The sequence below is a fragment of the Tinamus guttatus genome, unplaced genomic scaffold (assembly GCF_059628265.1).
Source record: "Tinamus guttatus ecotype Peru unplaced genomic scaffold, ASM5962826v1 Tinamus_guttatus_pri_ptg000287l, whole genome shotgun sequence".
In the NCBI taxonomy this organism is placed as follows: domain Eukaryota; kingdom Metazoa; phylum Chordata; class Aves; order Tinamiformes; family Tinamidae; genus Tinamus; species Tinamus guttatus.
This window is the reverse complement of record NW_028288821.1, coordinates 8,562,879-9,089,567: the sequence shown is the minus strand read 5'-3', so window position 1 is coordinate 9,089,567 and position 526,689 is coordinate 8,562,879. Positions and strand designations below refer to the sequence as shown.

At 44.9% G+C, this 526,689-nt stretch overlaps 3 protein-coding genes across 5 annotated transcripts; 2 read left to right on the top strand and 1 right to left on the bottom strand.

The window, feature by feature from the left end:
- The first annotated feature begins 5,690 nt into the window (after window positions 1-5,690).
- Window positions 5,691-54,701, top strand: MCF2 (MCF.2 cell line derived transforming sequence). Its single transcript, XM_088527567.1, has 30 exons — window positions 5,691-5,805; window positions 14,711-14,779; window positions 15,450-15,564; window positions 18,406-18,496; window positions 25,089-25,208; window positions 25,886-26,002; window positions 27,135-27,284; window positions 28,935-29,059; window positions 29,565-29,679; window positions 30,136-30,255; window positions 31,431-31,622; window positions 32,767-32,958; window positions 33,109-33,280; window positions 36,550-36,638; window positions 37,211-37,299; window positions 37,539-37,605; window positions 39,156-39,271; window positions 39,370-39,439; window positions 39,699-39,791; window positions 40,126-40,218; window positions 41,167-41,292; window positions 42,109-42,330; window positions 45,933-46,025; window positions 46,576-46,654; window positions 47,169-47,232; window positions 47,420-47,526; window positions 47,612-47,724; window positions 48,031-48,143; window positions 49,390-49,490; window positions 54,296-54,701. Exons 1-30 carry the CDS (start codon window positions 5,691-5,693, stop codon window positions 54,334-54,336), a joined length of 3,369 nt encoding a protein of 1,122 aa, XP_088383693.1. The 3' UTR covers window positions 54,337-54,701.
- Window positions 54,702-56,615: 1,914 nt separating this feature from the next.
- Window positions 56,616-70,771, bottom strand: F9 (coagulation factor IX). Its single transcript, XM_010211770.2, has 8 exons — window positions 70,686-70,771; window positions 67,989-68,152; window positions 67,719-67,743; window positions 65,897-66,010; window positions 64,248-64,376; window positions 61,895-62,133; window positions 59,195-59,312; window positions 56,616-57,167 (listed from the first exon to the last, which is right to left on the bottom strand). The coding sequence occupies exons 1-8, from the start codon at window positions 70,750-70,752 to the stop codon at window positions 56,620-56,622; spliced, it is 1,404 nt and encodes a 467-aa protein (XP_010210072.2). The 5' UTR covers window positions 70,753-70,771; the 3' UTR covers window positions 56,616-56,619.
- A 47,480-nt stretch (window positions 70,772-118,251) lies between these two features.
- On the top strand, window positions 118,252-335,696 carry FGF13 (fibroblast growth factor 13). 3 transcript variants are annotated; one of them, XM_088527583.1, is made up of 6 exons: window positions 118,252-118,383; window positions 232,888-233,055; window positions 285,732-285,842; window positions 290,619-290,722; window positions 333,371-333,569; window positions 334,794-335,696. In XM_088527583.1, exons 1-6 carry the CDS (start codon window positions 118,335-118,337, stop codon window positions 334,928-334,930), a joined length of 768 nt encoding a protein of 255 aa, XP_088383709.1. In that variant the 5' UTR covers window positions 118,252-118,334; the 3' UTR covers window positions 334,931-335,696. The 3 variants fall into 3 exon arrangements, with proteins under 3 accessions (XP_088383709.1, XP_088383710.1, XP_010216809.2); XM_088527584.1 differs by lacking the exon at window positions 232,888-233,055 and having other exon boundaries at window positions 118,301-118,383; XM_010218507.2 differs by lacking the exons at window positions 118,252-118,383; window positions 232,888-233,055 and adding an exon at window positions 283,489-283,742.
- The last annotated feature ends 190,993 nt before the right edge of the window (window positions 335,697-526,689 follow it).

Below are 526,689 nucleotides of genomic sequence, written 5' to 3'. Positions count from 1 at the left end.
AGCAGGATGAAGCTTGCAATGTTTTGCTATGTATGAACTGTCCTCCTGAAGGTGCTTACGTGGGCTAAATTCCGCAGCCCGGCGCAAGACGAGGCTTCTGCAAGCCAAATCTTTTTCCTTCCCGTTTGCAAGCATGCAGCATCGCCACGGAGCTGAACCATTTGCCATAGCTGTATGTTTAAACCCAAGGCACGTGCGAGCTGCTGAAACGTGGGTTGGGGTTAACATGAGATGTCTCGAATGCCAACTCTTATTGGAAACACACGTTTTCTTGCATTTGGCTCTCCAGCTCTTTCAGTGGCACCAGGACAGCCTTGTTGTCCTCATTCGAAAGCAGCAGAAGGGAAGTTTCTGGTGCTGCAGATGCTTTGTGAAATGCAAGGAAACGGGAGACCAAATCTGGGCTTAGAGGAGGACGGGAAAAGTGGTGATAGTGGCTGTAAAATATCATCTGGCAGGATGCGAGGGTGGCGGTGATTATACAGTAATACTGTGATTGTTGTTCCTATACAAAAACAATACAAGCTGCACTGTTGCAGTGCTCTTCAGGGAGCCAACAGGTCAGTACAGGCTTATCGGTGGAAAAACTTGAAGGAAAAAGGCTAGGGCTTTTGCTAACTCATTGGAGTTTAATCACTGGTTAGTGACTCTGAAAGATAAGAAAATTAATTACAATTCCCTCTAAAAGCTTTTGTGATAATGGAAAACTTGATATAGGCATTGCTACTTTTCAAAAAAAAAAGAAAAACTAATCATTATTATAAGAATATTATAATCACTTGGGATTGCGTGAAAGCTTAAAATTGAATTTGTATACACACTGACAGTTGAAAACTGCACCTAATATTGCTCTATTCATCCAATTTCCCAGCCATGGATTTTTTTTTTTAAAACACCATGTAGTATATAGATAATGTAAATTATATACAGGCAATGAGAAGATATGTTTTTTCAGCTTCTTGCAAAAAAAAAAAATGGACTGCGACCTTACATTTTTTTCACTTAAATGCAATTTTATACATTTATGTTGCTTTATATAAAAGAGATTGAATGTGAATGTTACCTTTTATGAATGCAACTTGCTCTTTTTTCATTACAGAAACTTTTGTTTGAAGTAATCAATAAACTTTGGTATGTTGTTCTGATTAATATATATATACACCTTTGCCTTGTTTCCTTGGATTATGATGTAGGCTTTTATATGGGGGTATTTCAAAGACTGACAGCATTTTCCCCGTGTACTGGATTAAATTGACAAGGCCACACTCATTTCCCTGCTGTACATCCCATTGATAGCGAGCAGCCTTTCTCAGGTAGCTTCTCAGTGCTGTGGATTTTGGGGGGTTTTGGTTGGTTGGTTAAAGCAAGATATTAGCAATTTTGCTGGTGATAGGTGCTGCACCTGCCTGGCTTATACGCTCCAGACCCATTTCCCTGCAAATGTCAAAATAAGAAAGCAAGTCCTATGCATTAAGTGACTGAACCTTTCAGAAGCATGGAGCTCGGCTTTGCTTGAAGAGGGCATTTAGCAAGCATGTCAAAAAAAAACTTAAAATAAAAAGCAGGTCTGCGTGCTCAACTTCCAAACAATTTCTTTTTTTCTTTTTCTTTTTGCCATGTGTTGGTTCTGTGTATCAGGTCTGCCTGTAATAAATAACTGGGTTTTTTCAGTTCAAAACCTAGAATTCCAGGGATGAGGATTGTTCTGGGGTTTGTAGGATGCCTGGAGCCAGTGCAACACAGGTTAACTGTTTGCATTGATAAAATTCCAACAACATAAGGAAACTGTTAGAGCAAGGCTCTTGTATAATATGTAAGAAAAATACGTAGATAAGTTTATTTTTAAGGCTGTAGGTTTGTAATGCACATAGAAAAAAAAACAACAATCAGTTTGAAAAATTCTGCTTTGGTTCCTTCAGTTTATTCAGCTCCCATGAGCCCCTGTAGGACAGATGGCTGTGCTATTTAAAACAAACTATAACCTTTAAGAAGAAGCTTGTACTAGTGGAAACTAGATACGTGCACTGAGAATCTTAATAGCCTACGCTGAGTGATAGTGAAAATTCCCTGAAGAAGGGCAACAGTTTCTACACTGAGCTGCCTCTGCCATGGACAGCAAGTGTCAGAGATGCAGGACCCCCATGGATCATGAGAGGCTTTGGAAAGCACCAAATAACACTTAAACATTTAGACGACACTTAAACACTTATCTATGTAGCACTTCATATTAGAACGGAGAAACTCATAGGTGTGGGGAAGGGACACGTGAGCACCTCTATTTGTCCCCCCCTTTCATGCCGGCAATGACAACAGCCAGTGAGGTAAGTCAAGCTTCAGCAACAAGAGGGAGAGCGTAACCAAGTCCTTCCCCTTTTTCCCTTGACGTAGTTGCTGCAATAAGATCTGGGTCCTGATGAAATACACAGCAAACTTCAACTGGTTCCTGCAGGGCCAGGATTTCTTCTCATCCGTCACGGTTCTGCTGCCCGGCCTGGCTCTGGAGACCATAAAGACCAGCCAGGGCTCAACTGCTCTTCTGTATGAGGACTTTGCTGCCACTGTTCCCATTCTGGACCCAGATAATGACTCCATTTAGCCAGGAGATATTTGTACCAGCACCTGTAACATGAAGGGTATTTTTGAGGAAAGGCTTGGATGGACCATTGGTCATCCAGAAGAGGAGATAATAGGTGCATATTCATTAGCCACATAGGGAAATGTCTGATCAAGCAGAGCCTCCAAGTAGAGTGAGGGGCTGGAGCTCCCAGTGCAGCTCTGCCTTGTGCTTTTGGGGACATCCAGTGTGAAAGCAGCGGCTTTGAGAAGCTGCAGAGAGGAAACCTGAGGTAACTGATACTGGAAACATGCTGTGTTTTCCCCAAATTATAATCAAATGTTGGAGATAAATAGCTGGGATAAATATTGATCATTCAGAGCAATCTCAAAAAAGAGACCATAAGGCCAGGAGGATGTGAATGTCTTGAAGTTCCTTCAAAAAGAACATGCAAACTTGGCTGACAAAGGGCAATTTTGAAGGGGGGTTTCTTAAAACCATAGTGCCAGTCAGAAGCCAGTCAAAGGCTTCTAACCTTTATGTGAAAGGTGTGTTTTCATTCATTATTTATAAATAATATAAATAATATAAAGTCTTGGACTTCTTCTCCCAAAGATCCAAGGATAAAGAATTGTAACAAAATAGAAAACAACCAAATCCAAAACACTCAGAGGTGCTGCAGCAGCTGGCATGACTTTTGCAGTTGATGGAAGCTCCAAGTCCCGAGGAGGCTCTTTCCCTTTGAACACCACTCGCAGAGAGCCCTGCACATCGCTCAACATCTTGTGGGGTCTGAGGAGGGAAATCCTTGAAGAAAGAGGTATCAGCAGTTCTGGGAATCCTTGTTGCCCTTTTGTTTCCGGCCTCCTCGCTCGCTCCGTCTCAGCTTCTCTCTCCTGGGGCAGGCAGAGCGATGCTCCTCTCTGGAGAGAGGCGCCGCGGGCAGCGCTCGGCAGCAGGGCCGCAAGCAGCTCGCCTTTCCATGCAAGGGTCTGGGTGGCAACACAGGGTTTTAAGGGGAGGATAGTGAAGAAGAGCCATGCCTGGGTGTACTTCGATCTGAGCAGAAGGCAAGTTTTGGGGCTGAAAGCTGATTCTCCTGTGCTGAAACGGCAGGAGGATCTCCAAGCCGCATTGTTGGCATTGGGCTGGTCAGGCCCAACAACAGCCCAGGTAAGAAATGCAGGAAGACCCAGACTGCAGCGTGAGGAGTATTGCACACTCCCTGCTCCCAAAACTCTGTAAGCCACGATCTGCAGCCTGCTCAGAGTCTGCCTCCAGTGCCTTGGCCTTGGCGTGCCAGGGATAGCACGGACAGCTTTGGGACTTCCTTCCATCTACGACCCAAGGTATCCGTGAATACAGCAGTATGGGGACATGGCCAGTGACTGGGCTCTCCGGTGAACAGCTCTTTCCTTGTAGCTCAGCACAGGTGTTCCAGGTGAGCAAACAGCTCTCCAGCAGCAGCCTGCTTCTTACGGTCCTTTTGGGACTTAATATAAGCCACACCTGAGCCTTAAATCTATTGCATTTCCATGTCTGACCTTCAAGTCCTTCTGCTGTGGTTCCATGGCCTGGATGCTCTGGCCCCAGTGAGGTTTTTCATTATACTGAGAGAGTAGGAAATGAAAGGATTGCTAAACCTTAGCCATAATGTAGCAATATCTTCTATTGCTTAGTTTTATTTTTCTTGAAATCAGTGTTGTAAGTGGGTAGCTATCACACAGCAGAGGTGAGTACTGTCCACAGTGAATCCTTCTTGGCAGGGACAGAGGAAGAAAAAGCCTCACGGCTGCAATAAACTGTTGCAGTTTAGGGAAAAGCAGCTTTCTTGCGATAAGGAGAGAGCAGGAATGCGGCGCTTCTGTCTTTTCATGCCTGTAGTCTTGCACATGGCTATTTTCAAAGCTTACCACTATGTATCTGGGTTAGGTTTTTTGGTGGGTAAAGGCACACGAGCTCTTCCCCTCCCATGAGACACGTTTTATGGCCAGCCTGAGTTGTCTGCTCAAGCCATTAAGCTGTTGAGAATCAGCTGCGTTAGGAACAAAGTGCACTGACTCAACGCACAGTCTTTCCATGGAAAATTCTCCATAGGTGTAAGGAGGAACGCGACCAAAACGCAGTGTGTTTTTCATGTTACCACTGTTAGAGTTGGAGACATAAATTAATAGCTCTGAATGCTGAAGTGCAAGGGAAAAATAAAGACTGCTATAATAGTACAGCAGCATAATTAAAAGGTTGTTTTGGAAAAACAGGAACATCCACTTCTCTGTGCTGGCTTCCTGGCTAGCTCAGGCTCCTGTTGAGAGGGAGCCGGTGTCGTCTGAACCTCGGGATCGGACAGCTGGGGCCGGTGGGTCAGGCTGGCAGTGTAGGAACATTGACCCAGCTTTGGCTGTGGTGCATGGCTTAATGCAATTCTCAAATGTTATTCTAAGAATCTGCTAGAGTGCTGCTTGCAAAAGACAAATAAAAATCTTTTCCTTAGAGAAAGTTAAAACCCAGCATGCAGTTTTGCAGATGTGAGTAGTAAATATAAAAGGTGTGAAAGCGTGAGCATCTCTGCGTGCACAAGGACCACTCTCTGCCTGTAAACTCTGGGCCAACACACTCCTGACCTGGACAAGCCCCTGTGCAGCATCTGGGCTCCGTTTGGGGTTCAAGGGCCAGTTTAAGGGCTACATGTGCTGCTGTTGCAAACTTGTGTGAGCCGATGGCTGCGCAGCGATGGGAAAGGGTGAGGAGGAGGAGGAGGCACCCGGGAACCAGGGTGCTTTGGCAGGGGCAGAGCTGTGGCAGCGGGCTGACGTGTGCTGCGGGATGGGGTCCCCCCACTCCGGGGCTCGGCGATACCGTGCAGCTTCAACACAAAGTGCTCGCTGCGGGCGGCAGGCCCTCCCCGTGCAAAAAGCAAGGAAAAAAAAAAAAAGGAAAATTGAAAAAAAAAAAAAGAAAAAAAAAGGGGGAGGGGGAAGGGGAGAAGAATAGAGGGGCCGGGGCCGGGAGAGGGAGGAGGTGTCGATCGCCGGGGCGGGGCGGGAGGCGGCGGCGCCCGCGCGCTCCCCGGCCTGGGCGGGCGGCGCGGCCCGGGGCGGCGGCGCGGGCGGCGGAGCGGGGCTGCCGCGGGGCGGGCATGGCCCTGGCCCCGGCCCCGGCGCCGGCGCCGCCGGGGGGCACCTCGGCGGGGGAGATGGAGAGCTACTACTGCCTGCTGCGGGCCGCCGCGCTGCTGGAGGCCGCCGCGCACGGTGAGTGCCCGCCCGGGGCCGCTCTCCGCGGCTCTGCCGCCCGCCCGCCCCGCTGCGCTGCCCGGGAAGGGCCCGCGCGAACTTCGCGCGGGGCCGCGGGGCTTGCGCGGGCTCTGGGGGCTGCGCTGCCCGCGCGGCTCGGCCGCGTCTGCCTGCACGGCTGCGCTGGCGTCCTGGGTCTGGACGGCTTCACCCAGCTCGGGTTTACGTGGACGGCTTAAACCGAGCTTGAATTTTTGCAGTCAAATACTAGGGGCAAACAGTCAACCAACTTCTCGCATGCAGAACCTGGAATTTGAGGCTCAGACTGCAGAATTGGGATGTTTAGCCAGTACAGAGAAATAGCTGTTAGTACCAAAGTCTGTCTTGCTAGGAAGCCTCTGGTGGGGTTTCTTGCATGATGTTTTTTTTCTTGAGAGTATGATTTACTTTGATGAATCGCGTTATTGGTGGAGAACAGCCTCCTTAACTTAAGGAGAGGCTGTTGCATATCGTGCTGCAGACATGTCCATTTGGTTACTGGCATGCGTTGCTCCAAACGAAGCTGAAGAAAGAAAATTGTTTTCAATAAGCAAAAGGTTAATTCTGTGCCAGTTGTCCTTGCCCTTTCTCAGGTTTCCCACGGCCAAAACAAAAGGAGTTTTCGCTGTGATGCTGCGCCCAGCCTGACCGTCATCCCCTGCCCTTTCCTATTTGCAATGTGGCAGAGCAGCCCGTGGCTGTGCAGGGTGTGTGTCTGCCCTTCTTCTCTCCTCTTTTCCCTGGTCTTTCGGTGTCCCTTAATCCGAGGCTGCCTCTGGGAAGTTACGGAGTTGTGGTGACCGCGGTCGTTATGTGGCTGCATGCCCTTAATGGTGGGAAGTAAATCCATTCGGATCAGTTATCCGCAGGCCGTAAGCTGCTCTTGAGCCTTAACAATGTTTCCTTTGATGGACAATGATCTGCTCATGAACTGCTGGGAGCCTGGATGTTTTTTGTTGTTATTTTGTTTTCTTGTGGGGAGAACAGCTCTTTGCAGAGCAGCCCGTGATAGCCCCAGGAAGGCAGCTCCCCCCTCGCTGGAAAAGGCAGGCACTCGTTAGTGCCTATTTGCACCGAGCTGGCAGTGTGCTCGGAGCCGTGCCAGGCACCAAAGAGACACACTGACCCCAAAAGCTTGCAGGCTAACGCTGCTTTCCTGGAGCCCTTTGCAAAGCACAGCGAAGGGGGAGCAACGTGTCCTGGACTGCGCCGTGAGTGCAGCCTGAGTGACCTGTTGGCTTTGTTTTCTCGTCCCTTCTCCTGTGATAGCAAGAGCTGCCACCTTCCCCTCTTGCTGCGCGCTCACCTGCTGCATGCAAATGCACTGGGCAGCGTGCAAGGGAGCTTCCCGGTGTGGTCAAACGGCTCCAAGGTGGCCCTGTGCCAGTCCAGACCTGTCAGTAGGGCAGGGATGTTCGCAGTCACTTAGCCAAGGATGCTCTTGCATGTGTGCCATGCAAAAAGCTCCGTCTTCCTTCTGCTGGTGTCGGTGGCAAAACACGTACGCTGGGTGTGCAGCTGGGTGAGCTTATTCCCTCCCCGGCGTGACGGAAACGGGGGAAGCTGGGCAGTGTCCGTGCGCAAGTGCGAGGCTCTAGCTCCTGGCTGGTGCCTGGTGGCATGGTCTCCGTGTCGTGCTCCTGCAAGAGCCAAAACCTGTGTGGCAGTAGCTGCAGGACACAGGATTTGGGAGACACATAGATTCTTCTAAAGTTGAGTAAGGGTCCCCAGTGAGATGAGTGATAGGAAAAGTAAATTGGCAAGTTTTCTCCCCCTCCTGCCCCATCACTGATTTCTGAGTCCTCAGCCTGATTTAGGTTCATCTTTTAACGTCGAGTTTGGAAACTTGTTGGTTGCTTCTAGTACAAGGCGAGCTTCCCTCATGTTGGATTTACTGTGATTTTTAGAACTATATAAATTCCAACACTTTTATAGTTGCTTGTTCCTTGGAAAAGCCGCAGACACGCTCCAGGAGCTGTGAGTGGATGAGCCTGGCATGCTGTGGGATCCGGATGCCGTTCTGGGTGCAGGCTGCCGCGGCGAGGCCGCGGAGCCCGGGCGCTCACTCGTACGTGGGACGCGCTTCTTCCCAGCAGGCGCGTTCGCTACAACTGTGGCTTGGTGCTTCGTCATTCATTTACGGTGACAAAAGTGAAATTACAGCAGGTCTGTGTGGGAGGCGAGCGACCGAAGTGTAAAAGCTGGTGGGGGACAGGAGGAGTCTTCCAAAATGCTGCCTTTGCCTCTAAGCTGCTTAGGAACAAGGAGCTTCCACGATGCTCCGGGAGTTCAAACCGGAGCCCCGGCAGTGCCACGTGTGTGACTTGGAGCCGGAGCCTCTTGTGAAGTTGGTTTTGGCAGGTCTGACGGAGCCCCCAGCCAAGCGCGCGCGCTCGACCCCGTGATGCGAGCGGGCAGCGCCGGGCTGACGCGTGTCGAGGGGAAGGCCGCGCACCTCCGTGTCCAACCTGCTCAACCGCCAAAGCCACAGCCATCCCCGCGGCAGCTTCCCGAGCGCCGCGAAGCTGCGGGGCAGCGCGAGCGCCCGGAGCAGGGGCAACGTGCAGGATCCCCACAGAAGTGACTGTGACTTTCCCATGCCCTTCTCCTCTGAGGCGATGCCGGAATTGGCTTTGCAGTGGGGCTGGTTCAGGGAGCCTGGGCTGGCTGTGAGGGAGCTTTCCCACCACCCTGTCTGCCCTGGGAATTGCCTGTGGCTGGAAGGCCAGCAAGGTGCAATTGGCCACGTGTTCCTCCTTGGATGGTCTGGCCGGGAAAGAGGTGGTGGGAGACAGGTGACAAGCGCTAGCAATATTCCCCCGTTTTCCTCATCACTGCTTCGTCCTGCCCTAGGAGATCTGCCTGCCCTGCTTTTGCGCAACACTGGAATGACAGAAGTGAGAGTTTTCAGTTTTAATTCAGGAAAATTGTTTTTAATTTCTCTAACTTTGCAGCATAGTTCCTCAGTTATGCTACTGTGGGAACCAGGACATGCAGTTTATTTTCCTGGCTACGTGAGCTGCGAAAGCAAATAAATCATTTCATTGACTTTAGTGAACTTAATTCCAGGTGTATAAACCTGGAATTGGAGTTGAGCCCAAGGATTTGCTGCTGTTGGGTGTCCACAGCTCCTGCTCAAGCAGGTGCTTTGCTTTGGCTGGGCACAAAGCTGGCATTTGGCTTGGAGAAGCAGCACCTGCATGATACTGAGTGGCGATATGAATGTTGTTGATGTGTGCATGCTCTTATTTGGCTCAGCAGCAGACTCTTTACAAGTCTTTTGAGCTGCATGTGGTGCGTTTTGCAGACTAATGATACTCGTGTGCATGCTGATGGCAGATGCTCAGCAAACCTTCCTCTGCACAGCTGGCAAGTGAAGCTCCCACTGATGGGCAAAACACCTGTGGGCTCTTTCCTGAGTTTCCCTTGAGTGGAGAGGGCTAGAATTGGGAATGGAAGAAAAGTGAAAGCCCGTTGAAGCTCAGGCATAAGTTTAAGAGTTGCAAGAAACTACATTTTCTCAACTCCCACACTCTGATTTAGTTTAAATCCACACAGTGGGCGTTGAGAAACTTTTATTACATTTCTTGTGATAAATATAAATTCATGTATAGCTGAGCCGGCTTTTATCTTCTCCAATTTTGCTTCGTTAGGAGTGATGTGAAAAGACAGCCAGCCCTCATTGGCCATAACGAGATCAGAGCATCCAATACTTCACTGTGCCCCCGAGGAGGTTAGCCGAGGTGATAGCAGGAGCGAGCAAGGCAGCCTGGCTGTAATCAGGTTAGCTTTTGCTTGGCCATTTCCGAGCAGCTTTGCCTTGAGACGTGCAGATGGGTCTGCAGGTCTGTCTGTTACCTTTTTGCAGTCGCCTGTGAAAACTCCCAAATTTGGGAACAGCCTGGGCCGAGGCATGGCTTGCAAGTGAACATGGGAGAGCCTTGGGAAGGCTCTGGGTGTCTCCTGTGCCCTGGCTGGAGTGGAGGGAGGTCAGAGGTGGTACTGGAGCCTTTCCCGGGAATACGGCTCCAGAGCAGAGGAAGGGCTTTTGCTGGGATGCCTGCCGAGCTGAGGCTGTGCTGGACATATCTCCTGCAATGGATGGAGCCTTGCCACATGGACAGCCCGGCCTGGGAGGCCCATCGCCCTCCTTGCCATCACTACATCACATCTCCCATGAGCACGGGCACTTAAGAGTCCAATTGAATGACTGCTCTTTGCCTCTCTGTGAAAATCTGGTTTTGACTTACTGTAGTGCATAAGGGAGGCATTCTGCTATCCGTATTTCCGTAGATATTTGAGTCACCGTGCTGGCCAGTGGCTTTAAATCTGTGATCAGGCAATAACGTGTAATTCCGGTCTAAGGCTGTTGACCTCCCTGCTCTGCAGCTCTGGATGAATGAGAAGCACATCTGCCCTATTAGCAGGCGTCTCCCCTCTGGGCCATGTGGATTTTTGTGGGTCCCAGGTGTGGAAGCTGCTCCATGCCACTGCTGGCAGTGAGGAAGAGGGACAGATGGTAGGATGGTGTCCCCTTCCTCCTCAAATAAAGAACAACCCATTTGATTTACAACATGGAACAAATTTAATGGGAGCAGCAGGCAAATTTAACAGTTGCAGGCTCCCTTGGCATCAGAAAGACTGGAGAAGGGAGTGGAGATGCCCAGTGGTGATCCTGCCCCTCTACTCAGCCCTGGTGAGGCCGCATCTGGAGTATTGTGTCCAGTTCTGGGCTCCACAGCACAAGAGGGATGTGGAGCTGCTGGAGAGAGTCCAGCGCAGGGCCACAAGGATGATCAGGGGCCTGGAACATCTGCCCTGTGAGGAGAGGCTGAGGGAGCTGGGCCTGTTCAGCTGGAGAAGAGAAGGCTGAGAGGGGACCTGAGCAGTGTCTAGAAGTACCTCAAGGGAGGCAGTGAGGAGGATGGTGCTGGCCTCTTTTCAGTGGTGGCCACTGACAGAACTAGAGGAAACGGCCACAAACTGAAACACCAAAAGTTCCACAGTAAAAAAATTTCTTGACAGTGAGCTGGAACAGGCTGCCCAGAGAGGTAGTGGAGTCTCCTTCTCTGGAGATCTTCAAACCCACTTGGACGCAGCCCTGTGCCACGTGCTCTAGGTGACCCTGCGTGTGCAGGGGGTTGGACTAGATGATCTCTAGAGGTCCCTTCCAACCTTAAACATTCTATGATTCTATGAATGGGGCGACTATCAGGGAATGAGCAATTCATGAAAAAGTTAAACATGGTCCTTTACTCTTTTTATTTGTTTTAGTTCAGTTTTGTTTTCTGGATGATGGCAGCAGCCCTCATAGACAAAAAAAAAACCTGTTACTCTTCACTCGCAATGAAGCCATCCCCAAATGTGTTTTGTAGTTGCAAACAATATTTGGTCAGTGTTTTAAATGCAAGGAGCTGCTACGTCAGCTTGGCAGATGTGTCACCCAGCTGCTCTTGGCAGATGGTGTGGGCCTGTAAAGTTTGGAAGGGAAAGAAAACAATAGTTACCAAAGAGCAAAGCTCTCTGAGTTTAATTGAGTCTCCAGGCTGCTGTATTTTATGAGTGATGAGGTGGAATCTGGACTTGGACTTGAGCTGGTGTCTCTCCAAGTTTCCCTGGGTTTGCTTTGACTGTACCCGGATTCTCCTCCATGCTCAAATTGCCTTGAAATGGACTATCTTGAGGAAAAACCACCGTTCCTACAACTGTAGTCTTTGCAAAGCCTTTGAGATACTGTCATATGGAGAAGACCCTGCAAATGTTCTGGGCTGAATAAGCCAAACAAGAGTGAAAGGGGTAGATTCAGCAGGGCTTTCTGCTGAGCCACAGTAATTTTTCTCAGAGGGGTAGAGAGCTTTGCATGTCTCTGTTCTCTTTTCCCTGCTTGTCTTCCCATATCCTCAGAAACTCTCTGTCATGGCAACGAGCTCCTCAGCAGAGGAGCTTTCAACTCCGTACCTTGGAGTGCTGTAATTGCAGCAGGGTTTTATAAATACGCAGCTTAAGGCCTACACAAAAAGAGCTCCTAAAGCGTGATAGTAATTTATCTTCCTGTTCTACAGATGCTTGTTTGTGTTTAACACGGTAACGCCAACCACGTGGGGAGAGCCGTGTCTTCTGTAAAGCACTCCAGGACGCTGCCCTGCCAGGGATCCGGGCTGTGTTGTGTGTCAGCACTGCTTCCTTCTATAATAACTGCTGGTCACAAAGGCCTTTAGAAGGGAAACGAGCAGACTCGCGTGAAACCTGGACTTTTCCCTCCTCCTGCAAAGCGAGATGCAGCCTGGTGTGCCCGAAGCTGGAGGGAGCAGTGGTTTCCAAAGGCTCCATGGTGGGCACTAACTCGCAGCCATCAAGGCTCTACCTGCTTTGCATCGACTGCAGCTCATGTGGACCTGCCAGAAGCAGCTTTAAACTCCCCTTGCCCATGTGCACCTGGTAGTTTTGGGACAAAACTCCTGTGGTTTTGCCACCGCTGTATTTACTTGGTGTTTGTAGCTTATGCAGGGTTCATTGCAGCAGCTCTGCTGTTTGTGGCTGATGCTGCACAATACACGGGTGTCTTTTGCTGTAGTGCCCCCAGAATGTCCTTCTTAATCACCAGCTTGCTAATGAACATCCTCTGAAGTCTTCTTGGAAAGACCTTCATCTCTGGTGCCCCTTTGCTCTTTGCTGTTCCTTTTCTGGAGGGGAATATTTTAGGACAAAAGCCAAGCTTCTGTAAAGGGTTTATAGTTACACCCATTGGATGCATCACGGGTACAGCAGCGTGCTTGTGAATTTGATGCCAGCACTTTATTTTCCCCAACATTTGTCCAGGAAGTTGAATTTGTAGATGATGCCAGCCAGGCGCCAGAGAGGGGTTGGCAGAGAGCGGCTGCAAGGGGTACAATCGGCGCGTTGTTGTGGCAAGGAGCGGCTGTAAGGGGGTACAATCGGCGTGCTGTTGTGCATGCAGTGTGTTGTGCTTCTGCTCCTGTGCCTTTGGGGCTGCTGGCTTCCCTTCCTTCCCAAAGCTTGGGAGGGTTGTGAAGTCTCTGCTTTAGAATTATTTTCTGCTTGAAGCAAAGTACGCCTGCCCAGTTTTTTCCTCAAATAAGTAGTTATTTTGGGTGCCTGACTGGAAATTGCTTAGAAGGGCCAGATTTTCCGAAGGCACTGAGTGCCCTCTTCTGAAAATGAGGTCCCTTAAAAAGCCAGGAGCTTGAAATTCTGAGCATGCTGTAGGAGTCTGAGTCTCCATTTCTGTACTGAAATCAAGGATAAGATCTGGATCTCTATTTCTGTGCAGATGTCAAGGATAAGACTTACATAGGAAAAAATTAAAGAAGTGTAGAACAAGATCCATGCCGGAAATCATGAGCTGCAAGACCTGTTCCCTCCTGGTGCCTCTGTGGTCATTTCCTTTGTGCAAGGAGAGCGTCGTGGCCGTGCATCCCATTGCTGCGGCTCTCACGTGGCGAGGCTGCAAACGCCGCGTTCATTGTAAAACCGGAGCGGTGTTTGCTTTTACTCCGGTATTTTCCTGAGTCACGTGTGGGTGTTGTGGTATGGGGCAGAACTTTTCCCAGTGTGTCCATGGTGGCATCTTCACGGGAACTGCCAGAGGGGCAGAAAGCTCCCACCTTTCCCTGTGCATTGGCTACCACTGCTTTTGCTCAAGCTGCAGCACTTACTTGAATGAGAGAGAAATACTTGAAATCCTTTTGCAAAATTAACTTTCCCTCTTATGGAGAAGACTTCTTGGGCCTCTTAAAATCCAGAACGTTACTGCAGCTGTCAGTGGGCTGAGGCTTGATCCTTAAGGAACAAAAATAACATTTTTATCTACAAGAGGGAAAAATAGCAAAGTGTGCATAAAAAACGGGGTCAGGGAGGAATAGGACTAGGATAAGGCAGAGTCCTCCACATGTGGCGGACCTGCAGTTCAGTGCAGCCATTAAATGATTGAAAATTCCTTAGGTCAACTATAAGTGACTTTTATTTCTATATATATATGTATATTTGCAGCAAGGTTGATATAAAACAGCCAGAAGTTTTTGGGACCAACTCTGAAGAACGACTGGTGTTTCAAATTAAATTTTCAGAAAGTGTGAATATTTTAATCTGTAGAGACACATTTCAAAACATTCAATTGCAGGAACAAGCATGTTTGAGCTCTGATTCCGCTTATAGATCATGCAGAAAGCCTAGCAGCTACGAGCTGCTCTTGTGTTGGCCAAGCCTGTCCTGTTCGCTTCCTGCAGAGCAAGGTGCAGTCGTGTGCGCTGCTCTGCTGCGCTCCGTTGGCACTGAAATGGGCACACAGTGCTAGCTGTGGCCTTGTAGCAGCCTCTCCCATTATTTAATTAAAAAGAAATCTAATAACCAAGTGCAACAACAACAGCCCTTCCAGTGCCTGCGGCCTCATGCCAGTGCAAACAGCCTGGCCAATCTCAGCTTATTTGCTCAAATTAAAGGCTCAAGCAGTACAAAAACCCAACCTCGTTCAGTCTGTGATGCTGCTGTTCCCAGCAGAAGCTTTGGCCACTTCTATTGCCAAGTTTAGAAAGAAGAAGGGGAGTTAGGGGAATGAAATTCGCAACTTGAGAATGTAAAAATTACATTGAATAGCCTGTTGAGAGGAGAAGGTTTCAACTCTTAGGGGTTTCTCTCTTAGTACATTGGACGGAATATATTTACTTCCTGAATTATGGCATTTGTGCTGTTGGAATCATTGGAAACGTTGTTTTTGAGGTACACGGTATGCTTGCTTGTGATCTTTGATATATAGTTTTGGGCAGCCCCCTTTGGTTTACATCTCACTTTCAGGTTACACAGTGGAGAAAATCCATGTGCTCTGCGTTTTTTCTGTCTTTCTAATTGCTGCTTCTGCCTTTTCCAGAAGCTGCACCATCCATCTCTGCGAAGGACATCAGTGATGATTTGATGAAAGGGTTTGCTTTTCTTTCTGGTGAGTACAGTAAACTTCTCCAGGTTCTCTGTGCACGGTAATTAAATACCCCAGATGAACTTATGTACTGTTCAGCAAAATGATACTCCACATGGGATATTGTCCATCAGGTAGTTGCTGGTGCCACTAGAAATGTTGTTAATAAAACATTGTGGTGGCTTGAAAGAGTGTATTAGGTTTCTGTTTCAAACTGTTCTGTAAAATATTCCGATCTTCAAACCCTCAATGCATTAGCAAGCTCTTTTCTTTGAAATGTGTTTCTATAGGTTGTTTTTATTCAAAATATATTTTTATAAGTTCAAGAAACAGTGCTCTTAGATTTGCCTTTGTATTTCTGACCTCTTTTGCGTCCAATGTGAAATAAAATCTGCTCAGTCAGTAAAAGAAATACGTGGTATCTAACAGCTTTATTTCTACTACTGTTTGTGTGTGCTTTGTGCTTGTAACCAGCACTAGAATGTGACCTACAATACCAAAACTGGATCCTGAGATCATTTCTTAGTTTTTAGATTACTTTGAGAAGAAGTATATTTAAGATCAGTATTAGGGTATTTTTTTATCCAGATATTTAAGACATTTTTGGAAATAGTTTGTTTTCGGTCACTGCTGACACAGGAGCCAGAGGCTCTTGGCGAGCACGTCCCACGAAGCCCTGTTGTCTTCCTTGCAGGTGGCCGCGGGAGAGACAACGCTTGGATTATCACCTTCCCCGACAACGCGGCCTTCAATGAGGTGCCCGAGGAGGCTGTAGCAAAAGTCTTAACGTACCTAACGTCAGTGCCGAGGTACGTCGCTCCCTCCCAGCTTTTGCTGGTGCAACTGGTGTCGGATGCAGGGTCTTTGAATGAGGGACATCTCCCACCATCCAGACGAGGAGGGAGGAGGAGGATGATCAGGATAAGCTTTGCGAAGCTCCAGAGTGGTATTTAATACCCCAGGAACTGCAGAGGAAAAGGTGGACACATCCCCATTGCTTGTTGGCTTGTGTGTGTCACAAATGTAGCTTATTTTCTAATTAACAGCAGTCCTTAAGCTTTGACACGTGTTGCCGCTTAAACCTGCCGGGCCACTGCTGAGTAATATTTTGATGTGTACAAAGAGAAAGTAAGTCACTGTGGAGGAAGGGAAACTTAAGTGGAGAAAGAGGATAAATACAGGAGTAAAACCATTGGGGGTCCCACTGCACCCGTTGCTCAGCAGCACGCGGTGACTCCCGTTGTGGTTGCGTTGGAGAGCAGGTTGATGGCAGCTAAATGGGACCTCCCCATGGGCAGCGCGTTGGGGAAAGCACCGTGTGTTTATCCACCAGGAAGAGAAGGGGCTCCTGGTCTCTCTCCTGGTGTCGGCTCTGATGTCCAACATGGGTTTTTTAGCACAACGGAGGCAGAGGAGCCGTGGGGTTGGGAGCAAGGAGAAGCAGGGCGTGAGGGCTGGGGACACGAGGGCTGTGGGAGTGCTGTGGCCTCGGGGCTGGTTATGCAGCTGCTGCACATCTAGGCACACTCTGCTTATCTCCTTGGCATCGTCACCCTGAAACGAAGTGCAGAGTGATTTAGAGCCACACGGCCGATGACACCCAGTAATGAAAGGGCGAAGGGTGTCACTGGCTATAAATAATTCTGCATTTAAATATCGTGCAGGAGGTCCTGTGCGTGTGCTCTGGTCCGACCAGCCGCAAGGAGTCTCTTGGCGCTGCGATAAATCTCGTGGCTGCAGACTCAGGGATCCAATTTCGAGGCCGCCTGCAAAACATCACAAGTTTTATTTTTAGCCTGGTGTATCTTGTAACGCATACAGAGTACAGGGTAAGGAAAAAAAAAAAAAAAAAAAAAGAGGACAGGAAGTAGCCGAGGAGAACTAATGCCCCAGTCCCATTATCCGTCTCCATCTTCGTGCCACTGGATGCAAATAAACTCAGACCTTGCAAACATTTGTGAGAGTGCATTGATTTATTTTTATTGTCTATCTACAAGGTACATGGCAGAGCGGGAAATCTGATGCACCCTGGATTGCAAACAGCCATAGATTTCATTCGCTAGCCCCAAAATAAATTTTAAAATCCCAAACTTGAGGTTTTTGTACAGTTTGGAACTTTCTTCTTTTTTTCATTAACTAAATTTATAAAAGTAAATTAATGTGCTGGGAGGCTACTCTCTGAGTGTATCTTATCCTGAGTAAATAACGTACTCTGGCGTACTTTTGCCAGCTGACTGTGTAATACCATCTATCTGCCTTTTCTGTATTGCTTGCATTTTTTTTTTCTTTTCTTTCCTTTGGGGGTTAAGCTGACAGCAGCATTTGGTAAATGGTATTTTATTTTGAACTGCAGCTAGGTGTGAAATATTGTGGGGAATTGTTGTGATCAGAGATGTAGCCTTGGAAGATTCATACTTTGAAAAGTCAACCAATTTTATTTTTACTGAAAACAAAAGGATCCTTTTGACCCCCCCTCACCCCTGATCTTTAACTGCCGGTGAGGGAGTCCACAGACCTGACACAAACGTGCAGAATCTTCTAATGTTGCCAGAAGTTTTGGCTGCCAAAAGTTTTGGCTGGAAAATTGTGCCTTATTCCCAGTCAGACTTCACTGTATGCAAAAATTGCTTGTATTAAATATCCTGCCAATGTCCTCTTTTCTGGAAGGCCGCAGTGACCCTACATGAATTATGGATATGCATGAAAGCTTTGCACTTTGTCGTGCTCCAGATCCGTGGGATGTATTTATAGGAAAGCTGGGGAGCTTCTGCCTATCTTCAGACAACTGTTATTGTGGGCCAAAATTATTATTATTGCTATCGGCATACTTATAATTTCTTTAAGTATACTTGCAGAAGGTGCAGTTATCACCTACTCCAGCAGTAGGTTGTCCATTGAATGGATACTCTTGTGCTGGCTTTAAATGACTTCTTAATGTAGTCAAGTTGCCAAGTGCTGTCTGCCATGTGATTGCTCTAAGTAATGGCTCTGAGTGAAGCATCAGGTGTTTTCACTTGCCAGACACAAGAATTATTTAAGATGCTGCTCGGGCCAGGTGCTTTCATTGGGTCATACCTGCGTGATCTTGAGTGAGCTCCAGCGTGCGCTTGCTCCGAGGTGCATGTGTAGGGTGACACCTAATATGCCTATCTCCTTCCGGCACCCCCAGAACTACAGGGCAGATGTCAATATTAACCACTGATCCTGTAAATACCCTCATCTTGGTGGGCTGGGTTACCTGCCCACGTGTACCCTGACCTGCGTGCACACACGGATCCAATTTAGAGTTCAGACCTCACGTGGGGTCAGTATTGTCACCACGCTGAGCCTGCTGAGAGCTGTAATTAGTTTCCTCTGTAAATATTGGAGTTATAGATAGAAATCCACCAGGACTGTGGGCATTCCAGGTGCTGCTCGCCGCCTCCTTGGCGGCAGTGCGCTTGAGGACCTTGTGGTGATCATCTCAAGGGCCACGCCGGTGCTGAGGTGGAATTGCTGGATTTCTCTCCAGGGAAACATGGAAATGTGGGGAATTGTGAGAAGGTCAAAATGTATTTTGCATTCGGTGTTGCTGCGTTTGTGGCTTTTCTCAGGACAGTTGCGCTCCCTCCAAATGTTGTCTGGCTACTTGGTGTTTTCTTATCTCGTAGTCAACATGAGTCTAACACCAAATTTATCCTGATCCTGGACAGAAGACTGGATACGTGGACATCTGTCAAAATGACTCTTCAAAGAATAGCAGTAAGTCCTCCTTAATGTTAATTCCTTTTAATATACTAAGGCATCGTGTTTATTTTGTATCGCATTCAGAAAACATCAGAAACCAGGAAAAATGATGTTTGTGCTCTCTTTCTTGGTAGCAGTCTGCTTTATGGCCCTATAATTAATTTAGTCATTGCTCTGTGCCTAATTTGAATGCATAAATGAGCTGTTTGAGCATTAACTGATTCATCTGCTGGTGTTTATGCTTTCTTCATAGTGGTCCAAATGCATTTTGTGCCTTGTTCCAGGCTTTTGACAGGTAGAGAATTTGGCTTGGTGAATATTCTTTCTAGATGCGGGTTATTAGTGACAATATATTTTACCTAATTGTCAGTGATTGAAAGTATTAGAGACTTAAAAAAGTCTTCTCATCGTTTGTATGTGTGCATGGGTGGGAATGAATCTATTTTGAATGTGTATATATGCATTCATGAATTTTAAATATCTTTTGCATCAGTTTATATGCTACCCATTATTATATTCTGAAATATCCCAGAAGTAAGCTTTTTCTTGCAACTCGGCAATGCATTGTGCTTTACAAAATTAGAACGTGCTATTGTTGCATGCATAGGAAAATCACCTTTGTAATGGTATGGACTATAGCTAGTCCATTGCTGAGTTCTTCCAACTGGACCATGCCATGTGGGTAGTAAGTAAATGGAAATGTTCAGAGCATGTTATTATTGCCTTTCTTTTCTTCTTGTAATCGTTGAACAGTTAGATGCATGGATCCACCTGATAGAGAATGAGCCAAGAGTATGTAGTGAGAAAGAGGGCTCATTGCTGGATCTGCTTAGATTTGGTAAACTTAAATCTTACGCCACCTTAAGTATATAGTATTGGTCTGGCTAAACTTAGCATTGGAGATGTTTGAGCTCTAATGAAATTTTACTGATAGACATCCAGCCGAAGGTGTCTTTAAGAGAGGATTACATTTTGCAGTAGATGCAGTAGTGCATAAGATACTGCTTGTCAATGTTTTAGGCTCCAATTTGTCTGACTTTGGTAAATTGAATTTCTAGGTGTACTAATAAAAAAGGAACATTTAAAAATGTAATTTTTTAAAGTGATCATCAGAATTCAAAAGTTCAATGGGCTCCCACTAGCAAGGGCTTTTTTAAAGAATGATGTAGCTGCTTTGCATAGTCTAGAAGTGTCATCCACTGTGTTTAGCAAGGAAATATAATTGTTGCATGGTCTTTCATCACATGGCCAATTTGTGTGTGTATATACGTTGCTTGTCCATTGGGAGAAGCTATGGTCTGCTCTGAGGAAATACCATGGAGGTGCTTCATGCAAAGGAGAGCAAGAAGCAGGAAATCTGTTGTCACAAATCTTAAGAGTCGTGGGATTTTCGCCTTAAAAACCTGAGATTCTGGCCCTGGAAGGCTCTTTAGGTGTCTACATGGTGCTTTTCCAGACTTGCTTTTGTGCAGGGAACACATAGGTTAAATCTTGATTTCTTTCCAATGATAAATTGTAACATGCTTCAATAAAAGTTCCCTTTTCCTATCCCTTTATAATTTTGGCATAAGGAAGTGCAAGTAGGCTGAATTTGAAATGCACAGTGCCCTGATTTTCTCACAGAACATACATGCCACTGCAGTTCTGCAGCTGTGCATCTGATCCGTGAAAATTTCCTCTCGGGCAGTGCAGATTTGTGTTTAACTCTCTTTCCGTGTGCTGCTGGCCTGGCTCCGACCTGCACTAATTGCCTGGGTGAGACCAGGGATCAGTTGGACCCGCTTGGATAAGCGGGGCCTTAGGTGCCAGCACCAAGCGTCAGGGTTGGCTGCGAGTTGCTTCCCTCATGGAAGACCCTGCACAACCTCCGAATGTGCGTTTCAGACCAGGGTGAAGGAGGAACATTTTTTTGAATGAGAAAGAAAAATTATTATTATTTTGGAATAAGGAGATCTGGCTCAGCCCGTGCGGCAGGATTTGGGGCATTCCACCTTAAATCGTGAGCCGGCGCTGGAGCCGGCGCTGGCGCGGAGGACGCGCGCGGTGCGGGGCGAGCCGGGCCGGGCCGGGCCGGGCCGGGCCGAGCCGGGCGCAGCGCAGCGCGGTGGGAGCCGCGGCCGGAGCGGGGGCTCCGCGGGCGCGGAGCGGCGGGGGCGGCGGGGGCCATGGCGGAGGCGGCCCCGCGGCGGCTCCGCAGGGATGCGGTAAGGAAGGATGCGGTGCCGCAAGGGCAGCGCGGGCCGGCCCCGCTCCGCGCCCGCTGCCGCAACGGGCACCCGCGGAACGGGGCGCGGGAACGAGGGGCAGAGGGGGACGGGGCCTGTGCGTGTCCCCCGGCAGCTCCGCGGCCGGTTTTAGCATCGTGTGCGCGGGAGGAGCCGGCTCTGCAGCAGAGGCTTGCGGCGCTCGCGGCGCAGCTCCGCGATGGCTTCCCAAGGGCTGGAGTTGCATCCCTGCACGCAGAGCACGGCAGTGCAGAGCAGAGCATTGGCTCCCTAGCCACGTTAACAGCATCTTCAGATGCTAATCTTGCAGCCAGCTCCGGGAGGGTGACAGAACCTTAGGGAGATTCATTTTGAGGGAGGTTGAAGCTCATGCTGGCAGTACTTAGCATTTTATTGCGTGACTTTTCCCTTAAAGGACGGAAGAAAGTCATTAACTTCAGCATCTGCGCAAGGGCCAGCACTTCACCAATTTCTGTTCTTCAGAAACTTAGTGGCAGGCAGATGCTACTTTTTCTTTAGCCCTTTTGACTTCCAACCTCACAAATGTCCCTTTGAGCGGCAGGGAGGAACATGCCCTGAAAGCCGAATTCCTCCAACCACATTAAATATGTGGTTAGGATGGGATGCTTGCAAAGGAGATAACAGCCAGGATGCTTTCAGCATAATCCATTCTTGTGCTTCATTAGCACAGCTTGTAGGTATTGATTTTGCCAGGGCTACTTGCGTGCTCACACCTGAGCTTTCATTTAAACCAGTTGCTGCACTGGAGCCTTAAGATATTTGTGTCCTCAGAACTTGAGGAATTTTCTCAACGTGCCGTTTTGCCAGTGAGTTCATAGGAGCAAAATGTTGCCCGCTGCCTGATTCATTGGTCTGAAAGACAGATAATTTTCTGTCCTTCCTGGTACGCTACAGAGAAATAGCAGAGGACAAAGAGTTTGGGGTTGCTCTTTAGTTTCTGTTGCTGTGAGTTTATCAAATGCATGAAATAAGATAAACTATAAGGTAAAGTAGGGACATTTCTGCCTTTACTTTCTTGAATATGTTATAGGCAAGGCTTTCCTCCAGCATTACTTCAGTATTATCAGAGTTAAGTCTGCAGATAACTGCTCTAGACTTTGGCTCTTAGAAGAACTAGGATTCTAATAGTTGTCAAAAAAGATATAATTCCTTCAGGAGCCCTGAAGAATCCCTGAGGAATTACTGGCCTATATTTTTATTGATTTATTTGTTACTTTTCATGCTTTCTCGTGACTCTGAAAAAGGGCACAGGTTACAATTTGACTGGTAGCTCTTATCTTCCAAGTTATTTTTCTTTGCTTGCTTGATTTAGGTTTTCTTTTTTATTATTTTTGTTTTATTTTTTTTTACATTCTTGAAATACATTAGGTATCATTTGCAAAAATACATTTCTCTTTTTTTAATCTGCTCATAAATGCTGACCTTGATCTTATAAGGGCATCAGAAAAATTGCCAAATGTTTTCTAAACCAACCAGAAATCAAATTACCTGTCTTACAAATGCAGCTACTTCTGAGGGAGAAACCTAGCAAGTTCCACAATGATACTGCTGTGCTTATATAGGACATAAGATTTGTTATATTAAAGAGGAGTTTGCCTGTCTGTTAGTTAGCTGCAATAGAGGGATATGACCATCGGATAGTGGTCTCTTTTTGTATTTTGTCTGGAATGTGTGGGCATCCTGCATTCCTGAAACTCAAGGTGACTAAAAGCACTTCTTCTGCCCAGGTGTTTAACACCTTACAGATACTGCGGAGTGCTCATGGCACTTGGTGCTTGTTGTCTCCTGGCCAATGGTTCTTCTTCCTGGAGCTATATATTTCCCAGGGCCCAGGTGTGAAGAGCTCCACGTTCCATAGCTTCGCAGTGGGAAAACAAGATAAGACCAAAGCAGGATGCATCTCTGGCTGATTGTTGTCCTTGAAGATATTTCTGATGCATTCTTCGTGAGAAGGTTACACTAGCACCCTAAAGCTGCGAGTTCCGAACATACTTCTGGGTTTCTGAGTTGGAAGCAGTGACTTTCCCCAAACACTTTGGGACTTCACAGTTGGATTTACCTCTGATGGACTGGTGACCATGCAGGAGGGTCAGCTCCTCCGAGCTCCTTCATAGCACTGCAAGACTATGGGCCTCAAAAGGCATTGGTCAAATTCAGTTTGGACTATTAATGTCAGAGGGAACCTGACCTACCTTGGAAAGAGAAGACCTGTTGGAAACAACCTATCCATCCCCATTTGTTTGCAGCTTGTGGTGACTCCTTGATCTTGCTGGTGGCACATGTTGTCCTGTTTGCAGAGAAATGCCCGCAGCCTGTGATGTGAGGCTTGTGAGGGGAAAAGTGGTGGGAGCCAGGGAATGCCATGGGAAAGCCTCGCAGCTCCTCGGGCAGATGTGGCAGCACCATGGACACAGACCAAGATGTGGGAGCTTCTTAGTGCTGTAGGACATGCCAGAACAAGAAGAGTAGTAAGGACTGCCCAGATCAGCACACAGGCCCCAAAATAGCAACAGCAGTGTTTGATGAGCCCAGCCGGCATGGTGAGGCAGGAGAGGCAGCTGCCTTCGCTGGGCCAGCTTGGAGAATGGATGCTGGGTTTGCCAGAAACTCTCTAGTGAAATACTTATGCTGTAAATTTTCAGTTCATTCCAAATGTTTGAAGATTGTGCCAGTTCTGGTCGTACTTTCCTCGGCAAGGTTTTCTGCATCCCAGTTGAAATTTCTGCTCAATTTTGGAAAGTGAGAAACATCTCCAAGTCCTGGGGAATCTCCAGTAGCCTCTGGGCAATTTTCTCTCTAGTAACATGGGAAGCTGAGGTTTAAAATATTTTATAAATGTTACATGTTAAACAGGTGCCATGCAGTGCTGAGGTCTGGTGTGCAGGGCCTGGGACATGCAGAAACGTTTTTGGTATTTAGTGGTTTGCTCTTGATTTTGACACCAAATCTTTATCCCTGGCACGGGTCTTGTTGCTTCCAAAGTGGCCTTGAATGAAGTGGCCAACAAGAATTTGGCACTTCATTCACTTCAATTTTACTTTTTCCACTTCTACTTAAAATAGCTGCAAATCAATATATTGAATTTATGTGGCTTATTTGAACCTAAAAGTCACTGTCCATTTTTAAGCAGAGTTGTGGGCAACAGAAGCTACAACCCGAACCTTCCTGTGAAAGAAAAAGCAGAAAGTGAATTACAGAGTAACTCGGGGATGTCAGAGCTGAACTGTAAATTATGTGTTTTTGTCTTGTTTTTAAACACTAATTGCATGTTTATAGAAGCAATCCATGTTTCAAAGGCAGAGATTAAGTGCCCTGACCCATGGTGTAGGTGCTACTATGACCTTCCTTCCCATGTGGCCCCCTCACAGCTCTGCCTCACTGGGACACCTACGCAGCTGGGTCTGCAGGTTGGAGAAGAGCCACCACTGACAGAGGAGCCACCACCATCACTGGGCTGGTGCCAAATGGTCCCGGAGAGGCCCAGGCCCAGCCTGCTACTGTGCTTGAGAGTTTTTAGCATTCATTTTAGCATTTCACAGTAGAAAACACGTACCTCCTAATTAACTCAGGTCTTTGCCTCATGCACCAATCCATAATGTAACGATATGACTCCTAGTTCCTTAGAAAATCTTTTTCATTCTCAAGTACCTCTTTCACTTATCTATTTAGAAACGCACCTGCCAACCATATGCTTGAAAAAAAGCTCTAGCAGCACAGGCAGGAAATTCCAAATTCTTGCTAGAAATTAAATGTTGCCTCATAATTATCAAGAACTAATAGATTATGCTCCATGCAGTTATGGGATGATTAGTGAGTCTGGGAATAAGCTGTGTATTCCTGGTCTATTGGATATTCTCCTTGACGTTCCAGCTTTCTGTTCCCTGCCAAATCATAATTTGTTTCCTTCAGTTATGGTGCTGGACTCAAAATAAAGTCTTAAACTTTATTATCAGGGGCTCCCCAGGGCTGAGCTCTTGCTTGTTACAAAGGGAAGTGGGTCTGCATGATGTTTTTACTAATAAGTCCCGTATCTGGATACCGCTGGTGATATCTTCCCTCATTTGGAAGATACATGAGCCTGCAAAGCCTTGCAGCCCCGTGCAGGGATTGCAGCCTGTTGGGCAAGTGGTTGGAGTGCAAGATGCCTCCTTGTCCTGGGAAACATGGAGTCTGGTTTAGTAGATGAGAAAAAGTGAGAAAAAGACAAGCAATATGTAGAAGCAGGGAGCAGTCAAGGTAACTAAGAAAAAAAACCCCAAAAGAACAAAGTCCGCTTGTTTCTCCCTGTTTTGTAGGCTTTTGCTAACAGTGGTTTGATCCCTCAGATGCCCAGGTTGATTGTGGTCTTCGTTTTCTTGCAGGCGTCTTTCCCAGGGAGCCTGCACTTGGTGATGGTTCTTCGTCCCACGGGTTTTTTCCAACGCACCTTCACTGACATTGGGTTTCGGTTTAGTCAGGAGGATTTTCTACTCAAATTACCGGTACGTGTGTCCAGACGCCCAGGAACTGAGTGTGCACCAGGAGCCCGAGGCGTGGCGGTGGCTGCCTGCGGTTGTGTCTAGGACCTAGCAATAATTAAGAAAAAGAGAAATATTCATTCAGAGAAACCAAGGCTGACGTAGTTATAAGCGCTCTTGTGTTCTTTCTTTAGAAAAGAACATAGCTTTAACAAACTGTGCATTTTCACCCTAAAATGGTCACCACTTGCACAGTTTTGAAAATTCATGATTCATATCAGAGGAAAGCTCAAGAAGTTTTTTTAAAAAAAAAAAAAAAAAAAAAGAAGAATATATGTAATTGGCCACTGCTTCAAGCGGTGTTAAAACTTCTGTATTTTCCCAGATGACTGTAAAAATCATCTTCTTAAAAAGACATGCCTTAAGCTTTGTATTTGACTCTGATCTGCAGTCAGGTCCTGCAAGATCTCACTGTACTTTGCATTTAAGAAGAAAGCACCTGGGGTATCAGGGTTGACTTCAAGAAGTGTGAAATATATAAAATAAAAGCCGTGCTAAGCTGTAAGCACTAAAAGAAGGCCCTCTTGTCCAATAATATCTAGAAAAAAACTTTTTGTTTTGATGCATAAAGATTTCCAGGCTTGATTTGCATGTTGAATAGAAGCGATGCTCGGCCCTTACCAGTGTTCCCTTGCCTGCAGGTTGTTATGCTGAGCTCGGTTAGCGATTTGCTGACGTACATCGATGAGAAGCAGCTCACGCCGGAGTTTGGAGGCACCCTGGAGTACTGCCACAGCGAGTGGGTCATCTTCAGAACGGTGCGTGCGCGGCGCGGGGCTCGCGGCAGGGCCGCTGCTCCGAGCGGTGCGAGCGGGAGCCGTCCGGATGCGTCGCCCAAGGGCTTCGAGCCCTGGGTAGCCGAAAGTGGCCCTTGAAGCAGCGGCATTTCTCAGTGGGATTTGCAAAGAAGAAGCAAAGTGCTCAGTGGGCTTATAAGGGAGTGGGCTGATTAACTGCCTTAGGCTCCTTTGGAAATTGCTCCCCAAAGATTTGTCCTCTTAAGTCTTTATTAGAATTCCCATCATGGTAAATGCCAAATGTATTTTTTTAATAGTGGTTGCTTCAGGTAATTAATATCACAAATGTTTGTGGGAACTAGGGCAATAGGGATGCTTCTGCAAATTGACTGAATTCAGAAATATTTCTGGTTTTTCTTTTCTTTGCAAGAATTTTCCTTTAATGTTGCCAGGATTTCAAGAAGCAGGCATTTGATCCCTTGAGCTGTGTTGTGCTGTGCATTTCTGTGCTTCCTGCACCCTCGTATCTCTGTTTTCAGTATTCTCTTGGACTTCCCTGGTATCTGCTTGCAGTTTATTGACAGGCTCAGTTTCCACTTACCCTCCCAGCAAGTCAAAACACTGATGAAAACATGCGCCTGGCTGATCCTTGTGCCCCTGCCCTGCAGCATCATCCATGTGACAGATGTGGTGCTCAGTGGGAAGAGGGCAAGATGCTGCTGCTGGAAGGGTTTAAGCTACGTCTCTGCCGTTTGTGCTCGTTTATGCTGGTGTGCTGCCACCTGCATGATTTTTTTTTTCAGTTTTTCCTTCTTGGTTTGGTTCTTTTGCACCATGTGTTACATCAGCTGTGACACACTGCTCTCTCCTTAGCTGTCAGCATGGCAAGAATGTGACAAGTTAATCTTAGAAAATGTTGAGCTTCTAGGTAGGTTATGGAAGAGGAAGTGCAGAAACTTGAGAGTTGGATCCTTAGGTGGATCCTACTCTATTCCTCCAGGATACCTTAGGGAAAATCTCATAGTGCCCAAGGACAGGCAGCAGAATATGAAGAATGAGATATCTGTCCCCAGTGCTAGGCTTCCTTGCAGATCTCAGCCTGGTATCTTAATGTTGCCTTAGGAGCATCCTGATTTCACTTGTCTCCCACCAGGCGATAGAGAGTTTTGCACTCACCGTGAAGGAAATTGCCCAGATGTTGCAGTGCTTTGGCACGGAGCTGGCGGAGACCGAGTTGCCGGATGACATGTATTCGATCGAGCGCATCCTGGCGCTGCGCACCGAGAAGTACTTCCAGCTCAAGGTAGGGCCGCCGGGAGCTCGGCCGCGTGTTGGAGCCGCTGCTCCGGGTTCTGGCTGCCGCTTTGCTTCGTGCTCACTCCTCCTCCCCTGCCAGCATGTGTACGTGTTGACAGACAAAACACAGCGTGACTCTCTGTGTTACACTTGCATTGCCTTTCATTGAACTAAATTGCCATGCCAACATCCAGCAAACTCTCTCAGCTGCCGCCTGCTTCCTGGCTGCAGAAGCCGCTGTGTGAAGCCTGCTCCATCTCAGCACTTTTTTCCTGGTGCACCTTGCAGATTGCCCCGGGGTTTTCCGAAGCCGCCTTGGTTGGAGAGGGCATCCAAGGTGCATATTTCTTGAGAGCATGTGCTGTGCAAGATACACAGCATGCAGCCTCCGTGGCACGATCCCTATTTTAACGGCTGCCTCTGTGTTTCATATTAAACAACTTTTGCTTCTTTAAAATGTCAAGATTTTTTTTTCAACTATTTGGGTTTAAATTATAGCAGGATTTAATGGAAGATTTGGTACAGACTGCTGCTGCTATCCAGCTTTTACCTTTGCTGCCCCTGTGCATTTCCATGGGCAGCCTCAGCCCCATCACCAAACCTTTGCTTCCTGAACAGAATTCCCCTCTTAGGAGCGGTGCTGTGGGGCTGAGGAATGATCTCCTTTGCTCTGTGACAGGATATGGTTGCATAAATTGAAGTGTGTCTATTTTCATTTATAGTCATTTATCATTTGTGTGATGGAGACTTCCCAGAAGGCTGCGAGTGAGAAATAAGCAAAATGACATCCAGTGTGTATTGGGTGGAGGCACAGATGTGTGTGTGCAAGTGTATGGAAAGTATAATTATAAATACAGCAAATGGGCCTCTATTTCTTCTTTACAAACAAAGAGAGGTGTAGTAATACAGCAGCTATGTGTGCTGCCATATGTTTAATTTAAACTTTATGCTTAGAAGTATATCCAAAGTGTGGAGAACAAAGATCAATTAGAGAACTTAATCCTGTATATAAACAGACTGGTAATATGCACTTTTCTCTGTGGAGAAATGAAAAATATCATGTGTTTTCATTAGCGTATAAAGCACAGCAGTGCTCGGTACAAGGCATCTGTTGCTTTTAATAGCTCATCCATTAATTTAAAATATCAAAACCATTCTTTGGCATTTGACTGCAATGAAGACCGTTTGGCTCTTTTTTGGTCTTCCTTCTAAGATCATGAAAGGTGAAAGTAGATGGGAAACTATGCCCAGATTCTGATGACAGCGGCACATGGGATCCTCTTGACAACCAAAAGATTAGTACAGATGATTCCTGCATGTGGATAAGGAGCAGAGCAGAACAATTTAGGAAGCTGTGAACAGCTACTCAGTTATGTACCCGAAGAGAGGCCAGTTGCAAATGCAGTGAAAAAAAACATGACAGAAATTGCTTAAATGGGGTAACTAAGAAATTAACCTCTTTTGGTAAACTGAGTGAAAGAAAATCAAGTTAACACCTGTTTGACAATGAGGGTAGTGTACCTAGCATGCAAGGAAAGGTTTTGTGTCCCAGGATGATGAGGACTCTGGAGAAGGGGCATCACAGGGGAACTGAGGAAGCGGGAGATGGCTGTGCTCACAAAAAGTGGTCTGAATCAGCAATGTTTGTGTCACACAGGAGGACATTACAGCAGTCAAAAAAGAAGGAAACTTGCTTTTAAGTAATTTAGAAGAGCCTGAGGCTGACGAATGCAGTGAGGACCCCCACCGTGAGAGACCTGGGGACTGGGAAACTGTGAATCGGTGAGGACACAGTGTCACTTATTTGAATGATTTTTGAGGGAAAACGCTCAAGTTGTATAAGGGTGGGGTACTGATTAGGTCAGCTATGGAAAAGGTGCAGACACAGACAGTCCAGCTCTGCTCGAGACCTCTCAAATCCCTGTGGGACTTCTGTCAAGCAACTTTGACCTCCTCTGGGTTGTTTGCCCACTTCAGTGATGAAGCTGTGGAGCACACGCAGCGATCTCCAGCGTAAGGCTCTGGGGTATCGTTCAGGTAAAACTGAGGTAATAACAACTGCTTTGCCTAGATGCTTTCACCTGTAATGATGATTTCAGTCAAGTTCTTTCAGAGATCTCCACAAACCATCTGTGCATGTCTATTGAAGTTGAGTGAGGGATGAGCTTGGGCCCAGAAGGTCTGAATTGGTGATATCTCCTGAATTGGTGATCTCTCGTAGGACTTGTTCTTCTTTGCTCATCCTGTATTTACAAATTGTTTGTCCTCTCTCCTTTCTGCGCTCCAGGTTACTTGGTCAGCTGCGGGAGATGGAGACTGCTTTTGATGGCTTCTGGGAAAAACACCAGTTAAAAATGGAGCAATATTTACAGCTCTGGAAGTTCGAACAAAGTTTCCAAGAGGTAGAATCAGATGCACTACTTCTGCAAGAGTCACAGGAGGAGAAAAAAAGGATGGAAGAGGAGAGAGTTTTTATGCTTTTTAATTAGAGTCCTTTCCAGCACATGGTGCTGAAGTAACTAGATTAACTAGATCTAGCTCTGAACCAGCTAAATGAGGCCTGCAATTACTTGAGGGTGTTTAATTTATGCTACTTTTTTGTGACTCTGACAAGCAGGGTGGCTAGATTGGGAAAAGTGCAGTGCTTCCTCATTCAGAGCTAATTTAGATATCACTGCCCTGCAGCCACATAGATTGCACATATAGGAGCATCTTTGAACTTAGAAATTAGCGCTTGGACTCTACTTTTATTATTGTGTTTAGCAGTCTTAGCTACAGTGTGATTAACGTATGGTCTGAGTGTGATATGATGCCTCTGCTTTGCATCATTTTGCAGCAATCTTCTTTTCTCTGTGTAGGTCAAAAATGCCATTGAATTTTTAATGGGGCAGCAAGCAGAAGTGCCTGACACTGGAGACAGCGTCTCCCAAGTGAAGCAGAGGCTCAAGGACTTGGGTCATTTTGATGGCCTGGCTCAGGTGAGATAGTCCTTCATAGGCAACGTGCACTACCGAACCAGGAGAGACATGGTCTGTGTTTGTGGCAGGAGGTGTCTTCTGGAGCAACCTGAGTCCATGCCAGGCAGTGGTAAGGGGCTGCACTAAAGTGCTGATTTCACAGCTTTCTGCCCTATGCAGCAAAACTGCGATTGCACTGCAAGCCAGGAGCGGCCTCTTTAATTATCAGAGCTAAAATAAATTGCTGAGCCACCATGAAAATCCAGATCGGATAAATGTCTGAACATAGGGCAGGCGTGGGAGTTAATGAGCTGGAAGAAGAATTATTTATATGTTAAATGCTTTAGCTATGCTAATAGCCGGAGACTTGTTAACAGGCTCACAGAGAAGCAAAAAAGTTGCTATCCGGCAGTGTCTGTGATTTGAACACAGCATATGGATGAGGGCTGAGAGATGTCGCTGGAAGAGGAGTGAGGAGAGATGATTCACAGGAGCCTGGCCGAGACTGTAACTACTGTCAAGGGATGCGCTTGTCGCGGGGGAGAGATCCTGGGGGATTCGGACACAGCTCCTGGAGGCTCCCTTGAAAATAGGAGCCATGAGGAAAAGCTCTAAGGATTTTTGGCCATTTGGAGGATTTTTTTTTTCTGAAGGGTGAAAGGAGGAAGAAAAAACACTGCAAAAAGAGTGCAACAGGGAAGCAGTCCCAGCAGAAAGCCAGCACTGGAGAAGATATATAAATAACCATTAAACTGAGGAAGATGTGCATGTAAGATAGCATCGTCTTTGCATCAAGCTTTGTTACAAACAGCTAGGTTTGTTTTTGTTTAGTTCCCTTTCATGCTCTTGAGCATGGCATGGCTAAACTGGGTATTAGGTATAATTTTTAGAGGGCTCTGCCTGGAAATGGCAGCAATTAGTAGCCAGCAAACATTCATGGCATAACCAGTTAGGTGAAATATTGTGGTTTTTTGTTTTTGTTTTTTTTTTCCTCCTTTTGGATGGCAAATGCTTTTTTACCCTGCCAATGGATGCCATCGTATCCTGCATAAACCAACCACTCAGGCTGCTCCTAATGGCAGTCATTTCTGTAGGTACCTGAAACAAGGGAAAATGAGAAAGCGTGTGTAGTTATTGATAGAGATTTTGTGATTGTTTCGCTAAGTGTCTGCTCCTTTCTCTTGCTGTTACGGAAGGACCTGATAGGGAAGGCTCAGGTGGTGATACTGCATGGGCACCAGCTAGCAGCGAACCATCACTACGCACTCAACCTGATCTGCCAGCAATGCAACGAGCTGCGGCACCACTCCGACCTCCTGTCGGAGGACATCAAACGGAAGAACGCGCGACTGCAGAAGACCTTGGATCTTCATACCCGCCTGCAGCAGGTAAAGTGCCCTGTGTAGCAGTTATCTGCTCCATGTGGTTACCCTCTCTGCTTTTTAGCTAGTTCAAATTTGCAACTTTGCTTCAGCCATTCATGTCAGGAAAGCATTCCCTGGAGAAGGGAGACTGCTTTGCCCCTCACTTAGCTGGCTCAGGTAGCAGGGAGGTATCTCATGGTACTGCAAATAGTCGATAGAAAGGCATAGACGTCTCCAGAGGGCAATTCAGAACACACAAGTTCAGCTGCTGCTGTTGCTCTTGCTTTTGTTCGTGGTGCAGCTATGTGTTAATTGACTTTCAAGATGTTTAGTGCAGTAGAGGTAACACTTCAGGTGAGTTCCAGGCCTTTTTTTGTTAGGATTTTATTAAGAAACAACGTAGCTGACTGTATAATAAGATGACAGATTAGGAGATGTGTCCAGCTGCTGTGTGCTGACATGGAAGTGGAGTCGTGCGGCTCTGCTGCTCTTTGATACCTTAATCAGCATGAAAATTAATTTGGGAAAACACATGCTAATTAGGCCAGAAGGCACAGGACTGTAGCATGCTTGAGGCAATGAAGTTTTGACCCTGTGTGTGCTACAGATTGAGAGTGTTCACTGAACTCTGAGCTTGGCATCCAGCAATTGCTTATGTATATTAAATACACAAGTTTAAGCTGCAATTTAAACTGCTTATTTTCTTAAAACATATGAATGCAATTATTTTGATTATTCCTCACATCTCACATTTGCCCTGAGCCATTTATCTCAAGAGACCCACCTATCACATTCTGAAGTCTGATTTCTTCCCTTCAGATTTCTAAGTTGGATAAAATAGTAGACTCTTTATCATACAGTCATACAGTTCAGCTATATGTCAAGCTCTGTGTTTTTTTTTTTTTTTTTTTTTTTTTTTTTGTGACAGTCGTATGGCTGATTTCCTCCAGGTAGAAATGAGAGCAGCACTTAGCTGGGTCTGCTGAGGAGTGTAGTCACCCTCCAGAAAGATGTAGCCTTTCGTCTTGTTCTCAGATCATTAGCAGCACCAAAGTGCAAACTGTGGGTCTGGTAGAGGAGACCTGTAGGTGTGACGGGTATTTGTCACAGGCACTTGGGTCTAGCAGGGGCATTGCTCACGTCCCCACTCCCTGTCCCCACTTCCCAGGCCCTGCAGTGCTGTGACGAAGGCGCCTACCTGCTCGCTAACCAGCCGATGGACAAGTGCCAGTCCAAAGAAGGTGCTCAGAAAGCGCTCCAGGACATAGAAAGGTTTCTCGAAAGCTCCTCGCCATACTTAAACCACGACGCCCAAGCCCTGCATTACGGTTTTGAGTCAGTCTTGACAACTGAGTTGAAGGTAAGTAGCCCCTTGAGTTCCTCATCACATAAGTAAAAAGTAGGATTGCACCGCGTTGTGGTGTTGTCAGCTTTGCACTTCTCTGTTTTGGGTCAAAGTGGAAGGTAATGGTAGTTATTTGATCACGGGAGTCTTTTTCGCTCTCCACAGTGCCAGATACAGTCAGTGCAGGTCAAGCTTGAGAACGTCCGAAGCATGTTTGAGAATCGCCAGTCTTGCTTCAAGAAGCTGTTGGATAAACATGTGCGGCCCGTCCAATTAGTAGCCCCTCGGCCAGAAAATCCCCCAAGATCAAAATCACCGTTATTCTCTCCCAAACACGGTAAAATATTTTAAACTTACGGTATCCTCAGATGTTAATTTTGCTCTGAGATGGGAAGAGTAAGGCTAAGGCCAGTTTTGAGGAACCAACAGACCTTGCTGGCTGATGCAGAGTTGCTGAATAATGTCAAATGTCTATGAGCTAACTTATTGTCCTTTCAATTTCTGTGCCTAGCTTCCCATTTTTGTGTGAGGGAAGCGGTGCGGAAATCTCATACCAAGCACACGGGCTGGTTGGTTGTGTAAAGGTCGGTGCTGTTGTACTTGCAGCTGCAGGCAGAACTCTCAAAGCTTCTCAGTGGTGCTGCCTGTTTTTCCAAACTCCAAGATAATGGCATTTCCCAATTTCATAGTATATTTTCTTGTTTTTATAAGGCAACTACATAGAACGAGCCAAGATGGCCAGATGAAATGAATGCAATATTTTTTCCACTCCCTCTGCAGCACTGTGTTACCAAACGCCTCTGCAGCTCAGGCTGCTGTGGCTGGGACTGGTTGTGTGCTACGTGTTCAGTGTTCACACTTCTTGCTCAGTGAAAAGAGAGCCATAAACAGGGCCCACTTCCAGTCCTGCTTCACTAGCATCCTACAAGGCTGAACTAGTTCATTAATACTACAGGCAAAAGGGCAAGATTTATAAATTTATTATTCTTTATATCAAAAATCTCCCATTAGCAATCTTTAAGTGTTTCAAGTTGGAAATGATGTAAAATTAGAGTGGCATTTGAAAAGGAGTCTAGAGAAATGGGAGACTCAAATCTCATGAACATAAGCAAGAACTTGGATGTTCTGGGAATTTTGAATATTTTATACTTTTGAATATTTGAAAATGTCTCCCATAAATCCAAATTGTGGAATAATTAGTGTTCGTAAAGGTACAAATCCTGGTTGAATCCTTGTTGAATGCTCTAGATTCTGGTGATGAGATTTGGCACAATGTTAGCTTTGAATTATAAAATGAAAGCTTGCATACTGAGCAGCCCTGTATATATAGGAATTTAAAAGTGTTTCAAAGTAACATGCATATTTTTAAATCAGGAATGTGCTAATTTATGTGTCAATATTAAATTCAGTAATCTGACTGCATAAAATATTTACGATGAAATGATGAATATTGACTTTGGTGAATAGCAGTAGGTGCACCACGCACAAAAGTGGCTCCAGTTCAGGGAGTCAGGAATGTCAGTAATCAGGCCAGGGAAGAGAGGAGAGTTCACCTGGATGCAGAGAGGGGAATTAAGTTGGTCTAGATGCAGGTCAGTGCTGCCAGTAAATCCCAGATTTCCTTGTGAATGTGCCAGTGCCACGTTCATGAGACCACACTGCCCTCTAAACCCAGCCTCACACCTAGAGGGAAGCCTCGAGTCTCAAAAATTAAAAAGCAGCCTGGTTTTCTGATTGCAGCTTTGACTGAATAGGGATAAACGGATGGTTTTTGTGAGACCATCCCCAATGCGCTGGCACTGCTCGATGCACCTTGCTTTAAGGGTTACACGTTTTCCTAGCAGAGATGTGTGGGTAATGCACAGGCGTCCTCTGTTAATCATGTGCCTGAAGGACATGATCCAGCGTCTTGAAATGAGTCTGGCCAGCAAGAGGTGAAAGACGGAGGGCGCTGCGTTGGATGCATCCCGCCCAGAGAGCTTCTTTAATAAGGCCCACGTTTGACAGAAAACAGGAAAATACCGCAGGTCTCCTGGTGGGATGTGCAGTGTCCAAGGCATGGGCTGGGCTCTGCTGAGAGCATTCGGAGTTGTAGGAGTTTCATGGCATGGACTGAAACCAGACCACCTCCGAGAGCATTGCTTTTATTCACTTTTCTCTCTTTTTCTTTTTTTCCTCTCTTTTTTTCTTGTTTTTTTTTTTTTTCCTTCTTTTCTGTCTGAGGAGAGACTCCTCCTCTTTCATCTTTGCTCTGGATTTGAAGCCAGTCTGATAAGTGCGGTTCTAATTTTGAAGGCACTTTGAGGAAATAAAGACTAAAACCACCCCATCCTCGACCCTGAAACGCGGTGCGATGTGCGGCCGTGGTGCCAGAGCAGGCTGAGGGCTGTAGTCATGTAACACTGTGGTCATGGGGAGCTTTTCTCCCTTCCAGGGACTTGCAGCAGAGCTACCTCTGATGACTGTCTCTCATCCGGGTTGTTATCCATGTCCCTTCTCCCCACGGTGGGAGCCTCCCAGCAGGACCGCTACTGAATCCTAATTTCCTTAGGATCTTCCCGCCTTGTGCCCTGGTGCTCCACTCCTTTTTCTCCATTAGGCATGTTTACAAGTGGAGGTTTAAAGCCTCTTTGGTGTAATAACCTTGTAATCGTTTTATCTTGTAGCAGCCCATGCTGAAGATGGGGCACCTGCTCTCCATGCTGCTTTCCATTCCTCTGCATCAGTTTTTCTCCCTACATCTTTTGCTCATTGCTTCACAAAAGGTGGTTCTTCTGCATCAGTACTAGTCACAACTTTGTCTAACTTAGACCCAGCTGCCGCTAGATTAATGCGCTGCTTTTGTATTCTTCCACGCTGCAATCTTCCCCCTTTTTTTTTCCCTCACACTAATGGAAAGATATTTGATCATCTGCTTGATTTTCTTTTTTTCTTTGCTGGCTTGTTTTTTAATTTACAAGTAGTGTGAATATTGCACATCAGAATGTATTTATTTTTGATCTCTCTGAGAATTTCATGTTGTCATTTCTAGTATTTCAGGCCACTCTAGTACCTGAAAAGAAATGTTTTTAAGGTCCATGGGACAAAAGCCCACAATTTTAGGTTGACTTCAGCAGCGGGAGAGGGATGCGGGGAGCTGTCTGGAGGTGCCAGTGTCCGTGTCCGGGTGACAGCACCACGTCCCAGCTGTGTTGGGAGAAACTGCCTATGCCACCAGCTGAGCATCTGGGCAGCCCTCATAAAAGGACTTTAAACCAGTATCCCAGTAGGTGATGTGCCTTATGATAGTTTGTTTTATTTTACTACTCTCTATCATTTGCAGAGGCTTCGCAGGCTTTGTTAGATTTAGATTATTCCCTTAATGGATGTTTTGTTCTTCCTGATTAGTCTTTACTTTATGGCCTTCATGCCCATCTATGTGACTATGGCATTATGTATTGCTGTTTCAGATGCATTTTATTTGTTATTTTGCTTCTAGTAATATACCTAACTAGTTATTCACTCTTGAAATCTATCCCACTTTTGTTGGTGACCCTATAGATTCTCTCTGAATTGTCTCTTTCACTATAGATATAAATGATTTAATTATATGTTTTTCTGCCCAAGGTGTGGATTTTAATTCCAGTTTGAAATTTTCATTTGATCTCTCTCTCCCTGGAAAAAAAACTTCAAGAAAAACTCAAAATTCTCGTAAGGTAAAAATTTAGTGAATTTTTTTTTGAATGACTTTTATATGCTAAAATCCCTATCAGACCCTTCTGAAGACTGATTTAACACAGCTTTTGGATTTGAAGGTGCTTTTTTAATTTTATGTACAAATAGCATATTTACCCTTTCAAAACCCAATGATTTCTTTAATTTGTCTGGCGTCTGAGAGTTAGTCCATATCTGGGTTAGTCCATATCACAGGTACCGGTTTCCTCTGTGTTAGTCCCTGAATTTGTTCCTTGTGCACCCATGATTGCCTATTAAGGCAACTCCACGTCTGCAGTTATTTCCCCTGTGGACACTGTCTTTTGGTCTCTACACTGATGAGTTGTGATATTGGTGTCTTCAGATTTTAATGCAGCAGAATAATCTCTGGGCATATTGAGCTACCCATTGCATTCTAAGACCTCCTAAAGGGTTTTGTCATGTAGGATTTCCTAAAAGGAGCCTATTCCATCCTTCCCTCCAGAACTCCTGTGTGTGCTTTGGAGCTGGGCTGATCCAGCCTCTGTGGTGACCTCTCTGCAGCTCTTTCTAACACTTTCCATTCCTCTTCCAGATCGAGGTGATGCACGATTATCAAGAAAAACGGAATTCCTTGCAGTCTTTTATCTCAGACAGTGACGACAACTTAGATATACTAAAAGGGTAAGCTGTCACCCTGCTTAAATCAGAAGTACTCAAAGTGATGCTTACTTCTGGTCAGGCCTTGCCTTGTCCGTGTATTCCTCCAGCCAGAGATGGATATCATCTGTTGCACTTTTTCTACTTCTGAACAGTTGGTTGATAATTAGATCACTATAGGTTTTGGGCTTCTTTACCCTCACTGATTTCCTGTGGTGTCTTTTCAGAGATACAAAAGTAACCTACTTCTTTCTTTATTTTAGCCATGTCATAAATGAGCTTATAGAAACGGAGAGGGTGTACGTGGAGGAGCTGTTCACTGTTCTGACGGTGAGTGACGTCGGATCCATCACTGCTCTTCCCTACTGACCTGTGCAAAAGGGCACCTGTCACTCACTCACAGTAAGCAAAAAAGTGATGGGATTGAGTCCCAGCAAACTGTCATATCCCTAGATAGTCAGGAATTTTCAGGTTTTCTCCCTGTCATTTTTGATGCTGAGGCATCTGTAGGAACAGTTGGTGTAGAGATGGGTTTTTTTTTTGTCTGGAACAAGGGAGAAGCCTTCTGTTTGCAGAAAAATGAACTAGTTATTGGTTTTATCAATAAAATGGAAAAATGGATAAAAGAGCTGGTGTTTTTTTTAATGTTCCATGGTTTCTTTTCCATTTTAAAGACAAAAGCAAACAGCTCATATTTTATCTCTAGAAGGATTCTGCCTTAGTACTGTGAGGTTTGTGAACATATGAAGCACATTTCTTAGTGTAGAAACCAGATTATAATTTCGCATGCTATCATTTTACATACCTGTACTTTATTCACTCTATTTAACCACAGCTCTCAGTGGTTAAATATAGATGATTACTTCTCCAACTCTTGTTAAAAGACCTCGGTTCTGTGTGGTTTGGTGAGTATCATGAGTTGCATGGGTGGTTGTCAATGGCCTTCTCAGCATCTTCACAGGGATGGTCCTGATGTCTGTCTCTTTTCAGTTAGTTTTGGACTCTGAATTTATCTTTCCTGGGATTTACCCCAGCAAGTGAATATTTTAGCATTGGTATAGTAAGGTGGTTTTAATACAGGGAGTTTTGTTTTATTTCCTAATTCCACCTAACAGTTTGTAGTGCAGCAGGGCTTCTTACAGCTGTTCTCTGTTACTTAGCCCAGTCCCCTGTTTAGAAAGGCTGTGATTTCAGGAGGCAGATAAGGCCACAGAGGGCAGAAAACCTTAGACAGCAGGAATCAAGGAGAGAGGGATCCTGGTGTCCAGGAAGCATTCTGTGTAAGACGAAAAGCCCATTGATTGTGCTATTTGATCTCAAGCCCTCTCTGCTTTGTAGCAAATTACCTTGTTGGCGCCTTCTTGCGAGGTTGTCTGTAGCTGCGTATCGCTCACAAACAAGTTGTCACTCGTGTCCCATGGTGGTGACAGCAGATATGTTTAACCTGGACCGGTATTCCTCCGGGACTGCTCCTGCAAGGAGGCCGTAGCAAGGAGTAAGTGGCTGCAATTTGCTTATGTGGATAGAGAGCAGCTCTGCAGGGGATGGCACCACTGTGTGTGTGGAGCGAGTGGGCCTAGTAGTGGTGCTGTTTAAGGTATAAACGCACCAAGAAGCCATGTACATGGGCTTATCAGTAAAAAGAAGTTTTTTTTTTTCCTCACATGGGCTGGAGCTGCATTCAGATCCCCTCTGTCTGTCTTTTTGCCTTATCATGTGTATGGGAGGGTTTTGGAGAACTACAAGAAAGGAGTTTAAGGAACTAAATAATTAATAAATAAATGAGATTATAATGAAAGTCCATTCACGTCCTTTTTCACCTGCCTGGAAGGAGATGCCAACTTCAGAGCTGAGTGATGAACCCCTCTTGCATCCTGCAGGGCTACCGAGCTGAAATGGATAACCCGGCCATGGTCCTCCTCATGCCTCCCGTCCTGAGGAACAGGAAGGACATCCTCTTCGGGAACATGCCAGAGATATACGACTTCCACAACAAGTATGGTGCCCTTTTGTATCACGCTGGTTTCCTGCAGTGTGAAATGCCTACGTAGCATCTTGCTCACAGCTCTTTGGTCTCTCCTCTGTCTCTTACAGAATTTTCCTGCACAGTCTGGAAGGCTGCCTGGGAGCACCCGAGCGAGTGGGATTTTGTTTCCTGGACAGGGTTGGTGAATCTGTTTTCATATACAAAGCAGACTTGGAGCCCAGTATTTCCCCTGATTCTTTGCACACTGCAAAATCTCAGTTATGTCGGTCCTTTAGCAGCCTCTTTATCCAAGCTTGCTGAGTTTTAAATACTGCACTCACTCAGTGAGCAGCAGAGATAAAACCAAATTTGCAGTTTTGGGGTTTGCCTTATTGAGCTGCCCAGCAGAATGGCATGTGTGTGAGTTTAAGACTTGCCTTTCTGCCTCTCCTTGCAGCGAGAGGATTTCCAGATGTATGAGAAGTACTGCCAGAATAAGCCGCGGTCGGAGTCTCTGTGGCGGCAGTGTTCGGAGAGCACCTTCTTCCAGGTGAGCTGCGTAGCTCTGCAAGGCAGTCACCATCCCGGGACACGCAGTCACCCTAAACACAGGCCTTGGTGCTCCCATGATTTTGCACTCTATTCTGTTCCCCCTTGCATGGATACCTCACGTAGCAGTTGGAGTCTCTTGCACACCAGGAGGTTAAAACAGAGCCTTCCATTATGTCATTTTATGTGGTTTTGTAAAACATTCTAAGCTGCAATGGCACTCCAGGGCATTTTTACATGAAATCTTTGAAACTTTCAAACCGTGTTAATCATACCATTGAAATAACTGTTTATAGTAAGTGCAGAACTTACTCGATATGAATTCTTTGTTGCAGGAATGCCAAAGAAAATTAGAACACAAACTCGGCCTGGATTCCTATTTGCTCAAACCAGTACAGCGCCTGACAAAATACCAGTTACTTTTGAAGGTATGTCACCTGCCACTTTGAAAAGACATGGTGTCATTTTGTGTGTTTTATTATTCAATTAAATGTTACCTGTAAACCAAGTCCTAGAGTACGTACTGCTTATCTTGACCCTCTGTGCAGTGACATTATGAGGATGAAAATTCATCTTTGGAAAAAGAGAAAGGACTTTTATTAAGCTATTTTTGGGGAAAAAACAGTTTTAATTTGTTCACAGATGCAGAGTGACAGAAACACTTTTAAGAAGAATAAACCAGAGATGACCATAAGCGCATGATGAATGAAATCCACTATACTGATGCATTTCTTTCCCTTGGGTTGTTAAAGTGCCTGCAATCTTAAACCCATGCATCCTTGTGCACGTTTACCCTTCTGAGGCAGGGCAGTGCTGGTATTTCCACTTTGCAGAGAACCAGGACAGTGACTTCAGAGGTTACTGAACCCCTCTTTGAACTGCTTGAACAAGGGATGAGTACTCATGAAGTTGTAGGTAGGGAGAGGAGATCTGAAGTGGAAGTTTTTGTATGAATGGTATAGTGCCCAACAGTGCCTTCTGTTTGCTGACGTGGAAACTCTCTGGATTTTGGAAAATCCCTTGCTTGTGTCTGCCAATCTGCAAATAATCATCTGCTTGAAACCCTGTTCAAGGGCATAACTGATGGAAAACCTGAGCCTTGCTTGTAATTCTTACAAAGGGGAAAAACAGCACAGTGCAAAGAGCTCAGATGAGTGTGATGCTCCTCTGCCACCCAACACTGTCTTTAAGGAAATTAAGAAAAAATGGGACATGCTTTTGTGATATGTTCCACAGCTGATACTGACGGTGTTTTAGGATGTGTCTTTTTTTCCAGTGACATAAGAAAAAGAAATTCACACAGTATAGGTTGCTCTGGGGCATTGGAAACTTTAGGTGCGATGGAAAGGTCTGCTTTGTTCCACTTCTATTTTCAGGAGCTGCTAAAGTACAGCACGAGCTGCGATGGAGTTCAGGAACTTCAAGAAGCTCTTGTTGCAATGTTGGATTTGCTAAAGTCGGTCAATGACTCTATGCATCAGATTTCAATAACAGGATATGATGTGAGTAGATTTGGGTAATTAGAGACCTTGTACAAGGCCAGATGATGTTGGGGGAATGTCAGAGTCCTAGAGTGTATGAGCTAAAAGCTACACTGGAACAGGGACTTACAAAGTGAACGGGATCAAGAAGTTCTCCCAGGAACCAGCCTTCTTTGTGATTTTCAGGTTTTGGAAAATATTTGTGTCCAAAGGACATGCAGAAAAGTTGTGGTTCTAGACAGCATTTATCCATCATCCATCTTAGTTCTGTCATGGCTCACCTTCTATTTTAGACTGGGGTATCTTCATAGCATTTCTCATTAATTTAATCACCCTTTCTGAGGCTGATTCCCATCATTCCATGCTGAAGTAGTTATCTTTTCTTGGGCTTTGGGGACGGTGGCAGGGGCTGGCTTTCTAAGCTGCTTCAGCCAGTCGTGGCCTCCTTGAAACGTCCTTAGCATCCCATCCTCACAGAGCTCAGTTCAGGTCAAATCTCATCTGCTCTCTCCTCCTGAAATACATTATCTGGAGCCCTAGGCATGGACTTCCCATAGGTACTGAGCAAGTTTCTCCAGCTTCCTAGTCCTTCCAATTTTTGACTTGTACCCCTTCACTTAGAGATCTCATAGTCCTGTGTCCTAGACCTCTGCTTCTCTCCTGGCCCTGTGCCAACACTCCCGAAAAGGTCATCTGATCCTTCCAGGAAGACCTATTCTTAGAGGGACGTGCCTTGGAAAGGCTCGGCCCTGTTGCCCTTTATTGTTTGGACAGTGCAGTTAAATTTTAAATGATAACTTTTTTTTTTTTTTTTCTTATTTGTCATCCTCTCCCCAGGGGGACCTGAGTGAACTAGGAAAAGTATTGATGCAAGGATCTTTCAGTGTTTGGACAGGACACCGAAAAGGTCCAACAAAAATGAAGGATCTTGCCAGGTTCAAGCCAATGCAGAGGCACCTGTTCCTGTACGAGAAAGCCTTGGTGTTCTGCAAGAAGCGGGAGGATCACGGAGACGGATATGATAAAACCTCATCTTACAGTTTTAAGCACTTTTTGAAAGTAAGGACTATCTCAGCTGGGGCCATTGCCATTTTCATGCAGTAAATCAATAACTTTGAGAACTCAGAGAGTATTTTTATGGTAACAGGCACAGCGTCTTGTCAGCTATTAAGAGCTGTAATGTCCCAAAAGGAAATGCCAGCTCCATGAAGAAGCCGCTGCTGGTTTTAATAAGCTCTGAGGGCTCCATGATTGAAGCCCGCCTGGGGGAGCGCTGCAGCACCTGGCTGTCCCCGAGTGCCATCTGTGTGGCCGGAGGCTACATAGAATAAAACATCTTCCTCCTGTTGCCCTCTTCCTTTGGTAGTAGCTCTAATTGCAGCTAAAAATATAATTGCCAGATGAGGGGAGAAAAAAAAAAAGCCTATGGCAGAACATGAGAGATAGAAACAACTACTCAGTGCTTCTAAACGCCAGCTATTATCAGTAAAAATCCCAAACTACTCCTCTAAAAGAGAGACCTTCTGGCATACTGGGTGTGATGAGCACTTCTAATGGGACCATGATCATTTTGCCTCTTTTTTCTCATGATTAATAATAAAAACAGTATAGATGTAGCTTAAAATTGGAAAAATAGGTTCTTGGAGGCTGACCCTTCAGGCCTCGATGCTAGAGCTACCCCTGGTTCCAGTGGGGTCTGAGGAGGGAGGTGCCACTGGTAGACACGGTGCCTCCAAGGGTGGTGATAGATAAGGCTCTTCAGCTCCAGGGCGCTTTACAAATTGTGTATCAAAAATAAAGGCAAGGTCGTATGTTTAGGAACCTGATTTTTTTTTTTTTTTTTTTTTTCCCAAAAGAGCATAATTTTGTTTCTGGAGAGCTTGCTTTCTGGTGGTCTTTGTTTTCCCATATGTGCTTTTGAAAAAAGAGCCTCTATGGCAAAGGCCTTCTTGGAGGAGAAAATCCAGCATTTGGTAGCCCAAGCAATGTGGCCAGTGCCTATTTTTTGCCGTAGGAGGGCTCATTTTCTGGCTATGTTGCCAATCCGAAAGGGTGGTGATCAGAGAATGCAGGTATTCTGCAGGGTGATGTGCGAGTACATATGTTTTCAGAATTGCTGCCCTGGGGGTGAAATAATGATTCTGGAGCTTGACGTTCGTTTGATTCATGATAGTATCAGGGAATTGTTTTTACTTGCAAAAATGTTTTCCAGGGTTTCAGAATGAAAGCAAGCTTCTCAGTGGAAGCTGTGTAACTGGATGTGTGTTTTTTTTTTTTTTTTTTTTTAAAAAGACTTTGAGAACTACCTTTTCAAGATTTTGGGTAATATTTTACACTATATAAAATACCCAAAAGCAAATATCCTTGAGGTTCAGTAACTTGGAGGGTGCCTGTTCCTAACCCACTGCAAAGCAAAGTAAATCAGTCTGCCTTTTATCATCATGGAAGGTGATGCAGGCAAATGCCATCCCAGAGCTTTAAATTTACCCACTTCAATCTGCAATGCAGTGAACCAACAGCTGAAAAGGGGCACAGTAAATCCTGGTCAGGAGGAGGAAATAGAATTTTAAAATACACTAAGATGAGTGAACAGACTTTTTAATAATATATTTATTCCTGGTACTTTGCTTCTCATCCTGATAGTAGATAGTTCAGGCTAGACCTTCAAATCTCGTGATGTCTGGGCAGTATTGCAGAAGCCTCCATACAAATGACTATGTCAAGAATGATGCACAAAATTGGAAATTGCAGTATTGGTATAAGGTGCTTTCTAGGCTGCCTTTTCAAGAGCACAGTGTTGTATTTCTTACTAAAATGAGCCTGGAGCCCAATCTGGCTTTCTAAGGCAATATGGAAATATACTGCTCAGGCTAAAATTTTATGAAAATTTTATGCCCTCATACCAAGACTATGCTGCAAATTTTTAGCACATGTGTTTTTGAGTAGCAGCTGCTGTATATAAAACTGTGTGTGAGGAAATGGCTGCTCACTTTATTCACCCTGCAATCTCAGTGCTAACGTTCAGGCGAGTTCATGAGGCTCCTGTGCAGCAGGAACACAGAGGACCGTGTTGAGAGGGGGAGATGCGAGGCAGCGAGCGGCGAGGTGATGCTGGTCGCTAATGACTGATGATCCCTTCCACATCCGGAGGCAAACGCTTCCTCAGAACTTCAGAAGCTGTTCTCTGCTGTTTATGCCAGGGAAGAAATGAGGGAAACTAATGAGCATCTTGCTTCGTTTTTCCTGAGGCTGTTCCTAGTCACTGATAATAGGTGCCAGCAATTTGAAAAAGCAGCTAGGAACGGAAATTGGCCCAGGTGGTGTAATTTGTAGATCATCTCAATCTTTCAAGAGAAAAAAAATGCTCCAAGTACACATTTATTAACAGGGCATTGTAGCAATACCAAACTGATGTTCTTTCCAAGGCTTTCTTTATATATCTAGGTTTATCTAATGCAATCCCCTTGAATATTGTATTATATGTGATACCATTGTTGTTAGATCCTGTTTGAAACATATCTACTTATTGAATTTCTAACAACCTGTGCTTTAAATAAGAAGCAATATCAGATATTGAAGTATTTTTCAGCGAGACAATAATTGCATGGCATTTTCATCAGACAGGTCAGAAATATCCTATTACTGATGAGTTTCTCAGTCTGTAATCACAGCCTGACCTGCTGATTCAGTTAGGTGTCTTTACATACCCCTTCCCTGTTTGTGCCTTTGACCCTTCCAGCCAAATCATCCAAAGCAAAATCTGCAGAAACAGGTACTGAGGCACAGAAGCACTCAGCCACGGCCAGCTTGGTGCCTGCTTGTTGATTTTCCTGAAAGGTTTATGGCATCTCACTCTGAGCATCCAAATATTACTCCTTCTCTCAAAATCCTGGGGGTGATGTGTCAACTGCAGGGATGGCCAGGGACCAAGAGACATTGAACTAATCTCGTACCGCTTCGGCTCTAATACAAGCTTTGTTAATTCAGTTATGGCATGAGGATAAGGCAGATTTTGTACTTCATGGGTGAATTGGACTTATATTGCCTATTCTTCTGCCTTGTGGTTAAACTACATCTCTCGGAGATGAACAGTTCACAGCTTGTGATGTTTTCTTAGCTCCAATCACTTCCTTCACTTTTGGTCTTTCTGATCAATCTATTGGCTTTTCTTGGCTAATCACTGAATTTATTCTAATTTACGCTACCTTTCTCCTGTAAAGCTTACAAAGTTTGCTAAAGCTCTGCAATTGACTTATAATATGGACACTATAAGCACTTGGAATAGTCTGGAAACTTGAAATGAGAGTGGTTGGGGCTTTGAGTTTTATACAGCTTCATATACCTCATCCGAGGAATTTTGTGCTGAAAGAGGTAGGAAATGACTTTTCAGCTAGTCCCACTTATTCCCAAATGAAAAATCCCCAAAGGGCCATTGATTGCTTTAAGAAAGCTTCTTCTGACACGGCAAGGTGGTGGACAAGAGCCAGCGGGAACAGGTCAGATAAGGACTTTCAGTTGCTACTGAAGAAAACACTGTTAATGAAATATGTTTGGTTGGGTGAAAATAGGATTCTTTAGCACTTTACAAAATGCCTGGATCATGGGAAAGATGGGAAGATTTGTAGTATGTGTAATTTTTATTCTTTTTTTTTTCTTTGCAGATGAATGCAGTTGGAATAACTGAGAATGTGAAAGGAGACCATCGAAAATTTGAAATCTGGTATAGTGGGCGAGAGGAGGTATATGTCGTGCAGGTGTGTAGCTTCAAAGCATCTTTACACCTGTGTTTAGCTCCCCACATCGAGTTTAACCTTGATGTCTCCCATTCTGGGAGAAGATTTGTTTTGTTTGAGGATTGTCAGACTTTCAATGTGCTTCTCTTTGCTGTGTTTGTTATTCCAGAGCTATCCCTGTGTCCAACCCATAACTCAAGAAGTTTATCTTAAAGTAGAGACAGGATAGTTACCTGGAAACAGAGTCTTTTATTTCAGATGAAATCTCACAAAGAGCAATAGCTGGAAAAAGATATTATGCTGAATGGTTTTCATGAATTGAACTTTAATGACCACAGGCCACAGATGCTCTGCTGAATTTCATTGTCAGAAGTGCTCCTACAGCATGAACTCTGTTGCCTACATGTAGTAGGGATCATAACTTTTCAAAAAATAAAGAATGTTTTCAATAAGTCATTGATAGGTTTAGATGAAAGGGGATTTCAGGTAATCACTGCATGGAAAAGTGAGATTCTATTCCTGTACTGTGGGGGGTGATTCAGAATTCAGACAAGTGTTTCTCCTCTTCCAGGCCCAAACAGTAGACCTGAAGATGGCATGGTTAAACGAAATCAGAAAAATTTTGTTCAAGCAGCAGGAGCTTATAAAAGGTACATCTGACCAGTCGCACTGTGGCAGTCACTCTGCAGCAGAGTTTTTCCTATTTTCACATGGCTAATCTTGACATCCACTAATTCACACTAGGGAATTGATTCTCAGAAGAAGCCTCATAGCAGAATATTGGCGCGAGGTCCCGTGTTGCAGGGCAGTAACGTAACTTAACGCTGGAAAGACCAGGTGCTTCCATGAACATGAGTTACAGTCCATTCTTTTCTCAGTATTCTGGGGGCTGTTTGGTATTTGTTGTTGTAGGCTTAATTCAACAAGATGCATAGCAGATGACTCATTTTAAGCACGTTAAGGTCCTATGGGCTTCAGTGGGTTTGTGCTAGCATAACATCCATCATCACTAAGTGACTGCTAAGCAATAGGCGCTAGGTCTCTCTTTTCTCTAAATAAAAGTGACAGGAGTTGCACAAAAAGTGAGACTTTTAACAAAATGCTTCAGGCGCGACAGCTACTGAAAAGCCAATGATGTTAAACTGGTTTTCAACCTACCCACAGTTGAGAAGCAGCAGCCGAGCTCGTGCGTGGACCAGCTGCCCCTTTCCTCGCAGCTGAGCGATGGGTAAGTCCCGCAAGCCGGGCAGACTGCGTGGGGCTCCCGCGTGTTCTGGCACTATCCCCCCAAAATAAATATTAACGACTATCAGTATTATCTCTGATTCAATTTTACAAAATTTGCAGGTTTTGATTTTACCTAAAAATCAAAACTATTTTTTATTTATTTATTTATTTCTCCCCTCAATCCCTAGGAAGCAGCAGAGAGCCTCTATAAGCTCAGAAGAAAACGACTCCGAACGTACCAGTCCTGTCCTGCTGGAGAGCGTCCCCATGTCGCCACAGAACAAACCCAGCAGAAGTAAGGCGGGGGCACGTGTCCGACAGGGACATTCCCTGTGGATGCCGTCCCACGGGTCCTGGAGGCTCCGTGTCCTGTCTTGCAGGCTGGCCAGGAATGTCGCAGTCGCTGGAAATCTGCGAGGGGCTGGAGGAATGGTCTGGGAACCAGTATCTTTCCAACTGCTCGGACACGGAGGAGGAGGAGGGCAGCCAGCTGGTGAGTAAGATGAACTGAAATGCAGTGATATAAAAGCACTAGGTGGTGCCATTTTTGGACTTTTGTGTTTTGCAAAGCCTTGCCTTGCTCTATCTGCTGCCTCCATAAGGGATGTGTCTTACATGTGTATAATAATTTCCCTTTTCTCAGTTTGGGGAGTGGGAAGATGCATTTTTCTGTACTTTCTTGAAATAATTTTAATTAAAGGTGCTGATAGGGCTCTATCATATTCCCTGCGGCAGTCAGAAATAACAGTTCCTTGATACAAAACATAACTAAATAAGGCATTTTTTGTTACTATTGCAGTCTCCAGGAAGATATAAGGCCCTTGCAGACTGCAAGAGGAGAGGATCAGATGACCTGCTGGTGAAGAACGGGGATGAAATTCAGCTTTTACATGAAGATGGTGAGGGACAGTGGTAGGTATTTTAGGATTACTTTTCCTGACCTCGGAGAGCCTGCAAAGTAACATTGCACAAACGTTGTGCCTGGGGCAGCTTTTGGTGAAGGTTTAGAGTATTCCGGAAAGCCAGAGAATTCATTCCCTTTGTAAGACTAGAAGCCACACGCACTGCTTGGGCCCTGGACTTCCTATACCATTGGTGTCTGCGTGAACTGTGCTATATTAACACCTTAACAGCCTCTGCTGCTCACCCTAATGCCCTTCTCATGTTAAGTGTTGCTTTGAGTGAGGGATGTTTGCCTTGGTCTGCTTTCTGTCTTCACAGATCAGCTCTTGGCTTGGTGGTTCTGCAGTTATTAATAGGAATAGTGACTAATTGTGGGCATTTTCCTCTCCCAAATGGCAGTACAAGTCTTAACTAATTAATGGCTACTAGCCATCATTTAGTCAGTCATATTTAAAGCTGCTCCTTGCAAGTGATCACAGCTGGTTCCCTCCTTGCAGCTGTGCGTTTTGCCTAGGAAATGACCGTACCTGACACCGTGTGCGTCGAGCCATTAGTCTGGTCGTTTTGGAGGGCAGCAGACCCTCTGCTGATTCCTGCAGGGATTTGGCTGAGGGTTTTGGCTACCTTTCCTTTCTGGATTGATTTCTGAGGCGCTCTCATCCCTCAGCCACAAAAGTTCTCACTGGGGTCTCCGTGCCCAGAGAGCAGCCGGCTAATGCCTTATTCTGGATACGGCCTGGAAGGAGAGTGATATTATCGGTTACCTGGATCAGCCCCAGTGTAGTGGGCATCTTACACGTGTGTGGACACAGATAGCCCTGTGGGAGGTCCCTGGCCAACATCTGCATTCTTTGCACATTGAGGGGAATTCCTGCTGCTGTTAGCAAAAGCAGCACATAAAGTATCACAGTTCTGCTCGCTGCTCCCTACCTCTCTTGCCAGCTTTGGCCAGTGCCAGGCATAAATTTCTCATACCCAGCGTTTTTGTTAGAGCAGACTTTACTGCATGAGTGAGTCTGAGGCGTGCCATGTTTGAGCATGAGTATTTCCAGCTGCCTAAATCTCGTCATGGGTTTACCTGCAGCACTCTGGCTAGATTCATCCCAACTGAGCCCAGGTAACAGCAGAGATGCTTAATTTCCCTGCTGCTGATATAAAAACACTGCTTGTGGGTTGGTTGGTTATATGTGTATGTGTGTGTCTGGTTTTTGCATTGTTTGTTTGTGATTTTTACTAATACGACTGTCATTTCAAGGTTGGTGAAAAACCTAAACAGAAGAAAAGAAGGCTGGGTTCCTGTCCACAGTCTGCAGATAGTGGTCGGTGACTGTAGATTTCGGAATGCCAAAGTTGCAGGTATCATATAAAATGCATAGGAGAAATATTTCAGAACTTGAATCAGGTCTCTTAAGCCATGATTTACATAATGCCTGATATACCCAAACTGGCTGCGTTTGCCTCAGCAGAAAGAAAAGCTGTTACTCCAAAAAGCCTGCAAAAGTAGCAGATTATTAAGATACTGCTTTTTTTCTTTTTTTAAAACACCTTAAGACTTTCCTGTTAATTTAGCCATTAGTAAATTAAAAATGAGTATTTAACAATGTAGATTTTATTGCAAGAGCATTGGGTACAACATCTGGGAGAAGAGTCGGAGTCTGTGATCAGGGATCCCTGCGGCTGTTTTGCCTCCTCGCTGCCGTAGTTCAAACCCCACGTGAAGAGAAAGAATAGGCAAAATCTCCTTAAGCCAGCAAAGATATCGAAGCCTGATCTAAAGCTCCCGAAAGTCAATACTTCCATTTTTGTGCTGGCTTTGGGTCTACCCCATTTTTCTCTATACCAAGCCTCACTCTTTCACTTGTTGCTGACTTCTGCAGGCCTGTTAATTAGTCCGTCATTAGAATAAAGATAAACAGCAGGTTTAGGTTTCATTGTAAGGCTTCCAGCCTCAAAAATCATATTTCTCATTTTCTACGCATAAATGTAGATAGAAACAGATTGAGAAGCGTAACTGATAACACAAGAAAATGCCTTAAGAGCAGCCTGTTGCCCTTGCTGTGTGTTTGGTATCACTGCTTGGTATCACCACAAACAGGAGACTGAGGACTGTTAGGAAACTATGATTAGAAATTTTGCCAGTAGATTTCCTTTTAAATATTTCCACTTTGTCAAAATCTACTGTTTTGATTAATTTTGTCAAAGACTTGAAATCTTTTATCATGAAACATTGATTTTTCAGTAAAATCATTGCCATATGCAGAGGTATTTTTATTTCCTTTGTTGAAGGACAGTCAATCAGCACAGATTTGAGTTTTTGTGGTTTTACCTCTGGGGGTAACTTGCAGTGGCCCATCAGCAGCTAAACGTGTTTGAGAAGATTCACTTTGATTTGCTCAAATATCCTTCCTGACTTTTTGTCACAAAGTCTGCTAGTCGGATCCCTTTGCGTGCTGGACCACAGCCTAAACAGAAGTGTCTCCAGCCATAAACGGATCCTAAAAAACAGGGTGAAGCTAAACCTGGAGCATTGATTTACTTTGTCAGTGGTCAAATGCCCCAAATCCTGGAGACTTGCGACTCCACGGTGATTTATGAAGTCACTGAGTACAAAGTAGGATGGACTTCCCAAGGGAAAAATATAGAAGGCTCCTCCTGGAAGTCTCAGACCGCTGCCCAGGTGCTTTGCAGTCACCTTGGCAGGGTCTAGCAGTAGCACTGAGCCTTTATTCTCCCTCCTATGACTTCCACTGTGCTTTTTCTCTATTGCTCACCATGTATGGAATTTCTAGACATGAATCTAATTTTACATGTGTTTCAGGCAATATGGTAGGAGGACATAGGATGCATTTTTGCCATTTTAGCTTTATCCATTCCTAGAGCTTTTTCAGTGATACGTCTGTAGCCAGATTGCCCATTGAAAATGGGTTTTGAAACGGTTCCTTTATATTCAGCAACTCTTTCCTGTGTGCATTGGTCATTTTGTACTGCGTTTGATTTTATAGCACCAGCTGCCCTGGGGAAATGGTCTGAATTGTGCTCTGGGTTCTGCTGCTTCAGAAGATGGGGCTCTTGTTCCGGTGATGCCACAAATCCCTCTGCCCAGTATCATTCTGTGCAAGGACAGGCCACTCCTGAAATAGCAGTGACACAATTTGGCAGCCAAACCCGGGATAGTGATGTAGGGGCAGGCAGGAGCACTGCTAACCCTCAGATATTTGCAGCTGCCCTGGTGGAAACACTGTTTTGTTTGCAGGCAGGATAAATGTGATAAATTCAGTGGGGTTTGCCAAGAGCTTAGAGCCTGCGGAAGTCATTTCTCAGAGCTGGGTGAGATGCAGGTCCAGCCCTTCATGGGCGTTAGCACCTTCATTACTGCTTGTCCCAGGTCCTTATAGAGAGTTAAAAATGTGTGTGCAACCACAGAATTTCACAGCCAGAACTCAGAAAAATCTGGGAATTTATTATTTCAGTGCAAAGCCTTTGTTTCTAGGAGCACTTGTAATGGGTGGATGGAACAGTTCCCTTAGTATGGCATTTTTTATTATATTTAAAGTGTAGCTCCAGCCAACACTTTCCACCTCAGGGTGGCGAATTTCTTCAGCCTTACAAGCTGCTCCTCTCCCCTTTCGCTTGTTCCTCCTATGTTGGGCTAGCACAATGCATAATAAGTTGTAGGGAATTTTCTTTGGATGGTTTTAGGTTGCCAGGTATGTTTTTGGTAAATACCTCACCATGCTGCAAGTAGCAGCTTTGAAGATACCCTGTCCTGCACCAGGCCTGCCAAGGGGCAGCCTGTGTGCCAAACACACTTGCAACATCCAAAGGAATCCAGAGAAGGTGGAATGTAGACTGTTTTTCTTATTTCACTTGCCTGGTTGCATAGGTAGCTTGCCTTACAGATGAGTGGCTACTATTGGCCATCCTATATATGTATATGTATGTATGTATATATGTATTTTGGTCCTAGTGTTCCACTCCAAAGATGGGGAGGAAATCCTTATTACACTGTGTATAAATCTCGGCCTGGTTATAAGCCTGGAGGTATTTTGGGGAAAAATGACTGGTTTGGAGGTCATTTTGAAAAGCACCATTTTTGAAAAACAACCCTGCAGTGTGCCAAATTTCACTACACTGACCATAACTTCTGAGATTGATCCTTGCTTCTTTCTACCTCTGGTGGTAATCCATGGGGGATTTTCTAATTCATGTGCCATAGCAATTGTTCTGTATCACAGGTCAGACCGTGCAAAGCTCAAAATGAAAAAGCGGATTTGGGGAGAATGCCTCATTTCAGAAAAGAGCTATTGCTAAGATTTAACTGTGTGCTGCTGGTTGCTAAAGCAGGCAGGTGGTTCCCAGTGAAATGGCTTCACTTTTTTATTAATCGACAGGGAATAGCCCCCCGTGTAAGCAGCACTTCTCCGGGAAGGCTACAGTTGCAGAATTACGATCCAAGCTTATCTTCCACAGTAGGGCAGGAACCAAAGTATTTCTGCAGGTCCCTTGGTTGCTGATACGCCGAAGACCCTGCACTCCTGTGATGTGCGGCACCGGCAGTGCCTGTGCGAGGGCAGGAGAAGCCACGTTCTCTCCTGGCCGTAACGTAGCGCCCAGGTCACCTCAGGCTGAGAACTGGGGCAGCAGAAATGAAGCCCTTGTCGGCCATCCCAGCAGACTGTGGCTTGTTCCGTTTCAGAGACACGGTGCCTGTGCCAGGGCACCACAGCCTCCCCTCACACTGAGCTCAAGCTCCTTCTCTTTTCTATTTGCTCAGAAGTGGTAAGCAAATACAAATACAGAAAAATTCTGTTCACTCCAGAAATTTGACTTCTGAGCAAAGTGAGGCCAGTGCATTTTTGGCCTGACCTTTAAAGCCAAGCAGAGAAAAGGGCAAGTTTCATGCAACCTTTGTCCAGCAAGTGGAAATCTGAAACTCATTTCTTTTGGAGGGAGCTCACGTGCATGAAATAGCATAACCTGACTAAAAAACGGATACAAACGAAAAACGGAAACAGTATTAAAAGCATCTGTTTATTAGATTATATAAATTAATGCAATATGGCTGCAAATTTTGCATCCTTTTTACCAGCAGGGAACTTACTTGTCAGAATTTTATTTGAGCCCCACACCTGAGGAGTGCTCAGAGCCACGTCCAGGAGGCTCCTGGCCAGGGCAGACACCCACTTGTTGGGCAGAGGCTACAGGCAGATGTGACCCTGCCGCTGGCCAGGCTGCAGGTTCCTGATCCTCTTTCCCACCATCAGGCCCCAGTTTTGTTTAACCCCCCACTTGGTGATTTCTCTCCTCCAAGCCTTCGGGATGAGCGTGAGTTCTCTGCGTGCAATAACGCCCAGCAAAGCACTCGCCTGCCCCGTAGTGCCCGGAGCACTGACCTTGCGCATCCTCTGATCCCGCTGGCCACCGTTGCCATGCGATGGATCATTGTAGAGTAGGGTGCGTGTTGCTGGTCTAAATGCACAGCTTCTCAGTCCTCTTGGTGATCGTCATCTTGACTACTTGAGCTTGAGGCAACCCTTGCGTGGCAGCGTGGGCCACCTGGCTTAAATTTTGCCTGGTTGGAGCAGAGTTTGGACTCCGGAGCTCTTGCAAGCTGGTGTGAGCATGTTAGCTGAGACATCCAGGCTTTGTGTAAGTTCTGTTTAAAATGCCACTTGTAGTTTTGCGGATGTAGCACTGCTGTTTGCACTACTGCTCATGCACTTTAATGATTGCAGCAACAGGCTTTCATATTTATGCGAGCAGATTTATTATGCAGGGGCCGTTAAAGATAATGTATATTTTTGCCTTTGAAACATAAAGCAGGGTAGACTTTTACAACCTGAGCCGCCAGTCAGCTTTGTAAAACATCTATTTTGTAACTGTGCGTAAAATAACATTTTGAGCCTGACAAAATAGTAAATCTAGGGACAAGACCAGCTGGCTGTGCTGCAAAAAATCAGGTGAGAGATTACACAAATGTGTCCAACCTTGTGGTCCTCCTTTAGACATGGCTCTCGCTGGAGCAAATGGGAGCTCAGCTTTGTGAGGAGCCACGGGAGTGTGCTTTCTGATGTTGTACAAATGTTACATGATTACAGGGAAGAATGTATGCCTGGGAATAAGATGCTTTAATATTAACATCATTCTTCATTACTTTATAGATGCTGCCCTGTGCAACACAAGAAAGTTTAGTTCCCCTTGAATTAAGGGTGAACCAGTAGCATCCTATTTTCGATGCTCTTTGGAAGCTTTCAACAAAGTGTTACAGAGAAATAGCACAATAGTTGGAGTTGTCCTGTACTATTCATCACATTCACAGAACTCCACAGCTTCATCTGCACTCAACGGGACCGGGGTCCTGAGCAGCTTCTCATAGTCATAAAGGAAGCCATCCTCTGCTCTTTGTTTTTCTTTTTTGCTTTTTTCTTTCCCTATGGAAAGTACGCTATTTTATCATTTTTTACCTGCCGTTTTTCCATGACATCCATCACGTTTCCATCAAGGAAGTACGCCACAGTTTCTTGACACTTTGTTTAGATGCTTGAAGTTTTCTCTACAGGTTGAAGGCTTTATCTACTTACTAGCTGACAACTGTTGAAGTTGTTTGCAAATAAGAGTTGAATTTTGATAAGCCAAAAAAAAGGCTGTATGTCCTGCTTAATTGATTTAATGAATGGATTTTTCTTAAAAATCTACTTCAGCTGGATGAATGTAATGTTCTGTAAGAGCATCATCTGGCTGACTCACATGTGAAGATGCAATAATGCTGAAGATCCTCCTTTTGCACTTAGAGTCTGATTCCAGCCCACTGCAGTCAGGCCCATTGATTTCAGTGCGGTTTGGATCAGGTCAAACTGACAACTCAGGGTTGTCATGAATCACTTTAGGGTCCCAAAGTGTTCCAAGGCTACAACCTGTATCTAGCAAGTGTTGAAGTTTACATTAAATGTATGTACTTTTGGAACATGTGCCATAAATTGAAGTCCATGTTTGCACTAAGGATGTTCCTGATAAGACTGTACTTTTCAACATCTTTACTGATATTGTATCTATTGAATTTTTGAGGAAGAAAAAGACTATTGAACATCCATAATTTAATTTTGTGTTTCTTTGTCTAGCATTGCTTTTGTAGTACATAGGTACAGGTGGTTTGACTTCTAAGCAGATGTGTGCAAAGAGCATCTGACTGTCGAAAACAGGGTTAACAGTATGCATGCAGTAGTGAATTTGCTCTGTCCCGTCTAATTGAAATGTTTTCTACTCTGGATGAATGGGGGACCTTTATGATCTGACTTTGACTTGTGACCCATGGATTCTTGGTTAGAGTCCTAAGTTGTTACATTAGAACATACTGGAGGGTTTTTTTGGAGGTGACCATTTTTGCGCAGAGGAATTTTTGAAAGACTTCATGGCTGTTGTGGCCTAGTAGGTTGACTTCAACGCCACCATGCCACTGTGGGCATTTCCCCAGTTGAAGTGGTCAGGACCATGGGTAACCCTCCTACATCGTCAAAAGTGCGACCAGCCGAGTTTGAACTGAGCATCACTGCATGGCCTAGAGCGCTCCCAGTATTGTTCAATCACTGGAAATCATCCCAGAAAGGTTTTAAGTCACTGAATTATATTTCTGTTTGTTTAAAAATTGCTCATGATGCATTTGCTAGGTGGAAAAAATAGGATTCTCTTGTGTTTTTTTGGGGCTGTTTATAGTGGCAACAGTTCTTGTGGTAACAGTACACATTTTGAGGTACAAATGTAAATATTTGTCTCAGACGTAGCACACGTTGCATATTAAAATGATTTTAAACTTTTTTGTCTTCCATGGTTTTAAATCTACGCCTTTATTAATTTATGAGAGGGACTGGTTCTGCAAATCTGAATGTACAGTCTTAAGATTTTTAACATTTGAAACTTTGCACACTCCACATAAGGTAATGTATGCTGTTCAAGTAGGCTCTTCATGTACATGGTATTCTAAATTACAGTGGAGAATTTTCTCTGACTGTAAGTTTAAATGAACTATATTGTATATGTACCTGTAAAAAAAATGTGTTAAATCTATATTTAAAAGATTAAAAAGTTGTTAAATAAATCCCTGCAAGGCTCTGCAATTCTGTCCAAACTGCTCACATGGGAACAGCCCGTGTCCTTCCAAGTGGCTCTGTCGGCGTCACTTGGCCACATGGGGACTTGCTGGCCAGGGCATGCACAAGCCGCGTGCGTGCTCGTCTGCACTGGAGTCTGCGCTTTGGAGACTCACGGGTGCTCTTGGTGGGGCTGATGGGTTAATGAATGCATGCAGATATAATTAGAAAGGCCTTTTATTTTCTTATTGCCTCATTTGCGCTGGATTTGCACCCCCTTAGCGCAAAAATGAGTCCAGTGAGAAGCGTTTATTAAACTGCAATGATTTCTGGAAAGCTGCACGTGCCTCGCTCTGGCTTGGCTACCCAGTCTGTCGGCTGCACAGTTTGGCTTCGCACGCCTACGTGAGCCTCGTGGTGTCCTTGATCCACTTGATGTACTTGGAGACCTTGGTGTAGATGCCGTACTTGCCGGGCTTGGCGCACTCCTCCCCCCAGCTGGTCACGCCGGTGAGGAACCAGGTCCCCTCGAATTCGGTGGCGAAGGGCCCGCCGCTGTCACCCTCGCAGGTGTCCCTGCCACCAGCCGAATAGCCGGCGCAGAACATGTTGAGCTCGATGGTGATGGAGGTGCTCTTGAGGCAGGTGGGCCGGTCCACGAAGGGCACCCTGAGCACCTGGAGGATGATGGACTCGCGGCCGCGGTAGAACAGGCTGCCCCAGCCGCTGACGGTGCCCATGCCGTACTTGAGCAGCTTGGCGGTGAAGTCCCTGCTGCCGAGGCAGATGGGGGTGACGTAGCTGTTGAAGTGGAGCGGCTCCTCCAGCTCCAGCAGCGCGATGTCGTTGTGGTGCTTGTGGAGCGTGGCGTTGTACGTGGGGTGCGGCACGATGCGCACCACCCGCCGCCGCTGCTCCGTGGCGTCCTCAACCCTCGTGTTGTACTCGCCTGCGGAGACACGCGTGGACAGGCTTGTCACATGGGGGTTATCTGACTCCTGCCTGGCCCTGGGTGGCTGTTGCGCTCAGGTCTGCTTTGCCACCTTCTCAGAGGCCTCTAGAAGTTTCCTTGTGCCGCCAGCCCCGCAGGCCCCTCAGCCTTATGTCTCCAACTGTTGCACTTAATGCCACCACCATGGGCCAATTTAAGACCAAGTGCAGCAACGAGCTGGGGAAATGCAGATGCTGCCCTCTAAGAAGACAAATGCAGTGTGAGGACTTGGGCACTTCCACCTTTAGGGAAGACATGGAAATCCTGGGGATTTCACAGTCCCACAGGGACACCAGGGGTAACAGAACCTCAGAAGCGCAGGAGGAAAGGCCCTATCAACAAAAAATTAATTACTTGCTCAGCAGGAAAGAGCCCAACTTTCCCCATGGCCACCTCATATCTGTACCCTCAGACTCTCCAGGTGGGACAGAGGGATGGTACCAGCAACCAAAGTGCTTCCAAGGCCCTCTCCCTCTGAGTGCTCACAGTGCCCCCAGGTGCTCTCACAACAAGGTTCAGCTGTGCCTGATTCCAGAGTGAGGGGGCAGCTGCCGCCTGTTACCTCCCCTTGCCTTGTGCAACAACAGGTAGAGAGAGAGGGAAATTTACTGAGATCTTGGGGAGCAGCAGTGGGATCTGTGTGTGACCTGAGTCCTCCTTCAAACTTGCCGTGCTGAGGGAGGACTTTTCCTGCGTGCTTTCTCGCGGCCCCAGAAGCACAGGCTGTGTTTAACCCCCGTGGCAGCGTTTCTGCGTGCTTTGCTGTCATCTCCTGAATATACCGACTCTGAGCACCATCTGCAGCGCTGCTGGCCCTAGCAGTGTCCTGCGGCTGCCGGGAGCAGAAGGATCCCGCCGGGAGAGGTGAGGCAGCTCGCTGTGTTTGTGCTAATGTTGCCGCCTGGTGCAGGCGGTTTTGGAGCCTGGTGCTGCTGGGTGCTCTGCGAGGGGGGTTTGCAGCCCCCTGTGAACGTTGGCTTCCTTGCGGGCTGTGCTTCTATGGTGTGAATGCAAGACACGGAGGGGAGACCCTGAGAGGGTTTTTATCTTATGCTGCAGCTGCTTGTTTTTGTAAGGGTCCTGGGAATATGCATCTGCAGTGGAAGCAGAGAGGCAAGGAGGACAGGATGGGAGCGCTTCTACTGCCCCCATGATCCATTTGTGGCCTTGCGCTGTCACAAAGCTGGATGTTTTGCCCGAGCACAAAGGAGGGACTTGAATGTTACCGTTGCAATGTGTGTGGTGTGGGTAGGCATTCAGCAGTCCCTGCAAAATCGGTGCTTTGCTTTCCTGGAAACCCAGCTGCACTGCAGAGCAGCGTGGAGGGAGCACCCGCAGCGATAATGTGCCCGAAATGGAGGGGCACACAACAGAGCTCGGAACAAGAGGCAGGTTGCATGCAAATGCAAAACCTCTGGCCAGGTGGAAAGGTGTTTTTCTGGTGTTTTTGCAGGGGAATTGTGTACTTTCTCACAGTTGCAGGCAGAATGCTGGGCTTCATGCTGGGTTTTTGAGCAAAAGCGTCTCAAAGCTTGCTGGTGTTTAAACAGAAACCAGGATCGTTTCCTGCCTCTTCTCAGTATTTCTGGGGACTGTAACTGGTCATAGTGGTGTTTCTCCTATGCTATATATTCACACATGGTAGATGCAAATAAGGGAGGATGTTTCTGCCTTAACTGTAAGAAAAACAGCACTGACACACTGGTCAAAACCCTGCACTGAGTTACTAGCAGGCTGTCTGGCAGCAGCCTGAAGCAGCTGGGTACTAAGAGGGGGAAATGCCCATTTTCACTCCAAGATGGGTTTGTTCTGTGAAGTGGCACCATCGCTTGCTGCGTTGCTGGCCACCCTGGCCCTCTCTGACTTGCCCAAGACCTTGCTGTGAAAGTGCACTTTGCACACACCCACCCGGTCCCTCTGCTTGGTTCCATAAATGCTGTTTTCCTCAGAAGTTAAGGGCAGGCGTCTCGCTGGACTGTGCTCACCTGCCACGGCGGTCACGTTGTCGCCCGGCTGCAGGCAGTGAGCGGCCGTCACCACCCACCGCTCGTTGATGATGGACCCACCGCAGAAGCCCACGTTGTGGCTGTTCACCAGGTAGACCTGCGGGAGCAGAAGCAAATCTGAGCTGTGCAAATTGGTGGGGAAGAGGAGTGAGGCACAGTGGCTTTAAGGAAGGGTTTAGAAGATGGATTTCTGCCATAATTCACCCAGTTTGTTCCTTTAATGCAGCAGGGCTTGTTGCTGGCTATCTGCTTTGCACTGTACATGTCTTGCTTGCTAGACACCTTGTTAGACAGCAGAGGTTGAATATTAAGTGTGAGTGATCACTATTCATTATGAAGCAAACTAAGCTTGCATACCATAACTGGAGCTTCTCCATGCTTACACATAATGGGATAGCTGGTGCCTGTGAGTGCCTTTGTGAAGCGCCCAGTTCTCCTTGTACAGAGGAGAGCGATCTGAGCTGTGCTGGTGTCAGGAAGGCTGGCTTGCTGGGCCGGCCGTCCAAGCAGCGTGCCACAGGATGGCAGCACAGATTGGAAATTGCCGCTGCAGCGGGTTGCTGAGCTGCCAGGCTGCAAAGATGGGATCTATCCTCAAAGGACGCTTAGTGCGGGTTGGGGAGGGACCCGAAACCAACACTAGGATGTCCTCAAGGTTTGAAGGCGCTCACAGGCAGATTCAGTCACCTCTACATGGATAGGAGAAGGAAGTACAGAATAAAGAGCTTTTTTTCCTGTGAAAGAGGGGGAGAGAATAAGCAACAGAGATCCTGGGTATGGAGGTACACCGTGGAGGTGACAAGACAGTGACATGGCCTACAAAACTCTTCAATGGGATATGAGTCCCACCAGCCACCCCAGACACCAGAGGGGACCTAGCATCCCTCCAGGCCGCTCCATGGCTCACTAGAAGGCTGGTAACCTTCCTTTGCCAGCTGGCAAGAGGACACTAAGACCTTTTGGGAGGTTGCTTGTTATGGTAAAAAGTCTCCAAGAGCCACCTAGCCAGACTTGGAGGGCATGTAGTGTCCACAAATTTCTTTGTGGATTTACTGGCTTCTCATAGAATCATAGAATGCTTAGGGTTGGAAGGGACCTCCAGAGATCATCTAGTCCAACTCCCCTGCACACGCAGGGTCACCTAGAGCACGTGGCACAGGACTGCGTCCAAGTGGGTTTGGAAGATCTCCAGAGAAGGAGACTCCACAACCTCTCTGGGCAGCCTGTTCCAGTGCTCCGTCATACTGGTTCTCCAGAAAGCTCTCCTTTTGAGTGAATTCACAGGGGGTTCCAGTGTGTCTGTGCTTTGTCCCAGGCCTGTGATGAGCAGCAGCGTTTGCAGGTGAGGAGCTAGAAAGCTCTGCTCTCCTACGGTAGTAGTGCTGGCCACCACACACAGGCTTCTGGCAAGCTGCCTGCTGCTGCTTCCTGGTGCCTGTGCATGTCCCCAGCACGATGCTGTGCATCTAGCTCTGAGCATCTCGGTTCCCTGGAGATGGATGACAGCTCCTGACCTTTTAGCATGCAACCCACCCATTGCTTTGCTCCCTCCACAGGTGTAGAAGGACCAGCAAGCCTGTGTGAATGGGCCTTTTAAGTCTGTTTGTGGGCAACAACATTGAGATCATTAATGACTGTCTACCAGAGAGCTTATGAAGGCAACAGATTTGCTATTTTCTAAACCTTAGCTTAATTTATTATTTTGTGCTCTCAGATGTTTGAACTTTCTGAATTTGCTGACACCTGAGAAGAATTTAAGGGTGGTAGGCAACTTTGAAGAAGACCCAGGCTAGGAGCTAATTCTTCTTTGTGCCACTCATTAAAGATCATCTGCAGAGCAGTGTGTGGGAGAAGGCTTCTTTGCAGTCCCTCACCTCACTGGTGATGCCACTTCTGGTCAAGACAGTGATAAGTGCAACATCACCACTTGAATATGGTGTTGGATAAAGAAAGATCAGCCAGATTTTGTAGATATCGTACAAGGACAGATCCTCTGACGGCATAAATGATCATAGATCTGTTGAAACTGGTGGAGCTTTAGTGATTGTTTCAGCTGAAGATCTAGATTTGTATAAAAATCTTTCCTCGAAAGAGGTGAAAGGGGGAAGGGGAAGGAAAAGCAGGAACCAATTATAAATCCAATGTCATCAGTGCATGGACTGGACAGACAAAGCCAAGGCTCTGTCTCAAACTCGAGGTCCGCTCCTGCAAGTTGTATAACTCGGGCAACTTGGCCATTCCTCCCTTTGGAATAGATTTGATACCTACACTCAAAAGAGGCCAACCCTCTGAATCAGGGCCTTGAATTCAAGCTATATTTCTGATTCTTCCAGAATAACTTGGCCAAAACCTGCTCACTTCCCCTACCTCAGAATTGGGCTTATTCTAGGCAAACCCACGAATTGCTCTTGAATCCTGTTTCCATAAGCTCAGAAGTGGGTCCTTAGTGCCCTGTGACTCTGGCTTCTAGCTTTTTTGCCATGGTGTCCCTCAGCCAGGCAAGTTGTGCTGCTGCAGCATAAAGTCATATACAAAAAGAAACTATCAGACTTGAAACCCATCACTAAACTAACCCCAGAGAGGGGGTTCAAAAAGGTAGAGTAGGATGGTCCTGCATTCAGAAGCAATAACCAAAAGCTGCTCTTAAGGTTACCACAGAGTCGCAGAAGGAGCTGGTACCTGCCAGGGCACCTCGCCTCTCATGCTGTCGGATCCACCAACCACCCGGGTGCCCGTCTTGACTATTGGCACAATTCTCGTGGTGGCAGCTGTGGTGGTTTCAGTGATGTTGTCGAGATCCTCGTCGGAAACATCATCAAGGTCATCGTAGGTTGTGTTCCAGTTCTCTAAGGTGTTTATGGCTCGGGTGAGCTTGCTCTTTGCTTCGGGAGCTGTAATCCTGCCGCAGGGATATGGCACTGGGAGAGAAAAGGTCACATTTACAACTGGCTAGAGGTCATGCCAAGAGTTGCAGTAAATGATGGGGCAGGTGAGGAGACAAATGCTGTCTCTGCACAGCGTCCTGCTCTGGGACTGACATGGGAGACACCGCGGGCCAACTCGCGGGTTCTGCTGGCAAAGGGCTGCTCTGATGGGCACAAATATAATCGAACAGTCCAAGGCTCAAGCTGGGATTGAAGACAACACACAGGAGCAGCAAGAGCATGAATTGTTCCCATGCTTTATAAATTAATTCTGAATAACTTTGGAGAGAGGCGCACTCGTGAGAGAATGTTTCTGATGGGAATCTGCAGTGGGAATTTTTTATTTAGCCGGATGCTGAGTTGCATGCCTGGGAGGATTGCTGGAGCAGTCAGTGAGGCCTTTTGGCTGACATTTCTACAGCAAATAACTGCAGTACAATAGAAGTCCAGCTAGGAGAGGACAGGAAATAATATCTGCCAATTTAGAAATAATCCTATTGGGCACACAAGTAAGAAAAGCACCAATAAGCTCTATCTAGAGTTGCAGGTTTTCTTGGTTAATGATGATCACATCGATAAGCCCACTTCCAATTATCTCTTTCCAACTCTCTCCTACTCAATGTGTGCAGAATTCCTGCTAATAGTGGCAGTCAAAATACTAAACAGCATTCGGCACTGTCTGTCATCTGAAGAGCTTCCTACAGCACTGTGCAAACAGACATCAGTGTAAAACTAGATACAAGGGTGTCCCACAGAGGTTTCACACTTTTTTAGACAATCTACTCTTGGAGAAATGTTTGAGTAAGTGTTCAGCAAGGGGAAAGTGCTACCTGCAAGGGTAGGTTTTCATAGCCCACAGAAGCTAAACTTATACAGGAAGGGTAATTGCCCAACCTGAAAGGTGACCTGGCTGTGAACAGTGAAGCTTGCTGGTCTAGTGAAACTGAAACAGCATGTTGGGCAGTGCGGGCCTTATCTCTTAATGATCCACGTTAGCAGAAGGACTTCTAGACTGAAGAAACTTTCTGCAGTGACTGCCGAAGTCAGCACTTTAAGGAGCTCCATGTGTTGCTGGCTGCAGCCCTCAGAACTTCAGAAACCAGCTCACCATAAGCATTAGCTTTGGAGTGCAAATCTGTCCCATCTAGGCATTAGAAGCAGGATAATATCAAATCTTAAACTGCACTTAGAGGATAAAGGCTTTTTTCTCTACTCAATCTCATGCTTTCTCTGCCGGATGTGTTACCGTCAAGTTGCCTGGCTGTGTTGAGTCATTGGAATTATGTGAGCCAGGGTAGTTAGAGCTCATTTGGCATCCAAGGAGTGGATTAAGGTTGGTGATAGAGCAAAAACTTGTTATTTTGACCATTTGAACCTGCAACCTGAAACAATCCACTTTCCCTCTGCCCCTTTACTCTGTCTTTCCATCTTGCTGCTTCAAACCACATCCAAATCATAGATTTTAATTCCTCTTGAGGGTCTTTGGGTGCATCTACACCATGATGGAACACCAACATCACCTCAGGTTTAACTCATCTGCACCAAAGTCAAGTAATTTTAGGATATTGCATGATGCCCAGCAATGAGATGCACCGGCAGCAGGATTTCATGGGAAGAAAGATCCTCTGCTCCTGAAAAAGCCCAGATGAAGGTTGCTGCCTTAAACAGTGGCTCTTACTGGAAGAACTTGGGAGTGAGCTCCGGCTGGATGTGCACTGGGATGTGTGGTGACACAGCCGAGCACCAAGCTACTCTCCAGCTACTGGCTCCTACCTGGAATTGTGGAATGGCTCTGAATGGGAGAGGAGCCTGTGTGAGTAGCCATCTGAAAGGAGCAGATTGCCTTGTGCACAGATTCCCGGACACATAAGCTCCTTCTCCACCTACGTAAGCTTAAAAAAAAAATGGTGCTTAGGTTGCATCCTTCATGTGTGACCCCGCATCTGCCGTTGGGAAGCTGCAGCGTCAGGCCTTTTACACTTGCTAAGCATGACAGCAAGGCTGGCTTCCAAGGGGATATTGCATTTCTGGGAGATGCATTTATCTAAATCCAGGAGAAGATTTTGGAAGCTTTGTACCAAATCTCTTAGAAAAACTGTCAATCTAACCTGCAGGTTCACAGGACTTTCCGTCTTCATGAAGTTTATAGCCAGCAGCGCAGGAACAAACAACTTTGTGCGGTGGGTCGTGCCTGCAGAAGTGCTTGCAGCCTCCATTCTTAATTGAACAAGTGAAGTCTGAAAGAAATAGAAATGAAACCATAAATACTCTTGGAAATGCAACCGATTCAGCATATAACCTGCTCCAATTGCTCCAAACTACAGAAAACGGCATTGCTTGTTTGCAGTGTGTCCTCCTTTCCGCTCACACCCGTGCTCATAACGAAGGAGCACTAGAAGTCTGTTTGAGAAGACAGGTGCGATCAGGGCTGCTCAGCGCTGCAGAGCTCTCCGAAATTTGGCAGCTCGACCCTAAAGGATTGCTGCAAATATTTGGTTACGAGCCGCGTGATTTCCCCACCACTGCTCCCCTCCTCCCGCTGTGCGGCCTGAAATCCAGCCCAGGTGGCCAGATGCTGGCAGAGAGCTCTGCTTTCCAAAGAGGAGCAACCCCACAACCCAAGGAAACATTTAGTCTCGGGATTATCGCTGGGCTTCAAACTTAAAACCTCAGGCAAAACCATGTGCTCTTGTGGCACACCAATAAATCACGGCAGCTGTATGTGACATGCTTATTTCAGCATGACTTTTGATAAAGCAGGTTCTGCTGTTTGTAGTGAAACCTGAGGTGCTCCAAGATCCCCGTTTTTGTCGCGACTTCCTTCTCCTGCCCCATCTCGTATCCCTCTTTATGGGAACACCATCTCTTGCACTTGGAAAACCGCTAATCCACTGACGCCCTTTTAATTCTCAGTGATTTTTTTTTTTTCCAAATAACTACACGGTAGATTAACTCCACTCCCACTTCCTCAAAGACACCTCCCTTCCTGTAGCCATTTTAATGCCATCATTTACTATTTTTATAGAGATCCTTTTCACGCCTCACTTCTGGTGCTATTTTTGCTCCTGTCTCACTTCCATGAGAAATCTGCAATGAGACTATTTAAATTTGATGCAGCTTTGAAATGCTCTTTTTAACGTATGCTCCTCTCTTGCCAGAGCAGAAACCCAACTAGAAAGAGAATCTTTGATTAGTGCAGAGAGTCTAGCACATTATGCAAGTTGCACAGCCCCTGATTATATTATAAATACAGGAGCTGAATATCCCTCTTACTTAAATTATCAACTGTTTGGTTTGCAGAAGCTCCTTGGCCTGTCAGGAAAATATTTGCCTTTTGTTTGCTTTAGAAGCAGGCTTGCTGGTGGTAATAACAAATCTGGATTAAAGCGAGCGCTGTTGCAAGGAGGTCTCCCGAGCTCTGCCCTGTTCTGCACTGCTAGTTTGGTGTGAGAAGGAGAAGCTGCAGGGACTAAAGGAGAAGCCCTTGAGGCAGAGTCTCTGGTGAATGGAGCAGGCACCTTGGTGCTCATCTGAGGGGCAGCTGGGGTTCTCCAGAGGGCAAGAGAGGATGGAGGTGTCACCTTGTGTTGCCCCAAGCATGGGCCCTGCGGTCCCACTGCCCATGGACTGTGTTTGCATCCTCACACCGTGCTTCACAGCACGGCAAAGCGGGTCTGAAACAACTCTTGAGTAGAATGGAACTATTTATGCCTGCTTTGGGGTTTCCAGCGGGGCAGAGCGAGCCCCTGGTACGTACCAATCTCGCAGTTCCTGCCTTCGTACCCAGCTGGGCACCAGCACACGTAGGAGCCTACTCCATCCTTGCAAATGGCTCCGTTCTTACATGGATTGGGATCGCACTGATCTCCATCTTGGGGGGAAGACAAGAGATTTAACAAGCAGCAACATCCCCTGCAACTGATGCCCACCAAGCGCTGGAGCCTTGCTTGGTGCAAGCCTCTGGTTAAGGATGAGTGAGAGACAGGAAGCCTTCCCTTCCTTGTGATTAAAAAATAAGTCAGATCATGGCACACAACTGCAATGTTGTGGCCAAGCTATATACCCTGCCCTGCAGGGGTTAATTCTTCCCATTTCAGCAAAACCCCTCTAAAACCTCCCTGTCATGACTTTTGAACAGGATCCTGTGTCTTGACTAACTTAAACAGCTGAACTGGGAAGGTTTGTTTCCTCAAGAATAGCTATGATTTCCTAATCTGAATTATTTTAACACTCTGGTCATTGTTCTCTGAAGATAGGGGCCTGTCCATGGGGTCTGGAGACCCTCAGGGTATCAGGATCATGAACCTCAGTCATTGCTCTGTCTTCTTTCAAAATTTTTTACTATTATGTAGTCTAGATTTTTCTTTACATAACAGGACTTTATTTTTCATAGATATCTGTGCTTCAGAAGCACAGGGCCTTAATAAAATTGTCCAGCACTGCAAACTTGGTGATCTGGTACTTCAGGACTGTAAGTCGGTGATGTTAAATTGCAGGGAAGTGAGATTTGAATGGGCAACACAAAGACAAGGAAGGAGACGGGATGTCACGAGGTGTTTGCATCTCAGCAGTAAATGTGACTGCTGATGATGCATCAAGTTACAAGTGGGAACGTAAAGAGCAGCTTGCAAATGGGGACAAAGTGATTCTGTCTCGTTCAAGGTAAAGTGTTTGCGTGTGGAATTTGAGTTGCTGGTGCCTGGTGAGGGCCGTTGCAGCCCTGCGCCTGCCGCGCAGGTCAGGGCAAAGCTCTGCGAGAGGGGAGCTCCTCTTGGCCTCACGGGTGGGAAGGAGCCGCTTGTGAGACGAGCAGTGAAGGAGCGGGCACTAGGGACGGTGGGGAAATATGTGGCATTCCCTTATTTTTCGAAGGGCTGATTCGTTACAATTAGAGGGGAGCAAATGAAGTGCTGAATTTCATTGGCTGTTTTTTTAGAGGACAGTCCTGAAATGCAAATATAATTTTTTTATTATTATTTTTTAATAGTCTGGACTGACTAATCTGAATTATTTAACACATTTTAGTGAGATGTTCTGGGCACTTTGCCAAACTTTAAAGCCATTCATTTGCCAAAATGTCCTTAAAATTACTTTCAGATGTTTTAGTGGGCATCAAAATCTCTTTTGGGAGGAACTGAGGAGTAGTCAGGAATTAAGGCTGGTGGGGCAAGGAATAGATAGTGGAAGAAAAATGGGACAGATTCAAGTATTTGGGATCACTGGTGTGAACTGCAAACAGCTGTTTGCCATGGTCTGTGGCAGCTGAACTCATGGGGTGACCTGTCGGACCCTGTGGTCACTGTGGGCTGGGTTTGTTCTCTGCGGGTTTTGCAGTCTGCTCAAGAAAACTTTGGAAAGAAAATGATGAGCAAATGCAGGTTTGTTTTTTAACCTAGGATTTCGCACAAGCAGGGTGGGTCCAGGCTGGGTGGCTGCAGTTTTCCGGCTACCTAACGCTGATGAGCTCTGTCATAAAACATTTTCTGAATGCTGGGACACGTTTGTTTCTCTAAACGCGCGCTACTTGTGCAGCAAGAGATGAACATCAGGCATTGGAACATAAAGAAGGCAGCTCTTACCAATGTACATCTTCCAAAACTCCATCTGCAAAGCAAGAAAGACGGTTCCATTAATCTCTCATTTCTGGGCACCCAGAAATCCCAGAGGAGACCCACAAATCCGCAAAGCGGGTGCCCAGCCCTGCGTGGGTCACGATGGAGACTCGAGCGAGCAGCGAGGCCGTGCCTGGCTCTGCGCGGAGCCTCTCACCGTCTGCTTCCTGTGTCACCTCAGCAAGGCCTTTCCTGGGTAGGACCCCGTGTTCGTCACCCTGCAGCCGCTATACCTACCGTTTTCTCTGTGTTTTCAAAGACTTCTCGCGCTTCCTCGTAACTGCATTTCTCCTCTATACATTCTCTCTCAAGGTTCCCGGCAATGACCTCTTCCAGGCGGTTGGAATTGGCCCGCCTCTGCCGCTGCAGGATGGCGCTCGCTTCCCTGTTCTCCAAGAACACTGCAATTGGAGAGGCATCAGAGCTGGAGAGGGATCCCCCTCTCCTGTGCGGCAACCCCCCTTTGTGCGATGGCTGGGGGTGTTTCCAGAGTCTTCTCCTCTGCTTAAGATTTCTTTGGTGCCCCATTTAAGGGCAAACCAGAGGATGAAATCTGGAGAACCTGGAGTCAAAGCGTTGACCCAACTGGCAGAGGGTTGGAGCTGTCACCAGAGGGACCGAGGCTCAGGGCAGGTGTCCCCTCAGCCACCAGCCTGCCTTTTCCCCCTTGCCCACTCTACATCAAGCCCTATCTAAAGTTTACCAGTTCTGTGTCCCACAGGACAAGCTGTGCCTGCACCAAGGGGAAATGTGTCCTGTTGGATCCTGCAGGGTTTGTTTGTGTCCCACCTCTCCAAGATATCTGCCACCACTGCGCGTAGGTTCCCTGTCTCCCCCCAGGCAGCTATGTCTCCACTCTTAAAAACCATGTTATTCACCCAGAGGAACATCTGTCTTTGCCTTCCCGGCCTCTCCACCCTCCTTAAGTGTCTGTGTCTCATTTTGTCACCGGGCGGCCTGGTGGAGCAGCAGGGCCTGGAGCTGCTGGGGTCACCAGGAAGCTGCGGCCCCTGCTCAGGCCTTGGGATGCCTGGGGTTGTCCTGGGAGGCCTGATCTTGTCCTCTGTGAGGGTTAGAGAGGCTGCCTGTGGGCACAGGGGGCACTTGAGAGGCAGCACTGGCTCCTGCTTTCCGTGCTCGCCTTGTGCTCTGCTGTGACCCTGTCCAACCCCCTTAGGAGTAGGGGAGGACAGGCCCAGCTAAACCCGAATGAACCCAACCAGCACTGCTATGATTTGTACCATGTTGTTGAGCATGGTCAGTCTCTTTACTAGAGCTCTGTCTGCCAGAGACTATGCTGATTATTTTTGCAGTGATCTGTGTCTGCATTGAACAAGGTTATACCTCCGCCTTCCTCCTGCTCATGCATCTTCAGTTAGAAGAAGTGAGTGCCTTAAAATCTGGACCTTAATCTAATCATGTGGCAGTTGGTATTCGTGGCTAAAGAACGGACTCCCAGGGAGGCTGGTCTTGTTTGAAACACCCCAGCCCTGCCAGGGGAGCGGGTGTCCTCAGTCTGCCCGGTGATGTTTAGGTGCGCGAGGAAGGGCCTCCCATCCTGCAGCCCCAGCTTGGGCACACCGAGCTCCAGGGGAGCAATGGGGCAGCCGTGGGTGCTGCTCTGCTCTCCTGGGCTCTTGGGGAGCTGGACATGGGTACCGGGCGCGCGCGAGTGGGCAAAACTTGGCCCAGCGGCAGGAACTGCCTTTAGACCCTCCTGCCTTCATCTAGCACCAGGCGCAGGGTGCCACCAGGGTTTGATCTCCTCACTGTCACCTTCATTAGGCAGGGTGGGCATCCCTAATAGTTACTTTATCCCCTCCTGGTGGGATGTGCCAGGCACGTGGCCCTATTAACTAGAGGGACTGCAGTTTGGCAAAGCAGTTTTACCTCCAGCTGGAGGTGCTCTTGGAGGCCCAGCTGCATCCTGATCCAGCGTGCTGCTTTATGAGCAAAGCCGCATTTGAACTGAAGGTTGATGGCCTCACAAGGTAAGGGACATTGGATTCACCTCGGTGCAAACTGTTTTAACCCCAAGCAGATGCTCGCTTGCAACCCACCAACTTCTAAACCTGTATCTAGGAGTAAAAGAGATGGGTCTGAATCCAGGCTGGGAGGGGAAAGCTGCCTGCCAGTCAAACACAGTGTTTTCTCGGATGCACTCCTAGGTGGATGGTGGCACTAATATATTTTAGGCTCTGCTCATTTCTCATTGCTCAGCAAACTCTTCAGAAATATTTTTCTGTTTTACTTGTTACTTGTAGCGTTTTAGTGAAAGGGAAAAGGCCAGCATGGAACCAAACGAGTGCTCACAGAGGGTTTGAACCAGCCTCTGTTGGAACTGTTGCGGCTATAGATAAACCAGGCAAAGGCTGCATTACTATGTGTGATTGCCCCCATCCAGGAACTGCTCTATCTTGTCTACGATTCTGGCTGCATTTTACAATATTTGTTAAATTCATGCTGAGTTTGGCTTTAAACAGTTCTCAGGGAGGCAAATCCAATGACCATTTCATGGATCCGAGTACTTCTCTGTGTTCCAGGAATGTGTGGAGCAGCATGGGAAGGGGTATGGAGGTTGCTCCCCAGGACACTTTCCCTGCTCTTGCTTTGGTGTGGGTGAGTGCTTGTTCTAAAATGGCTGAATCAAGCTCTGAAACCTTAAAAGTTCTACAAATTCAAGAAAAAAAAAAAAAAAACACATTCTTAAGAATTAACCCCTGGGACACTTTCTGTGTAAGATCACCATAAATCTATTATTTTACTCCCAGGAAAATTCCCAGAGTTTTAGCAGGAGAAGCTATGAAATGCAGCAGTGCTACTCGGGGCTCGGGTTGCTGCGTGACCGTTCCCTGTGTCGAGTGACGAGCCACCCCTTTTCCTGTGACGATAACCCCCGCCCCCAAGGACTTCCTAGGTTTTAAATGAACCCACCTGCACTTTGGACACCAAGAAAAGCTCCCAGAAGATAAACGGAGAACGTGAGAGGGATTTTTGCCATCTTCTTCTCGCTGCCTTAACCTCTTGCTGATGAATTGTTCAAGTGGTGGAGCTCAGTCGATAGTTCCAAAGTGCAAGCGGTTGTTTATTTACCCTGGGTAACCCTTTAATTTAAGGTCCCCAGATGCACCATTGCTGAGGCTTGAAGTGGCAGAACAGCAGTTAGTTACGGGGCCGCGTTCCTGTTCAAGACTCCCTTGGGCAGATGCAGCCCTTGGGGTCCTTGTTTCTCATTCGGGATGTTACTGCTGTACTCAGGAGATTGAGCCTGGCACAAGAATAAATGAATCTAGCTTCAGTGAACTCTGTCAAAGCACTGGATTTCTCATTCCTGTCCAGGTGATGCTACTGGCTCTATAAAAGTCATGGTAATGTTTTTACAGGCTTTGGCATGTCCTGGTTTTCATCTCAGGCCAGCAGGGTTGGGTTCAGTCCAAGAAGACCCTCTGGGTGACACATGCAGACCTCCAATAGGACTGCAGCAAGGGCACTGCACCACCTCACTCAAGGTACCAAGTTAAAATCTAGGTGAAGTGCTGGTTAAGAGAACACCAGCAGAGAGATGTTGGCTGATGTTTGGTTATGATGACTTGCTAAAGCCTGCACTAGTTCCCAGCAAAGCAAGATGGATGTTCTGCTCTTGTCAATGCAGCAAGATGGATATTCTGCTCTTGTCAATGCTACAGAATCCCCCAGCGCGTTTCACATCGCCGGGAGTGCTCGCAAACAGGCTAACTCCATTTGGTGAGAAATTGGGTTTGTAGTCTACTGGATGTGCCTGTGTCTTGCAGACTGCAGAGCTATTAGTTGCTATGAGGTTACAGTAGCCCTCGGGTAGTTGTTAAAGTGTTTACTTGAGCTTATGAACCATAAATTCTGTGCACTCAGTCCAAAAAATTAAAAATGCTCCTTCGTGCAGCAAATGAGAGAGACATTTATAGTTGCATGGGTATTTGGAGTTACTTTTGTATGCAGAAAAGAACAATCGTCTGCAGGTATTGAGAGGTGCTGAATTTGAGTTACAGCCTTGTGAGAACTGGGTTGCCTGGATGAAAAAGATCCTCTATTTTCCTTTTCTTGAGCAAACAAAAGGTCCTAAAACCTATAATTCATCTTGTTTCTCCTTGCTCCATTTGAAATGATCTTTATTCATCACTGACAGTACCTTTTGTTATCAAATTTGTGTGGTAGATAAATGAGTTAGGATGAGGTAATGTGCTGTTGACGTAAACTGAATGCAAAGGGAAGAAGGTAATGATCATCTGTCATTTTCTGTGCATACGAACATGCAAATGTGGGAAAACAAATTGGGCCAAAATGCTGAAACAATAGATCTCCTATCAAAAAGGACTGTGCAGAATGGCCTGCCATAACAAAGGACAATTAGAATCTCCTTCCTGTAAATATTTTATTTTAGGATGCAAGTCAGAAATTATTCTTGCTTTATGGTGCATGGTACTTGTAATAGTATTTGCAACACTATAGTTAATTAATCTTCACACAAAATGCCAACATCAGTAGAATAAACAGGGTCATTAATAGAGATAATTCCTTGTCTTGCTACTGTTGATGTCAACTTCTGGGCACTAAATTGTACGCAATGTGTTTCTTTCATTTATTTTACAAGCAAAGTCCCCAGAATGATGTTCTCCACAATGGGGGCCGTGGAGCTGAAAGCTTTGGTGTTTTGGTGGGTGACATAGTGAAGTATTTGATCTGGGTTTATTCTGATTTGTGTTCCATGCTCTCACAAGAAGGCTAAAATACAGAGCTAAGACATTTTCCTTCCTATTCAAGGTCTCTGTTTAGCAGTGAGTTGTAAGGGGATATCTCGTCTAGTCTGAGGTTTTAGATTTGGGGATTATGTTGAAATTTCTTGTTTTCTCATTTGAACAGAATGATTTTGGGTATGTGCTTGTTTCAAAGATGGAACTGTGTCAAAATGGTCATTTCTGGATTGGAAAAATCAGGCTTTCACATCGAACCCATTGCTTGTTGCCAGTGACCAGAGCCTGGCACACACACAGAGCTCTGTCAAATACTATTAAAGCTGAAGTTGCTTTAAAATATTTCAGTGTTGCCCAAGTAGCGTATTTTGATGAAAAATGTATGTAGCCCAAAGGATCCCTCCCAGGACACTCAGGTCCGCAGGCATGTGCAATCTGTCCCTGGCTCCAGCAGAGCTCCCGGTTAACGTCTCTGTTCCAAGCCCTCCTGCTGCTTTCCCAGGCTCGCAAGGACGTCACCGAGGAGCCTACGGATACTGGAAACTAGGCTGAGCTGAACTGCACGGCTCTTCTCTTCCTTTTTGGATTTCAGTGGCTCATTTGCCGTCAATCTTGTGATCTTTGGCATCCATGGTTGGCGAAGAAAGGTCAAAATCTTTCTTAGAAGGAAGGAAATGGGAACTTCCTGACTTGAAGAGCTACCTACCAAAAAACTTAATCCGATGAAATTCTTCATCCTATTTGGTCTTCTCCAATGTCAGCTAAAGAAAATGGGTCTGATTTCCAGTTAGTAAGTCCCAGGAGTTACTTCTGGGTCGTGTTGCTCAGTGAGAGCAGAGCAGGGAGCATGAGGGGAATTCATCAATCCAGTTGGGAATAGGACATGTTTGCTACTTTGAGTCAGGTGCAAGCGTGGAATAATTAGCTGTATTTCAAATTCTTGCTTGAAATAAGTTTGCATAGATATTAGCAAAGGTAGGTTTAGGGCCGGTGTGTTGCTCTGGGTGATGCATTCCCAGCTCTGAGGTGCAGGAGTGGGAAGGGTGCTGGGCATAGCAAAGCGAAGTGACTTTTATGAGCAGTCAAAATGAGAAAACTATTTCTGCTTTAATCTCATAGATTTCTTTAAAATGTATTCTGTCTGTACTGATCAATACTGTTAAACACCCTGATGGCCTGAGGATCTTGTTAAAAGAATTGTTCATAATCTCTGTTTTCTGCAAATGCATCCTTTCAAGCAAAAAATCCCAGCTCGGACCTTAAGCAAATTGCAATTTGCCTTTGCCCCCCAGACAGCTATGGTAAATAATCTTTCTTTAACCAACAGCAAACAAGCTATTTCTGAAAAGCAGTGAAAATAATGCTTGATCTTTGTTTTCTCTCCTTCTTTATTTGATTACTTTGAAGTCGATGTTTTTTTCTGGAGTGGTGACTGTGGGAAGTTATCCAAACAGGGAGGCCTTTGCAGTGCCTGTCATTCTCTTGCAGCGATTAACATACCACAGAAAGTACCTGCTCAGTAAAAATACAAAAGGATGACAAGGATGTATTTAAAGTGGATGGCCTTAGTGATCCATCCTAAGTGAAGATATGCCTTCATGTTTTGTAAATTAAAATTGATGCCTGTAGACAGTGCAGAGCTCTCAGGTTTTTGTCGCTTGTTTGTTTTTGCCTTTTTTTTTTTTCCAGTTGTGCAAAGGAAGAAACACAGTAAAGTGTAATTTTGCCCTCCGAAAGGCACGAAGTAGTGATCTGCAGTGCACAGTTTGTCCCGGCTCCTGGGTGAACCAGGGTCGCTTTCACCAGGGCGCTGCAGGAGCCTCATCCCGAAGCTGCTGTTCCAGCTGGTGGGAACACAGGCACCGGGAGACACTCTCAGTAATTTCCATTGGGGCTGGGAGCATAGTCAGGCAAGAGGAGAATGTTTCCAGAGATTGCACCAAGAAACACGCTCCCATTGCTGAATTCCCTTAAGACACATCCACCGCGGTTAGTGTATAGGCTCTGTCCCACCCATCGTGTTCAGGTTTTAATTAGACTCCTGAACAGGAGCATCGAGCAAACTCTGCTTTCATCTGGGAGATCCTGTGGCTGCAGAATATTTACAGGAAGTAAATAACTGTCAGAAAGTAAATAAGCCTGTGTCTACATGAGTGTAAAAGTGCTTTGAAATAGTCTCATTCAAAGAAAAACCCCTCACTTTGAGTGGCAGTAAGAACCAGCAAAACAGGCAAAAGATTCCCAATGTAGAAGGTAAACAGAATTACTAATTCATGGGGCAGCATGCTGCACAGTCACAGCTTTTAATATCTTTCTTTTTGGTTTGATTTTAAATAGGCAATATTAAAAGGAAATAAGGATTTGGTTTGGTCATTGTCTTTTCAGAATATTGCATGCAAGCCAGTTAGATGTATTTTGCTATTGAAGTCGTCCCAAATTCAGGCTTTGCATCTTCACTTCTAGCCCATGATAAAGCTCATTTCAAGCTCTGATAAGGAAGCAGCTCTTGCAGCGTTTGATGACTCGGGTAGATCACCAAGCTGAAACACCACCAAACAGAGCAAGAGCTAAATTAAATACAAACTCAGAAGTTGGCCTGGCACGAGACAACATCCTGCCATTTCATGGGCCAGCCTCGTGTACAGGGAAGAGGCTCTCTCTGCCCCAGGCTCATTGCCTTGAAACAGATCTCTGGAAGGTAGTTCTCTCTGCTCGCGTAAACCCATCACTTCCATCTGCTGCCGTTATTTGTAGCGCAGTGTCCTCGAGAAATGCTCCTGGACCAGGACTCTGTTAATAGAGAGGTTCACCTCAGCCAACAGCAGCTGGCTGGCAGATGGAGCTCTCTTCCCCCCTTCACCTGGGGGAAAAGCATCAGCCCCTGCTGCCCTGGTGCCCTTGCTGCATGAGGGAGGTGCATCTCCCTCTGGACAGAAGAGGAGCCGTGACTGACAGCTTGCTCTACGTGCCAACCTTCATTTCTGAATACTTAAAAATGTTGCAAGACAATTCTCAGCCAGCACAACCAAACCCACCATAGTCAAAGCTCTTGTGTTTAATGCCATGTTGTTAAAGTGATAACACCAATTGTTCCTTTTGCCCATTTTCTATGTCCGTTTTTGTCACTATGTCCTTATCCATTTTCTGTGCCTTACCCGTTTTACATGCCCATGTTCCTATCTTTTTCCCTGTACCAGGGCATCCTTCTGTTCTCACCCTCCCTTTCCTTCTTCCTATCATCATCATTATTTACCTTCCTTCCCATTAGGAACCAAGCTGTCTGTGGCGTTGATATTAAAATCTAAGGAGAGGTTATGCAGAAAGGAGATAAGGGTATTTCTAAGCTTTTATCTCTGCCTGCTACGGTCAGTCAGCTCCCTGCATTGTAGCTATGTGAAGCAGCTGTTCCTGGAGTTTGCTCTCTCCTTTCTGAATGCAGTCTCAGTCCACCACTTCCAGCTGATGGGCTTGGAAGGAAATTGGAAAAGCTAAGAGCCTTCCCGCTACATCTGGGACCAACTTCACAAGGCAGTCAATGGTTAACAGACCGTTTTGAGAGAAAGGGGCCTTGCAGTTTCCTCTGTCTGCTCATAACAATACATGATGGATGAAACCGCCGCTCGGGGTCTAGTGGGAGTCGCTACAGTTTTCCCCCTGAAATCCCAGGGATGCAATCAGAGATGTACGATGAAATGATCTGCCTAACAGTTAGGACTGGGTTGGCCTCTTTCTAGTCAGTTTGACCTACTTGGGTTTTCTTTTTGGTTCCTCTGACCTGCTGCCCTGACGTACTTGTCTTACAGCATTCACTAATGGGCTATCGGATGCTCTGACTTCCAGCTCTAACAAAGCCAAGAGCTCTCTGCTATGAAGGCTGAGTTAATTTGCAGCCAAATTCACCAAGAGAGCTAGCCAAACCCCTCTTCACTGCTTGGGGACTGTTTGGAAAATTCAAGAAGGATGATAGTTGTGGAGCCAGTGTCAGCTCCAGAGTGGTGGCTTCACCAGTGTGCAGTGGATTCACACCCCTAGCAAGAAAGGATCCTGATGACATAAACATCTGCCGTGCAGGTTTGCTGGTTTGGATTCACCTTTCTGAACGTAAGGTCCTAACCTGAAGTGCCCAGCTTGGGAGCACAAACTTTGCCCATGGCTGCAGGAGAGGCACTTGTAGAGGCTTAGGGACCTGGGCACTCCAGAGCTGGAGATCTGAGCAGGCTCTGCCTGCCTCCCTGCGTGACTCTGCAGGCATGGGCAACTGACACTCCAAGAGCAAGAAACGGACACCTCGGTGTCAATACGTGTTTGGTGCTTGTAGAATTAGTGTGTCCTGGGCTTTCTTCAGAAGCTGCTAGAAGCCTTGAAAGTAAGAGTACAGGTAAACTGTAGCGTACGGAGGAGCAGATGTGGGCTGGAGTGGGGTGTGTGGCTGTACTGGATGCAGAGGGCTTCATCACATTTACATGGGTGAAGCTCTTGGTGAAAGTTGCTAATTGAAACTTAACTGCAAATGTCCTGTGAACTCAGCATTTAAGTGAATATACACTATATTTAAAACCCAGCATTCCTAGGTCGCCTTTGGAAAATTCCTTGTCTTGGTCTGGCTAGCCCTCTTTACAATTGAGACTGTATGACTAATTATGTACTCATACTGCATAAGCTGAAGCAAACTGTTAACTGCTTAAGTCAGATGTCTCACATGCATGGGAAATACAACCAGTGAAAAGATGCAACGTCTACTATGTGACACACTCTTTCTAAATTAGACTCGTCTCTTTGAAAAAATGCATGAGTTCCACAGCTCAGGCTTAGATCATAGTTTCACACTGCAGAGGATTATCTTGGAAATCACAAAAAGCTTCTCCCTAATGTTTTTGATGGGTGCTTCTTCACAATGGCTTTTTTATCTTGAAAGCTGTGTCAGGCTCATGGGAAGAAGGGTTTGTGATGTGTAGCCTCTGTTTAGAAAGAGTTGCATCTCCCCGCTGTGAATCCTGCTTTGACAGTGCCATGCTCCCTCTTTCTGTAAATTAATATCGGTCTCTAATGAGTGTTTCTCTATAAAATAAGTGTTTCTCTTCCAGGCTTAGTGCCTTCAAGCCAAGGCTGCAGCATGCAGGATTGGGGATGCTATTCCTCTTGCTCCAGTTGTCAGAGTATCGACTGCCTAAAGCATCCACGGAGCTTCCCGGGCCCAGGAGATGGGGCTGCGTGTGCCCCGAGGGGAGCAGAGAGGGTGCTGGGTCTGTGCCTGGTGCCGTGCCTGGTGCCATCCTGGCACCTGGCAGTGCTGCGGGGTCTCCTTGTACCGATGGGCAACAGCCTGTGGTTGAGCTGCGTGTCCCTCCTTCAAAATAGCACCTAAATAGCACGTGCCTGTGTTGTCCCATTTGGTCACTACTCGGCTCCTTGTAAGAGGAGATCTGTCAGCTCCCTGCCTCATCTCCACAAGAATGAGGGGCCTCTTCCCCCTTCTCTGCTTCCCTATAATCCTGCTCTCATGCAGGCTACTTCAGTACTTTTCAAGTCAGCTTAATAATAAGCAGTCCTTAATCACAAGCAGCATTAACATCCTGGAAAGCTCAGCTGATGCTTCTGGTTGTGGTGAGCACTTACACACAGTGTGAGGCCAAGAGAAAATACCGCTGTATCAGCACAGCAATAAATACTGACACGAGGCTGAGGGCAAACAGACCTCAACCTCAGGCCTCCGTACGTCTGCTCTGGGTTTAAAATACTCCCAGGAGGTGAAGCTGAGAACTCAACTCAATGCTAGTAAATATTTTTGACCCATGCACTGGCTGTGGGTAATTTACAACACTCTTGAAAATCTGATCTGGGTTATGTCCAATTCACCGAAGCTTATTTCCAAGGCAGTTATTTATAGACTGCCTTCCTGGCTCTTGGGTTTCTTGGGGAAGTGTCTGAACATCAGCTCTCCAAGCAATCCGCATAAAATTAGCATTTTCAAATATAATGGCGAATAAACGGTTTAAAGAAAGTGAAATATTACCCAACAAATCCTTCTTTTCACTTAAAGCTTTGAGATGTTAAATATTTATTAGCAGTGTCTCTACTCTGCAGCAATGTTAAAAAGTTCAGCCCCATTCTAAGGAGGAAAACAATTCATTCGATTAAAAATGAGGAGCAAATGCAGCTTGTAAAGAAGATCTTCAAGTCAGATTACAGTGTTTGGAAAAATGAGCAGCACTTCTCTCTCCCATGCAGTACAGCAAGAAATTATTTTTGTTTCTCTTTCCTGCCCTAAACCTTCTTGGCCTTGCAATTTCTATGGCTTTCTAATGTCTTGCCTGCTTAGGGCCAGTCCACCACATTGCTGCTTGAATCCAGTTCCTCCCTGGATGCTCTTGCAGACTCAAAGCCCTTCGTTTTAAGTTCTGTTTTTCCTTTGTTTCAGTTATGTAGGAAAGGGCGTGCTGTAATCTCGGAGGATGCTAACCTGAGAATTGGGAGTTCTGAGGAAGTGTTATCTCCCCAGTCACTAATCAAACTACCTGTGGGGTAACAGCTTAAAATCTTTCAAGTAATTCACTACATGGGTAGTAAACAGCAGTGTAAAGAGATGTAAGTGCTTATTGAATTGGATTTCGAATTTGATCTACATCAAAGAGTCAGCTGGAGAAGAGCCCCCCACCTGGCAGGTGCATGTGGAGCTGGCACTGGAGCTTTGCCCCAGGGGTGCAGGAGAGGAAGGGCACCAGCAGTGACCGATACCTCCTGGGAAGAGGGGAAGTGGTGAAACCCTTCATTTAAAAGGCTACTTACCAAAGAAAATTAGCTTGTGTTAGAAAATTGTCTCATTTGTAACTCTCTGCAAGGTTGCCTTCCAAATGGTTATTGGGTTAACCATAGCTAGAAGGACCATTCTAAGTTGTTTTAAGCACTTAGATGTGAACGTTTAAGAAGCGATTCTTCTGGGAAAGCCCTCTAACATTCAGTTTCTTGTGCTCCATCAATACATGCAGGATTGAGTGATGATACGGATATAAATGTGCATGAGAAGGAAACCTCCACCAAGAGGAACTCATGGAGGGAGGAAGGGGAGATGGAGACAATACAATGAGGTGTCCATGATGTGCAGCAAACCAGTGCGAAAGGCAAGAAGAGGGCCCTCCTTCTCTATAGGTCTAGTGCAGCTTCTGGACAGGCTAAATCCATAGTGGTAAGATTGGTGTCTTGGAGGGTATATATAGCCAGACAGGGAGTGACATGTTCCTGTCATGTAGTCAAGCTACACTGTTTAATAGGCCTTTTCGTGGAATGCCATAGGAGATGGTGTAATGAAAAGCTAGATGGGAGGTGTTATTATCTACGAAATGAAGCTGGACCTTCCCATAACCGTGTGATTTTTGTAGGCAGGCAAATCTAAAGCTAGGGAATACACCTCAGGTAGACACAAGTGTCTTCTAAGTGGCCCAGTTTCTCTCTTGTGTCAGAAGATGACACAGTCTTGGTAAGCTGAAGGTTTTCTGCAGCTGCACTTCCTTCCAAAGACAAGGTAACACCTGAAATGTTAATAGCAAAATGAAGGAAAACAAATTATTGTGCCTGAAATCAAATGAGTTTTAATTAGCATCTCTAACCCGTCTCATGAAAGTTCTAAATGTCATTTAATCTTTGCTCTAAACAGTGACAAACTCATCGGAGGCAAACAATAAATTGCAATGTGTGCCAATAAACCTGAAATGTACTGTGATTAAAACAAGTAACTTGGAAAAGAAGCATACTAGAGGGAAACGTGGAGTTCATGCATCCCACCTCCAGGAAGGTTAAATGTCAGTTATCCACAAAAGGGTGTAAGTCATAAGTAAACTGGGCTGGAATTTAGGGGCGGACTCCTTAGTGTAAGGAAGGGTTTGGAACTTCCCAGTTGCAGTGGGTGGGTGGCACCTGAGGAAGAAGTGGGCCAAGAAAACTTAAAAGAAGAACGCAATTAAAGAACCTGGGGGGAATGGTTGGTAGCCTGGGGCCTGGAGGGGATTCACTGTAATGACCGCAGTGTGCAAGACTCATCTAGGCCTTTGCCTGAAGCTCATTAAAGCAAGAGCTGCTTGGGTGGAGAGACCCTTAGCCAATTCTAGAAGTGGTCCAAGGCCCTCAAGGTGATCTGCAACAGGAAACATGGGAAAGCAAAATGGGAACACATCTCTTTGATTTTGCAGCTAGCCTCAGAGCCACTCGGTCCTTTACTTTTGATCTTTTAATGGAGCTGATTGCATATCTTGGAGGGCTTTCGTCCTCAGCTGTAGCAATAAAAGCTCCACGAGCTGAGTCGGTTGCCGATTCACCTCTAGGAGTAGAAGCAGCATTACAGCATTACAGCATGATCAAAGACTTATTCCGGTGGGCTCTTTCTGTAGCAATTTGGCACAGACCTGAAGATATGTGTTTTGTGGGATCTGACATACATGATTAACATTAAACCTATGTCGTTGTTGATGAATTCTTTGTAATAAAAGGACACTTAAAATTAAAAAAAATCCTGCTGAAAAATAAGCCTGTTCAGAGCTATGAGTAGGCATCATTTCTCTCCATTGCTTTTACCATCCTGAAAATTTGATGCATCCCCATTCTGCTAATGCTTAAATACGTGAATAATCTGTCAGAGAACTCAGACATTTCTTTCTTTTATATTACACAGAATGGTGTTGTTGCAGATCTCTGTAGTCTTCTATTCTGCAGCCTCTGTGGCATACTTTATAGCAGAAAACACAGCCAGTGTTTTAAAATAAAATGAATAAAAATAAAAATGAAATGAATTTAGGCTTGCATGTTAGAAATAGAGGGAAAGAGCTCATTGGTTGATTGGATTTTTACCTGCTGCAAATAGGGATGCTTTGAAGTCCTTGGTGTTTATGCTTCAAGCAAATGCAAATAAAACAGTGACTAAACTAGCTGGGTTTTGACTGTATGCAGAGAGTAAGAAATTTTATGGACTGTGGATGCTATCTGAAAGGAACCTCAACAAATTAGACTGAATATTGAATTACAGGAGAAAAAAAATGCTTCATTCCTATGGCAGTGGGTTAAAGGAAACAGCCATCTTGAAGGAAATTGATAACAGTGTGTTGGGGGAAGCTTGCATGTTTGGTTGATAAAATTGCGTTGGTTGATACAACACAAACACACAGACATGTGCAAGAAGAACGATTTTGTTCCATATCGCACTCCATAACGAGGAATTAAAGAAAAGGAAAATCAATGTTGTGCCTGTTGAATGGATTTAAAACTGCCTATCTAATGGTCCTCAAAAAGATCATTATGAAGTGAAGGGACCGTGGGGTTCTGCAGGGCTCATCTCTTTCTCTCCCTTTTCAAACTGATATTTGCCAGCTGCCTAGAAATGACCCTGGCAATGGAATTCTAGCTCGTGGGCGCTGGCAGAGGTGTGGGGAGAGATGTTAAAGGACAACCAGGTAAGCAGGATGCTAAGGACAGCCCCAGACCGCGGTGATGGGTCACTGAGGGCAGCCGAATGGACAGCCACATTGCTCAGCTGTGACCAGCTTCCAGAGTGGCAGCACAGCCTTATTAATGCATAATTTTGCGTTAAGTAAGTCCTAACTTTCTACATCTGGTACAAATATTTGTAATAGGGAGATTTCCAAAGTAGTAGGTAAAACTATGAGATCTGGAAGTTGAAGAGAAAGTCATTCATATGAGCAATATGAGCGAATCGTCATTGGGACAACAACAAATGCTGTTTACTGGTGAGTCACCACTGCTGGAGCTGTGTGAGTATCTGCATCCTTAGTATGTATCTGTAACTCAGAAGTGATGTATTGGGAAGACCTATGGTGCCTGCTATGCAGGTGAGACTGGAGATGCAAAACAACCATGCTGACCCTGCACCAGGCAGAAGAGCGCCCAGAGCACCCTGAATTCACTCCCAGGGCTGGCCCTCATCTTTGTGCATGCCTGAAATCTGGGGGAGATGCTCTGGGGAACATGGTGTGGCTTCAGCAGCTGGACGCTTCATGGAGACAGAAAACCAAACCACCAAACAGCTCTCTGTGAAAGGTAGCAAGCATCTCTATGGATCTGCAAGATCAAAGCTTTAGATCGGAGAGTTTTTTTTCCTTTTCCCATGGGCTTTGCACAGAATGGAGGATGATTTTAAAATAGGAGCCCTATTTCTTATTCAACACTCAGGCCTAAAAATTGATGGAAGCAGTGGCAATTAGAGCGGGTGAGAGTGAGCGAGGTGCCTCTTCCAGTTCATTTAGCAAAGGAACCGAGTTGTCTCCCCTAGGCGCTTGTCTTGCCGCTTGTGTGACTGCGGATGGCTGCCACTGTGAAGGAAGCCTGTAATTTAAAAGCAGCTCTGAATCATCCTGCCTGCCTTTCTTGGCTTAACACCACTTCACTTTGCTGCTCTGCAGAGCCTTTACAGGCTTGTCCTCTTCACTGACAGCGCGGGGCAGGCTGAGCGCCCAAGACCGATGGCAGTTGCATCCAAGAAGAAGAGCTCAGGTATTTTGGTCTACTGCCTCTACAGGCAGCAGCCCATCAAGCAGCTGGTTTAACAACTGATACTTGGGTCTGCAGGCAGCAGCCTGTGAAGCAACTGCCTCTGCCCATCTCAGCCTCTGTTATGCGCTGCCAGGGCAGGCATCTCTCTGGTACTCATCTCTCTTGAGTAAGGAGGCAAATGTAGAAGGCACAGCCCCATGCTGACACCCTGCATTGATGCAAAGCCTCCAGGAGGTGTGTGAAGGTGTTGTACTCTTACACCTCCACGAAGAAGGGTGGGCATGAAAGCCAGGAAAAACCCCAAGGCCTCCCTGGTAGGATCCCAGATGGACTGATGTTATTTCAGAGATTTTGCCATCTTTCGGTGGCAAGACCAACTGTTACCCGCTCTTTATCCATTTCTAAGGTGGCTTCTGCTACTGTGACTGGAATGATGATGGGCGAGAGGTACGAGTGCCTCTGGTTTCCCAGGCTAAGCAGTATGACCTAAGGACAGCCCGGACCGAAGCAGAGGAAGGTCAGAGGCCTTTTCTGGTTTTGGAGTGTCGGCTCCCCAGAGTCTGGGAAACCTTTCAAGTTATCTCTGTTAGTCTGTGGGAAGACAATGTTCCACTGTAGGTTCGATTTTAGCTAGTTTACTAGAGGTTAAACCACTGGAGTAAGAAAATGGAAGTGTGAACAGCCAAAAGGGTGTTGTATATATGAATTTGTGTCTCAGCTCCTGATAAGCACTGGGGCTAGATAATTGCCATACCTGCTTCCCCAGACATGGTTTGACCTCAGTTTAATTATCATTCCAAAAATTGTCCGTTTCTGAGGTTGCTGTTTTTTCCTGAACAAACTGTTGCCAATATGCTTGAAAGAGATTATTTCACAGGAAAAGTGTTTTCGCAAACAGATTTAATGTTCGCTTTTCTTTCTTCCCCTGAGGGCTCTCTACCTATTTTTATTCCTTGCATTCCCTTATCATGCAGTGGAACCCAAGGCATTATTTACCGAGAAATGTTTTGAAAAAAAAAAAAACCTAAAATTTTATATTCCTATAAATAAATATGTCTCTACTACTTGAATCAGCGGTCCTGTTTTCAAGGGACTTTAGTCTGGCTCAAGTTGGATTGCTGGAATTTGACCTCCAGTCTGCCATAAACTATTGGCAGCGTGGCTAAGTGTGCTGTCAGAAATAAATGTGACAGATATCGGCTGCCTTCGCTTTCCTCGGCCCCGGTACTGCAGTGTTAACAGAGATTGCACCCGGATCTGGATGTAAATACAGTCCTGGGTGGACAGGAGCTAAACCTAACGCATCGTTTTCATGCTGCAGATTTCCATATGAGCTCAGGTTTGCTTTACATTCTGCATCTCTTCACACCTCACAGCTGCTTGTGAGGGAAGCAAATCCTCTTCAGTTGCTAGAGGTGTCTGATGCTGAACCGCGAGGTTAGACATTAAACTGATCAGTGTCTCCATTGCCCCTTAAATGAAGCCTCTCTCACTCTGTGCTCTCCTAAATCAGTTGCTCAGCTCTGGCCACAGGTGACATCTGTTCTTCTGTAATGAAGAGCAAGGCAGGAGGGCACTTATTCTATCCACTGATAGCAAGGCCTTGTGAGGGTGGTGGTGTCAAAGAGGCTGTGCAGAGCTGCCTCTTCCTGAGGAGATGCCCAGCTGTTGGTGGGGTGAGTTTGTTGGTCTCCCGTCTCTGCTGATCCCTCTGCCGTGGTGCAGAGTGTGGCTGCCCCGGGGAGGTCAGTGTGCTGTGCTTGTTCAGCAAACTGGGAAAGATCCCCCAAATATCCCGTGCTGGAAGTGTGGGCTTGTGCAGCTTCCTGGGTTATTTTCTATCCCTCTGTGTGGTCAAGCTTCTGTCTGGTGTGGGAGCAGTCAGGATGCTGTCACTGTTGGGATAGCTCCATATTTGCTTGGCTTCTGCCAGAAGATGTGGGGGCTGCCAGGAGCAAGGGCTTGGGGTGGGCAGATCTGTCCTAGCTCGCGTCTCCCTCGGGCTGCAAGGAGACCCGCTCCCTGCATGAACAGGGCCGGGTCTTGGTGTTGTCATGAGGCTGGTTGGAGCTCTTGGTGCCTCTGCTGTGTTTTGGTAGGGGCTGCTGGGGGAAGCTTCACATGTGAGAGAAGCTGTTTGGCTGCTGCAGATTAAACAGGGGTCTGACCCCAATAACAGTGTTAGTGACTGCTGGGGAGAGCAGCTCCTGCCTCGAGCTACCCTTTGGGAGGCATTTGTGCATTCAGCAGCAGTGCTGTGCGTGGAGGATGCAGGCCTCTCAGCGCCCTAGTTGGTAAATAACATGCGGCACACGAAATGAGCTAATGGTATTTTTATGTAGGAGAGAGACAGGCCAGTCACTCATTCACACTCATTTTTACTGTCTATTTTATTCTCTCTGATTCAAAACAGCCAGATTCCAGCACCTTTTCCTCCATTAGAGGAGCTGACTTCAAACTCTGTCAGCTCTTCTCAGACTTGAAAGGGAATAATGCTTTGCTCCATCAAACTCTTACAGCAAATGCCTCTCTGCATCTCTTTTTCAAACCTCTAGGTTTGATTGCTTACCTCAATATTTCGAAATGTAAAAATTTTTTAGTGATGACTACAAGCTAAGCCCTCACCAGCACTGGGTGCTGAAGATGGGAGAAGAGAGTGAAAGACCCATCTAATGTCCATCAGAAAAGTGCATGGAAAGTTTCCCAGGACAACAGCTTGGCTAGGCTAGCTCTTGTCCAGAATCCAAGAGGGCAGCAAATATATAGGACAGCCGCTACAGATTCTCTGATTATTTTTTTCCTAATTCTTTTTTTTTTTTTTTTTTTTTTTGGCAAAAAACTCCAGGTTTGCTCACACCTCTTCCTGGAGTGGTGAAAACCCTGGGAAGTAATCCCCTTACAGCTTAAAGGGCTGCAATTGCAGGTGGTGCCAATGGCAGGAGCCTTTGGCTGGGTGTGTGGATCTGACCTCTCCAGGGCTCTTCAGAAGTCCTCAGCTCCCGGCTGGCCCTGGAGTAGGGTGGGAAGGTGTGAAATGGGAACACTCCTATGTAGGTTCCTAAATCACTTTTAGGAGCTCATGAAATCCCACAGGGGCACCTATGTAAACCCTGGATTCCTTCAGGTTTCTTCCTCCCTCCTACTTTCCCTGTTCTAGAAAAAGGGAAGCAAATAAATCTAGGGAGTAGGAGACTCCCAGCTGCAGAAGACTGTGGATCAAGGCTTGGAGATGTGAGTATTTGAAACCTCAGGAAAGGTGAGTCCCTATATTTATTCATGGCCATTTCTGTATAAGGCTGTGTCAGGGCTGCCTACCAGGGAGCTGCTATAACCCATGTGCAGGTGTCTCTGTGGCTTTGCCTTACTGCCCAGTGAGAATCAGCTGGGTTACTTGACAGAGCAGTTTTCAGTGCCTGCAATGTCCCAGGTAATCGGCTGGATTTGGAGGTCAACAGATAAATTTTGGCACAAACAAAATGCCTGTTTCTGAGGAACTGCAGCACTGGGCTGTATCCCCTGGAAAAGCCTAACCTTGCTGAATATGAGTGAAAAACAGAATTCCCTTCCAGGGAGCTGGGAGCCACATGGGGGAAAGGAAACAGCAGTACCTATGTTGACCTAGAGGCACAGCAGGGTAAGGATATACCAGCGAGAGCAGGAGAAGAACATCTGGCTGCTTTTACTGTTCAGGTCCTTTTAAGCATCATGATTATATTTGAATAGGAAAATGTTTATTAAAACATTGAGAAGTGCTTTCCCCACATCCCAGTTGCAGAATACTGAGTGTTATTCACTTCTTGGCCTATGTAGACCGCTGCTTTCAAAACTAGTGGAAATACTTTGTAGATAATTAGCTTACATTTTTGCATTATCCATAATGTAGCTTTCATCTCTTTAGCCTTTCAATTTTCACAGCCTTATTTTAAGGATAGAGAATCTGTAATGTAGGGACACTCTTGATTTGATGGGAGCTGATGAATAGGCTAAGATAAACACCACATAAATGTTTCTCTGAAATATTGTACTACCTAGCAGAGTGAATCGGATCTCTATGTTGCATGATGGTAGCTGTCACTTTATTAGACTTCTTAATTTAGCACCGAAACCATGCTTTATGGCCAGCTATTCCTTTCTTTCTCTCTAATTTGTCATCTACAGCATATTGATTCTTCACCTAAAATATTTGCACATCTTCTCAAATGTAATTTGCAGCTAGGAATTTCAGCTGGCAGAGCTGCACCTGTGGAATGGGGAGGCAGTGGCATCCGTCGGCTTCAGAGTGGGGTTCGCTTTTGGTGGGTGCCAGTCAAACTGCTCTTTGGTGGACAATGTGAGTTTTATGTGGAGCGCCAAGGAAGGAATCAAAGCTAGAATGATCAAATGCAGGTATTAAGTGGTCTTTGAGTACCTGTCACATGGGCACTGATTTGAGAGCTGAAGGGAGTTGCAGACCACACTGATGGCAGGGAGCAGTTACAGCCCCCAAAGCAGCGAGTTCCTGACTGGCATCAGAAGCTCATCCTGGTTTTCAATGGGTGGGCAGAGGTTTTCTTTTGTGAAGAGGGTGAAGATTCGAAGTTATCAGTCAAACTTGAGTGAACGATGACCTGACTCACCAGGATGAGTCAGAGCTCGTCTAGAAAGGAAATTCCCTTCTGCTGCTTTTGCAAAGTCCTTCATTCTACCAATGTGTTGCCAGAACTTCTCAATGAACGAAACATAGTGGAGCAGGGTAGTGAACTGCTTGTACAACTCATGCAGGTGGGAAGAGTCATCCAGATCCGTTTCATACTCTTTGCAAGTTGCTCTGGAAACCTGGTAAGCTAAGATGTGAAGAGAAACTGTGTCTTGTCTAGAGGCTCTGTGTACCGTTTCACAGCAACAAATCTCTTGGGGTAGCTTTACTTGCACTTTTGCTTGAACTGTGAAATGTGGGAATAAGTATTTGCAAAGTGTGAGTATTTTGGGGAAAGTTTTCTTAACGCAGCAGCTGCTTTCCTGACGTCTTTCTTTTTTGTTTTGCTTGTTTCTCTAGGCAACGTTTTCTGGGCAACATTTTGAAAACTGCATTCAGCCTCAGAGGTAAAGAGAAATGAGAACTCGCTTTGTGCCTGTCATTGTTCCCACTTTTAGGGATTCTGGCGATTCCCTGCAAGATCTGCTGCAATGCTGTGGTTCTGCTCCTGTGGGCTGGGAGAGCAGGGGGTCTAGAACAGCCTTGGAAACATGGAGAAATGCACTGCCTGCAAGATGCTACTTTAATTACTGATTGGCATCCAAACAACAATTGTTCTCCTTCCCCAGCCTTGCAGTCCTCTATATTGCTGTGGTAATGTAATCTGGGACTTTGGCTGCAGCTGCCACAGTTCTCCCTGCACTGGCTCTTCATGGGTGACTTTGTTGCCTGAGGAATAGGGTGGCCAGGTTAGCAGGCACATGGCGAAACACAAGGGAGAGCTGAAAACATTGAGCCTCCCAAACCTGTAACCCCAGAAAGAATATCACAGTGCTCAGAAAAATAAGTCTTTTGGTCCTACTGATGAAAACTGTGGTTTTCCAGCTGGCCAGCCAGCTCTGGCATTCTCCAGTCACAACTGCAATTGAAAAATGTCTGGAGAGCTGTGTCTGTGCTCAGATCCTTGCTGCCAGGTGCACAATTACCAGCACTGAAGCAGCCAAGAGCTTAGCTTGGGAACAGAACTGGCTCCAAGTGCCTCACTTTGCTTTTGATACATGTGGCCTTGCATTCTGTATTCCACCCCTACTCTTGACCAGGACTGAGAAATCTCACCTCTAGACCTGTGCTGGCTGTGATTTGTCCTTCAGCTCTGGTTGACTCAAATGGCTAAAACAGATGAGTCTGTATAGCTCTATATCACAGTTTGGTAGTCTCATTTTAGAAAGAAGATCTGGTTTTGCTATCAGAGACCCGTGGCTTTCCTTCTTGATTGCTCCTTAATTAGTGTGAAAACGATCTAAATATTTTAAGCAAATTAGACTTTCAAGAAAAGATGTTATTGCAGTGCCAATGCCAGGTTTAAGTGTGCCCAGCACTGTGCATGTCACTGTTACATAATAAATTAATGTATTTGGAAGACTTTTTATAAGCCCAGAAAGCATGCACCATTTTAGCTTCCAGTCAATTGCCCTATTTACTGTGCTGCTTTTTTAGTAACACTACCAGGCCTGGAAGTAGCCTTGTCAATATTTTAGTTGTTTTGGTGCATAGAGCCATAGCATTCAGTTGAATTGTAATCCTTAAATTGGCAAGCAAACAGGTTTGTTCAGCTTGCCTGTTTCCTTTTTGGTCACAGAAACTTGGAAAACCTCCTATATAGGGTAATTATGAAGCTTCTCATCTCTCACAGCTGTGAGATGCTGTTGCTAATGGTTCAACCGTTCTCAGATGCTGCTGGTTTGAAAGCTGCAGAGAAACTTTGCCTAAAGAAGAAGGTCTGGGCTGGAGCTGGCAGTGAGGTCCCAGCCGTGGTGTCTAAAGAGTCCAGGGAGCCGTGCGAAAGCCCTGGCAGCCACAGGTGGGACCTGTTGTGTGACGATGGTGATGAGAGATTCACAAGTGAGCAACGCACAGGGACGCACAAATTGTTTTGTCCGGCATCTCATTTTATAACAGCCAACTGTAGTGTTACTCCTAATATAGGAGGCAAAAAGATAAGAGGTCTGGGGAATGTGTCTTTTAAAAAACACCGAGTTCTATTAAGCTGCAAGTGAAATAGGATTTGGGTTTAGTGTTCAGGCTGTGCGCGGTGGGGAAGAGTCAGCAAAGCTCTGCTCCCAGAGGCTCGGATGCCTTTGGAAGTAGGGTATCGGGTCACACAATTCTGTAAGATGAAACCTACATTTGTTCAGGCCGTGATTCAACTTGCCTCTAAAGTATGTGTATTAAATCCCATTGACTTCAGTGGGACTATTCTTGTCCTTTTAAAGTTACACAAGGGCTTAAATATTTTGCCATGTTGAAGCCTCCCATTGAGACCTGAATTCATTCTTCCATTTAACTTAAAAATATCCCAATGGCAATATTTAGTTCTAGCTAGAAAAAGCCAGAGCAAAGATGAATTACACTTCTCATTGAGACGCACTCAATATTTACATAACTAGTTGCTGTGAGGTGTTTTCTTGCTGAAATTACACACTCCTGATTTACCTAAACACCTTCTGAGCTCCACAGCTTTTAGCTTTGTCTCCGTTCAATTTCTTTAACGTATAAAACAACTAAACACAGTCTCTGAGGAGTAGCTGATGATTTAAATTATGTTATTAGCATTGATTAGCCTGACAGCATGGCACTTCCATTTGAATTTCATTAGGAGGCAACTGACAGCCATGATGGATCACAGGAGGGAACAAAACACACCTGACAAGGAGGAATTAATGGGGTTCTGAAGACTTTTTTAAGGCATGAAGGGACCTAGGAAAGAGGCAAGCAAAACATAGTAATTCTGAACTACTGCAGGAGAAACGAAAAGCTCTCGTAAACCTCCTTCTTCAGGAAAGAACTTGAGTGGAAACACAAAGTTTAGGCTTTGAGGAAATGATGCTGAGCAAAATAGTCACTATTTAGGTCTTAGACCTTGTCTGTGCCAGCAGAACAAGGAGATAGGGATATTCTGAGATGGTCCAGCATGGTGTGGGCATCTGAGGAGGGGCAGGTCACGTCCGCAGAGCGGTAGCGAAGTGCCCTCCTCAGCCAAGAGGGAGAACTTGGTTATGATCAGGTCATGCTTCCAAGCTCTTGGGTCCTTTGCAAGGAGGACCATGTTAATCCATCCTGTCTTGGTGGACTGGCCCCAGTGAAAGGGACTTCATTGAAGCTGCTCTAGGTTATAGCTGTTCCAAGCTACCAAATGGGAAAGGTTTGTAGGATATGAATAGGTAGTATGTAATTAATTTATCAAATTAATCTGCTGTGAGCTTGCAAAACTGAGTTATGGTCATCTGCATGAGCAAGAGCAGCACCTCTTGGGGTTAATGTTGCCTTGGCAGTTAGTTCGGCAGTGCAAAGTGGTGACTAACAGGAACGTCTGGGGTGACCACCAGTGCTGGGAGCTCTCCCAAGTCACCCAGGTCATACAGTTCAGTGAATCTGGGGGTCTGAGGTGGCACCAGGTGGAGAACCTTAGCCTAGATCCTGGGTGCCCTATCTGTAGGATGGTGCTGAGCTAGCTGATGTGCATACTATCTCTCTTGCTCCTTCTTTTGATGAAAAGTGCCTTTTCCTGTGGCTAAACTGAAAATCACCAAATAGCATCTTCAGTACAGAAGATTGATTCTGAATAGCCAAATAACTTGTTAGAAATGCTTTTTAAAACTCACTAATAGCTTTGTGAACATCTCATTGCAAAGGAGCTGCACACATGCTGCAAGCAGGAGCTAAACACATGGTAAACCCGTAAGCACCATCGTTAAAGGAAAGTTTTTTGAGGGCAAACCTGATGGTTGTGATATCAAGTTTTACTGTGTTTGATTCTGTGACAACGTTACTGTTAATGCAGTAAGGGAGTCATTTGTCAGTCTTAATTTCTGGAAATGAGCTCAAACACCTCTCCAGCTCTGACAGGTTTCTGATATTCAGCTCCCTCAAAGGAAGAGCTTCTGCAGGGGCTGCTTTTCTGCTCCCTTATCCCTCCGGTTGTTGCTCTTGGTTGTGCAGAGCGATGGGGTAGCTGGTAATTCAGTGCCAGTGTTTCATATTTGTGCTGTGCAGGAGCAGCCAACAGCACCAGGTGGAGACCAAAGGAGTTATCAGGAGGGGTTTATATAGAAATTTGAGCCAAGAACTTTTTTATTTTTTTAATGACGAAGACATAAATTCTCCAAAGCAGCAATTCATACTGAAAATGCTGGCTCGACTGCCACTAGAGTCACAAGTGGCCCTGCTAGGGTTCTGCAAGGAGGTAAACGCTTGCTGCCAGCGCATGAGTACATTTTTCAATTTTAAGAGCAATTCTCTTGATGTGTTAACCTTATTTACACATGTTTTGATACATTCACGTCTTGCTGCTGAATGTCAAGGGCAGCTCAAGAATTAAACAGAATTAACAGTTTGTTCTTATGTCATTTATTGCAATGTTGAACAGCAGCGTGACGTTATACACATGGCAGCCAGATTCTCGCCTTGCCTGCGCTGGGGAAGAAGCCCTGGAGAACGTGTATATTTAAGATTAGGATGCAATATTATGTATAATTCAAGGAGTTTGTTAACAAGCCACCCACGTTCTTCTCTGCTGTCCTAGGGGCAGCCAGAACATCTGGGTGGTTGTGGATGAGGTCTCCAGAGGAGATGAAAGCAGCTGGGCATACAGAGCTTGCGTTGTATCAATTCCTTAGGGTCGCTGGAGGCTTCAGGCCTCTCAAAGTCTTAGATCAAATTTTCAGAGCTATTAATGTGCTATTGTCCAAGCACCCTCCAACCGAATATAATTTTCACATATTATTAAGAGGCAGAGAAAGACAGTGAGGAAAAAGCAGCTGTACAGCAGAGGGGAGAAGGGTAAGAAACAGTAAGGAAAAAATTAAACTGCAGCAACAAACTCGGTAATGATCCAAGTTGTAACAACCAATTTCCAAGGGGGTCAGAGTAGAATTCTATGCGTGGTGGTGTTGTTGTTGTTGTTTTTTTTTTTTTTTTTTATCATTTTCCTGAGCCAATTTGACTGTATACTGAGGGCTTAAATATCTTGGGGCCATTGCAAGGGACTAAACCCCTGATTTCACTGGGAGCCTGCTGCAGGTTGCTTAGGCCCCCTAACCCCTTGGCTGTTTTTACTTAGGAACTTAAATATAGGTCTGGGTGCCTAAGTATAGGCACTCCAATATCTATTATGTGACATCGCAGTTTGAAATTATTGAACATCTTCCTGTTATATTTGGATAATCAACCAGTGTTTTATCACACCGTGGAATCATTTGAACAAAAATTCTTTTAGAAAATGCTTCCTTGCTATTAGTTGGATAACTCAGTAGAGATTTCCTTTATGAAATCTTTAGGTACCCTTCAGAAGATGAACATCTTTGCTGACTCTAATGAGAAAGCAGCTCACATCCCTGGTAGCTCTCTATGTGCCTTTTACCTGCCACGCAGCATTTTCTCTTTAGAAAGTTGGACCAGAAACTGTTTCTCTTTCAGCAGTGGATAAAACTGGGTTGATAGTAGCCTTGTGCACGTTTTTGGAGGAAACGGCTGTATCTGATTCTTCATTTTTAGCCTGCTTACCAGGATTTTGTGTGCCCAGCTGGCATGAGCTGTGTTGGGGAATATTCAGTGTGCAGTCACTGTACCTGTGACTGAGCCCAAGCCCGTGCTGATGAATGAAACTTTCAGGACTGAACGTAGAGCCAACCATTAGAGCCTTAAACAGGCACCAATCCTGCAGCCCGTGGTCAGCAAGCTGGTAAAAAGCTGCAATCACAACCTGTGCTGTTGCAAAATAATTGTAGTCTTCCTGTTCCTAATACAGATGAAATGGTTGTCTCGTGGCAGGCTAATAAGTTTATCCCGCTTGTCCGCTCAAGTGCTGGCCCGGCTGTCCACTGAGAAATGTCTTCTGATGCCATGAGTATCTCAGCATCACTCCCTGCTTGTAAGGCAGAGCTACGGAGGCTGGATACACACTGGCTCGAGTGTGACAGATCCTGAAAGCGATTCTCATTCACTTTGCTTCTTGCCTAGCGTATCTTCCTCGCAGCGCTTCTTCTGAGTCGCTGAAGAGAGCAGCTCTGACAACGAGCCCTTCAGCCCTGCTCTGCCGACATGGGAGGCTTGGCAATACCGTGGAGTTAACACGTGGCAGCCTAGGAAGCGATATTGGTCACGGACATCCTTTCTGGGCAGAGCCCAGACCTCTAGTAAAAGGTGCAGATGGGCTCTGTGGATTTGTGATTCCAGCACTGCATCCTTGCTGCCCCTGGCACAATGCGACGCTCCTGCAGTGTCTGGTCCTGGCAATCCACGCCAAACATGCCCGGCTTGAGGGGCAGCAAAAGGAAAACAAAGGCAGGTGTTAGGGAAGGAGAAGTTTCCCCAGGAAGCTGCTCTGCCTGAGGGCTTTCCCACCACCACAGGGCAAAAGCAGGTGTTGCTGCTAAGGACCGTGTGTGCAAGGGTAGGGATGAGGATGTGGTTGATCCACCTGGAGCCAAGAGTGCAAAGCACAGGGAGAAATTCTGGAAAAGAAAACGCAGACAGGATTTATATCGGTGTGTGCACCCACCCGGGGAGTAGAGCGGCCTTTATGCATTAAGGTTAGAATCCAAACCAGCAGAAAATGGAGATGTTATTCCTGCTGTGGAAATGTGGAAAACTACAAGGACAGAACAACAGGAGGGCCATGGGGCTTCGGTTGGTAGTGACGTCGCCAGCGCGCCGTCCCCTCTCCCCTCCTGCGCGCTCCAGCAGCCCTGCAGATCCCGCACCCCGCAGATCCCGGCTCCTGCCGCCTCCGTGCGGGGCTGAGCTGCCCTCGGCGGCCCAGGCTGCGGCCGCAGGTTTGCGCTGGCCCCTGCGGCGCTCGGGAAGGCAGAGCAGGGCCGCGCGGGCGGGTGGCAGGTGCTTGATTTATGGTGCTTGATTTATTTATGGAGACGTTCGTACCAGGTGCTCCCAGAAGGTCCTTCACCGCAGCTGGGCAAGAGGAATGTGGTCCCAGTTCTGCTTCCTTCCCAACACCTCTGGAGCTCCTGGGGGGACACACAGGTCCAGGAGCCGCCTGCATCCACAGGGCTCATCCTCAGCCAATAATCTTAATATAGAAAGAAAGGGGCAAGGCACTCTGGTGCTCACAGTATAAAGCAGAGCTGGGTTAATTTTGAGCTGTCAAAAGTGCCAGCAAAATGTTAATGTCAGACACCCAAAATATTGTTAAACACAAGCGATTTAAAATATTACGAGCCTGCTATTTTTAGTGCAGAGGAACCTTTAGTCATTCTACTTTTAGATGGCTTATCAGAATTAAATAAATAACAGCAATGGTTACTGCTCAAATTAGGTCTGTCTCGGTTTCCATGGCATCCAATCTGTTATCTCCAATATTCTTGCCAGGATTTGTACTGGGCCTCTGGGACAGCAACATTTCTTATAAGGCTTATAAAGAATTATCCTGTAGCAATTTCTGCTATATGGTTTCTATGAAACCCTGGAATAAATGGATTTATTTAAGATGTGTTGAAGGTTTTTTTCTTGCTTTTTTTTTTTTCCTGAACTCGTGTCTATTTTTAGCTGGCCTCCCTGTGGTGCTGCTTTAACCCGTGCGAGGCCGCGTGGCCGCCCAGGCTCAGGGACGTGGCACTCGAGTCCCTGCTTCTGCCTTGGCCCTGCCTCGGCAGCCCGGGCAAGCAGCTCCCCAGAGCGTTATCCCGTGTTCCGAGACCTCCTCCCCTGTATCCACCCTCGGAGCAGGAGAGCGCGATGCTCCGTGTGAGCCCAGGACAAGCTCTGGGCTCGGGGCGGAGGTGACGGGCGACGTGCCAAGACCCGCGTTACGCAGAAAGCCGGGCTGGACCATTCAGCGATTCCTCCCGACCTTCTGCAACTATGAATTAAAAAGACAGCTATAATCTCAATTTAGGAGATGATCACAGCAAGCTGCAAAGCTGTGCAGGGGTAAAAAAATTATTTGTGCTGTAGCAGCTGCGTATTTCCCAATAGCTCTTCAATTAATATCACCTTTTGTGGGTAAACGTTTTTCAGCTCCATGGCCATTAGGCTTTTCAAGCTGCAGTTTCATTAATCTTTTGTTTTGTAATGTTACCTAGGATATAGATCCTGTTCCTTTTCCCCTCTGGTAAACACTAATTTATTTTGAGTTGATTTGCATCCTGTTGTGAGGAAATTTTGGATCCATACCGTTTGAGAAATCAATAACTCCCTGGGTTTCTAATTTCCAGGTAATATTCCTAAACAAAATGTACTCTTACATAGCACTGAGATTTATGGCAAATAATGTCTTCTAACCAGCAGCTTTCTAATACTTTTAAAAGAATGAATGATGTAGGAGAGGATAAGCATATTTATAGTGTTTTTTTCTTCTTTTTTTTCAGCAGCTCTCAAAGTGCTGTAGGGGAACAGTCAGGAGCAGGCGGCATATTTTGTGTTTGATGCATTCTAGTGTCTCAGGCTGAGGAGAATGACACGAATGCTGCCCCGCAGACCTGCACCGGGTGTACGTTGGGATCCTCTCCCTGGGAACCGGTGGGGCTGTGCTGATGGATACGAGCTTGGGGTCCACCCCGGCACACGCAGCGTTTCTCCCATTCCTCACACGGAATTTGATTTACTCTGAATCATGACTGAAATATAGCTGTGTTTAAAGCAGGCAAGAAATGATAAAGTACTTACTATTTATAGAGGCAGAGCTACTTTTTAGAGCCAACCGAGCAATTCCCAAGTGTGACCACAATACAAAGACTTTAATATTTTAGTGCTCTGCAACGCCGTAAATCTCTTGTAGCCGGACACGCAGCAGCCGCAGCACAAACGTGGAAAGGCTGTACCTGGACAAGGGCTGTGAGCTTGGCGTGCACCTCCTCAGCTCCAGCCTGCGAGGAGGGCAGACAGCTAAGGTGACCCACGAAGGACACCACGTCCACGTGCCGCGGGGGCTGGCACGGCGCAGCGTTTCAGGTGTCCATGGTCATTGCCCTGGTGTGCGCTGGAGCGTCTGCTTCGGCCTCTGTGTGGAAAGCACCGTTCATGGCTAACACATCATGGCACGGGGGCTTTGCCATGCTGAGATGCCCCGTGCACTCACACCACACGAATCAGAGCACTGCCTACAGCCCTCTGGGCTGCGCTCGGGATAAAGTTCCTTTTATTTCTGGGCTGCAAATCTCGTGCAATAGTTCACTTTTCATGAGTAAAGGGGGATAAAAGCAGTCGTGGTGTATCTGTAACCGTCCTCTCCGTCCACTTCCCAGCCATCGCTGTGGTTTTGATTTTGAAGGTGTTCAGAACCGAGTGTAATTCTGTGTGTGCACCCAGACAGCGCTGCGTCGCGCCAGCGCTTGCTGCGCTGAACAGTGTGAGGAAAATAACATTTCCCTGCAGTAGACATACCTGGGAAAAATTTTCCATAGCTACTGCAGAGAAGCGCTCCAATGTGTTCCTCCTCCCTCTGAACCACTTAATAAACCTTTGCGGGGCTCTTCTTGTCATGTCCTCAGGGATGCAACATATTGATAGGAAAATAATGTGGACAGTGTGTAACATTTACTGTGACTTTGGGTTCCTCTGAGCTGAAGCGAAACACTGGGTAAGCCACCTTTTAGAAAGAAAAGGCAGATGCTGTTGAAAATCTCACTCATCGCAGAAAGCCCAAGGGACTGGACTGAGCACCATAGAGCTCCTAGGGAAGCTATGGCATGTGTGCGTTTATTGCTGTCAAACCGGCGGGAAGGAGCATGCTCCGTGCTCTGAAGACCCTGTGGAGCACAAAAGACACCACACAGGAGATGACATTGCGTTTGCAGCAGGTTGCATTGCTAATTCTGAGGTTAGAGAAGCCCTGAGGATCAATCAGGAGGAACGGAACCTACCAGGTTGTGTGGAGAGCGGGACGTGTTGGAAGCAGAGCCCCAGAGCTCAGAGGGGAGCCCTAGGAGAGGAGCTGCCAAGCCAGAGCAAAGCTTCTTGCCAGGGGAGGGATTTGGCAGGAGCCTTTTCCCAGGTGAGGAACAAACCACTCTCCTTCACCATGGAGAGGACAGAGCAGAAGGAGGTGCCCAATTTGAGGGATGGCCATCCCAAAGGGAAAGAAGTTGGGCCACAGTTACCAAAAAGCACAAACGAACAAATTCAGAAAGGGCTGGGAAGCTCTGGGGATGGGTTTTGTTCCGTTTAATGAAAGCTCCTAGGCTCACGCTGTAGAGCAGGGAAGAAACGCGTTTCTAGTTTCCTCAAGACAAGAAATTGGTTTTCTCCAGTGCTGCAGTTTCTCCTTGTAGCTGAAGAACCGTTGTTCTACCTCAAGATCCATCGAGCCCTCTCTCCAGCAGTGGCCAAAAGCAGTTTTTGGGGAAGAGAATAACAAGAGGACAGCTGTGTAATGCCTCCGTACGCTCTAGCAAAGGCAGGATGGCTCCCTTAGGGGAAGCAGAGCTCTGCTGGGCCTCCTGGAACATATCGCTCTCTCCTCGGCCGGGGCAGGCTCTCGTTGTGAGGACCTGTGCTGTTGCAACTATCAATATCGCTGTAGCATTTACCACCCTCCACTTACTGCGCTGGGTGCAGGTGGAGCAAAAATTGGTGGGTGGATTTCACCAAGCACCTCCACGTTTGTGTCGGGGAACTGGAGGCGGTTGCTCTTTCCGACTTAATTCGCTCGGGCTGAGGGGCACCAGGGGATTGGGCCTGAAATACCTGAAATACAGCAAATCAATAATATAAACTCCATGCGCTTTGTGAGCTAAGAATAAACACCAACCACAGCTCGAGTCAAATGAACCCGTGCAGGAGGCACGGGGGAGCGGAGCGGTGCTGTGCTCTTATTGCAGGTCGGTAAAGGCTAGGTAATGTTTGGCTTTCATTCCCGATTAAAAAGATTTCCTTGCAAATGTTATGAGATTAACACTGAGCTTTCTGTGTGCCCAGAAAGGGTAATGTTTAGAGATGATCATCCCACATTATCCTTTTGAAAACATGAGTAATGGGGTCTTCAAGCGCTGCCACCTGACTGAAGCTGCTGCAGGTCCATCGCCCTGAGTCGCCAACAGAGCAGGACCCGCTCTGAGTTTTGGTGATTTCTCGGTCTGTGTGACAGCCAGGTGAGCGGAGGGGATGTTGGGCTGAAGGGCAGATGCCTCCTGCTGCCCTGTGCCCATCGGTGCCGGCAGGAGCCTCCCCGCGGGCACTGGAGAAGAGCCGGGCCAGCGGTTGGACACGCGCGACGCCAGTGGCGTTCGGGAGGACACGGTGCCTCGCAGAGCTGGTGACACTCCAGTTATGGCTGAGGAGGCAATTTCATTACGCTGGCCTATTTTTAGGTGCTTATAACTCAAAAACATTACCCTCTTGGCTGAAATTTATCACACTTGTTCTTTGCTCAAAGTTGATGTATAAGACTTGGCATCTCTCCAGGTAGCTCAACAACAGCTGCCTGGGATGTTTCCAAACGGAGTTTCATCAATTAAGAAGTTTGTTTTCACACAGTCTGGAGTTTTTATTTCTTTTCTTTCTTTAAGATCTTACCCTGGTAACATGCTCCATGAAGACACTGAGGACTTTGTAGCCTCCTAACTTTGGCACTCTCTCACGCATTTATTCAGATGTCTCACTGACGTTTGTTCTCCTTGAGGAGGAATCCGGAGATATATTAGCTCTATCAACATTTTGTCTATCTAAATCTAATCTATAGCTCTGTAAAATCAAGGAGCTGAAATGAATATTGCTTGTCTCCATCTCTGTGTGGCCCAAGTGAAGCAGCGCCGTGTGCCAGCAACGCGGGCGGGATGCTCTGGAGCCCCAAAGGATGACTCCAATGACTCCAATGGATGAGTCTTTTTTTCTTTTTTTTGTTTGTTTGTTTGTTTTGCGGTTTTGCTTTTCCCCTTCCCTGCTGCCTGAAAGGTCGTTGAAGCAGTGGCTCCTTGGTGCTGGGTTAGGGGCAGACTCTCTTGCTGGGGCCAAGGCAAGGCAGCCTCCAGCGCCCCGGACGCCTCTCCTGATGGACAGTGTTTTCCCCACGTTTCCTGACATGAGCACATCTGCAAATGAGAACATCAACCTGGCTGCAGAGCGGAGGATGTGGGGCTCCCGTGGCAAATGGAGAGCTGAATGATCGCTTTGGTTTATCTTGAGGGAAAAGCATCCTCTGGGTGACCCAGGAATCTGCATCCTTCTCCATTGAGAAGTCAATGGTAGAAGCATTTAGCTACTGAATGTTTCCCCTAAATATATTATTTAAAACTGATCTAAACTTCTCAGGATGTTCTGAAACAGAAAAATGGGGTGGAAATGACTTCTGGCACGGCAGAGCACTTCTGATTCTGTAAATGATGCAGTGAAGTTGTGAAACTGTTCAACCCTCAGCACGTTTTCCTCTCTGTGCTGGGGAGATGGTGACCTACCTCCCAGCTGTATGGAGGTGGCTCCAATAATACAGCAGTTGTCCAAAGGTCCTGGGAGGGCCTGTGAATAAAACAGCATCAAAACAAACCCTCTCAGTACTTTCCTGCACCATTCCTAGAAATGCCAGTGAAGGAAACGATGTTAAAAGGATTTGTTCTGGCAGGAATTGGGCTTGCAAAAGGCACTGTGTGTTTTGCAAACACTGAAAGGAAGGCAAAAATAAGGCAGTTTGTGAAGAAGGCAAACGAATCTGCCCAGGGATACGTGGGGACAGGGCTATGACGGGCAGCCTTGGTGGGGAAACACAGGACTGAAGGAGTTGTCTTGCTTAGATTTCCACTGAAAACCACTCGTGTGTTTTGGAGAGCAGAGGGCTGAGGCATCCAGGCACAGGGAGGGCAGCTGATGCCCTGTGGGCAGAGCAAGGTCGGGCTGCCTTGGGGAAGGGGATGGGGAACAGCTGAGGCCAACAGCCCAGCTGGCATGGAGGCTTGGCAGGATTTCCCACATTTGCTCCTGATTCGAAGTCAAATGTCTCCTGGGTGCAAGCTGGAGAAAGGCTGGAAATAAAATACATGGCTGAGACTAGGGGAAAACCCTCCTGTCTTTCTTAGCACCATGGGCAGAAGTTGCTGAATGCTCTAGTGGGAGTAGGAAGCAGATACTCCTCTTCTTTCCACCAATGGAGAAGAGAGCAAGGAAAGGTACTGCTCTTGCTGTGGCCAAGCCATGGCATGGGCTTGCTTTTGTCTTTTAGCCTGTAGAAACCTCCTCCTCTCCTATTTCCCTCTCTTAGTTCTAATTTTTGCAATATATACAAATGGTTCTGTAGTCTTAATTGAAGAACAACCTGTTTAAGTGAAACAAAAACATGTAATCACTTCAATCAGCTGCAAAATGGCTGCAATAGGCCATAATAGGCTTTTTTTTTTTTTTTTGGCATCCCAGGAAAGCAGATGATTCCTTTAAATGAAATAAATGTGAGATGGCTTGCTCAGCAATAACTATCCTGAGCTATAGTACAAGGTCTTGCTGGAAAGACACCTGGAAGGCTGTGGTCTGGTCAAATGTGATGGTGCAGCCTCAACGCTGAATTTCACTACGACAAATTCTGTCTTGTGTATCTGAGAAACGTGGCCAGTTGCAGCTCTTTCCCTTGAGTGTCTCTGGGTACTAGGAGCCAGAGTGATAATTTCCCACATGGAATCTCTTTTCTTGCCTTTTTCCATAATAGTGGCCCAGTTTACAGTTGATGCAAAGGGATGCAAAGCTCCGAGCTAACATACTTCCACAGTTTTGCACAGTTTCAGGTGGAATTAAGCTTTCCGATAGGGGAAACCATCTACTGGATTTTCTGGGATTACAATGGCAGGTTTCTTGCTTTTCATCCCAACCCATCTTCCTGTGGCAGCTGTGACCTCCCCAACTCCCGTGAATGAAACTCAAAGAAAAGACTTGTGTGGAGCAGGAGGGAAAACACACACCTTCCTTTTCTGCTTGAAATGTTCCCTAGAAGGTGCTTATTTTTCTTTTATAAAATTATTCCTTTTCTTCTACCCTTTCCTGCCCCAAACTTACCATTTGGACCATTAGTGATCTCAGCATTTTCTGTGTAATTCTGCTAGATATTTTTTGTCAATCTTGAGTCAAAGCAGTGCCAGATGGGAGCCCCATGCTCTTCGTAGATGATCGTTCCCAGCCTTCTTCTGCAAGGCTGTGTAACATATGTCCACGAGCAATTAAAAACGCGCTTTCCTTGCATGAACTGTGCACACTCAAGGGCACAGGAAAGGTTAAGGAAATAACCGAGCCAGGACTGTTCAGTACTTTCTAAACAAGTGCCTAAAGAGAAAATATGTTAACATTTAAATTGGTTACTGATTTGAGGTGAATGTTTAGTGCTAAGAGCACCTATATCAACCAAAGTGACATAAAATATATTAGCGAAGAGAAGCATTTTATGTTAACATCAGTTGTGTGGTGTTTTTCTTTTCTTTCTTTTCTTTCTTTTCTGGGGGGTGATGTTGGGTGATCTGACATTTAAATATTCTTCCCTGGTAGAAGTCACTAAGTTCCCCTTGAGAGGAATATGTGAATCAAGACGAGAAAGCAGTGCCCAGTGCCCTCTAACTATTTCTTGGTCCAGCAAGTGCTACTTCTTGGCATTGTGCTCATCCCTTCCTAGACGTAGCCTATGCTGTAGCTCTCGAAGGCAGCAGTTTTGAGGAGGGAATTGCTTCTTGGGTGGATATGGTCTATTTTAATACTCCTGTGCTTTCCTGGGCTGCCAGCTGGACCCTGAACTGTCAGCCACCAGGTCTGGCCTTTGGGGAAGGAGTTGCAGAAAAATAACTGCTGCTGTGTTTTATTTTGCATTTTATTTTATTTTACTTTTTTACTTTGTTTTATTTTACTTTGTTTTATTTTACTTTTGTTTTATTTTACTTTTGTTTTATTTTACTTTTGTTTTGTTTTACTTTTGTTTTGTTTTACTTTTGTTTTGTTTTACTTTTGTTTTGTTTTACTTTTGTTTTGTTTTACTTTTGTTTTGTTTTACTTTTGTTTTGTTTTACTTTTGTTTTGTTTTACTTTTGTTTTGTTTTACTTTTGTTTTGTTTTACTTTTGTTTTGTTTTACTTTTGTTTTGTTTTACTTTTGTTTTGTTTTACTTTTGTTTTGTTTTACTTTTGTTTTACTTTTGTTTTGTTTTACTTTTGTTTTGTTTTACTTTTGTTTTGTTTTACTTTTGTTTTGTTTTACTTTTGTTTTGTTTTACTTTTGTTTTGTTTTACTTTTGTTTTGTTTTACTTTTGTTTTGTTTTACTTTTGTTTTGTTTTACTTTTGTTTTGTTTTACTTTTGTTTTGTTTTACTTTTGTTTTGTTTTACTTTTGTTTTGTTTTACTTTTGTTTTGTTTTACTTTTGTTTTGTTTTACTTTTGTTTTGTTTTACTTTTGTTTTGTTTTATTTTTCTGTGCATGCAGAAGCTCCTCTGAGAAGTTGTGAGACCAGAGGCCCTCCGAAAATTAGCCTGTTACTTTGACCGTTGAGCATATTCTATATGCCAAATAATTAATTTTTACAGCAAGCTCGTCTAGGACTTGGGCAATGGAGCAATTAATTCTCTAGAAGTAGATCCATTATCATAATTGCTAATGGACGTGGACTCCCTCAGACACAGATGGACCTCCCCACTTTGGTCTCTGTGATTAGAGCAGCTGATGTTGGGCCCAGCATGTGGGACAGCGATTCAGCCTCTACCAAACCCAGCCAGTGCCAACTGCAGCTGCGGAGCTCCAGCCCCTGGGGCGGAGGAGAGCGCCCAGGAGGCTCCTCATGCGCAGGAGCACCTACTCCACCACTTTTTTATTCCCATGAGGTGCTTCTCCCATTTGTGAGCATAACTGGGAATTTTCTATGGCAGCAGGAACCTTTGCACCCAATGCCATGAGTGTTTCGAACCAGTGACCGTCCACACCCTGAATGTTGCATAGACCTAGAGTATGCTGGGCTTAGAGAGAGGAGATTTCGTGCCTGCTCAGAGCCTCACCACCCCAACTGCAGAAAAAGGGGCTGGCTGCTCCCTCTGCTGTCAGCCGAATTGGGCTAATACAGGAGGAAATGCTGCTGTGCACCTGGCAGGGCAAAACTTTGGCTCGTGCTCAACTTCCTCCGTGACATAGGGTGTGAAGCTCTGCTCCTGCTTTATCTGACCCTGTTCCTGCCTTATCTGTCCACACGCCTGCTCTGTCGCCCTGCAACAGATGCTGTTTCTTCAGGTTTAGTTGTGGTTGAGAGGATGCTTTGCAACTTGCAGAGTCATAATTCATATTTCATGTAACCCAGCCCTTTAGAGGGATTTAACAAGAGCACGTGGCGTGTTACAGCTGCCAAGTGCTGCGTTTCCTCGGCCAGAGCCACCTCTGGTCCCGCAGGCCTTCCCCAAGGTCCCACTCGGCCGCCCAGCAACACGAGCCGCATCCGCTGCTGCCTAATGCACCACTGGCAAAGAGCGTGAAGGGGAGAGGGAATAAACCACGAGGCTTTTATGAGAGTTGAGCTGTTGCTATTTAATCTGTAGTGACAAAGACGTCCCTAATAGCACGTTGAAAGGATAGATATTAGCGACAGGACCAGAGCTCAGGCCTGAGAGCTTTGTGATGTCTGGGAACACAGAGCTGAGCTCTGCTGTTCTTGGCAGAGTCTCTTGAGCATCAGCGTTACATTTTTTTAGAGCATTTTCTTGTATGGTGTTAGGTGACATGATCTGAGCAGATTCAGACACGCAGGTCCAGCCCTGACTGTTTTAGCATCTACTGTGGGGGAAAGGGATAGGAGACGAATAGGGAATCTCCTAAACATCAAAACCTTTGGAAGAATCCTTGCTTTCTTTGTATGTATGCAGCAGCACATAGTGAGAGGGGCTGCAGCCTAGAGCTAAGGCATCTAGTTTTGGGGAAATGCAGTCAAAGAGGCCAATAAGCAGTATTTAGCACTGTAATACTGTCCTCCACATCCCCTTCAAATCAGGAGAATTGGACCAGGAATTCCTGCTGGCAGGAGATGACCCGGCAAGGTTGCTTCCCGCGCAGGTAGTGAGCAATGGGGACAGCTGTGCAAATACTCCAGAATTTTGATTCTCCATGACAAATGAGACACAACGATAACAGCTCTCCAGAAGCCGGTGTTCAGCATCAGAGGCTGTCATGTAATTATTAAAATAAATCGCAGCCTGGTGAGGACGTTTATGGCCTCTACGTTGCTTGACAGAGCAAGCTGAACCTTGCAGTCCCGAGCAGAGAAGCAGTGATTTACGTTTCAAATGAACTTCCACCTAGCACAACACGGCGATGAGCTGGCATACAAAGGCTCCGGTGGAAGTTGGGCAGCCAGCAAAATATTGATTAAACCAAGTGACGGAATATGGAGAATTAAATTCTCTAATTTGGCACTGTCGTGAAGGCTCAAGAGGGCTTCATCCCAGTTTTCCTGAGCTGCAGCGGAGCTGGGGAGAATGGTAATTCAGTGTCAGTCAAGGCATGGATGGAAGGAGGAGTTTCCTTATCAATCAAATCCCATTTTGCTCCTCACTGAAACTGTGAAACTCCCTTCTAGTAGAGACAAGTGGTTGGGTAGTAACATGGGACTGCAGCCTTTTGGGAGACTGCAATTTTTGGCCATAAGCCATGAAATACTAATTGCAGAAGCTAAGGACTTAATTCTTGAAGCACTGGCGCTACTGTGACTACTGGGACTTCTTTGAGGAAGCCACTCGTGTGCTTGAGTGCTGTGGTCCTCAGGTTTCAGGAATGAAACGGCTGCTGCTTTCATAGGGCCTTGTTCAAAGGCCACTAACTGATGCTGAGGAGCCCCCCCGGCCCCAGGGCAGAGAGTAAATCCAAAATTCTGTTCTGTGGGATGTTTTCATTTCAACATTTCCAAATGAAACAAAGATGTTTGTCCTTTCTGAAACCCAATACTCAGCAAGTAGGCACAGACCCTGTGGTGCTGCAGTTCTATGTTCTGGAGGAGCTGCATCTTGGCCCCCATCCTGCAAGAAACAGTGGCGCTGGAACTTGGAGAAGACCTCATTCTGCTCGTCCCTACCTGTCCCCAAGCCACTGGTGCCATTGGCAGCCGGGCTCTGCAGGTTTTGGGCTCGCTCCTCCTTGTGGTGAGATCCAAAGCTATCTGATGGGAACAGGAAACCTGTCACGAGCTGTGTGATAGGCTGAAGTGTCACCGCCAGGCTCTACTCAGGAGATCAGCATCCATGTTTTCATTAGAGTCCTACAGTCATGAACAGCCCTATGCGCTTTCCTATGACACAGTTTGTGTGGTTCTTTTTTCATGAAGAAATTGGAAAGCTGTGGTTCTTTTTTTTTATGAAGAAGTTGGAAAGCTGGAGAGGAATTGGAGAGCAAGCGGTTCTGCTGGAAGTAACTTTCCTGGGATCAAGGTGCTGGGGTGGCGGAGCCGACACCTCTAAGTACTGGCTGCGCTGGGAAATGGAAAAACCGCAAGCGGCGCGTTGAGCATCAACCAAAAGATTAAGGGAACAGGCACTTCTGCAAGTGTAAGTGAACAAAACTGTGTCACTACCAGAGGTGCTGAGGAAATGAATCAGAAATCATTAGCGGAGAGCTCTCCGTTCATCCCTTCTGCAGGAAGAAGTTGCTCTTCTAGGTATTCTTTGAGGAAATGATTTTTGTTCAATGTCAGGGATAGAAGCTTAGGTATTTCACTAGGAACATTATCTTGCCACACTAGATGTCAGTAAATACAGATCAGAAAATATAGGGCTATCTCACTTTTTGCTAAAGGGAGAAGAGAATTTTTAGTTCTCTTCATTCCCCCTTTCTTTTTGTTATTAGCTACTGCTTTAATTAGCTCTTAATGGAAGAACAAATATGATGCTATATTGTACTGACTAACACTCTTAAACAGCTTAGAGTCAAATTAATTTAAATCTAGAGGGATGAGCTCACTTCTGCACATGATTTAAATCTGCTTGCAAATACGATGGGCAGCGAGACACACTGACCTGCAGGCAGAGGCGCCTGCCCCTCCTGCGCGCGCTCCTGGGCTGAGGAGGTTTGTGCAGTGGTGGTAACGCTGGGGTGGGTGCTCGGCACATTAACCACCCCCGTGTTTCCTTGCACGTGTCGTGGCTCCGCGGGGCGGCAGGACAGGGTCACCCATTGGGACAGTGTCACCGGAGAGGCTTGCTCGGTGCCAGCAGAGACCTGCTGCCCATGCAGGATCCAAGCCTGCTGTCCACACCACCCCTGTGGCCCGCTGGCTCCTCCTTGCACAGGTACAGGTCATGCTGTGACGTCTGTCTGGGAAATTTTGCTAAAGTTGACTGATAGCAGAGCATCCTGGCACCAGCTGATGGTTTTGGGGTGCCTGCCTGGACATGCTCAGGGGAGGCAGGGGGTCTGAGCACCTCGGGCAGAATCTCCTCTCCACTGTGGATGAATTAGATGCCTGTGAAATGGGTATTGCTGTGTGTGTGCAGTGCGTTGGCAGCTCCCTGCAGGCCAGTGCTCCTGCCTCGACAGGGCCTTGCTGTCTCCAATAGCAGTATCCACTCCTTGCCTTGTACAACAATCTGTTTACTTCAGCTTTTATCATGAGAAGAAAACAGTAAGTCACGTGCTTAGGAAAATGTTTCCAGGAAGGTCAGCAGGGTGTAGTGTTGAAATGAGGGTTGTTCCAGTATCATATGTTCCATTCATGGCAACATGACAGATGAATACTTCTTGGGAAATCCTTCATTCCGTTCAGAGCAGCTTTCTGCTTTGGCCAAATTAGCAATATCAGCAAATTTCTCCCTTGCCTCATTCTCATAGTGAGTGATGTGTGCTTCACACAGGCACGTGTGCTCACGTGCACGAGCCTTTAGTTCCCAGTGTTTTAAGTTCTCCTGGGAGGGCGGAAAGAGGATGAGAGAAGTCACACCTGACTTCTGTGGTGCCCAGTGACAGGACAAGAGGTAAAAGGCATGGACCAAAATGCAGGAAGGTCCATGTGAACAGGAGGAAACACTTCTTTACTGTGAGGGTGACACCCTGGAAGGTCAAGTACCATATATAAGAGGTATTTCTGACAGGAATTTGGAGGTTTTGTAGCCTCTTCAAGAGACTTCTGGTGGAGCATTTCTTGGAATCAGTAATGAAATCAACTCTTCTGCTACACTGCCTAGTTTAATGCATGCAGACTTCTGGTAGCAGCTTTTAAAAGCTGTTTGTCTCATTAAAGATCTAGTTAACTAATTTCTGAAATTAGAAACTTTTATGATTAATGACTCATGGTAGTTTGCTTTAAAAATGCTTCTTAATCTTTTTTTTTTCTTTTTTTCCCCACAGTTGCTTCTGAGATGTGTATTTTTGCGTTAGCTGTGACACAGTGACGGTGACACTTGGTACTTCATGAAAAATAATGAGTAATGATGCAGTTTGTGCCTATGAGAGCTGGGTCTAATGAGCAATTTAAAACTGGATGCCTGTTGTGACAAAACACCTGGAGACTGATTTTGGTGGAGCTTTTCCTTTTAGTATAGGGGCTCTTGTCCATTTTAGTGAAGATCTGCCAGGCCAAAAAGCTTTGGATCAGGACTGTAAAGAACAGCTCACATTCATCTTTCCTGGCTGTTTTGAACCTTTGTTTGTGCTTTGAAGCCTGCTGGCGGGTAAATAGCACATATGCACTAACCTTTGCAGCAGCCGCGCTCGCAGCCGCCTCCGTGAGTCAGAAATAGCCGTTTCTCAAACAATTATTTGCAGACACACACGAGCCGGGGTGACAGCGCTGGGGGTGTTAGCACGTAAAGGGCAGCTGCATTGCCACGCTGTGTGTTTTCACGGCATGGCTGCTGAAGTGGGGATGCAGGGATCAGGCTGTGCTGAGATCCCTGCTTCCCTTTGAGTGCGAATCCCATGTTTTACATCTCCTAACAGCAGGGAAAAACAGTGACAATTTTGATGTCCCTGGGTCTGGCGCTGGACCAAGCTCCTCAGGGCCAAAGGCCCCCGGTTACATCTCTGGGGAAAGAAGTGGTGTCCTCGGCCATGTGGACCTCGGGTGTGAACGGTCCCCTTTACCGATGTGTTTAACTCCCATGGGAGATAGTGATTCCTTTGTTTAAAAAAAAACAAAAGGGCAAATCCTATCCAAGCCTGGATCTCCACGATAAGTACTCTCTAAGAAGAAGAAAAATGCTTTGCTTGCCTCCTCTCTCCTCCTTTTGTACTTTCCCCCCCCAGTTCCCCATCTCTGGTTTTGTCACAGATCCCTATTTTAAAGCTAGCTATATCAGGCTACTGTTCTTCGTGTGTTTTACCAGGATTTGCCACGCGATCCTTAACTCGGTTATCTTTAAAATGACAGCCTCGGCCCGTACGCTCTTCCACAGCTCCCCTCGCCCTTGGGGAGGGATCCCGCGGGTGCCGTGTTCCCAGGGTGCCTCCACCAACACACGCAGCGCGCGGAGCACCTGCCACCCTTGCTGCGTCTTGCACTTCCCACCAAGCGCTCGCGCGCGCCGGGCTTCATCACAGCTATTGTTTGTGCTAAGCTTCCTCCTACTCCTGTAATCCTCCCATTGAAATGGATGGGATATTTTGCATATGGTAAGGATTTTGGGGATGTGAGTGGCAGCCAAGTATTTTTGCGGGCATGACACAGTGGACGTGCGCATGTGCTGCCAAGGGCAGGGGAACAGGAGCAGTGACAAGTGCAGTGTTACAAGCAGAAATGATGGGGCTCTTTCGAATGAGCCTCGGGCTACGTAGTTTGACTCTTAGGGCTGATTTTAAGGAGCTGCTGATGCTCTTTTCACTGGTGGCCACCAACAGAACTAGAGGAAATGGCTGGAAACTGAAGCATCAATCAGTCCCACAGGAACTTAAGGAAAAATTTCTTGACAGTGAGGGTGACAGAGCACTGGAACAGGCTGCCCAGAGAGGTTGTGGAGTCTCCTTCTCTGGAGATCTTCAAACCCGCTTGGACGCAGTCCTGTGCCACGTGCTCTAGGTGACCCTGCGTGTGCAGGGGGTTGGACTAGATGACCTCTAGAGGTCCCTTCCAACCTTCAGCATTCTGTGATTCTTTCCAAATATAGGAGGGTTTGAACATGTCTGGAAGGGGTGGATTGGTGGGGATATGGACACATCTGCCTGGTGGGAGCGTCCGCCTGTCTGCAGGATGGCTGCGCGCGTTGGCACTGAGTGAAATATCCCCATATCTGTTACTGAGGGGGTTAAGAGAGCAGCTCAGTGGCTCTGTGTTGATTGCAGAATATACCACAGAGGTAATTCAGTCCCTGAAGCCCCTCTGCCAGCTTGGCCAGCTCCAGCAATACCCAAAATAATGATGGGGGGTGCTGAGAGCAGGCTGCAATGCTGCAGACCTCGGTGCTGAGGGTCCCGTCGGTGGTGTAAAACACGGGGCTGCAAAAGTCTCAAGCCATGGAGGGGGCTCCTTATAGCCAAACCCTTACGGACGGAGTTGGGTGACACCCGCTGCCTTGGAGCAGTTCCCTGCTGTCAGTGAGACGACGCGGACAGCGAAGCGCCGTGCGGGCAGTGGGATGGCTGCTGGGGAGTGACAGTGCCTTAGGAATCTGCCCAGAATGCAATGACTGTCAGGACAAAACTGAGAGTTTAATATTTTACTTTTTTTCCTTAAAACAAAGCAAGCTCCAGCATTGCTACGAACTATTATTTGTACAAAAGAAGCTCAATAAGCTCTCTTCAGAACTGAGCACAACTTTTGCCACTGCGTTTCTGTGTCCAATTTATGTGCTCCAGTGGAGATGATGTTAGTTTTCCCATGTCGAGCCTGTAACAAGGAGCAGGGAATTATACTTTTTGGTTCAGTTTTTTATTTATTTTTTCTCTCTCTTAAATGCAACCAGCTCCTTTTGTAGGTTGCTCCTTAAACTTAGGGCATGTGGGTATGAATTTTCACTTAAAAAACGCAAAGCAATCATCTTGTCCAGTAATGAATACAACTCTCTAGAACATTTATTGCTCTGGCTTCTGCCTTGTCCTTAAAAACATCTGCTTTATTTGTTGCATAAGATTTTGTGTGTGTGTGTGTGTGAATTGTCTATTTCTCTTGTATATATCTTGATCCTCTTCATTCTTGTGAAGCCAAGAGATTGCAAAAAAAGATGGTGTCATGTTCATTTTTTCATGCCTATTTAAGCAGCTTTATGGGTTTGCTTGCATGTACTTAGGTGTTTTGCAAAACGAGAAAGTCAGATTGCCACTCGAGGACCTACGGAGGTAGGCAGAGGTATTTTAGTTGCTGGCGTTACCTATGGGGACGCCTGGCGCTCAGTGAAGCTCCGAGGAGAGGGGCCTCGGCTGAACGTGCTGCCGCGTTTCCTCCGGGTGCTGCCAGGGTTGTTTCTCTCTGGCGTTGCCCGTTGAGGCTGAGCAAGGCAGAGTTACTGGTCCTAGTTCATGTGAAATCCCTTGCCGAGCTCGATGCGTTTTATTTTTCACTCGGCCTGAATTTAGACAGCACGAGACCACTCAAGGGCTTTAGGAGTTTTCCAGTGTTAAATCTGATCTTAAAATCCTACTCTTTTTATAGGCTAATGTTCTGGCTGCTCAAGACTTTTCTCCCAGTTCCTGCGAGGGGTTAAAGAGGAGCTGAATAGTTTCTCCAGCTTAAATTATGCCCGATCATTCGCGGTGCTGTCATTAGGCCAATGACCGGAGCAACAAGCCGGACTCCGGGACGCCGCCGGGCCAGCCGGTGGAGCCGGAGGCTCCGCTCCTCATTGGGTTCCTCGGAGGGAAGGTAGCGCTGGGTGCTATTTAAGTCGGCAGCAGATGTGTCGGAATGCGTGTGACGTTCCTCAGGCTTCCTGAGCCATCTCGAAGTTTATAAATGATCCTTCTTACTTCGGCTAATTTTAGAGCTGGAGTGTTTACAAACAGAGCACCATTTGTCTCTGCTCCTGCTCCAGAAGGATTTCAGCCCCATCCCTGCTGGCATATTCCCTAGAGGAAAAAAAAACAAAAAGGGACACAAAATAGCAATAGCTATTATAAGACGTTGAGGGAGCGTTCAGATCGGTGACACGAAAAGCCAAATCTTGTGGCTGTAAATCATCTATCTGCAGATACCACAGTGCCACCAGAAAGTTGAAAGGACGAACGCCCAGAAGGAGTTTTGAGGGAGAGAAGTGGTGAATGTGGAGCTGACTGGAGAGCACTCCTTGCATTGCACTGCAGTCCCAAGCCGCTATCTAGCAGCGGCAGAGCCCAAGACCAGCGCTGACCTGTGTGGTGAGAACTAACCAAGTTGCAGCAATGGCCTGCCCCAAGCCAGGCGTGGGCCTGCCCCAAGGGAAGGGCAGAGCGACAAGGCTGGCGTGGAGCAGCTCTGCATGTGACAGCGCTGGCCTCAGCGCGCCGTTTGGTGACTGCTTGCGTGTTCCTTCTGAAATAAGGCAAGAGCAAAAGTCCAAGAATCAGTTCTATCAGCACCCTGCACACAGAGCCTTCGAATGAGACTTTAAATAGATGAATGAAGAACAGCTCAAAGGGCTCTTCCTCTCAGAGCTGTGGCCCCCAGGTGCAGCACTGTGGACAGGGACTATCTGCAGTGCTGGCTGTTGTCTGCAAAGGACGAGCCGGTGAGTCCTACCAGGCTAGTAAGGGGAGGACACATGGAGGACACCAGTTTGAAGGAGCAAAGCTGCAGCCATGCGCTCAACCTTCAACAAAATTACCTGAAGTCTGTGTTACATATATTTTTTTAAATAAAAAAGGTCATGCAACACTTTGGTTCCAGAGCTGAAGCTTTGCTTCTCCTGGAAGATCTAACTGTCTACTAGACCATGCTCACAGCAAGCCACCTTGTGCCATGCCCATTTAATGGGTCACCAAGACTCGTATTTGGGGTGAGTGTAACGTTGATCGTGGGTGTGTGGATCTGAAAGGCTCTGAAAGCAAATCTATAAAGCAAAGGGGAAAGGTCCTTGTCCCCTGCCTTGCCTGTGCTCTGCCATGGCCCCGCAACTCGAGACCTGCTTCATGCAGCAGAAATGTCATCTGCCACCTGCTAAAGCCATGCGGGACATTTTGGAGGCAGCAGCGAGTCCAGCTCAGGTGGAAATGAGCAGCCCTGGAGCAGCCTGGTGACACCTGCGTGGCCATGACCAGAGCAGGCTGAAGGCCATGGCTGGGCCCAGCTCGTGCTCGCTGCACAGGAGCCTGCTCGGGCTGACAATGTCTTGCTTTATGCACTGTTGTCTTGCAGGGCTGCTCCGAGTTGAGTTTCTCCAGTTCATTTAATGTCTTTCCATTTTTGTTTGAGGATCCACTCTCAGCTTTAAGCATAAATTGCTCTTAAGATATATATGAACTCCAAAATTGACTGCAAAACATATCTTTATATTCCTGTCTGTGTCTCTCAGGCTTGTAGCAATCAAATGCAGATTAATTTTTATGAAGCTTATAGGAAAAAATCAGGCATGAACAAACGTTATCCTATGATATCGCTGTATTTGCAAGCCTGCAGTAATGTTGTAGCTCTGCTTGGCAAGTTTCCTTTCCAATATTGCTGTATGCTCTTTTTCCTGCTGTTGCTCTATTAGCTTTGCACGCCTGAAACTGCAGGGTAACTTCAGGGTAGGCTCAGAGCACATAGTGCTGCCCAAGGTACTGGGTATTATCTAGCTGGTCCGGGTCGTGGTTTGGGTCACCCTCCTTATGTCCATCTTATGTCCATAGGGGCTGTGGGGTGGCCAGTGCCCCTCTGTCCTGCGCTATGAAGGGCAGCAGGACCCGCTGCGTCTTGCCTTGTCACCCACCCCTCCAGCGAAGCCTTTCTGTGTCTTGGGGCCTCGCTTGTGTTTTGACATCACGACACTGATGTTCCCCCAGCCCTTTTCTTTGTTGCTCACTCCACCTGCATGGCTTTGGTTTGCAGGTTGGTAGCAAAAGCGGCAAAGCAGCGGTAGGCACCTGGCTGCCTCTCCTGGGGAGGATCTGAACTGCTCCTCACTCGTGCTTGGCACAACTGCTTCGTGCTGGTGCCAGCCTGTGTGCAACTTTAAAAGGGCTGCGGGAGGCGAGGGTGGCGAGTGCAACCGCAAGGCTGGCTGCATTAGGTGGGATTTCACTGGGTTCGGTCTTACAGCATCCGTACGAAAAGACTCCAGATGAAATCATGCGGGATTTTGTGGTGGGAACTCTGACGTTGCGGGTTTTTGTTCAGATTTTGAGGAAGTGTTCTTTGGTAGAGTTATTCAGGCTTCCCAGCCTTACTAAAAATCTGTGTAAACACTTCTGCTAAATGAAGATTTCAAGGGATAACTCGTGAATGCTGTTAAATACGTTCTCTTAATGATTTCCACGAATGCTTTGCATCTGCCAAGTGGTGTTTTTGTAACCACTAGCATCCCCAAAACGCATATTACCAATAATTCTCATTTCAGAATTTAACGGTATATTTCAGGATGTTTTTGCCTCTGCTAAATCTGGAATTTAAAACCAAGGCCTGTTGTGGGACCTTAAAAGATTTCTTAGCTGGGAGTGAGTCTGAGATGTCATTTAAGATATGGTCTTTATACATTAGACTCCTATCTTCTAGGCTCTTCTACAGTTGATTTGAATTGAGAATTCTTTTTTTGTTTTGTTTTTCTTAAACACCAAAACCAGCATCATTCTCTGTTATAGAAATGCATCTTTGTAAACTGCTCAGTCTATGCAAGTGCACAGAAGTGCACAGAGCAAAGACCTTCAACACGAGTCTGTCTGAGACTTTCAGAAGACTTTGCTCTGCAGAGCCAAAGGCCCCTCATCAGCCTGGTACCCGCCGCAGTGGCACGGCCAGGCAGTGCTGAGCACATCCCCGGGCACCGAGAAGCAAACCCAGCCATCGGGGTGGTAGCACGGAGTGCCCCACGTCCATTTATCTCAATGGAAACATCTCATGGTGGAAGATTTCACGGTGAAATAGGTGGGAGATTCGCGATGTGACTATGATCATTTAGCACTCGTGTCTGCTTAGGCTTCCCGGTTTATCATCCTGAATTATTTGGAGAAATTAGGCTGCAATCTCCATGCTATCCATTAGTCGGAACTGCTATATTTGCATACAGCAGTTGGGTTTTGGCAAGCCAAGAGAGGAATACTTTGCACAGAAGCTGCCTGCCAAGAAAAAAAGATCCTCTGTGTAGTGCTTAGGACTGCGTAGGAATAGTGATGGTAGAAATAAGATGGAAATCGAGTTAAACATCCATTGGAACAAAGACAGGTCTTTTGTAGGCTGTTAGAGACTAGTCTTTGGCCCCATATTTCATCTTTCTCTCACCTGTAAATCTTTCTTTGCTAAAACATACAGCTGGCAGTAAAGTCTTCCCTTGAATTTCAATTAAAACAGTGTCTGGCCCAGCAATAAGGAGATGGGTGATAGATTTATTGGCAGCTATGCTTATTTGGGTACCTGTTTTAAGGCGGCATGACAAAATAGTGGTAACAAAACTGCAGACTTGCCCACTTATCATTTACTTGCTTTATCACAAAGTAATAGATACCTCCAGCTGCCAGTCTAAATATAAAAACATATTTTGAAGTGAATTGTAGGCACTTGTATTAGAGGGACTTTATCTTATCTGGGATCTTAATTTTAAGGCTAATCCCACCCTGACTGAATGCAATGAGTTCTACTTCAGATTTAGCAGGGAATGTACTTGAACCATCATGAAAAGAGTAATTTAGACTTGCTGGACCATTTTAAAGGCATAAAATAAAACTCCCACTTAAGTGAGCAGAATCTGGACCTTTTACAAACCAGTGCATTTAGACAAGAGAAAATTTTGGCATGAAAGAAAATAAGGGAATACGTTTGCGTGACTCAAGTGCTTATTTTACGGACAAACTGGTCAGGAATTGGACATTGAGCAGCCAGAGTAATTTAGACCTTCCCCAGCCACTCAGGTGTGGACTAAGCAGCATTTACGCAGGACACGTCAGACCTTTGTCTTAAATATTGCTAAATCCCCTGCTTCTAGATATTGGATTTATCTGGAGCTACAGAAATTGTTTCCAAGTCAGAAACCCAGAGGATGCTGCTGGCGGGAGCCACAAGGACCATGGGAGAGCCACATATGGGGACGGTTCTGGCTGGAGCTTGCAGCTCGCTGAGTTTCAGCTGTCTCATGAGAGCCCCCGTGCGCTCTCATTTCCTAATATTATAGTTGTAAAGGAATGAGAAAACTCCGTTTCTCTTGCAGTTGGTGAAGGGACGTATGGAGATCCTAAGACCAGATTCACAAGGGTGTTTAACTGTTTGGCAGTCTGCTTTCAAGTTTGGACTCGATGTGTTTTATCCCAAATCTGGAGGTGTTCAGAGCAAAGTGGGCAGACTGATGTGGGAATGTGAGGAGTTGGGAATGTCAGGAGTCAAGCCTTACCCAAATCCCTTCTCTCCTGGAATCCTTTAGCCATCAAGGTAATTTAAGAGTAAAAGCTGTGCAACCCTGACTGCAATGAGCTGGCATGCAAATCATCTTATAATTTGCAAGCCTAGCACCATATTTTATTACTCTTTTAATTGATGCCTCTAAGCCTTGCAATCCAGCAAGGGGAAGAACGAACGTGCTTGGGAACAGCAGGGCAAGCTCGCTTTGCACATCAGCGGGCTCAGCTCGCTCCTTCCAGCGTTTATTTTCAGCATATAGGCCTCACCCGGTCAGCGTAATAGCTACTCCTGCACAGTCTAGCAGATCTCCTGGCAAAGGTGAGGATGGCTCTGGGAACGCAAGTTTACTGCCAGCACCAATAACCATGCGAGTAGGCTCTGACGCTGAGCGTGTAATGGGAAAGATCCCAGGTGAGAAGTGTGACTTGTAGGTAGATCCCATTAAAGTCCCTGCATTTTTTTTGAAAATCAAGGTTGAAATAAGTTGGCCTGGACAAGCTGAGGGTTGCCTTCCGGAATGCACTGATTGCTTACGGGAGTGTTGGCTGAGCTGAGCCCTCCTTCCCTCCATCCTCCAGCTTTACTGGCCCAATTTTGCCTGGAGAGAAACTGCCACGAGAAAGCCCAACTTCTTCCTGCTTTTGCTGGGTCTCCTAAGAGTTGAAAAAGTGCCACAGCAGAGGCTTAAGTAAAGCAGCCTTCAGCTGAGGAAGCCCAAGGTGGAGCCCCAGAAATCTCACTGAGTGTCTATGCAGCAAAGCCGACAATGCCAGGCTGATTCCCTGGATGCAGATGCGGACGGAGGGTGCGAGCTGAGCAGAGCCAAGTGAAGGCCAGTGCTCAGGGACAGGGGCATCAGTGCTGTACTTTGTGTGTTTCTTTGGAGAAAACCCATTCAACAAATGTGAGCCCAAGGGGCAGTTTTAATCCTTGCTCGACATCCCTAGCCTGGATAGCCCAGGTGTTCCCAATGACAGGAGCCCTGCGGTCCCACCTGATGGTGATGGCCTCAGTGCTGCCCGGCACTGGGGCCACCTTGGGCTCGTTGCCTTGTTAGCTCCGAGGCTTTTTCTGCCTGCTGGGAGGGCAGAGCCCTTTCCCGAGCTCAGGAGCAGGGCTGGGAGCACCCCGGCAGGGCGGCGGGAGCCCTGTGGGATCCGTAAGCTGAGCTGCCCCAGCTGTCCCGGGCCTGGGGCCGGAGCTGCGCGGAGCAAATGGACAGGGTAGGAATTTGGTCGGCTAAAAATAGCTGGGGCCTGGCAGCTGGTTGTGCCCCTGCTAGGGGCCAGTGCGACATGGGGACCCCCTTGCCTTGTGCCTTGGCCCCTTCCACTGCTGTGGCTGGGCGAGCAGCGCCAAGGCCATGGGGAGGGCCCCTGTCCCCAGCGCGGTGCTTCCCTGGGGGTGCTGCCCCCCAAGTGTTGTGAGGGGAGATGGCTTCTGTGCTGAGGGCTCCTCCAGGCCTTGTGGCCCCTGTGAGCTGGGGGAAGCCCCCAGCCCTCAGCGAGGCTCTAGGGGTGCTGCTGCACTGGGCCCCTCTGCACTTGGGGGTCCCGTGTGGGGAATCTGCTCCCCACCGAGGAGCTCTGGCTTGGGGGGTCCCCCTGCCTTCCCCGGCGACGGCAGCAACAGGCTGGGGGTGCCGCGGAACGGCGGGGGGACCGGCTGGCTCCGTGAGCCCCACCGGAGGGGGGCGGCCAGCGGGGCTGGCTGCGGGACCGGGGGAGGGAGCGGGTCGGGGGCTGCCGCGGCCGCCGCTCCCGCAGTGCCGCGGCCGCGCGTCCTCCTCCCCTTCCTCCTCCTCCTCCTCCTCCCCGGGCGGCTGCAGCTCCATCCCGGCATTGTCAGGCGCGGATGCCGCCAGGAAATAAATAAATAAATAAATAACCTCCCCCCGAGCGAGCAGGCGAAACCGCCCCCCCTTCCCCGCCTCCTCCCGCCCGCCGGGGGGATCCCGGGGCGGGGAGCGGGGCCGGGGGCGGGGAGGAGGCGGCCGGGGCTCGGGCCGGAGCCGCTTTTGTCCCCGCGCCGCGGCTCGCTCCGTGCTGCGGCTGCCGGCGGCCCCGCTCTCCGCGCTCCCCCGCGCAGGCAGCGCCCGCGGGCCGCCCCCGCCGCCCGGGCCCCTCTTTCAATTTTTGCTCCCCTCCTTTCCCCCTTCTCCTATTCTGTTGTTCCTGATTTTTGCCGGCTCGCCGTAGAGGATCCCCCCGCACGCGCGCTCGCTTCCCGGCCCCCCCTCCCCTTTCCCGCGCCCGCACCGGAGGTTTTCTCGGAGTGCAGCCGGAATCCGCGCCGCTCCCGGGGATTTTCCCACCCAAGCTGGGTTCTATGAGCGGGAAGGTGATCAAGCCCAAGGAAGAGAAAGATGCTGCCAAGGGTAAGGCCGGGGGGCGGCCGCGCGGCGGGGCAGGGGGGACCCCGGCGTCCCGGGGCTGCAGGGCGCTCAATGCGGCATGGCCGGGAGTGACCACCCCCCGGCGGGGGGGACATCGTTATGGGGACGTGGGGGGCGCGGGGGCACCGCGGGTGCGGCCCCCCCCCCGCCCCTCCAGCCGGGCTTGTGCCGCCGCCTCCTCGGGATGCTCCGGGCACGGCGGGGCTGGGGGCTGCACGAGGGGCTGCACGTCGGGGAGCTGCTCGCTGAGCGCACGGGGCCCGCGGCTGGGGGTGCATGGGGTGCATGGGGCGCAGCCCCGCGCTGCGCGCAGCCCCGCGGCGCGGGGGACCGGGCTGTGCGCGGGGCGGCATCTCCCCCGGGCACGCAGCCCTGCTCCGCGCTCGCCAGGGCCCTAAGGCACTTGCTGGTGTCTGTGTGTAGCAGTCTGAGAGGTTAAATACTCACAATTCCTGCTTCTTGTTTCCTTTTCATTTTTTTTTTAATCTCTTTGTTTTCTTGGTTTAGAAAGTTTTTGTTTAGCAGTGGCTTTTGGAGACTTTTTTGATGCATACTTCAACTCTGTCTTCACTTGTGTCTCAGGTTCAATACCTTAGAGTCTTCATCAGTTTTTGCTCTTTATCTTTCTGGTGGCAAACACAAAAGCCTACTGTTCGAGCTGTAAAACACGCTTTCTAAACAGATATTTTTGTCCTAAATTATTTTCTTTCATGTTGAGTAACTATTTTCCATTTATAGTGGCCTTATTCACCCAAAGGCTCCCTAAATAATTTAACAAGCAGCGCAGAACAAAAGCTTGCCGCATTTCTGAGGAATTATTTTGCCTGCCGCGGAGCCGCTACGATCCTCCGCGAGAGGCGGCCGCCGTCCTGCGCTGGCCCCGCCGCGCTGTGACGCGAGACGCGTGTTGCGCGCCGCGATTGCAGCCGAGCTGTGCGCGGGTCTGTGACACGTGTGTTTCCACACACTGGTGCCGTGCGGGTCACCGCAGAGCTGGGCACACGCGGCCGGACTCCTGTGGGGACGCCGTGCCTGGAGGGGGCTGCTCCGTGGAACTGGGCGGAAAGGGCCCGGGACGGTTTCTTCGGCTCTCCGGAGCTCTTGGAGGTAGTACCCAAACTTTCTCCTCCATCACATAGTGAGGAGACAGCGCCAAATCCCCCAGAGGAGCCGGTTCCTGGGCTGGGGTGGGAAAGCAAGGGATGGATGCGCTCTGTGAAATGCCCCATTTAAACAGGATCCTAGGATGGTGTAAGCAGGTGGTATTTCCCAGCTTGTGTGTGTATATATATATATCTATATATATATTTATGGATGGCCACCTTTAGGGTCTCTGGGCATGGACTGCAATGGAATCTCCTATCTCCACTCCTGTGAAGCAGCTGTGCTCTGTTTTGGTGACAGGGAGGGATATTCCTTTAATGCCGAGTTTGGACGGAGTCTCGTGAAAGCGGGCCGTGCTCTCCGCAAGGTGCAGGCTTTTGCCTGCTCTGTAACTGTCCCACGATATCGGCACTGCTTCAGTCCCGTGTGGCTTTTGGGTAGTTAACCACTTTTGGAAAGAATAATGTGCTTGGCCATCGGGTACAAGTAGCTTATTGCAGTGATACCTTTCCGAACCCTGTGTTCTGCTGGAGATTTGATGCAATTTTGACAGTTGCTGTAACCAAAGCTCTCTATGGCAAGACTGGTGCAATAGATGTTGATTGTTACCTTAGTTAAGGGCAGCATCAGCCTTTCCTGTTCCTGATGTTTCATGTGTCAGAGGCTTGTGCCTCATGATAAGGCTTCTATGGAACTGTGGGCCGATGCACTCTTAATAGAAAAAGCTCCTTTAGGTAATATGTCAAATGGCACTTCCAACAACTGGCTTTTGGGTGGGTTTGTGTAGAAAAGCCTGATCCATGCAGAATCCTGAAAGGTTGTTGGGATGGTAAGAAGCAGCATGGTCCTGTGCAAGTAGTTACTGTCCCATTACAGGTATTTTCAATCGAATTATCCTCTTTTGCAAAGCTCTGTTGCTACAGGAATAGCACAAATATCAAAACCTCTTTTCAGAGGAATGCTTCTCTTGATAATTTTCCTTAAACCACGGAGAAGCGACTGCTTGCTTCAGGTGCTTGTGCTGACCCCACTTACAAGTCCTGCCTAGAAGCCCCAGCAATGACTATTTTGTTCATAACTTGCCTGTTTTTAAAGCTGGCCTGTGGATGTTCAAAAGTTGACTATTCCAGCCTAAATGAGCACTGTGGTTGGTTCTTGTCCCCTTGCTCTTGCTTCAAGGAGGCTCAATTGCTTTGCACATGAGTCCGATAACCCCGTCTGGAAGCAGTGACAAAATGCAGACACGATTTTCTTCTCCAGCAAGTGAAATCAGAGGATTATTTTCAAAGCCAATAGCCCTAATCTGAAAAGAGGGCCTTGAAATAGTGATGGAAAGGGTGAAGACTTTGAGGGTATAGGTAAAAGTCTAATTTAGTGACAGCAAAAAACAAAGCCCTTAAAGAAAGCAGCAGGCAGGAAAAGTAGAATTCAAAATTATGAGATATCTATTACTGCTTTTCCTGGCTTTATAGGAACACAGGATAATGCAGCCTGTGATTGAAAGGTCTGTAGAAAAGCTGACAAAAATAAAGCAGCTGATCTCAACAGTGATATTTCTATAGTACTGAATCATGAGAAAGAAACTTACTTGAGGGCCCGAGGAGGAGCAGGGAGAGGCGCCGTGTAAGCTGACCACGTCTTGGGCTGCGGCCACGGAGGCAAAATTAGCAGCGAGCGCCCGGCAGCGCGGAGGGGGCAGGGAGCCCTGGGACCGGCACCCGGGTGGGACACGGCCCCTCGTGTCGCCTTAGCACGAGTTTGGGGGCCGGGCTGCTTGTGCGTGTCCCGGGAGGGGAAAACCCCCGTGGGTTTTGTCAGCAATGGTGGCTGGACGCGTGAGCCTGACTGTGGGGAGGTGTTTGCCTGCAGCACATGGGGCCTTAGGGGCAGTTGGTGCTGTTCACTTCGGGTGGTAGAAGCTGGTTGTATTGTGAGCATTTAATGCTGCTGAAATGAGTGGTTAAAACTCTGGTTTTGTTTCCTGTAATAAATTGGGAAGACGTCTCTGTTCTTCCTGTGTGAAACCTGAGATTGCAGACGCGCTTTGGGTCGGTGTCTGCCGTGCCCGCTGGACAGGCCGAGCCCTGCGCGTCCTGGCCGCTATCGCTGCCCCTTACAATAGACACTCGCATCCTGGCTGAGCTCCTGCTCCATTCACAATTCCCACTGACACCAGTGGGAGTTGCCTGTGGCATTGCCTCCGTCTGGTGGGTGGCTGTTAATGTGCCCGTGCTCCGGATATTGGCAGTGAGTGCCTCTTGCTGTGGCTCGCGCCCTGCCTGGTTTGGCTTCCACAGGCTGCAGGAGCCGTTCTTCAAAGGCACCTCCTGCCCTCCAAACGCCAGGGTGTGCTGGTCTCCCCAGCAATTAAAATGCTGGAAAGGGCCTTTGAGATCAGGGTGCTGGTGTGCTTCTTGGCAAGCTACTAAATCCTGTCTTTGAAGGAAAGACTCCCAGGGAAGTGAAGCTTGGGAGATAAGTTGCTCCACAGAGCATTGCAGGGGGCTGCAAGGGGGTGAGTACCAGCACCCACAGCAGATGCATTATAATTGGCATGGCTCAGGCCCTGGCATCTCCTGCTGTGGCCACCCACATGAGTCTGGAGACTTGTCACTGCAAGCATTTATGATGTGGTTTTTTTGCTGTGATTTCCTGCAAGGCGTTTGTTGTATCCCTGCTCTTTGGGAAACTTATTCTGAAGAATAGTCTTGGGTCAAAAGAACACTAACTTTCTTCCTCTTCTCATTGTGTGTTACTGTTCTGGTGGGTTTTAGGAGCAGGGGCTGTTCTGGTGGGTTTTAGGAGCAGGGGCTGTTCCAGAGTTGCACAAACCCCTTCCTTGTAGCAAAGCTGAGGCAAATCGTGATCTTTGGTCTCTTCCCTGCAAGCCCTGAGTGTACATGTTAAAGAAAGAACCTGAACTTAGGTGTGGGGCCAGTCACATCTGTGTTCAGATAGGGCTTTCCAGATATGCAAATGGTCTATTTCCCATATTAGAAGACTATGAGTAATTATTTTCAGACCAGGGTCTGTCTGTGTGTGTGTGTGGTCTTGCATTAGTGAGGAATTGCTCTGCTGTTCTCACTGAGATGAAAGGTATTGGGATTTTGTACAGTTTAGTTGTGCAAAGGATCCAGATCTCTTTTGCAGGGCTGACAATTTCCTAGTTGTTTGGACCCCTTTTACTTGAGGTTGCCTTCAGGCTTTGTGTGTTCCAAGTGTTGTCTTTCTCCCCCAACTGTTTCTGTTGGCCTGATGAAATAGCCTGCTTTTCGCAAACCCACATCATGGCCAAGCTTTAAGAAATGTATTAAAAAAAAATCAAAGCCAAACAGCAAGAGGATTGTTATTTATGATATCTTTTTTTTTTTTTTGGTGGTCACTTATACAAAAGGCTTCCTTAAGATGCCAGGTTTGGCTGCTGGCTCAATATTTGTATTGCTCTGTGGAGAGGAAGGAAAGTGAAAATAATTTGAATTGTCCCCTTGGGCAGGTAACAAATTCAGGGCTTTTCAAGAAGCGAGTGTAAAGTGAGACCATGTTCTCACTTAATTAGCTTGGTGAGAGTGATGGGTGAGGCAAGGTCAGCGCTGAGGGAAGAAAGGGCTGGCAGGGACTGAAGGCTTCTTGTGTCCTTTGAGTAATTAGAGCATCGCCAAGGTGGAGCAGAGGGATGGGATGGAGGTGGGAAGAAGGCAGATTCCTGCAGCGGCTGTTGCAACATGGATCATGAACAGAGCAGCCCATCATGAGCTTCCAAAGTGTCTGGCTGCGATCACCAAAACCCGGGTGTGCCCCAGGGACCCCCTCCTGCAGCCCAGGGAGCCTCCAGGCGCTTCCAGCTTTCACCTTGTGGGATTTATATAAGGCTCCATTTGCTTCTTTAGGTATAAATTGTTTAACTGATATTTAGTATTGTGTGGTTTTAGTTACTACAAGATTTGTGTCAAATTTCACTTTTTGATGGGGTCAGGTTGAGTTTACGCCCTGTGCAGCCCTGGCTGAATGTACAAGTAGCCCCTGGGTCTTTGGCTGTTTGGAAGTGGTGGTTTCACCTCCTTGCATCCTTCATAGATGTGACCTGTGCAGTTCTGTCCTGTGCTGCTTGGAGGTCATTTGTCCCCTGTTTGCATAAGCTCTGATGGCCAAAATTGGTGGTGAAGAGGTGGGGTTTCATCAGCAATGATGCTAATATCTCTGATTATTTTTGTTCTTCATCCTCCAGCCCCTTAAAAAGCACTGTACCGAGAAGGTAAATATTTGTGGAATGATTTGGTAATGAAAGATGGCTTTATAGCTCTGCTGCAACTTTGGATGATGATGGTAGTAATCTGCTAATTGCACTTCTTATTAGAAAGGGCCAAGATAAAATGAAACGGAAAATTTGCTTTCCCCTGGAAATAGTTCCCTGCATTCATGTCAGCGTTTTCACCTGGGAGTTGAGCTCTGTAGGTGGAAAAGGGAGATGATTGCTGGGAACTCCCAGCAGGTTTATCTAGACTTGATTTGTATGCTTGCTTTAATTGCAAAAGTCTGGGAATTATGAGGCCGTTTCCTCTTGCCTCCTTGTAATCTGAAGTATTTGCAAATCAAGCTGGTCAATAGGTAATTAGCAGAAATCTGGTTTTGTTTCCTTTTTCTGTTCAATTTATGTATTGAATCCTCAGAATTTTCCCCTCATGACAGAGGTGACTTCTTAAATATAGTTCTAACTTACATTAAATCAAGGGGAAATGTGCTGGGTCTTTTTGCATAAAATGATAAGGAAGATAAAATGAAAAAAATAAGAAAACTCAGAAAAACTGAGGAGGAAAAGGAGACAATGGGTAAAAGGAGGTGGTGTCAGGTAGTTTTTTTGCCTTGCAGTTTGCTGGTACTGGCCACAACATTTGTTTGAGCACTTTGAGCTGGGCTTATTCCCCCTCCTTGTAGAAGTGCTTTAAAAATGCCCGAGTGGAACCATATTTCCCTTGGATTTTGCATCAGTGGGGAGTTTCCACAGAGCTCTCCTTTTTACTCCTCTTTCTACAGAGAGATATGGAAATTTGTGGTGCTTTTACAGTCTCGGTTTGCCCAAGCTGTGCCAGAATCCTACCTTGAAAATGTTACTTTTCATTTTAACTATACTCAGCACTCCGAACCTCTGTCACTTGTGCTTTTTTCTTCCGAGCGCTACAAGATGCTAAACTGCCGTGGACCTGATTGCCACTGTGAGCCATTGTGACTGCTGGGAAAAAGGATGAAATCCTGGAACTGGAGGTCCCTCTAGTGCACTAAGGATGTGATATTTGGGGAGTTGTGGTGGCAATGAAGTGTGTGTCCGTTTTGGGGTTTTAGTTGCTCTCAGGGCATGGTGTGCGGGTGCCGCGTGCGGCTGCAGTCGCGGTTCTCCGGAGGTCTCTGCAATCACCCTGATGCACAATCAGGGCCGTTTTATTTGTAATGTGCTCTGCTTTAGCAACTACATTTGCGTCTCATCTTGCATACCGGTGACTGAATGTTCAGAGGCTGCCAAAAATAGCCGAGCGTTTTCAAGTGCTCGGGCAAGGAGAAGTGGAAGGATTTTCATTCGCTGCCCTTCTTCGCTTTCTCTCCCTCCCCTCACCTCCCTTTGTGGCTTTGTAAGGAGCGAGCGATGCGCTTTATTGTGGTGGGAGGTGGTGAAAGGGAAGTAACGTGAAAGTGGAATAAGTCAAAAGGGATCAAACACAAAGTCTCTTGATCATCCCATGGAAGGGCAGGAAGGTACTGGTAGTCCTAGCAGTTGAGATTTTGGGGATGGAGTGTGACCAGTCCCTGTGCCTCTGGCTTCAGAGCATCTTGTGGCCAGGGACAGGTGCTTTTGGAGGCTGCTAAGGCAGATAAGTGCATTTCGGAGGCTGCTTTTCTGGCTTCTGTGAGTGGAAGGCACTTTAACCGGTTATCGGTGTAGAAAACTCTGCAAGTTTTTCTTGGGAGGAATTTGTAGCAAATGATGTGTGAGGCACTAGGAGTGACAAAGGGGTTAAATACAACTCTTTCCTATGATATATCCCAATCCAAGGAGGTGGAAAGGAGTGAAAGTTTTATGGATAGGAAGCTAGTAGCAAGCAGAAAGGACCCAACATAAAAGATGGGAGGAAAGTAAAACAGCACTTCCTTAGGGCAGTGCAATGAGGAGATGTTTGTTTAGACCACATAAATTGACTGCAGAAAGGTGTAAGAAAGTGGAACTATGTGGAGCTCCAGAAGTGCCTGTTCTGTTTCATGACAACCGCAGAGCAACTTAAAGCAGCACGACTTCTTTAAAGCTACTCGGAACAAAGGAATATGCCGGAATGATTTTAAGGAAAAAATCTTTCATTTCCTTCTGTGTCCTTGTTCCACCTTGATCTGAGAAACCCTCCAGTAGAAACTAACTTTTTTTGCGAGACCTTTTGAGAATGTTCAATGTGATGGACTTTTTTTTTTTTTTCCCCCCCCCTCTGATCAATGCTGGGAATAGATTTTTAGAATATTACCGTTTTAAAAACTGGACTAAGAAGAAATACAAGTGAGGCAGTGGAGGCTGGCAGGAAGTTTTGTAGTGAGATAGGTTTTTTTGTAAGTGCTGTTAGGCTGAAAGTGTATTGCTTTTATTTCATTGCATATTATAGAGTGAAGGAGGAACTTTCAATTGCTTTGAGATTTGCAGAGGGAATAAGAGACGCCGAGATTAGAATGCAGTGGGGAGAGAGCATGATGGAGTGGTAGGAGAAAACAAATCCCAGGGAACTTTCAGTGTCAGAAAATTAGCTTTGAAAAGGCTCTGGAGAGCACAAGGAAGCTGAAAAATGTAATGGAAGAGGGAAGATTATGGGCATAATTTATCACTGCTTCCGGGAGTGTAATAATAGTCCGACTACTGTGTTTTCTCACTAGAATATGGATTTATGAAGATCATAAAAAGTGATGGTGGTGGCTTAGGAAGTGATCAGGGGGAGGGTTGTAGTGGAGGCAGGGTCAAGGTAAGGATGGATCTCGTGATGCAGCTGGGAAGGTGCAAGCAGGAAAAGGAGCTTTTTGAGAAGCTCTCTGCTCAGCTGAGACCAATGTTGATGGTCACAACCAGTGCTGTAAAAGCCAGAATGCTCCGCCAGTACCGGGGAGCCTTGTGCCACCCAGGAGGGAGGGCTGGGAGTCCGGCTTGGTTTCAAAGTGGGGAGCTCTAATACAGGGGGGATGAATGAACTTGGCCGTGTGTTGCGGGTAACACGCAGCCCCGTGCGCACACGTTTCCACTGACCTGGATGCCTGCACTTCTATCCACAAACCTTTCCCTGGTTAGGGTGACTAACCAAGCCTTGATTATCAGATGTAATTACTTGGAAATAGGCACCAAATTGTGTTTTGTTTTGGTTTTTTTTTCCCACTGGTAAAGCAGCTTGAAAGAAAATTTAGGTACCCTAGTGTTTTCTGGTGGCATAAGCAGGATTCTCTGTAGTAGTATTGAAGGAGAAGAATCCCAAACAGTCCTGTCTTTGAAGCCCTTTGCAATAAGGGCGTTATCAGGCTGTAGTGAAAGCACGCTGGCTTGACAGCCCAAACACTATGAAGAGCACTGACAGGCAGTCCTGAAGGGTGCCGAGCAGCTCCACTTCTCATTTATCCAAAACCACTTAGCGCTCAGGTTGGGGGCCTCTATCAGCGAACATGGTGTGTTCCTGTCATGTCATGTTCCCACTGTTGCAAATTCTTGCGTTAAATGTATTTCAGAAGGAGCAACGGGCTGCGTATGAAAGACTGAGTGACAAAGGACTTGTAAAAAACCAGCAGAACGTAGGATGTTTTCATCCTGCTCGCTCAAATGTGTGTGAGCTGTTTGTCAAGGTAGCATCTCCATCGCTAAGCGGGGAGGATATTATTTATCTTCCATAAAGTTATTAGAATTGTTGCTGTTAATTCATCATCAAGTTATGACACTTCATGGGAAAAACGTTACTGTAGTCTCTCTCCTTTTTAATTACTTTGGGTTCCTTGCTGCAATCCCTTATTACTTCTTTAAACCTTTTAAAGTGCACATGGGGCATGCAGTTGAATAGCTCTACTGATAAAAGCCTTGACAACTAATCTCTATTTATTTGGCTGACAGTTTATAAAGCATAGAACTTGAACCAGTACTGTCTTGTCAGGTTTTACTGAAACAGTTTATGTTGCACCATATGTTGGCCTTGCTAAATAATATTTTTAGTCAGTGTGTGATATATGCTTAGATTTTTGTGGTGCTGGCCACTCTTGTGACAAAGGAAGGATAAATATTCTAAATATTATTTTTTCCCTTGCTTTAAGGAAAATCCTACTTTTCAGTCAATGTTATGTTCTAACTTTCTGCAGGCTTATTTTAAAACAGATTTATGTATTGAGGCTTGGTTCTGCAATGTGATGTGTGTGTAGGACTAATTGCCATAGTAATTCCAGTGATATTGATGTAGACTGCAGTATGTAAGATAAATAGGATTTAGATTCTGGACTCTGATCTTGCGAATCAGCAGAAAATCTTGTTCATGAGAAAAAGGTGGCAGAATCCTATTTTTATTTCACATTTCTCAAAGATTGCTCGAAGATGCTCCAGGTGAAGAAACGTGGCATGAAAATATTGTGACCTGCACGTGGCCTCAGAGGCAACTGCTGCTTCTCCAGTTCTGTTATGGAAACTTTGTGCTTCAAAACTTGGTTTGGGGAATTGTGGTGTCTAATGTGAGTGAGATTCTGGACTCTTCTCTGCAGCTTTTTCTTCATCGTTATTCACAAGCATAAGTATTATTAGCTGGAAGGTCTTGAAATGTGTATGGTGGGAATAGGGAATCCTTTCAATAGCTTCAAAAACTGATGCCATCATTTGACACCTCCATGGGGTATGGTACAGTTAATTTTATGTGCCTTCTCTATTTACTGTTCAGATTTGGAATGTGCTACATCAAGTTTTTTTTTTTCTTTTTTATTAGAGGGAATGGGTCATGCTTTATAAATTGAAACTAATACCACTTTGATTAGCCTAAGTTTATTGCCAGATAAATAGCATCTTTACAAGGAACATGAGTGCACTTACAGGCTTAATCCTCTGGCTGCGCTGATAGGAGAAATCCGTGTGTTGGCTGATGATTAGACGTCGCTAACGCGGCTCGTGCCGGAGCACGGGGCGTTTTGGAGCTCACAGCGAGCGGCAGGACGGATCCAGCTCTGCCTTTGGGTTGAGCTCTGAAGTCTTGTGACGGCGGAGCAGGCTGTCCTAGTCTGCCCAGCATTATTTTCCAAAATGTAATTATTCCTTGCTCATTGACTTGAGTAAATCAATTAAAACTGTGTGTGTGTGACAAGGCTTTGACGTCAGCTAATTGGTCAGGATGTTCAGGCGAATGAGAGGGGCAACCAACTTCATTAGCTCCGTTACTGCAGCAGCCAAGTTGCCCTCCTCGCAGCAGGAGCCTTTGGGCCGTGCGGTCTCAAACCCTCCTCTCTGCCCATGCCCAGGTTGGTGTCTCCAGCCTGTGCGGTGGCATCTGGGGGTCTCCTACCCACGGGGAGAGCTGAAGGGGGTGTTGAGGGGTGTCTCGTGCAGTAAACTCAATGATTGTTGACCTCAATTGGCTGCCGGGGCCACCTGGTTATTTCCTGCATCTTGGCTGCTTCTGGGAACTGATCCCATATTCAGTTTCTCCATCTCTTTTGGGGTGTTGTTTTTGAGCTGAGATGGAAAGATGTACTTGTAAATCCCTCCTGTGTTCCTCTAAGGGCCTTGTAAATCATAAGCACCTTTTTTGGATCCGCCTAAACCCTGGAGGGCGTTGTAGAAAAGGGCACATTGGTAGTCCTTCCTCCAAGGAGAAGTTCCTCCCACATCCCTTGGATGGGCGAGGGGTTGGACCTGGAGTGTCTTGAAATTCAGCTGTGGGCAGAGGGGAACCTTGCACCATGCGGGCCCCTGCCAGGAGAATCTGCCCCCGGCGAGGACCCTGGTCCATGTGTAACCAGCTGCAGCGTTTTGGAGGAGCGGCAGCTTCCCAGGAAGAACATCCCGCTCAAGCTGTGAGCCAGCTCTAGCAGATGGAATTATTTTGTGATTCTCAATTGGGAAGGGGGTAGGTGTCATTTGCTGCAAGCGCTTCCCTTTCAGGCCGACAGAAAGAACTGTTAAAAAGCAGCATTGTTGAATCTTATTTTTAGTTTCTCTTCTATTGTGCTTATTTTTTGGACTGTTGCATTTTCCTTTTCTGAATATCTGTAATTGGGAGAAAATTAGGCCTTGATATATTTTTTGCAAGTTTGGCTTATTTTCATATCCAATTAATTACTGTAATCATGTATATTAATTTGCCTAGTGTATTCATATCATCTGTGTCCTTGAACAAGAGGAAGGGGCTGAGTGGTGTGCTAGATGACCTTAGATTAAACAACACATCTTACTGGAGTGTTTAGTTTTTAGTGCAGAACTCTATGCATCCGAGTGCGGAAATGGAGGCGGTTGTCTCCTGGTGTTGGCTGGGTTGAGCTTTGGAGCTCGGTGTGTTTGCTGGGGTTGTTTTAACTCTGGTGGCTTGGCCGATGCCAGCCAGATGTGGGTTATCTTGCGGTGCCGTGTTCCTTTGGGGACGGTCGGGCATCGCGTGGTGATTTGGCCCGGCTAGCGAAGCGCCGCGTTGCTGATGTACCCAGGCTGCCAACACGACCGGCGCGCCGCTCTCCGTGCAAGGGGCCTTGTAAAACAAGCGCCTTGCCTTGGGCAAAGTTAATCTCTTGGTGTGGATGTAGCTACTGCATTTCTGTCCTCTGAACTCCTGCAAGTATTGCTGTTGTCACATTGACGATGAAGTCCACTGATGCAGTTCTGTAAGGAGGGGATGAAGATGGCATGGGGTGTCCTTGGTAGACTCATTGCTTGTAGCATATGCCAATATAGCGGGATATTCCTGTCTGAAAACATGTAACACCAAACTTGTCCTGCTGGGTTCAGGGAGAGGATTCACCCTCTAGGAACTGTCTAGCACTCAGTGCAAAGGCTGTCACATATCTATTGAAATGGTTTCTCCTCAAAACTCATGGCTTTAAATTGCTTTTTAGGTCTTTATTGCATATGTGTCTGCACTTTTTTTGACTTCCCTTTTAGTTTTTCTTTCTGCCTTGTAAGTTTTATTCTTGTTTTGGTCCAGGATTGGCAGGGGAGATTGGTGGAAACTGTATGCCCAGTATGGCTCAATCTTTTGTCTTAGCTTTTATTACTTTTAAGGCATTCCTCCATTTCTTCCATCCCCTTCCTCTTCCTACTGACAGCTAAATTGAGAACTGAGCGTAGCTCTGCTCCAGCAGTGTTTTGCCCAAGGTGTTAGGAATTGACCAAAACTGACCCAGATTGTGCTTTTAATTGGTTTGATTTTTGCCATTGGCTTTAGAAAGGGCTATTTTAGTCCCTCCTCATCCTTGCTCAATTTTATTAGTTCATCCCTAGTTTTAAAAACCTCAAAGACTTTTTGCACAGAGTGGTAAATCTTTCAGAGAAGGACTTAACCTGTGCACTGGCATTTCAGAGCATCTCTTACGGTATTTGGTTTCTTGGGTCATGTAGCAGATCATAAACTTGCAGGTACACAACGTCTGTGACTACTGTAAGAAGTCTTAAACGTGAGACTGAGGGTATTTAAATTCTAGTTTGGGCTTTTTGTTTCAGTTATACTGCCTTTGACCCTATTGCTGCCCCTCTTAGCTCTCTGATCCTTGTGTTTATAACCACTGGAGGATAATTCGGTGTCTGTAATGGCCGAGAAGAGTGATGAAACACGCCTGGGTAGTTTTGATGGGGAAGGAGCGTAGTTGGTTTGTTTGAATTTTTAATGCTTCAACTCTTTGGCAAACACCCCAAACTGCTGAAACTACTCACTCGTGCAACGAAATAGGCAGGAGGGCAGGTTGGGTGCCCGAAGGCCGGTCCCACCGCGTGCCCTCCGGCGTTCCGTGCGGGAGGCCGGGATGCCCCGGCGTTCCGTGCCGTCTCAGTGGACAGGCTCCTTCCCCAGCTCCACACACACTTTCTGCAGCCTGCTGCCACCTCGCTGCCCCAGCTGCCGTTGTCCCGGTGGGGCCAAAGGAACCGGTTATGGGTAACTTGATAACAGTAGGAATTCCTTGCGTGACGGTACAAGGGTGGTGACAATGATAGCAAATACAGAGCTAGGCATATGCGGGTGCTTTTCTCTTCTCACCTGTGTTGTGCAGCTGTGTTCGTGCCTTGCCCTGTGTTTGGTGCGAATGCCCCTATCGCTCTAGGCTGGCTTTGCAGAGCTGTAGTGGTTTAATGTGAAATGTTGCTGGTCACAGAGGCACTGATGAACTTGAAATTTCAAGCCATTCATTTCCATGAGGTGCATCCATTGCTAATTGTGTTGCTGAACAGCTTCTTGCAGAGACCTTTAGCTGTGTGCTCCGATAGGAAATCTGTGCTGTTCCCTAGGGGAAATAATCCGTCAGTGACCAACCGAGCTCTGCTCTGGGGATCTGCTAGTCAAGTTCCATGGTAAGACTTGAATGTTGGTGGGTAAAGCAGAGTATCTCTGTGTTTCCTTTCCTGTAGGAGGCAGGTGCTTCCCGGGGGGCCTTTCTTTGCAAATAGCTGATCTCGATGTGTGTGGTGTTTTTTGTGGAGGATCCTTGATCCGAGTGAACGGGCTCCTTCTGGGAAGAGCAGTGTAAATAGCTGCTGGCGTACAGGTGGTGTGGTGAGATGAGTTATTTGTCCCCTCTGATTTGACGTAATAATAAGAAAAATCTATGGAACTCTACATAGTGATCTGAAATGACATTTTAAGGAAAAACTTACCTGAAGGTAAAAAAGGTTATTGTGCACTGGGCTCCTGAGAACAACAGGCCTGGTGTAAATGAAACATTCCTGACTGAGTTTCTGTTGTGACCTTTTTAACTTCATGAAGGTGAAGGGCTGGCCAGAATGGGTTTCTTTCAGTTGACTGTTATAGTAGTTGACTTTAAATTTAATAGCTTCTAAGTTGCTGACCAAAAGTAATGCCTGTATTTTTGGAAGTTTCCATGGTGTGAATTTTTTCCCCTCTAAGCAAGTTATCGAATCCACATGAGGAGTTAAAGTGAGTCTCTGGGCTTGGGTTTGGAGGGAAAGCTTCCCAGCTGAACTGGTGTATTCCTGCAAAGCCACTGGGTACTGAGAGTTGTCCTCAAAATGACTAAGTTGTTTTGTGTGTTACCCGGACTGTGTGTGAAAGCTTTCCCCTAGTTGAATAGGTACGATTAAATATTTCATAATTCAGGGTTTCTTCTTTGCGCCGTGTGTACAAGCTCTGCCATGCTGCTTTCACACTGAAAGTGTATACTCAAAAGACTAAATTTTCCAGACTGTTTAGCTAAGTAATTTTTTAAAATTAAGAATAAGGTCTGTGCAACTTGCTTATGTCAGTGGAAAAAACTTTTTGATGACATACTGCCTCAAAATGCCTTAATTCTTTATAGTGGTGGTTATGTAAGGAAATCCATCTATGCACCACTCCAATTATGTTTTCCTATGTATTTTCAGCAATGCTTCCATTAAATGATGGGTTATTAATAAAACTTCTCAACCAGCAAGGATTAGTTGTAGCAGTTTTGTTGATCAAGCCCTGAGCAGATGACAGGAGAATGGTGCGTTTAACTGCTGGTGTCTGGGCGGGTGATGCAGACCTAGGATATGATGGTTATTGCTTGTCATTGACTTGTTTTGTGTTTGTCTGCTGAAAACACTTGGGCATCTTTCAAAATAGCATCTCTATTCCCGCATATGCACGGAAATGCTTAGCTGCTGGGGAATCTGAACCAGAAACTAAAATGGGCTTCTCATTGCAGGGAGAGATTAGCTTAATCTACCTTAAAGGCACTTAATTCTTTTCCACTAGTATCACATGTTCATTATATCATTTTTAGAAATTCAGTTGTCTGAAGGTTAAAGGGTTTTGTCCTTGAGCTTTAGTGCATTTTTCTTGTTCAAGTTCTCTCTTCTTTTCTGTTCCTAAAACATGATCCATGAATATGGATCATGGTCAAGTTGATCATGATTTTGCAGGGTGATGCCCTCGCGCTGGGGAAAGGGGCCTGCCCCGCACTGGGGGATGCTGCGGTACCTCCTGCAGAGGGGAGGGAGCAGCTGCATGACTCCAGATGTGACTGCACATCTGCACATCTCCAGCTGCATGCACATCTGCCCAGCAGCTCTGTGCCCAGCCGCTGCCCTGGGCATGTAAGGAAGTGGTGCGAGAGCAGGTGGATCGAAGCTGGTCTGTGCCCCCTGTCCCAAAGGAGCGGGAAGCGGTGCCTGGGGAGGAAACCTCAGTGCTCCGTAGGGCAGCGGAGCCTTGGAGCGGCTCAGGACGTGGGAAGGGGCTGGGGACAGGCTTTGCAGGTGGGTGCTGACACTGTGCATCTGTGCCAGCTTCCAGGTGGATTTGCAGGGCCTGGCTGCATGTGGGCAGCTTCCCTGGCATTTCTCAGTTATTTTCATGCTGACTTCAGGCAGCTGATCAAGAGGCCTTGCATGAGAATGCGAGTGGCCCCAGCTGTCCCAAGAGGTGTCTGTGTGGACTACCCAAATCCTCCACCTGCAGGTAACAGAGCCCTGGCTCCTGGAGCCAGGCCTGGTGGGAATTGCCTGGATCCTGGCTTTTGTGGTCTGTTTTCTCATCTTGCTCCCAGGTTCTAACTCCTTGTTGCCCTTTTTGCATGGCAGATGCTGACCTCCCCACTCCCCTTGGTGCCCTTCTCTGCCAGGTGCCAACTCTCCTTTTCCCTGAAAGTTGGGGAAGTGATTAAACATAATTTGGCTAATGAAGAACAATTGTCTCTAACCTGCATTTAGCTTGGAGTTGGCTTCTGCTTTGTCAGATCTGATGGAGAGATTGCGTGCCAAGGACTTGTCTAGTTTTTCCTAATAAATTAGTGAAATAAATGATGCAGTCCTGCCTTTTTGTCCTTAAGCCACCACAGCTATAGCAGTGCTGCACTTGTGGGCCTTAATTTATTTGTCTGTGTGCAGAACAGGCCCATGACAGACTCTTTTACCTAATTTCTTACAATTACACTGGCTAATTGGAACTTTTAGGGGAGCTTTCAGTTGCTGCAGATATGCAGGTGTGTTACTGTGTGTCCTTATTCCTGCATTAGAACTTCAATCATCGGGCTGTAATTCCTGCATGTTAATTACTCCTTTTGTGAAATGAGGTTGGCAAATGAATCTTCACCAAGCAATTGATGACTGCATCTGTGACTTTGTAATTTAAAACTAAGGTTAATAAGGCCATGTCCTGGTGGGAATCAACTGGTGGGCTTTGTTGCAAAGGTAATGAGTTTTGCTTTCCAGTTTGCATGTCTCTGTGTTTTAAAGATTGGCTAAATTAGTAACCAGAAGCAGCTGTGAAGGATATTATCCACTGTGCAGGTGTTAGTTAAATTTGTGTAAACAAATGGCACTTTAAAAATATGGGTGTGTGTCTTCTGAAACAAAATATTTGGAAGGCCCATTCTCCTTCAAGTTAATATGTTGCATAGTTATTAAATATCTGTTCCAAATGATGTTAGCATTTCGGACATTTTCCGTCACACTGATACTATCTTTGGGCTTTTGTCAGAGAAGTTCGGTTTTCTCTGTTCTGACTGTTCATGGTTCACTAGAACAGGCAGATTTGGCATCAGAGGCTCCCATTAATGTGTGCACAGATGTGACTGCAGCTAGTGGTGGTGAGGCAGCTATCCAAGCCAGGGAACACCAGGGACACACAATTTGGCGATGTTTGCTGTTGCAGAGCTATCAAAATGATGCCTCTCCATAACGACTCCTTCAAAATATTAATGGTTTGTATCCATAAAGACCAAATAATGCCATGAAATGAAAACCGAAGCAGAGGTTTGAGAACAGGTCAACCACACTGATTCTGCACGAGCCGAACGGACCTGCTGAACTGCCCAGGAGCCCTGGAGTTGGCCGGTTCCAGGAAGGCTTTGCTGCCTCTGGCCCTTGTGGCGGGCCAGGCCTGGGCCCTGGCACCGGGTGGGCCGCGCATGTCATGGCGGGGCTGTTCCCCTCTCCCCAGGGGACGGTGTCCTGCACGGTGTAGTTTCTCTCACGCTGGGAGCTCTCAACACTCTGCATTTCTTATTTCCCTGTTTATGGGTGCTAACGGTCTCAGGTCATAGAATTGTTAAGGTTGGAAGGGACCTCTAGAGGTCACCTAGTCCAACCCCCTGCACACACAGGGTCACCTAGAGCACGTGGCACAGGACTGCGTCCAAGTGGGTTTGAAGATCTCCAGAGAAGGAGACTCCACAACCTCTCTGGGCAGCCTGTTCCAGTGCTCTGGCACCCTCACTGTCAAGAAACTTTTCCTTAAGTTCCTGTGGAACTTTTGATGCTTCAGTTTGTGGCCATTCCTTGTAGTCCTATTGCTGGCCACCATGGAAAAGGAAGGCAGCATTTGAGCAGCTCTCTGCATTTCAGGAAAAATTTGGCTGGAGCGTCTCTGGTTTAACTGTTGCAGACTGTGTGCATCTCCCATGGTGCTAACTCCTAAATCCAAGACTTGGCATTAACTGACATGCTGAAATAGATCTTTTTTCTTAGTTTTTTTTGAGTGTAACAAATCATATTTTCTATTAACTTACCCCATTTCCTTTTTTAATGCAGGTTGTAGATATTTATTAACATCTGGATAAATGCTAAATACTACTGTTGTAACTGCAAGGTAGTATTAGTATATAATTTTAATCAGCTTTAATACAGAATGTTAAAAAAAGACCAGGATATTAAATGTAAATGGCACACAAATTTGAATAATGGCATTTTACTGTGTAATTTTTCCACATGCTCTCTGTGCTCTAGACTAGATTACCTGTGAATGCTTTATGTACATGACAAGTAATTGGAGGAAGAAGACGTCTCAAATGTAAAAACAGAATTAATTCATGACATCATTATTTTATATTCAAGAGCAGGTGTAACCACTCAAAATATTTGCCAGAAGACAGCTTGCTAAGTGATTGGAAGAGGAAAACAAATTGGGATGTTAGTGCAATAGCTAGTAATGAATGGCCAAGTGCATAGAAAAAAATACTTAGCTTTTCAGTTATCTTTTTATATAGAATTATTAGCTTTTTTTCCTGTCACTTGACTTGTCTTGCTGCTTCTGATCCCTTTAGCTTTTTGTTCTTCCCCAGCTTATATTGAATGAGAAGGAGTTCTGCTGTGATCTTTGTGCCATCTGTGTCACTGGCTGTGCTGTGCCCTCCCTGTGGCGAGGTGCCCGCGTGAGGATGTCCCCCCATGTGGCTCGGGCTCCCTGCACGCCCGGGGCTGCTGCAGCTTCACTGCGGCCAGGTTTGAAGCCCTCTGGGTGGGCAGAGCAGGCGTCAGTTGGGGTTATGGGCCCTGTGCTCTCCCCGATGCTGCAGCAGAGCAGTGGCAGCAGGTGAGGGGGAGAAGGGAAGCTCGTGGTGGTCGGGGACTGGTGCCCAGCATGGCCAGTGTCCTCAAGGGAGGCTGAGGAACCACTGGGGCACAAGGAGGGAAGGCAAGGGGTGTCTGGAGACCTGGCTGCGTCTCCACTGCTGTTATAAGATAAAATCCTGCTTGCTTTGGCCCCACAAACCATCTCAGCATGAGTAGAAATGTCTGGAGTGATCGTGTGGTCACAAAATGGGCAGTATGCTTGTTCACGCTTTTTTATGATTTAAAATTGAAACAGAGACGAATTGTTTGGGTCTATACCATTAAAAAATCTAGTTATGTGCTTCACTAAATGGCAAAGTGACTTCTACTACTTTTGCATAATGGTGTTAAATGCTCCTCAGCAGTGTTGCTCTAACAGACATATCTTCCTTTGCACTGGGAAATAAGTAAAATTAATAGTTCAAATAGTTTCCATGTATGCTTGTGGATTATTAGATTCTGGAACTTAGCAGGAGGTTCTTCTGAAGCTCCTTGGACTAAGCTAGAGATGGTTTCCTCTCTTGATGCAGTGGTTTCACAAACTCCTCTTCAAGTCCCTCTCTGGTAGACCAGTATCTCACTGGAAAGCACTCAGCCTCAGAATGATACACTGATTGGAGCTTGCAATGCTGGTGTCTTCTAAATTGGGGAAGGGTTATTAAAGACTTCTGATAAGTTGGCTTGGTGCAATAAGCTTGAAGAGCAAGCAGGGACTAACCTGCTGGCACATGGTCACTGGTGAAAGGGCCTGAGCAGCAGCTGCTGTTAGGAGAGAGCTGGTTTTTAGTGTGCCCTGTAATGCAGGAATCTGCGGGTGGTCTGAACAGTCACTTCCCAGGTGCAAGGATATGTGTGAAATTACATTATTTGGATATATTTAAAGAATATGAAATTCAAGCAAAATGATGCAAATGTATCTGAATAGCAGTGCACCTTCACTGCTCCCTTGTTAGGGAGATTATGGCTCCCTTGTTGGCTTGGACTGCGGAGCATTCATCATAGCAGCAATTCAACAAAAAAGCAAGGTGAAGTGTAAATCCTTGGGCCTTTAGTTTTATAGGTATAACAAAGTACAGTGAGCTCTACGTTTAGTGGAAATGTGGCATTTGCGTTTTCCTGAGGATGCTCATGGCTGTGGTCACTGGGCCTGGGATACCTCTTTGCTCATGTAGCACTTGCACTGAGCAAATTCAGTGGGGCTTCAAGGGAGGTGAAATTTCTGTAACATTTAAGGAGACTGTAGATGTGCAGAGTGGAGACTTTGTGAGAGGTGGGTCACCCTCGTGTCTTTTACTCTTGGAGAACTGGTGAGCTGCTGGATAGGTTTGTCACCCTGAACTGGCACTATGCAATCCAGTTAGGAAGCTGCGAGCCTGGGAAGGTGCTGTAGGGTAGGATACGTGTGTTCCTGTGGATGCTGTTAGGGGAGAAGTGCTGGGTGACAAGTGAGCAACCCACCGAAGCGTAGCTGTGACTTCTACAGAGCAGTTTGTTCAGTAGCTATGCTTTTAAGCGTTGTTAATCTAGATAAATACTCTAATCCCATTTAAGTCCATTGCAAAGCTCCTATGCTGACTTTAATGAGACTGGAACTTGTTTCATAACTAGTTTCAACTTTTTTTTTTTCCTTTTGAGTATGCGTATATGAAGAAGGGACTGGAGAATCGAGAATGTGCTTTGAGTTGAAAAGCAGATGCACAAACACCTTGTAAGAGGGAGGAACGTTTTTGTCTTTGCTCTTAAGAAATGGCACTATTTCCTCACTCCCCCAATCCCTGGTTTGTGTGCGTCTCCAAAGCCTCCCCTGATCCTTAACAGAGAAAACATTAAGCGGTGCCCAGTACCTTGCATCAGCTGCATTCCAGATGTTCTGTGCTCTCCTCATGCCCAGGGTGTCCCAGATCTTGAAAGATTTTGCTTAGTGTTCTCGGACATGGTAAGGATTCATGGCCAAGCTTTTCAGCTAAGTGTGTTCTGCAGTTCCCCTTTGGGATGTGCTGCTTTAGGACTTTTTAAACTTAAATCTGTGTGTGTGGGGGGTGTGCCTGGGTCTGCAGGAACAGCAGTCAGAGGATTGAACGTGGGTGTTGGTAGGACTTGCCAAGTTGTGTTGGGGAGTCTCTCATGGGGACGAGCGGCTTTAAGGGTTGGCCTTTGCCTGCGGTTTGGGGCAGTGGTTTCCAGCTCGCAGCTCCACGTCTTGCCCTGTCGCGTAATGGACTGAGCTGTGAATGCCTCTTCCCGAGACACTGCGCACTCCCCGCTCCAAATTAAGTTAGGGCTGGACTTGAAAAGATTATATGTGCGCAGAGCAAGAAGCAGCCACTGACTGATTCACTTTGTTTAATTTTTGATTTAGTGAGGATGAGAAGGTGATGACTCAGTGAGCCATGCTAGGCTGTAATCTGGAGATATCATTTAGGATGACTAGTCTCTTCTAATATAGTTTGATCTAAATATTAGATTTGCTTCATAATTGATTTTCCTCTACAGAACGAGCCGCTCATGTCCAAAGTGATGTAGCAATTAAAGAGGGGAGAGGGAGGACAGCATGGCAGGATTGCACAGCTGCTCTCCTGAGCTCGGCAAGGGGGGCCCAGCTTTCCAGCAGGGCTGTTGCCATCGCGGGACAAGCTCAGCTGGGCACGTGGGGGTTGTTCATGGAGCCTCTTCCTCGGTGTGAGGTGCTGGCTTAACTTAGAGGAACAAAAACCACACACTGTTAATTTACTGGATTGAGTCCACATCGGGAGTCCCCGGGGGATGGCAGGACAGCTCGTGCATTTCAGAACAGTTCTTACTTTCTAGACTTCCCAGATATCTGGGAGGTTTTGTGTGCTTGAAATCTGCTAGGAAGTCTGCATCTCTGGAGTGATGCAAGTGCAGAAATTGTCATTCCTGCTACTACAATAACATGTGCATATGCATATATTTTTCTATTCTGGTTTTACTGGTTAAACATGCAGCTTCATATGTTTTGGCTGAATTTATGATGCCAAATTCCTTGCACGCAAGGAGGAGCTGTATGCTGTCCTGGCATTGCTTGCACCATGATGTTTACAGGCTCTAGGACAGTAGACTTGCAGATTGCATCACGTGGGCTGTTTTGTTTTATCTAGACTCGCACGTGTTGTCTGGAATAACAAAAGGGCGAGGGGAAGTGGAGCAGTTTGGTTATGGGGTGACGGGGGATGCATCGTACCGGTGGCGAGTGCAGGGCTCGTCCCCTGCCGACTGCAGGGACGGCAGCGGCCGCGGTGACGCTTACCGCTCCAAGAGGACACCCGTGTCGAGGACGTGGCGATTCCCGAGCCGGTGAACCTGGCACGGCGCGTGCGGCGCTGCTGTGCGTGCTACAGGGGCAGGAAAAGCAGTGAATGGGGCTCGCGCTTGATGGAGAAGGACAGAGCTTGAACGGGGCCTAAGTTGGCAGCAGCCCTGGAGGTGGAAGGGGCTCCTGTTCTCTGGCCACGCTCGCTTCTTCCTGCATGAAAGGCAACAGCATCAGCACTGGGAGTAGCAAAAGTGGTAGCAGGACCATCTGTCTCCCTGAACACGCTTAGAAAGCAAAAGGGCATGATGTGATGGAGCAGTTTGTTAGCCTCACTGGCAGCGATACCTAAATGCTTGTGCTGTTTCCTTCTGTACATCACCGGCTGCAGTACCTGGCCTGCAGCGCAGCAGCGATGCAGAGCACCCCGGGCCCACCGAGGTTAAAAGCACAGGCTGGGTCAGTCCCCTGCAGACACAGCAGCCTCTTGGTGTGGCAGGAGCTGGAGCTCATCAGCCCTGAACTCTTGTTTTGTGATTGTGCTGAAGAGGTGGAAATCTGGAGTTCCATGAGTTTAATGAAGTGATGAATGGCATAGAAGGCAAAGGGCCCTGATGGTGAAGCACTATTGACAATAATAGCAAGGAGCCGCTGTTTCTGCTTGGATATCTTGAGTGAGTTGTGGAATGGTTGGGTTGTTTGTTAATTCATTATTACCATGTTGTGTTTGAAAATTTCCATCTCCAAACTGTGAAAATAACCTTACTGTATTCCAATTTTTCTTTAACATCTAAAAAAATCTTTCTAAATATCCAGTGGGGACATGTGCTTGCTAAGATGAGCAGCAAGGTAAATCTGTGCTTTACATGTTGGAATGCATTCAAAGTTGGGCTCATTTTCATGCCTACTTTGGATTTTGACAAAACACAACCAGGTTTTGTTGCTAGTGAGCGCTTTCAATGCCACAGGCTCAATGAATCGTTCTACACTTTTGCTAGCCGATTGCAGTTTAAAATAGTGGGAATGTACGATGTCAGCATGAAGGGTGATATTCTTCAGCGTTTTTGATGTAACGAGATCACCAGAATAAAGGCATTCTGTGTTTTTTGGTCTTATCTACTAAATTAGAATTAAATTAAATATACTAAATATGCTCAAACTTGGGAACTGTCCATCTGTATGTGATGTAGGAGCTTTGTAACGCGTGGAGGTGGCTCACGCATGTGGTGTGTCGAAGCACCTTGGCTTCTCAGTGACATCAAGAACCCGCTGAAGTAGAGAGACTCCTATTGATTTCAGCAGTGTTTTGCTCTCATCCTGCTGTCCTTTTTCTTTCCTATTACTTTCCTCCTTACTCTCTCCGATCTCATCTGAGGCCAACTTTGTACTAGGAAGGAGGTGGGTGAGCTGCATTTTAATGCATGTCTGGTTAGGCTCGTGCTTATGAGGAATTGCAGGGAGGAGGATCCAGGGATAAGGAGACTGCAACTGAGATGGTGCTGCCTGCAGCAGCTCAGGTGGGTTTACTTAATTTCTTAATTTCCTGCCTGTTATAGCTGAGGAAAACTGAGTGGTGAGGCATTGCTGATACTACCAGGCCCTGCCAGTTTAGCAGCTGGCAGAGCAGCTTTTGGGCTGTGATCCCCTGGAAAAAAAAAACTTGCAAGGTAGGATATAAATATAAGATGAATCTTCTCACCAGCATGTTTTCCTAGCAAGTGAGAGCTTCAGGAGGTGACAGGAGAGCCACAGAGGAGGCAGGCAAGTGATGGGATATATTTTGTAAAGCCCTAGCAAGAAACAGGCATTCCCTAAATACTACCATTCAGGCAGGAAAGTACATTTGGTTAAACGATACGGCAGACTGTCACTTTGCATGTCTGATTTCTCGGAGGTCAGCAGGCATATCCGCCTGTTTTTAAGTAATGCTAAGAATTGCCTTAGCAGTTTAGGCTTATGTTGATTACAGTAGGGTTTTTAAATTGGAAGAATATGCATGGATTTCACACCAGGCTACATCCTCTCCAACTGCTTAGATAATTGTTTATTTTGGTAGTGTCAGGAATCATCATGTCCCATTCTGTGAATCCCTTTGTCACTTTGGAATTCTTGAGTCTTGAAGAATATAGTTTTATTACCTTTAACAGAATAAATTGCCAGTGATTTGGATCTTCTCACACTAACCCAATAGCTTTTGTCTTGAGAGCAGTGGGTGTATATATATATATATATGTTTTTTAGTTCGTCTTTTTGTGTTTTTCAAACACTTGAACTGCCTTCTATGTTACTGTACAAATGTGTGCACAGAAAACTTGCAAAAATGGTAGTGAAGCTGCTCAGGTCTGGAGTGATGTCTTCATTTCGAAAAGGTCTTGCCTGCAGGGCAGGTTGGAAGCCCCAGTCCAACCCTTCTATGTGCCCTTCTCACAACGGGTATCGTTTGGCAGCTCGCTGCTTGTCCGGTTGGGAGGTACAGATGTGAAATTCATGTTCTCAAACATGCAAGCACACATCCCAGTAAAACTGAATAAATAAAACAGTTGCTGTTCAGCGCTGTCAAGGTTGTGTTTATGTAAAAACATTCAGCTATAGCTTCTTGTGTTTGTACCTTCCGTGGTTCTCTATTGAACTGTGAAAATTCATACAGGAAAATAAGTAAAAAGAGCTTCAAGAAGGCCTTTTGACCTTTTCATTGCATTAGGTGTAAAAATCACGGCTAGAAATAACACTGGAGAATGCTTTATCGTGATAGCTATAATTATTCCCTCTGTGTTCCTATTTAATTAGTAAATTCCCTGCTGTCAGGCCTGTAAGTGCATCAGCAGCACTGCTGCTGCTTTGGGGACAGGTGGTTAATAACCTCGGGGGGTTTTGCACTAGCTTTGTACTTGTTTAAGCTTCCCTAAAAGTAGAGCTGGTCCAGTCCACTTCCAGCATCCTGATCTCCAAGTCTTGAGGTGCAACGTTGTGCTCTTCTGCTACCAGCTTCTGAAGGGCAAGACGTGGTTAGATCTGCTGTTGTCTATGGTGTTAGCTGTGCACTGTGGTCCTGACTTCACGTAGGGTAACAGGTAGTGGCTCTAACTCTGTGGAGGGGAAAGGCTTTTTGGATGATGAGCAGATTTGCTTTCTGTACAGGACACCACTTCGTAGTGTGGCAGGCAAATGGAAAGAAGCTGCTGAGCTCTGCTCTATTCTGTAGTAGTGGGTAACATAACTGGATTCAGCCAATTAGTGATAATTCTTTAAAAGCTTTTCCATTTATAAAAACCTGGATGACACTGCTTTCAATGAGATGATATCAAATGAATGATTTTATGCACCTAGGTGTCAATCCTTACATTTTCTCCTTGGCAAGTATTCATCTTTTTGAAGCCAAATTATGTTGCTCCTAGTTCCTTTAGGGAGAGCAGGTCCAGGGTAACTGATGGAAGCTCTCACAGAGCAAAGACCTAATCAGTGTGACTGCAATCCACATACCCAATTGAATACCTACAGCCATATCTACTCTAGGGGAATATTGAAGATGTGCTGCCAAATGTCACAATGAAAGGAAAATACTAAAATGTGCTCTGGGAAGCCACAAAAATGGTTATTAACAGAGCTGAAATAGAAATTGCCTTGCATGCAGCTCATGTTAAGAAAAAGAGAGAGGGAAAAAAAAAAAAAAAAAGAGCTTAACTTCCCCCTTTCCTGTTCAGGCCAGTGTGATGACTTTTGTAGTGAATCTCAGGTATGTGCCAGTTGCAGGAAGTCAATATCTTGCTAGGGTTTGTGTCCAGTCCCTTTGTTCATCCTATATACTTAGCACGATGCGTTGCTGGAGACTGTAATTCTTGGGTGGTGCCTGAGTGCAATAGTAGGAGATGGTCCTTGCCCTGCAAAGGTAAATTGAATTAGGAAGGAAAATAGGGAGAGAAAAGGAGCAGAAGAAAAGGCCGAGCAAGCTGATCTCGGCTCTCAGGTTGCAGCAAGTCTCTTGGCTGCTAAAGGTGAAGATCCGCAGCCGCCCGGGGAGCTGCCTCGCTGCGGCAGCGGGGGATCAGGTCACGCATCCTCGGTGCTGGTGCTGCCCTGCAGAATGGGCTGGAGGGAACCTCTGCCCTGATGCACCACGTAAGTTTTTATGTCTGTCCACTGAATTGCACTTTCAGCTGTATCCAGTGGACAGCTACTCCAGCCTTTCGAGTGCTGTTATTGTTTAAGGCCCTCTGATATCACTACTTCTTGAAAATAGGCTGGTTAAATGTGCATGTTTATATGCCATGTGAAACCACACTTACTTGCAAAAACCAAGTAACTTGTGAGAAAATATTTTGACATAATTTTTGGGTAACTATGATTAATATATTGCTTCATTTTGTTCCACTGAGATATCTTTAAACTCAGGAAGCTTTCAAAGACTACTTACATAACTGGCAACCACATATGTGTTTTTAATCTCCTTTCATTTCATAAACCTTTAAAATGTTTAAAGGAGCAAAACATCTCTTCAGGGAGTGTTTTCAAAGACATTTGGCATCCAACCTCCATGGAAGATCAGTGGTGTTTGAGTGCTAGTACCTGCTTGTCTTGGAAAACTGCTGCCAAAGACCAGGCTTGAACGGAGCCCAAAGAGGGGATTCTGTCTGTGCCTGTTGTACGACACCGGTGCAGTGGTTTGTGTCTCAGAGCATAAGGGGCAAATTTGTTTTATTTACCAAAAATAAGAGAAGGATAAGAGTGAAGCAAGAGTATTTAAATGAAAATGAATCCTGTTACCATTCCATGATCTTCTTTGTATACGGTGGTATTCTAGTAATGAAGTTCAATCACGATGTGTGTTCACTGCTAAAGGTGGAAGCAAAGGAGACCTGATTAAAAAGCAAAGTTTTCCGAGGCATGACAGGCACGGTGCGGGTGTACATATTTAACATTGAACAACCTATCCCATTTCCTCAGCTTAATCTGAAAAAGGAATATGCTTAATAATGAATAGCCCAACTGCCCAGGCAAACAGTCCCCCACAAACAGTGGTGTTTGATTTGTCTGGGGCTCTGAATTTTTAATGGAAACTCCAGTCGGTCTTGAACGTGGAACATGCTGCCTGAGGACTCGTATGGGAATGCTATTTTTCACCGAGTTTCATACTTCTGTGCTATGAATACCTCATGATTAAGTCACTTTGTATCTTGCCATACAAGACTGTAAGAGTATAAATTATTCAAGTTTAGTGGGTGTTAAGAGACTGCTGCATCGGTCCTGCTCTGAATATAGAAACTAGGAGACTTATTCAGCAAAGAAAGGTTTGAAACAGCTATTTGCAATTTTAAGAAATCTCATTTTCTGACGAACGAGAGGGTGTGAATCAAAAACAGAAGTGAATGAGCATGTGGTTTTCGGCAAAGAGGCCACTTGTTTGCTGCAGCGCCGCGTTACTAGCGCGAAGGACCGAGTGTTACAAGAGGGTGTTGGGTTTCCCTTCAAGTTCCTCAACTGTTTTTGTCTAAAGTGCGTTCATAGCTGTTGAATTCCTAGCGAGACACATCCTGCTATCTCTCCTCTGTGTTACCCTCACGCGTCAAGGAGCTGCCCTGACACTTAAGGTTTGACTGTGCTGGTGCTGAGAAGTCCAGTGCAACGATTACATGGGAGATGGCATCAGATTGAGTTGAGTCAAGAGGAGGTAATTTTAGCAATGAAATTCCTATTTCATATGTGTGGTAAAGCAAGAATTGTCTGACAAATGCAACAACAGCAGGCACCAAAGACAAACTTGTCAAAACACCGTGCTGCTTGCTAGAAAGTTGAACTTAAAGCAAGGGAAATGCATCAGAGGAATGTCCGGGACGTTCATGGATCACGTGGTGCTAGAGGAAAGCTCATGGAGTGTGGAAAGCTGCTGGATCCCAGGCATCACGTTTGCCCTTCTGCCTTTCTGCTGCTTGGGCATTCTTTCAATGAAGAAAACTTCATCTTCCACTTCTTGGTTTCCAGTGTTATGAGAAGTGCTGTGTAGAATGATGCTTTTCTTACGCTTTTTTCACAATTCCTCTCTTCTGTGTTTTAGCACTGTGTTTGTGTGGCCACTGTTGAGCCCGTAAAGGGGTTAAGCGTCCTTGAACTTAGTATTTTTAGTGTGAGACTAGCTTATCTTGCGGGCTGCTCAGTGGCTGCTTTCAAAGCCATGCAACGTCCCTATTGGGTTTATATTTACTGTGTCACGGGAGCGCGGGTGCTGCTGACGTGCAGCTTCCACCACTGCCTGCCTGCCCCGGGCTTCTCCCTGCGGAAAACCCTCGAGTGGTGAAGGTGGTAGCATCACCTGGCCCCCAGATAAGAATTAAATGCTGAGCCCATGTTCCTGGGATGAGCGACCTGCTGCTCTGGCCCCGTTTGATCCCTGCGTATCCGGAGGTGTGAATTCCAGTGCAGTTCTGCCTGTGGTTTTGGACACGTACAAGAGTATGGGACACATACACATGCACGTATCTGCATGCTTTACTTATGTGTTTCGGGACTCCTTTTTCTGAGAATTTAGCACCTAATATTGATTGGTTTTGAATTACCCATTGCCTTTGTAAAGAATTTTTGACGCTGCTCTCCTCTGGGATTGAGGATCCCATCCTTGCCCGCCAGTGTTCAGAACCATCTTTACATTGCTGAGATACAAGTGTTTTGGGGTTGTCTTTCACCCGGTCTTTTGTTGCTGGTTGCTGTGTGAGGGGGTTGTATTGTGCTGATATTTTTCCCAATGAACATTGTGATGAGTAAAAGCGTGATTTGGCAGACGTCTGCCAGTTGACAGAGACAGTGTTTACAAGTAACAAGTTATTTGTTGACGCGGTAATTTTGCAGTATAATCTATACTGCAGCCACAGAAATCTACAAATGATTGCAAATGTAAAGATAGGAGAAAAAAAAGGGGGGGGGGGAAGTATGGATTGCTCTGGGGTTCCACTAGAAATCAATTATTTGATATTAAAAACTAAATAAAAATGTATATTGTCTTAGGAAGTCTCTAGACTGCAGCAAGGGTGCAGAAAAATGGTTGCAGAGAGGCTGGATCTTGTCCTGTTAGGTTTGCCTGGGAGAGGAGGAGGGATTAGGAAAGTGTTGTCCTTAATGGCTGAGGTTTATGCAAAAAAAAAAAAAAATTTTTGCAAGGCATTTTGTATTTTTTTAAAAAAGCCTTAAAATGGATGGATGTTCTTGTTACTTTCTTGCTCGTTGCCTTTCAGTCCCTGCAGAATGTCTTCACGTTGGCTGAATGTGGTTTTTGTTTTGGAAGCCTGTACTGCCCGTCTCTCGCAGACATCTCAGTCTGATTCCACGTAGTGGGTTGCCTTGTTTCTCAGTTTGTTAACCTGTGGAAAACCTTGCTGTTCTTTGGCAGTTGAACATCTGTAGAGCAGAAGGTCTTGGAAAAGGTTTGGCTGGAAACATGGTGCTCGGATGCAAGGTCTCTGTATTAGAATGTATTTGACAGGGATCACATCTCACTGTGCAGGGAGTCCAGCAGATCTTTGGATGTGGATCTTTGTTCCCAAGTCCCATATCCTAAAGCACATTTATCACTAATTTAGTGGTATAATGACTTGCCTTTTTTCAGCATGTACCTCAGAGATCCCTCCAGGTTCAGTCTGTGCTTGTAGCTAGGGTTTCTGTGATTCATGATTGCACCGAGTGGAATTAAAAAAATTACTCTAAATGAGTGCAGAGCACAAACTATGCAGCTTTCCAGGTGCAGGCTTTGCCTTCTAAATTGTCATTGCTGCTTTTTTAAAAACTTGCATCTCTCTGTGTGCATGGGGCAGAAGGGATCCAGGAGTGGGCACAGCATGAGTGTGGTTGCTCATGTGAAACACCCAGCTGCATCCTTGTCCTGCTAGGTGCCCAGCTAAGGAGATGTTGCAGCCTGATGCCATGATCAGGAAACTTACAGATTTACTGGTTAATAAATAATGGTGCTGTGCTGCATGTACAGATAAAAGAAGTGGGAAAAGTGTGCCTCAAAGCTCTTGAAACAGCATTAGTTGTGCAGCAAAGACTGCTGCAACTGCCTAGTACATAGCAAGGGACTCCTTGCAGAGATGACTGCATCCATGGGGATGGAGCTCAGACTGATGGAGCCTTCTGGGTCTAGGCTGTGTCCTCGCTGCAACTGTGCCTGCGTTTCTGGAGCTACCCAAGTGGGGGCTTTACTGCAACTGGGCTTTGATTTCTCAACCAAAGAGAAACTGGGGCTATGGTTGTGTCAAGTAGCAATACTTCAGGCTCCCCTTGAGGGCCATGGTATCGAAGTCTAAGGTTTCTTGTGGTGTGTAAGGCTAGATGATCTGGCACGGGGCAGCTTTTCACTGTCCAGCGTTGATGCTCTGCTCTGTGTAGGGTTATAATACAGTGCTTCCTAGTGCTAGACCTGAACTTCTGCTGTGTTAGTGCTAGAGGACAGGTTCAGACTTCTCTAAAGGATTTTCTGTCTACTCTCAAGCAATTGAAGCAAACAGCTCTTCCCCCCCGGGCACAGGGCTGAAATTTGGCAAGTAACTGGAGCAGTTTGATGTGACGTCAAGTGTTCTTGTACCCAGGGCTTGCTGCTAATGGAATGACCTCTACTCAAGAGCTTGGCCAATGTGTTCAATGGATCAGTTAATAAAATCAGATTTATTGAGATTAGTGTGTAGTTAATTTTGATGACACCATGTCTGTAAACATATGTTTTAATTATAGAACACTTGATCACAGATGTTTTTTCAGACTTAATTCAATTACCCAGTAAGAAACACGTGCATCCTACTTTTGCTCATTTGAAAGCAGGTAGACATAAATGAAATGGTTTCGGGGAGAGATATTATGAGTGATCTGAAGAAAATCGATAGCATTTTGTTGGAGGGTGCAATTAAGTGACATGCTTAAACCCTGAGATTTTTGAAGCTTCTGGCACAGATAACAGGTTGTTTTTTTTTTAATAATGAAATCTCTCCCCCTTCTTTATGTGCTTTGATTCACAGATCAGATAAATTGAACAAATCCTGCTTGAGAGAGCTCTTACCCAGCCAGGCTTTTACTCACACTTCAAATCTCAGATTTGTGTGCCCCTTGGTACTAGATTTCACTAGAAATTAATTGCGCAAAAAATCAAGCAGTTGACTAACAGCGTCTGATGAGAAGGAATGTAGAGCAAGGCATGATTTACAGGTCTCTCTGTTTCTTTCAAGTTCTGTGTTGGACTAACTTTGAGAGAAATGGGATACTTCGAAGGGAATAATGAAGTAAAGATTGTGAAAACTGATAGTTTACACTTATGTTCATTTTTATTCAAAAATGAGATTGGACAGAATTACACCATGCTGTGCAAAATCATACCTTCCACCCAACTCCCAGGAACTCATGAGAGTTAACTGAATTTGACATTCAGTCTGCAATGCTGGAAATTCTTAAAAGCTCATGTGGTTTTCTCCTCATGTGATTAATTGGTTAGAGAAATAATAGCTTAACAGCTTTTCTTCTGTGGGAGAACTACAGCATATTTTCCTTATTTTATATAGTAAATTTTATTTAGTAAATTTAACCTTTGGAACTTATCTGTTGCTGAATGTGAGGTGAAAAAATATGAGCTTTGCTTTTGCTAGCTATGTTAATTTATCATTCTATTAATGCATAGAAGTATACTATACAACCACTGTAAATATGCCGGTATTTATCTTTTAATATATTGCAGCTTAATTTATTTCTAGTATATCCTAAGCTGCTTTCTGAAGTTTTACTGACAGTCTGTCCCATAGGCAAAGAAGCACATGCCTCTATTTTTAACCTGCATGCTGCAGAATCACCTTCATGTAGCAATTAGACCAATGGCCATTACTATAAAATTTGCATTTAATGTTGCTTGCTCTGCTTAGAAAAAGGAAAAGATTATAACTTTTTGTTTTTTAAACAGTTTCTCAGATTCTCTGTATTGTGACCAATTGTAATCTGCTGGTCTACTGCCTTTTTTTTTTTTTTTTTTTTTTTTGGTCCATAAATGCACCGAGTCTTTCAAACAAACATTTCCTTGCAGATCATCCTATGGTTCTCTGGGTTTTAAGTTTTTAATTCTTCAACTACTTTCTGAAGAAATTCAGGTAGCAAAAATCCTTCAAGAGGCAGGTGACCATGTTTAAGGGAGAAGGCAGCAGCTTTTGGGTGTCCATGGCTTTGGTGAGGACGCTTGGACTCTGCAGGGCTGGTTATTTATTCCGTGGCCTCAGCAGCTGCCGTTGATGCCGAGAGGTGGCTGTTCCTGGGAGGGGGCTGCAGGCACCAGGGCAGCCTGAATGTCACGGGTGAAACCCTGACGCTCCTCAAGATGAGCGCTGTTGACCGTAATAGTCTAGGATTACATTCAAGGTCTTTTATTTGGTGTGGCATGAAATGTCACAGCTGTCCCTGACACTATTCAACTTCCAGGGCACAAAGTGGGGAAGCTGCTGGTGGCACCTCCTGTGGCTGCAGCGGGCTCTTTGGGGGCTGCTGGCACTGAGTGGCCCTGTCCCCTACCCAGCCTGCAGGCAGGCAAGGGGTTGATGTGACAGAGGTGGCTCCGAATGTCACGGCCTTGGCACTGGCCAATGTGTGAATACCTTGGTGGCTCCCTCGAGGCTCATGGGCTCTGCTCGTAGCATGTGTTCAAGTCATTGATTTCTGCTGCCTTGAGTTCTTATGTCACCTTCCCTTGGTGGCTTTTGGGCTCTCTGCAATAGTCTCACTCCCCCCAGCTCCCAAGGCTTTGTGTGCGTCATCTTTGTCCCTCCTCTCTCTGCATCCTCTCTGAGTACCAGTCTGCATGGCCTCCTTCCTTTTGAACTGCACCTCATGTGCATTTTGCATTTGCCCTTTCCTCTTTGTATCTAGGAGGTTCTCTCCCCTTGTTGATGCCCCATGCCTTGGAGAGCATTCACCACCTAGTTGTCCAGGTCCCTGCGCTGTAGGGCCGACTCTTCTTTGTCCAGCTTCACCACTCATCCTTGTCTGTACCAGCTTGTCAAGATGGGTGTCATTATACCTTGGCCTCACCAGTTTCTTTCACAGTTGTCTTGAATTCTGCTTGCTCTTAGCTCTGAATCCATCTGCTCCTTTTACCTCTCTTCCTTCCCTGATGGTAGGACAGGATGTTGTTTTCTGCTTGTGTTGAGTGGGAGAGTTTTTCTGCTCCTGTGTTCCTTTCCCATCTTTTGCACATTCTTTTGGCATTTGAAGGAATGGGTGGTCTCCGTAAAGCTTAGTAGTTTGAAAAGTGACGTCCCAGAAGTCCACTCACAGATTCACAGCAGTAGAGTTGAGAGCAGTTACTATGGCCAGAGCAAGTCTGCAATAAATACGTTGCTGCAGTCTGCATTAGCTTCCACTTTAATTAATTTAGGATGTAGTTCATGCAAAGTATATCACAATAGTTTATTAATATCTAGGTATTAGGACTTAAGTGCCTAAAAAAACTTGCAATGTTTTTCCTGGGGTTTTCTGAACAGGAGAACGTACCAATCATTAAGTTAACTTGCTTGTAAACATTTTGATATGGACAATAAATGTCTCCTTGTAGGCATCCTGCAACTCAGTAGCTCTTTTGGGGCTCTCAAGTATTTAGACATCCACACAAAGTGCACAAAACTGCGAGGTGGTTCTTGCACAGAATTTCCAAGATGATATGTCGCTGGAAACCGAGGCAGTGGTAGCTCTGCCCGAAGTTGGGCACTGATTTGACACAAGTTAATTGCTATTTCTGTGGCAGAGATGAGAAACTTAAGAATCGTGTTGGTCTTGCAACAGGCAGGAACACTTCTCACTCATTTTCTTGGGTTCTTCATCGAATTGCTGGAATAGCAGCATTGTGACACTGCAGTAAGTTTCTTTTCTCTGCTTTACAAGACACCTGATATTACTGTGGCCAACAAGGATGACAGTTATTGCAGTTACTGAAATGTCAGTGTGTTTGTGTGTGGTGGTGGGTTTTTTTTGGGAAGCTGCCTGTCTCTAACTCAAAGTGAGCCTGTTTGGGGCTGCAGCAGGGTGCTGGTGTATGATAGCAGGCAGAGTGAGACTTTGTGGTGTGGTGGAAAATCAGAAAGGCTTTGCTGCACTCCCTAGAGCTGCTCTTGCCAGCAGCTCTGAAGAATCAAGGTGATGGTCTTGAGGCTGTGTTAGCTCTCCTGTGGAGCAGATACTAAAATTAATTGAGTGCGCAATCCTGTAAGGCCAGTTTGTGGTGTCACGGCCGGGGGGATGCGAGGCCGTGACAGTGCGGATGGCTCTGTTCCTTGGGCTGCCTCAGCTTCCCATGGTCATCACACTGTTAGTGCAGGTACTTGGAAGAGATTTGATCTATCAACCAGAGATTTGTTCAATCAACACACTGAAACTGTTTGTACCATCCTTTTACAAGCGTTAGCTCATGCCTCGTTTGAAGGAGCTGCTATCCTGCTCAAACTGGTGCGGTGCACGCTGCCCTGGAGGCACATGCTGTGCATCCTGATCTGCAAAGCAGGAAGAATGGGGCTATTTTAATACTTTCTCTGCTTTCTGAGCTTGCAATGCTTTATTTGTTTGTTTATTTATTGCTTGGAACCGATTTTGCACATGTTTCAGCCCAGAGAAACCTGAAACGGATTATGTTGGCAAGGAGAAGCGTTCTGCTTTGAGTATTATGTTGCCTTCTTCTGATATTGGTGAGTCTCCTTCGGAAGGAGGCTAAAATTAATCCCAGTACTATTTCATCAGACGTCTTCATCTGGAAACTCAAAGCCTATGCAAATTGCACAGAGGAGGTCACATGAAGATATCAGATGATTACAAGCTGTTTATCTTGGGTGACTTCTCAGCTCCTTAAAATATATAAGGAGTGAGTGGATAATGAATCCAAACAAAGGCAGGCATGTGCTGCTTTTTGCACTTCAGAGGGCCTTTATAGCTTGATTTACTGAATTTTAAGTGCCTTTATGCAGCTGGCATGCATGCAGCAGCAGCACTGTGAATTCTGCAGCTGTCGTTGTGGGCCGCATGATTTCAGTGCTGTTGATCCCTACACTCCTGGGGAGTGAGAGCAGGGTCTGACGTGGGGTATTACGTGTGCAGAGGGCCCTCCGGTCAGGTGCGAGTTCAACACTCCTGAAGCTGCCACACGTGAAGGGGTTTTGGCAGACAGGCCGAAACTCAGATGTTTGATTTCAGAGGAGAAGGCGATTGGGAAGGAAACGCTGTGTTTTTGTTCAGATAAGGTCCCAAGGGCATTTTTGGGTTTCAGCATGTACGGTGGTCAGCCTGCAGCAGTTAACCCTCCAAACTGCTGTCCTTGGAAATGACCCTCCTCCAGCGTTTCCCAGCCCTCTGGAAAACAGAAGCTCCAACACCGCTTATGAGTCATTAGGTAGAAGGGCTTTGAAGGGACTCACAGGGAAGAAAGAAACTCTTGTGCCCTTGATATCCTTATTAAAAGATGATGTTCCTAAAAATACTTTCATTGCTGGGGAAAGAAGAATGGAATTCCATTGTTTTTGTTTACTTTATGTGGAACAAATTTGGACTTTTTTTCTTGCGTGGATTTGCCTGCAGTTAATGGCTGTAGGAAGCTGTCTGAAGTACCATGTCTGAGTAGAGGCTGCCCAGCACAACATCAGAGAAATGTAATTTTAGCAACCTGATTACATAACATCCTAATTGGTGGCATGCTGACACCTGGCTAGAGCCCAGGTGACTCCTCAAGTGTTAAATCCACTTGGATCTGCATGAACTCCGAAGCTGAGAGCAACCTCCCTGGCTGCTCTACCCAGGCTTTTAGCTCTCTGAGTAAACTGTAGCGTGGAGGTGTCAGAATCCTTATGCCAGAAATATTAATCTATGTAAAAGGAGTAGGAAAAATAACCCTGCCATGATTCAGATGAACAAATCAGGTGGGCTAATAGCACTGAGTGGGAATTTGCGTGTTTACATAGGAGTTTCTCTGGGATGAATGGTAACAGCTACAGTCTTGGCAAGATAGCAGTGTTATTTTTAGAGGTAAACATATATTCACTAAAGCAGTTATATATGTTAAAGGTGTTGTAAGGTTATTTATGCGAATACATGAGCCGTGTAAAGCGTTACTGATTTGATATTGCCCTTTCCCTTTTACACTAACTCCACTAAATTTAAAGCTGTTGAAATGTAGCCATGTCTGTAAGGCAGAATCACTTCTTACATGAATGCTTTATCTACAAAATCCTAAATTTTTAAGTTGGATAATTATAGGTAATGACCTTTCATTAAGACTGTGTTGCTTAATGAAATCTTATTAGCAGGCCTAGCTCTGTTTTAAAACACAGATAAATTACTAGGGAAATATTGAGGGTCGTTATGAAGTGCAAGCTAACAGAAGGTGCAGCCACTTGTGCCTGCATAAGCACCTTATGTTGTGTGCCTGCATTCTAGCACATCTCTTAAAGCTGCTTTGTGGAAAGGCTCAGGCTGAGAGTCTCGATGCCCAGAGCCTCCCTGGAAGCTCCCACCACACTGGCAGGACGGTTCTGGCTGCTGCCCCCATGTCCTTGCTGGCAGGGGATGGGAGGGAGGATGGTCCTGCTGCCTTTCTTGGTAGAGTGCCTGCTCTCCCTCCCAGATTGTGCTGGACATCTCAGTTAACAGGCATGTTCTGAGGAAATTGTATTTCCCACTGGGTTCCCTACTGCAGTGACATCTGTCCCCATCCATACGGGTCCCTGAGCTGGCTATGGGTGAAGCTGGGTGCAGGCTGGGCTGGAAATAGCCTTGTGTCCTGTCATCCAGGAGACCTGTACAAACTTCAGCATCTGTGGCTTCAGTTGCAGATTATAGTACACACATTAGCGTTCTGTGTTTAAAGGAGCTTTCAAGTAGTCTCATATCACCCTAAGGAAATGTGTGCCAATCTATCGACCTGTTAAAAATCAATTTTTATGCAGATTCTCCTCTGCCTTCTGATTACTACTAACCTTGTGTTCACCAAATCCAAGTGTCCTCTTGCTGTGTAGCCGTATGAACAGAGATGCGCTGAACAGTGGATGTCTGTCTGTAGGTGGTACTGCTCAACCAGGCCTCCTGCAGCGGCTCCATTCCCTCCCCAGTAAGCACCACATTCCAGATGACGTGATTATTTAATCATATGCTGATATTAGCTTATCCAGTTAATTTTATAACTTGATTTTTGTAGGCCTATTTAATAGTAAGATTGATATTTGTATCATGCTTTTCATGCGACTGAAATGCAGCCACCTCTACTTTGAAGTGCAGTGGCTAGTAGCAGCATGTAAGCTGATTAACAAAAATGCTTGATAGAAATAGCATCCTCCTGCCAATGATCTCAAAGCACATTGCAAGGTCGTTATTTGCTTTCTTATTGGTAACTGGAAGTGGGATGCAAAATGGGCTCAAACAGCATGTTGATAGCTGTGGTAGAAAAAGAATCGGAGTACCTCGTATTCATCTATCTTATTTTTGCAGGTTCTGAAACACTGAAAAGATTGTTTGAAATCCTGGAAGAAGCTTGATTTAGGTAGAATATACTTGGACATATTATATAGACTTTAACATATATATATCATAAATGCAGTGTTAAATTGCTGTGAGACTTGTCAAGACCTCTGTGATCAGGACTGTGACTTTATTTAATTGTTTCTTCTGGATTAATGTTACTGCATTTCTAAGATCTATCTTTGATTCCTGAGTGTTTTTCACTATTAGTAACGTCCTGAAGAAATAAATCCTTATTTTCTCCAAAAGAGAAACTCAAAGCTAGGAGCACCTGAATGCTGCAGTACTGCAGTAGTGCAGCACTGAGCATAAATAAGCTCCAGACTTGGTGGTTAAGCAGTAGCAGCTCTTACTGTTATTGAGTGGGTCCTTTACTGTGTGTGGCTGTTTTGAGTTGTGATCTTTGCTTGTTTCATCTCTTGCAGTGCTTAATTTTCCAAAGATGCTTTTCTGTCCTGGACGCTTTCTTTAGAAGCCAATGTGCTGAGCAGGGCAGTTTTTATATTTATTTATTAATATAGGCTCAGGAACCAGAGGAGGGAGAGTGGAGAGATGGGGATTTGAAATCTTTCATCTGCATTGAGCTATTGTGAATTTAGGATCAAGGGCAGAGTGTTGAAACGAATTAATCATTAATGAGCCAATAAAGAGTATTAGGAGAGAAACTGGCTGAACCTTCCTGGCCTTTTTCATTTCCTTCTATGGAAACAAAGTCTAGAGTGCCAGATGATAAATAGCCCTGGTCCAGCTGGTCTTGCAGGATTAACAGTGTAAAATCCTGAATAATAAAGCACTCACTTTTTAGTGTGTTAACCAAATAAAGCCTTTTCTCATGTGCCTTTTATGTACAGAAGCAGTATTGAATACACATCTGTCTTTAGAGCAGCCTGTGTGAGCTCCTACTCTTGCTTCCTTTTCCCTGCTTTGCTTCCCCAAGAAATGGGGGAGTGGGCAGATATTTCTGGCTGTGCCTCCTGTGCAGTCGAGTACCTGCTTCCAGCACTGCCTGCCCTGCATCCTGGCATCTGCCTCTGCTGCTGCTTGCGGAATTTCGTGGGATTTTGTTTGTGGGTGCTGTGGTGGGTCTAGCTCTCCTTGTTCCGGGCACGAGCGCGCAGGCCGCGGGGCTCCCGGTGCCGCGAGGGAGGCAGGAGGCCTTGTTGCCACGGCCCTGCATGAGGCAGCTCTGGGCCGCTGAGCGCGGCCTGCTGCGTTTCTGCCCTTGGAGCCTCCTCTCAGCAACATATCGGTTGTGATGGTACCCTCTGCAAGGCTTATCAATAGCTTATGGCGTTGGGTGTTGAAGACGAAGGAAATATTGAATCGGTTGTGCTGGTTTTATCGCTAATGAATTCAGGAGGCTTCAGTGAAAATCAGACTGAACACATTACATGTTTGAAAGTTTCATTGCTTTTGATATTGATAATTTCAAGTGTTGTTCTTGCCAGTGCACAGAATGGATGCTTAAAGGCACTCACTGTTAATTCACAGGATAGTCCCATGAAGGTTTTTTGGATGTAAAGCAGTGTAGAAGCTCTGTTTGGACAGGGTCACCAGTAGCAAAACTGTGATGAAGAACCAGTCTGAAAAGGTGGAAGTGGCTTGTTGTGATATGTGTCTGAATTGGTAAATCTTGATGTTGTCCTACACTGTGTGTTCTTACTAAAGCTTAAGGGTGTCTGTTCAAGTGCAGATGGGATCAAGCTCTTAGAGGAGTGAATCTTTCACCTCCTGATGCTTTGTGTACCATAGGTGATAGAGATGCGACTGTGGGAATGAAACCAAAATGTGCTTCTGAACCATATTCAATAATCCTGCTGAAAGGAAGGCAGAAGTTGCGGGTCTGCAATTCAAAATTAAATCTGTTCTTACGGTTCATGTTATTCATTCCTAGCATTGCTGTTCACCCATCAAAATGATAAAGCAAGTTCAAAGTTCTCAGTATGGTGTATAAAGGAAAGCGAACCATGCCAATGCCAGGAACTCTTGTGCTGGTTCCTGCCTTGTTACTGCTTGTAGCTTGAGAGACTTGCTCCAAATGTGGTGATTAAGCATCACTAGCTGGTAATATCTGCAAATCCTAGTGTTTTAAGTCTTGTGGCCTCTTAGGGTGACAGGGTGGACTATGTTTATTTGTTAAAAGAGGACTAAAGACATGATAATCTGACATTTAGTAAAAAAAAATATAATAAAAAAATAAAACCTGCATATCCTGAGAGTGTAGAAGACATTTTAAAGTGATGCTGTAGTGCAAAGCAGTGCCTGGAAAAAAGATGCTATGCTCATAGTTGTAACTGCAGAGAAGTGCCTGGGATTTATGCAGTGCCTGAAGAGCCAGGAAGCTCGATGCCTCAGGGAGGCTTTGGTTTGAACAGCAGCTTCATGTTGCTGCCCGGGAAAGCCACGGGCATGGATCCTGCCCTGCCCGTGATGCTCCAAGCAGGAGAGCTGCGAGAGCTGAGGATTGCATCCCATGGGTTACTACCCCGCTCTTCTGAATCCTCTTTATTTGAAAAGTTACCAGGAAGCTCCCGTGGACTGTTGTGTTCTTTCCTGCTTAGCTTCATAACAGCCCTGCTATTAAAGTTAATCAACCTATGCATACAATAGGCCTTCCAGTAATTCTAGTTAATCACAAGGAAAATGTTTCTCCAGCCTGGCCACATGCAGTACTCATAAATTAGCTCAGAAGTCTCTAACATATCATCCCCCTCCATCTTCACAGGGGAATTTTCTGCAAAGCTATTAGTGACTTAAAGGAACCCATTTGACTTGGAAAAGATATGGTTTTCAAACCTTTAATTTCAGTGTTCTCCACACTGGGAGACTGCAGTGGCAGACTGCGAATGCAGTGAGAGTCCATCTTTATGAAATGTTTGTATTATTTTTGAGTAAAGAAATGACAGTGGGGAAAAGGGAAGTATTTATGTGTATAACTGCACTCCATCTGCTTCACAAACATATTTGTGCACTTCTCACATGCAGACATTTAGATCTGTCTGATGTTGAGCCTTTGTGTGTGCTTAGACACATCTTGGGTGCAGCATGGCCTGTGGAGTGTTATCTGAAGGTCTTCTGAGCATCCCTGTGGCTATTACAACATTGTTAATTTGTATTTTATATAAAAGAGAAATTACCATGGGATTTGGAGATTGAGGCATCCAGTTCTCTGGCTTCTTCCCTGGAGATAAAGCCAAGATAAAGCTGTAGGAATGCAGGCTTGAGTGCCAGAGGCAGTGGCACTTCGCTAAGTGGCTGTTCCTGGCTCTTGATGGCTGGATGGTGCGTGGGCTGTTTTCCCTGAGCCCCTTTCTGTAAAGCTCATGCCTTGCTCTTATATAGGTTGGGTTTTATTAGTTGCAGTAACCACATCTTAGACCATGCAAAATCTGAACCAGCCACCAAAGACTGAGTCCCAATGGACCTTTAGCCACATGCTTAGCACCTTCCTTGGACACAGCTGGGAATTAATTTTCCACCACCTAAAGATGAATGTTGAGGGATCCCAGTGAGTGGCTTCCTGGTTTATCTGTTCACTGTGTTAAAAATGTGTGGTTTGTGGTAGGATGTGGAAAGTGCAGCAGTTCCTAAGGGGTAAACAGGCAGTTTTGGGGAGCAGTGTGAGCACAAAGGAGGGAAGTGGAAAGGTAAGATAAGGAGAAAGGTGAATCTGTGAGGCTGGAAACACCTGCAGAGATTGTAGCTGGATGGGTCTGGGGAAATTTGCTCTTGTTTGTGACCGTTTTGTGGCCAATGCAGCAAGTGCTGAAGAAATGAGCTGCATGTGGGCTGTCGCTTGGAGCTCTGCCTCCTTAGCTGGCAAAGCTGCCTGTCCACCTTACGTGCAGCATGGATCTTTTCCTTAGTCCATGTGGACTTGGACGTTGTTTCTTTGCAGAAGAATCACAAAGCAAAACCACTTTTTCATGCTTAAATGGCAATAACTCCTTTATGCTGAGCCTGGTCAGAAGAGGAGTGGTTTAATTCCTCCCCATAGCACTTGCTGAGTGGATGAAGCCTGTGCTGTGTAAGCCCTTGACTGAGAAAAGACTTTGCGTCATGCGCATCAACTGTGTTTTGTTCGAAGGGTTGCAGTTTGCATACTCAATGAAAAGAATCTTGCTTCTATTTGGGCAAGATCAGTGGAAAAAAACTTCTGAGTTGTCTTAAAAATAGCTTGCCAAGCTACTGGTGAGGAGGTAAAGGCAGCAGGTAGAGCATGCAGCAAAAAATAACGAAGCAAAAAATAACTTCAAAAGCTGAGTGTGAGATGTTTGGTCTTTGAGCATGGCTTTCATTATTTATGTGACTGAAAATCTTTTTCTCTTCCCGCTCCCTGCTCCTCCTCCCTCTTCCCCCATTGGATCTGTCGGAAGGAAAGATGAAGACCTGGTTCTGAAGAGGAAGTTTTTTATTGTGGTCCCTTTAGAGCTCTGCATAGCAGACAGCAAAATAATACTAGAAATAAGCAAATAGAGGATTTTGTTTCCCCTCCTGCTTTGGTTGGGAGATGCCTGTCTAGAACCTTCTTTTTCTGATGTCACATAGAAAATGAAAAACACTCACAAAATATCTCCTGCAGCCTCAAAAAGATACACTGTACTAGTAAGGTTTGCAATGAACTGAGATTACTTTTGGTGCATCTTTTGGGTCTTTTTCACATGGAAATGAATCCATGCAATGAGCTCCATGCAATGAATCTACAAACATGAGCCCATGTGTATTGTCGGGCGCTTGCGGAGGCTCTGCTTTCTCATGGCTTTGGTGCTACCAGTTTGTCAAGCGTGAGTCTGCAGTGGTCTAGTGCTGACGTTGCAACTCTTTGACTCATTTCTACTGCCTTTTCCCTAAATAGGACAAACTGGAGGAGAAATTGTATGGGGAAACATCTAGAGGAAAGTAGGCTGCTCTGCGAGACGTCCCCTTTCCCGCCCTGAGGAGGGTGTAGTGGTCTCCTGGCTCTGTGCTGAGCTGGGGACAGGGACAAGCAGGGGGAGAGAGTTGAGCTGGATGAAATCTGGGTTTGCATCATGAGAAATGCTGGCATTTCATCTGTTTTCCTTCCAGTATTAGGAGCCAATCTTTGGAAGGGTCAAACCTGGCCTTCAGGTCTAAGTTGATGCCCAGTCAAGCAGTGCTTAGTTTAGAAAGGTCGGATGGCATCAGTTTTTCGTGCTCTTTGGACAGTGATGTATATCCCATTGCTCTAACACAAGCTCAGAATGTGTTAGAATAGACACAAGACAGTTATAAGTAGGATGAAACTGCATTTCATTTGAAGCAGATGTTCTGAGGTTATTTTGAAATTTGTGATGTTTCATTTAGCTATTTTTGATTTTAAAAAGTGCAGCAACGGTCCTAAAATAGAAGTGTGTTGTTCTGGTTTTTGCGATGAGCATAAATACTTCCTTGCAAATCAGCTTAATATTACTGTCATACTGAACAGTGTATCTGCTGAGATATAGCTGTTTCCCGTTAGGGCATATTTGTTTGCTGCTGGTCGGGCAAACTGCTGGGCCCGGAGGAGGGTTTGAAGTTGTAAAGCCCCAGGTGACTTCTGCAGGGCTCTTAAGTCAACTCCCACGCAATTAGATCAGAGGGAAGGGGATGTGAAAGATGAAGAGCCTGCAACAGGTGAGATAACAGTGGCTGGAACATCTGCTGCCCCTCTGTAAAGATCAGTGATTACTGCAGCGAGTGCTGCTAGCTGTAAAGAAAAAACAGTACAATATCAAATGGATTGAACTGAAGCGATTCAGCCCAAAATGTCTTAGGGTTGCCAAAAAGTATAAATGCCCTAATCTAGCAAGAAATACTCAATTCTTTCAGTAGTTTTTAAAAAATAGATTTTCCTAGTAGGAAATCCGGAATTTTGTTTTTCTTCCTGGATAATCATTTCTTCCTTCATGGTAATCTTTTCCTTGGCAGGAACTGCAGAATCTTTTGTGGACATGTTTCCAAACCCCTGGTTATTTTTAGAAACTGTCTTCTGGTCCTGCCTGCTGCTCTGATCCCTGATGGCTGTGCTGGCTTTGAATAATTGCCATGTGCTATAACTTCAAGCAGCCCTAGGAATAACACTTCCCTTTGCTTGTTCTGCTCATGTCAGGGTTAACTGAGCTTGAAGAATGTGTTGAAATTTTTATTTATGTAGCTCTGTGAATGAAGTACTTGCAATAGCTGGCAGAAGCCCATTTCACTACATTATATACGTGTTGCTACTGGATGGGCAAAAACACCGTAAATGGTACCTGATCAGTCCTCGTCACTGTATCTGCTGGACATGTGTACAGAATTTCTTATGGAATTCTCTTAAATTCACTAATACTCCTCCTACTCTGTCATACTTTTTTCATGTATGTTCTGTAATGTTTATGAAAAATTAAATCCATCATGCAAGCAAAAATTCCTCGGACAAGGTGAGGCTGGGAGAATCCCTGCATATGAGCTTGGGTCGTATGCAAGTCACAGGTGTGACCTGTTGGAATGATGCACAGTAATGGTGAGCAAAATACCATTTTTGTTTGTAAGCTGCAAATTCCATCGCTGGCTGAGTCATCTCTGTCCTATAAACAGATCTGTTGCCTTCTGCCCGGAGTGCTCCAAATGGGAGATGAGCTCTAAAGAGATGGATTAAAACTCTGTTCTCCTTGCTTCGGTTCCGAAGGGTATCATTGCTCATCCTGTCCCCTTCTATTTTGCCGGGCATCAGATGGTTCAAAAGATGATTTTAAATTCATTTCAGATTCGCCGCTGTACTTTTGACGCTGCCTGAGTAATATAGTATGTGACAGGGCTCGAAGTGAAACTTTATTCTATAAATATCCTTCCAGTTTTAATCAAGCGAAGGACGAACTCCAGAGGCGACGGTGTGGGGAGCGTTGCCTTTTCGTGGCCCTCCTGCGCGAGCAGCCCCGCTTGGTGATGCGGATGGAAGGGCAGCGCTGTGGGAAGGCAGCAGGGGCTTGTGCAAAAAACCGCCTCCAACCTGTGTTGTGCAGGTCCTTTCTTGGCCAAGCGTTTCAGGAGCCAGTCTCAAACCTGCTGTTACATGACCAGTTATTGCAGTGGCAGGGGAGCCTCCCTTGGGAGGGAGAGGGGCTCCCAGGTGGGATCTGCTAAACTGAGCTCTTGGCTTTGCTCCCTTTCCTACCCTTGTGGCACACAGGAGCTGTTCTCGTAAGAGGACAGTCTTCAGAGGAAGGTGCGGTGCTCATGTTTGTCACTGGTCTTTCCAAGAACCAAAGTAAAATTCTGCTCAGCCTATGGAAATTAGCCATGGGAGCACACTTTTTTTTTTTTTTTTTTTTTTTAATATTGGTAACCTTTGTTGCGCCTTGGCCTGCGTTCAGTTGTAGCACCTGAGGATGTGACCGAGGTGCAGATGTTGCTGCTCTGATTTGGTGCTTGCGCAGGCAGGCAGTGGGGTGCCCCTTGGCCGTGCCCTTGTTCTTGTCCTTGCCACGCTGCTCGGTCTCGGCGAGCACAGCTCCCTCGTGCACCTTCTCCTGCCCCTTGGCTCCATGCAGCTCCATTCTTATGTCCTTCCTGAATCCCAAATGAACTTCTCCTTGTTCTTCAGCTGCCCCCCTTATAAAGCCTTTGGTACTTTGTTATTGCTGTTTGCTGAACAGCTGGAGTCATTCTTGAAGGTAAAATCATTTCTCCTTTCTTACTAGCAGTCAGTCTGTGATGCATTGCCACTTTGCTAAGGCAGTTCCACATTCTAGATCAGGGAATTCTTCATATTGGGCTCTTTCCTCTGGAGTTTTTCTGGGAATACATCTCAAACCTGTGTGAGCATCAGCTACCAGGACAGCCCCAGTTCTGGGAGTTTTGCTTTGAAGCAGCATCATCTATTCTGTGCCAACTGCCACAGCGTATAAAAACTGTCTCCTGTCAAGCTTTTTACTCCAAAGAGGATTGCTCTTGGAGCACTGTGGCCACCTCTGCATTTCAGCATTTGCCAGCAAAGGCAGCACAGGGTCTCATACATCTTGCCCTGGGCCAAGAGAAAAGGGGATTTGGAGAAGTTGTGTGTAAAGAATAACTCATTTACTTTTTTTTGTGATCTCAGCTAGAAAACTCAGCGTGACTTACAACAGTGCTTACTGTCAGGCTCCTCACAGTGCCTAATCCTGGCGAGAATTTGAATAGGAAGGAAAGCACCTACGTTGCCCTGCACTCTGGCTGCCTTTTTGGCTTTCTCCCCGAGAAGGGAAGGGTTCTTAGTGCCCGGGGCACGGAGGAGCCTGGTCGATCTGCGACCGTGCAGCTTGGAGCCTGCAGCACCCTGGGCAGCTCCGGGACCATCGCCCGCCCCTGCGGTGTCTGCATGTTCCTCACGGGCCACCGAGCGGTGAAGGAGGTGTCATTAGCTGATGGGGACAACCACAGGGTCCAGAGCTGTTTGCTAAGGTCTGACTTTATTTATTTTAAAGCATTGCAATGCCCTGATGGTTTTCCCATCCTCAGGATGGCTTGCTCCATGTGCAGAAAGGCTGGACACTTTTCCTCTCTGCGTGGAGCTTTGTCTCCTGCCCCTTTGGCTGCTGTGCAGCCATCCGGAGGTGTCACCAGCAGGCACTTGCTTGCCAAGCTGTTTCATGCAGAGAGCAGATAACACCTGCAAACTGTTTTCTGTGCAAACTATCAAGTGTTTTGCAGGTGGCTCTTGATGTGTTGATGTTCACCTGCCATGGGCTAAACAGTTTGTACCGAGCCTGCCCCAGGAGCCTCTCCTCCTGCTTGCACAGCAGCACGTGCTAAGTCTTCGGTGCTCTGGGCTGGGAATTGTAACCTCTTTGGGGAAGAGTGGTAGCACAAGCACCTGAACAGGTCTTGCCAAAGCTGATTTCCAAAACTGTCAGGATTTGCTGGATTAATCTTGTACCGTTGAAAAAAGAAGTTAACTTGTTCTCCCAGTTTGGAATTTGAGGTTGAAGCTGTGGCAAGAAGTAGATAAAGGATCACTGGGACTGTGGTAGTGAAGGGTCGGTGTGTATAAATCCGGGTATGTGTTTTGAGATCCGATTCATTTCTTAGCTGTGTTGGTAATTCCGTGTGTCTTGCAGAGGTGGTGTGCTATGAGACAGGCCAAAGGGAAATGCAATAGCAGATGATGGAATTTAGTATCCACCTATGGTATAAGAAACTAACAAAATGATACTTTTTCTATAACAGATAATTTACATTATGCTTTGGTATAATGTAGGATGCCTTATGAGTCTCTTCAGTAGAGCCTTTCCACTAACAGTAAAAAAAAAAAAAAAAAAAAAAAAAAGGAATATTTTTGGGGAAAAAATGTGTATTATCAGTATAAATCTAAGGAATAATAACTGGGAAAATAAGTTCTAAACGATGTGAAAAGTCTTAGCCCTACTGCTTCAATAGTCATTGCAGTCTGAGTCTCAAATGATCTAATTGAACAACTGTCTCGTGTATGTTCACGCAATCCTAGTGGGAGTTGAAATAACAGGTGTTGCTTTCTGAATTTTCATAACGCTCTGCTTATCAAATACCATGCAGTAATTTGCACATACTTGGCTTTACACAGTGCAGTCTCTGAACTTGATCTTGCAAAGATCTGGAGATTTGAAGGTAAAATGGAAATCGCAGATAAGTTACTTTCACTTGAAAACTGTCCTGCTCGTCTGCTGATCCGTGATAACTGTGTGTCTTGTCTGCTCTAAATCTGATGTTTGTGTAAGCCACCTCCCTGCCACCTGCATCTTGGTCTTATCCTTAGTAGGATGGAGAAAATTCTGCCCTAGATTGTGGAGGGTGTTGGAGGAGAAAACTAATCTCCCACACTTTGCTGCCATATATAAATAGAAACCTCTGAGATGTATTGAATAATTGCAGTGGTTTAAATGCAGTTAGGCTAGCAGTTTCTCTTGGAGGAAAAAAATTAAGGCAATATTTTAATTATATTTAATACTAGTCCTGCAGAGATACAAAAGCTAGCAGGATTTACTTAATTTAGCAGTATATTCTTCTCAACTGAATTATGTGTAATTGTGTGGACATGGTCACTTTAATATTTTATGGGTTTGTATAATGTAAGGCAGTGCAGCTTGTGGAGCCAGCAAGAAATAACGCCTGTATAACTTTTTCTTAATTTTATTTCGGCTGTTTAATAATTCATTTTAACTGGATTTTGAGCATCAGTATGAGTTCATGGCTAGAGTGTGGTCTGCTGCTGCAGTTATTGAATAGAAAAGTCAGAAGAGTGAGAAGGAGTCTCGAAAGCGGCCGGCTCAGACGCAATATTCAGCCTTGAGGTTGTTGCCTAAGGAGAAGCACTGGTCTTGTTGGCTGCTACAGGGGCAAAGTATGTTGGAGATGTAAGCTGGCTGGGGACTCTGTGACATGTCTCGTACGAAAGGCACGCTTGCCAAAAAGCCTTTTAGCGGGAGAGGAAGGGTTGCTCCAGAGACTTGCCTTGTAAACCGTGCTGCTGAACTAGGAGCAAACGGGAGAAGCAAAAGCTTCCACAGCTCTGGCTGCAGAGGAAGATGAGCAGGGAATCTGCATCTGGGCAGAAGGCCGTGATGTGAACAGATACATACACACGCTTTTTGTGCTTTCAGGGGGACATACGTAGTCTCATGAGGCTGACATTATCATCGAATGTCTCCCACTTAATAAAAACCTTTTATTGTCAATGGCCATGATGTAAGTGTGTCTCACTTCAAGTGTCTCATTTTAAGGCAAAAGATAATTAAAACGTGCACACTTCATACAAATGAAATGCTTTATGGCCTGAGTTTAAAAATTTATACTTGCAGGTCTTTGCTTATTAATGGTATGTTCCCTAGAGGGATAGAAGCAATCATAACTTGATATAATGTAGCCTAATACTTTTTGCTTTGCTCGGTAGTAAATGTCCAGATTTTGTCAGTTCTTTCATTTCTCTGAAATCAAAACTGCCTCTTGAGACCCGAGATGTAATTGCTGTGAACAGAGGAACAGCAATTGCAGAAAGGCAGAGAGACAAGGACAGGCTGAAATGAGCCCAAGCTACTGCTGAGGGCTCTCCATGGGAGTAGCCTTTGCTTCCAGAGATCTTGCATCCTCTTTCCCATCAACCTTGATGCCCAGAAATCCTGGTGGAGAACACTGCTTTGGGAAATGGTTTAATCCTCCTGATTGCCTGCTAGGAGCCCTTTTTTTGGAAGGCCTTGTTCTCCCTCCATGGCTTGGAGCTGGGTGGTAAAGTCCTTCAGCTTGGGATCTGGTGCTCACAGAGGCAGGAGTCTCCGTCCCTTTCCCTCCCCTTCCTCCTGTCCTGTGTCTGTGGACACCATCGGGCTGTGTCACCTCCGCATCCTGGCTCCCTCTGCCAGCAATGCCCCTCACATTATGGTCAAATGAACACTTGGTATCTTGGTTTGTGGACTGAAAAGAGAAAATGAATGCAAAGGGAGATAAGGGCATTGGATTGAGTAGTTCAGGGGAGTTTCCAAATAAGAGTGAGTTGTTTAAAAATATTCTGAAGAGTTAAAGGAGGTATTTTGCGTAACTGCAATTAAATCTCCATTTTGGGCTATTCCTAAAACAAATCTAGAAGGATTTCAAAATTTTAAAATTTTAAATTGCAAAAAAACCTCAAAACTAAATGTCATTTTATTTTCCCCACTCAAAACAATCAGAAGAATTCAGTGCAAGTTTACAAATAGTTCAAAGTTAGAGGTATTTCTCACTGAAGAAGTTTGTTTGAAAAATATCACCTACTACTTGCAATGCTAGACAGCATATTTTGAGACATTTGTGTTTTGACAAAGCTAGCTCTGTCGTACAATTTGGTTATGAATATTTTTATACCAGCACTTAAATGTTGGGGTTGAACTGCTCAGCTGTAAGAAAATATATTTATAATCTCTTTAGTCGCATATTCTTGCATGCCGTGAAAGAGTTGGTTAGACTCAGTTGTAACTCTTCCAGATAATGTTAAAAATAAATGCTTTGGGAGGAAAAAGGAATTTCAAACAATCTCTGACAGCAGCTTTTCATCTGATGATGCCAAAAGCAACTGCAGAGCTCCCTGTGAAGCTTGCCAGTAAGCTGGATGTTGCTCTTGGAAAGATCCCACACTTGGGTTTGAATACATTGGCCTCCCGTGTTGTATAGGTGTCCAAAAGAATGAGTTCTACTTTTAGACAAAGCACCTGTCTCTTCTGCCTCTGGTTTTGTGCCTCATATTCCCTCTGGCAGCAAAAAGGGATAAAGCAGCTATGCTCTGTTTTGAAAAGTGGTGTTGGCACTGCAATAGTCTGCTCTTACCTTCCAGAGGGGCCACTTTGTGTGTGTGTGTGTGTGTGTATGTGGTGGGTGTTTGATGTGTATTTTTTTTCCTCTCTGTCTTTCCCTGAAGCCTGTGTTTTTACCTCCTATATAATTTCCAATATTTTCATCCTTGGCATCGTTCTGACCGAGGCAAGAAGGAGCTTTGCAAGAGTGATGCTTGGGCCTGACAGAGCTGCAGAGCGAGATTGCAGCACCAGATGTGCTTGGAAACTCTGCCCTAGGTTAGGAGGTAGAATAGAAACATCATGTCCTTGCAGGAGGTTGCATAGTTATACTCTTCCGTGGATGTCTTGACAAGCGGGAATTGCATGTATGCCTTGGCATTAGCATTGCATTGGGATGGAGACCCAGATGGGCAGGTTAGCTCCTGAGTGGGCAGATGTTTGTACTAAAAGCTCTCCTTTTGCAAAAAGGCTTGAGAAAATTATATGGGTTTTGTTCTATAGAATACTTTTTGATAGAGCTTGTGTGATGACTCAACACGCCAGGAGTCATGAGGAAAACACTGAACTCCTGGCTACATGTTCTATTGTAATACACAGGAGTATGCAACAGAAAAGCTTTCACCTTCTAAAGCAGGTGTTATTACCGGGCTAGTTTGAACCATGCTCGTTATGATACCACGGGTAGTTGGCATGTTTTTCAACTGCTGGAGCTGGACTCCCATTAAACACATTTTGAACAGAATGCTCAATGTTGCAGAGCAAAGCTCCCTCAATGAGTTTGAATCTCTTGTTTGAGCAAATATTTATGCCCATCACTGTATCATCTAAAAGATTTCTGGAAAGCAAACATGAGTACAGCTAAATAAATTGAATAAATTATTTGAGCAGATACTCCCAGGAAAGTGTACTGACGCTCTTTCAGGGACTGGAGTTTCTGCAGTGCAGAGACTGGTTGAAGAAGTTAAGGCTGTAGCTCTGTCAAGGAGAGGCACAGGGTAGATGAACTTGCTTGTTTTTGTTCTTTCCTAGGCTTGAAGTTAAGATGTGAACTTGTAGCTTTTGTATGTGAGTGCTGGGAGAAGGGTAATTATCATAAGTGATGAGAATGTTGATTAAGGCAGCCTAGCCCGGTAATAACACCTACTTTAGAAGGTGAAAGCTTTTCTGTTGCATACTCCTGTGTATTACAATAGAACATGTAGCCAGGAATTCAGTGTTTTCCTCATGACTCCTGGCGTGTTGAGTCATCACACAAGCCTCCATTCCCTCTTCGGTATTCATTTATTTCATTACCTTATTTAAAATGACATGGAAGAAAGGGTATTGAAAGCCTCTAGCTTTTTATTCAGTGTGTTTTTTTTTAAAAAAAAAAAAAAAAATAACTATAACCCTGTATTTATTAAGCACTGAGCATCCACACAGTGCCAGAGCTGAGCTGGAAATAGAACAGTGACTTCACCAGCTAGTTTTATAATGGAAAAACTACAGTTAGCATATATTTTGCAATGCATGTGGTTGATAAAGCAGTGTGAACAGCTTTGCAATGACTGAAACTTCATAATTATATCAACAAGAAGGATGAGTCAGTATTTAGATACGGAGTCAGTTCTTTGGTTCTTTTTTCTAAGAAGTCTTAAGGCCATAAGAATTTAACAATCTGTGAATAAATAACTGCTATTTAGCTCATCAGCAATGGTGTTGCAATTCTTATTGCCTTTGAACTTGCTTAAAGCTTCTAGTTTTAATAGGAAAGCTGCAATTGCAACTACATAATTGTCTGGATAACTGTTATTGCATGTAATGTCATTACTCACAGTTTAGTGTAGCAGAGCGTGTTTGATTTTTGGGTATAGCAGTAGCATGTAGAAGTACCCTCTTCAACTAAATTCTAGGAGACAGCAAATTTTTAGAAGGTTGGAGGAAGTTATTGCGTAAGGACAAATATTTACCAAATGTAATCAAACTCCTTTTAAATCAGAACAATGGTGGGAGTGCAGTTACTATGGTTCTGTGTAATTTTGTGCTATATTCGGTGAAGTTTGGCAGGACTAAAGCTGCAGCTGATGATCTGATTTTGAGAGGGAAGATGATAATGTGGCAGGTTTGCGTTCCCGGTGTGCCCTGGGCTGCTGGCTCCCTCGGTACCGCGGTCGAGGAGAGCAGGCCCCACGGAGCGTGTCCTGGCCGGCGTGGCGCCTGCTGTGAGGCCGCCGCGCGATGCCGAAAGACGCTGTGTGCGTGAGGAGCACAGCGTGGTGTCCCGCACCCCACGGAGCGTGGCGGTAAAGCTCCCCGTGGCCTCCATCCTCACCGCCACGGAGACCTTCTGCGCTCCCTGAGCAGGTTCTCTCCTGTTTGGCCCGGTTCGGTGAAGAGGCATGGCTCTTTGGGCTGCTGTGTGCCTGCCTCTTCTGTGTCCTCTTGCTCCACAGCGCTCTGGTTCTGCCTCCCTGGTGCTGTTAAACTCTAGGAGCTGTTTTCTGTCACCTACCCGCCTCGCTGGCAGGAGGTACCTTGCGTTGCCTCAGGGCGCTGATAGGCTTTAATGGACCTGAGCTGCCTCATCGCCAGCAACTTGCAGATGATCTGACTGAACTTGCTGCTGTCTCCATGTGCCTGGACCCCTTGTTGGATGCTGTGGGACAGGTCCTGGCTGGGGTGTTGGGCTCAACTCCTGACTCCCTATCCCTGAGGGAGCAGCTGGCCCTGCAGTCCCTGGTGTGTCCCTGTTCTGGGGGCCATGACGGTGGTAACCTTGGTTCTGGAGGTAGCCTCGTACGCTGGTGTTGAGGGTGAACCCGGGTGTTGCCCGTGCGCTAGCTGCAGGACGGGCCGATTCTCTGCCAGGTGGTAGTGCTGCAGTTGTCATCTTCCACAGAGCTGCACATCCCCAGCTGGTGAAGGTGACGGTAAAGCATGCTCTGAGTCATGGCCTTGGCCTTGAAATGTGATTTACCGCCCTCCAAATCCGTGCTGGAGAATGTCCTGTTACCCAGAGTGTTCTTGGGATACCCAGCTGTGTCAGGTAGGGGGAGATGCTGAAATGGGAGTGGGCTGTTGTTTGTGCATTCTTTTTCTTTCTTTTTTTTTATTTTTATTTTTAATTCTTGCAATTTCTAATTGTTACTCAGGACTTTATACACAAGCCTGTGGTGATTAGTAAGAGCTAATTAGCACAATCTCAGTAAATCATCCACCAGCTTGAGCCATCTGATGACACAGAGCCTTTGCATACTTCATAAGTAACCTTTCAGAGTGTTTCATGCTTCAGCAATGCAAAAAAAAAATAGAAGAGCAGAAGAGAAAACAGTTTCCTCTTGACAACAGTTGATATTTGTTTTCTTGTCTTTCACTCATGATTTATTTGTCATAGAATCATAGAATCATAGAATCATAGAATGCTTAGGGTTGGAAGGGACCTCTAGAGATCATCTAGTCCAACCCCCCTGCATACGCAGGGACACCTAAAGCACGTGGCACAGGACTGCATCCAAGCGGGTTTTGAAGATCTCCAGAGAAGGAGACTCCACAACCTCTCTGGGCAGCCTGTTCCAGTGCTCTGTCACCCTCACTGTTAAGAAATTTTTCCTTAAGTTCCTATGGAATTTTTGATGTTTCAGTTTCCGGCCATTTCCTCTAGTCCTATCAGTGGCCACCACTGAAAAGATACCATGACCGTCCTCTGCACTCCCTCCCTTGAGGTATTTATATACACTGATTAGATCCCCTCTCAGCCTTCTCTTCTCCAGGCTGAACAGGCCCAGCTCCCTCAGCCTCTCCTCATAGGGCAGATGTTCCAGGCCCCTGATCATCCTCGTAGCCCTGCGCTGGACTCTCTCCAGCAGCTCCACATCCCTCTTGTACTGTGGAGCCCAGAACTGGACACAGTACTCCAGATGCGGCCTCACCAGGGCTGAGTAGAGGGGCAGGATCACCTCCCTCGACCTGCTGGAGACGCTCTTCTTAATGCAGCCCAGGATCCCATTGGCCTTTTTGGCCACGAGGGCACACTGCTGCCTCATGGTCAACTTGTCGTCCACCATGACACCCAGGTCTTTCTCCGCAGAGCTGCTCTCCACAAGCTCAGTCCCCAGCCTGTACTGGTGTCTGGGGTTATTCCTCCCCAGGTGCAGGACCTTGCACTTGGCCTTGTTGAACTGCATGAGGTTTTTCACCGCCCAGTTGTCCAGTCTGTCCAGGTCCCTCTGGATGGCAGCACAGCCCTCTGGGGTATCGGCTACTCCTCCCAGTTTGGTATCATCAGCAAACTTGCTGAGGGAGCACTCTGTGCCTTCATCCAGGTCATTGATGAATAAATTGGATGAAGGCACAGAGTGCTCCCTCAGCAAGTTTGCTGATGATACCAAACTGGGAGGAGTAGCCGATACCCCAGAGGGCTGTGCTGCCATACTGTCGTACTCACTGTTCCCAGTTGCATTAGAAAGACACTGAAGTTACTGGAGGCTTGGAGAGTGCAAGGACCGTGTGTCAGGGCATTATGCACAGCAGGGCTGTGCTACACGTTTATGTACTGGATGGTCTGACAGACCAAGTATTGCAGCTGGCGGATAGTTTGGTAAGGTAGAAGGAAAAGATAAGGATAAGGTATTGCTAAGGATATGATTATTGTTCAGAAGTGGCATCAAATGCTTGATTATTTCAGTCTTCCTTTGAGAAGAGCATACCTGAGTTGTGTTTACGTAAGCTCAGTACTGTTAATACAGTGATCAAAAGAGTCATCTCTAGTACTGTGTAAAACTGCAAGGAGTGAAATCATTTTTCTTTAGGAGCATTTATGGTTCTAATATATTTTTTTCATGATCTTCAATTGCCCTAATGCATTCAGGCATGTAACTTTTCTTTATCCCTAGGTAATCATGTCGATTTATCTTAATGAGCAGTGCTTCAGTCTAGTCTATTTTGCTGGACATGCTGGGCAGAGGTAATGATAGGGTCACTAGTCCAATTCAGTGGTTTTCAAGCTGAGCACAAGTTGGACCACAGACACGCCTGGGGGAAGTGTAAAATACTGCATTATTTGAGGATGCAGGGCACTTTGTTTGCTGTTGATGTTATAAAGAGTAGATAGGATTCTTTATTTTGCCTTCTGGAAAGGGAACTCATGCACAGAAAAATCTGTAAATTGCTGGTCCACAGAGCTAAACACTGAATCCAGAGCTGAGACCTTCCAGCAATGAATTTGACTTGGCAGCTTGCCCTGATGAAGTGGCTTATCTTTCTGGGTCATAGTCCTACAATTATTTTGGTATAGCAGCATCTACCTAGGTCCTGGGGAGAAGTTAGAATTAGTTCGTGTGTAGCCCTTCGGGGTGTAAAATGCTTTATGTATGCCTAGGATGTTGATTCATTTGGCAATTTGGAGCACACAGTGGCTCTGAACAGCCCGAAAGTAAACTTTGAACACCAAGTCTGCAGGCTTATTTGAGATCTCAAAAGCATCTGGCCCTCCTGCATCTGGAGAAGGGGGGCTGCTTTGTGAAAGATGCCCTGGTACTTGCTTTGTCAGCTGGAAACATCATTTGCTTCTCTCTCCCTCTAAAAAAAGCTTCAACAAGATCAGCTGAACCACCTGGATAGCAGACTGGCAGGATGTGGTCTGTAGGCAGGTAAAATTACTGCAAGCTTATTCTTAGGCTTCTTTGGGTAAGGTCAGTAAGAACAGAGCTTGAAAGACGTAATAGCAGGATGATTTACCTGCTCTAGCTCTTTCCTTCTGTCGGGCACAGAAGTGCCCTCTCCTTACAGGGAAGGACGTATCTTCCAGCCCGTTTTGGCACCTGGCTTTTCTTGCCCGGTGCTTGCAGGCCGTCCTTCCCCAAGGATGGGTGGTTTTTCCACACACTTCAGCTTCCCCTCCAACCTGCTGCTCTTTGGTGCATTAGAAAAATCTCTTGAGAAGCTGGTGCTTGTATATGCTGCTTGTGCATGGCCTGCAGTATGCACATTTCAGGTTAAATTACCAGAATGCTAAAGTCTGCTTCACTGTTTATAATTTTTTTTTTTTTAAGAGTGTGAAGATTTATGAATGCTGTCCACAATTTACACCTCTTAGGGACTTGTAACTAAGAAAACCCTGAGGCAGGTATTTTATTTGTAAATATAAACTTTACTCTGGACTCCCTCCAGGACTTCTCTGTGTAATTCTTGTTCCCTATGGAAAGTGTGCTTAAAAAGAAGCAATCCTTTGATATACCTCAGTAGGAGGTTTGAAACCAATCTGCTCATGCTGCAAAAAGGAGTCAGTGAAGTAACTTGATTCAGGCTCCTGAAGTATTTCCATTGATCTTTCATAGATGCTGGCTGTTCCAGAGGTACATGTTACCAGTTTGGGGTGAATTTCTTACTGATTTATGCCATTTACTTTTTGTTTCTTTAAAGATGTTTGTGTTTATCTAGAAGATATTCTTGGTCCAGTCAGAAAGCCTCTTCTGAACCTAAAAATACCCGATGAGATTGAAGAAGAAACCAGATTGAGCAAGAAACATTCAATTTTACCTCTCTGTAAAGGATCCATTGGGAGATTTTTATTGAAGGCCTTGTGCTATAACTTGTGTGGTAAGTGAGGGAGAATGCATCAGCTCCCCTGGAAGACAGGCAAATTGAATAAAAGTTATATCACAAAGGTTAGGACAGCCTGGATAGCTCATCAGCTGGATAACCATGTGATAGACCCAGAGGCAACTTCAGAACTGTCATCTCGGCTATTATCAGTGGAACTAGCCAAGGAGTCGGATGCTAAAGTTAGCAGGCTACTTTCTATATGGGCATCTGGATCCTGTGGCAGGCAGCTTAATGCAGCCCATCTGTGCTGTTGCTGCCCTTGCCCTTCTTGTGCTACCCAGGAAGGCAGAGTAGAGGAATGTCCTGTTTGGGGTGCTATGTTTCATAAAGCATGTCACTGAAAATGCTCTTTTCAGGTGCATTGTATAAACTAAGTAACTGTTAGGTTGATAATCTACTCTTGAAGAAGAAACTTCAATGTGAGACGTGGAAATGAGCTTAACTGTGGGTAAACTGGGTACAAATCACAGGATTTCTGCACCTTTATCTGCTTACTGTGCTTAACTGTTGATAGATTTCTGGTATAAATTACAAAAAGGATTAATAACGCACTAAGTAGATGTCTCTGACTTGCCTGGTGTGACCTCAAGTAGAGATGCTGCAGAGCATGGGGTGGCGTCACCTGTGTCATTGTCACTGGCTGGATGTGTCCTCTGCCTCTGGTGGGCACGAGGTGAAATGCTCACTGCAGCCTTTGTGAACATGTAAGCAAATACCTTCTAGTGTGCCTGATGCAGCTAGTTTGTGCTCATCCCGAGGGTCTGCAGCGAGCGTGGAGCGCGTGAGGTGCTGAGCCGAGGGTGCACCAAGAGGGCCAACTCACTGAGCCATGGCGGTTTGATTGCACGTCTAGGCTCTGAATAAACGTCCAGGTCTGGTCTTGTGGTGGATAAGACCCTACTTGGACACCATAAATAATTCTTCCAGTCTTTGAAAATATCTTTGAGTTAATTAGAATGACAAAAAAAAAAAAAGTAAAATTGAAGGCGTGAGATGATTTTTAACTGATTTTCATTAAAACCCCAAACCTTAGATAAGCAATGAGAAATGTGGTCTGCATCTAGTTGTGATGGCAGCTTCTCTGTATTTGAAAAAGCAGGAGAGTAGCAGTGAAAGGAGGTTTCTGGCAGGTTTGGAGGCTCTGCTTTTAGATACCTGTACTCAGGTTGCTTGTTCATGTGCTTTCCTTCACCCTTACAGCCCTCTGTGCAGACCTGCAAAGCAGAAATCATATGTTAATCGCTGTATGTCCCCTCTTGTTATGGATAAGGAATGGTTTATAACTGCCTCTTAGTTTCCGGAGTGGTGTTTGGCTCTTTCTCCATCTGGTCTTTGGTTTTTATAGAACTTTTATGAACTTAATATTTTTGAGATAGTTTCAACCATAATTGGAGGTGAGAATACGGCAAAAAGCTTAATAGAAGTGAAGTAATAGAGGGATGGATAGGTGCAGTGGAAGTGGTTAAGTGTCTTTTCTCAGGAAACCTAGTTTAAATAAGCTGGTATGTTTGGATGGAGTTCTTCATTGTTGGATTAGTCAGGATAACCCCCTAGATAGTACACAAGAAGAGCGGTGAGTTGTGAAATGCAAAAAAATTCTGCAACAGTGCCAATTAGTGTTTTGCCTCTGCATTATTTATAGAAGCTGAGTTGAACTTGATAGATAAGTATTATTTCTATAAGGCAGCACTTGTGTATGTACACTTTTTTCTGGCATGTTGTGAAGGTCATATTTGAAATCTCCTCGGAAAAATTTCATCCCTGAAAAGGAGCCTCTACTCTAGATCCTCCATTCTGAGGTGACCCATGAGTATTATTGTACTGATCTGTTTCTTTGCCAGATCCAGCCTTTGTCTTTCTGTGTATGAAATTATGTTTAATCAGTTTTATACCAATATCCTGTCTGCAGAAAGCTATGTTTAAAAATAGACTGACTTAGCTGTGTAAAGATGAGATACCTGAAATCATCTGTGTGAGACAAGTGGGATTGTTTTAAATGATAGTTAAGGCTGTCCTGGCACGGGCCAGTGAGTCAGAAGGTTGTACTTAAGGGCTTTAAATCAAGCAGGGTAAATGAGTTCTAACTTTTAGACTTACCGTTTAAAGGTTTACGATGTAGCTTTCCCTTTCCCACCACTTGGAGATACGTATTCAGGTGCTTTGGGGCCCCCTTTGCTGCATGGCAATTCACACGAACAGAGACCTGTCCTTCTGCTGTCTCAGGGAGGTTTCAGGCATATGTCACCGTCCTGTGATTTGGACTTTTTGTGGGGCTGGAAGGACTGGATCAGTTGACTTGCCCAAGGTTGCCCTAAGGAGTCTCGTTGGTGCTTGGGATCAAACATCCAGTGCCATCTTCTGCTAGGATGGTTTATCTCTACACAGGTTTCATTTCATTTGGCCGAAGAAGATGCTTCATATCAGATGTATTTCTGCTGCCTGTCCCTTCCTGCTGTAGAACTTCTGTGTGTGTATGAAGTCTTGGGTTGTTGATGATGTTGATCAGGGAGCGTTTGGAGTGTGGCCCTGGAATCATTAGTGTTCTGAAGCAAAAGCTTCAGGGATTATGTCTTGTTAAGCTCATTTCCAGACTGTTAGGCAAAATAAAGAAGCTTGTCTCCTGATTTTCTTTTTTTGGGGGGAGGGGGACAGTGAAATGGGGAGCCAGTGTTTCTATTTTATCTGCCAACAGAGTAAATCTAGCCCCAGATGTCTAGATTAGAGTGTAACCTTTAATCCAAGCCCTGATTATAAACATCTTGGATTATAAAGATCTATTGAAAGAATTTCCCTCCCCGGAAGTTTTTTTATTTTTCCTTTCTCAGTTACTGAGGCTTGATTGCGTGGGAAATTTTATAAACATGGCATCTGCTGCCAGTGATTTTTGGAAATAGCTGCTCTGTGTTGATTTTTTTTTTTTTTTTTTTTTTTTTGCAGATTTCACAAATTAATCTCTGCTTATTTAAACAGCTCTTTCAAGACCTTCCAGCTACTTGAGCCGAATGGCAGGTTCCTGGGGGAGCTGCCTGCTCTTTTCTGACCCTCAGTAACGCTTAGTCAAGAATTCTAAGGTATTTTTCTCCAGAATATCCTAAGAGAGCCTACAAATTGTAAGAAGACAGGCAAACCTAATGGAATGAAGGCCTTTCAGGCCTTGTCATCAACTATGTGTTCATATCCTTGGCCTGAGCCAGGTACTAAGACAGCTAAAACAAAAGCGAACTGCATTTAGGCAGATCTGCTTTGCATTTTCATCTGGGAAATCAAATTATCTGGTAAGGCTGCACATTCTCAAAATGAGGAGGCTGGAGGGGGAAAGAAACCTGTCTTTGGAAATCTGTTTAAGAGGGTATGAGACTCAGGTTGCTTGGACGCAGGGAGAGGAGCACAGAAATGCGTGCCCTGTTCTTAGACCATTTCCTGAGTATCCGTTATCGACCATGAATTATGGTCTGGAGTTTTTCATTTAGCCAGTGCATTTGTGATGTTAAATTTGCTTTTTGTCTACGAGCAAAGATTTCTTTGCAGCAAGGTAATTGATTGAAAATTTTTAAACTTCTTGGAAATCTTCACCCTGGAGTGAAATATTCTTTGCGGTTGTGTATTGAATCACTGGATATCCCCCTGTGGGTAGTACAGCATTAACACGATGACGTGCCTGGCAAACAAAAGGAGAAAATTGGAACAGAATCCAAATACGTATGTATTTGCAGTTATAGCAATTTTTAATAAATGCTTCTGGCCAGACTAATACCCAATCGTAGATGTTAGCCAGCCGTGGAGTGCCTGTCTGCATGCTGGCAGATCTGGATTGGTGCCCAAAAAAGACCAAGAGCCTGGGAGCCCTGGTGTGCTGAAGCACAGCAGCTCTCTTTGACATCCAAATGCAGCAGGGCTTGAGAGCTGGGATTAGACTGGGCAGGCTCTGGCCTCCTAAAGACAGCCCAGCTGTGGGGCTGGCCCAAAAATTGAGTCCTTGAAGCATCTGCTAAATCCAGTTCAGTAACCTGGCACGCAGAGCTGTCCCCTTGCGTCTGGAGGACAGGCTGCAGCACTGAAGCTGTGGGTTTCTTTTTTGATCTCACTTGTTTTTGGTTTGTGCTCATGAGTAGAAATTAGCTGAGTGGTTGTGTTTTCTGGATTTTGATTTCTGGAATGTTTTTGTGTTTTTGTTTTTTGGTCATGCTCAGGAACCAAATCCTTCCTCGCACTGCCCTACAGTGCCAGTGCCCTACAACTGCCTTGATCAAGCAGCATTTGCTCCTTCCAAGTGAGTAGCTGCTGAAGAAGCCGTAGATGCTGGGTGGATGGGTGATTTCAGAGTGATTTTCTTACACTTTTCCCGCTGCCCTGGTGTAGGCCAAAGCTCTGGCATGCCACTGGATTTGCTGTCCTGCTCCCAGCAGGACTGCAGTAAGACTTCAGCTTCAGCCTGAGAGCCCCTCTTACAGCTGTTTGGTTAATTTAGGAGGCTGCTTCCCAGGTTCTTGACTGTAGATTGGCAAGAGCCTCTGTACAAGCAAACTCCATCTTCCAGCATCCTTGTTGTGCTGGCAGTTGCTGGTCTTCCCAGTCTGGTGTGGAGCCCAGATCTGGAGGTCCAAGCTGGCCGTGGTCTCACTGAGGAGCTCCAGCACTTGGCCGGGGCCGTTGTGTGCAGTGAATGCTGAGTCCAGGCTCTCTAAAGAGCTTGTTCTGCTCTGGTCCTGCTGCTGACAGGTGACAAAACTGCTTTTGCCCCTTCAGGAGAAAAGCAACTATTCCCTTTTACCCTCTTTTGCTGAAGTAAAACCCATTTAAGAGAATTTAATTAGAGACCGACATTTGAATTATGGAATGATACTGTAATGGGAGTTGAGGGCTCATGTGTTCCTTTTATAATGTTGCAGCACCATGATTACATGTAACCGGAGAGAGGCCTTGACACCGAGATTAAAAATAAATATGCTTGCAAAATCCATTAACTCCTTGAAAAATGCCTTTGCCTGGAAGCCCTGCCTGCACCCTGACACCATGCTCTGGTCAAACCCTTGCAGTTGGGCTAGGTCAGGAAAATACGGGGATTTGGGAGTTTGTTTATATATTGCACAAGGTCTAGTATGAGTGGTATTTATGTGTTTCTTGAATCTTATGTATTTCTGTTGCTCATGGTGTAAACTGCTTGTTTGATAGGTGATCCTGGTTTATTTTTCATAGTACTACTGGTTTAAACAAAGAAAACTCAGTGCACCTCCCCAACACTGTCATAGCTGGAACTGATATGATCTTTACAAGAGGGTGAACTACTTTAGGGTATCAGATGCCTTGACAGGTTTAGGACTTTGTTATGGAGACTCTGTCCTGACAGCATAACCTGGCAGTGTTTGGAGTGCTGTTCAAGGGGCTTGCACAAAAATATTGGTCGTGGGGAGCAGTGCATGTTGTGTTGCTGAGATCAGATGTTTGCAGAGAGAGGGAGCAAGTGATTTTGCATGCTTAGTTTGGTTTTCAGGGGAAATGAGGGTTCTTCTCCAAATCCATTTAGAAGATAGACAAACAAATCTGAGACCCTGCCCTAAAGCCTGCAAAATCAGGACTTTTGTGCTGATGCCAGCAGTTGCAAGTGTGCAATTGAGGAGGCTCCTGGGAGCTCTGTGGTCTGTAAAAACTGTTCCAAGAATACAGATAGTACAGAGCTCAGCTTGTATAATTGAATGAGGGTAAAAGGCCTCTGGTGCCATAGATAGAAATAAATATTACCCTTAGATTTATTCTAAATGAACTGTTTACTCTTGATGATACTTCCCTCTGCCTTTTTTATTAGGCCATTGGAGAAATTGCATGGTAGCCTTCACTCCAAAGCTGGAATTCAATAATGAAAGAACGTGGTCTCACAAGGCAGACAGTTTTTAACAAGTATACTGTTCTGATAAAAAATCTTAATGTATAAGTACCCTGAACATAGGCATAGAAAACTGTACTGGGCAACTTTTATCTAGTGGGTAACTGAAGAGATGCAATTTAGATATCTTTGGCATAATAAAATAAACCCCACAGCATCTCAAGATCATACGAGGGTTCCTGTTATTGCGGAAGCAAAGATGGAGCAGATTCTTCAAGAGCTGAATTCTGCTTTTTGCTGGCAGGAAAAAAAAATCCATATTTTGTGTGAGCAGGGATAATGCAAAATAGAACAATACTCCAGCTGTACTCCAGGCATATGAAATAACAACAAAACAGCGCTCTTCTCAGCCTCTGGTTTTGAGTTGCAAAAGATAGAACTGTTAAGACAACACGAGTACAACAGATTGTAACTCTTGTTATTTTCCTAAGCAGGCTTTTTGGTGATTCTAGGATAACAGGGTGAATAGAAGGTGATGTATTTGTGTCTGTTCTTTCTCTCCAGTCTGCATCTGTAGCTGATTTCAAGTCATCTAGCATCCCTTCATTTTGTGCTATTGCCTTATGCTATTGACACTAATTAAATCCCTGGTCTGCTTTCTACCATTGGGTTTTATTTTGTCTATTTGCTCTATGATTCTGCACAAAGAATAACTACTACTGCAGTAGAAATATTCTGGAAAAAAAAAACCTTTTTAACAATGTGAATTACGCAATGTTGCATGTAAAATAAGTTAACTTACAATGAAGCAAAGTAAAAGCACTGCTATTTTTAGCAGGGAGCCTCAGTTACAGTATATTTTTAATACTATAAATCCAAGTATTTTGTGACTTATAAAATTCTCCTCAAACTCTCATTTTATGGTGAATGCGCACAATTACCTTTGCTAAGTGCTAGCATTCTCCACCAAAAAACCCCCACAGTTTTTATCTTCGGTCTCATTGATTAGCTCTTCTTCCTCTGCACCTGGAGTACATTGTTCTGAGGTATTCTATTTGAAGCAGGAGGCAATTTAAATTCCACTCTGTCAAATCAGTTTCAAGAAGACTTTTATGTTATTTTTGTGAAGGAGATATTAGCTATAGTGAGACATGAGGTATGTAGTGAAGAGCTAGAAGCAGGAGTCTGTCCTCCTAGTCCACACTGTTCCTGTAGCAGGTGGAGTAAAGGTGTTGATGAAGAAATTTCCAGGTGGAAATTGCTTGTGTGTCCATGCTGTTATCCGTCTCAACCAGTAACCCAGTAATGCACTTAAGGAGATTATGATACATGATACGTCTTTGATTGCTGCATTTGTATTTTTTAAAATATGCACATGCTCCTTCCCCTGCACTTTTTTCAAGACTTGTAAGAACTATGTTTGCCTTGAAACAAATGTGTAATTAGGTGAGTGGGTCTCTGTGTTTAAACACAAAAAAACCCACGATCAAAACTTAATCATGAAAATACCAGTTAAATCCTGTGATAGAAGGGTCTGGGTGGTATTTTTCTTGAGTGTGCTGATTAACAGAGTTTTTAATGTTTTGTAAAAAATGAAAAGCTGTGTTGTAGCAGGCTCATTTCTTAATTGGCATGTATAACAACATATATATAGTGCTTCTTGAGTTACTTTTAAGGGTTGTACTTCAACAGTCTTGAAAGAACAAAACCTGCATTTGAGGTATCTGACAGATTTGTCTTGGGGTTGTCTGGAAACTAATTTGATTTTAAAAACCCATGCTGATTTCTTGTTTCAGCTGCGATGAGTTACCCATATGTCATAATGGCAAGCTGTTTTTTTCAGGATGGATGATTTCAGTTTCACGCAAGTGACACTCAATTTTATAGTAGCTAATCTTTGTCTCATTCATTTTTAAGTGAGTTTCCAAATGCTGTTCTGTGCTGATTGGGTGTAATTTTTAACTTGGCATTAGAACTGTTAATAATGACAGCTCTTTGTAGGAGAACTTTAATTTTTAATGTTGCAGTTATTTTTAACAGATGTAGCAGATCTCATCTTTGATCTATATGTAGGCTTTTTTGGAGAGAGGGTGCTTTTTAGCAAACTTGAATTTTTTGTTACCTGAACAGAGTTGGAGTTGCAGTACCTGTAAGGCTGATTAATGATAGAGCCCGCATGCTGTCATCATTAATTAGCAAGTAAAAGTCTTGTCTAATGTCAGTTAACTATATTTGTATTGCTTCTGATCTTCTTTATTTTTGGAAAGGATGATTTACGTGTAGGTTAGGAGATGGGAGAAAAAGATGTCAAAATAGACCTCGTAGCTATATAAAGTCATAGAAAACAGAGTTTTTCAAAGTAAATTTTACTGGCCTGAAATTAGCACCAGCCCTCTTCTTTCCCATGAGGGCATTCAGAAAAATGAGATGTCTTTTCCAGATTTATTTTCCTTTTGTATTACTGTGGCCAGTGTGTCAAAGCTGCTGCTTCTGCCCAGCTGCTTAGGACCTGCTCCTCAGTGACTGTGAGAGCTTTAGCATTTGGTGCTGGGTGCCCCAGGTTGGCTGCCCTATGTTCATTTAAGCCAACAGTCTTATCTAATATTTTGGCTGATGTTCATGGGTCTCCTGGCCGTGACCAAAAGCTGCTGTGGGGTTAGAGGGCAGAGTCGGCACGTGGTGTCTCCCAAGGAGGGATGTAGTAGAAGCATCTGGGACTAAAGGCTTGTGGAGGTGGATTGTGTTTGCAGGCGTGAGTTGTGGAGGAGGAAGCTGCTCATGTGGGAAGGGGATGCACAGAGAGGATACAGTTTTGAGCAGCCCCATCTGTGAGCTGGGGTTGAGCAATCTGTGACCCAAGAATCTGGTGCACAGCATAGATAGTTCTACACACAAGATCAATCACAGTCATCTGGCCCAGAATGTCTTATTCTGTACAAACAACCATGTCAGAAGGTACTGAGGCCTCCCACTGTCCTCTCCTGTGGCTGGTAGCAGATCTCTGCCTGGGCTCTACTTTTACGCATTTGTTCTCCTGCCATGAAAAATGGTGACAACTTTTTCCTACTTCTCCTGTGTGTGGAGTTTTGTTTGTTTGGGTTTTGGCTTGTTTGTTTTGATTTTGTGTGTGTATGGGGGGTATGTGTGTATGGGGTGTGTGTGTTTATTTTGTTGGTGTGTGCTCGCAGCACTTCAGCTGGAGTCATTGTGCAAGCTGGGCTCCTCTTCTGGATGTTTTTCATCCCTGGTAGCTCACATCTGTGTGCAGACCTGCTGCTCAGAGAGAGCAGTTCAATGTTGAGCTCTTCTGGTTCTCATCTCCTCTTTCCTTTTATATATGTATGCTTTATCTGAAGTATTGCCCTTCTAACACATTTTTAATTTTGCTCTTTGAAGCAAGGTTTTCACTGGTTTTCCGCTGTTTTTAAACAATTGTGCATGTTTATGATGTTTTTTGCAAATGATGTAAGTACTTGTCAAAATCACTTTACTGAGCAGCCAACTACCCACTCATCTTTGGTACACTGAAAGTATTAAAATCATCTCATTTCTAATGAAAAATTGTCAAAGTTCTTGGAAATGCTTTGAAAGAATATTGCATCTTTAGCAGGACTTGCCATACTGGAAAGAAGCGTGCTGCTCTCAGATACAGCTCACCCTTGCTCATCTTGTAATCACGTTTACAGCCTGCTTTGGTTTGAAGGGTTTGACTCTTGATTTGCAGTTATTGCTGTAACAAATTGGTGGTGATGTCACGGCACAGTTAAAAATGCCTTTTTTCCAATCTGGTAGCATCCCTGTAATAAAACTGACGTTAAACATTAATGCGTCTGCTTTTTTGATGAGCAAAGAGAGATGTAACAGCATATTACTTTTTAATTCCTGATTAAGACTTTAAGAGGGTGTCTTGTTCTATTATCTATGCAAATTGGTAGCAATGATGGCAATAAATCAGAAGAGAAGGACTTAAAATAAACCACGGCAATTGACTTGATGCCTGATTGATTTCTTGTGCTCATCAAATTGCTAGATCCTTTGTGTTTTTTTCCTTACTGTGATCTATGATATTCAGTCATCTGAAGTTGCTCAGTTGTGTGAGACTGCTTTTCTTTTTTCCTTTTTTTAATACTCTAAGCTATGGGGGTATACTGAATACTGTTATACTGAATACTTCCAAAATGCTCTGTAATAGTTGGAGGGTACTTGGGAATCTCAGGGTCTAGGGGTATGGGCGCCTAACAGGGCAATTACTGCAGGAGGCCCTGAGATACAGGTCTCAAAACGAGGTCTGTCTGCCGTGGTCCAGGGCGCCTATCCCAGTGTGTTGCTCTCAATTTTGGCCAGCTACCTTATTTACAGTCACTGCCTCTCAGGTAAAGCAGAGATCGCCAAGCAAATGACCAGTACCAGGCAATAGCAACAGTATTGAACACATGCACCTTGGCATAAGCTGTGGGGAGAAGGAGTTGAACAACTCTTCAATGGGGTGATATTGAAATCTATTGAGAATTTATTTTTAGGGAATTGCAAAAGATTCTTGTGGGTTTTGCCTTATGTTAGCGAGAAATGAGCCTGAACAGCATTTGCTTCTTATTTCAGTTTGTTTTGCAGATTAGGTCATTCCTGAGGTGTTTCCTCACCTGCCCTGCCGCTGTTGAGTTGGGTGATGATGTGTTTGACCTGGACAGGTATAAAACAAGCATGCAATTTAATAAGACAGTGAAAGGAGTAGCATCAGTGTTTTCTTGCCCCCTTTGTAAGAGAGGTTTGACTGTTCTGTTAGTACCTAGCTTTCTTCTGCGATATTAGATCATTTTGTAGAATAACTTGAAATGTTTTGTAATGTCAGCAAAACTGGATATTCACTAATGAGTTAATGGTGTTGAATAGAAGATGTGTTAAATGTAGAGACACATTTGTCTGCCACTGACAATGCAAAGAACAGGATCAGGCTTGTAATTCATAATATGGATTGAAGTCTTCATAATATATAAAGGAGAAAAGAAAAGAACTATTAATATATTTCAAACAATCATGCTGATAATACCCAGCGTTAACTCACCATGTCAGAGCTGCTTGTATTTTATCTTGAGAGCAGACTTAGATATGCTTTTGAGTTATCTTATATTAGTTGATCTACATTGACTGTCAATATACGAACTCTTAGCCCACAGCAAATAGAAGTTAATGTGATTTAGCATGCAGGCTCTCTAGTCCTGTGCCGAGTGGAGCAAAGCGCCCTCGGCTTTGCAACTGAGCCTTTGCCTGCTGGTTTGAAAAAAAAAAAAAAAAAAAGTTTGGCCTCTAGGACTCCCTGTCTCATTTATTTCTTGTTTTTTTTTTTCATGTATTTGAGTCCATGAGAGCTTTTGCAGAATTAGCCTGAGCATCAAGAGAGGCTGGAGTTAGGCCAAAGCTTCCCAAGAAGCTCCATTGAAGCCCTTACCTAAGCAGTCTGTACCTTGATGAATTTCAGGTTTTGATCAAGTGCAGTTTTGATCAATTCTTCATGGGTTTTAAGTGGAATTCTACACAGGCTTAAAGATAAACCCATTTGAGTTGTGGCCTCAGAAATTAACTCTTTGAATCTCTCAGGTATTTCTCTTGGTTGTTTTGTGTTGTTCAAATTTATCAAAGGCAGAGGGACTTTATTGTTTTAATGTCGCTGCACAGAGCAGGTGAGGCATCACTTGAATATTATCAATGGCCTGGATTGCAACACTGAGGAACATTTATGTATGAGTGATTTATTTAGCTTTCCAAGTTCCTAAATTTGATGTGATGAACGCGTGCTCATAGAGTGAGGGCGCTCATGGAGCGAGTCGAGGGGCTTCAGAGGACAGAAAGAAAACGAAGGCATCTCCAGGCCTCCGTGCAGCAGCACACCCTGGCATGCGTGCCAAGAGGGGGAGATCATAAATAATTATGATGGGGGGGACTTGCACTTAGATAAGGTGGCATCCGGCACAAGGCAGGGACTTGTGTACTTCAGCTGCCCTGGGCCTAATGGATCTTTTATCCTGGATGAGAAAGCCCTGTAGAGAAACTGCTAGGGGTATGTCCAAGCATTGCAACCAGCAGTTCTGGTGCGCTCTGGCTCTTCCGATGGCTAAGAGAGCACTTATGGACCCAAAGAATTGCTTTGCTGATAGGGACATCAAAAGGAGCCTTCTGCATCCTCTTAATGATGCTGCTGATAGCTGCATGCATCATTATGTATATGTGAATTGGCAGCACAAAGGGAATGTGTTTATACTCTTATGGGTCTGCTTCTTGTGTCTCGTTTTTGAAATATTTCCTTCAAAACCATAGCTAGTGTGTCTGGCAGGATTCCTCATTCCTCTCAGTGCAAATGACTGCCTCTGTGGTAGAAAGATGGTTTAGCCTGAATTATTAAAATTATCTGTTGCTTTGAGTAGATTTAGGTTTATGGCCTAAACAAATGTCAAGGGTATAGAATTAAATGAGATGCTAAGGAGGAGTCAGGCAGTGGGAGGAAACATAGGTTGTTTCTGAACAACATAGCAATTAAAAAAAAATTCCAAGTTATAAAAGCTCAAAATGGTTCTTTAATTTCATTTAAATGGTTTCTTCAAAGTGATTTTAGTATTGAAAGTTATTGGACTGTAAAAGAGACCAACTGCTTTTCCTGACTTCTCGGAAGTAATTACATGCCACATGCTGTGCCTCCAGAAAATGATCTGGTTTGTGAATGCAAGGTGGGACTGAATGCAAGGTGCAATGCAGAACTTGAACTGCTGAATATGCAAGAGTCTGCAATGAGTGTGGTGGGATTTTTTCTTTTTTTCAATTTTACAAGCAATTGACTGCCTTAGATTAACAGAGTTTAACAATCAGCAATCTCATAGGTTGAGACAGGTATTTCCATTTCAGTGCTCTTGGTTTGGGAATCAGTGGATGCGCGTTCTTTTTTTTAAAGGCTGGAACATTGATTTGTGTAGACCAGTAGAAGGGCTGCTTTGAACATAAAACAACAGCCAAAATGAGTAGTAGTGCTGAAGGGGGTGGCATTCTGCAGGTTCGTACATCTTGTTTGCCTTTCACAAATACTGCCATTGGCATCAGGAGAAGGCAGCTAAAAGTTGGACCATTTCAGAGTGAGTCACAGCATAGAATATAGGAATCTTACTGGTTTGATAAAAGCGTCAGAATTTAGTTCAAAAGTCTTAGCTGAATTTGAAATCAAACCCTTACTCCAGCAGAGATGGTCTTGCTGGGAAGCAGTTCCACTTGGTGATGAAACAGAAGCTGTTACGCTTTGTTCCTCAAGGTATTGCTAAATTTAAATGACGGAAAAAAACAGTCTTGAAAGTTTCTCCTGTTGAAAACAAAGATGTTTTTCCAGGTCTTCTCATGCAGGGTGTCTCAAGGGTTTGGTTTTCCCCTTCCCTCCTATGGGTGCTGCTGAGGCAGGGCGGTCCCAGGAGCTGCTCGAAGCCCCTTGAGGTGGCTCTGCTGCTGGAGTCCAGCTCCTGCTTTGTGCCTCGAACATGGTAAAAACAACCTGGCATCTCTTGTCTTCATGGAAATGCAACATGACAATCAAATTGGTTTGTTCTCATGAGAACTTTCTTGCAAATGAGGAGAATTTTAGGAAGGGCTGCGGAGAAAACAGCAAGCATAGAAATGAGTGCGCTAAGCAGATTTCCTGGGCCTTTTCATCTGCTGCTTCACTGCTCTAGCCCATCATTGTCTGTTAGTGCTTTCCCTTTTGACATTAAGTGAAACTTTAGCATAGGGCTGAATACATAATTGCATTTATTTTCTGACTCTGTGCTTCATCTAAAATAGCACATAAAAACAAAATAGATGTGATCTGAATCTAAAAAAAAAGTTGTCAGCGTGTTGTACTGACAAGAATATATATTTTTAGCTCAAACCAAAAGTAACAGAAAACAAACCAAAAAAGCATTTTTATCTCCCTGAAATGAGTTAATTGTTAGTTGAACAAGGAGCACACGTGGGAAGTAGCCCCTGTTCTCAGTAGTGTCTGGGTGAGCTGATGAACTGTGAACTGTGGGCCTGAGCTCACTTCATGTTTCACCCTGAGGGAATGGAAATCTCTCTTCCTGCTTCCCAGGAAGGTGTGGTCACGTCCCCGCTCCGGGGGGCCCTCCGCGTGGCTCCCGGGGCGCTGGCCGGGGCGCGGGTCACGTCCCCGCTGCGGAGGGCCCTCCGCGTGGCTCCGGGCGCGGGGGCCGCGTCCGCTCTCCCGACGGGCCGTGTGCGCCGCTCACCCGGGTTTGCACTGCGGGGAAGGCTCCATCCCGGCAGCGCTCATCAGGGCTGCTCAAATGAAGATGCAGCCCCTTACCTGCATTGGAAAAAAGAGCAGAAATGCTTTATTTGCATTGCCTTTTCTTAAATTTCCTTTTTTTTTTAAAAAAAAAACAAACAAAAAAAAACAAGGAAAACAGATTATTTTAACTCTTATCTAGTATTTTCCATGTAGTTAGTTAATTCCTTCATTAATAAAGCTTAATTTAAATACAGTGATAAAAGCGTGTAGGCTTTCTGCTTTCATTTTCATTGAAAGATAAAGCCGAATGTTTTTTACATTGCCTTTGCTAAATCCTTTCTAATCAATATATCCTGCAAATCACCTGACTTATTTTATCTGGGAGTCATTGCAGGAGGATGAACTCCAGAGCCAGTGCTTTGAGATGAACCATCTCTAGTGAGTGATATTTCAGAGAGGCAAATGGATTAGGGCTTTTTAACATATTTTCCTTCTTGTTTAAAGTGTTATTTTGAACTGCATATTTTCCAAATGTTTCCTGTTCTTTCACTTCATATATATATATATATATATATATATATATATATATATGTATGTATCTACCTGCATGATGATGTTGGATCAGATTGTCTTATAGGTTTAATGTGTCTATACGCCTGTGTCACACATCCTCATCTCCCCAGACCTGTGTGCGAGTAGAGCAGATACGGACACTGTTTTAGACCCTGTGGCTTGCACAAAAGTGTTCCACTGGTGTTCAGCTTTGTGTAGCTCCTAGACACTTTGTTCAGTGCTTGGCACTGTGAGCAAATTAACTGCGGCCTTGCAAGGTTGCCTGAATTTTTCCTTGTCCTTCATTTTTCCAAAGTGCTGGAGCAGGGCAGGGACTCGCTCTTCTTCCTTGTGCTCTCTGGAGAAACTGGGAAGCTGCAGCCAGTCAAGGTGATCCCTTTTTAATAAACCTGTGAGCTGCTTCTGCTTAAATATACGGTGACAGCAACTGTGTGAAATCCAGCTTAAATGCTGATGCCCCCAAATTTCTCTGTGGTTTGCATTGGCCGTGGGCCAAGCAGGCAGGAATTAACTCTATTGCTGTTCTTTCATTAAGTGTGACAAAGAACTCAATTTATTGCTAAGCTGGTGTGGGAATTTCCTGAGGTTAGATTTAGAAAGTTGAGAGCTGAGCCTATGAGCAATCTCACACAGCTCAATAAGGGATGCGCTCAGTCTCAGGAGCTGTTATTTTGGTGCATATTATTGCTTGGGAGAGCCCCACTTTAGATTATAATATCATGAAATGTTATATTCCAGATGAGATGAAATGCACACTGGACTTTTTAAAGTCTTTGTCAGCATTATCATGCTCTCTGGAAATTTGAAGTTTTGAAGAAATGCTTTTATATTCAAAGTGCATTAATACAGTGTGTGAATGGAATTTTTGTGCAGAGTGGAGACCACCGCTGTTCACAGAGCCATGTTTGCTTGCACATCTGTAAAGCAGAGACTTTTTCACTTGCTGAATATGAGTGAGAAACCCTGGTTAGGTCAATTTTTATGGCGTGGTGGTGCATAGATACCAATTGTGTCTTTGCAGTTAGTTGTACCGTAGCTAGGAGCGTGTATGCTCACTCCAAATGTGTCATACAGAAATTCTGCTTGTTTTGAATTTGCATTTTCCTTCGTTTTTTCCAGTAGCTGAACTGCTGGGATGTTAGCATAAAGTACATGAAAGACTCTCCTCTTGGCACCGTGAGGAGGAGCTGGTATCTCTGCCTGTGAATGATGTTTCTTCCCTGGATTGTTTCTCTGCGAGTTTACAAATCTCCTTGCTTTCAAGCACACTAATTCTTTTGCACTCTATTTTGTAGTGCTGGAAGCTCTGAAAAGATATATCTGTTTTAAGTAATCGAAGCACAGCATATGTCTTTCTGCTTGGACAATGAGTGGTTCGAGGAGCAGAAGGACTTTGTGAACAAGCCGCACCAGCTCTTCTCCTGTGCTCCAGTTTGCTTTTTCACTGTCAGTCATTTTCTTTGAAATCAGTCTGAATGGGATGTGCTGCCCGAGACAGAGTTAATATGATGTTAATTCACTAAAGTTAAGAATCTGGCAGAAAAGTGGTTTATTTCTGAGAAAAAAAAATGCAATTGCTTTAAATCTTTTTGATCTAAGAAAAGAAAACACTGGCTTGAGGCTTGAGCAGTAGAGTGAAAGAAAAACCTTCCAGAGATTCTCATTTTACTGTAGATACTGGCGAGTGATCTGTCTGGTGCGGTTTAATGTGGTGGGCCAAACAGACTTGAATAGTATATGTAATAGATGGCATAAAAAGGGATATGATCTCTATATTTGTATCTGCAATTGGGTGCTGCTGGCATTCTGCATGATTCACTCTGTTCATTTCTTAAATTGCCTGGTTGTTATATTGTAGCTTACTTTGTAGCTCTCCATATGCCTATACAAATCTTAACTTAAGGTTAAAAGATCGTTTAACTGATTTTTTTGAGAGTTTTATTGTCTTTGTGCTGTTTGTCTTCAGCTTCTGACACTTTAAAGCTTTATCTGCTCCCATTCTAGTGTAATTTTCTGGGCTGAATATTAAAATCTGCTAGTTAGAACAAGAGATGAAACAAAAGCTTTCAACCTATATGAGCTGATAAAATAGAATAAGAAAACAAAACACTAAAGATAACTGTAGACAGACCTGCACTGAGAGCAGATGGACCGAGCTTTCCTGTGTTGGTATGAAGGTTGTTTTGCCCTTTGCGCAGAGGGAAGAGGCTGGAGGAGGTGGCTCTGCTTTTGGTTTTCCCATCTTCAGTAAACAGAGATCACCAGCGATGCTTTGGCTGAAACATAGTGCATGTAGCTTCAAGGGTGCAAGAGGAAGAAAATCTGTTATTTTTATCACTGCAGTTATACTGTCTTCAATTTCTTTTACGCCATTTTCAGTTTGGATTTCTAGGGGAGGTACTGAACCTATTCAGAAGAAGTTTGTGACACTGGGCATGTTTTCAGTGTTGCACAGAAGCGTGTTACCTCAGTGGTGCTGTTTGCAAACTCTTATTGAAATACGTTAAGCTGATTTTTGCTTTACCAGGAGGGCACCTGTATGGTGCTGCTGTTGGGAATAACTTAGTTTCTGCCGTAGCCATGGAGCACCATTGCTCTTGGTTATTCTGGGGATTTGCTTGAAACCTGTGTTAGCCTCTAAAGGAAAACCATGAGTGAGCTTCAGCATTAGGAATACTGTGCAGAGCAGTCTTACTACTAAATACATTAAAGACCTGCTCATCCATGACCGCCTGGAAATGCCAAGGTGTGGTAGAGTGGCAAACATTGACCTGTGTTTAATGAAAGTACCTGTAAGAGCCCTACTTGGAGCCGCGCTGTGGTGCACTAGGAGTCGTGCGTGGCTCAACGGCGCGTTGTCACCATGAGGTTCATCTCCCTGGTTTGAACGTACTAATGTTGCCCCAAGTCCTTCGCTGCTTGCACTCTGCAAAGTGCTGTCCTGAATCATGATCTGCCCTTAGCGAAGTGAGAAGAGCAAGAGTAGAAATAACTGCATCTGTCCAGGGTTGTATTCACCTTAAAGATTTTAATTGTAAGAAAAAAGCAAAATGCAGATGCAGGATTTCCAGTTTCTGTAAAATGCAAGAGATCCTGAAATGAGCAATGCTGGTAAAATGAAAAGTGGCATTGAGCTGGTTTGTGCTTCTGCTCAGCACTTGCACCCTGTGATGAGTTACAGTTCTAAGTATCTTAATAGGGGCAGAAGCTGAAGTGTTTCAAAAGGGACATTAACATCATCCACAGGGGAAGTGGAAGAATTGGTCAGATAAGCCATTGAAGAGCACATTGTATCCGCTGGGAGCTTTTTGCTTGTGCGAGTCTTTCTGCTGATGCATGACAGATGTTTGGAAACACGGAGCTGTGCAAACGGGGGCAGGGGGGCCCTGGGCTCGGGAGCGGTGCCGCATGGCAAGGGGTTGGGGTCTGGCCTGGGGTCCGCTCAGAGCAGTGTTAGGGAAGCTGGGGGGGGTTAGAAAACACAAAGCTGTTTCTTAACATTAATGATATTCCTGCTGTCTGCCCTGGAGGCTCAATGTGACAGTAGGTGGAGCTGATTGAAGAGGTAAATGATTGCTACCAGGGCTTGGGTGAAAAGGGCCCTGAATGAAGGATTTTAATTTCTTATGAGACCCACAAGTGTAATATTCACTCCCCCTGCCCTGTGTTTTGTGTCACTTTAGAAAACCCTTTTAAACAGTCACAATTAGATGGCATTTTGCCTTGGGTCTCTTGCAAACTGCACGTTTTTCCGGATGGGTGGCGGTTGCAGACGGGCCAGCTCCTCAGCCTGCAGTGCGGCTGTGCTGCCCTTGTGGTCGGGTACATTTTCACAGGGCAGCTGTCTCCCTTCTGCACAGCTCCAGTGCAAACCCCGTAGCAGTCCCCTGGGGAGCTGGGTTTTCCCTCTCCTTCCCATCTCTTCCCAAGCGGTGCTCTCGCAGCTTAGCCATGCGCTCGCTCCCTAGTTCCTGGCCGAGGTGGCCGCGTTTTGGGGATGCAGGGTTAGGGCAGGGCTTGGCAGCAAAACGCCCATGGTTGAGATAGAAAATCCCGAAATCGCTCCCATCTCGCACTAACCTCAGAGGATGGCCGATGCCTTCAGGCTCTGTGGGGTGAAACGCACACCGCAGTGTGCTCAGTTTAACGGGTGTCCACGTGGCTGTTCTTGTCCCTGAGCGCATGCGTCGCGTGACGTAACATCGTGGCACGTGGTGCCGGGGAGGGCTCCTGTCCCTGGACAGCGCGGCCTGATGTCCTGTCTCGTGTGGACCACACTGACTTCCCCCAGCAGAAGGCAGCCCTTGAAAAATGTGTGTCCTTTCAGCTCTGTGCAGCCTTATGGCTGGCGTTTCAGTTCTCTGAAGTGGGAGCCCCCTTTGCCAAAGAGGCCAGTGTTTTAGGTGCTAGTGTTGGATTTTGGAGTCTCTGGGATAAAGAATGCAAAGTCTGTTCAATGCTTGCAAGTCAGAAGTAGGTTGCCAGATTCCCTAACATTGCTGATGTTTAGTCACCCTTGTCTGTGTATTTCCCACTTTTTAACTGGAATACAAACCCTGAGAATTTAATGCAAACACTTCATCTCTTATATTGACTCTTAAATAGTGGTAGGGCAAGAGACTGAGAGGCTGTAGTTATCTTTTTGTCATGAACCTTTATTTATGCAGAAATTGTCTATATGTCATCTTGGAGTCCTCTTGCCTAGCTCAGTACTGGAGTTCCATACATTTTGCTTGGACTGGTTGATGTTCTGGCTGTAAAACAGGAATAGCAAAGGTAAACTGAGGCTCGAAAGGACAGGCGAGACTGCTGCTCAGAGCTCGGCCAGGCTGCTCTGGCCATCCGTAGCTGTAACTCCTTCCCTTGAATGAAGGGTAATGAGTAAAAGGTTATTTGTGGGCATAGGAATTGTCGGTCTGGTAAAGTAATGTCTCCATGCTCAGTCTTCTACTGGGCCTGAAGATCCTCCTTGCTGGGGACGCTGGATCGTGCTGCTTTCCACAGTGTGCATGGAGCAAGGGTACGAAGGTGCCCTGGTGAGCCGGGGCCCGTGTCTCCAGGATGGGTATGACAAGTTGCAGCAGTTGTACACAAACAATCAGCTTAAGGGAAAAATCTATGATCTCTGCCAAGATAATGCACTTAGCTGGTTAATAGAGGGCCTGCTGGTCTGCAGATGCTGAGTCATTTACTAATTGCTGGCTTGCATCATTGCATTAAATCCCAGATCTGATCTCTAGTCCTCGGCTGTTCTGTACAAGAAAAAGGACTCGTGTGCTGTTTGCCACCTGCTCGTGCACTGTCACTCTTGGAGCCCTGGGTGCTGCCTTTGGGGTGCCTGGGCTGAACACCCCCTGGGAACGTGTGCTCCAGTTCCATCTCCTGCCCATGGAGAAGCCCAGTGCCTGTCCACAGGCTGGATAAGCTCTGGGAAATAAGGCATGCTGGGGCAGCCTATGCTGGAAGTGTGTCTCTTCCTCTCTGTATTGTCATCTTTAAAAGAAGAAAAGTTTAATTAGTGATGAAAGAGATTCTGGGGCCTGGGGGGTGTATTCGCAGTACAATGGACAATGAAGCAAAAGCTGCAAAAAAATTAAATGTTCATATCCTTTGAAGTCAGGCTAGGGTACAGCGATTCTGTTTTGATTTATGCCTGCTGGCAAAATAAAGCAGGTTGTCAGTGAAGAAAGTCTTTCTTTAAACCTATTTATTACAGCTAAAATATTCAACCCACTGGTGTGTTGGTGCCTGCAAGTGTTGCAGGATTAGAGATCCCTGGGAGCTGCGTGGAGCCCAGGCCAAGGCCCTGGGGTGAGCCCAGTGCTGGTGCGTTGCGTTTTTGCTCTTGGAGCAATGTCACATCCTTTGGGAACGGGCCACGGAGGCAGGCGCCACGGGCAAGCTGTTGCATCAGCAGTGGGACCAGTGAAGCCTGCTGTCTTGGGGCATTTGTGGCTTGTGGCTGAGTCGTGTAGTCTGCTCAGACCTTCCTCCAGAAGCTTTTCGTTCATGACAGTTGTCTGTTGTGTGGGTCCTTGGTGTCCGGGAAGGTTTGTGTTCACCTTGCCGCCTGTCAGTCGTGTAGCTCTAGTTTCTCTGGGCCCCTCTTCTCTGGAAGCCTGTGGATGTTGTTGGTAGGACTTCTGAGGAGGCCAGAGGAAGCTGCTGTACATGGACACCATGGATGGGTAGAAGAAGGTGTAGGTGCAGATGTGCAACAATCCCATAAACCTGATTCCCTTGGCTGCCAGGTCAGGGTAGACAGCTTCTTTATTTAAAAGCTTAAAGGAAAAGGGGGCCTGACAGGTACATTACAGCACAGGAGACGACTGTGTCAAATCAGCATCGGTTCTGCTCGCTCGCTGAGCACAGGTGTCGGATTCTGTGCCACACAGGGCCTTTGTGCCATCAGCTGCTGGAGAGCAGAGCCTCGGTGGCAGCTCTGGGGTCTCGTGTGGCCTCCTGGTCCACACTAACATGCTCGATGATGCCCTGGGCAACGTGGGGAAGTTGTCCCCAAATGAGGCCTGGCAGTGTGGGGACGGCAAAGACGTTGCTGCAAACACGTCAGCGAAAACCATCTAACATTGAAGGAGTCTTTAAAGAACGTTGTAAATGGTGGGTGGGAAATGCAGTCTGTAAGGAGATGCCCGAGATAAATACTTTCAGTGACTTTTTATTCATATATGGGCACTAACTTTGGAAAAGCTACATTTATACTGATGTCTGCTTCAGGGGGTGACGATGAACAAAGTTACTGTATTGCAAAACACCTTGTTTGTGAAACCGTGGACATTTCACTGGGTTTTTAGGAAGGCTCAGTCTTTGCAGCTGCGTTTTCAGTAGTCTAAAGGGATAAACCATGTGTGCCCTGAGCTTGCAGTGATCTCCTGTGAAATGACTGCCCCTGACAGAGTAGCCGGGGACCTGAAGGTTTAAGCCCTGCATGAGCTGATGTGACTGCCCCAGCCTGAGTGGGATGTGGACTAGATGGGCTCCGAGGGTCCCTTCCAACCTGAATTATTGTGGCATTCTGTAAAGTCAGTCTAGCAGTCTATAGTTACTTGCAGAAACAGATATATTTAATAAAGGATGTTGTGCATTTGACTTGCTTCGATTCATTTGCTCATTGCTTAAGCAAGAGTTCCGTATTTCATTGTCGTATATATTTTTTTTAATATTTCTGTCCAGAGGGTTACTAATAATACAAGAAGCTTTTCTCCTCAATGAGAACTGCCTGTAAAGCCCATTTCAAGGTACTTAATCCAGAATCTGTGTCATTGAATGCTTTTTGGGTCGATTAGTGACTTTCGATAGCCTTCTCCCAGCAGAAGGTTTATTTTTGCCCTGCGCATCAGACGCCAGAGCTCCAGCTTGCTCTGTCATGCCCAAAGGTGGTTCCTGTGGGCTGGGGTGAAGGCCAGGTGGGAGGACGCCCTGAGAAGCTGCTGTCTTGGAGGTGTCTTGCTCATAAATGGTGTTTCCTCGGCTCCCACGTGGGCGCTCCAGCGGCTCTGGTGATGCTGAACTCCAATGTGTGCACCAGCGAGACGCGCGCTTCCCTTCTCACCTCTTTGCGTTCACCGTCTCTGTGTCTTCTACAGAGGTTTTGGTGTAAACACAACCGGAGTGCCTGGACACACTGATGTGACAGCCAAGTGGTTAATTATAAATGAAAGAAAACCCCCTTTAAGCTGTGGCAGTCCATTCAAGTGATCCAGATTTGTCTGATAGCCTGTGTGATCATGCTTCGGTTAACTCTGTCACACTGGATTTTCTGTGGTTCGCAGTCTCCACAGCGTTCAACTCTTGTTCATCATTTTTGACACAGAATTCTGTTGTAAACTTTTGAAGTGGTCAGAAATGATAATATAAAAGGAGCTGTTGTGTAGCGATTCTGCTAGGATTTGGGGACAAATCCACGTGTGGTATTGACAGGAATTTATTTGGAATATGAAATGTTTCCACTCACCATCTGAACAATAAGTGGCATGATTGTAATGAGCAGTGATTGGTGAATACACCAATATTATAATTGTTTGAAAATCAACAGATGCAGAGGAAGTGGGTGCTATTTTTGGACCAAAACCCCAGACTGGAGGAGAACAAAATTCAAAACTGTATTTTGTTTGCTAGCTATGTGGAAAGATCTATAAACCAGGAGAGCGTGTCTCGTGGGATGAGGACCAGCCGTTGAGAGGAGAGCCTGTCCCAGCAGGTATCTGTGCCCGCCCGGCCGGGGAGCAGGGGCAGCTCTGGAACGCACCCAGGCCACGTGTGGGCCTCGCAGGGCCCTGTGGGTGCAGGGCAGAGCGTGGGTCTCCTCCTGCCCTCGCTGCCTCCCGCCGCAGCGAAGGCGGCGCCTGCAGCCTGTGTTGGGCTCTGTAAATCACGCTGCCCGTGGATGTTTTTATTCCTCCGATTTAACTCTAGAGGAAAGTGCTGCTGAGGACGTGATGAAGAGGAGCGAGGTGGAGGATTTCTGCCGAGGTAGTGTTGAGGATTCACATCCTCTTTACGTCAACTCCTTTACAGTGCGGTGGGTGCTGGCAGGTAAATGCACAGCAGTGAGCCCGGGGGCCTCGGTCAGGCGGGAAGGATGGATGCGGCCCCGCTCTGGCTAGGGAGAGGGGATCCTTGTTGCCTTTGGTATTTCTTACTGTTGCTGGTGATCATCTTGATTTCAAGCAAGCTTCCTGCAGGAGCAGCAGTTTGTGGGTAGAGACTTAGAAGGTTATTAATGTTTTTTATATTTTATTGGAGCCAAAAATCTCCAGTGATATTGTTGGAGGGAGTAGAGATCATAGGGCTTATTCACAGAAACATCTTCCCATAGGTGTAGAATATGTTACTGTAGTGCCTCTAATACATTATTTTAATTGGTCTGAGCCAGACCTTCCTGAGATGAATGATTTGTATTCACTTTATTACCTCATTTCTACTTCATTACTTCATTTACTACCTGTCATAAAATTGGAGCCAGGAAGTCCAGTGTCTGTACTGAGGATGCAGAGGACTAATCCTTTTGGCAAATCGTCCCAATGGCGGTGAACGCGTTTTGTGACTTGAACTCTCTGATCTGTGGAGGAAATTGCTGCTCAGCGCCTGGTATGTCTAAAACTGGACAGAGTGATAAAAGCAGCAAGGCCAATCCTGAATAATGGGGCCAAAAGTTATGGCACATTAGGGGCTTTCACTTGTGGAAATGTAGGAGAGAAAATAATACCAGTAACTTCTTCCCACCACTCCTTTGCTTAACATAAACTCATTGTCATTGTGTCATAGACGGTGTCAAATGGAAATAGCAAAGCAAGAAACGTGGCGCAAAACTAACTTCTGCTTGGATTTCTTCAGCTGTCTTCTCCTTTCCTTTCCCCTCTCTCTGAGAAGAGCATGGGGAAAGCATTGCTTTTCCTTCCAGTGTCACTGAAAGCATTTAAGATTCATTGCAGTTCGTTGGCCTTCTTTCTGCATTATATGGTTTGAACAACTCGTGAAAGCAGTTATTAAGTAAAATGAGCATTTTATTGTCGAGCAGACATGCTCCTTGACAGCATGGCAGAGACTAGTAAGTGCTATAGATCTGTCTGGTTTGCACTGTGTGTCTTCCCACTGCGTGTGGACTGTGTAACTGCAGCTTGCCTTCCCCCGTGCCCATGGCCTGCTCGCGCTGCAGCTGTGCAAAGGACAGTCCTGCTCTGTCCTCGTGCATTCAAAGTCACATCCAGCATCTTCAAGGACAACATTTTTGCTTCTGTGAGATGTAGAGTGTCTGAAAGAGAACTGGTTGGGTTCTCCTCTGGCTGGTGTCAGCAGTCTTGGTTCCATTCCAGCTGGAAAGGTTGCTGGATGTGCGGTGTCAGTCTGCAAAGTTTGTTCTTTGCTTCATTTGTCTTTTTTTTCCTGCTGTTCTTTCCTCTAGAGTTGTCAAAACTCAATGTTCTGATTTGTTACAAGTTTGCTTTACAGATTAGTTTTCCAAGGTACAACATGAAATGGACACCCATACTAATCTGGGCACATGTATCTACAGATCTGCGATGACTTACACTACAGTGAGCTATTTCCGCTTAGCCCACGCTGAATATCGATAGTTGGAAGCTTCCCTGTCATTCCTCATCCCATTGTTAGGACTGCGATCGTTCCTGGGTCAAAAAGTTCCGGCCGTTAATAGTCATTGAAATACTTGAGTTAAATTGGATTTCATTTTCATGCCATCTAGCAAATTGCATTCAGGATAGAAGTCAAGCCAGTTTTCTTGTGGAGAGCGGTCCTCGTTGGCCACCTCTCAAGTGCTGCTCTTCCTCAAGCGTTGGCTCCTAGGGATGCTGTTGACTTGAGGACTGGCAGAGGTGGCTGAACACCTATGTTGTCAACAGGATGGCCTGTTGTAGAGGAAGAAAAGGGTTCTTACAATTCTGTGATCCGTTCTATGCCTCCTAAGAAAACCCCATCAGAGGAGACCGAGCAACAATTTCAGCTCAGACACTATGGGTGAAAACTGGTAGTGGGTAACAATTTTATTTGAAAGTACCCAAGGGATAAATAGTGCATATATCTCTCCAGGCCTAATTCCTGTATCATGTACGTCAGCACAGAATACCACTGCGTGTCTCAGCTGCAAGGGGACGGGTTGAACAAACGGAAGACTTGATTTGTACAGACCTGGAGGTCTTTTTCCCTCTTCTTGTGGCCCACCAGTCATAGTTACAGCTGTGTGGATAGTCATAGCCATAGCTGCACATCTGTCCTCCAAGGGCAGCCCCTGATTCTGGCTCTGCTCTGCCAGGTGTGCAGCATGGCTGCGGCTGCCCCTCCTGGTCCACACAGCGCTTGGCTCGCCAGCCGCTAAATTCAGCCTTCAAAATCATTCAGCCAAATGTCCTGCTTGTTTTTAAGTGAACAGATTGCATCCTTCTTTAAATAGGTCTGCCTGCATGTGCTGGATATTGCCACGAGTAGAGCCTTGAGTTGACCATTGCTTTTATGAGGAGGCAGCTCAGCAAGTCCTAGATGAGTTTCTGGGTCTGTCTTGAGCTTGGCAGCACTGCAGAGAGCTGCAGAAATGCAGCTGCTCCGAATCGCTGCACATCACTTACGTGGGCAGCCCAAGGCTGTGATATTCCTGGTGCTGTACTCGGGCTTTCAACTCCTTGTCGAAGGGGTGTTTTGCATGTCCATATATATTGAACCACTGTTTTACCTCTGTACACATAGAACTTGGCTTTTTTTCCAGTTCCTCAGCATCCGCCATCCCATATAAAATATCAATGGTTCTTCAAGAACTTTAAAAATCCTGTGTTGTCCTTTTAAAAAAAAAAAAAAAAAAAAAAAAAAAGTTGATTCCCTCTTGTGGGAAGAGGATCCTGAAGGTGCTCCAGAGGCTGCAGCTTCCCAAGGCTGCCCTTTTCCAGTTCCTGCCCGAGTTGTTTGTGCCATTTATTTTTCCCAGGAGCACTTTTGGCTCTGTTTATTGAAGGTGAACTTGCAAATACCTAATGTCTTGGAAAAAAAATGCCATTTAGTATATAGGAAATGCCTTGCTCAGAACCATCCTAAAGCTTAATGTGTGGCTGACATTGCATGGCTAGAGGCCTTGCTAGATGACCTTTAGCATCCCTCCAAGGACAGACCCTTCTCCACGGGGCTCTTTCCGTGGCCGGTGGGGCTGTGCAAAGGGGCTTCGTTACCTCTGGTACCTTCTCGGTGAAGCATGTGAAAAACAGACCGGATTTCACTATTTGTTCTATAGTAATATTGGTATTTCATAGTGGAAAAGATTCCTTTTATATTTAACTTTAATATGTATTTAAATATATATATATTTAATGGTAAGGCCAATGCCTAGACAGTTTAAAGACACATACTGTATTTTTATGTCATATAATCTAAACTTGAGTGTATTGATTTGGATTAACTTAATATTAGCAGCAGCAGTTCAGAACTAATATTTTATAATCAAGGCTTACGGCATTTAATGATAGGATTGAGCACACTCAGTTCGAATTGATTAACAGACTGAAGTACAAGTTCAGGGTGGAGGTGGGATGAGAATTTCTTTTCTGCTCTTTAAATCTCTAATGTTACAAATATATCTTTCTTTTTTACAACTACTTGAGGAGGAGGAAAAAAAAAAACCCAAAATCCAGGAGTGCTATATTTGAAAAGTGAATTTTTCTGTTTTAATTGTTGTTTTTATTATGTATCAGCAGCTACTAAATGATTCAAAAGTGGGAGCTGTGAATGGCAGGTTTGGTGTAAGTGGGATATTCATTCCAAGCCAATGCAATCATTTTTTATTATTGAGAATGGATTCTCCTTTTGTCAGATATCAAGGCCCCAACTGCTTTAAGACTATGTCCCATGCTAGGTTATAACCCAATTATAAATTTTATGATTATTTCAGGTATTACAAGATAGGTATTTGCAGTACTCTGGGGAAATCTTGGTGCCCTATCTGCGATAGTTGAACAGCTAACCTAGGTATACTTAATATTCTTCTACTTAATGTATTTAGTATTTAAAGAGAGAAAGAGGGGAGGAGGGAAAGTTGTGTTTAGCCACGTGCGCTGGCACTGCAGGGTTGGCCATCAGCCCTGCTGGGTGCTTTGGAAAGTGATGTTTACTGGGCTTAAAGGCCAGGGCTGCCATGTGCTCTCTGTTCCAACAAGAGGAGTTGCTGTAATTGCAATTTCCTCTTTGCAGCCTCAATCCGAGGTGCCTTGTTGCACAGTGAAATAGGAGTAGGTTTTTGTTTCATAATGATCTATACAGAAGCAGGCAGGTCTGGGTGGGTTGTTTGAGAATGAGGCCTCCTCTAGTTTCCATGTGAGGAGCTTGCTTGGGTCCCCCTGCCAATGTATATAATGCCACCAAGCTTAACTTATATATGATACAATGTGGCCTTCCTCTTCAAGCTGTAGTGAAAATGTCTTTCAATTTGCAGATCTGTCACTGCCGCTTAGGTTTTCTGAGCTTTATTTGCACAGGAAAGATCCGTGAAAGTCACTGCCAATACCATTTATATCCCCAGTTCAAAGCTGCAGCACAGGTACACCCTGTGCTCTCAGCAGCATAGGTCAGAACAACTTTGCCATTGTATCATTCAGTCCTTAATTATGATAGCACTTATTTAATGTAATTTTCTCTACACTTTTATAGTTGTATATGGCCTAATTCTGTTGCTTTTTGGGCGCAGACTTATTGATTTAGGTAAGATTACTGTCTGCCTGACTGGAGGATCAATTCAATTACGAGTAAAGGAGAAAATTCATGAGAAACTAATTTTAGCCCTTCTGTTACTAGTACTCTATTTTTCCATACTTGCTATTATTATTTTTATTTTTTACTGACTGGATTTCTGAGGCAGAGCACCCTGACACATCCTTCCAGTAGGAGCAGTGGAATAAAGCATGACCAATTACACATGGGAATAGCAGGCAGGAAACACCAAGCGAAATCATGATCCAAATGGTAAATCGTGCTGGAAAAGAAATCCCAGTGCAATAGCTCAGACTGCTCTGATGTGAAATTAACCCATTATATGTTTATTTCTAAGTTTTCAGTCACATTTTAGATATATTTCAAACTTCAAGTTCTTAAAAAAGTAAGACTCACTTGACTACTTGATCACTTGATTACTGAGATACTTTTCATTGAGAATGCTGCTTATTCTGTAAAGCCAGTAGAAGGTCTGACATCTTCCAACTAAACAGATGCCTCTATGCTCAAATGTTCCCCCAAGCTGCACCATAAGAGCAGAGGAGGCTCCTCCTTGAGCATCTCCTATCTGTTGTCCCTCTTGAGCTTTAAGTTTTAATTGTGTGCCTTTCCTGAGGAGCTGCTCTTCTCCTGTTTGTGATATCCTGCAGGTGACATCACGGGGACCAGCCTGCAGAGCAGGTGTGACACACAAAGCAGTGGGATGTGTTTGTTAGCCCTGTTCCCCAATGCAGCGAGTGCAGCTGGGCTGGCTGATTTAGCAGCTCTGAGCCCGGGAGACTTTTATGTTATAGATGCTTCAGGTTTATGATGAAAAATTGTGCTTGTCAGATGATTTCTTCTCCCTATAAAGAGAGTATTAAAAGAGCATTTCAAAACTTGCAAGTCACAGCTGACAGTTACGTCCGCATATCTGCACTCGTGCTTCGTTGCTGCCTTTGCTAGTTGAAGAGCAGTGGAAGAATCCAGAAAGAGCTCTGGCATATTGCTGCGTTCCTTAGCTGGTCTTGATTTACTGGCATTTCCCTCCAGGAGTGAATAATTGCCTTTTTACCTTCCAAGTCTTAAATAACCCGTACGGCTGCTAGAAGAGGGTTAATAAATAGAAATAAATTAATGCATAGCATTTATTAGCACAGCTGTGGATAGCTTCTGGCTAATAAAACTGCTTTGTCAGGGAGTATCTAAAAAGGGAGTAGAATCGATTGCCAGTGGAAACCTGGACCTGGATCCCTGCCGCGTGGGTCGGGTGTGTGATGACTTCCCCATGCCCCAGACCTGTGCTGGGGGCCACCTCCTGAGATGAGGTCCTTGTCCCTCCGGACCCCCGGCTAACAGTGCTGTGCTGTCGGGAGGGATGCCAGGAACTCTGCTATTGATGGCAAATGTTGTTCTATGGGTGCTTGGTGACTTGGGTATCAGTTTGCCATTCAGTGAGCTGGTTTTGCTCTGAAACAGGCCAGCGAGGAGGAAGGCTGCGAGAGCCACGGCCTCCGAGGTCTGCGCGGATCGGAGGCTGCTGCTGTTTGAAGCTTGCTCTAGCTCTTGGGTTTTTATGTTGTCCTTCATGCAAAAATCTAAGGCAGCTTGCAGATTAGTTCTGATCACGTGCAATTCCTTACGGTATAATCTAAAATACCTTTATTCAAACAAATAACCTTTATGTCTGGGTTTAGCACTCCCCGTAGTTCCGTGGTTTAATTGGCAATGTGTTGCTAAGCCAGAGATTGAGCTGACTTGAACGAGAGTTTTGGCATTGTGGTTTTAAGCCGTGTGGCCTAGAGATGGATAAGGCTCCAGCGACTGGGAGCTCAGGGGCAAGACCAGCATGTCCAGGAGCTGCTGGTGGGATCCAGCGTGGGAGATGGGGAGCAGACAGGAGAACATGCTAGTACCTGGAAAGGAGAAGTCAGCGGTCGCTGGTTTTCATTTCTCTGCCGGGAGCGCAGCTGCTTGACCAGGGGACGGTGCGATTGCTGCTGTGTCGGCGCGTGCGCGATGCCAAGGGCTTTCTGTGCCAGAGCGTGCCCTGATGGGCTTTTCCGTTGGCATGGAGAGATCCCTATTGCAGAAAAGTAGTGAAAGGGAAGCTAAAGATTAGGAGAAAAAAAAAAAAAAACAGTCTGTGTGCAAGTAAGTATGCTCAAAAGCTGGAAAACATTTTCTATTACATACTTCACTGGCTCTCTCTTTTTTATTTTTTTGTCTAAATGTCGAGCTTTTCCACCCACCCTTGTTCCCTGCATTTGCTTCTTGTAATGTATATACAATTAACTCTAGTTTTCATTAATGTTTTGATGAGAGATTTTTCCCTCTGTAAGTACAGGATATTTGGGATGGATGCATTTGTCTACCTACTCTATATTAGACTGTAGTTGTTAGAAGGCAGTATGACATGGAAATTGCATATGAAGACAGCTAAAATGTCAATAAATCTGGATTACACCTCGCTCCTCTTCAGCAAGGGCTTAACTCAGTTATTTTTACATAAGGGATGTCTGTACATAGCTAAATAGCAGTGCATTTGTGGAATGGATGACAGTGCGAATGATGAAGGGTGCCCTAACTTCTTTTTCTGTTGTGCTCTAAGAAAAATACTCCACTTTCTGCTAATATGTTGAAAAATGGAGCAAGTGTTTTGTGTGGAATTTGGTCAGATATTATGGTTGGAGGTGTACTATGCACACTGAACCATATAGACTGAACTTGATCAGATTCTTCAAAAAGCTTTGCCTCATGGATTCACAAAAAAAAGGTGGTAGTTTGTATAAAAAAAGAATTAACTCAATTTTGGTCCACTAACATTCAATCCATAAGCAAGAGAAAAGGCACATTTGAGTGAATTGTTTCCAGTAACTGGGTTTCTCAGGGTTCTGCCTTAATGCTGCTTTTTGAGTGCATTTGCTGTGCTGCTTTTTTTGGAGCCGAAGAATACAGTGGAAATTGCATTAAGATGTTCTTTCTGCTCTGTTGTTGACTGCTGCTTGTCAGGTCCTGTTAACCAATTCTCAGTGGCCATCAGTACATCTGTTCCATGCACCCATGTACATATATTCATATGCTGCGCTTCAAAATGCTGCCCCAAATACCATGTTCTCTTCATGTTTGCAAAACGGCAGATCCAAAATAGCGGGACTGTGCTGCAGGCGAAGTGCCCTGCTCTCTGTATCTGCACAAACTAGTCCCTGCTTCCTTTGGGGGCTACCTGGAAGAAATACAGCTCTAAGGTAGCGTCGCGTCGCCGGTCTGTCCGCGCAGACCCGCTGCCCTGGGCAGGTGGATGGTCCTGGCAGTCAGTCCCAGCTCCGCTGTGGGTTTCCTGCCTCCTCGGCAGGTTTTGGTTGCAGGGAGCTGCTGTTCCATAGCCTGGGCGATGGTCACGGCTCGGTGTCGCTGACCACAGCGGCGGTTCAAGCCTGAGCGTTCCTAAAAGCGCTGTTTGAAGGTGCACACTTGCTTGCCCTCCTCCTTCGCTCGGTTTTAGTTGTCACAGGGGTAAGCTGTGTGCTTTCTCCTCTTCCAAACAGTCTAATTTGCCCTTGACTATGCTTTGGACAGGTGATGGGGAATAGCAGTAGAAATCTTGGTTTTGATGATAGCCTCTGAGAAACTTGTATTACAAGTTTCTGCAAGTTTCTGTTTAGAAGGTAGATGAGAAACTTTTTTTTTTTTTGGTCAGGATCTGTGAATTTTTAAATCAAACTAAACTATTTGAATTAAGGATTAAGTTATTTTTTTAATTCTATTCCATTTCATATACTCCATAGATGATCAAGACAAAAAGGTATGGGCTGCTGTATAACCTGGTGTGTCCAAGTACCCTGCATAGACAGTCCTGCATAATAATGCAGGAAAAATTGTCAAGAAAACTGAATACAGAGACACGCTAGGAAGACGGTGCCTTTTGCTGAGCTGACAGGGAGAGTTTGCAGAAGCTCTCAGGGTCGCGGAGTACTGGAGTATTGTGAATAATGAACCGTGTGTCTGTGTGCAGGACACATTATCTGTGCAGGAAGGCGCAGGGGGTAAAGGAAATGTGTTCCACGCTCAGCTGCAGAGCTGCCAGCATTTTAGTTTCCAAAATTTTCTTAAGGCTGCTGATAAATAGCATATATCAAAAGCACTCCTGTCTGCAGAGAAAGCTAAGGGCTCAGGCAACTTTTTTACTTTTTTTTTTTTCTTTCTTTTTTTTTTCTGGCGTTCCTATTTAAAGATTTTCCGTAACTGAGAGTGAGGGTAACATCCCAGGTCAGGCAAGCTTAAATTAAGCTACTCTGGTTTTCTAAAGAAATGCTTTCCTGATGCCTTGGTGGCCTGGCAAGTACCCTCTTGAACTCTTCACTGTTTGAACCATGGCAGAGCAGCAAAACAGGTGCAGATGTTTTAAATGGAGGAATTTTATGCCTTTTCAGAGGGCTTTTTTGAGAACTTTTATCTTTGTGTGTTTGAGTAGTCTCTAGGGATAAGCAGGTCTGGCAGGGATGAGTTAGTAGGAGAAAAGCAGAAGCTTCCCCAGAGGTGCCAGGGAGCTAATGCCACACTCCTGTGGTGCTTGTGGCCTCCTGATGGCCCTTCCCGTGCGTCCTGGCCTGGGGTCCAGGGCAGCATCACTTGGGCATGGAGGCTGTTACAGCTTCCATGCTGCTTTTGTCTCCAACAGGAGCCGCTTTTGAGAGAACTCGTGCATCTTCGTAACTTCATACCAAGGTGTTCGGGTTGGAGTGGTTGGTTAGATTAAAGAAGTACTAATTATTTCAATTGTCCTGGAGATCGTGTGTTTCTTTTGATTAGCCGCTAATTGAACATGCTGTAAAGCGGAAGAGCTGTTGGGAGCAGCAGGAGATGTTTAATTGCGAACTCAGAACAAGCCTTTCGAGTGGAGGTGGGATGTGCCCAAACGCCGGGAGATGAAAGGAGGCGCCGGAGCAGCCGCGTCGGCAGCACGAGGGCTCCCATGAAAGAGCCCGCGCCGCGTCTGTCACTCTTCATTTCCAAGAGCTGCCTTAGAAGAGGCGCTCGGGCTCCAGACGAGCGTTTTGGGAATATCTATGGCCACAGATAGCACTTCCGAGCACTTCATAAACACACATCTCTGTCGTTGTCGCTTTGGTAAATACGATACAACCAAGATCATAGCAATGTGCTGTTTGTGTAGATGCGTCACCCTGAACTATGGTCTCCAGCTCTTGTGTCTCTGATCAGCTACATGAGCGATGAAGAGCAGAGGGAGGAGGGAATAGAGCTCCTCACCCCTGGAGGGGAGGGAGTGTGGGAATCTTTGCACTAATTGCGTCTGTAACTGCCTGCAAGTTGGTGCTGAGCAGTATATTTAGATATATTTGGTGCATTTTTATTGGTTTGCTTTTGTCAGAGCAATTTGGAGGGGAAAAAATTGCGAGCTGCGATGCATTGACATAATATATCATTCAATGAACATCTTCATTTCCTAAATTGGTTTTTAAATGGAAAGACATGACTATATGTGCAGAGCTCAACAGTGCAGTTCTTGTGGCTGGCAGAATTCTGCAAGGGGCTCCAAGGCTGTGGATCTCCTGGAAAATGTTTGCAAAGGGCTCACAGAGGCGTGAATGGCACTGTAAGAGGAAGAAAAAAAAAAGGCCGTCTAAAGACATTGCTTGTACAGATTTTGCAGGATTGCAAGCTGGTGGTGGAGCTTCCTGTACTCCTGTGGGAGGGAATCATGACAAATATTTTCTATTAGGAGAGTGGAAGTAATGACATATGCTGTGTGTGTACTTTTTGTCTGAGATGTGCGTGACTGTAAAGAAACAGATGGCTCCCCTAACTCTAATCATGGGCATGTAGCTCCTCCATTTATGAGGCTTTTATTCCTGCACAGATATTTCTTAGGATTCTCATTAAGAGGGAAGGAAGTGCAATTGGCTTACATCAACTTGTTAAAAATTACCAGGAACAATGTAGGTTATTACAAAGTCTGCAGCCAGAGTGAAGGACAAATATGTTCCAGAGAGCATTTTTTTTTAATTATTTTATTATTATTTTTTTTGGTGCTTCTTGAGTTTCCCCCCTCCAGAATGTTCCAGGGTGCTGCCCAAGTGCATGCTTGAGTATGTACTTGCGTTGAAGCAATGTGGGATGTGATTTGACGTGCTACCTGCTCTTGGCTAAGGTGGGGACTGTCCATTTGCTAGTTGGTGCAGGAGTGGAGACTGTTGCGGTCCTGGTGCAGCTCCAAGCTGGAGCCCGTGCAGGAAAGGACCCATCTGTGGTGATAGTAAAGGTGTCCCGTGCTGTTGTCTTTCCCCATGGTTTGGGTGTGAGAATGATTAAAGGGGCAAAAGGTGGAAGTCCAGCCTGGATAGGAGACTTGGTACTCTTTGCTCCTTTCCCCCTCTGTGGGAGAAGAAGGCCAAGAACACTGGGCGACCTGGGCCAACCTGCCAGGCTTTTTGCTCTGTCCTCCCAGAGCTCGTTTGCCTCCAGCTTGTGTCCGCAGGACTCTGCGTCCTCGCAGCCCAGTTATTTCCTCTAAGAGGAAATCTGGGACCGGCCGTGCCCGGGTGCCTTGGGCCCCTCGTGGTGTGCTCTGGCACCGAGGGGTTCCCCCGGCGGCTCCGTTGGCCGCTCTGGTGCTCTGCAACAGTATTTCCGTGATGCAATCCAGTAGAAGCTGATCCTTTATTTCATTTTGTTTTTTTTAAATACCACTACTATTTTTTTTGCCTTCGTTGCTCTCTAAAGAGACTCCTTGGCTCGGGCAGAATGTGTTTCGTTAGTTTATTTTAATGAATATAACGCCCCCATAATGAAGCTCTCCTGAGTCCAATGGCACTCCATCCGTAACGCAGGATTCAGAGCAATGCTAATTTCTTCAGCTTCACTAAAAAAAACCTGTGGATCTGAGTACATTTCTCTAGCTAGAAACATAACGTTGCTGTGTTGGGTGCCCTTTGGACATGGTGAAGATGCATCCCCTTGGTGGTGACGCTATCGGGATAGATCCTAGCTGTGCTGCCCAGGCTCCATGTCCTGCTGCTGATCTGGAAGGCATGGATAGCTCTGCTCGTGGTAGTTTGAACATTGTGTTCCTTTTTTTTTTTTTTTTTTTTTTTTTTTCCCCCCCAAGTGTTTCCTTCACTCTCAGGGCTGGTGTGGGTGGGGAAAATTCTCCTTAGAATCATGAATTGAATACTTTTTGCCGTGCAGCTATTTGGAGGCAGAATTGCTCATCTCTAGCCTGTTTTTATGAGTATCCTACCTGCTTCTAGTTTTTCATCTTTGAAAAGGTTTTAGCCTTTCACTTAATTATGCTGATATTTTCTAAATGCAGTCAAAGGACTATGGTATCAGGAGTAAAAAGTGTAGGACCTGGCATAGGAAAGGTGGGCAGCTTGTCTCCAGTGACTAAACTGTTAAATATGTTGGTTTTCTTCGTAGGTTCCACTGAGGCAGGACCAACGGTTTACTAACATAATGTGCAGTGCATTTTCAGCCTCTATTCTTGATTTTCAGTTTTCTTGATTTATTTCTTTTCATGCTGTAATATCTAGCAGATCAGTACATACAGAAATAAAACAAGAACAGTTAACTAACCTAAGTTACATGGTTTTTCTTGGGCAAAAAGTTCAAGGAATGTGGAACCAAGGTGTGGTCACAACTTTAACATGAACAGGGGAATCTTTACAAGTGAACTTTATAACTTAACACTAATAAGAAACTTTTTAAAACTGAGCTTAAAGAAAAAATCAGTTGCCTTGCTAGTAGAGCATTTATTAAAATGAACAAATACTAGCTGCGTTGTGTCAGGGCTTGTATCTGGTGCTTTGAATTTGCATCTGCTGCAGTACTTGAGCAAGCACTTGGTGGTCTAACACTTTGGGGTAGTTTGGAGAACATTGCCTAGAGACACTCGTGAAGCTTTGGAGCTCATAGTCCTCTCTGAACAAGCTGGAGGATGGGAAGCTCTCCAATGTAGCTGAGGACTCTTCTGGCAGAGATTTTCCTTTGGCTCTTTTGTACCGTCTCTACCAACTTAGTTCCTTTTGATGTGCCTCTGGAGACCCCAGAACACTAGGAAAAGCCCTTCAGTGTGGCCCATGGCAGGAGGCAGGTTCTGCTCTCTGGTGTTCACTTTGAAAATGCATGGCAACAAGTGTGGTAGAGACTGAGACATTTCACAAAACATTTGATATCATTAGACTATGCGTTTGGGATCCTTTATGAAGCTGATGTGCAATTTCATAGAATTTTTCAGAATGATGATACAGGAATGGTGAGCCAGTTGTTGACGTGGCCAGGCACTGATCAAATGCCCTTTTGGACACGAGGTGTGTTCAGGAGGCTCTCCAGGAGCATGTACGTAGCTGCTAAAACCCTGCTGCATCACTCACTAGCACTGTAGTTACCAGGGAGCATATTCCCTACTCTCATTATAGCACCAAAATAAGAAAGAGATATTCATTACTTTGCAGGTTACCCAGGAGGCTTTCTAAATAAGGACTGAAAAGGAGTTTTAGAAGTGTTGTCAGATATCAAGATACTGGGCCAAATTCTCCTTAGTTGTCTCTGAGCAGTCCCATTGAAACCCAATCACTTTCTATGAACACATGGCAGGAAAAGGAAGCATCTATTTTGAGTAGTGAAGGAAAGCAAGTGTGAGCCTGATGTAGCCTTTGGAAGAGAAGGTGAGGTTGGCCAGCCTACAGAGAGGATATAGGAGACACCGTTTTTGGCTGATGGAGTTACCTTTAGCTCAAGTGGGCGGCCTGTATTTGATCCCTGCGCTGCGTTTCTCTGTGCACACACCGGGCTCTTCTCCCTGTGGTGTGGCTCAGTTGTCAAGACACACCATGGTTCGAAGTTTTAACATATCCAAATGTAGCAAAGTGACCTTGTATGATCTCCAGGCTAACTCATAGGGAGGTACTTGGCGAGGGCACCAGCCAGCTATGAGGCTGTGGTGCTGTCAGGACAGTTCTGACATCCTCAAACGCCAAGTGCAAACCTTCAGCAAACAGGTTTTGTTTAAGAAACGACATACAGGCACATGGACTCGTTTCTTCCTTGGGCAGTTAATTTTCATGTGCACCAGAGGGTCGGGAGTCTGTTTCTCATCTCTTGCTTTTGTTAAGAGCCAAACACTTCTAACAAAAAGCATGCTAAGACATCCAGCTGCTTTGTGTCGAGCTATGTACCTTCTCTGATGGAGAACTCTGTGTTCAGTCTTGCTCAAGGCCTTGGGCTTCACATCCAGCTACTGAAACATTATCATCCAGTCCAAGGACTGGGTTTGATGCGTTCAACATGATGACTGGAATACTTGCAAAGGTCTCAACTTGGAGGTACTTTAAAAGCAGAAGAGTACTGTGATTTTTTTCACCTTCTTTTAGTGTCATTTTTATCTTATGTAAGGAATAAGCACTGAAAGCTTTTTCTCTTCACCTTGGGGTGGCAGCTCTTTAGCCACAGCTTTTTTCATGGTGACAGCCTGAGCTACACACTGAGGTCACGTCTGGGTTGTTAGCGTTTCAAGTGTGGCGTGCCCGTGATTTTTTTTTTCCTCTATTTTCTTTCCTGTACTTTGAAACCACCTTTGCCATCCAACACGTCAAGAGTTTACAGATAAAACCTATCATGAAGTCCTGCGTGACAGTCTTCATAGTGCCGCCTGGAGAAACAACCTAAGAAAAGTGAATTAAAAGGTTTAAATATTCTTTTGACTGAATACATTTCAAGCAAATCGGTGTTCTCCAGTCTCTTATTTTTGTGAGGTTTTCCTGCGACAGAAGCAGCATCCGGCACAGCAGGACGGCTCTGACGGTGTCTCAAGGCAGGGCTGCAGTCCTAGGAATAGCACTGGGGGTTGTTTTAACGAGTGCAGCCTCCATCAGATTGCTGTAATGAGTCAGTGCAGTTGTTAGCCTTATTACATTTCTGAATTAATGGTTTGGAAGGAAATTTGTTAGTCAGTTTTGCTTAAAAGCAAACTGAGCAACAGCCTGCCCTATTGTACAGCCATGCGAAATAGGACTTAAATCTGCATCGGACTGTATGATCCTTTCCAGTTGCAAAGCCACCACATAGCAAGAGACAAGTGTTAAAATAATCCTGACCACTAGCGTCCAATTCTGAATGGATAACTGGGAGTGGCCATTTTAGTTTAACAATCTCTCTTAATTTTAATGGCCGTGAGCTATAGCTCCTGAGGGGACAAGGCCCTGCCCGCGGTCCTGTCATCCTGTCTGTCCTTTGCATGTCAGGAGCTGTGTGTGGTGCTGCTGCGGGGCTGCCAGGCTGAAATGAGCCTGCCCTTAAGGGAAAGAGCATAGATTCTTGACACAGGTGTGACAGTTTGCCAAAGCAGAGGCTTTAAAGCAATTATTCTTACCATCTTGATGTGGTGTGGTTGTGGTAGTTGCCTTCTACCACAATCCGAAATATCAGGGAGCACAGGGCTCATCTCTGGTCAAATAGTGTGAAGAGTCAATGTGGAGAGATGGCCTTTCCAGGTTCTTTACTTCTTGGCTTACATATCATAGGCTCCTCTTGATGTATAATGGCATGGAGGTTTTAATTTGGTGTTATTAAAAATATTATGCAATATCGAAATGGAAGTGGAACAAGAAAATAATAACTTGAAACAGGAAAATAAGAAAAGGTCAAGAGTGACAAAAAAAAGCAATGGATAACTCGGCACAAATGGAAGAAATGGCAGAAGAGAACTGGAGGAGGCCCAGTAACCCTCTTTGAAGCTGAATGGAGATTATGAGACTGACAGTGAGCAAAATATTTTTGTCAACAGTTTTTGATTAGAGGCCATAGAGTTGTTGAATAACCTATAGTTAGTGGGAAAAGCAAGTCCGTAATTTGACTTTGTCAGGGGTTTAAAGAATAAAGAAAGAATTGCTGAAGAGGCTGAAGTGCTTAAAAGGCACCAATTTCATAAAGTAAAAATTAACAGCAGCTGTGAAACTCCTGAATCGGATGTGATTTTGGAAGGCATGTGGACTCCTTAATTCAGCATGAGATTACAATGAATTTCAGAGAGTAAAACTAGGAGAAAGGTTAGTAGAAAATCCTCACTTAAACTTTGTGCTGAGTCGGCTTCACTTAGGCAAACCCTTTGGGACCATGTTATGCTCAGGTAAGTACAAATGTACTTTTATATGGTAGCTGGTACATCGGTGTCATAGTGAGCTTATGAAGGCAATGAGGATAAAATTCAGAGGTAAAGTCAAGTTTAAACCAGCTGCTGGGAAGATTGTTCCTTTTGGCATGTGAGGCAGGTTCTGTGAGGCAGTTTGGGGAAAATTGTCTGAGATTGTTTGGGGAAATGGGCTATCACGTTTGCATTTGCAGACATGTCAGGTATGAGGGTGTACTGGGAGAGTGCTTCACAGGTGGGAAAATATTCCACAAAAGACTCGGAACTAAATGACAGGCAGAGAAAGGAATGGGGCTTAAACCAACACCTGCAATTTTTCATATAAAAAATCAGTAAACTTCAGAGCCATAGATCAAATTAGAAAAAAAATGGTGCTAATATACACAGAAATTAATCTTTTCTATCTCATCTGCTTTCACCATCTTCATAAATGTGTACCCTTACATCTGCTGTAGGAGAGGGGGAGAGTGAGTGGCCTTGGACTAATGGAGAATCCCCAGGTGACAGAAATGGGCACAGCTGGGAGTCACTCCCTGCTCTGGGGACACAGACCAGGCCCATCAGATTAGCTGGGAGTTCTCTGACTTTGACCTAGAGCTGATTCAAAAGAATATTCCCCTCCTTGTGCTCTCCATCTGTCTGTCACTCTGCTCCAAAGACTGTCAAGGTTTGCAACTAAGTTAGTTTTGTGGCTAGTTAGTGTCTGTTTGCTTGGAAAGACTTCAGTTAAAGAAGAAAAATAAAAATGTTGAATGTTTTCATTCATCTGACAGATACTTTCTGTATATCTCTTTGTATGCGTTCTGGCTCAGATGTAGAGACCAAGAGTGAAAGGAGCCTGAGGAGATAACGAGCAAGAAAACACATAAGTGATAAGTGTGCAGCAAAGAGGAGGTGGCAAGTCAGGATTTTACAGGGATGTGACAGCTTAGAAACTTGTTGGAGGATGTGTGCGTGGGTGCAGTGGCCTGGGGATGGGAAGGAGAAGGTTGGGGAGTGCTCCTCTGGAATGGAACAGGAACCTCAGCATCCAGCATGGAAGCCACTGAGAGCAAACCAGTGGTTGAAGGTGAACTTGCGTGTCAGACTAAGGGTGGAGGAAGGCATTTGGGCTTGGTTTTTTGTCTGAAACAACTGAAGGAAGAAACAGCTACCAAAGTGCTGAAGGTAACTCCTACATGTTCCTCTTGCAGCTTATGAGAGGCTAGGCATTAAAAACAGGTATAAACTCTTGTGTCTTAAGCATTTCCCATCACCTCCTGAACAATAACTTTGCCACCAACCACCTGAATTCCCACCTGGATCTGCATCAATTCCCAGAGCTGTTGCTTCTTTCTCTTAATTTATTTCTGTAATTGTTGTGCTGGGTTTTCATGATATCTAAGGAGTGAGTTTCCAGCATGGATGTTGACAGCTTAGAGGCATCACAGGTTGTATTGCCTGCTGGGACATGCTGATAGTTATTAAAACTTGCTGTTGGCTTGAATGGCCACATATGCAAACCACAACACGCAAATATGCCCGGGGAGCGGGGGCTCCAAGTCTGCTCCTGGCTGTGAGTGGGGAAGCCAGTGGTGGCTTCCTGACATTCTGCTCATCTCCATTTTAACTGTAAATTGCCATTGTAGATGGCAAAGGGAAGACCCTCAAGTAGCTGAAAATGAAGGTGTCTGTTCCAGCTCTGGGCTATAGTGTGCCACAAGCAAACCAGGGAGCCACAGAGAGATGATTACGTAGGCTGTATGAATTTTGTCTGCTTTGGGCTTCTGATTTTGCATCTCATTTTTTGCTGATATTCTGTTATTTTTTTCAGCTTTTCTCGAATAGCATTTTCTGCCTGTCACTTAAGAGAATCCTAAAAAAAAAACCTGCTACTATATCCTGATCTATACTAAATTCTTTTGACCTTTTTATTGAATATATTGTAAATGAAGCTTGTGTGTGTGTGGTAGGATAGGTTTTCAAGATCTATGTGGGGCTTCTCTTTTTAGAACCTCTTTTTACAGAGGGCCCATGATGTTCCTGAGTTTGAGTCTGTGTGTTAATACTCGGTGTCCTGCAGCAGAGGTTCCCCCATGGATTCCATGGGGTGGGTAGGTCGCACTTCACTGTCTCCGTGTCCACCGGCCTAAGTCACGTGGATAAGGTGGAAGAAACAAGATGGAGAGATGAACGTTCCTCGTGAGGGATAACTAGAGGCCCCAGGGGCTTTGCTGGGTTGCTCTGCTGTCATTCCTTGTTGAATGGTGACGGGAGTGCAAAAAATGATTGGCACATTTTTCACGCACATGTCACATCTTAATCTTCACATCTCTAGAGCTTTGGACTTAAATCCCCTTGGACTACAGGAGCTGGAGTGGGAATTGCGTGTGTGTGTGTTTCCAAGGGTAGATTTTGGCACTTTTGCTTTAGCCTTAATGAGTTGACAGGTAATTAAATTGAGTACAAACTACTGGTACTGTGTAGAGCTCAAATTAATCTCTACAGCACCAGATGAGATTGAAATGTGTCATTTATAGAAATCTCTGTGGAAGTGCTCACCTGCCACCCACCTTCCAGCGAGCCCCTTGATCAAATCAAGGCAAATGCCCTGAATCCGTTGCACCATGCCTGACCTGTGAGGCAGGACAAGCTGCGGGAGAGTGATGGATTATTTCTGGGGAAAAGTCTGTGACTTCTTTCTTGAAAAGAAATGGATTTTCTTATTCTTGCTAGTGCTAAATTTTGAAGAATTCTTGCACTCCTGTTAGGACAGGTTGGGGAAGTTCTTCAGGATGTAATACAAGTCATTGCAAAACAGTGGCTTAGAAATTAATTCAAGGAAGACATCCTTCCTTGGAAAAAATCCTCTAGTGAAGGCTGAAATATTTATACTAACAGTCATCTACAGAGAGCAATTGCGTATGGATTAATGTGATTCTTTAATTCAGTATGTCCCCTTTTTCTTGCATATTCCCCTGAAGGTGTCACATCCATCAGAAGTTTTTCATGAACTGTGAGCATTTACATCAATATCTGGCAAGAAAAAGTAAGTGGAGAGGGTGAGGAAGTTTGCTTCAGAAAGGGTAACTTTTGTGTCATTTTTCACCATAGAATGGCCCATCTCCAAAGAGGGAGGCAGCATCTTAATCAGACTAATAAGTGCAGCATTTGATCTCTGACTGCAGAACACTTGATCTATAATTTAAAAAGGATCTAATGGATGCGGAGCTGGGAGGAGGGAGAGCTGAAAGTTGATGCTGATGGGGTAGACAGCAAGGTGTGCATGGATGTGTGTTAGGGTATGTGGATTCAAGGCACCTGGAGATGTTTTTCTGTGGTTCTCTTGCAACCCCTTTGCATCCCGAGGCTTCTACCGGAGTCCAGGGTTGTGGCTGCTGCTGCTGGATGGGGCTGCTCTTGTCTGTGCTGCTCCAGGAGGAAGGGAGAGACATCCAGCAAAAGGAATATCAGAGCAGCAAATTGTTTCAGGAAAAGCAGGCTGGCAATTTGACCAGAAGTTCCTGTTGCTGCCATAATTAAATAAATAACCAAGCAATTAAATAGAAACTGTGGCAGGCCCAGAAATGAAACGGTCCCCTGCCTCCATCCTCCTGCTCCCCCTTTCTGTAGCTGGCAGCAGAGCAGTGCTGCAATCTGGCTGCGTTTCGCAGGAGATGTGGCTGAATTTCTCAAGAAAATGAAAAAACAAACCAAAAACTCCCGGGCAAGACGCAATGCTCTCATTTCTGACATCTTAAGCTTGTCACAGATGCCGAGCCCGTTTCACCCAATGTGATTATCTCTCCCTCTGTCAAGGAGGCAGATGCCTCAGTGAGACAAATACCGTCCCCAGCTTGTCATCTGGATGCTATAAACAGAAATAAGCCTTTTGGAAAAGCCTAAAATTATCTTTAGTTGCGACTATGGAAAAATAATTAAAAAATATAACCCCCCACACCCTTCATATTACAAGAGGGAAGAACAAAGCACTTAGGTTGGCCCTAATCATCTGCAAATGTTGATGCATTCATTAAATAGTAAATAAAAGTTTCCCTTCTGTCATGTTTTTTATCTCTACCTAAAGCATTCGCTTGCCAGTCAGGTTTCTGTCTGCAAGCCATAAATATTCAGCTTTTTCTGGAATAGTTTTTTTTTACCCAGTATTTGCTCATTTTCATCTAAACTGTCTCCATATGCCAGCAACAGCAAAACCCCGAGCTGGAGGTGAGCCTTGGATAGGCTGCAGAAGCCTTATCTACTGCGCACTTGTTAGCTGTGTGCTAAAGAACAAGCCAAAAAAAAAAAAAAAACCCTAAAACCTTACTGCTTTAGGTATGAAGTAAATTTAAACATTGTCCACTGCGGTACCGGGAGCTGCACTTATGTTACTGCTCTGTGGGGTAGGCAGGAGTGGGTAGCAGAGATTAGCTATTAAGGTCCAGGTTTTAATAGCTTTCGGTGCAGCGTGCTGACGAAGCAGACTGAATTGCCAGCATCTTAAAGGCTGCTCAGGAGAAAATCGGGGAGACATTTTAGTGTTTTGCTAGACAGTTCAGTGAGCCAAAAAATGGGATATTGCCTAATTGTTTCAGCTCGGAGAGAAAAAAAAATGTTGATTTGAATTTTTGGTTTTTTTAGGAAATGGCAAAACCAAAATGTTTCTTTTTCTCTACCCAATTTAGTGGCTGTTGAAGTTTGTTTTTGGCAAACAATGGGAAAAAGCACATCTGTGTGATACTGTAGGCACGGAGGTGTGAGCAGAGCGTACCTGGAGCGGTTGTGGGCAGACAGCGATGTTCCTGGGATACCTGAGGTGGAGGAATGGGGGCAAAAAAAGTGTGAAGGGGAACCAAGGGTGCCGTTTTGTCCTTCAAATCAGATTGGCACTGATGATGTGGTTAAGTTCTCTAGATGTGCTGGAGGATCCAGTCAAGGACCCTGGACTGTCATTGTCCTTGTGCAAAAGCTTCCATGGTCTAAGTGGCATCACAGTGCCAAGTCACTAAGTGTTCTGCACCAGAGATGCCTGACCCCTTTAATAGCTCTGATCAGACAGATTAGAGCTGTAGAAGATGGACTTAACTTACACGAAAGCTTTGAAATGCTATTAAAAAAAACTCCTCACCAGTGGTGGGACCATGAAAACCCGGGCAAAGCCTACAGCAAGGTTGTCTTTAGTTTGGTTGTGTCTGTTGCCCGTTATAGATGCTGTTGGTGATGGGGGTTTTGGCTGGTGGGCAGGTGATTGCCAGGAGGTGAGCGGCCACCTCTGAATGCAGAAACTGATGAAAAGGCAGAGAGAAGAGGCACAGCAATGGGCAATTGCTGTAGCTTTCATAAATGCTGGTCCAGTCTGTTCTGTGCAGAGCCCCCGCTTATCAGATGGTTCCTTCAGAGCTCCTGCACAAGTGAATGAATTGCAAAAGGCTTGGTGACATCAAAGCAAAGTGTAATTGCATTTGCAGTCCCTTTCGGGAAGAAGAAATGTGGGGATGCAATTAGTGATGAACCACAGTTGACATTTTGCCCTCTGTTCTAAAAATGCATGGGCATCCTGATGGTCAGGACCTGCTTTTTAATTCTCGTGCTGAAGATGTGTCCTGCTGCTTTGGAGGTGCTTTTGAGGCCCTCAGGATGCTCCTGTCCAGCGTGGAGGGGCTGCTGCCAGCACAGATAAATTGTGCATCGTTGTACCAGCCTCTCGTCCCACCTCTCGAGTCATGGGATGATGGGCAAAGATCAACACAGGCTTTTCTGCCTCTGTCCTGTACAAAGAGGGACAGAGCTTTTCTTCCTCCTTTACCTGCCTTTGGGGAGAAGATGCTGCTGGGGAAGCTGGGGTGGCCTGTGGGGCTGGAAGAGCTGGTGGGCTCTGTCCTCCAGGAGATGTATGGACTGAAATATTATCTCGGTCCTTGAGAGACAGCATGGGAACCTCCCCAAGTAAATTCTTGGGAAAATTGATTCTGGAAACTTTCTTAGAGAATGGTGCTATTCTGCTCTAGGTTCATTAGCAGATGTTTGCATGTCCTTGCTTTTCCCCTGCTGTCCTTTCCTTTCTCTTCTCTTTCCCCACTCCTGTGCTTGCCTGGGCTTCACAGGAGTTTGGTTGCTGTTGATTACTTTAGTTCTCTACCCAGAGGCAGTAATTTTTATTTATTTTAGTATTCTAATTTCAATTTTAGGATCAAAAAGAAAATAACATTGACCAAAAGGAATTAAGAGCAATAACTTTCTCGGGGAACTAAGCCTTTGAAATTAATTTTTGTATTCAATTTAATTTCATGGGTGTGCAACTTCTATTACACGTAGGTGACTGGGTTGCAACAGCTGTAGAAATATTTATTTTAAGTCTTGTAATGTGTTATTTATGAATGTATTATAGTTTTAATGATTCACTTACAGGACTATTGTGGCAGCTGCACCTTATCTTAAAAAAAGGGAATTTGCAATATGAGGTAGTTAATTAACAATAAAGAAAAGAATGAACTGCGAAGATGCATACAAATTAGCAAGGCTAACAGGATAATAGGTGAGCATTATGCTGGTTTGAAAAACAAGCTGAGAAATCATAACTGAAAAGGTCTTCTTGCATTGAGACTGGTGTCTGCACATCTCATTTGTGACCAGGACGTTATTGATGAGCTCCTTAGACTTGGCAGGTCTGAACTGTGGAGAATTATGGTGGTAAAATAATATACAGGATCCACCTTGACTGTGTGTGTGAGAATCAGTGGGCAACTTAATTTTTCATGGTTTCTTCCGGGAGCATCAAAATACATTTGCTGGGTGCAAGATAATGTCAAGTAAATATTTAAAGCTGTTTGTGCCACAGAGTGTTAGGGGGTAATGTAAAGTTCTGAAGGGGGGTTAGATGCATTTGATTTAAACAGACCATTTAGATGAAGAAAAGCAATGATGTAATTAGATAATTTAAAGGAGGGACAAACAGTGATGCTGTTTTATACCTGGGTACAGTGCTTGCCTAAAAGGAGAAGCAGCGAGGGCAGGCAGCTCCTGTGGTGGCCCAGAAGTCCTGGAGCCTCTAATGGGTCAGAAATACCCATTTCTGGGTATTTCTGGGTATTTCTGGGTTCTGAGCCAACCTCTCGCTGTTCCAGCTCCTGTTCAGACGTTGCTGTTTGGTGTAGACATAGTTTTTCCCACTCGGGTCCGTGCTGCTGAGCATTTTTGGTTAATGTTCGAGCAGAAGTTAGATTCTCGCAGTGCTGGCAGGCTATAGGGAGACCCTGAGCTTGCTTGGGTGATGAGAAGGCAAGGTTGGGAGAGCACTTTGGCAGCTGGAAGTACTTGGTTAAGCACAACCTGTTTCCAACCTCAGGAAGCTACTTTTAATGCCTTCATCTCCTGTCTTCTGGCTATTTCCTTTAGGTGGCTGGGTGAAGAGTAGCTACTGCGAAGGGGAGTTAGTTGAACGGATGTTATGAGAATATATGAGAGAATGGGTTATATCTTCCTTTTGCCTAAAACTTTAGCCAGATTCCAGCTATTTTTCACTTTACTAGGAATAAATGCATGAGGTTCAGCGAACACGCAACATGTCAGTTCTGCGCACGGAGTCTATTTTGCTCACCCACAGCTATTTCCAATGCCCTTCCAGGCAACTGCCCACAGCGAGACACTTTGTATAGACATGATGGGAGGCTAAAGCCCTTAGTCAGACGCTATTAATACATGACATGCAGAGCATTCCCGGAGACAAACTGCAGCGCGGAGCTGTCGGATTTGGCCGCGGGAGCTCGCGCTGGTCGTGTTACCTGGTGGCAGGGAATGACTTCTGCTGGGCAAGGGCAAGGTCGGAGCGTCGGCTCCCCGCGCAGCCCGTCCCAGCGCCGTGCTGAGCTCCTGGGCGGTTGAGTCAGCCCTGGCGTCGCGTCCGCAGCTGCGAGAGATGGCGGTTACAGCAGGAATTCAAGGCACAAAATTGACAGAACCGTTTAATGTATGTGAGAGTGACAGTGAGTCATCTCTGATCGCTGTGTTTAGCAGCCTGGAGATCCTCAGACACCCAGGGCAGCCCCAATCCTGCGTCTGCGTGACAGCGCGGGGCAAGGAGAAGCGGCTCAAAGTCACTGCCTCCTTCCTTTGCAGGGCTTTAGTCCTAAAACATCGTGAGGGGCTTTGGGAGGAAAGAGCTTTCATAGAATGCTCAAGGTTGGAAAGGACCTCTAGAGGTCATCTAGTCCAACCCCCTGCACACGCAGGGTCACCTAGAGCACGTGGCACAGGACTGCGTCCAAGCGGGTTTGAAGATCTCCAGAGAAGGAGACTCCACAACCTCTCTGGGCAGCCTGTTCCAGGGCTCTGTCACCCTCACTGTCAATAAATTTTTCCGTAAGTTCCTGTGGAACTTTTGATGCTTCAGTTTGTGGCTGTTTCCTCTAGTTCTGTTGGTGGCCACCAGTGAAAAGAGACCAGCACCATCCTCCTCACTGCCTCCCTTGAGGTACTTCTAGACACTGCTCAGGTCCCCTCTCGGCCTTCTCTTCTCCAGGCTGAACAGGCCCAGCTCCCTCAGCCTCTCCTCATAGGGCAGATGTTCCAGGCCCCTGATCATCCTTGTGGCCCTGCGCTGGACTCTCTCCAGCAGCTCCACATCCCTCTTGTCCTGTGGAGCCCAGAACTGGACACAATACTCCAGATGCGGCCTCACCAGGGCTGAGCAGAGGGGCAGGATCACCTCCCTCGACCTGCTTTCCGTAGCCAGAGACCGTTACCAGCCTGACGGGCTTCTCTGTAACGTGATGGCGCAGCTGCTGCTTCGGTGAATGAGCGAATAACTCCGGAGTGAATGAGTTAGCCCAGGTCGCTCGTGAAACTGGTGTGAAATGCGGTATTAAGGGCCAATTAAATTGCTAATGAGGTTTTACAAAGATATCTTGAAGGGTTTCTGTTCATGTGCAGAGGATGCTGCTCACATGAAAGTTACAGATTAGATTTAAAAGGAGAGGTGTATTATTCTCCAAACAGCGACAACCTCATTTATTAAATGAATTCTATGAGAAACCTTGGAAAAAAAAAAAAAACTTGAAAAAACCAGGGGCGGCAGCTGATATTAAAAGTACTCTAAGTGCTAAAGGGACATAAAGGGCAAGGAGCGTTAGGAAAATTCCTTCCACTGGGGATTAGGAACAGGGCGAACACTGCTATGCACAGTGTCTGCAAAACTGGACTGTCTACACAGCTATTTTCAGCGTATGGGCCAGACCCTCAGCTCCTGCAAATTGCTGTGAGGCTCCTCTTGAAAACTTTCCATTTAACTGGAGCTGGTATGAACTGAGATGCACCAGACTGACAGCAACTAAAAGCCCTTTCCACTTTTTAAAGTGTTTGAACCGACTTCCAGAATAAATGTTTTAATTTATTTTGAGCGATGTAGAGGCCCAGTAGGCATAAATATGGTAACGACACCAAATAGTGATTTGTTTTTAATATGGATGGTTTCAAAGCAGTGCAGAAAGTGATTGCAGCGTCCCTGGAGGCAGCTCCACAACTCCCATCTGTGATACACAATAGCCTTACTTATTTTGAGAAGAGTGGCTTTCTCTTCCCCTAAAATAAAAACCATCTTCTACATCCTAAACACTAGAAACTGAATTATAGCTCATTTCTGCAGCAGTATCTTTCTTCTAAGGCAGATGTTTATCTTGACTAGTGTTGATACCTTGTTATAAGCTAGAGGAGCTGTATTCATGCACTGAAGGTGAAATGTGGTGATTTTTTTTTTTCTTAGCGCCCTGCTGTTGCTTGTTGCTCAACAGGAGGTTGCAGCTCGAGCAGCTCGGGGTGCGTTTGCCTGTTGTCCAGCCGCAGGAGCGGCTCCCGGCTGGTGGGAACGGAGCCATCCAGGACTGCCCAGGCTGGAGGTCACGTAGCGACACCCGAGTTCAAGCTGTGTCGGTGGGAATGGTGTCACATTGTAGAAGACTTGGTGTGTTGTCACTGTGCCCTTCGCTGGGGACACAACATGTAACTTGGGCATGAACAACTTGTGAGTACACTGCAAGTTGGCACAACTGTTCCTGTCCTCCCTCTGCTGATTGCTTCTCTCTGGCTGTTCCTTTCATATGGCCTAGTAGCTGTTCAAGTGACTTGGACTTGCATATGTGATCTTAGGTTGGTTGTTACAGAATCATTGCAATTTTAGTGTAGTTAGCACTCTCTAAGTATTAATTTGTGAGGTTGTGCTGCCCCATACCTGGGAGTGCCGCAATATTGCTTAAAAGAAAGTATTTGAGCATGGTCCCAAACATGTAGCTGGACACGACAAGCCTGATCATCAGGGTGGACAGTAATAGGAAATGGGATAGTTAAATCTGCTGCTGATTCTGAGTGGTGATGATATTGATTAAGACTGAGAGTGCATGTGCAGCAAGTGCAGCACTGGTGGCGACGCTGTAATTGCAGGTGGAGTTATGTAATGGCCAGAAGGACTTAGGTAAGTGCAGAGAAGGGAAAAGTATTTTCAAGCAGAGCCCCAGAAGTTGTGCCAAGGGAAGGCTTGTGAAACGTGGTCCTTTAATTTCAGAAAGCTTGAAGGAGAAGCAGCGCAGTGTGTGTACTGCTGTGCGCCTTGCTGGATCGATGCACTTTCAAGTGGATATAATGAGTTAACCCTTCCCCGGCCAAGCAACAAGAGAGCTGCCTAACAGCAAAACACTCGAGGTGCATTTTCCAGCCCAGTGTGGGCAAAGTGGGAGCGAGAGAGTTGCTGGCCTGGGAAAGCTGGTCCAGCAGTGGCTCTGCCCTAGGTAACGTGCTGGAAGATAGAAAGGGAAGAGCTTTTGTGGGGGCTGTCAAAGCCACTTGCAGGTGGAGATGAATTTGAGTAAAACTTTAGTCCAGGCGATAAAATATGACACTCTCTCAGACTTTTTTTTAAGTGTAATACATTGTGTTAGTGATGTCTATAGTCCCGATTTATAACTTCTTGATATTTAACATACTGAAAAAACACCCTTAAAATGCAGACAAATGCAAAATCCTTTCAGAAAATTTGTTTTGCACAGTTTGCTGCTGCTCGTCCGGCAGCTCCGTGCTCTGCAGTGCAGAACCGCCCGCCCGCCCGGCGGTGCCCGGCCCCGCTCCACGGCACGCCGGGGCGCTCTGCTCTGCTGCTTAGTTTTCTGTGCTTGGCTTTGAACCATCTCCTCTGAGGGGCTGTCTCAGAACAGCCCCGTCTGTAACGGGTTTGAGTTTTAAAACACGCCATCTCTTGCCTCCTTCCTTTTGTTAATCTGTGGCAAATGAGCCAAATAATTGGGAGGTGCCACCTGTCTGTTCATGAGTGGTGCTTCCGCCCTTGTCCCCTTCTTCCAAGTGTAGTGCTGAGGAGCTGGAGCCTTAGGCTGAGCCTTGGAGGGTTTTACTGCTGCTCCTCTCCTTCCCACCATGTTCAGCTGCTGCTTCTTTCCGATTTCCAGGAAGGATACTGGAAGAATCACTTCATAACTCTGTCCACCTCTGTAGGCTGCCTTTGTCCTTGATCTACCTTGTGTGAGAGCATCCTAGTATTCCAGGAGTGGAATAACTCTTGAAGTCGCTCAATCTGTCAAATCTCCTAATTGCTGGCCCTTTCGAGCAGACGTTTTGTCATTTGGTTCTCTACTCGTCTGATTTTCACCGAAGTGTAAGTTTGCTGTAATGCTGTATCTGTCTGAGATAGCACCGTCTCCCCAGACATCACTGCTGAAGTTGTTCCACCCAGAAGGACCTGCATTAGCTTAAATGCTTCGTTTCCAGTGCCAGAACGAGTTGGGGACAATTTGTCAGTTGGGGACAATTGTGTCACCTTGAAGGGTGGTGGCCTTACTCAGTGGGACCAGACAAGTGGATGGGTGGTGGTGACTTTTATTGGTACTTAGCTGTGCCTGGAAGATGCAAGCGACCTCCTCCTTCCCTTCCAGAGCTGCTTCCCTTCTTCAGTGGGTTCTACGACCGCCTTTCTTGCACCTTCACAGGCTTCAGCTGGTCCACGTGCTGGTGTTTGGTGGCACCTGCCCGTACCTCTCCATGCAGCTCCTGTGATTCCGTGGCAGCATGCTTGTGTCTCCAGCATACATGGGTCTGTGTCGCTGGCGCTCCATGCACACGGGCGCCCGAAAAATGAGTAGTACGCTGCAAATTACTGTGGTGTGTGCTGCGGCGTGTGGAGCAGCCCACCTGCTTGGAGAGCAGCCAGCTCACGTTTAGTTTAGCAGATGGGAAGAGCAGAAAGACACTCCAAGTAGGCAGGGAAGCGATATTTATTCATTTAGAGGCGAGTGTGGTGACGTGGTGAGCTGAGCTTCAGTTCAGTATGAGCGGGCACGATGATGCGCGGAGCAAAGCCCCAGAGCTGGTGGCTGGAAGGGACGAGCAGGGGGTCTGCACGTTGTGTAGCAGCTGACGAGCCAGACTGTGGATCTGGGCTTCTCTACAGTTCACATGTGGGAGGCTGGAAAATGCTGCTGAGCATCTGGAGAAGAACCAGAGTGCTCTCTCCCAAACCAAGCTTTTCACGTGGGCACAGTAGGATCACGGTTATAGGCAGCTGTGTCACTGAATAGTGGCCAGATTAGCGATAATCAAGGCTATTTGGTAGATGATGGATGCCTGGAAAGCCTAGGAAATCAGATTATATGCAGAAATGTTTTGTGCACTTCCGAGCGGAGGAAAGAGATGCATTCTCAGTTGAATTTATTTAAAAAAAAATGCTGTTGAATGTCATTGTCTTTATTATGCATAAGGATCTACGTGCAGCCTTATCTTAGCTAGTCTTTTTAGAGGACAGCAGCCTATTACTGCTACCAGTTGATTCAATTACTCCTTTAGGCCAAGGAGCATGTTCTATGCAAATAATTTTGGAAGATCTGAAAATAGTTATTCTGCAAGGTTGACCCTAAGAAAATGTATTTCAGAATTCTTCAACAGATCAGAGAGTTCATAAGTCCCCACTCCTTTTGAAAGAGATGTGTTCAACAAGGCTGCAGTCTCTTCTTGTGAGACAACAGCTGGTTATTTAAAAAGGAGGCTATTTCACAGCAGAAAGGTGTTTCAAATCAAAACATAGTATCTAAAACTATCAGTATTCTGTTGTGGTGGTGAAAGGTGGTCATGCAAACTTTAAGTAGTTTTCACTCCAAAGGAAGTGTTTTGCCAAAACAAATTTTGACCACATAATTTTGCCTGCTGTTGTCTCTGCTTTGATTACTGAGCATACAGGAAGGAGCTGTGCAATAAATAATGATATCCAACTAAAGCTGGAAAGATAAATCCACCTGTGCACTTGCGCTGGAAAGGATCCATGCAGACCTTGTTTATCCTTTTCCGGGTATTTTGTGGGTCTGTGCAGCAGGGGAGCCAAGCTGGAGGTTGAGCTTTGCACGGGCTCGGCTAAGCCCTGGCAGCGGGACAGCAGCTCTCCAGCTGCCCACACAGCCTTGTACAGGGGCAATTTCTGTTTGCTGCTGCACATCGGCCTGGGCGCAGGACTAGGATTTAGGAGAAGTCTTTGGGGTGTTTATGCTGCAGTCTCTGCTGTGACTGCAGCAGTTCCGGGCTGTTCGTGGCGGCTCTGCGGCTACCAGGGAACGTGGCCAAACGTGGTGCTTGGTGTGGGCTGCAGAACCTCTCCTGGGGCCTGGGCACGTGCCAAGGCTACTCCTGCTTGTAGCTAAAGCTGCTAATTTAATGAGAGTTTAGGAAGCTGCACCATATATAGCAGTCATGGCAGAGGCTGGGTTGTTGGCTTTACCATAAAGATTATTGCTGATCAATTTTAATTTGTGATGCCATGTGACATTTATTCTTTAATAACAATTTATCCTCCTCTGCTCCCCAGAAACAGAAAGGAGCTCTTAGACCATATAGTATGGAATCCCCAAAGCCTCAGCCCCTAATAACCAGCTCAATCTAATTTAGATCAGCGGTTTGAAACATTATTAGTTCAGATAGTAAAACCCCTCTTAGAAAAGGAATTTGCTCCTCCAAGACTTGTCTCAGCTCTTCCAGATAATTAGTGCCCATCTCAGAATTTGTTGTATGTATGCATGCCATAAAACTGTCCTCTTAATATCAATTCAAAAACAAGCACAGAGAAATGGTTGCCAAAGAGGGAATTTATGGTACTGGTTTGAGACCAGAAGCCCAAGGGCTGGTGCTGCGCACGCGGAGCGAGGAGGCTGCAGTGCGGTGCAGCCTTCATCAGCGGCGGCCTCCACGTGTAGTGCGAGCTCGGTTCATGGAGGAGAAGGCTGAGAGGGGATCTAATCAGTGTCTATAAGTACCTCAAGGGAGGGAGTGCAGAGGACGGTGATGGTCTCTTTTCAGTGGTGGCCACTGATAGGACTAGAGGAAATGGCCGGAAACTGAAACACCAAAAATTCCATAGGAACTTAAGGAAAAAATTCTTAACAGTGAGGGTGACAGAGCACTGGAACAGGCTGCCCAGAGAGGTTGTAGAGTCTCCTTCTCTGGAGATCTTCCAAACCCACTTGGATGCAGTCCTGTGCCCCGTGCTCTAGGTGTCCCTGCGTGTGCAGGGGGGTTGGACTAGATGATCTCTAGAGGTCCCTTCCAACCCTAAGCATTCTATGATTCTATGAAACACAACGTGGAGGGCAGGATTGCCACAAGGGAGCTCCCCTGTTGTGTTTTTGAACTTTGGTCGGAGTCGATGCATTGCCACCCCAGGGTCTGGTTTGGTGGTGGGGAAGGAGGGACCTCAGAGGCAGCTTGTTGAGTAAGAGCTGGAGGCTGTGGCTGCTCGTAGGTCCTGGGACATCTGTTGTCACTGCAAAGGAGCAAACTGGAGCTGGCCAAACCTCAGACCTACGAGTGTGGGGATGTCTGGGCACAGATGGACTGTGGTGCCTTTAGGAGGGTTTGACTATATGGCTACTCTAGGATAGCTTGTTTTAATTAGCTTGTAAGTATTTGTGTTCCCTGAAGTACCCAAATGAGACCATCATGTCATACAGCTGGTAAGCAGAAATCAACCTTCAGATGGAATAAGTTAGGGCAGAAATACTGCAGGAGCAAAAAGCAGCAGAGGGAATCGTTACTGCATAGGCCCCTGAGCGTTTTGTATCAGCCACCGCATCAGGGCATGTCACAGAAAATCCCCACTTCCCCACCTGCTCCCTGCCCCATGGGCGCTCCCTTGAAGCAAGTTATTCCAAAGGCAGCATTTTTAGGCTTGTCCCCATGAAGAGCTAAAGCAACTCGATACCCTGATATTTTCTCTAACAGGGAAGAACCAGCCGTGCGCAGGCCTGGGTCGCTGCGCTCCTCTCCTTCCCTTCCTTCTCGTGGGTGGAGGGTGAAGGTGCAGAACGGGCATCGCCGTCTCGATTCGCCACCCTCGCTGGCAGAAAAGTCATTTATTGCCAGTATCTCGTGCCTCGCTGCATGTGAAAATAAGAGGAACAAAAGGAAGGGAACACGGAGAAGGGAGCTTGCGGTTTGGGTCATTCAAGGAGAGAAGCATCAAAACAGATCCATGGAAGTAGCAAATGTTGATGTTCTTGTGTCATATGGGCAAGAACAAGAGTAACAGGTGATTTCTCTTGCCTCAATACTAACATGTATTTACACTGCGGATGCTACAGACTCCAGCTGAAGTCTGCGCAACACCAGTATCCCAGGAAAAATAAGACAAAGCAGATTTTAAGCTTGTAGTTGCTGGGGGAAAGAGGCTTCCTTAAAGCTTTATTAAACTCTGATTGGATCGAGAATTATTCTGGTTGCAGCCAGAGCGCCAAGCCCTATGGACAGGCTTGATGTTATAGTTTGTGGCAATTGTAGATGGGACTGAAATGAAGTTGGACATAAAAGACAGAGACAAACAAGCCAGTGGAGTGTTCAGCTGATGTATTTATATAACACAAACTTGTTTGAATTTACCTTGAAAAACATTATGGTGCTAGTAGTCATTTTAAAAATGATTTTTTTTTCCTCTCATAAGACATGGGAAGAAGGAAGCTTTTTTTAATATTGACTTCTCAGTAAGTTTTTTTTTATTATTGTGGTTATTTTAAAAATAAATATGCTGTAGAGTGTTATTTATCAAGTTGAATCTTCTGCTGAAGGAACCATAACAGCTACTGCAGCTATTTTATGTTAACTACTAAGCAAATGCTTTTCATGCTCGCTTTAGAGTTGTTACTTTTTCTGCATCTTCACCATTTCCTTAAAAAAGGGGGTATTTCTTACACATCCACTGTTGGCAGTTCTTTAAGCAATCATGTCCAAAACCTTCTATTTTACTCAGGGGAAAATGGAAATGTAAATAAATGAGAGGTGTTGCACATGAGTGTGCAGGGGGTGGCCGAGGCAGTGCAGACGTGCCCTGAGCTCCGTCCGCGTGACGGAGCCAGGCTCAGTGTTTGCCAGTCTTCTCGCGTGTCTCCTGCTGCCCTTCCCGAGCTCGAAGCTGTCTTGTGATTACCACCCAAATTAGCTGATCTAAAGCCAGCTCATGTATCTGTGCATTATGCAGCAGGGTGTAAGTATAGCTGAGGTTCTGCAATTAGCATGAAGTCTGGAATTGAAGGAACCATAGTGTAAAAGGAGTGCTATTCTTATGCCTTAATGGTCTCTGCTCTGCGTGGCACAGTGTGTACATACTGCTTTGGATTTTGATGATATTGGCTAAAATTTACCCTTTGCCTCCTACTTTGGCATATTTCATAAGTGTGTTCTTTATCCTGTTAGCAAAATAATTTGAGATTTGTGATGAGGGAGGATATTTCTCAGTTTCCAAAGTGTTTATTTACAGAAGATGTTGAATAGTGATCCTACCATGGTGGCATGTTCATTATTTACTAGAAATAGGACATTATCAGGTCAGGAGAGCTTTTCACGTTGGATTCTGTGGGTTTGAATTTTTCCTGTGGAGAGGTTCATGGTCACAGAACTGAGAACCTGCTGCTGTCATTTCAGCGGCTCCACGAGGCTGTCCAGCTGTCGCCATAACAGAGAAATGACACTTGGGTTAGGGGATGTTCCTAGTTTTGTAATAAACTCTGGCTGTGTTCAGGCCGTTGATTCCCTTAAGAAAAGGTTTGGGCTGTTCTCCTCAAACCAGCAGTATCAGTAATGTTGTTAATGCATCGTGCCAGCAGCGAGGCTTCCTTACAACTGTGGTTCCTGTATTAGCTCCAGATGCTCATGCTGTCCTATGAGCCAAGCCTCACTACACCCGCTGCCCTGGGTTCAGTTAAACTCCCCCATCTTTGTTGGCTTCAGTATTTTCTTAATTTCTCCAGCGTGTGGCTGTACACAGGGCGACGAACCAAGGCCCTCGTGTCTCCTCCAGCCGTTTCCTCCCGTGTTGGGAAGGCTCCGGATGGGGCTGGAACGTGCCCCTTGGCAGGGGCCGCGCTTGGCAGCCGGGCGCTCCGCTCCTCTCCCGGCTGCTCGCGTTTCTCGGCGCGCGTTATCCTTCATCCCTGGGAATGTCAGCAGGACGCGTCAGAGGGCTCCTGCGCCGCTGACGCAGGGCCCTGTGCGTGGTTTATGGGGGTTTCGCAGGACTCCTGCAGTAGCAGCTCCTGCGTGGCGCCTTTGTGCAGGAGCCGACCCAGCTGGTCTTGGGCTCCTCTTGGGTGTCGACTCTCCTTAGTGGTAGCCCTGCAACCTCTGGGCTGTCAGTGCCCATCAGGAACACGTGCAAACCCTTCCAACAAACCGAGGTAAAACAAGAGCTTTTAATGCAGCAGTTATCTGGCAATCCAGATCTTGTGCTTCGGTGACCTAGTGTTCATGTTTGAACCACTATCTTCCTATTATGCATCACTTTAAACGACACTGTATCCATATCTGGGTTATTAGTGTGTGTTCCTGGTGCTGTTGCTAGTCTAACGAAGCAACAACCGCTCGAGTGCAAAACATTTCCTATGGATTGATGTCATCAGGGAAGGCCATTGCCCACTGCAGAAAGAACGGATTGAACCAGTTAATTATCTTCTGGATGTGACTTTTACCATTCACGATGGAGGAGGGAAATAAAGCAAGTGGATGGGGAGGCCAGTGTCGTATTTTTGGCTGAGGGGATTCTTGCTAAAATCTGTGTGATAGTTGTTAAAAATCACTGGTAGGTGCATAGGAAATGGTTAATTTGTTTGAATGATCTGCTAAGACTTCGAGAAATATATAAAAACATATAAGCTTGTATTCTGCTGGTGCAGCTGCAGATATTTAGGCTAGCATTAAAATGTTTTCTTCCTTGATCTCTGGATTTTTATTTTTTGTTAGTGTTGTAGAATCTCAGTCTGTTTTTGGCTGTGTTTTTATACCTATGCGTCTGGTTATGAATTGCTAGTAATGGTTATAGATTATCTTCTGAAAAATCTTCTAACTTGGGTTTTGAAAGATGATCTGCTTCTGAAAACTCCAAGTTGAACAATCTTGCTGTCTGTGTTAAGGCTTTTTTGTTGTTGTTTGTTTGTTTTTTTTTTAAGGTAGTGGAAAAATGCTTCAATTCTTTCTGCTAGGGTAATAACTTCTAATGTAGCTGGAGCTTTCTGTATGCTACATATTTTACCTTTCTAGCCATTAAATAGTGCGACCTCATTCAGAAAACATTTCAGGCTGCATATCATTTATATTATTAATGGTGGTATTGATTTATACGATCAACTTTAAAAAATGACTTGCTGTTTTACAAGAAAACCATCAAAAGGATTAATGTGCGTTCCTTTTGTACATCTACTCTCCTATCCTTTGAAAGTCATGATCCAAGTCAAATGTCACTGGATTATCATCCTTGCGCGGAGGAACAGCGTATAATTAAATATTTAGATAAAAGCATGCTTGTATTTTGGGGAATAGACACCTGGGTGCTGCGTTACCGGCAGATATGGAATGATGACTCCCTGACATTAGAGACTGCCTATGGCTGGGCAACAACAGCATGCTGGGTGGTTCGGAATGCTCCTTGTTCTCAATCTGCATGCGGAATAGATCTAGACGATACAGGAGAATCGAGCAAAGGCACAGAGAACCTTGTGCTGCTCTCCGGAGCACGGTGTTATTCTGTTTATGAAAGCTGCATGAAACAATATAAATTGTTAATGTTTGGGAAGAATTGTTTATAAAAGTAAATATTTTCTCCACCTCTGCCACCATGACTAAGTTACTTTTAAGATGTTTAATTTTATTATTCTAAAATGTTTCTTCCTTTCCTCTCTCTCTCCCCTTTTCCCCCAACATTATGTAGTTGATTTGATTCTCTAGATGTCTTTCCTCAAGCTCTAACTTGAGTTCATTTTGTTATGTGGTGACCACAGTTATGGATGACGCTCCCCCTGGCACACAGGAGTACATTATGTTACGGCAAGATTCCATCCAATCTGCGGAATTAAAGAAAAAAGAGTCCCCTTTTCGTGCTAAGTGTCACGAAATCTTCTGCTGCCCACTGAAGCAAGTGCACCTCAAAGAGAACACAGAGCCGGAAGGTTTGTGGCGCTATGGATCCATGTTCTGTTTGTTTCTATTATTTTTATTTTTCCATGTATGTCCCTAGAGCGTGCTGTGTGTTTCCAGCCTGTGTCAGTGTAGTGCAACGGATGCAGGACGCGTGACGCGCTCCATGTCCCCTCTTGCTTGCCTGTTAGCGTCTGGTTCAGCTGTTGGGGGACACGATAGTGCAAGCCATGTACAGCATTGTTCTAGACAAGAAGTAAAATGACGCTGCTTTTTCTTAAAGAAAGTTTGTTTCAGCTCTCATCATTACACACTGCCATTTTTTTGGGCTGCCAAAAGTCGCTTGCTACTTTAAACAGCATCAATTCCAAGTCGGTCCTTTCTGGTAATGTTTCTGAAGTTGCACTTTGCTGCAAATAGTGGCACTTGGCCTCCGATTCGGCTCATCCCCAGCACCCCTCACTCCATCAGGCTTCTGCACAGCGCTGGCCAATGCTTGCGGCAGCCGCCCGGCCGCGGAGCAGGGGGCAGTGTGGATGTCATGCACGCACAGCTGCATTTGGGAAAATGAAATGCATGCAGAGCAGAAGAAATAAGTAGAAATGTTTTCCTTTTCAGATAAAGCACAGGTATGGTCGGTTCTAATGTTGTGTTTACTAATGTGAAGCTACTGAGTTATCTCTATCTTTAACTCATTGGTCTAGTATACATGAGATGAAGATTTTTAATCCTTTTTTTAATACTTTCTCTTGTTGTTCCATGTGTTTTCCATTACTGCCTCATATTCCACATGGTAAGCTTTCCACTTTTTGCATAAGGTTCAGTATCTGCCAAGATGAATAATGTTACAGCTGGTAGACGTGTTTTAAGATGAAGTATTTTGGGCTGGGGTGCTGCCACAGCTGAACTTGCAGGAATGGCAAGTGATCAGGTTGGACCCTTCCCCACAGATCACAAGTATTTTTTTACTAAAATGGTGTTCCTTGCTCAGAAGTATGTAGTTTGATTAAAAATCCTGGGGTGGGGAAGGTTTTGGGTTCACTGATAAAGTTATCTGAATTTTAAAATGGAATTTTGGAAACAAAGTTTAATTCTGCTCTCATTTCCCTGCCTGACTCGATTGGAATTTTGATTCTGCACTTGAATGTGAAGGAAAGCTGAATCCCATGACACTCTTCTGGATTAACAAATACAATGTATTTTCTTATCAGATTTATGTTGTTGGTAAATTATGAGCTCAGAATCGTTTGTCAAGCACCTCTAAAAAGATGTTGACAACTGAGTTTTATGGGTGCTCAGCATCCTCATCAAATGGTGTTTTGGGAAACGAAGGTTTCATGTGAGCCACGGAGTTGGTGCACTGCTTTGCACTGAGGAGATCGGGGCTCTACTGACCCAGCTGTGTCTCACTTTTGTGCTCATGTGAAATTCCAGTAGAAATTAAAATACACTGGAATGACCATCATACAGAGAATTGGGGTTCCTGATGGTGACTAGCTCAAAGCTATGGTCGTTTTTGTGAATAAATCACCACTTTACACACCGATGGCATGTCCAAGAGGAGAAGACTTGGGAAGTAGAGTTGTGCTGGGCCTTTTGTCCCCAGGGGTGGCTCTCCTGGGGGCATGGCTTGTTCCTCCGCGAGGCACTGGGTCTGCCAGCAGATGCTTTCAGGGTGATGGCTCTAAGCGAAGAGCTGGAGAGCAGCGGTTCTGCCGTGTTGTCGCCCGAGAGCTCGCAGTTACTGCTCGGAGATTCTCTGTCAATCTGCACGCTGCTTCCCCCCAGTAACAGCTGTGTTGCTCCTTCCTCCATGGCATATGGTATTGTTAATCATTCTTACTTAAAATGCTTGGTTCGGAGAGGAAAGCTTCACTTTCTGTTGCAGTATACAAAGATGAATGTCTTCCCCTCCTCACCCTCAGTCCCCCCTATTCCCCTCCTCCAGGAGTTTTGCATTACTGCTACTAATCCCACAACCATCCCAGTTGATGAGAATTCACAGGGGTATCATCTTGGTGCAGTTTTTATTGTTGCATGGTTTCTACATGTGTTTCTGTGAAAGAAACCGCATCTAGCATGAGAGGGAAGATGTTTGCTCAGGTGTCCTTTTAGCCTCTCTCACTGCACAAATCGCCTAGGGCCACGCAGGTCTGTCTTTGCTGCTGGTGAATTGGCTGGCAGCAGTGTTAGACCCACTGAAAGGCTGATGCGTGTCGTCCTCGGTGGTTTGTTGGCACAAAGCTGAAAAATCTTGAGCGTGAAATGATCTGAACGGTGCTTTCAGTGCAAACACAAAAACAGTCTGCTGAAGTCAATGGAACAACTGAAATAAACCCTAGCCCAGCTGTGAACCCAGCAGTTAACGCTCAGCTGCGCTGTGAGGATGAATGAAAATGGAAGTTTAAACCTGTTACCATAATGCAATTTGCACATTTTGGAAGATATTGAAAAATATGGCAGCTCAGTAGCTATCAGGAAACCTCTCCAAATAAATGGGGGTTATATATGAAGCACTTTGCAGACTTGAAAGACTCCAGAGAGCACACAGAGCTGCACTTTTTTTTTTCACCTGATCAATGTTGACATGGGAACATCTAGTAAAAATATGAATGTCTCTAACTTTGCATCTTTCTCTAAGTATTTCATTTAATTGACAGATTTCTGCTGTGTTTTGTGACCATGCTTTCATAGAGGGTTAATGTTCGGGCCATCTCGTTTGTCACTTCTGGATTTATTACCTCCTGTATTGGGATGCCAGGTATGAGGCAGGTGTAGGTAAGCCCTGACTCTCTTGGTGCCATTCTGCCTCTCGTGATGCTCTTGAGTACATATGATTCTTCAGAAGATACTGAATCAACAGCACTGTGAATGCAGCTAGTTTCAGCATTGAATGAATGAGTTGAAGATGGACAGAAGAATCAGGGAATGTCTGTGTCCCATAAAGCATGTGTAGCCCTGTAGGTACTTCTCTAATGAGAGCAGTAGTCCTAGTTGGCTATTATCTACCTTTTACACATCTGCAGCATTATAGGCGTAGTTGTCCCTGCTCCTTCTGCTCTGTGAAAGCTCTTTTTAAGAATTGGAAAAGATTTTACTGACACTTTCTTCGTGTTCGGAGGATGCTGCACTCTCTGCTGAAATACATAAATACCATCTCAGTGTAATATCTCAAATAAGTGACACACATGACACATTACCCATCTGACCCATTTTCAAAAGCATGAGAAGCAATGAAAGAACTGGCCCTTGTTTCCTAAATTACCCTGTCTTGGTTTCTTTTTCTTAACCCCCAGCCTGCCTGCTTGCAGGGCTGCCATTTGTCACAGCACATGTGTCCAATACACCTTTAGGGAACAGAAGTAAAGCTGGAGGGTTGAGGTTGAGCTGGAGGACAGAAAAGCTCCTTGGCCCAGTAACTGTAGCGGAGTGTGGGGAGACAGAGGAGCAGGGCGAGGCCGGCTGCTCCCTCTAAGCCCAGGGTATTTCCAGAACCTTCCACCAATCCCGGAGCGCCGGCAACCCCGGAGCCAATCCCGCAGGAGGGAGCTCCCCAACCTGCCCCGGGTGCCTCTATCCGCCACAGCTCTCTACCTTCACCAGGCGATCCTTAGTACCCTTTCCTATATCTTCCCATCAAGCAATCAGATTATTGTTTTCGTCCTTGGCCATATTAACCTTTCATCTTTATATTCCCCTAGCAAAGACTTTTTTAGCTGTAGATGTGGGAAAAAGGAACGGGGCAAGGAGAAATCACAACACTCTTCCTCAAATGTGAGAATTCCCCTTTGGTTGGGCACAGCAGCAGTGAGGTGACATCTGTTTGCAGTTTGGATAAGAAGCTCCTTTCCTAATGATCTGGGAAACTTTGGGCCAGGTTAAAAGATGAGCTCTCGCTTTATTCTGCACTGTTTTAAGCTTTGTATTTTCAAAGTCATTTCACAGTTTACAAGGTCATGGATCCTTCAAATGTAATAAAAGAGGAGTTGATGTTCTTACCCGCATGCAGGATGCTGTGGGCATCATGCATTGCTTACTATTACATCCAAGCAGTAACAAAATGCAGGGCAGTTTCCTTGCTTCCTTCCAGCCAGGAATATACTGCTAGCAGGAGAAGGACCATCTGAAGTACATTTTGCAGCTATTTGTTCTCTTAAATAGTTTAAACATAAGCTGCTGCTATCTGTATAAAACATGGTTACATAAAAAGAAGCTTGCTCCTGGAAAACTAATTTGAGATGTATTATTACATCCAGAGGAGAGAATATAATGGGAAATGTTTTCTTTTAAAACACCCCTTGGTTAGTCACAGTCACATAATCAAGAGTCTTGGCCTCTTGCCCACAGTTCTGTTTTCATCTGGGGGGTTTTTGCCCTTTTTATTTCTTCTTTTTTTTTTTTTTTTTTCATAACATTTAGTCTCCCTGCGGGCATACATAACCTTTTTACACAGAAAGGCAGACAAGCATGGCAAGAGCTGCGTTGAGGATGGGGAGAGGGAAATCTGGGATAGCAGCTGGTAATGAGGAAAGGCAGCTTTCCTCAACCAACAGGAAATCTGATTAGATGGAAAATGTTAAGGATGCTAATGTGAAACAAGCAGCTTTGTGGTTGCCCTTGACAATGGCTTGTTATCTCCATCCCTAGCACTGGGCTGACGGGCAGAGCGGCCCTCCCTCCTCCCAGGGGGAGGACAAGGTAGGACGTTTAAGCAAATTACGTCTTCCACCCCCTCCGTGTGCACACGGTTTTGTCACCAGCTGAAATTCAGAGCCTTTATATTGTCATGTTGAATGTCCCTTTGGTGCTCCAAGCCTCGTGTCACTACTGATAGCACTGTTGCTTGGCACCCTAATTATATGCTTTTCTTCTAGACCAGATCAGTCCTATTAGCCCAGCTCTCTTGTTTAATTATATTAATATATGTGCATTTCTACGTTTTAGAGAAGAATAAGAAGAAAGGGAGGAGAACTCTCTCCCAGAGACACCTGTGTTTGAAATCATAAAGAATTATGAGATTCTTTTAACCTCACATATTGTTCAGAGATGAAAAAGACTTTGCATTCCAGTGGGGATAAGAGATGATCCAAAAGATCCAAAACTGAGGGATGGACACAGATAGTGTTGCTGTGTCTGTGTGTGCTGTTCAGACCTAGCGTGGTCGGTAGTGAGATGCTAGCAAGGAGCTTTGACCCCTGCGCTGTGGCTGTGTTCAAACCTGGGTTTAAGGCTGCTGAGTAGCTGCCTGAAAGGCTTTTGCTACCTTGTTGAATCAGGGCTCCTGCTAAGATGCATAATCCTATTTGGAAAATAATTAGCATTGCAGTCTCCTGATATTAATTAATCAAACTTCATAATTTTTCCTGAAGAGTTTTTGTCATGTCTTTTGCTTTCAGTGGAGGTGAAAAGTGATGATTTGCCATCACATTGGCCGAGGCTCTCACTTGGGTTGTACCCCCTTTCTGCCCGTGTCTGGCCTGCAGCCCCTATTGCCTTTGCAGCCCTTGGTGTTCTGGCCATGGGCCTTTCCCTCAGCAAAACTTGGCTCTGCTTTTGCCTGAACCCTTGGCTGTCTGGGGGAAATTGAGGCGCTTATCCTGCCTCCCCTTCTCTTGGTCCTAGCACTGGCAAGAAGCAGTAGTGAGCAATGGCTTAAATATAAGCTCAAAATATTGTCTGTGGGAATGCACGTGGAGCTGCTGTGGCTCTGGAATCATATCTGGTAGTGAAGGTTAATCTAAAAGGAGTGACAGCACAAAAGCCAAATATCTGATGCTGCCACAGTTGTAATGGTTCTGCCCCCAGAAAAGAGGAGCTGACTTTGATTTGACTGATTAAATGACACCCTTCCTTTTCCTGATGTTGGGAAGCAGTGGTGACAACTGCACTCTTATTTTCTTCAAATGCTTAGTACACAAAGCAGAGCAGCTCAGTCCGGTAAGTGGCTGAGCCCTCTTGCCCTGATCCTCCAAAGCCTTTAAGCACATGATTGACTTTGAACGTGTGTGTGCTCCCAGCAGAGTCAAAGGGGATGGGATGCATTTAATGAGCTTACCTCAATGCAGCCTGGGCCAGGCTCGGGTTCAGGCTCAATCAGTGCAAATCCAAAGTAATTCCATAAAAATCCAGGCTTTACTCAATATTTACTTGTCTGCAAATGAGATCAGAACTCACTTGTAGACTTAAATTTGATATCTGCTCTTCTGACTCCACTAGGAGTTCATATGGTCCCTATTGCCATAGCCATGCATAGTTGAGCATGCTTGTCATCACAGCACTCTTGTGAAATAGGACAATTTAACTTTTCCTGTTATAAAGACAGAGTAGTAAAGGACTTGGTCCTCAGAACTTTTTGAACTTCTCACTAGCATTAGTATCAATAGCATCTTGAATCAGCTGAGCTTATGGTACTAGGTATTCTGCCTTTTGATGACTTTGGAGGGCTAGGGCTTATGTGACTTGCTCCTAGCCATGAAGAAATACAGCGGAGATGGGAATTTAACCTTAAGGCGGAGGTTTAACTTAGAATCTGAATCTGCCATTTCTCTTCATCAGTGGCTTGGTGGCAGCCTGTGCCAGCTGCCTCCTGCCTTTCCTGCTCCTTGTCTCCCGCCATGCACTCGTGTGTAGACACTGTCCCTATTTTGGCAAGCTGCACCAGCAGAACCCTTCTTTCCTTGCCATGTGAGTCAAGAAATGGCTGGGCACTAGGAGAGACCAGTGCCAGGGCTGGCAGAAGGGCCAGGGCCTTGCATGGTGAGGGCCAGGAGAAGGCACAGGAGCAGCCAGCACCACTGGATAATGTATGAAGTGGTGACAGGTTGTTAGCCTTTTATTTCAGCTCTACCTTGCATGGTGTTATGCTCTACTGCTTCTTTCATTTTATGAACTTTATTTACTTCTCATGGAATACTTGGCCCTGTACTTGGCATTTGTGTATCCAGCTGCATGCTGCCTTCTAGAAATCATCTCTTTCCAAAGTGGCTGGATTTAGAGAGTAATATTATTGTTTGCGATTTTAAGTCATGAGGTTGAAGCATCTCATTGTTTGATAAGGCATTTCTGTCAGCAGGTATATCAGATTATAAAGTATAAGATAAGGCTTTCAGGGTTTTGAGAAAAAGTTGCTGAGTGTAGTGTTTTAAACATCTTGCAAATCTTTTTGTCCCTGAATTCACATGAACATGCAACCTCATAGGAGACAGTATGAGGGCTGAGGGCAGTGTGAGAGTAAAATAAGAAATTGATTTGTTTGGGACTGGATTTTCCCAATGGAACAATGCAAAAATCCTGTTTAATTTTGATGTGATAGCCAAATAGACACTCTTCCACATCTGAGAAAGCTTAGCATGCAAGGGCATTAGGAGCAGCCTCAACACTTTTATTTCAGGACAATGTGTTTTAATTTGAAGCTGTATCTGGCCTTGCGAGGGAATTAGGCTCTGGCAGCTTAAAGAGGGCTCTTGTCTACCTGTGTGCTCTTAGAGACAAATCTGCTGTCTATACCTTTTGCTCTTCTGCTTTCATCTCAGAATAAATATTCATTATGAAGATTTTTATCTGGCACTTAGCATGTCTGAAGTAGGACATTTTGACCAAATGAATTACACGGACGTGCTTTTCGCATCTCTTCTTTCAAAGGCCTCTGAGAGCTGCAGTGTGCTGCTTCTAGACAGGAAGGCCTTTAGCTTACTACTTCTCATTCTGTGCTTCTCCTAAGAAAGCATCAGATTTTGCTCTTCAGTCTGCCCTCATTTTAAATAAGAAGCAGTTTATAAATAATGAAGATTCTTCATTGTACCTTGTTCAACTACACAGCCCATCATAATTATTGCACGACCCTTTATCCTTGGTAACGTTTGTGGTATTTAAATATTGGCCTTTGGGTTGAAAGCATGCTATTTTTTCATGCTGTTCTGGGTTAGAACAGTTCTGGAAACAGGGAGCAGTTAAACTTCTTCGCAGTTGCTGGAAAGTTGTTTCGTTTCCCAAGGCAATCCCTTACAAAAGCATTTAGGCCTGGCTACACGGAGCAGCAGAGTGTGCTGCAGCGGTCCCCTCGTTACCACCGCACAACTCCAAGGCCCAGCGCAGCACCGTGCGGTGGTGTTGGGTGTCTGGGGATAATCAGCTTGAGTAGCTAACAGTGTTTTGTTGCAGCAGCTCTGCAGTTTCCAGTTCCAGGGTCAGCTCAGCCTGTACCTAACTCAGGTTTCTGCTATTCCTTCAATCAGCGCCCTTGGCCTTGTGCATCTGGTATCTCTGAATGTGGCACTTTGAAGCTGTAACAAATGCCTAGATTTATCACAGAGTTTAGCAGGCTCCTTAATTCTAAAATTATCTTGAAAAGATGACAGGTCTTGTTAACATATAATGTATCACCTTGCAAACTGGTTGCTGTTGAGGAGTTGAAAGTCCACTTCAAAGGGAGACCACAAGAGAAAGAGCTCAAGACACATAAAAAGAATGTGAAGAATAGCCTATAGATTGCCATAAGGAGGAAGAAAAGAGCTTAGTTCATACCTTTAATGTCCATTTATTAGCTGATAAGCAGGTCAGCCCTTTGGCTGATCTGTGTTAATGCACAGTGTGAATTTGCACTCAAAATCAACAGTGGGACGTTCCTAGTGTTGAGGCCTGGCTGGTCCTTGGCAGTGCTTTTGTGAATTCCGAGGGCTTTGATGTGAGTTTCATTTGCATCAGCATTCATTTCTCTAGAACACCATATCCAAGAGGTGTCCTGCCCCTGTAGGCGATTACACATGGTCACGTCTCCCTGCCTGACAAGCTTTGGGCCCTGTTTAGAGGCCCATGGCCTTGGCTTTCCTGTTTCTGTGGAAGCAGGGCCCCTTGGAAATGTGCTTAGCTCAAATTCAGTCTGGTCTCCATGTGTCCCCTCAACCCAGTGTTTTCCTTTCAGGCTTCTCCTTGTTTTGAATGGTGCTTTTCAGAGCTGTGGACTCTTCAAAGGGAAGCTGAAAAATCCTTGCACAGTAGTGCAAGTATGTGTCAAATACATGGTGAACCTTCAGGGGCAAGCTGTGCAGTAATGTGGATTAATGGTCTTTTATAAATTTAGAGGCATATCAGTAGTAGTATTGTGTTGCTGTTTAGTTTTTTTTTTTTTTTTCCCTTTTTTAAGTGCCTTGCCCTGCAAAGCTAAAGAAATTGAAGAAATTTCCCCCAGACCTTAGCAAGCACAATAGATATTCAAAGACAAGAAAAAGCTTGAAATTTTCAAGACTATAATTATTAAATGGTCTATCAATAGAATTTGACTATCTGGGAAAAATCAGTAGTCAAGCTATTTCAAATTCTCTTTTTTGTGTACTGGCATTTATCTGCAAAGTTTTCCTGCCACATACAAGTTCTTTGCTTTTGCTTTTATTATATATATAAATAATGTGTGTGTGCATGCTTTTGCAGCACAGTATGAAATAGATGCTTTCTTTTAAGCTGCTCTTGTCCTCCAGGACATGACCACGTGTGATAGGGGTCAGGAGGGTTGAACTGCAGTTCATTACTGGATCTTTATTCTAGTGTGATTTTTTCATTAATGTGTTTAAAAATACTGAAGCAGATTTTTCTCCCCACTTTTTTGAGGAAGCCTGAGATAACAGGCAAGGTTGGTTAGACCCTGAAGATTGCAGGAGAAATAAGCCTTCAAAGGCTCTGACCTTCAGAGGTGTATCCAGCATACAGCTGCATGTCCTTCTGAAGTGACACCCTGTTTCTTGAACACCTACTCTAAAGCAAATGACTTTGTTATTTGGAAATAAGGAAAAATTCTTTCAGACACCTTGGATGCTCATGGCCTTAGGCTGTCTGTCTACCAGAGTTTTCTATGATTCTTGCATATTCATTTAGAAAGAGGGAAAAAATGAAGATTTTTTCTTAGTCTGTTACAAACAGTAAGTCTTGAGAATCTTGAGAGTTCTGGAGCTGATGAGGCATTTTGGCTAAAGGCATGTCTGAAGATAAACATATTTTAATTTGTTGAAAAAGCTTTTAATTCTTTTTCATATTAGTTTTAGTTTGAAAGGAATTCTCAGATAAGCATGGAGTGAAGATCAAAATGGAAGATGGTTTGGGAAGGGGCAGCAAGTGATGGTAACAGAAGGGGTATGGGTGTAGGTAAGAGGTCCCTTTGAGCTCTAAAAATCATGAGGTGGAGAGGTTGACATGGATCAAAGATAAGTCCTATAAGGAGGAAGAAAAATCTTCTAGGAGAGTGGTTAAGGAAGCTAGTAATATAAATGGTGAGTAGGGTGCTCTAGGATGAGCTTGTTAAGAGATCCAGAAATAGAAAAGAGAGGGGTCCAAAAGAGTTACAGAGCAGTTGGAAGACCCTTCTGTAGGGACGCCCAAAATGAACAAGTTGACTGAGAGAGAGAGGACAGATATCAAAAAAAAAAAAAAAAAAAAAAAAAAAAAAAAAAAAAGGCAGATTACTTGCTCAGCTGTTCCTTTGTTCTGCATAACTTTTTTTTTTTTTTTCTTTTTTTTTTTTTTTTTAATTCTGGAACTGTCAGAGAAACAGTTTGTTTTCTTTGGGTTCTATATTGGACTATGAAGATCTGATCTCATGAACTGTCCAGCTAGACTCAAAGCACAGCCTTGTGTATCTCTTCATATGCATGAAATGATTTAATCTAAATGATGGATTCAAGCCACAGGAGTAGTTGTCCATAACCTCAACTCATGTAAATTAATGAAGTTGGTTGACTTCTGTAGAAGACTTGCAACTTATCAGGTATATTTATGGGTACATTCTTTCATTTGCACACGTGAATGATGTGCAGAATTGGTGTCCCAGTGACTGACTGAGCAAAATCACAGGGCAGCCCTTGAACAATTTGTTCTTGATAGAATTCCTCTGGTAGAATTTGTACTGTCTCAACAGAATTGAAAAGGTGCCTTTTAAATCTGCGAAGGGCATATTTAAAAAAAAAAAAAATCCCCAGTGCCAGTTTTTAACTTTTTCTTTTAAGAGTTCTACTGCCAACTTTCAAAGTCAGCTTGTTTCCAACTGAATGATGTTGAGATGGATGTTTGCCCACATTTTTCATTGTAAGTCCTTGGCTGGACTCTTCATTTATGGATAAAATGAAAGTTCACTCATCCTGGGATGGATGTGGCTAAAGCGGTATCTGGCTTCAGGTCAATTTACTGTCTGAGTTCTGTGATACATCCCCAAGGAGTTTATCGCATGTCTTTTGAAAGGCACCAGTGACCTGACGTAGCGTTACAGGGGAGTTCTATATTTAGCTCTGTTCCCTTACAGGACCTGTTTCCTATTCAGGTCCCAAAGTCTCAATATTCACTCCTTGTTTTCTTTCTAACACCTTCTTTGTATCCTTACTTCATGAGTCCTTTTAACCCCCTGAGTGGATGTCTAAGCTCAATCTATTGTTGCTCTAAGAAGTCCATCTTCTTTTGGCCTAGGTGCTAGGGAAAGTAGTCTGACAGAGAAGCAGGAGGAGCTCTGGGGAGGAAGCATCTGCCAGAATACCAGCTTTTCGGTTGGCTGGAGTTGACCTCTGTAATCACAGCATGGTTGAGGTTGGAAGGGACCTCTGGAGATCATCTATTCCAACTCTTGCTTAAGCAGAGTCACCTAGAGCGCTTTGCCCAGGATTGTGTCCATGGGGCTTGTGAATGTCTCTAGGGAAGGGGACTCTACAATCTCTCTCAGCAACCTTTTCCAGTGTTCCGTTACCCTCCCAGTAAAGAAGTTTGTTGGGTTTGTTTTGTTTTTTAACTTCTCATGTTCAGAAGGAACTTGCTGTGTTTCAGTTTATGGCTGTTGCCTCCCATCATGTCAGTGGGCATTCCTGAGGAACCTGGCAGCATCCTTTCTACACCTTCCCTTCAGATGCTTACAAACATTGATAAGATTCCCCCCTCAGTCCTCTATTCTCTAGGCTGGCCAGTCCCAGCTCTCCCAGACTCTCTTCATATGAGAGATGCTGCAGTCCTAGCAAATTTATAGGAACTTAAAAAAAAAAAAAAAAAACTCTAAATCAAGATTTAGAAAGGAAAAAAAAATGCAAACTGAAATTTATGCCTTGAATTTCTCAGAAAAATCCTGTTGTTGTAGATTAGTTACTAAGAAAAGTTTAGCTAAAAAGTTCAGCCGTACTATTATGATCTGGGTCTCTTGAGAAGGTTCAAGGCAGATTGACTCTTGCAGTTGGTAGTTTGAATTTGCAAACAGTTTAGAGCTTCTTTATGGTCTTTAAAAATCTAGTGGTGATAATGTAGAGTATGGGGTAGATGATGACTGCCTAATTTCTCCTTTGTTGTAATAATAGGGCTTATTACTTGTGTAGAACAACTTGTGCAAATTGGCAATGCCCATTTGAAGTCAATGGATCTTGAAGCTATGAAACTAAGGGAATTTCAGGAGTGAGTATTGGCTATGGACCTGGCCCCTAGTGCTTTCTTGTAGCTTCTCGAGAGATTAAGTACTCTACGTTGATTTTGTATATACCAAATGTTCTAGGAATCCTCTGCCACTCCATTAAGCTTAGCTGTAATGAGGGTCCTGTAAAGAACAAGCGATGATGGCTTTGCCTGCTTCAGCTTCTCCTAATGGAACTTCTCAGTAGTCTATTAAAACTAAATGAAAGAGGAGGAGGAGAAAAAAAATAAGAAGATGGAGAAGTCTTATCTGGATCTCAGCTTTCCTTTCTACTGCTGTTAAACATTGAAGACTTCAGAGTGAAATGTTAACATTAAAAAAAAAATTAAAGAAACTCCCTAGAAAAGGGGTGCAACTGTGCAAATATGTCATTGAATATTATATGTTGCATTTCATTAGTAACTTTGCATTGTGTGTGTTCACTACTTCTATTTGGACTCTAAATTCATCCAATGAAAATATGTTTTTTTTCCCCCTCAAGATTTCTTTTCTGATAGCATGGTTAACCTGGGCCCTTTACCAAAGACCTTATCTTCCTCCATGTCCTGCTTTTCAGCTTTGGTACAGAAATAATTAGGAACTTAAGACAATCTGAGCTAGGCGGTGTTCAAAATCTGCATTCCCAAATGGCATCTGAGATGACCTAGAGATGTGCACAGTCCCTCTAACAACCACCTTTTGTACTTCCTGAGCTCCTGTCTGCTCAGGAGATTCTTAGTTTAGATGCTATGGAGGTGGGAGAGTAACTGGCTACTGCCACCAACTATTCTTAATGCTTAAGCAGTGGGAATAAGTCAATGATTTATCTGTGATCGTCTCCTGAGCAACTGCAGGAGTCTTCAGTGGAGTCTTCCCATGTGGGTATCTTCTTTCGTGGTTGCAGAGATTTCCTAGTTCCTTACTATAAGCTGTCTTGTCTTCTCTTTTTCCATAATAATTGGGCTTCAGGCCAGTTTGTGAAGTTATCTTATTCTTGCAAAATCATTCTGATCCCAACTCTCTACCCCTGCCTCCAAAAGAACATTTGAAGACTACTGTATCAACGTATCTTACTTGGTATCAATGTCATCTTCAAGAAGACTGCTTGAACAAGTAGAAGAGGCCAGAGTTTTCCAAACACGATGGAGAAAACTGTTGAAGAATTAAGAAAAGATATCGTTTGGATATGAGCCAAGGTTTTACATAGGGGAATTTTTCAGACCTTGAGGAATCCAAATCCACAGGTTGATTGTCCATCTCAACAAATTGGATTCAGGTGTCTCAGCTGTTGGCCCGAGTTGTGTTCTCTTGGGGTAACCCTATGATGCCAATCCACTTGTTGCATTTGGTGGCAGAGCAAGTAAAGTGCAGCACCTATGGGGTAGGCTGAGTCAATCAGCCTGTGATGTCTGTCCTGTTTTCCTTTTGAAAAATGCTCACTCTGGCAATGTTTGGTAGAGAGGGAACATCAGTGGAAATTCCAGTTTTAATGATAAGTTGTGAGTGAAGGGCTAGAAAATTTATAGGGAAATATCGAGAGGGGGGATAGGGATAATTACAGAGATGTAATTAAACTGATGGTATTTTACCCCTTACTTATCAGAGACTCACAGATTAGAAGTTATAAGCAGAAACACTCCTAGGAGAGCCCCTTCCCACAGAGAACACTGCTAGAGTTGCTGATTCACATTGGCATAGGTACAGCTTAAAAGGTTCAGCGTTCATGCACTGGTTAAGCTGCCTTGCAGCAATGTCATCCTAGAACAATTTCAGGATGTGATAGCATTAAAGTAATAGACTTGATTCTTATTTATACTAGGCTGCTTCCCTGTTTTCTGGTGGTTGGAAGGAACCTTGTGGTGACCTTAATTCTTTAAACAACCTTGCGTCACCCTTTATTTTCCTTTGCACTAAAGGCAGATGAAAGTCAGGGGTGATTGGATTGTATCCTTCTTTCATAATTAACCAATACATGAAATGGCTTAAGACAATTTTAGTGTGTTTTTTTTTCCTGTAGCCTCTATGCTATAATTAAGGCTATTAGTGTTGAATGATGGGAGAACAGGAGTAAGTTCTTCTTTCTCTTAGGGAATGGAGGGAAATGTCAATACAGAGTCCAGATTTGACATTCAGCACAGTGTGCCAAGTTGTTCTTTGTGGCGAAATTGCTTGATTAGGCCAATTAATGCAGAAGTGTTGTGGCTGGATGGAAAAAGTGCTGATCAGTATTGGGTTTCTAGTAACTGCTGTTAACTCGTGTTGTCTATTAAGTAATGGGAGGTGGGGAATCGACAAGATCTTTCTGTGTAGGAATTGCATACAAATGAAGCAGCAGTCTGCATAGGAGAATATTAGAGCAGGGAGTGTGACTCTGCCCTCACTCATACAGCACTGTAGTAAATTTTCTGCTAGGATTTTAAGCCTGAGGAGATTAGATCTTTCTGGATTGCAAGTGGACTGCCATGACTCACAGTCGAAGTGACACTAGATCATCCGAATAATGGAGGCCCCAGAATCTCTTCCAGGCCGTGATATTAAGCATGACACTTTGTTCTATGCCAATTACATCTCTTTGAAAGGCATCTCATCTTCCAGAGAAGAGAGACTAAAATCAATTTCTTCCTCTGCTAATTTGTTAATTTGTAACCTTTCCTTTAAAACAAATGTTCCTTGTACTTGCAATTAAGCAGGATGCAAGTTGAAGATTATAATAGCATTTTTGCATGCAGAAGTTTCTTCCTAGTCGTCTGTTTTCTTTCAAAAACGAATTGTTCTGAGAAATGTTTTATATAATCATTGTCATTCGTGATAAAATTTATCAGTATTTTAACTGTGTTTTCTGGACAAACTAGGTTTTGGTATATTTAAATGAGGCTTTAGGAGAAAGGTAGAAAAGAATAGAGAGAAACTTTCAAGTTTGTCAAGTAGAAGAAATATTATTTGAGTAGTTTGAGATGATTCAGATGGGGACACAATGGCTTTTTGCCACATAAAAAGTCTTGATTGATAATACAGAAAAGTAGGTTTTAGTCTTACAAATGGTTGAATTGAGAGTCAAGCAGATAATGAGAAACAATTTAATCTGATACTCAAGGAGGATTAATTTGAGTACCTGGGTTGTAATAGGGCAGCATAGCTCAGTGCAGATAAATGGAAGATGATAAGCTTTGGAGTAAAGAACTCCATAATAAATGACTGCTCAGATGGATGCTGTGGCAAGCTGACTCGGGAGGGGAAAGAAAGGAGACGTTACTGGAGAAAATCTGCCTGTTCAGCAGGGAAACCAGAGACAGGAGATGGGATATTGAGCTGCTGAAGGGGAGTAGCAGAGGGCTTAAAACATTGTCAGTGCTCTGTCGTGTTAGTAGCTGCTGGGAGGAAGGGTGGAGCAGGGCAGTGCAAAGGGAGGAAAAGAGCTCAGACGAGAGGAAAAAGTGGTGTGTGCTATGGTTCATCTGCCCTCACTACTCCGGCTTATAACGTTTTGGCTTTCAGGTTTTTTGTGTTTTCTTTTTGTGTTTTTTTTTTTTTGTGTGTGTGTGTGTTTTTTTTTTCCCCCCCTTGTGTTTTAGAGGAATATATTACTGTGATGGCTTTAGTAAGTTTATTTTTTCCTAATAAATTTTTAGCATTTTATTACTGCTTTTGTGACTATGGTAGAGATAAGAACTCAGGCATGATTCGTAGGAAAAGACAGTATCTCTAAAAGTTGATGCTTTTCTCTAAAGTGCTTGCTCGCTAGATGGCTAGAAAGCATCAAGAATGCTATAAATTTCCCTCTCTTTTAGTATTTCCTTCTACATAGGAACATTTGTCTCCTTTCCTGACATCAAGTGGTTCCATTGGCACCCCCAGATAGTCATGAGGGACATTCTTGTGTGTGTTTTGTGGACGAAGTCAATTGCGTAAATCCTTTTGTGTGACCATTCAGAGGTTAGCACAGGTAGCAGATCCTGCTCCGTTAACCAAGATGACTAGAGAACATGAGCTTTGAGTTAAAACTGATCATAGTCTAAGCTAGAAGGTGAAGCAAAAAGGGATGGCAAAACATATTGTATTGTTACTATAATAGGATTATGGTTATATCTAGCTGTGATATAGTGTTGTCTTGTATAACAAAAGCCAATTTATTTCCACCGAAAAAGCCAACAGTGCAAGCAGATGTGCCCAGATGCTATTGCTCTCTCAAATAATATATCTACACAAGGGCTAATTATATTGCATGAATTTCTGTCCATTCTCATATTGCTAGGGATGAATACTCCTTGATGCAATGTAGAAGAATTCTTAGAGGTGAATCTGGTTGTACCTGTAACTCTTCTCTGTGTCTTTCTGCAATATGCCCCCGTCAAAAAGTCTGGGTTACACTTTGAGGGCATTCTATAAGTGTTCTAAAAATGCCCAATTAAGCTTTAAAAATAAAATTTTAAAGGTAAAAGACAAATATTAAGGATGTACTAGCCTGTAGGGATACTCCAGCATTCCAGCTTAACAGCAATTTAATTAGAAAGTCAATTAATTAATATTAATTAAAATCAATAATTTCAGCAACTATTCGTGTTCTCTTCTCCTAATACTAACTTGTTTTTTTTTAAGCCTGTACAATAACACTCATACAGTGTCTCGGGTGCTCCATCAACACTGAGATGTGGGAAATGACCCCAACGTGCTAGCCAGGACTGGGTGTGAAGGACCTTCCTTGTCCATGTGGGGATAAATGGGATCCGGTGGCTCTGGTAGAAGCAGCTGTGATTCCCCAGCCAGAGAAGGTGGTCAGAGAAGGAGAACAAGTCATTTGCAGTGTCATCAGTGTTGCATAAAACAGGGATGTCCTTGGCAGTGCTGTGGAGGGTGGGCACAGCTTGTTCATTGATTTTTGTGGGTCTCGGTACACAGATCTAAATGTGAATGCCCAAGCAAGTTTGCTTATCCTTCTTTTTCTGCTAGTTATATTTTTGTGGCTTTGGAATTCAAAAGCAAACTTTATTTTTAAAAAGCTTTGTGCATGTCTAATGAGAATCATGACATTAAAGCTTTCTCCATCCGCAGGTGCCTTGGGAATCTGGGGAGTGTACGAGGGCAATTTTCAATTATACATTTTTTGTCATGATCTTCTAAATCAGAGTCACCCAGAATGAATTTAACATGACCCTTTAACTGCTAAAGCTTGTTCTGCTATTTCACCTCTGGAACGTACAACTGTGAAGGCAATTTTAGAGGAGAGAATATGATAATGGATTTGATCTCATGCATTAGGTCTCTTATTGCAGTTAAGGAATACTTATGGGGGATGGAGAATGCGTGAGCCAGTTCATTGACCGGGTGGGCTTGAAACCCTGAGTTGGCCTGGGTGATAAATGCAGAACAATCCAAGATCACTTATTCCAACAACATGGGACTGCTTCTTCCCTTTGGCCCCCAAACTCCACTCTGGTGCTCTCTACTTCTCTGCAAAACTCTCAGACTGCCTACCTTGCCAGCACATCCTTCGTATCCCTTTCAAACAACTTGGACTGTTTCATCCTATGCTTTCCACCTGTCTCTTTGATGTGCAGCACTTCAGCAGGGCTGATGCAGGCTCCACAACACAGAGATGCGGAGCACTGCAGCCTTAATGAGATTCAGTAGTTCTAATCATTGATACAGCCTCATAAATCAAAATGCTGGAGTCTGTCATAAAAGCCCATCAGTGACCAGAAGGCCGATAATTAAAATCCTCGTTGGTTTTGCAGTGACACAGAGGCCCCACTGGTTTCCACAGTCAATTGTAATCCAAGTAACGGGTGAAACTCGTGTTTCCTTGTGCGCGTTGGTTGTGCCGCGGTCCCGTGTGCCGCGCTGGCCGCAGCTGCTCCCCTCCGCTGCCCGGGGTTTTCCAAGGCTTTTCCAGCAGCATTCCCCAACACCAGCTCCACGCTGGCCCCGCAGCACCAAACACAGTAATTATGCTAACACCATATGTGCAAAGTCAGGAAAATTATTACTACCCAAGGCCATTTTCTATACATTACAAATTACTTTCACAGTTACCGCAATAAATTAGGGCAAAACGCTCTGTAATTCATGAATGGATCCTAGGCTTGCTCCGAAGGAGCAGAAACCCGTGCAGAGAAGGAGCTGGGTTTGGTTTGCTGGGTGCCGCTTCTCGCAGCGGGATGGGTGTGCAGGGACTGGGAGTGAAACTAGGAGGTTATCCCAGGCGTAGGAAGAGGCTTCTCATCAAGGGAGAAAGATGGAGCTTGACAAGATCCGGAGTATGTGCCCTAGGATTTGGTTTCCAGAGTGTAAGGTACAATCCCAGGCCTCAGAGGGCTGGTGGCTGCTCTGCCACTACTGCCTTGAGATGAATGTTTCTGCTCAGGGGGCTCCAGCTGAGATTTACTGCCGCGAAGCACCCACCTCGTTGGGCTTCTTGGAGGCTGCCTCCCACGAGGACCATGGACATGGCTGCAAATCAAGCTTCACTCTTCACAGAAATTCCTCACTTCCTATCATGCATCTAGTTTTTTGAAGAAAATTTTCTTTTAAAATTAATACAGTCCAAAAGGCAGCTTAAATAACAGAATATTCAACAGCTACTAAAGCTTCCTTCAACAGATTTGAGTGCAAGACTGAAAATGAACTGTTATCTTTTCAGTTATACTTACAGAATGCAGATTTGAATTGCAAAAAGGCTATTAAAAATAGCTTGTGCAATTTAAAACAGACTGAGTCAAACTGACAAAGCAGAAAATAACATGAACTGCCGATGCACTTGTGTGCTATATCATGTTAATGATTCTGTTTTCTAAACCAGGAACAGCTCAATAATATATGCTGTTTCCAAACAAACGTATGTTTTATTAAAATAAATTAAGATAGAGAAAAATACAGCAGTGTGGGATGGGAAGCAAAGCAATTATTCAGGAAGATTAGACTTGGTATATACTTCAAGAGGTTTGTGCCATGTCCCCACTGGGAATTCGTGTACTGTTTGTAAAGTTTTTATCTGCATATTTTACATCTGGACTTAGTCATTTTGTATGCAATACCATGGGCATTACACAGTAAAGATATAGCACAGGCAGTGTAAATGGTGTACATAGATACTTGCTTAAAAGCCACTGAGATTCAGTGTTTGAGATTCAAGAGGACAGCAAAGATAGAATATGAAAATGTGGGTTTTGATGACTTGTTTGATCTCAAGAGCATTTCTATTCTGAATTGATGTACTTTAAGTGTTTGGGAGCAAAGGATGTTTGACAAAGGATGGAGTGAGGCTTGGCGTGGTAGCGCCCGTGTTGTGCTCCTGGTCAAAGGGATAACACGAGCCTCTGCAGGGGGTGGACTGGGTGATTCCTGGTGTCTGGAATCCAGGCTGTTTGCCACCGTCAGAGTGGGAGCAATCCACATTTCTGTGCTGCTGATTTCTGCAGCCAAAATAGGCTTCACTTCTGGTATTGCCAAGCGGTGGTCACTTTGTGGGAATTATTCCAGCAGCTAGCTTGTGTTAGCTATAACATTAAGGTTGATAATGCAGTTTTTCCTACATAGGCTGCTGTCCATACGTTATGGGTAGACGTGATGCTGCCCGGCGTTGTGATGTGATCACTCCTTACATCTGCATTTTATTGTGCATGATACGCCTGTGAGTGCTGGATGCCCAGAGATCCCCCCTCTGGCTAATCTGTCATGTTCCCTTGACAGCTATTAAACACGGATTTATCAACATGACTCAAAGGTACCTTTCTGGCACTTTTAATATGTAGAGATTTCAATAAGGCAGCTCTCTAGCTACTTGCTGATGCAGACCGTGCATTAAAGTCAAAGCAAACCCTTAGGAAGGGTTTGAGCCAATGTCTGGTGAAACAGTAGAGCTGGATTTTCAGACAGACTGAAGAGCACATCCAAAAATAGCTGCACGTTCGTGGGCCCTGTGGTTTCCTTGTGCCTCGCGTAGGGTCACTGCTCTGGTTCTAGCTCACGTTGCCCAGGTTGTGTTTAGGAAGAGCTAGTTGTATGAAACCTCCTGGGCCACGTCCTGTTTGGATCCTGCTCAGTTCGTTGTGCAGGTAGGGGATGTTGGGTCTCTGCAAAGGTGTTGAAGGTGACCCTGTATCCCAGGAATGCGCATGGAGAGTGCTGTAAATGTTGCTGGAGGAAAACAGGTCTGGAGAAGGGCTTTGGGGTTCCTCTGCAGTCCCTTAGCTGCCTGGGGACTTGGAGTGCAGAAGGAAGCTAATCTGGGTTACTAGGTGACACTGCCACTGCATTTCTGGCCACTGACAACCAAATAGGCCTTTAAGAAAAGCAAGTGAGATGTCAATGCAATACCCCCTGACTCAGGGGCTGACACTATCCTGGTGGAGGAGAGTGTTAAATACTGAGATGGGCATTTGTTTTTTCTTGAACTTTATGCAAAGTTGCATTTTCTTCATAAATGCATAGAGTTGAAAGAAATAAATATGAATTGCGACTTCTAGAACTTGGGCTTCATATGGGGTAGCTGGAAGATGGTCTGCTTGGGCTCCTTGTGTTCATAGAATCATAGAATCATAGAATGCTTAGGGTTGGAAGGGACCTCTAGAGATCATCTAGTCCAACCCCCCTGCATACGCAGGGACACCTAGAGCACGTGGCACAGGACTGCATCCAAGCGGGTTTGAAGATCTCCAGAGAAGGAGACTCCACAACCTCTCTGGGCAGCCTGTTCCAGTGCTCTGTCACCCTCACTGTTAAGAAATTTTTCCTTAAGTTCCTGTGGAACTTTTGGTGTTTCAGTTTCCGGCCATTTCCTCTAGTCCTATCAGTGGCCACCACTGAAAAGAGGCCAGCATCATCCTGCTCACTGCCTCCCTTGAGGTACTTCTAGACACTGCTCAGGTCCCCTCTCAGCCTTCTCTTCTCCAGGCTGAACAGGCCCAGCTCCCTCAGCCTCTCCTCATAGGGCAGATGTTCCAGGCCCCTGATCATCCTTGTAGCCCTGCGCTGGACTCTCTCCAGCAGCTCCACATCCCTCTTGTCCTGTGGAGCCCAGAACTGGACACAATACTCCAGATGCGGCCTCACCAGGGCTGAGTAGAGGGGCAGGATCACCTCCCTCGACCTGCTGGAGACGCTCTTCTTAATGTGCTAGCGGTCAAAATATCTGCATATAGATTAATTACAGCTAACTTTTGGCAGGAATACTTATTCAGATACTTTAGGATTTAAACTGCTCTCATAGTATCAAGTTGATCTGGCAGGGAGAAGAAGAGGGGTTTAGATTATCATTACTACAGAGTGGTAATTCTTCTCATTTTGGTGTTTGGGGGTAGTAGACCTCAGTTTCTAGTTAGATGTGGTAAAAGTCCTGTATTTCCTTTTTATTCTTATTTGAGAAAAACTTTGTAGAAAACTTCCAGATATTCATCTCTTAAATATTGTATGCATTGTTCTATCACAGGACTATATAGCTGAGCACTAAAATTAAACTCCTGAATATTTTGAATTTGGTGGTGATGTTCTGTAGCTGTCTTTCAAGACCTGTGGCCTGTGCGCTCCACTCGTATTTTTCTGTTCTTTTCGAGTCCTTCCTCTGCCTGCCTTCCAGAGACTGTTCATCACTGTATGGCTGTGGGTAGCACCAGTCTCACCTTGGGCAATGCGATCCTCTTAGTGATGGAGGAGTCGGCAACCCGGTTGTGCTCAGGTATGGGGTAATAGATATCCCTCACATATAACAACAAGGGCAAAATTATTTAATGGGAATCTTGCAAAGATAAGTATGTCAAGGATGTGGAGAACACTCATCTGCAGCACAGATGAGGGCTGGGGAAGAGCTCAGAGCGGTTTTGCTGTTCATCATTTGAACAAGAGGAATCAATTTGTACTTTAATGGTTAGCAGGCAGCTAAGAATCATCCCTGAAAAAGCAGATAGAGCTCACGTAGCTCTTCAGGTGATATTCAGGTTCTTAAATGTTCCTCTAAGCTGTTGTTCTATTAAAGTATTCTGTCCCCAACAATAGCTGTAGACAGAGCTATCTGTTTAGCTCTACAGGAGTTAATTCTGTAGCCTGTGATAAGTACTCCAGTCTGCTCTATAATACAAGATTAAGAAGCGCTGTACCAGGAAAGTAATAGCAAATATACCTCATAGATTCTTGTGTAAATGATATTGAAGGAGAAGAAATTTCAAGTACGAAGGTGTCATCCAATTTATTTAAAGCCAGTGAGAACAGAATAAATGAACTCCACTTTTCATTGTGCAGGCACAAAGACTAAGTGCAGGGACTAAGGTGATAGATCCAAGGCACCTTGGATAGCCTTGGATCTGTCACCTTATGGAAACCTGTTACCCTGCCATAACTTGCCTGTAAATTCAGCTACAAGTTGTTTGCTAGACATCTGTGGGAGCTGTGATGGAGCTAAAGTTGTTTTGACTATACCCTAAATGGAATATATACCTAAGTCCATTGATGTGAACAGGTTTGGATTTGCATGTACAGGCCAAGGTGGTCTTCCCAACTGCCCCTTCAAAACTGGTGTTAAGGGTGCTTTTGGCTAAAGAGCATGGCATCATCTGGTTTTGTTTTAAGGATATATAACAAGGCTGGCAGTTAGTGCTTGGGTTAGTGAAATTAAAATACCACCAAGCAGAACTTCAGTATGGGTAGAAGATGTGGTATGTGCTTCTCAGAAAGTCATGACAAGGAGTGGACATAGGGAAATTGGAAATAAACGTAATACTTGGGTGTTCAAAAGTGTGCTGCTGAAATGCCGTCACTGAGCTCCATGTTGTGCAAATTACTGACTGAGAAAACGCGAGTGTCAAGGTAATACATCGGCCAAGTCTGAAGTGTCGGAGCAGCGCGTTGGCTGGGGCAGCCGCAGACGCTGTCGCCCCTGGCCATGGTTATTTATGAGCCAGCTCCATAAAACAACAAAGTCGTTTTGAAAATAGGAACTTGCTTTAGGAGCCAGTAAATCAAAAGGCTGTTGTTAATCACAGATGTGGCAAACAAACATAACTTCTCTTTCCCATTCCCGAGAATCTGCAGTAAAAATATTCCATTTGTGCTGCAATCGATTCTCCTCCTCGTTTTTGTTCTTCCCACTCGCTATGCCAAATGGTGGGCATTTCGGATGGGCAGGGGTGACTTCTTCCTTCTCTCCTCCTTTTTGTTGCTTAGCAGCTGAGCTGCTGGTAGCGCGCAGAGCGCTGCGAGCCCAGCACGCGGTGGCAATGAAAGCTCTATTTGTCATCTTGATAAATCTTATTTGTAACACTTCTCTAAAGGATGTGACAGATTAGCTGAAGGAGAGATCTGGGGACATAGGGTAGCACACAATTTAATTCTGACTGATTGGATGTCACGATGCAAATGAAGCATGGGCTCTCATGAAGTAGTAATTGCAACTGTGCTGTCCTTTGCGTTGTATATTCTTCCCAGTCTCCTTATTGATTAAAAAGATGTTGCTGTAGAAGCTGGAACATAAGTTTTTTCAGTGTTTCTTCTCATGTTTTATTGACTTTTTTTTTCTTCTGCTTAATAAAAATTACAGTCCTTCCTTATTTCTGAATGGAGGCAATTGCTTATAGCCTGTGTATAGGAGCAGCTCTTGTAACAGCTTAAACCTCACAGCTATGTAGGTCTTGTTGACAACGATAAAAGCGATCCATAATTCACTTGGTGTCTCAGGTGGGTTTTCCTCTAGCTCCCATACCTTTACAGATCCGACAATATTGGTCATTGCCAGCATATATAAAATTTTTCTTAAGTTTTGGTAGCTGGACAGCTAATTTTGTCATCTCCATCGGTAAGTGTAGCAGCTTCATTCATTTTTACTGTGTCATTTTAGGGGACCTAGACTTCAAGATATGATGAAACTGAAACAATTTATGAGTTCTTACTGATTTTGCTAAAATATTAATTTATAAAGGAATCTTGAGGGGGGAAAAATCTGTAAATAGAAACTTCTTGTTTAGATATGTCCCTTAAGTTCCATTTCCAGGGACTGAAAATGGAAAATAAAGTTAGCTGTACAAAGAATAAACTTCATAACAAATTTAGTCAATAGTCTGATATGCAAAGAAAGATTTTTTTTTCAGTCAAATAGTGATGTTTTTTCCATGTTTTTAAACAGCTTATGAACTGGCACAGTGTAGTCTTTTACTTTCTCCTGAGTTTAGACATATTTCTTCCAGTGGAGTGGATTCATCAGTTCTGGGCCTTGCATTTGTAAAGCCAGATCAGTGGAACAAGATCCAGATCTTTGTCTCTAGCTATTTTGGTCTCCAACAACAATATAAGTCAAATTATTGATTGTAGGAACAGTGGCTTGTCAGTTTGTGGTAGAACTTTTATGTTCAGAGCAGGATATCCTTATATGTAGTATTTAATATATTCAGTTTCTGAACCTGACTGTGGCTTCTGGATGTTACCATAGTACAATTATTACATTATTTGATGATGATAATTTCATCCTTTCCTGGCTTTAATGAGCAAATTGAAAACAAATGACTTCTTTTTAGCCGAGTGCCTAGAAGCTGTCCACAGATGCAGGAGTATTTATTTTGCAGAACTTCATTGCCTCCCTTCCGTGCTATCAGTAGTTTAGTGAAATGAGTAGACGACTCTGGAAATGAGGATTCATTAATGTTGGAGTCACCTCCTGTAATTTGTCTCCTTAACCACACGGATTACATTTGTTAATGAGGTGTATTTGGTAGCTGAGCACATTTTATTTTTCTGAATATACCAAGCTGGGGGTGCTGACACTGCAGTAAGTGTCTTTATCAACTTGGAGAGGTGGGTGTTTGAGTTTGTCATGGGCTACTCCTTATGGTCATTGGGAAGAAGCAGGTTGATAATTTCAGCTTTTGGAAGTGACATGGAGTAGGGAAAGCTATAGGACATTGGGGTGTTGTTGCTGGCTCTGCTGGATTGCTTGACACAGGCCAGAGCAGTCATGCCCAAGTAGAATGGGCTTTTTTTCCTTCTTGGAGGAGCTGGTCTCATTTGATAATGATGGGGACCTACCAAGCAGCCTTCTAACTTAAACCTCAATTAAGTGCCTAAATATTCATGAGGAAAAGGAATCTTCTGAGAGGTTAACCGCAGCAGTAGGAGAAAAATGGTACAAATCATTTTTCATGTGAAACTGTAGTTTGGAGATCAAACAGTCATTTTTGATAGGTAGTTTCAGCCTGGTTAAAAGTGTTACAACTTTGCTTAAAAGCAGGGAATTTCATCTTATTAATTCCAAATAAGGCATTGTCTTGAAATGCTACTGATGGTTTGAAAACATTGAAAAACACATTAAAACTGAGCTGTTTTGAGGAAGAACAGAATGTTTCATTTGGCACCAGAATGAGAAAATCAATTAGCTGGGGAAGCCAGACGGGTTCAGTTGTGTTTGATTCTCGCATGGAAGCGGAATAGAGGAACAGGGGAGGGTATTGCATGTTCTCCCCTTTTTATACTCGCTCAGGGTTGGTCATCATTTGGCTCTTGGCAAAGCTGTCATTGATTTGTAATCTAATCTTGCTGAAAGCATTTGTAGGTAATTCTCTAAGTTCAGCAACAAGTTTCTGCTTTGTATTTTGTGTCTGCAAGATTTGTATCTGGACATATATAAAGATAAAGGGCTATTCATTATAGTTACTGCAGAAACAGGTTAATTTAACATCTGTCAGTAAAAAATAAATAATGGTGGGATATTTTAAAGTTTGTAGAACATGAGCATGGAAAACTAGGCCTTAAGATCTCCTGCTTGTTCGTATTCAGCTGTTTTGATCTAGTAGATGAATTGTGGATGTGTCAGTGCATGGAAACTAACCTAGTATCCAAGAAATCATAGTGACCTTGTGGGTTTTTGAAGGATGGGTGAAAATGGTGATAAAGTCGGGATACTTTTTCAAGTAGTAATTATGGGAGCTGTTTGCTAGAATTGATTTTGATGAGTAACCTATTACAAAGTTAGCTATAATAGTAATGCAGCTACAGTTACAGAAAATATACTTATTTCAACAAGCATTTAAGGTAGATGAGATGAACTACATGTCATGATGTAGTAACCAGGCGTTTTTTTAATGAATGCTTAAAAAAACACACAAAGCAGGCAGACTTGTCTAAGGAGACGACAGGTAGCCAGCCAAGAGGCTAGGGGCATGTTAACTATGGAGACAGTGCTTTTAAACTCTAGCCCAGATTACACCAACCTGGATATGAACTGATTGGGGGTTAAAAATAATAATAATAACAAAACTTGTCTATGGTTATAGCTTTTTCAGTAGAGAGATCAGGATCAGTAGTCAGGGGAGGACCTACAAAACAGGGTGACAGTGCCACCAGCTCGTGAAGCAGCTGGACCTCTTCGTTTTGCAGGTTTTTGATAGTCCGTAGGTGAGCTAGCCACAGGCTCAGAATGTTTAGTTTAGTCTTTGAGCTGCTTTTGTGCTTAGGCTTTATTGTGCTGATATGGTCAAAATGAACCAGATTTGCTCTAAGAGGCTCCCGGTCGCTGTGAAACGCTGCTCGCAATTCCCGAAGCAAAGGTAGCAGTGCTGAACTAGCCTGGGCTCGCTCAGCAGTGTTCAGCCAAACAAAAATACCTATCTGAGGTGTTCAGGTATATTTTAGCCTCATATGAGGTTCTTAATTGTCTTTGATAATAAAAATTGTCCTGGTTAAATGTAAAAATTTTTACATGATCTGGTAGGACAAATAATTGTTTCAGGAAATGGTCACTGACCCCAAGATTCTTCTGATTGTCCAGTTTTTGCCAAGTTTATTAAAAAATATATATATAAAGTGTCTTGCACTCCATAGAGGATCATCAGCTGTAGAGCAAAGCAGAAATCTGTTCTCTTGTCACAGTGCACTGGCTCCAGCACTTACGTCCTACGGGAAAGTGCTGATGACTGAAGAGTGAGGTGTTTTTTTAATTGCATTTAGCTATTTAAGCGTTACATATTTTAGCTTCCCTCACTGAATTCTCAGGGTGTTTTTCTTCTCATTTTATCCACCAAGTGTAATTAACATTATTACTGTGAGATGTTCATCTTAGTCTTGCTTTGTGAAAAATTGATGCCAGTGTCATTTAGATGTTTTATCTAGTGGTTAGTCAGTGCCTCGCAGAGTAATATTCCCTGTGGGAAGATTATGTTTACCACTTGTTTCCTGTAGGTTTAATTGCAACCAAAGATAAAAAAGCAAACAGGGGATGCTTCATAAATTGATTGGAAGAGCACAACAAAACATGAAGTGGAGCACAAAACCCCATCGTGTAGTGTCCCAAGCTGTAGCCTAGTTGGTAGAATATTGTCTTGGCAGTAGTGGGACCGTGGGACGTGGGTGCTGCAGCACAGGAGCCTGCTCAGCACCCGAGTGTGCCCAGCTCCCACGGGCTCACCTGCACGGATGGGGAAGAAGTGGGACATGGACCAGCTCTTCCTCCTCTGTTTCCTTAGTGTTTCTTCAATTCCTCTCTGTTACTTAAATTTAAGGATCGAGCTTCCTCTTCACTCTGTTGTGTGAAGTATAGGGCTACTGTGAAGATGTGTTTTCTTGGCAGTCATTTATTAGGAAGCTTAAGCTTTGCATAGCAAGAACTAAACATAATTGTAAGTTCTCTGACTTATGTTCGGAAAGAGTTGGGGAAACTAATCAGCCCAGAGTTTTCAGTTAAATCCATATAATCTGAGGTAACAGAGCATTAATGCAGTAGCATCAATGCCTGGTTTCTCCCTGCCAGCCATGTTCTCCCTCACCATGGGGTGAAATATCTGTGCGTGTCTCCAGTGGCACTTAGCCCCCTTTTCTCGTGTGTGGTAAGTAGGTATTCCAGTTCCCCATCGAAAAAAGGCGCTTCTGTTAACTGTATATCAGTCATCAGTCAAGTGGCCACCTCTGTGAATGACAGCTGTGTTGATGAACAGAAAATGCTCGGGTGCCTTCTAAATAAGGGATGGTAAAAATCAGCATCCCACACAGTTTCTTCATGTGACCTGTTCTGTTCAGTTTTACCTTGTTTTCTTCAGCTCATGTAATGTTGTTTACTGCATCTTTAGGTCTTCAGGAACCTAAAAATAGCAGAAAGTGCATCCCCTATCAGTCTAAGTGATGTGTCATCAGCGCTGAGGGAACATACACAAAAGAGTAAGGTTGTGTTCGCCCCTGCCCTCTGTCCAGGACAGTTAAAGCTTGAGTTAATAGAATGAATTTGGAAATACTCCTAATTTTAAGAAAATTCCACCCTGTCAGACCTCAGGAGGAAGTAAATTCCCCACTAAATTCTGTATTCCATCGCTATCCCAGATACGCCAGCACACATGAGGGCAGAATATAGAGCTGAATTCTCCATGTCCTACGAGATGGTAGTGCTGTAGCTGTTATAAACTTCGAGGGAATGGAGAATTGAACGGAGACGTTTCTGGATTATCCAGGACCCACACCACAAGGAATTGTTTAGTCAGATTAATTGCTTAAATTAGTAATCTAAGGAAAATTTATGGAGACAAATGTTTAATAAGCTTTGTATATTGTGCACCAAAGGACTATTTAGAACCTGTAGGGAGCAGTGGTCAGTGGGGTTAACATCAGAAGAGGCAGATTCCTTCTGAGCTTGAGTCTAGAGATGTCTGACTGGGAGATGAGCAGCATTGCTTGGTTTGAATGTTCCTCCTGAAAAGTCAACGCTGATGCCTAAGGCAGAAGATTTGTGTACCAGCTATGTCAAAACAGCAAGTGCAAGGAAGGATTTATCACCGTGGACGTACTGGAAAACAGTCTGGCTCTGAAAAACAATTATCAGAGTATCCTGCTAGACACCAGCTGGAGAAGATAGACTTTTTATTCCAAGGAGTGTGATCAAGAGTAAAAGAAATTAAAAAAATAAATACGGTGGACTCTTAACTCCCATGAGTAGTGAGTCAGTTAACATTTTGCCCTTTCAAGGATTTCTTTCAGAGGCACACGAGTTCCACCTCAAATCTGTGCTGGAATTTGCCTCCTTTTATTTCATTCTCTTCTAGAAACTCAATGACTATTTTAATAGCTTTCAAGTGGGTATTGCTGTTGGTCAGAAGGAGTTTGAGTGCCATGCATGGAAAGGGCTAATCCACAGAAACGTAGCAGCATCACCTTCTTTCTCACCCATTGAGCTATGTTGACAGCTCAATCAAATGCACATGATAAAGCGTGTTCAGGCTCACTACTTGCAAAGCTGCCAAACGCTGAGGAAGATCTCTCACGAAATGCTGACATGTTAAGCAGTGCAAGCGCACGATTCCGTCCCTTGGTGTAAAACAGGGAGGTGAGAGCAGAGCACAGGATATCTCCCAGGCTCCAAGAGCTCTACTCTGAGTCAACAGGGATAGCTCCGTGCATCCTGCTGGAAATGGGAGCCCCTGAGCCCCTCTCCATCCTCCGCGGCCACGCGGCTGTGAGCCTGGCGCGCTCTGTCCTGATGGGCCTCTAGCTCCCTGTGACCGTCCTGACAACGGAGCTACCAGCAGCCGGGAATTTGCCCATTTGAGAGTGACTTCTGAGCAGCCGATAAGCAAAATGGGAATGGGCTTAAACCTCCCGGCTCCGATGTACAATGTGATGGCTCTTTTTCAGATATGGCCTTTTTAAAGGACTTTATTACCTAAAACTTCAAAATGTCGCCTGAATTAAAATCTTTTTCCTAATAAATGGCAAAGTTATAAATCCTCTTCTTTGTGAAAGTACTGAAACTCTGACAGCAAAGAAACAAGCCTATAAAAGTTGCTTGCTGGAGACCAAGGGCACCACAAATCAAGAGCTAGTTTAAGTACATTAAGCAGTATAAAAATGAGACTTGTGTCTAGACTGTAACTCTGTCATGGTTTACCACTTTGAAAATGAAAAATATGAGAATGTTAGAAATCTGTACTCTTCTGAAGGATCTCTTTCAGGCTGCGTGGTATATTATTTTCCTACTAAAGCAACTGAAAAATAGCATGGGCCAGACACAGCCTGAAGAACAGCTTTAATGTGCTGGGCAGCAACTAGTGTAGCACCTCCCAGGGTATGTAGTAAAAATAAAACTTAAAGAGCTGCTGCATAGCATTGCCCTGGTAAATGAGACTGAAAGAAATATTTCTGGGGATCTACAAGCATGAGCTGCTCCATCCAACCCTCCAAGTCCAGATTCTTGAAAATACAGCGATCTGCATGGGTCTAATGGTGTTTGTGTGGATAAAAAACTGGCAAATATTTGTCTTGGTTGACTCTGCTCACACCTTCAGCAGCTGCCCAGGTGCACCACTAAACATCTAAACTGAAAGAGGTAACGTGAATCATGTCTTAATGCGTAAATGGATATGACGGGCTTGTCTGCTGTCTGCTTGCTTTCCCTGTAGTACTTAAGATGATGTCCCTGGAGTCACCTGCTCATTAGCTCTGGGCATCTGTAGTCATCAGTCATTACTGTGTTTCAGTACTGGAGAAGCGGGTGACTCCACTCTGTCTGCCCGTGTCTGACAGATTTCCCCGAGCCCAGCAGTATAACAGCTAAGTATGTGAAAGGTGGATGTGTCCCCTTGGATCGCCGAGGCCACTGAACCCGAGTATCTGCCTGAGTCCTCCAAGTGCTGCAGCTCAGAGTGGAGTTGCTTTGAGCAGAAAGGCTAGTGGTTGACACGAGGAGAGTGACTGGATTTTTTCACCACTGTGTGTTGTGGGGCCACCACGGTATGTGACACGTGCTCTTGGGTGCTTTTCCATCTTTTTTTTCCTTCTGCTTTTTCCTTCTTGCCCATTCTTACAGTGCTGCCGACTGACTGCTGGGGTCCCTTCAGGGTGCAGCTCCCCAAAGCCATCGCTTCCAAATTCCCTCCTGTTACCTGCAAGGAGAATTAAATGGAAGCGTGACTCCCTCACGGAAATATGGGGTCACCATTGCATTTGAGCAAATAGCGGCTTAATTAAAGACTTGTAATTAAATTACTTCATTCTACAGCTGCTTCTTTACAGAAAAAGTGGAAGTGGGAGTGTTCAGTGGTGCAGAGCCAGGTTTGGAATTCGTGCGTTGCAAGCCAGAGGAACAGCCCAGGAGGTATTGCTGACCAGGTGGCTTCCAGGCTCGGTCACTGAAAATGAGCCTGGTCGCTTCATACTGAAGCGCTGGGGATCTGAAGCGTTGCAGTGGTGCAACCTTGGGGCACCAGAGTCACGCTGTGAGCGAATACCACAGTGTTTAAGCCTCATGGAGTATCTTCTGCTACCTCTAAGATAACCAACCTTCCCAGTGTGCGAGATGGCCTGGCTTGTGGCACGGGATACACCTGAGTGCTTTGGGTCTCCTTTGAAGGAGGGCTGCTGGTGGGAGCCGGTGGCCTGGGTGACCTCCCTTGGGAGCCGTGGTGGCGCAGGGTGCGCTCTGGAGATGTGGCCTTTGTCACTGTGTGTTCATGGCCACTTCAACCATGGGCATAACTTGAATACAGGGCATCTTGGCCAAAAGACAAGACTGAGCCTTGGATAGCTGAATACCAGGCAAGAAAGAGGCCCTAAACAATCTCCTCCAAGGAGGTTTTACTTTGGGGTAAAACAAAGGGTAAAACTGCCTGTGACGCAGGTATCAGAAGACGGGACTGTTGTTCTGGCCTTCCTTTCCCGTCGCTCTTCCTGACACGTCCGGGCCTGTTCTGTAGTCTGGGCAAGGGCATCTATTTCTGGGGCCGTCAGCTGGAGACGTTTTATGAGCACAGGGCTCATTCAACAGAATTACATGGCCCATTTCCCTTAATATCTGTGTTCGTACCCAGCCTGGGCTGGAAAGGGCAAATCTGTTTCATAAAGGATTGAGGTGTTTAAAATTTGATTCTCTCCAGATTTTGAACAAAACACAAGGAAACACAGTTCTTCAAGAAAGGGAGTGAATGCCTGGATTTGGGACCTTCAGTCTGATGTCCTCAATCTGGGGACCCTGGGAGCAGGGGGTCTTTGAGAAGTGACTCTTATGCATAGGAGACCTCAAAAAAAGAGTGGGAAATGGTGAAGAAAACAGACCCACTTGATGGTAGGGTTTCATTAGCAATTCACTAAACAGATTTCTTTTATTTCTGAAGAGTTTTATATATTTTCAAATCAGCAGAGTTTCTGAGGGCCTCTGACTCATTCACCAGCATTTTCCTTTTGGCATCTTTTCCCTAATATAAGAAGGAAAATGGACAGTGAAATGTATCATCATACTAAAATGGACAGAAAATAGCCAGGTTATGAACTTTGTGGGATTTGTGGTTTTCTTTGTCCTTTGGGCCAACATCAAGTAAAAATAAAGTTACTGAGCAATTTGCTGGCTTTAGTTGAATTTGTCATAGAACTAGTTGAAAACAGCGATGTTTTGTTGAAGCTCAGCAGTGAATTTCTGTGGAGCGAGTGTGCTTCTGTGAAGAAAAAGAAGAATAAATGTGATGAGATGGCCTCCTCTAGCGGCAGATGCTTTCTGAAGATTTTTTTTTTTTGAGTGTTTGGATGATGTGTTGTTTCCTAATGAGGAAACTAGGCCAGAATGAAGTCTGTTAGATAAGTGGTATCTGATACAGGCTTATACTCAGTCACAGAAGTTTCCCCATGAGTAGCATAGATTTGGATAGAAGTGTAGTACAGAGTCAGCACATAATGTTACTAATAGGAGCAAAAACTTGTGTGTTACTAGCACATAAAAATTCATTTAATCTATTAGTGGTTTTCATTCACCGTCTACTAGTGTTTGGTGTAGCATCTTGTCTGTGGACTGGAAATTTTGGGAAATATGTGGAAATTGGTGCTTTCATCATATTTTCTTTTCAATGTTGTTAACTTTTGCAGCTGGCTCTATCGAGCCTGAATAGGCTTTGGCAAGGATGTAAAGATGGAGACCTCCATCTCACTTATATATGTGCAAATGTAGTGCACAGCTTTTGTTAGCACATCGGGAATTCCCAGGTGAAAACTCACTTCACTTGCTAAGTGTTCTGAGTTGGGTTTTTTTGACCTGCATGCAGAAAATTTACCAGTGCATGGTATTTACTCATATAGCTTGAGTGTGAGAGTATCTGGTCATGCTTCTGTGTATAGGGCCTAGTTCAGTTTCTTCTATAATTTATTTCCACGTTTCCTAGAAAATTGAAGTAAGGATGGCTTGTACTGCTATAAAATATAAACAAAAGTGAAGAAGAAAATCTGAAGGATTAGACACAATCCTGAGTTTGTGACAAACTAGTTATTTTCATCCCCTTATCTTCCTCTGGTGAATAGCGAAACCATTTTTTTAATAGAGCTAATGTATTTAATCAACATAAATGAAATGTCTGTTTTATGGGCGCTGATGGGTATATTGATTTTGGCTGCAAGTGCTGAGGCTGCGGAGAGAAGAGCCTTCCCTGTAAGTTTTGTTTGCACAGTGCGTTTGCAAGCGGTCCCGGCGGTGCAGGAGCGGAGGCGTTGGAGCAGGTTGCGCGTGGCAAGGAGGCAGCGTCGCTTCCAAACCACCAGCTCTCCAGCGAACGCTGCATCCGCTGGGGTCGGGCTGCCTGCTGTTGGGCCAGGACTGCGCGTTGGACACCTTGTGCTCGACCCTGAGCTGCAAGCAGGGTCTTGGGGATTGCCTCAGGTGGTCAGGGAGCCACCAAGCACAGCTCTTGGGGGCTGCTTGAGGTGCATGGGAGGTGACTTCTCTGCTGATCTCCTCCTCATAGGAGCAGCCCGTATCTCCCTGCAGTTGTCCTGACCCGTGATTTGCAGTGGGCAGTTCTCAAAAGCACTTTGGGGAGTTTGATGTGTGCATTGCAAGGAAGTGTAATGGGTTCATTTTTGTAATCTCTTAGATGCTTCTACAAATCCCTTCACAAATGTGTGCTCAGCGTGTCTCCAGTCTCTTCAAAGAAGCAGCAAACTACAGGGGATTAATGTGATCTTTGGCCAGTAATAAAGAGTAAGGTGAACAGTCACTTTAGCTTTAAGAATTAGACCCTGACCCTTGGAGTACCAGATGTGAATAGGGTTGTGCTGCTCTGAGTGTCTGGATTAGGCATTTGCTGTGTTTTCCTTTCCCTGTTAGTGAGTCAGTAGAAAAAATGTTTATGATAAAGATTTGCCGTTGTGATAGAAATTTGCTTTCCAGGTGTAGCAGTTCAGAATCCTCACTCAGGGCTCATGTGAATACCCAGGTACCTGTTATTTTCTTTTCTTTTGCCTTTTTTAAGAATTATTTTTATTTTTTATGGATGCTTGCTCTTTTTTGAGCCATCTTTTGCCTGTTTAACACACACATCACTCTTGGGGGTGCGATAAGAGCCGAGCAAGGCGCGGGGTCCTTCCCGCGCGCCGTCGTGCCAAGGGCATCGCGAGCGCGCGGAGCTGCCGCCACCTCCCGGCGCCGGCGGCAGCGAGCGCTGCCCGCTCTCCTGAAGCCTCTGTGGTTACGCTGCTGATATCCCAAAATAGTCCCGGGAAAGCCCCCAGGAGCACAGGAGCAGGGAGCTACTACTGCCAGGCAAGTCTGACACGAAGTCGTCCCTTGGAATAATCTGTGTGTTTTCCCTGCTAGTGTTGGTGGTTACTTATTGTTTGTATTCTGCCCAGCAGACTAAACTTTAGCTTTTATGTTCAACCGTTCAAATTATGCAAATATAGCAAATTTCCCTCATGAGCCTCATAGCAAATATAGCAATTATCCTCATGTATTGTAGCTGAGACCATTGGTTCTGAAACCTGAATCTTGGCTCCGTTCTTTCCTTTGCCACAGGTTCAGGTAAACAGGGGCCAGTGATTTAATAGGCAGTTTCCTCTCTTTTTTCCTGTGCATCGGAAATGGAAGAGACTCTCAGTACCTCCTTTTGGGTGTGTTAGTGCTAAGGTACCTTGGATATTGGTTCAGCTGCATTGGCAGAGCACATCTCCTGATTAGCAGTAATGCTGCCAGATTGCCTTCGAGACCCCAGATCAGCTGAATATCTGCCCAGCACCATATTGTGTGACATGGGTTTGCCCTGGGAGCTAACCTAGTCGTAGATATGTCCTTTCTGTCTTGCAGCTCAGAGTGACCGAACACAGATATCGGGCTGCCCTGGCAGGGCACCTGGGAATTCGGTGGGTTCTGCCCTTGTGCAACATACGGAACAGCTCAAACACAGGCTCTTCATCTCGTTGTGCAAGAACAGGTATTTCTTCTTGGTTCTGCTTTCTTTTGCAACTTTATGTTGCTAAGAAGCTTTTAATAGAGTACGCAATGCAATATTGGTTTCCAGATACAATATACATAACAAACTTCAGGTCCCTGCTAACTCTATCCCTTCTGCTTTGTTCTCATGACACAATAGTGGGACACTGCCAAAGTCTCCAAAGAGAAACTCAAGGACGTAAAGTTTTTCCAGGCATGTAACAAAGTAGCACTTATGCTTCTCTGTGTTTGACCCTATGCCTGCATGGGACTCCCACTTCTGCAACTGAGTGTCCTTTGGGCGCAAGGCCTTGTCCTGAATGTCACAGCCTGGTTGGGTTGTAGTGGCCACCGTTACATAGAGCACATTCTCAAATTTAGGGTGGACAGGGACAACTTTGGCAATTTTGTTGGGGTAGAAGAACCAGAAAGTTGAGTGTTCACAAATCTTTAGTTTCACATGCTGTAAAATCTGGATTTAAAACTTGCCGGTTCCATTAAAGTATCAAAATTAGTATTAAATTTTGATTAAAACAAAGATCATTTTGCTTGCAGAACACCGTTTTAGCACGCTGCCTTGCGTGTGGACCTGAGCTGCATGGGTGCTTTGCTAGCAGTGCTTCGCGCTGCTCTGCAGGCCGGTTAGCTCTGGGTGTTCAGACGTGCAGTGTCCTGGCATAGACCTGCTGCAGCTGCTCCCTGCCATCGTGCCACCAGGTGGCACATAGACCCAAGGAAAGAAGGCACCAGCGCGTGCGCCGGCATCCCGGCCTCCCCTTAATGACTAGGAACTGAAACATTTCCAGCATGAGACTATCGAACAGATTCACCATTTAAGGTGTTTTTTTTCCATATTTTGAAGTGCATGACATGGTTGTTGTATCGAAACAAGCAAATTAAAAAAAAAAAAAAAAAAAAAAAAAGAATAGTATCACAGATGCTCCTGGGCATATATTAAAGTGTGCTATTTTGAAAAGTATAAAACAGAGAATAGGACAAATTGAGTCATTTTGTTTGTAGAAGTTGAAGAACTGAATGACTTTGTTAAAATACACTGATCATTAATAGGAAAATAGCCTATGGAGAGCAATGGGATTTAGAACCATGCGGGACTGTGTCTGGTCTGCCTTGTCTGCAGCTCAGAGCACCTTGTTTTGTATATTCACTCTTCTTTAAAGAGGCAAGAACCTTCTTTCAGTGACCATCTCTACTGCCCTGCAGGCTTCCTGCTGCTGCTGCCCTTGAGCACCCTGGTGTAACCACGGGACTGCTGAGACAGCAGCGCTGGGGCTGCAGGGCTGTAGTCCACGTTCGCCCTTCTGTGGTAGCAGAGCAGCAATGGCGCAAGCAAGGCTTGAGCTCGTGGCCTCTTCCTGCCAGGTAAATGAGCCAGGTGGGGGAATTGGGTATTGGATTGCCAGGAGCAAGGTCGAGCCTGATTCCTTTCTCCTGGAGGAGAAGGCCCGCAATGAAGGATTAATTGAAACAGGACATGTAAGCTTACAAACTAGCTTTGATTGCCAACTGCCTCTTTTGGAGGGCTAATTTGAACTTGTGTCTCTAGATAATTAGAAATGTTGTAGTGGATAACATAATTCTTGCACCCGCATAGTCTTTATTTTCCTGTTTTACATCGCCAGTATTTTCCCTAGGGTTGTGTTTCTAGAGAGCAGTCATCTCTGTACTGGCATTTCGTTAGGTTAATACAGCTCAACTCCTTTTTTTATGTTGGGCAAAATAAGGCCCTCCATCTTCATCCCCGTCAAAGCCTGCTGAAGTATGAATTTGTCCATGGATGGAGCCGATTCCAGGATTTCGTATGAGATCTTATGTGCCCTCTGGAATGGCATAAAATGTTCTTATTCATGATAACATTCACTTTTTTGAGGGTCACATCTCCCTGAGGATTCAGAGTTCTCCAGGTCTTTTTCTCTCGTGTCATTTGTAGTCAACAGTTCCCAGTTTACAGCAGAAACTTTTTTCTAATACCTGTAAGTATAATCCTTCCATTCTTGTTACTCTGGCCTTCAAGTTAATTCACTTTTTCCCGTTATGATGTTCTCCTCCTCCTCTACATTGGCAGTGTCTCTTAGTTACATCATGAGGAAATCTCATGACCCCATCATTTGCTAAGCCACGCTCATCGGGGAAAGCCAAACAAAACTCATCCCCAAACTGATCCATGAGAATCTCCCTGAGTAACTACCCACTGGCTGGTCTTTGTCTTTGCCAGGCACATGTTACTGTTTCTCCTCTTTCCATGTCTTTAATCATTCCTTCACATTCAGTGCAGGTGGTGGTGTGTGTCCTTGGTCGTGACCATCCACTCGGTCAGTTCCACCAACCACCTTTCCCTTCCTCTATTTGGTGTCCTCTGCAGGTCTGAATGGGAGGTTTGGTTGTTTTTGCTTCGTAGTTATATCTCTCAGCTCCCAAGAGTGCCTCACAGTGTCTCTTCCAGCTGCCAGAGTTAGTCAAATACAGGTTTGTTCTAGACGAACGGTTCTGTGGTTGTATTAGTGTGTAGCTGTGCCAAGGGTATTAAGCCCTGAACTTGGGCACGGCACCATGCTAATGCGACAACACAGCTTCAGTTTTGGAGCTGGCTCCTTTTCCTTTGCTCTCTTGTGTTGTGTTACACCAACATTTCAGTCACTTCTTGCAAACTCTCCCTTCTTTCCCATCTGGATTTTGGCCAGTCATTTCCCTGACTTTCTTGTCTATCACACCAGAGTTATCGCTGATAATAGTGCGTGTTGCCCTTGCTGTTCATCCATTTTCCTCTGAAATGCATATACCTATTGATTTATCTTCAGTTATTAGATTTTATTTTTGTCTTCCGTAAATTAAAGACAAGTGTGGAGATTGAACAACCCTTCAATCATCTCTTTTTCCTCTGAGTTTTTTACTCATTAGTCATCTGCAGTTTTTATAATGTGGCAATCTCCGCTGGGTATTTAATAGCAAATGTCAGCATGAGTTTTGTTGGTACTTAAGAAAAAAAAAAAAGTAGAAGGGCTTGTTTTATTACAAATTATACATTAAGTTCTTTTGCTGCGGGTCCTGTACATGGTACAAAGTTGCTACCTTAAACTGATGTTCTACAGAAGTAATACATGCTGTAGTCCCAGAAAGGTTTTAAGCGGCCTAAATCAAGAGTGCACAGGGATCTTATGTTGTTTTGTGCCAAGCAGCTCTCGCCATGCCCTGAGCACACACAACAGTTATAAAATGATCAGAGCAGAGATCAGACACAAGATGTATTTTTCTCTCCTTATTAAAAACATAAAAATACTTTTAAAAGGCAAAACTGTTGGCATGCAAAGAAAAAGCAGGTGATAATAAGGGCCGTCTTAAACACAGATTACATTTTCAATAAGCAGCTCAACCTCTTAGTATAAAACCACAGAAATTATTCCAATTTCATTTAAACCATTCCTGAGATAGCTGAAGAGGACAGAATGTTGGCATTAAATTTTAATGAGAACTGTTTAAGTTTGGGGGGACTGTCATTACAAATTCCTGCAGGCTTTGCAAAAAGGAGGTATATGGACTGGTGGTGCTTATGGGAAAAGAACTACATCTACAAGTAGATTAACCTTGTTTATAAATTTGAAGGAGTAAGCAATGCCGCTGTTGGCTTGTGACTGCCCATCGATAATCGACACGGTGACCTAAAACCCATCGACTCGAGGTCAGTGGTTAGAAATCGACAGCACTCAGCGGGCAATTAGAGATGGGCTTCATTGCGTTCTTCCATGGAGGTTTTTGTCGTCTTTTAGTGAAAATGGTGCCAGTTCTCATGCTCAAATTTGTTTTTGCCCAGTGCAGTTTTCTTGGAGTGGTACTGCTTGTTTACTGGCAGCAGTAATTCGGGGGGGTTTTAAGGTACAATTTATATGAGTATCAGCAATACTCCCAGCTTGATTATATGCAAAGCTAGTGTAATAAACAGTCAACATTCGTTTAGCAATAAATTTTCTAAAATTCTGGAATTTACAGCAGGATTCTTTTCTGTATGCTTTTTGTTGTGAATTCCAAATACATAAGCAGTAATGTGAATTAGTAAGCATTAAAATTATTATTTGGGGAAGACTGTTTATAAGTAGCAAATTGACATGCTTCCAGCCTCTGGAAGATGGTTACTTGCCTGTGCCTTTTGCGGGGTCATTCTTAGCAAGTATCATCACGTGTTTGCAGTAGAAGGATTTAAGAAGTTAGTGCTCCTCAGCTGCGAGCAAGTGCTTTTCCTCATGGTCTGCAGAGTGGTACATGCAGCAATGCTGGTGCTGCAAGCAAGATCATGCCCATGTCTTAGTGAAGGGAGTCCCAGTGAAGAGGGAAGGACCTTTTTAAACAGTTCCTCCATACTGGCTTGTAATTGTATGACCCCTCTATGACTAAATCACATTAGAGGCAGTATTTGACTTTGAAAGCTCACTCTGCTTCTAAATTGCATAAACCTCGCCAGTTTACCTAATAAGTGAGCATTGGCTCAAGTTGCTTTGCTGAACAAGGACAAGTTAAACAAGGTCTCAATTCAGCAACAGAATATTCAAATCCAACCCTTGATTAACACCATTGAACTATAGCTGTAGTTGTTTCACTCTTCAAAATTGCATTAGCGGCTGTTGTTTTGGCCCCAACTAGAATATCTTATTAATAATTTTCACTAACTCCAAATGTCAAAAAAGGCCTTTCTGAAAAGGTTTGAATAGAGATTAAAACATCAAAAGGTGTCTATGTAGTGATTATTTCAGAATTGTTAGCAAATTTAAGCACTTGTAAATGCTTTTTGTACTTGTGACATTTATAGTACATCAATAATGCAGCTTATTTTTATAAAACAAGAAAGTATGATACGTTTTCTACCTCACGAGTGTTGTTGAGCTATTCCTGTTGCAAAATGTCTTACAATAAAAGGTATCAACCAAACTGAGCACAGGCTCCTATGCCTGGCGTAATGTTCCACGGTGTCCTGTTACAGGCATTCTTTGTAACTCTAGGAGACAGAAAATAAAATTTGACACTCAAAAATAATAAGTTTAAGTAAATCATGTAGGAGAAGTGTACATTTATGTCCAAGAAATAGTTAGATGTTGCCAGAACAATGCTGCTACGTAATGAATCTTTAATGATCTCTGAAAGTCATAATGGCCTGTCACTAATGCCCATTAATGATCTCTCTATACCGCGAGTATGGGTTTGATGTTTCTGGCCAGTACCTTAGAGAATACTTTAAATATGCCTTAAACTTTCTCTGATCTGCTCCCTGTGTGTCTGCTCCAAATGTAGACGGCAATTGTCTGGGTAGGAGCAGCTTGTAAGGAAGCATGGCTTTGGGGTTAAGGAAGTCTTATTCAGGTAAGATGTATTTAAGCAATATTTTAAAAGGAAAAACTAGAAGGTATTTCCTGGCACTAATCTTTTGCAGAGCTGGTAACCTATGTAAAGAAATTAAAGCTTAATATTTATGCTAATAATGTGATAGTTCTATGACTGCCTCGGTTTTCTTTGGACACCCTAAAAATGCAATGTTTAAGACAAATGTTATTGTTGATACCTACTGTTTTGAAAATGTAGATACACTGAATATGCTACTGAATTGGCAAATTTATTCTATTTGCTGAAAGATTTTCAAATGTAGCACAGGTTGGTTTTTATGGCCTTTTAAACATCTAGACTTCATATTTAGTAATCTTGTACACAAACCTTGTATCGGGTGTAAAGCTAGTTTTCCTGCTTTAAAGAAAAAAGGAATTCTGGTTCTATTTTCATTGCTTTGTATGAGTAACATGCTAATGTTAACAAAAAACATTTTTGTTGTGTTGTTTGTGTCTTGAAAACCTTTTAATACTACAATATCAGTATTTCTGTATTCTTTCAAATATTTTAGCTAAAGGATCACAGTGGTGCAACTTTTTTTCCTTAACGGTGAACAAGTATATTCTCAGTATTTCGTGTATGAAACGATCAGATTACTGCAAGAACCAACGCCCTATGACTAGAGGAGAAAAACAAATCCAAGGACTCTTGGAAAATACCCCCAAATCAAATGATAATCTGACTAACAGCACATACAGAGGGTTAGATATTGACTGCATTCTCTAGGATGTTTATCATTCTTTATTTGAAACAGTGCAATATAATCCATGAACAACTCCTATGACATTGCGCGCGGCATCCATGTTTTTTCTCCTTGTAATTAATCCAGTAAACGTAAACAGATGAAAGATAAGGTTAGAATGTGAAATAAATGAACGGCAATGTTTTAGGTTGACACAGTGTAATCTGTTAATATGTGATCCAGGTTTTTAACTGCTAAATGCCTGGCTTTTTTGCAAGGTCAATGAGTTAGCGTAGCGCAGCAGCGGTAAAGCCGGGGCGGTTCTGCCGCAATCGCGGCGTTTGCGGGAGGGCTCCTCTTTAGCGCGTGCCCTAGCCCCAACCCACCGGCGAGCGCTGCTGGTGATGAGGGAATGAGCCGGGGGGCCCGGGCACCCCTCGGCACCAGGAGCTCCACGGGCCCCGGGGCGGGCGGGCGGAGCGAGGCCGTGGTTCGGGTCTGGTCCGGTCCGCGGGCCCGCTCAGCACCGCGGAGAGCGCCCCGTGTCCCCGCGCCGCCCTCGTGCTCGTGGCCGGGGCCAGCGCCCCGAAGAGCCGTCACGGGGCTGCCACAGGGCCCTTGCTGCGGCAGCGACAGGAGCTGGTGGCTCTGGGTGTCCCCGTTGCGTTTCAGCGCCCGTGCCGCGTTCGGGGCCGCGTGCGCTGCCGCAGGCGGCCTGGGCAGGAGGATCCGCGTTCACCAACGCCTCCCGAAGAGACCGCGCGTCGGAGCGTTTTCAGCGGTGCAACTTTTAAGTTATGAAGGATATTTTAAAAGCGTATGTTTTAAAGGTATGAAGTATTTAAGAAGTATAACATTTAAGATATAAAATTTATGGCAGTAGTGGTTTTGAACTATAGTCACTGAGTAAAGACGTTTCATGTGTAAGCTGAGGAGGAAAAAAAAAGGGGGAGAGGGTGGTAAAAGTTTTTCGAGCATTAGCAGCTCTCCTCTGATTCCCTAGCATTTGTGCAGCCGAGCACTGTTGAGTCAAACATCTTGGTTTGGCTCATGTTTGCAATTTGGGAAGGAGAGAGGCAGGAAAAAACCACCTGTGTTTAAGTGCCCATGTCGTGTATGTAGAACCCATATTCACAGAGGCTTGAGCAGGTCCAATTCATGCTCAGCATGTATGCTTGGGGAGAGCTAAGACTATAAACTTATCGTATTTTATTTGTAACAACTTTTGCAGCTTAATCTACTGGCTTTGTGTTGGTTTACAGTTAAAAATGCAGCTACAGTTACCCAATCTCTGCACAAGTAAATGTGTCCCTGCCATAGGCAAGAGAATAATAGTGCTCAGCTGGGACAACTTCACATCTATTCCTCTGATTTCTGAGCATGGTAGCAAAATCTTACCAGGCTTTCTGATGAGGTCTAACTTCCCAGAAATGTATCCAGCCGACTAATGCGAAAATCAGGAGCGGGAGCAGATGTTCTGCCATCAGCCGCCTTCTCTGAATTGACTTCTCTGAATTCTTCTAATTTGCTGATGTATAATTTGCACACGCAATTGTTCTGGTCTTCATGCTTCAGACCTATTTAAATCCAATACAGCGAATGCTGGTTGGTGGTCTTTGTTCCTGTTTTGCCAGCCAATGTTTCTTGTGAGTGTACTTCTATTTATGATATCTTGCTTTTTCCATCTAAGATTCCCCAGGTGGTTTATAGATGTTATCTTTGCTCCGCTCTTGCTAGCAGCAACTTGAGGTTTCCAGTCCATGAGGCAGCCTGGAAGGGATGTGTTGGTGTGGGGGAGGATGGATACTGTGATAGTGACAGTCCTTGGCCGGTTCTTATACTCGCATTTATTACTGAGCACTGCTAGAAACAAGACCAAGCTAGGTGGAGGTTAGTTATTTATTTTTGATGATGTGTGATAATTCATAAATTAATCTCTTGCAAAGATGGTAGTAGAAACCATGAGGTAGTTAATAGTCTGAATCCCCTCACACCTCCTCCACAGGTATTTCAGCAAGATAGAGGTAGAGTTTTCCTTTATGCAGTTATGAAAATGGTGGTTCTTTTTGGAATGAGATGAATTTGAATGGAGAAGATTGAAGCTGTCTGGAGATGCCTTCTTCTCTTTCTTTCTTGCCAGTACAGCCTGAAGAGTTCGCTCAGGTGAGCTTAGATAAGCCTTTGTTTCACTAAAGTTAAACGAGATATTCTTCATCACGATTACTACCTGCTGAATAGAGCGCAGAATGTGGAAGTTTTAGCTTGGGGACCTTTTCCTGATCCTCAAGGTCACATTTTCCCTCTGGTTTTGTAGATAATGAGACCAGCGTTTTATGCTCAGGTAAACTGGTTCCAGTTCCACGACACTGAGCAGAGCAAAGTCCCACTGGCCCTTTTGCAGGAACAGCCCTCCCCTGAGGTGTCCCAGCTCCTGGAAAGCACTGCCTCTGTCCAAGAAATGGTACCTTCGTGCAAAGTTGCTTTCATTTGTGACTGATTCTGTTCACATTCTCCTTTGAACTTGGGGCCATAATATCTGCAGTCAGGTCAAAGTCACAGAAAACTGTTACCAGGCTCTTCTGATCCCAACCCAGATAATTTGGTTTCATTCTTAGAAAACAGATGGGTCTCAGATCATTAACACAGCAACAGGAAGCAGTAAGCTGGGCATCCCTCCCCTGGCTGCAGAGGATTGAACTCCGTAGTCCTGTGAAGTAAAGCAAAACTTGGGCAAAACTGAGCTTCGAGGCAAAGCAAAAACTGTGTCTGTGAGAAGTAATTAATGGGATGTTCTCCGGGCAACTTGTCCTGCGTTTATGGTATTTTGTCATGTAGAAAAGTCGCCTTATGTTAAGTCTGACAGTGGCATATAACCCACATATCTAGTGTCCCATGCTGAGAGGTAAATATTTCAGGGATGATACACTGTCATTTAAGCTGATGTTTCTGAGCGCTCTCATGCTGTGAGGGGCATGAGCAAACCTTTGCGCATACTGATGTGGGAGGATCTCGAGTGTATTTGCTGTTGCTTTGTGGGGGGCAGAGAGAATTTGGCCGTTTGCTGCTCTGAGTTCCTGGCTCAGGTTGAGCACCTGGAGACAGCGGAATAACGTGTTCCTAATTTGGGAGCGCGCGGAGTGCCGGGAGCCGATCTCTTGTGTTTGTTCTGTGACCTTTCCCAGGTGATTGGCACTGATCTTTTATGCACCAGATAGAGATCTTTTGTGGTTGACATTTTGAGATGACTGAATATGGATTAACCTAGGCAAAACTATTTCTGTTTTCTACCTTCAAACAATGCCCTCCTTTTCCAAAAATGACTGCTCCACCAGGGAACATGGTCAGATCAAATCCAGGTTTTCTTGACACAGTGCTCTAAAGGCATCAGAGTTCACAGCCGGGAAGGAGCAGAGAAAGTGAAAGTTTCTTTCCTGAGAATCTGAGAAGAAACTGGTGCTCCTGACCTCAGGTCTGTTGGCCATCCTGAGCATTTAGCAGGGCGGGTGAGTCATAGTGAAGAGGCCCCAGTTCTTGTCTGAGTCGGTGAAACTTGTCCTACGAAACATGTGCAGATCTGCCAAGAAAACAGGATCAGGATATGAGAACCTTTTGTAATGTATTAGGTGCATAATTATTTTTTAAATATCACGGTAGCCTTAATGAGATGACTCACATGCTTCCAGATAGGGATGTGCTTCTCTGCTTTGCTGGATAGGCGCCAGTTTCTGCACATCCAGCCCTAAACACCACGGGTTTATTCTGCAATGGGGAACATCCAGGGTATGGGGAGTCGTGATTCCGCAATCTGGGAAGACGGAATCAGGCAGCCACCTGCTCCCTTGGACCGCAGCAGACACTGCGCTTCCATGTGTGGAGGGAGGGAGCTCTTGCACAAATGAGTCCAATCAGCATGTCTACGCTGGTGTCAAGGGAATTTATTTATTTATTTATTTCTCTGTTACTCCCAGGACAGCAAAGCACACTTTTGCAGAGATGCATGGCACAGGCTCATACAGCAACATCTATTTCACCACTTACAGGTGCCTTACTGTCTTGGCATAAGGATACAGAAATACAGCTGGTTATGGAAGTGATTGTTTACTATGAAGTTAACTTAACATGTTTACTGTTAAGGTTAATTTTAAGGTAGCTCAGTTGGTCTGTTGCCTAAAATATCATCAAATTTGAGCTCTTGGTCTGGAACTGCCTAAAGGCCAGGTTCTTCCATTTATGCAATTACCACCTTGCATATAATCATAAACCTCTAATGATTTCTCAATTTGGGTCAAATCCGTTGCTGAACGGAGGGTAAAATGGCTTTCTGGGGTAATGGACTGGCTGAGAAACTGTATTCTTTCTCCTACAAAAAGCAAGCAGAGAGCATCGTGGTGTTTCCCATCCTGCAGAGCCGCTGGCAGCCACGGAGCTGGCTGCCGAAGGAAGGCTAAGTCATTTCCATGGGATGTCTCGTGGAGGAGCTAAGTGATGCAAGGCTTGGGTCTGAACAGCTCTGTTACCTGGAGAATGGTAATTCTGTTTACTTAGAAGAGAAAAAAGACACTGGGGGCCTCAGTGCTGCTGTGTCATCCCCGGCTGGATGAAGTCTTGTTTATCTTGATCTGAAAAGGGAGAGCGGGGGTTCTGGTGGCACTTTTAAGAAAATAGTTCTTCAGTTGTTGGGAGTATTGGCAGTATAAATAGTCCCTGGGTTTGACTCGGAAGCTTTTCCTATTTTGCTTACTCCGTAACAGCAGTAGCATGTTACTCAAGACATTGTAAGAGCCTGTCATCCCATGCCAGGTAAAATTAGTTGCTGCACAGACGCGGCTTCAGCCTTGTAAATGTGAATTTGGGGGCTGCATTGCGCTGGGTTGAGGTGAAGTTGGCTTGTGAATTTTCTTCTGCTCTCCATTTTCATTCATGTTCATGTATGTTTTACGCAGCATCTAGCTGTTTGTATAGGACCTACTATGAATTTCTAGTTCATCTTTGGGGTTTTTCTGTAGGGGAAGAAGAAATAATTGAACACGCTAATGGCGTATTTTGACCAAAGGAGATGGCAATGAGCTGCTGCTTTTTGGGAACATGTCATGAGGATCATTAATGCCTCTACAAGGCTGAGAGGAAGTTGGGTCCCTGGGCGAGTGGCATGGTGCCAATCACTGGTTTACTTTAGCAAGCAGCTGGAAAGCACTCCTTCTCCTACGTGCATTTCTATTGCTGACAGCAGTACTGCTTGGATATGCTGCTTTACACTTGATCACATCTGTAGACATTCGTGTGCCGAGGTAGGATGTGTGATCAGGTGGGTGGCGAGGGAAGGCAGCACGCTGGCTGCAGCGGGTGCCTCTGCACCTTGTGGAAACTTGGACTTTGTTTTATGGCCATATTGCTCATGGGCACTCGGGATAGATTCAAACTGATGGAAAACAGCAGCACCCAGGGACCTACCACAGCGCAAATGGGTCAAGGAAGTGGAGCATGTGGTAAAACAGCCAATGGTACCAACCTGTGCTTTGGCCTAATGATAGTGTTGGCTGCTTTTTCTTGCAGAAGTCAGGCAAAAAGGGTGGCATATGTGTTTTGCTTGTAAAATCATGTCCCATACTAATCTGAGAACTGATCCTGGTTCGGGATGCTTAAATTGCAGCCTAAACCTGTAACCTAAACCAGGTGACTTCTGCTACTTGAAAGCAATGAAATTGGTGCTGGGTCAGAGCCCAGCTGCAGGTCACGACACTGCCCTGTTCCTGACAATAACTGGACCAGATTCACAGCCCTTCAGATCTCTTCTATCCTGATTTCTTAAGAAATGATTAATTCTTGACTGAAATGGGACTGAAGTTTTGCCCTTTAGCTTTAAGTGCATCTGACATATGTTCAAGGCATTTCTGGTTACCTTCTACATTCAAAAAGAGGATTGGAATGCTGTTTTGGTTTATTTTACCTTTTTAGCAAGGAGGGGAGTGCACAACTCTTGCTGTTCAAACAAAATAAAGCTGTTCAGTTTTTTTATATCTGTAAATTTGAAGCAGTCCAAAGACTGGTTTTGTACCAAAGGCTTTTTCCCAATAAGATTTGCATTTTCATAATCCATTTATAGTAAATGAAGACATGTTTGTAGGAGTACCAATAGATGGAGAGACTGATCATGCAAAAAATCTGGATGACTGTTTTTTGAAACTTAAATCTGATTATGCATATATGCTATTTTTGTTCTTCTCTTTAGTTATCTGTCAAGGAACATTTATGCAAATGATTTTTCTTTATGGATTTTAAGCAAGCAGACTAGAATGCTGTCATTAAAAAAATCATAAATACTGTTTTTATGTACTGCTTTTCCCCAGGTTTTTCAAGGTAAGCTGAATTCTCAGTTCTGGTCATTTGTTCTGAAAATGAAATAAGTGATGTATAGGATGGATTGCAAAGAGGTAGCTACACTTTGGTCTTAAGATCAAATGCTGCATTCCATACTGAATTTTTATAAAATAGTGTGCGAGTCTGAGGAAGATTAGTCTTGTGACTATTCAAAGTAGAGCAATGGCAAAATTTATATTCCATTATTGGTGAGTTGAGTAGGATGAGTTATTGCTAATAATATCCAACTGGCTGTCTCTTGGGTTGAATTTCACGTGTTCTTATGTGAACTGGCAGACGAGGGTAGTGGTGGAACTTGTGAATTACAGTTATTTTTACTGTACTGTTTAGCTTAAATAAGCAATTAGGAGTGTTTATTTAATATGAATATTTGGACACCATAAAGTGTCTCATAAAAATGAAGGAAAGTATAGGCATGTATATATACACATGCATCTTATAGAAAAAATGGTATTGTAGATGGGTATGTGGGACTCCTGGCTTGAAATACTCTATCAACAGTCAAGGTCTCAGGCCATGATGGCACCTACTGTGATTCTAGTTGGACAATATCTTCAAAGTTTGTACCTAATGGGCATTTGTGTTGGTAAAACATGAGGACCTACTGTGAGCTATTTCTAATCCCATGGCTACATGTAATTGCGGAGCTGTGGTAAACTGTGTTTCAATTGAGCTTTTTGAAGTGAAGAAGTAGGGCGACGTGGTCTTTTCTGTGCGCGCCTGTTCCAGTAAGGTGTAACCCAAAGAGGGAGGAGAGGTTGTGTGGTGTTTCCGGAGGGGTGTGTAAGAGGAAGAGGGGGCAGATACACTGACCAGCTTGGCAGAGGCTGAGGAGTGAAGGAGGGTGGTCACTTCATTGAGGCAGAAGCGTTCTCCATGACGTGCCTGCTGGGTCCCACCTGGAGAGCCCTGGGCCCGACCTAGTGAACACAGGAGCTGAGGACATTGCTGCCAGGCTCAAGTGCTCGATAGTTTGTCACCTCTGCATCGCTTCCAAGCTCAGCTTCATCAAGGGGCCAGCCCACAGGATATACCACCCTGCTGCAAAGTCCTCCAGCACCTCCAAGTCCCCTCTGCCTCCAGGATAAACGGTTTGGCGAGGTGCTTGCCCTCAGGGTTACACATCTATCTATTCACTTTATGGGAGGTGCCAGCTATCGGCAGCATGATGAAGAGCGGTGGGAGAGGTACCAGGGCCTCAAGGACCTCCTGCCTCCTCTTTGCTGGGACATGAATGTGGGCAGGTTCTGTGTCCACCACCATGTGGTTCCCATTTCTCGTGCTTGCCTGATACAGGCTAACTTGATCCTGGCACCCCTGGCTTTGCCCTAAAGACCTGGGGCAAATAAACCCCATTGGTGTGAGAGCATGGCCAGGGGACTGAGGCAGAGGGAGGTGAAGAGGGAAAACGTGGGCTTTGCAAGGAAGCAGGTTTTCTGCTGTCTGCTAGAAAACCTGATCTGTGAGCAGGCAGGGGCAGGAGGAGAAAAGGAGAGAGATAAAACGTCTCCAAGGAATCGGAGAGGCAGACAGGGGGGACCCTTCCTTCAAGACTGGGGCAAAAGAGAGGACCGAGTGCGTCCCCACGCCGCTGTCCTGCCGCCTGGCTCTGCTCAAGCCCCGGCACCGTGTTTGCTCCCCATCTGTTTGGGTGCCTGCACTGCTGCAGGAGGCGGCGCGGGGGCCAGCGGCACCCCCAGCCAGCCGGGGGTCTCCATCCCCTGCCGCCCTTCACCCCGCTGCCCCTCGCACAAAGAGCCGCCAGGCCCTGCCTGGCGCTGGGGAGGAGGAGGAAGGGCGGGCGGGAGGGAGGGCGGGAAGGAGGGAGGGTGGTGATAAGGGGCTTGCTGCGTCGCCTCAGATCTGGAGGCAGCGCGCGGCTCCCGGGGAGCGCCCGCGCTCGCTGCCTCCACACTCCCGCCGCTGCAGTGGCGGCGGCGGGGCAGAGTCGCTGTTTCCGCGGCGTTCGCGCGTGTCGCCATGCAAACGTCCTCGGCGGGGAGGCTGCGCTGCCCGCAGCACCTGTGAGGAGCGGGGGAAGAGGCTTCCCGAGGCGCGCGGCAGCCTCCCCGCTGCTGCGGAGCTCTGCTTACGGGAGAAGAGGCAGGAAGAGCCAGACGCCCCTGCAAGAGGACGGACCCAGCTGGAGGCTCGCAGGTGTTTGCTGGGCTCTGGATGGGGAGGCTCGGGAGAAAAGTTCACCGGAGGGGCCGGGCAAAGATGCGATGATCTTGCAGCAAGTGGATGTGCCTAGAGAAGCTCGCAGCAATGCCTGGCAAGTGAGCTGCTCAGCGTCCTCTGAAGGGCTCCTCTCTGCCAGCAAACTTTCCCGTGCCAGAAGTTGGGAGGAATAGCAGGACCCAAAGGGGAGATCCTCGACCGCGCCGCGTGAGCGGAGCCGTTGCGCTGCGAGCCGGGGCTGCGGGGCGAGCATCCCGCCGGGGCCTGCGTTGCTCCCAAGCCGGTGTGCGCGGGGTCGCGATGCTGGCTGCGGCGCCCGCGGCCGGCGAGCAGACCCCGCGCGCCTGAGCCGTCGGGGCCGTGGCGGCCATGGCCGCAGCCATCGCCAGCTCCCTGATCCGCCAGAAGAGACAGGCCAGGGAGCGGGAGAAGTCCAACGCCTGCAAGTGTGTCAACAGCCCCAGCAAGAGCAAGGGCAGCTGCGACAAGAACAAGTTGAACGTGTTTTCCAGGGTCAAACTCTTCGGCTCCAAGAAAAGGCGAAGGAGGCGACCAGGTTGGCGAGGGCCGCGTGCTCAGGGGCAGGGGGCTGGTTTGGTGTCATTTAGTACGAGCTGCGATGCGCGCCGGGCGTGGGGAAAGGGAGCCTGGGCCCCCAGGGCTGGTGAAATTAAAATTAACATGCAGGTGTTGCCTCTCCTGGCTGCGTAATGTGGTAGACGTGGGTACCGATCCCTTCCTCGCTCATGCTCATCCGTTTTATTTGGATAGCGCACACCATTAATTTCTGCCTCGCTTGCACACACGTGTCCACCCATGTCCCGGTAACTCAGTCATCCGTCTCCACGTCGCACATACACAAATACACGTGATTTATTTGCTGGGGAGATGCTAGCCGGGAAGCTCCCCCACGCACACCTCCTCTAGCCGTCTATTCCTCTGTACGCTCGATACCTTAGCAGCCCAGGCACCGGGCTTTGCCTCCCTGCTTTGCAGCCTGCCTCTGCCTCACTTTGTGGGTGATGTTTGCAGGAAACTAGGCTTTTTGCTCTGTTCCTTGCAGAGTTACGCTCTGGTGCCGTGTCCCTCCCTCAGAGCATCCCGTACATGCAGTCCTGGTGCCAGGGAGCAGGCATGAGGGCTCAGTCCCTGAGCCCAGTGGGATTTGCATGTGGCAGGTGCAGAACCTCCTGGTACCATTGCTCTCGCTTTGCTGCACTGAGACCCCAATGCCATGAGCCACTTAACCTGTCTGTGCCTTTCAGCAGCCACAGAAAGGACCTCGCTGCAAATCTGCGAGCAGCTCTGCCACTGCTAGAAAGCCAGAGGGGCATTGGGTTCCTTCCCTGTCATTACGCTTATGAAAGGTTGCTAATAGGAAGCAGTGTAGTTGTGCACACTGTTGTGAGCTGTACGCCCTCGGCTCCTGTTAAAGCAACGCGTAGTAGCAGAGCTCCCCTGGTTTCTTTCATTATAAACCCAAGGATTATCCAGACACGGGCAGTTCGCCTCGGAAGCGGCACATCGTATCTTCGCAGTGCGTTTGTCTCTGAATCAAGTCGCTTTAGAGCGAGCTGCGAAGGATGCATCGCCTCCTGCCAAGCATAATTGTGTGAAATGGCCACAATGCAGATGTCATTGGGATTCAGTGGAAGTAGACCTCTTTCCTCCCCACCCCCTGCCCAATTACGCCTGATGCATTACTCTGATGTTTTGATATTTTCTTTAAATGACAGCAAATCCTGTTGCTATTTACTTTTTGTCTAGAATGATCTAAAATGATTTGAGATATTTCACTTTCCAACTGTGGATATGAGGATAATTATGAAAAAAAAATTATCCAGACTGTGTGTTGTTTTGATCTTTCTTCTTCTAGCTGAGGAGGTAATTACCTCAACCCGTATGGTAATATTTATTTTGTAGTTCCACACGTTGTTGAATTTCAAGGTCCTCTTTCCCCCCCTCCTTTCATTTTCCATATGTTCCCTGAGTAGTTTATCACTTCAGATGCTTCATACTCTTTGGAGCGACGAAGAATGGGGGTTTGTTTATTAGAGCTGCAGCAGTTCCCATCGTAAACGTTTGCTGCTATACATGTAGGCTCTCAACTGTCACTACAGCTCTTGTTAGCGCTGTCTTAGTAGTTCTCTTTTTCTTCTCCATTTAAGAAATCACACCTTTTTTAAAAGACAGAATATGCTGTTTGCCAGCATGTCCCTAATCTTAACTGAGCTAGGACTGAGCTCCTGAAGCTAAACAGCACACTGTTGGCATTTGCATTCCCTGAAAGCAGGTTTTAATGTGCTACCTACGTGACAATAGAAAGTGGCATTTAATCATTTTGGCAATTGATTTTTTTTTTCTAGCCACGAATATGATCTCAGCCTAACCAAGGAGTGTTGCAAAGCTGGTTGCCCTGCTTTTGTCTCGGGTCTTTTTCCTCCCTTATTCTCGAGAAGAAACCAGGAGTTTGTGTTAACATCCTGCTTGCTTGGAACAGCACATCCCCATTTCCCACATTAATCTCACTATTGTTTTCTTGCAGAGCCTCAGCTTAAAGGTATAGTAACAAAGCTATACAGCAGGCAAGGATACCACTTGCAGTTGCAAGCAGATGGAACAATTGATGGAACAAAAGAGGAGGACAGTAGTTATAGTAAGTGACATCAGAATAAATGGTGTGTTTGTGAATTGTGGTGTCTCCTTCTTTCCATATAGGTCCTTTAAGCATTGGTGTCCTAGGGTGACTGAGCGAGTGGAAGCAGCGTTAACACCTTGCACGCTGTGCAGAAGTCTTTCAGACCTACTGGGTCTGAAAGAAAGGCAAATAAAATCACTTATGAAAATAATGAACTAGCGAAGGTAACGATGACACATGTGACAAACAATGCAAATGTTATCTCCATGGTAATCTACAGAAGTTCATTGCTGTCCTTTGGATTTTATTAGATTTTTTTTTTCCGACACAGAAAATTTGTTCGCCTACTCAGAGAGCCTGAAATAGAATAACGCTATCTCTACCCTTAAACAGGGCTCATTCACACAGAGCTGCGTTATTCCAGATAATGAGAATTCATCATCGTTTTAAAGTTCACATTTCCCCATTATTTTTTATTCCTTTTGCTAATTTTAAGCTTAATTATGACTTCAGAATGCAACCAGTTTTCCCTTGGCTTTTCTGTGAAACAGCTTTACATGTTTTTTTCCCCAACTTTGAGAATTAATAGGAAGTAGGAAAAGAGAGAAAGCGTAGAATTGGTATGCGTAAATAAAATATTTACATGCTCCACATAGTTGTTCACTTTAGCTTAAACTAACTTTTTGCTCTGACAAAGGAGTTATGAGGAGCGAGGAGATTACGAAGGTATTTCAGATTACTTAGCCAGTAAGCCAGAAAATGGACAAGCAACCTTTCTTTTTGACAAACACCTTTATTGAAAGGCACTAATTTGAATACCCTATTTTACTGCTAAAAAGTATCTGCGTATGAAACATCTTTCCATATTTACAGGGCACTTAAAAATGGCAGAATTAGAACATAGCAGCAAATTGTGGTATATTACTTGTCCTATCGCTCCCATCGTTTCCCTACTCCCTCTTTGCTGCTTACTGCATCCATGTATTAACTTCTGGGTGCCTTGAGGGATCCAGCGGTGCTGCTGGAACGTCTCTGCAGCGCCGAAGGTGCTGGGCGCTAGGCAGAGCACGCGGGTAGGGTCTGTGTCACCCGTGGAGATGGCGCCTACAAACCCTAGTGTTTCCAATGATGCATGAGATTGTTACAAAATTGTAATGTTCCAGAGAAGATAGCCAAATTTACAGCTTATTCCGCAAGAGATTGTTTCATTGCAATTCTTTGCTTGCAATTGTTTTAATAGAGGCTCTGATATTCTAAACAAGATAAAATCTGTGGGAATCTGTTCTTCTGGCATCCATACAGTTGTATCAATTTATATGATGCTTTGGTTCCATTGTGCCCTTAAATTTGCCATAACCTGACAGTCTACAAAGCAAATCATATAAACTTTTTGTTGCTGGAAGTCAGTTTTCTAAAACGCTGAATGTTTAAATATAATGCACATATCCCAGAAATGGTTGCAGCTGGGCTGTGGTATCTAAACATTCAGAAAATAGAAGGCTTTATCATACAAAAAAGTACATGCATTTGTATATATTCCTCTTTCATGTAAGATAAGTGTATAGAACTAAATGTCCTCCAGTCCTGAATTTGTTCTAATGGCAACATTTTAAATGGCATTAGTAAGAGAGGCTGATTTATGCTATGGATCAGAGTCCGTGTAATGGGCTTCCTCCAAAGCCTTGCTCACATGAATATTAAGCAGATCAGGCCCTCCAAAATCCTCTCTCCTGATTCCTGCAGAAACACAAGGGGAGCATCCTCAAACTTGGAGCCCTTCAGCTGCAGCCAGCAGAGCAGAAATCTAGGCCCAGGGCTCTGCAACTGCATTTATGCCAAGGTGTAGAGATAATCTGCCTGCATTCCAGGGAACACTTTTCATTCCCCTTTGCCTCCCCTGCTTATGAGCTGTTTGCTTCCTAGCACTGGGGTGGAGGTTTGCCTCGAGATTCCCTTTGGCTGCCCCAAAAGGGAGCAATTACTTCCAGCTCTGCAGACCTGCTGCTTCCCACAGGGCTCCCGAGGCCAAGGCTGCATCCACAACTGCAGGGAGTTTAGAAGAAAGCTGAGGTTTAGGAGCACAACTGAGACAGGAGGGAAGCACGAAGCTCAGGAGTTGTAGTGTTCACTGGGCCCCAGTTTTAGCCAAGAGCCCGTGTAATTTGAGGAAGTGCCTCATGGAAGGGATTTCCTGGCTCAGAACCAGATTTTGCCTCATTAGATGTGTTAAATAGGGCAAGGTTTTGAATCAAGGCAGAATTTATTCCCCAATTTTGGCATGGCAAAGAGAGTTGAAGACTTATAAAATAAATATGTAGCAAATTATATCCCGCAGAAAGTGTGTGAAAGTCCAGGTGGCTAAGCCAAGGACAGCACAGGCTTTGCAGTAATGTGTAATAATAAATAAATCCAACGGAGTAATGTGTACATTAATAAATCCAACTGGGGCCGGCTGCCTCTCTATTTTGCAGCTCGTTCCCTGTCAGCTTGTATTGCACAACGCCCGTAGCAAAGATCATCTCTCCCTCAGGCATCACCAAGTTTTTCATTACAGGGGGTATTATGTCCTTATTTTACACACTGTGAATGTAATAGGAAGCAGCTAGGATGCATGCAAATGTTTGATACTGTTTTATGCTATTGCAAATGGTAGAAGCAAACAGTTCCTTTTGTGTGGGCTTTTTGGCCACCCCTTCTGTCATTCCTGCCCACTGAGGGTCGATGCCATCGCATCCTGGACCCCTTCTCCGTGGCAGGGGGTGCTTGCACAGCTCTGCTTTGGGTCCCATAAACCCTCGCTGTTTGCAGCCAGGCCCCTCGCAGCGTTACAGAAACGGGGCTAGGCCTTGGAAAGGGCTCTGAGGAACGTCTGCTCCGAAGGTGGACCTTGCCGTGGTGCAGCACGGAGGGGAGAAGCAGTTTAGCTGCTCATGGGTCAGGAAGGGAGGTAGCTGCTGCCCCTGGAGCTGCAGTTGTGTGGGGACAGTGGGAGCAATGCCCAAGGGCAAAAAAAAATGTATTTTTTTTGGGCATCCCCCCCAGCTCCCCTCTCTGTGAGGCAGAGGGGCTCGAGGCCGGAAGCTGCATCTTCCTCCCTGTCCTGGGCTTGGTCCCATCCCGGCCAGGTTGCTGCCAGGTTCTCAGTGCTGTTTACAGTAGAGCCCATCCCCGTAGCCTTAGGCCGAGAATGGAGCCCATCCCCGTAGCCTTAGGCCGAGAACGTGGCAGTAAGAGAGCACCTTTCTAAAGTGCTGCTGCTGAGGACCATGGTGCAGACAGCAGGGAGGATGTATTTAGCATCTCTAGCACAGCCTCAGAGCTGCACCAGCCAGGAGACCCTTTTCTGCAAGAATTAGGGGTGCCAAGCTGCTTGTCACCGGAATTTATCCAGTAACCCCCAATCCATTACCTTAGCTTCTGGCCTTGCCTTTCTTCAAGAAGGATGTTTATACGTTTGCTCTATTTTTAAAATTTTTTACTTATTTATTTTTGATATGCTCTTGACAGCCCTACACAATTTAGGAGCTGTGCTAGGTACTAGTAGGCTGCAAATTTTCTGTTAATTAAATATGACCATTTGGGGTTTGTCAGGCTGAAAAAAAAGAGAATTTATAACAGGTTATAATTCTTATCTTATACTTTTGCAAATAATAAGAAAAATATTTCAAATTCATAACTCAGTTTTAAATTGCCTTTGGACAGTGACCATAAATACCAAAGTTCAGCCTGAAGCAGATGAGGTTTTTACAGCCACGTAATAAACCACTGGAAATAAGAGGCAGTTTAGCATTACCTCATCCTAACTCTACATTTATACAACAGTCTGCAAGGAGATGCTTTGGGTTACGATAACAGCTCTTGAAAATTTTCTTATCTCCCCTCACTTACTTTTAATCCTACCTATCAAACCAAGTACTATATTTGCAGATTGTTACTTGTGTTAAATTTTGACATAGCCACAGATTTAAGCTATGGCAGAACTTTGCTTTTTTTTAAAAAAAAATTGCCAGTTGGCAAACTGGTATTTTCATTTTTAGATGAGAGATTTCTCTACATATGTATGCCATCATTATTAGCACATATAGAAGCATAAATGCAAGTAGAACATTTGAAGTAACTTAATTTTGAAAGCACAATTTCAGGGGATATGCTATCATTCCATTTCACTTTGAAGTTATTTAACCCTGTTTTTTTCAAAACCATTCTCCTCTCAAAACTAGGAGACAATTTTTTAAAGATTTTGAGATGTTAGTTATGCATTTTAATTTTACTTGCTTGTTTTTGGTAAAGAACGTTTACTGAATTTGATACAAAATTGCACAAAAAGATTTTGATCCTCTTGAAAAGCTTGTTTGGTTTTGGACTTCATTTATTTTTACATTTTCTATCAGGAAAAAATCACACACACCACACACACACAAAAACTAAACACAAAGCTCCAAAAACAAACAAACAAAAAAACAAACGAAATACATTTGGGTCTATTCAGCAGACCCTGGATTCTGCCCATGAAGCAGGTAAGTCATTTCAACTTTTAGTGCCTCCAATTTAGTGCCTCCATGTTCAGCATGGGGAAAATGCATTAATATCTTGTTTAGATAATTTTTGGGTTATCAGTTAAAATTGCTAAATAAAGTAAAGATAGTAGTAGTGTTGTTCTATAGCACCTATGGAAATTAATATTTCCCTGAATGGGTATTTTTTTATTTGGGTCTAGTAATTATGATTTAATATTCTATCTAATCTTTATGCTTTAAAGGATTAATTTTGCTTTCCGTCTCCTTTCTCTCCTAGCGTTGTTTAACCTCATACCTGTGGGTTTACGAGTGGTGGCGATTCAGGGGGTTCAAACAAAATTGTACCTAGCAATGAACAGTGAAGGATACCTATACACATCAGTAAGTAAATGTTTTTTAATTTCATTGTTGCTGCTTATTAAACTAATAATCTACCTTTCCAAAAAATTGGCTTTTAACCTGGAGATGGGATTTGACACGAGGTATAGCATATATGATATGATCTTTTGTATATGATCTTTTGTTTTTGCTTACTAGTGTGTTGCTGTTGTGAATGCATATGAATATAGGGAGTCAAATTGCTTTTCCTGTGTTGCAAGCTAAATATGAATTCAAAAAAAAAACCCTCAAGACCCTCCGACAGGAAGGAATTTCTCTCCCAGTTAGTATTGACTGATTGTGCTGATCAGTGTGGGATGCTGAAGAAAAGGGGCAGTTTTGTGCCTAAACACATTTTACATCTTTCTATACAGTCCTTGTTACTGTTATTAAAAAGGATTAGAGAAAATCTTTTTTTTTTTTTTGCCAGTATTTTCAAATAGGAATAGAACTAGGTGCCAAATCTTATTGCTTCAATTTCCAGTACAAGTAAAGAAATGTTTCATTTAGCAGTTTTGATGAAGAACAACTGTTAATAATCTTCAGTAATATTTCTCAGGAGAGCAAATGTTGTTCTCACAGAGGGGAAAAAAAAAAGGACATTTTAAAAAATAGACAATTTTTCAATTAAAAACATATAGTTGAACTGTGTTCAGGAGTTTTAATTATGAAGTCTTAATAAGTTTTTCCCAAGGAGGAAAATAGAGGAAAATGTAATTTATTATCTACTACAAATTATTCTAAGGACGATTCCCTTAAGGTGCCTTTAATACTGATAACAATTAAATAAACTTATTCAAATCTCCCATTTGTTTTGCAATCCTGACAGCTGGGACAAGTAGTCAGCTTTGCATATCTTTCCTCTTGTATCTCCAAGACCAAACTAGAGCTGGGCAAGATGCGGCGGGAAAAAATGTAAAATTTCAGTGAACAATGCTGAATTCCACTTTTCTTTCTTGTCTTAGCTATTTGCTTAGGCCCGTTAATCTATAAATCTGCTGTAACTGTACAGCCATAGCGTGCAAAGCCCGCTTGATCCTGCGTAGTCATGGTCCTGTGGCTGCCTCCTTGCATTTGCATTTACTTTTACCTCCTTTCTGGCCTCCCACTCCCCAAGAACTGCCACCCCAGGCCTCATTCCAGCATCTTTGTCCTCAATGACTGTTGCCTCTGGAGTCAAGTGTTGGGATGGGATGGAAGGATTTGCGTAACACAGAGAAGCACCATCACTGTGTGCAGCGAATGTGCTAGGCTTGTGTAGATCAGTTCTTTCACCGAGAGATGCTTTCTGGAAAAATCATATGCATTTTTGCAAAGAGACATCTTTGCGTTGTCCTTCCAGCATTTTGCAAAGCTGCAAAAACGGGATGGAGACAGATTCAGCCACCCTAAAGCTACAACTGAGTAGTAACTTCCTGGTGTGAGAGAGAACACCAAAAGGAAGAGGACCACTGGGAGAATGAAGTATCACTTCTAGTGGTGAGGAAGAGTGGAAGAACATAATCTATAACTTCATAGATCCAACTCTGGGTTTGCTAGACATCTAGGCATTTTTGACAGAGCTCAGAGATCCACTTTGATTGTAACTTTTGGTATTTGCGTTATCGTAGGGATAGCTCTTTATGTGCTCTTACAGGTTACTAGTGAATAGTGCCTTGCTCAAATCCTTTAGTATTTGTGTTCATGCCAATACTAATTCGCAGTAGTATTGCTTTTACCTCCTTCAGTTCTAGTTGTTGTGTCTTCTACAATAATTGTGAGGTGCTGTCTTGTCGTAAGGTAAAAGCTAACTCCCGTCCCTGTTATGTGCCCAACGAATGGACACGTGTTGGTGAGGAACATCTGCCCACTGCTTTACCTGGCATGTGAAAAGGCTGCCAGAATAGCAGTTCCAGGGCTTTTTTAAAGTATCTGTAGCTCTTCTTTTGCTGCCAGTGGTCCCTGCAGCAAGGTATGTGGGCTGACAGTCTTATCCATGGAAAATTAGCTCTGTGTTTTGGGCTGGATTCTCAGTTGATATAAATGAGTCCTAAGAGAGCTGAGCTCGTTTATAGCAACTGAACACTCACCTGTTCAAGAGATGCCAGGAGGGAATCTGAGGAACAGATCAGCTCCAGTAAATGGCATCTATCTACTCACCCTGAGGGTCTCCAACCCTTCCAGCAAGCTGCTCCTGGATGGAATTTGTCAGGAGCAAGCAGATGGCAATGGGGGATTGCTCCAGAGCAGAAGACCAATAAATACAGTCAAACTCCTGAGGCAAGAACCCTAGGAAAAGTAGAAATGTACTTTAATTGTACATAACTGTAACAGATAGATACGCCATTTCCAGAGAGAAATGGAATTAGCATCGATGATGCAGCGTAGTAGGGAGAGAGAATATTGCAGTCTCTGTCAGGATCGCTTGCCTTCAGTTTCATTGCGACTAATGCTTCGGTCATGATTCCGTGTGTGCAGAGCTGTTTCTTTCAGGCCACGTTGCTGAAGGTTACGCATTTGTTTTGGCAAATGGTTTCAAAAAAACCCTTCTAGAGTGCCATCCCCTTCCTACTACATCCTTAGTACTGCACGTGCCTTGCACTGGATAGAGCTTTTTGTCTGAAACTCCCAAACGTTGCACGTGATAAAGAGGCCATGAAGTCCGGGACAACTACCCCATTAGTAAAGAGGTAAATAAAATATCTGCCAGAGAAGAATAGATGGGGGCTCAGCTGAGTGCTTCCCTGTGGTCACATAGGAAAGCACAGACTTCAAGGCTAACACAGCATGGGTCCAGTTTTCATGCATCCTGCGCTAAAGTGCAGTATTGAAACAAATATTTTAGAGATTGCAGTAATTTTGGTTTTGTTTCTTGTTCTTTGTGATCTAGTCTTTATATTTTAACTCTGCAGCAGTAGAGGTAACTTAGTCGGTTCCGAGTATCCTGCCTACCTAGAAAATATGTCCTAGCTTCAATCCATTATGATTGCTGGTAAGTGAAGTTCATCCGTAGACCTGGTTTGCTCCTTGTCGAGCTTTAGGCTTGGCCGGGCCCCTTCTTCCCTAGTGGTCTGTCAAGATGGTGATTCAGGTATCTGACCCATGGTTTTGCTTTTGGTCAGTGACCTACGCTTAAGAATGAGTTGAATTTGCTCAGTGATGCAAGAATATCAATGATGTATGATAAATCTATAGAGAATAGGTATCTATAGTTGGCTGCCAGGCTGTATAGGTAATTTGGCATCTGTCAGGGCAAAAATAATATCTTTGATGTGATGATGAAAACTTCTCTGGGACAGGTAGCAACTCAGCTAACAGCAGCAACAACAAATATATATATATAAAAGATTATATATTCTACATTTGTTATATATATATATATATATATATATATATATATATATATACATTGCCTGTCCTTACATGACATGAGTATGCACAGATGCTGTTGGGGAGTTAGTTGGACTGCAAAGAAAAGGGGGTGGCTGTGGTATCCCATATAGCTCACTGTGCTATCCCTGCTCATCCCCAATCTAAGTGATGGATGCCTCCTGATCCCGCAGGATGGAGATTGCTTCTTCCTATCATGGAAGAGCTCTGCACTTCAAATGACGTTTCGCTGGCCAATTTCTTACTAAAGTAGATGCAAGTTGTGCAACTGCATAACTAAAGCTGAACCCACACTTAAGAGGTACCTTCTTGTGGTTGCTGTTGTTTTTGTTATTATAATATTTGGAGGTAACTTGTCAGGAGATGTTTGAAGTCGTAGTTCTCTTCATGCTATTTGGCACTTGGGCGTCCACTTAAAATAAAAACAAAGGGCTCGAGTTGTCCCCCATTACCCCGGTGTCATGCTGCTTTGAGATGTCTTACACAGCATTATGGCCCTGTCATCTTGCGTAACCGCATAGTGAATCATGTTCAAGCCTTTTATGTTTAAACACAGTTTTTATTCTATGATATTTTTCCTTCCTTGGGTGACCGCATTTCGAAGCAGATGATCACAATAAATGCTGAGCTAGAGTTTTTCAGGTTTTGTAGCTTATGGATACCATGTGTTCTTTTGCCTCCTTGAACAAAACAGTAAAAAATATTTTAAGGATCTGTTTGTCAGACACGTAGGCTTAGAGCTGCTGCTTTCTCATTAAAGTGAGTGTGATGTGGCGGGGGAGGCTCACAGTGATGGAGAACAGCAGCTGAGTGAGGTTCAGTAAAGGGAGCACATGTATGTGCCAGGTTAAGAAAATTTCATGTGTTGATTTAATTCTGCATAGGCTGAAACATAACCCAAAACACAGCAAACTTAAAAAAAAAAAAAATAGCCTAAGAATAGCCTGTGTTTTCTGTGAACCATCATCTCAGTGGGTTTAAAGTCATTCCATGATTGCCAGTGAAATGCATGGTTCCACTGTAGACTGTTTCAGCCATGTGTTTGTGTGCTTGTTTAGCTGGTCACATTGTCAGAAATAGTAAAATTCAGTATGTGCTGCTTATAGTGTCCTTCTGGCCAGTGCAGGAGTCCCACCACTCCGCTCGTGAGGGACACCTGCTTACCCTCTTACCCATGTGCTTTCCCGACCAATCACTGGAGTGTTTCATTTGCTAGTGCCGAATACACCTTAGCTTGGCCACCCCTCAAAGCTGGAACAAGTGGGCTAACCAGTGTGTGGGTTGAAGGAGACCCTGAGGGATTCTCCTCTTTGGCTTTCCCTTTCCCATCCTTGCACACCGGCTGCCAAAAAGGGCCCTAATCATCAGGAGATCTTCATGGGTGTCTCTTAAGCAGCCTTCTAACTCGCTAGCAGGTGCCCTGGAGGAGGACACCTCATGAAGCTCAGCTGCCCGTTGCTCCTTGGTCATTGGGCTGAGGCAAGAGCCCATCTGAAGCAGACCATGAAGCACATGAGCTGCGAACGCCTGCTCCTCAGCACCAGTTTCTCCATCTGCTCCCACTGTGCTGCGTTACCGCTGCCCGCTGAGGCAGACAGAGCCGTTTTCTCCAGGTAGCCCTTTGCCCTGAGGAGATCTGGTACAGCCCAGACCATCCATCTCACCCCCAGCCTTTCAACCCCCCTCGATTCTCATGGAAATTCAGGACATTCAGCCCTTTGCAGGATGGGCACTAGGCAGTATGCTACATGGCAAGCCAAGGCAGCGCTGTTGATGCCTGCTTTGTTAGCTATGCCGGGATGCTCAATATGTTCAATAGAGCTGCTGCATGCAGCTTAATTTTGCCTGTTCTTGTCTCTGATGCCTTCAGTAGAGACTTAGCATGTGTTTAATGGAGCACTTTCATATAATACCCAGTGCACAATTTCATATATAATTTATCCTTGCACATCATTCAGCTATTCCTCTATACGTGAAACAGATTGTCATATACCTGTGTTTGGTGCCTGCACTGAAAGTGAATATCGTGTGAAGCACGTTGATTATAGCCAAGAGAAGCAAAATGTGATTAAATTCTCAGAGTGATTCAAAAATTGGTTTTGGTGAGTTGGAGAGAAGTTTGTGCATATTTTAATACTGAGCAGTGCAGTGGAGACCTGCTGTAGCTAATGGGGATGGCTGGGGCATTTATAATGAATTACTGGCAGAGAGCATTTTTCCACCTCAGGGAAATAGAACAAACCAAGAGTTAGGGGAAATAATCCAAAGCTTCATCTAGTTAAATTTGCATGCCAGTATAAATCATTTTTTACCATAAATGTTCAAGCGTGGACTATACCTTAATGCAGTCCATTCTCTTCAACAGTAGGGTCTTGGATACAGCTGCAGCACATTTTTCTTCTCGTTGCAGCAGCTTGCTGTACGTCGGAGAAATATGCAACACCCTTGCAGCGAGGAGGACTGCTCTGGCCCCCCTGGGCCCTGGCCCGCTTGTCGGCTGCATCTCCTTGGCATTGGCTGCTCAGGCAGTAACAGCTCCGGCTGCGCTCGGAATCTCGGCCCATTGCCAGGGAATCCAACCATGGTTTGGGGGGACGGTTGTGAGCTGAGTGGCACCTTGTGAGGTGGCTGCAGAGCCTGTTGTCCGTGCAGGCAGCTGTGCCCTCTCTTCCCCGTGCAACATGGATGCCCACCAGGATGCACGGGATGGATCTGTCTCCCTGTCGGCAGCCGGTCCCTGAGCTGTCACGCTGCCTGGTCCCTGCTGCGATGGGGACCCAGTGAAATGAAGCAGTCACCAACACTGTGGCTTTTTTAACGGGATATGTCACTGCCAGGCAGCAGAGCTGGAGGGATGGGTGCTGTTTCCTTCTCTGCTGGAATCGGCACGATTCCAGATTTTGGCACTGCCTGTCACCTCCAGCAGAGAGGAGGAGGGCCTTGCCCTCCCATGGGAGGATTATTAAAGGGCTCAGTAAGATGAAAGTCTTGGAGCTATTATGCTGCTTGTCTCTACAAGTCACTCCCAAAGCATGTGAGATCCACCCGTCAGCGCCGGTGGTGGGAGCTGCGGATGCTCTGCACCGCCTAGGACGAGGTTTCATAAGAGCACCCGGCATGAGAAAGTGACTCTTCACGCCTGTGAGCTGCATATGTTCTTGCAGCCCTGCACTTATGCACCCGTGTAACAGCTTCCTAGCAGGCTATTAACTCCAGCAGGGTGATGGCTGTGTGTGCAAGAACAGTGTCCTACAAGATAAGTAAATATGTGTGAAGCAAATGGAAACTAAAAATGCATGCAATCTCTGTTAACCATTTGCTAACGAGTTTAAGGGTCCTGAGGTGAAGAGACCAACCATCTTCCTAAGCTCAGACTTCAGATGCTGCTTAGGGCAGAAGTTTGGCACTGAGTGAGCTCAGCAATGGTGACGTACCCCATAGGGCCTATTTTTCCCATTCAGTGCTTTGCTCCCTGAGGTCACCCTGCCACCAAGCCGCCCTAATGCAAAAGGAGCCTGGGCAGGAATTGGAGCTGGAGCACGGTTTGCTGTCCTGGTGCTGGGGCTCTGCATGGCTCTGCCAGCGTCGCAGCCCAGCCCCGAGCCAGCAAACAGGGAAGACCAAGTCCTAGGACTTCGTGGCTACGGACGCGCGTCGCTGTCACGTTGCAGAGCCCGTCTGGCAAGCAAGAGCTGTAAGCAGATAAGGACGGGCAGACGGCGTGAATTGCAAAGTGCGACAATAAGAGCGGTGCCAGGTTCCCGGTGCGTTCAGTTTGGCTTGTGTGTTCAGATCCCCGGAACGCAGACGATGCTGCTGTGGTTGGGCACAGCTGGTTGGGCACAGCTTGGCTCTCCCAGTTCCACCGTGGGTGCTACGCTCCGTGGGCAGGCGGTGGAGGTGCCCGCTGCTGATACGTGTGCCTGCTCCCTGGCACGGCTGCTCTCTTTGGCAGTTTGTAAAGAAAATATGTATATAGCATTTGGGTGGATTTTTTTAGCTGCTGGGGTTTTTTTCCCCACCCTGATAATGCATAAAATATCCTCAAGATCACAACCAAGAGAGTAAGTTCCCAAACTTATTTGGTTTCTAAGCTTTTGACTTAATTAAAAGAAAATATTGTTATGAAACCTCGGCTGCTTCCCTACCCTTGGCTGTCTGTAGAGTTCCCTCCTCAAAATGCATCTCCCTTCCCTTCCCTCTGCGGGTGCTGCGGGTTGAGCTAATGAACAGCTCTCGGCACCATGACTCAGCCGAGCCGCTGCCTCGTTGCTCTCCTCCTGCAACTGCCGACACGGACATGGCCGTTTGCCTAAGGACCAGCATCTAAACAAGGAGCTGGAGCAATTAAACAGAGCCTGAAAGGCGGTCTCCACAGGCCCCTGAAACCCAGGTGTAACATTTCATGGTATTTGCTGGAAAGCACACTCCGGACGTTAGCAGCAGCAACCCCAGAAGCCACCGCAATGCCAAGATTCATTGTGCTTATTAAATCTGTGGAAAGTATTTTCCACCCAGCATGTTGGGCTGAGGAGCTCGTTGTTGTAGGATGCTGAGGAGATCAATGTTTTTGTGGGGTCAGAAGTCATTTAGGTAAATCCCTGCAAGGAAAACACTGCAACAGCAATGTCATGCTTGGCTTAAAAATGTTCTGAATCATTGCTCACTAGGGGCTGGGAAAGTACGTTGGTCAGATACGGGGATAAATTTCTCTCTTTCTTGTCCTGTCTTGTAGACATCTGCGGCTAGGTGATGACAGAGACAGGCTATATGGCTGGAGTACTTGGCTGCTGATTAGTATGGATTGGTCACCTACTTGTTGGGGTGTTGATTTTTTTGTTTGTTTTTTTAAGGATTGGTTCTCATCAGGTTGTTGATGCTTTGATGATGAATGTCGTAAAGAGGCTGTGCCAGCGCACAGGGGTGTTGTTGTCTGGGCTGGATAGGAGCAGGTTGAAGGGAAGGCTGAAGGAAAAGGCACACGTGTCCCTGCTCCTGTGAGCACAGTCAGCGCGGGCCCAGAGCTTCAGCCATCGGCAGCAGTGCTAAGGCAAGCTAAAATTGGGAACTCCTGAGCTGGAAGCAATTAAAGTACACTTCTGTTCCCGAAAATGACGATCCATCAAAAGCACGCTCACTTCCTCAACAGATCTGTCATGTTTGGATATTCAGAGTGACTTTATTAAATGCATTTTTGTGTCTTTTTATCTTCATTTAGCTGTGCAGTTGCAATGGTGATAAGAGGAAGCGAGCTAAGTTCTGTTCCGACTTGGCAGCCACAAGAGAAATGTTTACTGCTTTCTAGCCATTTACATCCTTACAAAGTCACTGAAAGTAGCATTTTCCTGGCAGAACTTTTATTGCAAGTGATGAAGTGCGAAAATGGAGAATCCAGCTTGACTCTAGAAGTTCAAATAGCATTTACAGTGTTGTCAGTCACAATGCAGCTTTCAGAAAGTCTCCAGAATCAGTGGGCAAACAGGGGAGGCCTGGGCTTTATGTTGTTTTAGGGAACAGAGCACAACTGAAGTGGTTTGCAAAGCTCCTCTAACTTCGTATGAATGCCATACCCTGGCGTGGCTTCCCATTACTTAAATCAAAAAAAAAAATGTATGAGTCCTAGAAAACAGGACAAACATGGTGATTTGTCACATTTAGATTATCTCCTTGAAGTCTTGTTTCAGGAACTAACTTTCCTATGTATAAGCTCATTCTCGGAGGCAGGTCTATGAAGTTTTGAATGGAAAAGCTGAAAAGCTTTAGGTCTGGGAAAGGAGACAGGTCTGTTCAGTAAAACATGGTACAAAGGAACTTGCATTCAAGATGCTTTTATTAGGCAATCTAGGATTAACAAAGGAATCCAAAATTTAGAATGGATTAGAAAGTCTTTGGATATAATTCAATATAATAGCTTTTATTAACAGATGGGATGGCTTAAATAATTGAACAGATAAGGCCTTTCATACTTTGCGTTCTGTGGCTGCTACAGGTGCTATCACGTTGTTTTTCATTTTTGTAATTTTGCCTAAACAGCAGTGAACATTGAGCAGTACAGGTCTTTTAAAATTAAATGCACTAGGGAGCTAAGCAAAACAGGAATTATAATTGGTGAAGTGCAGTTCTGTTTAGTTAAAGCCTCAGGAGATATCTAAAATCACAGCAAACTAGTTTCAAAAGCACCACACAAGAGACTGTCTTCTTCATAAAACAGTTTTCTCCTTTACTTACTCTGTTGCAATGAGGGCCCTCCATCCTCATACCCAGAACATTTTCAGATGTCAAAAAATCCATTATGAGATAGCAGTGTTGCTGTTGAAGCCAAATGTTAGGGGGACTTTGAGTTTGAGCCTACCAAGAGTGGCAAACTTCAGAGGTTTTGTGAGGTCAGGTTTTCTTCAATAACAACTACGAAGCTTATTGTTTTACCAAAATGGACATAGCAAACTGGAAAGTGGGCTGTTCTTTATCTTCCAATGCACACAGCTTCCAAATAAGCTGAAAGACCTACCATATTTTTAAAATAAGGGTATCTTGTGAAGCTGGTACACAAATTAGAAGCAGAGTTTCATAAACGTTCAGGTTTCAGGTCAGGTTTTGGGCAAAGGTTCACATCAATTCTCATTCCGTTCTCATTATTTCACACCAGTGTGCTCCAATCTAGAGAAGCATCTGCTGCCAGCTGAGCCATATTGACATCGACAGAAGGCACAATAAGCTCAGAATAAATAAGTGAATGATCTGACACACAGCAAAAAGCCAAAGAAAGACTAATAAGTGGCACGGACACACTTTGAAGTTCGGAACTTTACCCTTCACCTGATCGACTGAGAGGTTAATGGGCTTGATGTGGCAAACCCTTTCTCATATACGTAAGCCTTACTCAAGCAAGCAGACTCATTGACAGAGTAGAAAATAACTTACCAAAGTTTGCAGGCTCTGGGCAGAACCGCTTTTGCTTTGCAGTATGAAGTTTCTACGTGATTGAAAATGAACAAAGTATTTAAGAGACTAGTAAAGTTTAATGACTAAAGACGTTCTTGCTTGCCTGACTGCTGGACATAGAGTCCATGAAAAGATCATGTCCCAGGGCTTGGGACAGTCATCAGGGACAGAGGGAGAGGCCGCCTCTGTTCTGGATGCCCAGCGGGTTGTTCAGCATCATGGGCATCGCTGGAGCCCTTGGCTTACGGCATTCCCTGGGACTACATGTGCTCGCAGTAGCTAAAATGCTGACACTTTCCTAGGTGTTAAGTTATAAATAATCCATCTCTTCAAAGACTTTTGTGTTTTTGGACATTTGTTTATTGTTGGGGGCTTATAATATTCCAACAAGTTGTATGAAAATCTCTAATATTTAATCGTGGGACATATTAGGAGCCAGCTCTTTCTGTAGTGTAATCCTGGCGCCGTGAGCATTGTGATAAGGTCTACCACATAGCACAGCACGCTTTCTTCAGCACCTTGCCGTGAAAGGCAGAGCCTTTCTGGTGTCATGCACGAGCAAGGACGAACGAGTGGTTGTTACCACCGTTGGGTGTGATGAAAATGGAGCCAACTTCACTACCCTGTTTTTGAAAATCATGGATTTAGTTTGTGCTTTAGCTGGATCTGTATGAAACAAAGATTTACTGTGTATTAGGGAGACTGAGAACATGCTCCGTGGGCAGCAGAGTTGAGCAGGGACTTCCTTCAGCTTTATCTTGGGAAAGTTCTTGCAGCTATGATAGAAAAGACCTCTAAGTGCTTTATGCAAATTGTTGATTTCTGCCACATTGGTTAATTGTTTCACAAATTTGCATTTCTAATCGGTGAGAAGCCAAAAAACACCTATATCCTTTAAATGCTACACTAGCAGTTTGTATTTCCTTTAATTATGCTTAGAGGAACAATCCAGAATGGCAAGCATGTGTTATAAATAACTTAGCTCTCAAAATTAAGGTATAAATAGCCTTTTTCTTCATAAAATTATGTCAAGTAGCAGTGGCAGGAAGAGGGTACTCCTTGCTCATCAGCCAATAGACATCACATGAACAACACGTGTTCTCCTGAGCCCCAACAGCGTTGATTTTTTTTGCTTGAGAAGGGCTTTAATTATTGATCTGTACATGGCTTGTGAATATTTGTGCTAAGGAAACCAACCCAATCTCATGTTGTTAATCAAGAAGACAGTACCGTCAGCTTAGCTCAGCTGTGAATCATCCAAAACACCTTCATTTACTGCCCAGCTGGTAATGACCCGACCGCAAACCCTCAGCACTTTCAGCCCTTCATTTTATTGTCACTGAAATGGCAGTAGGAGAAGACAAGGTTTTTTTTTTCCTCTCATTTAATAGCAGGCTTTCCTTTGCAGAGTTGTTTTGCTTTGTTTCCCTCTGGCTCTGACAGTCTTCTAAACAGCAGTTGCTTCTCATATGAAACAATTGGAGTTAATGTAGGTAATTGTGATAGTTATGGCCTTTACTTTTTGATATAGCAATTATCCAATCTGTACTTTTTTTTTAATTGAGTCAAGCAGTGTTGGTAAAATTAAGGCATCATTAGATTAAGCTCTCTGGAGGCTATATGCTACAGAAAGGCCAAATCCCGGCATCTTTATTTGTTCTCAAAAGAAACTTGGAGTTGCCTAGAATTGCCAGTTTTCTGTGCCTTGGCCCCGTTGATGTTGCACATTCCCCTATGCCTGTATCACTGTGTTAGCTGCAGCAAGTGTTATGCACGTGTTATGCAGAGAAGAGTGGGGACCTTTATCTGTTGTTTCAGTGTTTTTAAATCTATGTTGGTAGTACTGGGAGATTTTACAAGTCAGGTCGTCCTTAAACCCAAATCAAAGGAGGTAGAAGTGGCTGATTTCCATTTCTGTAAATATAGAAGATATGTAAGAGCCCCAATTGCTCTTATGAATATGGAGTTTTGTGGGAATGGTACTGGTTACTTCAGAAATAGGCAGTATATGTTTTCCCTCCGCCTTCCTGCAAAGTGAGTTTGCAAAGCTGCAGATAATTCATGCAGCCGTGCCCGTAAAGCCAGTTACATCGTGTCTGAAAGACGGGGTGTGAACAACACTTCCTTATAGCTTGTTATCAGGGGAGCATTTTGCTTAAAGAGTTATGTGCTTGCAGGCCAGTGGTCACCTGGTAGTACCAATAACTCCTTGAAAGGTTCTTCCAGTCAATCCCATCTGAGAAGCTGCTACACCAGATACTCTCGTGAGAAAGCTGACCTTAGAATCAGCTATTTCTTGGGCTGCATTTTTTTGGCTAATTTGGGATATTAAGAATAAAATCATGTTTCTGCTTAGAAAAAAACATTTTGTTGTTGTTATTTACATTCATGGGGATCATTAATTCCTGCATTCAGAAGTCATCAGCCCCATTTCGAGGCTATGATCTTGTCTGGTGAGTCCCCACCAATGGCTTATTTTTAAGGTCAGGTGATAAACCACTGTTGGTAGGGCATTGCAGCAGTTACAGTGGAACATTTCTAACACCAGAAGCCCTGAAAAGGTCCTCTAATTAGAGCATCACCCTTGGTCACTGCTTCAGTGAAGGCTGCTGGTGCAGGAAGGTTTGCACTGGGACGTGCAAGGGAGGAAAGTGGAAGCATCCGAGTGGCAGCTGGGAAATGAGAAGGACTCATTTCCCGAGGTGATTGAAGCCCAGCATCAATCTGGAGGTTGCATACCTGCTCTCAAGCATGTGCAGACTGGACAGGATGAACAGGAATTACCTTTCAGTAGTTTCCGCTGACTTAAGAGCACATTCGTGTCAACAAATGGATATGAAGGGATGTTTCCTAACAAACCCAAAGGCTGCCATTTTCAAACATCATAGGGAGAAAAATCAAAAAGAAAACAAAACAAAAAGCTCTAATCCTGCTCTTACAAATGATTTTAAAGCTTCTTCTTGACATGTAGCTACTGTACCCATGGATTTTCCTGTGCCTACTGCTACGTCACCTGAAGTGGAAATAAATCCTTGTGATATCATATTACATCAGGGGAGAGAAATCCTTCAAGCTGATGATGCTGGTTTTGAAACCTGCATGTCTGTGCCGTGTTTGAGAGCCGCGTGGAGCTTTCGCAGGGAGTTGGAAGCAGCAGGGCTGGCGTGACCCTTCCTGCACTGCTCCACAACCGAGAAAGCGACCGTGACGTTTCCTGGCACTGCTCCCGTGCCCGGTGAAAGCCGTGCAAGTTAAACGAGTGCATAGGACTTGTCTCCCGCTGGAGGAGACTTCAGTGTCCTCAGCCTCTTCTCCAACCTAAGGAAATAGTTGTGTACAGGTTTGTTACGTCTAAGGTGCAAACAGCACGGGTCCTGGCTTGCATCAAATCTGACGTTTCAAAAACCATTATTAGAAAAGGGTAGGGAAGGTCTGAAATTAAATTGAGAGCTAAATAATACATCTAGGCAATCTTTTCTGAGCCAAAGCCAGCCCCAAATGTCCGTAGGCCAAGTCTGTGCTCATCTCCACATGGGACTTGCAAGAGAGAAATGGCTTAAAAATAGCTGAGCGTTTCCTGTGTGGCCGGGATACGTCCTGGGGAACCCATGCGAATGGGGATAGTGCTTTCTTGTGGCCAGCATTTTAACTCTCAGAAAATGCATGTCTTTGACCTCAGCATACAGAAATGCTATCACCTGGCCAAGCTCTGGCCCATCGGTGACAAAGCTATTGCTGACTCCAGTGAGGCCAGGTTTTCTAACTTGCATTTTCATTTGTAAGGCTGCATTTTTAGGCTTTTGGAAGGAGATGAAAAGTGCCCTTCTCCAGCAGCTCCTTTCCTGGGTAGAAACCCAGAGGGTAGTGGGCAAACGACCACTCTGAGATCCCATTAGTGTTCGAGCTGACCTTTTCCTGGGTGACGTTATGATCTTTTTGACTTAGTGTGCTCCTGGTGCTCCGTTTAGCAAACATCTTGATGCAAGTGTTGCAAGTTTGCAGAGGAAGAAAATATCTTTTCAGGACCCAGTGATTGATGCTTCCGTGCAGACTAGAGCTGCTCTCACCATTGGATGGAGCACACGACCTTTCCCAAAACCTTGGTCATTCCGTACGATTGTGTTGCCGCGTGCTCAGGAGTTGAGAGCTTTTCTGTCTTCCTTCTGTCTCCAAACTGAATTTTCCCTTTCTGTGACTTTCATACAAGGAACTGATACATCTGTCTGCTCTGTAACCGCTGTGCTACCTGCTCTGTGCGGGATTAATGTTGAGCAAAATCACTCCCAATTTATGAAGAGCATGGAAGCCCATTTGATCCCAGTTTCAGAAACAGGCTTCTAATCGTTACTGCTGTAAATGACTTGTAGGTAAGAGCTGAAGCTGTCTTTGAATAAATTTGGGGGCAAGGAAGGGGTTGAAACTGGTCAAATAGAAATGGACTCAGGTATGCTGGGTACAGTGCATAAAAGCAAATTAAATGCCTGAACCCAGCTAGCCTCCCCCATCCATGCCCGGGGCACACTCAGAAAGGCTGTGGAGATGAAGCATGGATGCAAAGACAGAAGGTGTTAGCTGAAAAACAGGCATTTTTGTGCCTCATTAAGATGGTGTTTGTTTGTTTTTGATATTGAAGTGTCACTGTTATTTCAGCTGATTTTTCTCTGAGTTCTGGCTGATAATTCCAAGGAGGTTTGACTGGCAGCAAAGACTGGATATTTACATTTCACAGAAGCCGTTGCTTTCATTTCATCACTGGGGTTGGTGATAGGACGTCAAAGATGTCTGACGAGATGCGAATTTAGATTCACCTACTCATGTATTTTTCTTCTTTTAAATAAGGCAATTTTCCTAGGAAGCGTCCTATCCGATGGGAACTGTTTGTGCTCAGCCCTTCATAGGAAAGGTCTCTGAGAAGCTGTCTGGAGCGTAAAACGTTACCTGGTAATGAATCCTATTGCAAAGAGTTGACATGTTACAATTTTACTGCAGCACAGCAGTGTAGTGTGCTCTGTAGGTCCTTGGAGAGTACCGTGCATGAAGTAATTGGTACAGAAGTAAGTTGTAAAGGATTTAGAAACCATGATGAGTCAAAAGTTGTGGTTTTATTTGAGCACAGATACTTACTATCATGTTTTTGCATAAGATCCTGGATTTCTGAAGCTCTTAAAGATTGTCATATGCTTTTTTTCATCTTTTTTTTTCCCCTCTTCTTTTCTGACTTTCTATATCTTTTTCCCTGGAAGTTGATCTGGTTAGTGCATCGTAACATCAGTTTCTCTTAAAAAGCAGTTAATACTGGGAGAATTTGGTTAAAACTGTTTTATTATAAAGTTACTGTAGAAAAAATCAAAATAATGAATAAGGAGCCTTGGACTCCATCAGCACCTGTGCTTTATTAGACACCAGGCAATCTAGCTGCTAAGTCCAACCTGCAGTAAAATTAGGCTTCATTCAAGCACCTGTTTGTGAAACAACTAGTTTTTAAGGCCCAGCCACAGAATAATTGCCTGCTGGTTGTTTGGGTTATTGGTGACCTCCGATACTGAAAAGACAGCAAGGAGCCTCATCCCAAGGGCAGCCACGGTGATGCAGATTCCCGTGGGGAGGAAGGGCAGATCCTGGAAAGTTACACTGGAATACTGAGTTTGTCCAGAAGCCAGGAGTAGAGTAAATCAGACTTTTGGCTATGTTAGCCTGCTGTACAACAGTACTTAAAAAGCAATCTGCATTCAGCAGGCTGACACACTTGAAAGCTGCTCGCTCCTTTGGCTGCATGGCATGCCAGAGCTGCTCTTATCTGGGTTATTGTTTCTGATGAATAAAGAATGCAGAAAATCAGGGTTAGGGCGATGTCTGTAAAGAAAGATTGTGGGTATATTTCTTAATAATATCCAGCATTATTGCAAAGGCTAAAAGCTAGTTATAAGAAGTAACACCGCTGCAGGATTTGTTGCAAGACAGGTATGGATTTTATCATTAAATCATTCCTTAGTCAACTGGAGTGCTTTATTTTCCTAGCTGTTTTCCTGATCCCACAAGCAAAGAGCTGATAGCACAGCACTGACTTGAAGCATTTTTGTTCCAGGATTAGAAACTAGGAAAGTATGTACGTGTGTGTGTGTGCGTGTTTTAAATGCCTAGCTTTTCTTTTAAACCAGGCAGATCAATAGAAGTGCCGTACTTTGTAAAAAGGAAAGACATTCTCATTAATTTTCATCCCCCACATGTAGCTTATTGCATTATTCTGAAAATCTCATCTGAAGAATCCTTTCATAATGTAATATGTTGTAGAAGCAAAAACGGAGTCATTTACCCCATGTATATTTTATCTTACAGGGATTTAGCTGATACCATTAGTCTGTTGTTTGTAGCAAGTGTTTCTGTGCTAAGCCAGGTGCACTAATGTAATTCATCAAGATGCACAAACACAATTTACTTAGTGTGGTTTTGGGTGCTGGTGCACCACCAATCTGCTCAAAAAAACCCCTCCAGCTGAAATTCTGTATCTTCATTTGCCCTCCCCAGTGTCTTTGTTGTTGTGCTCAACACCCACCTCGTTTGGAAAATGTTTGCAAGTTGAGAGGCTTGGCAGAGTGTCTGGAAGTGAATGCAATTATAAAAGTAGTGGTTGTATTCCCCGAAATGTTGCCATATGAAACCCTACTGCGAGCACGGAGCGTGTGTGCAAGACACCTGTGTGTGTCCTGATTCCTGTACTGCCATTTTCCATGGCATCCAAGAGTTCCCTAGACAGCACATCCTGTTCTCCCTGTTGCTCTCTGCTGTTTGGGAACAGCTTCCCACCCGAGAGGAGCTCCTAGGCAGAGCCCAGGTAACCTTCTTCACCAAGAACGCAATTCCTCATCTTCTTCACAGGTCCTTTTAAGGCTGGCTCTCTCCTGGGTTGGACCCAGGTAACTCTCTGCACAGCTTTTATCTGGGTGACACACTAAAAAATCCATCTGCCATTGACCAGTTGGTGACACAGGCACGTCTGTGCTGATTGCGCTCCTCGCCACGATGATAAAAGACCATCTACATCAAGGCAGGGCAGGGTTTATTAACAGAAATAATGACTGGGGAAAAAGGAGTGATTAGCTGACAGACAATTCTAGCCTGCATAGCCTGATCTTATCTTTTAGTCTCTTTTTCCTTGATATTTTCTGTTCCAAGAGTAAAAACTTTAATGTAAGCCCTACATTTTTGCATGCATGCATATTCAGGGTTGTAAATGAAAGGAGAGTGACAGTTTTGCATTTAGTAACTTCACACCCACACACACCTCTCCTTTCTGATGCTGACACTTCAGCCTTTGAAACGGCTCCTGGGAGCAGCCTTTGGATGCAGACAAGTGAGATCTAAAGGGGGAACCTGAATCTGCTACTGTTTGCACATGGCACCTAGGAAGGGCTTTGAAGAAGGGCGCTTTTCTCACCGACTAGTTCAGATATTGTTTCTCATTAACTCGGGAGAGAGCCTGGAGCCAGTTTAAAAAAGAGATAAAGTGTGTGCAGTGTTCTGAGGCGGTGTTAAGGCTGGGGGAAGAAGTTAAAATTCTCCACCAGGAAAATTAAAGATAAATTGAGGATCTCCTGCGTGGCGTGCAGGGCGCAGCCTTTGGCGGGACACCGAGCAGGTGCCAAGGTCTGGCCTCGTGCTTCCTTTTTGCACATTAACGTTTTCTCAGGTTTTCCGGATGCGGCGTTTCCCGTTGAGTCGTGTCTGTCATTGTCACCCACGCTCCTTTGGGGTTCCTGGGCTCACACATGTCCTTCCCAGGCTGTTTGGGAGTCCCCAGAAGGACTTGCCGAGGTGAGGGAAGATCGGAGCTTTGGAGACGCTGCCCTCTGAGCACCAGCATGAGGTTGTTTTGTGTGGAGCCCCCCATGCCATCCCTCAGAAATGGGGCAGAAGGCACCAGTGTGGCTTGTTGTCATGTTCAGATGTGCTCCCTGTTGGGGTCCTCACCTTGCAATGTGGAACTAGGTGGGAGTTATCTGCTTCCAAGCACTGGGTCCTTCATTTGTTGGGTTGCTATAACCCTAACCCTACTTGGTTTTCCTTGATTTGCTGTGGTTCCCTCATCTTCTCCTTGCACTGAATCCTTTTTTTTTTCTTTTACAAATATCTTGCTCATTTTTGCTATAACTGACTCTTTTCATTTCAGTGGATTTTCTTCCTTCCATGCCCACTTTTCCTAATCTTTCATTTACTACATTTCTTGCTTTCTGAGAATTTATTGCATCCATCTCTTTACAGAAGACAGGGTAGATTTCCTTCCTGTAGCCCCATCCCTCCTGCTCCCAGGACCATTCCAGGTGCTGCTCAGAGCTCACTGGAGCCAATTAAAAATGTGTGAATTTTAAAATAACAAAATACATTTCACATTTTGGAGCAAAAGGAGTGATCTGAGAACCGCCTTCTCTTCCCACATGCTTCCGAGGACCCCCTGGGGTGCAAGGGCTTTTCTTTCTCAAACGCTTTACCCGAAATAGGCATTTCTTACAAAGCAGAAAGCCATTTTCAATGTGGAGCGGGGGCGGCAGGCATACATATTCAACTGGAGTTGTATGAATTTGGGGTAATTTAAAATCACCGTAGCTAGGAAGCCTGTGTGGTGTAAGCCCTAATGATCCTTAGCCATCCACGGCAGAGCACACGCTTGCCTGACCTCTGTTTAAATTAGCATCAGAGTGTGTTTGCCTCTGGGAAATAGGTCCTGTTCCGCCAGGTAAAAGGATGTGCCTGAATTACCTTCGCAAAGCCTTTGGATGAACCGCTTAGGAATGTGATCATCTGCGCCAAGAAGGAGCTGTATCATTTTAAGCATCGTCGTTTTGGTTTGAAAGTCAGCTTGTTAAAAAAATACATGTGGAAATGAGCAAAGAAGCTTGCTGTCAAAGGCGTATGAGCCTTGAGAGGTGAAAAAAATCTCTCTGGGGCTTGGGCATCATTAGGTTTGTTATTTTCTTCAAGGGGCCAAAGAAAAAGAGGCAGTGGAAAAATCCATTGATAAAAGTAAGGGCAGAAGTGGAGCAGAGAATGAAGGGAGAAGCCAGAATGCCAGGGAGAGGAGGAGAAAGAATGACTGAAGCAGCAGAAATATGGACAGAAAGCAAGCAGAATAATTTAAAATATAATATAGGGCAAGTGTGTTATAGATCAGACAACCATCTCTCACCTTTGAGATTGGATTATTTTACCAAAGTGTAGCTGGGCAAAGCCTTCATGTGTAATTTATTTCACATATTGAATTAGTTAGGGGAAAAGAAGTTTTGGAGGGGGGAATTAATTAGTGGTGAGGAAAGTTTACATACTGAAAGTCAAACCCTTTGGCAGAGAGTCACGCATGAGTGAGCCAGGTGAATGCAGACATAATTAACAAGGCTTAAATAGGGCTGTATTTCCTTTCCTCTTTCTTCCTGGGGTTAAAACATGTAATAATTTCCCCTCCCAGGAAATATTTTTCTCCAGAACGTATATATTCTCGCCTGTGCACGTGTGTACTTTTTCCTAGAGTCTTCAATGCAGTTTTGAAAAGGAAAATTTAATCTGGTTTTAATGTCCGTCTGTGGCCGGAATCTCATTGCCTGGTTCTCTCCCACCTCAAAGTGCTCACAAACCTGTATCTGACCTTTTGGTAATGAATTCAGTTGTTTACCTGAAAATGAGTTGCTCATTTCAAATGGGAGAGGGTTTTTTTCAATGTGAAACCACTGATACGTAAGTAAAGTTGCAGAATTGTGCAAAAGAGACATTGGCAAAGTTCTTCATGGCTGGAGGAGAAAGCCAGAGCGCTGTGGCCCAAGCGGCCGTGTTTCCCACAGGATCCCAGCCCTCGGGCTTCCTCATGTGGGCCGGGAGCTGCTCTCCAGCTGCCCAAATGCCCTAGGAACACGAGTCTGGGGACCTCAGCAAGGGAGAAAAGTCTCGTCGATACCACCCTGATGCTAGAAGTGCAATAGCAGCCTCCTCGCAGGGATGCCGGGTTGGTTCCGAAACCTCCAGTGATGCCGAGATCTGCAGGGATCCTGGGCACGCTCAGGAGAGGGGCGGTTCAGGGTAGTGTGCACTCATTTATTCTTTTTTTTCTCCTATAAAGCTAAAAGAAGGCATTTTCTGAAATGTTCAACTTCACTTTTCCTGTAGCAATCTAAGCAGCAGGTTCAGGGGATTGTTTTATTTGGAGAAAGGCTCCTCTTTCAGGTTTTCCACAGCATGATTTGTAAGTACGTGCTGCAATTTTCTAGAAATTCTTACATGGAGGATGATACCAAGGAGAAAACTTGCCATTCCAGTGGAAGAAAATTCCGATTGTCAAAATGGTGTGAAATAAGGGAGCAGAGGGATAGCATAGAAATGTTTTCCTCCAAGTCGGAGTACAAAATCAAGCCTTCCCCGCAGCTTCGGTGGTGAACAAAGTCACATTTGATTGTGCTGTTCCATTTGTAAACATTTTATACAGGATTAATCTGTGATTAGCATAGGGTTTGGACTTTTTCATTAATTCTTGAAGTTTTTAAACTGTGATGTAAAAAATTAAACCTACAGGGAATTTGTTATTAGTTTCTATCAGTATAACCTGTTCTTCTAAGAAAAAGGAAATGTCAAAGTTAAATTGCTACATTAGTTTTCAGGAGTGTTTTTTTTGGTCAAAGATTGCTTTCCCAACTGATAGCACCTGGGTCCATGGGCTTGTAGAGGTAACGTGGCTTTTGGAATCCAGGTGCCTCTGCCGTCCTGTGGAGCTGTAAGAGTCTAAGCCCATGGCTTAGACCTCAAACCATGGACCTCAAAGTTGTGGCTATAGATTCAATACATGCCTTTAAGTGTGGGGGGGTGTGTGTGTGTGTGTTGGGGTTAAGTTAATAATGGTGGTTTGGTTGTTTGAGGTGAGATGTTCTTCCTGTGTATTCTGTCGCATTTGTGTGTGTTGGTATTTGCAGTTTGCTGCTCGTTAGGCTGCTTTAGCCTCGCTTCACATTTTCTGCATGATCACGACATTCACCAGAAGGAACCAACAGCACTTCTGGAGCGGTGGCTTGTGCAAGGGAGCTTGGTGGTCTTTACACCAGGACAAGGAGTATCTTTATTTCTTCACAGTTCTGCTGCAGATTCAATGTCCCTCCCTTGCTGGAAGAACTGGTTTTGACTCTAGAAATTGCTTCCCGCTTTCCATGCAGTTGTGAGGAGAGAAAACAGACCTTTGGTGCATATTGCTTCCCCACACAGGCAGGTTGGATGAGTGAAAATGAAGCAGGTGGAAACCCAGGTGGATCTTTTCCTTCCTTTGCTGCTGCTGCCAAAACCTGATGGTTGCTGTTGTGCTACAGCAAAAGACAAGAGACCAGTTCAGTGAAGCCAGGAGATATCTGTGTGAGAAGGAAGAGATAAAAGGAAAAACATTTAAAAGATTTGGCAGTGAAAGCCCTCGGTAAGCAGATAAAAGAGGAAGCTCATGTCCCATGGACCTTCTCACATCCCTGAAGGTGACCTATGCTTGGGGAAGAACCAATGGCTGTGTGAAAGCGTCTTAGGTTGTGTTGTAAGGGAGGGTCTGCCAGGCTATTTGCAGTGGGAAGAAGGGTGTTTTATTTTGTTTATTTAAACAGCATCCTAGAAACGAAGTATTTTTAGGTCTGCTTAGAATAACCGTCACGCTCAGGCCACAAGCGCTTGAGGTCCCTCTCATGCGCACGTCGCTCACCAGCGACGGAGGGGCAGGAGGGGGGGGTGGGAGGGCCAGAGCCCCCTCCGTTGGCCGAAATATCCCGGGAAGCGTTTCAAAATGCCAAGAGCCGGGTCACTGTGCGGTGCCAGGAGAGCCCCCAGGAGCAAGAGCCCGCGTGCGAGCCCGGCTCGGCCGTTTTGGAAAATAAACTGCTGTCAGCCAGTGTTTCGCCCGCGCCGCTAGTCCAGATGCCTGAGTATTGACAACCTGCCGCTGAGATCGCCCTCTAATAAATCCATAGCTAATGCAGGACCAGAATACAATCGTCTTCCTGCATCTCAGTTCTATTGAAATAACGTCAGTCCTAAATATCCCGAGAGCACATAAAGTACTGAATTTGGGGTGGCCGGCGAGAGTGTGAGGTTGAAAGAGCAAAGCCAGAGAGAGGGAGGATGTTTAGCCCATTTGCAGCCTGGGATGCAAGGCACGGAGCAGGAATGCGCGGGATGCTCGTGAGCTGGGATGCAGCTGGACCATGGAGGGCTGCTGTTTGCCTCCCTGCCCTGCTTTGCAGGAGTCAGGGCATAGCTGCCTCCAAACCCTGTGTGGTCCACTTAGCACTAAATCATTCTTTATTAAAAACAACATATGCTTATCGGGTATTTCATTTTCTGTCTGGCTGCTCCTGAATGCGTTGTTGTGGTTGCAGTAACCAATCGTGCACTTTTCCGAACCATTAGCTGGTAAAAGCATTTTCTTTTCATGTTGAGAAGTGATAAAGGCTAAGTTACAACTTCCCTCAAAGTGATTTTTTTTTCCTTTTTCCTTTTTTTTTTTTTTTGTATTTTTTTTTCTTTTTTTTGTAACAGTCTGTTGTGTATGCAACAATACAGGCGCTCTTCTTGGTCAGAAGATTTTTATAAATCTGCCTCTATCCGTATCCACCCGGTTGATGAGCAGAAGTGGCTCTGTGTGTGCAAGCTGAGCCTCTGCACAGGTCTTGCAAGCTCTAGTTGTTGCACTGCTAGTAAATCCCACTGAGGGGGGAACGAAGTGAAGGCTTACCCAGATCAGAGCGTGTCTGTTAACTGCTGTATGAGTTCAGCTTTTGCTTGCCAAGATTGATTTTTGCAATAAAAAAGTTAATCAAGCCTGGGAGATCTTACTTACAATTAAGTTACAGGAGCTGCAGCGATTCTTCCACTTTACTATAAAAAGAAGCGTTCCAGTCTTAATTGGGAAATGTGTCCTAAGTGCATAAGGGGCGACATTTCAGACTTGCTGAATAGCGTCAGTAGAAATCATTACATAAAACAGATGTTTTCGATCTGAGAGTCAATCCAGGATGGTGGTTAGACCTTTTAATGGAACTTAATGAGACACTTAGCAGTCCATTTCCTACCATTCTGGGCTTTTACTTACTAAATCATCCCGTCAGGACGCAGCACCTCACGGGCAGGCGTTACAGCAAAGGTCACTGGAGCTGCTGGAGTAGAGAGGCTTGAGCCCAGTGCTGCGTACAGTTGTGTTTCCATCAAGGGTTAAATGGCCTTGCACCCCCCGGTGTATTTCTTCTAACTTGCAATGAAGTTGCTCCAGGGATGCTAGCAGGACCTGCAGCATCCTGGAAGAGCAGCTCCTTCTGGGAAAGGAGCAGCATCCCGTGCTGCCGGTGGAGGGAAGAGCATGGCTTCCCGAGCAGGATCCCTTCTCCTGGTGTAGAAATGCCAGGAGCTCTCTTGGGGTTTATCCTGGTGCCAGCACAGATGATGCCGAGGAAGTTACGGAGCTGGGAAGCAGTGCGGGAAGCAATCCCTGCCCGGGAGGTGGCAGGCAGAAGGGTGCCAGGGTATTTTTGTGGGGCTTGCTAAAGTACAGGCCTGGCAATGACACGGCTCTAAATGATGCTGTGGGGGCTGAAAACTGTGGGGCTGTGAGTCAGCGTGGGGAGGAGGGGGGTTCTCTGCTCCTCTGCAGCATCAAGGGCCGGGACTGTGGAAGTTTCCTGTTAAGTAGAACAGAAGTAAAACAAAAAGAATAATTCTGTGCAGACTGCTGCCAGTTCTTGAGTCGGAGTCACTGAAAACACTGATGCATTGCTCTCCAGGTCATAAAAATATATGTACCCCCCTCCCTTTTTTTCCCCCTCTAAAAGGCTAAGCAGGAAAGCAGACAGAATCAAGAAGAATTACAGTTCACTGCTAGCCAAAAAGGAGCAGCTGAGACTAAGCAGCTTTCACTTAGAAGTATAGCATTCCCACTAAGCTCTTGTTGCTGCTGGTTTTATGTTCTTATTCACATTAATCACCGCTGTAATGGATTCGAATGGATGACAGCCTGAGAAGACACTTGAGGAAGTGGGATCAGGGATCCACGGTGTGAGGTGCTCTATACAGACACCGGGAAAACAGGGCTATTCATGCAGGAGGATAATCAAGGCCTTCAGGAAAATGGGACTTACAGGTCAAATTCTGGGAGAAAGTGGACTGAATTTAGAAGAAAAGCCTAAGGTTCAAATTTCTAAAATTCCTGATTGATGATTATTAGACTATTTACCATATGGTTGAAAAACATTTTGACATCATAATTTCAGATTTTGTGTTGTATAATAGCCTAAAGGTAACATTTTAGGAATATTTTATGATGATTCCTGAGATTTGGGCAAATATGTGTCCCAAAACCTTTATTTGACAGTATTCTCAATACCGGTAACTACCTTTGATCTTCCTCAGTAGAAGGACTGGATTTCTTAGGAAGCAGTAACACCATGCTTTTTTTTATAATCAGCACTATAAATGTACGTGTCATTGCATGGCATTTTTGTGGTTAAAAGATCATAACTTACTCTTAAAAGATCATAATTTACTCTAAATCATTGGGCAAAGGAAGCCTCTACAAAAGCGTCCAAAGACATTACAATGAGATAACAGTCGTAGGCACTAGAGTATTTCACTTCATAAACTCAACAAAAATGATCTAGGTTGTTTAAAAATGATTTGTTTAAATTAATGAGTTAAATATAAATAAGTATTTGCTGTAAGTACTCTATTGTTCCTGTGTACAGCCTCTTAACAAAGGAGTGTGAATTCTCCGAATGTGTATAGGAAGTTTTTCTTAAGTATTTCATGTGTATCTCATGAAAAGATATTACCGTATGTTTAAATGCTTAAAAACTTGGAATGGATCAGAAAGTCTTTTATTTTTTTCAGCAACTATATTCCCTTCAAAAGAATATTCTTGAAATTCACTGTATATTCTTGCTTTGGATCATTAGGCATAGCGGTTTTCTAGCTTTTCCTGTTCTCAATCAAATCTGGAACATGGTAAGATTTGGGTATATTTGTAGCTAATTTTCTGAAAGTGATCACCAAAAAGTTTGGAAAAGATGAGATAGATCTACCTGTAACTCTTAGGAAGAAATAAGAATAAAAGAAATTGAATGACAAATTGAGGTTCTGCAGTATGGGGAGAGGAGTTTTGGAAGAAGCAGTGTTGTTTGCCCTCAATCTCTCTTTCCAGTGTTGAAAAAGAGATAAAAAGGAGAATCTTTGCTTTTATTTTTCAAATAGAATAAAAATAGGTCATGCCCATGAAATAGGCCAGGGTTTCAAAAAATCGGTGTTTCTAATTTGTGTATTTCTTGTGGGTTTTATCACTCAACACCCACATTACCTAATTATACGCACCTCAAATCAAAACTTAAGAGTAGCTTGCTTATTAAAATCTGTCATGGCTGTTACAAAACATGTCACTGCTACATACATCCTGGCTTTCCTTGTCACCACCATTGTCACCTTGAAACCCTGCTTGCCTCTGTCTAACTGTTATTTTTCCAGGCGTGCAGAATTGAGGAGCAGGAGTGGGTAGAGCTCACTGCAAAACCTTCCCCTGGGAAGAAGGAGCCTTTTCGTTGGGATCTCTCTGAATCTCCTTTACAGAGTGTTTAGCAAAGCTAAATGGGGAGGACCCAGAGCATTTGTTACTGAGATGGGTATCTGTGCAGGTTTCCCAGTGCTCTGATCTAATCTGTTTTGTGGGATTAATTACCTGCTAGCTTGCTTTTCAAAGGCATTCCTCGCTGCTGCAATCTTTCATCTTTTCCCCTTGTTTTTATGCGTGCTCTTTTATACTTGTCACCGAGGAATATGGGGACGGTAAACTTTTATCTCTTCCAATATTGGATTTTGCTTGATGGAGTTATTGCAGTATCTGCAACAAGCCAATTTCCCCCTCCTCTGTGGGTACCTTGAGAGCTGAGCTATTACCGAGGTAACTTTTCACTTGTGTCAGTCCACCATATGACACAAGGTGACTCATCTGTTGTTCTTTAATCTGAGGATATTATGTGGAAGCCTTTGGAAGGAGCTGCCCGTTTAGGTAATGGGCAAAGGTGTCTCATATAGTGCACGTAGGCTGAACTTTCTTGGCTCTGTGTGCACGGGTTTCAGTGAGCTAGGCCGAGCCTTGGATGCGGCTCCCTGACTTGGGATGTGATGTCTGGAATGGAGGAGACCGACATGAAGAAGCGAAGAAGCTATTCATTAAAGCTGAGCAAATACAGAGGGGGAAAAAAAAGTGAATATTCACTTGATTTAAAAAATAAATTAGCTTTAGCTGTGTTCTCATCCCCTTTGGCATTTATTTTCCAGAACTCTGCATCTCATCAGATTATACTAGTGTAAATGTTCTCAGAAAGCTCATTTTTAGCTAGTATGCTGAATTATTTCTGCCACCCCAAGGGATTGGTTCCTTGTAATTACACAAATAAAGTACTTGACTTACTTGTAGCTGCGTACTGCAACTCGTGCAATGTGCAGTTGTTGATGCATGTTAAGCATGTTTTCCTGGTAGCAATCACCACCCGACCCTCCCACCCATTTCACCACCACCATGCACTCATTTTGACCACGAATGGAGAGGCTTTTTAGAGTACAGTGCCTAGCTAATTTTTAAAACCATGGTATTATCTTGCAGTTGGTCTAGCCTAGCTTTCCACTGATGTCAAGAAGTGAGTTTGAGCTTATTTATCATGTAACATTGGCTAAATACTGTGTCAGTCTTCCCAAGAGTAGAGTGTGAAAAGGTCTAGAGAGAAAGACCAAAGACAGGTTTGGCAAGGTAGCAGGACATCCATGTGGTGAGACCACAGGGATGGGGCTTCATACAGGTTTGGAAACCAATAAGCTTGTGAAGTCAGGGAAGAAAATAAGTCTTCTCTAAACACGGTGGTACTGTAGCATGTGTTCTTGAGTTTTAATCCACACTGAGAGATATATTCCTCATTAGCCTTGGGCAAAACATGTAAGAACTTGGTTTCAGTTTCCTCCTTTGTAAAGCATCTCATGTGGGAATATCATCTGAGCACAGTAAGGTGCTCTGGCAGACCAAGTGGGGTGAGGATGCAGAGAGCCAAGCTTTGTGGCAAAACAGAGGGAACTATGCTCCTAAATCACCACGTGTTTTCCCAGATTTAGCCTATGAGCCCAAGTAGTTTCTGAAAATAGAAAGCACTCTGGCTTTTGAGGTTTCTGAGCATTTCCGTGATGCTTCTTTCTGAGACCCCATTTCTAAGCTGCCTCTGAGGAACATTTTTTCCTCTTCATCATCCTTATCCTTTAATCTGGTGTTTCCTTTAACCTGGTGTTTCTGGGGGCTGATCAGTCTCCTTCATGAGGGTCTACAATATGTCCAGCAAACCCGAGATCTGCCGAAGCAAATGAGCAACCATGACAGGGCTGCTGTAGAGGTCCCTGATGCAGAGAGACAATAACTCTGATTGCTACTCAGATATGCTGAGGTAGAAGGTTGTTCACAAAAATTATGAAAAGATGATACAAATAGCTCAGTCCTCTCTGTTGCAACTGCCTCCTAATGGGAGACCCTGTGCAGGGTGAAGCAGGAAGGGAAAGGTGTAAACTAGGTAATGATGTTCCTTCATCGCCCTCGGGAACTCAGCTCTACCTCCAGGAAATTTGTATTAATTACAGATCTTGCATTTCCAGCACTTTGTGTGCCAGCATGTTGTTTCAGTCAGTCTGAGACATTAGTTCAAAGAAATTAAAAATACCAAGCTTGTCTGCAGGATTTTAAAGGTGTTCTATGCAGTTGGTTCCCAGCTTCACGAGCCTCCTTGCCACTGTTCATCTGGTGGAAATTAGTTTGAGATAAATCATTTTGCTTCTTTCTGCTGGAAATTTGCAATTCCATTATCTTGATCTCTGATGCTGTGAAAAGTAATCAATTCCAGATGCTTTTTCTTCAGCAGCGAGAGTTAAAACTAGGTTTTTCAGACCTGTTGTGCTTTGCATCTCCGGCTGTGGTGTAGAAGTAAATTACTTGTAAATCACTAACTGCATATGATTGTATGTTAGAAGTTCCTTTAAAACATCCAGAGATGAGCTATCCTATGTATTGTTTGATAGTTCAGATTACAAGCTTTCTTGCTACAATCCATACAAATTTTAATATAAATAGATATTTCCATAGAAATAATTCAGCCCTATGCCTTCTTGACTGGTGTTGCTACTGGCTACAGTTACTGGGGACAGGGAGGGTGACTCTCTTAGAAGTTGCGTTTTTTGTCCTTGGTTTTTTTTCTTAGCACAATTCAACTGTGTAAACGCGATTGCGCTCAGCGCCGTTTAGTCGTCTTCATTTTCACAATGGAGTGCAAGCACTAATTACCTCTCACAGTTGTCATCACTGCTGTTTTACAAATAGGCAATTGGATAGAACACTTTGCTTATTTTGGAACCAGCAGCTCCCCAACGTGTGTCTCAGGCTGCTGCACAGAGGCTCGTCCCAGGCCACGCTGGCGTTGAGCTTGGCTTAGCCCCATACGGTGCTGGCTGGATGGAAAGGTTGGATCAGGTTGTGTCCACATCAGAAGGCTACATCTGGGCTATCACTTAGCGAATCTTTTTTGGCTTTTTCAGTCCTGATAAGGTTTTTGGTGGCAGCAGTATGTGAGAGAAGGGCTCTGCTGCAAAGGCAGAGCTCCTTATTTGCTGTATAATTACTACTCCTTCCAGACAGGTCCTTGCAAGCTGCATGGTGGGCAGGCAGCTGGGTGGTTTCGGATAGACTTATAATGCACTTTAGAGAAAGCTTGCTTTTAAAAGCAGTGTCATAGCCTGGCAACTCTTGTCATCTCTCGCCCAAGGCAACTATTAAAGGTAATTGCTCTCCTTCGTGGACAAGGTGTGGCAAGAACGGAGGCCACCTCGATGCTGCTGCCCGCTGTGGTGACCTGCACGAGGTAGGTGCTCTGGCTGCTCTTCTTGAGGGTTTCTGCCCATGTTTTCTAGTACAAGCCCAATTAGATTTGCTCAGGAACCCCCCGTTGCCAATCAGGCAGATCCAGTTTGCTGGGACCTGCGGTGCTTCGGCTTGCTTGAGGCATCTCCAAGCTTAGCAGCAGCCGAGGTGGCAGCACCTCTTAGCAAGTTGGCTGACACCTTCCATTACCACTTACTGCCCTGGACTTTCTCAGAATTTGACTGTTAGGTTTAAAACTGACAGATTTTAAAGCTTTCTACTTCAGGCTGAACTTAGTGGGGATGTTTGATTTGAGAAACACTTTTTTTGTCCATTTAAATGCATAGCCTATTTGTTGGGACTTTTTCATAGTTTTTCTTGGGCTTTCCCCATTTTTTTTCAGACAAGAGCCTTCTACTTGCTGCAAGTTTAATATGTACTATTGAGCTTGTGTGTAAAAAGAAAATTGCAAACATTTGACATTGTCAACTCTTGTGAATCTCTCTTTGCAGATATCCCATAGAAACATTAGGGTTTGGCAGGTGATTTTCTCTCTAGATATTTGCCTTGAGCAAGAGAAACAGGTTTGATATTTGCTCTTTTTTTTTTTTTCCCTCCCGTTTCCCCTCAGCCACCCAAAATGTCAGCTTATACTAGAAAAAAATAGGTGGGATATTTAAAAGAAAAATAAGAAAGATAATAGAGAAGTGATTTTTTTCCCCCAAATTCATTCCATCATTTGTGAGTTCTAGCATGGTTTTTTTTTTTTTTTGCCTAGCAAAAGTAACTTGGAAATCTGCTGACCACTGCTGAGCACTGACTCCTTTCCATCAGTTTGTGTGGGTGGGAAGAAGCATCCCCTGCCCCTGGCAGCTCCTGGCGTTCCCAGTGTTTTACCTCTGTGCACAGTGTGAATATTTTGGCTGTCTAGTTAGGTTCCTGGGGAATGCAGATTTTTCAGCAGCATCTGTAGGAACTTGATGGTGGAAGAACAAAGTAGGAATTTATAATGTGCATCTAATTGTAAAGAGAAGGATTTTTTAAGGGAGACATCAGCGGCAGTGCAGAGTAATAATCATCTTAAAGGGTGACTCCCTAGAATTAGTTGTTATTTTGTTTGAGTCCTTTGAAATCGTTTCCATACTATATAATTATCTTAAATTTTAAGTGCTTCCTGCAGCGATAATGTGTGCATTTTTGTATTCTTATGTAAATGCTTTAGCGGTTCCCGGTGTAGAATTGGAAGTGTCATTCAAAAACAGGTAATGGCTTTTCAAAATCTAGGGGAAGAAATTAATCGTTTTCTTCCACATCATTTTGCAGTTTGCATTCTGTGGCTGCATAGCTGTGTTTTCAGCTACAACGGAAGCCTCCTTTCAATAATAAACATGCAGTGATGGGATACAGTAAAGCAAAGAGCTCCGAATCTCACTTGGTCTTGATTTAAGAAGATGTGGGACCCGCAGCCAAACTGTTGTATCCTACAGAGGGAAAATAAGTACTCCATACACTCAATTAATCTGCACTACCGAAGTAAAGCCAGTTATTAGTAATTATAAAAATATTTTGCTGTAATGAAAGTTTAGGAATCCCTGATAGGATGCCGATTTTTATGTTGTGTTGCTGCAAGTGGCTGGTCCCTTGGAGCACGTGTGCATGTGGCAGCGGCCCCAGCAGGGACGCAGGAGGATGTCAGGATGGGGTAGACGGGGCTCGCTTGTCTTGTAAAGCTGGTGATGGTGACGGTTATGTCTGCACCAAAGGAAACGTGGTAAGAGCCCTGCATTGTACAGGAGGAGGATGATTAAAACATGAGATTTAAAAGGCACCACGTCTCACTAAAAAGCTAGGGCTGAGGTTTCCTAGCAGGCTGGGTAGTTCAGCCACGTACTTTCCGTGAGTTTTAAAGGATCTTTGTCTACCTTTACTAGACTGTTTTGAAGATTGACATAAATTCTTACATATCGTTCGCTTTTAATAATTTAGTGCTCAGTCCTGGAGCACTAACTCAGGCAAAGTTGTGATTCGCTTCAATGGGAGCTTTGCCAGAATAAGGCTGTAAGGTTGGGGGGCCATTCCAGTGAAGGGGAAGAAAATCCCTGCAAATATTGCAAAGTGAAAATGTTTCTCAGGTGTATTCAAGGTAATTTCTTCCTATTCCAGTAGTCAGACTGCCAATGCCAAGACTGATCTGGGGCAGACTCGCTGTGGCCTGGATGAGAGCAGAACTAAAATCCCCTTCCATAAAATACTCATAAAATACTTCCATAAGAGACTCCTCCTCCTTTCAGGAGAATCCTCGAGTGGGCAGATGCTAACTCCAGGGCTGCTTTTGAGTGCTCAAAGGTAGGTGAGATGCATCAGAGCTTGGAACCAGCCACATAGATCCAGATTTGGACAGATCCTCGTGGATGTTGAGGTAGATGAACCCCATTTATTTCAGTGGTAGTTGAGAGTCTAAGTGGTAGGATTTAAATGAAATTGAGCTACTCTGGTTTAGCCTCAAAATCCTCAGGGCCTAGGGATGTCTGCAGAGGTGTCTTGTTGGCCTCTTGGCTAACTGCAGTTCTGAATGTGCAGGCCCCTTCTCCCCGTGCAGGCTTGCGTGGGTAGGTGACAGGACTCCCCAGCCTTTCTCCTGTGTCTTCCTCCCGCTTCAGGCTTTCCTGCTGCTTCTTAGATTGCAAAAACAAAGGGTGCCCCCAGACAGTCAAATGGAAGAGGGAACCAGAGGAAGAAATGGAAAGCTGATCACCCCTGCTGACAGACAAGCTCACCTTCACGCTCCCTTTGCGGGTAGCTTTGCTCCTTGGGCTCCGGCTGGCTGGCAGCAGCCAGACCTTATTGGCTGACTTGGAAATAGATAACCAGATTTTAGAAGGAGAACCGATGCAAAGCAGATTATATGCTCAAGAAAAGAAAAACCCCAGTGGTTTTTCAAACTAAGCACTGGACTTAGTTTCCACATGTCTCCTTGCAGTACAGAGCACAGCAGCTGTTAATTAAGTGCCAGAAGTTCTTTGTCTTAACTGTGCTTAACAGGCCTTTCCCTGGCAGAGACAGGGAGTTTATTTTTAAAATCAAGGTGCTCACATCCTTCAGCTTCTTGTATAATTCAGGAACAAAGATTTCTCTGCACTGAAACCCTTCTAAATCTTGTCAGAGAATTCCCTGCCTGCTCAGCACACAGTACAGTGACAATAAATTGAGAATGAGATGTTAAATGTTCCTTGACTTGAGTTCTCAGGACATCTAAGAGACTTGCCAGTGCGGTGGAGAAGGCAGCAGCTCTGAGCCAGGGGGTGGTCGTACATATATTTGTGTTTGCTGTTTTGCCGGATCATCTTCTGTGTGCAATAGCTTGGAATGACAAGTCTCTCCTGTTGCAATATTGTAAAATACAGGTCTGCAGTGTTTGGCTCGCGGAGCGAATGCTCCATCCACAGTGCTCCCAGAAATCTGCAAGGCTATCTTAGGTTAGGGCTTTAAATTGTACCCATCCCGGAGACAGTTGGGTGCCTTCCAAGTTTAAAATGAGCCTTGCAAGTGTTTGAGCAGGGACCCGGTCTCGTGTCCTGCCTGGCCAGCAGCAGCGCCGTGTCTGCCGCGGGTCTGGCTCCAGAGTAATCTGCTGCGAGCCAAGGGGCAGCAGAAGTGAGACATAAAATAACCAAACGGCCGGCCCTTGTAAAGGCTGCGTCACAGGGTGGGAAAGGGAAAGCAAGCAGGGCTTTTTGCGCTTATCGCTGTGTTCAGGCAGGCTCTCAGCAGCACAGGAGTTCCCATTAAACTGTGTATTTGATTTAGAGAAAACTTGCCATAGTTCACTGAAAAAGAAATTGTTTATTCTTAGCTTCTTGGGAGCAGCCATGGGACAGCTCTGTGACTTTTAAGAGGTGGTTCATCATGCAGCCTGGTCTGCAAGCGGTAATGGCTTAGCCGTGTGGAGAAGGGAGGTATTAGAGATACTTTTTTCTTTCCACATTACATGACTTGCTGGAGACTGCCAGAATAGGAGCTACAAAACCCAAAGCTCTATCTTGGAGGAATCCTCGTGTGCCCGACTTTGATGTTTTGCAGTGTAGGGAGCTGGAAAACTTTCCTGATATTAGATTTCTATTAATTTGACCCTCTAATTGTTTGAAAGGAAGGTATACCTGTATAGAAAGAAACTTAGTCCAGGCTATGTATAAGCATGCCTTCCTTGTTTGGGTCCTTATTTGCTGAAACTGGTATCTTCTCCCACGTGGCAGTCTTATTCTCATCTCCCTTGTACAAACCTTGGTTATTTTGCTTTTAAAGAAAGTTTTTGCCCTCTGCAACTTCTCAAATCCCACAGTTAGCCTGCCATCCAACACGAGCACCCCTCTGAGATCCCCTTCGCAGCATCTGTGCCACAGCATTATTTAGGGAACCGTGAGGGCGGAGGAATCCCGGGGAGCATTGCCGAGCTGTAGCATGAAGCGAGTCTGACTGCCAGTAGTGCCCAGGCACTGTCAAACTACTGAGGGTTGAAAAACATCCATCCATGGCATTCATGAATAAATGGATTGCAGTAAATCAAGCTCATTTGAAAAGGTCTCATTAACATTTTGTCACACAGAAATGCCGCTTTGGTCAGGGTAGAGCCAACCAGCTCTTGAACCTGTGACATTCCCGTTGTTATTAAGCTTTGTTTGTATTGCTTACACCACATAATAACCATCTAAGCTGAATTAATAGAACGACAAACACCGAATACCCTTTATTTCTTAAAGCAAGTCATGTATACATTTCTTTACATACCATACAAACATTTCAAAGCTATCCAAAATGCATTAAAATCATGGGTAGAGTTTCCCTTGCTCATAACGTGTTCTGGATCAGGTGCTGAAAGATTCATTGCTTTCATTCAGTGTAACGAACAGCTTAACTTTCCCTCACTGAAGTTATCCATGTTCAAAATTAAGCATGCGATATAATGCTTTGCAGGATAGAAGCCTGATTAATGGGTCTATTAATTTGGTGGTATTACTATTTTGGTACATAATGCCAGTTCAAAGGCTATACTGCACTTAGTACTTTACAGAGCTGGGCACTTGCTTCCCAAAATACGTCTGATAATGTTTGTATCAGAGCGACACCTCTAAGAGAGCAATTCCAGCCCAGGCAGAGCAGAGCAGTGGTCTGGGGAGGTGCAGCAGCTGTCTGAGAGCACTGCTAACTGCATAGGAGAAATAACAGCAGCCAGTACAAACGGCCTTGCTGAGAACTGAAAGATGGTGTTGAATGCCATTGATGGTGCTGGCTAATCCATAGCGTTGTAAATATGCACCCACATCAATAAAACAAACACACAGGCCAAGTTGCAAGGCTGTCCTTTTGTGTGGAATATCCTCTAAGCTGGCAGCGAAGGAAGGATCCATTTGATGGAATGTGGCGTTATTTCTCCTCCTGCAGCTCCTGCTGTTATTTATCTTCTGCTTGCAGCTCCTTGCAGTCAGCAGGCAGAGGTGATTTCTAGTGCCTGGAAAAAAATAAGAATTCGTTTGGCAGTGTTTGTCCCTAAGCTCTCCCTCCCAGGCAGCCCCCGTGTTTCTTCTTTAGACGTAGTTGTAGGCAGTGAGTTGCCCTGTGGTAGTCTGTGAAGGTCCCAGCTAGCTCTGAGTGCTCTTCTTCCTTCAGTGGGATATTAGGAACGTCCACTAGTAAAACGGTTGTGTCTCTGCTTGTAATTAAACAGGCAGATTTAGAGCGTGCTGCAAACCCTGTTTAGATTACTGTTTCTGCAGTACTTAGAGATAAATCTGGGCAAATTCATGGAAGGCAGCCTGGAGATCTCCTCCATCTCCACACCCGAGGGTCGATGTCCTGTAACGAGGATACAGCAGCAAATCCCACACGCCACTAACTAGCCCTGCTGCTCCCGCAGAGCCTGTCTGGGGAGCTCCCCAGTGCCGGGAGCGTTGCAAGCGCGAAAGGACGCGGTGTCCCTTGGTGCTCAAAGTGCTCCAGCCCCCTTCCTCCTGGAGCAGAAGGTGCCAGCACGGACACGGGTGCCTGCTGCACCTCCTGCCACGCGAGCAGGCGCGTGGGGCCACCACCAGCCACGTCACCGGGGCAGCGCTGCGGGAGGCCCCGGCCGACGCGTCACTAGCCGCGTTCAGAGAGCGGCAACAGGCTCCGGAGCTAAACCGAGGGGCTGCAGGGCTGTGTGTCACTGGGAGCAGAATACAGCCCCGTGCCCTAAAAGGAACTCCTCAGCTTGGACATATTTTTCATAAAAGAGTAATGTCTGGCACACTTAAGTTGAGGACATTCTGCACAACAGCTGTGTCGGAGAGATTTGACAAAACTGGGATTCGGTGTCAGTTATAACTGCTAGAAATCTGCTTGCAGTGGCTGGGGGTTATCTGTGCAATGACGGGTATGCCACTGAACAGGCTGCCCACCAGCTTTGGGGCTTTCTACTCCAGTGCTGGGGGGAAAAACCTTCATATCTGCCTTTTGCTTCCTTCTCTGTTCCTTTAATTTTTAGGCTTGGGTACACTGATCAGAAGGTCAGCAATACCATAAAATTGGACTGTATTTATCAGAGACACAATTTAGAAGATATGGAACTTTTGTACAAATGCACAATGGCCAAACTGAACAGCAAAGACCATTTTACTTTGTCATAAGATAAACGATGAAAATATCTTACCTCCATTATACAACTCAATGGTGCAGCCTCTTTTTAAATGTTGAGTTTCATTTCTGGAAATTATATAGAAAAAAAATTGAAAGGATTCACTGAAGGGTAATGAAAATGATTAGAGGCACAGAGAGCCTTTCATAGGAGGAGAGATTTAAAAAGATTAGGCCCGGTTAGTTAAGACGAGATGAATAAGCAGAGACATGATAGAGAGATGTGGGGTAGTGAATGGCACAGAAGAGGCACACTGGGTACTTTTATAAGCTGTTTTCCAAAATTAAAAGCAGAGAAAAGAAAATTATAAAATGAAGAGAAGTTTACTTAGCTAAAGCACAACGACCCTCACCTTTTAGATGTGTTTTTGTGGTGCTGGCATCACCTATGCAAGCCAGCATCCCACGAAACTGAGATCATGAACTTGGGAGAATGACAAAACAAAGTAGCGGTTTGGGGCTACTTTGCCCCAAAGGGGCAAGGGAAGGGAAATCTTGAGCCTGTCGAGAAGAAACAGGAGTTTTGCTGAAGTCACGAATGGGGGTGAGAATCCCCAGCTGACATGATCACGAGTGTGCTGGAATGAACTGTGTAGGGATCTGCCTGCTGCTGCTGCCCTCGGCAAGGTAAGGTGATTGGGTTCTTGTTGGGGTTGAGCAGTCAGGCTCTTTCCGAGCGTGTTATTACGGAGCACATCTCCTCCAACATCCCTATTTTCAGTAGTCCGTTGAGGCAGCTCCTGTTGTCCACTTGGTGTGTTCCTGGGGTAGATCGCGGTGCTTTGGTCAGCTGGGTGGAGGTTGTTGCTCTGCTTGACTCAGTCCAGCAAGAGGGAGATGATGAGAAGACGCAGCAGGTCAGAACCAACATCCAGGAATGTGTATCTGGAGCAGAGTGAGACAGGAGAGTGCCCAAGGCCAGGCGGACGTGCAGGACACTTCCACCCCCTGCTTTCAGTGACCCGCAGCTGGGGACTGACTGAGCCAGAGGTGTTTGATTAGACAAGGGAGTATGATCCATGGATTCCTTCTCTGGGACTTTATCATGCCATGCAGTCTTTGGCTAGACATTGAGAAATTTATTCTAACACTTTTTTTTTTTCTTTTATACACGAAGCCTATGCCTATGAAGATCTCTCTCTAAAGAGGCTTAAGAACAGATTAATGCACAGGGTTTCCTTTACAGATGCTGAAGCAGTAAGAGGACTTTTGTATGTGTGAAACAATGAAAATTAAATATATATATAAAAAAGCAGTGTCTCATTAATACTAGGATTGTACCACATAGGTTGATCTCCTGCCTCAGCCTGGTTTAGAGCCTTTAGATAACCTGACAGGTGCTTACTGCTTAATGATCCTTCCCAAGATTCACAAAACAGGCAGTGTTTAACGACTAGATGCTTGCTTTTATCTGACTAGAACTTCTCTAATTTTGAACTGGAGCCGGCAAGGCTTATGCCCTAAAGCTAGAGAAATCAAAAGGGTAGATGCAAACGTTAGGAGTTGCAAAATGTTTTGAAATATTTATGGAGGGTTTGATCATTCTGGAAATTGCAGAGGCTTCCCCGTACCATGCATCCAGGGTGGGCAGGGGAGAACATGTTCAGTGTAGCTCTGCGCTCATGGAGAGAAGCTTGGGAGACAACGGGGATCTCCTCTCATTCTTGTTTATGTTGAGTAGCTTGCAGTAAGTCTCGTAACTTTGCGGGCAGGATTAGGAAAGGGACCCGTGTTTGACATGTGCAAGGTATTCTCCTGGGCATCTTGCAGAACGCTGAAATCGCCTTGCAGATCTTCTCTAACACGATTAATTTTCTCTGCAGTAATCAAAGGAGTGTCTCCTTTTTGCATGTATCATGCTTTAGTTCACTTGCCCCAGTTAGGGACTGTTTTGGATAATCAATACAGCTGTAGAAGAACAGTAATATGATCCTGTATCAATTAAATTTCAGCATTGCTTACAGTCTTTTAGCCTTTCCCCTTGGAGTTGTCAGGCAGTACATCCATTTCATGGGCAGAACAAGCTGAGAAGTAACACACCAAGCTTTACACAGGTATTTATCGATGTGCCTAAATGCCTCTTAAAAATCTGGGTAAAGATGACTTGGACAAGTTTTCAAAACTGAGTCACTGATTCGTACTGAGAAGTAAGGAAGGAAATTTAAACCTGTAAACCTTGCTGTTTGTGATTAATTTGTATTCTGTTTCAGTTCACTGTGTGCGTTTTTAAGTTTGTGCCTTGGATTTGCTGTGCGAAAGAATAATGTCAAGGGAATAATTATAAGAGCTTTTTAATGCTTTCTTCATAGATTCAGAGAACATCAAGTGACAATCTTAAATCTCACTTTGGAGATCCTGGGTAACCAGCTGTTTCCTTGGGTCCATTTCACTTTTTTTGGAAGTGAAGTCCTAAGTAAATTGACACACCAGAGAGTTTTTGCACTTCCTATAATTTAGTTTATGGCAATATCCCAAATGATTCCATGCTGTGGAATTTGATGCTCTGGAATTGCTTGGGATCACTTTTAAGAGAGATTGTGTGTTTCTGTCACTCCAAGAAGTAGGTTCTCATAGTTAAAGAACTTAATATATCTCAACTACGTAATTTTGAGTTTAGTTTTCTTCCCTGCATGGTCATACAGCTGGTGCAATGCCTTCAGATTGTGGTGAACTCGAGGGGAGTTGTTCCCTTCTGCAAATTCTTGCTCCACAGCTGTGTTTTGTTCCAGCAGTAGTTGGGTTGGCTTTGCAGCACTCTCTGAGGACTTTGGGTATCTACAACGTCTTTGTGAGAGCTCACCTGGAAAAAGCACTGATAAGGCATCTGTCTTCCAAAGCCCATATAAACACAGCTTTTCAGAAGGCACATCCTTGCTCACTGCTCTATGTGGTCATTGATGACAGTCACACGGATTTCCTAGTTACAGCCCTACAAGTTCTGTGTCTTTTCATGTATTGTGAGCTGCTCCCACTGAAATCATGATAATTTCCTCACAATAGGTAAATTTAAGCAAAATTGACGATCTTTTGAGATTGTAACCTCTCCGTGAGAACTTTGTTAGTCCTTATACAGAATAAATGGTTCAAGTTTCCATCATTGCAGCAAGCAGATTTTGGTTGCTTCAAGAAATAACCAGTTTCTTCACACCATCTCCTCACACTACTGCTCCAGAAGCTGTTATTTCTTGGAACTTAAAAGTTGAAGTGTTCACATCTTGAGCTGCTGATATCCCTGCACATTACAGGATGGTGACCCAGAGGATACACCCTGGAACTTCACATGCATGGAGAAAATCAATCCCTTTTAATGTAAAAGGCAGGCTCACTGGTGCAGAAAATCACTACTCAGGAGCCTTAAAGAGGATCCTTCAAAAATTCATGATTATAGAATGGAATCCTGGGATACATTTCAGTCCTCAAAGAGAGCAGGATATGGAGGAAAAAAAAATCCAATTTTCATTAGGTGGAGAAAATAAAGAATGAATCCCATAAGCAGGCAGAGTCATTGATTAAATTGAACATAACTTTATGCTCAACATGATAGAACACTTCCCAAGTATCCCAGCACTTTTCCCAAGTATTTCCAAATTTACTTTTTTTTTAATGCTTATTCATGCACTAAAGCTATCTGAATAAAATTTCAGAATATCCTGTCCAACTACTGTACATTACCTGCAGGATATTCAACCTGTACTTTTCTATAGCAATGTAACAAACTACCCTAATGACTTAAACTTTCAACTGTGTAAAGTATTTGGTCATGTCCCTTGCTGATGGTATTCATGATGGAAATACAGTTTACATAAAATAGCCCTGATCAGGCATCTCCAGCTTCCCTATGTGCCGTGTGCCTGCAGCCATCCCCCTGACTAGATTTTTTTTTATAATACTACAGAGACTTGAAGATGCTAAATATCTATCTTTAAATCAGATATCCCATTTTCTGTTAAGGAGAGGAGGCTCACACTCCAGGGTTGCCGTCATTTGGGGGCCAGGATCATTACTGTGCAGTCCTGCAGTGTAGGTGGTTTTGATGGCTGGTATTTTGGATGATGTTTGGCTTGTAACAGTGACCTTCGCACAATTAGAGCAGGAAGAATGCCACATTTGTTTTAATCTTATTTTAGCTTTCAACTTTGGCAGTGCTGTAACACAGTGTTTTGCATGGAAGAGATTGGAGTACTTCAGATGTTTCGAAAATTACTTAAGCTGCAATTTTTCTTTCTCTTGGTAATATAGTCATCTGCTTGGAAATATAGCCATTCTAAATGTATGCTACGATGCCTTTTTCCTATATTATCATCACACACAAAATCATTATTCTTTTGTTTTTTATATATACTGAATGTAGCTGAAGATGTATTCATGCATTTCAGTAGTTCAGCTGATCATATCAAAACCAAGGGGAGGCTTCTGACAGTTTAGCCTCTTGCTTAAGCATGACTGAGTTATGGCTGCAATGAATGCAGTACTTTTAAAATAAGTTTTATTTCTTCTTTCTTTCATTTGTTGTTTGGGGGCAAGTGTGCAGGGCTCCAGTGGGCAGGATTTGTTGTTGTATAGATAGCATTATTCTTGACTTCTGAAGGAAGCATCAGGAATGCTGTTTCACACAAATACTTGGCTTTTTTTCAGTGGTCTTATGTAGCAATGTATTCAGAGCACTCGACTCCTCAGGTCTCGTTTAAATTATTGACTTTATGGAAAGATGGGCTTCCTTTCAGGACAGCTGAGAGACAGGAAAAGCCAGCGTGGCATTACTGTCATTGTACACCTACAGCTATTGATATGTCTGTTCAAGGCCTTAGAATTCCCAGGAATTACAAGAATCCTTAGAATAGCCCAGGAATTACGAAGATGTGGGTCAAGATGAATGAACACAATCTTGTGCCAAACAGGTAGAAGAGATGGTCCAATCTACTGCAGGAAAAAACAGAAGGGGATTTGACATGGACTTGTTAAACCAAGGGAAAAATAAGTGAAACAGGTTTTTAGCATCTTTCTGTCCATTTCCTCCTGTTTCAGTCTCCTGCGCGTGCGTCTCTGTTCATGACCGCAGCTCTGGCACGGCATGTGGGCAGGCCTTTTGCACCCTAAACAGCTCCAAATTACTGTACATAAACCATAATTTTCCGTAGGGAGCATGGTAGTTTTCCATTTGTCTGCTAATTGGATGATATCCTTGCAATAGCCCTTATTAACACGGCAAGCGCTGGGCACGGTAAAGTGATGGAAGGCTTTTATTTAGAAATCTTGTAAAAATACAGCAACTGTCTCTGCTTGACAGTGATTGAAACCAATTGTCAATTAACTAAATAACAGCCAATTAGCTTGAAGGAAAAAGGAGAAAATTGCTTACTTCACATTCTTTGTTGAAGCAAGTGCCAGTCAGAGGCGTATGGGTTTTTTTCTTTCTCCTACAAGAAGACAAAACAGCAAAAGATGTGGAGAAAATTTAAAATGCCATCTTTTTCTCAGTCAGGAATATTTGAGACACTAGATAAGAACATCTTAAGCTCCTGAGACGTTTAATTTCCTGTGATTTTTTTTTTAAATCAAAATCGCGATCATTATGCGAGCACAATTTTTCCTCCTTTCTTTCCCGTTGCTGTGAGATACTTATGCATGAGGACAGTTCTGCTGAAGCTGCCTCACTTCAGAAATAGAGACTGGTTTGCAGCTGGCTGCTCTGAAACACGGCGCTAGGCAGGATTATGGTGCTTGCATCTGCACGGCCAGACCAAGCCCTTCCTTTTTGGCCCTTTGTTTATTTTCAGGAGTCCGCAGCTGAGACCTTCTTAAAACAAATAATCTTAAAAAAAATATTTTAAAGAAGTGTATCCGCAGAGGACTTGCCTAGAAAGCGAGTGGTTGTTTCAGGACTGACATTTTGGTCCTAGGTGGATCTAGGATCATCTTGCCATGTGGCGTGCCTGCATCCCTCCTTTTTTCTGTCTTGATCAATCGTGCCCAAAGGTATTGATCGAGTCAAGGCCATTACGCAGTGAAAGGCGGTCACTCCTCAAGCAGGAAGAAAAAGGCTCTCTCCTAGTTCGTTGCTTCTTATTTTAGCTATTAACCCAACCCCATCTACCCTCTGAAACGACTGCGTGGCTCCATGTGAGGAATAAAGCTCGATCCTGCAGGCTTTGCACCACAGAACCATTAAACTCCTACCATTTGTTGATGTTTGATGATGCTGATGTTTCCGGGGGGTCTCTGACAGCCAGCCTTGCACTGGGTGATCTGCTCAAACAGCACGGGTTGGACCGCAGGCAGCTGCTAGAGGCTGCCTTAATATTGCCGCGTTAGTAAGAAACCATTTCCTGATGGCCTCCTGCATTTGAATTTTATTTCACTTTCCCCACAAGCAGTTAAGAGCAGCAGTTAATGCAAAGAGGCTTTACATGTCCCGAGCTGCAGCTGGTCCCTTGTGGTTGACACTAGGATTGTGGCTGCCTAATATCCTTTAGTTGCATCAATCAATAATTCTTCACTTAGAGTTTTTACTCGTTGTTCAGAAAGATTTTATTATGCTGCTCTGAGCTGCTCACCACGTCATTTCACAGGTTTCCAATTGTGTTACTCTTTTTGTTAATTCTTTTAGGGCCAGTGTTTCATAATCCAATAGGGAAGGGTGAGAGGTGTGTCTTTTAACTGTTGGAAAAGCAATGAATATTGGATGCTTTTGCATTAACTGATGTGAAATTCAGCTCTGCACATATTGATCTGTTATTTTCTTGCAGGAACATTTTACACCCGAGTGCAAGTTCAAAGAATCAGTATTTGAAAACTACTATGTGACATATTCTTCAATGATCTACAGACAGCAACAGTCTGGCCGGGGTTGGTATTTGGGTCTTAACAAAGAAGGAGAAATAATGAAAGGAAACCACGTGAAGAAAAACAAACCTGCAGCACACTTTCTTCCAAAACCGTTAAAAGGTAATTGCCTTGGTTGGCTCCATTTATCTGGGCTGACATTATATGGTGTCGGAAATGTTTAATTGCTATGCGTACACATTGGAAGGGCTCAGCTGCTTATATAACAGGAGTGTGATATTCTGCAATACCCCATCAGTGCATTACACCATCAGTGCATTCCGAGCTGCTTTTTTCAGGTTTCTCCACTTGCATCTTTTCCTCATCATACCAAATAGGTACCTTAGCTTCCTTGTGCCCAAAGCCCACGGGGTCTGCATTGTAAGGGATGAAGGTTTTACCTGGAATGGCCCAAACACCTGCTCACTGGCCATTTGCATCTCCCAGGGCATCTTGTCTGTGTTTTACGTTACAGGCCGTTTGTCTGTTTTTGCCTGGGATTAAGCTCCAATGCACAGTGCTCGTTAAACTGTAATTAATGTGGCACCAGTATGTGGCAATTGCCTGGTCCTGGAAGCCAGGACCTGGATTTATCCCAGTTAACTGAAGCATCTAAATCAGGACTGTGATCCCACCAGGATCTCCCTGTGGCCAGTGCAAGGAGATAGATCCCAGCCACGGCGTGGAGGTGCTCCCCATGCTCCAGAAAGGCAAACCTCTCTGTAGCCCTTCCTTAAGGGCAATGAAACCCTGCTTTGTGCTCCTAAGCAACCTTGTAAGGCAGCATCGTTTTGAACTCGGAGTGCCCATTTCAGAGGTGCATAGCCTTGGATGGATACTGGTCTAGTTGACAAGCTAATACAGGACAAAGTCTTAGGTAACTGATGTTGGGATTGTCTCTCACATCTGCTATGTGTTAAAACAAGCTAAACAGAAGACTTAAAAATCCATTTTTCTCACCTATTTGCCTGGACTATGTGTACAAGTAGCAGATCACATAGTAGCTATTGGCAGAGCACTTCACCATGAGCAAGTGCTGACTTTTATCAGCTCAGGTCTGTCTTGCAGCATTTTGTATGTGCAGCGGTTAGGTGGGTGATTTAATTGGGAGGAGGAGAAGGCTGTGTTTTTTCCTGTCTCTGAAATGTCATCCCCTTGAAGAGGCTCTCAGCTTTGCTTAGGAAGCATTTGAAATGGGAGAGATCTCCTGTCAGGGAGCTCTGTGTTTCCTTCATGCCCTCCTTGTGGTGCTTGGTGCTGAATGAAAAATGCAGGTTTTGCAGCCAGACGTTGCAGTGAGTGATGAGTGACCCGTGCTGACGTGCTGCCCTCTCCTTTGCTTTGCAGTGGCCATGTACAAGGAGCCTTCTCTCCACGATCTCACAGAATTCTCAAGATCTGGAAGTGGGACCCCAACAAAGAGCAGAAGTGTTTCAGGAGTGCTAAACGGGGGTAAATCCATGAGCCAAAACGAGTCAACGTAGCCAGGTTAAGGCAAGCCAAGTGCTCTCTAAACAGAACCTTACCTCTGGATGCAGTTGAATTCTTACTAGCAGTCTTTCATCCAAACGTTCAATTGCCCAGGACAAGCCACCGAACTTGCATAGGTCACTCGTTTATCAGCCATTAGATCTACTGGTTGTCAAAGGATATACCCCAATAATGTAGAATATGCTTGTGCATATCACAAGGCACATGGATAGCCAGCAAACATAACTGCGGAATAAGTCTCAGAGAAGAAATGTCCAGCTCTTTCTCTCTTTCTCTTTCTTTCCCTCTCTGTCTTTCTCTCTTTCCTATGCTTTGTGGAATACGAAACAAAAACATTTCACAGCATTCACTGCTGATGAGAATTTGCTTTCCAACTAAGAAAAAGACCACTTTTGCTCTTCAAAGGAAATTTTAATGCTTATATGTTTTATAGGGGCAAACGAAAATAAATATGTAAACTCTGTTGTTTCCTTGGCTTACCGTTTTATATCTAAGGCTTGATAAAAAATGTATCCTTTAATTTGGAATAGAGCAACTTTTTGATTTCTGAACTCCAATGGGTCTTTAAAGCTACGTCTTTAAAATAAAAAAAAAATCAAAAATTCAGGGTTGGAACTGAGAGTTGGTGTCTCAGGCTCAAGTAAACAGTGTTCTTGTGGTTTTAAACACAAAGAAATATAAATTTTTATAGATTTGTAGTTTCTGGTAAAGTTCTTGTGCTAACCCCAGTCTGTAGGAATTCAGTTGTTTTGTTATCCCAAGTGGAAGCTAATAGGAAGGGACAAAATTATCCTCCAGTGTAGATTTCTCTTAATTCCATTTTGTGTGTCATGTTAAACTATTGTTGTGGCTTCTTTTCTAAAGAAAGAAACTGTGGAATTAAGGTGACTTTTAATTTTTTTATAAGAAATGTCTTATTTGTAAAAGTCCTTCTTTCACTGTAATGGGCACGTGAATATTGTGTAGGAGGAGCGTTAGGACAGGTTACCCCTAAACAACATATACTTATACGTGCTATTGGAAACAATTGTTTAAAAAAAATGTAGTTAGGTTTCCATTTAGGTCATCATGTCTGTTGCATGGGAGAAAGTTGGACTATTGGCATAGAGTTGCATGACGTGTAAGATTTTGTGCATTAATCATCGTTGGATTCTGTGCTCCAAAACCGACATAGTTCTGTACGGGCAGCTTTCTGCCTCGTACGAGAGAGTCGTTTATTATTTGTTGTATACACAACCATGCACTGAATAAACTATTTATATTAAGATGTACTTTTTAAAAAAGCTTGTTTGATTATATTATGTACCTTGGTTACTAATTTCAAGGGAAAGGGTTGGCAGTTAAATTATAATACGATAAAGCGGTACTGTAATTAATGCTAAGATTATTTCTGTGTGAGGGGTTATTCCCTCGTAATGCAATGCGCTATACAAATGAGAACATGTTCTTCCTTTTGCATATTGTTATAACTGCTCTTACGTGCCCAGCCGAGATACTCAAAACATAGTGACTATTTAGTGCCACAGAGCGGTGGTGCCGTCCCCGCTGCTGCGTGCTGTTGGAATCCCCGGGAATTGCGCGGCTCGGCCGTGCGCTTTTCCGGCTGTCCTCTCCATTGCATCCCGAGCGGTGACCTGCCTGCTGCCTCGCAGCACCCAGGAGAGCCGGTAAGTGCAGCCCGGGCCAGGAGGGCATCTCGAGGATGCTCCGAGTTTGCAGCGCGTCACTGCAGGCACGCGGCACGGGACAGGTTAGGGTCCTGAAGAAACAGGCTCCCTAACTCCTGCCTTTGTGCACATGTCCTGGAAATTTAAAAAAAAAAAAAAAAAGGAAAAAAAATCCCCCCACACCTGACCTTTCTTTTCTGTTAAAAAATATCAGTGGGAATTTTTCTCCCCGATGGTATCCAGACAGTTCTGACAGGTGAGCTTCACTTATCAGGGCTTTCCAGGAGGCCCTAGGAGGAACAAATTCACATCACACGTGGTTAAAGAAATGTTTCTGGAAGGGAAGCAAGTGGACATGGGAACAAAAAAGCTGCCTATAAATGTTAACCAGGGATTGCAGCTGGATATTCTGGTGTCTGGGCTGTCCCCCTCCCACTTGACCTTTGGAGTTAGACCTCAGACCAGGCTGGGACTTCTGTCATTCATCTGGCTGCTTGTCTCCTGTCTTTGCCCTGTTCCCTCCGCTGTGCCAGTGCATTGGTTTAAGACAGGCCGAGGGAGAGGGAAAGGAGTGCATGCAGCTAACGCAGACTCTGTTTCAGATCGAAACAGCAAATTTATAGTAGGCAGAAGCTTCATCTTGCTGAGCTCCCATGTTGGCACAAGGTGGTTTCCTCTTGTTGGCCTTCACGGGCCCTCAGCTCAACCCTTGCAGGAGAGGAAAGAAGGTGGGTGCTCAGTGAAAGCCTCTTTGCTTGGGGCTGCTGCAGCAGCACATGTTGCTGGGCTCCTCCAGCTTGTTCAGCACGGTCAATACCATGGAAATGGTCCTTAAAAATATAAGACCTGACCAGCAATTCTGTGCTCTGTCCCTGTGGAAGATTTTCTGTAACTTTCTCAACCCTGGGCATCGGGCCTGGGAGGGCCTTGTTTCAATTAAGGAGTTCTAGTGCCTTAGGAGCATAAAACCTGGTTAAAAATAGAAAAGTTTTTTTTAAAAAAAGTGGTCATTATATACGGCAAAGCTATTTAAATACACGGTTAAATGCTGAGTGCTACTGTCCTAAAGGTAACTGCAGGGGTTTTGGCTGCAGCCTCGCTTTTGTTCCCCACCCCCGGTGCATTCAGTGGTGCTTGTGATCTGCGGGGAGGAGGAAACGCTCCTCTCGCTCAGCCTCCCCTCTGAAGTCCATGGTTTGCCTTTCGTGCTGACACTGGCATCAGCTGTGAGCAGTCACTGCCAATCCCCAGCTCCAAAGGCCTCACGTATACCAAGCTAACACAGCCCACATAAAGATGAGACAAGAGATGTGGGGACAACTGATCCAGAAACTGCTGTTTCTGACAATTATGTTAGATTTCTGTCCAGACTGTTCTGCCGAAAGTTTGTTTTTTTTTCTTTTTCCTCCTTTAGAGGGCTGTGGAAGTATAGGGGAAGACCTTTGATAGCATCCAGATACAAAGGTTCATGTATGCAGTAGGCAAGGTGTGTAGGGGTGGGGAGAATGCCCAGGATTTACCTGTAGCCTCTGGATCTACAAACTGGGATTCAACAAGGAGAAATAGAGTAAAATCTCGCTCCAGTGTCAATGAAGTGAAGGTGATATCCCAAACTAGTCAAAGCCCTTTGGGTAAACAGGAACACATATTCTGCAGAAGATACATTTGGGAGCCAGATTCCAGAGTATTTATCCTCTTTCTTCAGCACCCATAGGCAGAACCTCAGAAGATGAGTCCTCAATAACACGTTCTTTAAACCTGCTAGATGTCAGATAAAGAATGTCCATAGTGATGGTTGACTATGAAAACAAATTACTTACTTAGGTCAAACTGCTTTGTTCTGCTACACATACCTGTTCAAGTGCTAGAAGATGCATGCCTGGAATAAGAAAGGAAAATGCAGGGGCTAGTATGAAACCAAGCCCTGCACTGGCTGTGAGCAACCAACCTTCTGCAGAAGGCTTTATCTCCGGCCTTTCCACTTTTGTAAATAAGATGCCCGATGCTCTTTGTCTTCCAGTACGTTTGCCAAATGGTCTTGTCTTTGCATCTCCACCAAGACCTCCCATGCACTGTGCAGGGCTGGATTTGGCCCAGCAGCTTTATAGTTCACCCGGGTTGGGTCCACCTGGAAAAGTCCCTGAGGCTCTGCAAGGTCTGTGCAGAGAGCTTAAGAAAGGCTGAAAAAAAAGCAACCTGCCAGCCCCAAAGAAACATCACCCACGAAATGAGGAAAATGCTGCTAGGAGCACAGCTGTTATGAGGCAAAATTGCTTTTTTTTTTTTTTTTTTTGGTGATCCACCTTCTCTGAGGGCTCTGCTGGGCCTAAGACTGTGCCTGCTTGGTCTGGTTTTGGTGTCGGAGCAGAGGGCTGAAGTTCTTCCTTGTGTCACAGAGGTTTGGGTTGTTTTTTGTTTTGTTCTGTTTTTATTTAACTTCACGCCATCTCACAGCATGGTAGTATCTCCGTAGCCACTTGATCAGCCATCTTCATCACTGGCGCAACAGAAGATAAATTACCAACTTGGGGAAAACACCTCCAAGTTACTCCAGGGCGGGGAGACCGGTGCCCGTTCTGCAGCACTGTCTGGTGTCCCCACTGCTGGTACCTAGCCCGTGGGGCAGGTTTTACGGTGGGATAAAGACATAGAGACGGTGTGACGAGCTCAGGGATACTGTGGTGTGCCAGGCCTCTCCCCGGCTGGTGCCCCTCGCAGCTCTGGGCCTGCGAGGTGAGAGCCAGGCCTGGCAGAGCTCTGCTGTGTCTTGAGTATCTCTGCTTGGAGACCAGAGCCAGCTCTAACGCGTTTAAATGTCTCCCTGCCATATCCTTGACCAGGACACTTTTGCAGGACAGAATCTGTACATAACAATCTCTGATCTTCTAATAAATAATTCCCTCTAAAACTGATTCCCTCTTGTCTGGACTTTGATTTTTACCACTGCAGGTGGTTAGGAGCTCTCCACCCCAAAACTTTGTCTTTATTCAGGATATAGACCTTTCTGTACAACATTGTTCTCTATGTCATGAACATCATGAGGGCAACCTGAGTGGCCAAGATTAGACCATTCCGGATTAATCTTTCAGCTGCCATAGCCTGGATGTGGTCCCTGGAAGACACAACAAGTGTAATGAGGCCTACAAGCTCAGGGAACAGCTACCCTTAATACTGCTGTTGAAATCCCTAGACAATGTAAGACCAAAACACAAAGCACCATATTTTTTGTCTGATTTGAAGGTTTGAAGAAGCAGTGACATAAAAGAATGAGGGAAAAAAGCATGCTCAAAAGAGAAAAATTGATTTCTGAGCAAGACCCTTACCATGTGCTTTCAAGCACCCTTAGGCCTAGTCTTAGTCTTTTCTCTACATATTTGCCTCTCCCACATAAAATCAACAACCAGAGGGCCAGATTTGGGATAGGATGAATACTCTTATCTCCCAGAGATTGATCACACTCCCGTCCTGAGCTTGTCCCCTTGACTGTGACGCTACCCACCAGGTCTGTACATTTGTACGTGGAAAGGGCTACAAGACCAGCGTTTTTAGGACACAGATCATGTTGATTTGATAAAATGTACATCAGCACAGATAGTAGGAGTGGGGGTGACAGAGAGGATGGCGTGTTTTGGGCAACACATAGAGGACTGGCAGCTCTCTCTCTTTGACCCTATTCCTGCATGGAAACATCTCAACTTAAAAAGTCCTCTCAGGAGAGATGGCTGTGAGCTGAGGGGCTTCACTGCAAACAAAAGAGCTGTTTGAGCACTGAAATGGCAAAACGCAGCTTCTTATTGTGGCTGAAGCAGCTTTGGAAAGAACATGGCTGGCTCCTATTAAAATTAATTCATTAGTGAATAAATTGCAAAGCTCTGAGAAAGTGATTTGTCATGATTCATCACCCACACCTTGAACAAAACTAAAGACCAAACAAAAGGCCTCTCCAACAGCGGGAAGCAGGTCTTCTCTCACTTGCTCGCTCTCTCTCTTCTCTTTTTAATTCTTCTTCCCCTTTTGCTCTGCACATTGATTTAATTCCATTATTGGACCTGGTTATACAATACAGGACCCTTCAGTCGGAGCAGGAGCTCAGACTCCTTTGTCCATATCTTTGCAGTGGGAAAGTTTCATACAGACATGAACTCAGTTTTCAAACAATACAATAGTTTAAGGACACCCATATTAAGGGCTAGAATGCAGGATTATCTACAAGCTCTAAGCCAAAGTTGGTGAAAACTATTGAGCTTCTCTGAGCTCTGGATCAGTCTTATGAGGAAAAAACGCCCATGGCAGTGGCTCCTGTGTTACCTGCCAGTAGCTGATTTCTGCTCTCTGTGCAGCAGCATCACATAAGAGCCCGCTCAGGAGAAAAATCTGTATAAGGAAAAGTTTTCAGGCGCCCCTTAAGAGGGACAGGAAACAAAAAGAGTAGGAGAGAGGTTCTCTGAATTAGTGTTGCCCTCAGAGACCCCCGCCAAGACCCCAGGGGCATCCCTGGCCCTGCATGTCCTGGTGCTCCATGCGAAAAGTGGGATGCAGATCACACCAGCAAAGCAAAAGGGCACGGCTGGAACCAGCTCAGATTCCACAGTCATGGTTGTCTCAAAGCACGATCCTAATCTTGACTGCAGAAAACACCACGGATTCCAGCAAGCCCCATGCTCATTTAAAATAACTTTATCTAGAGCAGCAATTCACCCGCTGTTGAAGGAGCTCAGCCATTAGCTCATGCGTAAGCATGTTACAGTGGTTAAGCTGTGAAATATTTTTAGATAACAAAATTAACCGGTTCAAAACTTAATTAATCCTATTTCCTTCCCAAATGACTTCCTTCGAAAGGTGCTTGGAATAGTTTTACTTCCCCCCATTGTCTGCCTAATGCACTGATGAACTCCTTCTGAGCTTCTCCTTATTTTAATTGTCTGCTCAGCCAACCATCCCTTTTGATAATTAAGGAAGTTAATAATACAGAGTGATCTTTAAAAATTAAACTTCATTCCTTGTTGAACAAAAGCAGAGCTTCTTGTTATTGTTTATAGGCGTGGGTTTTTTTCCATGTTCCTAGTTTAGGAAAAACACCAACACCTTCTGAAGTAGTGGTACTATTTGGGAACCACCTGTTATTGAGGAGCTAGTGAAAATATTTTACATTGAGTAATGCAACACTGAGGTTTTCTAGGGGCTTAAAATCAGCCGATCTATGGTCACTTGAGCAAAATGAACTGATCAAAGAGAAAGGAAAGCGGAGAAAGTGATACCTAGCCAGACAGCAACAACTCTAGGGGAGCCTTTGCAGCTACTACATCACTTTGACCCAGCTCTTCTCGCCATGGCATTTTACCAAGCCAACCCTAAATCATTTCTATTTTCAACAGAGGCAAAAGCAAGACTTATCCTGGACAGACACCAGACTACCCTGGAGATTAAACTGCACACAAGCTCATTGAAATGTGTTTTATTCATACACACATACATACGCACACACATATGTATCCAAGTACATAAATCTATTTATTTAGCAAGCATATATCAACTCTGGTTTGGCATTTGACAGCTGGCACCGGTGAGAGGAGGCTCAGCACCAGCAAGTGGTGAGAACCAGGCTCGGAGCATGCAGCAATCCAGCCGCTGAGGCAGGAAAACGAAACCCGCTGGGGAGGCGACGGGGAAGCGCTGCCAGCCGTGTCCCTGCCAGCGGCTTCCCGGCCCCGTGTCCCGCCGGCACCGCACAGGGAGCGGGAGCCGCGCGGGGAGCGGCGTCTTTCACGGCGTGATCACAGTGTGCGCGGGGAAAGGCTTTGATCAGACAGGGTGAAGCGCAGTGCTCAAGACTCGCACGGCAATGACATGAAAGGGTGAAGCGGCCTCCCGTCTCTCACCAACGCGGCAACAGGGTGGGGAAGCGGCTGCGAAAACTTCACAGGAGGCAGCTCAAAGAGCCGGGCTTTTGAAAACGGCCGTGGAAACGCAGAAGGGTATAAGCAGGTGGGAAGGCTGGAGTTTGCAAGGGAGGATAGGAAAAAAGGAGTTAGAAAGGTTAGTCACTAGGAAGGTTAAAGGAAACTTAAAAAAAAATTAAAAAAAAAAGTGCTGGAAAGGGCAACTAGGCCCAAGAATAAATGGAGAGTGGCATGTTATTAATGATAACTCAAAAGTGGAGAAGAACTTAATGAAAGTCGGACTGCCTACAGATCTGGGCATTTGTGTTAATACCCATTAATTGCCATTGGGTTCTGACCCTCCAAGGACAATGTGTACTCTAGTTACCCAGAGCTTCCTCAGCCTGGCTCTGGGAGGAAAAGCCCTTTGGTCGCAGGACCAGCAAAGAAAATGAAGGAACTTGCTGAGCCTGGGCCTGCTGCATCCCAGACCAAGCAGGGCCTGGGCTGGTCTGAGGAGCAACATAACGTATCATTGCACTATAACCAGAGGAAATGCTTCGATTTGTAAGCAACTTTGTATTCAGAACGGTTTGTGTTAGCTCACCTAGAAGTGATGGATATCAATCTTCTGCCAAAAAAAAAAAGAGTGCAAGCATTATGACTAAAATTTTAGCACACAGGTCCTGAACACAAAACAAAACCAGGGCTACAGAAGGGCTGCTCTCTCCTTCCCAGAGAGCACTGGGGACACGTTAACTTGCTCAGTTGACAACAGTTTTAGTAAAATATCTCTAGGATAGACAAGAAGCAAAGAGTTTCACCTGCCCTTCTGAAAAGCCACTGTTCAGACTCCAATATAAAGAGATGTGTGCCTGAAAGAGCGTGAGAAAGAGTCAAAGAAAAATATGGTAGGTATGGCAAATGACGGCACAGGTGTCTTTAAAACCCTTCTTCCCTTTAAAAATTGAATTATCACATGGAACACCCAAAGGAAGGATGAACAACTGGGACCACAAGCACCTCCCCTGTTGGCTTTCCCAGGGCAGGAGAGGATGAGGACGGAAAAGAGAGGAGGAAGCTCTCCCACCAGTGCCAGAAAGAGCGTGTCCCTTGGTGAAGGCAGAATCCCCTGCTGTGCCCATACCTGCTAACGTGGGAGCAGGCGAGGGGGCCTTTACGGTGCCTTATGCATTCAGGCCCAGCAGGCGCGAGGCCACGGTGTGGGTCCCCAGCACGAGCATGGCCTCCGTCCTCCACTGCTGAGCACTGATTTGAACAGGACCTTGGTTTGTTCGGAGGAAGGCAGCTGTCAAAGTGCTGGGGGAGCCGTGATTTGTAAGCCATCATGGTATTTAGAACCATACGACCTTTTAAAAAGTTAAGATCAGGCTTAAAGGGCAGCCTTCCCAGAATAAATGACTCTGAAATCTCTTAGGTCAGATTTAAAATACAAATCCATAATGGACAGACATCACATCATTTCAGAAAGAGAAGATTAATCACTAATATCTGGCAATTGATTTGCAAGCTACATTTATTTATGATGTGTTTGTACAGCACCCTGCACACCCTTACCTATCATCAAGCTCCCTAGGGGTTACTTAATGCAAATAAATCAATGGGATCTATTGATTAAGTTACATAAACATTCTTGGCACTGGGACCAGTGAAAGTTTCTGCAGTCATCCTCAGGTCTCACATTTATGACAAATTATGAGCAAAGGAAAACCAAGGAGCCTGGTGCAGCCAGTCCAGGCCCTGTGGCTGTGTCCTGCACCTCCCCACACTTTCTTGCTCCATGCAAGTCTAATTACTGGTGCATGCTGCTGTCTGAAGGGGAGAAGTGAATTTTCGTTCCCATTTTATGAGGCTATGGGACATCCATGCAGCCCCTTGGCCTCCTTTAGTGATGGACTGCAGCATGATGACCACAGAGTACTCACAAACTCACGTCTCTGTTGCTGCCATTCCCACAGAGTGACTGCAGCAAGCACATAAATAACACAGGGGCTGCAAAATCAGCTGTCGAGCATCAGGGATGGCCCTCTCAGGTTAGTTACCAGCCCCCACTGAATCCCTGTGTGTGTCTGTTCCTTACCAGGAGGGTGGTACCGCCCCTGCCTCACCAGGCTTCACAGGCACAAATTCATTAGGCGTTTACTTGCAAAGTAAACAAACATCATCATGATAGCGAGGGCACTGGAAAAAAAAAAGAGCGGAAACAGCATCGTGTCTCATAGCAAGGCTGAGCAGCAGGCAGCAAACAAGGGCTGGGCCACGCACTGAATGACAGGAAGAAAACAGACTTTTGAATTGCTGCCCATTGCTTTGTATCAGGCCGTCTGCTCCGTGACTGGGGCTGAGCTGTCCCTGGAAAAAAATCAGTATCCGATCATATAATGGGACATCCCGGGAGTCCCAGGAGAGGGATGAACTTTGGGACAGGAAATTTCTTGCTTGACTTCATGGCTTTAACACTGGCATGTAAGCTGGTATCCTAGCTTATATAATAGAATAGGAATTTCATGGCATTTCGGGTGCCCCTCTGTGCAGCCGTGTGCAGGATCGGGTCCCCTGAACGCGTGCCAGTGCTAAAGGTGCAGCAGTTCAAATTACCCCCACAAATGCAAAACAAAGATCTTACATAATTCACTGCATCCGACAAAGATAAAATTTTACATGTCATAACAACACATATCAAGAGAATTATGTAAAACTCACCCATAATTTAAAATGTCACTGGAAGTGCTTCGTAATTAGGGCAGGGTCTTTAAAAGGCTGCTTCTGGGAGCTAAAACCTCTGTGACAATGATCAGCTAAAAGCATATAGGTAAAACACAAGTGTAGGAAATTCTGCTTGCATTGTAACGCAGAATTAGAGAAACCAAAGACCTTAACAGAGCCTCTATTAATGGGATTTCCTTGCCCAGCCTTTGACTCCCCTCTGCATTCAGGGCTTCGCTCTGCAGAGGCGCCTGCTCTGCACGTGGACGAGCAGAAACATCATCAGACACGGCAGCACCGCAGCTGCTGCAGCCCCGGGAATTTTAGGAGGCTCCCAGGAGTGGGTGGGAGGCAGCAGCAATGCCACTGTCCCATGGAAAACAGATAGGTCGAGGCTTTCCTGCCCTGGGTGCATGCCATGCACCACACTGCTGGTGTGGGAAGAGGGACACGTGCTGTGCAGCCATGCCCGGAGGGCCTAGAAATGTCTTCGTTTGTGCAGTCAATAAAATTTTACAGGAACTGAAGAGAAAAAATGAAAAGCGAATGGCAGCAAACAACTCAGTGACATCCAACATCAAAGAACAGGGAGATAAGAGTTATTATTTAGACCTGTCAAGTCTCCTTTGTGCCCACAGGGAGCGAGCAGGCGTGACCTACTTGCAGAATTAGGAATTCACCAGGAAAAGGTTTTAGGATTCAGGAGAGAGCCTGCTTTGCAAACGCAGGCTCCTGTCATGAAAACGCAGCCTTGTCTATGACTAGCCTTAAAATGCTTGAATTAAAACCACCCTCCTCCTCCTGACCACCACTCCCTGGAACGAGCCTGAAATACCCTTGACAAAAGCTGGTGAAAAGCTGCAGGCTTTAAACGTGCAGGCAGCTGCGGAGGTTCTCCGGGATCCCTGTTCTGTGCTGGGCTTTGGGATGGGCACTGTGGCTGTGCCCATCGGAGCGCTTTGTCCAGGCACAGCTCCACGTTCTGGGCTGCTGCCACCACGCTCCGCTATTCTGGTCCTTCCTCCATGGGTGGGCGGCAAAGAGACACAAAAGCCAAATGGATCCCTATGGAAAAAGCAAGGCTGAGCGGGAGGGAGGAAGTCAAGGGGGACGTTGTCACCCTCGATGGGCTTGGACAGAGAGCTGCCGGCAGCGGCCCTGCTGACACAGGGTGTCTGGAGCTGCTGCCTCTGCCCAGGAGCTCACCAAGGGCGCACAGGGCTCTGCTCCTGGTGATGCTACAGGGAGCCAGTGCCACAACAAATGCCCCAAAACCTGCTGCAGGGGAGATTTCCAGGCAGCATATGGATTCCTGGAGCTTGGAAAGGTCCAGAGCCACTATAGTGAGACCAGTGCATGAATCTAAAAGCAAGCTGCTCAGCAAGATGTCTGGGTGCAGCCAGAAATCTGATTGCATCCAGGGCTCTCCTGCACTCTCGCACGTTTCCTCTCCCTCACCCAAAATCTGTGGTGCTGGCTATAAAGAAAACATGAAAACCAGAAACACCAAAGCAGCAACTTAAATTCTAGCTCCCGAGATAAAGGAGAAGAGCTGAAAGAAAAAGCAGTAAAAGCCCCATGCTCAGAGCTGAGCACCACAAAATGCAAGCAGGGAAGACCCAGGAGTAAGGAAAGAGGCTTCCCTCATGCTCCTGTGAATGTTTATGGAAAGGTTTGTCTCCAGGCGGTGATTAGATCCTATGGAAATCACTAGGGGGCTTTCCATGGGCCGCAGCGACCCGTGGTGCTGCGGGGTTCGTGATGGGGAGCCCCTTTGCAGCGCTGCCCCCGCGCTGCTCCAAACGCCTCTCCCTGCCTTTGCTGCAGCCTCTGGGGACCCGCCGGGACAAGGACAGGGCTGGCAGCTCTCGGAGCGATGGGGACGGCCGTCTCCCTGGCAACAGGAGAGGAGCCAGGTGGGAGGAAACCCCCGCGGAGCGGAGCGCAGCGGAGCGGAGCGAGCGGCTCTCCGGGGACCGGCGCTCCCGCAGCCTGCGCGCAACGCGCCGCGCGCCTCGGTGCAGGCACAGGAGAGAAAAAGGCTTGGGTTTTTTACCCCTGAGTTTCTTGTTACACTTGTTTTCTTATTATTTGTGAAGGTGAAATGCAAAGCAGGAATCGGCATGATTAAAAGCAAGCAACCCAAGCCATCTAGATGTGTCTGTTAAGTGGGGAAGGAGAGGCACTGTAATTGCTTTTAAAGCCATGGCTGCCTATTACAGTCCCTCATATTCACAGCGGCACAAAGCTGAATTTAATCATGTCAGTTGCTGACTCTGGGCTGTGGCAGGCCAGGGAGTTAGACATAGACCAGCAAGGGGAAGCAGAAGGAGAATTATCAGATATCTAGTGAATTTTATATTCAGGGAACATCCCTTTCTAGCCTCAAGGGCCTAGAGACCTATCTCTGTGTATTCGGGAAGACTCCGAAATGCTCATGGAGGTTGCCTTGTTTTCCTCCTCCGCCTCTCCTCTCCTGCCCCAGGAGGAAAACTGCATCTGAAATTCCTTTCTGTCTGCATTAGAATCGACATCCCTCGGTTATCCTCACAGCATCTAAAAATAGCACAGGGAAATCCGCCGGAGATCAAAGCGATTCATTTACAAAGCGCTGCGTGAGGACAGAGCTCCACCATTCTCATTCCCATCACATCCGCAGCAGCCGCATGGCAGGAATCGTGGCACGGCGGCGCTCTGGGATGCGCCCGGCTGCCTCCTGCGCCAACAGCCCCGCAAAAACACGCAGGGGGGAGCACGCAGGGCTTGCGCATGGACTTGGGGTAGGAATCTGGTGCTTTTTTCTTATTTTCTGCAAATTTTGCAGATGCTCCTGTAAGCTGAAGCTGAGGAAATAAAAGGAATGAAAAGAGCAGGGAGGGAAGCACAGCCTCAGCACAGAGACATGCGTATCCGGCCACCTCCCAGCACACCAGGGAAGCCCCAAGCTCATGGCACCGGGAATGCAGGAGCAGCCGCCGCAGCGGGCGCCAGGAGGCGGCGCGGACCCGGCCGCATTGCAGGAAGCTGCTGCGCCGCTTTCCTTGGAGAGGCTGCTGCAACCCCCGGGCTCAGGGATTAATAAGGGCTGCTGCTGAACCGAGCAGCGACACAACTGAGCTAAAAGCGCCCAGTGCCTCAGGGCAGCCAGCCCGACCCCGCTTTTTAATGCAAATCTCAGAATGACTTAGCAATTTGGCCAGGACACCCTGTTAGCGGGGAATGCCCCAGGAAAATCTCTGCTTTTTCTTTCTTTTGCATGGGAAGTGCTTTTTTTTTTTTTTTAAATAAAGTTCTGCATAAAATGTATTAATTATAGCATGTCAGTGAACTCTAGACGCTCACTAAGAGGCAGGTAGATTAGAACAGCTATGTTCTTCTCCTATATAAAAAAAACACACACAAGTAGAGGCATCATTTTAATCCAATTGCATGATTTCTGAATGCTCAGGGTTAGCATTCCCACCACTCCCAAGACGCAGATGAACAGTGGGATTCAGCGCAATAAATCACTTCTCTAAGGCGTTGCAGGGGTAATCCGAGATGAGGAGGAGCAGCTGAATCCAGTCTTAGCTTCACAAAATCCTCCTTTTTTCAGGCTGTTGCTTAAATCTGGATACAGACAGTAATAGGTGACTTAAAAGCAGCAATTCTGTCTGACTACTGTACACAATGTGATTTCCTGGGCACTTTCCAGTTCCACATAGCAGGGACGGAGCCATATCAACCTCACCAATAGCAGACAGCAAGCCCCCAAATGCAGATTTGGGCTGAGATATTTGTCAGGGTGATATTATTTCCTTTGGCTTTAGAAAAAAAAGAGGCCCTTTTTATTAGTTTTCCACAAGGTGCACTGCAGGGCTTTAATGCCCACGGGGGTTTTGCTCCTGCAGAATTAAGGAGCGCGGTGGCCCCGCGGCGCGGGGGCAGCGGACACGGCGCCCTCCCTGCAGGCAGCAGCACGTTCCCAGCCTGGCAGGTGCTACATTTAGCACGGATTTACTGCTGGCTAATTGCAGGCACGGCCCAGTGCCAGGAAAACAGCACCCATAGCCAGATTTCAGGAGGCTGGATTGAACACGCAGGGACTATGTTGTTGTTAATAAGGTCACTATTGATCTTCGGCCATGAAATATGAATACTGGAGTAATAAAGAGTTTTTCGTAATGCTGAAATAAAAATGACCTGAGATTACTGTTTTGCCAACAGCATCTGCCAGGTGGGCAAAGATTCGGCGAATGTTTGGTTTCTCAATCGTACCCTCTCGTTTTGCATCATGAGCCATCTCCTGAAGCTGCTCTGCATAAATACCAGGAGTCACCTCGCAGTTTACATTAATATAAGGCAGCCGACATCTACCCTTGCAAATTGCTCTGTGTAACCATCGATCCCAGTATTTGCTGAGTCCCGTAGGTCGCAGCGTGTTGCCCAGGCGAGCAGCTGAATTGCACCGTAGAGTCTGTGCTCCTTAACCAGGCAGCCAAAGCCTATAAAAGACTTCAGGATGACCAAGCAAGCACTTCCTACAGACATATACAGATATATAAATACAGATATAGATATAGATATATACGCGGGTCTCCTCAATTTCCCCATACTCTCCCTTCCTGACTAATATCCCTGAGAATGATGAGGGAATATACCTGAGAACTAGAGGGAAATAAATAACCAAGGTCTGACCATGAAGCAGGTCCAAGCTGCTGATTGCCAAAGCTAATGCTTCTCTGTAGAAAAACAAGTCATTCATTCTCTTTTCATGGGAGCTCTGACATGAAGAAAATCTGGGTGAACAGGAGGCAGCTGCTATGTGAAAGGACATGGCACGAAGGGACTGCGTCCTGTCGAGGCAGCTCTGAGCTCTGGGCGCTCAGGATGTACCCACAGACATTCTGCTCCCCACAAATTCATTCTCATGCTGCCATTTACAGTTTGATACATTTTTATATTGATTTATATTGATTATTGATTAAGGTATATCTTACCTATCATCTGGGACATTTAAATATCTGAGGAATTGCACTTAAGAAACCCCTTTAAGAAAATATTTTATTCTATATAATTTTCTCAGTGATAAAGCAGACAGTCCAACTAATGAAATAAAAATGTGCAGTTTATTTTTAGACAGTCAGAGCTGACATTGGTTTGCAATTTGAATATTAACAAAGAACTGTGGGAAGGACTGGTGACCAAGTTGTTACTTGAAAGGTCTGAAGAAGTTTTAGGCTTTTTTTTCCCAATTCTTTTCTATTAGCACTGCAAATGCCACAGCCTTTTGTACCTTTGATAGTGAGATTTCAGCTTGTCCCAGCACAGACCTTAGGTGCACAGGCAGCAAACTGCATTCTAATTGCAAAGAAAGTGGGCAAACAAACCGTAATGGAGAATGTCACAGACTCCCAACTGACTAAAATGAAAAGATCATCAGAATAGAAATTCAGCTTGTGCTTTGTCGTCAGGGAAAATGGATAGTGGGACAGAAATTGCTTCATCCTGCACTAACAGTAACCAGATAGACAGGACATGCAGCAGGAACTGCAGTTTCTTCATTAGCTGTGGGGGTGAGGGAAAGTGAAGCAGAGTGGGCTCAGCTCTGCAGCTAGGAGAGGATCTATAGGTGCTCATTGCAACTGCAGCTATTCAAAATACCAGAGTGTTTCTGACTTTTCTTGCCCTCCACAGAGATAGTGATTTGGGCACAGTGTGTTTGCTCTACATCTGTAGGCAAAACGTAATCCAGATGAAGGGGAGCCCTTCTGGAAATGCAGTAGGTGTTTTACTCCTACACATCAGTGAGTGGAAGAATGGTCTATCTTATTGTTTCAACATCTTGGTTTATTGCTAAAATTTGTTATGTTATCTTTCATAAATAGGACGCTTAGGGCTTGGGGAAAATCAATGCTAATATGAACTGAACTATATGAACATTGAACTGGAGCAAAGGGGCATTTTGCCTTTGATTAAGTCATTATTTGGTCTCTTGTAGTATCAAATATTTCTCTCCTGACTCGCTCATAAATAGCTCACCTTGAAAAACATGGACCTGAACATTGCTCCCTCTACAAAGAAAACGCAATAAATAATCCACATTGTGGTTTGTGCTTCTTTTTAGCTTAGCATTTCTGTACATAATTAGGACAGCAAAGTCCCTTAGCTAAATAGTACCTGGGACTGCATAGCAAAACACAGCAAAGGAGTGAATCAATAGCAGGTCTGGGATTAAGAATTAGCCAATATTCTAAACCTGAAAAAGAGTAGCTGATGAGCATCCTTTCGAGCCCAATATCACTCCTGAAATATCCCTCTAACCCTCCATAAAAGCCAAAGAAAAACATATCTTCCAGCCTGAGTCTGGCAGCAACAGTCTTGTTGACCCTGCATGTGCAGAAAACTTCCACATCAGTTTCCAAGGGGTTCCAGGTCCTGCTTTGTATTAAAGGCCTTTCACTGCATTCCTCATGGAGCAATAGGCCGAATTGGTCTGTGGTTGGATCAGGAAAGGCTCCTTCAGCATCCTGAAGAAATAAGAAACGAGTCAGAAGCCATCACCACATTCACTGTCCTGCAGTCCAGCGCTATGAAGGACAAGGTGATAAAAGCATGACCTTGGTAGGAGGATATGGAACATATTTTCAAGGCCAGCTCAGCAAGGCATTGAGTCAGCTCTCTAAACTTATGCATCTGTTTAAATCTAAGTCACTGGAGTCATGAGCATGGGCCCAAGGTACAATATCTGCCTATAGACCAGCAAGAAGTGTCAGGCCATTTGCTGCTCTGCAAAGGAGTCTTTGCACTCACAGCCTTGTGCTGAGATCAGGGAGGTGAGGGAGTCAGGGATACAGACACATGCAGAACCAGACTCTGTAGATGCTGTGTTTTCTCCCTAAAATTGACCGGACGTGTACATGACTCTGAGAGCTGACCGTTTTTCCACACATGGTCCCAGAAGGGAGGAGAGGAGGAATTTAGCCCTTACCATGGTGCTGTCTGCTCACAAGTCTGGCTGCTCCATCATCACAGCTTCTTGAGAGCTCCTCTGAACTGAGGCGGAGAAGCAACCACCAGGGAGCTTGTCACCATGTCCTGCTGCTGCCCTGGCTGGGACATGGGCCTTCCTAAGAGTGTGTCCCCATCGCAGAGCCTAACAGGGCCGTCTGCACTCACCAGAGACAGAGGAGCACTCCTGTCTCATGTTGCTGCTGGTAGAGAACTCCTCCGAGTTCAGGTGCTATTCTTGTCAGGGCTGTGCCTTCTTTTTCTTTCAAAATTATGTAGCAAGAAATTAAGGAACTGGGTCTTGGCTCTGTTCAACCTCTGTGGTGTCAATGAGTATCTTTATGCCGGCGTAGCTTTCATGCTGCAATTAAACTCAGACTGTTCTGACCCTCATCTGCCTGGGCATGAACCACTGAATTATAGTTCATCAGAGGGAGAGGTCACATTTCAAATATACCAGTAATAACCTTTCAGAAATGGCTGCCCCATCATGCAGTCTTAAAGCAGCTCCCTTCAATATTAAATGAAGCTCAGCCAAACACACCATATTAAAAGCCCGTTTCCTGCAAATCTACTACAAATGCTAGAGCTACATCACCACTTGCCTTTCCCGCTGGAATAGGCCCATGCAGAATCGAAGAGGGCTTGCCTGGATATATCACTTGGAGCCAGCCACCTCCGTGCCCTCTCTTGTGTCTTTTTGGGTGCAAAGAAATTGCTTTTGGAGAACTGGGATGCATAACGACATACCTCTGGCCATCTGTCCTAAGACGGGGCCTAATTGACTGAAGTAGGGGAAAAGCCTCATGTTCACATCAGGAGGTTTGTTACCCGGTCCCGAGAGCAGGCAGACCTCTGTTATGAACATCAATACGTGTAAGTACGAAACGTGTATGATGTTCTGTGTGTTTTCTTTTAACCTTAGCAGAACCTTTGTTAACCAATTTTATCCACGACCATTCAGTGATCTTTAACAGGGCTGCCTGGATGACAGCCAAGTGAAAATTCACACTCCTAAGCGCTCAATCCCACCTCAGATCATCTAGTGGCAATGCCAGATAGTCTCTGTAGGTGTCAAAAACGCATGTCCAATTATAACTCGCTAACAATCACGGAGAGGAACAGGCAGATGGCTATCATATGCTTAAAGTATCATTTCTAGAGTAAAGCACCATTTGTTTGCCCTGTCAAATTAAATATTTTCCTGTTTGATTTTATATGTAAGAGCGAATTAGGGAAACCTGCCGGCGCTGCAGAAACATTCTGTCTGGCGCTGGCACGCTCTCCGCCACGGCTCCTCACCAGGAGGGGGTCCTGGTGGGCCCAGATGCCAAGACGTTTATGAGATGCATCTGGCCTTTTGGCACACCATTTGGGCACTTAGTCTGGCAGCCTTGGATGTGCTGGAGGGGAGGTGTCTGCGCTGAACGTGTTACTGGGGTTGTCGTGACCTTCTCCGTGACGTCTCCATTTGATCTAGCAGCCTCACAGAGAGGTATGATTTTCTTTCCAGTGTCAGGGCTCATGCAGCTTCAGTCTGTCACCTCTGCGAGGGGGGTCTTAAAATAAAATCACGGCAGATATACATTCTGAATAGAGCTAAAATTATGAGTCCAGATTGAAGCAGGCCTGCCTGGGGATTCAGAAGAGCTCTTCTTTCCTCTCTGTCACTTGACAGCAAAAAATCTTGTAATTAAAGACAGACAGAAAATACTCAAAATCTGAAATATTTTAGTGGGGAACTCAACGAGAATAGCAAATGGTTGTGTGATTGCTAAATCCACTGCCTGGACAATTGTACATGCTCAACTGTTAACTTAGTTACAGTAACACGCACTGTGTGCTTTTTGCTTTCCAGAAACAGGATGGATCCTCTCTGCTAGAGGAAGATGAAAAGCTGAGCTCTGTGCAAAGCTCCAAGAGAAAGAGTATTAGACTAGGTTATGCACATATATGTTAGCAGGACCCAGTGAAAGTAGCTCCATTGCTCAACCAGTACATAGCCTGAGTCATTGCAACATTTCCAGCTCTCTGCTTTAAAAGCATAGATGCATTACTGTATGAAATTCCATGATACCAAAAAATCTGTGTAGTCTCTCTTAATTGTATACTTCATGATTACTAGGAATTATCTCTGCAAAGTTGATCTAATAAGTGGACACATATTTAAAGTTTTTAGAAGGTTCCTAGTTAGAGGAACATCTTTACAAGAAACTATTTAACCATTTCACATTCCACACACCTGTTAAGTTGGCAAAAGAGTCCAAATACAAATTATTTGGCTATACTTCAGAGTTACCCAGTTTTAATGAGTCTCTGGAGGTATAGGGATAGATTTTGCTGTCAAATACCATTCAGGCTAAAATTGCAATGGAAATATTGAACTAGAAGAATTTGGTGCATACCTGCTCTCATGCTGCTACACTATAAAGTTAGTGCTCATGAAAAGGGGGCAGGAGACATTAAGGATAGACAAGGAAAGGAAATCCAGGAGTGAAATCCATGCTATTTTCCCAATTGCGTTTACTGAATATTTTTGTTGATTATTTGAAATCATGAAGTTTGTGTTCAGAACTAAAGGGAAAAAAATACTCTGGTCAGAGTGAAATAATGTTCAAGGACAGAAGTCCATTCCAACCTACATTATTCTATAATCCTAAGAAATTAAAGTTTTTGGTAACTACTGTTACTGTTACTACTAACCAACTAACCTCCACTGGGTTAGTGCAATTAGTTTTACCTGTCTAAGGCAAAATGTCCAGCCCTCTGCCAGTCCTGTGACAGAGTCCAGAAGGCAGTGTACATGCACTTTGTGTTTGCACCAATAACAAGCTCTGCCACCAAAGCAAGCAAGAATATTGTAGTGGAGATCTCTGTGCAAAGAAAAATGCTTTAAAATGTGTATAGGGGCCTTAAAAAGCAAAGGAAAAGTAGTTGCCATAAAGCAGCAAAAGAGCTGCAACACAGACAGCCATCCCAGCCTCCAGTCCTGCAGCAGGAGCACAACTTTGCAACCTCAGAACACCTCAGTGTAGTCATAGAATCATAGAGAATCACAGAATCCTCAAGGTTGGAAGGGACCTCTAGAGATCATCTAGTCCAACCCCCTGCACACGCAGGGTCACCTAGAGCACGTGGCACAGGACTGCGTCCAAGCGGGTTTGGAAGATCTGCAGAGAAGGAGACTCCACAACCTCTCTGGGCAGCCTGTTCCAGGGCTCCGTCACCCTCACTGTTAAGAAATTTTCCCTTAAGTTCCTGTGAAACTTTTGGTGCTTCAGTTTGTGGCCATTTCCTCTAGTTCTGCCAGTGGCCACCAGTGAAAAGAGACTAGCACCATCCTCCTCACTGCCTCCCTTGAGGTACTTCTAGACACTGATTAGATCCCCTCTCAGCCTTCTCTTCTCCAGGCTGAACAGGCCCAGCTCCCTCAGCCTCTCCTCACAGGGCAGATGTTCCAGGCCCCTGATCATCCTCGTAGCCCTGCGCTGGACTCTCTCCAGCAGCTCCACATCCCTCTTGTCCTGTGGAGCCCAGAACTGGACACAATACTCCAGATGCGGCCTCACCAGGGCTGAGTAGAGGGGCAGGATCCCCTCCCTCGACCTGCTGGAGACGCTGCTTTGGATGTCCTTGCATATTAACACCTTCTCTTTGATCAGATGGACAGTGTAAAGTGTAAAAACAGCTCTAAAATGACTAAGCATGGGGTATGATCACGCCTCTTAGTGCAACCCCACTTGAATAAGAACATCCTCAGGAGGATGGAGAGAGAGCATTGAAATCTAATTAAGAGGAAGACTCTTTGCCTGTTAGCATGAGCAGAAACAACTCTCTCCTCCGGTGCCATCTTTGCAAGCAATTGCTAAATCAGTGGTAAATTTTCAATTGAAAATCAGGTTCAGTTTAGTGAGTGATATTTGTACACCCAGACCACCAATACTTTATGAGGAAGACTTTATTCTCCTCTTTCAAAGGCTCTCATTTAAGCACATGCTTATCTTTAAGAAATAGAAAAAGAAATCAACAGGATGCAGTAATTAAGAGAGAATTGCCGGCTTACGCTTCAAATCCCTAACAGGAAATAGAAGACTAAAGACAAAATTAACTGAATAATTTTCCAAGCTCAATATACATTAGATAATTATATCTAATAGAGAGAGTCATCCGCTGATTTTGCTCAACATCAAGAAACTGGAAAGTCATTAGTGAGAAAAGACTTGAGATAATCAACTAAAAGCCTTTAGTTGGATTCTGGAGGTTCAGAGGAGAAAGTGTGCTGATTTTCTGTACCTTCAGTAGAACCTGAGAGAGTTCCCTCCTACCAGCGAGAACTGAAAAACAAAGGCAGAAAGTCACACATGCAAAATGAAGATACACCAAAGCTGCTCTGAAATGGCTGCAGAACGGGGCTGTCTTCTCTCACATTCCAAACTCGAGATTCCCAGGTATCTCCCCACTTCACCTTCTCCCATCCCTGCATGTTTCCTGCTCTGCACCCAGACTGGAACAGTGTAGACTTCAGACAACCTGGAGATGCTCCATGGTCTCTTAAGTGAGACAAAGCTCTGAATGCCTCCTCCGCTGAGGAACCATAAACCTCAGGAAATACTGCCTCAAATGGGAAGGAGCACGTCAGGCATGGCTTTGCCTCCAGACCTGACCCCACAACCTCCTCCAGGACACGTTGTACACGACATGATGTAAAGCATCTTGTGCATCAGTGTATACATCAGCTACAAGAGCAATACACCCATGTCCTGCCTAAGAGAGGTGATGCCAGCCAGACTGCAGAGAACTGATGTGGCTTCACCTTCACATCTGCCCTTCCAGATCTGTTATTTCTACAGAGCAGCAAGTGCTCATCTGAGGCCAGCAAAAAGCATCTCTGAGGCAGAGGACAATGACACCAACATCTACTCAGCCTTGCAAACCCCTCTGGTAAGAGACAAACGAGAGCAGCAAGTGCTGTGATGAAATTCATTAGTTCTAGTCACTCGGTATAATGCATTTAAAGATTTATATTTGGTTAAAAAGGAATACCAGGTTTGGTCAGCTACTGTCCATTGGGGGACAATTGCAAAATTTACTGCTGCTTAAGTCACCTTTCATTAAAGATCTCAATTAGGTGATTTGTGAGAACAATTACTGTATGAGTGCAGAAATCAATAAATACATTTCAGAGCAGACAGATAGATTGTATTTCTTTGCCTAGCTTCCATTTATAGAGACCAAATGAGGCTAGCACTAGAAAATCTTATAAAGCCTTAGAACCTCTTAGAATCTAGTTAGGAGCTAAAATTCCCTCCTTCATTTAGTCCGCTCCCTTGCCTGTGCAAAACCACTGTATGTCCTTTAGCATCTCATACAGAGTTACCACTGAATAAAACGAGTTTAAGAGATTCTGATTAAAACCATTTATCTCTGATGAGATGGAGCAGAATCAAAATCAAGTCCTGGGAACAACACAGGTCTGGAAAACAACACATACCAGGCAAAAATTAGGATCCATGCACAGCAGCCTGCAAAGAGAAGGGACATAACTGGTGATTCCTCATTTTCTGTAAGAAGGAAAAATCATTTCAAAGGTTCAATGCATCACAGAAAGGTGAAGGGAAACAGGTAAACCATCACTGCAGAACAAGTCACACCATGCCAGCTGAACATCCCAGCTGCACAGTTTCTACCTCGCAATGAGAGCTCAGGGGACATCTCTTGCCTGGCTTTGAGCAGAGTAACATTAAGTCACAATAACTTGAGCTTGCAGGATGAAAATGGTGGGAGCAACCAGTTACTGCAGGTGGAGAACATTGGCTATACCTCCAGATCTTGCTATTCACAATGAACATGGTCAGTGTTCAGAAAGTACAGCAAGGGGTGGGTTCTTACTGTGCAGTCCCTGCTTTAATACAATATCTGGAGAAAATACCAAAATTACTTCCCTGATTTCTTTTAAACCTCTGGTTACATATGAAGCCATGTGCTTTTAAACATAATTCCTTGCTTTGAAATAATAATGCTAATTCTATCCATCTATTTGGGGTGGGATACTTGCAGTCGGAACTACAAAGTCATTGCAACATTGCTTCAAGCTGAGCCTTTTGCAGTCCAAGCACATCACTGTAAACGGCAGATTTCCTAGAACAGCTGCCTTGGCTTCTGTGCTGTCGAAAGCCATCGAAAGTGGACATAGGAACAAGCTTTCAAAGCATAAAGAACATTCCAGCTACAAATGTTCAGCATCAACTAAAGGAATTCATGAATGAAATGTCATTTTCTATCCAGCCCTGTATATCGAAGAAATTGCATTTTAGCATGGTGTATATTTAAGCAGCTGTTATCAAGATTCTTGGGCAAACTCTGCCCTGAAGGTTTGCTTACCTATGTTGCTATTCATGGTCTTCATTCAAAAATGCTTTTACGTGGTCTGAGTTGTAACCATTGGGGTTGAAACGTCCATTTGGAGAACTCACAATTTGTGAGTTTGTGAATTTGCCACAATTTGAGTTATGAGCTGGAAATCACACAGGTGGAAAAGATGGGTGTAGTCACTGGATAAGGAATGATTATAAGACAGCAGTGCAATCAGAGCACACCAAGTACAGTAATCTAACCATCCCACCACATGTAGAGTGGCACAGTTTCCCTTGAAAACCCCTTGCAGCCATTCAACCCTTCTCTATCTTGCTGTGACAATTATTCAGCTGGCCCCAAAGCAGGGTGTTAGTGCACAATGTGCAATTGCCTAAATTTAGGCAATATCTTCTGCATCCAGTCATAAAACAAATTTCACATGACTAGCAATAGCCAGTTACAAACATTTAGGGTCAAACGTGTCTTAAGCTAAACCAAAAGTTTAAGTTAAATGTCTTGCTCTTGCACTGAAAAGCAGGAAAAACATCTCTGGTGAAGGGACTATGGTCTCCCAGTGTATGAAGCTTCAAGAATATTTCTGTCTTGTTCTCTGGTTGTCCTCCTGCACCTCCAATTCGAAAATAAGAGAGGAAAAAAAAAAAAAAAGCAACTGAGCAAAAGAGAGGAAGAACATCAATAATCTCACATAGTTGGTTGAACTCACTCCTGCAAACACTTTGGTTCACCAAGGAGAGCACAAGGGAAGCTGGAAGAGGCATATGACAGATTCACTTTGCTGGCACAATTTTAACAGAAAGGTATACCCTGAAGACATAAAGCCATGTCCTATTTGCGGAACATAGTTAGCTGAAAGGTGTTTATTTTCCTTGATTCTATTCTTCATCTGCCCCTGAGGCAAAGTAAAACTGGCAGGCAATATCTGCTATGAAAAGAAGTTATTCACTTGCACATATATATATGTATATATATTCACAGTACCCATTTTCCTGCAAAACATAAATGGTGAACCAAATTATCATCTACTTTTACTGAATCATGCAGGTGTGTATAACACATGGATGGAGATACATCTCTATCGGTAAATGGCAAGGCAAGCTCTAACCTAATTTAGGAGGTTGAACAGATATGTTTTAAATTACAGCCTGCAAGTCTCTTTTTTTTTTTTCCCCAAGGATTTCCTTTACTATATGTTGATGCCTTAAGTAGACTTTAAATATGGGATAGGATTTTCCTATCTCCTGCTCATTTTACTATAAAAAAAACTGCTCATTTGTGCAGGGTTCAAATGCCATTTGACTTCATGGTATGGTGCAAAGTCTATATCAGAAGTGAACCTGTTTCTGCTGTTGTTGACTGGAATAAGAGTCAATAATAAGACTCCCACAGGCAAACTGTGGGAAAGAGGTCTTCATTGATTCTGCAGGTGAGCAATAACCTTGACTTGTTTGTCATTCAAAGCTTTGTGTGCTTCTTTTTCTGCTTTCTTCATCACACTGCAGTCACATCTGCAACTTGGCATGCGAAGGGTCTCCGAATTCAGTGTGGATCATTGTGATACCTCAGTTTGGGGGTACCTGTGTGAGCTCCAGCACATTTGAGGCATCATTTCCTTATAGTACTGCTGGCAAGGAAGAAGCCAAATGCTACCGGGAAGGGAGCACCCACATGTAATTTTGGGGATGCATTGGGGATACCTTGGTGAGCACTCTACTTACTGCAATGACTCTTCTAACCTAGAGCTAGAAGAGCCTACAGTCTCCTAGCCTAGAGTCCACCAGGGCTGGGTGGCTATATCTGATGAGATGCTGAAGCCAAGCTCAGGTTCAGCACAACAGAGATGCAGCCGTTTGGTTTTCAGCCTTATCAGAGTGGAGCAAAAGCTCACAGCAGATAAGAGCTTGGGCACAGCAGGCTTGCAATAGGCATGAAAACATGCAGAGGCCACGTGCACTTAACTCAGTGGGATGTCCACCTTCAGACCTATGTGAGCAAGGTTCTGGAAGAGGAAAGCACTCTTCATTAAATTTAAATGTGCTCAGATTAGTGAGAAAGACAGTTTGGCCATGTGGGTCTTGAACTCTGTGAGCGCTGCTAGCCTGACGGATTTCAGCAGGACTGCTCTTGTACTTCCAAGTTAAGCAAGTACTTAAATACCTCACTGAAGTGAGACATCAGCATGGAACAAAAGTTGCCCTTGATGCTATGATCTTGCTGACTGACTCTAATGCTGGAGAAGTGGAATTTTCTCAAGTCAGTGAGCACTCTGGTCCATTAGTACCATGGACAAGCCAATCCTAAGTTTTAGGCTAGTCAGAGTTATGAAACAAGCACGGCTACAAAATGATTCCTGCTTGACCTGCAGTCACCACCCCTAACACTTTGACTGAAGTCATCCTATGTGTAAAGTTGCATACAGGAAGGCAGAACGGAGTGAACATCTTTAATCTCTAAATTAGAGTGCAAGGGTATCAGACATTTTCTGAGCTAGACAGAGTAATGGTTTTCTAAGTGAGAAAAATGGTAGTTTCTTAATACATGCCAGGAGATGGCTGAAACAAGACGACATTTCACTCCTTATATAGACACATCCATTTCTACATACTCAGACAGGGCTCCTCTAGTTTTGTACTAGACCTAATTAGATTTTAAATGAGATTCCAGCACCTATAATAGCTTATTCTGATTGTTCTTTTTATATCATACAGGCACTGAATATTCATTGTGTTCATATGATTAAGTACCAAATCAATAGAAATGACTAGTGGACCTGTTAGAATTTATGTTTTGCTGTACAAGAATGAAAATGAAGTCATATCTGATGTACAGTTCAGCCTCTCTCTTTGAAGAGTCACCATGACTGACGTGACTGGGGATCATAATGAAAATGGGGGGGAATGGGTAATCTAATGAAATTTCTTCATTTAGGATAACATTACCAAAAGGGACTATTGCTGTCTGAGAGAGTTTTAAATTTTTTATCACGATAAAAAGAAAAGAGTAATGTGACAAAACAAAAGCATACGGTCACAGTTCCTAAATTCAGCAAATTCTTGACTCCATCCCCTAGCAATGGGAGTCTGGGAACCACAACGGAACACAACACAGCTGTTTAGCCTGATCCAGCCCTGAGTCAATGGCACTTGTGAAAAGTAAGCCAATACAGAAAGGAGAAAAAGAAAAATTTTCAAGTGCAAACCACACATTCCCACCCAAAGGAAGGGAAAGGAAAACCCACTATGCTTTCCTAGGGAAAACAGCAGCTGTGTCCATTCAGCAGGATGAGAGAAGGCAACCTGCGGTGATATTGCTTATTCAAGCTCACTGCAAATGCAAATGCTCTTCGTTCCTCTATTTCACACTATATTTGCTGCTCTTAACAGGAGCACAAACAAACAAGTCTCTGTGAGAGCCAGAGCCATTCCCTGGGTCCTTGACTTGATCTCCAATGCTAATATTGCTTTATCCATCCATCACCAAAACCCATAGACCTACGAGGCAGAGCACAAGCGGCCAAAACATTTCTAACCTTATGCCAGCATAAATTGACTCCGGAAGCCTTAAGATATTTTTGTCAACTTAGCTCATTGAATGAAGCCATGTAATTTCTAGCCTCCTTCTTCCCACATGAACCAAACCCTCCCTTCTCAGAAAATACTGCCCAGGCTAAGTCTGTCTTGCGGCTCAGTTCATTAGCTTGGGCTCAGCACTGCTGCCTGCACTGCCTGAAGCTTCTGCTCTAGTCACTGAGATTAAACCCTAGACATGTGTTTAGAGGTCAGAAACAGAACGTCAATAATAATAATCAATACACTTAAGTTACTGTTTTTGTTCAAAATCAGGCAATCTTAACTGGACTACACCAAAGAAACAACAACGAATACCCTGTTAACTCTGGAAAAGAGGCATGGGTGCAGAATGAAATACAAGTGTTATTTTGATGGTAATCTAAGCATGTTTTAGTTGCCCTGGGTTGCATTTTACTACACAGTGTACACGCTCATAGAATATGGCTACGACTTACAGTCATCTCCACTCCCAGCATACTTTCAACAATGTCAGATCTGAATTTTTTCATCCTGTGGGAATCTTAGATTTCACCTGGTGATTCTTGATTCTTCATGCTGCCTTTTTTTTTTTTTTTTTACAATATTGTGAATTTAGTTTTCAAATACAATTGGGAGCTTTGGCTCCCACTTAGTCAAAAATGTCATAATTTCTTTTGTTACCAAGTAACAGAGAGAAAGTACCTTCCGTATCTTTTGAGAAAGAAAATATTTCCTATTTGCACAACACCCAGCATAACCTGGCCCTGAGCTACAAATTAGATCATTATAGCATGACTCATTGCAGAGAAATAAATGCATTTTAAGGTAGCTTGATTGGGACAATCATATTAACATAAGCAAGTCTGGAATTCCGTTGAATGCCAGAGGACATTAAACGTGGCACTGGCAATCTTGTCACACACTTTAAATCACCTTCAGAAAGTGAACCAAAGATCTACTGCAAACCTGTGGAGATAATTTACACAGCCCATAATGAGACAGGCATCCTAAAGGAAAAGTTCTGGAGTATTTTTCATTACTGTACAGTCATTGCTCTCCACTAAACTGCAGTTACATGTTGTTTTCCTTTTAATTACCTGTTCAGACTCCACATAAATCAATAAGGAAGCATCTCCAAAAAGCCTCATGTTTCAGTAACGCAGCTTTGGATCTTACACAGCATTCACTGAAGTCAATAATAACTTTTTAAGTGATTTCACTGGGTTCTGAATCAAGTATTGGATCAAGACTAACAGGCAGATCAAGACTAACAGGCATTCTTGTCGATGATCATCAGATCATCATCCTAAGTCAGGGAGAAATGCTGTTCCATCAAATCCATCTTGAAACAACCCACTGCACTGCTGTTCAGGGCAAATCCAGATGTCTCCAAATTTCTAAAACCTGTCTAAACCTACTTGAGCCTGATGACATGAGATAGAAACTAGAACATTATTTGCGGGGTGGATACTCATCTGCCCTTCACATATGAAATTGAGGGGATAAGCTGGAAGTTGTTCATTCATTTTTCTGGACTTAGAACAGAGTTGGGATGAGAAAGAAGAAGGTTTAATTCTCCTTCAAGCAAGATATTGAGCAAAGCTGAAACTAAAATACTTTGGAAGTATTGACTCTAACTGCGTTGTACCAAAACCCACTAGATCTTGCACTGCTTGACAAACACTGCGCTGTATCCAGTTCTTCAGTTTCTAATATTTCTCTCTTCAAGGGCTTAGAGGCACATGTTGTCCTCCTCTTGTCTTCGAAAGTCAAGATGATGCTAGAATCCCCGCTCTTCCTTGAGAAGCTGCCACACAGGTAGAGCAAGTCTCCGAACACGCTGCAAGATCTACTATGCATGAGGAGAATCAGCATCACCCTGTGTGATCGCAGTAGTATCATGTGCAAAATTGAACAGATTGCTTCAAAAATCAAGAACAGAACTTACTAAGAAGGTATCAATGAGTCATGCATATCTCCAATAGAGTTTATTAACTAAGCTCACACTCCTCACTGACTGATTAAAACCACTAAGACATCTATCTGTGCTATAAAAATCTTCTTCAAGAGCCGTGGCCAAGTTTTCTGGCAACGCTTCTTTTCACGCCTATGCCAGGAGGTCTGTTTGCTGGGACTTCAGCTGGTCGGCAGCACGTTCCCATGCACCTCACCCACTCCCAAACATAGTATCATGAGTCTGAGATGCATTAAGAGTCTGCCTATGTTCATCTCTTCCCTTTCCACAGCCTTTAATAGCCACTGCAGAGCAAATCAAATATGGAAAAAGGCTCTTTTTATCCACAAGGCAATGATATAAGACAACTACAACCCAGATATTTTTAAAGAAAGTGGAGGCCAAATAGGATTCTGGTGGAGTAACTGAAGGAGGTGTTATTTTTTCAAACTTCAAGAATTTCTATGGAGAGGAGCACCTGTTCCAATGAGCAGAGCATCCCAAATAATGTTGTCAGCCCTGCAGTACCCAAAGTGTTTTGAAAGGCATTAGGGATTTCAAACAGCATCCTCCCTCACTCTGATGGGACATGCGCTCTGATATAGATGTCCCACAGCACAGGAACCCCCATTTTAAGCAGCAGTGTCAGCAGTGTCACTAACACCAGTACCTAGACACATACAATGCACTGGACTAGGGTCCACATGGGACTATTTTTCCCCAAGGAACAGAAAAGTAAAGGTAAAACACATCCCTCCTTACTGCCCAGGGTCCGTGTGCTTGGCTACCCTTGTGAGTACAACTCTCTGTCATTGCAGTTTAACAGAATTTGGTGGCTATAGCTTTAGATCCCCGTCTATTCCATTACTGCTCTGTAAAAGTACTGCTCTCTGAAGTAGCCATAGGAAACGCTCTTGTGTCTGGAAAAAAACTAAGGGAGCATTCTGGCTTCCACCTAGAGTCCTTACTGCCAGGTCTGTGACCTGTTTTCACCTTCATTTTACAGAGCTCTGTTCCTAGAACTACTTTCTTTGATTTTCCATGAATGTCATGTGGGTTTTCAGCACACGCAACCCTGCTTTCTCCTGTTGGTTTAATCCCAGCTCTGGACTGTTGCTCAAATGCACTGCATCTTCCAAATGGAGTTTTGATTAATCTGGGATTGAGCAACCCTGGCCATCTGCTAGCAGGAGAGGAGGGATAAGACACTAGGCTGCAAGTGATCCTTTCTCTGCCCTCTGAGGAGTGATGGGGGCCAAACCGTGCAGTCCTTGCCCAGTCTTGGCCTACAGCTTTCATCCCTCCATCTGGCTGCTTTATAATTTCAGTATTTAAGCAGGTAGGGTCTATTCCATTTTATGTGTTCCAATACTGTAGAAAAGCTTTGCTTTTATTGACGAATCTGACACTCCAGGCAGGATAATAATTACGCTTAAAATCCTGTTCCAACTCCCACTGATGCATCTATTTCTGGGAGATGCTTAGTCTTCTTTAATTCCCTGTCTCCAGATAAGTTACAGAGTGAAATTTTAACTACATAAGCTCCTTTTTACCTAGAGATCTATATTGTGCATCTCTTCAGCTGGTTAAAATTGGTACAATTCCATTTTCTCATCAATTTGTATCAGCAGAGAATCTGGCCTCTTAACACTATGCTAAATTATGCTTTCACCAGCTATTAACTTGCATGCCATATTCACGTTGTTCCTGCTGTTAAACACCTTGGAGATGCTGATACAACTGGAATCCTGTGAGTCACCTCTTCTGCAAGGAATGAAAATAGGAAAAAGGCTGATGGCAGATAATGCGGGGACAGAAGAAGACGGGAATAGGTGACAATCTTACTGGAACGAACAAAGAACAAACATTGCCATCTACCCCAAGAAAAATTAAGTGGAGTGACTGAGGTGGGATTAGATGCTGTTAATGTTCCTTCAGACTTCTGTGGTGCCATATTAAATGCTGCTTGGTCTGGTTATCACTCTGAGCAACAAATACATCATTAAATACATCTAAATACATCACATACCTAAATACATTAAATATAGCTATTAAATACATCAAGCGGCGGGGGGGTGATAGAAGCAGCTTATGAGCTTGGGCCTTTGTGGGTGAAAGAATTTCCTTTTAAATCTGGCAGGATTTACTAATTACACTTTCTGAGCCCGTCGCTTGTATGTTGTGGGAAATTAGCATTTTAAGGCAGGAGTCTGTATTCCCAGACAAAGCTGATTTTGTTTTCAGTAACTCCAGCGGCTGCCAGGTTTAAGTTTAATGATATTAGGTCTTGCGCAGGGAGAGTCTTCCTGCTGTTAGCAACATACTAATTATAAATGGGATGCCCCAAGTGATGTTTACCTCTATATTTGGTAATCAGAGGTATGTATACCTCTGTATTTCACAGAGTATTTCCCTAAAAAGACAGCGCTGGCTCTTGTCCCAGCTCTGCTGTTGATTCGCAGGGTCCTTGTCTACCTGTGGGCTGTTTTTAGACCAGGATGCCTTTGGGATAGGAGTTCGATTTCTGGAAATACCTGGTGAGAGGCAGTCCCAGTCTAAGCTAGAGACCATGCTGAGGGCACAACACTACATGCTTATGCATATTAAGGGCTGTCATCTGGCCTCCCTCCCACCAAAGATCATTTATTTCTTCATCCTAAATATTGCTCATATTCATGCTGGAGATGCACCAAGAATGCTGGACCTAGGAGAACCTTCCAGATGTGCTGTGAGCACTGCTGGGATCCCATGAGCCTCATGCGGTTGTAGCTACCCCATCACAGGTACTCCCATCCCATGCAGCAGCCTCATGTGACTGTAACTACACTGCCACCCAAGCGTGCAAAGGTGGCAAAAAGCAGTGGGTGCAGAGAGTGGCAGCTCCTAAAACTGCTGCTTTATCTTCTCTGACCTTTGCTGCCTGCCTTTGGGGGTGGAAATGGACTCACTGCTGAGTCGTGTCTGGAAACATGGCACTTATCTTGGCAGGGCTTTTCTCATCTGTTTGCCAAGGTGAGCTGTGGGACCAGAACTCTCTCTCCCTTTTGGTAGGCAAGTTTTCTTATCAAAATAATGTTTTGCCCTAAGAAGTTCAGCAAATTTAATTCCAATTTGACTTAGATATGGGGTTTTCTTCATTTTGAAGGTGAAATGCTTGATGGCGTTTTGTGATGATGGTGCCTCTCCAGCTGAACTCTGTTGTAGAGGGAAAAAACAAGTAAGCCCTATCTACGAAAACACGTTGCACTCGCCTTCCTTCCTGCTATTGGTTTTCTGCAGGTGGGTTAGCAGGAAGGACGAACGCAGAGTACAGCAGTCCCGATACAGACGGCAGCTGCTCCTCAAATGAAATCCCTATGTGACTTTTGTTTTCACATTTGTAGTTCTACTTTTCTGCTGAAATACTGTGCTTCTGTTGCTTTCCTGAGTAAAGGGAGATAAGAATATTGCTTCTCTCATTTTTCTTATCATCTCATGAACATCAACACTGCTTTGCTGAACAATTTCTGTGCTGGTTTTGTATGCCAATGGCAGGGAGCAAAGGGACAAGAGGAAGGCTTGAACATCTGCAAAGTGGAGGGCCTGTTTTGCTGATACAATTTGCAGATATATATTTTTTTCCAGTTAGTAAAAATAGATTTTTTTCGTATCTTTTTGTGATTAGCACTAGACTTCAAATGTTGAGTTAGTCACTCAGTCAGTAAAGTTGAATCTGTTTTGGGGATACAGACAGAGGCCCTGTTTTGTGAACCACAGTTCATGACTCAAGCAGTAATACACTAACTATACAGTGAAAATATTTTCCTCTGACGTGAAATTGGTTTATTTATTGGTAGAAATCAAAACAAACCGCTTTGAAGTGGAAATATTATTGTGCCCTTTAGATTTTACTTTGATGAAGCCTAAAATACCATTCCTGTTAACCATCTGCTTAAATCTTAATTAAATGGTGTTTCCATACAAAACACAACCACATCATACTCTATAATAAAGGTTCTATAGTTGTTTCAAAACAGCAAAATTAAGCTTTAAAAATTACATCTCCCTGTATCATCAGGACTTGTTGCACATTGTAAATTATTTTTACATTTATTGGAATCCTAGCAAGGAAGCATCAGCTGTAATCTCTTTGCAGCATGGAAAGAATTTTATAACAATCACAAGATGCTCTCTGCAAATATGTTCATTCTTCGACGAGTGCATGACTTCAAATGTTGGGGTTTTTTGTTTTTCCTTAAGTCTTCTCAGCAGCATTGCAGATTCTTAGCATTTGGGCTTGCTCTCTCAGCTTGTCTCTAGCACCGGTCTAATGACGGGGTCACACTTTGTGCCCACACGCTCATGGGCAGCACCAGCTACTGCAGAAGCAGCGACTCAAGGAAACGCCGCTGTGAAATGTTCTCAGCATCTCGACGAGCAAGGTATTTGAATCACAGAAAGATACCAAAATGCTTAATCACCTTCTCCTCTATGGATTCAGACCCTGAGGATCCCTTCTAGCTGACACATAACACTGGCATTTTACACAGGTTTCAAAGCGCTCTGTGGCATGCAAGAATTTGATTCTCAGAGTCCAGCCTTTTCTTCAGAAACTACAGCACAGAAAACCGAAGGCAACCTCATCAAGCTTATTGATTTAAGTGTTCCTGACTCCAGGTTTTATCTGTTTTTCTAAAAGTACCCTCCAGCAGAAAGGTTGCTCTTTTATTTCACAGGGTAAAAGGCAACGTTACCCTACATTTATTTCCTGGAAATATCTCATGCTGGTGAGTCACCTCATTTGAGCTCAGTACAATCAAGCACATTTAAAAGCGCACATTGCTAAACAAGACTCAACTTTATTCAACAACAATTTTGGTTAAGAAACTGGGAAAAACTTCCCTAAAGCAAAATTGAAGTGTTATCTCCATTTGGCCTCTTCCTCCTCCAGGGCTGCCATTTGAGATTGACTTCAGATCTGCGGGTTGCACTCTGCTCTCACATACACCCACCTAGAAATATTCCACTAACCACAGTCTTGGAGGTGTTTGCCTAGGGAAAGCAGCAGCAATCACGGAGAGAAAAACATTGCTGAATCTGTGTTTTACTGCGTGTTGTCACCATGCCAGGCAGTGTGAGCTGGTCACTGGGCTCTACATGGGAAGAGGGCAGAGAGGAAAGCAAGCACTTTGGGTATTTGCTGGCAGGCTAGCTATTAGCTGAAGTTCTCCATTTTAGCTGTTTTTGCACTAGGTGATTTAAACACCAGTTCCTATCAAGATACATCTTGGATACCAGTTTCTCTCCACCAAGGGCATTTGTACAGCAGAATGGCTGCAGCACCACTTTATTTTACAAACACTTCAGGGAGATGAGAGCTCCCTGCCTCACTAAAACCCTAGTAGTCTGCTCTGAAACATCAAGCCCTTCCCAACACTACCATGAACTTCCAATGCCTCCAACCATCTGGGTTGCCAGCCCCAGCTTCCAGCTGGACAGGGCCTGCTGTTCCCAACAAGGATTCCCATCTCCAACTGAGGGAGACTTCTGCTGAACAAAAGCAATCCTACATGTGTGACATTTGTCTGGATGACACTGAGAAAATGAGAGAAAAGAGCATAGCTGGCAGGGAAGAGTCACTGGCAGACAGTTTTGTGCTGCCTTCTTTGACAGGAAAGCAATAAGCGAGAAGCAAGGACCACTTCTCAGATACAAGCAGATCTTCTAGTCGCCTGCCCAAAATCTAGAGGTTAGAGCAGCTGCATGAGAAGGAAGCTAAGCACGGACAGATCCCTGCTTTCATTCCTGCCAAGATGACTCACTGCTTGCACAGGCTGCAGTGTCCCTTTCGTAACAAATGGGCAAGGGGTGACTGTCTCCCAGCCAGGGCGAAAGCGGAGATCAGGCAAACCCAGACCTGTGCACGTGCTTTGCTACGTTCCTAGGGAGCTGCTTCCTGCTGTTTTGTTTCCTGAGCCCACCAACAGCTTCCAGCCTGGCTCTAGGAGTGCAGGTGTCCTTCGCATGCCCTGCACGGCTCTGCTTACACAGGTATTCAGGGGCAACTTTGGCAAAAGCTGGGATGAGCTTTTGCTACATTAAGCTATATTTTAAGATGGAAGTTTGCACCCAGCATGACAATGTGCTGAATTTCCCACACCAAAAAGTAGCTGTTTGATGAAAACTAGAACTGCTGACAACAGTGACAGTATAAAGTGATCTTAGTCATTTAAATTACACAGTGGCAGGCTGAGACTCTCGCACTAAGAAAAGGAAAAGTGATGATCTGGAGCATACAATGAAAACAACACTTTGCTTCTTGAAATGGATTAGTTTTCTCTGAGATGAAGCCAGCATCCAGAACTGCACAACATGTGCTAATGCTATTGGCAAAGTCCAGATTATAAAACCAAAGTGGTCATCAAATAATACAGAATAATACTATGACTGTGCTTTAAGCCACTTGCCTAAAGGCAATGGTTATAGTTTAGCCTTCAGGAAATGGAGCTTCTTCTTTCTGCAGCGACGTTGAATCAATGAACTGACTTTGGCCCTTATGTTCCTGTCCTATGGATGACCCAAGCAGCACAATCAAGTCTGCTGGCACAGAAAGCAAATTTCAGAATGGCATCTCTGACTAAGGCCAGGCCAGACCCACTTCAACAGCTTTGACCACACTCCGGATAGGCATCCAACAACATCCCAACCACAGCCCAACCTCAGCTCTCCCTTCCTGCAGCAGAACAACTGATGTTACTTTAAGGCATTTTGCATGGAGTAACATAAATCCAGAAGGATTTTTGGCACCTACTCTCTTAGGCATTTTCAGGTCCAGAAAAAGTGCAAACTCCATCAATATGACTCTCAGGTTTCCGTACAAGTTTGAGAAATAAACAACCCTGCCATGTGTCTCCTGACACCGAAGTGAAACAATGAATGTTCTTGAAAGATCTTGATTTTAAATCATCTTCATAACCTAGCCACCATCCTCAAAAACACGGCACCCAGTAAGCAAGGGATCTCTGCCACAGGCTCACCACATTTACCCACACAGGGGAGGGATGAGGCAGCGTGACAGACGTGACTGTCCCACGTGTGCTACCTGAGTGTCTCAGTCCAGCTACACCCACATGAAAGACTTGGTTCTCACCTCCCTAAGTAAATGGCAGCTCCTCCTCCCACTTCTGGCCGTGGGTTGATCCAAGTGGAATCCACAGCCATGCTCCACAGGTGCCTCCCGCTTTGGGTAGACTTGCTTTAGTTTTGTGCGCTAGTTAGTGACATAACCAGGTCTCGCAGTTGCATTCAGCAACCCTTGCCTCAGCGGGAGGCAAAGAGAAACCTTCGGATGCCGCAGAAGGGACCTCCTCCAGGACCTGCTACAGTGATCAGATTGCCATGGCAACAGCTCCTGCCAACACCACTGTCCCCATGTAATTGAATGGGAAATGTCATCGTGCTGTGTCCAAGGATCTGATTTCTATGCTGGCACTCCAGCAGCCTTCCCAGTACCGGCTGGGGAAAGCCTTGGTTGTAACTACCAGGTCTGCAAAACTCCTATCACTTGAAAACATGAAGAGCGTTTGGGGGGATTCCTTTACCTCCTGAAACATTTGCTACCTTGAGAGATCCTGGCAGCAGGTTTAGAGCAGACAAAAGGAAATGAGATTCTGCAAAGCCTGTAATTAAATCATGAAACTTCTTGCTACAGGATATTGTAACAGCAAAACATATAAATAAGCCGATAAAGAGCCTAGGGAAATTCATCCACAACTGCTGTGTGCAAAGTCCACCTCGGAACTACCTGCTTCTCTGAGCTGGAATATCTGGTTGCTGAAAGTTGAGGACAGGGAAAAGGGATGTGGTATCACTCTGAACACACAGCTGCAATGCCATTGCCCAAATGTCTGTGCTGGAGATGGCCTACAGGGGCCAGCCCTTGGGTGGTAGTTGCTCCAGCCTTGGTCTCCCTGCTCTGGCAGGTGTTCCCCTATGCAGTTCACAGACAGGGATCTCACTGCAGTAGATCATGTGGGGTTTCTAGTGAGGCACAAATGTACCAGACAACACAGGAAGCAGCAGCAAAATCTGCCATCGCCAGATGGTTGAGGTGGTGGCGGCACCGGGTACCTAAGTCCCACATGTCCTCACAGCCCCACCATGCTGCTCGAGGGTTTCAAGCAGCTTAGCATTTTCCTCTGCTGCAATTTCTCTTTCTAGGGATCCAGAAATCATTCCCAATCCCCGCTCCGTTCCTTTCCCCCAGTAGAGCCGGCTCATAACCGCAGCTCCGTCTGCAGGCTGACTCAACCATCCGGCGCAGCTGCAGCTCAACTGCTCGCCAGATGGACCGGGCTCCCCAGAGCCCTCCTGCCTGCCCCATTCCTCCCTTCCCGGCTGCTCTCCGTGCTGGCAAAGCTGCCAGCCCTACAGGGAAACGCACCGGGTGTGCAGAACCCCAGACCTGCCGTGCTCATGGCCTTGGTGGCAGGGAGCCTCCGCTGCACCTCGGGAGCATCCTCGACCCACCTGGAGCAGCTAAACGTCACTGAGCCCTAGAGCCGCGGCTGCCAGGCGAGCAGCAGCTCGGAGACGCGTCCTCCCGGACACGCTGCCAAGGAAACGCTGGCACAACAGCCGGGGCTGGGGAGAGAGGGAGGGAGGAGTATGGAGAGAGAAGAGTGAACAGCATGTTTTCATAGACAAATTAATCTTCTGTCCTTTAAGGAAATTCAGGCAGTGACTTGCAATTAATTGCCCATTCCTCCCTTCTCTTTTTCTGTTTATTTTTTATTTTATTTTATTAATTTTGTTTTGTAAACTGACCTGAGCAGCAGTTGATTTAAACATACAGTTTGATCACAGTGCGGTCAGTTTAAGGATACTAATCAAGAAATTCAGGTAGTTTTTGACCTTTTTTTTTTTTTTTTTTTTTTTCATTTTGAGTCAGAGACATCTAGCCTGAGGCCTACCTCATAGAAAATTTAGGCTACATTGAGATTTATCAGTTGGGTTTAATAGAATATCTTCTCTTGTCAGAGAAACACGCTGTATTTGTGTATGTGCGTAGTCCTAGCTGTAAGAAACGAGTTCAGTTCATATCCAACTTGTTCTTAGCCTCCGAGCCAAGTTTTCGTCTTCACACGTGCAATATCGCATCCAAAGGGGCACTTTTTTGGTGCAAATCAATTGCTTTCTGTCAGGGCATAACCGATGCAGCAGCAGCACAGATATGGCTGAAGAAGCAGTGCTTGCAAAAATACCTTGCCAACAATAAACTACTTTTAGAATTGAGTTGTTCTTGCTAAGGTAAGTTGCCCTTGAAATTATTCGAAGGCCTTCGGTGCTGTTTCTAGAGCAGTGAAACCCATATGGCCTCAGCTACCTTTGAAAACCTCCCTTCTCCTAGCTGAAACCCAGAGCGGTTCCCTTGCTTTCCCCAGAAAGATTAAAGCCTCTGCTAGCAGGAAAGGAGCTGTTCCCACTTGGCCATTGGAAGGCAGTTTGTTGACACACACACACACACACCTGAAGCCAGAATTCATGAAAGAAAGGAGAAAAATCATGAAAATAAGTAGAAAAAATGACCTCCTTCCAGCAATTCTTTGAATTACTGTCTGAGGCTGCCTGTGGTCCCCATGGCAGCTTCGCCCCCGAGCACCATGCTTCATCATGCGCACGTTCCCCCTCTTCCTCAGGGGATTCCTTGGGCCGCAGAGCCAGCACGGGAGCTACAGCCACATTCCTGCTCGGAGGCTGAAGCGCCACCTCCAACAGCCAGCTGCTCTCCCACTATCTTTGCTCTGCTATTTCTTGCCTTACTATTTCTTTCCTAGGCTTGTTCATATGGGAGAGTCTCGTACATGCATATGTCCCTACTCCACAGTGATGCTATAACGAGTTGTCTCACACTGTAGCTTCTGCATAGCTGCTGAAAGAGAGTGTTTTATGTAAACACTGAATGTGGAAATGAGGAAAGGAAGATTTGACTCTAAGGTTCTGGAAAACTGAAGAAGGAGGGAAGAAATATATGAATCAAGGTCAGACTTGGACATTTCTAGGAAAAAAGTATCCTGGATACAGTTCTAAAGTGATTTAAGAGAAGACCAGAAGGAAAGGACTTGTGAGAGCTGTTTGTCACAGACAGCAAGGAAAAAACAGGCCTTTAAAAATCCTTTTTTTCTAAGAATTTTTTGCAGAGCTTTTAGCTAAGCAGAAAGCCAAACAGGCTCTGCCGGGGATGCTGAAATAGTAAGTGGCTTGTAGCCAGAAAAGCACCTGAGCACGGCTGCTGTCCCCATCCAATCCCATGTGTGCCCATGGCCATGATCGACACCATGCAAGGGTTAAAATCAGCAACGCCAGCCAAAAGAAGGGGAAAAGGAGAAAAAAAACAAGCTGCCACTTCCAGCAGGCAACACTAGTAACGCCAAGCAAAGCAGGGAGCAGAGAGGCTGCCGTGTCCTGAGCCGCAGAGACGCTCGGCTGGAAGCGGCAGCCGTGGCCCCGCACACACGGAGAGCGGAGCTGCCGCAGCAGAGCTGCCGGCTCCACGCGCGACGGGCGTCCCCAGGGAGGCCGGGAGAGCTGCCCTTGGGGACTCGCTGCAAGAGCAGGAATTTTCCAATTAGCAGCTGATACCAGTGATTCTGCAGCAGAGAAGTGTGCGTTTAAATAATTAGAAAAGCAATAAAGTTATGAGCTCCAACAATTAGCAGGCTGCGCTCAGCCTGCTTCCAGTCTCCAGCGGTGTTCCTGGAAACACCAGCTAAATCACCGGTTACTGAAAAAAGCCCAACAGCAAGCTGGCTGCAGAAACAAACCTGCAGTGTTTTGGTTTCCTGTTTGCCCAAGGGAGAGCTGAGATGGCTCCCTGGCAATGAGCCCCTGGGAAATAATGAGAATGAGGATGGCAGAGAAAATGAAAGAGAAAAATAAAAAAAAGGACAGATGTCATTTCTTACTAAAATAGAATGTATTTTGAATAAAAGTGAATCTGAATCCTAAACTAACATGACATCCCTAAAGTCTGGATTCAAATATGAACTTTGAAGCTATCTTATTTCCCTAAGGCGCTAAGTTGATGATACCTAGATCTGGCCTCTGCAAGGGGTTTAAGTGCATACCTAGTTATAATGGGGATTTGATAATTCAATACCCATTCAAGAACTTCTATACCCTAGTTCCTTGTCTCTGCTCCTCCACATGCCTTTTTTGCTAGGACTTTAAGTGCCCTTGGGCAAAGCCAGGCTCCCAGCTGCAGCAAATGAAGTCTGCAAGTGCCAGCCCCAGGGCCAGCCGTGCTCGTTGGGTTTCGTTCAGATTTGCAGATGATCTGCCTATCTTTTAAGGACCAAGAGCAAACAAAGCTCTCAGGGAGACAAAGTGGTGCCCAGGCTGGCGAATACAGCGTGTGCAGGACATGGAGGTGTCGGCAACGCTGCGAGCAGGGACTGGGACCAAACTCCTCGCTGGAAAAGCAGCTGCTGGCAACAGCAGCAGCTGCCAGGGACATATGTGTGCGGGGACAGCCCATGTGGACAAAATTTCAGTGAAGCTGCACTCGCTGCTGTGTGTTACCAGGGTTGCTGATGCTACAGGCTCAGCAGAACGGCAAGTTTTCAAGGACACTTGAAATAATAGAGTAGCAGGAAAACAAAATGCAGCCTTGATGCACAGAATTATTTGTGCATGGAAGAAATCCCTCCTCTTGCCTAAGCACCTGAATTGCCAAGGGAATATTTGCATGCATCTGATCAAGAGTCAAGATGAAAAGGTCTTTTCAGGGGACTGGGCTCCACTTCTTAAAGCAAACACTGTCACATAGATGGAACCAGACCCACTACTCACATTCAGTTTTCTTCTAATCCAAATATAGGAAACCAGCAGAGTCTCTCAATTGCCTTTCATATAGCAAAGCAGTTGTGTATTTTACATAGCTGTGTATGAATCTGTGTTCATATAGAAACAGCAGAATACAACAAGAGAGCAAATAACAACAAAAGAAAGGGGACTTTAGGCCAGTGAGATAATTGAGCAGAAGGGATACTTAACATCCTTCCTCCCCCATTTAAAATAAATAAATAAAGCAGACAAGCAAGCCTGCCACCCTGTCAAAGCCTCTGGGAAACAGAGGAGGGTGAAAAGAATGGTACAAATCAATCTACATTACATTACCTCATCAGCAGGACTTGCAGGGACTAGGGAACATTTTCATTAATCTTGTATGCCACTGCTCCGTGTCATCCTAAATTGCATCAGGACAAGATGAAGCCAGCAGTTAGCGGCAGCACACGGGACAGTGGGAAGGGAAGAGGGAGGCTGGGTCGAGTTTCTTCTTGTTCTGGGTGGAAGGAAAGCGAAGGGGATGTAGCCACTCTGCTCTTGGGACTTTTGTGACAACCCAGCAAGAGGCAGCGAGGAAGGCTTATGCACACAGCTAGTGCAGCAGTTCCCCATCTGCTCGTCCACATTAGGCTTTATTTTGTTGCAGTACTGGAGTTTTCTGCTCTTAGTATCAGCGTGACTCCTAGCAAGAAGGTGGCTTGTCTACAGTGGCAGCATTTGGCCTCTTAATCTGCACCAAAATGCTGCAGAGCAGGCCATGGACCTGCAAATGAGTTAACCTCTGGCAATACAAGCTGTCCCAATTAAAAAATAAATCAACCTGCGCACGCAGCCCCCAGAATGATTTAACTCTGCCCCCTGGGCTGAATCCTGGCTCAATGGCACACACTTTCAACACATCGTCTGCCTCTTTGTTTGCAGCTGCCACAGTGTGAACTGCCCCAGGTTTGTGCCTCAAGTTGGCTTCTATTCATGTGCCCATGGCACTAGTGCACACATATACTGAAGGTAGCTATATTTAAGTTTTTTCAACCAGAAAATTCCCATCTGTCCTAATCCGGGTTTGTAGGAAAGGAGTATGGACAAAAAATCCTGGAGCATTAGCCCATAAATGAGATCCTGTGTGATGCTTTCAGTTCAAATCCCGTTTGATATCGATACGGACTTTAACTTTCCTAGAGAAAGCAAATATGCTGAGACTCAGTGTATAATGCAAAACCGGAGGATTTGTAGATCACGACAAAAATCTGACAAAAGTACTAAGATCTAAAGTGTTAACTTCAAGACTTGCCAAGCTAAACTCCCACTGACAGAGAAACGCAGAGAGTCACCTGGCACAGAGACATCCCAGCTCAGCTCTACATGGATGTTCTTTGAAGAAGATAGGAAGAGTCAGGAACAAAAGGAAAGTGGCTCCCAATGGCTGGCATCGCTTCGCATCCCTTGCGCAAGGGGGCTCGGAGCTGGTGTTGCAGGTTGTCGCTCTCTGCAGAATTCTTGTCGTGTTCTTGCTGCTGGAAAACCAAGCAATATTTCATGAGCTACTTATTTAGTGAGCATTGACCTTTTTTAATTCATGGAAGACTTCTAGAAGGGTAGTCGCAGTCTCCCCATATACACACACGTACAGTGATATTCACTCAAAGTTTTGTTTTTTCCGGGGATTTTTATATCAGTACAAGATACCATTTTAGACACATGTGAAATGAAATGAAAAAAATATAATGAAATCAAATGGCCATGAACCTGGCTTTTGCCAATTATTTAAAAGTTACAGGAAAGTACCAGCAGCAGGATTTTCCACATAATTCTATTGGCTGCATTAGCCAAGGTGCTAATGGCTTTCATTAATCATCTTTGCAAAAACAATAAATAGCTAATATGGAAATTGTACTGTATGAGCTACAAAATTAGGCTGGTACTACAAATAATGCACTAGCAAACATCTTCAGAAATCATGTTCATCCTTGTCAATGAAATAATTACTGAATCAACCAATAGGAAATTACTTCCACTCAGTAACCATGGAAATATTTAAGGGTTGCCAAAGCCCTGCAATTATGGATTTCCCAACAGTTTCCCGTGTGATGTGGGAACTCAGTGTATCATGTACAGAATCATGGCTTCATGCCACAGGATGCAGAAATGTATTTTAATTATCACAACAGAAAGTGATAGCTGGTCAGAAGACAGAAACCAGCATTACTCAAAAATCAATAAAAGACTGCCACCAGCTTGTAAGATGCGTCTTATCAGCCTTCCTCGAATCAAACAGAGCCATACACTGTATCTATCAAAGACTGTGAAACAAGGCAATCCGATTTTTGCAAGTGCGAAGTCTGCACAGTTATGAATATTGATGAGGCTGCAGGCGGCAGGGACGTTGCTTGAGCAAGGCAAATGGGAAAGACGTGGTCACAATTTCTTTGGTCTTTGAGCAGCTCCCAGAAGTGCTAACCTGAAAGGGCAGAGCTTGGTGCGAAGGGCTTGTTGCCTGGGTGGAATGCCTGGGACGAGGCTGAGGAAAGCGGGTCCAAGTGACATTACGAGACAGCCACTCCCAGGGGCAGCGCTACAGTGCCCTACCCCGCTGCTCTTGGATGGAGCAGGACCAGGCTCTACCATGATGCAAAGGCAAGGCTCTGTCTCCAAGGATCTTTTATCACATTCACCTATCTTGCCTCCCACTTCCTTCCTGGTCCCTGCCCATCTCCACGTCTTTGTCCCTCAAAGGCCACAAAACCCACGTGAGATCAGCCACAACACCATCTCTTTTAAGTTTATTCCCACCCCACTTGCAGTCATGGCATGCCATCTCTAAAGCACCTTTTTCAGAGTAAAACAGTGCGTTCACTTTTGAGTTGTTTTTCTTCAGTACAGCCGGATCAGCCTAACAGAAGGAACTGTCCCCTCCCCATGTCTTTGACGCACGAGTTCTCTGCAGCAGGAAGCAGACGACATTGATTCTTACAGCCAGACTATTAAAACAAAGTAATCTGAAAGAAACAGGCTGCTTAAAGGATCTGCTCTCATCAGACAAGCAGCCCAGCCTCCTCTGGCGCTGCACAAATAACAGAGGAACTCCCCATCACTTCAGCTTTCCCTGGCAGAACTGACTTTACTCCAGCTCTTCCAGAAGGCACAAATGATTTCTCAGCAATAAAATCTCCAGAGGACCCAACTGTTGACTTTAGCAAGCAATGCCAATCTATGTATTATTTATCTTTTACACTCTAACTCACTGCAGTTAAAAGCACTTCTCTCAATTTTCTTGTTTTGCTTCTGCTTGTATCATTATCCAAGGCTCACTTCGAGTCTAACTGAGCCTGCATGTGCCAAGTGAAAAGAAAATGTTGGACACAGTTGATATAAAATTTGCCAGTCCCTGTCTTTGTATAAAATTATCATTCCACGACATTTCTTTTATGTGATGGACTGTTCTACCTCTAGAAATACTGCTGGAGGGGAAACCACGCTGATCTTATGTGCTTCTACACATAGGCCTGAGCTAGTAAGTGCATCAACCTTTTAGCCACCAGTTTCCTTCCCAAAACTCAAATAAAAGTTCCTCTAGCACCGCAGTGCTGTGTAACACAAAAATGGGGAACATGTTCCTTACACTTAGACATCTCTTCCCCTTTTACTGCATACCTTTAAGTGCCTACATCTTGTTTTCCGCTTAACCTATAAAATAGACTTAATCAGGCATTGCCACTGAAGATCTAGAGAACTTTGGTCCATGATCCAGCCTACACTACTCACCACTCTGCAATAAACAGCCACTCCATTCAAACTTATATGGAAATCCAGATCTCTCTCCAATAAGCTAGTCCATTTTTCTCTATACTATACAAATATATATAATAAACTTGATCTTGAGAGAATGTTGCTTGTGAGATGACCTTGCAGTTAGCTTTTGTATTTCATTGAATCATTCTGAACACTATCTCGACCAAAACACAGAATTTGACTGCACAAAAGAGCACACCCAAGGCGCACTAGTTCCCGTTTGTTTTCCGGAATCAGTGTCTGCAGAGTGGCAAGACAGTAAGGAATTAGCTGGTAAACAGCTCTTCCTGCCCCTCAGTGTGCCTGTTTTCCTGGCATACTGGGGCTTCCTTTGGGAACAAGCATCTCATCAGGGAGGCATGTAACTTTACATAGCTTCCACAAAGCTTCGTAAGTGGCTAAAATGATTTAAAAAGCAAACAAACAAACAAACCAAAACCAGATTCTCACCAAATACAGGTCAGGAGACAGTTTGAACACCTGCTGGATGCTGACTTCTCTCACTGGCAGGCCAGATTAGTCAAGGCATCAACACTGACTCATGTGACACTTTTAGATCTTTTATTCTATAAAAGAACATCAAAAGAACATCAAAATCCAGGTTTGAGAGGAAAGAAGTACCTAAAAATGCAGTAATCTACCATGGGAACTAGTCAAAACTGGTGTCTGCCTGTAGCTCTTGGCATAGTTGTTTATATTCATATACCAGGAAATGAAAAGACTCTCTTGGTTGACAGGGAACGGTGATTATAGAGCTGAAAGCATCAGGACATGTAAATGGGGAATTAAGCTTTTATTGAATTTGATTATTTCTCAATGGCAAATTGGGACTTTCATTTAATACACTGATTACAGGTGACTCACCTTTCCAGACAAATCAGAGCTTAATCAAAGAATAACAATCAAAACCAACATCTCTGCTGAGCTGGAAATGAGGAAGAGGCTGATGAGGACAAGGCTAACGCAGCATCTCCCAGCACCACGCCGCAGACTTTACCTGCAGACCTGCACCAAACACCCTTCCAGAGCTACAGTCCAAGACTTGGATTAAGGTAGAAATGAAATAGGCACAGCGAGTGGATAGACAAAGGAGCATGTTAATACCACATCAACAGACTTTATCAAAGTTGCTGCTCCTACAGATACAGGACAACCTCATGCCTTTCTGGCATAAGTATATGTAACTTACTGTGTACCTCTTACTGTGTAGCACAAACCACCATGATATCCTTGCCTTTTGTGGGGAGAATTATCCTGAGTGTGGAATAATTGCATAAACTGACATACCACAATGTGAATATAAACTAATTCTCAAATGAAATTTATATTCAAGCCTTCAAGTCCACTGAGCTTTGTATATATGGTCAAGGACACCAGTATTCCCATTCAGGCTCTGCATTAGGTGAGCTCTGGAGGGTCTGCCTGCCTCAGTCACTCCAAGGGTTGTTTTCCTCTAAGACACCCTTGAGTGGCTCCTGAATTTGGCAGTCCCTGGACTCCAGCGCTGCTGTATGTATCACTATCCCTGCATGACATACAGTAATTATAGGCTGCTGTAAGACTAAATAACATCCTTAAGTAGAATCGAACTCTTGAATCACAGTGTGTCAACCAGACACACACACAGAGCTCTTAAAAAAAGTTTATTTACCATATGCTACAGATTAGCTATGCTTCTATTAATATTGTTTTTTTATATTGTCAAGGGTAATATTAGAAGATGAAGTGATAAAAACAAAACTAAATACACTGCATGCAACAGGGTTTGGGATTTATATAGAAGACATGACTATATAAAGCTTAAAACAACAGAGCTTCAAGTTTTGTTTAATGTAAATCAGTCAACAGGTATCTCAAAGTACAGTCTGGAATTTATAAACCTAATATTTTTTGTTTAATACTTAGTCAGATTTATAAATCAGCAGTGCTATTTATACACTCTTTTAATGATGTGTAAATCCATTTCCCCACTTACAGCAATAGTTGAACGCTACAGCTGGATCTTTTTGTGGCATATAATGATCTCTAGAGTTGGGTGGTTGGGGTTTACTGGCTGTTTTATACGTCTGTAGCAATATGTGGCATATGAACTGAACTGTAAAGAAATGCACATTAAAAAAAAAAAAAAAACCTAGCATGTAAGTCAATAGCAAAGCAATGTTTTCTTCTCCAGGAAATAATTTTACAAATAGAACCCTTATTTTTCTAAATAAATATCTGCCTTCTCATTAGCGTCACATCAACCTATACTAAAATATACATCAGAAGAGCCTGTCAAATAAGTCACAGAGGGAAAACAAGAGCAGAGTTTAAAAGCAAAGCCTTCAAAAATTGTTATGCTTTTCAATTCTTAGCAGTAAACAGAAGAGGAGAATGACAGGAGAGTTGGCAAAGGAATCCCACAGCTGAAAACTTTCTATAAAACTTCCATTTGGTCAGCTGTCTGCAAGTGGCAGCTCGAAGAGAAGTGAAGTAGATGTGAAATCCTGACACGCTTGTAAAATTACAGCCTTAAAAATGCAGTCAAGAATCCCAAACCAGCCGTCAGGCAGAAAGCAAGCACAGCAGCCAGGGCTCCACAGGTTTTCTTTGAGAAGGGACAGTTGCATCTAGCTCCTAAGAGAGAATAGGCTCAATACCAAAAAGAAAATAATCAGAAGATATAAAAAACGAATTAATATACTTAGAACAACAGACCAATTTGCTGTTATTGGGCAAGCCTCTGCATTGCCAAATCACCCCTGGTTTTTGCAAGCCAGCAGGTGACATTTCTGAGGTCTTGTCTGATGAGGCTCCCTAGGACTAACATGAAGGCATGGAAAGGGGTTTGTCCCATGAACGCTGGGATTAAGGGCATCCCACTTTCCCGCAGAGTCCACATCCATGCTCTGCAACTCCCAAGCCTCTCCCAGGTAGTATCCTTATCTCCCCTCTACAATCACCCTACCCCATATCCCGGTTCTTCTCCCCTCGGTACTGCTTGGCCATCCAGAGTTCTTATAGTAACTACTGGGGTTGAGGTGGAATTAGGCATCTCTCCCCAGGTGCTGACACATCTCTCAGGAGCCCAGCTCTCAGTTTACAAAACCTGCAGGAGTATAATTATCTCCAAGGGCTCTGCCAAGCTCAGCCGAAATCTGCAACATCTGGACAGCGAGATCCCATAGTCTTTAGAAAGCAACCTCAGAAGTTGGGGGGCTTGCAAGGGGGTTGCTATCAGGATAAGCTCCTTGGCTGAGATTCTGCAGGTTAGAAAGCAACAAAGAGCAGCATCGTGGGACGGCTTGAGATGGCTGAAACAAGATTAGACACAGCGCTGGAAATGCCACCGAGAGGAACGGCTCTCCCCTAAGAACCAGACTCAATGACATGGGAGATGCTCTGCTCTACTTTCCAGGAAAGAAAAAGCATTCAGTGATCTTCCCCCACAGTGCCCCAAGCATTTTTCTCTCAATGGAAATGTGCTTATTCTGGCAAGATACTGAGTGTTCCAGCCTGATCCAAAAAAAGTGACTGAGCATGAAATCCCTGGGAGTGTTCGGATACTCTGTGACACACATTGCGGCTCTGCCAGAAAAGATGAGTGTCCCGCGCACCTTGCAGGACTACCAGGTGTCCTCTCAATTAAGAAAAGAAAACCCAAAAGCTACAATCCTCTTTTTTTTAGCTCTAGATATTCAGAAATTGTGTTATTTTACAAATTAATTTTATATCCCTCTTATAAAAACACAATATATTTTTAAAGTATTTTTGTTTGTAGCTCACAAAGACGGACAGTATATTTAATTTTGAAGAACAGATATTTAGTATAATCTCTTCCCTACCTCCCAAACTCAGAAGGAGCTGTGAGCAAACAGCAAAACACTTCAAATAGTATGAAATCGCTTACACATAAATTCTGGTATCTCACAGAGAGACTACGCAAACAAGGGTGTTCCTGACCAGTACAGCTGCCACGCTGCCTCTGCTAAAGCCCAGGGGCATTTTAGAGCATAAGTAGCAACTCCGAGTTGTTGGCTACTATTAAGAATGGCATTTTCAAAGGCACTTAGCACTGATTTAGATCTGCTGCTATTGAAGGCAGCGGCAGAACTGCCACTGACTCCAGTGGATGGAGATAAGTGACATTTGGCAATTATTACCTGGATGGGTACGGCATGTTTCAGCTCTCCATCGCTGAAGAAGTGTGATTTCTTTTTAAAACATAGAGACTCGGTGTCTTATTTAAGGAATCTAAAGTTCCTTCTTCCAAAACCAGCCACACATCAGACCTAATGTGTCAGGGAGTTTTAAAACTATAAGGCAAATCAAAGTTGAAGGATCCAGGCTTCACAGCCTCTGATCCAATTGTCAGTTCAGATATAGCTTTTCCCTATTGTATCTTGCTTGATATGCTTCTTAGAATGAATTTTCAATACATAGTTGGTACATTTTTTTCTTCATCGTCTCTCATGCTTTCCCTTTCATTTTTCTGTTGCTTGTAATACGCATCATGTTTTCCAGCATGTCACTGCACCCGCCACTGAAGAAAACATAACCAGAACAAACTGATATGCTAGAGCTCTCTTAATACAAACTAGCAGAGAAGCCAGGTTTTCAGGACAGTCTAATTCCCTGCCTTAGGTTTCTCCCATCAGCTCCTTGTGGGCTTCCTTTTCATGCCATCCTGCCAACCGTGCCAAGCACTTGGAAAGGAGAATATAGGACATAAGGAGCTGTGCCAAAATCTTGCCAAGCAAGCAGATGCGAGCAAAGTGCAGCGCTCCATCCAGGCAGGTGCTCTCTCCTTCCAGAGCTGCTAAATCTGCACCCACAGTCGGTAGCTCAGAGGTTTGAGGGTAACCATGGGGTGACACCTCTGCTAGGGTCAGGCCTAGACCACTCAGCCCTTGGCAGTCCTGATTTTCCTTCCAAGGCATTTGATGTGCACCTAAGAGGACTGACTTGTGAGGTTTCCGGAGGTATAAAACATTCATGTGCAGTCCAGGCAGGTCATGAAATTTGTCTAACAAATGCACTGAATTTGGCTAAGGTCAAAAGCTTGATATAAACTCATCACAAAGCCCAGGTTATTCCTGAGGGCTGGCAACTTCAGCATCCTTCACACACTCCAGCGGTCTGGAAAATCCGTCTGTACTTCATTTTCACATGAAAATAAGAATGCAAATATATGATTTGGTCTGGAGAGGCATTTGGTCCAATGTCCTTGTTCAGGCAGCAGCCCAGTCTGGATGATTTTGAGGAAGATATGAAAAATCTTACGGAACAACCTGTAACCAGTAGAAATTTGATTTACACCCCAAAGCCTTAATTTAAATATATTGATATATCCTTCAGTCCTTTTATAACACCCCTGTATGCTTTATTATCAGAAGAGGTGTTTTCTTCCTTGAAACTCAGTGAGTTTGGCATTTCCACAGTGGTGACGGTGGGCTCCGTAAACAGCAAGCACACTGAGAGGGGAAGCATCATCTGAAAAGCTCCCAAATCCTCCCAAATCCTGTGGGAGAGGATGTCTAGAAATGTCAAGATTTACATTTTGTGACTCACTGTCATTTTGTCCACTCTGAACACATGTCCATAAGGGAAGCTGTGAGCAAAGCCAGAAACACCCCCTTCACAGCAAAGTTATCATCTGCCTGCTGGTACAAACTGCTGCTGGATTTCACAAGAAGTCCAGAGCACCTGGTAGAGTTTCACTGCAAACACAAGACAACATTATACACATTATCAGAAGTTCCTATCAGTAACTTATAACCAGCTCTTTCTGTACTGTTAGCTACTCTTGTGCTGTACTTTTCATATATTTCGGTTAAACACTTTACAGAAGTTACCCTGCAGGCACAGACGCCCAGCATGCTGCTTGTTAATATTTGAACCACTGTTAATAAATGATGTGATAAAGCCATTAGCAAAGGAGAGAAATTTCTGAGTGGGCAGGCACCAGCACTAATCTGGGGCAAGACAGATGTAAGGTACATTCCCTCCCACACTGCCCACAAGAAAGCAGGGCAATAACTTCTAGATAGCTTAATTCATCCCAAAGCTAATGGAAAAATAGTTCTAAATAATGGTCTGAAGGAGCCCCAAGAACACGTGAATCATAACATAACGACTGAGGAACGCACACTAATATTGCCTTAATAAAACACAAAGAAACTAGGTTAGAAATGAACAACAAAAAAATAAAAATAAAAATAAAGAGGTGGGAAACCTTGGGGAATCTTCCTGACAGAATCCAGGGAATATCTTATGGTTTTGTAATCCTGCACAGATGCTCTAGTTTCTGTCTATACATCTTAAAAAAGCAGCCCTGTTTTCAACACAGTTGGATAATAAATTCCTGACATCACTACCATCTTTTCCCTACTCTAACTTGGAGGAAGCAAGAAGGCTTTTGCAAAGAAAAGAGCCCCTTCCCATTCCAGCAGCCCAGTGGATTGGTTTGTTTGTCTGCTCGTTTTCTCTGAGTGTTTCATTCCTCTTTGCTGTTCAGGTAGCCCTCTGGCAGCTACTCCCAATCTGTCCCTTGCTCCACAGACATACGCTCCCCTTCTCTACTTCTCCTGCATGATCTACATCCTTTTCAGCTAATGATCTGAAATAATCACAGTATATTTTCAGTGTTACATAATACCTTAGCACTATTTTAGCATTACTTCAATATCATGCTATATCATGCCTGCCTTTTTTTTTTTTTTTTTTCTGATTGCCACTGCACCTATTCCTTAAATTACCCAATGAAGCTTTGTGTGAGCACTGAAATCGCTGTAATTACAAAGCCAAAAAGACAACCAAAATTCTACAGCTCCCCACTGTGGAAGCAGGTGCCCAGCTGTGCGTCAGCTTCTTGCTCACAGAGGCTGAAACTCAGCTTGAGGATGCACCGTCAAAGAGGAAGAGCAAACTAAAAGTATTGCAGAAGGTCAGAAAGGGAATGATCACCGTGCACACAAAAACACTCAAGTTTTGTATAAAAGATCAAGTTCAAACACAAACCAGGTAGCTTGTGTCATTGCATTGTAGGGGGACCAAGCAGTTATAGGAGGAAAGAGGAGCAAAACTCACATGGTAACAGGGATGTTCTAAGGAGGGAAATATATTGGCCCCCAAAAATTGTTATTACAGCCAGTTTCCCAGGCCAGTAACAAGGACTAAAATTTATTATTGTCAGCAGAAGATAACATACAGCTGCTGGGAGCTATTCAATGTGCAGCGTGACCAATTACCTCAGGAATCGAGGAAGAACAGAAGTAAGGGCAGCTCTGCTTCTGTTCCTCTCTGCTGAATATTTTAAAAGTCTCAGCTGATTTCAGAGTAAGAGCAGAATCTAGCAAACATCGAGTGTTTCTACCTTGATCCTAAACATCTGAAGAGCAACAGTTCTGACTTACCCAAAAGTTTGGGAGCAGCAAGACTTACGGGACCCGCTGAGGTTGCCCAAATCCGTGAAGTTCAGGATCCCAAGGCTCTGCTTTGACCATCAGACGACTGAACAAATGTCAGTCAGGAAGGACCCAGGCTTGATCACTTCTTAAATGCAGGTCTTACCTTTCTGTAAATTGATAGTGCGCAAAGAGCACAATTAGAATAAATGCAATAACTGGAGTAATATAAAATACTAAGAGTAATATAAAAATGCAGTGCAGTTAACTGCTAATGTTGCCTGTAACTGGCATCGCATACCTTCCAAAGGGAAGGAAATGAAGAAGCTACTGCCTTGAAGAGGGAAGGGAGGTAGGAAGGCAAATAACTGCACTGTTGGGTTCCCTACCCCCTTGTGAGCCGGTCTGTTGCTTGAGGAAATTCTGTATTATCCACCGATTAGATACAACAGGATTTTGCTCAGAAGTGAAAGGCATGGAAGGATTTTGATATATGGACATTATAAAATATTAGTGATAATAAAAGTCCTGTTTGTTGTTCATTTAAAGCATGTAGCTTCTTTACATAACTAAACAAATGACTCCATCATTCATATTTTTACAGCTAGATAAATACTTTAATCCATGTTTACTGCCACTAGCATTAACTAACTGCTTTCTGTAATCCTTTTATAAATCTCACTTGTAATACATTATATCTGATATAAATTCTGAGCTTTCCTCTGGTACTTTTAGTAATTTAGCTTCCAACTGCCTATCGTGTTTCGCAGGCCAGATTGGCCCTACTGGTGATTTGTGGGAGCCTCCCCAGGTGACACTGTAGCCCGAGTCTGCAAAACAGATTTAATTGTGGCAGGAACATTGCCAAGCCCAGGCAACAGACAGGGTCTGCAGAGGCGCCTCTGACTACGCCACAGCTGAACACACACAGCTCCTGCAAAAGGGGTTTTGCTAATTACAAGCACGTGAAATGGAGTCTAGGAGCGGCCGTTTTCTAAAGAAACTTCTATGGGATTTTTCATGAGAATTTAAACTTACACTTAACACTATATATAGTGCAAGAAATATATATATATACACACTTTCTGCACGTGTGTGTGTATATACATATATATATATATTTTTTTCTTTGCACGTCATCCCTGTGTGGCATTCTACAATGCAAGTGCCAGTTAGGGCTTATCATGACAAATCTTACCCCTGGCTACATTTACAGCTTCACAGCCCAGGACTGTTATAGCACGCCTGCATCTCCAATCCATTATGGCACTGGTAATTGAAGAGTTGCAGTGTTTTTCACAGCAAATTCAAATCATACTGAATAATGAAGAGCTACAACTTTGTGCGAGGAGGTAAATGCACCATAATCAGCGCAATCAGTTCCCTTTGCCTCCAAGCTGATGTGATTGCTCTGTAGCATCAAGTAAAGAGTTCCATGGCTAATAAAATTAAGAGGTTTTTCAACAAGTGCAAAGTACTTGAAAGGGGTTGAAACCTTAGGATGCCACCAAACAACATCATGTCTGCAAGCAGGTAACTCCTTGGGCCTCCTGCGTCTGCGAGGCGTTGTTTGTGCCTTTCCCCAAGCACTAGCTTTGGGGAATTCCCTTGCGGGTACCATCCCCATTTCTACACATACCTCACAGTCCATGAGGAGACTGGGTAAAGACAGGAATCCTGGGGCTCTCTAAGCCAGTCTGAATGTCCCATACCACTTGCAGGAGACCATCAGCAACCCTCTTAGAATCCAGTTTTGTTGGCTTCAATTCACCTTCTTATGGTTGAAAAGGATCACCTGGAGGTTTTCAAAAGTTGTCGTTTTGAAACTCTGCACTTAGGACAGCACTTGTCTCGAGAACAAAACTTCTGTTATCGGTGCAGGAAATCCACTGCTGGGTCAAGTCATAAATTCATGTCACCTCAGTTTTCTCATGGACTGACAAAAGGTATCACAGGCATCTACATATATAACACAAAAAAGTAAAAATATTTTATTACAGTTTTTTGTTTTTAGATACTGTGACACCTGGCTGCTGCTGCTACTGAATACAGAACACTTTCAGGGTGCTTGGAAATGAAATGGCCGAGTGCATCTGTTCGCTTTCTGACTTGCTGCCTTCAGTAAATTTAGACCTTTACCTCTTAGATAGTTAAAACCAGATGGATGTAATGCTAAAGTGGGTTCTGTGGAGTCTGGAAATTTTCACAGTGAGGCCACTATCAGGTCCTTTGCTCCCAAACGGTGCAGCCTGATGGCTCAGAGGGCACTGGTACTGCTGGAAAAGTCACCCTCAGCACCAGTAGCCTGTGGATTACAGGCTGAATAAATGAGCTACTAAATACAAAATTCTCCCCTCCCTCTACAGAACCTCATCTAAAATTAACACTGCATTAACAAGCCATGGGCAATACCTGGCAAGAAGAGAGTATTAATCTTTAACATAACTCTTTCTAAAGATGAAATGTTTCAGTTAAACAACAAACAAGAAAACATGAGAATTTCCTTTAACACTCGCATGCCTTACTTATCATTAATTGCCTGACCCAGCATTTTGTACGACAGTAAATGCAGTGTTGGATCTATTGATCCTTTACATGAACAGCTCTGTGACTCTAAAGCAAATGCTCTCCTGTATCTACGTGCTTCCTGCAGTTTAGAATCGAAGCAGGGAAGCCCGTCTAGATACGGTATTCTGCCAGGAAAGCTGCCTCTCTGTGCACTTTTTTTGTTCTTCTTTATGTCATAATGGGTGTTCACCCCCAAACTGAGTTTCTGAAGCCCTTTCTGTTACTGGTGGTAGCCTGCAACACTTTTCAAAGCTTGGAAGAATTCCCATGATATTGCATAGAAAGATGACAACATTCTTTAATGTGCTCTCAAGATACATTCCCACCTACGGAAAGCTGTGAAAGGTTGGGGAGCAGCTGCTGGCCACCCAGCTGCACGCGGCTTGACAGGGTCCAGCATCACGTTTAGAAACTCCTGGAGTTTCCTCTCACTAGAAAATTTGGTCGGGTTTCTGCTCTGCTCAATTCCACTGGTGGTTACTGCAGATGGGAATGGTCTGGAGAAACGTCCCTTGTTTTGATGCGATTTGGGCTGGTTGATGCCATTTGGGCTCATCCCAAGCCCCAGCAAGCCCTGTGCTCTCACAGCAGCAGAGCAATGTTCCTGGTTGCTCCAGTACTATCCTTTGCCCTCATTCTGCACCAGACACCCTGGCATTTTAAGCGCTTTAACAGAGGGGGTTGTTTCATAGCATAGGCTTTTGATGCATTAGGACCTCATAAAAAGGAAGACAAAAAATGACCTCTGAAAGATTTTGATTTACCAGGTAAGATTTCCAGAGCAATCAGAGTGGGAGGAAGGGTTATATTTAAACGTTTGATTTTGAGATAAAAGCTTTGTCAAATAAACTAAGTGAGAAGTAGGCAAATTTATGCAAACAGAATATTTCAAAATTCATGGGCCAGAAAGAGAGAAAAGTAGCGTGCCTGTAAATGTGTTGCACAAGAGCAATGTATTGGCAGAATGACATTGGGCAGCTGTACAGATTTCACTCTGAATATCTTATGAAGGACTTACAATTCAGCCAGATGATGCTCCTGCTTTAATTTTTATCCAGCTCTGAATTTAAAATATCTTTTTCTCTCAAAAAGAAAATTAAAGAATTCCAGACCCATGGTTTGAACTAATGAGATTAACCTCCAGACAGAAGTTTAAAAAAAAAAAAAAAAAAAAAAAAAGAATCCAACACTTTAAGTCAAAGGGGAAATTTCCATTGAGGGACTTGTTATCAGATCAAATCTCCCTCGTAAATCTCATGGGTTGCAGAGGTCTTAGCCAGAGATGCTGGTTTTCTCTCCTAAAACTTGGGTCCAGCTGGGCCAGAAAGGAGGATCTAAAATTAAAGACACAGAGGGAAAAGCTCTCATCCAGCAAGGTCAAAGAGTTGGGTTTCCTGGGGAATTACTTTGGGAGTCAGTAGAGAGACATCTTGCCAGTGTGAGACACCGCTGATACTAGATCCTCCCCAGAACCTCCATCTTCCTCATCCCTCCCGACGCGGAGCTCGCCCGCATCCCCAGCGCCTGCCTCCTGCCGTGGCCATCGCTTGAGCAGCCGCCCTCCGCACCACCACAGGGGAACCTAACGTCACAGACCAAAGGGAAAAATCCTTGGATGTTTGAAACCCACAGGCAAGGGAAGAGGTGGGGAACAACACTGCCGGAAAGACAAAATCATTCAGCATCAGGGACAGTCAGAAATATCTGTACTGCCCTGCACAACCTCCCTTTCTTTTCTGATAACAAGAGCGTAACATCAACTTCTGGGCATTACTCCATGGGATGAGCAAGCTGTGAAAGGCTGATCATCATGCAAAAAATATATGTTTTTAACAGTGTGTGCTAATCGGGCACATCTGCTATATTGCGGCTCCCCAGAAAGGTGGCCAAAGGGTTGGTGGGCGCTCAGTGTGGGAATCCCACCTAAACATGCACGCATTGACCCTCAGCTCTTTGGACAGCAGGAATCAACCCAACCATCCCTCCATGGGGAATTTTGAATCACCTTGACAAGCAAATCATCATAGTCCTCCCACATCTGCCCCAGCCAGAGGAAACTCCACAGCACCATGTCCAAGGCCCTTGCAGGAGCCATCCAGCCTCCAGACAGGTAGGTGGCCTGGGGTCTCCTTAGTGGCTTCTCTTAAGACTTTGGGGTGCAAGAAGGAGGATCACAGTGAGAAAACATCATTACCACTGCCATGATGAGACTGCACCATCTGCGGGAGTCGTGCCAAACCCCTGCGCTCCAATTACTTCAGAGGCTGCAGGTTCAACAGCCCCTGCAGAAAAATAATAATGAAAGCTCATCCTTTTCAATAACACAACAGAAAGTGAGGAGACGTTTTCATGTAAGTAACAGAGCCCCTAGGTTAACAGAGATTAACAGCAAAGAGGTTTATTGAGCCTGAATCATTTCCTACTTATTGTCCACAAACGCATTAGAGTGCGCTTTTCTTTTCCTTTTTCTAAGCCAAATGTGTAATTGACATCATTAGTTTCCTCCTCCTCTTTCCTCTCTCCTTTAGTTTTTAATTAGGGAATAGAGGGGAAAACGCATATTTGATATGAAGAACTTGGGGGGATGTTAATTCCATTTCAATTATTCCTACACAAGATGAGCCAGATTCTCGTATGAGCTCAGCCTCCACAGTTGACACCAGATTTGAGACGCGGCCAGAACACCATGTGCTCTTGAGTGTGAGGTGCTGGGGAGAGCGCTGGCCTTCACCAAAGCACAAATCCAGGCCTCTACATAGATTTGATCCCCGTTCTGGAAGCCAGACCCCTTTGAACCATTGACCTCACCTGGAATATTGTACAAGGAAAAGGAAGACTTGTCAGGCTGAACTGTGCTAGCTGAGAGTATCGCAAAATAACACCTGCAGACCTTGGACCAGGGACATCCTTTGCCTCCTCTTTCCACCTGTACTTCAGAAAAATGTAGAGATGAGTGTTGAGAAAGCTGCAATGTCCTTTGAAAACCGGTTTAGCTTTCATCATTCACCAAATGCTTAAGGAGTGCTTTGTACAGAATGCACTTAAGTGTAATTATTATTTCTGAAGTAGAGAAAATATACTTCAGGTGGCGTATAGTGTTTGCAAAACACTGTCACACACGTATCTATGGAAACCACAAGATACACATGCCATAGCACCATGACTCTGTCAGTTAATTCCATATCATTTTATCAGCGTATTTACTCCAGCAATTCAACTGTTTAATTCCTGCTTGGTTTCGTTTATAAACATGATTCTCTGACAAATATATTTTTGCCAAAGCAGGTGTTAAATTGACAGTTGCTTCCAACATGATCTCATGACTAGCAGGTTTCAAAAGTGGTGCAGTTGCAAAGTCAATGAAGAAAGTACTGAGAATGGCTTTAGGCTCCTGGAACATTTATTCCAACACAGGAAGAGATGGGGCTGCTACTTATAGATCTGTCAAAGAAAATTTTAGCAGGGAAGCGCTACTCTCTATAGCTCCTTACTTATACAGGCAAGAGCAGCCCCTCAGTGGCCAACAAGGGCCAACCTGAGACAAGCCCAGTTGTCCTGACCTTCTGCCCAGCCTGCTCTAGGTCCTCCATTACATCATCTGCAGCAAGGTGGTCCTTTCTGTTCCAAGGATCATACTTGACAAATGAATTTGTCTCAGCCGCAGATTAAACATGCATGCAGCCCACTAAGTCACTTCAGGGCCTGTCTCTAATTAGATGTAAGTGAGTATAGACATGGATTAAAAAAACCCAGACCTCCAAGGAAGATGAGAACTTGTAGTTCCTTCATGAGTTTAAATCTCTTCCTGTTTTGCAGAAGCCCAAACACCCTGTCAATCCTCTTAAATACAAGCTATAGACTCTTCCAAGGCAACACACTCATGGGACGTGGCTAATCTCAAGCACATGATTCATTTTAAATGTTATTAACACATTCCCACTGTGAGGGCTGCAGTCATTCCCACCTACCAACACCTGCGCACACAGCACGTCGCCAGGAAGGAGGAGGACGTCATCCCGGGACACGCTGCTGTTTGGTCACAAGCCCCCAAGCCGCTTCCTTTGCTGGCTGTAAACAGGGATATCCAAAACTCTCCTGGCAGGACAACAGATTTACCTCAGGTTGGTTTTCAACTCGGAAAACGTCCCAGTGACCTGCAGGGATGAGGTAGCAGAGGGCTCAGGGTCACAAAGAACGAACGGAAAGCAAAGAACCGATGGAAAACAAACAAAAATAAATATAAAAAGTCAAAAAAAAATACAAGGCTGGTGGACTTGCAGGGGATGAGCATGCTTCACAGCAATAATATTTAGGGGGCCGCACAGCAAACATTGGGAATGTTTTGGCAAACAGAGCTGATTTGTTACACAGCATCAATTCAGCTAAGCCAGATGAAGGCTACACTTCAGAAGATGGCATCTTCTGCTATCCTTTGGGTGTTTACTGTCCTAATCCGATTTAATTCAGGCATTTGATTTGCAAATGGGCAAAGCCTGAAGAATTTTTAAGTAAAGTTAGTACTTTCCCTAGCAAAAGTAGAAGCCCTCATTTTCTATAGTAAAGACTAAAAAAAACCATATATCACAACACAATAGGGAAGACTACCAAAACAGACATGATTGATGTGCAAAGGCTTAGAAAGTTAGAAGCCTTTGAAACTTTTGGCAGACAAAGAATCACTACTCATCACATCATTAAAGTCAAATGATTATGAAGGCAACTTCAAAAATACCAGAGCATGCATGTGGTCTTGATGCAATATTCTTTGAAGATAGCTTTTGATGCTTTTCTAAACAGAATAATTTTTCCACGTTAGGATTTGATGCTGATGTGCAAAACACAGTTATGACATTAGGAGTATGGTTTCAGCATTAAGAAGAAATCCTTTTACCTGTGACCTTCTGCTATTCTGTAGGTGATTAGAGAACATAAAAGAAATCATCTGACTCCCCCCAGCGTATCCTCATGCAGACTCAACAGACTGATATGTGGGCAGAGCCGAGACAGGCCTGAATCTCGGAGTGTGGTTATTACGAGCTGAGCAGCATCAGGTCGGAAGGGAACCCTATGGATCAATCCAGGGCTCCCAATCCCCAGCACCTTAAGCACAGAGAGGGCAGCTCCAGCCAAGCTGTTGTGCTGAGCATCTCCAGCATGTTTCAGCCCTGCAGACTAGCTCCCAGCCTGTGCTTCCCCTCTCCAAACATCCCTCCTCTCCGGGAGTCCGCAGGCAAAGCCCCGTCCCAGAGCCAGAAACCATTTGTCAGCTCTTTCATCAGCCCAAATTTGTTCTTTGCCCCGTGCCTCACCACTGTCAGCCCCGGTGGGCCGCGCTGCCTCCTCTCACACCCTTCCCCAAGCCACACGGAGCCAGGCTGCGCGTTTTCCAGCTCGGATGCCGGCCGCAGCCTCCTCCTTAGGAAGGAGGAGCCCATCCATGACCATGCACCGCCACCTGCAGCCGAGCCGGCCCTCCCGCAGCCACGGCGGCTCCCGCAGCAGCCAGAGCAGCAGAGCGGGGACCTTCTGGGCGGCCGGTCTTGGAGCTTCGGTCTCGCTGGAGGCACGCGGGAGGCTTGAGCAGCGATCGCACGCTCTGTACACAAGGACTCAGCTACCAAAGCAGGTAACCCGGCACTGCAGGCAGAACAGCCTCCTCTGTGCCATAATTCCCAACGGGAGCCGCGCTGCAGCTTGGTCCCGCAGCACCGCAGCCAGACCGGGAGACTCGAACCCTGCAGAAACTCAGTTTGAGGAGATGGTTCCAAAGTGCAGTTATAAAACTGAGAGTCCATGGGGAGGTTCTTTTTTGGGATTCATGCAAAAGAAAAGCAGAGAGCTATTCCAAGAGAGCTACTCCTTCAGAAAGCAGCAAAGTTAACTAACTTAGCTGCACTGCTGGTTAAGTTAGGTGTTAAGTAACACCTTAACTATAATCGCAGAAGAGCTCATGACAGAGCAGAACATTTTGGTGCCATCAATAATGAGCTTCCCTCTCTCTATAGGTCCTGTGCTAAGAAAATATCATGGTTGTATTTATTAAAACACAAGATAAGTCAAATTACAATCAGGCCCTATTGTTTTTTTTATTTGAGTTACTTTTTGATCACCTTCCAACAAAGCTATCCTTGAACCAGTTCAAAACTACTTTTCCTGAAAGAATTTTTTTTTCTCCCTTTGGATCGGTTATTGCCTTGTTACATCCCTGAGATCAGACACTAGTATTTTATTCTGAAAACAGTGGTCTGATGGCTGAAGAAAGGCTCTCCTTCCACGTGAAAGACAGAGGGTTTCCATGTGCACTGGCGGGAGCACAGGCAGCACCTGCCTGCACACCCGCAGCAGTATCCCCAACCAAGAACAGCCACTGGTCATCCTGGTCTCTAAACATCTCCTGGGGATCTTCCCAGATCAGACCGTTCTGGCACAGAGTGCCAGAATTAAAAAACAAATAAACCCCCAAAAGCACAAGACTGACTTAAGACCCTGCAGCATCACCCTCATGATGAGGGAGCTGAGCTGCCAAGAGCCACCTCCAGGACTGCTGGGGACCCTGGTGGCAGCTGGCATTTACCCCATGCTAAGGAGGGTGAGGATGCAGCCTCACCGTGCGCACAGGGCACGTTTGGACTCAGTTGCTATCACACACATGTGCCACACAGACTTCCTCGATGGCAGTTTAGCAGCGTCCTATGCCGTAGGCTACTCACGATGCTAAAATGTGCAGTTGGAGGGATAGAGAGCACTCAGAAACCAAGGAGCAAGATTAAACTGGCAGTTTTCCCTACAGAGAGAAGCCTCAAGGTTTCCCACAAGATCTCTTGCCGCTTAATGCGTTTCCCCACAGGCAGGAAGAGCAAGGTGCAGGAAGGCACATGACACGATGGTGGAGATTTGTCCAGATCTCAGCTGCACTCGAGGCCATTTGATCTGCAGGAGTAAAACTGGCTATTAAAAACCACAGGCTCCTTGCACTAGCGTAGCCAGGAGCCCATACGGGCTGCATAGTAGCCCAGGATGCAGCCTAGGAGCACGGACCAGGTGTCAAACCCCTCTATCTACTGGAGTTGAGCACTTAATCCTTACAAAGCAGAGAAAGAAGGGTTGCTGGCAGGGTTTTGTTTGCTTGCTTGTTTTCTTTTTCCTATTTTTAATGTCTCCTGTACACCATATAGATTCTTCCACTCACTATTTTACAAAACCCTACAGGCACACACAAACATATTTCTCCACCTTAATCTTCTGAATACATGGCTTGCAAGGGAAAAATCCACGCAGGTAAAACAGCTATGCTCATACATTAAATATGCCACAACACAAAGCACGTATGAGATGCCTGTGAAATATTGATGTGCACATTATTTTCTTCCAAACACATTCTCCATTAAGAGTCTGCCTCCATCCCTTGTATACAACAGTTTTGCCTGCAAGGGGCAGCCAGTGGAGAGTGGCAAATATATTTTTTTCTCCCAGCTGAGGGGACGACAGCAGTGCCCAGTACATCAATGAAATCTCAGTCTGTGTTAGCATCACTGATAGAACAGGAAATCAGATTCCAATCACAAAACCAACGGGTAATGATTTCACTTCATAAATATACTTAGTCTTCATTATAACTATATGTTGTTGGAAATAGTTTAAGCTTTGGGGAAAATATTCCTGCAAGAACCAATTCACAGCATGCCAGCTCTAGACTTTTGATTTATCGATTTTTCACAGATAAGAGACCTTGAACCCAGGTTTGGCTGAAAGGGCTCAAACCAGCTTGACTGCCTCAGCCTCCCAGTAACAAACACAGCAAGTTTTGCCAGGTTTAAATACAATCTGTGGGAAGGGCTCAGACTCAATTTCACAGAGCAGGAACTTCCAATTATCTTCACTCCCGTGGGAATGACACGACTTAAAGCTGCACCACAGTCACATTTCGGACACGTGTTAAGAAATGGGAGATAAATAGGAGGGGTCTGAGCAGTCGTCAGGACTTCACACTAGATATGACAAAGCTCCTACATCTCTCTCTCTCTACTTTTCTTTCTTAGCAGAACATCATACACTCACAGCAATAAAGTACTGTCCCCTAAATCAGAAGATAGAAATTAGACCTTTATTAGGCTTCTGGAAGTCACCTACAACATGAGTTTGAGATTATTATCAGACCCAAGCTTTCTACACTTGAAAAAACACACAAGAAAAAAAATATATATATATGTGGAAATTAAATAGGCTAAGCAAGGATGCAGATATTCTGGTGATGAGAGAACATGCAAAATGGCTAGAAAAGGCAATTAGGTAAATTTGGGACTAGAAGGAAGATGAGACTGCTCAGAAGTGTGGATTATAAACTAGCTTAGGCTCCACTAAGACCCAAAGAAGGTTTTGCACAGCTCTACTCTGGGCAGAACTTGTTGAGCATCTCCGAGGTCTGCACCAGCGCCAGCCAAGAATAAGAGTTTAGGCTGGAAAGGACTGATGCAAAAGTAAGTAATATATAGCACGGTATTTCCAAGCATAAAATGAAGTTTCATGTTTCCTACCGAGCTCCACAGGAAAGTCTCAGTATTATGTATTACTTGGATTTACAATGGTTCAAGTAAATACATCACAGAGAGGAAAGGAAATGTGTTTCAATAACACAGGTGTCCACATGAATATATGCATGAATCCTGGCACACACTTTTATTTTGCTAAGAATTGAAAAGTTAGCTCTCTGGCATTTCTCATGCCTCTTTGCTGTAAATCTCTGAAGAGAATGCAAACAGGAAAGGGCACAAAACTTACCGATAATCCTAAAGAAACAGTGCATCAGCTCAAAAGGTTGACACTGCTCAAAGCCACCCAAAGCATCCACACACCAATAATTAAAAAGCAGATGGCCCCAAAGCACCAGCTGACTGTGGAGCGCCATTCAGACTGGGCATTCTTAGGGAGAGACAACTCAAGGAAACAGCTATCTGAGCAAGGACAGTGTATTCATTAAATTTTAATCCAAGCACACTCCTCCTTCCAGAACACAACCACCCTCCCCTGCCTTAGGTTCTTTCCCTATCTCCATCATCCAATCTACGTCTTGTTTTCTCCACCTCCCTAGACAATACCCTACATTTGCTCAGCCCATCATTGGCCTGGATGGGGAAACACTGTATGCTAAACCATTCTGTCAGAAACCCACTCCACTTCCAGCACCCCTTTTCACCTTATCTGCCTTCCCAGAGCTGCTCAGACTAGTCGCCCTGAATCATCACCTTGTTACCTCTCCAGGCCGGCTCCAGACTGGTGCAATACCAGTTTCTAACACCCTGCCGAGCCAGCTCCAACAGCAATTGCAAATACTGGTACAAGTAAACAGCTCCTGATCAGCCACAGGGGAAAAACCCCTACATGTGGCTGCAGATGGTCCTCTTCCTTGGCCCCTAGCTTTTCTTATTCTATTTCAGCCTGCAGGAGCTTGTTAGCTCAATCAACAGCCCCTTGCTTACCCAGCCCATTTTAATGGAAAGGGGCTGGAAGTGATGACAACTGTGGAGTGCAGAGAGATAGCCATGAGCAGCAGGAGGCTGGAAAAAGATGAGTTAACTCAGTTTAGGAGAAAAGCCTGCAAAAACTGGCAGAAACTGGGAGTGCAAGCAGCACGGGCCCGAGACGCTGTTGCACGGGGCCATCAGGCTGGCAGCAAGGAAGCTGCACTAAAGCATCCTGCCAGAGAAGCATGAAATCATTTCTTTTTGCAAGAAGTGAACTTTCTGTTCCACACAGGAATGGCACATGTCTGCGGGGCCCCTCTCCCACCACACGCAGCAGCGACAACGACCGCTCCTGCAATCGCAGCACAGGCAGGGGAGCGAGAGCGGCCCCGGGATCCCGCGGGGAGGGAGCGCAGAGACTGTATCAAGCAGCAGAGACCTGCACAAACAATTTAGCACCAGTTCAAACATCTCATTAATTTAATTTATGGGGAAAAGCTGTCAGCCCTCGTTTCAGTTAAATGCTGAACTACAGGTGAACCTTGCGCCTGTGAAAGCCGCCAAGAGAAAAGCTCCACATTTTCTCACCCAGCACCCTGTGGCCTTAATAAGCCATGCCTGAAAGGTGGGAAAAAGCCAGCGTAATAAGTTTCTGGGAAGCCCAGTACTTTTCTTGGCAGGACCACATGTGCAAGCGATGTGTTTGCAGCAGAAGCATAACAGCAGCTGCACTTCCACAGCATCACGGGCCGTGAACAAGCCCAAAAGCAAAGCAGCCCCAGCTGAAGGGGGAAGGTGCCCTCCCCGCAGCCAGGGCTCGCTGCCATGCACAGCACCAGCACCTCGGGGTCTTTCCATCTTCCCCTTCATGCCTAGGACGTGCCAGCTTGTAATTGTGGCACAGGTGGGACAACGAGGGCGTTAGCACCTACCGCACTGCCCTATTAAACTGCGTGCATCTATCTCTCTTTTTGACAGGCCTGGACTGACGGCTTGTTTCTTCATTTCTCTGCTTGTTAAATGAAAGACAGGGCATCGCCTGGCTGGAAGGTTCCCAGGCTTTGGTCTAGCTGGGACAAGGCCAAAAATCATCTCCCAGAGAGGAGAAAGCTGCCAGCAATAGCTCCCCCTTGCCATGCCCGGGCTGACAGACACGTGGGTGCGTTTCCCTGCGAGGGCTGGGCACAGCTTTCAAAAGGAGGAGACGAGCAAGACGTCTTGCAGAGGACCCCGTTACGCCCAGGCCAGCAGCTCACCTGGCAGGAACCAGCCCGGTGCAGCGAGACCCGAGAGCCCAACGCGGAGCAAGGTGCATCTCGGAGCTCCCCACCAGCTCATCCTCTGCATATCGAATGCAATATTCCCCCTACGCTGGGATGAAATCTCCTTCTGCATTGCAGCTGCACGTGGTTTTCATGTCCTCCTTCCTTGGCGCTTTGTTTTAAGAGTGCATCCTCCACAGTAATTTCATAGGTTTCTATTCCTAGTTTCGGGAGAGGGAAGGGAGTATCTAATAAAATTGATGAATAACCAAGCTGCTGCTAAGTCTGCCTTTTCTTTTATTTAAAAGAAATACCTGCTAGGAAAAGTAAAAAGATGTGTCACTGAGGACTGAAACAAATTTGGTAAGTGATAGATTAGGGGCCCTGTTCACAGGCACACTGTCAACACGAGGGAAAGAAAACATAATATTGCAGCTTCAAAGAGCAGGGGTAGTCTAGAAAACAAATCACAACAACTGACATCTGGAGAGCTGAGCCCTGGTGAAAAGCACGTTTGACTTTTACCGTCCTTTGAACAAACACCAACCCATTTCCCTGAGTTGTTTTACTTGCCGATATCCACTCCCAAATATATCAGAAAACACAGCACTGGCAAGAGGGACATGACACTGATTTGGGGGCTGATGGGCACATGTTTTTTCCACATGATTTATGTTTGCTACAGAGCCTTCCCCCCGGACTACACCACCACATCACTACCCAAACCTACACAGCCGTAAGACAACACAGATGCAGACCAGGGGTAATTTAGCACGATAGATTTGCAAAAAGTCACTCTAAAGCACCAAGGGACCTGATAAAATAGGAGTGGAAGGAAATAGCTGCTCAAAGGGATGTCACCAGAGTTCACAGGGAACAAACGATAACAGAAAAATATTATTAAATTGTAACCGATACCTTTGGGGTAAATGTACAGCTGTTTTTTTTAGTAGCTCTAGGACTAGCGTTCAACTCTTAGACTACAGCAGGGCTATAAAGGCAACAGAACGGGTCACTGGAGCTTTGACAAAACACCCTGCTCGATGAGGAAGTGCGGGGACCGGAGCTGCGGGAAGGACCGGGCTCCCCGGCTGCGCCCAGCGCCCTGCGGCAGCGCCGCCTGCATCCCCCGTCCCCTCCACGTGCTGCCCCGCGTGTGGGGCGCGTGGGGCATGTTCCAACAGCTTAAACAGGTACAAAGCAGCTGGTACAACGACGAACAGATTGATTTTTCCTACGTGTGCTTGCTGGGAGTCAGAAGTAATTATTGAGGAAAATGAAGAAGTTGGAGCAATAAAATCTCCAAGTTGAGAATCTATTTCTATTTAACAGTTTTCCTTAGTCCCAAATGAGGAAATAGCAAAGGGAAACTGCCTGTCCACAAACCACCTGCTGGCTAGCTGGCTGCACCGTGGCACGAGCTGGGGTTTGCTGCAGATGGGCATTTGCTGCTGCCGACGGGAGCTGCCTTGACCCTCGTAGCTGATGCTGCGGGTCCGAAAGCCCCTCGTTCACACTCTGCTGTCCAGCCAGGACTCCCCATGCTCGCTCCCATTGCGTTCAGAGTCATTTTAAGCCTTTTTCACAAACCAGCAGTCATTTTCTGGATTAGGCTGAGAGAAGCTTTCCTAAGGTAGAGGGGAAAAAAAAAACTCACAGCAATGACAACAATGTGCATTGTGGTGACAAAGTTGGAAGACTAGAGAAAAAAAAACAGGTGCTCTAATAAACTTGGGATTTGCAGAGAAAGAGATGGTGGAGCCAAGTGCGGATGCTGCATCCAGCCCAGCACCTGGGCAGCCTGCAGACTGAAATACAGGAAATTCCCCCCTGTGTGAATGGTGCTAATAACCCTGTTATTTTGTTACACCAAGGGAAAAACAGAAAAGGAGAGAATAAGAGGTCAATAAATTATACATAAAACAAGAGGCAGATATTTCTCTTAGTCCTTAAAAACAGCTCTCAAATGGGTATAATATACCATAAACACCAAAGCTGCAGCATAGCCCTTATATGACAAGTCACAGACTAGTCAGAAAACACTTTCTGAGATCTGAATCATGACCATTTAGCTATTCACTTTTATTGGGGGGGGGGGGGGAAGAGAGAAAAATTATTAGCATCTCTCAGCAGAAAGTTATTTCTAGTCTTCTACTTTGCAAAGGGAACTGTCATTTCATTATTTGGTGGGTGTAATGGCACATGCTGTACCAACCATATGCAATCAGAGAATTAAATGCTGGCTCAGATCTGAAGACATAATGAGATACACACATTTTTTAATGAGAAAAATGATTGAAAATAAAACCCAGCACAGCGCAAAACACAGATGTCTCCAGCATCATAAAACTTTCTCAGAATGTAGATTCTAAGTTTCCATTGTAGCGAGTGCTGAAGCCTCTTTTAACTGCAAATTGCCATTTTATACTTTTTTTTTTGTCCCCAAAAGTTTTGCAAAATGTGCACGGCCCACACTCGGCAGGCTACACTGCCAGGTGTGAGGTCTAGCCTGGCAAAAGCGCTCATGACATTGGAGAATCCTGATATTGGCTGGTCTGGGTCTTTCTTAACCAACCAGGCAGAGCGGGAACCGGGACTCGGATGAGACTGGAGCCCCTTCTCATCTAGGGAGGCCCTATGGAAGGAGGAAGAGGGGAAACGGGCACTTCGACCCTTCACCAGGGCGAGGAGATCATGGTCCTGCCCTAAAGCCATGGGCAGGACGTGCCACCTTCCCCAGGGTGCCCAGCGGGCACCGATCCCCCCGGGTGACACAGAGCCTCGGAGCACATCGCTGCGCGCAGCTGTGCCAACAGCTCCCGAGCCCTCTGCTCCAAGAGCGTCCGGAAAACCGCGGAGCTACAGAGCCTGCCATCCCGCAGGAATGTTCTGCTCAGCGTGTCAGTGTCCCCCCAAACCGTGCTGTCCTACCTTCGCTTTGGGAATCAGGGTACTAAAAGTACCCGTGCTGACATTTTCATCAGAGCCGAGAGGAAATACAACGGTGCTTATTGTTGACTGCCGAATTTTGATTTTTTTTAGTTGCTCATAAAATTTTACCACTTCAAAGATCCCTGGAGAGGTGTTTATTAGAGGAGACGGGACTCATCTCTGGCTGAAACTGGCTCTGTCTCGCTATCATGAGCCATATGTGGTTTTGAAGTGCCTCTGATAGCATTCTCCAGAACAATATAGTCCATAAGTTTGTATTAAATATTTATATGACATTACTTTGTGCTCTTCTTGGCTTAATTGGCCTTTGAAATTCATCAAAACGTATTAGCAAAGTTCATTACTTAACATTGCTGGTAGCAGCTAGTATGAATATTCTGCTAAACAAACAGGTCTGACTGCATAGACCACCTTACAGGACCAAAAAGGGCAAAATCCTGCCTTCAGTCACGCCTGTTTAAAGAAGAACAGGGAGGATAAACAGACTTTAGAGATCAAATCAGTACACTGATTCCGGGCAGTAATATAGCTTTGCAGAAATTCAATATGAAGAAGAGCAGATGCAGTTCCCAAGGAGTAAAAAGGTTGTTCTGGCTGACCGAAGTAGGCCACTGTCTGACACAGCTGATCCGGAGTAATTTACAACTGAGAATTTTATAGGATACAAAAACACATGAGCAGACCCTAATATTCTGGCCTGGAGGCAACAGGCTGTGCCCGAGGTGCTGCAGGAGCTCTATAAAAACTAGAGGCCAATTCCACTTCCATCTTTGGGGAATGGAAGAAAACAGCAACAAAAACTGGTGCCACAGAACTGCTAATGAGCGTTGACCTCCCTTAGCTCCTGATTTCTACACTTTAAAACTCTAGGGTAAAAAAAAATGTGTCCTGCTGATTTAACCTGTCCAGAAGTAGCACCAATTCTGAAATGACAGTTGTAGAACCAAATCAATAGCCAAACTACAAAGGAAAAATGGGAGAAGAGCTATTTGCAGTAACCAGTACAGTGAGAAGTTACCGCTCAATGAACCTGGTGTGTAAATCTGGAGCACACGGTCCAAAGTGTTCCCTGGAGACAAGCAGCATCAAAACAAGGACTGACTCAGTTACAGCTGTTTTTTCCACAAGTGAGAAGCGACAGGCACAAAACAGTTGCACTGGGAAGCAAGGAAATGTCGCTACTATATTGCACTAAGGGCCAGGAGCCAGATCTTGGACTACACACTGGCTGGCAAGAGCCTGGGCTCGCCAAAAAGAGAAACTGCTTTTCTCCATGTGATGAACTCCCTGTGAGTCTGAAGAAAACAGATTTTAAAGTTTTAGCTGTAAATACCCACCTGCAACAGCTGTCTCACCAAAGGGAAGCAAACAGCCACATGGGTTAAAAAAATCAAATCAAATAGAAGCTATTCCAAAATGAACAGGTGTTTTGTTTTTTTTCTGCTGTTCTTTACTACTTTTCGACTGTTCCTCATACCTGACAGGGTTTATTCTTAGGGTTTCTACTCCATGGGACTGTCTCGGTCATCCTATGGCGCTCTCTGCCCTGTACCAGGGCAGCAGCAGCTCTGCCTGCTGAGGCTTTCCTGGTGCAGCTTTCAGTGAATTGGAATAATTCTCTGTCACTCCGGATTTATACATTGCTATAATCACACATGATGAGGCTGAATGCTAAAGCTGAAAGTTAAAGTGCTTGGAAGTTTTTTTTTTTCTTTTTTCTTTTTTTTTTTCCAAAATCCTATTAGAAGTCATTAAAATATTTATACATCTGGTGCACGTTTTCCCAAAGGGTTCTCTTTTACAAATAACTATAACACTAGGTGTGGATCACAGAAGAATCTGTTCCGCTGATTGCTTTCAGAACATTTCAGTATTAGCATATTTCCAAATTAACAGCAAATTAAAAAATAAAAGGATTAACAAAGATTGAACAGAGCAATATCCAGACATGCAGACTTTTACCGTTTATAGAGTCAAGCAAGCTAAAACACAGGAAAAGGAAAATTCCACAGTAACACGATGACCAAGTGCCATCTTGTGGATGCAACAGGCGCCCGACAGGCACTCAGCAAGGAAAAGGATGGGATTAGGAGTCAGTCAGACACAGAGACTATTGGTATACTGCAGGCATAGATGCTGGCACTGAAAAAAAAAAGAAAAACTTAACTGAAATAACAGATTTGTGGTTCCTTCAGAAGCCTAGAAACATTGCCCTGAAGATTAGCAGGTACCCTATCACTGTGACTCCCGCAAGAAGTCCATAAAACTTTTACTATGTTGCATCCCACCCGTAAGTCCTGCCTTGCTGCACGGCAGACAGCACAAACCATCGCTGCGCCCTCGCTGAAGGCAAAGCCAGAGCGAAGCCGCCCGGCACGGCAGCGAGCGCACGCCCTCACAGGACAGACACAAGGTACATGGAGTCGACAGAGCTTTAGCAGCAGTTTGCTGCTAGTTTCAGTCTTTCATGCCATAGTATTTACAACTCTGCAGAAGCTGCTTTTCTTCCGAGCATCACAGTCTTTAAAACTGACTTGGAGCAGAATTTGAGAGCAGCGGCACTTGCATACAGCATGCTGTGCCGCAGGCCACATCAGGCCCAGGATGGCATTTTCCACCTAGAGTAATCATACTTAAATAGGAAGAGTCAGGAAGACTGCTCCCCTCTTCCCTTCCTTCCTTTTGCTTCGTAGCACGGAGGTCACTGATCTGGAAAGCTGAAATATTTGGGCCAGTTCTCACCTGCTGCATGCCTTCGAAAAGTGGACGAATGCCAGCCAGGCCACGTTGCTTCCGCTGAGCTGCTCCCTGCAATAAATTTTCACTGCACATGTGGTCCTTCCAATCCAATGTTCCCATCTCACGATTTTAAAAATCTTGGATAAAATGCTGAATGGAAGGCATAAGAGCAGATCACTGGTACTCCATGGGCATATTCACAGTTGCTGAAAAAAAGTTTCTGGTTGCTCAGTGGTGCCAGACTAATAACTAATTGCTTTGCTAAAGTGACCATAATTTATAGTAAAATTCTCAGGGTTAAGAGAAGAAACACCTGAAACACCCTAGTTATTCCCATTTTTCAAAATCACTAAGGTCAGGCCAGACATTCACATGCTGTGAAATCATTCTTACTTCCACCGACCCTGCAGCCACTACCTGAGGGTTGAAGAGACAGGATTTGGTCTGTTTTCCTGCTGGAGCTTCAAACAAATGACTCTGCTATAGAGGCGTGAAAATAAGGACTCAACTGATTCCCATCCCATCCTTCCCCTCCCTCACCATGTGAGCCACACACTTAACAAATCAGCTCTACAGTTCTCCTTCCCTTAGGAGAAGGACTAGCTCCTCTTCTGGGCTGCAGTTACACCACAAACCAATTTTGTGTGATACCCAAAACCTTTCCTTCATGAAATGGATTAGAGCTATTCTTAGGACCATGGTTATCTCGAATTTTCAAGAAAGCAAAGGCATAAATTATTTAAAAATATGGGAGAAACATCCATTTAGATTAATGCTAGGCTGAAAATAATCATCCTCCTCAATTCACTGGATGACTATTATAACAGCCCAGTTTCATGGAATGATATTCCAGTTACATGAAGTTTCTCAGAAAGAGATGTACCCTCTTTCTACTCCACCAGCACATAACGGAGACATTACTTAAAAATATCTTGCTTTGGTAGACTGACTTGCATGCAAGTCACCTCTCTTGACTAACTTTTGAGAGACGTATAGTAATGATAAACGTAAAGCCATCAACTTTGGAAGCTAAGAAAGGTGACCTGCTTATTGATACACACAACTCAGATTGGGAAAAGGACCAAGGTGAAATATAGAAGGGTTTTCAAAACAGTTCAGCCTCCCATTTCTTTCTCCAGAGATGGAGGTTAAATGGGACAGGCCAGACCTGATCATGGAGTCAGATTTGTGCCCCAGCTGAACCTCAGCTCCACAGGTGCTGCCTTGGCAGTACCTCCTCTTTCCCTCCCATGCCCGAGAGCAGCATCTTGGGGCTCTCCTTGCCAACCACACAGTATCTTTCTTCAAGTCCAATCCTCTGCTGACAGCTTGGCCTTGCTGGGGGATGCTACCTCTGGTAGAGCCAACAGCGGGCATGCAGCTAAAACTACCACATATATACATCCCTTGCCCCTGTCCCTGGCACTGTCACCTCTCTGTGTGACATCCCTGTTCAGTGGGTCCCTCAAAACCATCCGAGCATGCTCACAGCTTCCCCTGTGGGAGCTGCTCATGGCTGTGAGGGCAACCAGATCAGGACAGTCAAATGATCCCCGCGATCCTGGGAGAGGCACCCTGGAAGGCTCCAACCGACCCCAAAGCAGCATCTCAGACCCCTTCTTCTTAAAACGGAGGTCAAAGTGTTCCAGTTCCTGCTACCACCATGCTGCAAGAGCAACCTTCATGGTATCTGGCAGCAAGGGAAAACATCCCTGTCATTAATGCCAGCAAGCCAAGCCGCAGGGATGGATGCGTCTCATGGGCCAATATTATTTGACTGAGGTAGTAGTTCACCTCAGGAAAAAAAGCTGTGGTAAAATTACACCCTGTTGGCTTCACGCCAGCGGCACTACTCCCACAGCCCCAAGAAAGCTGCGTCTCTGCCCGCTCCTGCGCTCCCGCTTCCTGCTCGGTCTCAACGGTGCCGTAATGGTGTTTCAGACACGGCAGCCACACAGGCCTCGCACGTGCAGGCCGCCTTGGCGGGTGCGCAACAGGCGGCCGAGGGTAATTAAAGCATCCGAACCCTACAGTCGGGCCTCTTATTATGGAGCAATATTAAAGGCTGGAAGCAGTCGATTGCCTAGCCTAATGAGGCCTAGTTTGCACCAGTGTGGTTAAAAGTCACATTCCAGGAAGAAAGGAGACTGCAGAAGGGCAAGTCCTCATGAGAGGCAGCACCGTATATATACATGATAGAGCTGAGGGAGAAGCCAGTTTGAAAGCCAGTTTTGATAGCCCCAGCTCTGCAGGGGACACGGGCACCTGGTAGGAAGCACAGAAATTTCGCTGTTTCAAAAATTGAGCAAGACTGCCACCTACTAACACACAGCTGAAACGACCCAAACCGTGCAGGACTTCCAGACTAGAAAACACGACAGAAGTATGAAAAGCACTGGCAGAATTGCACTTATGGAAGTGTTTGAAAATAAATGCATCTTTCCAGCCCTTGGTGGTGGGAAGGCAGGTCACGCTCAGGTGCTTTTGCTCTGCTGAATCAATAGTGCCCAGAACATAAGCCAGACTCGGTTCTTAATTTAGTTAATTTTGCTCTTCTTTCCATTCAGGAAATGTCCACAAGCATGTCCTGGTTTCTAAGCAAGACCATTTTAAATGGTACAACAGACCGAGGTTAGTAGATCACTTCAGGGATCGCAGCATTTAAGTCATCTCTTTTCAGCTGGGGAGAGTCATGTGGCCTTGCTTATTCGCAGACATGACAGAGGGGAAAACAGAGAAGTTTTACAGGTGAACACAGAGATCCCAAGTTGCCTGGGACCACAGATGTGACCACAACAACCAGGGAATGTATTTGCAGAAATGCTCCAGGAAAGCGAACTGCAAAAGTGACAAAAATCCCTGTACCTGAACATGTAAGGCAACACCTCTGTCACTCACTTCTGCTGGGGAGATTGCAGGGGCCATCCTAAAGCATCAGTGACAGTCCTCACAGAGCAAGATGTATTTGGATAAAGGAATACCTTCAACGGGACTCAGCCCCACAACGTACACAGCACTTTAATGTACATTACAGTGCGGAACATTGAGTATAGGAGGTTTTGGCAATGAGCTACTCCAATTAGGCTGACTTTCAGATGAATCTCTACAAATTAGAGAAGAACAGATTAATGCAGGCTCTCCAAAGAGCGCCTAATAGGACTAGTAACTGGGAGCAAATTAAATTAGTGCCATAAGAGAGGTTATGTAAAAGTCTTTTAATTCCGAGACGGAGGACTTGTTTTGGTACAGAAGAAAAATTAAGCTTCGTTCAAACATTAAATCATGCCCATCCAAGCGGCAAACATTGGAAAGGGTCAAATATTTTTCAAACAAATCTTTCCAGAGAAAATTAATATATAATAAAACAATATTCTTTCTGGGGAAAAAATAAATAAAAAAAGAAAATAAGTCGTACTTTTTTTCTGGCAGCCAAACAAGGGGAAAAACAACTCCTAACAGAGGAAACAAGCTAATGGCAGTATCAACAACAACATCAAAACATGTAGCAGACTGAAAGAAAACCAAAAATACCCTTGCTGAAAGACCCAGCAACACTCAGCCCAAAAGAACAGAGATAAGAAGATGGGCACAACCCTTCCTGTACTCTCCCTGGTTTCAAAAAGCAAAGTATTCTTGCTTCCCATGGCACTAGTGCCAACATTTTACATGGAAAGAAAATGTCACTGGCCAGGTCTTATTTTGTTCTTCTGAACAACTGATAGAAACTGTTTAAAAATATATTTAAATTAAAATCAAAGTACGAAGGAGGAAATGCCCAAAGTTTTCACCCATATCTCTCAGCCCTGGGTATGTTTCCCTGCTGAGAGTTACAGCTGAGGGCTACCCATCTCTTTACCATGTATCCTCACAGTCTCTCTAAGGAGGAAGAAATTTCTACTTCCAGTAGAAATTAAGTACCTAGTCAGATATTAAACACTTCCATAGTTTTTTTTGCTGTAAGTGCAATGATTTTTGTTAAAAGTTGAGCTTTCTGGTGTTCCAGAAAGGAGGTTCTCAACAGAATTTGATGCAGAGCTCCAGAGCCCAAGTGCACAACCCTTCCCTTTCCCCACAGCCAACTGGGAAGAATAAATTCTTTTTAGAAATACAGGACGTGGCTTTTGTATTTTGTGTTCAGCATATCTTTTCTTTTCCCCTCTGCCAGCAAGCAGTTTAAGTTCATAATCATATTTCTCTACATACACACATCCATCATATAACTCCACACATCCTGTTATATATTATATACACAGAGAGCAAGAGCCAGGTATCATTAATCTTAAATATTTATATCTTCCTGGAACAACTAGTTGACAGCTGCTAAGCTACTGGCAAACTGTCTGCCTTAAGTATTTTTTCCCTTCCTTTTGGCACCATGCCCCTGGCTTCCTTTCAGCTACACATTGCAGGGACCATTCGGAGCAATTTCTACACCCTGCCTCGTAAAGCAAGCTCGGCGGAGTACAGTCCCGCTCCAATCATGCCTGCAGCTCATTAACAGCAATGTGATTTACACACATTTGCATGGATAGGGGAAATTAGATCCACTATGGATCAAATGACTTTCCTGTCCTCTCTGAAGCCCCTCCACACACTAAACTGAACCCCTGGAAAAGTCAATTCACTGCCCGGTATGTGGATTAACAGCGGGAAATACGAAGCGTTTACATGAAGTCGGGGAGAAAGCTCAAGTTCCTTATGATACTTCTATATTATCTGTATTTTATTCTGCTAATAATGTTTTATACCTGAATAGTACTCTTTTCCCCTATTTTGGACCAAGTTTACCCTCAAGTCAATAGCTGCACAAGAGGAGAGGTGTCCAAACTGAACTCCAGCATCTTCACTCATTAAAACGTCTCTAGGTTTCTGCTTCTTCTGAAGCCACCTTCCTCTGCCATTTGGTACTGCAACAATCACTGTGAAAGAGTGATTTTAAAAAGGGGCATAAGGGGGAGCAGGAAGAACATTTTGAGATATGAATGTATAAAGTCCCCTTGTCCTGCACTGTCTACACTCATTTAGACCACGGGGTCAGATCACTTGGCTCACTGGAGCTAACTTCATAAGATGGTGGGCCTGGTTCCTCTGCAAAGGTCATAAGTACACAAAATGGGCAAAGGACAACACAGGACCTGCCCCGGGGGAGAGTTCTGTAATATTTTCTAGCCTGCATCATCAGTCCATGAAATGCTGTAGACTTGCATAGAGTTTCTTTAGCTGGGAAAAAAAAAAAAAAAAAAGAAATTGTATAATTATTGTAGCTGTACAGCTGAAGTCATAGGGAGCCTGTGAGCAAGAATGATGAACAGTTAAATAACAGACTAGCAAGCAGGGTGCCTACAGCCCATTAAAGAACTAACAAAGGGTCTATAAGAGACACCTGTAGTATTGTACAAGGAAGATGTGCAAACCAGGAAATGCTTAAATATAGCATGTAAAGAGGTACAGGGTGAACTGAACATGTGGCACTGCTAATGGCTGCCACTCTGGTGCGTGCTTAGCATATGGATAAAGAAATTAAGCAATTAAAAAGTGCGTGAAAGACATGTGACAAAGGATGCTAACCTACACAGAAACAGTAACTGCGCTATCAAGGGCTGGTACAGCCGACCTAGCCGGGGAGAGCCTGGATTCTCCCTAGCAGGGGGAAGATGGACACCAAACTGCTGTCTGTTGCTGAAGACATTGCTTAAGTTGCGGCTTGCGTGAATACAGGAGCTGGAGAGATGAACTGATAGGGAATAGTCAGGTCACAACTGAGCGATTTGGAGGGAGATGGGGACGTGGGGCGTGTTGCATTCACACTCTACAAGGGACGAGCAGCCAACTGGGGGACACCTGGGAGTGCTGGAGGGGAGGAGGCACCATTTCTAGCTGCAAACAGAAAATATATACATTAGGAAAATATTAACATGTTTGCAAGTCTTGGCATATACACAAGTCATCTAATGGCATGTGTTACAGTAACTCCTGCATACTGCACCCAACATTTTTCTCTTCCAGTTTTAGCAGTTTTGGGAAAAATATCTTCAGCCGCTAGTGGTCGTTGTTGCCCTGTGCAGTAATAATTCCTGGAGTTAGGGAAAAGGGAGAACAAAAACAAATAATTTCCACGAGTTTGTTTTATCAGGTACAAACCACAGTCAAAATTTTGAAAGTCAGGCATAAAACAGCAGATCTGCTCATTCATCAGGAGATGAACGGGTGTTACATTTACCTTCCCTGTAAATTATATGCAGTGTCAAGGAAAACACGACAGTTTGACAACAATTAGGTATCGCAGTGAACTGAGAACACTGTAGCTAGCCAAGCAGATGCCGCTTTGTTTACAGAGTTTGGGTAAACACCGATTTTGATGAAGTTCCTTTTATCCTGCCTTGCACGTATGTCCCCCAATCTAACGACAGGCAATTGCAAAATCACAGGGAAATATGAAACCCTGTTTTGTGAAAGTTTTGTGTGTTTGCCAAGTGCCTGCACAAAGCCAGCACCTAAACAAAGCAGATGCTTCTTTCCCTAGCTGCCCTTGGACAAAATCTCTGCGGTATAGAGAGTTAAAAATTTCGGTCCAGATTGACAAAAGGACACAGGCTTTTAAGTGCCTGGCTTTTAGATATCCAGCTGGTGGAGCAGAATTCACAAATATGAGCGCAGCTTCGAGGGGGTGGCAGCAGAGCATATTTGAGAGCTGTGCAGAGTTACCCCGGCTACTCCGGACGAGCTAGTTCATGCCGTGGAAACCACGAACCATTGAGGAGGTGCCACGAGGTGCAGAGAAGGGGACCGCGAGCAGCCCTGCTCCCCCCTCGGCCCCGCGCGGGGCTGCCGGCACCGAGAGCGGCTCCTGGGAGCAGCCCCCAAGGCCAGGTAGGGATGCGGGAGGCGGACTTGTGGGGCTGGCATTGCCTCCGGGCACAGGGAGCCGCAGACCTGCACGTCTCTGACTCACTGCGGCGGTGAAATCTTGGTGCCAACAGCCTCTGCAACGCTCTGCTCGCTAGACAGGGCTTGTATGGGTCTGCAGCAGAGGCTTAAGTCCTTACACGGGGGCTGAGTGTACTTTGGCACCTGTGGCTTTGGAGGGTCGACCTCGTAGGATCTCGTAGAATCTGGATTTGTTAATGAAAAAGCAACAGCCCTTCTTCCCCAAAGTTTGTCCCTCCTTGTTGTTGACTCACCTTACAGCCTATACCCTATTCCTCCATATAGTCACATTCACCTTGGGCCCAAGGGGCTTGGTGAGTCACCCACAAGAGATGCCAAGAGCACCTCCCTCTCTGCAGCCAAGTTACCAGCACATCATCTGCCTGTATTGCTCCGACCTAACAGCCTACCAAGCTGGGGTTAACACACAGGGCCATTTTTGAACCACCACAGATGAGAACCAGCTTTGAAAAATAAATGCAACCCTCTCTGATGAAGGTAAATGCAAGTGCTGCATTCTGCGGGGAATGTATTTTCTAAGTTCCACATTTGAAACAACGTTATCAAAGCTATTCAGCAAGAGTAATCCCGATGGCTAGAGGGAGAATAGCTGTCATTGAGCAATTTTGCTAGAGGAAGGGTTAAATAGGAAATGAAGACAAGAATTAGGGGGAAGGATGAATAGGGTAACTGCCTTCACTTGTTCCAATTTCCTGCATTTTAGAGATGATAAATTGAGTTACCGTGAAAACCTCAACCTTTGGTAAAATGTCAGATTACTACTACCCTCCGATTATAATCACTAATCAACACTGCAAGGATACTGTACTGCCTGCCTCCTTTTTATCAGGTTCAAAATAACACTTCAGAAGCTAGAAAGCCACAGCTAATTTCACAGGCAATTCAAAATAATGAAGACTTTAATTATATATATTTTTAAATGCTTATGTATGTGTCTGTGTGTATAAATATATGCCTGTATGGACTCACACACACAAAAACTCACTTTCCTTTCACGTGGATAGGAGCTTTTCAGTTTACTTGAGGAAGGCCAGATATTAACAATTAAGGGAACATCACTTCCTGTCTGGAAAAGGAAAGTAGAAACTTTCTGTTGGGTAAACTATGAAGCACTGCCACCCGTTTTAATGATTTAGCAGCACTTCAGCATTTTGCATATCTCCCAGGTGAAGTGAGACATGAAACACATTACCCAGCAATGCACACACCAAAGGACTGACCGTCTGAGACCATCTCATACCAAAAGGACTTAAATCAGACTAAGGCCACTTTGAGTAGAGTGGAGAAAAGGTTGCTAAAAGTGACCAAAGACTGGATATAAAGATCACTATCAGGAATTTCTCCATCGGATTCTTTGGATTACTTGGATTACCTCTCCAGACTCTTTCCAAATGAATTTTCATTCAGGTACAGGGAAGTCTCTTGTTGCAGGTTTCTGTTTCCAAAGTAGTTTCTCTCTTTGAACTTTTGTGATCTGTAGTACTGTAATACTCATCCATACCCCAGTGTAGAGAGAGCTAAAGAAACTTGCTCATACCATGCAGCAGAACACATTCTAGACACCGTTCAGTTAGTTACAGACTGTCCCAAAGAGTATGCACTTAGAAAAAAGGAAAGAAAAAAGTTTTTAAAATTAATTTATTTTAAATCCAGTTCTGCATAATTTCAATTTAGTGCAATCTATATTCAAGCAAGCATTTAAATATTCTATTAAAAGGGATCCTTCATCAAATAAAATGGAATCCAGCAAAGTAATAGCTAGCATCTTAGCACTAAGCCTCCATCAGAGTCACAACGGTGCCTTGATACCCCCTTCATTTATTTCCAGTTCTGGCACCTGTAACCATGGCAACATACACTGAAACCTTTCAAGCAGAACAGAACTGACAATCACAATAACAGCACAAAATACCTGAGGTGGGGAAAAAAGAGGAGAGGCACAAGCAGGTAGTTGTTGAAATTAAAAGCTAATGACAAGAAAACAGCTGGAAACAAATGCCGTTTCACATGACCATATTCTCTAGGCAGATGTATTTTTGCACACTTATTCTGCTCCATCTTATTAGCTCTGCAACCATGGAAAGAGAAGCAAAATAAATATTGTTTCAACAGAGAGTTGGTGTGAACTTGAAAAAGTTGCTGCAAATAGATAACAACTGTGTATCTGTTCTGTAGAAGTCCAGGAGCGCTCAACACTAGCCTCGGAAAAGCAGGCTTTTTTTCCAAAGGCAAACAGTCACGCACATGCTTCAGAGAAACACCATGCAGAAACCAAGTCACTTTTTAAAGTGATTCTAAAGGAACAACTCCATTATCCTACCTCAAAGAGGAGGTTTGGAATGAGCATGAGTTAATAAACCATATATGTGTAAATGGGGTTAACAACCTAGACATTTAAGGGAACTAATTAGCATTTGAATGCTGTGAAGCAAGAAAGGGAAATTCTATCTTTAAACCGTAACAATCAAAGCTCAAAATGAGACTTGCCCGCGTGGGAGAGCCTGGCAGGATGCAGCCACGAGGGTAGCGCAAAGGGCTCGACCTGGGCAAGGGCAAAGATCAAGGATCAAGGCCATGATGAGACCTGCAAGGAAGACGTTGAGCTTTCACCTATTACCCCATGCAGCTGAGTTTAGAGAATGGAATGTGAGAAACTAGAGACAGGCTTAGCCTGGTCTTCTAGTCGCAGCCCCCATGGCCTCCCAAGCCACCAGCCATGATCCAGACATCAAGCCCACACCACCCAAAAAATCAGCAAGTGAGGTTCACCGAGAAAGGGGAGGAAAAATAACACAAGACAAAAGCAACAACATGCTAAGCTAGAGAGGCAGGAGAAAGCATCAACCCACCAAGGGATTTCTCTGCAAAGAAGCTGTAACCCCCAAGAAACACACTTAAGCTATTTCACCCAACCTTACTTACAGATTGCCTGACTGTCGTCTAAGGGGCTTCATGTGCCCTCAAAAGCTGCATATTACACTTGGCCTGCTACAATCCATGCAGTCTCCTCTTGAATACGTTTTTCATCCTTAGACATCACACGGAAATAGAAGAATACTGCAGAAGACATTAGGAAGGATAAATCCTATATTTGTGTGGGATAAAGCCACAGAAAATGATTATATGCAGAGCTGGTTGCAGACTGTCAGAAAGGCCTGAATCCTACAAATGTGTAAATACACTCAGGGGGAGAAGTCACCCTTCCCAGCATCTGTGGCCAGTTCTCCTCCTTTGGTGCCCGTGTCTGCCGAGGGAGGACAGCGAGCACGGGATGGGCATGGGACATAGGAGCCAGACCTGGCTCCTCACTCTGTCTCTGCCGTGTCTGCCTCTTCCCTTCGGCCAGGAGGGCTCCCCGACCTCAGGAAACAGCAAATGCACCAAATGATCAGCTCATCCAAGCCGCGCTCTGCAACAGTCTGTGAGAGCCTGTGACTCAAGGGAAGCCGAGGAAGATCTCGACTCTGAATGGAGAACACCCAAACGGATCAGAGCTGTGCCAGGAGTATTAATTTTCTGAGAAGAGAGTTGGTCTCTTCCTCCTCAGTCACTTCTCAGGGGGAAAATGTAACTGTCAAGCCCCAGTGCACGAAAAAGCTGTCATTCACTGTCATGTAGGAAGCACCTTAATGTCCTGCCTCGGGGGAATCTCCTCTCTCAGTCACTGAATTCTGTAAGAGAGAATATTTTTCCTCTACCTCTGTGTCTCATTGACTCCTATTTTCTTCTTTGTCATTCATAAGACTCTCTTTCCTGACCTTCAAGAATGTTTTGAGCTTTCCAGCTGATTTCTCTAATGTCTTTAGGTTAATACGGGGTTCAGCGGTAGCAGAGTTTAACAGCAGGTTTGCAAATAGCAGTCACTCAAAGGGATGGGAGCGACGGGAAGGGATAAGGAAAAATAGACAAGGGGGAACTGCGGGGCAAAGCCTGCCCAGACCCTGCAGCCTCCCTGCCCACACTTTCCTCTGCCATGCTCCATCGGCACCTCGGTACCACACACAGCACTCTTTATACTTTTAACTATAACATTTAACAAACAGAAACAGCTTTTCTACCTTTACTGGGGGGGCAATAAACCACAACAATCAGCTTTCCTTTTTTTCCCCCTCTCAATAAATTTAATCTAATCGATAAATCTGATTTCCTAATAGGAAGATTCTTTTAATGGAAAATCTCTTCAGAACTGTTTTATGGTAGGATATCTCTTATCATCTCTTATGGGACAGTGTAAACCACAAGGAACAAGGCCGCCCCCCAGCAGGTGACCTGGATAAAGCAGGCTGATGCAAGCACGAAATAAGCATTTAAGTGTGATCAAGGGTGGCCCACCTGTAGGTGGAAAGCACTTAGGAGCCGAGGGACCAACCCTGGGCAGCAGAGCCCAGCGGGCACAGTGACCCACACACACCAGCACAAGCCCTCAGTGTGGTGCTGAGGCTCAGTACAGGGCCGTGCAAGTTTTCTCATGGGCTCCAAGTGAGGTCTGCAGCAGAAAACACCAGGGAATGCCCCAGCACATGCTGCTACAGCCTCTCAAATACTTTGCAAACGTAGCCGGCCCCAGCGGCTGGTCACTCAGCACATCGTGCACCAACTTCATTGCCGTGCCCCACGCACCACATCCTCGTGCCAAGAGGAAAGAGCAGTTTGAAGGAAGCTCTCAGAGCTACTCTGAGGACAGTCCTGCTAACCAATGCACAGAGCACACTAAAAGTGATAGTGTGATTGGGTGCTACCTGCCATTGGCAGGTGTCACAAGGGATAGAGGAAAGGAAGGGAAAATAACACCAGTTGTTTCATAAAGGTGTTAATGCCAAGAAAGAGAATTCAGGACATTTTCAAGTGAAAACTGGTATTGTTTAGCTTTTACTTCCACCAGAAAGTCCTAAGATCCTAATTCCTGATGACAACCCACATGTGGCTGAAGGTATGACTGTACGGAAGTGCAATCATATGGGATCAACTCTTCAAAACATCTCTGGAGCTATTGCCCTGGGAATACAAAGCCCTAATGGCAATGCCTACACAAAATCCCATCCAAAAATACTGGTATAATGTTGAAGTGATGAGGACTAACTACCTGGGTCAGCGGGAGCTCAGTGAGCTACCACTGCAGCAGACACAGAGGTTCCCCTGACTCAGACATTCACTCTTGCTCCGCATAACCCCTGGATTCCTGCATCCTGCACCTCCATCCCTCCACGCACGTACATACCATGGGTCAGGATGTGGCCATCAAGGGCACCATGTCATTGTTACTTCATTTGGTAACAGGAAAATCAGAAGCCAGCAAACCCAGCGGTTCTCTAGCCTGTTCCTGTCATAGAACTGGTGCAAATGGTAGAAGCAGGACCAGGGATTTAGGCTTTACAGCTGTCCAGCTGTTACCTTCCTATCAATGGATTATACATTTTTCACTTATTACAGTTTAAACTTATGTTTTATGATTTTAGAATTAGGGTTGAATCCTATTAGGGACACAAAAAGCTCCTTGTAGTTTTTACACGTTTAATAGCGCAAGAGATAGAAAGACTATTATATTTGGCACAATATTTAGAGAAATTAATCCTCAAGCGCTAAAGATTTGGGGGATTACCAGACTGAACGACAGCTGAGCTCACCCAGCCTACAACCCTGAACTCGGCAGCAAAACCATTTGCCTTCAAGTTGAACACGTTCCTCACTTTCACCCAAGTCAGCAAAACTGCTAACATTGCTGCACTCAGGTGCCCAGGGAAGATCAACAAACTAATAACCCTCATTTCATGGTGGTTAGCCAAACTGTCCTGTTACGTTCATTTCTAGGATTTCTTATTTCCTCCCATCCCTTCCATCTCTCCCATCCCTCTGCAAAAAGAAGTAGCCCATATATGAAGCAAACTTCACCGCTGCAAGCTGCAGTAGTAAGAGCAGCCACAGAATGGTCACTGCTCCGGGTTCCCCTTCTGCCAGCACGTAGCAGCTGCTGCCTCTTTAGATGTCAACAAAATACAGGTAATTTTAGATACTTTTCTGTCAGATGGATGAGGATGTCCAAACTTATGGGATATGGAGGGTAGCATCCAGCCCTTGTCTCTTTTGGCCAGTGATCTCCATCCACATCTTTATGGTGCTCCCCAGCTACAGATATACTGTAATGTGATGCATGGGATTATATGGAGAACATATATGTGTCCTCAGAATTGGGCAAAATCTTAAAATTTCTCTCCATCCCTTAAAATTCTTTGACCTTTATTAAAATCCTCTTAGCTCACAATCCTGTTGTTCAAAAGCTGAGATTTCCTCTCTGGATTTCCCTCTGCTTTAGTTCACATCACATCTAAAGATACAGCCATCCTTTCATGAGCAGAATCATTTCTTTTGCTCATGTTGCCAGCATGGTTAGGGCCTTATCAAATCTCTTCCCTACTGTAATATTTCTTTTCAAGGTAGCTCACTAAACCTTACCTGTTTTTCATTTTGACCTGCAAAGAGCAAAATACCATCAAATGGAAAAAATAATTACTCACTTGTGAAAGTAAGTGTAATATTTTTTTTTATATGGGCAATACAAATGTCACTATAAGTCAGGTTGTATTAAGTAGTTTCATGTCACATGATGCAGTGTGAATTGACACATGCTGTGCTGTTGTATTAGGTCTTGGGTTGCTTGTTTGAAGAGATTTTTTTTCTTTTCTATTAAGGATCAGGTATTAGGTACCATAGGTATTACATGATCTATACATTAGCTAAAAATACATTCACCTAAAGGTATAGTTTCTGATGTTCAGACCAAAAAAAAGTGAAAATAATTGCTTACTTCTATCACATCTTCACACAATTCAGTTATTCTGACTGTTTATTAAAGAGAATTAAAAGGAAACAGAAGAGGCTAAATTGGTAGGTATATACAATTAATGTAGAAAGATACTTAAAAAAATCCCATAAGTCAACCTAAATCAGCGACATATTAACTTTTGCTTCATGTTAGTAATTTATAGCACACTCCCATTTCAGGATAATTTATGGGAAAGTCAAGCTCTCACTAACTATAATTCTCCCTCTGCTAATCCACATATCTGACCACTCTGATCAAATACCCAGTACTACCAGCCTCTTCCTCATTCAAGTTTTGACAGAAACAGTTGAGATGGAAAGTCTTAGATGATTAAAGAATTCATCTAAATCACACCTACGAATATTTACAATACATAATAGGAATCAGGCAAACTGGACAAATGCGAGGACTCATGTAAAATCTCTTTTAAATCAAGCTATATCTACCACCTCAATTAAATTCCTAATCAGAACTCATTAAACCCAAGCATATAACCTTGCCATTAAGCATTAAAAGCATTAAACTTTGTCAGCATTTGTTTGTTTATTGAAAATTTTCCAGCCCTTGGTGCTTTGCTGCCCAGGAGAATGGAAAGCCTCAGCGTAGCCCTGTCCTACAGGAACATGAGAGCTGGTACTCAGAGACAACCAGAGATCTCTCCTGGCTACAGCCTGATCATTTCAGTGTATAAGTCAGCAGCCTCACCTCATTTTCAGAATTAAATGGGAGCCTCAGTGGTTCAGTAAATGTGACTCTGAACAGGCTGGATACCCTCGATGTCTGCTCTGGTTGCCCCTCTCAGGATGCTCCTCTCCTTCACTCTCATCGTGCTTCCCACCGGACAGCTATAATTCTCCCCCCTCTTTGACTTCCAAGTGCACGGTCTCAACTATAGATTTGCTATTAACTTTATCTCAGGCCTTCCTCACAGTCCACTTCAGACCTATCCTTTGCTCTCCCTAATATTTCAGAAGCAAAGACTGCTTTCATCTGCTTTGCCCTTTTTATAGGGAAAATAAAAGGTCAAAGTAAAACTTAGCTGAAACTTCTCCCTATCAGCTGGTATTGCATCAAAGCCATGGATTTCAATATCAAATTCCACAACACATTCACTTGAAACTAGGCCCAAGCTCTCTATCAATATTCAGGACTCCCCAGTGAACCAGGACTCACAATTTGCAATAAACTCCCAAAGCAAAGAAGTCTCACGAAGCTTTATGATTTGATCATGAAAGTTTTGCCGAGCTCTGAGGTTTGAAATCCTTCAGCTGAAAATGATATTAAAAATATATACACTTAACCAGCTCTACTTGAAGGGTCTGCATTCCGGGTAGTGAGGGAGAACAGCATAAAGAGACTCCAAAAAGCCTTGATCCAAAGCAGGGGAGAGTTCCCCTGGCATGAGAACTGAGGCAAATAGCTGCAGGTTGCCCTCATCTCCCATTCTGGCACAAGGAACCTGGCAGGAGAGACGTGGTGGAGGAACAGAATGGAAACACTGGGCTTGATCTCGGTGAGACCGCCCAGACCGCAACACTCGGATGACTTCTGGGCCTACAGCTCTTTCTGCACATGCCAACCCAGCCCTACGAAAACTCCCATGAAATGTGGGTGTTAGGCCCCTTATAAAAGAAACAGCAACATGCTGGAGCCCCCTGCGCTGCGCCCACTAGCTGGAACGTGACAACAGGACCTTGGGTGGATGCTGCCCAACGAGCCACGCTAGCGGCCTCGAGACCAGCCTACGGCCTTCAAAGCACCGATTTTGAAAATCTGGCCTGACATGAAACAATTTTGAGCATCATTTTGCATGATTCCCTGCATAGTTCATGTGCTCGCGTATGCAAAGCAAAGCAACCGCCTAGGTTTTGTCAGCAATGCCAGAATCACATGCGCTGAACAATGACGCTGGTTGGGGTGGTGCATTTGCAAGCAAAACACACTCTTACTTTCTCAATATTGGCTCCTTTATTGCAGGCTCTTATAGCTGACAACACAACAGAGAACTTCATAAAGAAAGTCTCATGATAGCTGTTATTTATTATGCAAATACTATCTGCCATGGCAACATTGCATCCAGTAGTTTGCTTTATTTGCTCTGGTACATGCATATTCAAATTAAGGCTGCCTACATTGTGCCTACACATTACAAAGATTTTGTTTTCCTTGACACTTACAGGAGAACAAACTGCAATTAATACAGCCTGTTTAAGCAGACAGCACCCAATTAGTTATCATCCACTTTCAGATTGGGACTCTAGACAAAAAACATGGAGCTGGCTTCTTATTCAAAAGGAATATACATCCAAAACTACAGGTTTTCAAAGACACATTTAACTCACAATGGTCAGGATACTCACTTGGCCTTTAATGTGAAATGGAGTGTTAATTTTTCTCTGTCACCTCTTAATTGCTTCCTTATTATACTGTTCAAGCAGTTAATTGCTAGACTGAGTGAAAGAGTGTTTTCAAGGGAAAGGAAATGCCACAGCATGAAAGAAAAAAAAATAGAAGCAGCGCACTAGTGTAATTGGGCCTGATATAACATTAGTTGTGGTACTGCCTTTAATGGTAACCGCAAAAATTAATAGGAAAAGCCAAATTGTTTTCTATTGCGAAACAAGCTAGGAGACGTGTCATGAGGTTTTGCGTTCAGCTGCCATGCACTTAGCAGGAGAAGGCGCCCAGGGAGGCAGTCTGCTCTGGCTGTTTGTACACAGAACAACTCCTTCTGCTCCATCTCTTGCAATCGGGCGCCTTACTTATCTGCACGCCAAGAGCTGTTTCTGAGATTTACACTGGAAACGGCTCTAGTCGCACTCATTTGTGTGGCTGACAAGACCGTCCCAAGGACGCAGCGTGGGAAACACGAGGACTGGGAATGGCCATTGCTTTCCAGGCTCCTGCCTCCACGGCTCTGCCGTGTTCCTCACGGTCTCCTGAGCAATCCTGCACAACAGCCTTGAAGAAACAGCTATGCAACATCCTTCCTGCCCTGGCTTTAAATGAAAGAAACTGCAATGATCTGCTGCGCATTTCCAAAGGCCATGGACATACCTGATGCCGGAGAGGAGCTGGGTTGCCCTTCTTTCCTTAGTCCAGCAAGACCAATATTTCCCCTCAGGGATAATGACCAGTTCTTTGCATAAGAGACACGCGAGTCAGCAGGGCAAGACTGGGATGATGCTATGGAGAGAAAACAGACAATCCAGATGCAAAGGCAAAAATTACAGGCATTTATTTAAACAACAACATGTGATTGCAGGCTCTAATGAGGATCTTTGCATGACACTGCTAGAATTCATGATTAGTATTATTTCCTTCATCCTCTAATTTTTATTAGAGAATAGCAATTATTAATGAAGGAAGGAAGTAGAAAAGAGCAGACACCAATGATACTGCTGGCTGGTACATTTAAATTTGCACATTAATTCATAAGAAAAGTGAGTTAAATAGGAATTTTGAATTAATTTCCTAAATGTAGCTTCCCAATGGACAATAGAAAGGAGATGATCCAGTTACTAACTTGTGCTTATTAGCATTTAAACATGCTGATTAACTCATTAGTAAGACTACATTTGAAGTCCTCCCTTTTGTTTTTTCTCTAAGCTGTTGATCTTCCATTTATTGTTTATTTATCAGGAGGAAGAAAATCGATTTATTTAGGCTGGGAAGCATGAGTCAACCCCAGCTGAAGAAAAGCAAACTTTATACAACATTAAAAATATCCCCTTCCATTTCACAAGAGTTTTTGAAATACTATTATCTGGAGAACCGAGTGGGTGAAAATAACCATGTGCTGCCTGATAGAGTTGTAATTTCTTTGGTGGAAAATTACGGGCAGCAGAAATCAAACTTAGCTTTCCACCAGGCAGTGTCAGAACTGTACAAAGCACCACAAAACAAGGTTCCTCGTGATGAACTGAGAGACTGGCTGGTGAAGATCTACCTATATCCTGCCCTGGACAAGATTGCTTCCATTCCTCATGGCACGCTGCTGCTTTTTGTTTTCACAAACTGCAGGCATTAGTCACTTCCAATGTACTGAAAGTATGATTTACAGTTTCAGAGCCAAGGGAAGGTTTTGGCACAAAGAAGAAGGTGGGACCTGCATGTATATTCACCACCTGCAACTACTGTATCTAGCAAGAACACAAAGAATCTGTCCATTTGATTGCTTAATTTTTATCTCACTAGTACAGCTGGTACCATGAGTCAAGGAGAAAAATCTAAGAGGCAAAGTCTCACTTTGAGGAACTTAATTTACATCAGGCTTCTACCATCACAGTGAAGAAAGCAAGGAAGGAAACTCAGCAACTCAAACCAAAGGCAGCAAAAGCCTTTGCAAGGACATGCAAGGAAATGACAACTGATGGAATACATCGGTGTATCAAACCTTACGAAACTCTGGAGAGAGGCCCCAAGCAGGAACACCAACCAACCTTCCCCATATAACTGACCCATATAACGGAGCAGGGATCTGCGCTGCCCTTCCAAGACGCTCTCGCACGGGTGAATCCTTTTGTAGCTGTAATCCTTTTATAGCAACCACAGCTACACCATTCCTCACTCCCACTCGGAGCATGCAGAGCCAAGGCAGTCTCAGCTTAGCCATCAGGGAAAAGTTTTAAATCTGTGTTGTCCATTTTAGTGCTTATTTGGTACTGCCCTGGACTAAACCCCTGAGAATTTCCACAATAATAGCATTGCAGTATCCTGAGATTCATACAATAAATGAAAAATTTAGCAGATATGATGCTGAGACATAAAATGAATGAAATATTCTACCACAGATAATACCGGCCATTCTCCTTTAGCCTAGGCTACATTCTAAAGTCTTTCTGTTTAAGCTTCAGAAGAACCTGTTAAAAGAAACTGAAATAAATTAGGAAATCTCTTTCCCCAGCTGATGTAATCAACAAGTCTGTATAATGCAAGCTAAATGCAACTGAAGATCTCAATTTGCACAGAAGAATTTTTAAAACCTTTATCTGAACATGTTTGATCACCATATAATACTGAAATATATGAAAGTATTACTGCTTTTGCGATGTCTTGCTGCTATTATACTACAGCAAAAATCTCTTTATGTATTTGTGCAATTTAACAGGATATAAATATGTTCTCTGTATAGGATGTAATTAAATTGAACAACCTGATGTCTTACTTTCATAGAAATTCATTTTATTAAACTAACTGTCTGTTTCCATTCTTAATATATTAAGTTCTTTACCTAAATCTCTCTCCTTTTTCTCTTTAACTTCCAATTTGCCTTTGTCTAAGGATACTGACAATGTCCTATATAGCCTTGAAATCAATTTAGTGAGACAGTCTCTTTGTACAACAATTTTTCAATCTGTGACATTTGCATTTCTATACCTTTTTTAATTCACAAAGAATAGCATGTCTTATCCAAAGGAAACGGGAAAACTGAGCTCCAGGAATATTAAAATCTTCTACAAATTGGTCAAACGACTTAAAACGTCCATCCTTAAACAAATCTTTAATACAAATGAACTCTTTTTGTTGCTGGGTTCTAAAGGGTCCATTTTTAATACAAGTGGAAGGCCCTCATTATAGCACAATAGAGTTAAGGGAGACAATTTCTCATTCCAGCCCACAAATTTATGCACTTTCTCCATATTTTACAGACTGGGAAATAGTTTTTAATATAATCCTTTCCTGTCACACCATTTTTATATGTATTTTTCATGTCTGTGCTATCTCCCCAGTTCAAGTTCTACATGTGTGTGTGTGTTTGTGTATCTGTCTATCTATTTATCTTTCTAACAACTTGTAAAGCAAATTACCTTTGTCAAGTCCTTATCACTTGGAGTTGTGATGTGTTAATCCTACTCTCCTGTTGTAACTGAGCAGACTTGCTTCTTTTTACTGCAATAAACCTTCCATTCTGCTTTCCTAGAGATTCAAATAGACCATGATCTTTATCACTAAAAGAAATTGCATTTCTCCTTATCTCAACCACGTAAATGAAAGAGTAAAATAATGGTGATACGCACAGAAGTGCTAAAAAGAATTATAATTTAAAACAGAAGCTTGATCTACAGGATTTAGCACATGATTCCGTAAGGTGGAAATACTCACTTAAACCTTCTGATCTCTCCCTCAAAATAGAGCTATATTGAATAGAAAGCGCCAGTCTAACCAAGACTAAATAGTCTTCTATATCATACTGAAAAGAAGCTATTTTTTACCCATTGTAATGCTGCAGAACAGCAAAATTACTTAAGATGAGTTAATCTAACCTAACATTAGGCTGCTGAAACATAGACATCTGAGCTAAGCTATTTGACTCTGCCTTCTCTACAGTCAATGGGGAGACACACGAAGTCTCCCATGCAAGTATGTGGGATGAATCCCTCTCTGGAGATATAGTCTGAAGGTTTCAAGGACCTGGATGACAAGCTTAGACAAAATGCCAGACTCTATGCTGGTCAAGCAAGAGCAAGTTTTGTTTCATGCATTTGCTTCAGTCAAACAACTCCACTACACAACTCTTACAAACAAGGAAGGCTGGTGTCTCAGGAGAACGAAGAACAGCCCTCAACTCTGCACAGTTAATAACTGTATATTCACATGCAAATCTCTTAGAGGAGGCTCCTCTAACATCTCTGCTCAGGTTGTCTTCTGGGCTTAAAGTTGCCAAGGTATCATACCTCAAAAAAGATGGTGAGTTGCAGCTTTTTGGCTTTAAATGCAAAAGGAGCAGAAATTTCACGACAGATGGGAACTGAAAACACTAACAAGGCAACACTGAAGACAGAGCTGTCGAAGAATTGACAGGGAAAACAGTGTTTGAAGAAACTATCCTTTGACACCTTCCTGACATAACCTCTCTGCCTTTCTACAAATTCAACAACTTCTTCTCAGCAGAGGACCATATTTTAAGAGATGCTAAACAGCCATCATGGAAGTCAACAGGCGTTGAACGTGCTCAGCACATCTGGTTAAAAGTAGTCTAGGTCCCAGAGAAAAAAATGCTCAGTCTCCCCCAGAAATATTGCCAAATGCAAGAGCCCAAAATAGCATGAGAACAATTCAAAACTCACATAATTCTACATGCAGCTTGTTTTCCCATTGTACTTTTGAGTTTTTGAACATTTATGAATTGTAACTCCTTCCAAATGAGTGACTGCAACCCTTTTCTTTTTTTTCCTTTTAAATAAGAGAATCAAGACTCTGCACAACACCATGACTTCTGGAGCTTAAGTGTTCATAAATACAGTGGAATTAGAGCATGGTGCTGTAGTACTCCTGCAGTCACATTGGCCCTGGAAAGTCTTCAGATTTTCCTTGAATTTAGAATAGGTTGAAATGCTTCCTATCCTGGGATCACCACATCTACCTCAGTGATAATTACAGACCCTGAGCTACAACTATAGTACACCCATATTCAAAATCTCCATAAACAAAATAATCTGCATACATTTATTCTTAGATATACCTAATGGTGCCAGACAAAACACAAGTCTACTTTTGAAAAATGCAGGCATTTCTCTTGCGAGAAACGGTGAGAGATGAGCAGCTGTCACCATATTTTTTGCTTATTGTCTTTTTGTTTTCTGTCTAAAAATCTGTAGAAAGCAGTTATCCAAACAAGCTGGCTGTTGATGCTGAGTCTTCTCATCTTACCGATGCCTTCTACAAGGCCTCCACAGTATTTTGGTAAAGGGCTTCAACTGTGTAGCGAGGACACTAATGAGAATTTCCCATAGCTGGACTACTCCATCCTCGGGAATGGAAATGTGCTGAATTAATTGACTCCTGCAGTACAGGGGTTAACTGGCAGTACACAGTGTCCCAAGCTGCATGGCTCATCATCCCGAGGAGCTTGCACAGCTCAGAAGTATCTGCATAACAGCACGACCTCAGCCATGACCTCACTTCATGCATTACTCATAGTTCATTGCTGCAGTCCCTCCTACCTAGCACAAAACTTAGCACAATGAAGAGCTGTTTGCTTCCTATCTTAGAGATGAAGAATTTCATACATTCCCTCATAGTTCTGAATTTTGTTTCCTTCCATCCCAAGTCGCTCCTATAGCAGTCCTTCCTACTGATGTGTTTGTCTAGGAATAACTGTACTCAGTATCTCAATACTTTCTCAGCATTTCCTACACGTGATTGAGTTCGATTCACTAATGAGATATGAAAACATTTCAACAATGTTTGTTGAAAACAAAACATTCAGTCACACTGGAAATCACAGCTGACCCAAGCACCAAACTTAGCTCTCAATGATCGCAGTGTTTTTTCACAGCTCTCTTTCTGTTTGCTTCTCCAAATCTTTTTCTTTTAAATTATGAATCAATTTTCATGTAAATTCAGCAGTATTTACAGGGAACAGGTCAATTTCTCCTGGAAACTGAGCCTGTCAGAGGACTTATTTATCGGTTTTCATCCCAAACTGCCCTCTCAATAAGGTTTCTGAGAATTCCCTATTCATATTTATCACTCTGACACAAAATCACATCTTACCTCCTTCTCTATTTTAGAATTTCAGAGGACCCACATTTATTTGGCAATATTCTCCAGATCTCAGCATTCAGTGATGCTGTCAGTTAGTGGTAGTGGAAGGACAACTAGAGCAGATTGCTCAGCATCTTGTCCAGATGGGTTTTGAGTATATTCAAGGATGGAGACTCTACAACCTCTCTGGACAGCGTGTTTGTGTTCACCCTTACAGTAAAGATGTTTTTCTTATGTTACGTCCAAAAAAAATGCTTCTTATTATTTTTATCTGAGGACATTTACTCTGCAGCAAATTAAGAAACATGGAGTCATAAATAGATGAGATCTTCTTTCCTGGAAAAATATATTTTAAAAATATACATATATATTAGGTTGGATTCTCTACTGACTTGCATGCAGGGCTATTTAGGTGAAAGAAAGTGGAGGAAGGAATCCGATCAAAACAGGGGCTCTTTATTCCAAAGCTTGTCTTGTTGCAAAGTGTTGCCAAAGTAGCATAAGGGAGAATGACTACACAGCAAAGACCTCACAGCATCCTCATCTCCATCCCTCCACCTCACGACTGCTCATGAGAGGGAGGGGGTTTGTCTGTTCTCAAAGATCTTCCATGACAAAAACACCATCACCTTCCCTGTTCCAGTGCTTCTCTCTCCCTTCCATTCATCTGTCTCACCCTCTAACTTCCAATATCCTGTCAGTTTTCACTTTGTTGCTTTAAGTACTTAATATAACCGAACTTAACATGCAGGCCAAATTCATTCCACTGCTCTTCTGTTAAAGCCAAAGGATTTACTTTAGGATTAAATTCGTTCTTCTTATGTTAGAAATGGGGGATTCAGAATGAAGGGGGGAAAAAAAAGAAGAATGAAAAGAAAAAACTGACCTTGGTGGTCATATTTTCTTTAATCTGCTAGGGCCACTCGATGGGTGCACAGAGCCACAGTGACAATAGTGCTTGCATTTAAACTCGGGTGGGTGTAAATATAGGTAAGGGCACTAATCAGCCAGGTGGCTACATGTTACCCTGAACACAAGCAATTAAGTACAAGGGCAATTTTCTCCCAGAGGTTAGTTATTTCATAGACAATTACCCAGGCAGCTTCACCCCACTTTGAACTGTGTGTGGAGTAAGAGCCACGTCTGCATCTGGACCTTCAATAGATTCCCTGTAGCTTTAGCCATCAGCCCTATTCATCTTTTTCTAAAGTAGTTACAGCATCCACCTGCCTTTCAGTATTTAACTCCTTCATTTGTAAAGAAGCAAGCAGAACATTTGAACAAAAAAGATATTTTTATCTTTATAATAGGCAAGGCAATTTTCACACTATATGTCTATGAAACTCAACATTCAGCCTTGTGTAGTATCTTCACAATATCAGTGAATGCACTTTATTAAACATATACACTCTCTGCAAAGCTGGCCTTTCTCGTGAAAAATACGTATTGTTTAGTGCAGAATATGGCAGGTCCAAGGAAGACTGTGTGAATGCAAGAGAGGAGAATACATCCAGCTAATACAAGCTAACGCTGAGATCTATTTATGTAACGCATTAATAATATAATTACATCTTAAATATTAATAGAATATGCTGAATATCTCTGAAAAGATGCACATTGCAGGCTGTGTATGCCTGTGTGCACATAAGCAGCATTTATGTTTTACTCCTACGAGACACACGTTACATGGCACTACAAACACACAGGCAGAAAAGACCCATCTGGGGCTCTCCACACACTCGTCCCGCACCGTGAGCCAAAGGCAGATGCAATATCACAAGAGCAACGATGTGACGTGCTCCAGAGTCAGCAGTCACCCTGCTCTCCCACCTCTGCATCACCCTTAAAGCTCAGCAATGATTATATTGTCATAGATTTTTTCCTACCAAGTTTGTATCAGGCAGGCCACAGATGCTGTGCAGCTTTCCATGGGAGCGTTTGGAAGCCCGTGGAATGCGCTTGCTGCAGCAAGGACAGGTCCAAGGCAAGGCCCAGGATTTCTGCACCTTCGTCCTGCAGGAGATCCCGAGTCCCTACAATAGGCCCCTAAAAATGAAGCTAAAAGCCTTCATTAACCCTTTGTGCTACAGATAGTCTGAGATAAATGGTTCAAGGGAAGAAGCAAATGCTGGAAATAAAAATATTGGGTGGAAGAAAGAGGACAGGCAGAGGACAGCTGGTCTGAAAACTGGATGATCCTCAAATACGGCTTCTCTGTTGAACCCGGTGGAAAGAGACAACTCAACATCAGCTGAGGAGCTCGTCCTGTGCTTTCAGTTTGAGTGCTATGAGCTCTGGTAGAGGTTATCTTGCTCAATCCAGCAAAAACACACACACACAATAAAATAGCTTAAAAAGGCAAAATCCTTCCCAGCTCAAAAACAGTCTATCTTAAGGTTTTATAATTTCACTATTTATAGTCTGCATGGTCATCAAACAGTTTGGTTGCAGTTTGACTTGAATTTAGTCCCCAGTCCCCTCCCCTTGCTCTTCTCTCTGCATTTTCCAATAGTAAACCTGTCACTTTAAGTATTATTTATTTCCCAGGCAACCATGGTGTCGCTTCATACGCAAGGCAATATTTCCAAGATTTTTATTTGCTAAAAAATAATAGCATAAAACAAGAGTAAGTTTTAAAAACTGTTACAAAAAATATTTACAAATAAAGCTAATCAAACCCATGCCTGCAATTAGTTAGATGTGACTGATAATTCAGTTCTGCCTATTAGAGCTAGACCTCCTAGTCATAGTAGAGCTCCAACTATTTATTTAGAAAATAAATTACTACATTATAGTTCAGGTGTGAAATTATAATATATATGTAAGTTTAGATTTGAAATTTAGATGTTTCTAGAATGTCTCAGAAATCAAAGTTCAAATTCACTTTTAAATTGTAACCCTCCCATATTACAGATTGAAAAAATATGTTATATCAAACATCCACATAAATTATAAAAGCTCCTTTAAAATGTCAAGTACAGATCCTACTGTGCTTAGGATGTCAGCATAACTCTAAAAATACAGAGTGACGAGGCATGGATACAATTTATAGAGGAAGCCAAGCACGCTTTTCAACTTGCACGCACAAAAATATGTGGTAAATCAAACAAATCTTCCCCTTTTAAAATTGAAGTTGAGCTGAAGCTGCATGAACTTCACACAAATTGTCCAGATTAATGATATCTGATTGCACTAGTGAGAGGACTCTTCTCTTTTGAGCCCTTGGCAGTAGCATTACAAAGTATAACGCTGCAGTCCTGAGGGCAAACGCCCCGAGTTAGCCATGTGCTTAGGGTGGTGTGGGAGAGGAACCCCATCTTCTAGTTCAGCTCCATCACCCCTTCTGGAGAAGGGAACGTTTCCATTAACAAAAACAGCAAGCAAATACCTTTAAGCCTGAGCCTGCAACAAGACTTGCCCAGCCAGATCTCCAAATCTGCATGGAGCCCCATTTGATTTTCAGGAGGCCCTGTGCAAAAGCAAGACTCTCTTTTTATAGAACCCATTGCAAGACCAAAGTTTGCAGTGTCTCCTGCTGATTAATAACAATTTCCAAGAGAAATAGTTTTAAAAGGAGCAACAAATATTTATAAAATGGTATTATTTATCTTGAAAGCCTGTACATCTTGAGGAGTGAAAAAAGAGGGGAGGGGGCAATAAAATGCAACCCAAAAGCAGGCGCACGGTGACTTCCGTACATGGGGAGAAAATTCTTACACTTCCCTTGAAAAAAGGCAACACTTCTCCTGATGAGGATATCTTGCTAACTGCTTAACCTGCAACACCCACAAATAATGAGGTGAGCTACAGCATAAATCATCGGTAAATAACACGGTTCCTAGGCACCTAATCCCTACTTTTTATTTACATGACTCTACAGTGCAATCATCAGAAATCTCAGTCTAGTCATTAGCAGCCCTGCGAGACCATTCCCTTCCAGGAGCTGCCTTCCAGAGAGGAAAGCAGGGGAGGAAAACACTTTTCGCTGCAGATTTTCTGCTTTTAAACAATTTTCCAGCGCGCAGGGCCCCGTCGGCCATTTCGGAGCAGCGGCCGAAGCCGGGCGGGCGCGCGGCGGCGGGTGCCACCGGAGCTGCGGGGCTCTGCCCACGAGATGGCAGGCTGCGATGCCGTTTGCATCCGCGCTCCGCTCCAAAGAGCCTCCCCTCTCCAATGACAGCAGCCCCAGGTAGCAGGGGTGACATTTGCTTTACATTATGATACACGCTAATTAATCATTAGTGATCCCAGAAGTATGTCGACGAAAAATGCTTTGCTATGGCTCCTCACAGTAGGGGCTTTCAATATTGATACTGTTACGCACACACATGTTCCGCGGCTGGTTGCTATATACCAATAGATTTGTTTTTTTAGGCTGCAGAATATCTTTTAAGTGCTGCTAATTACTGTTTGATCAAAATCCTTATAGCCAGTAATGAATTTAATATCTTGTACTTTATGTGATAAACTCTTAAAGTTAGTGCACAAATCGATTGCTCTAGTGGGTAATGAAATAGGACTTTTACTCCTAAAGCTGCTGCAAAAGCGACGAGAAGTTTTTGTGGCACAACCCAGGCTTCTGGGACTAGCTCAGGAACCATGGCTGTGTCTGACAACTCCAGCCTTGTGCACCTGCAACACCAGGATGGGCTGCCAGGACAATCATTTCGGAGGGGAGAAGGTTTGGACCTTGGTTTCGTGCAATATGTAATATAACGTTTTTTAGAAAGGTGAGCAACCAAGTTCTTGAGAACTCATTTCAAAGGTTGCACATGGGCAACCCAAAAACGGGTGTCCCTTATGGATCATACCATGACAGTCCTGATCTCAGTAGATTCCTCTTCAATAATTCTAAGCAGTCACCCTCCTCAGTCTAAACTAAGGACACTGGGTGCTAGCCTGGCTATCATGTTCAGGACTCCTTTAGCAAATCCTTAAGAATGGTAAAGGATGTTTGGTACAGACCATTGAGGGGAATCCCAGATGTTTAAAATGTTCTGTAATCCAAAAATCATGAATGCTAAATTGGTTTGTAAAACCACTAGTCACCTTAGCTTTAAAACTACCCTAATTAATGTGGGAGGCTGCTTCAAGATGGTCCAAAGATGACTGAGCTTAGAAGTTATCTTAGAGAAGGACATCCCCATGCTGCAAAGTCAGGGCCTGGAAGGTCTGACAGGTTTTACCATTATCTTTAGTTGGGATTCCAGGTCTTTATCACTGAAGTTTTCCCCTTCTTTGAAGACCAAAATCTTCAATGAGAGAGAAAACAGAACAAAAGCTCCTGTTTGAAAGAAAGCCTACTAAAAACATGCACACTAAATGGACTGCTGTCATTACAAGCTTCTCAGAGGGTCATTTGCATCTGATGAAAGCTAAACTCTCCTGAAAAATCTTTTCTAAACATAAAAAATAAAGCCTTTGGAAAATGCTAGTCTTGCAGGACAAATGTTGAAAGGTGAAGAGCACAGACTTTTGCAAAGGTTAAAAACTGAATATCGATGACACTCCTCCGAGGGGTTAAGCCAAAGTAGCCAATGAACATGTGCTAAGAGATTTTTTTCTCTACTGCTCACTACCACCTCCGTGTCAGAGGGACACGTCAGCCTGGAAGTTTGTCACTTCCACCATCAGGGAAGCTTGGCTGGGCACAGGAGACCAGATCCTGGAAAACTCTTCCCTATGAGAGTAATTCAGGATAGCTCTGTAGAAGCACTCAGTTCTTGGGAGCTACAAACCTAGGAAATACATTATTGATCTAATGTATCAAAAATTAGGAGGCATATATATGTATATCTCCAAATATATATTCATATATATTTCGAGATAATTAATTCAGCAATATAGTAGTTATTTTTTCTCATATTTACTGTGCTTCCAAACATGTCTTTTGTTTTACTTGGTCACTGAAAAGTACATTACATCTGTTGATTTTTAGGCCTGTATTCTCCTATTTAAAACTCTTGGAATTAAACCCCATTTATCTTCTCTCTCTCATGCCAACCATAATACTTATTTAAAAGTCCCTCTTTTCCTGACGTATTACAGGTCTGTAAGCCCCTGTGGTAGTTTAAACTTTAGCATCTTTTCAACAACCCCCTGATTTATGAGGTTATGGTTTCTACATTCTAGTTGCTTTACACTGAAGCTTGAAAATGTAGCAAGAAAATAAAAAATAAATAAAAAAGAGAGCTGACTTCTAGCAGCGGGGTAGTATCCCTCAAGACGTGCAGATTTTGTTCCCTTCTTACTTGTGAAACAGATGGTGTTTTATGCTTTACACAATCAGTACCATTCTCTATCTGTTGCCTTCTAACCTTCCCCACCTGTGTGAAACCCAGCCAGAGCCTAATGAACATACTTGGAGCTGTCTGGACTGAATTAGTCCCAGTAGGAGCTACCCTTCAGGTACTCCACAGTCTCTCATGGCCGTGTAACTGCAAAGGAATACAAGAAACCTTTACACTGTGGCTAATTAAATAAAGGTTTGCCTCTGCTAAGTGCATTTTTTCCCTTCCAAATGCAGGTAATATCTAGTGCGTTGAACTGTTTTGGAAGAATTTGCTGCTATCTTAAACATTCTAGGAGACAAGTGGCATGAAAACGGGGTTAGAATGTGATTTTAAGCCACATTTGTCTTCAGTGTTTAAAGCTTTCTTCACTTTCACATACCAAATGATGACAATAATTACCTTGCAAATGGAAGACCTCGGAAAAGGCACATTTTTTCAAAATCCGTATGTAAGACAAGACATTTTGTCCTAAACTTCAGCTCCTAAGTTCGCCCTTTTCCACACTTGAAGAAATGCAAAAATTGTCTTTTTTTTTCCTTTTTTTCCCCTGCAGATTCTTTAAAATGAGAATGAAATTACAGCCTGCTTTTTTTCTGACCAAGTTCCATGTCCCAGAAGGCAAACTGGAAATGTCTCAAAGACATGCTAGAGTAATTTCCTTCATGCTAATTATCAATTGTAGAAAAAAAAAGGTATGGTAAAGTAACTCAGCAGTCTGGGATTGCTTCTGAAGTATCATTAGTGGGATCTCGAAGTCAGCTTACATACTGATGCTTTTGCTATTGGTTTTCCCTGCTTCTGTGTGATGAGTGAAGCCACTCTGCCCAGTTTCCAAGCTGCATTAGCACAAAACTCCCATTAAATTAACTGGGCCATTCATTAACTTTAGGCCATTAACTGGGCTAAATTACTTCTACAAAGCTAGCTTTGACCAAGGATCTGACTGCATTACAATTGAGTGGACGGCCAATCTTTCTCAGAATTAGAACAGCAGATGATCCCAAGCTCTGCCTCTGCAATTCATTCACCCTGAGGTTTAGCACTGGATCCCTTCTGTAGCATTTACATGCATACAGGTAAAATTACTCTGCTCCAACTTTTAAAAACACAGCAAGGAGACTTTGAGGAAACTAACCCACAGATTTTCCACAGTTAAAATAAAGGGTCTCTCACTGAGAAACAGATGTCTTTTCCCAGAGCTTCACAAGTAGGAAGGTTTGGAAATACTACTCAAAGGAATCAATGCCAGCTTCTTCCCTTGAACAAAGGGAGACATCATTTCTGCCCTCAATAGCAGCCAAGGTGGTATCTACTCTTGGCATATAGGTGCCAAGAGGTAGTGGTGAAAACTATACAGCTGCTATCCAAAAAGGAAGCAACTTTTGTGTTCAAAATGGAAGAGGGAAACACTCAGATACTCAGCAGAGGCAAGATAAAGAGGTTTCCAACAATGAGTAGTCTAGATTTCCCCCTTTCCTTGGGTACCCTCTTCTACATTTGGCTCCCAGCACAGTGCAATCACTGGGAACCAGTATAGTAAGCAACAGCTGACAGAACGGGAGCAGGGAGAACAAATCAACAGACAGACAAGAGTACAAAGATGGATTGGAAGAGAAATGACATCAGGGTCAACTTCACAGGAAAGATCAATCTGCTACAAGGTAGGACAAAGTCAAAGAATTACAGATCTGGTCCAAAACCCTAGTAAAATCAAACTCCACTCTAGTGACACAACTCCGCTGCCGCAAAAGGGACAACAAATTATCTTCAGTGATTTATTTCTGGGCTTCAGCTCCATAAAACAGCAGTGGTCCTTGCTGCCAACTTCATTTTGCAATGTAAACACATGCCTGGATGCCATAGGCAGACTCCTGCAAGACGTTGTTGGAAGCCTTTTGTTGATATCAGTCTTGATCTGCATGGACCCTCTACACTCCCCTAGCCTGGTGCTTCTTGAACTGCTCTGGATTTTCTCTTCTCTCTCAAAATTAAATGTTTACAACAAACAATGTACAAAGACCTACATAGTCAGTCATACAGTAAGAGGGGAGAAAGAACTTCAACAGACCTCTCAAAAATCTTCTTATGGCCAGCTAGGGTAGAGAAACTTCAGGATCCTTAAATGTGAAGGTGAAGAACTCTGCTGAAAGAAGGTTTCCACATATCAAATATTGGTGGAGCTTTGGAGTAGAGAAAAACTAAATAGGACCAGAATGTTTCCATAGAAAACTGACAAGGCACAACAGTGCTGTTCAAGCTAGAAGGCAGGAGAAAACTGAGCATACAAGGCAGACAGAGGCAGGCTGTCAGTGACAAACAGGTGACAAGATAACAGGTCTAAAGGACAGGGCAGAAAATACACCCAAGTCTTGCAAGAAGCAGGCTGTCCTCATGGGGGGACATTCCAGGATTGCAGCTGGGCATCACAGTAAGGAGGATGATCAATAGGACTGCAGTCATCAAACAAATGGCAGCAATCGCTCTTCATTACACTGCTATTTATCTGAAGCAGTTTATATGGAGGTGTCCTGCCTCAAATCAGAACCTCAAACAAGAACAGAGCGAGGACTTTACTAGCCCGGGAGCTGTAAACAGAAAAGCCTATTTAACAGAACAGAAACTTTGCATAAGACAGATTGCTAAGGGTGGAAGGACAAAAGTAGATAAGGCAGGTATCAGTTTATCAAGCTACTTGTTACCAGAACCAGAAGTGCCTGGGGATGCTCGGAGATGACCAGATTGAGTTGCAAGGGACCTGGGGACTCTGTCCATCTCTTGGTCTGGCATAGGGACTCACCAAGGAGGAGAAAGTAGCTGGACTGGATGTGTAGGATTGAAAGTGAGGAGTGAGTGACCATGCGAGAGCCACGTTCACATCACCTGACAGGTGGACCCGTGACACAGGACTTTAAACTACCCTTTGAGGCACAGGAATAATTTCAAATTCAAGAAAGGGCACAGAACAAATGGAGACCTGATATCTCTGTGAGCGAGGAGGCCCATGGGCAGGATCTGCCCCAGATGTGCCCCTAGGACAGAGAACTGGGAAGACACAGTCTTCTCCACAGTCATTCTCCCTAGTCACCCCGATCTTCATTTCTCTGACAAATCAACCCCCAAACTCTCAACCTGCAGTCTCAGCTCTCCCACTACAACCCTGCTACACTGGGTTGAGGTCAGTGAGAGTTACGGTGGTTGAGTCAACCTTTACTAGACTGTAGTCCTGCCCAAATAATCTCTCTTGGAAATGCATGCTCCATTTGGATTATAAACCTGAGATAACTGTTAAAAGTTACTTTTCTTACTCAGCTAATGCACTTTCCTAGCAATGACACGCAAAAGCGAGCTGAAGAAATAACTACAGTCAAATCACTAAGTACAAAGGGCCATAGTGTAATTAAGTTCAGTGTCCTTGTGGGAGAGAATGCAACCAAACCTAGCACTGTGACATTAAGCTTTAGAAAGGGGATTAAAAAAAAAAAAATGAGGAAGCTAGTCAAAAAGGCCCTGAAGTCAGAAGTGAGGAAATTAAAATCCTTCGACTCAGCATGGAGGCTACTTAAGCAACCATAATAGAGTCCCAGAAGGAATGCGTAGCCTTTCAAGGAAACAGGAAAGAAAAAAAAAAAAAAAACAGGGAAAAACAGCAAGGTTCAAGGGGTTATTTAAGCCAAACAGGTAGCATTTAAAAGGAAAACCCACCTTAATGGAAGGCAATAGGAAGAAATACAACCTACAGAAGGTCCTCTGCATCACACAAACATTTCAAAAGTTTTGATGACCAAAATACTAACTAGGCTGAGGGGGGACTAAGAGCAAACAGATCAAGAAAGAAAAATGAGTAACTGGGTAACAAGAAAGAAAAATGGGAAGAATGACTACCAGACGTTTTCAGGGGCAATGAAGGTAGAAAGGGAACTCTACAGAAAATAAGTTCTTCATCAGCATGGAGGAGGCTGTGATGATATAAGTTGTCTGGAGTGAAGGACGAGGGGAAGGAAGTCTCAGAAACATGAGAAATAGATGGGATAAAAAAATCAAGGAGTGGAAAAATTACATATGTCAAAACTCACGAGATCACTAAACCCAGCTGGAATAGGCAACTGCTCCACAGGACATTGTGCCTGGGTGCTGATTACAACGTACAGTCTTGCAGTGAGCCAGCATGGCAAACAGCACTGGGACACCTCCAGATCGCTTCATACCACACCAAGGAGTATTTGGCATCTCATACAGCCCAGGGTGTCCTCTGATGATATGAGGAGACCTGGCGTCTCTGGCAGCCCCTCATGATGCATCTAGGCCATGAGCAACACAGAACATCATCCCACTTTCTCCAAAATAAGCCAGCTAAACCAGAGCCTTCCTCACACTAATTTAGTTGGGTCTCCAGTAAAGCACCCTGTCCCCAGCTGCACCCAACTTGCAGCACAGCACACGCACATTTAAGCTGTAGTCATTTGTGTGGTCTTTTAGGCAATTAGCCACTGCACGATTCAACAAGAGCGCACAGTATTTACTGGATTACTGAGTCTGCAGCCCTTGAAAGACACGGCACGCTGCTTAGGGAGCCAGCTGCACTGTGGCAAAGCAATGAGCAAGCAGCCCTTCTCTCCTCCATCTTGAGCTACATGAAAACATCCTTAAAAACAACCAGGAGTGGTGGTTCTCAAACAAAAACCCAGTCAGCTCCAAGTAGTACTCATCTGTGCCAATGTATGTGCTGTTGCAGTCACAGAATTAGAGGTGGCCATGGCTCATTACAGTGCCTCATACGGACACCAGCTGAAAATAGGCAAATTATCTTTCCATGGGCAAAACAGGCTATTTTGGCTCCCCCCCATATTGATTTCTGCACATGCTAAAGAACTAATTCACTATCTGTCCAGCTGCAGCCATATGGCTAATTTCTGCAGTGATTTCTGCTTTTGAAAAGGCACATGCCCTGGGAGAAATTAAAAAGAAGGGAGTAGAGCGCACAGTGGCAGCTAGATGAGAGGACCCCATGGTGCCTGCAAGCTGGGGATATGACGGCTGTACATGCTGCAGAATTTTGAATCCTGCAGCAAACAGCACAGACAAAATGGTTGCCTTCCAAGAAAACTACTTCTGTTCGTATACACACATGTGCACGCATGAACACAGCACCTGGGAAACATGCTGCACTTGAATCAATATTGACAACATGCTGTAGTATAAAGACACAAAGAACAATGTGTTTAGGAGAGAAAATCTTGCTGCATGATGATTATCTGTAGATGAATTTCAGTTACCCGTGCAGCTGGGCTCAGCTAGCTTCCCAGAGTGCGGTTCCCAGTGCCAGGTGTCATTTATTTTCCTTTGGAAAGCCTGTGGCAATCATCTAACCTCTTGTCCAAACTAACTCCAGTGTCTTCATTTCTTCATTAGAAAAGAAAGACCCTCTGATCTTGAGTCTGTGATCCCAGGCAGATCCAGGTTACAAAACTAGAAAAGCAGAAGAAACAAACAATTTATTTGGAAGACGTAACCATGTCCCAAGTTAAATCATGTTTTCTAATATTCACATGATCTCTTGCACTGGTATGTATTCATATAGATATTTAGGGCCTTATTCTTCCCCTTACATGTGCAGAACCATGCGGGACCTCTGTCTATGACCTTGAACAAGCCATCTTTTATAAACATTCCTGATTGCCACTACATGCAGAAGCTGAACATGAGAATGTCTGTATGAGATCAGACAAAAGAACTCTCCAGTCCAGGTCATTGGACCCCAGAGTGGCCAACAGCAAATGTCCTACAGAAGAGGACAGCATAGGGCAAGCACACAACAGTATTTGTCCAGAAAACTCCGACAGGAATGTTCTTGGAAAACCATAGTGGCAGAGACTGTGTTTTATGCATTTAAAAAAATTTCGTGGAGGGATTTTCTCCCACTTTTTCATAAAGGAGCTATATTCCTCAATTCACTCAGGCCTTTTTAGTGCATATAGTTCCAGCAATCACCAGCATAGCTACTAAAACAGATCCCCTATGAGGGTATTGCCAAATGTGACCAGAACTGAATTCAGATTTGAATCTAGTCTGGTTAAAATGAATATCCTGTGCTTTTACTAGTGTGACTTCTGCTTTGCTGATTATAGGACAAACTTTATTGACAGTTACCCCATGTAAATGGGGTTTCTGCCAGGATTGTGGCAGAAATGAATGAAACTCATCTAGGATAATATGACTGTCACTGAGAAAAATTTAGTTCTATTTTACATTACTCTTTTATCAGTCATATAACTTACACGTCAACTAATAAACTCTGGCGAGGCTTACCTAGAGTCAGGAGCTGGGGGAAGTTACTGCAAAATATCGCTGAAACTATATTTATCCAGCCTGAAGTTGGCTGACTTCCACAAGGAATGCATTTAGTTAATTGAAAAGGTTTTGGTTAAAGTTTGCCAGCAAGAGATCATAGAGTTCTAGACAACACATACTGTGAGTATGAACTCCATTCAACCTTTGGAATACCTCTGTGAAGGCAGGAAATTGAAATATTGTGCTATATTGGCAACTAAATGGTCATTTATCATCCATGCTAAGTTTGGAGCACAGCGAAATGATTTCTAAACTCTCAAAGGGCCCTTATTAACAATTACAAGGTGTGCGTATATAGATACAGATTATGTATTGAAACACAATTTCAAGAATATGAGATAATCAACAGCTGCATCTACCCTCCTACTTGCCCAAGATCAACTTTGGATTATATTCAGAGGCACAAACACTATATTAAAATACGACGAAGTTAAGACACCTACTGACAAAAGTAAGGAAACTCGCATTAAAGGGGAAAACTCGCCATATGTTCTGCAGTACCTAGGAACAACAGGGAGCATTCAGCTCATCATTAAAGAGGCACCCAGTTGTGCGTAGGTATTGGAGAACATATGGAACACTTCCCTGCTCATGTCTGAATTTCCTTACTATTGTCAGCTTATGGATCAAACTTGACTTTTTTTTTTTTTAAATACAGAGTTCAGGGGATTCTCTAAGCAGTTGTTTAATTTGTCAAATACCATTTCATTTTTATAATTATCAGTCCCACAGACATACATAAATTATTGCAAGCCTGCTTTTAAGAAGAGTTTGGGATCACTGGAAACCACAACTTGTAAAAATAAACCGGGGAATTTCCCAGAGTGTTTCCAAGCAGACTCCTATAGAAATCTAGGCCTGATGTGACTTGCTTGGCTTACTGCGACTGAAAAGCAGTTCCTACATTACATACTCCAATCTTTTACTTTAAGCCACCTCAAGTTTGAACCGTTTATTGCAGTATAATCAATCCATTACACCGCAAATATTTACATTTTAATTACTAGACTGTTAGTGGCCAATTAGAATTGCCACCCACTGTGCTAGGTACTGTACATCTACTTATGAGATCTGAAGTGCTTACAGTCAAACCAGCTAAGGGGGTAAAAAGGAAGATAATGGTTATTGTCTGCATTTTTGAGCTAAGGGCATAAGACACCAAGGAGAGCTTGCTCAAGACTGCAGCAAAGGTCTGTGAAGGAGGGAGGAAATCATCGCAGACTCCCTGGAGATAGAGTGATCGGGGACTAGGATGAACAGCAACATCAGCTGATTGCAACAAGCATCCAGTCAGCTGCTCTGGGCATCTTTCTCCTTGTTTAAATTAGTACTGCAATTAAAACCACCCCTGCAGAATGCAGAAATGGCAACGCCATCTGCAGAGCTCGATCCATGCGGACACCATCCTCCCAGCAAGGGGTGGTGGGAACACGCAGGCCTGCCACGGTGATGGGCTCTGTTGCTGTTAGCACGAGAGGGCAGCATTGCTCATGGCACGCAGCTATCTGCGTGCATTGGCTGTCTCTTGCAGGGAAAGGTGGCCCCAAACATCCCTTGTGCTCCTGGGAAGGTCCAGGCAGAGAGGTGGCAGGAACATTTTATATACAGAACTTGCAGGACATTTAATTTCTCCTTAACACTTTTTTTTGTTAATTTCAAAAAGTCACTACGTGTCTTGTTTTTTTTTAAAAAAAAAAAAAAAAGTTTAAAATTTTTGAATTTTTAGGTCTCTTCTCTATCCCCTTCAGGTCATTCATCAAGGCACGAATGCAGCATTCTGGCACAAGAGCAGGTAGGAGAGGAGATGGCAGAGACAGACCAGGCAACACTTTGAACCAACACTGGAAGAATCCATGGGAAACAGACAAAACTCTTTTTGTTTGACTGGAGAGGGGAAAAAAAAAAAAAAAAGGAAAATAGGTTGTTAGAGTTTGTTTTTAGCCAGCTTGGATAACTGTACAGAGCCAAACCCAGCCTATCTCCCCAGGCCAAAGGAAGCCTATGAGGGCTGCACAACCAACCCAACCCACACACAGAACAAAGCTGAGAATGAGATTTAGCCAAAAGATTTCACCAAAGCAATGAAACAATTCAGTCACAGCACTGGGACTGTCATTTCATTTTCTCCTTCCATCCATAAACCAGCTTGCATCCACTCAGATAAGGTATTAAAACGCTCTTAGGATCTGACTACAAAAGCTAATTTCTATTTTGTAAAAGTAGTTTTAATCACGATAATAGGTTAGGAAGAAAACTTTATATGCCAAGACTAGCGAGGTACCTGACTGTGCTGGCACTGTCAGGGCCGTAGGTTTCCCCAGCAAGCTGAACCATTTCACAGACTTACATAAAAGATAAGGGAGAAGATTTGTAAGAAGGGCACATACCAAGAGCAGAAAGGCACAAAGGAAAGCACACGTAATTTGCTGTTCCAGTCTGCTCAGCTCTCCTGGGAAGCAGCGCTCTTCCCTTTATTAAAGTCCTTGAGAGACTAGATACTCTACAATTCAGATTTTAATAGTCTGTGTTGATGTTGACTACTCAGTTATTAAGTTGTCTTCCAGAAGTTCATCTGAACCCTCCATCTTAAGAGTCTGTGGAGCAAACACATCAACATTCCCCTTCAGATGTCCTCTGCTGTCCTGAGGACTGACAGATTCCTAGTGAAACTCGTGCAGATTGCTCTGCTCCATGGGCACGAGAGAGAAAGGGTGAATTGTCACTGGGGAAGCAGGACCTCCTGTGCTCTCCGCTGCTGGGGGCTAGTCCAGGTCTCCAGAAACGGCTCTGTCAATCTCCCTTCCTCAGTACTTTGCACTGACATGACTTTAGGACTCGGGTGACACAGAAAACACCATGTGTTCCTCACCTTTTACTAATTCAACAGTCCTGGCAGAATGAGCATTTAGAAAGTGAAGGAATTTGGTAGGATCCCTCAACGTGAACTGTACTTTCCCCTGATCTTTTATCTTTTAACAAAAAAAAAAAAGAAAAAAAAAAAAGAAAACCAATAATGATTCAAAACCTTGTCGTTTCATTCCAACAGTAGCAAATTTGTACCTATCCTAAATGCCAATGTCCTTCCTGAACACCTGCCAGGCACATTCCTAACGCAGACGCCCAAGTGGTGGCGGCACCGATGTCCGAGGCAACGTCACCTTCATGGATAAATACCCATCCCTCCACAAACTGAAGAGAGCCCCTGTGCAGTCTGGGCTTCAAACCCCTCAAAATATTGGGGCCACCCCAGTTCAGAAGAGTGTCCGCAGCCAGCAAGCAAACACACTTGCTGAGCCTTGGAGGAGCACAGGACGTCCCTCCTGGCTACGTCCCTCGTCCCTCCAGCCTCCACGGGGCCACGGGCGGTCCGTGAGCTCTCCCCTTCCTTCTGCATGGCAGCTGGATGGGAAGGAAGCTGGTCCTGCACTCCAGACAGCACGGAGATGGCCAACACACCCACGTCACCAGTGTTTGCCCTCTGCAAGGATTAGGAGCAGCTTCCCTAAGTGGCAATTAGAGAGAAGTTATATCAAGTAATAGGGCACAAAAATTTAACCCTTCAGTTGATGAGGTTTTACAAATTGCCAGTCATCTGGAAGAGGTCATAAGTTTAGCAAGGGTGTATTAGCAATGTAACAAAGTATTAAACTAGCATTCAAGTATGTTCCAGTATTAGACCTGTGTAGATTTGATATCTTAAGATGGATGCACTAAAGATTTAGGACTTTATTAAGGTCACAAGGGTTACGCTGCAGTTCATAGGCACATTTGTTTTATTAATTGAGTCATAAGTTCTGGCAGGCTGCAAATAGATTTCAAAACATGCATCAGCTGCTTTCGATTGCCATAAGAGATCTGACAACCTGCCAGTAAGTCTGTTTGCAGCTCTTAAAAGTTTTGGCAAAACACTTGTTTTAAAGTATTAGCAATTACTTTAAAAACATTTTTTAAAAAAAAAGGAATAGAGGCTGGGGAGAGAGGGAAAGCAAGAAAGGGCAGATTTTGTTTAGATGCCAAGCACAACAGTAACTGATACAAGCGTTCTCCTCTAAAAGAGGCCAAGTGTTTTGCTGACAGCCAAAGACGGGCCATTTCCTTGGTGTCCCAAGCCTTATTGCCTGTCATCTCATGCTGCTCTCAGCTTGTTCCAAAATGAAAAGCTCTTGTGTAGCATCCTGCTGGAAAAGCGATGTCCAAACAAAAGAGGAAGATCATGTCTCATTTTCAAGCCTTGTTTTAAGTCTGCTGAGTACACAGGACACAAAGAAAAAGACAAGTAGTAGTCAAAGAACAACAGCTCCAGCACCTGTTAAGACCCATCCTAAACCTATGACAGAGAAGCAACACCAGGCTAAAGATTTCTTCGAGAGTACCAAGCTCAAGCTGATTATGCCACGACTCGAGTTTCCCAGCTATGAGGTGTGTTTCAGGTGGGAGACACTTGAGCTTCAACCCAGTAAATCCAATAATCTGGACACCTCTCTCACATTGCTCCAGCTCATCACCACCATGATTTGTCAGCTGCAGAAGAGGCCAGATGCCAAAGACAGAGCTGCTCAGATTGCCCCACTATGTAAAGGGTTTGACTCATTACAGTTCATCACGATATAGAAGGTGACAGTTTTGGTACCTTTCTTTCCCTGACTGCAGAATCAATCTGTGAAAACCTCTATTCCAATCCCGAGCAGCTCTTTGGCTCTTCCATGTCCACATCCTGTTCCAGTCCCACTGCCTTTTCCTCCCTTTGCTTCTTCCAGAGGAGCTCCTATGAGCTCCTATGAACAAAAGTTGGTCTGGAAAGTAATGGAAATGCCCACATTTTGGAAACAGACTTCCCTGAGTCCACACAGGTTCCTGGAGCTCAATAGTTGTAAGCACGATCTGTGCTCTAGATTCATACCAAACCTGCATCAGCTGCTGATGTGCAAAAACATCAGATGAGGCATCCCAAAATCAACTAAATCCAATCTTGCACTTTTAAGCTCCAACATCTCTTCATAACTCTATGCTGCACTTTGAATTGAACTCCCTAATAGTCGAGAACTGGTCCTGTAAATTTGTCAGGTCTTGTTACATAATTAAACTACCTACACATATGTCTTAGTTATATGTTCGGCTACTCCAGGTGAAGCTGAGGCATCCCCTCATTTTTAGCATATTTATCTTTTCACAGCCCCTGTAAGCAGAGATGTGCTGCTCCCCTCTTACAAGGTAGATGCACAGTGAAGCTAGAAATTCATGTCTGAATTTAACTTCTCATGAAATCTGGTGTCAAAATGCCTTTGGCTGTTTGGGCACAGTTCAACTGAGGGGTCTGTGGCAGAGCAGGGAGATCTCAGGTCCACGCTCTTTACCAGCAAGGCCATGCCACCTCTCTGTGCAAATCTATAAACCACAGTAAAAGATGTGATCACGAGAAATCTCAGTATAGAGCTACCATATAGCTCGAGGGTGCATCTCGTTAACAACTGTAACAAAGTCTACATAAATAAAAATGTTGAAGTGTTTATTTAGCCAAGAACAAGGTTACTACCTTGTAAACAGAAAAGACCCTCAAGCTATTGAGCTGCATTCACGCGACACCTAGTCTTTGCTGGAACAGTCGTGGAATGCAAGGATCGTCCAGGAAAGCCTTCAGGACACTAATTCGTCCTGGATTTCTTCCCGCAACAGTATCTACTCATGAAGATCATCCCTTTTGTGGAATATGTGATATAATCTCCTGTGCTGTTTCAACCTAACACTCTAATAAGACACACATCAAATAAAGATATCTGCTAAAAAACACATTTATTAGTGTCCATCACTTGAGCATTTAAAGCTTCTTCCATTACGGTAGGACTCACTGTACAGCTTGCACTTAGCCCACAAATTGGATTTACTCCTTAGCTCGTATAAAGCACCATGATTTTACTGAAAAATTTCATCCATAGCTGGACTCAGAGTAGATAAATCTCCTGGTTGTCAGCTATGGCACAGCAATTATCTTTGAGAATTTTTTAGATTTTAGCAGATTTTTTCAAATAACCAACTTTCCTTCCCAATTCCATAACCTTCACCAACAAATCACTTCTTAGATAATTTTTAATACTGATTTTTTTTAATAAATCCTTTTGTAGCGTGAGCTACTTTTAGTAACAAAAATACTTCGCCCTTTGCTTTCTGCCTTCAGCTTGTTTGATCTGAATTGGAATCAAATTAGTTATTCATGAAATGTTCGTTATTTGTTCATTTAATTGAAACAGTTTTCCAGTTCCTGGCATTGTTAGTAATAACGTTACTGTCTCTTCTCCTGAAAAACCAGAAATGATAAATCTATGACTGTTCATAGGGAACGACACATGTGTGGGAGCTATGAAAATATCTGATTGAGGAACAGCAGTTTACCCAGTAAGAAAATTCAAGAAAAGATTTCTTTAATATGCAGAATTGGATTGTGTGCAGAGTAGTCAATTGATACATGGATTTAAGAGCCCCTAAATACTCTTTCACAAGTGAGAGCATAATAGTTACTGAGTCAAAACTCACCTTCCAAAAATCTACTACACATGTTTCTACAGGATGGAATTTACACTTTCAGAATAATCATTACCAGCTATATGATCCTTTTCAGAATTCTACTTTCAAATTGTCCTGAACCTTCAGAAAGTTTAAGTAAGATTTTTTCACCTTCTCATTCCTCAAAGCTAAGAATAAGAAAAGTCTCCACAGAAAATGCAGGAATAGGACAAACCACACCATGCTGATGGCCTCGAAGCTATGCTGGTGCCCTGTGGCATTTCAGAAAGGTCCTACCTGCAAAGCAACACAGACCGTTAGAGACTTAATGTCTGGCTTAAGCACATGCAAGTTTTGAAGATGAAAGTCAAGGCACAACTCAGAATTGCTCAGCTAAATACGACAGATGCCACGTTTAGCTACTTCATGTTTTTGAACAATGAGGGAGTTCACTCACCCACTGTGAGCGTCTCTGAGAGATACCACTAATAATATCACTAATAGCTAGAACTGTGAAATTTTTATGTTTTTCCGTAATTTCTGGGTTTTTATGGTTCTAAAATAGTTCCTTTGAGGTGTGAAAATGGAAATTTGAGCTAGATGAGTAGGTAGCATTAAAGAAACTTATTTAGCACACGCTGAAAAATAGCTTGTGACTTCTGAGAATTTTTTTTTTACAAAAAGAATACACTTTTCTTATCCTTCTATGACAGTCTACCAGTACGAAACCCCCAAAGTTCTCATGATCTGATTTTCAGAATTTTCAGAAGATCTAATTTCAGTACAATGTAGCCCTTACCAATTGGGAAGTGTCTCCCCCTTGTCAGTGCACAGTCTGGGCAAGAGGCAAGAGCAGCTCCTGCCAAATGGGTATTTCCACCACACATGATGTTGTGCATTTGTGACTCTGCGTCCAGGAGACCCCAGCTGCTCACACAGCTCTTTGGTTTGAGAGCAGAAGGCAAGCACGGAACACGTCTTTGTCACCCAAGAGTGCAAGGTTTGCCGTTTTCATTTTGCTGCAGTTGAGGAGGTCCCAGAGCAGCGCTGTCACAACAACCCTCGGTGCAAACAACAAGTCCTGAGCTTGGCTCCTAACAGGAAAGTCGAGAAGAGGGCATGCACAGCTGCCTCCATTTGAATACCTCTGCAGGACTCATGCAGCCACATCACCAATTGTAGAGGAGACAAATCCATGTCCAGCTCTCAGCATTGCTATGTAGGTTTAGAACTGTATGTACAGTAATTGTGCTCTTACATTAGGAGGATTTTATTTATAGTAAAACAAAATAGTGCTTTTTTTTTGCAAACTGTCAAGTATTCCAACCAGTGCACTTCTGTCATTATAGTGTAAAGACATGTAGCTTAGCGGAACGCAAAGACTGACACCAACAGATCTCTCTCTTGTAACAAGGAGCACTCTACACTGTTTGTTACCAGCAAGGTTATTTGAAGATCACCATGCGCTAATGCTATCCTGTATATAGCAGGCCCTTATGTTAGTCATTTAAATTTATAGTGGCTTTGTATTCTTGAACAATTGCAGTCAAATTGCATGTACTTATTTGAAGCACGCCCAGTGTCTGGTATTTACAAATACTGCCATATATTTTAATGAAAGAGTCACTCCCAATTAGCTAAAGCATTTAAGAAAATCATCATATATTCCGAATGATGAAAGATCACAGAAGGAGGTCTCCTAATGGATGGCAGGTGCAGGAATGAAAAGCATCTAAAGAGTATGAACCAAAATCCAAGAAGTCTCAGAATATCATAATTCACTTTAAACTGCACGCAGGTCATGAAGTCAAATAAAACCTTTAGCTCAGAAGGTGTTTAAAATCACTTCTTTTTCTATTAAAAAAGCAAATTCCCCAAAATGCTGAATCGTCCTTTTAAAACAGAGCTATCCAAAGTCAACTGCAGATGGAGAATGAAGTGCTAGACATGGATTTTTTTTTAACCTCTGTTTTTGGGGAGCTATAAAGAGCCTAAAGAGGTTCTAATCATCCCCAAAGATCTCCTAGATATCTGTTTGACAACAAAAACCCTGAAAACCAGGCAGGTTAACACACATATTTGCAAATTTGTATCTACTATGCTTTGTAATTACACAACTACCTACAGTGCCTTCAAGCACTGATAATTCTTTAAATAGATTACCCACGCCACAAAAATAGTAAGATCAATAAAGCAATTAGATTAAATTCTCCAGATCAGGTTTGCATTTGATTGGCACATTTTATTAGAACTTGCATTGTAGTACATGAATACTGCACAGACCAAAGGTAGGAAAGGTGGTACATGTTGATACAGGGCTGTACCAGAATATGATGCCTTTTCTCTGAAGACTCACAACTCTGGTGATTAAGCAATTAAGTTTTCTGTTTCAAAACACTCTCAACATGGTAGGAACTGTGGAAAATGTTAAAATTAAATCACCTTGAAAACTAAGCAATAACTGCAAAATGAGATATGCAGGTAAAGACAGAAGTACAAAAAATAATCTACCTGTACTCACTGTACTATCACCACAATATCACAAACACACTGTATGCTTAGGATTGCTTTGAAAACCTTTAGATGCATGGAAGTAAAATTAGCAGCGTTGTATTTGCCATACAACATAACAGCATAAACCTCAATTAGAGCCTGTATTTCAGCACCAGCATCACCTCTGTTGCCACATGATTCATACCCAACAGACACACAGAATTCTCACTCAGGTAGAAGCTCCATTAAACATGGCTGTTCTGCCATTTTCTGCATGTTTTTTCCTTAAGATATATTATTGAATTCAGGGATGCTCAAATACCACTCAGCAGCAAGACCAAATACACCCACTACTATTACAGGCCTAAACTGTACTCAAGCAAGGCAGTTCAGTGATGCATGTAGCTATTTTAGGTCAACATGAATGGAAAGTTGAAGGTAACCAGACTGAAGAAGCTTGGAGATATTGATAAACAGAGGAACATCTCTAAGGTTGTCAGAGTTAATTAAAACAGAATAACAATAAAGACATCACAGCTTTATCAGATGCAGAGCCACCATGGATGGGCAAATAAAGTGTGCGTGGCCACCAGATCCCATGGGGATGAGTAAAAACAACTAGGTAGTCTATATAGGACCAAAACCTTCTCCGTGAAACCAAGTCAGTCACTTAGACCACGGTCACACACAATCTCCATCCATGAAATTGTGTCATTTATGCATACCACAGCAGAGAAGCAATAGAAAGCACTGTTGTTTCCATCCAGAGACCAGACACGGGTGGAAGCAAGCAGAGCACATACAGCATTTGAGCCCTACCAGCGTGCTTGCCTTACTGTTAAAAGCAATATTAGGAAAAATATTTCATTTCTATTAAACAACATTTTTATAAATCTCTGTGGTTTTACAAGCTTGTTTGCCAAATGAAGCATGTATAAACTAGCAAGAAAAAGGCCAAATTCTGTTATCCCTGGAGAAGTAATGATATATCCATCTGGCACCAGGATTAACTGAAGAGGTGGAGGCAGTAACCACCAGGAGGAGCCACAGAGTAGGGTGCGTCTTGGATTCTACTTGATTTCCCCATCGAAATCAATTAAACAAACAAACAAAAAACCCACAGGATATCCATGGTGAAAATTTGACAGCAGAAGGTGTTCCAGGTTCTAGTTTTCAATTAATAAGAAGCTGAGCGCAGTGCCAGGTATCAACCCGGCCCTCAGAAACGCTCCTCCTAAGCATTTGAAAAAAATCCTTCCAGACCTGTCACACAGGGCACACAGAATCCAGGCTTCAAGGCCAGTAGTTCTCCCCAGACCTTTCAATCAGCTGTGAATACAGCAGGAACAGCATACTGAAAAATCACCGCACTTACTTCAATACATAAATAAGGCCTAGAAGTCCAGTTCTGAAAACCTTTGAACTAAATCGTAGCAGTGAACTTCAGCCCACCCTCAGCTGACATCTGAACCACTGAAAAACTCGTCCAATTACACCTTGGCTCCGTAGCAAGACTAGGCAGCTGTAAGAATGTATTAGCTTTTTGTTATCACAGCCAAACCATTCGAAGTTGAAATCACTCAGCCTTATATCAGATGCAGGAAGGCAGCACTTCCAGTCTTCAACAAGTCAGAGATGCAGCTACAACTTCTCACTTAAGACCAAAAAGTTTGGGCTTACCTGGGGTCATCTTAGTTGAAGAGCATAAATTGTAAGGATAATACACTGTCATCGGCAGGATTTCATAAGGCTTGATAAATCACCAGAAAAGCTTCAGTTCAAAAGACGGATTAATGGGTATTATCTGAGGGACACAGCTCCGGCACCAGGTCTGCTCACACTGCTGAGCTCTCCCATGCAACTTGGGAACAGCCTTTTCCTCCTCTGCTTGGGATGTAACAGGGTGATGTTAAGAGTTCATCATTCTGCTGCTTGTTCTCAACCAGTCAAATGACGATTCACTTTGATTTTAAAATATTGGAAGTTCTTAATTAGACCAAGTCAACCTGATTACAGACAGTTTTTGTAAGCAACATCATGCCACTAACATACTCACTTAAAGAACACAATATATGAGAAAAATCATCTGCGGTTAGCTATTAAGAGTCAGTTTGCCTGCAGCAACATTTGCAAGGTACTTTATTTTTCCTTTAAAGCTGATGTAAGCTTTCAAGACCCTTAAGATTTAGAAAGCCACATAACATTTCAGTTGTTTTCCTATTAGTGTACCCCATGCAGAGAAAACTGGCAATTATCACCTTTGTGGAATGTGGTCTGCCTGTGTTACATTTCTCTTTGACCTCCAGCGCAGGTCAGAAGATGTCACTTTCTGGAGAAGTCTGGGGCTATTTTGTCATCCAGACTGAAAATACTGCCTTGCAAAACGCCCTGGAGTCTTTTAAAACACGTGGGGGTAACAGAGGAATTCCTGCATCCTCCCTCTTGCAGTGTCACTCTGCAGCTGCGTTTGCAGGACCTTCCTGCCTCAGGCCATTCCCTAGCTCTGCTGTAACACAGTTATATTCATTTCTTTAGCTAATTTATTTTCAAATCTGCCAAAAATGATGACCATGCAGAGGTGTCACAAAGCGTCTTGCTGTATATAGCGATGACTAATTCAGCTTTGCAGCGTTCAACCGCAGCCCTTAATGACAAAATGCTCACGTCTTTAAAGAGACTTGGACCCAAAAAACACGTGAAAAGCATCAGGTAAAAATTCTGAATACTACTTCTTTCACTAAGCAACACAAATTAAACCAGCCCTAGCTACTTACAATCCAGCAAACGTTAGTATTTGCATAAATAAACCTCATTCACAACACTCGCAAAATCAAAGAAATAAGCACACTCGAAAGCCCATCAATCTGTTTAAGACCAGAAAGCCTGACTTTGCAGGCCCACATAAGGGCACACAATAGAGTTAATCTTCATCTTCTCCATCGTCTGCAAGACAACAGGAATGCCATGGAGCTTGGCCGCTGCGCTGGAAGTGGCTCCATACGAAGTCTGATTAAGGAATATTTCTGTCATCAGTGGGTTACCTGCAGTACAATCAAAGAGCAATCAAGGTCTGTTTATTAGCGTATCTTCAGAAAGCATTTAGAGGATAGACTGAGCACTTACTAAATAAAACTAATAAATAAAAAAAATCAAATCATAGCTCCTTGAAAACAGCAGTTTCCACAGGGAGAAGTGATTTACAGTTGTTACTGATTTGAAAAGGAGTGGGAAAAAAAGGCAGAAAAAGGAGCAGAGCAAGTCGTTCATTTTTATTTTTTAAGAGATTAGTGATCAGTGTATAAACGTCACACAAGACTCCAGGATGGTGTTATTTTCATCACAGATGTGTACCGCAAGACAGGCCTCCTCGGTCTCAAAAACTGGTTTCAATATTTTTCTTGTTTGGATTGTAACTTGACCCACGTCTTCGATTCATGTTTTGTTCGTGTAAACCTTTTATGCTGGATGACTTTACTTGTCTTCATCACCTCAGCAAGTCAGAAGGGAAACATTTTTAAAAGCTGTGGCATTACTCAAGCTGTGAGGTGGGCGACTCAAGAGGAGCGACATCTTAAAAACGTTCTGCATGAGGGCAAGCAGAAAGTCAATAAGGAAATACCATAGTTAGGCTCTTTTTAACATGCTGAAAGTGTGAGACAGCAGTTCATTTCCTGATCACTCATGTGGAAATGGTAAAAAATAATTAAGAGCAATGACTAATCACCAAATCAAAGCAAATATTAAATAAGCAAACTTGCTTTCTATCATCAGGTTTTGTGTGCAAACAAGCAATGGCATTCAGAAGTGTAGTTTTTAAACCAATTAAAACAGTAAGTCAAAAGAAACAAAGATTTAGTTTATGGCTACACCACCTTAGAACATCAACGCGAGTTATGGGAGCTGCTTGGAGCCTCATGGTCAAGATTGGAACAAAACACAAGGAATTGCTTTAGAATCAGAAATAAATACTATACAAAAAAAAAAGCGAGCATACGTATGAAAGCAAATTCTGCCCTTTGCTCATATCTTCTGGCAATTACATTTCTCTGCTGCTTCAGAGCGGGCGGTTTGCAATGACAGCTAAGGATGCGCCGTCCAGACGGCTCCGTCCGTCCTGAGAAACCTCTCGCTATTTCCTGTCCTCCACGTACAGCTCGACTGGTTTTAAGGCCACCGAGGGGGCTCTTACAGCTGCAGAGGAGGAAAATACGTGGCCCCCTCTTTGCAAATGAGGTGTGCAGTCCATCTGGGAAGAGGCATGCAAGCTGTTCATGGAAAGTGCTTTGCCTTAACACCAAAAGGCATTAAAAAGTACAGAAATTGGGCAGCAGCTACAGGAAGCAAATTGCTGGAGCAAAGCTGATGAGCAGGACAAGCCCTGCCCAGATTCAGGAAGCTCTGAGAGACATATCCCTTCCACATTGCCTATTTTAGTTCTTCTTTAGCATTTATTTGCAGATCTGCCTTCAGGATGTTAGTATTTATCAGCCCCTGAGCTCCCACTGGCGCTGAGCTCATCTCTGGTCAAAAATGCTTCATTTCACCCTTCCAGGGTCTTTTTGTGCACTTCGGAGGCATAAGTTGCCTTCAAAAGGACATCATCAAAACCCTTGAGCAGCTCTCCAAGAAGCTGCCCGCTCCACCAGAGTATCTTTATCCTACTCCTCTGCTCTGTCCCAGTGTGCTGCATGACTCAAGGGGGGACCAACCCAGAGAGGAACTCAAAGCTTGGTCACAAAGGGCTTTAGGGTTGCCAGGCTCATGAGTTCGGTTTAGGAACTTTTGTGAAGACTTCCTCCTTCATCAGATGGGTTAGCACACATTTTTTATTTAAGCCCGCTAAGAACATAATTCTTGGAAAAAAAAAAATATATGAGCACCATGTTGAGACAGAAAGCAATGTCTTATTTGCCCTGTTGATGGAGTCTGGACTCAAAATGGCTTTCTCTGAGCTTACCAGGACTACAACTCCAGTTTTGAAATATTTCTCATTAAGAAAAGAGCTTTTCCTTCCCTTCTTAAGAAGGGTATTTTTCATGTAGATCTTAAAAGAAAACAGAAGGTATTTTTCTTATTTCTTTCTTTCAGAATACTCACTTCATAAGCTAAAGTCAATGTGCTCAGAACACTCAGTGTTCTGCCCTTAGACACACAACAGAAGTCAAAACCAATTTTAAGTATGACCCGTGCTTTTTTCAGTTAATAAATAAATAAATAAATAAAAAGATCTTTTGGCTATTCCTCAGACCCTGCTATTCCAGGGTCTCAACAGTCCCTCCTCCTCAACACCAGAACTCACCAGTCCCTCCTCCTCAACATAATCTAAAGCAGAGAGTTCAGTTCCTTATTGCTCAGCATAATTGGGTCTTAATGCATGTCGCTGCAACTAGTTCTGGATTATGATTTGGAAAATTCTGAACATTAGCTGTTGTACCGGCACTTCTCTTGGTAAAACTTCTCTTGGTAAATTGGCATTAATTGAATCTCTTCCTTTATGATGGAATTTCATTACACAACCTTATTTCTCAGAACATAATTTGAACATAATAATCACACAGTTAAATTTTCAGGGGGTTAAGATGAGTCAAGGGAGGGCAAAGGTAGAAAGACAAGACAGTAGAACAAGTTGTAATGCAAAGAAAACTCATTACAACTGTTTCCATGCACTGGAAGTCTCCTGCAACAGCTGTCCAAGAAGTCAACCATCTGTATGTCTTTATACTGATCCAAAATACCTATTTGCTGAGCCATTTGTACCATCAGCTAACCCAAGACAAGGCTATTAGGACACCTGGGGACAACAGTGTTGAGACAACACTTGGAAGGCAAACATCAACTCCAGGGGCAATAGCCTTAAAAAAACAGAGCTATCAGGGTGGCCAGGAGGATAAGGCAATGAGAAGAAACACAGACTGCTTGCAATTTGCAAAACACACCAACTCCTCCCCATAATCCCATTTCCTCCCATTATTTAGAAGAACTTCTAACAAGAGCGCAAGTTCCGAAGCAAAAGAGCAACGTGCCACTGTACAGGTGAGAGGGGCCAGTGCACGATGAGGTGTGACGCTGGGGGAGGCAAAAACAGGTAGATTTGCCAAGGCCCGGGGGCTGGAAATTAACCTCCGTAAGCTGCTCTCTGATCCAGCTCCACCACTGCAATTGCCACCAGTTCCATCCGTGGTCACAAAACCCCATTGCCACAGCTGGGCCCCCTCATGGGCACTCTGCCTAAGGAAACGCTTGTCAGCATGATGGAGCCCTGTACAAAGCTGCCATGCCTTAACTGAATAATAAGGGATCCCTCAATGGCGTATAAAATGGGTGCTTTCCTTCTACATGCTCTCAGCAGAAGGGTCACTTGCCTTTAATTATATTAATGTAAATGCCTATCACTTAAAAGAATAATAACAAGCCCCAGTAACCTTTCCTATGGCTATACAATCAATTGCTATGCATAGGTCACACATTACTCGTACAGCCTGCTGGGCAATGGCCAGTCTTCCCACCACATCCAGCTCCTCTAGACCAGATACATGTAGGAAAGATGCAGCAGAAATGCCAGGATTCTGTACACATCACTCACAAAGCCGAGAGAGATTGAAAAACCCTTTTCCTACGCAACAAACCAGAAGGTAAAGTCATTAAAAATGTAAGGACTGAGGAATCGGGCCATTCTTCAAAATACCTACCATGCAATATTGAAGGTGAACTTAACTGCTTAATATTTTTTACTGGACTTGCTAGATCTGTTTTCAAGAATACCCCTTATTGCCGTTATATCCTGTAGAAACTACTTCTGCCTCAAATATTCCAAAAAATGTGTTCTTGAAGTTTGCAAGGGTGTTTCCTTGCGCACAGGACAGAGAGAGCTTTGAAGTCCACAAAACTTCTGAAATCCATCCGCCCAGCCTGCTGAAAGCACAAAGCTCCCCCACACCTCAGGAGACTGGACTCGTCACAGAGAGCGTTTTCCTACACCAAAACCAAGCCTTGTCCCTTCTCTGAACTGTGCTCAACATCTTTTGGCTGCAAGAGTTCTAGTCCTGACAACATCCTAGGAACTACACAAAAAAGTGGACAAGTTCAGCTGGGCCAGCTAAGTGCCCTTGTGTCAAAGCACATCAACAGAACCCTGGGCTCCACTAGGAAGAGAAACTCCAGCAGCTCAAGGAAAAAGATTGTTCCCTTCTACTCAGCCCTGATGAGGCCATGTTTGAAGGGCTGGGTCCCTTTCTTGGGGGGAGAGCCAGATTCTTCTGAGTGGTGCCCAGCGACAGAACAGGAGGGAAGAAGTGCAAGCTGAAATACAGGAAATTCCATTTAAACATTAAAAAAAAAAAAAAAAAAACCTTTTTACTGGTGGGTGATCAAACATCAGAGCAGGTTGTGCCGAGAGGTTGTGGAGAATCTTGTTCCTGGAAGTATTTAAAACCTAGTTGGACAAGGTCCTGAGCAACCTGCTCTAGCTGGCCCTTCTTGGAGCAGAGACGTTGGACTAGGCAGTCTCCAGAGTTCTCTTCCAACATCGACTATTCTGTGATACTGTGAAAAGCTATTTGAAAACAGTGCCAATTGCAAGACGGAAAAAAAAAAATCCCCCAAATACAAGCTTAGCTACAGAGAGAATGCAATTCACCAGACATCACTTTATTCAGGAAATTTTATTTGGAACATCGTGCATTTTACTGCACGCTTGGGAAATTTTCTGGAACAGCAACAAAAGCTGTCCTTCGAAGCACAGTATTGAAAGCCAGATATTAACCCAAATGCTTCCTACTGGAAAACTTACTGCCAACATTTACTAGACAGATGAGAATGGAGAAAAGAAGTCCTTCTATAATTTGGGATCAAATTTTCCAAGTTTTAGAGGGTTTGAACCCAGTTTAACTACCGGCTCCAAGGGCAGCTTTCTAAATATTCACCATTCATCTGGTTTCACACCAGGAGCCAACAGTAATAATGAGGAAAATGAGACTCTCATCTTGAAGCTGCAGCTATTCTCACAACTACTGCTATTGTCAAAAATGCTGACAGTCTGCACTTCAGACTGAAACAAAAGACGGTACTAACCCGAATTTGTTATTACAAGGACCATCTTCCAAAGTGCAAGACTGGCCAAAAATAAAATAAACAACAACAAACCCCCCAGCAATCTCCAAAAAGGAAAGAGGTAGTGCAGTTTGTCATTATTACCCCCAAATTTTGGTATTTCATACATGTATAATAATAATTCATGAGTTTTGGAATAATGTTTTTTCTTGCTGTTGGCTGTCTGGTTTTCAGTTCAAATCTAAACTGACATGTTTTTTACATTGTCGGTGCTCTTCCAAACACAGTGTCTATCCAGCCTTCAGACCACAAGAATAACCTCAGCCTTTTCCCTATGTCTCACCTGGCTTATCCTTAAGTGACAAGACCATCTCTGTTCATGCCAAGGATTTAGGACCTCTTCGCTATCCATAAAATTCCCTGCCATGAAGCCTTCTAGCACGACCTCTTATCCTTCCATCAGCAGGGTGGCTCAAGAACAGCAAGAAATCCCATTCAAATGAGGTGGGAACCGCAACTATAGAAAAACTTTTTTTTTCTACCTCATGAAAAAACTTACACTTCATCAGATTTTCACATGTGAAAGTGGAAGAATACACAATATCAGGAGGTTTTGTGAAAACAAGGTTTAGTAAAGCTTGATAAAACAAGAATATTTCATTCATATTATCATGTTGGCACAAAAGGGCAGAGGAGATAGAGTTATATGGAAAACAACATATTACTATGAGTCATGTCACTACACAGCGACACTTTCATCTAAGAAAGCAAATGAAGAATTTCAACACCAGCCTTTGATTCATCTTAATGCATTCCAATAATATCTGTATAATTTTAAGCACACTTGAGGAACACTTATTATAAAGAGAAATAAGGTTATGGAGAAATAAGCATAGAGATAGGCTTATTTTGAAAGACTGAGACATAACAAAAGTTGTTTTAACAAGCAAACCAGATATTTTAAAACTGCCCTGTGTTCAGCTCCATAAGTTCTCCCAGGCTACGTCAGCTATAGACAGGGCCCAAGTTGTCATTAACTCGCTGTGTGAGTTTTGCTCTTTAGTCGAGATGCAAGAACATGCTTAAAGAACATGCTTGAATAACTGAAGGATCTGTAGAAAACATGGAAAGACGTATTTCAGTGTAATAAAGGCAGATAATGGTCATTATTTTAATAAATCAGGTATATTTCAAAATGGGATTTCTGTTTTTTTTTCATTTTTTTTTCTTTTTAATTTTCTTTCCTTGCAAATGGCATGCCAGCTTCAAAACTTCATTCAGTACGTGACTATTACATGAGTGCACAGTACAGGCTTGCTGGTCTCTATGACAGGCCATACATAATCACCATAGAAATACATAATTACACCTGTCAACCTCATCTCATGCAATTGATTCAGTAACTAACAATGTCAGTAGCAGGCTAAGCTTAGAGGTCTCACTGTGCGAAAATACTCATACATGGCTAAACATCTTGGTATTTTAATTGCTTGTCATACTGCCAAGGTTCCTATATTGTACCTACCTCCACAGCAACAGGCTGGAGTGAATAAAGGACATTTAATAACTAAAAAAAGAGAATTTATAAATTTGTACGCACTTTATGGCTCTTACAGGCATTGCAGAGTATTCTGAAGACATCTGGAGATGTAGTTGTATTTGAGGAGAACATAATGTTTTTTTCTTCCTTGAGTAGATTGTGTGTGTGTGCACGCTACGAAATAAAACTAATCATATAAAACTGAAAATTCTCTCTAATTACAGCTACTGAGAGGTCAGCTCATGCCTGGAAGCGCACACATGCCCAACTTGACAGGAAGTTTAATCTCAACACACCAGGAATGGTTGTGTAAAAACAGCTTCTCAAAAGCCCCTACAGGCTTAATCATGACATGTTTGTTAATAATTATTATCAATATGGTTCAATCTAATATTCTAACTTACTTTTAAGCTACGCTGCACTGAAAGGCTCTAATGCGCCCAAACGCTAACCCCACTGAACTCGATGGCCAGGCTCCCAGTGCCCTTAGCAGCACTACGATTTATATCTTCCATGCCATCTGTGCTAATTGCACATGAAGACAACAAGGGAAAGTCTTTGTGGCCTCAGCTTTAACAGAGAGGGAAACTAAGCAGAGATCCACAAAGAGATGAAAAACCAACAGATATTGGGAGCTGATGGGAAAGACGATCAGCACTTCTCTAAGAGAAAGGAGCTAACAAAAACCTTGCTGGTAAAAAAAATATGTGGGAGAGAGGGAGATAACCAAGTGGCAGATTACTTCATACATGTTAGAAAGTGGTATTTGTGGAGACTTTGCATACTTCTGGGATTTTAAGATATTGACATTTTGCTCATGCTTTCTCCAGCACAGAGAACCTTCTGAAATTTCATGAAATTTCAATGTGGAATGTTAAATCACTTTCAAATAAGTCTTAAGTACAAATACAAAAGAGAGTGAACAGCAACACTGATGAAATCACATCCACCTCTAGTCACTGACCTGGCCAGGGTCCTCACGTCAGCTCACTCCAGCCCCAGGCTGAGGAAAAGATGCACTTGCTGAGAACCTACCTGTAGCAGTGCCATTCCCAAGCCTACTACGAGAAAAAAAGGTTATTGTATCTTTGCTTCCCAACACAGCCAAATTGTTCCCTGCTTGCAGGGCAGATTTCTCACTGGAATAACTGCATCCAACTTGCTTCCACTGCTGTTGCCGGAAATAACGTTCAAGAGAACAAACAAAGGAATGTGGTGGTTACACATGCATGAGGAGGCAGAGACTCAGATGTCCAGCCAGCATAAATCAGTACCACTGTGTTGGAGGAAACAGCTCTACGCTGGTTTTCACTGTTGTGGACTGCGGCTATAAACAAACATTCACTCAGAAGTAGGTTCACTTGTGCCTCCATGATCTTCAAGGTAGGTGCAGTTGCCATCACAAACTGGCCAAGAGTTCTTGGAGCTGATCCAGAACATCAACCCAGCAGGCTTTCAAGCCTAACCTTGGAGAGCTCAGCTGGCCTGAAGACTTCCCAAAGGATGTATTTTCTCTGGCAGAGCAGCCGGAGTAAGTCTCAGTTCAAGGAATTTTACAGGGTCTTTTATACTCATTGTAGCACTTAAGAAACAGGAAGGGCATCATGGCTTTATGAATGGTTCATGACAAGGACAGTGTACAAAACCGTACTCAGAAAGCCTTCCATCCACACACAGTTGCTGTCACTTCTGCCTATTCATTCTGTCAAGACTCCAAAGGAAGGAGACTTCACAAAATGTTAATGGTATTTCATATCAGTATTTACAGGAAAAAAAAAGCATAACTGCTTTTTCTATCAACTTACTTTATTTTTATTTTTTTGCTAATTGGGCTCCTATTTCCTCTGCAGCCAAAATACAGTGAAATGAAAAGATACTGCTCCATTATAAACAATGAAAATGTCAAACTACTAAAGTTCAAACTAATGATTACTAGAACGTCTTTCAAGTGCAGCATTTTTTTCCAAAGATAATTATACATTTTAAACACTGTTCACACAGCAATTGAAGTTCTTAAGTGAATAGCTGAATGAGGCAAAACCCAGAGCTCCTGCTTGAATAGAAGGCAAGGTGGAAGTCCATGCGGTACTGAAAAAACACGAGTTCAGGCCAGGGTGCTGCTAGCCACATCCCCAGGGGTAAGTCTGAAGGGCTGCCTGATTGCCAGTAGCACAGTGCCCATTTACACCAGCCAAGCATCAGCCCCAATATCTGCAGTTGTTTTTCCAAGCTGCAGACAGGGTCTAATTCAACTCCCATTAAAGTCAATAAAAGCTTCCCAATGATTACAGTAGCAGTTGGACCAGGGCCATATTGATGTTTACTAGAAGCCAGATACACAGTCTGATTACTTTTATACTGTTAGACATCAGATCCTTATTCATTCCTTCATCTACAGCCCTGCAAATAGGCAAGAAATTCTGATCTCACAGTCATACGGAGCTCCATTTGCATCGCTGATTGGCATGATGAGAGCTGCAGAGAAGGGTTTGAATATGTATTACACAGAGCGGTGGTGCACAAAAACCTGCAGGACGCACTAAGGCAATCAGGCAGCATAAAGAAATTGAAATGGAATTCCTTGGAGAAAGGGATCATTAAGTGCTTAACAAGCATCATTCCGTTATATCTGTTTTAGTGATGTTAGCATAATTTTAATTGTTACCATCCAATCTGTTGTGATAGCTTTAGAGTTATCAAGATGCTAAATATTTTATGGTGACATTTGAACAATCAAAAAGATTAGCCACAAAGCCCTCTAACCAGTAGCCCAATCACTGCAAACAGACAAAAAGAAGGATCTATTTTCTGCATGGAACAAAGACGAGACAGAAAGATCAACACAATTAAATATTAAACAGAGGTAATTACATAGGCAGCAAACTAATAACTCAAACACCCTGTATTTTATTATACATTTTCAACCAGGCAATTAAATTAGACAGTGTTTCAAATGTGCCTGGCATAGCCTGCTCTATGGTATCCAATTTAGCCAACTTTTACTTCTGGTACAGATGCTTCTTACTAAAATGCATATGGAGCCAAAGCAAGCATGTAGGATAGGTGTCCTAGTTTGTGCTAGGATGACAAAAGTGCAATTATTCATTAATAAAAAGAAGTACCTCAGAAACTCCTGGAGTCCAATTTAATGCTAATGGATAGCCAGGTGCAGCTCCCGTCTCATTTAAAATGTTGACTTAAGATATTATATGCATGGCAACCTCAGGCCTCCGTGCAACACCTACTAACTAGATCCGTGGGTCCGTATCTGTAAAAGAAAAATATGCAGTTCTAAACAGCAGGCAGGTATTTTACAGAGCTAGGGTTCACAAATGCAGCGGATGTTAGGCACTAAATATTATTGAAGAGCTGAGCTACACACAGTTTACTTAAATGGGATCATTCACTTGCTTTAAAATTACACACCTGCTAGGATTTTTTTTTCTGAATGTGGGCCATAATGGTTATTTGCAAGTGATCCATAATTAAATGCAAACCACTGCTCCCAGCAGAACAGTAGCAAGTAATAATAATAAAGTTAAACATTATGCAGAACATCAGAGGCACAGGACATAATTATTGCCATATGAAATATGGCAACACTAGGGTTTAATACGCTCGTAAGAAAAGCTTGCAAGAGCTTTGGTAGCACTAAGGGCTAAGGCTTCCATCTGGATCAGTAAGGATCCAGGCTGAGATCTGACACGTCTTTAACTCCTTTGGAAAAACTCTGAACTTCTCAGGATAGAATAAATATAAGCTATAATAAATATAAATTATTCCATTATTTAACAATAATATTGCAAGTTCCAAACAAACTATACCATTATTTAACAATTCTTATCCTAATATTTCAACTGTCCAGCTGTCTGAAGAAGGCATGAATATTTTGTAGTTACTCAACCCAAGCCCATAAGTTGCTATTTGGAGCCAGTATCTCACAGGAAAAATGGTGTTCTTTACACAGGAGAAGGAACAACCTTCAGGCATTTTGATTAGTCTGGCTACTAGGACATTGTAAGGATTGAATTTACTGGCTGGGATCAGAAGGCCCCACTAGCTCCAGACCACACAACGACAGGAGAGGATCTAGGTATGTGAAGCTCATCAAGGTCATGCCCTGGCCTTTGTAGTCACTGCCACGTAGAAACCTATAGCCCCTACTGCAACAGGCCTTCAAAGGCTGCGGTGACAAACTACCAAAGAGGACACTCAGGGTTTGGTTGTTCAGCAGTAACTTTCCTTCTGACATGGGAAGTGCAGAAGCTGCAGGCTGAGCACTCCTCAGAGGACACTTTCCAACTGATGTACCTTGTTTTCAATGCAGTTTTCCCATTAGCTTGAAAACAGAAGTCACAAAAGCTTTTCTTGAACTACGAGCGAGACGAGGGCAAAGGTTCAGAGACCAGCTGCTGGCCACGCGTTCCCCTGATTCTGAAGGAGAAATCTTTTTTATTTAGCAACTGTAGCAGCTACTGTCCTCCCCTTAGCCATCACAGTAACATCAAGGCACCCTCATAACTGCGGGACTAGGCCTCCCTCTAAGGAGCGCTACGCCCCTCCACTGGGCATAGGCCTCTGAAGAGACACTATCTAGTCTTATTAAGGCCATTGCTAAGATATTTTTTCTCCCTTTTTTTTTTTTTTTAAAGCTCAAGCAGTGATCTTTCTTTCTCCTACAGTCAAAGGTCAAAGTTCTGAATCCTGTTGCCAAAGGGAAGATGGCAGTACACGGAGTCAGTCTGCTGTAGGCCCATCTACGACTCAACAGTTTTACAGCTCACTGTGGATATTTGAGCATTCAGGAAATTTATGGGAAGAGTGTTCGCGAGTAATTTCACAGTCATTGACACCGAGCGCTACAGTGACCCCAAACTATCAACGAGCGCTTGGTTTATAGGGAATGCTGATGGCGTGGCTGATAGCCCCTTCCCTCCTGTATCTCAAAAACAGCGGCTATCCTTTCCTCCCAAAACACGTTACAGTGCTACTTCCAAATAATTCGATTCAACTGTCCCAGGAAGCTCTGAGCTGAACACTTGTAGCATCCACCTGATCTTTGGCTCAGCGTAACTCAGCAAGGAAACCCACAGGCCATGCAGAAGACCTTGTTTCCGCTCCAACACAAGGAGTGTTAATTTTTCCCCTTTGCTCTATCAGGAACAAACCAAGGCTCAAAGCTGCTTTACAGACTTCTGGGTAATTTAGAAGCTTTTTCTTGAATCACACTTCTAATAACAATTTTGCAGCTACTTCAAATCACAAACACTTCAGCCAAGTCTCAAGAGAGCCATTCAAAAATGAAACCTCTTTAATCTTTTCAGTAGGAAAATCAACTTAAGTGGATAACTATTCTTTGTCATTTGAGCTGAAACTGGTAAATACTTGTATCATAGGAAAGCTTCAGGCCAAAGATATCAGCTAGAAAGAAAAAAAAAGCCAAAGAGTGAAATTCTTGAGCCTTGATCTTAAGTGTCTGCACCATTTGAATGATTAAATAAGGATTTAATGTATTATTTTTAGTAAAAGAAAAAACACATTGTCCTTATTAGACATTTCAATTTACTTAAAATAATTGTGCCTCAGTAGTTTACAAAGGAGTGATTACATACAATGTGACAACTGTATTACTTATTACCCTTGACATCACTTCAGTACGGGTCATTCTAGTTAAATATTTCATTTGTTACAATGTCCATCTTCATCAAGCTATTTTTGAAGCAATCTGAAAATCTTAAAACATTTGTTTCTTTGTCTTGCAAGAGGGCCCTGCTCGTTTGTTCCCTTTAATACCTAGCAAATTGCTGTAGCAATTCACAAAATCCTTAAAAGAATATGCAAGAGAAATTCAAAGTCATTCACCGAAAACATCCTTTTCTCACTTCTTTAGTCCTTCTTCCTGTTAAACACACCATCTAAGTACAGTTTCTGACAGAGATGTATAGATCCTTTATTAATACTATCCTCATAAATATTCTGTGTTTGACTGAACTAAATGAGGATATTTGACATTTAAATGCTTCTTACAATTTCATTTATAAAGCAATTCTCTCATATCAAAGCATGCCTGGTTACACATGAAAAAATACAGCCCTCATATTTCCATTTATGTCTTAGACATCACAAATATATCACTGTTTTCTTAAACCTATAATGGGCCAAATTCTAATCTATGATTCTATTTGTTGAATGGTAACCACCAATGTTGTGCCATAGAAATGCACGGCACTAACCTTCAGCGTCCACTACCCACCTATAAATCTTCACCATGGACGTAGGGTCAGACTATGGGGAGCTGTAAATTATAACTTCTTGCATGGAGCTCTGGGGAGCATTTCAAATGCCTCAATCTACATAACAGTTATCAACAGTAATACCTCTTGCTCAGCTGGACTGCTGTTGTGCATAGGATGGCTTTTGTGCTTAAATATATGGGGATTAAGTCAGTTTGCTCTTTTTGTGGCCCAGACTATTTTCTACCTTGTTCTCCCTGAAAGAAAGATCGTGTTTTTCTTAGACTTCTCCCTCGATAGGCGAAATGGTTAAGTCTCTTCATCTGCCTGCTGGCGTTTCTCCGTAAGAGGGTTTATAGACTATGATACATGAGTTTAAGGTCCACCAGCCAGCAAAAGAACCATTTTCTACACCCAAGACCTATTGTCAGATTTTCAACTCTTTTGAACACTTCTGACTCCTGTTCTTTGTGATTAGACCTTAGACAGGAGGTTTGTGAAATTCCTGGAAAATCAACAGAGGGCGAGTTGGGAAATAAGAAAAGTTTTCCCTCATTGAGTTGGCAAACCCAAAGCACCATGAGTTGGAGCAGTGCTTTTTGCCTTGGAAAGCTGGAATCAGTCCAGTCCAGACTCAAGCATTCTCTAAACCAACTTCATTTGCTAACTGGAGTCAGAGTCAGGTTATCTTCTCATGATTCCCAGCTGGATATTCCTTACCATTTAGGGAAGGGAAGGGAAAAAAATACATATAAAAAATAAAAATAAAAAGCCCCAAAGGCAGTTTCTGTTGCCACAGTTCCCGACCATACCTGCAAAGATGGTGTCTCCAGACCAGCAGGAGAATCATGCTTCCAGCTAAGCCTTTGAAGCAACAAAGCAACATAGCTGCTTGCCACCAAGTTGTGACTAAGGGTTTGTATCTGCCCTAGAGTTTGATTCCTATGAATGCTAAATTCTCATTAGCACTTCACTTATTCTTCCTGTAAATGGGGAAAAATCCTATTAAGTACTTTGTGACTTAAGGATAAAAACAATAATTTAAAAATAAAACACTGCATTAGTTAGTCTCTATGTATATCTACCACCAGGTCTCTTCATGTTGTAAATATTACTTCTGGCTCCTCACATCAGCATGAAATGAGCCACTGCATGGAAATGTCATTGTGCACATCTCAGCACAGACAGGCTGACCTCAGCTCCCAAGAATTAATGCACAGCTTTAAAGCAAGTCACACCAGAAGCATATATTACCTTATGGGTTTCTCTGTAAAATAACCTAGCCCTCTTTGAGGCATGGTTTAAAGACAGAGCCCACAGGACATAAATCACTGCTGCTAAAAATACAACCTCCTTTAGGACATCACTCCTTAATGGCAGCAGAAATCTTCACAGAAAAAGACACCTGCCTAGTGACAGAGAATAATCACCTTCTCAAGAGCACGTGTTGGATGCCTGCTGGAGTTTGCAGTTCAGTGTGTCGAATTTTCCTCTGGAAGAGAAGACTGGTTACAAAATGCAAACCAAAACCCATATTTTCTCTCAAAATATACGACTACTTATTGAAAGGTTGTCACAAATTACAAAAGAAACTGTACGGGTGCACTCAGGTCTCACATACAATTCTAGCAAGGGCCTCTCTGTTCTTGTATCCTAATTACCAGCACAATCAAACTGGTAACGTTACGATCAGCTGCCTACAGCCACCATCACTTCTTTGCGATGCTTCCCTAAGATACAACTTAGGGATGGATTCAGGCAGTTAATTGTAAGCAAGAGATCTTTAACAGAGCTTCTTTAGTGACGTCCAACACATCAGGCTTTTGCAGTACTGACACAATATCCTCTGGTACTGATTTTCTTTTCTACCAAAGTAACAATGTCGTATTACACCAGCCAAAGAAAGAGGGCAATTGAATATCCCACCTACCCTAGGAAATGTTAAAATTTTAATACACATTTTCATTCCAAATCTAGGTGAAATGACTGGTATTTACATTATTTATAGCAGAAGGTAGCAAAACTTCATGCCCATGTACCAACACTCATTTCCTTACATGCATGAGGCATTACATGGCTTTTAAGATTTCCCTCCCATGCCTTTATTGGTATGCTATTTCCACACCCAAAATAAAAATCCAATCCAAGCAGAAAAAAATAAGTAAAAACAAAAAAACCCTGCATCGTCCAGGAAAACAAGACTCAAGTTGACATGAAGCCAGTTTATCCATCAGTAAGGCTGGTCTGCTGCAGGAGCCCGTAATAAGTGAAGCTTAACAGCTCTGATGATGAAAGGTATGAAGCTGAAAGGGAAGCTATTCATAACACTTAGCTTGGACCATGAATTGACACACTTTTCCCTATCAATTTTCCCACCCATTTGGCAAGTGCCGCACTTGCTGCATTAACATGTATTCATAGGCACAAACTTGGTTTTGTTATAGGTTTAGGCTGTTTTGTTTGGCACGTTTCTGTTCTGAGGTTTCTGCAATTAAACTGCTTAATACCAAAAGTCAAAGCCAAACAAGGTGCATCAGAGATAATCAGGTTATCCCAAAACCACTGTGCATGACACACTAAAAAATAAAAGAATGTTTTGTTTCTATTTCACAGATAGAAGTGAAAATGATACGGAGAAAGCTTAGGAAAAGCGTAAATATTAAGATAAGAGCAGTCATCCAAAATCTCATTCGATACTCTGAAGATGTTAAAAATATTCTGGGCAACAGGCAACCACCAACTTTTACCCAAGAGCAACAATAATCCTGGCCTATGTCCTGCCCTCAGCCATCTCCGAGGACATTCCTCCGCTGCCCATGGGCAAGACATCCTTTGGAAACGCAGCCTGCCCCAGAAGCAGCCGAATGGCCTCGTGAGCCGGGTTCCCTCGCACGGTGCCGTGTCCCACACTGCCACATCTGCTCCTGGAACAGGCACATATAAAGCAAAAGGATCTGTGCCTTGCTTGGAAAACCTTCCAGAAAGCACCCATGCTAGACACAGGATGGTCCGCAACTAGATCCTCTTCAGAAATATTAATCTACTGGCACAATCCACCTAATTTCCAGGCATCAGTCAAGAAGTGATGCCCCTTACCAAGCCCATGGAACAAGGCAGATGCCTCTCTGGTTTGTCAGGGACTACATTTGCCTTGTGGAAGCTTCCCTGCTTACTGCCGAATAGGCATCCAAAATTATATTTTGTGCCCATTTATACTAAGGAGGGAATGAAAGCCTTACATGATGAATAATCTCTTATGTATGTCTTCTTTTCCTGCCAACATCTTAGCTAAAACTGTCCTGGTTTTCTTTGGACTAAGCAATACATAAAAAATTTTAAAAAATAAAGCTTTCAACATGATCTTACTCTCCTTAACCAGCTACTTTGCCATCAAATGCTTGATATTGAATATGGCCACAAATTATCTGCCAGCATTTCCAAGAAGATCTAAAATTTCCCCTCTCTGTCATAAAAACCCCACCTAAAAATAGTATCCTGCATGATTTGAGAACTAGTTTAAAACCTCTTTTTGTGTATTTATTTGATGTCTTGAGGAAAGAGCCCTCACACATTCACGTTCCCAGAAGGTCTGATGTGCTGCATTTATTCAGTCACTGCATTTAAACAAGCAAGGAGGAAATAAAGAGTAGGGAGAAAAGATGGGGGGTGGCTGTGAACATCCTCTGTACACACACAAGTGAGCAAGTGCACCAGAGTGCACCAGCCCTCAGGCTACCCCCTTCCTCAGATAGACAGATTCAACCAACAGTGAAATTCAAGGGTATGGAAGAATCATTAGAAATTTGTAAGCAAGGATCCTCCCGCACTTCTGTACCTGACTATCACTGCCTGTCTAGATGGGCTTTCTCCAAGAATAGGCTCTAAACTTGCACTGAAATGAAAGGCAAAAAAAAAAATAGATTTCAACAACACAGACTCATAGCTGGTAGTACCAAAACAAAAACTCAAACAAAACAAACAAAAAAAAAATCCACAAATCACCAAAGTGCATGAGCACTCCACACAGGCAAAGGGCTGAAGATGGCCAGTCTCGTTCCCCTGCAGCAGCTCCCTTACAGAGAGCACTGAAAGCATCAGCATCCTCACTGGAAATTACAGTGCCTGGGATCCTTACTGCAGATCACGGGGTGCAACGAGCAGCGTGTCTTATATATCCTTAGCCACAGAGCACAGAGAGCAGTGTCTTATATATCCTTAGGCATCCACTGAAACAGATACAGCATTTCCCAGCACTTAAGACTGCCCTTTGAGACACGACTGCTACTCTAAAGCCCGAAGCTTCAGCTGAAGCTCATATCACTCCCTCATGCGGAGCCGCATGTGGCCTATGGCAGAGAGGTACCAGTGAGAAGTGGTTTTAGTCATTCTCTGCTCCCACGCTCTCTCCTCACATTAAAAGGATGTGGCAAACATTAAACACAAACAAATTCCCCGTGTTCAGTGGCACACACCACATTTCTGCCCATTATTAGATGTGACAAACACGAGAGGGGGCAGAGCAAAGGGCAGGCCACTTAGCGATCTTGTCATACAAAACTTCTCAAACATGCTCAGTGCAGTGTGCAGTTACTCAAGGCTCCCCATGTGGTGGGTCAGGAACACCAGCCATCCTGCAGAATGGCTTCTCAGAAAACGAAAAGTGGGGAAGAGATAAAAACAACCCCCATGCAGCCCTACAGGCACCCCTCTCCAATGCATCCCTCAGAACAGCCCTCTAACTAGGGTCTTCTTTTCATCTGATCATCTTGTTATATTAAAACCATGCACCTGGAAAAGATTTTGCCAGGTGCAGCAAGAATCAGCGAGTCAATGCTGAGAATTTGGACACAGGAAGACTTTGAGCTCCCCTAGGCTCTTCCAATTCTTGTTAGAGAGGAGGATGTAACTCCTGGCACATCCCATTAACGCCCCGCTTCCAGGGCAAACTGCAAGCTGGTTTGCGCTGGGGGGATTCAGCCTTGGCTAAGCAAAAAGAAGAGTCTGGCAAAATGCAGTCTCCCCAAGGACTATGGAGCCTGCAGGATCCACCACCATAAAGCTGCTTCCCTGTAAATGCTACCCCGGATCTGCAAATACGCAGGAGTGAAGATCTCGCCATTCGGAAGAGGAGGCCAGGCCGGTTCCTGCCGACGCCGAGCACAAACGGCCTCCCCTTTCCCCTCCTCGTGCAGCGCCAGGCAGCCCGTCTCACGCCGTGCTGACGCTCCGCCGGGTGTTTTGGGAGCATCCTCCCAGAGCGGCTTCCCCCTTCCCGGCCTCAGCTCGTGCGCGCAGGAGCCTGCGCCGCCGCTGCCTGTTTGACCTCGAGACAGAGGTGAGGGGGCTGCAGGAGGGGGACGCGGTGGGAATTGCCACCCTCGCTATTGATTTGCCTTGCAGGACGCTTGGCGATGCTGCCCTCTCCCATGTGGCTCTTGCAACTTGCTTCACCTCGGCCCAACTGCGCCAGGGATGAGGAAGGTCGAAGGACTTTCCTCGCATGTGTTCTCCTTTTCCACCCCTTCTTCCCAGCGGGAATTTCACTTGTGCCATTTGCATCAGTTCTACAGAGATGGCAGAGCCTGAAAACAATAAAAAGGATATTCAACTGACTTCAGAGAACAAGGAAAAGATTATTCTACTTTTTCACATGCATTACAGGAAAGCAAAGACAACCCCATTGCCAAGCCCAAGTCAGGGTCAGAAGAAAACCCTCTTCCCAGCACACCTGGCAAGTGCTCATAGAAGTCACCTCTTCATGTTTCCTCCCTTCGTTGGAAGGGTTGGAGTCTTGGTCCGCTCACATTAGTGCTCTGCTTTGAGACCAAGGCATGGAAAAGCTCTAAAGTGCTGCATGACTCAGCAGTGACAAAAAGATAAAGGTGAACCTGATGTCTCCCAACTCTGCTGGGGAGGCGACACGAGGGGTAACGTATGAAGAGTTAAAAGCAGAAGTTTTGACTTAAACTAGACAGGTTGGAACAGGAAGAGAAGCTAGGTGTGAACTCCTTGTGATCTGAAGACACTAAGATGAAATTTAGCTGAAGTTAACATCAAAACAACCTCATTAATACATTTCTTTTGGATTGTGTTAAAAAACCTAATAGGAAAAATAAGGTACATTTTTTTACAGATTTGAATCAAAGAAGAAAGTTAGAATGAAACTCTCCAATTTGATTCCAAATCACTTCAAAATCTGTCCATCATGAATTTTCACATTCCCAGAATCTTTCTGATCGTGGTTGATGAAATGTTCAGTGAACGAAGTGCACTGAGCATGGTTTCACAACCTAGCCAATTCATAAACGTTTACACAGCTTTTATTCCACAATGGCTTCTAGTCCTCATAATTTGTACTTTTCCGCTTGAATATGCAAGTGCTCACTCATTTCTTCGGAGATCTTCCTAGAAAATTCACTGCTGGCTCAGCATTTCCACACGTCGTTTCCCATTCAAGTGTCCCTGCAGTCATCCTTAGCCACTTTAACTTATGGAAATTGGTCAAACCACAGAAACTCACACCTACGCTCAGGCTGTATATAGATGCAGAGGCTGTATATAGATACAGATGCAGGCTGTATATAGATGCAGATGCAAGACAGCAGCTTGCACCCGGCAATGAGCGGGAGGAAGTGGCTAGAGATGCTCATGGACTCTACTACTTTTAGCAAGCAAACCAGGATCTAATTAGATCCTCCAAATTCAGGCTGAAGATCTCTGTGGCTTTAAAGGCCAATTTTGTGGTAGTCAGAGCTCCAGATTCGTGTTTCAAGTGAAAAGCAAGGTAATTTTATAGTTTGTCACTAGTTTGCAAATAGCCCATTTCCCACCAGAAATATTAAGGATGGTCGGAATATTACTGTGCTGTATCCACTGCAACCACAAGGGGAGTAAAAACCTAGCACGGACACAGGCAGATTACATGTAAAAGCTCAAAGAAAACCAGTTAACCAAACGCCAGGTTAAAACACACCAGAAGTCAGCCTCCCCCTGCCCAAATGCAAATAAAAAGAAGAATGCAGCTGCATTTCACAGCCAAGCAATCCAAAAAAGCAAGCTGCAAACTGACCTACTTGTACCTGCAGCTCTGCAAGCGCTCGACAGTTAATCCCAAATTTTGCAATAGCTGGTGCTTTTCAGAAAGGCTCAGAACCTGCAGGCAGGTGTTTCACCCAGATCTAGGTTCTAGGTATAAAAAAAGAACACACCATAAAAATAAGTTTCTAATTCTGAGTTGCAAAGAAAACCTTGAAATAGGCAGTCTCACCCAAAAGCTCATAAACACAATGACATATTGAACAATTTAGAAAACAAACAAGCAAAAAACCAACACCACCCTTGTGAACTTGAGGCTTAATTCATGAATTCTGCGCGCTTAAGTTCAGCAAAGATGTACAAACTCCTTGTAAAAACGCATAGCAAGCAGCCTCCAAATTCCCCAATCGCAGATCCCAGTCTTGTGCTCAGACAGCTAGAAAGGGGCTGCTTTTCAGCACGTTTCTCTTCACAACTCATCGCCACTTCTGGCAGGAGCTCCCCGCTCATGCTGGAGACCCTGATCCAGGCCACTGGCTGATACCTCTCCTCTAGGGTAGGACAGTCCTCCACACCACGCATCACAGCCCTCTTCTGGAGAAATGGAGTTGTCCATTTATGTAGGAAGACAGGGATTTAGCAGGGAGTAAGGCTGGAAGAACCCACCAGAAGCCTGCAGTGCTTTATTTCTATTTCCAAATACCTTTGGGAGGAACCCAAAGATTCCTCCTCATGGCGAGTCTGACAAATAAGAGAGCTGTTGATTAAGACTGGTATTACCCATGAGGTGACAAATGCAGCATTGGCTCTCTAAAGCATCGTAGCCTGTATCCCATATTTGCAAACAGGACAGTTTTCATGCTTTTATCCTGCTAGGAAGAGCTCCCAAACACCTGCAAAGCAATTTCACTGCTCACCTTCTAAGCGTCCACACCTGTCAGGCAAACAAGCAGCTCGGTGTCACTTGAATGGCTGCTTTCTGGAGATATGTCCACAGACCAGTGTTCCCTCACCGGTTCCTTACCCATTCCCAACTGACTGTCTTGGCACTACCTTGCCTTGAGCTTAATTTGAAAGTAGTCTGAGCGCAGGACTAGTATTTTCTTTTCTCTTAATGCACTCTGCAATATCCTGGACCGTAACTGACACTCATGGGCCTCACAAAGCAAGTTAACAAATTCCAGGAAAATCCACCCATTAGAAGTGATCTACGGATCTCTGTAGGCTCTCTGCATGTGATATTAATAAAGAGTGGGAAACTCTCTTGATTTCTTCATTCTTTCAAAGACGCATGGTAGCTCCCCAATTGATATACAGCATGACTTGGGATACATCTCCTTGACCATTTCAAAAGAAACAAGGGAGACTAAATCTGGGGTCACAAAATCAAACCATTGGACACCAGCTCTGCCACTAACCTGTTGGGTGCCCAGGACAAACCTCGCTGCTTCTCCTTGCCACCAGTTCCACTTTCATCTCTTCCACTCCTCAGCTCTCTGGGAAGGGGCTTGCATCTCTCCATCATTCTTCACTGGAGGCAACAAGACACTCTCAGATTTACTAGGGTCATTAGATGCCACCATGGCGTATATAAATAATAATAAGTATTTAAAATACATACCACTCTTTTAGATCAGCAAAAAAAATGGTATGATAATGAAAAAAAATGCAGCAAAATGAAAACATATCATCATCAAAATAAACCACAAAGATCCCACGGGGAGAAAACTGTGCATTTGGAGATACCATTTCTCCCCAAAAGTCCCGGCTACTGTTGACTAAAGTTGACATGCAAATGCAGGCGCTTGTGCTGCTTTGAAAAGACAGCCCGTTTCTCCGAGGTACCGCAGCAGTTTGTGATCTGGCAGTTGCTATGGCAGCCGCTCGTGTGGCGAACAACAAAGTGCTGTGTGTAGTTAGATAAATCTGCTTAACTTATATCTGTCCCAAGTTCCCAGTGCTACACTAAGTTATTATGCACTCTTTAACAAAAAAAAAAAAAAAAAAAAGGAATGTAAATTGAAGAAACATGTTTCGACATTGAACAATGGTATATTAAAAATGTCTTCTCCATAAACATTGCCTTTCATGGTATTGTCATCATGTACCTTTGCTGACTTTCGCATGTCCAATTCCTACTATGCGATTGCCAAATACATGTAATTTATTCAAATACACCAAAGTGATATTAGGGTGACGTCTCAGCTCAATAAAAGCAATTGCATGATCTCTGGGCATGTTTTAATTTTCAAGTGTGGTAACACAATAGGCTTTTTCTCTCACATTTGGTATGCATTTGCAAGACACACACACACACACAAAAAAAAAAAAACATGTTTCAATATAAAATAAAATGCCCTGAGATGTACCACTCTATCGTTCTGTGTCCTTCATCTCCTGCCCCCAAGGACCACAGCATTCCTCGGCAAGCAGACTTCTCTTACGGGACCCTACGGGCGCAGCAATCGCACGTTGCCCCTCTCTGCAGATGCCCTCAGCAGCCCGAGCTGCTTGGGCCGCTTGGCCCAGGACACGGCAACGGGCGTCGCATTTGCCTAGAGCCTCCCAGGCGTTTCGCCTGCTCCGACCGCTCGCTTCATCTCAGCAGGGATAACCAGCGCAGGAGCCAAGAGTCTTTTCCAGATGAGACGTATCTGCCAGCAACCGGTTGATGTTTTTCCATTTTTAAAAATTACCTGTTTTATTCTTCTTTTTTTTTTCCTTTTTTTTTTTTTTTTTTTTTGCGGTACTACCTAAGCACATATCTATTCTGAGAAGAGAGCAACAAAACCCAAACCAATCCAGAGAGGAGAAAAACAACAGATCTGGAGATTATCGAGGAGTGAGGCCTGGGTACTAAAATGAAAAGAATCAGCTCTGTCTACAAAATTACTGAGCCTTAAGTGCTCTTTGAATGAGATATTCAGGCTCAGCTCGCTAGAGCGAAGCAAGCCAGGCAGGCGTTTCTGATTTCCTCACCAAATTCCTGGTGTGTTTTGTAGGCGAGGGCGACCACATCACTCACGGCCAGGGTTTCTGTTAGCCCAGTGTCATCCACATCAACAAAACCAGGGCTTGGCCGAGCCGCAGGGTTTCACTGCAGACGTGAGGAAGGAGGACTGGGCTCCTCGTCGCCAGCCCTGCTGGCTTCTAGTCGCAGGCTCAGGAGATGCCCAGAGGCGAGGGCAGAGCTTCCACTGAAGGACATCATCTGAAGGAAGGTACCAGCAGCCACTTTGCATTGACACATGTGCACTAAGGCAAAAAATTGTGCAATTTCCTGATAGCTTCAGAATTTGTAGAAAAGAAATCCCTTTGGGACCCTGAGGCTTGCTCTCAAGAGCAAAACAGTATTCATTTGGATATAACTGTGTTCTTCGGCACTAGGCCAGGCCTTTCTGGATCAATAAGATTGAATCAGTAGGATTCCCTATTTCACACAAGCTGCCCGTGACAGGCTGAAGTCAGTGAACTTCACTCTGCCCTCCTGGTCACATGCGGGCTCTCTCACACTTCACTGCTTGCTGCTCTTCCACCAGCGCCATGAAGTCAGATGAAAGAGCTGAGCTCGTCCTTACGGCTTTTCCCACCCCTCTGCCCAGGCGCTCCGATCACTTCTCTCCCCACGAGGGTGCAGTGACCCAGTGATGCTCCGGATGCTCTGCCCTCCTATGGCTGCCACGGCAACACTGCTGCCAAATTCCCTGGCCCAGTGCGTGTGTCACATCAACCTCATCACTGCTGCCAGACACGTTTCAGGGTGGCGCATGGGCCCTGCTCCATCCTCTACCTCCCTTTCGGCTCATGGTCCACAAGGAAGCAGTGACCGCTCCACTCATCCCTTCCCCTTTAGTCTGATGGAGGCCCCATGCACAGAGGCCGAGCTCATGTTGATTCCCACTGATATCCAGCCAGGAGCATCTTACAAGACAGGGATCTACGAGGGCACAAGTCCTGTTGCATCCAGGACCTGCCCTACACACCGCTTCCCATGTGAGGACGCGAGGAAGGAGCGCGGGCAGCTGCGGCCCGGCCCACGCCGCGGGCGCGGAGCACAGCAGGGGATGCTGAGGAGAGCCTGGCACGGCGCCTCTTCCCACCAAACATCCTGTCCGGCCCGAGCTCACCAAGCTCGCGGCTCCTCCCAGGACTTCTTGTTTTTGAGGCTCCTCCTCTGCGCAGAAGCTCAGAGATGAAAAGCTGCTGGGCGCCCTCAGAGCGCTGCTCAGAAGGCCTCGGCCTTGAGGACTATTAGAGCTGGAAATTGATTTTGTTGGCCCTATAATTTTCTTGACCATTTGCAGGAGTGAGACCCTACCACTTATCTTGTTTTGTTTCTCTCAGCCACTTATTATGAGCACATGGGGGAAGGAGAGAAGTGGGAGGAATCCATTTTATTTGCTGACCACTTTAACTTGTTTATTCTAGAAAATAGCATCCAAACACATTTTCCAAGAAAACAGCATGACACTAACTGCCACCAGCAGCAGGTGCAGAGAGCTCTTAGCTCAGGAACTTTCCATGGGCTGGCAGCACTGCTGCCTTCTGCCAGTAAAGGACCCTGAGCCACTATAAAAATACGCAAGCTTATCACAGGAGCTCCTCGCCAAAACACTCCAGCTTGTAATTCCAATTCAGTATCACACAGGAGGCCCTTCCAGCCATCGTTTCTCAGCATTTCCACCACAATTTCATGATTTTCAAGACACTGCTGTAACAAACTCATGTGGCCTGCAAAGCCTACCGTTACAGAGGCATAATTCACTTCCATCTTCCCATTGGCAACTAAAACCAAGGCTGCGTTTTCCCTCTGGAAAATGAACCTCTCAGCTGCACTGAGAGACAGGTCACACCAGCTCAGCAAGTCTGAGGAGCTCCGTGCAATCCCCCTCACCTTTCTGTTGGACACTGCCAATTTTATTCCCAAGAAAACACAAAAGAAAAAAAAAAAAGAATAAAAAGAGCAATTCCTCTTGCATGAGATCTGCAAGATAGTTTAATCTGTGTGCCTCTCTCTCAAGACTGTGCAAGTCTTGTCATTGCAGAGCATCTTCCCTACTTCTAGATGTTCTGGACAACAAATATTTCCAGGAAGGTCATCGGGCCATGGCAAAGCCTGACACAAGTGCTCAGACATCATCCCTCAGCCAGCACAGGAACAAGGGAGCGAGGTGCCCACGGCTCCAGCTTTGCAACAGCTCAAGGAGCACAAGACAGAGGCAGCTGGAGTTGAGTTGCCTTGAGAGAAGAGCAGGAACACGGCGAGCAGGCGCCAGCCATTCCAGCCAACACTCACCTCATCCCAGACACTATGAACAGCTTGGATCAAACGGCATCACGCAGCCTTCACTGGGCACGGGTCTCTAACGAGGTCTATAACAAATGTGGTGGCACCGCTGGAGAGAAGCAGAGCCCATGCAGCAAGTTGTCTTAAGCGCGAAACCTGTCCAGAGCATCACAGATAAGTGGCAATTACTCAGCAGTGATCAAGGCACAGCAGAAAGCAGCGCCAGCCTGTGAGATTACTGCAGGAAAACCCCACAGTGGCAGGAATGGGAGACGCCACAGCGGCCCGGGCCCGGTTGTGAGAGGCAGAGGCGCATGAAGCAGAACATGCCACCCTGCATCTGCAGCGCTGCAAACACACCAAAGAAACAGCAGGTGGGAAACAGCCGCTCTGCCCAACACGCTGCCTGCTCTGCGCTTTCCCTGCTCGCTCTCCACCACTGCATCCTTGCGGCGCTCCGCGCGCTCCGGCTCTCTCCGCAGCGCGTTCCCGGCGCCGGCGTCGCGCCCCGGCCGCGCGCGGAGGCTCCCGCTGCGCGCGGCTCCTCCGCCTGCACCGCCACCGACCCCAGCGCGGGGAGGCGCTTGAGCGTGACCGAGCGGAACCGCTCGCGCCGCAGACGGGGAGCCGGCAGGGAGGGAAAGCGCCGAGGTTTCCGCGAGGCAGTTCACTTGTGTGGGTCACTGCTGCGGCAGACGCTCTCCAGCAGAGCTCCCGGCAGGACGGGGGCCCTCCCTTCCACAAATCTTCACGGTCATACTGCTCCAGAGCCTTTGTTTGGAGTCTCTCTCACCCCTTGCCCTGCATGGGGATGATCAGATTCCCCCCTTCTCCACCACCCTCTTCCCTCCGAGCTGGACAACGTCCCTCCTCGTGCGCTGCCATCCTGCTTTGAGAGCTGTCCCACCTAAGAGCCACATGTCCGGGCAAGGAACTCTTTGGATGTGGCCACACTGTCCCCTACAAAAGCCTGATGAACCCCAGCCCTGCAGGCAGGCAGAGCTGTGACCTGTATTCTCTCCTCTGCACCTCTACCCATTAACCTGGTCACCTATTTTACTGTAGCAATAGTCTGATCACCACAAGGATTTTTCTGCAATAACCTCTAACTCCTACCACACCTGCCTCCTGCCAAAGCATCCTTACCTCGCGCAAGCACGCTCGGTGCCTCCTCACCTCTGGCTTTCTCTGCTCCTGTTGCTGTAAACGCTCTCCAGCTATGTGCAAAATCAGAGCAGTAGCCATGCAAACCTATATTTAATAATGAAACCCAAATTGCCCCGCAGTCCTGCACAGGGGAACAGCAATCTGCACGTTACTCGCTCCTGTCTCAGCCAGCCTCTGCCTCCTCATCTGTAAAATGGGGCAATCGCGCTGCTCGCATCTGAGTGACAGTGTTTGCAAACATCCAGAAACAACTCTGCAGAAGCCAAAAGGGAGCACTCTATTTGCATGCAAATTCATGTAAAAAATTAATCTGCACGTGCTTCCAGAAACATGATGCATACAAATACATTACTGCAAGCCTAAGAAATTTAGCTCAAGAAATGCAGCCAACTCTGTTTTCTATACTGGTTGCAGGCAGAAAAAAAAAATTGACAATATGCCTTCCTTTCTTTAATTTTTAACTCCTCATTCAAAATCTAGTATTGATCCTTAGTTTTCCATTGGCATTTTGACTGCAAATGAGCAGGGGACAAACAGGACCAGCAAAAACAACTCATTTATTTCACCCTTTCTTCATTCCTTGGGTCAGCTACTCCCTCTCTGCATCAGTGCTAGACCTGCTTGAATAGCTGAGAATGAACCTTCCACAAAGTGTGGATTTACTTTTACTAAATCCTCTAAGTATTAAAGCTCTTCACACCATTTGGTCTTGAAGTGATGCAAGAGCGAGGTGTGGACACCAGTGACAATAAAGAACCATCTGGCAAAGTGAACTCCAGGCAAACAATGACAAGCACAAGTGAAAAGAATCGCAATGATTTCCACAAACATGTGAAATACTATAAACTGTGTGACTTAGCAGCTTCCTCCTCCAAGCAAGTAAATAAACATGTCTGCAGTAGGCTATTTGGTTCTGTCTTTTATATGAGCTGAGAATACACAGACACAACCGCATTTACATTTTACATATATATTTAATATATATATATATGTATATATATATATGCAGACTGGTAAGCGGCAGGGGTCAGGGGAGAAAAAAAGGCAAGAAAGAAAAAAAATAAGAACTAGCCAGACTTCACTTTTTCTTGGTTCTTTACTGTCAGGGTGATGTACTGGAAGTCTTTATTTCTTTCAGCTTGGGCCCCTCAGTAGTTCATTCTCCTTCCAGCCTGTTCTCATGCCTTTCTTATCACCTGCTGAGGCCTTGATCATGGACAGAGCAGACAAGCAGCAGGGGACAATTAGAGAGGAGTTCAGACTTTGATCATTTGACCATATGTGAATACAACAGCTGACCACATGTTTTAAAAGACAACTAACTTAAAAGTATTAAAAAAATCACAAAGCAGGCATAGATACTTAAATTTACATTTTAATTATCTTGCACAATGGTGCATTCAACTTTTCAGAATATTGAATTTTTTTCCTAAATGTACACATCTCCAAGAGAAAAAACAGCACTTTTCTGCTTCTCCAGAGCCTAAATAAGCACACTATCACCAAAATAAATACTTGAGCGATTCAAAAAATAAACAAAACTATCCAGAAACCTGCAGTTCATACTGACAGATAAATTCACAAATAGTTTCTGCTACACAGGCAGCCCAATTTAAACGGAATCACACAGTATTACTTTATAATTAAAAATATTATGTATTTAACACCACACAGACATATCATAATGCAGCACTTGGGCTTTTGTAGGAATCTCTCATCAGCCTTTAATGCTTTATACGAAAATGCAAGGAGGATTCAGCTCTGACTGCTCGCCCTCCTGCCTCCCCTCTTAGCCACAAGGACCATTTGCATGTCCGTGTTACTTCTTTTAAATCTTCCTTAAAGTTATCAAAGTAGAACAGGTCCGGCTGTGAGTAGTTTAACTGCAGTTGCTTGACCCCTGAATACTTAGAAAAAATTCATTGCTGGAAATTTCTGTATACAATAGGAGCTTTATCATCATTTGGGGAGATATACCATGCACTTATCTGCAGCACCTAGCAGGTAATCAACATATTCATGAAATGGCTATTTACTCTCAAATAGGAGGATAATAGAAAAATAACACTAATTGTTTTGACAGCAGTTTGCTTAAGAGTTATCTGAGGGAACAAATGTTTCTTTTGTAGTTGCAGGAAGGCAGAAATACTCCTTTCTGTAAACACTTCTGACTTCAGTTTTCCATTTTATTTTCTGGATTTTTTGGACATTGCCAAGGAAAAATGCTGGAGTCAGTGAAAGGAAATGAAGGTTTAAAAAATTAAATCATACTTAGTTTTATTTGAATAACGATTGTTTGCATATTTTTCTTGTAACGAAAACCACAGCGGAAAACCATTTTGGAGACGGAGATGTAATAGATGTAATGTGCTTTGCAAACTGCCAGCAGAGCCAAGCAGCCGCCGGCCCGGTGGAACGGCGATGCTCGACGTGCACGAAGGGAGCGTGCTGGATATTTTGAGAGGCTTGAGCTGTTACGACACAAACACTATTTTTTACGTTTCTCTGACCAAACTGTAAAACGTCTCCTTCTTGGCCCACATCTGCTCCTAATGAGGACGGGGTGAGAGCTGGCACCGCGGGGCTGCCCGGTGCCACGGCCGGAGCCACCATCGGTCACAGCAACCCAGCCTACCTGGGACGGCATCGCGGTCCATGCGCAGAAACGCTGCGGCTCCTTCCCGGGTTTCGGAGCCTGGCGTGCAGAGGGCACTAGGCACAGAGATCCAAGAGGCAGATCTCTCCAAGCCTGGCAGCTTATCAAAAGGAAAAAATAATCAGCACAACGTTTGTCTGCAGTCCACCAGGCCTCTCACTCCGAGTGATGAATTAGGAGATATAAGAGCTAATCAAATATGATCTGTCAGCACATTTGCCACTTGTTTTGCAGCCCCAGGCAGGGAGGTGAGTAGCTGAGGGCTCCCAGGCTTCCCCAGGTTACCCCGAGAGGGATCTGGGGCCGTGTTTAAAACCAAAGTTGCCTCCTCAACACCACGCAACAGCTCCAGCACTCAAAAGCAATTGTTTTCACTGAGAATCCTCCTACACTTAGGGGCTCTCTGCAATAAAACACGAGGGCAGCATCAATTAAATATAGATGCAATTTCCTCCTCCTCCGCTCCCATGAAGGACGCTGGGCAGGCGCCTAAGGGAAGCGCCGCTATCGGGGGCCGCTGCCTCGCCAGTTCAGCGCCACGGCCTGCTGGCCACACGTGGGCAAGGAAGCGGCCGCCCGAGGCCGAGCGTGCGGCTCATGTCGCTCCGGGCACGCGGCTTCACCCGGCGCTTCCGCGCGCTCCGCTCGTAGCGCGGGAGAGGCCTCCGCTGGCCTCCAAGGAGCGGGACCACCACTGACCTCAGCGGGCCTCAGCTTAGCCCCTTGAAGGCCACGAGCGCCGTCTCTGGGTTGAAGACGCGTGGAATCGTGCAAGGCTGCAGAGCGCTCCGACCCCCTTGGCAGCATTGCCATCTTTGGGAAACGCGAGCGGGAAGCTGGTGCCAAGGAATAGCGTTCTGTGCATTAGCTGCCAAAATTTGCTCCCCTGGCAGACGGGCTGCTCAGAGCGCTCGCAAAACAAGGCGAAGCCGCGCCGAGGCTGTTGGGCTCATCCCGAGCTTGGGGCCACAGGAAAAAGCGGGTCAACTCCCCATCCAACTCTGCGCCGCGGTTGCCGATGGACCTTTCCATGGGATGCCATTTGTGCAAGGGGCCTTCCTCCACCATCATCACCCGCTCCCATTCCAGCCATTTACCATTTAACGCTCCCCATCTGTACACTGGGGCAAGGGTGCTTCCTGGCCTCACAGGTATGCGTGTGTGGCTGCATGTGTGAAGATAAATATATTAAAGATGGGGAGGCATTCAGCTCTGGGGCCAACGGGAGCCGTATAAGTGCCAAGGAGACTAAGATAGATGAGGGCCATATAAATAGATGGCGAGAGCGCTGCAGCCCCGAGGCTACGAGCAAGAAAGGGGCAGAGAACAGCACGGGAGAACCGTGGGAAAGGGCCCCGCTCACACTAGCTCGGAGGGACTGCGAGTGCCAGGGGGGCACTGAACAGAGCCCTACACACGCTGCCATCAGGAGGAGCTGCCCCTTCAAACCAAGCCCATCTTCAGCTCCATGGCTGGATGAGGAGCCCGGTGACGCACACAGCCCTCCCGCGGATCCTGCACGGACGCCGGGGAGGTGAATGATGTAAACGCAGAGGCAGGTCCCGTCCCGCCAGGCACTGATCTCGCCCTGCAGGGTCTCAGGTGGGAAGCCAAGAGCTACGTGACCGACCAGCAACTGTCCCGCTCGCCCAGCGCTGGCTCCGAGGCACAGGGACATGCACAGGGGGACCCATCCCCAGCCCACCCGGCATCCCCAGCCTGGGGAATCTCCAGCTCTGTCGATTCTGCTGCGAAACACGCTTTATAAGTGTCACAAACCATAAAACGCATCTCCCCCCGCCCGGTCACTGCCACTTCTGCAGCTGCCGAGGAGGAAAAAAGGCACCTGGGAGAAACCCGGCCCACGAAGGTTCACAGAAGACTGCACACGCACACAGCGCCTCGCTGCCGAAGAAAGGGAAGAGAACAGAGGAGCGCTGCCGGCTGCAAGGGGTTAGAGGAAAAAGCAGCAGCATCCTTTGAGAGCTCCGCGAGCTTTTCTGCTTGGCAAGCATGGGGATCTCACATAGCTTTCAAGGCAAACGTATTTTTTCCAGGAAAAAAACCTATCCACGGGCCTCAGACTCAAGCTACCAATGTATTTATAGAGCAAGTAGGATCTTGGCACTGGGGATCTTTAAAGCATCTCCCGTGCCCCCAGCTGGCTAAGCAAGGGCAGAGACTACGGGTCCACTGTGGGCTGCTGCCCCGGGACACGCCGGCACTGCTAAAGCGGCACCTCTTTGGGTTTATTACTTAACATGTCTGTCGGCACCGTACCCGGAGCCCCCGGGCCCTGCCTAATGCACAAACACAGCGACAGCCCCGTTCCCAGAGATACCTGTTGGTGAAGCAGGAGGGAGCTGGAACAGAAAACACCCTGCCCCCTGTGGAAGCAGAGCGCTTGGGAGAAGAGTCACACAACTGATTAAAGGACAGGACCTGCATCTTAGTGAGGGATCACATTAGCTTATCAAAGGGTAGGTTCATGCACACCTACCTGGGAACCAAACTGTGATAACGGAGCTTCCCGGTCTAGCACCAGCCTAACAGAAACCGGAGCTGAACACCAGCAGAAGCCGCTCAGTGACCGCAGGGGACAGCGCTGGACACGCAGCACTAGGGGTTTCCAAGAAAGTTTAGGAAAATCCTGTAGCCTGTTTTGGAGACATCAGGTGGGACAATCACAGAAGAATGAGATACAAATTGCTCTGCACTCCAAGGATTAATAAGACTCAAATGCACTGTTTTATTTTATAGGGAGAAGGATCGAATTTGTATTTCTCTCCAGGGTCTTAGACTGCTGTAAGATAAAAATGGCAGTTCCTCAAATATTCCAGAAAGACTGAAAAATACTGATACTTCATTTTTGCCTGGAGCTTATAAAGCTTCCTAGCCCTGCCACTCTTTGGAGCCTTCAGCTTAACCACTACCCACCTTTCCCTAAGCAAATAAAAGGCAAGTGATTCGAAAATGCTAATTTTTTATTCCAAATTTCTCTTTGCTCCTTGGCTAGCCTCAGACACACCAGATTTCCCGTATAGCTGCTTATGAAGCTCCCTGTGACTGGATGCAAAGTGCAGGAAGGTTTTCCTAGGAGAACGGAAGGAATGGTCCTCCTTGCTCCCTTCCCAGCAAAGGCACCGGCCACAGGCCGGCACCAGCTGATGGAGCAGCTTGGGAATCAAAGGGCCTGGACAATTTTGGCTGATGGATGCTGGCTGCAGGGGCCCCAAGGTATCCGCTAGGTCTGCCCTCTGCCCAAAAGCTGCTGAAGCTCCTGTTAACACATGAGGCCTGCACATTTTCTCTCAATTCATTTGTACGGCAGCACAGAGCCTTCGTTCTGCTCTTAACTTGTGTAAGACCACTAAGGTTCTCAAAAGCCACCCCAAAAGCTGGAACATTAAGAAAATAAACAAACAAGTGCAGTGCATAGCAAAAGTCAGGACAACCCAGCAGGAATGGACTCCACCAGCAGCACAGGGCTTGATCCCAGAACCTCTGCCACCCTCTCCCAGCCAGCACCTGCGGCTTTCAGAGCAGGTCTTACCCATGCCAGAGTCTTCACCCCACTTGTATTCTGCTAGTGAAGCTTCTCCAGAGTTGCAATGCTAAAAAGTAAAAGCAAAATGAAGCCTTTTTTTTTTAAATGCATGCTATTAAACTGCTTTTCTGCCAGTCACATGATGCATTTGAAATCTGTTGCACCCATGTGGTTTTTTTCTAGTATTTCTGCAGCATAAAAATCATCTCAGGTAGAAGGAAGAAAACAGGCTGTAAAGTCCAGCAGATAACCATATTTATTAAAACAAAATAAATCAAACATTTCACCTAAGCTTAGACAAAAAAGTTCAGCAAAAAATACACCCTTGTTTAAGCCTTAGGAGACATTTATGCTGTCAGAGCAACAATCCCATCACTGACTAAGGCAAGCAGTTAGTTTTTAGAAAGAGGTGTGAAAAGACTGTCAGAGATCTCCTTTCTAGCTGCAAACAAACCACTGCCGGGCAGCAGCTAGAATGGCATTAGGGTTGTAAAAGGGAAAGATGTTATGTAACCCTCTTGGAGTCGCTCACTCGTTATGGATGTGGAGGGAAGAGGGCCCGGTACGGGGAGCAGCGGGAACGCCGCCACCCAGCCCTGCCACCGCGGCCCCGAGGGGTTAAATCCATCCCGCGGATGCGGAGTCGGGATGAGGGCAGCACCCCAGCGCCCGTGGGGACTGCCAGCGCTGCAGGGGCCTGCAGGTCACGCTGCCTCCCGCCTCGCTGCGGAACTCGGGCTCTCCCTCGCAGGACCCGCCAGGCCGAGCTGCTCCTCGGCGTCCTGCGGGAAAGCGTCCGTGCCCTGGGATGTGCCCGACGTCCCAACCGCTGCCCCGAGCCAACCCCTTCCGCTGGGCAGGATGCAAAAACCACCAACAAAAAGAAACTCCGCGCGCTCGTGCCTGCTGCTTTCCTATCTCAGGTGAGGACGGCTAACAGGAGCTGCCAGGCACGCGGCCGCGGCTCCCGCTCCTTGCCCGCAGGTGAAGCCGAGGCAGAGGCTGATGCGGGTGCCGGAGCCGCACGAGCCCAGCTCGCAGCCCCCCGTGCCCTGTGGCCACCGCTCCTCGCGGCCCCGTGGCCGCACGGGGCTCCCTGCGGCCCGGCCACCGCTAGAGGAGGGCAGAGTGCCACAAAGCAGGGGGGCGACACGGCCCGGGCCTTGGGGACACAGACACCGCCTAGATCAGCGGACAGACCTCACACTATCTTTTATATTCTCATACTTGGGGAGTATCCTTGATTTTGCTGATATTCAGTATCAAAGTGGGGTTGGAAATCAAAGCATCTCCAAACATTAAGGATCCAGGGAGCCCCAAAACAGTAGTCATCACTTCTGGGCAATAATCATCAACTAAGGGTGCCAAGTCATGGTATTTCAGGAATGCGGCTGCAGAAGTCAAGAGGTTGCACAACAGTTACCTTTATATGCATATGCATTAATAATAATCATAATAAACATTTCTGTTCTTTGCAATTCACAGGAAGTCCTGAAAAGCTGAATGTTTGGTGGCAAACCAAGACAGCAGGAAAGCCTTCAGAAGAACTCCATTTCAAATGCAAAAAAAAAAAGTCATTTTTAAAACTACGTCATTAGTTCGGGTGGGCCACATTCCTGGTTTTTTCTTTTTGCCGCACTGCCTGTTTTGTGGGGTTGGCGGAAGAGGGCTGTGTATCACTTGGAAAAATACCAAAACTGCAGATCTCAGCCAGTTTTACAGTGACCACAGTTCTAGTCGCACCACGTTTACCTATTAAACGAGTACTCTTAGAGCCTTAAAAAAAGAACAAAAGCTCCAAGGCCACCTCCCCCAAAGACTTCCGTCAGACGGTATCCCACCTAGTGGGATGCGCTGGGACATACTGGAGTTTAAACGCCGGTCCCGTTGGAGCCCGCTGAAGGCTCGGGACCCCGTGGCGGTGCAGGTCTCGCTGGCGACGCACGACTCGGCGGCGGGCGGTTCTGCGGGGCTTGCGCTGCGTTGCCGTCAGCTGATGGGTTCATCCTCTGCAGGAGATGCTTGGCTGGAGCTCCTGAACAACGGCCACCGCAGCCAGCCACGAAGCTCTTCGCAAAACCAGCTAGTCCCAGAGCTCTGTTACAACCCCCAGAAAGGGAAAATTCCCATGGTAATTCCTTGAATTCAGCCAGAGAGAATGGGAAAGCGTGCATTATTAAGGAACTGTCAACAGCATGGGTAGGCATCATGCGTTATGTCAACTACAAGTCTAATTATTTATGTCTATATACACACACATCTATATAAACAGAGTCATATATATATAACTCTCATTTAGGCATAACATCCTCTACTTCCCAGCACTGCAATCCCTTTGTAATGTTTTCCCCTCTCCACCATGTGGAATGTCCATGCTATGATCCATCTCCATCAAGTAACAAATTTCTAGTAAAATAAATAAATAAAAATATAATAATAAAAATTTCCTGTCTCTCAATTGTAAAAACGAGTCTTTCTGCAGCAAATATATCAAATGCGGCCCAGAGCAAGAGTCTGGAACTTCAGCAAAAGTGAACAAAATAGAACTATTTTTCTATTCATGCATCACAGGCATTATATCATGGTACCAAAACCATATATTCACCAAGACAAAAATTTTCAAAGCACTGAATTTGAAAATCCTTTTAGATAATAAGCTCTTCTCCAGTCCTCAGAGTGATTTCCCATCCACAAAATTAGTACCACATTTAGAACCACCGTTAGTATCTAGAACTCCAGACGGGAAGGTACTAGAGCACTGCACTTCTTAATGCATTTGAAAACTGGACGCTGAGTGAAGTCTATCACAAAAGCATATTCTCCTCAAAGAGGGTATTTCTACACAAGGGTGGCTATTTTGGGGCTTTAAATAAACCGTACTACTTAGCTGTAAAATAAACTCTACAGGCTCTTGCAAATAGCTACATCAGCTCGGATTAAACAGCAGACATTTCACATGGAAAAAAGGTACACCATATTCAGCGCTGAACTTAGCTATTTTAAAAATTAATTAGGCAATTATACTCATGGGGAAACTGCTCTAGTAATTTAGTGGCTTAATCAAATCCCAGGTACCAAATTATGGACCTGATCCTGCAGTTCTTATTCAAGTCAAACTCCTATTGATGTCGGTGGGAGTTTTGCCTAATTAAAGATCAGGACATACGCGTGTGCAAGCTCCCTTTTAAACGATGGCTTTGAATTTAGTCTTAGGAATATGAGTATAGCTCTGAATCCCAAATCGTTGCCTACAAGTTTCTCACGTGAGACTGTAGGCATATTAATATATATTTTTCCTAAGCCTGCCTCAAATTAACTTCCAACTAAAGTCTGGAGGTTTAGCTAAAGAGTCTTACAAGGCCCAATGGCAAATTGACCTAGTTTTGACTTTTTTTAATAAACTGTTAAACAGACTGCTGCGGAGCAAGAAGGAAGCTGTAAAAATATTACGTATGAATCATGCTCAGCAGTGCTCACTGACTTTGAATCATCGTTCTGCTCGGTGCTATCCATACCGGCTTTCTCCAAGGGGTTTGGCGAGTAAGTTTGCTTACGTTGTTCCCAAAAACAGCCCAACACACAAGGACTCTGCACGAAGCACCCAACTGAGCAGCACAGGCAGCGACGTGAGAAGCAAGGAGGGGTATTCGGGGAGCAGGAAGAACCGTGTCCTCCCCCTGGCCCTTCTCTGTCCTCCAGCAAAGCTGCCTTTGCAGGGCGCACTCAGCCAGGAGCAGGCTGGGCTCGTGGTGCCACGCGAGAACCGTCCTCACCCCCGGCTGCTCGCTCTGCTCCTCCTGACGGTATCCAGCCTGCTGCCTCGCGAGCGGCCGTACGGACGTACTCTGCTGATCCTGCTTCTTCAGATGCCAGGGTGATGTGTCAAGGGGCACACGCTGAAGCGTCACAAGCCAGCGAAAGTTAAACCAGGCTCAGTCAACAAGCGGTGAACCTGGTGGTGCAGAAGACTGCCAAACCCTGACAGTTGCCTGATTAGTATGAGATTCTTAAAGGGGAATCCTTTCTTCTGCCAAAAAACATGGCAATGGATATATATCCCACATGCCTTCTGCTCAATGACAAAGAAGGGCAAACTTCATTTCCATTTTAACAAAAAAAAAGAATAGCATTTGATGGAGAACACAGGGCTGCCTGCACACTTGCTAGGCTGAGTTACAGCCGTCAGATGGGAAGGACAAGAAGTTGGGCACGCCTGAAGATAGAAGGAAATCGCATTTCTGCCTAATATACTGGAGCAATTGACCATGAAAAGGTTATGCGTTAGGAAATAATTATCCCTAGACGCTGCTCCCGACAGGGTCAGTGTCCACAGGGCTCGTTGCCTGCCGGCCCGGCGCCCGCGCGAGGGAGGCGGGTCCGCGAGCCGCATCCCGCGCCGTGCCCGGCCCCATCTTCCCGCTAATGGCACGGAGAGGCCCCGCAGCTGAAGCAGATAACCAGGAGTGAAGGGGTTAAGTGCCTGTCACAATAGAAACCTCTGGGGGCACTTGACCTTTTCACATTTTTTATTCAGGAATGAGCATTTTGTGCCTGTTTGAGGAAGTTCATCTACATTTGTCCTCATTCTTCACCCTGTTTGTGTATTGTCCCTTCCCTTCACTCAATGCCTGAGTGTCCCATTAAGCACCAAGTAACCTCTGTTGATGAATATGAATTTAGGGCAAAGTTACAGAGGGGACACAAATACTCCACATTGATCAAGTGACTTACAGGGAATTTTAACATATTCAGGGCATATGTTTCTGCTGAATAGCTTCCTAACCATATAACACTCACCTGGCAATACTTTAGCATAAAGAGGGGCAAAAAAAAATACAAAACACACATACGAATAGAAGTACTACACCAGTTTGAGCAATGGTCCCAAAGAGCCGTGGAAATGTTTCAAGTACTGCAAAATGCTGCCACACAACATTGATTTTCACATGCAAAACGGCACGCCACAACAGAAGGCACGAGGACAGTTGCCCTCAGCCATTCACAACGAGTTCTGTTAGACCATGAACAACCCTGTCCCACAAGAGAAGGTCTCTCTGGTTGCAAATCGGTCAAGGAGGATAAATCCAGAATGAGTTTGTCACTCTCAGTCTCATCTAGAGGCAGATATTTTTAAAAGGTACAAGCTGTACTCAAGAGCTTGATCCCGCTGGGATCAAGGAGAGTTTTGCATTGGCTTAACTAAGCGCGGGCTCTCGTCTCAAAGCACGTGTGTCCAATTTGTTCATGTTTTGGGTTCAAATAAAAAACAAATCTCTCGTCTTCCCTGCATGGGAGTTTCAACCACATTCTTCCACTGGGGGAGAGCGTCAGTGCTCAGACAAGAAAGAGTTTCTGAATGATCTAAGTGAATTGTCCTGAGGAGAGTGGCATTGCTGTGAGCTTTGAACACAACTACAGACGGTCTTTTATAGATGTACTCCAGAGGGGAGATCCTTAGATGGGTCCTTTAATGCCTACCCCCATATGCAATCCAGATGAAATTCTTTATCAGATGGGGCTTGGATCTTGCTCCCATTACAAGTTTTGCCACTGAATTCAGTGGGAGCACAACTATTTGTCTTGGATATTTATACAGCTCCACTTATTTCAGTGCCTCAAAATAATTATCCTTCATTCTTTTGAGGCAGGGGAATACTGTTTTCTGCACTTAGCATATGGAGCACAGCCATGCCAGGTGGCTTGGGTATGTGTCACACACAAGTGCAGGCCAGGAAAGGGACTTATATCCCTTTACATTAGACAAAAGCACCCTCCTTCACCCTGCCACTGACCTGAAAGCACCTCTGCTTGGCAAAGGGAGAAAGGAGGCAAACGAGAGCAGCCACCATCCTTCTGCTCGCACAAGGAAGAAGAGAAACACAAGACGACAATATTTAAAGCAGAAAATCTTGAACTGCTGAGACACCTCCAGAAACCCCCTTTGGAGGGTGCCCACGCGCAAGGGGCAGGAGCGCTCTACACAGTCGCTGCGCGCCGAGGACTTCACCCCGCGGCTCGAGCTGCGTCCGCGCGGGGGGCAGAGAGGAGCAGCCCTGCAGGAGGCCGTTTGTCTGGGAGACTTTTGCCACCAGCTGAGGCAGCCAAGAGCTGGAGCAACTCGCGGAGGTTGCGCAGCATCAACACACCTTCACGTGCAAGAATTACTAGCATTAAAAAAGAACCAGAGGAAAGGATGGAGGAACAGCTTCTGGAAGCTCCTCAAGCAGAAGCCAGGGCTCCCATTTTTGGTCCAACGTCCTGCTCAGTGGCTCCCCATATTTTCCTTTCCAGGAGAACTGACCCAAATACATAAATGAAACCAATCATGTGCTGTTTATTCCCAAGTATGAATGGCATGGCTTCCCTTGGGGTCCATGTTTCTTGGAATGATCTGAACTGGAAACCAATTTGCCTGTATTCACTATTGATTTATTTCATGAAAATCTATCATCCCTAAAGTAACCGTGTCTTTCCATGGGCCAGTCTGCTGTTCAGTGACACTAATCTAAAAGCTATTGATCACTTGGATCTCCACAGCCATAACACATCATCCTAAGTGCTCATAGGACTGTGTTTGCAACACAAGTATTGTAAGAACCAGGGTCACCAATGCCAGCAACAAAGATATAGCAGTATAGATGTGGCGTTCTCATAGAAACACGGCATGTACAAGGACCAGGAGAGGGAGGCAGCAAGGCAGAACAGACAGGGTCACTCTGAGAGAAGATGCCCTCCTCTAAACAAGGTAGGTAGCAGCCCAGTTTCAGTCAGAGAAGTTCTGCATTGGTTTTCTTCATACTCCTTTGCAGGCTATAAACCGATAAGGAGGGGTGCGCACAGTCCTGAGTCATCTAAGGACAACAGCCAGCACAGCAGCGGGGAAGACCAACAACAACGTTGCTGAGGACCTGCCTTGGAGTCACTCAGAACAAGCCCATGTGATTAGACGAGGTCCTCTCCAAGTACAAATATGAATAAGTACATCAAATTAAGTGAGAAACAAGGTCTCCGGAGGCGAGAGCCTAGCGTGTTACCCCAGCTGAGACATCCCAAGAGCTACAAATTCAAATTAGAAACGTGTTGCCCAACACAGACATAATGTGTCTGCGAGTCGATAGCTATCAGCATGCACTGCTTTACCCGGCAGAGCGACAGGGAATTGTGCCTGTCCGCTCTCTTTCCGCGAGGCCGAGATGGGCCTATTTTACACGGCATAGCTCAGGGCTGTTGCCTGGGCTCCGCTGCACGCTCTGTGCAACAGCAGGGCCTCACCAACCAAAAGTGGGCATTTTCTCCAAAAAGCGATACCAGTCTTGGCAGCTGGACAGCTCTGGCTGGCATTTTTAAGCAGTGTGCCCTGACACGGCAGCACTGAGTAACATTCTTCCACAAACAGCTTTCTGGAGACATTTGCAACCATTTACATTTCCCACCCAAGTAGTTTTACACTTGTCGGTTTACCTTATGCCACAGGTTTTTAATTTAGCTGTATGAAAAGAAACTTTATATGCCACCAATTTTAAATGCTAATGCCAGATGTGAACACACCAGCACGTGTGCTCTCCCCCTTCCCGGGACGGGAGCTGCAAGGCTGCAGCTCCCAACCTCCGGCATCCAGGAAAAGCAGCGGCAGCCACAAGCCCCCAGCACTTCGCAGTGTCCCCAGGGAACCGCAGCGGGCACAGCCACCTGCCCGCACTGCCTTCCCAGCCTGCTGAGCACGAAATATCCCTGGACACGAAAGGATTGAGGACAAAAATTTGATTTGCTAATTAAAAAATATAATAAGGAAATTGCTGAGGACCATGCGCTGTGTACTGTGAAAGGAGAATGCGTTCCAGCTGTTTCGGTGCTTCAGGAGAGTATAGAGTGGTAATGCAGGCAGCCTTTAAATTAACGCAGGTGCCAGAATTATTCCTGCTATACAGATCAGAGAAGAATAAAAATGAAAAGCTGCAACTTCTTCTGATTATCATTGTGCCCCATTAAAATCTGTGAGCTCTCTGTGCATTTTCTTGACTTATTTTTCCCCCTGAAGTTAAATGTTTTTGCAATTCCCCGATCAGCTACCCAAGTGCAACTCCCTGAACGCTACCTGTCTTTCCTTCCTGACTTTGCACCGCTCTTCCCGATGCCGCTTTCCAGCGCCAAGTCCATCTTCAAGGGGGCACTGCTGCCATTCAGCAGCAGGGCGCTCGCCCCAGCCCTCCCCAGACACCGCAGCCTTCCCAGGCAGGGAGAGGGGCCGGGGCGGCTCCGCGCGGTAGCCCCAGAGCCCCCAAGGGGCCCCGCTTCACTTCGATTTGTTGCGGCAGCCTGGACGCGAGATGAAATCTGAGCGATGAAATCTGAGCAATTTCTTGCTTCCCTTCTTTCTGGACAGTATATTAACACTATAAAGAGGGCCGAACAGTGGGGCTCCCCACTCCATTATAGCCGAGGCCGTTTCAAAGGCAGGGCTGGAATGCCCAGGGCTGCCTTTGTTGCTCCTGGACTCAGGTCTCCTTCGTGTTACACTTCTGTCACATCGCAGTGCTGAGCAAATTAAAAATAAGCTTTTCTTTGGCGGGGGAGAAGGGCAGGAGGAGAGCCGAGCACCGCGGTGCCCCGAGCGCTCCCGCTGCTCGCCGCTTCCTCGTGTGGGTGCCAGAGGAGCGGAACACCCGCCGGGACGCAGGAGCGACGTGCAGGCGGGGGCCAGGGCCTGCTCCGCTCCCCGCATCCGCCCGCGCTACCTGCCCCGGGCTCCCTGCTCCGAGCGGGGCACCTCGAGGCACCGGCTCCGCGTTTCCCACCGCCAGCAGCAGGATTTCTTGTCCCCAAGATCCGGGATGGGCTTGTTACAGACTGTTTAAATTCAAATCAATTAGTCAAGAAAAGAAAGCGGAGAAAATGCATTAATTAAGCAGCTTTAGTCCTGCAGCAAAGCTGCCAGCGTGAACGTTTCCAATTCCATGGGCGCACCTGGCCCATTTGCATCCCCTCGGCCCGGCCTGCTCTGCCCCGCAGAGCCGCAGCCATCCCGCCCTTCCACGGGGGCGAGGGACAAAGGGGGCCGGCAGCGCCGGCACCACCTTCCCCAGCCCAGGGATTTGGGCAGGTTGATGCCGAAACCTTGCCAGGTGCAGAGGCCGGGGATTCCTCCGCTGAAGACCAGGGCAACAGGAGGGTTTCCATGAACAAAAGAGGTGGAGCGGGGCCGGCGGGGGGTAACTGCGTCCCACTGTTAATACTCGCACAAAATCAAGCAGGAGGGGTGGGTGTCCGTCACCAGAATTAGAAGGAGCTCAGTGAGTTTGAGAACAAAAGGTTTGCTTATTTAAATTGCAGGAGATGAAAAACAGCCGGGAACACGGTTTATAGCACAGAGTACAAAGCTACAGCACTGGTAAATGTAATTATATTTCAAAGTACTTTTTCCCCCTCCGTTTTGAACTAAACATGTACAATCACTTTAGCTAAAATAAAACTAATGACAACATAGCCTTTAGATGTCCCACCTCTCCTCCCAAACGCTTTCAAATTCAGCTCATCCATTTGCATTAAATAGTTCAATTCCCTCTCCAAATAGAGGTCGGCCTTTCAAACAGGAGGCTAAAGCTTAAGGAATCAAAAACCCACCATGAGCCACATCTTTATTTTAAAGAACTACATCTCACTATTCAATTCATGGACCTTAGACTGTATTTTCATATCTGGTTTCATCACTTCCCTGCACAAAGGAAGAGCAGAGAAGTAGCTGCCAGTAATTAAAGTTACTATTTGTTATATCTGACATCTGGTCACAGCAGAGTTGCCTGTCAGTGAAGATATCTAATGATAAAGCACTTCCCTCGCCAGCATCCCCACGGAGAAGGCGCTCCAAATGCTCCAGGGCCTCGCATGAGGATGAAGGCTGCAGCAGGGGCAAGTTTGCAATGTTGCCCAGCTCTGCCTTTATGACACCGACAAAGTCCAAGAACTCTTAGGTACACACTGATTACACATTATTTCTTAAATTTCCTTCCATCATAATCTTCAGGCTCAAAGTGTGGCCATGGGCTGAGTGAAACCCTTCTGTCTCAACTCATGACTTCAGTAGAAATAATTTCCTCCAAAACCCAATGACTTGCAACTTCTTGGGGCAATGGGTTATGCTTGGTTCAGATCAACTTAAGTGAACAAGTTGCTCATTTCAGCTGCCAAAGAACTTACAGGAAAACAAAAGCACTCCAGTCACTCACGGACATCCATACTCGAAGTCAGGGCTAACACACTTCAAGAACTCTAGACTGCACCAAAATCTGGAGCCCAATCCATGTAAAAATTTACCAGATGGTACCAGCCCATGCTAACAAGCTATAAAAAACACATGCACAAATAAATTAATATATGTTCTTCTCCTGACAACAGCCTGTACCAGATGTTTTAGAGAAAGACACAAGAAGCAGCCTCGAATTAGACAGCTGTGAGATAATCTGCCTCCCACCGTGGGTGTCTTCCTAATCCCTTAAAACCTGAAGCAGAAGGTTCAATATCTTTCCAAAAACACTGCAGCAGTTTGTTTGCATTAACTATATTAAAGACAAAGCTGGCAGCAACAAGTTTTAAAAGGCCTCTTTTCAGGTGCTTGCTGCCTTGCCAAACTTCAGAGTGAAAGATGCCCACCAAGCACCTTTCCTGGACTAAGTTTTTGCGTTCTCTCTCAAAAGTTTCTACAAGATATTTCTCTAATTTCACAAGAATGCCTAGAGGAGAATATATCATTCAGTAAGCACTGTAACAAATTCCTGCTGACTATTTTAAGGCATAGATAGGTTTCCAATTAAACAGTCCCTTGAATTTCAAGAGTCAGGATTGTGCCTTTTGCTATTTTGAAAGAAAAAAAAAGTTGCATTTGGCCAGGTTATAAATCTGCGGTGAAGACAGACGCCGGGTTCTCTTCAAAGAGCATCTGCACAGGGCGGCCCCAGGCCGCTCCGCGGGGCCGGCCTGGGTTTCCCCTTCGCTCTCCCCGGACACAGGAGCCGACGCACGGGACGTCACCGCCGCCGAGTTCCCGCTGCCTCTGGTACCGGCGCAGCATGCCCAGGCTGAAGAAACGTGGGAATCCTTAAAGCTGGAGTGGGGTCACCGTAATATCACACGGAGAGCAACATTTCCTTACTTCCACACACAGTAAGTCTGAGCTTATTTTGTTAAGCCATCTAGGTGTTTAACAGAGCATCAAGATCTTAGTAGGCTTCACTTCCAACCAGTGCCGGTGACAAGAAGTTGCCTAATTTAACTGTATGTCTCTACCACAGCCTATACTGCAACCACCGCTATAGGCCCTGGCTGGCCAGGCAGTGGGGCAGGGCCGTGAAGAGCACGTTTTACCTTCACGCCTTGTTTATACACACAGTTTTACTGCCTTAACACAATATGCAACCTTAAACCCTTTCAGCCAACGGCAGCAAAGGGCTGAGCAAACACCAGGCCTGTCTAAAGTAAAGCTGATTCCGGCCTATCTCAAGCAGATTAGGAACAGGTTATATTTAAGGTCTCTGCTGGGCCACTCCACACAGTCCTTCACTTTAAAAGTGAAAATGCACCTAGGCAAACCCCCGAACAGGACGGTTTTTGCTGGCGTGCCCTTCAATGACACCAGTGAGACAAGGTGCTCGGACGCTGAAGGGCTTCCAAGCGCAAAAAGGGAAGTCGGTGCCTAAAGCTTAAGTGCAAACTCGGTGTGGGCAAGATCAGAGGTGCCAAAAGAGTGTTGCGACCAGAAGGAAAAAGAAAGAAACCGAGTTCCCAGGAGATGACTGTCAGAATGTCAGAAGAGAAGCCTTGATATTATTACACTGTTAATTTTTTTAAATGAACTCCAAGAACACTGCACTCAGCAGAGGAGAGGTTGCTCTTTTTAATGGATTTATTAATTTTATTTTAAAGCCATAGATCTGTGAAATTTTCTATGTCAGAAAGTCAGAATTTACAGCGTGAACATATGAAAGAGTCTTTAAAGAATCGGAGGCTCCCTGTGTGTCCCTGCTAGAGCCTAGAATCTATCCACCAGAGAGACAGCAAAAGCCTCACCAAAACCAGGAACGCTTTAATAATAAATAAAAGCCTTCCTGTCACTGGAAAAATTCTTTCACCACAAAAAGTAATGTATTTTTTATTATAACGTCAAGCATCACTTCCGCGCGGGGAGGTCTGCCTCGGAGCGGAGCCTTCGCGCGGGGACTCTGCGACCCTCCGTGCCCAGGGCTCTCGCAACCAGGTTTTGCCCAGTGCCAGTAAAACAGGGAGCACCTGCAGCTCTGCGATAGGCTTTCCATAAGTGGCCGAGTTGGATGTACAGGGTGAGGGGGGCAACTGCTTTCCCCATCCCACCTCCCTCCGACGTGCCGTCTGCGATCCAGCCGTGCACAGCAAGACTAGGCGAAACGCAGTCAATTTCCAAGGCTACTTCCAAAGGACTTTTCAAGCATGAAGCAAAGCAATCAAAAATAACAACTTTAAAAGAGAGCACCATGTGGAAGCTGCAGAAAGAGCCCAAGCAAGGTCCCCAGCTCCCAGCCAAGGGCAGGCACCACAGGGACGGGCCACCAAGCCCCTCCAGGACCCTCCCGCAGAGCCAAAAACGCGGCAAGGAGGAGACTGTTTCACATCACACCTTGGTTATCAACGTTGGACAACTACCAACCTCAGCACCGTTTCCAGCACTAGTGCCAAGTTGTGCAGGGATATTGCAAAGTGGAGAGCCGATCCTTGTATGTATTACCTGGCACAGAGAACAGCTTAACAACGGCCTTCGGAAGCCACACGGGCTCCACTAGTATCGATTAAAGCTGTCCCGGATTCTCTGAATTACACAGCAACATCCTTAAACGTCTTTCACGAGGGTACTATTTTTTTTGCCTGCCTAACTCTTATAGCTTAGTGCTGATTTTTTAATCTCTTGCATCAAAAAAAAAATCCCACAAACACTGTTACAGACCCTAGCTAGGCATCTGCAAGTTATAAAAGATTTAAAAAGCTTTACATTTAACCTATCTATTGGCAATAAAGCATACTCCAACACAAATGCACTATTTGAGACAGATGTTTGAAATATGAATGAATGTTTGAATATTCAGTTTTAAATACTCATGATAAAAGAAGCTGCAGAGACATGCCATTGATCTAATACTTGTTTGCACATTCCTTAGGGCTATGCATGAAGCATAATGGGATTTCTATGTTCCTAAACAACAAAAGGTGTAAAAATGCCTTTTCAGTTGCAAACTTTGTTCATTTATTCCTGTGGCAAAAGAATGCAAATCTTAAGACACTTTTTGTGCACTGACATCAAGTCTTTTTCACACAAAAAGTTCCTTAAAGAAACAAGAAGAAAGTGCGGAATAAAGTCATGCTTCTTCCCCCACATACCTCCCCCAGCCCCAGAGAGGATTTAACTTACCTAAATTGTACCTGCTGGTTAAAGGCAGAAATTATTTATTTTAGTGAGCAGACCCTAAGCTATTATAGGTATATGGCATTAATAGAAATAGGTTTACGAGGTCCAAGCAAAACATGGATTTTGTTTTGGTTAAGCTTTTTGTGTATCTACCGTACACATTTATGCCGCAGCTCTGTAGTTCAATGACAGAACTGGCAAGACACCTCTATACTAAAGCTGTGATAACTGGTAGCTCACAGACTTGAGCACTAAGTTTTTTTGTACAAAGTAACATTCATCATCAATTGGCCTAATTTTGCCTGCTCAGTCGTTTACTTGGGGTGAGGGCTTTCCCGTTGCAGAGGGGAAGGGGTCTTTGTTCTGATGCTATCAAGTTGCACATATTCAAAATTAATACAAAGCACAAACTGGAAGACTGGGGTGGGGGGAAGCATTTGCAAGGAGGAGTGTAGGGAAACAGTGTTAATGTCAGAATCAATCCCTGAGCTATGAATAACTTAACTTCAAAGCTGATGCTACTGTCTGACTCTGAGCACCCTATGTCTTCAAGGAAGATAAAGCCACATATGTAGTCAAACCAATGTTTAATTCAGATTACACCAAACAATCAGAATCTTGACTGGAGCCAATTAAACTAGGCTTTCACTGAGGGATAAGGATGCCACTCTGCGCACCACGAGGAGCACAGTTGGAGTGTTACAGTCCTGAGCCTACTTTCATTGACCTAAGACAATTTTGTAGCCAATACATCAATATTAGGATTTCAATTGTCATCTGATTGTCAATAGTAATTAAACAACAATTCCGGCCGCTGCTGAGCCGGACAGCACTTCCAGCTCCCCAGGCTGCCCCTGGGAAACCAGGCGACCTAAGCAGCGAGCGATTCAGAAAACACTTAAAACAAAAGAGTAGAGACAAGTGTTGCATAGAATAAGACTGCTTTTAAGGAGACATTTTCAAACTGAGAAAAGTCCTTACACAGCTCGACAGAGACTACAGATGTAAGGAGAACATTTTCTGGTTAAAAAAAAAGTTTCAATAAATGATAACCAAAAAAGGTCATGTTTGGAAAAAAAACAAGGTATTTGATCAGGTACTACCCATATGTTGAAGCGTGTTTCTAGCAGTCATACTGCTGTAATTCCAGAAAAGGAGGCAAATCCAGGCCCTGCATCACAAGAAGTGTTACCTAACTGTTGAGCCGACTAGAAGCAAATTATTTCAGGTTGAATCAGGGAAGTGTAATGAAACATTTCAGTCAAAAATGTCAAAACGAAGTACTGTGGCTGCACTGAGTGGCAGCTTTTCTGACCCAGCTGCTCATGATCACACAAGTATTCACATCCCAAGAACTGACAGCTAACCCAACTTACGCCTTTGGGGACCTGACTCCAAGAGAGCCCAAAACGTCCCAGATATCCACAGCTCCATCCGCACAGCTACACATCTAGGTAGACTGGCCACCAACCAGACAGAAAAAGCACAGATGGAAGTAGTGAGCACATCAGAAAAAGTCTGAATCAAGCAACTTCACCCTTGCAAAAAGAAGGTAGGACATTGCAGAACTGCTTATGTTCAGCTGCAATCCCTCCGCTCAGCGCTCCCGCTCAAGGGCTGCCCACAGGGTAACTTCTTAATTCCTTCGACAGGTTCCAAGTGCCTCAAGGGTCACCCAGTAAAACAAAGTAATTTTTTCTTTCTCCTATACATTGTCCACCAGTCTATGCAACTCTTTGGAGAAACGACTGCAGAGAACAGGATCTCAGGGTGGAGATGTGGCCTTCAAGAGCAACAAACAGAAGCGTCATATGTGGAGATAGTGAACGGCTATGAGCAACCCCTGGCACCAAGCAGAAGTAGGAACAGCTGCATGACATTAAGTATCAACTTCACTGTCTGGTATCAGATAAATGGCACGCAAGCAATGTTAACTGCCAGCTGTAAACTTCACCAAGAGGCAGCCGGCAGCGCAGGGAGAGAATAGTTGGGCCACTTTCCAAGAAATTTTGGGATTTTCCAGCTAAGCCATACAGCCGTAAACCTGAAGACCTGGCTTGTGTAATAAGAGCATGTCAATATTACAAATAGTCAACTTTTTTCAAAACGCAGTGATGCGTTTGCTTTTGTGTTTCTTTTCTTCCTTCGTTCCCTCATTCCCATTTTGTTTACTATCCCTGAAGACCTCACCAGTTGCCTTCCTCCCCAAGGAGGAGCTCCGGGCTGGCCATGGCCAGCACCTCCGCCAAAGCCAGCCCCTCACGGCACGCACAAGCCGGGGGAGATGAACAAAGAGCAGGGTACAGCTCCTCAAGAGCTGCTCGGAAGGGACAGGGCCTCTACACAGAGGGATAAAAGGAGAGTGATAAACTCTGTTGTTGTCGAGAAAGAGAACAGTGCTTAAAAAGCCTTTCAAATAAGCAATTTCCCCTCACATCAGTATCCTCTTGACTGCTAAGCTCTCTCTTTTGTCTCTCACCTTGAATGGTGATCAGGAATGCATGATTGGCCAAGGGGCATCAGCTGCAGGTCTAACAACATGAGCCAGCTGAAACCACGGGGAGGGAAGGGCTGCTCCCCGCAGGATGCTCCTCCTCCGGAGAGGGGGAAGGCCAAACACGGTGGCTTTGTGGGCTCACCCGTTTGGCAAAGGGAACGGGCCCTGCCATCCCACGGAGCGGGTGTCCCCTCCGCCACGATGGTGCCCCATAGCCTGGAGGGTGAGGGCCCGTAACCCTCGAACCCGCGCGCTTCCTCGCCCGCTCTTCCTCATCAGGGGGTTGTGTCCAGCTGGAGCTTCACCTGACACACGCCTGCAAGTACCCGAGCACCAGCAAGGCAGCTGCGCCTGGGTTACACACGCCTTAGCAAAAAGGTGCCCTTCTTATTCCAAATGACTTTAACCTCAGCGAGGTGCTCTGCTTCCCAGCCATCGTCCTGGGAGTGCAGGTTGTACAGCGCAGACTGCCCTCGGCGCCAGAGCCCCGAGAAGCACCTGGAAGAGTTCACAGCAACTGCAGCTCAGGGCTTAGCTCTAGGCATTAAGGTTATACCCATTCAAAACCGCAATGTTTCTTCAAGGGAAGGGCTCCCATGTTCCTGTTACTTTCACAAGGCATAGCTTCTAGAGGTTGTTTTTTCCCGATGTATGTAAATATTGGCCACACTAATCTATATTCATATTCTCATAAAACCCACAGTGCCATAAGCAGTGTCTGGACCACCTCTACCAATCCAACAGAGCCAGAAAGTAAGAGATTTCCCTCCTCCTCCTCCCAGTGAGGCAGTAGCTTATTTACAAGGTTCTCCCTCCTGCTGGGAAGAGATATGAGCATCGTCCTGAAGCTCCCGGGATCACGGGGGTTAATATCAGAAAAAAACCATGATCCTGTCCTTGAAAGCCCATGCTCAGCTAAACACCGCAGCTCCCCATTTCCTTAATCACCCTGGTGAATGGCAGCAGGTCAGGATCCAGACCTTGCACCCTTCCTTAGTAAATACTGGTTTCCAAAGATCCATTTTTTAGTGGAGAAAAATACAGAAACAATATTTTTCATATAGGAAAGAGCAGAGAATCACACAGCCTAGGTAAAACACAGTGGAAATCAATAGTCTGCTACATTTTGTCTGGTTGCTTCCCTAAACAGAAATGTTACCAGGACACTGCACCGAGCAAGTCTGACTTAACAGAGACATCACCCATTACACCATTTGCACAAATAATTACACATCATTTAGAAATTAGCCTTCCTTCTCAAGGCCTCACAAGGGAGTTTCCTCACTTGTTGAGCACATGCAACTGCCATTAACATTAATGAGAGCTCCTCACATTTACGGGATGGACAGTGGATCCCTTGAGAATCTTTGTGTTGACAGGACTTTGTCTGGGGGAAACAGTGGGAATGCAGCAACGTCAGACCCTGGGAAACCTACGGATACCCCAAATCAAGAAGGATTCAGCCTGCTAACTGCCAATCCCAGCCCCCAGCATTTCTCATCCCTTAGTGCAACCCCCTTATGGAAGACGGCTCTGCTGCCATCCATGGCTTTGAGCAGGCACCAACCCGCCCTGCGGAGCTGCCGCCGCTCGCGTCACGCTGGGGGAAGCACAACGTTTCCTCCACATTGCCAAGAAGCAGGAATCATTTCTTAGGCAACCCGCTTAAAATATCTAAGTCAGTGGACCCAACTGGACCCAATCATGATTTTTATTTTGCAGATAGGCATTTTTGCCCAGAGTTTCTTGGGATCACATCAATCAATGTCACTGCTTCCTCTGAGGTGTCAGAGCCTCTGGATATCTCCATATCCAAATGTAGGTGATTTCCACCGAGCGTGCCAGCTATATCGCACACACATGGCTAGAGGTACCTCTGTGCCTCCTTCCCTGCCTCTGCAGCCCTGACACACCAGCTGGCTAGAACATCCCGTGCTGCCATTCGCAGCGATGTCGGGGGGAAAACGCATTTCTATTCACTACACACACGATTCGATTCCTGCTTGTAATTCCGAAGGGGCTCCGAGGCAAGGAAGGTGGTGCTGTCAGAGCAGGCGATGGGCATTAGGAGCTTCGGAGCCCTCAGCCGCTTCTCCTGTTGGGAAGCAGATCTTCCCCCTCTGTCTCCCAACTCCAAAGCCGCAGGCGCGCGACATTTATCCTTGGGGGACTGCTGGTGTTTGGCATTTCCAAAGCCGAGTGCCTGGCATCCCTGTGGTTCTGCACTAGCTTTTTGACACCCCTCACAGCACCCCTGCAGCCCCACCACCTGCAGCCTTGCTTGCATTTCGCATGCTGTTGCTGCTGCAGCCCATCTCCCCGGCACCTCCTGCAGCAGGATTCGTAGGATTCAGCCAAACCAAAGATTTGCCACGAAGTGAGGCAGCTTCAGAGTCACTGCTGGTGGCTTTGCTCAACAGGACAAGCTACAGCCTGAATCTCAAAAGCTGCTACAAAATTGACATGCTTAATTTTTCTCAGTCTTAGGAGGCTTTGGGCCCAGATGGAAGCAACGCTGGTTCTGGTAGCTCCATCTTTCTGCACAAATTAGACCCCTCATTACAAAGCCTCCTGTGATGTGCAGCATCACTACGTGTTCAAATCCTTCACTTACATAAACTGCCAAGCTAAATACGCCATCTTCCATATCCAGCACTGGTTGATATATTCCTTTTATTTGCATCATCCCAGAGTCCTTGGGAGACTTGGTAAAGAACTTGCTCCAGAACAAAGTTAAGCCAGATCCAAGCTGCTTCAAAGCACCGATTCAGCTTGCTGGTAGTGCATCCCTCAGAGGAAACAACTGCGCAAGCCCAGCAGGCATCACAGGAGGAGACTCCAAAGAGCAAGAGAAGAAACATTCACAAAACCTACTTAGCTTTGCTGTTGCTACTTATCACAAAAGTAGAGCTTTCCTTTAAAATAAAATTAAGATAAACTATTTCAGAAAAAAACAACTTCCAAGATCACGCTGCCATATTAAATTCTTTACCAAGCTCTATAAACCATGACTTATAAGACTTGTAAAATCTTTACTAGGCTCTTGACAGCTCCACATGTGTCTGTGGCAAGAAGAATGGAACCTTTTGCTAACCATCTGCTGAATCTTGCATCTTGGCTAGAACGACTACACGAGAGGAACCCAGCGCCCAAAGGCCGCTGCTGCGGTCGGGGCTCGGGACGGAGGCTGCCTTTCCCGCACGAGAACACAGCTTTGCAGCTTTGCCTGGCGCTCCGCCGCAGCCCCTGCTTGCGGCAGCCGTTTCCATCGACGTTGCACAAGCTCTCACAGCAGTTTTGCCTCGGCAGGGGCACGCTGTTGGTCACAGGCTGCAAGAGTGCGTAGACACACACACTGCCGTCTCCATTCGCACTCACTGCTCTGGAGGGCAGGGGAGTCCAACAACCTCGTTTAGGAGCCATTTGGGTGCAAATCTAGAGGATAGTCCAGTTAAATACACTATGAAGAATCTCACCAAAATATTGCACAATACCCTTTCATTTTAAGAATGGGAACATCTGGTTTTCTGCAACATTCCTTTGTTGAGTAGTTCTACCCAAATATACCTAAGTATTTTTGGTGGTTATTTAGCACCATGTTTCAAATCCTGAGGGCTCTTATCTGCTTCTGAAACTTGTTGTCCTGGCCACTGTTAGAAACAAGGCATTTGGCTGGCAGCAACTAAGGTCTGGTATAGCAACTGGCATTTCCTATTCAATCTTCTTTTAAAGATCTTTGATAAGAATCCTTCCTTGGCACAATGAGTCTTCCTTATTTGCACATACAGTGACTCTGCATAAACCTCTCAGATTCACAACTTTTGAGTGCCTTGAGCAAACATTAGTTGGGGCAAGTTGTTAAAATACTTCAAAACAGGGAGTTTACAAGGAGTTCACTTGCCTCTGCTCAGAGCAGCTTTTCAGCTTCAAGCAGCTAATGATTTTCCATTGTCCTGCAGAGACATGGAACAAAATCACCACTATGATTTTACAGCCTCCTGAGTCCAGCTGCACAGCACAAGTCTGTGCAGTGCAAGGAACAGGTCTGCTGAAAGCAGCTTTGTCCACCTACCTCTTAAACATGCTGCCACATGGCTGGGGTTTGGCAAGAGGTTGGACATCTATCGACCAGCTGAACTTCCCAGTCTTAAATGGCATGATCCCTTTTGCTCATTGCTGCCTCCTACTTCGAGATAAAAGCCCAAGGGCTTTTTGAAGCCAACAATACCACTTCATACATTTTGTAAGTATAATCAATAACCAGGTCAGATTTTACCATTTTAAGACAGCTAACCTTGTTTTGCTTCCTGCCAGTCCTCTCCACATTGTACCTAGTAAACTGAAGTTTTCCTTTCCATTGCAACACTGTGCAGCCATCTCACTCTGCAGTTACTCTACTCATGGCTTCAACTGGTTTTTAATGATTATTTATTTCCCTTACTGCAAAGTCTCTTATTTTCTGAAGCTGTTCCTATGCTAGCACGACCCTGAATATTTAACCTGAGAGTACAACATGCTCAGGATGCTCTTTTATGGCTTTTCTTCAGCATGTGGTATGAAATCCAGAAGCATTATTTTCTGCATATCATGCTAACTACTTTCTCTGACTAGGGTAAACTTTTTTGGGAATTGGGTAAGTCATCTTGCCAACCTCCTCAAGGAGGCACTTCCCAAACCCCACCTTGCTTACGCTACGTACCTCCCTCCCCTCAGATGGCAACAGAATGGAAAGACAAAAAGCACATCTGCACACTTACAAGAGCAAAAAAATAATTGCCTCTCATATCTAGGGAAAAAAAAATACTAGGACACTCTGGGAACTCCAGCACATTGGAAGATGAAAGATGAACCCCTGTTATGGGAAAGCTGCACATGTTGTTGTCATTATCTCCACGAGGAGGACCCCACTGTGCTGAGCACTGCACATGCTCACAGCAACAGGCAGCTCCTCCCCTAGAGGCCTTATAACCTGAGATAAAAGCGATGTTGTCCCCATTTTCCCAAAGGGGAAGCGGGACACCAGAAGACTCAGCGACCTGAACATGTTACTCAACAAAATGGCAGGTCTGGGAGCTGAACCCAGGTTCTCGAGTCTCCAAGTTCTGTTTTAATCCTCACATCACTGCCCAGAATCACTGCTATTTAACAATGCACAGCTAGGCTTCAAATGGATCCCCACGGCCCTTTCTGCTTGTTTGACTGGAAAGCAAAAGGTCTGAGCTATTGTTCCTTTCCCCATTCATTTTAGATTCCTCCAAGAGATTCATAGTTTTAAAGCCTATGTCTCAAAGATGCCAGAGCCACAGAAGAATCTCTTGTATTCACCCCAGTCAACTCCTAGGACATTTTTAAGCAAGTGACTTCAGCATCCCACCTTTGTACTTAACTCCATAGGTAAAGAGTACGAGGGAGTTGTGCATTGCCCTGTATGCACATGGGTGTGAGGGGAACACTGCGATTCCTCTCTGTCAAGAAACGGCCTTGGTTAATTTGTAAGGTTTTATGAAACGTGGGACATGTTTCTAAGAAACTGTAAGAGCTTCTGGTTGAGGGAACACAGAAAAAAACTCAAATATCTAAGATAAAAAAATAACACAAGAGCAAACTGAAGATACTTGATAGGTCAAGGAAGGAAAGTTGCAACAGGTGACAGGGAGGAGGACGATGGCAAGACAACACAAAGGGCAGTGAGCAGCAAGAACAAGGAGAAACAGAGAGGGGAGCAGAGCAGCCTGCTCCATGCTGTGGTGCATGGGAAGTGAGGACACAAGTACCCGCAAGTTCTTATTGATAATTTACATTCTGTAAGCCCAAACTTAATTGTGCATCACCAGGTAATTACTACCAAACAAGAAAGAATCTCTCCAAGAGTCAGGGGACCAGCGAGATCGTAAAGAACAAGGGGCACGAAGGGTAGATGTCTTGGCACTGCCCCGGGGCTTCCACCTCTGTTACCATCTCAAGAGTTACTCAAGACAGCGGCACTCAAAGATGAGCTGAGCACTGAGCAGAAGCACCAACACCAGCTGTGCACAAACAGCATCAGCCCTGCGTGGCATTCAGCGCCCCAAGAAACAGACTGCCCAAAAAAGGAGGCTTTGCTCGAGAGAAAGATGAGTCAAAGGCCTGGCCTATTAAAAGCAACTTAAGTGTTCAGATTCAGAGAGTAGCAGCATTTATCTTGAAACAGACTCTTTAAAATGCATGACATACAAGGGCAAGCAGCAGCAGCATTACATTTCCCGGCTCCTTCAGAAAAAGTTACTACAGCCATTGTGAATGGAACTGGGACAGCTATTACATTGCCTAGGGGTCCAATTAAGTACTCTGTTACTTAAAACTTTCTGGGGCAAAAATACATATATACACGCACACACCTCCCTACACACACACACACACATCCCCCAAGGCATTGCAAGTCAGGTACCTAAAAAGATTCCAAGGACTATCCCAGCCAGTAGCTTCAAATTCCTTCTTCAGTTGCACAGTAGAAAATAAAGGATGAAATCACATGCTTAATAAGGTACATAAACATTGGTCCATCTAATAGCTGAATCCAAACCAACATTTCAAGAGCTTTGAGAATGCTTTCTTCTTTCGGAATAAGAGACAGAAGTATTCTAGCACTGAAGAGAGTGAGCAGGGAAAACATATTCTGTGGTGGTGTACAGAAGCGCGAGACACTTGCAGGCTGAAACCTGCTGCCATCCAACAGGCACCATACGCACCTTCCAAGGAAAGGAATGGTTTCTGAAGAGGTGATCAGAGCTTCCCTGCTGGCCACGGTTCGAGGGAGCTGGTCACAGAGGTCAGAGGGGTACGAGGAGGCAGCAGTTTTCTCCCCGCAGACCAGACCGCTGCTGCATGAGGCTGGCAGTCACCTTCAGCGAGCAGAGCCCAGAGCTCGGCAGGCCCGAGGAGGCTGCGCCGGGCTGCACAGGACGACCTCTGTGCGAATGCCTGATGCTTCAGCTTTGTCACTTGCATTCTGGCTTCCTAGCAAGAGACCCCAAAACAAGCATTTTTTGTCACCATCTTGGAGGGAAGGGGAGGATATGGAGCTGGGTGGGGAAGGGAGTGGAGAGAGAACAGGGCACAGTCACGTCTGCAGAGTTATTATTGAGACATGCCCAAATATCTTAACTCTGAGAGCTTTATTTTCTCTTTCTCAAAAAAAAATAGGACATTGCAAACTCGCTTCAAAGACTAGCAAATATTTTTTTCACTCCAGAAATTTCACTCGGGAACTGCTTTGGAAATCTCACTCTACCTATGCAAAATACTATCATTATCAGCATGCACATACAGTGATCTCGATCCTCTACAGAATGAGAGCACACACAAAAGTTAGCAGAAATTTCTGCCAATACATCCCTTTTCTCCCGAGAATGCTGCACTGCTCAGTCTGCCCTCACTGCTGTGTGATTTTTAGTTTATCTGGATAGGAACTAGCAATTCTTTCAATTTTACTAAGTTTGAGAAAAGATCACTCATCTCCCTGGGTCTTCTCCTTCGTAATTTATCATCTAGTGTTTTAGAGGAAAAATGAAACGGAGAGAAACATAGTATTCTCACAGGAAAAGTCAGATCTGGGACACCACACTAGAAAAAAAAATAATTGGTCCCATTATCATTATTGTCTGTAGCTTTACACTTAAGGGAGAAATATGTCTGAAGAGCTGGTTACATCAGCAATGCAGATAGAGAGAAGAAATTCCCACAGTGTTAGCAAGTCTTCACGCACTTCGGGAACGTGACCACACACAATACACATGACAGTGCCGAAGAACAAAGCAACCTCAGGAAGTGTCCCCAATTGTCTTCGGATGATTAAGGACATATGCCAACAAGCCCCTACTTGTTCAGGAAGCTTTGCAACTCGCGGAGGTCAAATTTACATAACGCAATTAAAGATATCTATGGATCGAGGGGCTCTATGAAAGTCGCGTTCAGAACAATGTTTTAAAACAATTTTGTTGTTTTGGTCCAAGTCAACCTAGTGACAGGTTTATCTCTCAGTTAAGAGAGCAGGAGAGAGGTTAAAAGTCAGCTTAGCTAATGTAAATAGCTAATTTACATTAACGTCAGCCATTTGTTTCTGGATCAGAACACACACAGACCTCGAGCATGAACAGCAGTTGTAGAAAATAGCACTGTCTAGCATGAACATCAGCCCTTTGAACAAAGATGCTGCCTGCTATTTCTTCCAAAAGTCATTGCACAAAGACCTACAGTGTTTTGGATGAATGTTTCTCTCCAGGTCGGTGCTTTATTACAGGACCCAGGGCAGGCAGAGCACCAGGACCAGGTACCCTGGAGAAAGAAGGTACCAGCTCAAGAGCCTGTGCTAGAGCTGGGAGCTGAATCCGAGTTTTGGAACCATGTCCAGCGCTAGAAACACCACGTCCTCCCCATAAAGACTAGCGGAGGCTCACGGAGCAGATCGTGCCACCCTCCGGATGCTGCTCCGAGGGCCCATCCACACGCGATGGTTCAGCCTGAGGTTACCCAAGCAGCCCTGTCACCTGCCTGCTGGGCAAGAGGGGGCACCGAGAACCACGCACGCAGGGACCGCTCCTCTCTCTTCCCTCCCCAAATAATATAATACCTAACAAAAAGGTATTACGCTTCTCTGCAAATCACTCAGACTTCTGTAGAGAAGCATTAAAAAGACCCACAGCAGTTTAAAAAAAAAAAAAAAAAAAACTAAACATAGTACTTGGAGAAAAATGTAAGGCTTCCTGTAAATTAAACTGAACCTTTTTACATAATAGATCGCTCACAGCTATTTGTAAGGAAGTGACAAAGCTGCTGCAGATCTTAAGATATTGTAGCGAGGTTCACAGATGCACTTATGTAAATATTTTCTGACAACTCAGCTGCTACTGAAAACATTTTTGAAGTTATCAAAAAGAATTTAAAGTATTTTCCATTCTAGTCATTAACTCTTCAATTGCAAAAATGCTAAGAACTGTGGAGAAGGAGGAACGAAGCTGCAAGAAGCGCACGCCGAGGCGGGAACGCTGCTCCACACGGCTGCAGGGCCTGGCAGCCCTGGGTCCCCAGGCTGCTGCCTTGCACCTTAAAGCACCTTTAAGGTCCTGTTTGCACCTTGAAGCAGCCCTGCTCCGCGGGCAGCCCGCAGACCTCCCTGCACTGAACTGTGCTGAGCCACTTCAAGAGCGCTGAGTATTACGTGGTGAGACAGCAAAATTCAGGGCCTGGCCAAGGTCAGCTCTAGCAACCTGAAAATACAGTGTTTTACCCCAGAGGCATCACAGGACAGGAATAGTACTGGCAGCAGCTTATCATCACATGTGTTTCATATGTCACATGTGCATTGCCATTCAGCTGCAGCTTCTTTTTGAGGTTATTGTTCTCACCAGACATTAGAACTGAAGAATGTTTTTTACTCTTAATCATACATGAAAAGACATCTGTTAAGCAAAGGCTATACAAAGTAGAGACAATTAAGAGCCGTCCACCAGGGTTTGTTATCTCTCCAGCAATCCTCCAGGAAGCACCGAGTAGGCACTACAGCTCCCAGACTATTAGATTCTGTGTTTGGGTCTCAGGTTTGAGGGGAAAAAACGCTTTGTGAAGGCAGGTCTACAGGCAGCTCTCCCTGCTGGATACACATCCAGGGCATCTCAAGCATGCAAGACATAAGATATTAGCGCTTAGGTCAGTGGGAATTCACACTGGTGAAAGAAGCTTCAACGCAGCTCTGTTTCAGATGGTACCGCAACTTGAGCCTTGATGCCAGGTGCCCCCTTTTTACCCAAAAAACACCTGCTTTGGGGAGGGGAAGACTGCAGGGGGATGGATAAACCTTTAGCACCAAGGGAAGAGCAGAGCATGGCAAACTGCCAGGAGACCACATCTGGGGTACAAAGGCTGCTTGACAGCTTCTCAACCATGTAATTCATTCCTCTTCTGAGGGATGCGCAGTGCAGATCTCACAGCAGAACAGATCTTCAGGGCGACCTGCTCTCAGAGTTCAACACTGCACTGCACCACGGATGCTTAGACAAGTGAAAAAGATAACTGGGCATATTTACAGCATCACCTCCTAGCCAAACCACCTGATTAATGATTAAAAAAAATATGTGCATCGCACCAAATATTGATAACTAAATCCCTTTACTTTTTGTTACTCTGCTAACATATAAGCTTTATACAGAGATTTATACAAGTGCTTAGTATTCCAACATAATCAATTCATACTGTTTAGTTGGATCCTTTTAATTGTTATTTGATTTCCCTGCATGGGTGAGAAGTATTTAGAACACCGCTTGGCACCAGCTCATCAGACAGGTCACGCAATCCCACGGAGAGGGAAGATTCTTCTCTCCAGAGCAAAAGTCAAATTGAAGTCAGGGAATGGTCTGAACAGATCACTCTCCCCCTCGATTTCTAGTCGAGGCCGTTAGTTTTTACTCACAGTGCAGTAAAGCCTCAAGAGGTTTCAATAAGAAACTGAAGCCATTATGCACTGCGCACGAGTGCATGTGCATGGCAAAAAGACAGTCTCTGAGCACTTGCCCCCCTAATATGAGGCACAGGAAAGGACATAGCTGCTTATGGAATCATTCTAGAAGTCCAGAGGTATCTTAGGCAGGAAAAATAAAGGGAGACAAGACAATAATGTAGCTAAAATAGACATAGATAGCACAAATTGTAATGCACAGGAGCCAACTCTGTTTTGTTCCCAATTGGAACAGTCCTCCTGGGTCAATCCGTGGTGGTGAGGAGCATAGACCAGCTGGGCACTGGGAGGATTCCCCAGTGGGACAACACTGTGTCACCTCTGGGCTCCAGCCCCTCGTTCCTCCTGCTTTGGCTGTTTGCCACTTTGTCCTTGCTCCATTCCAAGCCACATATTGGGGAAAAAAAAAAAAAAAAAAAAAACAGGGAAACAGATTTTCTATCCTTTGACACAAAGAATCCCATGCAGCCTTACGGAGGTCTGAGCAGTGTTAGCAAGCTGGGATCTGAGCGCGTGTTCTTACTATCCATGTGAATGAACCCCAGAGAAGTTTCTCCTGACTTCTGCCTCACACGTTACACATCCTGAGGGCCCCGTGGCAGCAGAGCTCTCCGCAGGGAGCTGCCACCTCGCTCAACACCCCCAGCGCAGCGGCAGCCCGCTCCGGGCAGGACAGACCCGGCCGCAATTCCCAGCTGCCTCTAGCGGCTCCCCAGGGCCTCAACAGGCCCCAAGGCCCTTCACGAGCCGTGGGTCCCCGTTGGCCTGGGTGAGGGTGACGGTCCCCAGGGCATTTCCCCAGCGGCGTTGGAAGCCGCTACCCTCGAGGTCCCTGCGCTGCCCTCGTGGCTCGGCCGCCACCGAGGAGGCCACTAGGCCCCTCTTAGGCCCTCACAGGCTGCTGCGCTCATTGCACCCCCAAATCTACTCCTTGCCACTCGCCAAAACCTTGTAGGGGCTGTAAAGGAGGAAGATATCCCTTAATAGCTCTCCAAATGACATTTTGCTCCCTTCACTAAAAAGCTGCAACATAAATTAGGGCAGAAACGGGCTGCTAATGGGCTCCTCTGTCACCATGATCCTAGAGGTGAAAAATTACTGTTGGCTCAACACCAGCCAGAAGCAGCAACTGCTGCAATGCCCTGCCAAAAGGATTAGCACCTCTCTGCACTTCTTTGTGGGCAGAGATGACCTGCTCTTCCGCAAGGCAGTGGGTCTTTATCATCACCTTGATTATGGCATGTATCACGAGAGCACCACTGTGTAGAACGTGCGCCTTATTTCACACTGGAAGGGGAAAACGGTAGGAATGCAAGGGCTCACAGTTTGCAAGATGAAAAGGAAAACACAATAAAGACAGTTCTTTTTGAGCTTACGAGACGCTGACATGTCATAACTGTAAGCACCGAATCACCTCCCTAGCATTCCTTGTGAACCACTTCCACTTCAAAAATAAAAATAAAGCACTATGTTTCTTTATGTTCTTAAAAATTCTGCAGAGCACAGCATTAGGTGGCACTGAGCTGTGCCATGTCATTTCTCTTACAGGTGACCTAGGAGGGATTTTTAGGAAATCTACTCCTGTTTACTTTCATGTATGTCTTTATGAAGACTAAATACCATTTGCAGGACTCTCCCCTTCCTTAAAACTTCCCTCCCCTCGTTTTTTCCTTAACGATGTCAGGAATGTTGAGCTCAGGAACTTGACGATATCAGGAATATTTCATCTCCCTATTTTGCCTGGGCTCACTCACAGTGCAATATGTCCCAGCTGAAGACATCAGACTGGGGTGTGTTTTCTTCCTAAGCATTTAACAGAGCCCAGAATTATGAGCTGAAAGGGGAGCTCTCAATTACCAACCACTTGCTGTAACAACTTGCTCAGCTTCCAGGGGTGCTTCCGCTGGGATACAGCACGTCTCACAGTTCTGCTCTGGATATGACCCGGATGGTGATGCAGAGAGCACCGATCCCAGGCTGCAACAGCATGAGCTACCTCTGGTATCTACTAAACATCACCCAACACGGCCAAACCCAGCAGTTCCCGTGGGAGGTGCAGAGCCAATGCTTAAAACACTCCTGCTTTTCCAGCAGCAAGGAAGCTCCAGCAGAGCCTCCAGCAAGCACTCACCAACCCGTCACCTAGCCCTGCACACAGGACTGTTTCTAGTCAGCAAGAAGCTGCTGAAGGTTGTTGTAGAAACTTTGTCATTGGAGGTCTTTAATTTCAGGTTAGACAAAGCCCTAAACCATGCCCATTTTAGATAAATGGATCCTGCCTGGAGGAAGATGTCAAGCCGGACAGATTCCTAGTCTTCACTTTTTGGAGCTTCTAGATTTCATCTGAGCCAGAGTCCAACATGTTTGTGTCCACACAAGCATAATAAGAACCTCCCAAAATTCAAAAGGACCTTCTTATCACATCCTTCTAAAGGCACTTGGTCACCTACAGAAGTCCTCTGTTTTCACCATCTGGATGCTGCACTTGTTTTGTCCCCTTCATGCAAAGGGTGTCATGGCCATCCCCATCACACAGGGCAATGGCAGCCATACTGTCCCCTGCGCTGTGGCCACATGGCAGGATGATCACAACACAGAAAACCCCTCCCCAAATTAAGGAAGCCCGTCAAGCTCTGTATCCCAGGTGTGACCATGGAACCAGAAGGACCTAGGGAAGACAGAAGTGTTCTCAGAGCAAAGCTCCCCAAACACAGGGAGGTGGGGTTGACCTTCTCTCCATCGGAAGGCTCAGATGAGCTCAAAACCACAGCCCACCACGATGGCCTGGCCCTCAGGCTTGTGTAGCAAACAGGGCTCTTGCCTCCTATCTGATGGCAACGGTGTGAACATATCCCAAGCCTCAACATGATATCCCAAGAGGAAAGCATCCTGCCTTAGTGTTAAAGCTTCCAGTGACAATAAATTCACCACAGTTCTCAGATTCCAATGTCAGTGCTTCCCCTGTAACAGATTTACTTTCTTTGCAGCTACATTTTTGCAGCTTGAATGCTCCCCTGTAGATAGGTGCAAGCTATGAGCATCTAGCAGGACCTGAATTCACATGACTGGGGTGTCTGCCAGTGCCTGACCCGCTCTCAGCGCTGCCCGCAGACAGCTGCAGTGCTCTGCTCAGGACAACGCCGGCGCTGGGCAGTCTTGCAGCTGAACGTAACTCAGCAGAGCCCCGCTCGGGACAGAGTCACTCACATGCAGCCCTTCCCCAGCATTAAACTTGCCGAAAGCCTCAGTCACGCAGTGCCAACCCTGAGCTTCCATGCACAAACACAGAGAGGCAGTGGGGTCTGCTGGGCCGGGGGTGGGCAGGAAGGCACAAGTGCCAAGTCCTGATCTTACTTTCCCCACAGTGACTCTGCTCCTCTCTCATTTTCACTGGGCGCAAGTTGGTCACGGCTACCTGGACCTGCTCCTGGTCCCTGTTAACAGCAGATCCCTGTGCTGACTGCCCCATCCTGTCCCCCTGCCCAGCGTTTCAGTCTTGAAGCTGCAACACCCGGACCTGCTCCCAAAGACCATTTATTAATCAGGTGGCTCATCCAGCGCTCCTCCCTTCTCAGGGGCAGGTGCTGTCTCCCTCATTATGGGTTTATCTTTGGCCTAATCAATAACAAACAGTGACCTTGGAGCCACAGCCCCTCTTGTCCCCCAGGTGCCACCGAGGGGGAGGCAGGGGGCTGCGGCGGAGGGGCGCTCGCAGCCGGGTCACCAGCCCACGGAGCGCGGCAGGAGTCCCGCGGGTGACGGGCTGGAGCAGTTCTGAGCGCCAGAACAAAGCCCAGAGCACTAACTATCTAACTGGTAATTACTTTCTGGTGAAGACTGAAAAATGGGTCATTAAAACCATATTAGACCGTTTTCATTAATACAAAAACCTGATTTACATTTTTTTTCCCACAGAGCCATTATGTTCCAAATACACTGCACGGATGATTTGTTTAATCACAACCACATGGAATAGCAATTTTGAGGGCCTGTGACAATCACTTTTTTAACCAGGAAACCTAGTTTGCAATAATTGCCATGTTTTCTGCTAGCCACCCTTCCCACTGCTGTCATAAACCTTCTCCTTTCTAAACACGCTGCCATCCTCGCTGCACATAAAAGCAGCACAATCCACTGATACAATTAATAACACTGAATATTTAGGTCAACGTCAGTTCTATTAATTTTATCTCTTAAAGACTCGCACATTTTCTAAACAAGTCTAGCCCTTTGGGGGGTTAAACTGTAATTTGCAGTCTGGTTGCGATTCCCTATCACATAATAGATCAATTAGGTTGAACATTCTAGTATATTAATCTTATTCACACATAGTAAAGGCAAATATGGCTAATTACTATATTACAATATTGCTGCTTTTCCCAAATATGTATTAGAGGAAAATGGGAGTTAATTTTATTTGATAGTTCAATGCAATAATCTTGATATTAACTGACAGTGAAGATGAATGTTTATATTAATCCATCTTTCTTTAAGAAACAATATCCATTTGAAGATCTGTTTGTCATTACTGACGTGCTGATCTGTAGAAGAGGCTTTTTCTTTCCTACCAAGGATTCAGCATTTCCATTTAAAGCATGGTTTCTGTAGCATGACAGCCTGGGAAATACAGCAGTGCTATTGCTTTTGCCATTCCTATCACCCTTATATTTGTACTTTGTGGTTATGAATTAATGGATATGATGTCAAGGGACACACGGGTCTTGATCCAAGCCTATTTTTCTGTGCCTCTCCCTACAAACGTGCACATCCACAGGGCTTGTCTGCATGATGAAGTGAGTTTTTTAAACTACCAAGTTAATCAAGATTGGCACAGCCTCCGACTGGTGAGTGGAAACCAGGAAAAGCCATGGCGTGCATTAAGCTCACCCCAGGCAAGCTGAGCTGAGCCTGGGCTGGATTTGTCCTTGTCTGCATTCACTAATTAGCAGAATACCAGCTAATTCCAACCGTGGGCTTGTAATAAAATGGGGCCAAGACATACTGCAAGTAACCTAGTCTGCCCTGAGGCACCATGAAAAATGAGTTTAGATGTGACTAACATTCCTACCCGAGACCTAATTCTACTGCCTGTTCTGCTACTGATCTGCTGGTTGATGAAGCCACTTCCTCTCTTTTCCACTAAAGCCATTTTCCCCACCTTGCTTGGATCCCACGCGACATCCCAGAAGGCAGGAATGTTCCCTCCCATCACGTGGCACCTACTGCAACAGGTCCCAACAGGAGCCAGCGCTCAAGGCGTCACTGCAGTCAGATGCTACGTTGCTATCAGGAGCAAAGACAGGGCCCAAATTAAGATGATGGCTCTGCGTAGCATTTCCTTGATGCTTTACATATTGAGTCTTCCAGCCATGGCTCACAAGCTGTGAATTTGTCAGAGTGGAACCCAGGCCAAAAGAAGTAAAGACTAAAACATGAGTAGTCGGGCTGCTGCAAAAGGAGTCTTGTATGAAATACCTGACAAAAATGTAGAGATTAGCTTGCCCATATAACTCACAGTAAATTCTGCAAAAATAAAATATGCCACTGGAAAAAAAAAAGAAAAAAGCATGATTTCTTCTATCCTGCACGTGTTATGGAACAGCTTGGATCTCCAGATCATTCCATGGGACACTGCTGAAAACCAGCTCTTCAGCTTCTCCAAGACCATGCTAAGGACTCACACACCCCCAGCGCAGCTGCACCAAGGCAACCTCCTTCACACGAAATGAGTTATCCAGCTCCATAACCATGTGCATCCCCCCGCACAAGCCGGACACAGCCAGGGAGGAGCCGGGAGCCCAAATGCCAGTTTCCCGGCTTGGCATCGCTGCTTTACTACGTGCCATTGGAAACGTCCTTCTCGGGAGCGTTTACCAGACTTCTCATCTCTTCTGCACGAGCGTGGGGAAGACAGGCTATTCTCAGGTGATCCACAAAACACAATGTTCCATAATTGATTCTGCTAAGAGCTTACACAGCTGCACGCATTATAAATTAGTTTTTCTGCCTTGAAAAACATTATTACAGAGTCTGAGGCCATACTTGGTCTCTTCTGCTTATGGCTAGAATTGTTCCCAGACAAAGACATCTCAATAGCTATTCCATAGGCAAATCTGTCTTCCCAATTAGGTCAAAGATCAGGAATAGTTTGGGTCCCCTCCACCCCCTGGGTCTCCAACTAGAAATTCTCTCCACAGTTTTTTTTTTTTCCCTCTTCTCTCTCCTCCTCTTTTTCTTAAACTGATAAGCCTAAGGAATCCATGGCCAGAAAAATCCAGATGTTTGTAATTAAATATTCAGAATGCATGTAACAATACAGAAAACAAATTTTGTATTTGTTTACAGTGAAATCAGATGTTCTCTGCATTCACTTTACTAGAGGTCAATCATTTGGTTCAGTTTGTTCCTGTTGTTTAAATCAGCAACCCCAAGAAAAAAAAAAAAAAAAAAAAAAAAGGCCCTTTCGCCATCCTAGGAAGACTGTGCAAAGGATCACTTTTCTCTCCTTGATCAGAATAAACTGTAATTTACTGAACAAATGGGTAGTCTGATCATGTATTATAGGGAACTAAAGATGGGATTAATTACTCTTGTGACAGAAGCATGACAAGTGATAGAATTTTCATCTCCACAGTGCCAGAAGTTCCCAAAGCCCCCGATTCCTCCATTCAAAAGAGTAGCAACAGGGAAGAGTGCCTGAGAGACAGGGCAATTCCCCCAGCAAGCAGCTCCCCCCAGAATTATGCTTTCAAAGAAGAAAACTTAGACTTTTCCAAGGAGAGCAGCGTTTGGAGAACACCAAAGGTATTCTGTGGCCACAGGAATGGGGTTTGCTAATGTCATGCCCAAATCAGTTATTAGGGTTTGCAGACTTGTGCCTTGGTTTTGTTCACTTACATCTACTTCTGCTGTTTCCCTCTGAAATTTGGCATTTTACCTGAGGAGCCTACTCCATATTAATAAGTGACAGTGAAGCTTGAACTCTGTGACTAGTTAGGTATGAGACAGCCTTCAATTCAGACCAACTCCGAGCACAAGTTAATGAGATGCACACATATGTTAGAAATTAACTATTCTGGGAACATCAAATACAAGTTTTTAATTGTAAGAGCACAAAAAGAAACAAAATTAAAAATAAGATCACTTTGATGCAAAATATGTTACATTTGCAGGCCATTTGCCCAGGACCTAGTACCTCCAGGAGCTTTCTGCTATTGGAATGTACTTTTTTTTTCCAGGGAATGTAAGGGTAAACGGGTGAGGCACGTGGCATGTTGCTACTGCACATTCAGTTGAGCCACTTTCAGGCTTTGCCTTTGTTCTGCAAGACTTCTACACTGCGTATCGTTTTAGGATTGCAACCAACCATCAACATGGCAGGATACATCTTTATAGACGCTGAAGGAGCCAAGCATGTCAAAAATCAGGAGATCAAAAGCAGTCTTGTCCACAGAATACAGGAGATCATTTGGGGGAGTTTTGTTAAACTATTCTAGACAAGAAATGCTCAGAAAGGAAAGCTAAATTAACACAAGAGCTTGCAAGGAGCCAGGAGAGCTAAGGCTCTCTCCTGCCATTAAGCCCATCAAGAGTGTGCTTTTCCTAATGAGTTAACCTCTTACTACTCCAGTTTAATGGGGACACATTTGTTTAAACCTATAGCCTCAGGAGTCAGTGTTTCCTGGTGTTAATTATATAGCATATAAGCAGACTATTTGCTAGCAAGGTAATGACAACACCTGCCAAACCTTGAAGCTAGGAGTCTCCAGCAAGGCTTGGTTTGCTTGACAGAAGAAACATTTCAAGGCTGCAGGTTTCCACGCTTTCTAGTAGTCCAAACACTGCCCTCATTACGAGGCTGTGGGCAACGGGCTCAGCTCACACCTCCCTTTCTGCAACGAGCCTGCCCAGGTATAAGAAATCACTACCACTACCTTGAAGAAAGGAGAGGGTATTTATGACCTGTGCCGGCCCTGAGTTGGAATCAGGTTCCTCTCTACACACATTCCAATGACTTCACTTGACAGCAGTGAACATGCAAGGACTCTGGGATAAAGACTCAGCTCTGCCAGTGATTTTGATGAAGGAGCTTGGAAAAAATCCCTTGTCGCCTGTTCATCCAGTCTGATGCTTTTGGGGAGCACAGACATCCTCCCTTTGCATGGGGGCCTGAAATGATGTAGTACCTACCCCCTGAAAACTGAATTTCACCCTAAAGATGTGATCATTGTTGCCATTTCAGCTGATAGACAGAATTACCAAGGAAAGCAAGGCAGAACACATCTAGCGCTTAAAAGTTTGTTTTACAACAGACACACAGATGTCCCTTTTAATCGAATCATAACGTGATGAGACATGTTCCTGGGCCTGAAACAGTGCGAGTCTCCTCCAGAGTCCCACAAGCATGAGCAGCCCAAACACAGGACCCCTCTGACCACCACATGAAGTCACTTCACTGCCACTCATTCACAGAACAGCTGAGCTCACCACCGCCCTGCCATCTCCATCCAGCTTATTGCTATGAATAAATATATCAATAATTAACAGCAAGAAAGATGATGATTTGCACTTCTGTAGGGTCCTTCCTCCGAGGAGCTCGTTAGCAGCACGAGTGCTGCTGTTCTCCCAGCTCCCGGATAGGAAGCACCACCACGGCCAGCAGCCAAGCGCCTCCTCCGAGGAAGAGCCCATCGGCAAGGGCAGTGCCGGGGCTCATCCCCTACCTGCGCTTGACAGGAGAGAGGCCCAAAGCACAGCCTGTTTCCAGCCACCTGAAGAGCAGCAATTTGTTTTAAAGCATGGGAGAGAAACAGGTTCCTTTCTGATGAGCCACACCACAAACACACAAGGCTTTTGGGGTCATGGTAGCATCAAGCACCCGGAAAGAGAAAGTGGCTGTTCCTCAATAACCCCGCCGCCATGCCTGGCTCATGAACCATGCTTAATTTAATACTGCCACGTGCTCATTAGTGCTATTCATGCGCCTGCTGCAGCCAGCTTGTTTACGCACTTACTAGCGACAACTTCCAGATTATTACTTTAATTAAGAAAACCCCTTCATTTGGTGGGAACATACTGCACTGCCTTCCAGGGGGCAAACCGGCGCTTACTGGACGCCTGCGATGGGCCCTGCCCACCCAGCGCCCCCCTCATGGCCGCAGGGGCCGCCACCTCACAGCGGCAACAACTGCTGTGAGCCCGCCCTCTGGAGGAACGCCATTGGCCAGCCAGGCACCTCTGGAAACACAGGATTGGCCAGCCAGGACATATGGCGTCACCGGATTGGTCGGTTCGGCCAGGCGGGAGCTGAGGCTGGCAGACGAGCGCGGAGCCACACAGACCCTGACAGTGGGGGCGATGGAGGCACCTCGCTCGCACCCATCCTAATGCGACTTCACTTATTCTCATGCCAGCTGCTAAAGATCAGTTATGAACACTCGGCAGGTGCCTGCGAGGAGGCACTGGCATGGGGGGGGGGGGGGGGGGGGGGGGAGTGAACAGTGTGTCCAAGCAGAGGATGAAACGCAAGCCCCGGGGCAGCACCCTAGAACCCAGGCCCGTCCTCCCTCCCCTGCCCCGTGGTTGTGAAGCCTGAGCTGGGATAACCAGGCCCTGTGCGCATGGCACAGCGGCGAGGTTAGCTTTTGTGGTAGAAACGTAAGGGAGGTGATTCCTCATGCAGTTTTCACCTTCAGGTGCCTAAACCTGGATCCACGTGGCTTAGAGCTCCCTGGGGAAAAGCCGAGTATTTGCAGAGCACACTAAGGGCAGAGCCAGGCTCCGGCTATCCGAGGGGGCTCCCTCTCCAGCCCAGAGCAGCCCCTTCAGCACCAGGAGCTCCACTGACCTCCTGGTAGACATAAATGTAATAGATTGACCCGATTGTTTTACTGTGGTGGTGAAGTTCCTCACAAATCTTGCCTAAATACCAAGATTACTACAGAACTCCTCACAAGACTCAAAATTACCATCTGCTTGTTTTCAGTTTTGGAGGGAGCAGGATTCAGCTACAAATAAATAAATGATTAACAAGTGGGTAACTCCACCAGTGTTTCGTAACATCCTCAATTGCTACCTCCCTGTGGCATGATGTGCAACATTATTTCCCAGGGGGAGATGTTAATATTGTTACCATTTCATAGAGCTAAAAAAAGGTTGTGTTAATAAAATACCTAATTGAAATGTGCTTCCTTTTTCATACTAACAAGCTAAACAATTTTATTTTGCACTCTTTTTTGTTTTGTATTCTGCCTTTATAATATTTTTTCCTAAACAAGCTGTGAACTGACTCATAAATCAGTGCTTTTATTTAATGGCTATTTCTGCAAAGCAGTCAAGTTAATCTAGGTTACGGCATCTAACTAAGAAGGGTTCTACGGATTGTCTTTATACATTTACCAAATACTTTCCAAAATGTGGCATGGAATATGGAATAAAGTGTTCTTCTGAGTTTGTTAAAACTGACTAATTTTCCATCTCAACAATTTCTGTTTTTCCATATGTAGTTTCCATTTTCCATTATTAATCTCAAAATCCATTTTTCTTTTTAAAAAAAGAAGAAAAGACCTCAACTGCTAACACAGAAAACTCGCTTATGCAGATGGGATAACAACAAGTTGTTGAAAGAAGGAACTCAGCACTAAGTGCTCTCAACCTTGGTGCTCAGCTCTCCGAGCAGGCAGAGGGGTCTGTACATGAGCTGCAGTTCCCAAGGCAGTCAGCAGTGCCTCTTAAGACCAGTTTCCTTCAAAATTAGTCAGGGTTTGCTAACAAGGTAAAAGCCAGAGATGACCAAGCTAAACTACATCCTCTATTTCCTTTCCCTCCCCACTTTTACTTCAGATCTTTAATGCAGACAGTCATTGAACTATGTAGGCAAGTTATGTGTTATTGCTCTAAACCATGAGAACTTGTATTCAGTAGTAAAACTTCCCCTCATGTTAGCAAGCCTCTATTTCTCCCTGCAAAAAAGTCGCTGCCCCAAAGAACTTGCATCTTAAGTGAGCAGAGCATCAACTTCTGGAGCAAATGACTATATTAATGCAGAGATACCTCCTGTATAACCATGCTCTGTCCAAAAAAAAAAAACAAAAAAAAACAAAAAAAACAAACAAACAAAAAAAAAACACACACACACCCACTTTCCAGCCTACTAGTAGCTAGCCACAAAGTCACTTGTAAATAAGCCTTAATTTGGTGGGAAAGGAGATCCTGAGGAAGCCTGCAGGGATGCAGGGACTGTAGGATGGGCTGAGCCTGATGTGGAGTTGGGCCAGCAGGGTCGGCCCTTCAGGACCAAACCTGTCATCAGGAAGGGTCCTAGCACTGTTCACTCCAGCCCATGAGCTGCTCGTCTCAGAGTTCACAAACTCCATTCACTTCAAGACTCTAAGTGCCCACTGCTGGAATCAGGACTTTGCACTGTACATACCAAAATTAATCCAAGGGAGCAAGTGGAAAGAGCACTGGGCAGGAGAATGAAGCCTATGAAGATTTTTCCTCTTTGTGAGGAAAAAAAAAATTGCACTGGTCCCTTTTCATGTAACTTGACCTGACTGCACCTACCTCCTCTGCTACACACTGACCTCACCAGGAGTCCTGGCCACTGGTCCTGTAGGAAAGGAGAAGCTTTATGAAAAGTTTGCGTGTTCCTGCTGGCATCTCATGTTTAAAACATCCTTTGTAGATGATGTTTTTTTTAAAAGCTTTTGAGAACATCCTGATTCTGTGTATGTAGGTGACAGGTAGGGGAGGAGGAGTGAGCTGCTACGACCAAGTTATCAGCAAAATAACACTTTGGAGTACACTCATGCACGAAAAAGAGCGCAGAATCTGTAAAACTGGCACCCCAGCTTAGAAATGGTGGAGAAAGACCAGTGTGAAGAGTCTGATGGACAGAACAAAACAAAACATAAATGCAGTTCACATACTCCACAAGACAGCTTCCCAAAACGGCCTCCTGAGGCAGCCCGCTCCTGCTGGTGCCAACGGGAGCTTTGCCATGAGCTGGAATGGGACTAGGGCTCAGCTTTAGGTAACTAGTTGAAGGGGAAACCACAAAACACTGAAGCCACTGGAGCTGCAGGGCAGAAATAGCTACAGACCAAGCTCTGCTGCCCTTATTCAGCCCCACTTCCACCTCTGCAAGCAACAACGCCTGGCTGCTGAGCCAGCCCGTTTGCTGCCTAGCAGATTCCTAGTCATTGACGCCCGAGAGCCAAGATTTACAGGCCATGTTTAGACATAGAGATGAGGCTGCAGACAGGAGCACATGAGGGCAGCCCGAGCGAGGCAGCCAGGCCCTGTGACACCCACCACGAAGGCGTGCGCAGAGCGGGCAGCTGGTGGGACATGGCCCAGCGCTGGCACCAGCGCCGGCACCAGCGCCAAGCGCAGCAGCGGTGCCCAGAGGCTCCCCATGCCCGGCATGGGAAAGGTTGGCGGCTCTGCACTAGCAGTGCCCGGGTGTTGGGGCAGATGAGTGGCGAGGTGGCAGCGGGGCTAGATAACAATGCGGGGCACGGACAGAGCAGGGGCTGCCCATTAAAGCCTGAATAGGCAGAAAGGAAAAGGAATCTCCTAATCATTTCCTTTAGCCATCTCAGCTCCCCTCCCATCCTCTCCCCCCTCCTGGCCTTTTGAAGATGCTTGCTAATAAGTGTTAACGAGGAGCCTGACAAAGGAGGAGGAGGAGGGGGAGAGGGGGGCGACACCGGGGAGGAAGAAAAGGGACCAGACAGAGGTCTGTGAATGCCACAACACAGTCGGGATGTAAAGGATCCCCGGGACAGGACCCCCATCCCGGGCAGGCCCATTTCACGAGCTGACCTCTCCAAGGGAACATTCCCTGTTTGTTTTGTGCAGGCCGCGCGTGCCCCCTTCCCTTTCTTGCAGCACACAGGCACCCGCTCGCCCCGTTTCAGGGCTGCCACCTTCTTCAATTCCACCACTTGTTTTCCCACTCTCCCTGCATTTCAGGCCTCTCTGCTGCGGGCCAGCACACAGCTGCATACACTGAAACACCCTGGGCTGCCCCATTTACCCTGTCCTTTCTGGCAGCCACAACAAGAACATGACTCTCTCACAGCCCAGCACAAAGACTCACAGAAAACAGCATTTTTCCAACTGCCTCTACAGCAGCTGCCCCTTCCGCACTGCAGAGGTTCATCATCTTTGCCAGATTCACCCCTCAGCCCTAAACACCGTTACCACCTTTCCCCCGCCAGCACTCACCCTTTGCCTGGACGGGCTGTACCACCGAGAGCTTCTCTCCAGATGCAGGAGATGGGGATTCCTCTGCTCTGCCCCTCCAGGAATGACACGCTCAGGATTTCCCATCCTTTTTGCACTGGACCAGCAGCTATGGAAGTTGTGACTCAAAGCCAATGTCCTTTCCCATGAGGGAGCTTATCCAAGCCAGTTTCTGGCACGGCACCATGCCCATGGCTCTGCCTCCTGACCAGCCTGCTCCTCAGCAGAGACCAGTAGCACCAAAAGGGGACACCACAAGGCCTGGCAGGCCACAAACACTTCATTCACACCTCAGAGAGCTCTTAATTACAAAGAAGCATCTCAGCTCATGGGAAAGTGCAAAACCATAGCTTGCCTCCATCACATCCATGGCAAAAGCTTGAGACAAAGCTCCTCTCAGCCAGGATCCCCAAGCAGGACCTCTAGGCTGCCTCCAAAGCAGGGCCTTCAACCACCACACTCCTTCCCACAGACCCCAGAAGGCCCCAGCTCTCCTCTCTTATAAACTGCTACCAGCAGTACAGGCATTTGTAGGCCTTCCTGCAGCTGGTGCAGAGGAGCTCATTAACTCCTTCCTGGCAGCAGGTGGAGACCACCTGCTTGCAGTATCTGCATCTGCCCCCGAAATGGAAAAGGCTCCTTTCTCTCCCTGCCACACATCCTGTCTAAAAAAGGTCATTGGGATGTTCGCTTTATTTGGCCATCACTGCTGCCATTTACATTCCTAAGTGCAAATCTGAGCTTCCAAATATAAGACCTGCTCCAACGTGAAATCTCAGCCCTGAGGAATCTCCCCCACCTGCAACTGTCACTAGGAGCTGCGGAGCCTTCCCCTTTCCCTGTGCCAAGGGAGAGCAGGCGAGGCCGGGTCCACCCCTGCAGCTCCATCCGGAGAGGGTCGTGCCGGCTGTATCCGACGGCAGTAGAGTCACACAGTAAATGCATTCGGCCTGTGACTGTGCTTCTCCTGAAGTACAACTGAGACCCTCAACACATGAGTATTTATTAAAGAAGTGACTTTCTGAGAATGATACTGAACTGACAGTGCCTCTTTAGTGGGTTGGCTAATAGAAGAAGGTTATCAAGTTATCTAACACACACACAAAACAAAAAGGTGAACTCTGAACCACACGTGCCAGAAATCCATTAATTTAGTATCTAATCAGACCATTGTGTTTTTTATTAATTCATGCTCAATTCATCAAGAAAAGCAGTTCATTAATCTAAAGAACTAGGCATAAAATGTATATATTGACTGCTCTGTTTTATTGCCAAAGCCTACTGTATTATACTCGAGTTTTATGTGCATTATAATAAAAAGCATGTGTGAATTCTCATATTTTAAAACAGTTGTGCATCCGTGTGGTTTCAATTAATGCTTTTGAAAACATAGTCTCTCCACGATGCTATCTGAAAATAGAATCTGCCTATGATAAAACTTCAACTCTTGAAATGGGGTAGAATTGCATTTTATGATAAAAAAAAGAAATCTCCCTTTGCAAGAGAGTTTTGCCATGTGCTCAGAGAACATTAAAAAGACTTCTACAGAGGCAAAGTAAAGGATAT

Coding starts and splice junctions, on each gene's coding strand:
- FGF13 (XM_088527583.1), top strand. CDS start 118,335: ATGAGCGGGAAGGTGATCAAGCCCAAGGAAGAGAAAGATGCTGCCAAG. Junction 233,056..285,731: donor AGAGAACACAGAGCCGGAAG/GTTTGTGGCGCT, acceptor GTTTTCTTGCAG/AGCCTCAGCTTAAAGGTATA. Junction 333,570..334,793: donor TCTTCCAAAACCGTTAAAAG/GTAATTGCCTTG, acceptor TTTGCTTTGCAG/TGGCCATGTACAAGGAGCCT.
- MCF2 (XM_088527567.1), top strand. CDS start 5,691: ATGGCCCTGGCCCCGGCCCCGGCGCCGGCGCCGCCGGGGGGCACCTCG. Junction 29,680..30,135: donor TCGAACAAAGTTTCCAAGAG/GTAGAATCAGAT, acceptor TTCTCTGTGTAG/GTCAAAAATGCCATTGAATT. Junction 30,256..31,430: donor ATTTTGATGGCCTGGCTCAG/GTGAGATAGTCC, acceptor CTGTTACGGAAG/GACCTGATAGGGAAGGCTCA.
- F9 (XM_010211770.2), bottom strand. CDS start 70,752: ATGGCAAAAATCCCTCTCACGTTCTCCGTTTATCTTCTGGGAGCTTTT. Junction 67,744..67,988: donor TTGAAAACACAGAGAAAACG/GTAGGTATAGCG, acceptor CTTGCTTTGCAG/ATGGAGTTTTGGAAGATGTA. Junction 64,377..65,896: donor AGGCAGGAACTGCGAGATTG/GTACGTACCAGG, acceptor TATTTCTTTCAG/ACTTCACTTGTTCAATTAAG.